Source organism: Diabrotica undecimpunctata, chromosome 7, assembly GCF_040954645.1.
Source record: "Diabrotica undecimpunctata isolate CICGRU chromosome 7, icDiaUnde3, whole genome shotgun sequence".
NCBI lineage: Eukaryota > Metazoa > Arthropoda > Insecta > Coleoptera > Chrysomelidae > Diabrotica > Diabrotica undecimpunctata.
Genome location: NC_092809.1, coordinates 61,368,065 through 61,897,634, shown reverse-complemented (window position 1 = coordinate 61,897,634; position 529,570 = coordinate 61,368,065). Strand labels below are relative to the sequence as shown.

The window sequence follows — 529,570 nt, the reverse complement described above, 5'->3', positions numbered from 1 at the left end:
CGAGTGGAACAATTCACAAGCATTAGTTGTTAATTGTAAACTCTCACTCATCGCAGCCCACATCTCCGACGGAAATGTTGCGTGGTCGCCAATGTAGTTGTCCAATAAGTAGTCGGAAAACTTTTCAATTTTTGAATCCTTTGGTTGAATAGCCATAAAATCATATATGAAAGATTCTTCGACTTCTGAGGGAGGTAAAAATGGCAGCCCAAAAATATATTTCAGCCATTTAGATATTTCACTGTCTGCCAATTTATATTCCTGAATTAAGCCACAACCACCGATATTACGATACCAAGCTTGCATAAGATGAAAACGGCACCCTTTAATGTGCACATTTGGAAATTCAAAACGCGCAGCATTGTGGATAGCAATTTCAAAATCGGAGAAAATGATTTTTGGATTGAATTTTAGACCAATTACTTCACATTTGCGTTTCAAAACATTAAATAGTTTTATATAGGTTTGTTCCGATTTGTCGGGAAGTAAACAATAACACAATGGTATATAATGTCCATTGATAAATACATGTATGGTAAAAAATTGCTTGAAATATTGAGCACGGTAACTAAATGTACCGTCCATATAAATCGTTTCACTGCCGCACAGAAAACGCATGTTAGTGTTACACGAGAAGATGATAATGTTAGAAATTAGTTCAACCGCAAATATAAAATTCTCGTCTTTAAGTGTTTTGATATTCATAATATTTACCGCAGCAATAGTTTCTTCTTTACTTTTGGGCAGTTTCGGTTGAGCCATTCGCCGTTCACTGTATATTTGATTTCGTATTAAATTAACGTCTTTAACAGACATGTGGCTCAAGCAATCTACATTTTCTTTCAACGCACTATGTATGATTTTGGACGGCCTTTCGGTCAAATTATCCTTAGCCTTCCTTTTGGCACTGCTACGCACAATCTGTCTATTAAGCGTCTTGATATCACACTCGTGATTATGTTCTAGATTACTTCGGATCACTAACTTTTCTGGCCCTTTCGTGAATATCTTCGCTTTACACGACCGTTTTACGCACCTCCAATACGTTTCTCCCGATTTTAGTACTTTATCTTGAGAAAAAGTAAAACTGTTCACTTTGAGCAAAATTTTACCACGATTACTTACTAACGTTGAAATTTCCATGTTCACTTTTCACTATTCTCTGACAAACTAATAACTAATAACTAAGTAAATTTCAATGAACATCATTAAACCCTAATTATATCTAATATCTGGTACCTGCGATAATCCTTCCGGCAGCGTCCAAAACAAGGGTACTTTTAAGACCCTCAGGTACTTCAGCGTCGAAAACATGCCCGCCCTACAAATCATTGTAGTTAGCTAGATGAAGTCTATTAATGAGGAAAGACAAATGTTACCTACTTAACCCGTAATCAACGTGGTGAATTAATTTTACACAAACGACGTGGTAGAGTCCCTGGGACTCCATGTTGTCAAACGGACAATTTGTGTTCTGAATGTTATGTTAGAGTTATTGAAATTGAAAAAGACATTTAAAGAAAGCATATTTATTAAAAAAAGTTGAACAATACCAAATAATACCAACTTATAGGAAAATAAAAATTGAATGAACCGAAAAATCTGCTATCAGCGTTTACGTCGATAAAAAAAACAAATTATTTTATATAAACATTTTTTTTTCAAAAACACGTTTTTTAAACTATATTGAATACTAAAAAAATATTTTTCATACAAAAGTCCTGAAAATTAGCCAGTTGATCATATTTCTTCACGCTTATTTACACATTCACTACACATTTTTTTGTTACATTGCAAACAGATCGGTTGTTTACACTGTATACACAGAAAACTTGTCTTCCTTTTCAATTTTGGGTTACATAAATAGCAGTACTTCCTAGCGTTTCTGGGTAAGGTATCTGTATGATCGTCATTTTCGGTTGGATTTATTCTTAGCATCTTTTGAATGCTGAGTCTTAGTTCTCTTGAAAGACGTTGGTTAATTTCTCGTTCTCGAAGAAGTGGTTCATATAGTTGCTGTGCCAAAATCTTCAGAAACTCTAATCTTGTATATTTTGTTCTATTGGCACAAGCCTGGTGAATAATATATGCATTTAATGCACTCATACCGATTATTCTAAACAATATGGCCATCTAAAAAGGCATTTATTTCCGGTAACCCAGTTTCGATATCATCTTCTTTCGTGTGCCGCAGCGAGGATATTAAAAGCACAGTCCTATTTTTCTTTGGCACTTAGTGTTGTATACATAGTGGGTGCGAGCATCTGCTAAACATTGAATCTTTATTCCATACTTTTCGGGTTTACTAGGTATATACATTTTAAACCTAAATCGCCCTCGAAAACCGACTATAATAGCATTTTATCGGACTCTAATGTGTTCTATTCGATAACTTCTACGCAACTGGTCGCGATTTCGTATAAGCATAACGGAGATCTCCCTACTATCTGAAGGTACTGTACGACACCACTCGTTTGGACCAATAGTGGGGAAAATATGAAGCGTTGTTTGAACTGCGGAGTCCGAGGGACTCCACGACGTCGGCTAAGGGTTAAATCTCATTGTCCCTTGTGAGTTTGCATTTTGTTGTTTGAAAAAATGTAGAAGTTGTTATGATAAGTATGGACAAACTTATTGATATTTTGATCATATTGAATAAGATTTAGAAGAAATCTAATTCTAAATCTGTTATTTAACTATGTAATGGATACTTTACGGATCACTTTATGGATCACTTTACAATGTGTAGGTATACTTCATTCACAATTATAAGAACTGACTTATGCAGAATTTAAAAGTATTCCGCTGATAAAGTCGAAGCTATAAAGGGATTTGCCTCTTCAGGTAAATAGTAAAAAGGGCCGGCTTAACGAATTTTATATTTTATTTGTCATTTACATTACATATTTAATTTAAATAAATATCTAGATAATTAAGGGAAAAAATACATAAACTGATGGAGTCTTAGAATTAATTATTTATTATATTTTCTGTCTCGATTCTTTATTAAATATATCCAAATTTTGAAAGTCATAAACAATTTTTGTTTTGTTAAAAAAATTGCAAGTGAAATAATAAAATGGTGAAGTGAAAATTAAAATGAATTAATGTAGATATATACATATAGCTAAATATGATTATATTTTATACTTCATGTAAGGAAAGAAGTGTTTTAATTGTTAGTAAGGTATAAAGTATGTCTGAAAAAGTTGGCAATAAATGGGAAATTTCTTTATTATTATATAATAGTCTCCTGTTTTATTCTTTATTATTAATTTCATGAAAAAAACTATTCTTCATAAATATTTCTGCATTTCATAGAAATCAATAATCAAATTTATAAAAGTTTAAGTGGTATACACCGAAAATCAAAAATATTGATTTATGCTTAAAAGTGAAGTGCTTTTAAATTTAGGTGCAGCATAAAATGTTATTTTAATTTGGTTGTAGGATTTAAAAATTATTTTTAAATTTAGATTCATGGCCTTTTAATGATGTATCAGTAGGTGCATTAATTTTTAATTTTATTTCTAATTTACCTTATTCAATATACAAAATCAACAAATGCAAAAGTATTTTTTTATTTACTTTTTACTTTAAATGTATTATTTAATTATTAGAAGGCCATGAATCTAAACTTGGACATAATTTTTAATACATACCTACAAACATTTTAAAATTACATTTTCTTGCATATCTAAAGTTAAAATCACTTTCCTCTTCAGTATTAATTAATAATTTTGATTTTTCCTATCTACCACTTAATATTTTATAAGATTATCTGTTAATGATTTCTATGTGATGCATAACCTTTAATGAAGAATAATTTTTTTTCGTAAAATTATTAATAAAGAATATTTCCCATTTTTTGCCAACTTTTTCAGACATGAAACGGAAAACTTAAACATAACAAGTCAACATGAATAAATATGAACCTTTTAAAACGAGTAAATCGGTACTCACCGAAGGGACCTCAGACGTTCAGATACAATTAGCGTCTCTTTGTAAAGACAATGAAGTCGACTTTACTAAAGTAACAAGACATTTACTTAACACAGACACTACACAGTACTCCCCTGAGTTAGTGATAAGTTATAGTCTAAAAAAATCATTATGAAATTGACTGGCCAGTGTGAAAACTAGTGCCAATAAAACACAAAACACACACAAAACATTTTCTTCGTTGAGACTTAAAATAATGATTAATAACAATAATTATGGGAAATTTGTATGTTTATAAAAAGAGTTTTTTGACATTATGCTTGAATGATAATATTTGATCTGATTATATATACCTATATACAGTCGTGCTATGCTTGGCTATTATGCCGGTCCTGGCAGCTTTGGTAGCTGTGATAATTATACAACAATAGAGTATTTACAAGGGATTATTCAGTTTTACAGCTGTTATTAAAATAACTTTTATAATGAGACACTAAATTTCTGGATACAGTATACAACCTGTGATTACACTGAGCTCAGTTCTGAGGTATGAAGAGTGTCTTTTTGCAACCGGCTGTAATAACCTTGTTTGCCTTTGGCCTGGAGATATTTTCTGTATTTTTTTAATACTGGTTACATATAGAACTAAGCAATTAATTAAATTACATTTTTTTTATTACAGTAATTGCCAAAAAGTCTGACAATAAGGTGTTATCTCTAATTAATGGTCTGGTAGCTTTTTAACATAACAGAAAACAATAATAGACATTAGACGTTGCAAACAAGTGTTGCCAACTGGCATTAAGTTGTAAGGAATAAAATCTAATGAAATAAACGAAGAAAGAAAAACTAGGACTATTCCTGTATTTCTGCAATAATTTTTCCTTTCCAGTAAAATGTTTGTAGTTGGTTAAATTTGGGACTAGTCCTTACAAACAGGACCTTACAAATGTGAAATTTGTTTTAAGCAATTTTCTAAAATTTATATTTTGAACATTCAATTAAGGACACACACTGAAGAAAACTTAAAATACATACATATGATTTTTAAAGCAGCTTACTACAAAAAGTCAATTGAAAATACATTTGAGAGTGCACGCTGGAGAAAAACCGTACAAGTTTGAAATTTTGTTGTAAGCAATTTAACCAAGCAAGTAGTTTAATAACGTATTTAAAAGAACACACTGAAGAAACATGTATACAGGTCCTATGTACTTTTAAAAAAGCAGATTTGAAGGACCCCTTTTTGGAAAAAACTCGGAAGTGAAACAGTTCGCGTGCTAATGTACATATTGTGTTTAGCGCAATGACATACACACCCCCGGTACAATACTGGTCCTTCCAAATCGACCATGACACTATTCATCCGAAAACTAGAGTGCCACGAGTAGATTCGGGAAGAACCCTTCCTTGCCACCCCCGGATCATCCGCCAGGTCACTCGATCTCGCGTCTCCCGACTGTCAAATTTCCTTATCCCATTATTGCATGTGGAGAAGGAGACTATACTCAAAGAAAAAGCTCATCTATTCTCTGCCACTTAAATTCGAATTCGCTGCTGTGTATCCTTACCACATTATCTCAAAACTTAGCGACAGATTGTCGGCCGATATGAAAAGTGGAAAAGCTGAAGTGAACATTTTTTTGGGGGTATCGAAGTACCATTTTTGTTTTTATATATAATTTTTTTAAAATATAAAGTTTTATATTTTGTAGTCCTTTCCACATCGGACGACTCTTTCATTCTTTTAGGTGGATTTGAGTAAAATTCTGATACCCATGTTTCAACCACAGAAAATAAATTATTTTTTTATTTCAAATTACATGTCTCGGCTGCTGTGGCCATTGACACGAGGAACTGTATTACAGAAAACAATAAATTAAGTTACATTGATTCAATAAATTTCAATACAGATGATATCAAAAAGAAAATAAAAAACTAGCGGATGATTACAAAATTGAAACATAGATAGATGATACGATTACAACAGGTGATATAATTTACAGTTTTTAAGGAACTCTATCACATTAGACATATTGTTTTTAGATTTTAAAATATCAGATAAACTTCCGTGGATACCATGTTTGATCCGTGCTGCTGCGTACTGGTTACATTCCACAATTGTATGGTGTACACTTAGACATGAGTTGCAATATTGGCAGTTTGGAGGTTCTTCGGGAACCATCAGATATCCGTGGGTTAGCCGGGTGTGCCCAATTCTGAACCTTCTAATGATGGTCTTCGATTTTCTTTCCGTAGTAACTGTTCACGCCTCTATCCAATTCAAGTTTATTTTATACATTTTTACAACCCGGCAACATAGTAGCGTAGGAATATATATTATGCCATATGTGAAGATAAGGCGAGTCCCTTAAGACACCCCAAAGACGACAGCACTCGGCACTCAAATACGAGACGGGATCGGTGACACAGCATTCAGCGCGAGCGAACATAATACTTATTAGCATTCATATTATATGTATTGTGTAATTCAAAATAAAGTCAGTTTTGTTTTCGCACGGAGTTTGATTATTAACCAGCGGCACAAGCGAAGTGCATATCAAGCAAATACATGGTCCATTCGAGTCAAATCATCAAATTTTTGTGTTGAAACAGTGTAAATTCACCGAATTCCGAACTCATATTTGTGTCATCAAATTAGCGGGCGAAATAGTGCATTCATAGTGGCCCGAGCGCGTTATAGACTGTCGAACGCTGTTTTTAAGACAGTTACATAATTGGACAACTGTGGGTTTAAAATCTGTGAAGACCTATTATACGAGTTGAGGCGGAGATCCTTGGCGCCAGGAGGCTGTTAGAAGAATAAACATACAATATTTTGGTGAGCATATCCATTTCACATTCCCTTTTATTTATCAGTCTTGTGCCTTTATTCTGCACATGTGATAATTCTGAGAACGTTAGGGTCGAATATCAAGCGATTTATATTCTGTTTCTGTTTACTGTATAATTCATTATAAAATTATGGAGAATTTAAAGCGAAAAAGGGGCGGTTTTAAATGCAAACTCACAATATTTTCGAAATTTATATTAGCGTTAAATGATAAAATAACTAAGGGTGAAACGATTTCAGATTTAGAAGTATTACAGGCTATTGAAATGGTAAATAATATAGAACATTTACAGGGCGAATTCGATGAGGTTCAGGGGCAAATAGAAAATACGGTTCAGTTTGAATTATTAGAGGATGAATATACGGAGCGCGAAGAATTCTATAACAAATATTATTCACAATTAGCGGTAGCGCGAAAAATCATTCGCGATAATCAACAAGTAGCTTGTATAGAAAGCGATAAAGCAAGTGAGCGCTCTAAGAATTCATGGCATTGTATTGAGCTTAAACCTATCGAGTTACCAAAATTTGATGGTAATTATAATAATTGGTTAGATTTTGCAGATCTTTTTGAATCTTTAGTTAACAGAAATGAGTACTTAGACAATATAAGGCGTTTTCATTATTTACGAAGTTCATTACAGGGCGGTGCGGCGCAGGTCATACGAACATTAGAGTTTACCGCCGAAAACTATGCAGTTGCGTGGAAATTAATTAGGGAAAGGTACGATAATAAGAGATTATTAATTTCCAATCATGTTAATGCCTTATTTAATATAGAGCCAATACATAAAGAGTCATCTAATAGATTGCGGCAATTAGTTGACATTTTTTCGAAGCATTTATACGCGTTAAAGCAGCTAGGGCTACCTACTGATTCGTGGGACATACTCCTTATTCATATTATTTCTTGTAAGTTCGATACATCGACTTTACGCGCATGGGAGAATAGCAAAACACATAATGAAATTCCTAGTTTTGATGATTTTAAAACGTTTTTAAAATCAAGGGCGGACCTCTTAGAATCTCTTGAGGTAAATCAAGCTGAAAAACAAAATACACGGAATATTTCTCAGGCGTGCGCATATTCACGGAATACGAAATATTCACATAACATTCGCGGTCTATATTCATCACAGGGAACTTTAAATAAATCGGATAATACACAGTGTTGCCCTATTTGCAAAAGGGAACACACCATTTATCAATGCGGCGAATTTTCAAAACTTTCATCTAGGGACAGGTTTGATAAAGTAAGGCAGGTCAATCTTTGCACGAATTGTCTTAAACCTGGACATTTCTATAAGCGGTGTAGACAATCAACATGCAAGAAATGCGCGTCAAAACACCATACGTTATTGCATCCAGATAGGTCAAGCGAACAGAACGCAGCTTTAGTTCATCAACCGGTAGAAAACGCGAGCGATATACGATCTGCAGATAATATACAAGGTAGTTTAAACACTACCAATTTGTCAGTTTCGGCAGTTAGCGCTGCAGATCAAACTATACTGTCCACAGTATTATTTAATATTTTTGACAGCCAAGGTAAGGCATACATAGTGCGAGCTTTGTTAGATTGCGGTTCACAAAGCTCATTCATAACCGAAAATTTATGCGATAAACTTAGATTAAAAACGACAAGCGCGAACATATCAGTCATGGGCATAAATAATATTGCATCTCCCGTTCGATTCAAATGCGAAATAAATATACAGTCGCGTAGCGATATAACTTTTCATACAACTTTAAATTGTTTCGTAATACCAGAAATTACGGGGTGCGTGCCGGCATCTGAAATAAACATTAGCGATTTACAGATACCTAAACATTTAACATTAGCGGATAATCATTTTCATGAACCACAAAAGGTCGAATTGTTGATAGGAAGTGATCTATTTTGGCAAATACTGGGCACAAACAGAATTAGTTTAAGTAAAAATAAACCATTCATGCAAGAAACAATGTTTGGCTGGATCATAGCAGGGCCGTATATCAGCCAAAACAAAGCATCAGAAAAGCGAATAACTAAGTGTAATTTCACAAACACAATCGAAGTTACAGAACAGCTAAGTAAGTTCTGGGAACTTGAAGAAGTTTTCAATGGAAAACCTGCACTCTCGGGCGAAGAAATTGCATGCGAAAAACATTTCGAAGATACGGTGAAACGCGACGCGACAGGCAAATTCATAGTATCATTGCCATTTAAGGAATCGATAAGTTCACTCGGTGATTCATTTCGTCAAGCAAAAAATAGATTTTTAAATCTCGAGCGTAAGTTGAATAAAGATGCCAATCTTAAAACTCTTTATAGCGAATTCATCCAGGAATATAAAGAGTTAGGACGTATGAAAAGTTTATGCAGAATTACGGAAGCGGCAACAGACTTTAGGGTAAATACTACATTTTATTTTATGCCACATCATCCAGTATTAAAAGAAAATTCTTTGACGACACGTTTGCGCGTTGTGTTCGATTGTAGTGCGCCAACTACAAACGGCATTTCATTAAATTGTATTCAAATGGCCGGACCAACCTTACAAAATGATTTATCTCCATTTCTTGATGGTCAGGGCATCATGAGAGTAGACGGGCGTTTAAAGCATTCCGAGTTTACGTATGACAAAAAACATCCCATCATTTTAGCGGCAGATCATATAGTTACATCGTTAATATTTAATCATTTTCACAAGGATCTTATGCATGCTGGTCCTTAGCTTTTACTTGCAACTATAAGAGAAACTTTCTGGCCGTTATCAGGAAGAAATTTAGCGCGACGTACCGTACACAAATGTGTAAAATGTTTTAGATTAAAATCTAAATCCATTCAGCCAATAATGGGTGACCTACCTGCCCAGCGTCTCGCAGGTGGCCCACCATTTATTGTAACAGGTGTAGATTATGCGGGCTCTTTCTTAATTCGCGATAGAAAGGGTCGAGGTTGTAAACTAATAAAGAGTTACATGTGTCTTTTTATTTGTTTTTGTACGAAGGCCATACATTTAGAATTAGTTACAGAACTGTCTAAGGAATCATTTCTGTTGGCCTTTAAAAGATTTATTGCGCGAAGAGGCAAGCCTCAAAAGATGGTTTCCGACAATGGAACCAATTTTATAGCAGCTAGTTCGGAGTTAAAATTGTTAAGAAAATTTTTAGAGCAGCACACTCCCGCGATAAGAGAATCCTTGCTAAAGAATAATATTTTGTGGTCCTTCATACCTCCCTATTCTCCACATTTTGGCGGACTGTGGGAAAGCGGAGTACGAACAGTTAAGCATCATTTGCATAGGGTTTTGGGAAACGCGCACTTAACGTTCGAGGAATTTTATTCGTTGCTTGTGCAGATTGAAGCTATAATAAATTCCCGACCGATTCATCCTTTATCCTGTGATCCAAATGATCTCTCCCCATTAACTCCTGCACATTTTCTCATCGGAAGACCACTTATTACCAATCCAGATCCAGATTTGCGTCATGTTCCAGTTAATCGGCTCTCAAAATTCCAGCATATTCAGCAGCTTTCTCAGCATATATGGGAACGATGGAACAAAGAATACATCTCCGAACTACAAAAACGCACGAAATGGACTACTACTAACGGTGAAGTTGCGGAAAACACGTTAGTGCTCATAAAAGAGGACAATTTACCTCCATTAAGGTGGAAGTTAGGTCGCGTGATCGAACTTTTACGCGGCAGTGATGGTGTAGCCAGAGTTTTTAGAATAAAGACAGACAATGGTATCATAACTCGTTCTTTTTCCAAGGTGTGTCCGCTACCCGTTTCGGACTAAGTGTAGTTTAAACATTTGAACATTTAGCATTAGCAGACGATTTTGTTGGCAGTGTTTGCCAAGGCGGGGGCCATGTTCACGCCTCTATTCAATTCAAGTTTATTTTATACATTTTTACAACCCGGCAACATAGTAGCGTAGGAATATATATTATGCCATATGTGAAGATAAGGCGAGTCCCTTAAGACACCCCAAAGACGACAGCACTCGGCACTCAAATACGAGACGGGATCGGTGACACAGCATTCAGCGCGAGCAAACATAATACTTATTAGCATTCATATTATATGTATTGTGTAATTCAAAATAAAGTCAGTTTTGTTTTCGCACGGAGTTTGATTATTAACCAGCGGCACAAGCGAAGTGCATATCAAGCAAATACAGTAACAATTCTAGGTCCTAAAATGTTTGGTTGGATGGACTTTAGTTGGGTAGTGCACCTGTTTCATTGATTTTGCCACATTGAGGTAGATAACTTTTTAATTTCAATTATTATATCTTGAAACATTTGGACTTTTTCATCTGTAAGATCAGAGCGACGTGCTTCATTTGCTGCGTGGTCAACATTCTCATTTCCTTTAATACCAACATGTGAAGGATTCCATATCATCGAAACCGAAGTGTTTGATTTAGCAAGTGCTGTTCATCTTTCAAGTGCCGTACCACAGAGAGTGGTACCGATGTACATCAAATGAACTTTTCAGAGCAGCCGTCCCAAAGGTCCGAATAGCTATGATGATTGCCGACCTCCGCCGCGGAGATGGCACTTGAAGAAGAACTACATCTTTCGTGGATCTCATTAACTAAAGGATTTGATGTGAAGATTTTTCTAATCAAATTTATGGAGGATATTGAATCTGTGCAGATTGCTAAGTTTTTGGTACCCTGCATTGGAACCTCTAGAGCTTTAAGTATAGCGTAGAGTTCTGCTATGAATATACTGGTCATCTTGGGTAGTCTATACATTGTTAGTCTGTATTTGTGGAAGTAACAGCACATCCGACACTTTCTTCGTCTTTAGATGCATCTGTGAATATTATGTTATCAAACTTGCCTCTATTAATTATATCGTTAAAAGTTTGTTTTATGAGTATCGTGGAGGTTTCCATTTTCTTATATCTGCACAAATTTACGTTAAAGTCAGGTAATATTTTTAGCCAAGGTGGAGTATTGGGCTGAATAATGGGGGTGGTAAGATTTAGGTCAATATTTTCTAAGAGTGGCAATAGAAACTGTAGTGATGAATTGGCAGTAGCTCTACTGTGTGCTCCTGTTAATTGAAAATTTTTAATAAGTTGGAAAGATATATTATTTGGGTTTGCAGAGACCTTAGCAAAATAGGAGTTTAGTAGACGTTGTCTTCTAATATTTAGAGGATGTTCACACGATTCGACATATATGCTTTCTGTAGGGCTAGATCTGAAGGCTCCAAGGCATATTCTTAATGAAGTGTTTTGAATTGTATCTAGTGATTTTAAATAAGTTTTAGGGGCAGACATATATAATATCGATCCATAGTCTAACTTAGATCTTATTAGGGCTCTGTATAAACTTAATAGGACTTCTTCTTCGGCTCCCCATTGTCGATTGGCTAGTGATTTTAAGAGATTTATATTTTTTGAGGCACTGGCTTTAGTTTTTTCTATACGTCTCTTCCATGTTAATTTTTTGTCGAAAATTACCCCTAAAAATTTGTGATTTTCAACTACTTGTAGTGGATGCTCTTTTAATTTTATGAGTGGAAAAGTTTGTTTATATTTTTTGCTAAAGTTAATCACTTTAGACTTTGTAGGCGAGAAGCTGAAACCAATTTTGTTAGACCGGTGAGATATGTTATCAATAGTATTTTGCAAAAGAGTGCTAGTGGAGCTTGTTACTTTACCCGAACAGTAAATAACTAGATCATTCACATAGATATTATGTTTGACAGGAGGTTATACTAAGGAACTAAGGTCGTTAAGAAGCAGTAAAAATAAGGTTGTGCTGAGGACTGATCCTTGAGGTACTCTTGTCTCCAGGATATATGAGGGAGACATTTTATCATTTGCAGAGACTTTGAAACTTCTGTTAGTTAAAAAATTCTCAACAAATAGATACATGTTTCCAGATAAATTAGACTCTTTAAGTTTTTCTAGAATTGCCGGCCTTGATGCTGTGTCAAAAGCACTTTCTATAGCGAGTGAGACAGTTATAAGGTTGTTTCTATTAGAGAATGCTTCTATGATATCGGATTGAAGAGTGATAAGATTATCCAGCGTGCAACGATTTGGACGGAATCCTGATTGAACGGTATTGATAATATTATGTTTTCCAAGATACGAAAGTAAGCGTTTGTTGACAATTTTTTCCAGGAGTTTGCAAAGTGTGCACGTTAATGAGATGGGTCTAAATGACATAGTTGTATTGGCAGAAGTATCATTTTTTTTCGAGTGGAATTGTTATAGCTTGTCGCCAAAGTGTTGGAAATTGGTTACCTAGCCATATGTTGTAGAATTCTAGTAACTTTATTAGGGTATCTTCATGTAGATGTTTTAGGAATATCGATGGAATGTCATCCGGCCCTGCAGCACTGTTATTTAGGGAGTTAACAGCTTCGACTAATTTGTCGATTGGTAGTGGGAGATTGACAGGATGATCATTGGAATTTGGATTCTTATGTACAACACATTTATTTGTTATGTTTGTTGGTCCAGTACAGTTGTTATCATGTTTAGTTTTATTTAAATAGTATTTGGCAAGTGTGTTTACAATCTGCTGGTCATCAGTTATGACATCGTTATCTTCTATAACGGCTGGAATTTTGTATGTTGTATATCTACCTTTCATCTGTTTTATTTTAGTCCACATTTGACTAGGTGTGTCAGAAGTTATGCTACTGATGTATTTGTTCCATGAGTTCTTTTTGCTTTCTTTAACAATTCGCTTAGATTTAGCTCTTAGTTTTCTAAGATTTATTAGGTCCGCTTGGTTTCTAGTTTTACGATATCGGTTTAATGGTTTTTTACAATCTCTTACAGCTAGTTTACACGATTCATTCCCCCACGGAACATATTTTTTGGAGGGATCAACGTGGTATTTACCGATGCATTTTTCAGCGGAAGTTATAATACAATTAATTAACATATTAAGATCTTCATCAGCAGAATTCATAAAGGAGATTTTATTTGTTTGTTCCTTGTCAATTAAGTTAAATAGATCCCAGTCAGCGTGAGCAATTTTCCACTTAATTTTGCTTTGTCTTTGTGAGTTATCATTGTTAGAAATTAAAATGGAAAAATGGTTACTGCCATAGAGACTTTCCAGTGTTTCCTATGTAAGATGAGTAGATAATTCTGGATTACATATGCTTAAATCAATGGAAGAGAGAGTACCTGTTTGGATATGAAATTCTTTGTGCCAAACTATATTTCTGTACCAAATTAGTGTTAGTTGTCTACGGCGCCGTTCTAAATACGTGTTTAAGTTGTGTAAATAAGCTAAGATATTTTGTGAATTATTGAAAATTTTTGCACAACGATAGTCGGATACAACTTCAGGATAGATAATGCTATAGGTATATCTATTACATATTAAACACTGTAACCTGTTTGATTATTTTTTTATTATTCTAACTTCTTTTCACGGCCACATTCCACAATTTCAGGGTAAAAACGACTGAGCCATCTCTCCTTATAAGTTTAGGTGAGTTGGCTGGTGATTACTGTAGGAGAGATGGCGCATGCCGGTAAATGGTTTTTAAACTACTTTTTAATTTTTTGCAGACATGCCGACAGAATATGTGCGGAAAGGAAGTGTGTCTAGAGGCAAGTGGTCGGAGGAACAGCATGTGTAAGCAATTACATTAATTGAAAATGGAGAAATGGGTGTAAACGAAGCCAGTAGACATTTTCAAAAACAAATGATGTTGTATTCGGTTGTTCTCTGGTTGAACCGAGTAGTGAATATGACTTATTCTTGGAAGAAATTGAAATAATTGAGGCCAGTCAGAATGTATCGGCCACTTCTACTGCATTGGCAACTGTTCGAGCATCGAATACTTTGGATAAAACTTTTGGAGTATCTTCTTCTTTTCGTACAATGTCCACTATTGAACGTTGGTTATCATATTAGCTATCATAATTTTATTCAGGTAGCGACCATAGTAGCCTGGTATTATGTAAAATAAGAATCATCATGAAATATTTCACACCTAATATCAGAGAAGATTGCTGGGAATGAAATATTAGAAAACCATAACATCGAGGAAAGCTGGGAAAAACTCAAAAATAACATAATTAACACAGCAACAGAATCACTTGCAGAGGGGAAAGTAACAAACACCAACGTATCAAAAAAGAGAACCCCATGGTTTAGAGAGAACGCGAACACAAAATATGAAGAAAAGAAGAAAGCCCTTTTACAATACAGAACACAACAGGCATACAACCACTATGAACGAGTTAGAAATGAAACGAATACTTTAGTTAGACAAATAAAAGGGAACACTGTCAAGAGTTTTTCAAAACAGAGGGAACATGACTTCTACGAAACACAAAAAGAAATATAGAAAATGATCAGAGGACAAAGAAAAGAGATGAACGAACTAATAAAAACGAAACACATTCAGAAATTCAAAAGGAAACATGGACACTCTACTTTCGATCTCTATTTGCTAAAGATGACGATAATGAACCACCAACACCAGAGGTGATTTCAAACGAAGAAATAAATTTTGAGGATAAAGGTAAAGGAAGCATTGAGGAAATTAAAAAAACAGAAAATTACCAGGAGAGGACAGAATACCGAACGAACTCCTTAAGTACGGAGGACCAGATCTGACCAAACAACTACTAAACCAAATCCAAAAAATAATAGAACAAAACAGAATTCCTCAAGAATGGAAATCAAGCATCCTAATAATAATAAATAAGCTGAATGAAATTATAACATTAGCAGAAGAACAATAAAGTTTTATGTCGGGAAGATCATGCACCGACGCTATATTTATAATGAGGCAAGTGCAAGAGAAATCATTAGAATATGTACAACAAACCGGCACATCTATGTTTCGTAAACCTTAAGAAGGCATTTGACACGGTCAATTATCCACTTATTATACACAAGAGAGATACCTTTAGGTATGTGTGTGTGTTTGGAGAGTTGGCTTGGAAACTAGTTCTTTAGCCACATAATTTTAATATAAGATATTGGTTTTTAAATAATATAACTAACTTTTAAAAGAAAGTTACATATTGTATTAGTTCATATATTTCTCTACTGTCAAAGGATAATAAATGGATGATGTTTATGAGAGTCTGATCTGTTTTATACTTATGTTTATCGCACTTGAAAAGAATATGGTTAATGTCACATTATGATGTATTATCGCATGAGCAATGAGCATACCAGAGAAGGGATAATATTTAGCCGATTAGTGATTCGTTTTTAGACGTGTAATTGTTACTGTCGACTTCTCTGGCATTGCGCATAAAAAAATATCTTGTGGTAAGGTAGGGTGGATAGAATAGTAATGATTATTTGAGTTCGTTGCTATGTTTTTCCATTTTATTAAAATTATTAAAATTCTGTTATTATAATGTTGCTGTAAGTCATCCAATGTGAATATAGGTACATATAGTCCAACATGGACAGCATCTTTAGCAAGCTGGTCTACCTTTAGAAATAATCTAAACGATCGAAAATATCTACCAAAACAACACAATAAAAGTAAGAGTAGAAGAACTAATTAACCCTATTGATGCAATGGGATAAGACAGGGAAATCCCCTCTATTGTTCAACCTGATTATGGATAAAATAATAAAAAAAAATAAGAACTAAAAAAGGATACCAAATGGGAGAGAAACAACTTACTATGCAGACGACGCAATAGTACTACTCTCTCAAAGTAAAGATGATTTACAACGTATGCTGCATCAATTCAATATAACCGCCAGAAAATTTAACATGTTAATTTCCGTAAAAAAGACAAAATGCCTGGTTATAACAGCAAATTTACTAAGATTTAAATTGGAGCTGGAAGGTCAGATATAAAACAAGTGATGGAGTTTAAATATCTAGGCATCACATTATCTAGCTACGGATAACTCGAAACAGAAGTGAAAGATCAAGTGAATATAGTAAACAAAGCCGCAGGTTGCCTAAATATAACAATAGGGAGATTTAAAAATATCGGGAAAGAAATGAAAGGTAGAATTTACAAAACAGGATCAGACCAATAATGACATAAGCGGCAGAAACACGACCTGACACGGAAAGAACAAAAAAGATGTTAAAAACAGCAGAGCTAGAAGTACAGATATACTACGTAGATTCAAGGTGAAGAACATCAAGGACTGGGTGTTGCAGTTTCGCAAATATATACAAATATTTATAAAATATTAACAAATTTTGTGGTAGTTTTGATTCTCCCCGTATTTCAAGATTCCTTGTACAAAAATACAGCTGTGTTAAAAACTACAATTACAAGATGAGCCATCTGCAAAATGACACAGACATGTGTTAGAGATAAGAGACGATTTCAATATGCCAAAGGGATAGTCGAGCACACCAACACAGATGTGCATGGGTTAAGAGCAGCGCTTCCTGTGGGACTTCGCTTGAGTCTTGTGAAAAAGGCTAGTTTTGATTCCTGAATTTCACTGAACCAGTGGGTTCGCAATCCATTCGTGGCTGAAGCCGTTTCACGGAGTAAAGTACAACTTTACATTGATGCTGATACACAAGTACGTTTACTGTGTAGAATCGTTACATTATTATTCAATTATTTGGCAAGTTGAAATTTTTTGTGCCAAACTATATTTCACATTATATCGCGTGTTGAATATTTTAACCGTTTGAGAACATTTTACGTTTGGTTAAACGTCATTACCTTTATCGTAGATTTATATATTTATTAGATTGTAATAATTTCCTAACAACCTTGTACGAAAGCTTGTATTGAAATTAGTGTTAGTTGTCTACGGCGCCGTTCTAAATACGTGTTAAGTTGTGTAAATAAGCTAAGATATTTTGTAAATCATTGAAAATTTTTACACTACGATAGTCGGATACAACTTCAGGATAGATAATGCTATATATCTTACATATTAAACACACATAACCTGTTAGATTATTTTTTTATTATTTTAAATTTCGCAACAATTTCGAGGTAAAAACGACTGAGCCATCTCTCCTTATAAGTTTAGGTGAGTTGGCTGGTGATTACTGTAGAAGAGATGGCGCATGCCGGTAAATGGTTTTTAAACTACTTTTTAATTTTTTGCAGACATGCCGACAGAATATATGCGGAAAGGAAGTGTGTCTAGAGGTAAGTGGTCGGAGGAGCAGCATGTGTAAGCAATTACATTAATTGAAAATGGAGAAATGGGTGTAAACGAAGCCAGTAGACATTTTCAAATACCAGGAGCGACATTGCGCCGCCGTCAAAAATCCAGGGATTTCCGAAAGCGTGAACTTGGTCCTACTTCTACTCTTGGGATAAATAATGAAATTAAATTGGTAAATCATATCACAAAGTTACAGCAACATGGTTTTCCTCCTACTCGGACAATGGTAAGATCAATGGCATAGCTGAAAAGCTTAAATTAAAGCACAGATTTAATAAGGATAGCCGAAAAGCTGGTTATCCTTGGTTGGAATCATTTCTACGAAGAAATAAGCAATTGTCAGTAAGAAAATCTGAAGGTGTATCTGCTGCCAGAGCTTTAGGAATGAATAAAACTGATGTTTCTGCTTATTTCACTCTACTTGAAAATATCTTGAATGAACATTCCTTAACACGTTCAGTGCCGGCAGTTATGTTAAATGTTTGCCAGGGGCCGAAACATAAATCAACTTCATATTTGAACATATGGTTTTTTTTTATATATTTTGTTGACACCAGCTTATCATTAATATACTGATAAGGTATTTGGAGCAGTGACACACACTGTGTGTCGTCGGCCGTTCGCATAAAAATTTACATGAAGGGCCGATGACACACAGCGTGTGTCGGACGTATTTCATAAACTTAAATACTAATCGAATAAAACAGAAACATAATTTCGACAGAAAATGTATTAAAAACAGCGATATCTCTGGTGACAGAAAAATACAAAATAAAACAAGTTACAAAATATAAGAAAATGCCTTATGGAGTGGATTTATATATTCTTATGGTATTCCTTGAAGCAATTCTGCAAACACAAACCTGGTTTCTCGTCGCATGATGAACAGTAGTATTGGGTACTCTTCCGAACCTGCTGCTTGCTACATACCCTTCATATTTTCCTATATGTCCTGTCCAACTTACTTGGCAAATGCGTTGTATCAACTTTGGGTTTTTTGGGAAGCAGTGTTCCTATTACCTGTAAATGATAGTCATAATATGACATTTGTTCTGCAGTAGCTTTTTTGAATAAGAGGTAGCTGTTGAAAAACATAATAGAAAGAATATGGATTCCAAGTTTTTTGTACCATCTTAACGTTTTTCTATCACTTGAATAATATGACAGCATTTGGTCTTACGGTCTATGCCAGCCATATTATTATTGTATTTAGCAATATCCTTTGGTTTTTGGACCATATCTCTCCTTCTATTTTTAATCTCTATCATGTCTTCCTCAAACTCTGTTGACAGAAATAACACTTCTCGCTTATCTCGCCACTTACTGACTACAACTCCCCCAAGATATTTTGTAACAATTTCTCCTTTCTTAATTTTTGCGTCAACAACGATTTTCGGATTTTGTTTCCGTCCTTTCCGAAGAGTACCTGTCACATGTATTTTGGTCAAGTAGTTTCTGACCTAACGGAAAACTGTTATAAAAATTGTCCATATATAATGAATGTCCTGTGTTTTGGAACCCATTCATCAGCTACAACCTTTTCAGTGTGACCTGTACCGCCCGTTTCTCCTTGAGCACCACTATAAACATTACAACGTAAAATCATACCATCTGGTTCAGCTAATAAATACAATTTCATGCCGTACTTGTGATTTTTTCCTTTTAAAAACTGACGAAAAGACAGTCTTCCTCGCCATAACACCATGGATTCTTCTAAGGATAGCGATTTTCCAGGGTAATAAATTTCTTCCATTCGATTATTGAAGTATTCCTGAAGATATCTAATTTTGTGTAATCTGTCGTTGTAGCCAACATCACCGCTATGACTTGCATGTTTAGAAAAATGAAGGCATCTTAAAATGATCATAAACCTATTTCTACTCATATTTTTGTAAGCCAGGAATTGCAAAAAGCTCGTCTTTCTTCCAATAATCATATAGGCGACTAAGTTGTACATTACCCATTTGGAAGCACATGCCAAGAAAAATCTTCAACTCTGCTAAGGAAAGTGTTTTCCAATTTGTTATTCTGGATTTTTCTTTAGTAGATTGATTTAAGAATAATTCATCCGCATATATATTCGTTTTATCTACAATGTGCATAAGCACGTCATCAGTAACAAGAAAATTAAAAAAATCGTATGGGTTATTGCCAACAGGAGGCACTATGCGAAAACCAGGATTTCCAGTGAAATGTATTGTCTTTAAATGTGACGTGCTACTCCAATCTGGTTGTAATATTGTTTGAGAGATATCATCATTTTCGCTAAGAACTTCATCAGCATTATTGATAATATCAGCATCAACTCGTTCACTGTCAGAGTCATCATCCGCTCCCGACCAAGAATCTTCTGATGGAATAAATGGATCGTCATCTGAACTTTCCCATATTAATTCTGCTAATTCTTTAAGTTCTTTATTCGATAGGGGTTTGTTTATATCCCGTTCTTTACATTTGCGTTTCGCACTAGAGGGCCCTACGCCGTTAGCGTCCATAACTGTATAAAAAATCTCAGAACTCAAAACCACTGGTACACAGATATACTTTACGATCTATTTGAGGAGCCGACGGAAACACAACTCTCCCTATCAAAAGCCAAGCACGTACTACTTAGTAAAAATCAAGTAAGCGCTTGACGCACAGTGTGTGTCGTCGACCTGTGGTGAGATCGGCCGATGACACACGGCGTGCGTCACTGGCACTGAAAGTGTTAATGAATAAACCTGGTTCAATATACAATATTGATGAGACAGGGTTGCAGCTTAATAACATGGCGGAACATGTTATAGCAATTAAGGGTTCAAAAAATGTTGCTTCAGTAACATCGTCTGAAAAAGGAGAAACGATTTCAGTAATTGCATGCCGTAACGCTGAGGGGTCCTTTATACCACCGGTGTGCATTTTTAAAGGCAAAAACAAAAAAGCGGAATTTGAAGAAGGTATGCCACCTGGTGCAACAGTATTTATGGGTGAAAAATCAGCGTGTTACCAAGGAACTTTTTCTGCGATGGCTTAAAGAACAATTTGTTCCAGAAGTAAGCAAGTTGCTGCTATATTAACCGATAGCCGATATAGCCAATATTGATAAAAAAAACACTTGAAACTAATCGTAAAAAGAAGAAAACTACTACAGTGTCGAAACGTAAAATTAAGAAACCACCGCTAAAAACAATACGAAATATAAAGGTTCTTCTTTTGACGAAGACCATGGGGACGAATCTATTATAAGAAAACCGATAGGAATGGTGTTACTACTTTTGGATGGTCACTCGTCCCATTACAGTAGTGTCGAAACATTAGAATACGCTTCCGAAAATGATGTTATTCTGTTTTGCCTTCCAAGCCACACTACGCAGTTTTTACAGCCCCTTATGCGTATGGAATACGACGTATTTATGATGTTACATCAGAAGGTAAGTTTTAGCACTTTAAAATAGGTATTTATGTTTAAAATTATTTTAGGTTCGTCCGTACATCGAAAAACAAAATACTGACTTACGAAGTAGTGTAAGTTCTGAGTTAAAACTTACAGCATCTTTGAGATTTCTTGCCACTGGGGATAGCTATAAGTCATTAGAATACTTAACAAGAGTATCATCTTCGACAATAAGTTTATTTGTCCCTCAAGTATGTGAAGTTGCATATTCTGTTTTACAGCCACAATATATGAAGGTAGGTACAAAATAAAAATTGAAAGAAAGAGAAAGTAAAGTATTTTTTGTAAGTGTGTAAAGTTTTATATAATCAACCCCTTCTTCTCCACTGTGCATGTGCCCAGAGCCTCGATTGGGGTCCCCTAGTCTTTACTTGATTACTAAATGTTAACCGAATCGGTTATCTAGGCACGGGGAAAATATATGTGAAATATAAAAACTTTTATCCCATAACCATAACTGATATCCTGGGTGTTAATCTAAAACAGCGATTAAGTTCATATAGGAACATTAGTCAACGCTGTGGCTTGAAAACTCTAAATTTCGAATAGTTGAGACACAGTTGCAAAAAAGTTGCTGAAATCTATTATGAAGACGTACACGAGAAGTTAGGAATGGAATGTCTGCATTTAACAGAATACTTGGAAGCCACTAACAGTATTCTGGAAATATATCATTTTTTAAAAGGGAAAAAAATTGAAGACACCTCTCCTGGTGCTACTATAGTATGCAGTCTACCTGTCTATCTATTATAATGTGCAAAATAAGTCAATTTTGTGGCTCATTCCCAACTAAAATAGTAAATTAACATGACAAAGTATCACGTTTTCAAAATATAAACAATAATTCGTCTGAATTATGCACCTTATTCACTTTGTAAAGATTTTTTTGTTGACAGTGGCACTTGTGTGGCTAAACAATACCATAATATTGTAAAAATACCACTTTTTTCTTTTCTTGTAAGTACGTGGATCATATGTTGTTGATCTTTTTCGTGACTTGGTCTGTGGTAATGGTCATGATATCCGCAATAGTCTCGTACGCCTTATTTCTTTTGATAAAGTCCCGATACTCCTTCAGTTTCACATTCCATAGACATTCAAAAGAACGGTAAAGATCGATAAATTGATCCATTTGACGTGCAGAAAATATTAGTTCCGCCATTTTTAATTTGTAATTTCCACCACTTTGACGCTCACTCGTACAGGAACCAGGAACTGACAGGAACTCGTACTGCTACTCGGTTTGCGTTCAACTTCAATCCGAGTGACAAGAGGCTCCGAGTAGACGTTTATACTTCCGAGTTGCACTCCGAGTAGAGTAACTTGGATCCGAGTACTCGTAAATGTAAAGCGGACTTAAGTCTACGAACCGTGGGTTAAACCCATGGCACAAAGAATAACAGGTATGATATTGCGCAGGCCACTGTCAGCAGATCTCCTACTCTTGACGTCAGAATGAGAGTTGCCGTCATTTTAATATATCTGTGTAAAACGGACTTTTTATCAATTTTTTAGCTTTTGGCTTCTTTTGTAAGCATGTTGGAAATTTTATGGTGTTTTGTGGGATTTAAGTTGATTTGTAGGCTTTTTAGTGTAAAAAAATTATTATTAGGAATATTTTGAACTATTTATGCGATTTTATAAGCGATAGTGGCTTTGTAGGTATACCCACTTTATATGAACATTAATTTGTATTTTATATGAACATAATGAATATGTCTTCTATTTGTCCATTTTCATAAGCTCTCTTTTTGTTTCTGCATATCTTGTCTGCTTTCCGTCTTGCGACTTCAAATGATGTTCGTCTTTCCCGTGTTCTTCTTGTTATGTACATTTTGTGCGCTTCGTTTCTTTCTTCTATCGCTTGCCTGCACTCGTCATCAAACCATGTTCTTCTTCTCTTCTTTTTCTTGTTTCCCACGGTGGACGCTGCTGCTGTCAGCACTGCTGTTTTGATATTATTCCATTTGCTCTCTATGGAGTGCAGTTCTTGTGTCCTTAGCTCATTTGTGACTTCTTGCTCGAACTTCTCTCTACATTCCTGAGTCTTCAGTTTTTCCAGGTCTAGTTTGTTTGTTCTTTGTTGTCTTTCGTTTCTTTCTCTGTTAACTCTGCACCTAAATTTGGTTTGCAGTAAAAGATGGTCTGATCCACAGCATGCTCCTCGTCGTGTTCTCACATCAGAGATACTACTGGTTGCCCTTTTGTCTATCATCACATGGTCAATTTGATTGGTTGTGGTTCCATCTGGTGAGATCCACGTCATTTTGTGTATGTCTTTACGTGGGAAGCATGTGGAGCTTATAACCATGTTTTTACTGGTGGCAAAATTTATCAAAAACTCCCCATTCTCGCTTGTTTCATTGTGCAGTGAGTGTTTTCCTGTTGTGCCATAGAACTGCGGTTCCTTGCCTATTTTGGCATTCATATCACCCATTATAACCTTAATGTCATTTTTTGGCGCGTTGTCATATACTATCTCCAGCTGTTGATAGAAGCTTTCCTTTGTATGTTGCTCTTGTTCATCTGTTGGGCAGTAGATGTTTATCATGCCCATGGAACAAAATTTCAAAAAAAACGAAACTAGAGGAGCTTACGAATACCTAAAAAAGATAAAAAGTGGATATAAACCTCAAACAAGCCTATGCAAAGATGAAAGTGGGCAAATAATCAGTGACCAACAGAAAGTCACAGAAACCTGGAAGCATTATTTTCAGACCCTACTTGGAACACAAGTAGATATGGAAGATGAAATGGGTACGAACCATGTAGAAGAGAACGAAGTTGAAGTAGAAGCTCCAACCATAGAGGAAGTTCTCGAAGCTATTAAGGCCCAGAAAAACAATAAAGCCCCGGGAGTTGACGAGATTCCAGCAGAACTGTATAAGGTAGGTGGCAACCACCTATCAAGTCATATCCACGCGCTTATCAAAGAAATATGGCAAGAAGAGAAAATACCCGACGAATGGAAGAAAAGTATAGTATGCCCAATCTATAAAAAAGGAGACAAACTCCAGTGTAAAAACTACCGTGGAATTTCTCTACTATGTACAGCGTATAAAGTCCTCACGTATATTATAAACCAGCGACTCCAACCACTAGCAGAAAATATTATTGGAGAATATCAGACGGGCTTCAGACGGGGAAGATCGACAATGGATCAAATATTTACAGTCAAGCAGGTCTTGAGCAAATCGTGGGAACACGACATTGATGTTCACAACGTGTTTGTAGACTTCAAACAGGCATACGATTCAGTCAAAAGGGACAGACTATACTATATATTGGCAGAATTAGCAATACCACATAAGCTGATTAGACTCATTAAAGCCACAATGGATGAAACTCAGGCATGTGTACGAATACAAAACAACCGGACAGACTTTTTCAAAATCTCGCAGGGACTAAAGCAGGGAGATGGGCTGGCACCAACATTGTTTAACCTGGCACTGGAGTATGCGGTTAGGCAAATGCAAACTGGACGAGAAAACCTACTGACCAATAAAACGGTTCAACTGGCTGCCTACGCCGATGATATTAATATTATGAGTAGAACATCAACAGGAGCACAGGAAGCATACGCAGAGTTAAAAACACAAACGAAAAGGCTAGGTCTGGAAATTAACACAGAAAAAACAAAAATAATGGTACAGACGAGAAGAAATATAATCCCACAAAACATTATGCATGAAGATGACATTGAAACGGTTGGAAAGTTTACATACCTGGGAGTAGAAATATATGCCGATGGAGCAGAGGATGGAGAAATACGAAAAAGGATAACGCAGGCAAACAAAGCTTATTTTGCCCTCTCCCATATATTTCGGTCTAAAAGTGTCCACCGAAATACAAAGATGAGAATCTATAAAACTTTAATTCGGCCAATAGCATGTTATGGCAGCGAAGCATGGGTCCTGAAGGAAACATCCAAAAACAAACTCGACACATTCGAAAGAAAAGTACTGAGGAGAATACTAGGACCTGTGAGGGAAAACGGAATCTTCAGAATTCGATATAACAACGAGCTCTATCAACGGTATAAGGAAACACCCCTGTCAGACTTCATTAGAATACAAAGATTGCAATGGGCCGGACATGTGATACGAATGGGAGAGGATAGGCTACCAAAACGAGCACTGAACGCCAGAATGCAGGGAAAGAGACCAGTTGGAAAGCCAAGAAAGCGCTGGGAAGACACAGTAAGCAGCGACGCACAAGCACTTTTAGGAGTCCGTGTATGGAGAAGAGCAGCCACAGACAGACAAGGGTGGAGGCAAAAAATAAAGGAGGCCAAGGCTCATTTTGGGCTGTAGTGCCGTAGAAGAAGATAATGAATATGTCAACTTATTAGCCAAAGAAAGCATTTCAACCGATACTGGTATTCTACAGAAAGTAACGCTTTCTGACAGTATTGTTTCTTGCAAGTCAACATTGCTTCGAGAGTGGAGCTACCAGTGGAAGGAATACTCTTTTGTGAACCAAAATAGATACTCGATAATTCAACCAGATATTCCCAAATTTCCTTGGTACAAGTCTTTTAGAGCTTCCAGGAGGCACTAACTTCCATTATTAGAATAAGTTTCGGACACGCATGTTATCCAAAGCACAAGACTTTGAAATAAATTTGAATGCAATATGAACCAAAGAAAGAACCTAAGTTGAATGGTGATGCTGTTCCTTTTTTTCATCTGCCACAATGAAAAACTTTATTCATATATCAACTTAAAAGGCAGGAAAGGCTTTCCAAAAGAGAGTCAAAGAGGATTGTGGAATAGATAATTACACTATATCTTTCGATCTCGAATGTATGTATTTTAGAATTAAGAAATTAAACCTAACACTTATAGAAGATATGAGAAATAAGAGAAAATTAAAGAAAATTGTAACTTAAAACCTTGTGTTTTATTTGTTTTGTCAAGTTTATTACAGATAATTACTGATCAATTATTTTCATCTGTTTACATGCAACGAAGGCTCAATCCCCTCCTTGAGACTGGCGCCGAATAAGACAAGCCAATAGGTATATCGATGGAATAGGTAACCATATATACGTATTTCTGACTATTGATCATCTTCAGTATGGTACTAGGTATTTACCACCGCAATTAACCAACAACCAATCAATTTTAGTTTACAATTTAAACAGACTGATCAACTTCCTAAAAATAACACAATAGTTGAATTAAAAAATCAACAAGTCTTTAACAAATAAAGAATAATGGAATAAAGGAACATTCAAACTTTGTGGCAAAACTTTCAATAAAAAAATGATTTCACATGCAGTGTATATATTTTATATTATCATAATGTATACAGGAAATAAGGCTCAAAAAGATAATAAGTCAGCTAGATTATATTTATATAGAGCTACTAGTGGTACATTGTAACTTAAAAAATATTTATTTTCTAATTAGTCCAACTGCATTTGATCCTCATCATCTTTCTTTTTATCATCTTTCTTCTCAGACTTATCCTTATCCTTGTTTTCAGAAGCACCTCCTTCGCCCTGGCTTGAAGTTTTCTCCAGAGCTTTGACAAAATCAGCCATATTCCCTTGAGCTGCAGCTGCAACTGCATCTGGATTAACAGCTAATTGAGACACAATGGGACCTAACTGACCCGATTCTAAAGCACTTGAAAATTGGGACACAGCCTGAAAAAAATGTATATTACAATTTTATACATTGTCACTTTAGTCCATATTCATATAGCTAGTTTCAATATTTGCAATTATTTATTTTATGTCCCCTTTCCTGTAAATAAATGTTCTTAATTATCAATTGATTGTCTTACAATAAATAAATATCAGCAATTGTCAAATTCATTTGTATTAATTTATGTACTGTTTACAAACAAGTTATGACATACACACAACGAAAAACAATTAATTTTCACTATTACTACATGATTGTCTTCTTAAAACTTTTTTTCTTACACTTGTATTATAACTATTGGTTCTCAGAAAACCAAATAAGTCTGACAATAAAACAAAACAGGAATTGCCTCACCTTTTGTAATTAATAATTATTTATATTCACAACTAATAATATTTATACACACCTGCTGAAATTGAGGAGAAGCTAATGTAGATCTTAATGCTTCATGAGTACATTCATCAACTGCTGGCAAATGATTCTGTAATTGCTGAAGAGTCTCTGGATTATTCAAAACTCCTGCTAGACTCTCACTGGTTAAAGCAGTAGATAAATCAACTAAAACAAGGTTTTTCAATTTTATATGGCAATAATACTACAGACATGAAGACAATGAAATCTTTTTTATGTAAATATGGAAAGGCACTATACATTGTCCTCTTGAGAATGAGAATAATTAATTTTGATAATATTCATAAGTCGAATACAGGGTAAGTCAAAATGCATCGGTAATTTTAAATGGATCACCCAGTATTTTATATCATTAACAAAAAGTAATATTACCACTCATCAATTTAGATATTTACAAATGTTAATAGTATAAAATTTAGTCTGTTACATATAAAGTATTTTACGATATATAAAAACAACTAATACAATAATCATACTACTCACCTCAGAATAAAATTCAATTATTGCTGAGGTATATATATACAAGGATTTCCACAGTTTTCACTGTATTCCTTCACTCAACCGTTTTCTCCAATTTTTCCTGTTTAGCCAGTCCCCTTCCTGTAGGTTTCTTCTACTCATTGCTTCGTCCACCTCATCTCTGAAAGATCTTCGGGGTCTGCCTCTCTTTCTTCTTCCTATCGGGCTCCACTCTGTTATTCTATTTATCCAGCGATTTTGGTCTGCTCTTCTGACATGTCTGTACCATGTTAATTTCTTTTGTTCGATGTAGTCTATTATGTCGGAGTTCATTCCCATTCTCCTCTTAATCTCCATGTTATTTATTCTGTCTCTTCTTGTTACTCTGCAGCTTCTCCTTAGGAATTCCATCTCTGTTGCTCTTATTTTGTTTTTGGTTTTCTTATTTATTGTCCAATTTTCACACCCATAAGTGAGGATACTTCTTGTCATGGTATTATATATTTTTTTCTTTGTTTTCATGCTGATGTTCTTATCCCATAGTACCGGGTTCAATTTTTGTATGCAGTCTCTTGTTTGTCCTAGTCTATTTTTTATCTCTTCCTCCGTTGTTCCTTTGTTTGATATTATGAAACCTAAATACTTATACTTGTCTGTTCCTTTGATTTGTTTACCTTCGTCTATTTCCAGCTGTTTTTTTTCTGTATTCTCCGTTGTTAGGTATTCAGTTTTCTTTAGGTTTATTTCCATCCCATTCTCTGTATATTCCTGCTCCAGTTTTCTCATCATAAAACTGAGGTCATCCTCGTCTTGTGCGATCACTATTTGGTCGTCGGCAAAACTTAGCGTATATAGATATTCGTTCCTTACTGGTATACCCATTCCTTCGCACTTTCTTTTCCATGGTTTCAGGGTTTTTTCCAGAAAAATTTTGAACAGGGTGGGGGATGTGGAGCAACCCTGAAGTAGTCCCTTTGTCGTCTTAAATGGCCTGCATATTCTATTGCCCGTTTTGATAGGTACTTCGTTATTCTTGTAGAGTGCTTTTACCGCGTTTAATAATCTTCGTGGAACTTCGATGTCTTCCATTGCTTCCCATAGCTTGGTTCTAGGTATTGAGTCATATGCCTTCTTAAGATCAACAAAAGCCAGATGGACGGATCTATTTTTGGCCATTCTTTTTTCTATTGGTGAAACCTGCCTGGTCTTCTCCGATTTTATCTTGTATATATATTTCTAATTTTTCCTTTATGGTCTTTCCATACAGTCTGCCTATAGACGATATAATGCTGATTCCCCGATAGTTTTCGCAGTTTTTTCTATTTCCTTTCTTGTATATTGATGTCATATATTATGCTTGGGTCCATTCTGCCGGTAAGTCTTCTCCATTCAGTGCTCTCTCAAACATTTTATGTATCATACGGAATAACTCTTCCGATCCGTTTTTTATCAATTCATTTGGTATTCCGCCGGGACCTTCTGCTTTTTTGTTCTTTAAAGTTTTGATCGTTCTTTTTACCTCAGCTAGGCTTAATTCGATTTCGTCATGTGTGTAGATTTCTATTCCGTCTATTTCTGATTGTTTGAATTCGGGGCGGTCTTCGGTTAGCAATTTTTTATAGTATTCTTGCCATTCGTTTTCTTTGATTTGACCGATCTTGATTTTCTCTGTCTTATTTCTTTGGAGCGACTTTAAGATGCGCCATGACTCTGAATTTCTCGTTCCTCCTATGTGCTGTTCTATCTCTGTGCATGTTTTTTCCCATCTCTCATTTTTTTCATTTGCTACTTTTCTTTTCACTTCTTTATTTTTTTTTCTGTATAGTTCCAAGTCCTCATAGTTTTTTGTGTTCAGGTATTTTATATGAAGTTCTTTTTTCTCTTTTATGCATGTTAGTGTGTCTTCGGTTAATTTCGTAGTTTGTTGGGTGTATTTTTGGTCCACTTCTCCAAGAGCTTCTAGGGCTGCTGTCTTCATGCAGGTTTTTATGTGTTCGTATGTTTGTTCTAATGATTCATACCGAAACTCTTCTAGCTTTTGGTCCAATCTTCGCTTATATAGGTCTTTTATTGAGTCTTCTTCTAATAAATTGATTTTGAATTTCTTTTCTTGTGTTGAGCACGTATTGACAGGTGTAGCCGGAGCCGTAACTTGGTCAGACTCTCCCTGGGTCGGTTTCTGTTGGATCCATATGAAGGGATATTGCTGAGGTACCTGCTTAAAAGTACCTAAGAAGAAAACTCATTTCTAAGAAATTTAAGTTAATCCAGGTTATTATTGAAGGTACAAAACCGATAGGTACATATAGGTATAAACATGAGAAAGTCCTTGATATAAAGTTAGTGGGTTTTATCAGTGCTTACAGTCAGGTGTTTGGTATAATTTGTAAAATAGTTATTTAACATTAGTTGTGTTGTGGATGTTGTGATATTAATTATATTAATTAATATTAACTTGATTAAAAGAAAAAGAGATCACAGTTGATAATACAATGGTTAAAAAAAAACTCATGAATATCATTCAACAACACAAACAAAAATATAAAAAATATGTATTTTACGAAATAGCTACACATCATGGACTAACTACTATACCCCCATATCATTGTCAACTTAACCCTATAGAGCTAATATGGCAAAAGTAAAGGATGATATAGTGAAAAACAACTGTACATTCAAATTAATTTATGTGAAAAGACTTTTACAAGAAGCTTTATCGAAAGGTCACTACAGAAAATTGGAAACTATGTATATACAGCATGCCACAAAGGAGAAAGAAATTATTGAACTTAGATTTCTTTATTGACTAATGTGTTGCGTAACAACAATATATAATATTTTTATTTTATTTTTGCATCATATCATTATATCACACTGTATATTAGTTTATATTTATAAAATTCCTTTGTATCATCTAAGAATCTGTATGGCGTCGATAACTTGCATTCAAATAACTTTCTAGACATAAGTTTCTAAAATCGTCAAAGAATCATAACAATGAAAGGATTAGTAATTCCAAATTATCGGTTTGAGTCATTTGAAATTTCCCAACATTAACGAAGGTTACCCTTCTCAGGTAATTCTAACAATAAAATGAAATTCGAAGGTATTGAATGTATACATATCCGTTAGATACGTCGAGGGGGCCAGGGGGAGATTTCTTAATGTTAAGAAACGGTTACGAGCCAAGTGATTGAAATCAGTTTGCATCAGTTCGAATCCAGCATTGGATGAGCTCTAGGCTCCTACTCGCGCCAGCCGCACTTCAGAAGGTTTAACACAGTCGGGATATTAATAAGTTACTCAGTTCGTGGCAATATTGTATCACCGACAAGTTATCTAGTTTTATAGTTTCATAAAGTTTAACTTCATAAATCAGCTATCGTAAGCAAGTTATCGGCGTCCAAAATACGTTGTTGTAATTGTTTTAATAGACTTGTTAAAACGTTCTTTCCGAAATTTTCATTTGTCCCAGTTTTCTGGGTGGTCCTTCAAAGAAGTAAAGTGAACCTATTTCCCTAAGGACAAAACTTGTTCCCCAAGAAAAAAAGAACCAGCGACCTATGACTGGTGCGCGAAACAAAGGCAACACGACAAGGTGTAAGGACAAAACACACCTGCATCTTCGCTCATAATGCTTAAACAATATTCAAAAACAGCGATTTTGTTTTTCATTTTGCAATAACTTTTTTGATTATTAACTGATTTTAATTTAGCATATCTCATTTTGTGTATCTTTTTTTTCTGAAAAAGTTGATATGGTTGATGTTTTGATTGTTTATTTAAAAATATTTCCACTAAAAAATTGATGAATCCTTAGATGAGAGTCTTTTTGTAATATCTCATACAACACATTTTAACTGTCAAACCCATCTATAGAACTGTGACAAAAAAACCTTATTTTTTTGTTACAATAATAATATTAGATTATAATACAATTTCATTTTCCAAACATTTATATTAAATTCCCCAGCACTGAATTGGCAATTCCTTTGTACATGTTTTATGTTAATCCTATTGTATCAGCTACCTGAATCTCATAATACAGGAAAGATACAATGAAAGATAGCTTGTAAACACACATTTTTCTAATGAAGAAATGCTTACGTGTAGCTTAAAATTTTTGAACAATCCCCTAGTGTTCACATTTTTGGAATTTATGAGGTGCTGTGCTATCAAGCTCAAGAGGACAGATATATAATTAAATTTATCTTAATGTGATTTAACATGGTTTCATTTTGGCATTCAGAATTTTTCTCCATATGTGCAAATTCATTACTGTTTTATATGGTCCCTTATAAAAATAATATTGACAGAGTTTTCAACCATAATTTAAGTTGTAACAAACTGTAGCCACTATGATTGCTACAGTGATGATAAAATCGCCAAAGCCTTGAGGTTGCAGAAGGTTAGTGTTTAGATTATTTTGAGACAGATTAATATACAAAGTATAATTAGTTAGTTTTAAGTAGGATTTTTATGTGAAACCCCAAAACCCTGAGAATTATCTAAGTACATACTAAAAAGTTTTATTTCATAAAAAAATTATTTGAATAACATTCTACTTTACCTGATTGAGCCTGCTGAGCTCCTGCAGCAGGTGCTCCTGCTCCAGGTGGTGGAGTAAGACCTGAAAGAAAATTCTGCAAATCTGCTAACTGAATAGGACTTGCAAATGATGAAGGAGAACTCTCATCTTGGGGTCTTGTGGTACTTCCTCTTACCCTTGGAGCATCAGGAGTAACTGTTGGAATTGGATTCTGAGGAGTTGTAGTTCCTGGTGTAGGCGTAGTGCTACTTTGAGAATTGGTCCCTGGTGTTGGTGTGGGGGTAGTAGGTACATTAGTTCTGTGTGTAATAGCAGGTGTTGTGCTAGTACGGGCACTTCCACTATTTGGGCCTCTGAAATATAATTTTGAAATTATAAAAGCTATAATCAACAGTTGATCTGATGGTTGAAAAAATGACTATACATTAACAGATCTAAATGAAATGTAAACTTAAAGGAGACATCAATATTTGTCAGTCAGTCTAAAAATTTCACAAATTTCATTTTAAAACTATACTACCTAATGGTTCCCAGAAGGCTAGACAATCCTCCAATTTGACCAACTCCACTGCCAAACAGCTGCATCAGTTGTGACTGAGACATATTATTTAAAAGAGACTGCAGATCTTGATCAGGATTTGGTGTATTTTGTACAGCACTTGATGGATTATTTAGTAGTTCATTAATTCTTTTACAATTATCTTCATCCTTATCAGTTTTAGGTTCCTAAAAGTAAATCTTCCAATTATAACCACCATTCAAATTTAACAGCTGTACTTTTCTTACCTGTATCCAGAAAAAGAATTTCTTATTGGATGACTTGAATTTTAGCAAGTAAGCACGACCTGTTGTGCATTGAGGAACCTTAACATATTCACAGTCATCTGGAAAAATAATCAGATCATCCTCAACAATGCCTGTAGTTCTATCTTGCCAGCAAAAGTGCATTAAAGAATCATCACTTTGATATACATATAATAAACCTTTGCGTTTGTCTGACATAACCATCCGCCCTAAACAAAAAGATAATTGAACAAATTATTTAAATGCGATTGCATTTAAAACTGATAATAAAAAGTACCTTTTAAGTTCATTTTTCCAGCTCTCACTTCTATAAGATGTTTATTTCCACCAGTAGAACCTGGGCCAGCAGCTGAGCTACCAAATAAGGCTCCTCCAGCAGGCATAATTTTGATTATTTGAATAGAGATATATCTAAATAATAATTTAATTACTATAGAAATAATTAATGTTTCAAAGAAAGACGATACAGCAAAATGATAAAAAATCTGCTAGTCACACAATACGCACAATACAAAGTTGTCACTGTCAGCAGCTGTCAGTGTCAATTATTAGTTGTCAGAATATTAGGTTAGAAAAAAAAAACCGTTTGTGCATGGTACAATGAACACACGTTTGTGTACCCCAAAGATGTTACCAATGACGTATACGTCATTGTATGTTACTCACGTCAACTCAGAACCGATGCTCAGAACGAACACAACCACATAAATTTCAAATTTCAAAACATAACCTTATAGATTACATTCTAAAATATATTTTTAGGATTGTTTAAATGATTAATTAATATAATTAATAATTTACTTTTAAACAAAATGGGAAGTGAGGTTCTCACATTACAATTTGGTCATTATTCCAATTTTGTAGGAACACATTGGTGGAATATTCAAGAATTAAGTTTCCAATATAACAATGTATCAAACTCTTCTTCAATTAGTCACGATGTGTTGTATCGAGAAGGGCACACCCAAAAAGTATGAATAAGTCTACATACAAAATATTTTTAAGTTAAGTTTTTATCTTAATCCCGTTCTTTTGACTAGAAATCACTTTCAAGAATGTTGGAAGTTCTCCCCATCATCCATTCGTTTGAAATGGCTTTCACGTTTTTTATAATCTTGGGACAGTGATGACTTTCTTCTCTACAATAGTGCATAGAAGAAACAGTTATTATGTATGCCTAATGTTGAAAGTAGTGCCTATAATGTTTAAGTTTTCATAATTTACTTACCAAATGGGTTTTCCTTTTATTTATATTACCTTGCATGCTTGCTCAATACAAGTTGTTCTATATCTCTCCTTTTTCTTTTTTGGTTTTTATATTTAATTATGCTTTCCTTTTTATAAAGTGGTTCCTTAATCCATCTGGTTTACATTTTTTTCTGCAGAATGTATTGTAAAAACATATTTTTTGATTAGTATTAACCTCTTATGCAGTTTCTATATATTTATCTGATTTTCTGTTTTCCAGTATTTTTAGTCTTTATATTTTCATTCTGGTTGAATTAGTAGTTTTTATATTACATATTAATACCTGTCTAATAATAATTTATAAATCTTAGTCTTGCACAAAAGTGATTAAAGTTTTAAAATTTCTTGTTTCTATTAGGTTCTCTGTAAATATTTAATATGTTATTTTCACTGACTTAACATTTTTTACAAAACATTTTAAAATAATGTTACTTGAGTTTTTTAGGGTCAAGTTACATTTACCCCTAGACTTTTATTAGTTGATCTTCAAGGTAGTTTAGGGTCTTTACCAGAGCAAGGAGACTTGTATGATCCAAAGCCTGACATATTTAAAGAATCTGCCAATTGGTATGATAATTTAGTAGAAGTTCAAGCAGGACCTAGTGAACATAAAAATAAATTTCAACAAGACTTGGATGATGTAACGAAACTCCAAGATGTGACAAAGGAAAATTATGAATTAGAAGGAACAACAAAGGTTTGGTCAGATTTTCTTTATGGTAGATTCCATCCAAGAACTATAGAAATTGTTAAGGAGTATCAGCACTGCAATGAAAATACTCCATTTGATGCATTTCCATTGGGTCAAGGTTTATGGAAATCCCATCAATTTTCAGAAGATTTTACAGATAAAATTAGGAACTATGTTGAAGAATGTGATAATTTTCAGGTAAACTTTTTAGTATTCTAAAACTGGTTATACAAAATATTTTTATTTTTGTTTTTATCCTCTAAAAATAAGTTCATTTTCTTAATACTAATTTATGGATATTACTAATATGTATTATGTGAAAGATATTTATTATGACATTTCACTTTTATTATCTCTTATATGGAAATGGTACCACTAAGAAAAGAAACTGCTTAGAAAATAGTATATTATAGTAAATAGTAAATTAAACTTATAGAAACATTGTTCTTTCAATTTTCTTTTTCAAAATATACAGAAATAATCCAGTTGTAAAACATGACAATTGGCACAGACAATAGTGGAAAACTTATCAATAATTTCTGAATATACTTATTACTAAAATAAGAGAAATATTAAAGAATATACATTTATGAGATGAGTGAGAAATATATATGAGCTAAAAACCATCCACTGAGAACTATTTAGTAAGCAACCTTCTTTTTCAAATGCAGAAACATATGTTTCTGTAAATAAATCTATATCCAGTATTCTAGTCTTGGACTATCCAACTTATTCATTGGATTTTATGGTTTAGGTACAGTACAACTTCTATTTCCTAAAGTAAAATATGTATTAAGTCAACATTACATTATGCAATTTCCATGCTATGCAAGACAGATTATGCAACTACGCATGCGCACTGGATCTTTCCAAGCAAAATCTGTGCTAGACAAAAAATTAGGACATGTTCTATTTTTCATGCTATTTGGATGCAATTTATTGTCAAATTCATGTTGCCAATATAACAAAATTTATAGTTTAGAATAAAAGTGCAAGTGTAAATGTTATTTATTGAATGTAGTAATTTGTGATTTATATTTGAATATATTTAATGATGGACTGAAATTTCCAAGTGAAATATCTAAAGTTAATGTTTTGATTTATTTCTTCTGTTGGCAACAGTGAAAGTAGTATCTCAAAAGTACACAAAAATAGCTCTGATATAAATAGATCAGGCTAGGCAAGATATATGTCATGAAGACGGACTTGCATAGCATGAAACTTGCATAGCCTAGATGTAAAGCTATCTTTATAGGTAGCGATATTTGAATCTGTTGAAATTGATAAAGACAAAAGTTTCTGAATATGAACAGTCAGAACAAGACCTCCAATCCTATTTCAAAGTGTTTTTTTTTTATTTTAGGGTTTCCATTTTCTTACAGATTGCACCAATGCTTTTGCTGGTTTGTCATCTTCCTGTTTAGAATACATTAGAGATGAATATGATAGAAAATCAGTGTTGCTATTGCCAGTAATTCCATCATACTTTCCTGACAATGACTTTAGTTCAGAAGAAGAAAAGAATCAGTCTCTTATAAATGATTCTGTTAGAGTTTTAAATATGACATTAGGATTTAATGAATTTAGCGCCTATTCTTCATTAACAGTGCCTTTAAGTATTGGTAGTAAAGGATGGAGACAGCCTGGACCTCCACGAATTTTTAAAAATTTGGATTATAATGTAAGTATTATAAGACTACCATGCATATTGTATTATGATTAGCAAACCCATGAGTATTGGATGAACAATTACAATGAAAACTGTAACTCTGCTGTGTTACTCATTAATAAGTATCGGACCGGGTTGTAAATAATAACAACAGTATAGGAAATACTACCCGACTTTAATTATCACTCCAAAACGTAATGCAAATAACAATATACAGTCCATCTAATTTACTTACCACTGCACGTCATTATCATTGACAGAGATCGAAGTTGACATAGTTGCCAAAGTATAAAAAATACTGAATCCATTTTAAATCAAATAGGTCACAATTATTGCAAAAGTGGATTATACAACAAAACAAATTAATATTTAATGTAAATAAATAAAAACAAAACAAGAGTTAATAATCTTGTTAAAAACAATTTGAGCCGCTTGTATGCGTCGTATAAAGATGTAAAATGGAATACTTAAACAAAAACAACACTTTTTTCATTACTTATTAACATTAGTCAACACCGCAACTGTCAAATAAGTGTTACTAATTTATGCCAAAATATCACCTCCGTTCGATTACAGTCTCAGTGTGTTCCGAACAAATGTTCTTCATAAAAACGCTTTATAATGCATTTATACAAATTAAATGAAACATATTGTGTATTTCTTTAAGTTAGCATTAATAGAAATATTTAAATATTATTTCTACGCGTATATAATAAAATATGTCTAGTGGCTGTAATGCAAGTGTACTCGGCAAAGTGATTCTAAAGAAGAACAAACCTACCGCCTAAATATTTCGTGTTGGTATCATGTGACCTCATGGACTATAACGCGGATGACGTGCAACGGTAAGTAAATTAGATGAAGTATACATTAAATTCATTAAATTCATTAAATTCAATAAAAACAAGAAAATTAGAATATCTCGGACATATTACACGTGGAGAGAAATACACCTTGCTCCAACTGATTATGCAGGGAAAGATCCAAGGAAAGAGAAGCATAGGGAGGCGTAGAATGTCATGGCTGCGCAACCTGAGAGAGTGGTACGGATGTACATCAAATGAACTTTTCAGAGCAGCCGTCTCAAAAGTCCGAATAGCTATGATGATTGCCGACCTCCGCCGCGGAGATGGCACTTGAAGAAGAAGAAGATACATTAAATAGACCATCGTCGAGTCTGTCGTCTTGAGTTTCCTCTCAGCTGATTGTGACGTAACACTGCATGGTTGCCAATACCATGGTTGACCACCTGGAGCAAATGACCTTGCAAATACAGTCTCGTTTTCTTGAAAACATCTGGGTACTGTTTTGTAAGAATCTTTCATCTCTTTATTAGATAACATCTCATTTCTAAAGTCGGACTGTAAACGATCAAATAATGAGCCCAATCTTCGCCTCATTAATATTTCTGATGGGTATCTCCCTGTTGTGCAATGGGGTGTAATGTGCTGAGTAAGGAGATATCTGTGCAATGCTAACTGTATTTTAGTTTCTTCGTTACTATCTGTCATTTTTTTAGTGCATTTTTTACATTTTGTACCATGCGTTCCGCTTGCCCATTACTACTTAGATGGTACGGTGCAACCAATGCTTGTCTAATAAGGATTTTCTTTAAAAAATCTTGGAACCCAGCTGACGTAAAACAAGTTCCGTTATCAGATACGACGACATCTGGAATGCCATGAGTGGCAAATAAACCACGTAATACATCTATAGTCACAACACTAGAGGTATTTGGAACTTTTTAACCTCCAACCACTTCGAGTACGAGTCTATGATAATCAGAAACATTTTTCCTTTAAATGGACCGGCAAAATGGAGGTGTATTCTTGTCCATGGAGCTCTGGCCCACTCCCACGGATAGATTGGAGCATTTTTTGGCATGTTTCTAGACTCCTGGCACTCGCTGCATGTATTTACTAGGTGTTCGATTTGTTTGTCGAGATTTGGCCACCAAACATATGAGCGTGCCAGTGACTTCATTTTTACGATTCCGGGGTGTGCTGAGTGTAGCAAATTCAGTATTGTTTTCCTCCCTTCAAGTGGAACTATTACCCTTGTACCCCATAACAGACAGTCTTGATAACAGCTAATTTCGTTTTTACGTAGTAGATAAGGAGTATATTCGTCTGAAAATTTAATTTTCTCATCAGGTCAACCTTTCCAAGCCCACTGCAAAACTTTAGATAACACTGGGTCTTTCTTAGTCCCATTGGCAATGTCTTTGACACAGATTAGTTTTTCTGGGATGTTCTCAAGCATCAAAACGTCATCTGAGCTTGGTGGTTCTGGCGCATGTAACTTTAACAAGCATTAACAAAGTGTTAATTCGTCTTAGAACTAAGAATCTGCAAACAAAGTGTTAATTATCTTAGAACTAAGAATCTGCAAATAATGTGTTAATTAGTCTTAAAACTAAGAATCTGTAAGAGAAGGTTATTAGTTATCACATCTAAGACTAATTAATGCAAAAAAGTCCCAAAAATCTCGGAAAACAATAGTGTAATTTCTAAATAGCTGATTTCGTCTAAAATGCGATAGAAATGTTTGTCGTAGTGTCTTCGGGACGAATCAACAAACACATGTAACAAAATATCAATGCAAAGAGAGTTATTGGCAATTTTCGACTATCGAAAATTTCCTAAGTCGCTGAGACCTGAAATGTAGAAAAATATATATTAATATATTAATTTATTAATATAATAATTTATACCTAAAATATTTCAAAGTCCCTGAAAGAGAACAAATATTAAAAAAATATCCTAAGTCGCTGAAAGAAATATTATAAAATATTATAAAACTCGTCTTAGTTCCGTTCAGGAACTTGGAGTATCTAAAAGATAAATAATTTTACAAAATTATCCTAAGTCGAAAAATACCAAATTAATAAATAGGTGAAATTATCTGAAAGAGAAATTAAAATAACAAAATTATGCTAAGTTAAAAATCCCTGAAATATCAAATAAATCAAATAAGAACCTATTCTAAGTTCGTTTCAGAACTTAGAAAAATTCTGAAAGAAATAACCAAATAATTCAAATTCCCTAAGTTATTAACTAAGAAATAAATATCAAAATTTTGTCTAAGTCGGAAAGACGATTTAATTTGAAATAAAATATTTCACGAGAAATCAGACTAAGTCTCGCTAGAGAACTTAGGAAAAATCCTGAAATAAAAAGGATAGCGGTTAGGTGTAATTAAAAGCAGAGTTTCTAGGAACTTAATCAACCAGAAGGTCTCTATTGCCAAGAAGGCTGATTCTGCGGACCCTGTCCTGACCAGAACGAATTGTTGGCCATCGTGCACCTATATTTATACGCAATTAATTAGGTCAACTGCTCCATGGCGCTCTGCCATTGGAGCTTTTACTGTTAGAATTAGAATTCTGCTAACTGAAGACTGATAGGAACTGGATTTTTGTATGGTTGAAGCGGATCTAGTTCCTTTCGCGGTCCTTAGATACATAATATGATGCACACGGACAGTGATGATTACGCGTAATAAGGCAAGAAGAGAAGAAATAGATGGTCAACTGCAACTTTTTCTGCAGAGCAGAAAAACTATTTTAACCCCAAACAAAAGAAAACCAATGGAAGAAAGTTCAAAGGATGAGGATGACATTATGAGTATGTTGAAGAAGTTGATGAGAGAACTGAAAGCAATCAGGAATGAAAATAACCAATATAGAGAAGAAATGATAGCGCTGAAAAAATAAAAATAAAGATAAAGCAAGAATTTGAAGAAACAAAAAAAATTAACCCAGGTCGAAAACAAAGTAGAAAGAATTGATAAACAGATGAAAGAACGAGCATAGTAATTATGGGTCTACCAATAGAAGCAACAGATGAAACACTCTTAAAAAAATAACGTAAAAGATTTTATACAAAAGCACCTAAAAGACGATGTCGAAATGGAATCTGTAATGAAGCTAAGAAACAATATATGTCTGGTACAAATTAAGGATTATGACGAAAAAAACAATTTAATGAAAGAAAAAAGCAAACTCACATTACTTACTGGAGAAAAGATCTTCATCAACGATGACCTGACCAAAAAGCACGAAATTGCAAATAAAGGCAAGGAATTAAGAGCTGAAGGTAAAAATATGAAGATAGGGTACAAAAAACTAACTGTGGATGGAATAAAATGGGAATAGGCCGGAAATGGTACTTTCAAACGAGATAATTCTAGAAATATGGACCCAAAAAACGGCAGCGGAAAAAGAAAAAGACGACCCATTATGACCCGACCGACCCGACGAACCCTAGCAACGAACAGGAAAATGAGTTTGAATATAATTAGAGAAAAAAATAAATAAGAATACGTACCTATATATTCCGACATGGAATGTAAGAGGAGTATACGAGGGAGGAGCATTAATTAACCTTAAGAAACACTTAAGAAATATAAAATACACATAATAATAATACAAGAAACACATTTGACTGGAAACAACATTGAAAATATTAGTCCATACACGTTTTATACAAGTGGAGGCGATAATAGGAATTTTGGAGTTGGTTTTCTGGTACATAAAGACGTGGAGCAGGTACAACGATTTGTAACAAAATCTGACAGAATATTTTCAATTAGAATTAAAGGAAAAGAGAACTTAAAACATAATTGCAAAGCCTCCAGTAGGGTTCTGCCTGCAACCACAATAAAATGATTACATGTATTTAAATAGAACATATAAAAATAAAGTTACCTATGACAAAAATAAACTACCAAAACGAAACGTCTACTTATATGTTTAATGCGTACGTATATATAAATTTATAAATTTAATATATTATTAAGTAAGCGCCCCAGCTTAATACATGGAAATATTACACATATGCCACCATTCTCTCCCGGACTATAACCAATCGAATGACCTTAGTTCGTCGCGCTGATTCTCGTTGACGCGTAGTTCAAAGAAAATCAGTTTGGTTGCGAGAAGTTTCTGCGGAATTCAACATGATTGATGGTTGTGCAATATAAAACGGGGATTGTTGCTTCTTCTTCATGTGCCTTCTCTTCATCGGAGGTTTGCGACTATCAACTGGAATTCTTGTCTATTTTAGGCTAATGATATAATTGTGGTGGCATCCCTGATGTCGAACCCTTGGCATAAATTTGTGTGACGTGTGAAACGAGATTCTCAAGCATATATAGCTACAAAAAATAGCGCAATAGACTGAATGCCGAACCAGACATGAACTTTCTTCAATCAAGTCTGATATTACCCAGTTCACTGTAGTGCTACGAAAATTCCGTAAGATTTATCCCACATAAAGAGTCCCTTGACGAAAAAGGAAAAGTCTAGAATATTCGAGATGCCAATCCGGAAATGTCTAGTGAAGTCTGGAACGTCAGAAAATATATAAAAACATATGTTGATAGTTTATAACAGTAGTATTTTGATTTTATAGTTGTTATTGCGTTAAAGTAAGCGCGAAGTCAGTAAGCGCGAAATATTAAATACACAGCTTTTGGTTAACCAACATCCAATTGACAGAGTGGAAAAGCGAGATCGGCGTTCATAATGATGAAGTCTCTCTTCAGAAGTCACGATTTACCACTTGCTACCAACATCTCTCTTATTAGATGCTATGTATTTTCTACGTTATTATGCGGAGTAGAGGCCTGGACACTTTCCGAAGCTTCTTTAAGAAAACTCGAGGCATTCGAGATGTGGTGTTAAAGACGTATTTTAAGAATTTCATGGGTGGATCGTGTGACTAATGTTGAGGTCCTACGTAGAATAGGCAAGGAATGCGAGATTATTAACACTATTAAAGAGCGCAAACTAGAATATCTTGGCCATGTTATGAGGAATGAACAGAGATACGGCTTGTTGCAACTCATTCTTCAGGGCAAGGTATTTGGAAAGAGAGGACCAGGGAGAAGAAGAATATCTGGGCTTCAAAACCTGAGAAAGTGGTTTAATATATCGACAACCGGATTATTCAGAATAGCAGCAAGCAAGTTAGGATAGCCATGTTGATCGCCAACATCCGGAACGGATAGGCATCGTAAGAAGAAGATTCCGTTAAAGTATTGTAAACAAGTTGGTGTTGAATAAAGTTATTTTAAACAAGTACAACAGTATGATTAGTAATATACAATACATGTATACCTGGTTTTCTTTTAGTTTAGAGTTTTAGGATTCAGGGTTTCGTTAAAAGTTTAGTTTTTAAAAGGTTTTCGCACCCAAAAAGGAACCGCTGTTTTAAAGTATATAATGATTAATAAATATGTTGCTGTCGCAACATGTTGGTCTTTCATCATCATTACCAGCAAAAATAGAACTCATATATATACATACATACATACATACATACATACATACATACATACATACATACATATATACCAGCAGTCGCCTTGAATATCTGCTCAACTTTGTCAGGAGATTCCTTAGATTGAAAATAAAAGTCATGTTAGGTAAAAATCATGCAACGGGCCTCAGAGTCTAGGATTAGCGGGTAGAGCTCAAACATCCTGGGCTCGCTCTTTATCTATATAAATGTAAAATACTGTCAACTGACGTGAAAAAAACTTATATTTATACACCGGGTTTTGAGTTTGATTGTGTAATTTTCACGGCAATGGGTCATTGGTCAAAGACTTGGAGCTCCGATGATATCCCTTCCCTCGGTGTGAGAGTTGTTAGAATTTACTAAAAAACGAAAAAGTGTGGAATCGGTCTGTGGATTTTTCTGAATGTTGCTTGGCTCGTGGCTTCGTGTTGATTTGTTAGGATTCATGTCACTGCGGGAGCGGTGAAAACGTCGGTGTTGGCTTTGGTGTACTTTTATGCCTCCAATATTTGCTTGGAGTATCAGCTCAAATCGGATAGGAACTTCCTTGGGTTGATAGTAAAAGTCAGATTGAGTAAAAAACTTGTGAGTCTCGGAGTAGGGAACAGAGAATGAGCAGAATGGGTCCCAGAGTCTAAAAGAGTCCGTGAAGGATTGCCTGACTTGAAAATCATTCATATTTATACAGCAACTGTTAGCAAGAACGGGAGGAGTGCGAGGACGGGAGATGCAGTCGGCGGGTCAGAGACTGAGAGCGTCCGATAATACCGAAAGATGTACCTAAAACGTGGACATCACTACTTTGAATTCACATTGAACTATTCTATTCAAATCGATTTTAATGTTAAATTAAATTACTAGATTGTAAGTAGAGAATAGAATGTTTAAGTAAAATTTATTTTAGAAACAATTACAATCTCATTTCTTTTAGCATAAATTGCCCTACCACTCCAGTGCAATATTAGCAGCTGCATTGGATACTGTAACATTAAAGCATAGGCTAAAAAACTCACCTTTTACGTTGAAAGATTTAAGTGCAGATTTAACTCAGAGCGGAAGAAAATTTGTAGCGGCCAGTGTACAAATGCCGTTTCCGATACACGAAAAAAGTGACCTACTTGATTGCTTGGACAAATGGCAAGGACCACTCTATCAAAGTATTACTCCTAATTGTGAAATAGGTAACTTTAAAAAATTATTTGTTTATGTATCTATAGTTGAATATCAAAATTGTAGACACTAAATTCCAGGATATGTTCATGATCCTTCTGAGTTAGTCTTGGTCTTCCAGTGGCTTACATTTTTTTTGTAAGAGTGATAGGTAGCGCTACTTGTATTGAAGAATTTTTACGAATTATATGTATTACTATTCTCTCCCTAGCGCTAAGATATGTCTAAACAAATATGTGGGATTTGCCATAATGCAACTGAATAATTTAGACATCGGATTATGTGGACTAACGAAAAGCCAAAATATACATACAGTATGCTCAAATTAAATAAAATAATTAAATTTAACAAGTTTACATGAAGATGTGTAAGAGGCGAAATTATTGCATCAATTACAAATGTGATAAATCTTGCAATGTCGATATACCAGATCCATAAGATCCACTTTTTTAGCAATTCAGTTCTTAAGTTAGTTATCGTTAACAACATTATCTAGTACACTTGTAGGACCTTACAAAGTTTAAAAAAATATGATCGATACATAAAATTGAGGTATTTGCCACGCTGGTTGGCCAAAAGACATTATCAGTAAACTGCTACAGTAAAAATATTTCTACAAGTAGTCAGAATTGGTTTTATACTATATATTAGGTATATGTTAGATCGAAGTTTCTTAATCTTTTTCAGTCTCCGGACCCCTAGAAAACCAGGCACAATTTCAAGGACCCCCTTAATAAAAAACACAATTAAATTAAGACAATTTATTGAAGTACTAAAAAATTATCATTTTTATGAAAATAAAAAATATTGTATTATGTGAAGGTTGTTGCTGTTTTCTTGCTACTAAATTTAGTATACCTATTTGGGTTGATACTTTTACTTAGTTGTAATCTTAAATCGGATTCCAATTGTAGTCTGTTTCTGTACTTGTTTTTGATATATATAAGAGCAGAGAATCCCTTCTCACAGAGTAATTATTATTTAAATGGGAATAAGCCACAATTAAAGGTTAAAGTACGTTTATTGATGTTTCAATTTCCACTTCGGAAATCGTTCTCAAAATACAAACATTAGTAAATTAAACAAATTTTGTTTTTTTGTTACTTGGTGTCCAATATCAAATCTTCATAATTCATATCCGAAATTGGACAGTATAATTTTATCACCCAGTAGACCGAATGAATCTATTTGTTATTAAATACACACACGTAGTTAATTAGGTTACATACACATTTGGTCAATTATAAATAATAATTTGGACATCAGTCAAAAGTACTGACAAAGTTAAACAATTTACATCAATTAAATACACATATCACGCTAGGTACGCGAAAAATATTGACCCAAATAGAATTTATATAAAACTAATATCTCTTGACTAGAGAAGCATTCAATCAATATTCACTCAACGAACATATAGTCTTCAACGATCAACTTCATCAGTCTCTACTCAAAGTAATCCCGGGTCTACACCCATAGTGTACGTCTCAACAATAAACTCTGCTACTATTATTTGGTGTTTCCATTACAACAGAACGAACATCTTCACTGAGCCAACGAAGGGAATTTGTTCATGGTCCTATCGAGAAACAGAATACTTCAAGGAAGTTTGAGAGAGCCTATACAGTCCACGCCAGCAACACCCTCAGTAGCAGAGAGAGACCACTAGACCCGGGAGAACGAGAGCAGTACCAAAGCCAAGAGCCATACTAGAGCCGAGAGCAGTACCAGAGCCGAGAGCAGTACCAAAGCCGAGAGCCATACTAGAGCCGAGAGCGGTACTAGAGCCGAGAGCGGTACCAAAGCCGAGAGCCATACTAGAGCCGAGAGCAGTACCAAAGCCGAGAGCCATACTAGAGCCGAGAGCAGTACCAAAGCCGAGAGCCAGACTAGAGCCGAGAGCAGTACCAAAGCCGAGAGCCATACTAGAGCCGAGAGCAGTACCAAAGCCGAGAGCCATACTAGAGCCGAGAGCAGTACCAAAGCCGAGAGCCATACTAGAGCCGCAGAGCAGCCAAAGGACAGGACCGATTGCAGAACCCACCAGAAGCGAGGGATCCTCAACGTCTAAGAACACAAAAAACCGTAAGTTTTTGAATAATTACAAAATCTTCCAACTTTTACAATCTTACAATTTAACAAGTTTTTTTTTTATTACAATTTAACAATTTAGAACAACAATCTCCACTCTATCAATCGTATAATAATGTACTTTAGAATGCATACCATTTAAATAATACAGAGAATTGATAAAACAAAAATAAACGTCATTCACAACTATAATTAACTAAACAGTAATTTTGTATGACAATTTGAAAAAAGAAACGTTCATACATATAGCTTGCTTTTAATTACAATTAAATATTTTATTTCGAAAAATTAAAATAATTACGTAGCAAATAATTTCATTTATTTTGATAACAATATATATATATATATATATGTATATATATCACTATAAGAGTGTGTGGATTACATCTTGACCTACCTCAATGCAAAGAATAGCACAGCAGGCAAGGTCAAACTCATATTTCGCTAAATTGCACATTCCGATAGAAAAGAAAGTGTTATAATACAGGTATACTTATTTAATACATAACGTACATTTAGTATTGTCTAATATATTTACCGCTGAATGTAAAAATTTTTAAAATAATCATGGAGAGTCTATACGTTAAGCAAGCGGAAATAGGAACAGAAATAGTGAAACTCGTTTCAAATACAAAAAAGGATTCCCAATCTCGGAAAAATCAACAATACATCCGGGATAGACAGGAAAAATTAGAAGAATATTGGGCAAAATTTTTAAATAACCACGAAAAGCTGCTAGAAGGGGGTATAACGAAAGAAAAATATTTTGAAACAAAATACTATGATCAGGTATTTAAGACATACATTGAGGGGAAAACCCTGTTGGAAGAATATGGAAGGGTGCTGAAAAGAGGAAAAGCACCGAAAGTAAAGGAGATACAGATAAGAAAACAAAGAATCGAGGAATTATTACGGCCAGAAAATGAACAAGACTTGCAGGAGGATGAAGAATTGCAGTCAGAGTTAAGAGAATACATGGAAAAGGTGAATACACTAATGATTGAAGCAGCAGTAAATGAGGAACTGGACGCTACAGATATTGGAGAAGTAGAGAGAATAAATCATCTAAAGAGGAAAGTCAGGGAAGTTTTAAAGAAAATAAGGCCAGGAATGCAACGGCCAGAAAGCACACAGAGGAGGGACGGTGTGACATTACCGCAGGTAAAAATCCCTGTGTATGAAGGCAGATATGAAACGTGGAGAACTTTCCACGATCTGTTTACTAAAGTAATACATGAAAACGACCAGTTATCAAACGCAGAAAAAATGCAGTACCTAAAAACTCAAGTAAGAGGGGAAGCCAACAGAATGATACAACACTTAAACATATCCGAGGCCAACTACGAAGTGGCCTGGAACATGCTAAAAGATAGGTATGAGAACCCAAGGATGATATTGTTTAAATTAATAGACAGGATGCTACTAGCGCAGGAAGTAAAGGAATCTTCTGCTAGAGCATTGAAATCACTACATGACACCTTCCACGAAAGTCTGGAAGCCATAGGAGGGTTAGGAACAGACACGGAAGCGTGGAGCCCATTGATAGCCCGAATTATCATAACGAAATGGGACAATGAAACTAGGAGGCTGTACGAAAACCACATTGGAGACAGTAGAGAGATACCGACGTACAAATCGACACAAACATTCCTACAGCGAAGATTTCAGACACTGGAACTGCTGGAGTCAGAAAAAAGACAAGAGAAGCAAGGAGGATCTCTTAGGAAACCAAGAACACATTGCGTGATATGCAACGGAGATCACGGAGTACCGAACTGCAGAGAATTTCAGGAACTCAATGTAAGAGACCGGAACAGGATGATAAAAGAAAAAGGATTGTGTACAAACTGCCTAGCACATAAAAAAGAAAAACAATGTTATTCACAATATAGGTGCAGACACTGTGGCGGAGACCACCACCATATGTTGCATTATGAAAAAGGAAACACAAGCAACAAAAGAAACTCCAATGAAACGAAACGAAAACAAACACAAGAAAGAAATGGAAGAGATTCAAACAATAGAAGAAACGGGTACCAAGCTGATAGGTACAGAGGAGGAAATAATAATCCATACAACGCCAGAGAACAAAATAACGGAAGGCGAGAAAATACACAAGATACCAATGGGCCTAGGAATAGCAACGACCAGCAAAGAGGGCAGAATTCAGTAAACTGTGCAAGCCATAAGGAAGGTGAAGCATTACTAGCGACAGCTGTGGTACGCATAAGAGATGCGAAAGGAGATTCACACATAATGAGAGCACTAATCGACCAAGGGTCACAATGCGCATTTATAACGGAACAAGCTGCGACGACGCTAGGAACAACAAGGAAGCCCATACAGGCGACCATATCCGGGATAGGCTCGTCAGGAGAAAAAACAGCCAACTGGAGTATGAAACTTTTAATCGAAACTCATTACGAAAGTGACTTCGAGATGGAAATAGAAGCACTAGTACTACCGAAGATAACAAGGAATTTACCGGAAAAGGATATAATTCTACCGGACTATAACGAGAAAAATGCAATACTGGCAGATCCAAGATATTACAAGGTAGGGAAGATAGACTTACTACTAGGAGTAAAAGAATACAGTTACATATTGACAGAAGGGATGCACAGAATAAGTAATGGACTCCTGAGTCAAAACACCAAACTAGGATGGATAGTTTCGGGAATAGCACGAGAAAGGGAGAATATAAAAGCAGAAGTAAGCTGTATGATATCAAGACAAGAAATGGACGTACAAATAAAGAACTTCTGGGAATTAGAAGAAGTAAATCAGGATACAAGTTTCTCAGTGGAAGAACAAGAATGTGAAGAACTGTATCGACAGACTGTAAAAAGGAATGAAGAAGGGAGATACGAAGTAAAAATTCCGTTTAGGGAAGACGTCGCAAAGTTAGGAGAATCTAAACAGCAAGCATTCGCCAGATTGATGCAACTAGAAAGGAAGTTTGCAAAAGACAAACAGTTAGAAGCGAATTACAGACAATTCATGGAAGATTATGAAAACCAAGGTCATATGGTAATAGCAGAAAACCAGGGAGATGGGTACTACTTACCTCATCATCCAGTGAGAAAAGAGGACAGTACTACAACGAAAATAAGAGCCGTGTTTGACGCATCAAGCAAAAGCTCATCGGCAGTAAGCCTGAATGATATTATGCACACAGGGCCGAAATTACAACAAGACTTGACAAATATACTATTACGATGGAGATCCAATAAGGTAGCATACTCAGCGGATCTGGAAAAAATGTTTAGACAAATCAGAATGGCAGAAGAAGACCAAAAATATCAAAAAATTTTGTGGAGAAAGGACACAAAGGACCACATACAAGAGTATAACTTAACGACGGTGACATACGGCACGGCCGCAGCACCCTTTTTAGCGTTAAGAACAATACAACAATTACAAGAAGACGAAGGAGCGAGGTTCCCGTTGGCATCGAAAATTGTAAAAGAAAACATGTATGTAGACGATATACTAGGAGGAGCTGAGACAGTGCAGGAAGCAGAAACAGCCCAAAAGGAATTAATACAAATGTTCAGAAAAGGAGGTTTCACTCTTAGAAAATGGTTGAGCAACGAAGAAAAAATAATGGAGAACGTACCGGAGGATATGAGGAACGTAGACTCGAAGGCATTCAAACAAGAAGAAGTACGGAAAACGTTAGGAATACACTGGTCACCTAAAGAGGATATAATCACATTCAAAATAGGGATAACGACGGCAAAGAAAATAACGAAAAGACACGTACTGTCAGAAGTAGCAAAACTATACGACCCACTGGGATGGATAGCACCTGTAGTAATTCAGGCGAAAATGTTCATACAGGAATTATGGGAGCAAAAGACCAGTTGGGATAAAGAATTAACTAGCAACCAACAAAGCAGGTGGAATACATACCAGGCGCAATTAGTAAATCTGGAGAAAATAACATTGCCCAGGTGGAACAACTTAAGCAAGATAAACAGAGTAGAACTGCATGGATTTGCAGATGCGTCTATGAAAGGATATGGAGCGGTAATCTACTCAAGGGTATTAGGCCCAGAAATTAAAACGAATCTAATGATAGCAAAATCGAAAGTCGCACCATTGAAAGGGAAAACGACGTTACCGAGGCTCGAGCTGTGTGCCGCGGTACTACTAGCAAATTTAATGAAGAAAACCCTACAAGCATTGAACAGGGAAAACATTGAGGTATATGCATGGTCGGACTCAACGATAACCCTGGCTTGGATAAGGGGATCATCAAAAAGGTGGAAAATGTTCGTCGCCAACAGAGTAGAGGAAATAAGACGCGTTATAGGACCGAAAAATTGGCATAAGGTAGATACAAAGGAAAATCCAGCGGACATCCTCTCACGTGGAAGTACCGCATCAGAATTATTAGAAGCAGAGCTATGGTGGAAGGGACCAACTTGGCTGACTAGTAACAAAACTTTAACTCAGGAATCAGAAGAAATACCAGAGACAAATGAGGAGGAAGTCAAAACGAAAATAACGGTGCACACGACAACGATAAAGGAAGACATATGCGAGAGATTCTCAAATTTAGAAAGAATGAGAAGAGTACTTTCATATTGTAGGAGATTTGCAGACAAATGCAGAAAAAAGAAGGACAATGGACAAAGTCAGCTTACAGTCCAAGAATTAGAGGAAACGCTATTAAAGGTGATAAAGCACACACAGCACGCCTACTTCAAACAAGAAATAAATAAGCTGGAGAAGAAACAGCAATTAGACAAGAAAAATAAATTAGCGTCATTGGTACCATTCCTGGATAGACAAGGAATTCTAAGAGTCACCGGAAGACTGAGACACACGAATCTAAAGTACGGAGAAAAACATCCGATAATTTTGCCAAAGGATAGTGCATTAACAAAGTTACTTATAACAGATAGTCACGCAAGAAATCTACATAGCGGATTACAACAAACACTACAGTACATAAAAAGGAAATACTGGATAATCAACGGCAGAAGAACCGTGAAAGATCATCTAGCAAAATGTTTAAGGTGCAGGAGGTATAAAAGCCAAGCAGCACAACAATTAATGGGAGATCTACCGAAAGACAGAGTGAACCCGAGTCATCCCTTTACTAACACAGGGATAGATTATGCCGGGCCAATAAAAATAAGTACCACGAGAGGCAGAGGACAGAGGAGCTATAAGGGCTACATCTCAGTATTTGTGTGTCTGTCAACGAAGGCAGTACACCTTGAGGTAGTAAGCGATATGTCTACGGATGCTTTCATCGCAGCGTTCAAGAGATTTACGGCACGCAGAGGACAGTGCAACAACGTATACAGCGATAACGGAACCACATTCGTAGGAACAGCAAATTTGTTGAAAAAAGAAAATCAAAAAATAGATGACGAGATAAAACAAGGATTACGGGCACTAGGTACCCAGTGGCATGTCATACCTGCATATGCACCACATTTCTGAGGATTATGGGAGAGCGCAGTGCGAATAATGAAATATCACTTGAAAAGAATCATCGGGGAAACAGTTCTAACATATGAAGAATTGAGTACGGTGCTGGCACAAATAGAAGCATGTATGAACTCGAGACCATTATGTGGGTCATCAGAAGACCCTGAAGGGAAAACAGCCCTGACACCAGCTCACTTCCTTATAGGGAGAGAAATTATATCACCAAATCGGGAAGAAGAGCTTACGACTTATTTGAAGATGCCGACGAGGTGGAGATTAGTGGAGAAAATAAAAAGAGACTTCTGGAAAATTTGGAAACAGGAATACCTGCACCAATTACAACAGAGAAATAGATGGCATAAGGCGCACCCTAACATAAAAGAAGAAGAAATAGTTATAATTAAAGAAGAGGATACACCTCCAGGCAGATGGCCATTAGCGAGGGTAACAGAAACACACCATGGAGCGGAGGGATTAACCAGAGTAGTAACAGTGAGAAAGGCAAACGGGAAACTGACTAAAAGACCCATACATAAGCTAATACGACTGGAAGAAGAGAAACAGGAAAAGCCGAAAAAGGCAGCAGCACTAAGATGGAAGAAAATACTAGTAGCTATAATGTTTTTAACGATGTTAAAACCCATAAAGGCAGAACCGTATAAAATATATAATCCGGTACCAGGATTTTTCACAGAAGACCTTGGAGAGGTCGTCATAGACCGGGGAACATTTCGAATAAAGGTGTTACTCGAAAAAGGAAGAATTCGAACAGAGCACCAACTAATAGGAAATATGATACAAGGCGTACGAGAACTGTGTCATGAGATAAAAATCGTGAATTGTAAGGATATAATAGAGAAGTTAGAGGAAGGACAAAGAAAGGCGGAGTCAGTAAGCGAGGGGTTGACAGTAGAAATAAAAGGAAGGGAAAGAAGAGGAATATTAGGAACAATATTAACCTCAGTATTTGGAGTCAATGACGAAGCCTACAGTAACATTGAAGCATTAGATAATAACCAAAAGGAGCTAATAAAGGAATCACAACACCAGGCGAAGATAATGTTAGAAACAATAACATCAATCAATCACACAGAGAACAGGATAAACGAGCAAATGAACAAGTTTAACAAAGCACTAATCACAGGTCTACAAGAAATATCTAAAGGACTTAACGAAGTAGAAGACAAAGCACAAAAACTAGAAACCGAATATAGCACGTTACGAATACAAACGATAGCATTACAAGTTATGGACTTCATAAACGAATATACTCAATTTTACGAGGGAATATTAAACCTTCACTATAACCACGGACACTTCATTGATATAGTGAAACCGGGTGAAATAACCAAATTAATAGGGAAAGCAGGGCAGATACTGCCTCAAGGGGTCGAAATACGACGACAACCCATTATAGAAACAGAAGTCAGTCATGACGACAGATATATAACAGTCATCGGCTACTTCATAGTGACAGGGAAAAATAAGTACAGCATGCTCAAAGTCACGGCCATACCACTTAACGTTGAGGGGTCGGTGTTGCGCACATTTGTCGCCCCAAGGAATCTACTGGTCGTAGATTATAACACACTGCACTACTTCGAATTGACCACGGAAGATAGAGAAAGGTGCTTACTGTTGACAAAGGCGCAGATAGCGTGCTCACCAACGGCTATAAGAAACATGGATACCCAACCAAACTGCATACTAGAAGAAATTTATGAGCGATCTAAGAATAGCACATGTCCAGTGGTAGCCAGGACAATACAGACAGCTCAATGGAGTAAGATGGGTACTCCCAACCTCTGGCTAGTTATCACGCCAGTCACGATACACATATCCATTATTTGCGATGGAAATCGGAGCGAAAGAGTACTGGAACGAGTCACATTCCTGAAGCTTTCACCCAAATGTACCGCCCAAACGAAAAATATTACATTACTCCCCACTAGCAGTGGGGTGGACAGAGCAGTGACGAGTTACCTGAAGTCGCCAATCACTCCCGTGGCCCAACTGGTGGCGAGGACACCCCGCAAGTTTAACACGCCTCTAAACACCTACCTTGACATACCAGGAGGAGAGCTACGTCATGTGTTACTTGAGGAGGAGAGTCTGGAACAAGAAATGACGCATACGCAGTGGCGATCGATTCACGAATCTAATTGGCATTATTTTGTGGCCACCGGGATCATTACTATAATGGTAATAATTGGGATACTCACGTTATGGAAGTACCGTCCTGTTGCACGACTATGTCGTTCAGGGAATCCACAAACTCAGACTAACGAACAGGAAGTACCTGTATTAGTTAGTAATCGGCACAACAATGTACGGTCGACTTCCCAAGTTGACATCCCACTTTCCACATTTTCATCCAATTGCCCTAATTTTAATCTAGAGATAGAGTCGGACATTGATAGCTAGGGTACGGTTGGAAGATTATTGATTATTCTTAAACTATTTATAATTTATCATGTTTGAATTTTACTATGTTATGTAATACTTATATGTAAACTTTGAGTATTGACACTTGGGCCAGATTGCCCGATTCCGCAGTATGTCCAATATCAAATCTTCATAATTCATATCCTAAATTGGACAGTATAATTTTATCACCCAGTAGACCGAATGAATCTATTTGTTATTAAATACACACACGTAGTTAATTAGGTTACATACACATTTGGTCAATTATAAATAATAATTTGGACATCAGTCAAAAGTACTGACAAAGTTAAACAATTTACATAAATTAAATACACATATCACGCTAGGTACGCGAAAAATATTGACCCAAATAGAATTTATATAAAACTAATATCTCTTGACTAGAGAAGCATTCAATCAATATTCACTCAACGAACATATAGTCTTCAACGATCAACTTCATCAGTCTCTACTCAAAGTAATCCCGGGTCTACACCCATAGTGTACGTCTCAACAATAAACTCTGCTACTATTATTTGGTGTTTCCATTACAACAGAACGAACATCTTCACTGAGCCAACGAAGGGAATTTGTTCACTTGGTGAAAAAAATTCTTCTACTTTACTTGTAAGATAGTTCATTCGATTACATGAAATCAACTTTAACTTGAGAATATCCGTCAGAAAAAATCATAGCATGTAATTCGTCTTTAAAAAGACAAACACATGTCATGATGACAGTAAAAAATCTCCTGTTAGTGATTCCATAGTAAATTATGAGGGAAAAACCATGAAAAAACCTCATAATACTATCCCGACATGGTAAGTATTTGGTCGTGCATTTAGTTTACCTTCAATAAACACCAAATTCTGATTTTATATGTTTGTTATCTAAAAACATAAATGATGTATCCGCTATATGTTACCGACTTACTAATACTGGTATTTTCGCTGCCTCGATGACGTCGTTTTCTATAACAAGTGGTCGTAGTATTTGTAGTTGCTTGCTTATTTTCATATACATACTTCGTTTTGTTGGTGTTTATTATTAAACCAATTTTTGTAGCAGATTCTTTTAATGCTAGACACGCCTCTCGTACAGCGTTTTCCGTTCTCCCAACAATATTGATATCATCAGCATAGGCCAGGATTTGCACTGATTTATTATGTATTGAACCAGTTGTGATTTGTGACATACATATTACTTTTTCCAAAGCCAGATTGAACAGTATACAGGAGAGAGGATCTCCCTGGTGCAGCCCGTTATTTGTTTTAAAAGGTTCAGACAGTTCCCCTGAATTCGTACTCTACATTTAGTAGAGTTTATTTTGTTAAATTTATCAACTAATTTGGTATACCTAGCTCTTTCATTGCTTAGAACATTTCACTTCTATTCACAGAGTCGTAGTCTGCTCTGTAGTCTATAAATATGTGATAAGTATCAATGCCATATTCCAGTGTTTTTTCCAAAATTTGTTTCATGGTTCCAATCTAATGAATTGTCGATTTACCTCTTCTGAAAGCAGCCTGGTATTTTCCTACTATCCGTTCTGCATATGGTGACATACAATGACATAGTACCGTGGAAAAAAATTTATACGCTGCATTTAGAAGCATAATTCCTCTGTGGTTAGAGCATTCAAAGATATCTCCTTTTTGTGTATTGTGCAAATTATTCCAATATTCCAATCATTGGGGAGCGATTTCTATGTCCACAATTCTTTTATAAACTGCTGTAATGCCATTATGGTATCATGGTCACCTTCTTTATATAGTTCAGCTGAGAGATTATCTATTCCGGGTGATTTGTTTCTGGCTAGTTTTTTAACTGCATCTTTAACTTCAAGAACCGTTGGTGGTTCCTCTTTCATCTCGTCTGTTCCCCTTACCTCATCTCTTTCGTCTTCCAGGTTTTCTTCTTCCTCTATATTAAATGCCTGGTTAAAGTATTCCACCCATCTATTCAATACATCTTTCCTTGTTGTTAATAGCTCGCCATTCTGACTTCTGCATTGTCTTGGTTGCCTTGAATTCTTTTCTGTTGATGTTAACTTTCTTATAGAATGCTCTGAATTCTTTCTCTCTGTTGAGGTTTTCTATATATTTAAGTTCCTCATCTAGGTGGTTTCGTTTTTTCTTTTGTGTATCCTCTTTTCTTCTCTTCTTTTTGTCTGGTAATTCTATACAGTTGTTCTAGTTCGTCGGGTAAGCATCTTTCTGTAGGTTTCATTTTTTTCTTTTGTTGCATTCTTGCATTCATCATCAAACCAATGATTTTACGGGCACAGATTTCTGTTCCTATTTCCTCTTTCGCTGCTGCTTCAATGTCTTCCTTTATTCTGGTCCAGTAGGAGTCTATATCTGTCTGGCATTCTTCATTTACATTTTGATTCCTTAGCCTGTTGGTGACGTTTTTCGAGTTCCGTTCTACAATTGTCGCATCTCTCAGCTTTTGCACATTCCATTTTTTTGTATCCATTTTATTTTCTTTACTAGTATTTAAAATTCTAGCCCTCAATGTTGGGATCACTAGGCAATGATCTAAGTTTATGTTTGATGTGATCAATCGTGAGACCCTCACGAGATATATTATTTTCTCTTTCAGTCATTAACTTACAAACATAATTATCACCAATATGTAATAGTTCACCTTACTATCATTTTATCACATAACACATTCTTACCCAAGTTGGTAACGTCATTGTTCAAATGCAGGATCGTACATTGACTATTCAAGTAATTAACTTATTTTTGCTAGCTAATAATAATATAATTTTCATAAATAGCTAATAATTAAATTTAATTCAATTCACCTTATTAACTTAATTTTCATTCACTTTAATTTTAATTATTAGAACAATATAATTCTTTAAAACAATTTTATTACACACAATATCATTATTGGGCTATTGTTTGAGTGGTCGCCAAAAATCCATTTTCTGTTGTTTTGAGGACCTGTTAATCTTAACAACAATTTTTACTTCTTCCCCGACCTAGTTAGTTGACTGGTTCTAATAGTTGGACAAAGTCGTCCTCCTTTCTAGCGGTATGTTCCCTTCATGTGAAATTACTTAATATCGACCTGGTGTCATTATAATATTCAAATTAACGATATGTATTGTCTAACTGTATGTATTGACGATTGTCATGTAATACAAAGGTTTCTACACCTAATTACGTAGCTAGTTTCAACTACTTTAAAGGTATTTTCCACATGTTTAGTAATTGAACATTAAAAATTTTACCTTATTTTGTGTCACTTTAAAGTGGAAATATATATTCAGGTTTTTCACTGATGATAGTGCGACTGGACAGAAAACGTTTTGAAGAATTGTAATCCTTTTGAATAAATTTTAAATATTTTTAATAAAATATACCATTATACACCAAAAGTCTTTACATCTATGTAAGTTTTTTTAGTAAAAATTTCTTCTAATGTCCCTGTCATATGGCCAGATAAGTCTGTATCATCTGGATAGGCCATAATTTCCGAATATTTATTAAGGATGGTTCCCATGTTGTATAATTCGGTGTTCCTTACTACTTTTTGCAGAACTGTGTTAAAGAGGAGACACACCAATTCATTTACCCTGTCGTATTCTCAGAAGTTGGGGAACATTCACCCTCTATTTGTATTCGGCATTATGCATTGTAGCCCTTACCAGTCTGATTATTCTATTAGGGATGGAAAAATAATTTAATCACTTATTTGAGAAACCCCATAAGTCATAATTTTACCAAAATCGTTTTTTCACTAAAATGGTCTTTTAAACTGTAAATACACATTTTTGTAAAGAAACGCCTTCAGTCAGTGCATTAGTAACATATCTACAGCGGTATTATTTGGCGATGTATAAGAGAAACACCATAAGTCCATGACTAAGGACGTTTCTTTTATGCAGCGCGCATGTTGTTATAATTTGGCGCAATAATGCCAATAATTTTCAGTCAAGTTCAATCTTGTGTTGTGAACGCACGTAGATAATAAATGCCTAGTGAATATGAATACACTAGCAATAATATTGTGGATTGCTTATTTGTATTATATCTTGACAAAAATATTTTAAAATGAGTGAAAGCGACAGTGATCATAACGATATTAATTTACCTAATCAGAAAAAGAAAGGAATAAAAAAACCCTACGAATATAGAAATGAAATAATAAAATGAGTTTGAGTCAAAGGATACATTGGAAGGGGAAGAATGTTCCTAGAGTTCCTTCTCCATCTTCCAATGATGGCAAGTAAGTCGAAAAAAATGCAGATTTTTCAACGATTTAGGGACCTGACTACAAAAAATGAGCAAGATTGTTACTTACAAAGCCTAATTTACGCAACTGAAATTAAGCAACGACGTAGAAGAAAAGAACTTAGTGACAGCGGCGGCTCGCCAGGTGAAGTAGGTGAAGGTGAGGTTCACCAAAAAAATATAATTAAATTGAGATAAATAAATAAAAAATAAAAGCAACATTAATATATCTAAATTCTGAAATCAATTATTTATTCTCTTTTAATTAATCTAAAAATTAAAAAAGGCAGCTAACTTTATTATCGGTGCGGTAGGTACTTGACGGTCAAGTCCTGACCTGTGTCACTTGCTGTGTAGTGCGTATGATTCAGGAATAGGACGGTGAAGATTATTTTTGAAATGCGAAATTCATCTGCATTAGCGTTCACGGTTGCCATGGCTTGTCCCTAGTGATAGTTGAGAAAAATAGCAAGTGCAGTGCCGTTGAAAAATATCTTATTCGTCTTCACGCACTGGCCACTAGTTGAATGGATACCTATTTAGTATTTGCAGCGACAATATTTTGAAATTTAGTCTATTATATAGATATTTTTTATATAGTATAGTGTATAGTATAGTATTTATAAGTTTAGTTTAGTCACAGTATTAAGTTTATTTGTTTAGTGCACTTTATTAATACATTTCCCTGTGGTTTGTTTCGGATTTCGGATATAAAGTGTTCTCGTGGATTTCGTTTGGACAAAAATAATTTTAGATAGACATGAATCCCATTAATGACTTGGTGTGTAATATATTAGAAACTCCGTTTAGCAGACGAGGTGTTTTAATCGCCAAAAAACCCCCAATGAAATGTCAAGGTTCAGAACTAAAATACCCCAAGCAAGTAGAACATATCGTATCTAGTATAAGTGCCATAAAAAACTGTTTTCAAGTTATTAGGGCCCTAAACTCTATTTTTTTAACGAATTTTTAATGAGATTTGGACGCGACTTAGGTACCAAAACTCCTTTTGGCTCCGGCAAGCTTTCTTCATCTTCACCACTTTTTTAGGCCACGAGCCGCCGCTGCTTAGTGAGTCTTCAAAACCTAATAGAAGTAGTAGCTATGTATACTTCATATCAACCCCTAATAGAAAAATTACCGTTTATAAATTAGCCTTGTGTTTTCTTCACGGAGTAACAATTGACTGAGTGAGGCTGCTAATACTTCTTTTAAGTGCAGGAAAATCACCATTCGACAAACGGGGAAAAAGTACCCCAGTCCATGCAATTTCTGTTATTATTACACGTGCTATTCGTGAACATATTAAATCATATCCCATAAAGGTAGCTCACTATACTAGCAAGGAAAAGTATTATTTAAATGAGAAACTAGATATCACTCTTATGTACAAAATGTTTACAGAAAATTTCCGGAATATGTCACTGTTAAGTATTCATACTACAGAAAAGTTTTTAAAGAAGATTTTGAATTATCATTTGGAAGACCTCAGGTAGACACATGTGTGTGTGAGGAGCTTGCAATGGAAATATATAGTACGCACCAAGAAATTTTCAAATCAAATGAAGTTGGTTAAAGAAATGACAGAGTCCAACGAGGAAATTGGGGATATTTTTAGGGATTTTATGCAGAACCTTCAACTGCCACACAACTTCTTCCGGGGTAAGAGGTTTTCTATCTTCGCCAGGTAACAGTGAACGTTTTTTGCATTAACAATAATAAAACAGGAAAAGCAACGTTTTTCCTGTATCTTGAGGGTAACGGTACGAAGGGGCCGAATGAAGTTTGCTCATTTCTAATGAGGTATTTTATAGACAACATTCTGCTTTGATTTCGCTCGAAAAACTTAAGACCATTGACCATTATTTTCCTATTAGGGGTAATTCCTTCCTACCCTGTGATAGGGATTTTGCGGTGATTAAAAGAAAAATTAGAAAAGTAGACCGTATATACACCATGGAAGAATATGGACAGCTGATAAAAACTTTAAGTATAACCGCTTTAATGTAGTATTGGTCAATGCTGAAGACGTAATTGATTACAAAAGTTGGTGGCCAGAGTACTACAAAAAACAATGTTATCCGCGGGATCCAGTGGCAAAAATATTCCAAGGAATTAGAAGGTTCACCTAAAAATAAGCTAATTCATGCATTTTCACCACTCCTACGGGAACTCAAACTTGGTTGTAGCACACCCTTTTATTAACGGATTAGCCAATAAAACCTTGAGGCTTAACAATAATAAAAAAAATACAATAATATTGTTTGAAGCATTGGCATATCCCAGTGGAAAGATTCCGATTAATTATAAGTAGATTGTTGATATACAAAAACTACAAAGTTATATACCGGATGTAGAAAATATCCAGGATTATTAATATACCTGAAGAAGATTAATGATCACACCTTTCTTTTTTTTTGAGTTGTAATTTTAAGAAACCCCGTTTATTTGTAAAACCCATAAGTCAATCAAGTTTGAGCTTATTCTCAATTTTTTTTTCAAAAAATATTATGTCAGTTTTATTGAGGAATTAGGTCAGTTTTTAACATGTAGAAATCTTCGTGTTTTCCTCACACAGTTTTTTCCTATTTTCCGAAAGTTTTAGTTTTGTGACTTGTGCGGTTTCCCAAATGATTCTCAAGTGATTCAATTGTTATTCTTTAAAAAAATTTGAATTATTAGTTTTTAAAAATCGTCCAATGCATAACTGTATAATGTTATGGCTTTTTTTCAGGCACCAGCCGACTTATGCAACATATAACATTAAGAGGTATAAGAGAAGACAAATTGAAAAAGGCTCAAAATATAGCAGGCAAACAAAGAGAATTACCTGCTTACCGATGTTCATCAGTAAACGAAATGTTAGCTTTGTATTTATCATATTCAACAGATGCCACAGCCAGTAACGTTACTGTAGCGGATGATCCTCTTACAGTGAAAAATCCGTTTCCACAAATATTTAAAAATAACGTTGGTTGCCATGGATATATAAACGAAAATATGTCTGATAATCAAAGTAAGTATAATGATTTTTATATTTATAATCCGGTTCCTCAAATTACCTTGGTCCAGTGCCCAAGACGTAACTGTTTTAAAACAATATCAGTTTCATCTGCATTCGGTTCAAAATCTAAATAAAACCTGTCTCTATCTACGGGGCGAATGGTTTTGGATCTGTTGGGTTATAACAAAATGTTAATATGACAAAATGGTGTAAATAAGAAAGACCAATTTCAAAAATAAGCTTTTACAATAGGTATTTTTAGTTTTTCTGAATAAAAAAAACATAGTATGTTTTTGTTTATAAATATAATATTTCTCGGTTACCAGCAATCATGTGAACAAATGATATCATGAAATTCAGACAAATAAATAGATTAATATTTTTTTCTAATGAGGCTTTTCATGTTTACTTATGCTAATTGTAATGTCTACATAAAATTAAAATAAAATTTTCATTCACGAGTTGGCTTTCCTTGCGAATGGACCTTTCTTGTTTTATTTGAATTCCAACAATACAAGTTGGCGATTAGCGTATGTTTTGTTCTGTTTAGTGACAAGAAACATTAATAGGCCAGTAGTAAGTAAACTACTAAAAATATTGGTATAATCTCAATAAAATAAATATTATATTTCCAAGTGTTGCGATTTTGGCATCCAGAATCGCAATATGTCTAATCAATTTTTCGTAACCCCTGATTGCATCTCCAAAAATAAATCTCAATCTACCTCTTTACTACCACCCCAAAACCCATCTCTTTCACAAGCAAAACTCAACGATCTTATGCAGCTGCTCCTCTCTCAAAAGCACCTCCAATCGGCACAATTGTTTCGCCGAAAAATGTTCATTTCGCGTCACGCATTGCATACGGTCGCATCTGTATATATGCTTCCTCTGAGCAAGTTGATAATCTCTTAAAAACCACTCAAAGTATTGCAATCAACTCTCAAGTTATCCCTATACGCAGACTTATCTCCCCTTCAAAAAGAATTTTAGTGTCTACTATCAGCCCTTCTATCCCACATTATGTTGTTGAAAAAGCTCTCTCCCTTCCTGGATTAAATACCATTACACTTATATAATTCAGGAACGGGAAGACTTCTCCCTACAAACTTCGGTTCTCATTGTTCATAAAAATACCCTGCATAGAATATTTATATCGACAAATTGTACTGCTTCCTTTGTAAGCAGCCGAGTCAAACTGCGGACACCTGCCCCAATATATAAAGTCCTATTTCCTCGCAACCAAATGAAAAATCTATTAATTACATCTACCACTTTCCCCATATTGATAGTATCGCTAACAATGTGCAAAATTTTACTGATGACTGTCAGAACCTTTCTACTACCCCCGTATCTGCACAGTCACCGAAGTCTAATGACAAAAGATCTCACTCCAATGATAGCTACCTGGTAACTCCACCCCCTATCTTACCAGAAACCCTTAGTTTTCCCGATCCAAATACTTTAGCCCGTTCTGAAGCCATTTAATCACAAATTATTCAAAGACAACTAAAAAATTTTAATCACAAGTACCTGAAAATCAAATAATAAGAGACATAACTCGCTTTACCACTCGACGTATCATTCTCCTTTCAAGAAATGCAACTAATTGCTTTTCTTGAGAACATTTTCGGTAATTCTGACTCTTTAGTGGAATCGTACAAATTTACTAGATATTTCCTCGCTTCTACAAGATTTAAATAAGCTCTATAACGCTTTGAATGAACATTTCTTAAAAAATCGTTTGATTCGCCTTCAGAACAAAATTAAATGTAAACTGGACCCCGACTCTTACACATTTTCTAGAGATCTTACTACTGAGGAATGCTACTCCACTGACTCCTCCTTAATATCTCATTCATTCCACTAGATCATTTAATTTTTTCTTATAAATAAAGCGTTCATTATTCTCCAATGGAACTGCGATGGATTCTATCGTCGCATAGAAAGAAACAAGAACTTATTTCAATCTACAATCCTGACTATTTGTTTTCAAGAGACTAATTTTAAAATAAATCATTGTGGCCGCCTTAAAAATTTTGAAGGGTATTATCGCATGCATACTAACTGTTCTAGGGCCAGTGGTGGTGCTTCGATATTTGCTTCAATCGATATATACTCATATATACTCTTCTTACGTTATGTATTTTCTCAATGGTTCTTGTCTGTTAAATACGTCCTCATATACACACTTTAACTTATCATCTAATACTTTCTCTGCTATAGATCTTAGCATCTGTAACCCTAAATCAGCACCCTTTCTTTTCTGGAACACTTGCTATGATTTGCACGATAATAATAATTTTCCCATCTTCATACTTTAATCAGGAATATACTAACCGCAATTACTGCAATCTAAAATTTGCTGACTGGACAAGATATACAATTGAAACGGAAAACATCCTCTTCACTCAAACTTTTGATTCGTGCTAATCGTGAACTCGTGCCAATCTTATACTTCACAAAAAACTTAAAGCCAAATATATCATAAAACAAAGCAAAAAAACTTCTTGGAAAATTACGTCCCATCTTTAACAATTTACACCTGCCCAAGTCAGGTCTGGAGTAAAATAAAACATATACAGGGTCGCAAATCTAGTAATAAGGTTCCTAATCTTATCACAGATTACAGTTATCTGCGATAGCCAATCGACTTAAAAGAAAAATTTAAAAATAATAATCCCTGAACTTCTTAGGCAGTTTTGCAGATTGGTCTTAGACATTAAATTCTTTTTCAATGTTTTGGAGTGTATTGAGGCGTCTTTCAGTTGAACTGATTATATATATACGTTCGATTTTAGTCGTTTTTTTGTGAATAAATTAATAAATCATTTTCAAACATTAGTTAAAAACAATCAAAATTAAGTTGTTAATACACCAAATTGCTAAAATTTATTTTTGAATGATTTTCTCATTAAAAAAAATCGCTATTTTAGAATGTTTTTAATTACTTTGTTTTACCTTTTTTTTATGGATTATTTTGTGTTAAAACTGTATTTTTTTGTAGGAGTTGAAAGCATACCATTATTAGCTGGTTTACATAGTGGATTTGAAATCGGAGAAATGTTAGAGACATTACACACAGCAGCAAGGAAAATTAAAATAGCTAGATTTCATCAATTTTTAAGCGGCGGTTTAGAAAAAGATGATTTTGAAGACTGCCTGGATAACTTATTTACTTTAAGGGAAAACTATGAAGATAGCTATTTAGTTTAATTATGAATATATATTTTATTTATATACCAATAAAAAGAAATATCTTTTTCATTTACATTTTATTTTGATATTATTTATTAAAAAATAAAATTTTTTAATACTTCGTTATACCCTAATTGAATTGTACAAATCTGACCCATTTATAATAAAAGTAAAATAATAACATGGTTTTTTTCTAACTCAAATACAGTATCATTGAAGTATTAAACACATTTTTGATAGACATTAGTTGTAGAGAAAAATCAATCAAATTCACTATAGAGAACAAAAAGAACACAACTCACTACCATTGCTAGATTTGTTAATCATAGAAGAGGATACATCAAAGTAACTAAACCATAGCTCAGAAAACTAACACAGATCAAAAAATATTTAAATTACCATTGAAGCAAAACATAAACATTAAAAAGAGATCATTAAGGTTAAAAGATCAAGGCCAAGTAAATCTATCTGTCAAATTTTTTTAATGTCAATTGATAAAATTGGTTAAGATCAATTTTTCACAATTTTTTGACAACAATTTCTAGATTGTGTGTAGTGTTGGACTCCCACTACATTCACCCAACTGAATTTTCAGTTTAATTTTTCCCAAAACAAAGATGGGTTGTACTTTTTAATTTATCATATAACTCTACACACATTCAATTGATCCAGGTCGGGTCTCTACGACATTAATACTGTCAGCGATGCCAACTAATTGAATTGAACTGAACTCTGTCTGTCTACCTCTTTCACTTTAAAAATGCGACTTGCATTGCTTATCTCTCATATGGCGCAATAGTCTAAGTCGGGCCCTGACCCCCCCCCCCCTCCCCCTCCAAGCATCCCTTTCCTTGCTCTCCTCCAGTTTTTTTTCTTCTTTTATAAGAGGGTGGGATCCAAATGTTCGAAACATACCTCGGTCCTAGAAGGTGGGCAGAACCGCCTTCCAGCCCCGGTTACGCAGGACTCCTCCAGCGTGGCCACGGATTACCGGCCGGATAGCCCTGATTGGGACGCAACGTTCACACGGCATTCACCCGATCTTTCATTCACGCACAATTCTCACGCATTCTAACACTTTCCCACTACGACGGAATTCTTCTCTCCCTCTATTCCTCCCTGTTCATGTTCAATCTCACCCCTTCTCATTCTGCCTTATCTTCTTACTTGGTCCTGCTGGGCATCCTGCCTACCTTCGGGTCGCCTTTCTTCTTGTTCCTTTCTTTCCAATGTTCTCCTCACATATCTCTGAACTGCTCTCCACCGATCTAACGACCTAAGCATCTCCTCCACCAGTTCCGTGACTGATTGCACCCTACTTCCTAGCTCTCTCTCAAGCAGCCTCATCTCACCTATCCATCTATCACATATCAATAGAGTGTGTTAGACAGTGTCCGATATTTCACAATACAGGCATTTGCCATTTTTTGCCTTTCCAAATCTGTAAAGGTATGCACTAAAGCAACCATGTCCTGTGAGCATCTGCGTCAGGAAATAATCCAAACGCCGGTGCCCGCAATCCCTCCATCTTCTCAGATTAGGAATCAACGACTTCGTCCACTGCGCCACCCTTCTCATCTCATCCCATTCCTCTTGCCTCACTATTATGGACCTTTCCCTTTCTTCTTTTTTTAAACGTTCTGTTGCTATGTCTTCATTTCTTCTCTCGTATATTCTTCCTCTTTCCTTCACTAGCACGTGCATCGGAATACACCCGGTGATAACTCCTAACGCCTCGGCAGAAACTGTTCTGTATGCACACGCCACCCTCAATAGACTCTTCCTATCTGCTTTCTGTACGCCTTTGTTAAAACTGCAGAACTCCAGACAGGCGCAGCGTAGAGGTCGATCGATTGCACAACAGAATGAAGGGCCGTCCTCCTCTCAGTTTTGGGCCCTCCGATGTTGGGCATGATCCCTCTCAATGCGGCGGATCTCATCGCAGCTCTTTGAGTCCCCGCTTTTACGTGCTCCCCCCACTTTCCGTTTTGACTCAGAGTCACCCCTAAATACCTCACGCACTTCTTTGGAACCACTCTCTTTCCTGCACATTCACTTTTCCTTGGTCCCTTGAAAATTATAGCCTTGGTCTTACCCGCAGCTTAAAGGGGTTACACCCTCTCCGTATTGTTGGCTCACAACCCCGTCATATGCCAAGTTCCACAGCGTGGGTCCTAGGACCTACCCCTGCGGCACTCCAGCCGTCACGTCAACCACTACTCCTTTTTCTACCACAAGTTTCCTCTCTGACAAATAGTCGGAGACCAAATTCATCAAGTACCTCGGACACCTCTCTCGTAGATCCTTTATTACATCTTTCAATTTTAATGTGTTGAACGCATTATGGACGTCAAACAACAGTAGGATTGCCCACCTCTGGTTAACTCCCACACCGCGTAACTCCCGAAAGACTTCCATCAGCGCATCCACCGTGCTCCTGTTCTTTCTGAAACCGTACTGCCTGGGTGACAGCCCGCCTGACTCTTCAATCACTGTGTCTATTCGTCCTCTTAGGAGCCTCTCGTATAATTTACCTATGCACGACAGAAGGCAAACAGGTCGATACTTGTCTTCCCCCTTTGGGAGCAGCACGAGCCTCGAGATCTTCCAATTTGCCGGAAATCGCGTAGTTTCAAGCAGTACATTCATGTGGTCCAAAAGCCACGTCGGCTCCATACTGCCAATGTGTTTCACCGCTTCTGGTGGTATTCCATCGAGTCCCGGAGCCTTTCGTGTCTTTAGGGCACTCAACGCTTCGTTGAGTTCGTCCAAGGTAAAAGGTACAGCTCGCTCAGCTTCGACGTCCCACTGCACTCCATGCCAATGGCCGGGTGGAAATAGCTCTCGGGTAACCTCAAGCTTCCTGTCCAGTGGCATCTCATACAGAGGGTACAGCTTGATCTGGTTCATTACGATTTTGTACCCCTGACCCCAAACGTCCTCATCCAACTTGTCACACAGTTCGTTCCAGTGTCTCTTCTTCTCGGCTCGGATCATTCTGTTCAGTTCCTTCTTTCGCGCTTTGTATACTATATCCATTCTGCTAGCTTCGGTTACTTCTCCTCTGCCTCTTGCCCTCGTAGCCTGTCTTCTGATGGCAATGCATTCCTTCCTCTTATTGGCGATCTCTTCGCACCACCAATAAGGCATTTTTCTTTTTCATCTACCCTGTTTATGCAATTTCTCATAGTCTCTCTTATTATTGATTCAAGTCCTTCTGCCGATGGCGGTGGCATCTTCTCCTCTCTATCAACCATCTAGAATAATCATCAAACGCTAGCCAGTCCGTTCGATCTCCACCTCAGCTTCTGGTTTGGTTCGCTGATGACTCCACGTTGGTAGTCCCTACTCCGACGAACGAAAAACCAATGTAGCGGTGTTCTGTAGCAGTGTCATCCGGCAGCACGCTCCAGTCTCTAATTTTTCTCGCCACATTCTGTGTGGCACAGGTGACATCGATATATGAATGCGAATTTCCCCTCACGAACGTTGGTTACCGACCATTATTTAAGACAACTAAGTCCAGAGTTCCTATCCATTCCATAAGCATTTGTCCGCGAGCGTCCGTTCTGGGAGAACCCCACTCCGCCGCTTTGGCGTTTAAGTCTCCCAGCACTAAACACTCTCTTCCCAATAATCTTACCTCATTCATAATCTCATCCAGTCTACTTTCATAATTCTCCACTGTACAATTCGGTGAAATGTAGCAGCATACCACATTTACTCCCTCCATACGTATCGTCACAAATCCCTCATGCGTATCAATACCATATACTCTCAGTTTTCTATTAAGTATCCGCACTTCTACTACGCCCGCCGTATCCACCAACCATTCCCTACTGCGAACTAACGTAGGGTTTGGCTCCGCCGCTATCAGAATATCAACTTCTTTTTGGATTGCGGAGACCACAACGAGGTCGTGAGCTAGCCTAGCCGTCCCAACATTTGTTTGCAGCACTCTTAACACAAGCTCTCTTTCACGCCTATTCCCCATTTTGTCGCTCAGTCAGTATCCTCCTACCTTTCTTCCACCTTCACCTCTTGCTCTTCTGATAATTTCCCTGAATTTGGGACACCAAGTGGACGTAGATATATGACCTTCCTCGTCACAATTAAAGCACTTTACAGTGTTTCTTTGACACTGGCATTGCAATGGCCCTCCATCCCACACTTCCAGCACCTTTTGCTTCTCCACCACAGCCTCTTGCTATGTGGCCATGTGCTTGGCATCTATAGCATCGTGTCACCTTCACCATCTCCTTTACCGTGACGTGTACCATCCCGATCTTTATTCTTTCTGCCACTAAAAGTCTTCTGGCTATGTCCTCATCCACCTCCACATAACAAATTCTACTTTCTCCCCTGTTTGTCCTTATTTTTCCAACTACTTCACATGCTTCCTCCCTAACAGCAAATTTCTCCACCGATTCGACGATGTCTTTTTCTGTGGTTAGGCCATCCATGTCCGCCAGCATCAAACCCTTCTTTACTCTTTCACCTTTTGCGACTACTCTTGTTGCTCATCCTTGTCTTGAGGCTACTAAATTCCTAACTTGTTCCGCCATTTCCCGCCAATTCCAGGACCACACCTTCTTGTCTGGTTTGTCTAACCTTGTTTATGACGACATCCTCTCTTTCTTCTAGCTCTTCCCTTAACTCTTTTATAAGTTCAGCATAGGGCTTGTCCTTCGGTTTTGTGATGATTACCATCCCTTTCTTTTCTGTGGCTACTATTTGCCTTTCCTTAAGCGTTTTGCCGTATATCGTTGTCGTTACCTTCTTTCCTCTTGCTGCCCACTCTAGCACTTTTCTTGATTTTTCCACTTCTAGTGCTGCTATTCCTATCTCATACGGTCGAATAGCTTCCTGGCTGCTGCCAATAATTTAACAGCCATTGGTTCTTCTTCTCTCTTTTGTTTCAGCTTGTGGACAAATTTTTTTGATGTCCTTTCTCTCCCATTTTCCTCTACTATGCATGTTATTTGAGACATAGTCCTAATTCCTCAATTTTCATCTTCTTCCAAGTATAATCCGGGGAGGTCTGGGTACCTTGCACTAAAATCCCCCTTCACTCTTGCTTTCTTATATAGTTCCTCAATCCTTTTTCTTTGTAATTCTGGGTTCTCTAATTTTTCTTTCCATTTCGCACCAAATCTGCCGTACCTTTGTAGCTCCCTGTTTGATCTCGGTATTTGTATTTGCCACCGCCTTTGTTAGGTTCACTAACCCGTCGATGCATCCCCTCATTTTTGACATTCCTTTCTCTGTTTCACTTCTTTTTAAATTGATCTTACTTTCATTCTTATTTCCACCAGCTCCTATGTCTTTCTCTCCGTGCGATTTTCTTTTCTTTTTTCTGTTGTTGATCGTCCATTCACTCTCGTCATTACTATCCCCCGTTTCGTTTTCACTGCCATTCTCCTCCGCTGTTTCACCTATGTCCCCGTTTTCCACTTCGTTCTTCTCCTTTGGCTCATCATTTTTCTCCCCCCGACTGTCCTTTTCGTCCTCTTCCGCTAATGTCGCCAGCCTTCTTTTTTATTAAATATTTTCCCATTTTTCTTCCCACAAGTTGGGTTTATTCTTCGGTCCAGCGGGGCAGTGCGACCATACTCCGCCAAGGCTATAATCCCCTTCGGTTCGCCTTCTCCTTAGGGTATCGCTTGAGACCCACTTTTCCCCTTCGGCACGATGGTGTTACACCTTGAGGTTAGGGTGGCAATATATTAGAATGATGCATAGCCGCCTGCTATATGCATATCCATTTGTTCTCAGTGGTTTTTTCCACTGGTTTTTGTATTAGTGGAGGTTTTCTCCTCGGGTATAGGTTTGGGTATCAGGACGTGTATGATGGGTAGGGGTGGGTGTAGGGAGTTGGGAGTTTTTGTTATGACACAGGGACAGGTTAGGAATTTGGGTAGTGGACAGTGGACAGCTGCTCCATTTAGTCACCTTTTACGACAAGCAGAAGAAGGCGTGAAGGTATTCTACTTGAGCGGCCCGCCTTCACATGGGGAGCTCTCCTCCAGTTATCCATTCTCAATGTCTCTTTAGCATCGGTTCTCACTTCGTCCATCCACCTCTTCCTTGGTCTTTCTAGTGGGTGATGTCCGATCATAGCTCCACTAAGCATTCTATAGTATTTTTCATATAAAAATGTGTGCACGTCATTCAAGATTTACAACGTCACAACCACACAGCATTCCAAAACATCAGAATAGTTAGTAAGTGAGAAATTTTTAGAATGTCAGCTATTTGTCAAACCACTATATTAACAGTAAATACACTTAGTTTTAAGATTACTGCAACACACTAAAATACATAAGAAAACATTTTAATAAAAAATTATATATTCTAAATTTTAAACTTACCAGTTTTAGAGCATTAATAGTAAAAACATTCCGCCATTATTTCTTGTTCAAAATAATCTATCTTATATGAAAGCTTATCAGCTTTCTACAGACTATTTAGTTGTTTTGGCATAGCACAATCACAATACACAACAATAATTAGTTTTTAAAGCTATTAATCTAAATTTAATATGTATTTATAAATACAATTTATTAATTAATATATAATATATTATGATCAAATTGTGTAAGAAATCAAAACATAAACAAAATTCTTACTCTAAAAAAGCTGCAACACTAAACAATTTTGCCACATTCTGAACTGTCAAAAAATTTGGAGTATTCCCATATCAGTTGCGTACAATTGTCTAATATATTTAATTAAAATTATTATTTTGTGGAATATTAGACTTAAAGAGTTATTTCATAAAATTTATATTATTAATAATAACAAATGTTTTTGGTTATTTAATCAATATAAATCTAAAATTCCCAATATAATGATGATTACATTTTTCTGATTATTATACCATGTTGACACCTATGAAAGATCGAGCAGTTCCGTATGGGTTTCATATTATTAGCTGTGTTGGGAAAATTTGAACTCTAAGGTTGTCGTTCTGGAAATTTTAAATATAAGTGACGTCACTTTATATAAATTGTGACGTGCACGCATTTTTATATGAAAAATACTATACTAGGTGTTATGCATTGTTTATACAAGATCATAAATTCTGGTTCCAGTCAGGTACCCGATTGGATACATCCATACCTGCAATATACCCTAACCTCTTAATTATTTATAGCTACTGTAAAAATATATTCTTTTGATTTTAAAATGATATTTCAGAAATCCATGAACTATTGTCATTTCTTCTAATACAAAATATGTACATTTTTAAGTTGAACTATTACTAACAAATCTATACCATTATTAAGTTTAAACACTAAATAAAAACAAACAAAATCTTTGTTCACAATTTTACTCTCCCAAGTATTGATCTTTAGTTATTCATTACAAAATTAAATAAAAACCACCCATAAAATAAATTTTTGAACATAAATATTTAATTAAAAAACTATCCTGAACAACCTCTGCACCCACAGTGCACACATTCAACAATTCTTCCTTCTTCTAACTTAGATTTAGGTACACGACAAATACAGTTTGTTCCAAAGTTAGTGTCTCTTGTTTGAATACATCGTAGGCAACAAAGACTCTCATATCCTTGCTTCTTCCACTTCGCTATTAAATTTTTATCTGCAATGTTTTCCTCAAGACAATAGTCATATAGTTCCCTGCTAATTGCTTTTCTTCTATAAAAAAGATCAAATATATATCTGGATTTCTGATGATGGATTTTGAAAATTGGCCACAATGATTCATTTTTCCTTTTACCCTCATGTGATTCTGTTTCAGCTGAAAAAAAAACAATCATTTTAAATCGAAAAATTTATTAAGTAGGAATACTAATACAAACATGCAGATTCTTTGCAAACTTTGGAGGTATTTTACAATTAAGATAAAATAACTGATGTTTTAAAAAAATGTTAGGGACATTATTAGAGCTATAAAACCTGGTTTTGTACAGAAAATGGCGAAAATTATTTTAAATAGAAAAACTAAGATTAAGACGATAAAAAAACACTCCAAAAATTCGACAAATTGCGCTTTCAGCTCAATCAAGCTAGAAAAATCTTAAGCAGTTTTATTAGTAACCTACCTTCTCTCATTTTTTGTTCTAACTCATCTAATGTGGGTTCTATCAGTTCCCAACCCTCAGGAGGAGGCTTTTTACTTCGTCGTACTTTTGGCATATTTTATTATATAAATATATATACAATATTTATTTTTCAGGATATTGTTTATAAATATGACAATTAAAAATTTTAGGATATTTGATTTGACACATGTCAAATTATAACCAATAAAATTGTACAACTGACAGTATACAGTATACAGTAAAACCAACTGTTAAAAGTTTAATAAAACATAATTATATTTGAAACATTCGCCAAAATTTACGGCAGACCTATATGCCATAGCACATAATAAATAACAATCAGAATTCTAACAATCAAATGACTAATATAAAAGGCAGCAGGGTGAAAGAAGTTTCCTTAAAAATATCAAACTTCAATGCAAACGATGTCAAGCATATACCAAAGAACCCAGATGTATCGACTTACATATCCCCAGATCCGCTTCTATTAGCTGTGATTGTTTTAGCTTCATTAAAATGTTTTCTATATTTCGGACAGTCGTTTGTGCCCGTTATGTGTTTACTGTTACATATGCAACTGTAAGTTGTGTTTTGGCAATTTTTTAAATAGTGATCTTTCCAGCAGTTAAAGCACTTGTCTCTCCCTTTTCTTTCCTTACATGTGTTTTTTTGTTCAAAATGCAGGTATGTGTAACACCTCTTTAGTCTATATTTAGACGCTACAATTTTGCATGTTAAAAACCCTATTCTGATCCATTTTTTGCTTATTAGGATTTCGACCGTTTTCCCCATTATACTGCTTTTATCACCTGGATTGCTATTGTATTACATTCTCTCTTTTTCAAGTTTGCTTTCAATGCTCCAATCATCTATCACGAATGAAGAAAGTTTGGTCCGGAAGTCTGGAATTAATTTCCCGTTCTGTTTTGCTATCTATTTCCTAAGTTAGACCTTTTATTTTATGTTTTTGCTCCTCTTATTTCCAGTTTAAAACCCTCACCTCTTCGCTTTTTCCTTCATAGTTTTAATTTCTTGCCTGCTATCTGTAACATTATTATACCTGATCTTAATTATTGTACACGTTGCGCGTTTATTTTTATCCGCCTTTTATTGAGATGTTTACTCATTCTGTCTTTACTTTTAGATTTGGTAACACTAGTAATAATTATTCTTCCAAGCCATATCTTGGCCAATTATGCAGAGCAAGTTTTGGTATTTGTTCTCCCTTACTTTAAATTCTTTTATGGCTTCAGACAGATCCATTACCGCATCAAAATTCTCTGCGTCTCATTCGTCGAATCGAGGTCACGTATGTCTTCCTCGTATTTAATTTTTTCCTTCTCCTCCCAGATTCAGATGTACAAAGAACGTAGTCCATAGTACTTTTGCATTGCCTTATTATTCTGTCTAGACCGGTATGGCCTTAAACCTTTTTGCCTTTAGTCCTGCCTACTGTTATTTTTAAGTTTTGTTTCCACTGTTGGGGTTATTTTTCTTCTTTCTCCCTCAATTCTCTTTTTTCTTAAGTTTATTTCTTTTTCGATATTTCCTTCGTTCACTTGCGTCTCTCTTCTAGAGCTTTCTCAAGCAGATTGAGAAATTTCTTCGAGGCTGGTACAAATAGGTACACACAACTCAACAAAGTTCAAAAAACTAGTGTGACGTTCAATAAATCTAGTTTTGGACAAGCTACTAAGCTTCCTTTTACAATCTGGAATATGTGACCGGCACAATGGATGTAAATTACAGAATGGAACAACTCGTGTATTTTGATTTGGGTACCTATAGATATACTTGCCACTCATATTAAAGGCAACATCATATCCTCGGCATACACAATCATTCATATCCAATCAAAGATTCGTAATATATTCTAAAATAGATTTTGAGATGTTTTCGCGAATTAACTCTTACATAAGTTTACTTCTCGCACTTTTGGTGTACTAACAACAAAACCAATATATCTAATACAGAATGATAATTGCTGAACTGTAGATATGTCCATTGTCTCGTCTCGTATTGCTTCTAAGGATATGAAAAGAGTAATCGAATAGACAAAAGATGAAATGAAAAGAAAAATCGTAGAGACAAAAGAAGATATGAAAAGAGAAATCGTTGAGACAAAAGAAAACATGAAAAGAGAAATCGAAGAGACAAAAGAAGACAAAGGAGACAGATTAAAGGAGTTGAAGTAACAAGAAATCTAGTAGAGAGAAGACAGGATAAGATAACGAGAACCCTTGAAAATATCCGCCTAGAAATTAAAAAGACCAAGCAACTGATAGTTGAAGGTAAAGCAGAAGTGATTTGTTCTCATGTCAATGGAATAATTATCAAGACTTCTATATTTGACGGCGAGACCTCCCCGCCAGTGTATGGGAGACAATTCAAAGCCGCTGTACAAAATAATCGATGGACAGAAGGTAGCAGCTCTCATATTAGCACTTCGAGGTAAGGCTGTCGAAATCCTCCGATACTATAGTCTCATCGTTCTTGTGCATCCTCCAGAGGACGCACAAAAGAAGTATGAGAGCATAGTATTGGCTCTAGAACTAAAATACGGCAGCCAATATTTGAAACAAGTATACCATAGTCAATAAAAGTTGATAAACGTATCCAAAGCTGCATCGAATCTGCGCACGAATAAGGAGCGAAAGTAGAAAAGATGGCACGACTCTCTTGGCCCGAAGCTCCGGAAGAGTTCCTAAAAAAATTCACCATCGAATGTTTCCTTGATGGCCTGCGCGATGTAGACCTCCAGCAGACACTACGACTAGAAATATTGACAAATATTGAAGTACGCTATTATCGCAGCATTAAAGTATGAAACCGTGAAGAATATGTCCCGCCGTCAACGCAAAGTCCATCAAGTAAAAGGTGTTGCCTAAGTGGAAGAAGGCGATCTAAATACGGTGCGCCAGGTGTTGGCGCCGAATTCGAGAAATATCTCAGCTCAAAGCTGATTCTTTGAAACAAAAACATCAAAGCCGCCCAAAGTGTTACAATTGTGGATTGGTAGGCCATCTTCAATGTAATTGTAGACAACATATAAGATCAGAGGACAAAAAATCGACCGGCAGGCCATTATCACCACAGCAATGCAGTCCCAGGTTCTCAATATCCACAATAAGACGAATCAGCGACAGTTTACATTCCAATGGACTTCTCAATAGTCATCAAGCAGAAAGAAGTCATGAAAATACCTACGGCCTCTCGAGAAGACCATGCGAGGAGTGCAACTGGTGTTTCTGCAAGCACCAAGAAGAACGAGGGGGTCAGATTCGATAGTTGAAAAGCATAGAAGGCGGAAGAAACGAAGAAGCTCTAACCAAGGAAAACCTCCAAACTGAGCTGAAGAAAGATCCAGATCCAAATCTATCAAAAGTCCTATTGATCCCAAAATCTATCATTTTGGGATCAATAGGACTTTGACCAGAGTCTGTGAAAGGTATTATTGGGTTAATTGTCGGCAATATGTAAAATAATGGTGGAAACGATGTGATGTAAGGGAAAACACCGACAATACATCACAATACGTCCATGGGAACGAGTTGCTGTTGACATTCTAGCACCATTTCCAGTAACATCAGGAAACAAGTATTTGATTTGTCCAAATGGTAAGAAGTAGTTGCACTACCCAAGCAGGAAGCAATAACACTTGGTAAGGCCTTGCTTTAGAATGTCGTTTCCCGACATTGGGTTCCATTTGTGCTTCATTCTCTTCCAATATTTTAAGGAAAAAGGGCAGTATTTTTAACCTAATATCCACCAGAATCAAAATGAATCGTTTTACTTCTATATTACATTTTGTTATAGTGTTTTTAATTAGATTTGGCAGTTTGACTGGTTTAAAATGCATTAATTTTGAAAAAGTTATATTAAATTGTTTGAAAATTGTGTTTGAGAAAACACAAAACCTTGGATGACAGTAGAATTTGTTGAACTATGGAAGAACAAAGAAAACATAACGCAAAAGACCTGAATAAATACAAAGAAATTCAGAGAAATATCAGAAAGAAAATTCGAGAGGCAAAAGAGAGGTGGCTCTCCGACAGATGCAAGGAAATAGAAGATCTGGATAAAAAGTATGATAGCTTTAATTTACACAAAAAAATCAAAGAAATGACAGGTTCTAGAAAACGTACAAGAACGAATATCCTTAAAAATGATAGAGGGGATATTATTACTGATATGAAGGAGCGATTATGTCACTGGACCAATTACATCCAACAACTATTTAATGATGAAAGAGAAGAACTGTCATTAGAAAGCACCGAAGATACCGGACCACCAATATTAAAAGAAGAAGTCATCTATGCCATTAAAAACACAAAAGAGGGTAAAGCTACTGGACCAGATGATGTGCTAATCGAATTATTAAAACTCATCGATGAAGACGTTATTGATGTAGTGGTTGAACTCTTTAATCTAATATATCAGACTGCCACAATTCCCAGACAATGGCTGCAATCGACCTTTGTAGCAATTCCCAAAAAGCCAAGTGCAACAACTTGCTCAGATCACAGAACAATAGCTTTAATGAGTCACACACTTAAAACATTTTTGAAAATAATTCACAGCAGAATTGTTAAAACTCTTGAATATGAAATTAGTGACACACAATTTGGCTTTAGAAATGGTATGAGTACAAGAGATGCTTTGTTCGGCTTGAATGTGCTGGCTCAGAGATGCATGGACATGAATCAGGGCATGTACTTATGTTTTATAGACTTTGAAAAGACATTTGATAAGGTTTAACATAAAAAGTTTGTAGATATATTAAAAAGCAAAAATATTGACAGTCGTGATATGAAAATTATATCTAATTTATATTGGAATCAAACTGCCAAGGTAAGAGTGACAACCAGTACACCCAAAGTATCAAAATACAGAGAGGAGTCCGCCGGTGTTGCGTGCTGTCCCCACTACTTTTCAATGTCTACAGTGAAGCGGTATTTCAAAAAGCGCTCTCAGACTCAATAGCAGGTATATCTATCAATGGAGAAGTTTTGATAACTTGCGTTTTGCAGACGATACAGTAATAATGACGGATAACAACAATGATTTACAGAACGTAATGCAACGCCTTAATGAACGCTGTCATGAGTACGGACTGAAGATAAATTTAAAGAAAACTAAATGCATGATCATGACTAAATCTGCACATGCAAATATCCAATTGATTATTGAAGATACTGCAATTGAGAGTGTGTTAATAACTATAAATACTTAGGAACATGGATAACATCAGATGTAAACCAAACCAAAGAAATTAGGACACGCATTAAAATAGCACGTGCATCATTCATTAAACCTAAAAAGTTTCTTTGTTGTCGGGATATAAGGTTAGAACTACGCCTGAGAATGCTTCGATGTTACGTGTTCTCTACTCTTCTGTATGGCTTGGAAGCGTGGACACTAAAACAAGTCTATCTGAATAAGTTGGCCGCCTTTGAATTTTGGTGTTACAGAAGAATCCTACGAATATCATGGATTCGAAGAATGTCAAACGTGGAAGTAACTAGAAGGATAGGAAATGAGGCGGAAATAATATTAACTATCAAAAGACGAAAACTTGAGTACTTAGGACATGTGATGAGAGGGCAAAAATACGCATTATTACAACTTATTATGCAAGGCAAAATCCGAGGAAAGCGAAATGTGGGAAGACGAAGAATATCCTGGCTTAAGAACTTAAGGGAATGGTTTGAATGCAGTAGTGCAGAACTTTTTAGAGCGGCAGTCAACAGAGTCCGCATAGCCATGATGATTTCCAACCTTCGATAGAAGATGGAACTTAAAAAGAAGAAGAAATATCTGATTTAACTTGTCTTCAATATAACTTGCCTATTTGGGCTTAGACGCTCCGTAAACGCCATATGAACATTGCGTAGGATAATTAGTTTTAATTTCATCAAAATATATCAAACGAAACCAAATTTTAAGGAGACGATTCGTATCTTTAGTATGTTTCTCCAAACACGTGGTTTAACTATTCAACTTAACTACTTTAACATTATGTAGCTAACTTTTCCTGGACCTAAAAATATATCAGTGACCTTTGACGCTTATAAAAAGCGCGACAAATGTGTTGTGTGAATTACGTTGACGAATTTTAATTTTGTTTTTAGGAGTTCTTTGAATGTTTCACATCTGACGCTAGCCATTTTCTTCAACTGGAATCGATCTATCAGCTCCCGTAATAAATATTACATAATACATAAATAATACTAATTTTACTACCAGATAATGTATCATAAATCAACCACATATGGTTTTAAAAGGAAAATATACGCCGGTTAACCGACTTTAACAGCCGTTGGCGACAAATATGAAAGTTTTTCAAGGTTAAATAATATGAAGAAAAACTGCGATAGTTTCAAGAGATATTCCTTGCCGCACCATCATTTAAAATGGCAACTTTTTTTGTAAATTATGATCTACAAACGAGATAAAACGTATGAACTAGAAATTTATTTACATTTTTGTGATATTTTCTTTAGTTAATTATAAATCGCCTTTTTGGGAGTAAATTTTCTTTTTCTTGAATAATTTTCTTCGATCTAAAGGTTAACAATCATCTAGACTATGCGTATTTTTAATGAATTCGGTCTAACCCTTTAATTGGCAGGCATTAAATTCATAGGTCAGTATTGAAGTTTTTCTCAAAAAAGCTTACTTTTGCGTTAAAATTACATAATCTGTAATAAAAAAACTATACAAAACGAATTTTATAGTGTACAAATGGATACAATGCCAACTACGTGAATGTACATAGAACTTTTTACATGTATGTATTCATATAGAGACATTATCAAAAAAATAAAATAATACTACAAAATATTTATCTTAATTATTTATTTTTTTTTATTTATGATTGGTGAAAACTAACAAAAAAATTTCTCTTTGGAAGTAGGCACAACCTTAACCCTTTGACTCATGGCGTCTACAATTGTAGACCTATTTTGTCATTATCTGCCCTACCCACAGTTCGCTTCGTTTGACAGTAGTGTACTATCGTATACATCCAAAGACATTCTGTTATAATTATAGCATAGTTTACAGTGACTTCTGGCATAGAGAAGCGTCAACTTACAACAGTTGTTTAAAAGGTGGTTACTGCTTTACACGTTCTATTTAGGTAAACTCTCGTAACTCCATAATTATATCAAAAATTATTGGTCATCCATTAAATTTTATGTTTTATTTGGAAAACAAGTATTATATTATTATTATATGTATATAAAAGTTTCGTCAGATATTTCTGGTAGTGATTATAACAAGTTCCTACAATGTGGTGTCTCCAATTGTAGACAATTGTATAAAAGGAAAGTTTTATTTTTGTAAGATAATTTGTTTATTTCCGTAAATCATGTCTAGGAGAAAATTTTTAATAAAAAAAGACCTTCTTGAACAGTTAGAAAAGGCCCTTTCTGATATAGAAGGCCTTGGAAGTGATTGTAGCGATGAATATATTATAATTCCAAGATAAATTGGAGATCCTTTACCTGATGATATGGAGGATATACTTGAAAAACGAGACGAGTTCTATGATGTTATCGAGGAAATAATTATTAATGAGGAACTGTAGTAAGGACCTCTTGAAGATGTATAATTAGACAATAAACCATATGCCTGAGCAGGAGCACACTGGGATGTCCCTTCCTGGATGATGCAAGAATGTTGGCTGCAAGGGCAAGTTCAGATGGACTAGCACGAAATGTAAGGTGTATTTGGGCCTTGGAAAAGATCGCAACGGTTTTGTGAATTCCCATGAAAAATAATTACTTAAATTTTATATTACCTACTTACATTTTATTGAAATTTTTACTAAATTTTCATTTTTTAATAAATACCATAATTTATTTTATTGTCTACCGATGTCTATAATTTTAGACAATATTTTTTTTCATAAACTAGGGGCAAATTTTGAAAATACAATTCTAGGGTGTTAAGTATTATATTTTACCAATATATTACCCAAACAATAATTTTTATCTGTGAAAACAAAAACTTGTGAGTCAAAGGGTTAATTTACACTTTGTGCAGATTAGGGTTCACAGGTCGTTCAGTTACAAGGAATTCAATTGTTTGCACATTTGACGGCAGCTCCACTAAGTTCCTACATCTCCTACCAGTCTTGAACAAACCTTCTGCTATAGTTAGACAAAAATTTTTTAGTTTTTGAGTCACTGGCTGCTCTAGGAGTTCACCATCTCGTCGTTTCAACAACCAGGCATTCATAACGCAAATATCTATCATTTGAGAAAGAAGTTTTAGGTACCACTTCTTAGATTTTAGATCAGTTCGATACACAGCAATCAGCATGTCACTCAAATCGACCCTTCCCATGTATTGGTTATATTCTTTTGATTATTCGAGGATATGCTATTGCAACTTTTTTCTTTTCTGTTTTACAGTATCTTTAAACAGTACTCTCAGGATTTTTACCTATAAAGTTTGATGCTAAAAGCACATCTTTATTGTCCATCCAATGAACTATTGAAATTTTTTTATCACTGTCTGTCATTTCAACGCTAGATCCACGTGTTTTCTTTTTCTTATCCAATTTTTTCTTATAGTTCCCAACGCTAGAACACCATATTCTTCGCGAAAGTACCATAAAAACTCAAATGTGATGAAATAATTATTACAGTAAATGGCAGTCAGCGGTTTATCAGTAATGTATTGACACAGAGCCAATACAATTTTTGTCCCAAATCCTAAATTCTCCTTAAAATATGAGAACTGGAGATGCTTAAATATACTACTGCCACCATAGACTATGAAGTCGTACATAATACCAGAAATTCCAGCCAGAATAAAAATTTTAAAGCTCCATTTCTTTGGCTTTGTCTTGATGTACTGTTTCCGATTTTCAGCGCGTGTACCTTTACAAGGCACCATTATCTCATCAATAGATGGATTTCGTTCATTTTCAATGCTGTTACAATTATATTTGATATCAAGAAGGAGACGAACTTTGTAATATCAATCATCATTAGTGTGACTATTATCTGCAAAATGCATACATCTTTTAATTGGCTGATATCGTCTTAGTGGCATTATACTTGCTATTTTGTCACATTAAAGATAATTTCTCCAGAAGTCTATATATGCCGGTAACTTTATTATATCCATCAATAACTCAATGCACAAAAAATCTTTTAATTCATCTTTTGTAAAGTCTATAGAGTTACCTGATATTTGTACGACTTATTGGTTTGTTGACATAACAGTCATATCCATTAAATCACTAGAAAACATCTTTTGGAAATACTATCAGACAGCATCATTTGTGGCATACTAAAAGTATTAAGTATCTGGTATCAAAACTTCGTTACTAACATTTTTGTTTTCAAACTGAAATAGAATTTGATTATTTTTAAGTCTTTTTTTTGGTTTTAAAACTTCTTGCCGAAGAGGTAGATGATACGTGATTTTTACATTGGACAAATTTCTCTTCTTCGTATTTGCTGAAAGTTACTATAGGGGAAGTATGCCTATGATGGCATACCTAACTTCACCTCTCGTTTTTTTATTAAAATACATGATCATATTTGTTACAATTTTTTTTCTAGTTCAGTTGAATGTATCAATTAAGCTGGACATATAAAGGTAAAAGGGAATGTGGATTTTTATATTAAAAAATTGAAATATCAGAAATGTCAAGTGTGCCATCATAGGCACATTCCTTGCCTATGATGGCATGGCTGCACAGTATAATAGAAAAAAATATGTTTTAGTGGAATTTTCGCATTTTATTCAAAGAGAACAATAATACAATAAATAAAAAAGTAACACCCATTAAAAAAATTAAGAACATAAATCACAATAAAATATCTTACATTTTTTATCGACCCAAGCGCATTCAGAGTGACACCAGGATTGGTACTACTGACATTTAATCCAGAATTCTTTCGACTTTGAGAGGGAATACAGGCCATTACAATACAACAAGCGACGTCGGAATCACCATCTTCAAAATTTTCGTTATCGGTCGCGGATTCCTGATCCTTCTCATCATTTCTCTCTATCCCTTCTTTTGCCATTCGGTATAATGTTCGTTTTCAGGAAAAGTGTCATCCACAGATTTCCGTTCTAATCCACTGTTGTACGTAGCTTTTCCTTTAGGTTCTATCTTCTGTTTTATTTGTCGTTTAACTTTGTTTGCCAGTTTTCTTCGTTCTATATTTTCTTTTTCAACAACCTTATCTTTCAATTCTTGAATTTCAGGGGTTGAATTTATTACCCCTGTTTTGCACGCTTCTTTTGTTTTTTTGTGTTTGACTGTGAAACACTTGGAATGGGTGATAAATCTTGGATTGTTATGTGAAGAGTATCCTGTTGAGTATTTTCTAGAAGGACCCGTTGGCAGTCTTTAGGTGGGTGATTTTGTCCACTTTCTAGGTTTTCTTCTAGATTATAATCTGGATTGTTTAGATGGATGTTTTGAGTTCGATCTTGATTGCTCTCTATAGGTTTATCTGTAACCAATGATGGAGCGAACATCCATTCCTCAAAAATATCAGGATTAAAAGGTTGAAGTCCTGTTTTGGCAAAGGCATTTATGGCATTAACAGGAGTAGCACTTTTAAGGTAAGCTGTTTTAAACAACCCAACAACTCGAAAGTGCGTAACGAGTCTTCCAGGATTTTGTTTTAACCTATTTTGAATCTCTTGGTTATAATAGGTTTGTACAGGACTAAAAAAGCCCACGTCGAATGGCTGCATCCGGTGGGAACAGTGTGGTGGAAAGCAGAAAAGTACAATACCATTCTCTTTTGCAACTTGTAAGACTTCCAGTCCCTTATGATTACTGTTTCCATCTAACAATAATAATATTTTGTTCTCATTCGAAGCTTTGGTATAGTGAATAAAATGTTTAAACCATTGAACAAAAATGTTTGAAGACATCCACCCTTTCTCCTGGCAAAAAGCAACACTTCCCGGTGGGGCAGCGTCTATTAATTCATTTTTGAACCTTTTTCTGGGAAAAATAAATGCAGGTGGTACAAAAGTACCAATTGCATTCATTGAACATACAACTGTTAAATGCTGACCTCGTTCCGCACTGCTCAGTGCTCCAACTTGTTTCCGTCCCTTGGTTGCAAACACTTTTTGAGGCCTTGTTTGACCAGTACTAAGATCTGATTCATCAACGTTGAATATATTTTCGGATTGAAAATTGTATGTATCTAAAACTTTTGCCAAAGAGATAAAATATGCTTAATATTGTTCTTATTAAATGCTTGTGCTCGCGCGAGAGATGTATTTTCTGGTGTTCTGAGTGAAATTACTAGTAGAGAGAGGTACTATTTCTTATTAAAAAACCCCTCACCCACTTTCATCCAGCAAGTCGTTTTGTTGAATTTGTGTTTGATGTTATTTCTCTCAGCAAGTTCGAAAACTAATCGTCTCAAATTTAGCGCTGTGAGACCAAAAAATCTTGTTTCCATATCAATCACATGAGTAGCTAAATCTTGCTCAAGATGAAGAGGTAGTGTAATTCTTCGGCCACCCAAATCTCCTTTTCTTCCACCGGAGTTGTTTGCAAAACGTCTACGGAGTGTCGTAGCCGGAACATTAAAAGTTTTGGAAGCCAACAGCCATCCCATCTTCTTTTCTTGGATGTGTTGAATTGCCACATTCATATAACATGTGCACATGATGGCATACTGTGTCATCATTGAAACACATCTGCTATGCCGTCATAGGCAAGTACGCATCAGATTTAAAGCAGAGCGTTATCTTCTAGCACCACAATGGCAGAAGTTAAAATGCATTGCCTACTGAATATATAAGCTTAATACTAATCAAAATTGCATACTTACTTTGGATATTTTAACTTTAGACGAGAAGCGGCAAAAAACTGTTTGTCTTAACGTGCGTTATAATAGTTCAACACTCAGCAAATCACACTTTCCGTTACAGACTTATCTGTGGAACTAATAAGTATTTGTAACCTTACCGTTGCAAATAAACACTGTCTATTCGCATGCCTATGCAGCCGATATCGTTCGACAGGAAACAATTTACAAATTACACGTGGTATGCCATCAAAGCATATCATAAGTGAAGCTAGTGTATCTGCCGTAATGGCCTTTAAATCTTGATGTCGACTGATTGTTAATAGAAGACTGAAGTTCTTCGTAAAATCTCCAATAAGGTCAGGTTCAATCGCAGATCTTTGCACTGCACACGTAATAGTGTAACTCTGTAGCAGAAAATGCACGTTGCAGTATAGGTCTGGCTACAGGAACTGAGGCTTCACAATCACTATCATCATTATCGTTAAATATCTTTGACCTTTTCACAAGTGTACTGTCCAGATCGTTCGGAAGTTCAGGTCTCTTAAATGATCTGATTTCATGTTCACCTCTAAATAAACTGGTTCGTATCCTTCTACTATTAGGTGTGTTTTCCGTGTGAGGTTGAAGTGATAAAGCCCTTCTGAAAAGTGGTCTTATTATAGTGTCTTTTGGAGATGAGACTTTTTCAGGTTTAGCTCGATTAATCAAAGGATTTGTTATAAGCTTATTGAAATCGTGAGGTAAGTTTGGCTTCTCTAAAGGTTCAACATCAGAAAAATCAAAATATTCATCCTCCATAGAGACCATAGAGCCAAAAGATGTGCTTGCAGTTCGTATTGGAGAGGCATAAGCCAAAAATTTTTCCCCATGGTAGCTTGCATTGTAACCAGAATCTTGAGAATTTTCATAACAAATAAGTCACTTTCGGAGAATCAGTCAACTTTTGTGTGAAGTCGTCAAGTCGTATTATCGATATACGTACAAAAACCAGCATAGCTCGGATTTGGCAAGTTATTTGTTGGGAAAATTCGAGTTTTGTATTATATTTTTTACGTATCACCACATTTGCAATATTTTAGGATCAACAAATTTTTAAAAAAATTAAAAATTAATTTTTTAAAACAATAAATAATATAAAGCTTTAAATTATTTTGCGTATTAAATCTGTTGCTTATTAAATTACAGCAATAAATATTTTTGGGAATTTTACAAAAAATGAATCGTATAATTAATTATATTAATATGTAATTAATATTATTATTAATTAAACGTACCGTTAAAAGAACAAAATATGATTGACTCAGTAAATTGAAATGTCAGTTGGTAGTTCAGCTTTCTTTCCTAGGTGACGCTTGCAGTTAACCTAACGCTCTAACAGCGTTTCCATGTGACGTGTCGGCTTAGCCTTTTATTAGATTAGATTGAACAGTCTCGTTAATATAGGGATGTTTTCTTCATTTACTAATTTGAATATATCTGTATGTACCTTATCTGAACCACTGTAATTTCTTCTGTTTGACTATTTTTAATTGCTCTACTGACTTCCGAACTTAGTATATATAAGGTACTTCAACGTAATGTTCCTTGTTTAAAAATCTCGGAATTGATGGTAAAAATAGTTCTTTTAAGTATTGTTTTATCTCCTATCATCTTCATGTTTTCTTGTGTAAATCAGTTATTTACATTTACTACCTTATTTTTGGAGCTTTATCATCCTTGCCTGTAAATTCCTTGACTTTTTTTATACATAGTAAAATATTCGTGTCTTTGTTTTAGTTCCTGTACCTTTAGACACAGTTTAACAAATATTGAAGGCAAGAGAGGAATGAGACGCAAGATGATGACCTGGCTCCGAAACATAAGGCAATGGACAGGGATTAACGACATACAATCTCTGATACATATTGCAAGAAATAGAGAATTAATGGAAAATGTGATCGCTAACATCCATTAGTGGATTTGCATCTGAAGAAGAAGAAGAACAAATATTTCTAATCTCCTTTCTGATCTATTTGTAACATTTTTTTAGTTTACTTTTTTAGTTTTTTATTTCCTTCAACATACAACCGATACACCACTGGCCGTATCTGTGTTTTGGCAATAGCGTCTTGTACCCTATTCAATGGCCGTATTGAAGGCGTGGTGGCAAACATCAACTTACGCAAATATATTAGAAACAACAAGAACCAAAAGAAAAAGCACTTACACAGTGGTGTAAACAAACTTAAATGTGGCGACTGCCCAAAAACTTACATCGGTCAAACTGGTAGAACTTTTAACAAACGTATAGCAGAGCATAAAAGGGCTTTCAAGAATAGAAAAACAGATTCATCATACGCACTTTACCTTCTAGATCATAATCATTCTTTTAATAACAAATTTCAAATTCTTCGCATCCAAAATAAAGGCCTTAAGCTAACTTTATTAGAATCTATGGAAATTAACGACTTAAAAAATACAGACTAATTCTGAATTACTAACTTGAGACAAACAGTTGTTCTCCCTCCTCAACCTATTCAGTTAAAGACTATAAAGTGTAAACACATACCAAAATAGATCCCTTGTGAAACCATAGTTTCGTTTTTGTTTTGAAAACAAAATTTTCAGTGTTTTATTGTTATATATAACATTAAAGAAAGTATTTTTCTTATAAACATTAAATTTGCTTCTTTAATTCGAATTTGGAACTATGATTACTATACTCATATGATAGCTAATCTTAAATTTAAATTATGTTATTATAATAATCAAAATTTTATAATAGCATAGTTTAAAATAAACTCACGTTTCAAAATTTTCTTATATACCTATATATATAAAATAATAATCTAAATAATAATTTACATGAATGAAAAACGTAGATATTAACGTCATAAGTAATATACGAACCTCCATTTATGGGTTTGACTTCTGTTGGGAGCGCCACTTTGTTGACAATTATTTGCATAATTTTATGTAGAAAATATCTGCTTGCAGCTTTTTACTCTAATATACAACTGGAACCAGCAATCTGATCGGTATTTTGTGTAGGATAATTTATACAAAAAATATTAATTACTGATACAAATCAACATATTTATTTGTTTTGTTTTATACAGATCATTTGTAAGGAAAGAGCCTAAAAATCATTAAATTATTTGATTAAAGATGTTTAAATGTTTTTGATACTTTAAAAATCACCTGATATTTCTTCTCCGGTCTTAGCATAATTCGTTTTGTTTCAATAGAACGCCAACATACTATGTGTCTACATTATCTGAACTAAACTAACTTTACGTTTGTCTTCAGTGAAGTGGATGATCGACTTGTTAGCCCGTTCTGTGATGTAGCTTGAAAGGGTCTTTTTTTTAAAACTTAATTATATTCCATTTATAATCGATTTTTTATTCGTAAAAATAAAAATTAAGCAAGTGACCTTTTTCATAAAGTTTCTCGGACAAATGCTACACATACGAGTACACATACTACCTGTGACAACCAGTTAGACGAAGGTCCCAGTATACTGATATCAGAAGTCAGAAAAGCAGTACAACAAGCCAAAAATAATAAAGGTCTGGACCGGATCAAATCTCTGCTGAGCTGAGCTGATATTTTGGATAAGGAAAACATTACCTACTCAACCAATTTCTTTAAAAAAAATTACAACGTAGGAAAAATACCAGATAATTGGTTGGAGTCATTGATTATAACATTACCAAGGAATAGCAGACTTACCCAATGTAGCAACTTTAGACTAATTAGTTTGATGGGCTATATACTAACAATAATAATATTTATACGAATTATAATTATACAAGCAATTTGGATTTAGAAATGGTCTAGAATTATGTATGCGCGTTCTCTTACAAAACGTTGTTAGTTTCGAAAGAACGTTTATGTTTGTTTCATCGACTTCGAGAAGGCACTTATTTTTAAAACCTTGTAGATTATACCTCCTTGTTGATATGTATTGTAGGGCCATAAAACTTTCCGCTTCATTTCGTTGCTAGTTTCCTTTAAATATAAATGTTAATAGTAGTGACCCTTTAAGTAAATGGTGGTCAGTTAGACACTCTGCTCCTCAATAATATGATTACCCTTTATTTTAGAGTTTTACTTGAATATGCTTATTCTAATATAATTAAATTCTTAATATAATCTAATATAATAATTGTCAATTATTGAGAATTTCTCGTTAGTTAGGTCCACCTGAATTTATGAATATCTTTGTGCTGATAGCATCCATTCATTATCTTTAAATTCATATGATTTTAGAAACTTATTCTTTCATCGTTCTTATTTATTTTTTCTTCTCAAATGAGTAGACACCATACTCTCTATGAAGTCCTTCAGTTCGTTGCAAAATTTATACTTTACCTGGTTTTTTTTAAATCTTCAGATGCTTCACTAGCAAGTCATGTCCTTATAATTTCATCTCAATTTTTAATAGTTTTTCATTTATTTGTTCCGAGTTCTTAATATTTCAGGTCCGTTTTCTTTATTAGTACACTTACACCTGTTATAGCTCTTCTGTCTCTTCCTTCTCTACTATAAAAATGAACAAAAGCTCGTCTGTCCCTTTCCTTTTCTTGTTTGTTTCTGTGTAAGGACTTTTACATCTAATTTAAATCTACCAATTGCACATTCCACGTTCCAAAACTCATTAACTTTTTGGTAAGCTGAATCGTTTTCCGTTAGTTCTATTTGGCGTTTTCATTCTAGAATTATTTGCAATAAAAATTTTGCCGTGCGATCTGGAGCAGGCGCATCGCCACAAATCCCTATTTTTCAGAGGATCATTTCTGCCGCCCTCGTCTGCCCTGACCGTGCTTTCCTCCGGAATTGTTATCATGATCTTTCACAGGGTTGCTTAAGTTTCCAGGGAGCATCACTAAGAGGTGAGAGTCGGAAAATTGAGTGGAAGAGGCTGAGTAATTCTAACAGCTAACAACATCATATTATATTCACCATTACCTTCATCACCCTATTTTCACCCCCTAAAAGATCTTTGTTATCTATACGAACAGATTAATTCAACGGCAAACGTTTTATACCGACATAGAGAAAGTGACAGTGGCAAAACAAGAAAAATAAATCGTATCCACGGACAACTCAAAATTGGATATATATATATATATATATATATATATATATATATATATATATAAATATATATATATATATATATATTAAGCTCTGTAATCCGCGATGACTGGGACATTTTTAAGTGCAATACTCTCTGGGCGAGGGCGCTAGGTTCACTGTTACTTTCAGATTGGTGGGAGTTAAGCGTGGCGCGAGTAGTGGGCGAAATGGGCGAATACTGAAGTCCATCACTCTGTACTGTCTGTACTCTGTTACTGAAGTTTAGATAGTGTATCACTAGCGATGAACCTTTTGAATTGTATCAGTTTGTATGCCTCAACCTCGCTTTTCCATTTTGAGTTGTCACATTGTTTTGTTTTTAGAGATGTCCCTTTATTCAGGCCTTGATGTAAGTATCGTATATTTATATATTATTCACTCTGTAATATCTTTATTTTTGTTATAATTAAAGAATTATTTTATGTAGGTACCTTTTTAATAACATTTTGAAAATAATTTCGAGCAGAGATTAAGGCATGAAGTAAATTTTTGAAAATAAAAACACGAATAGAAATTCCAAAATAAATTTCAACAAGTTGGTAATATTTTGAAATAATGCAATATCATAATACAATCTTTGAGTAGGTCAACGTTCACATTCTGCTTAATATTATTCAAGCATAATTACACATAATATTTTAATAAAATAATTCAATAATTCAATAATGTTCAAAATTACATTTCGGCTCATTTATTTTCAGGGGCTCCTCATTTTGATGTTAACGTGCGAGGTCGGCTTCTAATATCATTATGTACACCATTATCAGTATTATAAGTAATAGGAAGGATCAACAAAGATAGAGAATTGCTGAAGACTGTTAAACACCGGAAAATGTCTTATCTGAGACATATAGTAAGGGGAAATTGATATAGAATATTACAACTCATCCTTAAAGGCAAAATAGAAGGCTGTAGCGGTGTAGAAAGAAAACATGTTTCTTGGTTAAAAAACATTCGTGAATGGACTCAAATCAAATGCAGGACAATTATTACATGTGGCAGAAGATCGAGAAGCCTTCGCAATGGTGATGGCCAACGTCGGATAACTCTAATATGGTATGTGAAGAAGAAGAGGACCATTATCATTCTCCAATAAGTTGACAACACAAAATGAAACGGAGAATTTAGTTTCAGAATCTAATAATCCAGCGTCACGCATGATCGATAATGTAAATGTATGGAACCTCTTCATTTTTGAATATGATTGCTTTTCAACTATAATGACTGATGAAGACTTGGCCATATTATGCCAGAACTTCACTCAAAACTCATCTCGTTCAAATAAAAGTAATTTAGCCCGTCCTGAACCCGCACACAATGCTGAAAACAGGATTGAAAATCTGGACAACTAATCCACAAGTAGTGATATTGATGAACGTTTCAGATTTTGATATATCAGACTACGTTATGTCCTCCGATAGTGTTGAAATGGATGAAGCTAACATGAACAGGTCGACTAAAAAGCAAGCGAAAGAAATCCAACAATTTAAAGAAAGTAAGCTTAAACAAAATCATGAGATTTGGCCAGCAGCTGAAGTTCTAAAGAAGAGGGAAAAACTAGTTGCTTGTCCTTCGAAGTGGAAAAGTAACAAGGTTAAACAGCTTCGCAATTCAGGCAAAGAATACAGTTCTCGACAATCTAATAAAATCGTTAAATCAAGAATTAGGACAACCTTCTTGCAGAAATTGTCAACACAACTGCCCTTTTACAGAATACATACGGATGCCTTTATTTAATCGATACTAGGAATTTGGCAGTATATAGAAGCAGCGAGATTTTGTGGTTCATCACACAGCTGAACTAAAACCTCAGTATCGTTATGCCAAAGAAAATGCCAGAAAACTTAATCATGGTTCTATTTTGCAGTGAATAATTTACAGTATGTAAAGCTTTTTTGTGGTTAGATTGGGAATCAGTAAATGCGCAATTTCGACGAGTTTCCTTAAAAACGAGGCTGGTTTCATTCGACCAGATCAGCGTGGAAAACACACTAATAGAAAAGTAGTTGATGTTTCTATCAAGAACGACATGAGAGCACATATTGATTCAACCCCAAAAGTGGAGAGCCACTATACAAGAGCCAACACCACAAGGTAGTTTATCGAAGGAGGAAGTCAGTAACGCAAATCTATTGTGATTATGTTGAGAAATGCAGAATGCAGAAGAGCTCAAGCGACATCATGAGAAAAAAGACTTGTTTCAAATAGAGACAGAGATGGATAAATCTAAATCGGCAGCAGATGTCATCGTAGCAACATACGATTTACAAGCAGCATTGCCTACTCATAAGGAAGAAATTTCAACCTTTTATTAGAAGTCGAAATTCTCTATGTAAAACCTAACTGTATTTAACTTAAAGACAAAACAAGCTATTTGCAATATCTGGTAGGAGGGTGATGACAACAGAGGTACCAATCAGATAGCTACATGCCCAGAAAAAGGTATAGACTTTAGTTTCTTCACCGACAACTGCTGCGGACAACATAAAAATAAATTCTTGTTGAGCATGTACATGTATGCTATTACACAGTTCAATAATACCAAAAGCATCTCAAAACAATATTATTAATTTCAAGGATTTGGCAGGAAAAATCGGCACAGATTACAACAAAAATATTAACTCTGACACCTTTCATTCTCAGATATTAAAATAGTGAAAACCGTCAGAGACTGAGGTACTGAGAAGACTGTTAATATTTTCGCTGAATAAAACTATAAGATGTGGAAATTGTGCAAGGAAAATATCTACTTCACTACTACTGATAAAATACTGGTACAAAAAAGGGTTACGACAAATTAAATACAAATGTTTGCCAACAGAAAAAAGGATTTGATATCTCTAGTCTCTGATAATCTAATAATCTCCACCTACCATAGTTTTTACAAAGTTATTAATCAATAAAGACGGTAAAACGAAGAGCTCCTAGTGTTGTTATTAGCCACCAAGTTTGTGTACCCGCATGATTAAATACTACAGACCATTTTTCTGATGCTTGGCCCTTTTAAATTTTTTTTGTGAACACTTTTAGAATGAGTGGATATTTCATAATAATTGAAGAATTCTAGCAACAATACTGGGACAATTCAAATTTTTTCCAATGAATTGCTAATTATTAACTCGAGTGGTACCAAAGGATTGGCAGAATGAACTGAAAAGCAAACTATGATATCTACTGAAACAAAGAACATAGTTTTAGTCAAAAATGCATATAACCCAAAACATACAATAGCTGTGCAAGATCCCAAAAACTAGATATTCTCGAAACCGGTTCTTTTGAGTTGTATCACTATTATCGCCGAAAGGCGATATGTCGGCCTTCGTGTGCTCTATTTAGAGTGCAGTTAGTTGTGTTGCATTGTTTTAACGTGTAATTAATTAAAATAAACTAAACATTCGTTAAAAACTGGGTCGAAAGATAAAAATAATTAAATTGTCAAATTTTAAGAAAACATCAGAATAACGATTAAATACTATTAGAGATAATAAAAATATTTTGGAGTAAGTGTTGCATAGGACACGAATAATTACACAACGCACATTAATAACCTACTTTAAATTTTATATTTAAAACAAATTTATAAACATCCCAATTATCAATTAATGTTTGTAAATCATAAATAAAATAATAAACTAGAAATATTTTTTAAAAAGCATAAAAATATAAGGTATTGTGAAACAGCAAATACTTGTTTAATTGAATCGGAAGCTTCTATTAGTAGTCAGAATGAAATAATCTCTTCCCACACTTGTAGGTAACATCATTCAGAACTTATTTTTGTTTCCCATTTTTTTTTAACGCATGCAAAGTAATATTCTTTAGAAAGTATAGATTGTACATTGATTGTTGAGATAACTCTTCATTCCTGGCAATCAACGAGAGAATTTTTAAAGTAATAAAATTTATTCATATTTTTTCGTTTCTGTGTTGCCGTACATATTTTGTAAATTGGTCATCGAAATAATGATTTCCACTATATCCACTGCTACTATAAATACCTACTACTTCCATCTATGCTTTGCTTACATTGAATCTTTATATGAATTTTAAGTTTGCTGGAGTCTATATTTTGGATCATTGTTATTATGTATTTTTTCTTGTGCTTTTTTATTTATGAATCATTTATCCTGTATATAAACAAATTCCAAATTCCTCCAGGAGTTAAACGATATAAGCTCCCAGAGTTATTGGTTGTACTTCATAAAGAAAAATTGACTACAATACTAACGTCAATTCGTTATCGATTCGTCTCTCCGTCTTCTAATATATTTTCTCTACCATCTATCTAACTTTAGCTCCATATCTTTATTGAGTATCCAGATTTTGCTTGAAAAGCACTACAAAAAATAGAAATACGGGAAGAAAAAAACGATATAGAAAACAAAATCCTACACAGTAGCATAACATTTGAGCCAATATCTGTCCTAAACGGAGTAAAATACGGGAAGATCTAGATTACGCTGATGATATGCCTTTTGTACCATATCTAGTGAACTAGACTACTAGGAAGTAAACTTAGAACATATACTCAATGAAGATATGGAGCTAAACTTAGATAGATGGGAGAGAAAGTATATTAGAAGACGGAGAGACGAATCGATAACGAATTAACGTTAATATTGTAGTCAATTTTTCTTTATGGAGTACAAGCAATAACTCTAGGAGCTTATATCGTTTAACTCCTGGAGGAATTTGGAATATGGTTACATACAGGATAAATGATTCATATATAAAAAAGCACAAGAAAAAATAAATAATACACAATATAGCTCGAACACACCGTTGCTCAATCCTGGTAGATTATGTGCGAGGTCGTTCATAGACATGAGAAACACAAGAAAGAATAAATAACAAACAACAAAAAGAACAAAAGGTAGAGAACAACTATTCAAAAGAAAAGGGCGCCACTGTTTTTAAATGTTCAAATCCCCCCCCCCCCCGAATATTAAAATATTCGCAAAACAAAGAGTAAAATGCAAAGATAATTAAAATAAAAGATTCGCTATACATACAGGGTGATTTCTACCTAAAAATGAAACAACGGGGAACGGGGAAGTTGGCATGACATGACGATATTTTCTTCTTCTTAAAGTGCCATCTCCGCGGCGGAGGTCGGCAATCATCATAGCTATTCGGACTTTTGAGACGGCTGCTCTGAAAAGTTCATTTGATGTACATCCGTACTACTCTCTCAAGTTGCGCAGCCATGACATTCTACGCTTCCCTATGCTTCTCTTTCCTTGGATCTTTCCCTGCATAATCAGTTGGAGCAAGGTGTATTTCTCTCTACGTGTAATATGTCCGAGATATTCTAATTTTCTGGTTTTTATTGTATTTAAAATTTCCCTTTCTTTGTTCATCCTTCCCAGAACCTCTTTGTTTGTGACGTGTTCTGTCCATGATATTTTCAGAATTCTTCTGTACACTCACAGCTCGAATGATTCCAGTTTTTTCATTGATGGCGCATTGAAGGTCCAAGATTCCATTCCATAAAATAAAGTCGAAAAAACATAGCACCTCGCCAACCTAACTCTTAGTTCCAGTTTTAAATCCCTGGTACATAGCACTCTTCTTCTCATTTTGTTGAAATTTGCTCTAGCCTTTTCTATTCATATTTTGATCTCCTGATTGTAATCATTTGTGGAGTTAATCATTGTTCCCAGGTATGTATATTTGTCCACTTGTTCGACGTTGGTTCCGTTTATTAGAAGATTCTCGTTATTTCTTTGAGTTTTCGATATTCTCATAAATTTCGTCTTCTTGACATTCATTGTTAGACCATACTCTTTTTCCATACTCTGCTATTCTAGTCACCAGTCTCTGAAGATCTTCAATGTTTTCGGCTAAGATCACAGTGTCGTCCGAATATCTAATGTTGGTAATGGGAACTCCATTTACCTTTATTCCAGCTGTTTCACCCTCAAGAGCTTTTTTCAGGACCTCTTCGGAGTAGGCATTAAAAAGAAGTGGCGACAATACGCATCCCTGTCTCACTCCACATCTAATTTCAATTTCTTCTGACAGCCGTTCGTTAACACGTACTTTTGCTCGCTGTTTATAGTATAAATTTGATATGATCCTGAGGTCGTTGTAGTCAATCTTCTTTGATTTCAGGACATTCATTAATTTTTTATGTCGTACTTTATCGAATGCTTTATTATAGTCAATAAAACATGCGTATATATCTTGATTGACGTCCAGGCATCTTTGTATTAGTATATTAAGTGAAAAAAGAGCTTCACGTGTTCCTAGGCCTTTGCGAAAACCAAATTGTGTATCATTAACGTCTATGACCAGTTTGTGATATATTCGGTTATGGATGACTTTAAGTAGTAACTTTAGCATATGAGACATTAAGCTAATGGTGCGGTAATCGCTGCATTCTATTGCGTTTTTCTTTCTAGGGAGACAAATGAAAATAGATGTTAACCACTCTTTGGGTAATACGCCTGAACTATAAATTTGGTTCAAGAGTGTCACTAAAACATCAATGTGCTTCTCATCTAGAATTTTTAGGATTTCTATAGGAAACATATCAGGTCCAGCGCTTTTCCCACTCTTTATTGTTTTTAATGCGTGTAATATTTCTTCTTTTGTAATATATGAACCTATTTCTTCTGACGTAAGTTCTATGTGCTCCAGATCTTCTCTTTCATCATCGAACAATTCGTCGATATATTCTGCCCATCTTTGTACTTTCTCGTCCGTATGTGTTATAGCAGTCCTGTGTCTATCCATAATTGCACAAGTGGGATTTTGTTTTCTTAGTCCCGCCAGTTCTTTGACTTTCTTGTGTAGGTTAAACAGATCGTATTTATTTTGAAGGTCTATATTTTAAGCATAGCCAATTTAAGCATTAGAAATTGACGAAATAAACATTACTTTAAATATATGCCTAGAAAACATCACTTTCTACAAGTTTATAGTAAGGTCACATTAATAATTGATTTTATTTTCTATCAATCGAATGATTCTTTTATATGTTTCAGGTTAACTAATAAACAAAATACAGTCATCACATTAAAGAACTCTTATTTTAAAAACCAATAGAACTTCGTTATTCTCCAGTTAAAGTTGATTTCATGTACCTAATCGAATTCATCTTACAATAAAGTTGTCCCAGGAACGCAACCAAAATTTTTATTAAATATTATACAACCATTTGTAAATAAAAATATTTATAAAAAATACACAACGTTTTTTAAATAAATTATCAAATATTGAATTTAATTCAAATAATATTTTAGTAGGTTTTGACATAAATAGTTTATTTACAAATGTGCCATTAGATAAGACTTTGAATATAATCAAGACAAAATTAGAGAGTGATGATACATTGGCAACTAGAACAGGATTAAATATACCAGCTATAATGGAGTTATTGACATTATGTACTGATAATACATATTTTCAACTAAATAATGAATTCTATAAACAAAATTTTGGTCTAGCAATGGGCTCTAGTGTATCTCCATCATTGGCCGATATATTTATGGAAGATTTTGAAACAAATATTATTTATAAACAAAATTTAAAACCCACAGTATGGTGGAGATATGTAGACGATATATTCTCAATATGGCCCTATAGATAAGAGTTGTTGGACACAATCCTGAATGATATAAACGATAAGGAAGAGACAATAACATTTACCATGGAAAAGAATATGATAACACGTTACCTTTCCTGCATGTTTTAATCTCTAAGAACGATACTGGATATGAGACTCAGGTGTATAGAAAACCAACCGATATTTAAATTACAAATCAAATCATAATATCAATATTAAAAAGTTAATCATTAAATCCTTATACGATAGAGCCAAAATAGCTTATTTAACGAAAATTCATTCTTAGAGGAAAAACATTGGTTAACATCTGTTTTATTAAAAAATGATTATCCTTTATCGTTTATAAATAAGGAATTTTTAACAATCGACCGAATAAAACAGAACAACTTAGAACGAGATCCTACAGCATACACAAGGAATAATACGAGAAAAATAACAATACCATACATAAAAGGATTATCAGAAAAACTTAGGTTAGGAAATAAATTATATTATATAAATAAAAAAAAGATAGGAGATAAATTCAACCTTTCAACAACATTCAAAACAACAAACACATTATGAAATCTATTTTATCTAAAACTAAACCTAACAATGAACAAGAAAGAACAAAGAATTGTATTTATAAAATACCTTGTGCATGCGATCAGTTTTATTTAGGTGAAACATCAAGGCCATTAAATGTTACAATAAGTGAACATTAATCTTATATTAAAAATAGAAAATTCGATATATCTCAGATATGTAAACAGGCTTGGAAAATGAACATAGGATTCAATGGAATGATTCAAGTATAGTCCTAAAAGAAACACATGGTAAAAAGAGAAAAATCAAAGAAGCGGCTCTAAGTATGCTAAATGAGACCAATTATGTCGTAAATTACTCGGCAGAATGCAGTAGGATCTGGTTACCCATATTAAAAGGGGAAGTTAATAAAACAAAAATATCACTATTAGTAAGTCAGTAACATATCGAGGATGCATCATTTATGTTTTTTAAATAACAAACATATAAAATCAGAATTTGGTGTTTATTGAGAGTAAACTAAAGGTAAGAACAAATACTTGCCACGTCGGGATAGTATTATGAGGTTTTTCCTGTTTTTTTCCTCATGATTTTTTTTGACAGATATTCTTAAGTTAAAGTTGATTTCATGTAATCGAATGAACTATCTTACAATAAAGTCGTCCCAGGAACGCAATATTGGCAATACCATTTTAAAGTCGTCTACTTTAAAATGTATAATATACTTATGTCTAAATTGTCAATATAAATGAGTCAGATGAAATTAAATTATTAGAAGAATTTTTTATCAAGTAACAAAAAACAAAATTTGTTTAATTTATTAATGTTTTTATTTTGAGAACGATTTCCGAAGTGAAAATTGAAACGTCAATATACTTATTTTAACCTTCAATTGTGGCTTTTTCCCATTAAAATAGTAATTACTTTAAAATGTTTTGGTGAATTTGTATCAGAACTTAGATCAAGTTAACTTTTTATTCATATCAATATTCTGTCCTATTTAAGATCATTTATAAACTGTATCTTTGTAAGTAGCGATACACCCATTTGTAAAATGTTATTCATATCAATATTTATTATGTGAGTTTTTTTCTATCTTGGGAGTTGACTAGATACAAATTTATGCTCTAGACAGTAACAATGAATAAATAAATGTTTACTTTTTATTTTATTGGAATCTTTGCATTAATAAATTATGATCACAATAATATGTTATGTTGCGTAAAAGTCTCGAATACCCAACATTTTTTATAAAAATTCTAAACATATCAATATCTTTTATATGGGATAGGTAGTTATTGGCGACCGTTAATAAGACTTCGGTGCTTATAGAAGGGCAAGAAAACGATGCAGACAAAGTGTTCGAGGCAGATAAAGAACCCTACAATACGACATTCCAAGTATTTTTAATTATTTTAACCCAGTGCTTTTAATTATCTATGGGGCTTAAGTTACTACAAACAAACCTAGACCATGCCAAAAAGGCACACAACATGACTTGAATCAACGCCGAGGAGATAGGGGCGGACCTACTGGTTTTCATAGAATCACATGTGAAGATGTCTGAGGGCCTAGGGCGGATAGTGGATGACACAAAAGATACAGCTGTGGCTGTAATGAATCAAAAATGTGAAATCCAGTGTACTACTATATGTAAGACATATCTGCTAATCAAATTCTAGGATTTTTATGTCATGTGGTCACATTTCTCCAAATTGCCGAATTCAAGCCTTCAAAAAGTTTGTGGACAGTGTTATGTATATTACATTAAGGTGTGGATGGCATCACTAGATCTCGTCAAAGAATGATGGTACGGCCACCTTTGTGAGCTCAGATACATGTAGTTACATTGAAATAACACTCTGTAGTTCAAATATGGAGCAGAAAATCATCACACACAAAGCATCGGTCTTAGATGGCACGAGAATCTTCAACTTGCATCGATATATCTCTTTCGACGTGAAATCGACGAAGCCTGACAACAGCACTCAGGCTAAAGCTGTAAACTTCGTTAAAGCTAAAGGGTCAATCAGAGGGACGTAAACTCAGAGCATACATAGTATCAAAACCCTTGCATACGCTGAATGTAGTAAAGATAAAACTAAGGGCCACACCGTTGCCTATTGATGGACCGAAGAAATGGAACCGGCTCAAAAAGACTGCACTAGAGCTACGAGAAAGATTACTAGAAGACAAGGTAGGCATGACTGTAAGCATAATATGGTTAATTTTACACAAAATATTTAAGTGAAGAAGTACAGGTTGACACAGGTAATGCGAGTTGCCGAGAGAAGTAGGTGTAATAAACTTCTCAAAAATCTTAATATTGACATATGGGAGGAAGATTATAAGATTGCTTCAAAATACATACAGATCACCATCCTCTATAACCTAGCGATATCTACTAAGCTTGAGATAGTTCGTGAACTTTCACACGCATATAGCTGAATTTACTAGAAAAAAAATCCTTTCAGCGGTAAAACTTGTCAAGAACGGAAAAGCAACTGGTCCAGATGGTATCCCGCCAGAACAGGTTAAGTTGTTGACCCTGTTTTATGTAAATACTATGCGTAGGGTTATGGACCATGTTTTTCGAAGAGCTACTAGAGATGCACCACGGTAGTACTAATAAATCAAATAGACTGATTTTAAAAACAAGATAGATAGAAAAAACCCAATTTCCTACGGAAACCAATTTGGCTTTAGATCAGAGCGTTCCACTAGCGCGGCAAATACATTAAGCGAATTAGTAAGAATGTCTGGGGAAAACTATAGTATACATTCTCTATGACGGCTTCTTAGGTTGCCTTTGCAGATGACCTGATAATTGCAGTGTAAGTGGAATCTTAAGGGGACATTAGACTAGGGGAAACAAATACTAAATCCCGTGAAGAAATGGTTCAGGGCTCACGACCTACAAATTACTGTTGAGAACACTGAGGCCATTATTTTAAAGGACCCGGGATCAAAGAAAGGCTTCTTCCAAATATATAACGAAGAAATAGTTTTCAAACCCTCGCTGAAGTACCTAGGAATACTGTTAGGTGAAAATCTTTGGTGGGTTCATTACACGAAAAGAAAAAATCATTGTGCTGAGTAAAATTATGCCTAATGTAATTATTGTGCTGAGTAAAATTATGCCTTATTCCTTTTATAAGCGCAAGATCAGATTGGAAGTTGTGAACTCTGTACTGTTGTATCGCGCCTCAGTTTTGCACCCATTGTTGAGGTAGTCAAGAATTAAACGGTACTAAATATGGTGCATCTACGCGCCCTAATTAGACTCACATAGGACCGTATCTGCAGCTTCGCTCCATGTTGCTGCATGGATTCTTGTCTATTCACCTCTTCGTACATGAAACAAAGATACTACAGGAATTACATATATTATTAATTACATATAATTAATTACATATAATTAATTACACGAATTACATATACATATATTTGATATAAGGCAAGAAGAATGGGCGGACGTGACAAAGACCTGGATCAGGAGGCTAATTCTTTACGTAATCCGATGGTACCACTTGAAGTATAAGAAGACCGACCATTTCACAACCCAATTCCTTACAGGACATGGGTCGTTTAGAAAATATACTCGTGGTATATAGAAAGCTGCTACTGATTTATGCATATACTATGGCGAACAAAATGCAGCAGAATATACGGTTTGAATCTGAGAGAGGTTTAAATTAAAAACATTATCAGGATTAAATATTAGAAAGAACTCATATATCAACAGGAGATTTTCAATTAAATCATCGACGAAACCGTACAGTAGGCACACCGGTTATGTCTAACGATACGTCTTTATAAGACGTTTGCGGGTATAACCAGGAACAAAAGGGGTGTCCTAGTGGGTACGTAACTGGCGCTGGGGCGCATGACTTCGTCTATTACCGTAAGGGGAGCATAAGCTGGCGGTCGCCTCAGGTCCTTCGAGATTTCACAGTAGTTATTAATTAATCAAATCGGTTTTAAGTGATAATATGATACAGGCTTATTAGTGTGTCTCTATGAGTGTGAGATTAGAAAATATTAATTGTATTAAATAGATGGATCAAATAAAAATAACTAATAACTGTTCTATAACAATTTATTGTGTTCTCTCTTTTAATAATAGCTTCCGATTTTAAAGCCAAAATATTTTCTATTATTAATGTTATAATATAAAAAATATTTAACAAATGGAAGAGGCTACAAATACATAATTTTATTGTCGAAAAACAATTTTATTGTCGATTATAGGTCTGTCCTTTTTTCTAATTTGGGTGTTGACCATAAATAAATAAAATTTATGGAGTATACAACAACAATAAACACACAGAGGTTTACTTTTTCTTTTCTCGAATTCCCCGCATCAATTACGATTCAATAATGCGTTGGGTTGCGTAAAACAATGTGACAGCCATATGGTGCCTGCCTTACTGTAATTGGTAATGTGGAACAGATTCGGGTAGGATTTATCGGCATAGAAGGCTATGGGAAAAATTATTATTGTCATGTTACTTAAGTTAATAAATATGTCGGCTACTCAATTAATAAACACTATAAACTATTTAGTTTTTAGATAATATTTTAATTAATCGTTGCTTTATTACATAGATAAACGTTGACATGAGAAAAACCGTCTGGGGAATTTTAATGGAGTGCTAATTCATGGTGAAAAAATTAAACTAAATCATATTGATTTAATTTATAATTTAGTTTTACTTAAAAGAAATATGCTATTTGTTAAAAAATGATATTAACATAAAATATATCGCCAAGGTTTATGCAAGTAGGAGGACAAAATGTCAATTAAAACGAACTTGAAGTAAGCCCAAAAACTTACAGAAATTTTTTTTCTGTTTGACCTAACTTAATCTGAATCAAAGTATATTATTTTTGTTTCGCTATTTCTACACCTATGAAGAGGAAGAACAAAGCGGGTTCCGTGCGGGAAGATCGTGCACCCATAACGTATTTTGTCTTAAACAAATAATAGAAAAAAGATCGGCTAAGAATCTAGAAACTCATATTACTTTTGTAGACCTGCAAAAAGCATATGACAAAATCCCCTTAACAAAACTGTGGACAACGTTGAAAAGATCTAACATCAACCACACATTGATAAATGCTGTACAAGAACTATATAGAGACTCAAAGGCACAGATAAAAACAGGAAAATATCTAACGGAAGAATTCCTGGTCACAAAAGGCTTGCGACAGGGATGCTGTATCTCACCAACCTTATTCAAGATATATGTTGCAGCGGCATTGGAAAGATGGAAAAGAAAGGTGCATAGGATGGGTATAGAGCTTAGCAATGAATGTATATATACACTCCAGTTTGCTGATGACCAGGTAGTGCTAGCGACCGACAGGGAAGACATGCAGTACATGCTTAGAAAACTGATAGAAGAATATAACGACTGGGGAATGAATGTCAATACAACAAAAACCAAATATCTTTGTATTGGAAACGAGTCAGATAACATAGACCTCGAAAACGGACAACATATTTCCTGCTGTCAGAGCTATGACTACTTGGGTGTTGCCTTTGACAATACAGGAACTGATACACGGGAAATAGAAAAACGAATCACTCAAGCAAAGAAAGTCTTAGGATGTCTCAATGGTATACTGTGGAGTAAAGAGATAACGAAAGGAAGAAAATTTAATATATATGAGACCATGATTAAAGCTACTCTTCTTTATGGCGCTGAAACATGGAGAATTAGTGAAAAGAACAAAAAGCGAATAGAAGCAGTAGAGATGGATGCAATGAGAAGATCTTTAGGTATTTCCAGACGAGACCGAATCAGAAATGATGTAATAAAACAACGTATGGAAATAGAAGGAAATATAACTCAAGATATAGAGAAGAAACAATTAAGGTGGTATGGGCATGTTCAACGGATGCCAGCAACAAGACTACCCAAAAAAGTAATAGAATGGCAACCGATAGGTCGACGGAAAAGAGGAAGACCCAGATTAGAATGGCAACACGGCGTAAACAAGTCCATGAGCGAAAGAAATTTAACAACAAACGACTGCGAAGATAGGAAGAGATAGTGTTTAGGTATCGGACAACGTCGAAAGACGTTCTAAACCGATGTATATCTATATATTTCTACACCTAATAAATTCTTTTTCTACCTTCTTTTTTATCATAATAGGCCAATTAAAAAAGATTTATACTCATAACTTAAAAACTTTCTTGCTTAAAATATATATATATATATATATATATATATATATATATATATATATATATATATATATATATATATATATATATATATATATATACCTGACAATGAACATTACATCAATAAGAATTTGCATAGTTGTAGAAGCAAGCAATACCGATAATAAAAAAATGTATATAAGTTTAAGTGGTTGCAGCCAACAGGGTCCTGTTTTTATTATAAAATACTCATTAAAAAGCAATTTTAAAATGATCATGCTGAACTATTTCATCTGAAAAAAGTGAAAAATATATTAGCATATATGTAAACCAGAGGCTCGTACCATTTCATTAAAACATAATGTGATGGATATTTATGTTCATACAGATGATGATGTGATTTATCAAAATGAGTACTTACAAAAGACTTAACCGCAGTGTATGAGAAAATAGAAGCAATTGTACTTCGAAATTTTAACGAAAAAAAGAGTTCCAGTAACTTCATGACTCATGACCTTCGAATCAGAATGTTTGCGATGTAAGGTAGATGCTGATGAAGACAACATTATTCTTAGACAATAGTTTTGAGATATGGAAAATTTATGTTTTAGATAGTTTTTGTAAAATAGGTTGGAATAAACATAGGGAAGCTTATTCTTCTAGATGTATAGATGGTAGCCTTGTTAACTATGCATTTCGCAAAGAAAATTTATTATTAAATGTGAAAAATGACTTTCCTATTGATATACTAATTGATTTAAGACAGATATAAATGCTCAAATGTTACTCTTCTGAATTCGAAGGTGGCAGAAAAGAAAAGTTAAGATTAGATATTTATGAAGATAGGAATATGTTTAAAACGATAAATGGCAGAACAAATTTTAGAGGAAAATTAATTGCAAAAATGACAGTTAATAAACTTGAAAAACATAAATATTAATCTTTTTGTAGTTAATGATGAATATTTCGAGTATGATATTCTACTTGGATTATATTTTATTTTGAATTTTCAAATGAAACAAGATTTTGATTTAGAAGTTGTCAAAGATTAAATACAATACCGAAGAAAAGATTAATATTACAGAATACTCAATAAAATAGAAGGAATTATTATTAAATAAATATGACAATATCTTTGCGAAACATTAATTTGACATTGGGCAGGTTCAAAAGTATGAAGCACAAATTAAACTTTTAGAACATTCATTTGTTGCAAAGAAGCCTTATAGATGCTCAATAGAGGACCAAAAAGAGAATTTCAAATAGGAAAATTGGTAAAAGCAAATATTAATAGAAGAATCATCTTCACCATTTGCAGCCCCAGTTACATTGGCTCTTAAAAAAGATGAAGGATGTTAAACTTAATTAAAAATTCATTATTCCTGAAACGCAATATTTTCCGTTAATTGACGAGAGTTTAGCCAAAACAAGGAATTTTAGATTCTTTACTACTTTAGACATACATTCTGCTTTTTGGTATATTCCAGTTTGGATAAAAGATAAATATAAGAGCCTTCGTTACAAAAAATGGTCATTGACAATGGAAATGCTTACCTTTTGGACTTAAAACATCCCCAGCAATATTTCAAAGAATTTTAAGTAATATAACCAGAAAACATCATTTAAACTCATTTTGTATAAACTACGTAGATGACATTTTAATATTTTGATTATAATTTGAAAAAATGTAATTTTGCTAAAACTTCTAAAATGTTATTTTGCGAGAGAAGAGGTAAAATATTTGGGACATATTGTGGGAAACAATTCAGTTTCTTCGCTATATGACAATTAAAGATTTTCCAGCACCAGTCACGAGAAAAAAAATTTTCTAATTTTTGGGAAAAGTAAATTTTTACCACAAATATATAAAAAATTCAGCTAGGTTATGAGAGCCATTATGTACATAATTTACTTAGAAAAAATATCAAATTTCACTGGACTTTAAGCTAATAAGTAAAGAATATCCTCTGTTATAATTTAGGAATTGATACAGTTCTAAAGCAAAAACAAACAGATGAAAAAATGAAACCCGAGCTTACTTTTCAGAAAAATTAAACAATATCAAAAGAATAAAAAAGTCATATTTTTAGAATGCCTTGGTAATGAAAAAACAATAAAATAATGGCTATACTGGCTAATGAGACGCAAATTTGTAGTTATTATTAATCATAAGCCTCTTGAGGAAGAGAATTACGAGTGGATGAAGACCAGATGAAGAATTACGAGTAAGAGATATGACACATTTTCTTTCACAATTTGAATTCGACATGAAATATGAACCTGGAAAAAAATGTAGAAGCCGACTACCTTTCTAGAAACCCTGTTTCGTAAAACATAGAAAATGCTGAACCGTTTATAAGAAAAGTAACCCTTGTTACATTAATCAAGAGAAGACAACATCAAAATAATAATCGACAAATGATAGATAAAATGAGGGGAACAATTTTGACCAAAATATATTTATAAATTAAGGAAGAATGAAAAAAAAATTATCCAAAGATTTTGGAATAGAGATAATAAAAAAATTCGCAAATTTCATGGATAGATTTGTGCTGGTAAAGTAACAAACAAAATTAGAAATTTTTACTACATTAAGAATATGGATTCACTGACAAAGGATATCTGCCAAAAATGCGAGATCTGCTTTAAAAATAAACCAAGAATAGGTCCAAAATATGGTCCATATAGTCTTTTGTCACTATTGGGTCCGTCAAAGGAACTTTTTGAGATAATGTCTTTGAATAGATTAAGGAGAATTTGGAGGATTTGGAGGCAATCGTTCGTCAAACAAATACCTCCACTTACTAGTAGACAACTTTACCAGATATGCGTTTGCAGTTACTTCTAAAAATCAGACGACAGATGATTTTATGAAATTAATTGCCAAAATTCAAGATAACCCTGTAATCAATATTTAATTAATCTTTACAGCAGTAGACTGCCCATTCTCGAATGGCTTAAATGTAAGACTTAATCAAACATTAGTAAACAGAATGAGATACAAATAAAATGAAACCAGAATTAGAGCACGGACAAAAATAGCCGACGAATGTATAGATGAATACAATAAAACAGATCACTCGACTTAATATTCCGGCAAATGTATTGGCGCCTTGGACATAAATCAAAACAACATCCAAAACAAAATTCTTCTATACAGAGCCATACTCAAACCTATCTGGATCTACGGACTACACCTATGGGACTGTGCAAAGCCAATAATAATGGATGCACCATGGTACGTAAGTAATCAAACACTTCACTACTTCTTCTTATTCTTCCTTCTTGTATGTAGGCTTTAAAACCTGTTTCTACTTTAATATTAGCCTCCCAAATTGTTTAAATTATCGCACTATCTTTTTCTTGGCCTGCCAATACTTCTTCGTCCATTTGGTAACTTGTCTCGTGCTATTCGTACTATCCTATCCTCTGCCATTCCACTAATGTGTTCGTTCCACTCCTGTTTTCGTTTTGTCACCTATCCATTTATGTCTTCTATATTGCATGCTTTTCTTATATTTTCGCTTCTCTCGTTTTAAATGTGTCAGGTCTTGTCTCTGCCGTGTATGTTATTATAGGTCTAATTTCTGCTTTATAGATTCTTGTTTTTGTGTCTTGTCTTAGGTGTTTGTTCTTCCAGATTGTGTTATTAAGAGATCCCGCCGCTTTACGAGTTTTTAAGCTTTCTTGTCGTATTTTTTCTTCAACATCTCCGTAACTAGTTATATCTATTCCCAGATATCTAAACCTTGCTTCCTGCTTTATTATTTTCCCATCAATTTCGATATTACATCATAGTATGTATTTAGATGTTGTCATACATTTGGTTTTTTCTGCTGATATTATCATCTTGTATTTATCAGCTATTGTATTGAAGATGTGTGTTAATCTTTGGAGCTCATCTTCTGTCTCGGCAATTAATGCGACGTCGTCTGCATAACATAATATTTGGATTTCTTTGTTCCCCATTCTGTAACCATGACCTTCAGGTACTGCTTGTAATATTCCGTCCAGTATTATATTAAAGATAAGTGGGATTAACGAGTCACCCTGTCTGACTCCGCTTTGTCCTGATATACACTGTGTTAGTTTTCCATTTATCTTTGCCTGAATTCGATTATGAAAGTAGATGTTTTCGACGGTTTATATAATATTGATTGGTATATTTCTTTTATTATTTTAGTAGGTGTAAGACGTCTTTAACTTGGATGCGATCGAAAGCCTTTGTCAGGTCTATAAAATATAAAACATGCTGGTTTATTGTACTCGATAGCCTTTTCTGTGATTTGTCTTAGTACAAATACGGCGTCTACGCAGGATCTTCCGGATCTGAATTCTTGTTGTTCATCTGATAAAGTTTTTAGTATATTGATTTTGTTGGTTAGCTTTTTTGTGGTAAGCTTAAGTGCGGTGTTCAGTAGATTTATACCTCTATAATTGTTGGGGTCTCCTTTATCTCCTTTCTTGAACATTGGTATCATTATGCTGTTTCTCCATGCGTCTGGTATCTTGCAGTGCAATATTAGTTTTCTTTTTAAGTTTTGTCATCTCAAAGTTTATACTTTCTCCCACTACACCATTTCACTACGACTTAAGGATTTATTTCTCCTTTCATCAGAGAAGAAATCCATCGAACCACGGAGTCACAAAATGAATGTACCATTCATTATGAAAATAAGCTAGTAAGAGAATTATTCAACAATGGTCTAGCCATAAGAAGACTAGATAGAACCTGGCCCCAAGACCTACTTCAAAACTAAACCAAAATAGAATAAGGTGAGACATCATTGGATGTCTCTCCTTCACACCCAAAACCTGATATAAAAGCCGATGATCTTCAAAATTTTTTGAGTGAGATGGTACCCGATATTACCTTTGAATGCGTGGAGTATCATAGAACTGACAAATAAATTGACGAAGTCTACAGTCGTAGTATTTGGCCCAAAGGAGCTGCCGTTAAGAGATTTAACTTCAAAAGAAATTTTCAGCATATAAAGAAGACGGAGGAAGTAACCTAGAAACTTTTATCAAAATAAATTAATTCGACAAGGTACGGTAAGCATGTTTCATGTTAATTTGCAGTGTATTTCAAATAAAGTCGATATGATCAATGCTTCTCTTGCAGATCAAAAATTATATCACGTCATCGTTTCATCATGTTTTTCGAAGGGCTGGCAAAGTAAAGAAAATTTAAAATTAATTAGCATCTTTGGCTTTTCATTAGCTAATTTCTTTTGTAGGGTAAAAAAGAAAAAAGACGGAGTTGCAATTTTTGTAAAAGAAAATCTTTGTATTCTTCTCTTAATCTAAATGAATATAACGTAGAGCAAATATAACGTAGAGTTTTGTGCAATTTATATACCTTCAATAAAAACCAATATTTTAACTATCTACAGTTCAGGTAAGGGTGACTTTGACTTGTTTTTAATGAATTTTGAGAATGTCCTAAGGTCCTTGCTTAGTAAAGCAGACAAACTGATCATACTTGGTGATTTTAATATAAATTTTAAAATTGAATCTGACCCTTTTTTTATATTAAAAATCTATTAACATCTTTTGGTTTAAAAGTAATAAACGATTATACTAGAATCAAATCCCAGTCTAGTAGTTGCATCGACAACATTATGAAAAATTTTTCTGAAAATTTCTACAGAGTGGGCGTATTTAAATATTGTTTTTCTGACCATCGAGCTCAATTTTTATTTATTGACTCTGAGTTTCTATATTCTATATTTTAGTTTCTATTTTATTACTAATTCCAACAATAAACCTAGAGACTGCTGGAAAATAGCAAATTTCGAAAGATACAACACAAGATCCAGTTCGGTACAACATGATCTACCTCCAGAAGAAATAAATCAAGTTTTTACTACAATTGCAGAGAATATAGTTACATATCTTCCCACTATTAATGTTGATGTCTTCTTCAATTATAGAAATTATCTTCTCCGAAGTCCTTTTTTTTCGCCCTGTTGTGGAAGAAGAGGTCTCTCAAATAATAAAGTCTCTTAGTAATTCTAATTGTAGGGGTCACGAAATTAATAACCAAATTTTAAAAGAAACTTACCAAATAGTTTTATTACCCTTCACTCATCTAATTAATTTAATTCTATCAACTGGAGTATTTCCAGAAGTACTAAAATACTCAAAAGTACTACCAATCTACAAAAAAGATGATTCCTCAAAAACTGACAATTGCAGACAGATAAGCATTGTTTTTACCTTTGGGCAAGTGATTTAAAAGGTTATCAAAACAACAATTTTATTCCTATTTTGAGTCAAATAATTACTTTAGTAACTCCCAATATGGATTCAGAAGTGCTCGTTCTACGACGAACGCGGTATTTAATGTTGTGAGCGAGATGATTGAGACTTCAACGCTGCAATCGCATAGCAATTTCTCTTTGCGACTTATCGAAGGCTTTTGACTTGGTTTCACACGACATTTTGCTCCACAAATTAAATTACTAAGGAATCATAGGTATCTCTCTTAAACTTATACCTTCTTATCTATTTGGCAGACACCAGGCGATAGTGTCTAAAGGTCATCTTTCTGTTTTTTTATCTGTAAAACATAAAGTCCCACAAGGTTTGATCTTAGGACCTCTTTTGTTTATTATTTATGTCAACGATTTGTCTAAATTTATATACCTACGTTATATCAGGAAAAAATGATGAATTAAAAATGTCTCATGAGGAAGATTCTACTAAATCTAGCTCATGGTTTGCTGCAAACAAACTAAAACTTAACTCGGATAAAACGCAAAATTTGGTTATCTTCTTCTTCTTCTTAGCCTTCTGTCGTCCATGTTTGAACATAGGCCTCTCCCAACTCCTTCCATCGGTCTCTATCCTGAGCAACATATTTCCAATTTGTTATATCTGCAAGTAATTTACAGAATGATCCAGATAACAAAGAGACTGTTAAACTATTGGGAATAACTATAGAAAATCGACTCGTCTGGTCGGCTCATATCTCACAAGTTAAGAAAAAGCTATCAAGTTCATTATTTGTTATTTGCCAACTAGCAAGGATTGTCAACTTTGAAACAAATGACATATTTTTCTTTATTCCACTTTGGGGCTAATCCCCCATATGGTGTAATCATATGGGCAATTCAACAAATGCACTTCAAATGTTAGAATGCTTCTAGAAAGAGAAAGCTGCCAGGATTTTAGCAGGGGTTAGTTATCTAGAACACTGCCGACCTTTCTTTATCAAATTCAAAATTATGCCGCTACCTACTCTGTTGATATTTCAAGTTCTAACTGAAATTCACAGAAAACGTGCCCATTTAATAAAGAAGTTTACTCTACTGTAACACATTTCCTTAATACTCTGTAGATTTTTAATAAACATATTTAAGTATATAAAAAAATATATCATGTATTTACAAGAGACAATGAAAGAGACATTACTGTAACACATTTCCTTAATACTCTGTAGATTTTTAATAAACATATTTAAGTATATAAAAAAATATATCATGTATTTACAAGAGACAATGAAAGAGACAAACACTCAATACCTGACAATGTATCTCAAATTTTAGGACCTACTTGTAATTTTAAAAATTTAAGTAACTATCTAAAAGATATCAATATTCTTAACACATTATAAATTAGTTTTATGTTTCATAGATCTTAATAATATATAACTTTAATTTTTTTAATTAACTTAAATTGTAATTTATTTTGTAATTATTGTATTTTGTTCTCCCATTAATAACCCTCAGTGGTTGATGCGGTTAATAAAAAAAATGTATTGTGTAAAAAATTCTATTTGTTTCGAGTTTCTCCCGTTTAAATTGTTTTAGATGCTATACTATACAGGATCATTAGAATTAGAAGTTTTCAATGTTTTATTGTCGTATATTTCTAAAAATTCAGACCAGGAGGGGAACGCTAAAGATGGTCCAACTTCTAATATAATATAGGTGTGTTTATAATTATTACCTTTGGTTAGACTGAAAATCATTGTAAGCTTTCATATTTAAAATGGAATGTTGGAATCCTATGCGTAATTTTGGAGTAATATTATTATTAAATTATATTATTGATAATACGTTTATTATTTTTATTTTTTTACATTTCCTATTAATTTACAACTTGCCTATTCATCGACATTTAATCTAGGATGCACTGTGGTGAAACCAATGAATTTTCACTAACAATCACTATCACAATAATCACTAATTAAAATTTATAAAATAAAACAAATGACACCTCTATTAACACACAAATCAGACCGTTTATCATAACCTTTTTCCTTTAATATATGTACGTACAACCTGCGGTTTGTATGATTGTATGGATGAATTGGATGCGTAATTTTTTTTTACAAATTTGTATTTTATTTCAATTTTCTTAAAAACGATTGTCGATATTGGTTTACCTATTGTACTCTTCATAAAATTCATATTTTTTAGCACTTTATTAAACTTTAATAAACATTATATTTTATAATTAAATTTCATGTTTACACTTTTTTAAAATGTTTAACATAGATTTAAAATTGGTATCTGACATTGACAGATGACATCTGGCAGATATCTTAAACTAGGAGTGGTTTAGGGTCGTATCTTAAATATCTGCCATAGTGCATCTAAAAAAACAACTCAATTTCAAAATCAAAAGAATGGCTATTTTCTAGAGAATGTTTGGCTAGGGCTGTTGTGTTTAATGCCTTGGTTTGTACACTATGTTTGTGTGCAACAATTCTTCTATGTAGGTATTGGTGTGTTTGTCCAATATATGTTGAATTGCAGTCTTTATAATTTATTTTATAAATAACGTTTGATTGATGGTCTTTATTAACTTTAGGTTTAAGTTTTGAAAAATATTTTCCAGCTGTTTTTGATGATTTATGTCTTACATTAATATTATACTTTGCAAACATTTTTGACAGTTTTTTAGAATGGTTTGGGTTTGTTTTGGTATGGTATTGAAATTTGATTGATTTTTGATAATATAATTTCTTTTTAAGAGGGTTGTAAAATTCTGGTGGATAATTATTTTTTCTAAACTATCTTTATCTTTTCTCAAATTTGTGGAATGGTACTGTAGACTAGATAGTTTAATTGCTCTGTCAGTAAGACAGAAGACAACACCTCTTCTATGGCCTATGGGCGCGTTGATATCTTCCGGACCAAACATCTTTTGTAAACCAGTTAGTTGTTATCATTCGGTTAGTGTTGTTATATTCTAAACTTCAATCAAGAAAAGCAATTTTATTGTTTTCTTCTAGTTCATAAGTAAATTGAATGATATTATGGAAATTATTAAACATTTGAAAAGTATGATCGATTTCATGATCCGTAATGCAGAGTAAGCAGTCATCAACATATCGTTTGTAGAAAAGTATGTTGTACTTCAATATGTAACAGTATGACTGTTGTTTCTAATATTTACAATACTAAGTTTGCCATTGGTGCTTAGATAGGTGAACCCATGGCCACTCCAGAAATCTGAGAATAGTATTCATTTTCATGTTGAAAGAATGTTGAATTGAGGCAGAATTTTACACCATCTAGGAATTCTTCAAGAGGAAGAGAAGTATTTGTTTGGATGTCATTCCATCTAGTCTTGACACTGGTTAAAGCTATTTCAATTGGGATGTTAGTGTATAATGATTTTACGTCGAAAGATATAAGTTTGTGATTAATTGTTACATACTGTTTTGAAGTAAAATTGTGAAAATCCCATGAATCCTGTATATGATAGTTGCTTTTACTAATTGCATTTCCCAAAATGTCTGCAAAATATTTGGAGATGTTGTATGTTAGAGTATTGTAATAATTAGAGCAAATTTCACATTAAATTAAATAAATTTGGCTCAAAAAGGAGATAAAAAAAATTAAAAGATTCTTTTTCTTGGCAATTAGATAAGAAAGTTTGTACATGATAAAAGTTAGAATAAATAATTCTATTTATTTTTTATTTGCTTTGTAATTAATAATTAAACAAATTAATTAATAAAAGTCAGCTTAATCATATCATAAATAAGGAAAGCAGATCATAATAATGCATATCACAAACCAATACAGTCACGTACCACACAAAAAAGTACCTATTTCAATATCCATTTATTTTACAAATCTAAATTTATATCTACAAGTATTTTTTAATTAAGTTAAAAACTATTTTATTTTTTGTCTATGATTGGACACAAAAAGGATCGCAGCCACTGTATCCTCGCTGAGCCGGCTACTTTGTTTCTTTATTGTCAAGCCGGCTCTGGAGAATAGCCTTTCTTCTGGGACGGACGTAGTTGGAATTGATAGGATATTCATGGCCAAAGGTGCCATGGTAGGAAATTTATCCTGGTTGTCTTAAATATGTCCACGTTTTGGTATTTTCGTTCTTCTGCTATAATAGATATCGATCCCGTTCGTTGTCAAGGCACACCCTTTTCTTGGACAGTTACAAAATTTTGAGATCATCCTCGTCACTAGAGGACCCAGAAGAACCAATTTTCTTGTTTGTTGCTTCCAGATTGAGTTTTGTCTCTGTTTCTTATTTCAGAAATAGCCACATTTCGATAAATCGAAAGCTTCCAATTTGTGGCGAGGATAGATTATTATTAAAATATGCTTCAGCAATATGAATTATTAAAAAAAATCAATATGCATGCAGATTCTTATATAACTTTAATAACCAAATCGTTGTTCACGCCAGTCCCTTCCCTCAGAAAAATCATAGTCCCGTCGTCGCAAAGTGCGGGACCGGACGTTCCGCGTTTATCTCTTCGCTAGAATGACGGATGGACATAAATAGATGGCGATTATAAATCGGTAAAACTTGAATGTTGAAACTCTATATTCTTTATAAGTTATTGCGATAAATTACATGTATTGAAGCAATATTTACACAAACAAATATAAAACACAGCCTGTTTAAAATTTTATGCAATATTAATTTTTCTATTTCGCGAAAAACAAAATTTCATCGCCAATTTAGGTTCCGATCCAAGAAGCGCCTCATAGACTTTCCAAGAAGTTTGCACAAATTGTTCCTATATGATATGACAAATAAGGAAAAGGTCCACTCATAATAATGTAACCCACAAATATGTCGTTCATGTCCCAATAGAGATCTCACCGAGATCGAAGCAGGCCGCGAATGCTGATGTCCAGTAACAGTTGACTGACTGTACCAGGCCGAATCGATTGACATAAGTCGACATCGAGAGCGTTATTACAGTGCTCCTCGGTGGGTAACGGTGAGTCGAGTAAAGTGCGAGGAGTGCTAAAGACTTAAGTCATGGGGTGCGGGGTCGGAACTGCAATTTTTATATTTGCTAGTGTAATATTACTCGCAGAATCTACGTTATTCGATTTAGGTAAATATACCAGATGGAAAACTTTATACACATATATTTTCTTAAGATTATTTTCAGTTATAAAATATGTTTTTCCGATAGTCTATTAAAAAAAAACATTAAAATATTATTTATTATTGAATATGGTCCCTAAAAGTATGCCTATTTTTCAGTTTATTTTTGATTATTGGTATTTTTTTGCAGTATTATAAGCTCGACTAGAACTTTTTTTTTTTTTGATATGTTCAATTAATATTTCATTCCTTATATTTTTGTCAACTTATTCCTTATATCAACTTTTCTAATTATTTTTGTGATTGTGATTTTAGTTCTACTCGACTGAGTTCTGAAAACCACTGACTGCTCGACTTACGAAAAGTGGTGTTCTATATACTTCTACACTTATGTCTTTTCAGGGGTTTCAGGGTTTTATTTTTGGGGAAGTTATTGAAGTTACCTAATTTACTCTTGTGTATTTTCTGTTTTTCTATCTATTTAGATGAGTTTTTCGTTTCAGATTTAATTGGTCCTGATAATATAATGTTTAAATAAGATTAATTAAAAAAAATCTGTTTGTTAATAATTCATACTCAATACCTTAAGACGATTTCTTAAAAGTTGTTGTAGGTATTTCAAATAACTCCAAACTATTGCTGTGCTCATTGGCAATTCTTAGAATTCTTTTAATGAATAATATGAGGCATATTTCAAATGCCTCATATTTGTTGCCAAAACTAAAAATCAAAATTTCATGTTATAGGTCTTGAAGATTAGGGTCCAGCAAATAAAAATTTCGTAGAGACCTCTCAATAAAAGTGATACATTTTATTGGTTTCATGAGAATCGCAAAAAATGGCAAAAAATGTGCAACGGTTATAAATTTAACCAATTTATAGAAACTGACATCATTTGCGGCAAATACAAAAACTTTATAAGAAACAGCACTTTCCACGTTTAAAGATAGATCACATAGATCAATAAACTATGCAGTCAAACTTGTACTTCACTTAACACAAACTAACAAACTGCTAAAAATTTTTTGATGATTTCAACTTCAACGGTCTTGACGAATGTAAACTCTATGATTCCCACGGTAAGTCTCTGTAAATCCCAAAACTAAATAAAAACACTGTATATCCCGTATTTACAGTGTTTATACTTGGGAATATGGATATAATGTGTTTTGAATTGGCAAAGTGAAAATTGAATGTGATATACAGTGTTTCATAGCCACCACAAATTATGGTTCTAATCAATTTTAATTTTTTTGTTTCTTTGTAAATGGTAGGTAAGAACACCCTATATCCAAAAATGCGATAAAAGTGATTTTAAAAAAATGGATATACAGTGTTTCTACTTGGGGCAGCTGCAATGGTATCTTTAATTCTTATATTTCGACTACAGAATACTTGTTTATTTTCATGAAGGTACTCCGGTCCTCTTCAATTCTGAACTTTATTTATTAAGAGTTGTCAATATTTTCATTAAAAAGAGTATCTAAATAATTGTATTTTGTCACTTTCTCAATCGGCTGGTTAGATAATAATATATTTAAGGCATTTGGGTCAGATTTTATTATTTTTAAGCTTCGTTCTTTATATAAGCAATTTTGCTTGTTCATTTGCGGGTGGTTTCTTCTATGGAAGATTATACCTCCATCTCTTGCTCGATCGGTCTATACTTATTCTACCACGTGTTGATTTGTCCCTTGCTATGTTAACGACTCTTCTGTCCGCCATTCTACGGATATGATTGTTCCATTAATTTTTCTATATACTCATTTATACCCTGTAGATTATATTTTGTTCTAATCTCATCACTCCCTACTCTGCCTCTCTCCCTTTCTCTCTCTCTCAGTGTGTTCCCGGTAATTCTTCTGAGTATTCTCATTTCTGTTGTTTCCAGCACCCTCTCTCATTGTTTTGGCTGTCTGGGTTTTATTTCGGATGTATACGTCATTATTGGTTCTATACTAGTCTTATAGATTCTTGAGTTCATCTCACAGTTAATGTGTCAGTTACGCCATATAATGTTATGAAATCATCATGTTAATGTATTTGCTCTTTGAACTTGATCTGTTACTTATTTTTCAACGTCTCCATAGCTTCATAACATTAAATAAAGTACTTTATTTCCAAGGCTCACTCCATTGACTTCCATTTTACATCTTATTGATCATAACTATTGTTTTAGTTTTCTGAGTTGAAATCGTCATGTTAAATTCTTTCGCTATTATCTGCATAACAGAGAATTTTAATTTCATTATTCTCCATTCTATATCCCCTTCCTTTATTGACGCTCTTTATGACTTCATCCATGATTATATTCCATAGCATAGGGCTTAGTGAATCCCTTTCTATTATTTCAGTACTAATAGTTTGGGCCGGTTTTAGTCCGTGACCTAGTAGAAATTTGACGCCCTTTCATACAAGAATATGCTTTACTGCAAATTAAAAAAAAGTAGTAAAAAATGCAAAAAATCAAAATTACACATTCACGAACTGTGTAAAAGATTATTTATATACAAAATAAGTTATGCTATTCCTGGTGCATACCTGTGGCATAAAACATTTTTTGTGTGTGTCAAAAATACCATACAATAGATAATTAAATTATTTTTTTTTTGAAAATCATGCTAGAAAAATTTTGTGATACTGCTTAAGTTGGAACAATTCGATACGCCACGAATAGAAACCACATTTATAATATAAAATAAATCAGCACACACAGCAAGTATTGTTAACTTAAAGTTTACAAAAAGACAAAATAAGTTAACCATTAAGACGTATGACTGAAGCCAGCAGACTATTCAGAATTTTTGTTGATATTTTTAATTTATAAATTGGATTTTCTTCTATTTTTTAAAAAGATTGTTGTGATACTGATTAGAAATTATCTCTATGAAAAATAAATAAAAATAAACAGTTTAGAATTTAAAAAGTATTCGTCTGCATCAATGTTGTGATTGTTGTGTGATAAAAGCCATAAGCATTTTTAGGTTGCATTATTTTTAATAGTAAATTTTTGTTTTTGCCTTTTAATCTTTTTTCAGTTAATTACTATTTTAATGGGAATAAGCCACACTTGACGTTTAAAATAATTTAATTTTTTAGTTATTATAAATTCTAACTATTCAAAGAGTTTTTTAATATTACAATTATTCAATCAGTGTCTCATAAAAAATTACCAATTTTTAACTATAGAACCTAAAAAAATAATGAATGTAAATAATATTTTATTTTTATATCTGCACTTCTCAAAATTTGGCGGGGAGTCACCCAGTTTGACCGGCGCTTTATTCGGCGCTGCCAATAGTACCCATTTGTTCCGTAAGTTGTCCATCTACTGTGACTTCTATCTTGTTGTTTTGATAGACGTCTTAATTGTTAAATCTTTAATTCTTACTTCGTCAAATACCTTCTTCAAGTCAATCAAACATAGAAATGCGGATCTATTGTATTTTAATGCTTTTAATTCTCTATAATCTGTTTTATGACTAATATTGCATCTGTACACGATCTTCCTTACTGTTGCTCATCTGCTAAATTTATGATCTGATTTATTCGTTCTTGCTAAACTTTAGTTCTAAGTTTCAGGTTAGTACTTAGTAAATTGATACCTCAGTAGTTTTTTGGTTGTTTCTTATCGTCCTTTTTAAAAATAAGATTAGCTGGCTTGTTCTCCATTCGTCCAGTATTTTACTGTGTCTTATTAATTTATATTGTCATTATATTTCAACAATTCATTTGGTATCCCATCTTTATCTGCAGCTTTGCTGTTCTTTAATTTTTAAATTTGGTTTAGTACTTCATGCTTGTTTATGTAAATTTCTTCGTTTATGACAATTTCTGGTGTTTCTGGTTGCAACGTCATGTGTTGTTCCTCTGTGTATACCTTGTTTAGATTTCCAATACATGCAGCTTTTTCGAAGTGTTTCGGATCTATTAATTCCTTCACCTCCGTTATTTGACCTCTTATTAAGCCCCATATTTCTTTTTGTAAACCATAAAAATCGTGTTCTTGTTCTTTAAAGAAAAGTTTCCAGTGCTCGTTTTTAATTCGTCTTAAAAGTGCGTGGTGTGTGTTGTTTTACATGTACTTTAGCTAAGGTTTTTTCTTTTCTTGCATTTTTCTTTCACCTCTGTAAAGAATTACAGAGTTTTTCGCTTTGGAGGAGACTGGCTGTACATTTCTTTCGCCCATAGCTTCTTTAACTAAGTCAAAGATGTTTGCTTTAATTTTTGCCCAGCTTTCCTTGACTCCATAGCTTTGGATAATGTATGCATTTCTGAATTTTTATGCTATTATTTTTTAATATTATCCTACAGATTTTCAATTTTTATCTTTTTGGTGTATCCCGCAATTTTATTTTTATGCTTTATATGTCGTGTTTTCGTTTGGATTTTGCACAGTACTAGCTTATGATCGCTTCCTATCTCTACCGATGTTAGTGCCCTCACTTTCAAAATTTATAGTAAGTAAATAGACCAGGGCAGATCTGTTTTGAGGTGGGTGTGAGAGGTGGCATTCGGATTTTTGCAGAAATAATTAGGTGATAATTTCAGTAATCATAACTCGCCTATCGTGCCTCTCAAATAGGTCGGGAATGTTAATAAAAAATTAAAATATTTAAAGATTACTAAAAACATCAATTTTTTCTACTTTCCTTGCTTATAACTTTAAGACAATTCATTTTGGAGCAAAGTGAAATAAAATAGCCACAATTAAATGGTCTCTAAGATACGGCTGCAATCTTGCTGTAAAATAGCAATAAATACAAAAAAGAGGGGGAAACAAGCCTTTACTTATTTATGTTTTTCAATCACTTAGATTACACTTAGGACCTTCATAATTGGTCTAGAAAATCTTTATAATATAGTAAAAAAAAATCGCATAATAATTTTGCAATCTTTTTAAAATCTTGCACAACAGAAATTAGATCATATAGAAGTTTGCCAATTTTTTTTTAGTTATAAAAACGCACTTAGCCTATTTAACGTACTATATGGAATAGAAATCTAATTATTTGAACAGTCTCAGGAAATTTTTAAAATTATAAACAATTGTTTGGCTTATAAACAAATATAATATCTCGGTAACTATTAGAAAGGGCCTTGGAGAAGACTCGGCAAGACGTTTCTTATAAAAGGAAAAAAAGTTGAATTACGAGTAGTGGTTCCTGAGATACAACCGGTCAAAGTTGACCAGCATTTGCGAAGAAGTTATAAACAATAAGATGATAATCTTTAAACCATTATCTTTTTCTGTCGGAGCTTTTTCTTGATAAAAATTTTCATATCTTTAGGATATTTAAAACATATATTATAATAATAAAAACCATCGGTACTGCGCGTTAAAAATTCAAAAAAATTAGGTTGAAGCCAATTGAATTTCAAATATCAAAATCGGTATACGTAAAAAATGTATTTTCTCGGCTTGCAATCAGGGAATTTTCTTCATTTTTTTAAGGCGACCTTACTCGAATAGAGCCATCTAAAATACGCATAACCAAATACCTCCCCCTCGTATAGAAAAAAAAAAAAAACGGAAAAAATCGATTTACCAAGAATCGGTGCATCGTAGAAAAAAATATTTCAAATAAAAAATGTAACTAGTACCAAATCAATTTTAAATAAAATTTGTATCAATTCGGGAGATTGAGATTTATTTGAGATGTGGTGCTATAGAAGGATTTTGAAAATGCAGAAGTGAAGGCTACAAAAGGATTGCGAGGTCATAAAGCACATCAAAACAAGAAAGCTGGAATATTTAGGCCACATTACCAGAGGTGCGAAATATGAGATATTAAGGCTCATAATGCAAGTTAAAATCAAGGGTAAAAGATCCATAGGAAGATGAAGAATTCTCTGGCTAAGAAACCAAAGAGAGTGATATAGTTGCAGCTCAGTAGATTATTTCAGAGCAGCCGCCAATAAGGTACGTATAGCTATGATGATACCCAACCTCCGATAGGACAAGGAACTACAGGAAGAAGAATCAATTCAACGGTTAAAATTCGATATCTTTTGATCCCAGTGTTCTATCGACAAATTTTAAAAGGCGTTTTAAAGGTAAATAGTGCGGCTTTCTTACGCAATTTTGCATTTTGCTGCAAATAAAGTTCGTTTCTATAAAAGTGTTAAATACATAAACGTTGCGCGATTTTTGCCATTTTTTACGATTCTCATGACCTCATGAGATATGGAATGAATTTTCGGATTTAATTTTTTACAACAAATGTGACACATTTCAATTATGCCTAAAAAACGCTGAATTTAAACTTTCTTATTACAAACGATTCCACGTCACGCAAAATACTTCCACGAAGACGGTATTGGGTGAAATTTGTAGCTGAAGAATAGAGAAACTTACTTGTGTAATCGAAAAAAAAAACAATTTGATGTTTTACATCGTTTGTAATGTGAAAGTTTAAATTCGGCATTTTTCAGACATATTCCCAATGCTTCACATTTGTTACCAAAAATCAAAACCGAAATTTGATGCTATAGGTTTTGAAGATTGGACTTTAACAATGCAAATTGTTAAAAATTTATATTCAAAATTGTCTTAGCTACATTTTTTACTTAAATTGATTTTTCCAACGATGCACCGATTCTTGGTAAATCTATTTTTTCCGTTTTTCCTCTACGGTGGAGGGGTGGGTATTGGGGGAAGTCGGGGGTAGGAATAGTAAACTTCTTGGTCCCAAAATAAACAATAACAAAAATCAGCTTGTTTGTATGATTTTTAGAGGTTCAGTGGTATTTTCGTCTCTTACGATTGGAGTATAAATAAATAAATTTATTTATAACATAACTAAAGTATCTCTGGCATTTGGTAATGCGTTTTTAGATTGCTCTTAAAATGAAAGAAATTATTTAAGCCGAGAAAATATATACATTTTTTTTACGAATAACGATTTTGATATTTGAAATTAAATTTTCTTCAACCTAATTTTTTTGGTATTTTTCACGCGCAATACCGATAGTTTTTATTATTATAATATATGTTATAAGTATATTGAAGATATGAAACTTTTTATTAAGAAACAGCTCCGAAAGAGAAAGGTAATGGTTTAAAGCTTATCATCTTATTGTTTATAACTTCGTCGCAAATGCCGGTTAACTTTGACCGGTTGCATCCCAAAAAATACTTCTAGTAATTCAACTTTTTTTCTTTTATAAAACATCTTGCAGAATCTTCTTCAAAGGTGTTTCTTGAATTTAATTTAAGCCAATATCTACCGAGATATTCTATTTGTTTATAAGCCAAAAAATTGTTTATAACTTTAAAACATTCCTGAGACCGTCCAAATAATCCGATTTTAATTCCATTACGTAGGTTAGATAGGTTAAGTCCGTTTTTGTGAATAAAAAAATTGGTAAACTTCAATATGATCAACTTTTTGTTGGGCAAGATTTAAAAAAAATTCAATTAAAAAAAATTAGATTGCAAAATTATTATGCGAAATCTGTTAAATTGATTTGAATGAAATTTGGAGGACTGTTTTACTATGTTATATAGATTTTTTAGACGAATTATAAAGGACGACCTTGCTTCAAAATGAATTGGTTTAAGGTTATAAGCCAGGAAAGTAAAACAAAATCGATGTTTTTATTAATTTTTAAATATTTTAATTTTTTTATTAATGTTCCCGATCTATTTAAGAGGTTATTACCTAACTTCTTCTTCTTAAAGTGCCCTCTCCTCAATGGAGGTTGGCTACTACAATTTTAAAATCTTCTCTATCTTCAGCTGTTCTTATTAGCTGTTCAAAATTTAGCCCTGTCCATTGTCGGATGTTTCTGAGCCACGATAGTCTTTTCCTTCCTAGGCCTCTCTTTCCCTCGATTTTTCCTTTCACTATAAGTTGGGCATATTGGTACTTATTATTTCTCAGTATGTGGCCTAGGTATGATGTTTTTCTAACTTTTACTGTGTTAAAAAGTTCTCTTTCCTTGCCTATTCTATGCAGCACTTCTTCGTTTGAGGTATGCGATGTCCATGAAATTTTGAGCATTCTCCGGTAGATCCACATTTCAAAGGCCTCCAATTTATTTACGGTTGATGTTTTTAGAGTCCACGTTTCAATTGCATATAGAAGAGTCGACCAGACGTAGCATTTTGATAAACGTAGTCGAATTTCGAGTTTTATTCGAGAATCACAAAGCAGTTTTTTTATTTTTTCGAAAGATTTTCTGGCCTGTTCTATTCTCGATCTTATTTCTAGATCAGGATTTAGGCTGCTATCGATCCAACATCCCAGGTACTTAAATCTATTGACCTGTTCTAAAATGTGCCCATTTATTGTGCAAGGTTGAGGTACGTTTTGATTTTTTCGGATTGACATCACTTTGGTTTTTTTAATGTTTATTTTCATACCAAATTGCTCACAGGTCGAGTTGGTCTTGTCGATGAGTCGTTGTAGACCTACGTCGGAATCCGCAATTAACACTGTATCATCGGCGTATCTGATACTGTTGATATTTACGCCATTCACCTTGACTCCATCCTTGGAATCCTCCAATGCTTCTTTAAATAGAAACTCAAAGTAAAGATTAAACAGCAGAGGCGACAGAACACATCCTTGTCTAACTCCCCTCCTAATTTCTACTTCTGCGGATGTGGAACCTTCGATCCTAACTCTGGCGTTTTGGTTCCAGTACAAGTTTTTTAAGATATTGATGTCTTTTCCATCTAAACCGACTTCTTGCAAACGTTCTAATAGTAGGTCGTGTCTTACTCTATCAAATGCTTTTTCGAAGTCTATAAAGCATATAAATATATCTTTCTGTTGGTCGTAGCATTTTTGGGCGAGAACTAGTAAACTGAACAGGGCTTCTCTCGTTCCTGATCGTCTCCGATGATTGTTTCGCACTTTCTATAGATACGATTATGTACGATTTTTAGTAGGACTTTTACTGCATGACTCATAAGGCTTATCAGACGGAACTCATTGCAGTGTTGTGGGTTTGGCTTTTTTGGTAGTGGGATGAATATTGACTCCAGCCAATCTTGGGGTATTTTACCTGTATCATAAACTGTATCATAAACCTGTATCATTACCTAACTATTTCTGCAAAAATCCGATTGCCACCTCTTACATCTAAATTTAGTCGAATTTTTCAGATCCGCCCTGGTCTACTATAAGTTTCCCTCCTATTTTTAGGATTTCTTTGTAGTTGGCCAAGTCTAGCTTGCCTTTTTTTTCTTTACTGCTGTTCTATGTTAAATTTTCTGCAGCGGTTTCCACAAGATAATGATCCGAGTCAGAGTTTGCTCTTGATATGTTCTGACTTTAGTAATGTCTGTGCCATCTTTTTGAAATTAGCACGTGGTGAATTTGTTTGACTTTGCTGGTTCCTATTATTTTCTCTTCCTGGTTCTCCCTCGCTATTCCATCTGATTTAGAATAGTGCCAACTCCGTATTTTCCAAGTTCGTTTACCAAACTAATCTTAGATCCTGCTTCTAAGAGGATTCGCACTTTGCAAGTTCTAAATTTTAATTCTATGATCATATCCAGTTTTATTTTCTCAGTCCGTTGTTGTGAAATCCTTCCGGTTGTCTTATTAGCCATTGTATTTGAAACAATTAAGTTCACATATTCAATATTAGATTAAAAGTACTAAACTAAGATATTTGTTGCATTTTTTAGGAAATTTTCGATAATTTGATTGTTTCCTTCTCTTTTATTCTTTGAGGAAACTACAGCCTCATAAATTGTCCGTCTTCACACCTTTTAAAATGACCTATATCTTATAATAATGTATGTCAATATATGAGACATACTTACAATCTATTTGTAGACTTGGCATTGACGTTTTGATTCTTTGAAGACAGATTTTTTCTAATGAGTAGTTTAGCAAGCAGCGTATCTATTTCAATACCTACGTGTGTTCTTGTAAACTGCTTTATTCATACCTACGACTGAATCAGACACCACGGCAATTTTAGATTTCACAGAAAATCCGGATGTGCATAATCAGGATACATAATTTACGGTTGTTTCTATTTATTATACGAATGACTAAAATAAAAAGTTATTTTGGTAAAATTGGGCATTTTAAATTTAGTCCAGTTATTAGAAGGACTTCGAATATTTACAGTGCCACAATTAATCAACATTACAACACTTGCAGAGAGATTATTAAGAAATTGTTATTTGAGGGAATAAAACTCAATACCAGTATGGACAATTATTAGTCAGAATTTAGACATGAAAAGTCACATTTCATCATCGAAAGAGATATTAACATGAATATAGAATTTTTCATATAAAAATTAGTGCACGTCATTTAAGATTTACAACGCCAGAACCCCAAAGCATTACCAAAATATCAGAATAGTTAATAAGTGAGGAATTTTTAAAATGTCATCTATTTAAGAATACAATACACTAATTTGGATTTTTAAAATGTAGTAAAATAAGTAAAAAATCTAAAAGGTTTTGTAAAAGTAATAAACACAATACTAATACAGTAAACTGTTTTAGTATTGACTGAAATGGCAGACAAATTACCTCGTTATAAGCCGATCTCGTTATATCAGACAACAATAATACTGTGCATACATATGAATATGTAGTTTTCTAAAACATTAACTTCCTATAGTAAAGCCATTCAGAGCAATATAAGATGCTAAATATTGTTTGAATGGCGTTTTTGAAAAAAGTTGTTTACTTTTATTGTCAATGATACACGTTAAAACAAAAAATCTGTACTTACATTTTTTTTTCCAAATACATAATATATAAAGCGTATTTTCAAGGATAACATAAACTATTGCTTCTGCAATTGGAAGAATTCTGTTATTTTGGACTGCTTTAAATTGTCCAGTATCATTCTATCTATCATATTTTCTAAAGATGTGAAACAGTTGTATGCTTCTTCATTTGCGTTTTGTCTTTGGATAAAGTTTCTTACAACGTTTAAAGCACGTTCCACATCTTGTCTATTAGGACCTTCTTGCGTAGATTCACCGCGATTATCTTCTCCATCTTCATCACTTTCGTTACTGACTATAACGCGCTGCGCCGGCAGATTTATTACTTTCGCGATAATTGTACTATCCGTCGGAAGATCACAAACAATGACATCATCATCAATGGCAATTAATTCAGCAAACTCGTCATCATTGTTCAGTTGGGTTAGTTCTTCACCTTGCTGTTGTAACCTCAACCACTCTGCTACAGGATATTCATTTTCTTCGTTTTCTACCTCAATCTCTGTCCACCCCGCATGACCGAAACATTTTCTGATGTTTTTTTTATCTACGAGCTTTGTGGATGAAATTTATGGCATCTAATAAAGTAACAGGGGATTCACTACGGTTTTCCACATTATTCAGGATCCGCTTAACTAAAAGTTTTCTGTAGTGAACTTTAAGGGACCTTATGATGCCCAAATCCATCGGTTGCAGAACAGATGTGCAATTTGGGGGTAAAATAAGAAGTTGAATGTTTTTTAAACCGTTAACTTTCGGATGGGTTGTATAATTGTCAACAATTAAAAGAATATTTCGATGTCATAACTTTCTGTCCCACTTGGAAAGTTCTCCACTAAAAATCTCTGCTTTCATCTATGATTTTTTATTAAATTTATATGTGACAGGAAGCTGATTCACACATATGAAACATCGTGGTTTTTGAGATTTTCCAATGACGACTAACTTCCTTTTTTCGGAACCGGACATGTTGGCACACACGAGTACAGTTACCCTTTCTTTTGATACTTGCTACCTAATACAACGTTCATTTTTTAATTTGAGGGTCTTATCTGGAGTAAGTTTAAAAAAAAGTCCCAGCTCGTCGACATTGAAAACATTATTGTCACTGTAATTTTGTCTTATTGTAGGCCATGACTTCCGCCAGTTGTCGGTGACTTCTTTGGAAACATTCTTCGCTTTATCGAAAATTTTTTCACACGTAATTTCGTGCCTGGCCTTAAAATGCCTCATCCACCCACTCGATGCTTTAAAATTCTCATCACCACATAGCGCCTGCGAAAACTATTTTGCTTTTTCTTGAAGCAGTGGTCCACTTATTGGAACATTCGCAGCCCTGTTTGCGATAAACCATTTGACCATTGCAGTATCGAGTTCTTTATTAGTTGCGGCACGTAATTTCTTCGATTTACCGGAAAAAAGACGAACCTGCTTCGAAAATCTTGTGTTTATTTTTGAGCATGGTAGATAGAGTTTAACTTGAAATTCCTCTTTCACGACAAACTTCTGCTTTCTTCTTACCGTTCTCAACATCTTTAAGGATGTTAATTTTTTCTTCTAAAGGAAATGCTTTTCTTTTAAGAGTCATAGTGTGTAATCTATGTGACTAGGTAATCTATAACACAACTTTCAAGATGCGAAAGCACAATTAGGAAACAAGCCGAAAATGAAGATGACCTACAAAGAATAATTAAAGAATTTGAAGATACGGCGCTCATATACAACATGGAGATCTCAACAGAGAAAACTAAAACGATAGTGATATCAGCGGAATCGAGACGATGTAAACTAGTCGTAAATAACAAAATAATAGAACAAGTGATGGAAACTGAATACTTGGGAATAAAACTGTCAAGCTACGGAAAAGTGGAAGAAGAAGTACAAAAACAAGTGAGCATGGCAAACAGAGCAGCAGGATGTCTCAGCAACACAATCTGGAGAAACAAATACCTCACAACGGAAACGAAAACCAGGATATATAAATCAACAATAAGACCGATAATGACGTACACAGCGGAAACAAGAGCAGATACAGCAAAAACACAAAGACTACTGCAATCAACAGAAATGAAAGTTTTACGAAAAATAACAAACCAAACTCTAAGAGACAGAGTAAGAAGTGAGGAAATACGAGCGAGATGTGGTATAGAGGAAATAATCGCGTGGACCAAAAGAAGGAAAGTGGAATGGAATCAACACATCGAAAGAATGACAGAAAATAGAATAGTACGAATAGCAAGAGACAAATCTCCAAATGGAAGAAGATCATTGGGACGACCGAGGAAAAGACAACGTCAATTGAGGCTAAAAACCGAAGGAAAACCAGCATTAAGCCTATTTATAAAGTAGGAAGAAGAAGAAGAAGAAGAAGAAGATTATAACAAATAGCATATAAACGAGATATGTTATAAATAAAATCAGAAAAATGTTATTAATAAAATAATATATTATAAAGTATAACAGGTCTACTAGGTATAACTAGCGATCACGAAGAAAATAACATCTAACAGCGCACTGTAGGGTGTGAGATGAAGAAATATGGCCAAGATAGAGACTGCGAATGGTTTAGATTCTTAAGAAAAATGAAGGAGGAATACAGACTGTGGAGAATTGATCCAGAAGGGTAGCATTAGAAAAATTATACAGAACCGCGTACTGATTATCTGGGCTACAACATTTAAAAAAGTTGAAATATTTAGTATCAAATAATATTTTTAAACTTTTTTGTTTATATAGAAAATCAAATTTACTTAATTGAGATTTCGTATAGTGACTGGACTAAATTGAAATTAAGTAATCGGTATACCCCATGAGACCATTTAGCGGTAGATGCTTAAGCGTTTCATCGAACGTCTAAAAATAAACTTGAAAAACAATAGATTTTCTTTATTAGCGCGGAAATGATGCATTTTTAAAATAAACGACAGCAATAAATCTGTTATAAAATACAGGTGAGAGTTATATAGTTTGAGTTGCATTACGTAATGTTGCGTCAGATTAAATATTTATGAAGAGACGAAAAAACATAGTTTTACGAAGTTATTAAAATAGATATCAAGATTTAAAATAAAACAAAAAAAAATATGTCAAAAGACTGAAAACTATTTTCAGGAAAATATCAATCTAGAGGTATATGAAGCTGCAAAAATGGCGGAGAATAAATAGAGGAGAAAACTTACAAAATTTTATCAGCCATTAAGTAGATAGTAGAAGTGAAAATTCACTTGCTAATCTAGTCAGTGGGCTGGTATCCACCGTAGGACTTTAATATCCTTGTTTCGAATAGGGATATGTATGTTCCCTTAACCCATTAATGGCTAAAGGTGCTTAAATGCAACATTTATTTTTAATTTTTTTGGTCCGACGATAATTTTGTTAATATTTTATTTTTGTTGAAGTCACATCTCAATAGATTGAAGTATATAGTGTCATTTTTCTTTAAAAATACATATTACTTTTTAAATAATTTAGGAATATTATAATTTTGCAAAATTTAGTGCAAAATTAATAAACATACTATATTCTTTTCTTTAGACTAAATAATCTGAAATTTTAACATACGATCTCGTCATTACACTTCATTGGTTATATTTGTTTTTTTTGTAACTCGAATCAGTTTAAAAGTTTTCTTGTATTTATTTGTTTTATATTACATATAAATTAAAATGAGGTAAACTAAATTATTATCATATGAATGCGCGTACATATATAGTAGTGCATTTTTTGTTTATTTTAGAAAATTCTCGAAATATGAAATAAAGAGGGTCCTAACTACTAAAGAGTTAATGGCTTTGTTAGAAAAAGACTCAGATTGCAAAATCATTGATTGTGAATCACTTGATGTGGTCTATGTGCCGCCGGAACCAGATGAAGTTTCCCCAGCAGAAGATGAAATTCAAGTGGATGGGAATTCTGACGATTCTGATTATAATATTCCTCTGAACCACAGATCAAAACGTCCAAAGAAAGAATCAGGCAAACATACTACTTTCTATATTTAAAAACCAACAGCAACATAGAGTTTTTTTTTTGACTTCTTTGCAGGATTCTTTGCAACAAGAACAGTAAGGTAAAATCGCACTGCTAACTGTCCTCTAGAAGAAAACAAAATTATAAAAAAAAGAAAAGTGGTTCATATACATGTGCATTCGATTCCAATTTAGAAGTTTTAATGACAAGATGGAACGATCATTCATTAGTGACTGTAAGGACAAATACGTGTGAATCTGTACCCCTTATGCAAACTTAACGTTATAACCGAAAAGAAAACAAGGCAATTCTTATCCCTCAGCCTAATTTAATTCATAAATACAACCAATAGCCAGATAATAACCAGAGCTTCTCAAAACAAATGGAACACGACTTCTACGGAACACAAAAAGAAACATGGATAATGATCAGAGGACAAAGAAAAGAGATGAATGAACCAATAAAAACGAAACACATTCAGAGAAAAACATGAGCAGACTGCTTTCGATTCCTATTTGCTAAAGATGACGATAATGAAACACCAATATCAGAGATGACGATAAACGAAGAAATAAATATTGAGGAGGAAGAGGTAAAGGTAGCATTAAAGAAATTAAAAAATAGAAAATCACCAGGAGAGGACAGAAAACCAAACGAACTCCTACAGTACGAAGGACCACATCTAACCAAACAATTATTAAAACTATTCCAAAAAATAATAGAACAAAACAGAATTCCTCAAGAATGGAGATAAAGCATCCTAATACCTCTCTTCAAAAAGGGAGACAAATCGAACCCGGAAAATCACAGAAGAATTAATTTATAAAACTCAATACTAAAATTAACAAAGTGATGACAAATAAACTGAATGAAATTTTAACACTAGCAGAAGAACAACAAGGTTTTAGGTCGGGAAGATCATGCACCGACGCTATATTTATAATGAGGTAAGAGAAATCATTAGAATACAACAAACCGGCATATCTATGTTTCGTGGACCTTCAGAACGCATTTGACCAGGTCAAATGAAAGGACGTTATCCACTTATTGTACGCAAGAGAGATACCCCTAGGAATAATCAAAATAATCGAAAATATCTACCAAAACAACACAATAAAAATAAAAGTAGAAGAATAACTATCTGACCCTATTGAAGCTTGCAATGGAATAAGATAGAGAGATTCCCTGAGTCCTCTATTGTTTAAACTGATTATGGATTAAATAATAAAAAAGTAAGAACTAAAAAAGGATACCAAATGGAAGAAAAACAACTTAAAATAATCTGCTACGCAGACGACATAATACTACTCTATTAAAGTGAAGATGATTTACAAGTAAAAAAGACAAAATGCGTGATTATAAAATATGCAGCGACAGAAACATGACCTGATACCGAGAGGGCAAAAAAGAGAATGAAGAGAAGAGATGTTAGAAACAGCAGAAATGAAAACACTTAGCAAAAGTGATGGTAAGACACTATGGGATAGAGTTAGAAGTACAAATATACGACATAGATACAAGGTGGAGAACATCAAGAACTGGGTAATAAATAGAAGAGTAGAATGGAACGAACGTATAAACCGAATGACAACAAATAGAGTAGTAAAGACGGCAAGAAACGGTTTCCCAATAAGAAGACGACCAGTAGGAAGACCACGAAAACAACGGAAATACAGCTGGAGGCACATTGAAAATCAGACAGAGTCATGTCTACATAAAAAGAAGAAGAAGAAGAAGAATATAAACAATACATAGGTGCAGTGAATCTGCATGATAATGGCATTGTGAATTACCGTATTAAAACTAGAGGAAAAAAGTGATGGTGGTCGTTGTTTACAAACATGATTGACAGTATAGTGGTCAATAGTTGGAAAATTTTTAAAGTTGCGAATGATTCTAAAATTTCCCAACTGGAGTTTCGTTCGAGATTGGTTTTTAACATACTAAAATATAGTGCAACATGCAGCGAATAGTGAAGAAACCGCTACATCAGTGTCACACTCAGTACATGGAAGTCCATCTAAATTTGATTTACCAGATTCAACTAGAGCCATGATCTTACCCTAGAAACAAAAAAAGGGCTCCTTTAATGTTACGTGTACTCAGTGCTTCTGTACGGAGTAGAAACGTGGACATTGAAGGTGGAAACTCTATCAAAACTTCAGGCTTTTGAGCTATTATTATACAGAAGGATCCTGAAGATACCATGAACAAACAAAGTCACCAATGAAGAAGTACCGCGGAGGATCAACACAACCGCGGATTTGGCCAACATCGTGAAGGGCTGTAAACTGCAGTACTTGGAACATATAATAAGAAATCAAGGCAGATACGAGCTACTCCAATGCATTTTGCAAGGTAAAATTGAAGGAAAAAAAGCCCCAGGACGAAGAAGAATATCCTGGCTAACCTGAGAGCATGGTATAGAAAGACCTCAATACAGCTATTCCGTATAGCAACCAACAAAGTCATTATAGCCAGAATAATCGCCAACGTTCGGAACAGACAGCACCCTAAGAAGAAGAAGAAGATTCAACTAGATTCGACAATATTGGCCACATTATAAAAGAAGACGATAATAGTGCAAGAAAAAAATCGGATGTGCCAAAATAATACTATTTATTATCTATACTCCGAATGTTTCGAAAATTTTCATCTTAAAATTTAATTTATATTAAGATATAGTTCTTTTATTAAACATTGTACCTGTGTTCGGCCAAAGGTGAGTACACGTACCCGCCTGTTTCTCCTTTCATGAGAAAAAAAAATCTCTTTTGTTTTAAATTAGTCTTAATTTATGTTTTTAATCCAATCTAATAAATAAATTGTCCATTTTAATATGTAATCTAAAGGTTACTAAGTTTGAATTACTATTAACATGTTGTACCAATAATGGTCTGATAAGGCCGAAAACATGCTGAAATTTTTAAGCCTTTAGGATAATTTCATTTTATAATAAATAGGTAATTTCAACGTAATTTTGTAATATATATATATATATATATATATATATATATATATATATATATATATATATAGTAGACTCCCTCTATAACGAGAATGGCAGACTAATTACCTCGTTATAAGCGGATCTCGTTATATCCAACAACAATAATATTGTGCATACATATGAATATGTAGTTTTCTAAAACATTAACTTTCTATAGTGAAGCCATTCGGAGCAATATAAGATGATAATAAATATTGTTTAAATGGCGTTTTTAAAACAAAGTTGATTACTTTTATTGTCAATGAAATGCATTAAAACAAAAAAGAGTTGTTTACTTTTACTGTCAATGATATACGTTAAAACAAAAAATCTGTATTCTGTAAATATGTATAAAGTGTATAAAGTTATTTTGTCATTTTTGACTGCTTTAAATTGTCCAGTATTCTATCTATCATATTTTCTAAAGATGTGAAACAGTTTTATGCTTCTTCATTTGCGTTTTGTCCTTGGATAAAGTTTCTGACAACCTTTAAAACACTTTCCACATCTTGTCTATTAGGACCCATATTATTAGGTGTAAATGGTTAACCCAATACAATGACACTTGTGAATCATAAATTTTACATTTCCGACTAAGAATCATAAATTGTAAGAACTTTATTGCGGGCGGCCCGCAGTTAAAAAGGGTATTTATTTATAGCTACGGCCGGGCCAAAACGTAAAAAACACGTTTTGCAATCTTATTTTCTCTCGTTATAAGCAAATTTACCTCGCTATAAAGGGTTATAGTTCAATAGAAATTTCACGGGACTGATCTAATGTACCTCGTTATAAGCGAAATCTCGTAATAACCGTGTTCGTTATAAAGGGAGTATACTGTATATACATATATATATATATATATATATATATATATATATATATATATATATATATATATATATATATATATATATACAGATTGAACGAATTTAAAACGGAACATACAATTTAATATATGTCTGTTTGAACTGCATTTGAAATAGTGGACCAATATAAAACTTGGACAAAAATAAATCCATACCCGGTGATAGACATTGTATAAAATATCGTTCAACTATCTGTCTCCTTTAAAGGAAAGAGGAGCTTGCCTAATAGTCGGAGAGATAGAGCCGAAATTTTGAACTGATCAGTAATATGACATTTCTCTATTGGAATATATTCATTGTAACTGGGTTAAGACTTCGCCTTACAGGCGGACGCCTCTCGTGGTACAGGGGGTGGCTATACAGGGATGAAGTTGTAATTTTTTTCGGAAAAATTAACGATCGATAATATGGCTGAAAATTTGAACAGCTTGGTATAACTAGACGAAATCCCAAAGGGCGGACGCGAGAGTGGATACATAAGGGGTGGCGGACAGGGATGAAATTGCAATTTTTTGGGGAAAAATTAACGATAAGTAATATGTCCGCCATTTTCATGGCTCATTATTTAGCCCCTAAAAATTCTAAATCCAAAAGAGCGGACAGCTGGGTTGGTACAGAGAGCCATAAAACGGGGTCAAATGTACCACTTGCCTGCGCATTTTAGGTCTCGGTAACAATTTTCAAACTGATTTTATTATGATATTTTTATACCTATTGATTTGAAAATGTGTATGCTCACTTCTGTTACTATTCTGAAAAGCGTCAAGTAGAGTTTTCCTCAAAGATTTTCCAAAAAAATTTCCGTAAATGAAAATTTTCGTAATTTTTTGAGGTAAAATCTAATTTGTAGAATCCTTTCGATTTTCTGTCAGTTATACCATGAATTTTTCCAAAAATTTTCAAACGATTTTTCCGATAAGAAAAAAAAATTTAGAAAAACTTTAAAAATTTCGTCATTTTTCTCACTCTCACTGATGTCATCACATTCATCATCTTCGTCACTTTCACTTTCAATAATATCACATTCATTATCTGCTTCATTTTCAATCACTACTTCTCGAATTGATTCTGGCATCTGAGGTCCACTAAAAAATTTGAATTTATATGTTTCATCTTCAAACTCCCAACCATGTTCTTCAACAATCAATTCTGTTGGTACTTTTTCATGAGCATTTGTCCAAATATTTGAAATATAATGGGCTCGCAGTAGATGTTGGTGTAATTCATCTTGACATGGTGGTAAGCTTCAAGCATCGAAATTTTTTAGTTTTTTTTTTAAAGGCTCGTTCATATCATGCAACTTATACTGCCATTTAAATAGTGAAAATCTGACATCGTTTACTTTTCTTTTTGGAATTGTTCTCGTCAGTCCTGTTCCATATAAGTGACATATGAAAGTTTCCAAGGTTTCAAAAACTTCATTACAATCGAAGTCAGTTTCACCAAGTTGGATAAAAGCATCTTGATACTTATTACATTTAGCGCATGCGTCTAGAATTACTGATCTAAATGGAACGCGCATCATTATTATTTTAATATTTTAAAATAATATTGATGCAAAATTAATGTCCAAACAGAATTTGTAAAATTATAATTAACTAATGAAAAAAAAAAAAATTCAATCAATTTGAAAGTTAAAAAAAATATTGAAAATATCTAAGTACAAAGTAAATTTCAAAACTTAAAAAATTGATAATTCCACTATTAAATTGATTTTTATTAATAATTATTTGTAAAATGTTAAAGGAATTCTACAAATTGAATTTTACCTATTGATAAATAGAAATAATATATTTTGTATTTGATTATTAATGTAATAATACATAAAATTTTTCTTATATCTGAACAACCATTATTTATGATATAAATTTAAAAACCTTTTTATTGTAATAAAAAATAAGTAAAATTACTATTTGTTATACCAAACATATTTAATAGTTAACATTATAAAATTACTTTAATTTAATAAAATATCAAATATCAAACATTTATTCAATTAAAAATTAATTCGTAAAATATTTATATTTAAGAAAAAAATGAGATTTGTAAAGTAAATCTAAATAAATAGTTTGAAAAAAAAAACATTATCATAATATCATTTTAAAACTACAAAATATTCTATAAAAGATTCAGACCATGACGTAGAGTTTTATCAAATGTTTTAGAAAAGGTTTTCTATTTTTTTTTCTTATCGGAAAAATCGTTTGAAAATTTTTGGAAAAAAATCATGGTATAACTTACAGAAAATCGAAAGGATTCTATAAATTAGATTTTACCTCAAAAAATTACGAAAGTTTTCATTTACGGAAATTTTTTTGGAAAATTTTGAGGAAAACTCTACTTGACGCTTCTCAGAATAGTAACAGAAGTGAGCATACAAATTTTCAAATCAATCGGTATAAAAATATCATAATAAAATCAGTTTGAAAATTGTTACCGAGACCTAAAATGCGCAGGCAAGTGGTACATTTGATCCCGTTTTATGGCTCTCTGTACCAACCCAGCTGTCCGCCCTTTTGGATTTAGAGTTTTTAGGGGCTAAATAATGAGCCATGAAAATGGCGGACATATTACTTATCGTTAATTTTTCCCCAAAAAATTGCAATTTCACCCCTGTCCGCCACCCCTTATGTATCCACTCTCGCGTCCGCCCTTTGGGATTTCGTCTGGTTATACCAAGATCTTACTCTGGGCAATTTTCAATATTAACGATCGTTAATTTTTCTGAAAAAAATTACAACTTCATCCCTGTATAGCCACCCCCTGTACCACGAGGGGCGTCCGCCTGTAAGGCAGTCTTAACCCAGTTACAATGAATATATTCCAATAGAGAAATATCATATTACTGATCAGTTCAAAATTTCGGCTCTATCTCTTGGACTATAAGGAAGCGATAAGTGGTTTGACAGCATAATAACTGCTTGTGTAGTCTAGTTTTCACAGTGATTCTAGGCAACCTATTTGGGTGGTTTTGACTTGTTCTTGAATGAATTCAGAATCCAGCAGCCCGCTGAAGTATTGGATTTTTATAATATAATTATTTGACAACCTTTTGTTGGCCAACCACCTAGAGCGGAGTTGAGCCGAAATACATTGATTTCGTATGTTCCGTTTTAAATTCGTTCAATCTGTATATATATATATATATATATATATATATATATATATATATATATACAATATATACAATAATTTGAACGTATTTATATATATATATATATATATATATATATATATATATATATACAATATACAGTCCATTAGTAGGGTGCTAAAGACTCCCTGGTCCTTTATCCGGCCTTGAAAGAGGCAACAGTACTGTTAAATTACTCGGTTTAACCATCAGCACTGCTGGTGGAGTTATGCAGAAAGTTATGCAAAAATTAAAGCAAACATGTTAGTCTCAGCTAAAGAAGCTCTGAGTGCAAGAAAAATAAATAAAAGCAGGCCTCTCCCAGAGCGAAAAACTCCGTGGTTCTGTACAGAGGTGAAAGAAAAAAATTTACCTGAAGTACATGTTAAATGTCAATGGAAACCGATAAGAAGACGAAAAAAAAAACCCAGAACAAGATGGTTAGATTACATGGAAGACGACCTGAAAACTATAAATGTAAGACAATGGAGGAAGAGGTATGAGATATTCAGGGTGTAAATGAGTGGACACCAAATAGAAAAAAAAAAAGAAACAATCACAGTGGAATGGCGGACACAAAAATCGTTAATAAAATAATAACAATAAATAAAATAATAAATAAAATAACAAGGAACATTACCAAGTTGTAGAAGAAGTATCAGCCTACCCCTCAAGAGATGGAGTGACAATCTTACATTGAAGTTTCTTAAATGCGTTACCACCCCGTTTAGGGTTCTAAATACATTAATTTACGACTAAACTATATCCTTTTTGAAATCCAAATCAAAGTTTTTATCCTGGAAAAACATGTTTCATTGCAGATATTTCAAGTGTGCTGTTTTAATTGGACTACCCTGTACAAACCGCTTATCTTCGAGAGCCGCAAGAACTTATCCATGAGAAATCGCAGTGAAGGGACCATTTATTGTTTTTGCCAATTCTATGAATTGACACTACACAGTGAAAGCTAAGCGTATCAGACTATTAACTGTAAGTCTCTTAACGGCTTAAGGAGCTCTGCTGGAAGTGACTATCCATTCTCTAGCTTCTCGTAAGCCAAGAATGGACTCATCATCAATTAGCCTATATGTGTCCTCTGCTGAACGTAGGCCTCCCGTAAAATTGTCCACCTATTTCTATCTTGAGCTTCTTGCATCCAGTTTGTGGTGATGCGCTTGATATCATCCGTCCATCTAGTCGGTGGTCATCCTCTGCTTCGATATGCCTCTTGCCTTGGTCGCCATTCCAGAATCTTTCTGGTCCATCTATCATCCGTTAATCTGGCAACATGTCCGGCCCAAGCCCATTTAGCCATGGCTATTTTTTCAACTGCATCCCCTGTTTTTCTTCTTATTTCTAGGTTTGGTACTTTATCTCTGATGGTAATACCTAATATTGATCTTTCCATAGCGCGTTGTGTAACTCTTATTTTATCTTATTGCTCTTGTTGTCAGACTCAGTGTTTCTGCACCATATGTAAGAACCGGTAAAACGCACTGGTTAAAAACCTTTCTTTTTAAAAGAACAGAAAGAATGGACTACTATCAAGTAAAAAAGCAAGCACGAAAGTGGAACAATGCAGCCTTAGTTATCTGGAAATTATGGAACTTAAAAAGTTTGGAAAGATTCATAAGGCCAAACGATCCCTTTATTTACAATCTACAACCGATTTTCTACAGAATGCAACACAAAAATCATTGATCTTTATAATTAGAACAATAAATAATATATTATTAGACTACATCTATTTGTTAATATTTCGTTTCAAGTGATTCCTAGGTACTTTTTGTCAGAGTCAGTATTTCTGCATCATATGTAAGAACCGGTAAAACGCACTGGTTAAAAACCTTTCTTTTTAAAAGAAAAGAAAGAATGGACTACTATCAAGTAAAAAAGCAAGCACGAAAGTGGAACAATGCAGCCTTAATTATCTGGAAATTATGGAACTTAAAAGGTTTGGAAAGATTCATAAGGCCAAACGATCCCTTTATTTACAATCTACAACCGATTTTCTACAAAATGCAACACAAAAATCCTTGATCTTTATAATTAGAACAATAAATAATATATTATTAGACTACATCTATTTGTTAATATTTCGTTTCAAGTGATTCCTAGGTACTTTACTTGTATTATTATAATATATATATTTTTTAATTCTGCACTTAATTGTATTTTAAGTAATGTAGCACAATCTTATTTTGAATAAATTTAATATGGCCAAAAAGACAATTTTGTTTTGGAATTCGGGAGGCCCTCTACATTTGTTGTCCCGATGACCTTCACTAATGGATAAGCGCTGGTTTAAATTCACCTAATTCTATAACGGATCGGTGCAAATATTTTACGCCCAAGTTTCAACAGGAATACACTAATTTAAAATGAAATTTGATTATCAAATATGGTCGGTGAAAACTATATTTATCAGTTTGCATTATGCAATAATTTAATGGTATTCCATTCTCAGTGATGATGTAGTAAAATTAACTCTCCTTCATTTTTTATAACACTTGAAATAGCCCATTAAAAATGATCTAAATATGGCACATAATACCTATCACTCAAATAAATTGTTACTAAAGTATAGTTTCGATTTCTTAATTAAAGCCGTAACTGTTCATGACAAATGGATCTCTATAAACAGTATAATACACATTAGTAATATCTTCAGTATTTCTCTCTGCTATACACATCTAAATAATAATTTTGCAGAACATTATTGATTTATTTTTTAAAACTACTATTCTTCTTTATGACGTGACTTGTCGCCAAGGTAACCAATCACGACAAAGATTGTTACTTTGGCCGGCCAATCACAGCGCTCGTTATTAACTTCGCTGTCATTGGCCTCTCGGCGGAAGTGTGCTGAATTTTCTCAAACACGATGTGTATAAAAGAACAGCATGTCGCCAAGGTAACCAATCACGACAAAGATTGTTACTTTGGCCGGCCAATCACAGCGCTCGTTATTAACTTCGCTGTCATTGGCCTCTCGGCGGAAGTGTGCTGAATTTTCTCAAACACGATGTGTATAAAAGAACAGCACATCTTCCGATCGGGGTCCAGTCGCACATACTCTACTAGCCCCGTTAGACCTTGTTGGTTCGGTGCGCTACCAAGCTACCTTTGAGTTTTATTTATTACCGCTATCCTGTTATCGTCGAAGACGTCCTGAATTGAAGAAATACTTAATAATGGTTATTCAATTTAGAAGTTAAATCATCGAGAATACGAGAACCGGCGTGTCGACTGCAAAACGCTTCCTGACAGTAGAACACGACTTACTGAGATAGAAAAGACATTGGTCTTAGAACTACCTCACATCGTGTCGAACTGACCACAGCGTTAATTGGGCCTGTCACGGTAAAGAGCGAATAAAAGCCCCGACGGGGACTTGTAATTGCTTTTCCGATCAGGTTGAGCTGCAATAACGTTTCGTCTCCGAAACCTTACGCAAATAGTAACTATATCAAATACTGTTAGCGAAAAGGTAGCTATACGAAGCGACTGGCAGCAGGAAGGGTCGACACGACCGGCATTCTCATACCTCTCTCGAGGAGAGGGAACACGGCTCCACGACGTGAGAAGGCCGACATCTCTGTGGAATTGAGGTATACACCACGCATCAGAATTCTAACAAATATATAATTCATGTAAGAACATTTTATCTGTAAGAAAGCTCGAACGGTTAGAGAATTCTGATTGCCGGTGTCCCCTCACCTACCACAGAGGTTCGGCGGATCTTCTTGCCCGTAACGGCCGATATCCTAAATAACTCCTTAAATACGAAGATGGACTCTCGAAACTTGAGATCCTCTTCAAGAGCGGCGGTCGTAGATCGTCCAGAAACTCCTGAAAACCAGGAGGACGCTACGGCCGTACGACATGGCGCCCAACACATAGAAGATACCCACACCCCAGACCTGGCTACAGTATTGTCCACGCTGATACAAGCAGTCACAGCTTTAACACTGGTACAACCCAAATCTGAAGCCCAGGAGAAAAAGATCGAGATCCCACAACCAAAATGGACCCCTGCACCACCTCAATACTCCGGCGATGATACCGAAAATCCACAACAATTCGTAGATCACATAATAGACCACATGAGCAATATGAACATCGATACCAAACACTGGATAGCCTACATCCTAGAAAAATCACTAATAGGAGAGGCAGCTCAATGGGCACAGAGCCAATTCACGACTGGTCTAAACTACGAATCATTTTTAAACAGGCTGATCGATCACTTCGACAACACAACGAAGAGATCATCACTAATGTCCAAGTTATACGGACATTACCAAAAATATCAGCCAATAGCCGAATTTATTTCAACCAAGATGGCTCTTTTTCGACGATTATTACCACATATCGACGAAGAAGAACGGTGCAGGGCCATTGCCAACCTAATTCGCCCAGAAATCAGGAAAAGTCTTCGCAACAACATGCCGAGAACTGAAGAAGACCTGAGGCGAATCTGCGAAGAATTGGAAGCAGACGAGAACATTTCACGACGTGCAAATCGACAACCCGACCCGCCAAAAGCCGCAAAACAATCAAACCAGAATCAAGCCAGGGGACAATTTTCACAGAGGCAACCGAGAACTTCTGAGACTATAGATGATTGGAGAAATAGAAATCCAACTCAGAAACCAACGCCGAAACCCCGACAACAACCTAACAACCAGGGAAACGACGAGAGGGGCACCCACTAAGCCTCTCTCCAGATGCGGTGCCCCAACTTAATCCAATCAACGCCATGAAAGTTTCAAATCTGCCACGAATCGATGTGAACATCAATTCAAAGAAAGCCCAGGTCCTCATCGATACCGGTGCATCGATGAATTATATCAATCCTGACTTGGTTCAAGCGGCAGATATTCATAAAAGGCGGAGAATGGTCCAGTTGGCTTGCAAACACACTACTACACATAGTCAGGGTACAGTCGAAGTCACGATCGATTTTGGAAGTTTCCAGTCCACAACGAGATGTGCCATTGTAAAAGATCTGAACCAAGATCTAATTCTGGGTATGCCATGGCTCCAAAAAGAAGAGGTACTAATAGACATTAACCGAAAATGTCTACACGTGGGAAAAGAATCACGAAAAGTCCTCTACTGGAAGTCGCATTCAGCCAAACAATGCAACTCAAAGACTCAACTCCAAGACGACCAAGCTCCACAATTTGCAGTCCCAACCGTAAGGGAACTCCTGCAGGAGTACGAAGACGTCTTCGACGATAAACTTAAACAACCCACTACCCGAGACACGGTGATGGAAATCAAGCTAACAGACACACGGCCGATCAATACGAAGCCATTTAAATGTTCTCCAGCTAAGAAGAAAATAATGTTCGATGAAGTCCAGGAGATGCTTGCAGCAGGTGTCATCCGACCAAGTCGATCACCCTATAACAGCCCAGTGGTGATCGTCAAGAAGAAGGATGGCACGCCTCGATTTTGTGTTGATTATCGTAAAATCAACAAGATAACAATCGACGAGGTCTCCGCCCTACCGCCAATCCACGATGCAATTAAAGAGCTAGGAACGGCGAGAATATTTTCGACATTAGATTTGAAGAGTGGGTTTTGGCAAATACCACTACACAAAGATTCGATTCCGCTGACAGCATTCAGTCTACCCGACGGATCGTCTTATGAGTTCGTAGTTATGCCATTCGGACTCAAAAATGGACCTGCAGCCTTCCAAAAATTGGTTACATCAGTTTTCGCTGGTTTCATAGACGAATTTGTAAAAGTCTATATGGATGATATAATCATTTATTCCAACTCCTGGGAAGATCATCAGAAGCATCTCCACCTCGTCCTAGAGCGACTCAGAACACATGGACTCTGGGTTTCGTTGAAGAAATGTCGGTTTGCTACCAACACGTTAGAGTATTTGGGCCACAAAGTAACCGACACAGATACTCAACCCTTGGAAAAACATTGTGAGAAAATCCAAGGTTTTCAGCGACCCAAATCTGTCAAACAACTGAGAAGTTTTATTGGGACAGCAAATTGGCTCCGAGATTTTGTTCCAAACTTCGCAGTCATTATCACTCCTTTGACTGACTTAACATCGAAAAAGAAATATTTCAAATGGACGCCAGAAGCCGAGACAGCTTTCAACACATTAAAAACAGCCCTATCTGGAGATCTTCACCTAGAGCGACCTGACATGAACCAGCCATTTAGCCTGCAGACTGATGCCTCCGAATATGGTATGGGGGCTGTCCTATTTCAAGGCTCGACCGAAGAACGGAAGATAATTGCTTACGCTTCCACTAAACTTCGACCAGCCGAAAGAAAATATCATATAAATGAAAAAGAGTGCTTAGCAGTTATATGGGCACTTAAGAAATTTCGTCACTTCCTCCAGGAGAAAAAATTCACTCTTCTCACCGACAGTACAGCGTTGCTATGGTTAGACAAATACCAAGCCGACAAAGCCAAACTGTCAAGATGGTCACTGCTATTACAGGAATTTAATTTCGAGGTGGTTCATATACCAGGGAAAGAAAACCAACTTCCTGATCACCTCTCACGAAATCCAGCAGAAAATGACCAAACCACAGAAGAAGACATAGACAGTCAAATTGACCGAATCTCCTGGCCAATACAGTCTCCGCCTGAAGCCGAACCAGAGGACTTCCCATTACTCTGCCTTTTAGATGACGAAGAAGAAGGGGCAGAATCACCCCGGCCAGGAGGAGACCACAAGGGCCATTAAAGAAGTATATTACTGGCCAACAATCGCAAAAGATGTGACAAAATATGTCAGGTCATGCCTGATATGTGCCACGACGAAGGCCGCAGCCAGACAGCCAAAAGCACCCATTATTCCTAGAGAGCCTGTAAATCCTTGGGAAAGGATATCTTTCGACATTCTTGGGCCGTATCCAGCCGCAAGAGGCACCAAAAATAGATATGTTCTTCTAGCTACTGACTGCCTCAGTAATTGGATCGAGTACAGATGTTCGACAGCCGCAAAAAGCCGGGACATCATCCGTTTCCTACAAGAAGAAATATGTAACAGATGGGGCAGGCCATCCACTATCATTACGGATAATGGTATTCAATTCAGGACAGATGCTTGGGAACGTTTTCTCCGAAAACATAATATCCAAGGCGAACGAAGTCCAATCTACCACCAGCGGGCCAACCCGGTAGAGAGACGAGTCCAGGAATTGAAGAAAGGTCTTCGTGCACGAGTTTCATCCCCTGAGGACCCCAGATGGGAATCCTACCTGGCTGATGTTATTTTCAGCCTTCGTACCCGCCAAAATGAAGCCACAGGCCAGACTCCGGCGGAACTTTTACTGGGCTACAGACCGAGAAGATCTCAGGAAACTGAGCACCAGGTGAGACGAGAAGAGACACGCCAACAGAGGGTCGAACGAGCCGTTCAACGAGCCACCATATACGCCAGGAATCTTTTCCCAGAGAACGAAGATGTCCGCCAACCCAGAACCTACTTACAAGGCGAACAAGTCTTGGTAAGGAACCATACCAGAGGGAACTTCGGCCCCACCTGGACGGGCCCCCACACCATCCTCAGAGTGGCAGGAGACCATACGTACGAAGTACGTAGAGATCAAGATGTCGACAGAGTCATCCACGTAGACGACATCAGGCCAGCTCCACCACCACGGGATGCCCCCGTATAAGCCCCACGTAAGTGTTTAAACAGACTAATAATTCTCTTTTTTCCCATATAAAAACATTTTTTACAAACTTTTCTAAGTGTAAATCTTTAAAACTTTTCGTCATATTTACAAACTTTGCCAAGTGAATTTGATATTTTAACCGCGAATTTTACAAGTGTTTAAACACCACACATTGACATTTTAGATTTTTCTACATTTTTATACCCTCAAAAGACAATTTAATATTGAAAATTTTCTCTTTTATTTTTAAATTTTTACAACTATATTGGAAGATTGCAGAAATCAATTTTACCTAATTTGATTTACAAGTAATATATTTTCAGTTCAAAAGTTTTAGTCTGTCTGGCAACTTCCCAATAGAAGTGTAAAAACTTAGAATAATTTCGAAGCTGATGTAGATTTAGCTGAGAATTATTGTACTTTGACGTTTAATTTTTTTTAATAAATTATCTTAAAACATTTTCCTTGCAGGAATATCTCGCATAACATGTATTTTCGAGTGAAATTATATATTTTATATTATCGTTACAGCTCTATAAGTGTCACAATCATTTCAAGTTTTATAAATATTTCATGCCTTAAAATATTGTACAAGGCGCATTTCAACTTGGATAGACACTCTGCGGTAACCAATTAAATATGTTTCACGAATTTATGCACTTGGGGAGATACCGAGTCGATATTCCACTTAACAATTTTCACACTGTGTATTAATTGTAACCTTATCACAATCTCTTTGTTTTATATATACCTTTTTGACTTATAACTTGAGCATTTAATGTCTTAATTATGACTATTTTTATTTTAATAAATGGCCTAGCTATAAGAATTTTCCTTTGCTACAATTATATATTGAAATTATATTGTACCAATGTTTTCGTTTCTTTTACATATGTTTATTAATTGTGAATTTCATATGTTTACTGAAAATTTTTTGTATTTTTGTAAAATTTTCCTAATTTTTTTCAATAAAAAACACCCTACCAACAGGTCTTCGGAGGGGAGGGAGTGTCGCCAAGGTAACCAATCACGACAAAGATTGTTACTTTGGCCGGCCAATCACAGCGCTCGTTATTAACTTCGCTGTCATTGGCCTCTCGGCGGAAGTGTGCTGAATTTTCTCAAACACGATGTGTATAAAAGAACAGCACATCTTCCGATCGGGGTCCAGTCGCACATACTCTACTAGCCCCGTTAGACCTTGTTGGTTCGGTGCGCTACCAAGCTACCTTTGAGTTTTATTTATTACCGCTATCCTGTTATCGTCGAAGACGTCCTGAAGTAAAGAAATACTTAATAATGGTTATTCAATTTAGAAGTTAAATCATCGAGAATACGAGAACCGGCGTGTCGACTGCAAAACGCTTCCTGACAGTAGAACACGACTTACTGAGATAGAAAAGACATTGGTCTTAGAACTACCTCACATCGTGTCGAACTGACCACAGCGTTATTTGGGCCTGTCACGGTAAAGAGCGAATAAAAGCCCCGACGGGAACTTGTAATTGCTTTTCCGATCAGGTTGAGCTGCAATAACGTTTCGTCTCCGAAACGTTACGCAAATAGTAACTATATCAAATACTGTTAGCGAAAAGGTAGCTATACGAAGCGACTGGCAGCAGGAAGGGTCGACACGACCGGCATTCTCGTACCTCTCTCGAGGAGAGGGAACACGGCTCCACGACGTGAGAAGGCCGACATCTCTGTGGAACTTGAGGTATACACCACGCATCAGAATTCTAACATATATATAATTCATGTAAGAACATTTTATCTGTAAGAAAGCTCGAACGGTTAGAGAATTCTGATTGCCGGTGTCCCCTCACCTACCACAGAGGTTCGGCGGATCTTCTTGCCCGTAACGGCCGATATCCTAATAAACTCCTTAAATACGAAGATGGACTCTCGAAACTTGAGATCCTCTTCAAGAGCGGCGGTCGTAGATCATCCAGAAACTCCTGAAAACCAGGAGGACGCTACGGCCGTACGACAGACTATCATATCAAGGGTATAGTATCAAAAATAGCTGCGTCCACAATTTCTAGAAATTGACTTTTTTATGGCAACATTTTCATTTCGGGACTGCCTATTAGCTAAAGAAATAGTTTGGGATTAAGTTTAGCTCCTTAGTCCAGAGTTGTTTTGATTAAAAAATTTGGTTTGAAACAAACTTATATTCCAAAAAGGATACCAAATGGGAGAAAAAACTTAAAATAATCTGCTATGCAGACGTCGTAATACTACTCTCTCAACGTGAAGATGATCTACCTACAACGTATGCTACACCAATTTAATATTACCGCCAGAAAATTTAACATGTTAATTTCCCCAAAAAAGACAAAATGGTTATAACAGCAAATTTACTACAATGTAAATTACAGCTGGAAGATCAGATAATAGAACAAGTGATAGAGTTTAATATCTAGGCATTACATTATCTCGCTACGGAGCGCTCGAAACAGGAGTGGAAAATCAAGTGAATAAACAGTTGCAGGTTGTGTAAATGAAAGAATATGGAAAAATAAAAATATCGGGAAAGAAATAAAAGGCAGAATTTACAAAACAGTCATCAAACCAATAGTTTATGAGTAGGGCGGTTTATTTCCTTCATTGTCGTGGATTCCCATGCAGCTTCTTTTATGGATTGGTTAAGGTAGTTTGTGGCATTGTCAAATTTTAGGTTTGTTTTTAGTGAGATATTTAATTCTAATTTATTTGATAAGTTGTTTGGTAAACCCATCGTGACACCAAAATCTACCAGATCTGGTATTTTATTTCTGTCGGTGGGCGAGTACGTAGGTTCACAAGTGGATATGATTTTAAGATTTTTGTGTTGCATACACATCTACAGTTGTCTTCCTTTTCGAGAAATAAGTCTAGATCCCCAGTGTGTAAGTTTAGCGTAGTAGTCTTCGCCTACCAAGAACCTATTTTCAAGAGATCTGAAGAACTGTGTGAATTGTTGTTTGTTTATATTATGTCGTGGTGAGCAGTAGATGGCTGTAATTGTTAATGGCCCATCCCAATCTTCAATGAATATACAGGTAACTTCTGTATCTGGATCTGTAGAGTAGGGAGGGCGAGTTAGGTTTCACAGCACTTAGGCCACAATTGACCCATTGTGCATCCTCCCAGGGAGCTGTCACCCTTAGCTCATTGTCCATCCTGCCATTTCTAGGAAGGTGGACAAGTCACCAGGAGACATCTCTCTTATGTGGGCAGGTGTGGGCCAGGACTCGTCGAACACGTACTCTCGTATTAACGATAACTCTGGGCATTCACATAGGACATGCTCTACAGTTTCGTCTTCTCGTTCACACTTCCTACATAGAGGTGTATCTGCTAGTCCCAGTGTGTGGAGATGTTTGTTTGCTTAGTTGACAATGACCAGTTAAAAAACCAACTGCCAAACGTAGGTTTTTCCTGGTCATTCCCAAGTACTTCTTTGATGTTGACTCTTCAAGGTTACTTAGTGTTACCCTGGCAAGTTTACATCCTCTCCCTTCTTCCCATCTTTTAACGGTTTGCGTATGAGAGTGACATTTGACAATTTTCGCGATTGTTGTAGTTGACCAACCAAAAAGATCCCCAGGTCCTGAGTCTTAGGCCTGCCGCCTTCCTAGATAATTGGTCAGCAATGCGGTTGCCTTTATTCCTATTATGTCCTTTAACCCACCTCAGGATGATGGTATTACCATCCGAAGATTGAGTTAGTGACTCGTGACACTCCATTACTAAACCTGATGTGACACGTGGTCTATTCAAGGTTAGTAGCGCTTGTCTGCTATCTGTGTTCTTTTAGCCCTTTTATGCCCTTTTAGCTCTATCATTTAAGTGTGAGTTCCATGTTAACTTCTTGTCAAGGGTAATACCAAGGTACTTCACCCCATCAGAAAAATTTAGACTGTAGTTTAGAATTCTTGGGGGTATTAAGCCCGTGATTCTTCTTTTCCTGGTAAAGAGGACCATCTCTGTTTTCTTAGGATTTATATATAGTGAGTGTTCCTTGCACCATGTTTCTATTAGTCGGAGAGCAACTTGTGATCTCTCACATAGTGTGTTTTTAAACTTACCGCTTTGCAGGACAGCAATATCGTCTGCATAGGCTATTGTGTAGAAACCGTTGCTGCTGAGTTGGTCAACCAGGGTATCTAGAACTATGTTCCAGATTAGTGGTGATAGCACCCCTCCCTGTGGACACCCCCTCGTAACCATGCCTCTAACAGAAACGTCTTCTACATTGATGCTTATTGCTCTATTAGAGAGCATACTGAATATCCATTCGCTTATGGCCAGTTGAACATTCCTGACGTTGAGCTGTTGGGTGATAGTTGGGAATGTGGTTTTATTAAACGCTCCCTCAATGTCTATGAATATACCTAGGGTGAATTCTTTATTATCCAGCGATCTTTCAATTCTTCCCACTACATGATGCAGTGCAGAATCGGTAGATCTTCCCAAAGTATACGCATGTTGATTTGGATGAAGTGGGTTATGGACCAGAACTTTATCCCTTATGTACCTCTCGCATAGCCTTTCCATCGTTTTTAACAGAAAGGATGTTAGGCTAATTGGTCGGAAAGCCTTTGGTAGGGTGTAGTCCATCCTACCTGGTTTTGGTATGAAGACCACACGTACCTCTCTCCACTTCCTAGGAATATATCTCAGAATCAAAGAGGCTCTGAATATTTCCACGAGGTGCGGCAGAAGGATATCCACTCCCCACCGTAGTAGGGCTGGATATATGCCGTCAGGCCCTGATGATTTGAAAGGGGTGAAGCACAATATGGTCCATTTTACCTTTTCCTCATTAATCATTGTTCTGGCGAGATGCCAGTCGTTTGTTGAGGGTATGATTGCTTCTTCCATCCGGTTTGGTGCTGTTGAGACACTAGAATCGGGAAAGTGTGTTTTCATCAGGACCTCAGCACTTTCACGAAGGTTGGAAGTTTTGTTCCCATCTTCCTTCGTTAGTATGCCGACATGCCGATGTGGGTTCTTTGAGAGCGCTTTTTGTAACCTGGAAGCCTGCGGGAAATCTTCGACTTCCTCACAGAAGGTTCTCCAAGCAGCTCTTTGTCTTTGTCTGCAGACTTTTTTAAACTCTCTGAGATTTGATTGATAAGAATCCCAATCCTCTTTGAGTTTGGTGCGTTTCGCTCTATTAAAAGCTGTTCTTGCTATCTTCCTAAGGTGTTCTAATTCAGTGCACCACCAAGAGTTGGTTCTGCGATTTTCCTGGACTTGTGACAGGTGACTTGCATAGTCTTTAATGGTTTTGCTATGCTCGTGATGCTGAATTGATTACTTGATTATGACTGAAGATCCGCCGTGAGCGACACCGCCTGGATGATTGGTGCTGTATATTACATAATTAGGAAATTTGAAATAAATGCAATTGGTAACGTGGGTTTCAGATATCAGTATTATGTCAATGCTATTGTTGAGTATGAAGGCTTTGACCTCTTGGGCATGTTGAGTTACCCCGTTAGCATTCCAAAGTGTCAGCTTGAAGCCAGAAGCAAAAGTGTATTATATTCAATTAATAACAATTGCGTTAAAAACAAAGGTTAACGAGATTAACTAAGATACTGGAGACACACGTTTGCTTTGTGTATAAATTTAATTATACAATCATACACTCTTTTATTAGCCAATAGGTTATTGATCTGTCTCTCTCTTTGTTTTAACTCTTAAAGACAATAAAATAGAAATCTTGACACTTGATATTGGTCTTGAGTCTTGGTATAAGAAAAAACTCTATTGAAATTGGGTATTAAATAGATCAACGATCACCAACATTATACATAACTCCGGAAAAAAATATATATATGTAGTCTACAGAAGGATAAATTAGAGCTATTAGAACTTATTTCGCGCTTAATTGTTATGTTAAACAATTCTGTAGGGTTTTTAAATATTCCCTTGCATCGATTTATTTAGAAATATTTTTATTATATTCGTATTAATTTATGTTACAGCATTGCACACCACATATTCAAAACAGTTTTAGCACTTGTGTATTATTATCATCTTGGTGTATAATGACAGATCAAAATTTCTTCTAAACAGCCAGTACACTTTTTGAATTTCTTGAAATAATTGTTATATTTTTAATAATATGAATCTTACGTTTGCAGGTAAAACCAAAGAATTAGAAGGAGTCATAAACGATGACAAATTTATTGTATCTTTGAGGCATATAAAACCCCGAAAACGGTCAAGAGGAATGATAGAAACTTTATTTGCAGTTGATTTTCCAGAAAACGATGATAGGTTTGCACTTCTGCTGGATAGAAAAGTAAAAAAAGGTAAGAATACATTTTTAAAAATACTTTACGTTAGTTTTATGATTTGACATTAGTAGATTGGGAACTCTAATGTTTACAAAAAACATGAAATTTGAGTACAATTGTAGTTTATTCTCAAAATATAAATTATTCAAGATGCATGGGAACAGACTCCAGATTGGACAGACTCTAGTGAAAGAAACAAGGCGAGGTCTATATCGGAAAACGGATAGCATATGAGCACAATTAATAACTAAATAGAGGTTTACTATTGTTAAAACCAATATTTTTAACATTAAGGTAAATTCAAGTTAGATCTATTTAAAAAAAAATTTCTATTACAAAGTAAGAGATATAAATAACAAAGGTAACTAATGGACTTTACATGTCAAATACAGAACAATTTAAGAATTTACCATGACGAATATAGACGCTAAAGAGATTCCCTAAATTTTTAAATTAGTTTTCTTAGTTTAAAAAAAGATGTGTATTTGTACTAGTTTTACGCGGACCTACAATGAATCAGCAAATTTATTTTGCGATCTGCGGAAGCAGTAATTGGAACACTAATAATTTCTTAATGAGGAGCGTTTACTAGTACACATGTTCCAAGAACTAAGATTATATAATCTTTTTATAATTACTACTAAAACTTCTTTTTATTTATTACATTCCTTGGCAACATAAACATACTCAGTCTATCAAAATATCAAAAAAGAAACAAAATAAAGTTTAAAAACAACAAAGTATGAAACAAATCAATGTGGTCATCTAAAAAATAAATAATTTATGGATGGATGCAACAACTCTTTGCGTATTTTGCACCAAAATATTGGGACCATTATTATAAATTTTGATTAGTTTAATATTTACACAAAACAAATATAAAATGGTATTGATTGTTTTGTTTTAACTGAAACCAGTTTAACAAAAACATGCTTAGATGTTTTTAAATTTGATGAATATAATGTCCATTATAGGGTAAAGTGGCCCAAGAGTACGAACGTAACACATTTTTCCATTTTAAAATAAATTGTAAGGTTTTAATTATCAAATAAGTAATGGCTGAAATATGTACTAGACGGAAAAATGTCAATTTTTTTACTGTAGAGTTGCACAAAATATAAAAAACTCAACAATATTCAAATAGTGCAGATGCGGGCTCTTGGGAAAACATTGTCTTAAGAGTACGCAGTAGGTTTCCTAAGAGTGCGGAAACCTTTTAAACGCACAACAGAGCAAGGAACGTTGAAATAAATGAAAAATGACTGATCTGTTACATATAAGTTTATTCATAATCAAGTTAAAGTAAAAATATAAAATTTAGAATCTTTAATTATTACAGAAACTACAACAGAACTGACCAACTGAATAATATGTGCACGCTTCATGCCACCAGGCTTTACATTGAAAGCACTAGATCTAGTCTTCATCTGGTGGTTCCACAAACTGTTCATTTCATGCAGGACAAAATATGTCTTTCTTAAATTTGATTCAATTCCAATTTATTTTCTTTATTCTCAATACTTATTTTAGCAGATTCCGTTCACTACAATGTTCTGATTTTCATTTTCACTGCTGTTGTCATCTATTTGCCTTTTAACAGCCTTCTTTTTGTTGGAATTCTTTTTTTTTTCTTTGATCTTCTCACTCTAATATCTCAAGAGTGTCGTTAAAGTGCGTACTGGTTAAAATTTCTGATTTTTGAGCTCTTCTTTTTTGAACTTCAGAACATTCTATTTTTGGTAGTGGCCCAATTTCGGAGTGATATCGTATAGAAGTTGATGGCTCAACGTTGTCAATAGAAAAGTTAGTTGATTTTGCCAGAACTTGGTTAACTTATTGTCTTATGGAGCACCTTTATTAATCATCATCGATGTTGAATCAGGAACATCTAATATTTGAACTTAATACATACTGATTAAAATTGGTGTGTTCAAAGATCAAATTTTCAATCTACCACTTCTAATTCACCATCGTTTTCTGTTTGAAGCAGAAAAATTCCGGTCGATTTAAAAGCGTTTACAACCTTTGCAATGTTAGCAACTTTATAATAAGCTTTTAAAAAGAAACCAGCTACGTCAGTCTGGTTAATACCTTTACCAGGAAGAGTGATCAGCCAGCTGTTACAAAATTGATTATAAGTCGACTTAAACGGCCCAAAAACCTTTTATTAACCAGTTGAAATCTGTGACTTGTGTGGGGTGGAATATTCACAAGATAAATATGATTTGAAATATGATTATCAAAAAGAAGCAGATGTTTCTTAATTAGATCTTACGGCTTGCTGAAAATGTTGAATCCACTGAAAGAACAAGTCTTCATTTATGAACCCTCAATATGAAACTAATTTTAAAGTTCCACTTGGAGCTTTTTTGTAGAGATCTTTGCGCATCTTTTTCCTAGAAAAAATTAATGCTGGTGCTACGTATTCTCCTTCTCTTCTTCAGTGCCTTATCCGGTCCGGATGTTGGCGATCATCAAGGCTATCATGGTTTTGTTGACTGCTCTGCGAAACAGCTCCGCTGAGGTCATCCCAAACCATTGTCGGATATTTTTCAACCACGAGATACACCGGCGTCTCGGTCCTCTTCTGCCAAATACTTTACCCTGCATAACGAGTTGAAGAATTCGATATTTTTCTTCGTTTCGCATCACGTGGCCGAGGTACTCAAGCTTACGTTGTTTAAATAAATTAAGCACTTCTTTTTCTTTTGTCATGCGCTGTAGGACCTCAACGTTGGTGACATGGTCCACATAAGATATAAGATTCGTATTCTCCACTAGCGTTAAAACAACAAACTGTGATTTACTGGACCACGTTCTGTACTTGCGGACTTTACAACACTTCTTTTTCTTTATTTGTGATAACTTTTGGCAGTTTATTGGGAACCGTACATATCCCAGTTTTGTCCATGTTTGAAATCCATGATTGGAAGGAAAATTAAACTTTTCATATAAGCATTTAATTACATAGAAGTTCCTAACTAACTTGTCACCTGCAGCTTTCTTAGTTTAATTGAAATGATGTTCAATAATATTCATGACAGCGCACTCAAATGCAAACTACTTAAGGCCGTTCTTGTCAATTCAAAAAAACATTATATTAAGTTGTCTTAGGTACTCTGCTAGCTGGATTTATATATCATTAGAAAAAACACATTTGAATCTACCTTAAGATGTAGGTATTGTGCCACATTTTAAGCTCTTGCGAATAGTGGCCTCAGTAATATTTAGTTCTCTAGATATAATTTGCCTTTTCGATTTTCCATTTTCAATATCAGTATTTCGTATTTGTTCCATCAGTTGCTTGGTAAAAATCAGCTTTCTCTAGGACGTTCTCTTCTGTGCGTATGTATTTTTTGAAAAAAAAAAGCTAACTGTTAACGCAGCAGAGTGATTTCTTTAGATTATAATATACACCTATTTTTCTTCTTAACAGTAGGTACATCGCCTTTTAATGTACTCTAATAGTACCTACACCGTTCCCAAGAGTACGTACTGCATACTCTTGGAAACTTTAAAATGCGTACTCTGGGGACAGCATACTAATTATATACTGGTACATAAAACCGTTTTTTTTTATTTGCAAAACAAAAACGTAGTAAAATAATGTAATATAAATAAAGGCAAACATAATCTTTAGAATAATCATATTTAACTGTAATATGTGCCTACTTACCACACAACATGTGCAAAGAGTTAAAATATACTTAACCTATACTGCACGCACGTTGTTACACAATCGCCTCCAAACAAAGATATAACTTGTCAATTTGCCAGCAGAAGATCTGAATTTCTACGGGTAAAAGTTGAAAACGTATAGAATAGATGTCACTACCACTTTTAAAATATGTTTTTTAATAAAAACATGTGTGCGCACTCTTGGGCGGGTGCGTACTCAGGCCATCTTACCCTACCCTACTGAGAGCAATTTCAATCAAAATGACGGTGTGATACTATTTATAAAAAATGACTTGTCTATGAGGTGGAAGTAGTAAATATTAACTATTGTAAATTCTTAAAACTGAAAATTAAACTAAATAACCTAATGATACTATAACTGTAATATACCGTTCGTCTGCCACATCAGAAAGTGCTTTTATTGTAGCCTTGGAAAATTTTCACATAAAAAGACAAAATCAATCACATATAATATTACTGTTGGCGATAATAATATTGACATACTTGAAGATAATGAAACCGCTAATAGTTATTTAAATTTATTGTATTAATATAATTTTCATTCATTAATAAACAAAATAACGAGACCAAATAAAGCAGAAGGTAGATGTATAGATCATATGTTTGTTAAATCCACTTCAAGAGTCTATTGAAGATATTTGTTCCCCTTTCATTATTACATCTCTAACTACCGATCACTTCTGTAGGGATTTGTATGTAGAATCTAGGGAGTTTTTGTAAAAAAAAAACGGAAGACGAAATAAAATATATTAGTATAATATAGTCCTCTAATTGGATTTAAATAGAAACTATATAATATTATTACCCCATCGGCGATATGACACTAAATTATTTAAAAAATTTTAATGCCATTTTCGTCAATAATATATATAGTTTTTAGCTTTTAAATAAATGTATGTATACTATATACAGCATCATCACGCTAACAAATTTATTTTTCGTAGTAACTGTTGAAACTGTGGAGAATGGCAAAAAAAGATCTCAACATTTTAAAGTAGATTCTTTAGATGAAGATAATAGTATCAAATCTCTAATCCTAGAAGTCAACCAAAATGAACCAGGAGCACATGCTACTTTATATTTAGATTGTACTTCGTATGGTATGGTAGCTCTTCCAAAGACGTTAAGGGAGATGCACAAAACACCTGATCGTAAATTAGAAGTGGTAAGTATATTTAATTGTTTAATATATGGAATTGAATATTATTGTAAATAATTATGACCCCTTTTTGGAAAACTACACTGGGACATCATAAACAGTTTAATGGTTTCTTATATGCAACTGCAGCAATGAGGTTTTTCTTTTTCTTTTTGTATTTAGGTATCTTGCCTGTTTTTTTCCAACGTTTTCTCTTCTTCGATTATAATTTCATTTGTTTCCTATATCCCTTCTTCCAATTCGTGACTTGCTTTGGGCCATTCTAATTATTTTGTTTTCTTCCATTTTATTAATGTGTTTCCTCCATTCTTACTTTCTATCTTCATCATACCAATTCATTTATAGTGTCTATTCTGCACGTGTGTTTTTAATTTCAATATTTCTTATGTTAGTGTAAATTTCTGGTCTTGTTTTTCGTGTTTTTTTCTATGTTAAGGTTTATTTTTCTTCCGTTGTTCTGCTTGCTTTTCTCTCTTGTTCTGCCACTTTATAATCGGTATTGTTGTTACTTAATTCCTAAGTATTTAAATTTCACTACTTGGTTCAGTCTATCGTGGAATTGAAACAAAATGATGTTTTTCCATTTAAATTAATCAGTGATAGGAAAATTAGGAAAATCGGTTTAAAACGTAAATTTAACTCTAACGTAGAAAATTTTTCAGTATGCGTTAAGATGCTATCTTCATTATCATTACTCCCTATAGAAGATACAACTGATGCATATTTACAAGTCTCAGGAATTTTCTCTGAATTTACATTTATTTTTTTGTAATTATTCTTCTTATGTTAGTTACAAAACAATGAATATGCATTTATTACATGATTAAATTGCAAAATAGTTAGGAAACATCAATAAACGGAATTATTATCTATCACATTTTAATTAATCTGAAGAGATAAATATCCATGATTGAAATTAGCAAAATTAAAATTAGTTACAAAGTAGAAATATTGATAAAAAATACAATAAAAATATTTTTTATTGTAAATTATTATTTTTGCTTTTATTTATTTTAATTTTTTATTTTTACTTTTAAACTATTTTACTGTTTTAAATTTGTTTTATATTATATTATTTATAGTTCATTGGAAAGTTATATTGAGATTACATTTTTGAGAGGACGCAATTTTACTTTTTTAATGTGTGGGGATGGTTTTTTTTTGAACCTATTCTCTATCCTTCTATTGTTGGATGTAGGTCTTCCCCAGTTCTCTCCATCTTTCCCTATCTTGAGCTGTTCTCTGCCATGTGGGACCTCCTTGTTTCCTGATGTCATCTTTCCACCTCATCTGTGGTCTGCCTCTTGATCTCTTTGCATTGTATTCCATTTCAGTTTTGCTGCTTGTTCTATCGCGTCCACTGTCTTTGTTCTGGTTCTGATCCACTGGTTACGTTTTCTATCTTTAAGTGATATACCCAACATTTGTCTCTCCATCGCTCTTTGTGCCTTTCTTATCCTATCCAAATTGGCCTGTGTAAATGTCCATGTCTGTGCTCCCTAGGTGAGCACCGGTATTATACAGGAGTTATATACCTTGCTTCGTAAGTATAGAGGGATTGTTTGATTTTTTTAGAACGTAAGAAAGTTTCCCGAACGCTGCCCATCCCATTTTAACTCGTCTCGATATTTCGGCTGTTTGATTTTCTCAATTAGCTCTAATTGATTGTCCTAGATAGATATACTCATTTAGGTGTTCTATTTTTTCTGTTTGTATTTTTATTGCCTCTTGGTCTTCCGTGTTTGTCATTACTTTTGTTTTGTTAAAGTTAATTTTTAGGCCTTTTTGCAGTGATTTTTCATGAAGTTGATTCAGCATTAATTCTAGTTCTTGTCCTTCCGAGGAGATCAGGAGTATGTCATCCGCATATCTAAGGTGATTTAGGTACTTTCCGTTAATACATATTCCTCTGTTTTCCCAATCTGTTGATTTTATTATATCTTCGAGGGTCAAGGTAAACAGTTTAGGTGAAATTATATCGCCTTGTCGGACTCCTCGTTTAACTTTTATATTATCCGGTATTAATTTGTCGTCCAGAATTATGGTCATGGTTGCGTTTTGGTAAATATCATGTATCAATTGTCGGTGTCTTGAATCTATGCTACTATTGACCAGAGCTTCTTCCACCGCCCAGTGTTCAATGCTGTCGAAAGCCTTTTCATAATCTACGAATGCTAAGTACACCTGAAGGTTGTATTCATTGGTTTTCTCAATTAAGATTTTAAGCGCAAAAACCGCTTAAAGTGGGGATGGTTAGTATAAGCTTGAGTTTAAGTTTGTGGGGTCTTTACCCTTGTCCCCCGGCCAACATCTTGGAAAAAGGAGGGAAAAAGGGAAACATTATTTGCGCTGTATCTTGTAAATTAGCAACCCTACAGAAATTTTTTTTAAACATTATTTGTAGAAAATTAAATTATATACAACTTCTATTACTTTTTATTGTAAAATTGAAAATAAAAATTCTTTTTTCTGGTAATTTTACAATATAATTACATTATATGAATATTATAGGGGATTTTTAAAAAATAATTTTCACAATAAATTTGTTTAATTTTATTAATTGCTCTGGGTTTTCAGCATTCCGAAGTTCACCTGGTTCTTGAATACTTATAAGAATATGATAAAAACCAACCAGTAGGCTTAGTTTTTTATTTTATATATTTCTATTCATATATTATTATTCTGTTAACATTTCTATGGCATTATTAGTTTATTATCGAACTTTTTCCCGACCACCTATGGGATAGAGTCTTGAGTCGCGTTTTTTTAAGTGGTATTCCTATCCACATTAGGTCTAATTCACTAGCAATTTCCAGGCGAGATAATATTAAGCATACTTATACAGTGAGGTCCTAAATTAACCGATAAATTCATTTTATACAATATTATGAATACAAATGGAAAATACTAATACAGGTCAACTTTTGTATATTAAAACACACTTTCCGAATAACATTATTCCAATGTATCTTGAACTCTCTAGGGGTAGTAGTTACCCCTGAAAAAATTTTAAATGAAAAGGGGTAGCGTGTGATACAGCGTTTAAAAGGGTTTTCAGTGCTGTATAAAGAAATGTAAATATTTCTCTTTTTTTATACAGGAATAGTCAAGAAAAAAATGATTTTATTTCATTCTTTCAAATAGCCATAGAGTCGAATATCTCTCACAATTGACTGGTCTATTGATTATTTTGTTTTTCCTATAGAATTAAAATATTAATATTAATTGGAGTAAATGATAAAACAAGAACACATTTTGAGGTATGCAGATTATTTAATGAAAAGTATCTTGACCGTTACATTTCCCAGTCTACAGTAAAGAGATAAAGTTCCGAGAATTTCTAACTGCCAAAGATCTTAACAAACCTGTCAGATCGAAACTGAATGATCAAAAGAAATTGTATGTATTGTTAACTGTTGAGAAAAATCCACATAAACTAACAAGAGAATTGGCTGAGTAAGTAGAATAGAGAAAAACTTCCGAGAATTTGGAACTGTCAAAAGATCTTCCCAAACCAGGCAGATCAAAATTAAATGATCAAAAGAAATTGGATGTATTGTTACCTGTTGAGAAAAACCTGTTTAGAAAACTACATAAACCAACAAGAGAATTGGCTGGTGATAATGATATAAGTAAAACTTCTGTATTGAGAATGTTGAAAAACAATAAATACCATCCGTATAAAATTCAACTACTGCAGGAACTAAATGGAGATAAGCCAGATCGTAGATTACAATCTTGAGAAGTAATGATTTTTCTTAAAAATATTTTTTATTTAGATGAGGCAATTTTTACCCTACATGAAACGGCCAACAACGAAAATTGTCGATATTAGAGTACGCAAAATCCGCACTGGATGAGGAAAGATCACACTCAGTATCCTGAGAAAGTGAACGTTTGCAAATACGCAAAACATTTGCGATAAAGTTATTAGGTAAATCAAAAATTGTTTGAAACCATATTTTGCAAACATCGATTTTCTCGCCTTCGCGTTTCACACAATATTCATATGCACATTCTCTTACCTTTTTTCTATTAGCTTTACTCACTTTTTGAGTTTTTTTACTTTTTTTGCTGATAAGACTAACAGTATAAGCGACTCGTTTGTTGTAACTATCCAGATTATAAAATTCAATGAATAGTAGTTGTTGAGTTTCTTCATCTACTTTTGTTAAACAACCTTTGCGACAATTCATAAGTTTTTCAGATTTACGCTGTCGGACAATTCTACCTTTTATAGTGGTATAAGAATTTCCTAAATTTTTGTTACATTTTCTTATTTTTCTAACTTCTCTAGTGTCTCCTTTAATAATTTTTCTCCCTCGTTTACGCTTTGCCGGAGACAATAAAGGTAAATGGAGTTCTCATTAACAACATTAGATATTCGGACGACGCTGATCTTAGCCGAAAACATTGAAGATCTTCATAGATTGGTGACCAGAATAGCAGAGTCTTGTCTAACAATGAATGTCAATAAGACAAAATTTATGAGAATATCGAAAACTCAAAGAAATAACGAAAATCTTTTAATAAACGGAACCAACGTCGAACAAGTGGACAAATATGTATACCTAGGAACAATGATTAACTCCATAAATGATTACAATCAGGAGATCAAAATAAGAATAGAAAAGGCTAGAGCAAATCTCAACAAAATGAGAAGAGTGCTATGTACCAGGGATTTAAAACTGGAACTAAGAGTTAGGTTAGCGAGGTGCTATGTTTTGTCGACTTTATTTTATGGAATGGAATCTTGGACCTTGAATGCGACATCAACGAAAAAATCATTCGAGCTGTGGGTGTACAGAAGAATTCTGAAAATATCATGGACAGAACACGTCACAAACAAAGAGGTTCTGGGAAGGATGAACAAAGAACTGGAAATTTTAAATACAATAAAAACAAGAAAATTAGAATATCTCGGACATATTACACCTGGAGAGAAATACACCTTGCTCCAACTGATTATGCAGGGAAAGATCCAAGGAAAGAGAAGCATAGGAAGGCGTAGAATGTCATGGCTGCGCAACCTGAGAGAGTGGTACGGATGTACATCAAATGAACAGCAGCCGTCTCAAAAGTCCGAATAGCTATGATGACTGCCGACCTCCGCCGCGGAGATGGCACTTGAAGAAGAAGAAGACCATCATCATCTTGCCTGTTAAAAAACAATTCAAGCATATAACGGCCACGTGAAGACGACATAACCTTAGTTTTGAAAAGCGTTTACTAAATCGGTTTGTTAAGTTACAAACATAATAACTTTACTACATTTCCAGAACTTCACTATCACCACACAATGTGAATAGAAAGCAAAACCTTTCAAACAGTATACTTAGAATATGAAATGTATCCTAGAAAATACCAAAATAATAAAATTTGTGTACAATAATATAGGTAGGTAACCACTGCTAACTTTGTGTACATTGAGTTAAGTCGAGGGAATCAATTGGCGCCAAACATAAAAAAAGTGTAATATATAACCCGAAGTATCTCCAGCGGCACTAAAACTTTTGTACTTATTTATATTTAGCACAATATACGTTGACTGGTAACAAAGCTAGTGTTACACATATATCCATTTACACTAATTACATATTGGTATAGCAAGATCTTCTGTGAAGTTCTCATTTAACACTTTTTGGGACTTATCTCCTTTTACACGAGCAAGAGCCAATTGACCTCAATTGGCTCAACAAGTAATACAAACAAATTTGTAGACAATTTACTGTGCTACAAATAATATCTAATACCATTTTCTGTAGGGTTGCTAGGTTACGAAATACAGCGTGAAAATTCTCTCTCCCTTTTTCCTTTTTCCGAGATAACGGTCGGAGGACAAGAGTGACCTGATACTTATACTTCTACTTACCCTCCAAATACATCAGAAAAATAAAATCACGTCCTCTAAGAAATTCACACTATGTCATAAAAAATGTAACATTTCAATGGACTATTAGTATAGTACCTACAAATATTTTGTACTTCGGATCACATAAGTTCAGCTTTGGCTCGATATCATTGTATAATAATATATAATTTAGTACAATTGTATATTTGAACGTAATTTTTTAATTCTGAATATAAAACACCTAAGAGAATTTACTAATCTTTCGTTGTATGTTAGGTTTTAGTTTTTTTTTATATGATTCCAATTTACTAAGATATGCTATATAATTAACCAGAAATGTCTTGAATGGATAAAAATGTTTCCATTGAAATAACGAGTTTGTTTTGTTTCAGCACCACGAACGAAAATATACGATCGAAATTGACGGGCATCACAGAGATCTAAGAATGGTTTTAAATCGCAACGACTGTCCTCTGTCATTATACACAAACCAAAGCAAAAGCTACGACAATTTTCTCAATGACGATTTAAACAATAATCTCAATGATGATCCAAATATACAAGCGCAACAACCTGATTATGATCAGTACCGAAGAGGAGGAGAAGATCCATATAGAAGAACATCGTCTGGTGTTCCTTATAGAGGAGATATTCCCTTGGTTTCCAAGTTGGAAGACTGTAAGTGCTTTTTCAGTTTGCATAATAACACAATGACAACTATAAACTTCAAAATACTACTGTTATTAAACTGTCAACTTTCTATGTTTATATATATTTTTGACGTTCTAGACTTCACAAGACATTTCTGGATTGTTCAATAGTGTCTCGAATATTCTAGAATTTTAATACTTCTTCTTTTTTGTCAAAAGACTTTTTCTATGTGGGATAAATCTTACGGAACTTTCGTAACATTGCTCCCTCCTTTATAGTTATTCGCCTCGAAGACCTGGTCTATCAGGGACCGATTGAAGCTAACAGGGTGGATCAGTTTCACGGTAAGGAGCTAATATCTCTATAACTTGGGCTTATTTCTAGCTAAAAACTGGATGTGGTACATTAGATCTTTTATTCTGTGCAGGGCAGTGTAGGGCCTTCCCAGTTTCGTTAAAGTTACAGACAAAGTCCTTTCTTACGTGTGGGGTTGTATAATCATACTGAGCCACCTCTGTCAAAAGTTGTCTACCTGTAGAATGCATGTGGATCCTAGCCTTGGCTTTATCACTTGAAAGCTTTAAAGTTTTACTAGCAAATTCGTAGACTTTTTCTAATTCTTTTTTTAAATTTTCGATGTACGCCAGGGAATAACATTCTACTTCGCAGGGAAGCAATCGTCCAAAAATAAGATCTTTAGGAAGCTCCATTTCTCTTCCGAGGATCATCATCAATGGAGAATATCCGATTGCTTTATATTCGGAACTTTTAAACTACTAATCTGGTAAAGGGCCCGACATTATAATCTTTATAAATATTCTTACGAGTTCCCAATGTATTATGTGTTGTTATTTAGAATATTGTACAAGTTTTCAAAATAGTTTATCCATATTTCCTATGTAATTTCATTTACTTTTACTCTCAACAAATTGAAATACCAATATAATACTTTCGTATTTATATTTTAGTATCTAAACATTCCAACTATTTCAAATATTCTACTGAATAATTTTTTAGCTGGTATCCTGCAAGCTCTTAACCTACTGATTGAAAGAGTAAATTTCGAAGTAAAGAGATGCGAAGCTTCAGCTCAAGCAATCGACAGCTTGCGCCGTCTTATAGAACAATGCGAACTGTGCAAAGCTCAACCCATTCGTCGACCAACTTGTGCTACGCATCCACCACGATGTTTCCCCGGCGTCCAATGTTATGATACCGAACAAGGGCCTAGATGCGGACAATGTCCAAGAGGATATATCGGCGATGGTGAGTTATTTATATTATTTGTTTACTAGTTCCGTATGGATTAAATATAATACAATTTTTTTAAGGATACTAACAAACTAGGGAAAAGGTCAAATATTTTTTTAATGATACCACATCAACTATATGTAACAGTTTATTAGTTGTTATGTAGTTATATGCGGGTTTTAAGAATATACTATTTTTATTGGGAATAAGCCACAATTTTATTTTAAAATAAGTTTATTTTGATGTTTTGATTTCCGCTTTGGAAATCGTTCTCAAAATACAAAGCATTCATAAATTAAACAAATTTTGTTTTTGATGCTTGGTTAACAAATTCTTGTAATAATTTAATTTTATCAAACTTATTCATATTACTCGAATTCAATGTTTGATAACATATTTAAAAAATGTCTTTATAAATGTATCATTTGGTTGCAAACAAATCACATGCTATGACTTTTCTGACGGGTATTTTTAAGTTAAAGTTGATTTCTTGTAATCGAATTAACTGTCTTCCAATAAAGTCCTCCCAGGAATGCAACTCAAAAATATTGACATCATTTTCATCATTTACATCATTTTAAAGTTATTTAAAAATGTATAATATATTATTTAAAATGTATAATATAGGTCTGATTTGCCAATATAAATGAGTCAGATAAAATTAAATGATTAGAAGATTTTTTACCAAGTAACAAAAGACAAAATTTGTTTAATTTATTAATTTTCTGTATTTTGACAACGATATTCGTGTATATAGAAAGTCAAATAAGTGGAAATCAAAACGTCAAATAAACTTATTTTAAAGTAAAATTATGGCTTATTTCCAATAAAAATAGTAAATTGCATTATTGTATTAATTTTACAAATTACTACAGAACTGGATGTGAATAAGGGTCCTGGTTCTGATTGATTGCCTCCCAGCTTTCTCAAGAATTGTTAAGGTACATGCACTATACACTGATTTCTTCAAGGCCTTTGATCGGGTCAACCTTCTTCTTCTTCTTCGCGTGCCATATCAGAATTATCCGACGTTGGCGATCACCATTGCGAAGGCTTCTCGATCTTCTGCAATATGGAATAATTGTCCTGCATTTGATATCTGAGTCCATTCACGAATGTTTTTTAACCAAGAAACTTGTTTTCTTCCTACACCTCTACATCCCTCTATTTTGCCTTTAAGGATCAGTTGTAATATTTTATATCGACTTCCCCTTACTATATGTCCCAGATAAGATATTTTTTGATGTTTAACAGTATTTAGCAGTTCTCTATCTTTGTTGACGCTCCTTAGTACTTCTTCATTAGTTTTACTTGCTGTCCAAGGTATCTTCAGCATTCGTTTATAAAGACACATTTCCAATGCTTCAATTTTGTTCATGATTGATACTTTTAGCGTCCACACTTCTGCACTATACAAAAGTAGTGGGTCACGACTAAACAATAAAAATTTGGTTTTGTTTGAGTTTATTTTAATGCCCATTTCCTATTCTATTTCGTGAATACAATCAAGCAGAATTTGGAGACCTTCAATATTATCTGACAGAATTACTGTATCGTCTGCATATCTAATCACATTAAGTAGTTCCCCGTTGATTTTTATTCCATATGGTTGTCTCTCAAGTGCCTTTTTAAATAACTGGTCCGAGTAAACATTGAATGTTGGCGACAAAATTCAACCTTGTCTGACTGCTCGTTGTATGGAGATTTCATTGGTGTCATCGGTTTCAGATATTTTTCAGTATTTGCTTTAATTTTACATGCTGTACTTTATAGAATGCTTTTTAGAAGTCCCCGATACATGCAAATACATCTTTTCTTTGGTCACGTAATTTTTGTAATAGGTTGTTAAGCTCAAACAGTGCCTACCTGGTTCACATAGCATTTCTAAAACCAAATTGGGTATCTTCGAGATCTTCTTCGCATTTGCATCTAATTCTGTTGTGAAGTATTCGTAGGTAAATTTTTAAGAGTGTGGCTCGCGTCAACCATAATATTTTATTAGTTAAACTTAAATAAATGGTTATTGATGGGCCACTTTTTAGATGTCTGAGAACATTCATTGGCCGAGTTCAGATAGTACGTATCAGGGATTCTGTTTCCAGTGAGATTATGGTTCATTTAGGAATACCCTAGGGTTTTCATTTGGGAGCCCTGTTATTTAACATATTTATCAATGATATACATCACTGCTTTCAGCAGAGTTCACCTCTTCTTTTTGCGCACGATCTTAAGTTCTATACAATTATCAATAATACAGAAGATTGTGTTAATCTTCAACACGACCTTGTTCGGTTGAATGAGTGATGTGTGTTGAATGCCATGGTCCTGAACGCATCCAAGTGCCATGCTGTTTTTTGGACGATCGAGAGACCCAATGGAATATAATTAATATAAAGAACATTCTTGTTGACTGGGTTGCTGAAATTCGTGATCTGGGAATTAATTTAGACTCTAAACTTTTATTTGAGTCGCATTATATGTCAATAATTTCCAAGTCTTTACAAATGCTTGGCTTTATAAAAAGATTCATTAGAGACTTTCAGAATATTAAAGCGATTAAATTACTATATTGTTTTTTAGTTAGACCCCATCTAGAGTATTGTTCTTGTATATGGTCTCCATCTTATAATATTTACATATCAAAAATTAAGACAGCTCAACACAAGTTCTTGAAATACGTAGCATATAAACAGGATATACCTTCTGAATTAAATCAAGTAAATTATGATCAAATTGAAACCCAACTTGGTATTTTCTCATTGTATGACAGGACGAGTAATTAAAGATGCAAATGTGCTTTATGACATAATTAATTCGTCTTGTGTTCTCAGCTACTTGGGCAGGTTGGTCTGCATGTACCTCTACGTAGAACATGATTAGACCAAACTTTTTATGTTCCTCTTCACAAAACCAATTACGCATATAACGATTTTTTGAGTGGCTGTGGAATAGGTAATCATTATTTTGATATTTAAAACTAAATTACGTGATTAAGTTTGTGATATTTATATTTCATTTTGTTTTATTGTATACTTTGTAAACATTATTAATCTTATTGGTCAGCAGCCCGTTGATAATAGATAAATAAATAAAACTTTATATGATTATAAATTTTATACTTATTTATAAATAAAAGTTAAAGCTAAATGACACTACGATTTTTTTCAGGGTATTCTTGCACTCCTGGCCGCAAATGCGAAGACAATCCTTGTTACACAAACGTGGAGTGTAGGGATACAGCACAAGGTGCCGTATGTGGTAGATGTCCACCAGGATACGAAGGAGACGGTTTCTCGTGTACTAGAGTAAATCCCTGCCAATATAATCCATGCGCTCCAGGTAAAAATTTTTTAGTTTAGTACTATTGTATATGAGCTTAATAATTTTATTGCTTTTTGCATTAAAATCGTGCCTGTTTTCTTTTGTTCTTAAAATGGTTAACTTAAAAATATAAAAGTATTGTTCGTAAAAATGATGATAAGAGAATATTCCCAGTACAATATATATATATATATATATATATATATATATATATATATATAATATACACAATAAATAAATTAACGGCGAAAGGAGCACACTTCATCAAACTTTCCGTGTATGAATTATAACCTTTACAATTATACGTTTATAATTATACGTTTGTATTACCTACGTCTTCATATAGTCGGGTAGATACAAACTCCTCAACCCCTTTGACGAATTATGCTCCTTTCGCTGTTAATTTAAATATTTTATTTGGCGTTTTAATTCATCAAATCCGTAGCAAAGCTCTTACTGAAATCTGTAATATAGCTCAAAAAGCGATAGTGATAAATACTTGTATTTATACTAAAAGTGAATACTGTAGAATCCCTGAATATATATATATATATATATATATATATATATATATATATTCAGGGATTCTACAGTATTCACTGCCTTCCCTCGCTCAACCGGTTGCCATCTCTCTCTGTTGTCCCATTCGTCGTCCTCTTTTCATCATTCCTATGGGGCTCCATTCGGTTATTCTCTTTATTCATCTGCTGTTCTTCTAGTTCTTCTTACATGTCCATACCACTTTTTTGTTCTATATATGTTAGTATGTCTGTTTATATTGATGTTCTTTGCTTTATTTCGTCATTACTTCTCCTATCCATTCTTGTTACTCTGCAGCACCTTCGCAGGCATTCCATCTCTGTTGCTACTATCTTACTGCTGTTTTTCTTGTTTATGATCCAATTTTCAGCCCCATATGTCATAACACTTCACACTAATGTTTTATAAATCTGTATTTTTGTCTTCATATTTAGGTATCTATCCCACCATACTGAGTTAAGTTGTCGGATTGCTGTTCTTGTTTGTCCTAATCTTTGTGTAATTTCTTCCTCTGTTGTTGCCTTTTTCGTGATTATAAACCCTAAGTATTTGAATTTATCCTTTCCTTTGATTGTTACGCGGTCATCAATCTGCAGATCTTCTATGTCTTCTTCACTTGTAGATAGGTACTCTGTTTTCGCGAGGTTAATATCTAGGCTAGCCTTGGTATATTCTTTTTGTAGTTTCTTCGTCATGTAGCTGGGGTCGTCTTGGTCTTGTGCAATCACTACTTGATCGTCTGAAAACCTTAACGTATACAGGTATTCGTTCCGTACCGGTACTCCCATGCCTTCGCATTTTGTTCTCCATGTAGTCAACGCTTTCTCTATGTATATTTTAAATACGGTTGGAGATGTGGAACAACCCCGCAGGAGCCCTTTTGTTGTGGTGAAGTCTCCTATGATTCTTGTTCCCATTTTAATGGACACTTTATTTTCTTTATACAGAGCTTCTGTAGCTTCTATGAGTTCCGTCTGTATTTCTAATTTGTACATTGCCTCCCATAGTTCTGACCTTGGTAGAGAGTCATACACCTTTCTCAGGTCCACAAATGAATATCTCTTTTTTTGCTTTTCTCTTTTCCAACAGTTGTTTCAGTGTGTATATGTGGTCTATGCATTATCTTCCTGCCGTGAAGCCTGCCTGATTCTCCCCGATTTTGCCTTTTATCGCTTGCTCTATCTTTTCTCGCAGTATGTTCCCATATAATCTTCCTATTGATGATATTACGCTTATTCCTCTGTAGTTTTCGCATCGTTTTCTATCTCCTTTCTTAAATATAGATGTTATATATGCCTCCGTCCATTCCTTTGGGAGCTGTTCTCCATTTATGGCTTTCTGAAATATCCATTGTATCATCCGGTGTAATTTTTTTAATCCGTATTTTAGAAGCTCAAGTGAGATGCCTCCAGGTCCCGGTGCTTTCTTATTTTTGATTGCTTTTATAGCCGTTGTCATTTCCCTATCTGTTATTTCTATTTCTTGTTGTGAGGATCTGCTTCGTCTTCGCCTGTTTTCTTTTCCAATAAATTGTGGTATATATATATATATATATATATATATATTATATATATATATATATATATATATATATATATATATATATATATATATATATATTTATATATATATTTATATATATATATATATATATATATATATATATTTATATATATATATATATATATCAAATAAAATAAATATATGGGAAAAAATCATTGCCCAAGTTAAAAAAGGAGAGGGTTAACTTGGTAGAGGATCTACAGAAGCCATGCGACCAATTGTGGCAGTACTGTCAAAAGTCCCTGCATTCCAGCCTGATGACTCTACAACAGGAGGAAGCTACAGGTACCTGAGGAAAGGTTCACTCAGGAGCAATGTTACCAATTATGGCAATAATTCGGAAGACCCTACATTGGGACATTATTTCCATAAATGCTAACATTGCTTTTAAGTGATCCTTTGCTCAGGTAGCTGTAGCTTCCTCTGTGGTTGTGTTGCAGAGTCACTGGGATGTAATGCAAGGACTTCTGACAGTACTGTCGCAATTGGTCGCGTGGCTCCTGTAGATCATTTCCCAAATTAACTTGCTCCTTTTCTAACTTGGACGCACCGTACTGATGACGAATAAATATACATAAATGTAGATATATATATATATATATATATATATATATATATATATATATAATATATATGTATATGTATATACACAGTAGAAATCACTTATTGAATAAAATTATTTCTGCCTTTTTTAAAAAATTATAAAAAGGGCTAAAGCCCTTCGGCTTTTATATATAACAGTGCGCTTTTTAAACATAAATTTCAATGCACAGGGTGATTCACTCAAGTTTAGAATAGTCCATAAGCTTTATTTTTAATGGATCACCTTGTATATTTATAAATTTTAAAAGCTGCTTAACAAGGTGATCCCAACGAAATCTATCATGTAGGATCTATTATGAATAATACAGGGTGAAATTTTCAAAGTGCTTTTCTCACTGTATACTCTGTATATTTCCTCATTTAGATTCTTAAAATTCCTGTTCTTAAAAATAGAGTTTGACACTACTATACACTGTAACAAGTTATGACCATTTTTATTTCGAAATCGGTATTAAATAAACAGCTTTGTTACCTATATTGGCAATTTATAACCCTGTACTTAAGATAAATTGTAAAAAAACTTATCTACTGTTAATGTTTGTATTTCCCCACACATTTTTTTGTTTGACTCTCATTTCTTCATGTATGTCTTTGTTTGACTCCCGGGTTTATTTTAATGTACTTAGTTTATTCCATGGTTTTGATAGATGTTGTTAACTTTTCGTGTCTATTCCAGATTATGTTTATAATTCGATAGCCGATCTGTCCTTTCTACTCAATTTTTTTTATATCTAAAGCTTTTTTAATATTTATGATTGTACGTGATGTTTGTTTGCTTTTCCGATTAATAATTTTATGGTTAAAATATAATCAGTTAAACGTAACTTTCTGTCATAAAACCCGTGCTATCATGCATTTCCAAATCGAGTATAGTATTAAAATTTCAAGAAAATTTTGTGGTTATTTTTTTCAGACAACATGTACTGTACATTACTTATTAGTTGCTTGAAATTACTATTAATACAGATATTTTACTTAATCGATTACTTCAATTTACGTCACGCTCAATACCCAGGGTAGTCTGCCGCTAACCGTCAATATGTATAAAATTTATCCCTGCTTAAATAAGGTACTAACGCAAAAACAGAAAACTAACTGCATAATCGGTGTACTGATTAGTAACCGACAAAATTTTGTTGTGTTTTTATTGACAATAATTGCATGTTATTTATAACTAATAAGCTGAATTTAATAATTGGCATTAACATTGTTAGTTTTCTGTCATCCAGGATAAATCCTATTAGACAAATAACATATTATATATGATAATAATGAACTTGTTAATGAACTTGAACTTGATTTTTAAACATTTTAAGGACCTTTTGAACGTTTATGTTGTTTTTCTGAATTATTTAATATCGTTATCATCATTCAGACATTTTAGTACGCTACAGGACATATGCATCATCTACCGTTTTGATTTCCCTATATCGTGCAGTTGCTCTCGATTCCTGGTATTATCTTTAGATCATCTAGTAGCCCATCTGGTAGTTGGTAGCACTGGGTTACTTTAGAAAGCTCTTATATTTCTCTAAGAGTTATTTTTATCCACTTGTGATGGGTTTTCCCACTATAAGTAATTTTTATGCAGAAAGGGGTTATTCGAGTCAATTGCATATTAATTGAAGACATTGAAGCAAAAATCAATGGTAAATTGAATAATAATCTTAGATACGCTGACGACACTGCTGTCTTATGCGATAGTATCCAGAGCTTTCAAGAGTTGTTTGATTGCGTAAATACGACAAGAAGAAAAATGGGGCTAAAATGAATGTTTTTACGACAAAATTATAATATTTACACGTTAATCGCACGACAAAACCTTTAAAAAGTTAATTACTTTAAATATCTGGGATGCTACATGACAGATTAACTAGACCCAAATAAAGAGATTAAGTGAAGAATTGAAGCAGCTCGTACAACGTTTGGTCAGTGTTGTTACATGTTAGCGAGACCTAGACTCTGAAGGCTAATCTTTGAATCGCCTAAAGGCATTTGTGATGTAGTAGCATAGAAAAATACTCCAAATACCCTCGATAGCGATGCAGAACAACGATCCTGTGTTAAATAGGGCAAATGTCTTTCGTGAATTAATTAAAATTATTAAGATAAGAAAGATTTTATACCTAGGGTATGAAAAGCTTTTAGAGAAGACCGATACATAATCCTTTAGCTTCTAATTTAAGATAAAATCGAAAGATACAGAAGAATTGAAGGTAGCGGATGTCATGGTTAAGGATATGCGATTGGACATCAATATGCAGTACCGAATAACTATTTCGATTATATAATAACCGTGAACAACTTTTTATTCAATTCTTCAATTACATTGTATAATTTCCAACGTTCTTCTTCTTCTTTTTCGTAACGTTCTATCGTCCATTTTTGAACAGACAGGGCTCTCTTTGCCAAGTTTGAAAATTTGGCCTAGGTAGATATATTCTTGGACTTGTTTTATCATATTGTTTATAGATATACGTCTGGGGTCATCTGTTTTTGTCGGCTTTTTTTTGTTTTTGTCATATTCATTTTTAGTACGACGAATTGGGAGCTATCTGTGAGTTCCTCTACCATAGTTTGTGTGTCTTCGAATGTGCTTGCTACAATAACGATGTCGTCAGCGAATATCTGAGGTGGTCTTCATTTGCCTTCTCTGTCAATATTCTCATTGTAAGCAGATAATGTGATGTACTATATCCTATGCGGAGAGTAGCCTATTCTACTGATTGATAATTATCCATTTTGTAAGTAAGCCTGTCGATAATAATTTTTATAAACAGTTTGCACACTTGACTAAGCAACGATATGAGTCTATAATTCTTTAAATCACATTTGTCCCCTTTTTTGTGTAGGAGTATTAAAATACTCTTTTTTCAGTCTTTAGAGGTCTATTATGAAGATATCTATTAAATAGCTCTGTTAATATTGAGATTGTTATTGTCTTGCTTGTTTTCAAAAACTCGGTAATTATAATATCCTAACCTGAAGCTTTATTATTTTTTAGTTCTTTTAAATCTCTTTTTTCAAATCTCTCTATATTTGCTATTATCTTTGATCCAACGATTTTTCTTTTTATTTTGAAATTCTTTTTTGTTGATTAATTAGGCTGGCTTTGGGAGCTGTACAAGGTTTTGTAGAAATCTTCAGCAATATTTAATATTTTATATTTGGTCTTCTCTTTCATTTTACTGGATTTTAATCATTTTTTAAACACCCAGTGTTGCTCCCAGATTTTTTAAGCCTGTGTCTTAATTTTATTGTTAATTTTTCCTTCTTTAGTTCTTGTTTTTCTTGCGACCTGTAGTCCGTCTTCGAGAAAGTTTTTATGTATGTTTTTGATAACTTCGTTAACTATACTACCAGTAGTTATGTTTTTTATTGTTGTGACCTTTTTAAATATTCTTATGCTATTTGGAAGGAAATAGTCACTTTTATTTTTGGTACTTACGTTAGGTGCGATCGATGTTCACTTTCTGTTAGGTTTCTTTTTGTAAAAGGTATTCATATCATGTTTTTATATTCCTGGAATTCTATAAGTTTTTCTCCTCTTATGTTTTTTGTGCCGAATCATAAATTTCCAATATTGTTTTCTGAGTATTTAATCTTATTTCCAATTTTGGCCTTAAAATCTGCAATTAATATTATTATTTTAGCTTCTTTTTGTTGTCTATAACTTTTTTAAGGTCTCCATAAAATCTATTTATTTTATCATCTGCTTTTTCAGTTGGAGCATAAACCTGCACAATTTTTTTACTGGTTTGTACATACTCCACCGTATGTACAATATTCCTTGCCTTTATAGTAGATTCCACATACCCTTCTTCTTTTCTTTTAATTTCTGATAGTCCCAATCAAGTCATTATGTCCCAATTCATGTTTTCCAATTCCTATTCTAGTTCGTTTTCTAGTTCATCTGGCGTACCTTTTGTGTCTCTGTTAAAATCATTTTTGTTTTCTAGAGGCTTTGACCATATCCTACCACGCTGGTCAGACGGCTTGGTGGGGTAGAAGAATGTGTAATGTCTACTATTCCCACCGGGGTTACGCAGTGCGTCTTACTTAGTTCAACCAACACCCTTAGGAAAGAAGGGTCCGCAATACTCACTCTTAATGAAATTACGTTTCCCTTATTTCAGTTGTTACAGTTATTTCGCTGATACACGCTTGTCAGAGCCTTGTTTGTGATAACGAGATTCACCAACGTGAAGACGAGGTTGACGTTTTAGTAGAAAAGGCTATTTGTGGCGCATTACTTCTCCATTAGAACCTCTGCCAACGTTAGGGGACTTAATATGGCATCGAAAGTAGGTTATTTTTAGAATTTTACACTTTTGATGGTCCCTATCTTTTCTTGCTTCATATCCGAGATAAGTATATTCCTTGACCAATTCTACACCTGTTCCGTTAATCTTAATCCTTTCACTTGAAGACCAAATTTGATATATTCTTGGTTTTGTTTGAGTTTATCTAAAGGCGTAATTTTTATAGCGCCTTGGACTTTTTCCAACGTTCTATGGTTTCACAATAGGTTGTTTGTAATGAATCGTATTTTATCAACAACAAAGGCTATCTAGTATTTCGCGCACTATTGCGTACTATATTTGAAAACACGGTCCAAACTGGTGAGAAATAATTTTGGTGTCAGACTCCTCGTTTGTTGACAATGTTTTCAATGGCGTTATTGTTTTTACCGTGGTTGTTGCATGCTTTTTATATGTTGTAGATAATATTGGTACCGGTATTCAATTTAACATTATTTCAAACCTGTCAATACGGTGAATATTTCTACCATGTTAAATTCTCAAAATATCGGCAAAAATTACGACTGGGATTCGGCTGTATTTGACTGTTGTCTCTGTTAGTAGTTTTAAACGTTACAGATGTCGTTCGCCCTGTAATTTTACTGAAAAACTGCTTACTTGTTTGATGTTAAAATTCGAATATAGGTAATAAAAATTTTATTAAGGCTAGTGATTGGTCTTTTTTAAGGTATGTCTTATATTTCTTTTAGATCAGGCTAAGAATAATAAATATTGCCGATATCATTACTATTTTGTTAACGTGCTTTCTATAGTTAACGATAAAAAATCCAATTTCTCTTATAATGATTTTTCTGGTTTTTTGTTGTAGAATTTATAGCCTTTAGAATTTGATAATCACAATCATGTTCCAGTTTATACTTTCAAACTCTAATCCTATCTCCGTAAATTTTTCCTTAGAGAGTAGAATCTCTAAAGTAACAAAACTTTATTTCTATTACATATTTTAACTTAAAAATTTACAAAAAACTTCCTGAAATCTAATATTTTAATACGATGTTATTTAGAATTATGATTTCAAAACTTTGCCACTTAAAATTTTCGAGTAAACATAAAAATAAAATCTCACAACACAATGTTTAAAAAATTTTTAATAAAATCCTTTATAAAACGGTATATAAAAACCCAGTCGGGCTATGTTAAATAGACAAAACGTTTTCGGAATAAGGAATATTCATTAAATCTGAAGTTACAGCAAATCGAAAAATTATTAAAATTTGTTTTTCGCAGTTTTGCCTAAAATTTAATTTTTGAAACCATATTTTGAAATAACCAAAATTGGCCATTCACCCATCGTAGTTGCCTTTTCGATTTCTAAGGCTTCCATTAGGGATGTGCCGCTCGCCTAAAAATGATTCCTAATTAAACACCAACAAGCAGAAAACAAGAAATACGTTTTTATATTAAAAAACATTTTTATTCTTTTCCAATACCGTACCGTAATTTTGATTAAGTAAAAATATTGTACATATTGTAGACTATTGCGGAAGCGTTTGTAAATGGTAAAAGGTAAAAAATAATAGCAACGCGATGGAACCCTTTATAGAAGAAAGATAGAAGAAAGAAAATATACCAAACGTTAAAAGAAAAATAATTTTCGGCCGATCTGAGGCCGAGAAGTTGAAAGGGGTGAATATTTAAGGGTAAAAAACGGTTTATCACGATTTTCAGTAAAACTGGAAAGTCCAACGTAAAAAGTTAAATGGGAAAGTTGTAAGTAATAAAAATATTTACAATTTTGGTGTTTATACTTTGTTTACCTCATATAACCTCAAATTTTAGCGAAACATTCAAATAACCGAGTTGGGTTTTTATTTTGCTCCTGATTTAAAATATTTACTTTTTCCCCTCTCTAAAAAAAGCAACTCTAATTTTCAATTCGATCAATGCCAAAATTGTCACTTTAAAGTATCTTTTTTTTTTAAAACGTCAATCATAATCAAAAATTTTTTTATTCACCTAAAATATTTTGAGAAAGTAGTAGACTTTTTTTTAAATTACATGCGTAGGTGCGTATTTATTTCAATTTTAAGTTAATTTATATACCTGAATGGCCTATGGAAAACTTAAGACCATCAAAAAAGGCTTTATAGATAAGTGGGAAGTGGTTAGAAGTGTCTGGGCCTTACTACCTGTTAATAATTTGGTAGTAGCTGAAAAAACCATTAGCCAGTATTCCAGATACAGAGCAGTGAACAACGTCGTTCATAAAAATATACGTGAAGGCTGTTACTCGAAGAGAATCGTGATTTACAATCACGATTAGCAGTCACAGTTTTTAAATAAAATCTATTTTAAATGCTATCTTTAATATTTAGAAAATAAACTATTTTTGCATGTCAATCTAAAAAAGGTTGAGTTTACCGAAAGTACAAGCTGAATATAGCCGCAAATGTCAAACATATTTCGGTTTGGCAGTGTTGGCATGTTTTTATAATGCTTATGTTGTATGCTTCAAATATAAAGAGATAAAGCTTTTAAAAAGTACATTTTGATTATACTATTTTATAAATTCTGCAATTTTTAATTTATATGAAGCAATAATAAGTAAATATTTGTCTCTTTTGAGATTAATTGCAAACATCTGTTGTAATCTGGCAACTGCTGATTTGACGATTGCCAAATCTATCCCCTAATCTATCAAAGGGTATTTGCTAAAAAAAATATCTAATAATTAAGTGCAATTAATCTACAAAGAAACAAATATTTACTCATTGTTGTTTTATATAAATCAAAAATTGCAGAATTCATAACATAATATAAACGAAATGTACTTTTCTAAAGCTTTCTCTCTTTATATTTGAAGCATACAGCATCTGCATTATAAAAACTTGCCAACACTGCTATACCGAAATTTTTTATTCCATGTTTGACATTTGCGGCTATCATCAGCTTGTACTTTCGGTTAACTCAACCCAAAAAAAGTTAGTATGTTTGGGATATAAAAAGGTAAGTTTTCACGAAATTTAGTGAATGTTTTTTTGTGGACGATAAAAATTAAAAACCCAAAACTCGGTTATTTGAATTTTTCGCATAAATTTTGATGTTAATAAATAAATAAAGTGTAAATACATAAGTTGTAGATCTTTTAATTACCCTCAACTTTGCCATGTATCTTTTTTCCATTGGACTTGGGGTTTTGCTGGAAATCGTGGTAAACCGTTTTTTACTATTAAAAAACTCAACCCTTCCACTTCCCGACCTCAGATTGACCATAAATTATTTTTCCTTTAATTTATATTTTATTTTCTCTAGGGATCCATCCTGTGGCTATTTTGTCTCGAAAATTATCGGCCTTGGCCTATTACCTTTTAAGGGAAAACCATGCCTTATGAATTATTTTAAAAAAAACGTAGTTTCATTGAGAAATTGAAAAATTTCCTAGACATAAAAATTCTATCCTTAATGTCTTTTATCTTTTTGTATATTAATTGTAATTAATATGTTATTATTTAAACGATTACCTTTATATCCAAAGAGGGTAATTAACGTTTTGTTTTATTTTAAAACAGGGTGCGCACCCGTATGGAACAGACCACGACAGTGAGGACATTTAGAAATCTTGTCCTTGGATGCAGAATACCAACTTTATTTAATTTTGTACTAACAGCACCTTGCACGACTAAGTACAAATTAAACTGTTTAAATTTAAGTAGTGTGTGCCTTTACTAACACCACATTTGCACTCTGTATATTAATCTTTATAAGATATATGTAATTATTTGTTCAAATTCATTTTACAAGTAAAGACTTAAGAAGAAAATACGACTTAAAATGTATTCCTATATTGTGTTGGCTTTGTAGTTGCGTTAATGTTTTGAGTTGAAAACTTTTTTGTCAACTTAAATAGTAGATCATTGCATTATTTATCTTTTAAAGTAAATAAAAATAGGCGCTAAATATACTTGAGGAAATCGTATATGTAAAATATTGCTTTAAAGTTTGTACTTTCAATATTCTTTAAGAAACAATAATTCAGACTTATTATAAATACTTTGTACCAGAATTACTGTATGTCAAATATTACTGTTGCTATTTTTGCGATGCGTTCCCGAGACTTCATTATTGGAGGATAATTTATTTATTAAATGAAATGAATTCTACTTTAAAATCACTGTCGGAAAAATAATGCCAGCATGCGATTTGTATTTAAATACGAAATCGTATACGTATTCCATTACTCAAGTACCTAAAGGAAAAAGCCATAAACAACTCATATTATTTTGATACAGTAAGCAGTCGTTATAACGTTTAGTTTACTCTCAATATGGACATTAAATTCTAGTATATTTTTTGCTAAACTATATAAATTATTATACTATTTTAAATTATTATAACTGATAGCTTGATATGTTTTTGTTAATTTATTAACTTACCAAAATTGGTATTTTCGGCTGAACAATTTCTTTTTATATCGATAAAGAGATCTTACCACATTCTACTGTCTGTTTCTTTTACACCTATTGAAAAATATTTTCACTGGACTCTACCCATAAGAGATTTATCAATAGTCTTTATCAACCTTAAGGAAGTTATAGTTATGATCTACATACCAGACTAGTACTCTACCAGAGATGGCACACATAATGGCTTTTAAACTTTGATATTAATGAAAGTAATTAATGAAAATAAATCTCATTTTACAAATGCTGGAAGCTACATACAAACTTAACCATTGTCCCATCTTTCGCAATGGTAGCGATCTACTCGAGTAATTTCAGCTCGAGCTGGCGGATTTGTCCTTTTACCCTTTACTGTTTATACCGGCTCAGGATCTCGCGTTTGAGGAATCACTCACAGTTGTTTTTACTATGTGGATTATACTTCCAGAAGTAACCCTGAAAACCCGTCTTATTACACGATGTTAAAATTTAGCAGATAACCTAACGCACGTTTTCATTGTTGATCGAAAGTTCTTAAATCGAAACTTAAGCAACTCTTTAATGCTCTCCCAACTCGAGAAATTCTTTCAAAGTAAGATGTAAGATGAAACGCGATTTATTACTTTATTAAATGCAAAGGATCGCACAACACTTGGAATATCTACTAGAAAAACATCGGTCTTGTTGAAAACAACCTCTTATTGTTGCGATTTTTTCTTCTTAGTTCAGGCAAGACACGTTTTTCTCTGGCACTTGGTCAGAAGACCTTTGTACCATATCCTAACGTTTTCTTCAATAAACTTCAATAAGTCATGTGGCCTTAATGAAGGTTAACAGTTTTCTCATTGGTGGTATTAGGATCTCTTTTGGTTCAATCCTAAGTTGACCAGTAAATTCCTGCCTTATTTCACTTAGCACATTTCAATAGCATAGGAGGTGTACGACAGTATCTTCGTCCATTCTGCATGTTCTGTACCATGGTTCATTTACCTTACTTATTTTGAGTATATGTTTTCTTAAACGACAATGTCCAGTTACCATTTCGATCTTTCAATCTGTCGTTTATTGAGGTTTATCAAATTGTTTTAGAATTTTTTATCGATATTCTTGATTACTTTGGTCTGGATTGGCCCTTGAGCGGCTCTCCATTTTTTGTTTAAGATATACCTCGTTTCTTACAGTATCTTTGGTGATGGCAGATAATGGTTCTGGGCCTGCAACTGTTTCTCTAGTGTTTTGCCAACAAAATTGTTAATTCTCATACTCCACTTTATGACCCCGCATCCATATTAAAGACATTTTATTGATTGCCAGATTATTGAAGAGATATTTACTGAGGAGATATTCGTTGAGGAGAACCAGTTTTGATTTGGTAAGTGGATTCTTATAGAATAGCCGTTTGGCTATCTGTATTATTGTTAATACTCTTTGTTTTGGAGTCTCCATCTATAAATTTGTCAGGCCACCAAAGAAAAAAACAGATCAAACGGGAACACAGTTGTATATTGACCTAAGCTGTAAGATTTACTATAATTCCATGTTTGCCCAAAGACTCCTGATCTAGTACCATGGATAGTTTAAGTTCCATTAGTGAAGCGTATTAAGTCCTTGTTAATATTTGGGACTTTTTGATCAGACCATCCTGATGCTAAAGGTGACACGCTTACTTAAACTATGGTATTCCATCTTTCCCGTGGTACCAGTTTCTCACATCGATCGAAGTAATTATCCGCCGCTGGAGCGAATAATAATTGCAAGTGGAGAGCAGCATAATAGATATGTTGAAATATTACCGACAAAAGCTCAGAACCTGCTTCTCTACCATTCAGACCTCAAAGCAGTGGCCAGATAAAGCACATTTCGTTGGGAAGAAAGTTTATGATTTCAGTATTTCTCTCTAGGTACGCTTATATCGTAAGTGACAGCCATGCCATTATCTTCTATACAATGGTTTGGCAAGAGTCATCCTGTAGCGTTGCCGCGAACTCGATATCTTAAGTGACGGTTCTATACCTCCCAATCCATCCATTAGATACCTCTTACGACAAACAGAAACCTTTACATTGGTGCTATTCTAGAATATAGCTAACACCAAACAACAGTACCATTTTAAAGAACTAATATAAAAGGTACATTTTAAAATATGTTTAAATTGTGACTATAAGTGAGGTAGATAAAATCTTTTACAAGAGCTTTGTTTCCAAAGTAACAAAAACAAAACAAATTATTAATTTTGTTAAAAACTTTAAAAATGTTTTTAAAAATGTTTTTTAAAAATGATTAGCAGGCTGGAAAAGAGTAGTTCCAATTTTGGAATAGTTGTTAATATTCAGTTGGTATATATTAATCAAATATTTGGAAAAATATGTCAAATAACTGACATTTTTGAATATGTGACGAGACTAAAATATACAAAGCTACAGGTAAAACAATTAATATAGAAGTTTTTAAAAACTTTCCTGTCACTTTTAAGGATTTTCCGACGTTTTGAAATATTTCAGACACTTTTGGTTAATGCTTTTGACAAGTTTACAGCGATTTCACGTTTTCTCGACTCCTTCCCTATGCTTTTGCCACGTTTCAAACACTTTTAAAAAAGTTATGATTCCTTTTCGTTATGATTTTGTCGACGATTTCCCTACTTCTCTAAAACATTTTCGACAATTTTGGAGGGTTTACAACGGTTTTTACATTTTATCGACTCCTTTTCTGTCCTTCTGATGGTTCTTAACAACTGGAAAACTTCTGAGGCATTTCCTTTGATTTTCCAAATGTTAACGCATTTACACCGCCTTTAACGATTTTAAGATTTTTCCAGTGTTTTCCTGCGCTTCTAAGACTTTTAAAATTTTTCTCTTACTTCAATTGATTTTTTGACACTTCTTTGTAATATAAATGTTGTTTTTATTTGTTTGGGTTTCCTTGACTGCGGACACTGAATCCATTCGCCAATCTCACAATTGTTACTTATTTATTCATTGGTCACTGTTTCGTATACAACCTTATCCTAAATCTAATAATAGTATTGTAACCGTTTCAAAAGTTTCAAATTATTTTTCAAAGTTTCAAAAATTTATTATTAAAATTTCTAATAAATATTTAAATTAATGTTACTCCCGCCACCTCTTCGCAGAGTACAAAAACCACTAAATTACCTCTTAAGAATCCAACTGCAGTTTACAGTAGTTCCGATTTTGGCCTTACCAAATCCGAATGCTGGTGACACCCCACGTCATGTCAGTCCTTTTTTTTTGTCGTACAGCAATAAGGACCCATTTTTTGTGTTGGTTTACGTTACAGTATTGGTCTCTAATCTATAGTCTTTTTTTTTCTGGTAATTTGTTTCTAATTTTTTTTATTAGGTGTTCTTTCGTTATTTATATATAAAATAGACGATAAGATCCTTAGAGTTTCACAGAAAACTCTTCTGCAGCTTTCTACTTGAATCGATAGCTACTTTACTATGGACTGTCCAAGTTTATCATTCTTTCCCTTTAATTTTTTAATTCTTTTATTTACTTATATATTTTTTTTATTTTATTTTTGTTTATATTAATATAGATGTTACTGACTCACCATTTAAAAATAATAATAGAAACACAGAACAGGGAAAGTAGACTGGGCGACATAAATCAAGTATGTATAAAATTATTAAAAACTAAAACCTATGAAAATAGTAGGAGACACAAGGAGATACATACATTGAAATAGACTTCTTACTTTTTATTACTTTTACACTAACTATAACTTCCTTAGTTTGAAATTATATAAAAACCATACGTTAAGTAAAATTAAATTATACTAATGATATTTATTAGATCATTAGAACGAAACATTTTAATTCGTATTTTCTTTTAAATAGAAGTAAATAAAAACTATATCAATTTAAAAGTTTTAAATAATTGAGGGCAGACTAAAGTATAATGTGTGTATAATAAAACCTTGTACTTATAATAAAAGTAACAAATATGGATAAAGATTAGAAAATTCCATCATTCGTGGGCTTCTAGTGCGTGGGTTCCTTGCACAATATGAGGAAAAATATACTCCCATAGTAATAAATATTCATACATTCAGATCAAGGTGAAAATTCATTCAAAAAAATAACATACCCACGTTTGCGGTTCATTCATTAATATGGACAAGCATAAATGTTATCTGTAATTTATCTAACATAATCTCAACTTTACATTAATTACAAGTTTCTACATGATTATAATCCAACATGAAGTCCGACCATATTTAGCTCAGCTTAAAAATATATAAAATTAAAATGAATGAAATTTGTAAATAATTTTATCAATAATATTTTTTATAACGCATAACTTTGTTGTTTTTAACTTTTAATCATTCGTGATATCGGATTATTAAATTTTTAGGCACTCTAGTACTAAAATCTTACTTTAAGTCAGTAAGATACACCATTTTCTAAAAAAATCGATTTGAAAATTTTTCGTTTTTTTGTCATGAAAGCCAAATTAATACTTTTTCTACTAGTTGACTTTGAACTATCAACAGAAGTATAACCTACGTTTTTCATTGTCAGATTTTTGTCAGTTCGCGAAGTTTATCTCTTAGTTTTTTACTTTGTGGCATTTAAACAATAACAATTTTAATTCAACAAAAATGGTTTTTACTACTGAGGAATAACGCTGATATGCATTTAGTTTATGGCAAAATGAGGTGTAACGTTCTAGCAGCACAACGTAGATATGCTGAAAAATTTCCCAATCGTGAGCATCCCACTCACTCAACATTTACAGCTCTTTATCAACCATTAAGAGAAACAGGTTCAGTGCTCCCAAGAAATAATGAAACAGGACGAATGATGTAACAGCAGCACATAAAGATGTTATTTTAATGGAAGTTGTAAAAAATTCAGATTTTCTTCTTTTAGTGCCTATCCGTTTTGAATGTTGGCGACCATCATGGCAATTTATATTTTGCAAAGTGCTGTTTTGAAAAGATTTGTGGTTGTTGTGTTGAACCACGTACGTAGATTTTTTAGCCAGGAAATTCTTCGCCTTCCTGGTCCTCGTTTTACTTCTACTTTTCCTTGTAAAATTTATTGAAGCAACCCATATCTTTCGCTGTTCCTTAAGATGCGACGGAAGTATTCGATTTTGGCTGTTTTTATTGTGGTTAACAACTCTTTTCCTTTTTGCATTCTTAAGAAAAAGTCCTGGATAGTAACGTGGTCCGTATAGGATATCTTCAGGATTCGACGATAAAGCCACATTTTGAAATCATCAATTTTTTTGCAGGTAGCGTCTTTGAGAGTCCCCGACTCAACTCCGTACGATAACACGAGAAAGATATAAACAAAAAAAAAACTAGAAACATATCCAGAACTTAGCGTTCGAAAACTATCTGCCACGTATCCCATAATTTCAAAATCTTCCGTAGGAAATATCTTACACAACGAAAATTAATATCCTTTTCATTTTACAGAGGTACAAGCACTGCTACGAGATTTTCCTGCTAGTTAAAAATTGGCTAGATAGTAACAAAACCAGAAAAATCAAAATAAAACTGTTTTCAGATAGATTTTGTACTGTGACTAAGCTACATTCACAAAAAATGAAATTTTTACTTAATTCGTAATTTGGTGACAATCCCCACGTTCTTCAAGAATTTAAGCATCAGCATAGGTTTAGCATAAACGTCTGGATATGAGTAGTTGATGATTATCTAATTGGACCTTTGGAATTGCCTGCTCGTTTAAATGGTGTTGATTATTTAAATGTCCTGCAAAATGTTTTACCGGATTTGTTAGATAATGTGCCTTTAAATATTCGGCAAAACTTATGGTTCCTACATGACGGCCTGTCCAACGCACTTTAGCAGGAATGTACGAGAATTTCTTGATAATAACTACGAAGACCACTGGATTGGAAGAGGCGGTCAAGTTGCTTGGCTAGCAAGGTTGCCGGATTTGAGTCCTTGCGATTATTGTGTTTAGGGATACATACAAGCATTTGTTTATTCCATTCCAATAAAAAATGGTGTACAACTCTGGCTAACTATACAAGCTGCTTGCAACGAATAGAAATAACTTTGGAATGTTTGCAAGAATTCGCGTTCTCTAAATAAAAGGGCAAATTTATACATAGAGACTATTGGTTATCACATCGAGCATCTTCTGTAACTATCTACCTTTGATTACTTGTTCTTTTCCCAAACTTTTTTTACGAATTGTGTGCTGCATTTATTGAAACAAAAAATAATTCATAAAATTAACTAAGGTACCTAATAATTTAACTTTCATGATGAAAAAACGAAAAACTTTTTTCTAGAAAAACAAATCGATTTTTCTAGAAAACGATGTATCCTATAGACTTAAAGTAAGGGTACCTTTTAGTACTAAATTACCTGAAAATTTAATAATCTAGTATCACGAATACTTAAAAGTTAAAGACAAAAAAAATATGCGTTAAAATAACCTTTGACCTACCTCAAACGGACGCTTATAACCTGCACTAGAAATTCGCAATTGATGGAATCGATTCAACTCTAGAGGATAAATAATTGTGCCAGCTTTCGTTTTTCTAAATAGAAATGTTCTGGAGGTATTAAACAAACTAATTACAAGGCGCCATTTCAAAGAGCTCTAGTTCTCTTAGGACGATTTTCGGATTATGTGAATTGGCTTAAATTGTCTTAAAATTAATTGGGGAATCTCCGGTCTTCGTTTATCAGGAGAGTTTCTGGACACCCTTATATATAATATATATATATATATATATATATATATATATAATATATATATATATATATTATATATAGTATATATATATATATATTATATATAGTATATACATATATATATATATATATATATATATATATATATATATATATATATATATATATATATATAGTACATATATATATATATAATATATATAGTATATATATATATATAATAATTCTCATTGTATTTATCCTTTTGCAGGATCGGTTTTTCCTAATTACTTTTCTCCAGAAATTTTTGTTGGGTGATATCAATACTAAGAGTCTCACCTCAGGTCTTCTTTGGTCTTCCTCTCTTACTTCTACCAGGAATTTGCAAATCAACAAAATTCTGCGCATTGGATAATTAGCATATTGACAATAAAGATGCCCTAACCATCTTAACCTACCTAAACCACACCTAGACTTCTTCTAGTGTATTCATTCTTAGCCTTTTCCTTTGTGTCACTCCACTCATCCAAATAAGCATTCTCCAGTTCCGCTGTTTGCATTCGTTATTTCTGCTTGTTCCTGTTTCTTTTTTAAATGCATAATTTTCCGATTTCCTTTGTCCAGTTTTTGTCGAAGCAGATCATTTTTCTATCACATGGTGTGGTAGTGAACCTAATGAACATTATTCATTCTTTACCTATTTATTGCATTATTTTTCTTAGTGTGCCTCATCCTTTAAGGACATTGCGTCGTCTCCCCGGTTCTTTTTTCCTTCCATATTCTCTTGTATATCCAATCACATCAGCTAATATTTTTTTATTTTTAGTATGTGACCAAAGAAGATCATTTTGTTCTTCTGGCTGTTTCTTTAGTTTTTCTTGTGTTAAAGTTATCATGTTGTTTTTTAAATCTTTTTATTTCTGCATATTTGTCTGATAGCCATAGTTCCTTCGTTTCTTTTATTTTTCGTTTGATTGCTCTATTGACTTTTTTGTATTGTTCGTTTTTGTTCTTATTTCCCCCTTTCCGATATTAATGCCATTATTTCTTTTTTTTTTATCCATTGTTTGCTTTTAGGAAATGTATAGCTCTCCAGTTGTTGTTGTATAAGGTTCTTAAAATCCATTAACTCCCTCCATTTTGCATTAAGTTCTCCTTGCCTTTCTACTTCCTGAACTTTCAATGTGTCTTTGTTATTTGATCTTTTGAAAGAGATCAGCTTGTATTAGTCTTCTCAGATTAATTCTAGGAGTTTTGGTGGTTATTTTTGTTTTATTTAGTTTGAGTTTCATGTCTGCTAAAACAAAATTGTGGTCACTTGCTATATCTGCACTTTGGTTCTTTGGAACGTTTGGTTTATAATCAATCTGGTTTCTTACTATGTTCTCACCGTCATCGTTTTATAGGTATAGTAAATATATATAAAAAATAGTAAATATTATTTGGACTGATACCTCTTCTTTACTACATTAATGTGTAGTTTTGTGCATCTCCCTTTATTTTGGCAACTTTTTGACATTAATAGTTTCGAAATCTAGGTGAATTCCATTTTTCTAATTACATAAACTCTAAAGTTTTATACGATGTGTTCCAACCCAAGATCCAAAGAAAGAAATGAAAGAAAGGACACTCTACTGACAAATTTAATAATTCATTGTTGGTAACAAAAAATAGTTAGGTTATGGTCTAACAAGCTGTCTAAAAGAGTCATGAATATTCATCTTAGCTAGGTGTTATTGTTTCGAGATGTGATATTCCATAAATAAAGGATCTATCTGTTTGATGAAATGGTCTTTTGTTTAAGTAATCTCACACCTCAAACAACAGCACCCCGCTGAGCTGAATATGTATCATTCTCTTAGATAGGCTTAGACTTTATCTATGTAACTCTAAGGGTGGCCGCACACAGAAAGAGCAAAACTGTTTTAGTCAAAAACGTCTTTGTTTGAAACGAAAACGTATTTGTTTCCACAAGAAACATTTTGTTTTCAAGAGAAACAAAATGTTTGCACAAACCATACTGCATTCAGTTTTATTAAAGATGTCGACAGATAACGACGAAATCGCACTAGTTTTCTGGCACTGGTTCCTCCTATAGGACGAAAAAACGCAAATATAAAAAACAATTTTGGGTGCATCCTATAAATGAGAACAAAATCTGGCCTCAATCAGTACAATTAATTTTTCTGCGTCCACTTCCATGATACACACAATATAAACAAGCAAAATATCGCTGTTTCCACATGTGCTTCTTATTGACTACTCGAGCGGTTTCAAGAAGGGAATTCCAAAAACACGTTGCGCCTGCGTACATTGAAATGTTTCGACACAAAACGACGATCCGGTAATCAACATCAAACAGACTGACTGAAACTAAATAAGCCTAAACATGCTTTAGACACACGACTAATTAGTGTGCGTCAGCTCATTTCATTTATATGGAAACATCAGCATCAGACTCGTTTAGTCAAAAACGTTTTTGACTAAAACAGTTTTGCTCTTTCTGTGTGCGGCCACTCTTACACTAATATATGGCTGGATTTCTTAAAATATTTTTAAAGTTTAGGAAAAGAGACTCTTTAGTAAAGCAGTGGCGCACCGAGGGGGGGGGTTTCGGGGGTTAAAACCCCCCCCAGGACCCTATTCCGACACTGTTACTTACACATTTTAAGGACTCAAAATGGAGGTAACATCATAAAAAAAAATTTGGCGACCAACCAAAACCCCCCCCCAGAGGCAAATTCTAGGTGCGCTACTGTAGTAAAGTAACAGAATATTTATCAATCTTTTCTATTGCTTAAGTTTTATTCAACTTTTGTCCTCAATTATTTAAAAATATTTAGCTTTTTTCATTTTATTTATAGTTTCAGTGGAATATTAGGTAGATTTAAACATTCAAATCAATATAAATGGCACTTTTACCAATAGAAGGAGTTGTAAGACTTAGTTTATCAACTTACCTCGGCAGCTATATTTATATCTTGAACTAAATAAGTAGTTTTGTCAAACTATAATATAAACACGGAGAAGACGAAGGGAGCTATTTAGGCTTGACTGCAACCTTGTATATAATAAACTCTCCTCCCAGGCTTAGACTTCTTTCTTTTCCTTCTTTGTTATTTTGTTTGTTCTCACAAAATAATATTGCTTCTGTATGACATGTGCCAATTGATATTTTTTGTGATAGTCATACACACAAATTAGTTATCGCTTCACTAATAAAAAACTGTGATGAAAAATCTGAAAAAAGGGTAGAATAGTACTTAGAACTATCAATGTTAAAGTTTTTTATTCATAAATTGACAATAATTATAAATATGCAAAAGGAATATTACATACAAGATCACAGGGTTGGATTTTGTATAGGTAGCCTTTAATATATAGATATAATAACAATTTTGTTAAGAATGTATTTTATTATTTGTTTAATAAACAATATGTTAATTTTTTGTGTTGTTATTGTTCAAATCTTTATATTTTAGATTTATATGTTACTGATTTTACAATTAAATTCATCCATTATGTCAAAATATTTTCAAGTGGTGACATCCACTGTTAGTAAAATTACACTCAATAAACAGACATTTTAATCTTCGTTAAATCGGTAAATCGTTCGAGAAGCTCAGTTATTTATAGAGGGTGTTTCAAAAAAAGTTAACACCGTCTCTAGAATAGGTAAAAAACTAAAAAATAATTGGGATTTGCTTAGTGAAACATTTTTATAACGCCATCGGTTTTCAAGATAAGGGGCGTTGAAAAAAAATGTTAAATATTTTTTACGATTTTGCCGAAACTACTGGCAACAAACATTCTAATGAAATTTTATACGAATATGTTTTGGAAGCTGATACATTCCATGAATTTGTTTTAATATCTTACTTTCATAGAGGACGCTAGTTACAAGGTTCGTACCAAAGGTTATTCAACATAACTTTTTTAAAGGTAGAATTTGTAATCAAAATTTTAAGTGAACTTAAACATTATACAATTTTACATCAAAAATGTACTCTTTTTAAAACTCGATACTGCGTACTGTGTTTGGAACATTTTGATTTGAAAATTATGAAGTAATAACCGATTCTGGTATAAAGTAATGATAAAGTTCATAGGTATATCTCGATTTTCTCTGCCGTGAAATGTTGAAACTTGCCATGGGAAACTGACATTTATTGATTAATATGACGATATGTCCTTGTTATTAGTAAAATTAGATATTGTTAATTAAAAGTACTTAAATGTTAAATACGCCGACATTTTATTAACCTTTCTTTTTAATTGCCGTATTGCCGAAATCTGCAAGACACTCAACCGTTCCGGCTAAAACCTTAACCACCGTTCCAGAGAGGTGGATTTGCCACCCAACTAAAATGAAACACTAAAAACTTACCAATAACCATAGGTCCCTATTACCGTAAATCAGAAAATATTTCCATTAGACCATAAACTAATTAATAATAATAACTATAAATTTTAGATCCCTGGTTCAATTTTCCCCTATGTCCTCCTGCTCCTTCTTCTTCATTACCCCAGAAATCAGACAGTGCACTTCTCTCCATTCTTTCTCTCCTCTCAATATTATGTTTGCCATGTTTCTTTCATCCAGCCATTCGCCTCACGAAATCTCCCCTCTCATTTGCTCATCTCTGGCAGTTAAAAATGTGGGCGGGAGCGTCCGGTAACCCACAAAAAGTACAGTCTGGCGAGGCAGATTTGCCTATTCTATCTGTGAAGGTGCCAAAACTACCATGTCCAGTCAGAAACTGCGCCAGGAAGTAGTCTAGTTTCCTGAACTTATATTCCCACCACAGCTCAGATTGGAAATATGCTCCTTCGTCCACTTTGCCTTTCCGCTATTATTCGTCCATTCTCTCTGCTACTCCGCTATTGTCCTGTCTCTCTATCTCTCTTCTCATCTATATTTCCATCCATCCTCCTCGCATAATGTTATTAACCTTAGATGAGTGTTTAGGAAACCCTAGTGCAGCTTTTAAGTGTTATGCAGAAAATATTCCTAGAAGAAAGTAACCAAGTAAAAAACATTTATAGCCATTGAACGATGTTGTCGAGAAACAGGGAACGTGAGACCAAATAAAATAAATTCTGGTAAACCAAGAACAACAATAATAATTAATATTATTATAAATTTACTTGATCAAGATCTAGCAGTTAACGTAAGGAATATGTCAAGACAAACAAATACGTCTTCTTCAAGTACTTGGCGGATACTTAAAGACCAGCATCTACATCCTTATCATTACAAACAGGTAAAAGAGCTCTTGCCAGACGATCTACCAGTTAGAGAAGATTTTTGTGAAACATTGCAGGAAAGGACAGCCCTCAATCCAAATTCTTAAAATGCATTCTTTTTACGGACGAGGCTACCTTTACGCGGCAAGATATGTTTAACTCCCTCAATGCACACTATTGGTGTGATGAGAATTTACGAGTTAAAAGGGTATCTCATTACCAACACTCATTTAAAGTTAATGTTTGGATAGCAACTTTAGGTAACAAATTAATAGGCTATCATATTCTACCTGGAAATTTAAATGGTGATATGTACCTCGATATATTAGAAGATTTAAAGCTAAACAAGCGAAGATCTTTATTTTTTATGCTCAATGGAGCTCCACCACACTTAAATAGAAGGTGTCGTAATTGGATTAATAACCATTTTTCGAATCGATGGATTGGTAGAGATATAGAAGCTCCAATTCATTGGACTCATCGGTCACGCGATTTTAATTCTTTGGACTACACAATTTGGTCGTATGTTAAAAAAGTCTATGTTACAGAGGTAAATTCATGTCAAGAATTTTAACACAGAATTCAACGTTACTTTAAGACATCATAGATTATCCTCAACCGTTTAGGGATTCTTTAGAAAAAGGATATACTTAAGTATTCGTGCATTCAAGCAGAACAATATTGAAAGTTTCGAGATGTGGTGCTACCGTCGAATGCTGAAGATAAGTTGGGTTGAAAGAGTTACAAATTTTGAAGTAATGCGAAGGATAGGAAAAGACCCAGAAATTTTGTTAACGATCAAACGAAGAAAACTCGAATATTTGGGTCACGTGATGAGAGGACATAAATACGCATTACTTCAAAATATAATGCAAGGAAAAATAGAAGGAAAACGGAATCCAGGCCGTAGAAGAATGTCATGGCTGCGTAATTTGAGAGAGTGGTTTGGCTGTACCACTAATGAACTCTTTAGATCAGCTGTAAACAAGGTCAGGATAGCCTTGATGATTTCCAATCTCCGATAAAGGTGGCACAAGAAGAAGAAGAAGTATTCGTGAAAATGGAGGACATTTTGAACACTTACTCTAATTGAATTTTATTTTATGTTCTTAGTCATTATTTAAGTTTCTTGTGATTTTTTAAATTAATAACTAAATCATTACTTTACACCAACATCGGTTATTACTTTATAATTTTCAAATCAAAATATTCTGAAAATGATACACCGTATCGAATTTTACCCGAAGTACCTTCTTGGTATAAAATTGTTTGATGTTCAAGTTAACTTATAATTTTTATATTATAATTTAATAGTTCTATCCTTAATATCTAAAAGTTATGTTGGATAATACTTGGTACGAACCTTGTAACTAGCGGCATCTATAAGAGTCAGATATAAAAACAAATGCATGGGATGTATTGGCTTCTAAAACATATTCGTATAAGATTTCATTACAATGTTGCTAGTAGTTTCAGAAAAAATCGTAAATAATTTTTTTTTTCGTTAACGCCTTTTATTTTGAAAACAGATGGCGTTACAAAAAATTTTTACCAAGCAAACTTTATGTCAGTTACTCACTTATACTTAATTATTTTTCAGTTTTTCATCTATCTTAGAGGCGGCGTTATCTTTTTTTGAAACACCCTGTATATAACAAGCTATTCTTTGTAAAATCAACAATACCTATTTAACATAGTAATAGATCAGTTACTCCATAGATATAGGCACATAGACTTCACAAAAAACAAAAGAATTTCTAACAAAAGATCTGACTTGATTGTAGTACAGAGAGTCTTACGACACAATACTACAGTCTACAATAAAAGTTGAATCATTTATTAGCTAGAGGTATTCAGAAATGCAAGCTCTCAATATTCGACTATTTTATGCACTCAACACATTAAATTGATTGGTTATCTGCAATTTAGTTCTGATTTGGCACCATTTGACCTGTTTTGGTTTCCATCAAAAAAATGTGACGTCGTCTAATATTTAAGGAAACAATATTTTACCTGTTTAAAAGTATGCTTCAAAACTTCTTAGAAAAAATTGTTGGTAACATATGGTGTAAATGTTGGTGTAAAACGGGCAGTGCTTTGAATAAATATGTATATTTTCAGTGTATAAATATTTATATTTATTTTCTACACTCCGACTCGAAGGACCAATATATAATTCGATCCCTATGTCCGCATTTCTCGTACAATGATGTAAAGTAATACTTAGTCAAATGTTATAGAGTCAATGATTTAATTAAAGATCAAAATCGGTACACTTAACGTAACTTTAAAATGACTAAACGTATTAACTAAGGTAAATATTCTGATGGACTACATACACAAAAGAGTTCAACTACAATATAATAAGCTCTTAATATAAAATTAAACTTCATCAAAAAAGCAGACAACTTTTACCTTTGGCCCGAGGTGCCTACATACATAAAATATTTGCTTTATGATATGTTTTTTGTGCAATGATCTAGTTTTATATGATTAATTTTAATATATAGGTAAAATTAGGAAGTTAGGATTAATGCGAGATCACAAATTAAGGGGTTTAATTTGTGATTGAACACTCACACCGAGTTTGTTCTGTAGTTGTCAAAATCTCTCTCTACTTGTTCTGTTCTGCCTTGATATCTGTTTCTTGTTTACGCTATATGGTTTAATGCTCTATTATGTGCCCTTGTAAAACATTGTCAAAGAAACAGTGCTACAAATATAAGTATGTATTTTTAAACAAAATTGCGAATAAAAAATCTACTGATGAATTTGTCAATTCATAAAACGATTACTGTTTTGATAAATTTTAAATTTAAATTACAGGTGTTAGGTGTGTTCCCGAAGAAGAGAGTCCTTATTATAGATGTCATGGTTGCCCTGCTGGCTTTACAGGAAACGGGACAACTTGTATAGACATCGATGAAGTAAGTAGAATCGTGTATTTGTAATTTAAACATAATAGTCCAAGCTGTAGAGACAAAAATGAATGATTGTGAGCATTAATTAGTGAATTTTTTAAACTAGCACAGCATAATGAAGGGCAATGCCTGGAGTAACCTCCAAGTACGTGCAACTCCAAACTGATGGTTATAATTTTTTTATGGAACTTTTAAATATGGACCAACTTTTTTAGCTCTTTTTTTTTATCTGAGTCAGCGGACAATTTTGTGAACATTGGCGATATTTTTTTTGGCTGCGATTTAAATTTTAATGACTATTAACATTTCTTTCAATTACTCTTAATCATCTTTATTGTACATATGATATATTCTTTTACTCTTTATTTATAACTCTTTAAATCAACATTTTTCCACAATGAAAAGAGCATTGTATTATTTTCTCTTGTAGCTGTAAGTGTAATACATAAAAGAGAAAACATAAACAGCTGTATTCTTTACAAAAAAGTGAAGGGGATTCTTACTAAAAGGATCCAATTAGATAAAACATGCCCTCTGTGTGTGTATAGGTAGTAGTAGACATTAATAATGGTTAAAAATTATAAAAGACGCTTCAGTTTAGTTGTGTAGCTACGTAGAGAACTACTTATATTATCTTTTATAATAAAAACTTTAATAATTTAAGCACCGTTGTTTGCACAATTGCAGATTGTTTAAATTAAACAATATATTATTCTATAAAAGCCAAAAATATTTATCGTTCATCATATAAGTAAAATTATACATTATTGTATTTCTTTTGCAAAAAACTAAAAAATAATTTAAAATATTTTGAAGTTTATTGCATGTGACATTTTTTAAATATAAAACTGAAACACAATTCTTAATCAAATGAGCTAAGTATTCTTTTTTGTTTATAAATAACAAATTCAAATTTATATTTACATTAATCCTCTGCTTAGTATTTCTGTATACATACAAAATGTATATCCACTTCAAATGTCCTCCGTTCTTTAATTAAGTATACATGTTCTCTTATTAAATTTGAATTTAATCAGAAATTTTCTAATTTGAATAATTTTTGCAAATTAGTCCTTAAATTTGTTATTGTTTGTTGAAAAAACATTTAGCCTAATTTAAATTAAAATAAGCTGAAAGTCTTTATGTCATGCCGCTATGTTTGATTTTTCTTTGTCATTATATTCTATTAGATAAATCTTGTCATATAATACCTCTCACGTCACGATTGACCCAATAGTAGCAAAGTTACGTGTCTAAAGCCCCTTTAGCATATCGCCATGTTTGATTTTTTTAACATCGTATTCTGTTCGCTAAATTCTGTTATATGACATATTGCACGGTCCTGTATGTTAAGTCGTTTAGGTACTTAAACCTTAAGGTCTTTGAAAATTCACTCTTTGGCCCCAACCCTTTATTATTTAGTTATTGAGCTATCCTATTTCGAACTACCCCACATACGTCACGATCCAACAAAGCCGTTCTCGAGCTGAATGACGTCAGAGTGAAAGTAAAGGGGATAGACCAACCGCCGCAATATTTAGTAAAATTTAAACAAATTAAGCTGATTCTATTTCTCTTGGTCGTAGAAAACTTTTTTAAACTTTGTCTTGACTTTAGCTATAATAATCAATAAATTTCCCATACCCATAAGTTTAACGTACTCACATATAAAAATTTCAATTCTTTGTTTTTCATTTAATCGTACCATTATTTATGAAAGTTCAAAACTAAGGTATTTATTGTTTGATACTAGTATTTTAAATAAAACCAATACATGTCAAATAAACGATATCAATAAAACTATAGCTCTCTAAAAAAAAATACCATGTTTATTAGTCCACACCTTTCAATAAAATTTTAAATTTAAAAGATCCAAAAATATTGAATTTATTCCAACCTTCTTTTTTTGTTTTTGTTTTTTTTGTCTTTGTAGAGACAAAAGAGGGGAGGGGTATGGAATCTTCAAAAGACTTCTCAGCTCAGGACGCCGCCTGACTGACCTTAGTGCAGGATTCGTTTTTCGTACTCCCGGCGATAGTTCCCGAGGTACTTTAAAATGCCCTCTCGTCGCCGAGTCTACGCCGAACGCCTACCTGCTAAACCAGACCCTCTTCCTCCTCTGTCATCCAGCGATGCGGAAGCGGAATGGCCGCTGTAAGGCCGGCATCATTTCCGAAGCACTACCTTTATTCATATATTCTCGATTCATCCACATCCATACTACATTTATCAGCAAGGCTCACTGTCTCCTTCCAGGTAGCGCTTAGAAGACCCTAGTACCGTAATTTATTCCAACCTAAAAGCTCTCACACTATGTTATGAAAAAATAACATTTTGAAAGGCAAAAAAGTTATGAATAAAAATTTCTAATCGTACTTCTCCTAAACGAGCCATTAAAAGACCGTTTTAAAGTTACATCAATTAAACCGATAATTATAACTTTGAAGAGTGCTAGCTTCTGAGGAAGCATTGTTTGATAAGATAATTTAGATCAAATCGACATAAAATAAGTTCCAGAATTTGGAGTTTTTTTTTGTGAAGAGCGTTCGTATCTTTAGGCTATAAAACAATTTAAAATAAAACTTCCCGAATATTAAAAACACTAAATTAATCTTGTTTGTTTATTGGATATTTATTTATATTTTCATGTATAGTGTGACTTGGTCCAACCATGTGATCCCAGAGTCAGCTGCCACAATCTTCGTCCTGGATACAGATGCGACCCTTGCCCTCCGGGATTCCGTGCAGAAGAAGGTAGTCAAGGTGTTGGTATAGAGGAGGCAGCACAAAGAACACAGCGTTGCATAGACATTGATGAGTGCCAAACTGGACGAGCTTGTGTGCCACATTCTGAGTGCATCAACACAGAGGTATCTATGCTTATTTAGGATTTTGTATTAAAGCATTTAAAATTACATGCAAATAGACTAGTTCCTGATTTAGAAGAATTATTTTAAAAACGGATGTTTTCAAAATTGCAAAACAGCTATCACTACAGAACACCGTAAAAAATGCAGTGAGCGAAATTCCAAGCTAAGGTTCTATAATATATATATATATATATATATATATATATATATATATATATATATATATATATATATATATATATATATATATATATATATATATATATATATATATATATGTAAAAGTAAACCTATGTTTATTTTAAGTGAAACAGCAGGGCTTAGTTATTTTTAGTTATTTAAAGTTTTAGGTTGTATGACTGTTTAAGTTTTATTGACATTGACATATTGTAAATTGTATGGTACAATTGTCAAATTACTTAATGGCGTAAGAAATAGCATTGTTCTTGATTCTCTTTTTAGGTTTGTATATTTGTTAAGTTATTTTAGTTATGTTATTATTGTTAATAATTTATATTGTAGAATTTTAACGATAATAAACTCTTTTTAGACGAATTCAAACTGCTATCTCTTCACATGAATAAGGGTATGATATTACACTTATAAATCAAGAACTTAAGCTGATAAAAAAAATATAGTGATAACTATAAATTTCCAAGCCGTTATTTGGATAAAACGATATTTAAGAATGAATTTTACATCAATGAGAATTTGCATGGCTATAGAAGCAAACAGTAGTGATAGTAAGAAAAATGTATATAAATTTAAGTGGCTGCAGCCAACAGGGTCCCGTTTTTATTATGAAATCCCCTTTGAAAAACAACTTCAAATTGATCATTCTGAACTATTTCATCTGAAAAAAGTGAAGAATATATTAGCATCTATGAAAACAAGAGGATCCTTTAGAACATGTACTATAGCATTAGAAGACAATTTGAAGGAGATTTATTTTGATTCAGATGGTGATGTGGTTTATCAAAGTGAGTACTTACAACAGACCTTATTACCAGTGTATGAGAAGATAGAAACAGCTGAACAATTTCCATCATTTGCTGAGTTGCTCCAGAAATTTAATGACACAAATTTACCTAAAGTTGAAAAGAAAAATTTAAAAAAAATAAAAGATGATTTTGTACTTCGAAATTTTGATGGAAATAATGTTCCAATGAATTCATGGCTCAAGACCTTCGAATCAGAATGTTTGCGATGTGAGGTGGTTGCTGATGAAGACAAGATTTTGATTCTACGTTTGTTTCTTGATGGAATAGCAAAAGAATGGTTTGAATCAAAAATAATAACATTAGGCTTAGATAACAGTTTTGAGGTATGGAAAATTAATTTTTTAGATAGTTTTTGTGAAACAGGTTGGCATAATCATAGGCAAGCTTATTCTTTTAGGTATATAGGTGGTAGTATTGTTGATTATGCGTTTCGTAAAGAAAATTTATTGCTAAATATAAAGAATGATTTTCCCATTGATATACTAATTGATTTAATTGTAACAAATTTGCCAATTTATATACAAGATAATATTAATAGAGCTGACGTTACAACAATGGAAAAATTGGTAGGTGAATTACGAAAATTGGAAAGTTTAGTTATAAAAAAGAAGAATAAATTGGAGACAAAACCAAATTTTTATCAAAAATCTACTATAATACCAGAAGAACAGAAAACTACTTGTCAATATTGTGATAGAAAAGGATTCCCTGGGAGGTTTCATCTAGAGGCAATATGCCGTTTAAAGCAAAAAGATAAAAAGGTAACAAAAGAAAACAAATTAAATGATGTTAAATATACTAATAATATTGCTATACAGGAGACATTAAATGAAACAGTAACTGAACAAAAAAACTAGATTTGCTGCCATTGATCAAATTAAAAGTATTCCTAAATAATAAAGAATTATGTGGAGTTTATGACCCAGGCTCAAATGTTACTCTTCTGAATTCGAAGGTGGCAAGAAAGTTAGGATTAGATATTCAAGAAGATAGGAATATGTTTAAAACGATAAATGGCAGAACAAATTTTACAGGAAAACTAATTGCAAAACTGAAAATTAATAAAATTGAGAAAAATATTAATCTTTTTGTAATTAATGATGAATATTTTGAGTACGATATTCTACTCGGATTAGATTCTATTTTAAATTTTCAAATGAAACAAGATTTTGATTTAGAGATTTATCAAAGATTATACGGAAAAATTGAAGAAAAAATCGAAAAATTTAATTATAATATTAATATTACAGAATACTCCATAAACTTTAATGAGGGAATTCCCACAGAACTTTTTGAAGCAAAATTACAACATTTATTGCCATATCAGAAAAATAAAATAGAAATATTACTAAATAAATATGACAATATTTTTGCAAAACATAAATTTGACATTGGGCAGGTTCAAAATAATGAAGCTCAAATTAAACTTTTAGAACATAAATTTGTTGCAAAAAGACCCTATAGATGCTCGATAGAAGACCAAAAAGAGATAGAATTTTAAATAGGACAATTATTAAAAGCAAATTTAATAGAAGAATCATCTTCACCTTTTGCAGCACCTGTTACATTGGCTTTTAAAAAAGATGAAGGATCTAAAACAAGATTGTGCATTGACTTTCGTGAGTTAAACAAATTAATTATTCCTGAACCCCAACCTTTTCCTTTAATTGACGAGATTTTGACCAAAACAAGGAATGCTAGGTTCTTTACTACTTTAGATATAAATTCTGCTTTTTGGTGTATTCCAGTTCGGATAAAAGATAAATACAAGACAGCCTTCGTTACCCAAAGTGGTCATTGGCAATGGAAATGCTTACCTTTTGGGCTTAAAACATCTCCCGCAATATTTCAAAGAATTTTAAGTAATATTATCAGGAACCATAATTTAAATTCATTTTGTATAAACTACATAGATGACATTTTAATATTCTCATTATCATTTGAAGAACACTTAGACCATATAGAAAGACTTATGAAAGCAATTATTGAAGAGGGATTTAGGCTCAAACTTCTAAAATGTAATTTTGCAAGAGAAGAGGTTAAATATTTAGGACACATTGTGGGACACAATTCAGTTCGTCCGTTACATGATAATTTAATATCGATCAGAGATTTTCCAGCACCAGACACGAGAAAAAAAGTACGACAGTTTTTGGGAAAAGTAAATTTTTACCACAAATATATAAAAGATTCAGCTAGGTTATTAGAGCCACTACATAATTTACTTAGAAAAGATATCAAATTCCACTGGTCTTTAAGCTGCCAAACAGCTTTTGATAGGGCAAAGAATATCCTCTGTTCTGAACCTATACTAGCCATTTTTAACCCAAATGCTCCTACAACTATATATACAGATGCTAGTGTTCTAGGAATTGGTGCGGTTCTGAAACAAAAACAAAGAGATGGAGAAATGAAACCCGTAGCATACTTTTCAAAAAAAAATTGAACAAATATCAAAAAAATAAAAAGGCTATTTTTTTAGAATGCCTGGCAATTAAAGAAGCAATAAAATTTTGGCAATACTGGCTAATGGGAAGAAAATTTCTCGTTATTACTGATCATAAACCCCTTGAGGGAAGAGAACTTCGTACAAGACCAGATGAAGAATTAGGAGATATGACACATTTTCTTTCACAATTTGACTTCGACATTAAATATGAACCTGGAAAAGAAAATGTAGAAGCAGACTGCCTTTCTAGAAACCCAGTGTTGGAAAATATGAAAAATGCAGAAACATTCATAAGAACAGTAAACCTAGTCACATTAACTGAGATAAAACAAGACCAAAATAATAATCGACAAGTTATAGATACAATGAGAGGAACAATTTTGAACCAAGATATATTTTATAAATTAAGGAAGAATGAAAAAAGAATAATTTTATCCAAAGATTTTGGAAAAGAGTTAATAACAAAAGTTCACAAATTTTATGGTCATATTTGTGCTGGTAAAGTAACAAACAAAATTAGAAATTTTTACTACATTAAGAATATAGATTCACTAGCAAAGGATATCTGTCAAAAATGCGAGATCTGCTGTAAAAATAAAACAAGAATCGGTCCAAAATATGGTCTTCTGTCACAATTGGGTCCAGCAAAAGAACCTTTTCAGATAATGTCCTTAGATACAATAGGAGGATTTGGTGGCAATCGTTCGACAAAAAAATACCTCCACTTACTTGTAGATCACTTCACCAGATATGCGTTTGCAGTTACTTCTAAAAATCAGACCACAGATGATTTCATAAAATTAATCGCCAAAATTCAAGATAAACACCCCATAAAAACATTATTAACAGATCAGTATCCAGGAATTAATTCCAAAATATTTAGAAATCATATGAAACATTTAAATATTCAATTAATTTTTACAGCAGTAGACTGTCCATTCTCGAATGGATTAAATGAAAGACTTAATCAGACATTAGTTAACAGAATAAGATGCAAACAAAATGAAACTAGAATTCGAGCATGGACAAAAATAGCTGAAGAATGTATAGAGGAATACAATAAAACAGATCATTCTGTAACCGGATATAGCCCAGAATATTTGCTTTTTGGAAAAGCAGATCCGATTGTTCCCGAGGAACTGTGTGAGACAACAAATGTATCAAAAGATAAAGAAATAGCCTATAAAAATTCGGTACGACATCATGAATATAATAAAAAACTGTATGACAAAAATAGAAAATCCTATGAATTCAAAGAGGGAGATTGGGCATATGTAGAAAATAAATCAAAACTAAATAGAAAAAAACTTGACGAAGTAAGAGTAGGTCCATTTCAAATAAAAAAACAAATTTCAAATACATTATATGAAGTAGATATTGGATACAAAAAGAATGATATGAATTATTTCCATATTTCAAAATTGATGCCTTGTGATAAACCATATACTTAGATGGTTTATCATACCTTTTTGGTAGGGGGATGTAAAAGTAAACCTATGTTTATTTTAAGTGAAACAGCAGGGCTTAGTTATTTTTAGTTATTTAAAGTTTTAGGTTGTATGACTGTTTAAGTTTTATTGACATTGACATATTGTAAATTGTATGGTACAATTGTCAAATTACTTAATGGCGTAAGAAATAGCATTGTTCTTGATTCTCTTTTTAGGTTTGTATATTTGTTAAGTTATTTTAGTTATGTTATTATTGTTAATAATTTATATTGTAGAATTTTAACGATAATAAACTCTTTTTAGACGAATTCAAACTGCTATCTCTTCACATGAATAAGGGTATGATATTACACTTATATATATATATATATATATATATATATATATATATATCTGCATTAAACATTTCGAAACAACAACCCTGTCCTCATCAAATCTCAAACCCACCTGCTAGTTACGGTACGTTGATGACACCTTTGTCATTTGGCTCCGTGGTAAAGACACATTAGATCTCTTCCTCTCCCACCTGAATGGAATATATTCCAGTATTCAATTCACGTTGAAAGTTGAGTCTGAAGCGTCTTTGCCATTCCTTGATGTTCTGATTCAAAAACACTCGCCTCACAGTTTTTCCTATTCTGTGTACCGGAAACCCACCCATACAAACCGTTATCTCAATGCCCAGTCACATTATCACACAACTGAACACCAACATCGCCCAATTTAATTCAGTTATTAACACTCTTGTCTCCCGCTCCAAAAGACTTAACGACGACAATCACAGATCATCTCATTTTAAATTCTTAACGCTGTTCTTCCTGAGGACTTAGTAAGTTTCATATATATAATATGTATATATATATATATATATATATATATATATATATATATATATATATATATATATATATGCATGTGTGTCCTCGTTTCGCGCATCCTATCTTCCAACGCTTGCGATATTTCTAGTCACCTGCTGTATCTTCCATTACACCGTTTACTTCTTGTCTCTACTATAACATTCACTTTAGCCATCGTTGATAATTTAATCTGTCGACATGGCCATACCATTTTAACCTTTTAAGTTATATGTATAGTTTCTACGATATCAATGTCTGTTTCCACCCATCTACAGCCCAAGTCGGATCTTGGCCGTCTTTAGTAATCATCTCCAAAGATAATGAGCTACTTCTGTTATTTTCCATTAACGTGTTTTTAGGAGGTTGACTTGGGTCTTACAGTGTCATTGAGCTTTATTTTCATTTTGTCGTTGGCTTCGTTTAAATGTAAAAAATGGTAACGCTTGAAGTAAATGGTGATCACATCCACACTCTGCTCTTCGATGGACATTAACCTTATTAACCTTTATGCTGGAGTTTTCCTTGTATACATTAATTATTTAAAATTTATAAAGCTTATTTGGGATTTGTTGTTATATCATGATGTTGTGAGAAATCCCCTATACCATGGAAATTCTGCGTCTGGAATAAAAATAAAAATAAAAATATGGAGCAACCTTAGAATTGGTACGTGGAATGTTCGGGGATTGCTGGAAACCGGAAAGTTTGATATATTGGAAAGTTCAATTTAAGTTGTTTAGGGTTCTAATTAAAGAGTATACCTACTGATGGATCTAATGTTTACACTTTATAATATTTTTGAGACATTCCTGCAAACACTACACTGCAGTATGCATTTAGTCATATCTGAATGGATTAAGCAATGCAAAGTCATTAGTTATTTTTTAATTATTCATAATTAGTTTACAGACACTAAAGTCGTTTTATTTTTCAGGGTTCCTATCATTGTGGAGCCTGTGAATACGGATTTGTAGGCAACCAGTCCATCGGATGTCACGAGGGGCGCGGCTTTTGTCCCGGAGGTAATCGTTGTGATGATAACGCTGAATGTCTTAATCTCGGTTGGGGTCAATTTGGTTGTAGATGTAACCGCGGATTCTCAGGAAATGGTATCTATTGTGCCCGTGACACCGATTTGGATAGATGGCCTGACATCGATTTGCCCTGTGATGACAAATATTGCAGAAAAGTAAGTTTTTTTGTTAACTTAAATTAATATTTTTTATTATATTTATCTTTTTTCTGTGTACTTTTATTTATATGCCTTTCTAATTATATATCTCCATATGTTTCTATATTGGGTGATGCTAATATTAATCCCCTTAACAGACTTGTTTTCCTTCTTTTTCTTCTTGTAGTGCCTATCAGTTTCGGATGTTGGCGACCACCATGACAATCGGTATTTTACACACTGCTGCTCTCAAAAGATATGTAGTTTTGTGCTGAACCCCGTACTTTGTCAGATAACCACCCCTTACTCACGTAGGTTTGCGTTACACAAATACTCGTGTGGGATTCAAAAATGTTTCACTTGAAAATTTTATTATATATTAAGACTTAGCTATTTTCACAAAAGTCGTCAATCTTAGAAAATTAAGGGAACAGACAAATAAAATTAACTCAACAAACATACGCAAAAAAAAACAAAATAGTCTTGTATTAGTACTTATATTTTGACAAAATAAAATACAGTACTAGACTTATTCTTCTAACGAACTGCCAACTAGTACTGGAACCAAAACGCCAGAATTAAGGTCGAAGGCCCTAGACTAGACGTAATCTTCTAACTTACTGCCAACTTGTACTGGATCCAAAACGCCAGAATTAAGGTCGAAGGTCCTACACTAGACTTATTCTGCTAACTAACTGCCAACTTCTACTGAAACCAAAACTAAGGATGAAAGGTCCTTCACCCGTAGAGGTAAACATTCGAAGAGAAGTTAGATACTGATGTGTTTTATCACCCCTGCTGTTTAATCCATATTCCGAGTTCTTATTTAAAGAGTCACTACAGTATTGCAAGTGCTGAGTCAAGGTAAATGGCGTACGGTGTTGGTTACGGACTCCGTCTTGGATCTAAAATGACTCATGGACAGGACCAACTCGGTCTGCCAGCCATTCGGTATGAAATGAAACATTAAGAATACCACAGTGATGTCAATCTAAAAAAAAATCGAAATATACCTCAACTCTGCACTGTTCTTAGCCTATCCTATCTCTCTGATGAAACTTTCTTTTCTCTTTATGCACAGATGACCAGCCACTTATCGCTTGTCGTACTGTACACAAGATGCACTGTTAAGCGGTTAGAACGAATTTATTAACTAAAATTGTGTATTAAATTTTAGGATAACTGCATAATTACTCCAAACTCTGGACAAGAGGATACTGATGGTGATGGAATAGGTGATGCCTGTGATAAGGATCCCGATAACGATGGTGTTATAAATGGCGTAAGTATAAACCTTTTATATTAATTTAATTAAAACCTGTATTTTGATTTTAATTTTTTTTTTAATTATAGAAATGGATTTCTGGAGCGGAAGTTGAAATGTCAAAAACAAATATAAAATTTAATTTTCATTACAACCAATTTTGGCAAGGTTTTAGTATGCTTGAAAAATACTTAAAGCTTTTTGCACTAAATATTATAGCACCTTGATTAATTACGGGAAGTCTTTTGACTTTGGGTGTAATATTAATATGACAAGTTAAAGTCAAATTTTACTACTTCACAGTAATTAATTGTTTCGCAAAATTGCTAAAAATATAGGTTACTGTAATTGTAAGGTAGAATCAATGACGTATAATATATATTTATTAAATGTCATTAGGTACGATAAACATACATTTACTATAAAAATAAAATGACGTTTAATAAAAATTAACGCTTTACCAATATAAAATAAATTTAAAACTAAATAATATTAAATAAAATTAAATAAAGGTAAATAGAATTAAATAAAATTAAATCAAGTTGAAAGAATTACTTAAAATTAAACAACAATTAAATAAAATTAAGTAAAATTAAATAAAATTAAGTAAAACTATACCTGTAAAAACGCTGCTATCCCGTTTCTGCTTCATTTCCCATGTAAAATCCCATAAGAAAATGCTAAGATTCATTCTGCTCATTTTTGAACGTTTTGTGGTGGGTGTAGAATATTTCGTCGGATCGTGACGTATGATATCATTATAAAGGAGAAGGGGTAGTGAATATGTTGAGACCGAAAAAACACCCATTGCGGCATTGCTAAGAGGTCTGATTGGAGCGTGTGATACGTTAAATGAAAGGGAAGGATATAAAGAATATATTAAGGTAAAACAAACAAACAAGGCGACTACCAAAAGGGTACTACATAGTATCTTCATTATTAGTGAATGTATAGATACATATACGAGATATAGAGCATTATGGATAAAAAGAGTTTAACTAAAAGACAAACTTTGATTTATTTACCTAAAGAAGTCCTATGGCTGAGTACAAAATAAACAACTGAACGAATCCTAACATGCGACATAGCAAATAAAAGGGGAAGAAATAACGAATATATTAGGTAAGAAAAACAAAAAAGGCGACTACCAAAAGGGTACTACACAGTATCTTCATTAATAATGAATGTATAGCGACATACAATATATAATAGGGCACTATGAATACAAATAGGTTTACTATAAGACAAATTTTGATTTATTGACTTAAAGAAGGCCTCTGGCTGTATACAAAATAAACAACTGATCGAGTCCTAACATGCGATATATCAAATGAAAGGGGCGGATATAAAGAATACGTTTAGATAAAAAAACAAACAAGGCAACTATCAAAAGGGCACTACACAATATCTTCTTTAATAATGAACGTATAGTAACATATGAGTTACCATAGGGGACTATGGATAAAAATAGATTTACCATAAGACAAATATTGATTTATTGGCTTACAGAAGGTTTCAGGCACAGGTACACAATAAACAACTGAGCTTCTTACTGCTGCTCTCCTAACAGCCGGAATATTTTTATGATAATCGTTTTTCGACTGTTTTTATATCTATCCTGATATTTACTTAGATTACATAGTATTTACTTTCAATCTCATTTGTTTACTATGGTCTGTTATAGCTGATAAAAGTAACTGTATAATATCTATATACGTTGCTAGCAAAACACTTAGCTCTTAGCTAGGAATATTTAAGATCAGGTGCTAGTAACATATCGTCAGGAATTTAAGAAGACCTCAAAAACATTTTAAAAATTAACAGAGACAGATTCTAGATAAAGTATTTTACATACAAGTTTTAGAAAATTTAAGCAACATTTTAATTAAAAAAAATTACAGGACTGGAAATAAGATTTGTAGGTAAATTAACAGAATACAAAATATATGCATGGAAGAATAAACTCAAATTATCTTCACTAGCAGAAATGCTGAAGGAAGGCGGAGAAGAAGCCATCACATATCTAAAAATACTATTTAATAAATGTCTATTCGAAGGCAACATACCCGAACAATGGAATACTGCTAAAACAATACTAATACACAAAAAGGGAGACACCACAGACCTGACAGATGCTAGGTATCTCACTCAAAGACCATAAAACCAATGAAGACATTCGTAATAGAACAAAAGTAAAAGATGCTGTCGAACAGGCAGCTAAACTGAAATGGAAATGGGCTGGACATAACGAACGTCTTAAGGATGGCCGATAGAATAAAGAAATCGGGAATTGGCGGCCTTATTAAGCCAAAAGACCATGAGGAAGACCGCAAATGCGCTGGAGCGACGATATTAAAAGAACTGCAGGAACAATGTGGAAACGTCTCACAAACAGCAGAGATGAATGGCGAGAATTAGGAGAGGCTATATTCGGCAATCCGAATAGAGAGAAGGGTTTAAAAAAAATCTTCAGTCAAAATTAATCAGTGTGACTTTAAAGAAGTAGAAAAATTTAAAGACCTTGGTCCCAAAGAAGATACAAGAAAATTTGCCACGCCTACCCCCGGATTTCTTGCTAAAACTTCCTCTTACGGAGGAAAGGGAAAACATCGATTTACAAAGAATGTGTATGATGTAGGAAAAAAATGTTTTAAACAAAAATGTAGCTGAGACAGTTTTGAACAAAAATGTTAATTAGCACTTTTTGCGCAGAATGAACCGTTCTCTCAGCAACAACGCTTGAAGCGATCGGCGATTTTAAATGTCAGTTATGCGCGCGAAATAAACTTTTTAAATAAAATTTGTATCAACTTGATGGTAAACATTTGATATCTTTTGATAAGAGTGACCTATCCACAAAAATTAAAATGCAGAGGTTAAAATGCATTAGAGTTCAAGGAGAATACTATAATAATTCGCTGATGATATCGTTGTAGCGGGTAGAATTGTGAGGGTCGTAGTGCAGTGTGTTACAAAGTTTACGAATGCAGCAAGTCAACTAAGACTTTTTGTCTTCTTGTTCTTGTTATTGGACATGATCCTGTTTATTTTATCATCCCAGCTCTTATGATGTTGATGTCCTAGCTGTCACACCAGTTTTTCGGAGGACTTTCGATTTCTTTTTTACTACGTTTATATTTTTTTGTCGACATGGTCTTTCCATTTGCAGAGAAGCCAAATATATTTTTAAAATCGAGAAATAACCAGAATGATGAAGATTCGTTTTTGTCTATAGAGAAAAAAGAAAAAAAAAGATTTTATGTAAACATATTTGTCTTTATAATTGGACCTTTTTTTTAGGACAACTGCCCTCTTATCGCCAATCCCGACCAAGCCGATTCTGATTACGATGGAGGAGATAAAGTAGGTGACCTTTGTGATAATTGTCCATATGTTAAGAATCCCGACCAAAGTGATGTCGATGGAGATGGTAAAGGTGACGCTTGTGACGAGGACATAGACGACGATACTGTTATAAACGACCGAGACAACTGCAAGACAATACCAAATACAGATCAGGCTGACAGGGATGGTGACGGCATAGGAGATGTTTGTGATAACTGCCCTAGTGCATACAATCCTGGTCAAGAAGATAAAGATGAAAATAATGTTGGTGATGTATGTGATTCTCCAATAGATACTGATAAGTAAGTAACGTATAATATTATTAGTCATAGATCTAAATGACCTGTATAGCTTTATAAATAAAAAAAATATATTGTTTGTAGGGATGGTGTTCCAGACAATCATGACAATTGCAGACTTATACCAAATCCAAATCAACTTGACACCGATAGAGATGGACGAGGAGACGCTTGCGATACGGATATCGATGATGATGGTATTCCAAATAATCGTGACAACTGTATATTTGTCTACAATCCCGATCAATTGGACTCAAATGGTAAAGCATTTTTGTATCCGTTTTCCATTAATAAAGTATTTTCTTACATTATTCAACATAACTATATAGCATTTTTGTATTTTGTTAGCCGACCTGCTATTTATTTATTATTCGTCAAAATCTACGTATGCTCGTCTTCGAGAATATGTCTTTTTTCTCTTAGTAGATATGTATCTACTTCTTCCATCTACTTCTACCATCTTCCATCTCTGACTCTGGGCACATGTCTTTTAATTGTGTCCGTAACACAAATTTTTCTCCTGACCATTTTATTTGGATATCTCTGATGGATATATTTAACATTGACCTCTCCATTGCTCTCTGTGCCACTTTTATCTCATTGATTACTTTTCTGGTAAAAGTCAATGTTTCTGCCCCATACGTTAGAACTGGGAGTATACATTGATCAAAGACCATCTTTTTCAAGTATATGGGAATATCTGCTCCTCTGAAGACTTCCGTAAGCCGCCCTTGTTAGTTTTATTCTTCTGTTTAGCTCTGTTGTTTGATTGTCTCTTCCTAATTTAATTTCGTGGCCTAGGTACTTATAGGTGTCTTCTTCTTTAAGTTCCATCTTCTATCGAAGATTGGAAATCATCATGGCTATGCGGACCCAGTTGACTGAAGCTCTACATTACTAAGCACTACTGCATTCAAAGCATTCGCTCAATTTCTTAAGTCACAATATTCTTTGTCTTCCCTTATTTCGCTTTCCTCGAATTTTGCCTTGCATAATAAGTTGCAATAATGAGTATTTTTGCCCTATCATCACATGTCCTAAGTACTCTAGTTTTCTTCTTTTCATATCGACTTTAAATTTTCTTTTTCTTGATTTATAGGTAAACATTTGTTTAATTTGCGTTCCATTAGTTAAAATATGTTTGGCTAGTACAAGGTTTGTCATGTATTGTGTTTTGGAAAATATAATTTTAACGCTGACCAACTACAACTCGTGTACAAGACCTCTGAAAGTATTGAAGAAGTTGGCAGGGATAATCTACTCAGTCTGCAATAAGTAGCATGTTGTTTGCAAACCTACCTTAAGCTGTTCAGGAACTCCCCATTTATCTTGACTCTATTATTTTCCCAATTATTGTTTTTTATAGCACTCTGTAATAAAGCGGTGAATAGTTTAGGAGAATAACCAAAAAGATGGATCACTAAAGCCATCAACAATACTAATCATAAGGAAAAAACAGCTAGGAAAAACATTGGATGCCTGAAGAGACTCTCAATCTTGTAGAAAAAAGACGAAAACGGCACATCAATTTCAAAACAGAAAGAAATAGATATATGCATCATAAATACAACTATAAAACACTTGTGCAGGAGTTACAAAAATAATTATATTAAAAACATAATGTGTTTAACTAGAGGAACATGCTGACCGCCAAGAATCTAGAGAACTTTTCTCAAAAGTCAAGTATCTAGCGAGAGAATTCAAACCGCAGACACAGATCATCAAAGATAATAGTGGAAATATCATAACAAACCAAGACGGTATCGCAGAGGTGTGGAAACAATATTGCGAAATATTATTCTCTAACAACGACCCAGAAAATAATACAGAGAAAAGGAGTTATGAAAAAGAACCTCAAATATTGAAATCAGAAATTGAGGCGGCAATTAAAAAGCTAAAATTCAGAAAAGCAGAAGGAGAAGATGGAATAACGTCTGAAACACTCAAAGAAATGGGAGAATTAGGGATGGAAGTAATGCTTAGAATTTGCAAGGAGATCTGGAATACCGGAAAGTGGCCAAATGACTCAGTTAATCTCACGTTTATTCCCATATATATATAAAAAAGGTTCGCCGACAAATTGCAGTAATTATCGTACAGTAGCATTGATATCACATGCGAGCAAAGTACTTCTAACCATCATCAATGAAAGACTAAAATCAATTCTCTTACCACTCACACTCACCACCATCAAATACCACAAAAAAATCTCTTACCAGTGCGGATTCATCCCAGGTAGAGGAACAAGAGAACATATTCTTAATATTCGTCAAATTATCGAAAAATCTCAAGAGTTTAACATAGAAACATATTCATGCTTTGTTGACTATTCCAAGGCTTTCGATATCGTAAAATGGGATAAAATGTGGCGTATAATTAGAGGAATGGCAAGGTGGAGTAACGATAGGAGGAAGAAAAATCAAAAACCTACGTTATGCTGATGACACTATTATATTGGCGTCATCACCAGAAGAACTGAAACAAATTATAAATAGGCTAGGCACGGTGAGTACAGAATATGGTTTGAAAATAAATATGCAAAAAACCAAAGTGATGATCATCTATGGAATCAGAAACAAATAAGAAGAGATAATAAACATGGCAGGTAACGAAGTGGTGAGGCAATTGAATTACTTAGGCAGATCACCATCACAATTGCCAAACTCACAAAAATGTGGAAGAACAGTGACATATTTCGCCACCTATGCTTCAGAAACTTGGATAATAAAAAAAAGTCGATCCAAAGCGTATAATGGCATTTGAAATGTGGGTCTACCCTAGAATGTAGAAAATATACTGAGATATTTTGGACACATAACTAGAAGAAGAGTAGGTATGGAGCGAATGATAGTTGAAGGTAACGTAGCGGATAAAAGATCCAGAGGAAGATCTCCAGTACGATGGTCGGACCAAATAAAGGACATGACTGGTTACTCCTTCTCCATCCTACTCCATCCATCCTTCTCCAGCAAAATAACAAGCACAGGAAAGAGATCATTGGACAGAAATAGTCAAACAAATTACATAACGCCACTACATGCTTACGAAGGAGAAAAGATAGAGAATTAGGTTAGGAGAGATTTTGTCTTCTTGCCTAATACTCTTCTCCAAGGGAAATGTGTTTGTGTCGCCATAGATTCTCATTGTAGCTATTGCTCTATTTAACCTCTTAAACACTAGTTTATTTACCAACAGATAAATGTATGTTACTACCGTTTACAAACAGTCAAACTGCTTGGTTGGTTGCAAAGTGAAAGGTATAAAGAAGATTATTACTATTTAAATTTGAAAAACCAATAGAAGTTCAGCATCAATGGAATAAAAAAGATCCCTGGAACGGAAGTAATGTAAAGTAATAATAGCTGTGTCAAAATGGAAAAATACGTGAAATATGGAGGAAATACATGGAAGAATTATTTGAAGAAGATCAACAGACATGAACATATATTCTTGGACGTTCAGGACCAGAAATAACTGTCAACGAGGTACCACAGGCAATACAACGACCAAGAATAATAAAGCACTAAGGCCAGATGACATACCGGCTGAAATAATGAAACTATTTGAGGATGACTAACTCAAACTCTTAACAAGTCTCGTTTCTTCTTTCTTGGCTCCTTTAAGTAAGTCTTGGCCGATTTTACTATTCTCCCCTACTCTTGTCGCTTTTGTGCAGAAATCTCTCATTGTTTTACCCACATCTTACGTATATCACTCGTCACTTCATCTTTTTACCTTTTTCTTGGGGCCTTTGCCAGAAGGTTTTATTTAGTAGTTTTTCATAATTAAATCTCAGTACATATTCTGCCTATCTTAGAGTTCCTGGTTATATCTTCGTCGCCACTCTCCTGTTATCCAGTCTCTACAAGAATATCCTTCGGGGGTCTTCCGTTATAAGACTAACAATTTTGTTGTTTCACCCTGGTTAAGTGTCTACGTCTCACTTCCATACGTTATTATGGGGCGAATGAAAGTTTTATATACCTTTGTTTTAGCTGTCTTTGAAAACAATTTTGATTTAAGTAGCGTCGCTAAGGAATAATACTCTCTATTTTCTGCCATGATTATAGCTGCTACATCTTTTTCATAACTATTTTCGGGTGTTGTCATACCTCCCAAGTACTTGAATTCTTTGACAACTTTGAAATTGTATTCATTTATTGAAATGTTTTGTCTAATTCTTTAGTCTTGGATTTTTCGTATATATATATATATATATATATATATATATATATATATATATATATATATATATATATATATATATATATATATTGTGACAATTGGGGTTTATAGAAAATAATTTATAAGTTATATACTACATAATATTAGATATAAAAAAGTATTTGATTATTTTAAATAAGTTATATACTAGAGAAATTTATAAAAATATATTTATGTGAGGGCATTTTAAGAAATTAGCATATAATAATTGTAAAAAGTTGTATTTTAGTAATTATAATGTGGTAGATATATTTAAGTGAGCCATGTGACTAGGCAACCAACTATACAAACTCTGTCTCCAAGTGACATTTTAGGAAATTTTTAGGAATATAAAGTGGGGTTATAATAATATATTGTTTGAAATGTGTATTTTATTAAATTAGAATGTTAAGTTACTAATTTAATTATATATTCTGATCTGAAAAGCCTAAATGTCAACAAAATTATCAATGGAACATTAACGAATTCTCCAGAGTGCAGAGTGTGACCATTGTTTACGGTCGAACATTCTGGAATAATGATTATGTCGGTGGATGGAACAGATATTTTTTCGAGAACATCCATATCGAAGAAATAGAACGAGATCGAACATGGTTTCTTACCAGATGATTCTGGAATATCCAAAAAGATATAAATACCCGTGATTTGGATTCAAGAGAGCAGTTTTTAGTCAGAAGTCAGGCCAGTTTATTATGAAAGTTAGTAGACACATTTAGTTAGTAAATTGTTCAGAATTTTCAAGAAGTCAGTCAGAAAAGTTTAGTAAGAAATATGAAAGTTAGTTGGAGATAGTCCAATTGTTTAATATTGTGAGTTAAATGAAGATTAAAAATTATGCATATAATTTAATGCACATTTATAATTATACACAAATAATTATTGAAGATTATAAAAGTATATTAGAAGAATATTGGATGGACATTGGAAGGAATTAAAATTATATTATGATTGGAGATTAGTATAAATCAACTTATAATAATTGGATATTGGTATATTGAAAAGAAGAATAAATATAAATGGTGTTTGCTGGTTTGCTTGGTGGTGTATAAATGCTGGTGAAGAAAAATATATCTTAAATTGGTAGAAGCTGATAATTGGAAAAAGTAATTTCACCAAAAACAAGGATAACCGAAGTACGAAGACATTCAGTGGTGATTAGAATCTATATAGTGGAAAACAGTTCATTTAGGCATTCAGTGAAAGAAAGGTACAAAATTTTGTTAATATAATTTAGTTAGTGTTATAACAATTTCAATTTTGAAGATAGTTTGTTTAAATTTAACATTGTCTATAGAATTTAATTAGTTTTATAAGAACATCAATTTAAAGATAGTTTATTTTAAATTTACATTGGCTAGGTTAGATATATATGTGTGTTTCATAATAGTTATAATAAAGATAATTTAAAAAAGTACTTACAAGCTAATTCTTTGAGAACCGCGATAAAAACCCTATATTATTAAAATACTCATTGCTCATCATTCAAACAAAAAACACATCATAACAATATATATATATATATATATATATATATATATATATATATATATATATATATATACATATACTTGGTCTTATCTTCAAGCCCTATTTTTTTGACCCGCTTTCAAAAATGGTAAAACAAATCCTACAAGTCTGGCTAGTACAAATTCTTTTTGGTGTGATTCGTTCTCCAGAAACAGAAAACTGGTGGAAAAGATTATTATTGTTCAGTTTGGGTCTAGAAACGGGCTTGGAAGGTAAGAAACCCATGAGAAAAAATTTTTTATATAAGTTTAGATACAAAGAGTTTAGGATGTAAATTACAATATCTACGTATGCTTTATTGATTTCGAGAAAGCATTTGATAAAGTATACAATCCCAAACTGATTAAAATATTAAAGGAATCTTGTATTGACGGCAAAGATTTACGCCTAATCAAAATTTTGCACGTACAACAAAAGCCTTTATCCTAGTAGACTAGATACAGATTGATTGTACGGCACTGTTGTACATTTACGTCAGTATTTATTTTTGTGCATTTTTGTTTCAAGTCCCCTTTTTACTTCTGTTTTGTTCTTGTGAATCTTTTGTGCTAAGCTTAAATTTTTGTGCTAAAATAAATGAAATATTTTTCTTCCTGTAGGACTGTATATTGTGACTATTCTTTTTTATTCTTCTTTTTGTTATATTAATTTTCTTAATTTTATTTTGTTTTGCTCCTTTTTGTTTGTTGTGATTATTAACTTTGAAGAGTCTGCATATTGTATACTTTTCACCATCTTGTTTTTGTTTTCGTTTTGTTATTTTTTATGTTATTTTTTGTTATTTTTTGTTATTTTTATCGATATTTAAATATCGATATTGCATGTTTTATTTTATCTGATTTACAAGATGTTTCAATTACCTTTTTAGGAAACGGGTATGGCGACAAATGTGATAACGACACCGATGATGATCACGTAATTAATGAACTTGATGTATGTCCCACCAACTCATTAATTTACCAAACCGACTTCAGTAAATACCAAACCATAGTCCTTGATCCATACGGCGAAACTCAAATCGATCCCATTTGGGAAATTTACAACCACGGTGCAGAAATTGTCCAGACTGTTAACAGTGATCCCGGTTTGGCTGTTGGTCATGACAAATTTACTGGAGTAGATTTTGAAGGAACATTCTTTGTGGACTCAGACGAAGATGATGATTATGTTGGTTTTATTTTCAGGTGAGTTTTAAGCGTTATAATTCTCAAAATGGAATTATATCTGATTTTTTTCTCCTTATGAACTTTATGTTGATTATGTGGGCTTTTTAGTAGGCTACAAAGCGGACGTAAAGGTCTTGCTTTATATTTAAGCATCTTTGAATAAGAACATTAAAAGCAAATAGTAGGGGACCAGGGCAAAAAGACCACCTAATACGTTTTTACTTGTATCTGTCAATAAGTAATGAAAACACCACCCTAACCATAGTTTTGAATAATATTTTTTATTATATTGCTCAACAAAAAATTTAAATATAGTAACAGGTTTAAAAAAAACTACAACTTAAAGTGCAAATGTAGTCCGGTCCTGTATACCCCAGTATGCGGGCAAATGGGATCATCAGTAATTAGTATTTGCACAATGCGTATAGAAACATATCTTTTTCTTCTTTCACACCAGCACATGCCTTATGTGCTCAGTTATTGCATTGCTGACACTTTATCCAGCCCTCTTGCTTCTTGCTCCGACTATAAGGTTCATTGCAATAGATACATTCTGAATCTTAATCTTCACTACTGTCACTGCTATTCTTTACTGGTTGATTTTCTTTTTCACAAGCTTTAAAATTTAAAGCGGTTTCTGCAATTCTTTGCGTGGTTTTGGTTTTGTTATCTTACCTCTAATTTTTCTATTGTTTTTTTGTTTCTCAAGATCATCTTTATTTGGAGTTCTTGTCAAAATCTTCTATAGGTATCTCCTTTTTAATATTGGTTTTGTGTTATTTCTTATGTTGGCTTGTTTTGGAGACAGCAGTTGAAGTATGTCTGTGAAAAAACTAGCATTGATATCTGCATCAACCATTAAGGTGTCAGGTTGAGAAGAATAATGGTCAGATCTGTCGGTTGAAGTTGCAGATTGCTGATTTGGAGCAACAGATCTACTTCGGGCGAATTATTTCAGATTGGTGATGCTGACGTGGGCAAATTCCAAGAGATGCAAGTTTGGGAAGAAGTATAAAATATTATTGAAGGCAGAAAGTCAGTCCCGTCAAAAATATATCTCTGTTATAGGTCTGTTATACCTCTGTTAAAATATGCCACTTTTTTTATATCCTTTTTTGCAGCATAATTCACCGTTTCGTATATGAATATTTTTTCTCCAGGATGGAAAGTCAGGTAATATTTACATTCACGTGAATACTGCTTTTTTAGTGGCCCAAAAAAGCTAGGATCCAAAGGCTGCATTTGATGACTGCAGTGTGGAGGTAATGTTAAAAGAGTTATGTCATTTTCTCTAGCTTTTACAACATCTTCTAGCTGCCTGTAACTAATATGGCTATCCAAGATTAGAAGAACTTTATATTCCTAAATAGGTTTTGCAAATTTAATAAAATGATCGAGATATATGAGAAAATGGTCTTTGTCTATCCAACCAGACTCATTTGTGTAGCCTACAACACCAGCAAGTGCTCATTTCATTAGAAGAGGTGGCATTGGTTTACGAGTTAATAAAAAAAGGCGAAATGTAATTTTCTGAAGCTGATACCGAGTTAAATTGTAACCTCTTTTAGTACTTACAATTCGACCGACTTGTTTCTGACCTTTCTTAGATAATATGTTATTAGGTTTCTGTACTGTACTGATTCACGATTCGTCAAAATTATATATATTATCAGCTGTAAATCTTAATGTGTCCATCACTTCACTTAAAAGATCATAGAAATGGTTAACACCATTTCTATTAAAACCAATCGCTGTGTTGAGCTTCATGCTTTTGTACTGAAAGCTGAGGGTGACGTTTTAACTGTCCGGCTAGCAACAATTCTCCTGTTGGCATCAAAACAGTAGTATATTAAGTTTTTTAGATAAGTCAAAAGCAATTCTAAGGACATCAAGCGGTGTAAGTCCATAAAATCTATTTTGCTTATCGAAAAGATGTTTTAATAAAATTTACTAATCTTCTTTTCTTCACTTAAAACAGTTTTTGTAATCTTGAATTTTTCAGCTCTCAAATTCATGCCAATCTGAAGAGCGATGATAGCCTCATTTGTTGCGGATATGTAGATATGTTTCATTTGGGCGAAGCCTTTATAATATACAGTACACTAAGCAATTTTGATAAATGTGCAGAGGCATATAAGCCCATTGTCCCATTTCATGTAAAAAACATAATCAAGCATAACCTTAAACTAATCATTGCATTACTAATAGTAACAGTTAACAGTAATGCATTGATTAGTGATCAGTGTAGTAGTATCTGGGGGCTCGGAAGCCCTTAAGAAGACATCGAAGAGGATGTCGAAAGCTCGGCGCAATGATAATCGACGTGATTCAACCCGGAAGACTGTTGAGTTTAATATTAATTTCTGTAATAGTATTAATTTTAGCTCTAGATTTATATATATATATATATATATATATATATATATATATATATATATATATATATATATATATATATATATATATATATATATATATATATATATATATATATATATATATATATATATATATATATATAATGTTCGGATAAGTTTCCGCGGTCAGATAAATGAAAATTACTGAGTTCTCGGGAAGAACCGCGTTGAGAATTTAAAACTCGACGTTTCGGCACCTATTTTGGAGCCATTATCAAGAGGGATACGGTTCGGTTCGAGTTCGGGGTCTCAATCTGCCTACTCCCCTCACTCGAGACGTACCAGTATCGTGTTCTATATTGCAAGAACTGTCTCTCGGCACTGAGGTCTCAATCTGCCTACTTCCCAGTGTCGAGTGACGGGGTCGAGGTCACTCGACACTGGGAAGTAGGCAGATTGAGACCTCAGTGCCGAGAGACAGTTCTTGCAATATAGAACACGATACTGGTACGTCTCGAGTGAGGGGAGTAGGCAGATTGAGACCCCGAACTCGAACCGAACCGTATCCCTCTTGATAATGGCTCCAAAATGGGTGCCGAAACGTCGAGTTTTAAATTCTCAACGCGGTTCTTCCCGAGAACTCAGTAATTTTCATATATATATATATATATATATATATATATATATATATATATATAAAGCTGTTTTTCAAATATTATTGTACTATTAAAATTTTAGCTATCAAAGCAACAGAAAGTTCTACGCCGTTATGTGGAAGAAACACGCTCAGGTCTATTGGGAAGCGGAACCGTTCAGAGCGTTCGCTGAACCAGGAATCCAAATTAAAGTAATCGACTCTGAAACTGGACCCGGAGAAGTACTTAGAAATTCTCTATGGCACACAGGAGATACTCCTAATCAAGTAAGACTCCTTTGGAAAGATCCCAAAAATGTAGGATGGAAAGAGAAGACTTCGTACAGATGGTTCTTAATCCACAGGCCAGCTATTGGACTCATTAGGTTGAAGATATTTGACGGAGAGAGTATGGTAGCTGATTCTGGAAATCTTTTCGATACAACGCATAAGGGAGGAAGATTGGGAGTTCTTTGTTTCTCACAACAAATGATCATATGGTCGGATTTGGCATACAGATGTAATGGTAAGTATTCATAAAACTAAATGTTTAGAAAAAAATGTATTATAAAATTATAAAATGAGTGGTTAATAATGACTTATATGTGAAGAAAAAATACTACATGCTCCAAAAATACTCCAAATTGATAGGTATTTAATTTTTTTTTAGAAAATCTCAGAGAAGAAATTTGGAGAGACCTGTCACCAAGGTTCCAAAAGAAAGTAAAAATTGACAACATTGGATCTTATAATGTAAAATCACCAGATGTTCAATAGTAAATATAAGTTAAATATTGTTTTGTTAATGTTGGGTATTATGCTAATTAACCAATGAGTTCAATTAACACGTAATGAAACTTTGTTATGATTTATATTGTAAATAATTTTTTTAATACGATGCAAAACTTTGTTTATTAAATTGCAAAAATTCCAAAGTAGTTTTATTTTTTAATTATAAGACTATTAGGTAAAGTAGTTTAAAAATTAAACTACTTTTCAATAACTGCCTTTACAACGTCAATATTCCAAGAGACTGGAACAAAGCTGCTATGATTATATTACATAAAGCAGGAGACAAAGCAAATTTAGAGAATTACAGACCGATTAGCCTCTCAGCCATACATATCAGTTATTTACAAGAATAATAGTTAAAATAATGAAAAAAAAATTAGAGACTTATCAACCAAAAAAGTTACGGAACTAATGACAATCTACAAAGCGTAAAAACCCTCATAGAGAAAGTAGTGGAGACAATAAACCTCTAGTGCTAATATTTGTCGATTATTACACGACCTTTGTTACAGTTGAGCTAGAGTGTAGGTATACAAAATTATTATACAATTTATACCTATTGTCAAATTGCATACTAATAGAAATCGAAAGGAGACCCAATGTAACCTAAACTTTTTAATACTGTACTGAAACATGCTTTTAAGAATTTGAATTGGCTGACAAATGAAATAAAATTGGGTAGAGAATATCTATACAACTTACGTTTCGCCGATAATATTGCTGAGGATTTAGGAATGGCAAGAGAGATGGTACAGGAACTCGTTGTGCTACAGAAAATGTAGGTTTAAATGCAAACATCTCGAAAACAAAAATAATGACAAATTTGGTATCCAACCAGAACCTTAGTAGTTTAGGGCAAGAAGTGGAACTCGTAGATAAACATAAATACCTAGGTCATGAAATTATGATTGGCAGAGATAATCAGATCAATGAACTGAAGAGAAGAAGCAGTCTTGGGAGGGTACCATATGGTAAACTGAGAGAAACTTTTAAAACTGAGATGCCCACATGCTTGGAGAGTAAAATATTTTATCAATGCGTCCTCCCAGTAACATACGGAGCAGAAACACTTACTTTAACAAAAGCCTTTGCTACCTAACTGAGAGTCACACAGAGAAGAATGGAGCGATCCATGTTAGAAATAACTCTACGTGACAAAATAAAAAACGAAGGGGCCAGGAGAAGAACCAAGGTGACTGACGTCAACAAAAGGATAGCCAGACTAAAATGAAGATATACAGGACACATAACTAGAGTAACGGATAAACGATGGAGAAAGAGGTTATTGGAATGGAGACCAAGGGAAGACAAGAGACGCGTCGGTCGACCACCTACACAATGAGCTTACGATTTAAGAAGACAAAATAAAAACTGGATGAGATTGACGCAATATAGACGGGGTTGGAAACACGAGGAAGAGATCTATGTTCAGCAGTGGACGTTTGAATCTGGATAATGATGATGATGAAAAGAAGTATGCAAAGGGGTTTAAAATGAAAAAAATGCAAAATTTTTAATAGTCATCGTTTATTGCACTATGTCCTCTTACAAACAAAAAGTAATATGTAAATTTTTATAAAATAACGTAATGGGAGGTCATTCATTGGCAAGATACCAAATAAGACGTACCTATAATAGTTAAAATGCAATCTATGATATAGCAAATAGTTTCTAAACATAAACAGACAGAATTCAATATAGATAAACAGCATTATATAAATATTATTATAAGTAGACTTGGACAAGTATACAAAAAATGTAAAAAATATGCATTAATATGCATTTCTTTTAGAAAATATGCATTAAATATGCATTTTTTTAGAAAATAAAAATAAGTCATTAGAAAAATAATGCTTACAGAATGGCAAAGTGAATGGGAGGAGCAGTTAGTTACGGCTTACTGGACGACGACGTTAATCCCTGTTATGATAGCGTGGTACAATTGTAAGTTTAAGCGAAAACTGAGTAAAAATGGTTAAAAACAATCATGGTAATCACTTTATAAACGATTTGTAAAACTCATTATGAAAATATATGGCAGGCAAATAGTGATAATGGGAGCATACGGACCTACTGATAACAGTCCGATATTACAAAAGGACCAGTTCATGGACATCTTATAAGAAAATATCAAAAAAGTGAAACCAAAACAAGAAATAATAATAGCGGCTACCTAAATGAGAAAAAAGGGAAACGGTAAAATGGTAGCACAACAGGCCGTTTTGAAAAAGATGTGGCAAATAATAATAGAGAAAGACTAATTGAGCTGTGTGAACTAAACGACCTGAACAATAGAAACGGCTTCTTCAGACATAAGGAAATACATAAATACACGTATATACCAACAAAAAGAAAGTTAGATCCTTTATTGGTTACGTAATTGTCAATAAAGATAGTACTATCCAAATTAAAGATACACGAGTAAAGCCAATGGAGAAGGAAGACCGGAACATCATCGGAGTATACGGCCCAGAAAATAACAAGCCTCCAACAATATAAGAATACATTTTATGACGTTTACAACAAGTAGTAGATCAAGTCCAAGGGAAATTGGGAAAATTTAACGCTCGAATAGACAATCAACTAATACCCAGAATTAAGCAAAAACATAACGACAATGTTAAACGCAAAAATGGAAAACTGATGATAAACTTATGCACAAATAACGAACTTAGAATAAACAACACATTTTTTGACCACATAGACCAACACAAATATACATTCAATAACACTCATAGACAAAGAACTACGATAGATCATGTTATAACCAACACATATATACATCCAAAAAGAGGTTTAATCTTTGTATGTAGGTATATTTAAAAACCCTTAAAAGGGCTACATCAAAAAACACAAACGTTTTCGGAATAATAATTCCATCATCAGGTTAAAAAGCAGGTTAACATGCCTGAGCCACCAAAATATTAGGGTACAACCCTTTACAAAAAATGAAGTTAGCAAAAAATGTACATGTTGTTGTTTAAAAGTGAGTGATGTTTAATACTTTATTAGATTTAACTTCAGGCAACACATAACCATGCCTCACGTGAGTTCCAGAGTCCGGAGAGTAAACCTCCGGACAGTTACCAGCTGATGTCCGTTTGAAGAATACCAGAGGTGACGACAAACGAAAAATAAATATTGAGTAGGAAGAGGTAAAGGATGCATTAAAAAAATTAGAAAATAGAGAATCGACAGAAAGAAAGCCAAAAAAAATAATAGAACAAACAGAATACCAAAACAATGGAGATCAAGCATCCTAAAACCGGAATCTCACAAAACGTAAAGCGGTATATTTCATTGGCGAAAAGAAATATAAAATACATAATAGAAAAAGACAAAATCTAAAGACTGGAACCAAAACAACGTGGAATACCATATTTCTCTTATAATTTGTGGTTTACGATCTTTGGGATACGGTAAAACTGTCTATTTATGGTGGGCGCAAGGTGTCATTTGTATTTCAAAATGGTAAGGAAGATCATGCACCGACGCTGTATTTATAATAAGACAAGTAAAAAAAAATCATTAGAATACAACAAACCGGAATAGCTATATTTCGTAGACCTTAAGAAGGCATTTGACACGATCAAATTAAACGATGTTATTCACTTATTTTAGACAAGAGAGATACATTTAAGAATAATCAAAATTATCTAAAATCTCTACCAAAATAATATAATGAACGTAGCGTCGAAGAAAAAATACTTAACTCAAATAAATCTGACAATGGGATAAGACAATGAGATTCCCTTCAACCTGATCATGGATGAATAATAAAGAAAAGTAAAAAATGATACCAAATCTGAACTAAATTTAAAAGAATTTTAAAATTTTTTCGGGTGGAGAAGATTTGAAACTGCACAATACTAGAACGTCTCACCAAGACTACTGAGATTATAAAAAGCACCAAGGAGAGAAATCTGGACTACTTAGGACATTTAATGAGAGGTCTCAAATATGGATTGCTACAAAATATTATGCAAGGGAAAATAGCGAGCAAAAGCAGTCCCGGATGAAGAAAGACTTCAGGGTTAAAGTTCTTGCAAGATTTGTATGACATTGATACAAGCATGTTATTTAGGGTAGCAGTGAATAAAATTAATATAGCTATGATGGGAACCAACGTTCTGAAAGGACTTTTTACATGAAGTAAAAGGTCTTACCTGTTCTCAATCGTTGTAGACTAGATTATGGATACGATACAGTGCCCCTTTCGCAATGCCGCCATGTTGGATTTTTCTCTTAAAAATTCATCTGTGTCTAATCTCCTATCATGTAACGTCTCAAACGTGAAAATCGGACTAATAACAACGAAGATACGGTATAGTGCCTCTTTGGCCATATCTACTTTCTCCTTAAAATTCAGCAGTCTCCAATCCCCGTTCATTTAATGTGTCAAACATCAAAATCTGCCAAAAAAACAACAAATATACGATATAGTGCTTTTTTGCAATGACGCGATGTTTTTTCTATGTTATTATATTCTACTTAATAAATCATTTTAGTGACACCTCATACTTTGCTGTATGTTAAATCGTTTAGGCTCTACATACCCAATGGTCCTTTGTTTGGACGCCATATTTGTTTTTTCAATGAAACCCGTATTCGCCATCCCCTCTACTTTCCAACAAGCTTCATTAGTATTATAACACAAAAATGACCAGACTGGACCTTAGCGACTTGACTAGACAATTCCGAGTTCCAACATCGAAAAGATTATAATACCCATGTTCGTCCGTCTAAAAATCTGATCTACTGGCAGGGATCGATCCCACCGTAAACCGACAATCTCAACGGAAATAAGGGCTCGTGCAACAATGGTAGCGAACTACGATTGCCTAGTAAAGTCACATTGTTTTGAGCCTTTCGACTCTCGGAACTCCAAGAGATATCGTTGCCACCTTTGACTAGAAAGGATACGGTCTTAGAGGCGTTCAGGCATAATCCCACGGATACTTCGCACTATTACTCTCGTACTGAGCAGGATTACTATCGCAATGACGAGTCATCAGTAGGGTAAAACTAACCTGTCTCACGACGGTCTAAGCCCAGCTCACGTTCCCTGTCTATGATTGATCAATCCAACGCTTGGCAGGAAGAGCCAACATCGAAGGATCAAAAAGCGACGTCGCTATGAACGCTTGGCCGTCACAAGCCAGTTATCCCTGTGGTAACTTTTCTGATACCTCTTGTTGAAAACTCTTCAAGCCAAAAGGATCGCAGTACCTATGCATACTGAAGATCAGGATCAAGCCAGCTTTTACCCTTTTGCTCTACGCGAGGTTTCTGTCCTCGCTGAGCTGGCCTTAAGACACCTGCGTTATTCTTTGACAGATGTACCGCCCCAGTCAAACTCCCCGCCTGACAGTGTCCTCGAATCGAATCAGGCTGGAGGTAAGTTGACGCTCGAAACGAAGCACACGAATGCTAGCCGGGTATCCGAAAGGCAAGCCTTATTGGAGCCACGAAGCCGACGAACGGAACAACGCAACGAAACGTCACTCCGTGCCCAGTCGCAGCCTCGTGAGCGAACGACGCACGCGTTTCGCCTTACCGAGTAAGTAAAGAAACGATGATTATCCTTTAAACTCTACAAATATCACGTAGATATTTTCCATAATGGTCATATGTGTATTCTCTTCATTAGCATTTTCTCTATTAAAGTTATGTGAGATTTCATGCTCTGTACATATTCTTTTCCTGCCGGATCTTCTTCTTCTTCTTCTTCTTCTTCCTCTTTATAAGCAATTCTGCTTGTTCATTGACGAATTAATACCTCTATGGAAGGTTGTTATTCCATCTTTTGCGCGGTCATCCGATATTTCTTCTGCCGATTGGCGACTTATCTCTTTCTATTTTGACGTCACGGGTCTCCTCCATTCTGCTTATGTGGTTATTCCATTTTTTTTTCTATTTTGTATCCATTCATTTATACACTGTACGTTATTTCTGTATTACACTGTATTTCCTGTAATTCTTCTCAGTGCTCTCATCTCTGCAGTTTCCAGTAACCTTTGCGTTGTGGCCGTGTCGGGTCTTGTTTCTGAGACATATTGGTCTTACACTGGCTTTATAAATTTTTGACTTCATCTCAGTGTTAACGTGTAACCTCTTTGTCCAGGTCTCCATAGCTAGACAGTGTAATTCCCAGGTATTTTATTTTCATTACTTGTTTAATACTGATCATTAATTTCTATTTTACATCTGGTTGATTCTTTGTTGACTACTATTGTTTTAGGTTTCTGAAATGAGATTGTCATATTAAATTCGATTGCTCTTGTGTTAAATCTGTGGACCAGTCTTTGCAGACTATCTTCATCTTGGGCTATCAATATTGCAACGTCTGCCTAACAGAGTATTGTGATTTCTTTGTTTCCCATTCTGTAATCTCTACCTTTGTTAACACTTTTGACGATTTCATCCATAATCAAATTGAAGATCATGGGACTCAATGAATCCCCTTGTCTTATACCGCTGCCTATTTCGATAGGTTCTGTAGGTTGTTCATCTATTCTGACTTCCATTTTGTTGTTTTGGTAGATGTTTTCAATAGTTTTTATAATCTTTGAGTCTTACTCTGTCAAACGCTTTCTTTAAGTCAACCAGACACAGAAATGCTGGTCTATTATACTCTAGTGATTTCTCAGTAATTTGCTTTATAACGAATATGGCATTTGTATACGATCTTTTCAATCACTATACTCTAGTGATTTCTCAGTAATTTGCTTTATAACGAATATGGCATCTGTACACGATCTTCCATTACGAAAACCCTGTTATTCATCTGCTAAACTTATCCCCTGACTTATTAGCACTTATGTAATTTTAGTTATAGTATAAAGTTTTAGCGTAGTATTTAACAAGTTTATACATCTGTAGTTTTCTGACTGTTTTGTTATCTCCTTTTTTGAATATTAGAATGAGTTCGCTCGTTCTTCATTCTTCCGGTATTTTATTGTGTTTTATAAGTTTATTAATTACTGTTATTAAATGTTCTGTCATTGCTGCTCCACAATATTTCTGTAATTCGTTTGGTATCCCGTCTTAACCTGCTTCTTTTCTATTCTTCAGGTTTTCAAGTATTTTCCGTTCTTCCTGTAGATTTATATTAAGTTCTTCATTTGTGGTAATTTCTGGTGTTTCCGGTTCTAGTGTCATTTGTTCTAGCTTTTTTAGCTTTGGTTCTCTTAGTTCCTTTACCACCGTTCTTTACCTCCGCAGACCTTAAAAGTCATGTTCCATTTTTTTCGAAAAGCATTCCCAGTGATAATTGTTTATTTTTCTTATATAAGCATGTGTTTAGTTTCTAATTGTCTTGTAATTATGGTATGCCTCTTGTGTTTTGGTTGACATGCTTACGATTAAAGTTTATAACGGAGTGTGTTATTTGTAAAAATTCAACTGGAGATGTTAATATTAACTGTGATAGCTGCACCAGGTCGACACATAGGGAGTGTTCTGGATTGAATTCCAGAGAACTACAAGTTATGGACCTCAAAGGTAAGAAATTGCTTAAATTTTATTGTGAGGATTGTCAGAATGGAATAAAGCTTATTCCTAATTTGGTTGCGAAAATTGATCATATGGAGTTAGAAATCAAACATTTAAAAAATATTTCAGATTCTGTTGACAGTAATGACCCTAACACTAGGGAAGGTAAAGAAGAAATAATATGTGAGATGATTGAGAGGCAGAGTCGGGCTTCTAACATAATTGTCTATAACGTGAATGAATCAAAAATGAAAACGCAAGTAGAACGTGATTCTGAAGATGCAACAGCTATTGGGAAAATATTGAATAATTTTAATATTGACAAAAATAATTTAAAAGATTTTCGTTTGGGAAGATATGTGGGAAGCAAGAGTAGGCCGCTCAAAGTTATTCTTAATTCAAAAGAATATGCCAAATTTGTTCTTAAGAATAAACAATTAATTTCTATTCCAAGCATCAAAATTTTTGGTGATCAAACGAAGGCTCAACAGGTCTATTTTAAAGCGATTAAAAATAAACTACAAACTTTGATTGATAACGGTGATACTACCAAAACTATTAGATATATAAATAATAAACCGACTATCGTTTCGAAATCCATTCAAAAAAACACTTTGTAAATCCTAATATGATATAAGAACAACTGGAGTTGACGAACAAGACTTGGGAATTATCTCAGAACTATACTGGCACCAAACGGCAAAATTGAAATAGAGCACACAACATCCGAAGACATACAAATCCGACGAGGAGTGAGACAGGGTTGCGTCTTATCACCGCTACTCTTTAATTTGTATTCGGAGTCTATATTCAGAGAAGCATTAGACGAGGTCCAAGGCTGAATTAAAATTAACGGAATCAGCATAGACAACATCAGATATGCTGATGATACCGTCTTAATAGCAAGCAACGCACAAGAACTACAAAAAATAATAAATGCGGTAGTTCACCACAGCGAAATGTTCGGTTTACATCTAAACGTTTCCAAAACTAAAACTTTAGTATTTTCAAAGACACCAATAAACATACAGGTGTATGCCAAGGGTCAAATAATAGAACAGGTAAATTCCATAAAATATTTGGGAACAAATATCAATAGTCAGTGTAATCCAAAAAAAGAAATCCTATCAAGAATCGCACAAGCAAGGAAAACATTCATGAGCATGAAAACATTTTTTACAAGATCAGACCTTAGTCTACAGCTTAGAATCCGAATGATCAGATGTTACGTTTTTTCTGTCTTACTGTATGACTGTGAAAGTTGGACAATGGACTCTGAAGTAGAAAAAAGAATAGATGCCTTTGAGATGTATATATACAGACGAATGTTGAGGATTCCATGGGTACAAAGAGTTACTAATGTTGAGGTACTTCGTCGCATGTGTAAACAAAAAGAATTACTAAGAATAATCAAAGAGAGGAAAATGCAATACTTGGGTCATGTGTTGAGAGGCGAAAGATATGAATTACTTCAAGTTATACTGGAAGGAAAATTACAGGGCAAAAGATCAGTAGGAAGACGCCAGAACTCGTGGCTGAAAGACCTGAGGAGATGGTTCGACCGCTCATCCGCAGAGATATTTCGCGCAGCAGTTTCCAAAACTACAATTGCCATTTGGATCGCCAACCTTCGAAAGAAGACGGCGCAATGAGAAGAAGAAACCCTAATATACCTTTCAACTCCGATATAATTTATCTCAACGCCCAAAGCATTATAAAAAATAGAGGCCAAGTCCAAGAATCTATAACTTGCTATAACCACAAAATAATTTTATTGAGTGAAACTAGGACGACATCAGATATTGAAGATATTGAAGTGAAACTTAAAAATTATTGTCATATTCGTTGTAACTCAACGGGTAGATACACTGGAGGTGTTATGCTATATATCAACAAACATTATAATTTTTCAAATTTTAAAACATTTCAATTGCGTAATAATTATTGGTGCAAAGTAATAAAAGTTGATGTTAAATCCAGTATTTACTTGGTGGGGTGTTTATACCATTCACCATCCATATTGTTCTGAAGCTATTTTCTTGTGGCATTTTAAATTAATTAATATTTAAATGGGAATAAGCCACAATTAAAGGTTAAAATACATTTATTGACGTTTCAATTTCCACTTCGGAAATCGTTCTCAAAATACAAACATTAGTAAATTAAACAAATTTTGTTTTTGTTACTTAGTGAAAAATTCTTCTAATAATTTAATTTTATCTGACTCATCTATATTGACAATTCAGACATACATTATACATTTTAAAGTAGACGACTTTAAAATGATATTGCCAATATTGTTGAGTTGCGTTCCTGGGACGACTTTACTTATAAGATAGTTCATTCGATTACATGAAATCAACTTTAACGTGAGAATATCCGTCAGAAAAAATCATAACATGTAATTCGTCTTTAAAAAGACAAATACATGCCATGATGACAGTAAAATTCTCCCGTTAGTGATTCCATAGTAAATTATGAGGGAAAAACCAGGAAAAAACCTCATAATACTATCCCGACATGGTAAGTATTTGATCTTGCATTTAGTTTACCTTCAATAAATACCAAATTCCGATTTTATATGTTTGTTATTTAAAAAAAATATAAATGATGTATTCTCTATATGTTACTGACTTACCAATACTGGTATTTTCCTTTTAATAACTTCCTCTTTCAATATGGGTAACCAGATCCTACTACATTCTGCCGAGGAATTCGCGACGCAATTGGTCTCATTTAGCATAATTAGAGCCGCTTCTTTGATTTTTCTCTTTTTACCATCAGTTTCTTTTAGGACTATATTTGAATCATTCCATTGAACCCTATGTTCATTATCCCATGCATGTTTACATATTTGAGATCTATCAAATTCTCTATTTTTAATATAGGATTGATGTTCACTTATTCTAACATTTAATGGCCTTGATGTTTCACCTAAATAAAACTGATCGCATTCACAAGGTATTTTATAAATGCAATTCTTTGTCCTTTCTTGTTCATTGTTAGGTTTGGTTTTGGACAAAATAGATCTCAACGTGTTTGTTGTTTTGAATGTTGTTGAAATGTTGAATTTATTTCCTATCCTTTTAAGCTTTTCCGATAATCCTTTTATGTATGGTATTGTTATTTTCCTCGTATTATTCCTTGTATATGCTGTAGGATCTCGTTCTAAGTTGTTTTGTTCTATTCGATCGATTGTTGAAAATTCCTTATTTATAAACGATAAAGGATAATCATTTTTTAATAAAACAGTTGTTAACAAATGTTTCTCCTCCAAGAACGAATTTTCGTTAGAACAAGTAATTTTGGCTCTATCGTATAAGGATTTAATGATTCCCTTTTTAATATTAATATTGTGATTTGATTTGAAATTTAAATATCTGTTGGTGTGTGTTGGTTTTCTATACACCTGAGTTTCGTATCCAGTATCGTTCTTAGAGATTAAAACATCCAGAAAAGGTAATGTGTTATTATATTCCTTTTCCATGGTAAATGTTATTGTCTCTTCTTTATCGTTTATATCATTTAGGAATGTGTCCAACAACTCTGATCCATGAGGCCATATTGAGAATACATCATCTACATATCTCCACCATACTGAGGGTTTTAAATTTTGTTTAGAAATAATATTTGTTTCAAAATCTTCCATAAATATATCGGCTAATAATGGAGATAAACTAGAGCCCATTGCTAGTCCAAAACTTTGTTTATAGAATTCATTATTTAGTTGAAAATATGTATTATCAGTACATACTGTTATTAACTCCATTATAGCTGATATATTTAGTCCTGTTCTAGTTGCCAATGTATCATCACTCTCTAATTTTGTCTTGACTATATTTAAAGTCTTATCTAATCCTTTGGAAAACAAAATATATAGAACTTTATTCAAGTTTAAAGATTGTTTACCCAGTTATCAGAGAAGATTGATTGCACCTCATTATAGTAAGACCCCTCATTTTTATGGAGTGCCGAAAGTTCATAAAACGAATATACCACTTAGACCCATTTGTAGTACCATGAATTCTCCTTGTAGTGAACTATCAAAATTTTTATTAAATATTTTAAAACCAATTGCAAATAAAAATGACACATTTATAAAAAATACACAACATTTTTTAAATAAATTATCAAATATTGAATTTAATTCAAATAATACTTTAGTAAGTTTTGACATAAATAGTTTATTTACGAATGTGCCATTAGATAAGACTTTAAATATAGTCAAGACAAAATTAGAGAGTGATGATACATTGGCAACTAGAACAGGACTAAATATATCAGCTATAATGGAGTTAATAACAGTATGTACTGATAATACATATTTTCAACTAAATAATGAATTCTATAAACAAAGTTTTGGACTAGCAATGGGCTCTAGTTTATCTCCATTATTAGCCGATATATTTATGGAAGATTTTGAAACAAATATTATTTCTAAACAAAATTTAAAACCCTCAGTATGGTGGAGATATGTAGATGATGTATTCTCAATATGGCCTCATGGATCAGAGTTGTTGGACACATTCCTAAATGATATAAACGATAAAGAAGAGACAATAACATTTACCATGGAAAAGGAATATAATAACACATTACCTTTTCTGGATGTTTTAATCTCTAAGAACGATACTGGATACGAAACTCAGGTGTATAGAAAACCAACACACACCAACAGATATTTAAATTTCAAATCAAATCACAATATTAATATTAAAAAGGGAATCATTAAATCCTTATACGATAGAGCCAAAATTACTTGTTCTAACGAAAATTCGTTCTTGGAGGAGAAACATTTGTTAACAACTGTTTTATTAAAAAATGATTATCCTTTATCGTTTATAAATAAGGAATTTTCAACAATCGATCGAATAGAACAAAACAACTTAGAACGAGATCCTACAGCATATACAAGGAATAATACGAGGAAAATAACAATACCATACATAAAAGGATTATCGGAAAAGCTTAAAAGGATAGGAAATAAATTCAACATTTCAACAACATTCAAAACAACAAACACGTTGAGATCTATTTTGTCCAAAACCAAACCTAACAATGAACAAGAAAGGACAAAGAATTGCATTTATAAAATACCTTGTGAATGCGATCAGTTTTATTTAGGTGAAACATCAAGGCCATTAAATGTTAGAATAAGTGAACATCAATCCTATATTAAAAATAGAGAATTTGATAGATCTCAAATATGTAAACATGCATGGGATAATGAACATAGGGTTCAATGGAATGATTCAAATATAGTCCTAAAAGAAACTGATGGTAAAAAGAGAAAAATCAAAGAAGCGGCTCTAATTATGCTAAATGAGACCAATTGCGTCGCGAATTCCTCGGCAGAATGTAGTAGGATCTGGTTACCCATATTGAAAGAGGAAGTTATTAAAAGGAAAATACCAGTATTGGTAAGTCAGTAACATATAGAGAATACATCATTTATATATTTTTTTTTAAATAACAAACATATAAAATCGGAATTTGGTATTTATTGAAGGTAAACTAAATGCAAGATCAAATACTTACCATGTCGGGATAGTATTATGAGGTTTTTTCCTGGTTTTTCCCTCATAATTTACTATGGAATCACTAACGGGAGAATTTTACTGTCATCATGGCATGTATTTGTCTTTTTAAAGACGAATTACATGTTATGATTTTTTCTGACGGATATTCTCACGTTAAAGTTGATTTCATGTAATCGAATGAACTATCTTATAAGTAAAGTCGTCCCAGGAACGCAACTCAACAATATTGGCAATATCATTTTAAAGTCGTCTACTTTAAAATGTATAATGTATGTCTGAATTGTCAATATAGATGAGTCAGATAAAATTAAATTATTAGAAGAATTTTTCACTAAGTAACAAAAACAAAATTTGTTTAATTTACTAATGTTTGTATTTTGAGAACGATTTCCGAAGTGGAAATTGAAACGTCAATAAATGTATTTTAACCTTTAATTGTGGCTTATTCCCATTTAAATATTAATTAATTCACCATCCAGTTCTGATGCTGAATTTATTGAAGATTTGGAAGAAATTTGTGATGCAACATTTACTACAAACTACCGTTGTATGTTAATTGGTGATATTAATATTGACTGGTTGGCTAGTAATTTCTATGGTGAAAAAATTAAAAAATTGTTTTCGGCTTATGGGATAAAACAATATATTAGTGATCCTACCCGTATTACTGCCACTCTAGTAAAACTTAGGTAGATTATGTGCTTTCTAATCAAAATAATATAAGTGCTTGTGTTTACGATTGTCCAAACATTACTGATCATTCCGTTATTTCAGTAAATATCTCCAATAATAATAGTTATAATATATCTGATGGTAATATATACAAGTTTAGAAATTTATGTAATCAAAACTTAAATAAAATCAAAACTAATCTTTTCATGTGTCACTTTATTTAGATTCTGTTGATGTTAATTAAGAATGATAAGGGGCTACGTATTTAACACGCTATTATACGGTGTAGAGGCCTGGACTCTCAAGCAGAACAATATAAAAAATATTGAAAGTTTCGAGATGTGGTGCTACCGTCGAATGCTGAAGATAAGTTGGGTTGAAAGAGTTACAAATTTTGAAGTAATGCGAAGGATAGGAAAAGACCCAGAAATTTTGTTAACGATCAAACAAAGAAAACTCGAATATTTGGGTCACGTGATGAGAGGACATAAATACGCATTACTTCAAAATATAATGCAAGGAAAAATAGAAGGAAAACGGAATCCAGGCCGTAGAAGAATGTCATGACTGCGTAATTTGAGAGAGTGGTTTGGCTGTGGCTGTACCACTAATGAACTCTTTAGGTCAGCTGTAAACAAGGTCAGGATAGCCTTGATGATTTTCAATCTCCGATAGGAGTGGCACAAGAAGAAGAAGATGTTAATATCAATTACCAGGAAATTTTGCAAAATTGTGAAAATGTAATCAATGGCATAATAGATAGATAGATGGTTTATTGGTAATACATCAATACAAAAGTATTTTTTACAAGTCAAAGATAAAATATGTCAATATAGTTAATAAACACATAAATAGAAACACAAAACATAAATACAGTGTTTTAAAATATACTTACAACAATTATAACAAATTAAAATTGGAGGTAAAATACTCCTCATACGTAAAAAAGGCATTCACTACAAGGTAACTCTTAATTTTCGCCTTAAACTGATGAAAATTAAGAGCTTTTATTCTAGCTGGCACTAAGTTATAGAATTTTATGGCTAAATACCTTGAACCATTTCTTGATCTCTCAAGACGGCTAAATTCTGGTATAAGATTATTATTAAATCTGGTGGGATACTTGTGAAAATCTACATGTGCATTGTATTGACTAAGATTTTGTTTAATGTGCAACAGACACTGCATAATATATACACAAGGTAAAGTCAAAATTTGTAAAGCTCTAAAGGAGTTTCTACAATCTGCTCTATAACAGAGCCCAGAGATAATACGAACACACTTTCTTTGTTGTGAAAACACTTTATCAATGTGACAAGAGTGACCCCAGGAGAGTATAGCATATGTCAGATGAGAATGAAAATTACTATGATAGGCTGTTAAAATAGTTTCCCTGGAAGTCACCTGTACAAGGTTCCTAAAGAGGAAAAGTTGTCGGGAAAGCTTTTTCGATAGAATAACTATATGTTGTTCCCAGGTTAATCCTGCATCCAAATATATCCCCAGAAACTTCGCTCCGGTTACACATTGTGGTAGAGCAGCGTTTTCAACGCAAGTGTTATTTCTTAGAGTAAAATTAACACTTTGTGATTTAGAGTTGTTCAAAGAAAGACGGTTAGTTACCGGTATACCAATTGTAACATGACAGTTTCAATCAAAATTACCTTGGTTTGATTATGAGGTGTTTAAACAAATTAAACAACGTGATAGGGCTTATAAAGATTTTAAAAAATGTATTGACGTCATTGAAAAACAACATAAATGCCGGTTTTTAAGAGACATAGAAATGAGGTAGTAAATATGTTAAAGCTAAAAAGGGCGGTTCTGTTTTAACAAAATAGACATGTATAGAAACAATCCAAGACAAAAATAGTCGAGAAATGCCATACACTGTAATCTTTGAAACTATTACTGGCCTAAAACGGTTAACAAACAGCGTAGAAATAGCTAGCAGTTTTAATGAGTATTTTGTTGAAAGCATTGAAAGTATTGTTTAAAGTATTGATAATTCTGAAACATGGTGTAATGTAAATAGTAATCTATATTTAAATTTTGAAAAATTGGAAGAGCCCTCTATGCAGGATTTGCGAAAAATTGTTGGCAATTTAGATAATAAATTTTCACTACATGAAACGTTAAATTGCAGAATGGTAAAGGAAGTTTTTGAAACCATTGGACACGTTATGTTTAATAATCAATCAGGTTTTCGAAAACAATTCTCTTGTGAATCAGCGTTACAAGTTACATTATGTCACATAGAGAGTAATTTAGATAAAAATAAGTACGTAATCGGTGTATTTCTTGATTTAAAAAGAGCTTTTGAGACCATTGACAGGACAATAATGATTTCTCAACTTAAACAGTATGGTATAGGAGGTACAGTAATTGCGTGGTTAGAAAATTATTTACAAGATCACAAACAGAAAGTTCGATTTAAAGACCAATTGTCATCTGAAATGGATAGTGTATTAGTGAAGGTAGTGTATTAGGCCTCCTTTTATTTATTTTGTACATTAACGATATCGATATTTTTGTAATTTGTGAATTTATTAATCTTTTTGCCGATGATACTCTAATCGGTTGTAGTGATAAAAATTTTGATGTATCTATTCAAAAAATGAACACTATTATAAATATGGTTAATAAATATTTAAAAATGAATAAACTGAAGCTGAATGTGAAAAAAACAAAGGAAATGGTTTTCACAACCAAACATAAATATAGCTTGCTTGATTCTGAAATCATAAATTTAAATAATAATAATGAAAAAATTGAAATTGTCACAACAGTTAAATATTTGGGATTCCAACTTGACAATATTCTGAATTTTGAGAGTCACTTCGAGTACGTTCATAAAAAAATATCAAAAAAACTTTATTTTCGGAGTAGAATATCTCAAAAGTTGTCAATGGAGTCAAAACTAACAATATATAACACAATTATCCAACCTCATATTGACTATTGCTCATCAATCTTATATTTATTTAACCTTAACAAACTTAACATGCTACAAAAATTACGGAACCGTGGAATGAAAATAATTCTTAAAACAAATCGCCGTACCCCAATTGGAACGATGTTAAATACTCTAAATTGTTCCTCTGTTCAAAATTGACTGTTTTATTTCACCATGATTTTGGTCTTCAAAATAGTAAATGGCTTATCTCCTGAATATTTTCAAGAATTCATTTCTTTTAACAAAAGTAATCTACATCTGTAAAGAAATGTACTAGTCTCAATAATTTCAAAATGTTACTTAAACAGTATATCAAAAATTTATAGTGTACTTTCTTTATATTGTATGTATATTAGGTTTTTTCTATTTAAATAAAGATCTATCTATCTATCTACATGTATTTCAGATAAGCTTTTTTCTTTTCTTTACATTTTTTCTTCACTTCTGTACAAAACCATGGAGTTCTTCGTCTTGGGAACGATTAATTTTTATTTATATTTCTTTCACCAAGAACTTCCTTGGTCGAGGCTAAGATATTAGACTTAATTTTTGCCCAGCTTTCTTCGACTCAATCACTTTCTGTGATATATGTGTTTCTACTTTTTTCGGTTATTCTTTTTTGAAATTGGTATCTTGTGGAGTCATCCTGTAAGCTTTCGACTTTTATATTTGTGATGCATTCTGGTATTTTGTTATCACATATATGTGTTTTTATAAATAGTAAGATTGATTTACTAGAGATATTATTAAGAATATTGAATGGAGTAATTACCCTTGTACTCTATATCTTTATATCATTGGCTAGTTGTTTAGTTAATTTGCTGTCGAGGTCAAGAGAGATCTTACAAGTAAATTCACAAGAAGCTGATGATCGGTAAGATGAGATTGCTTATGCCTGCAATCATTCGGTACCTACCTGTAAAAAAGTAATACATAAGCCAATCGACCAAAAAATAGGAAGATGTAATGGAGTTGATAATTGGTAAATCCTCGTCATCAGGTAAGCATCATCCAAAAAAAAAAGAGATAAACAAGTCCAGTACTAGAAGACACAAAGGTAGTGGATGAGGAAGAGTGCTTAAAAATTGGAAGCTATAATATGCGTTTAAATATTTCGTTTTCTTTAATAGCGACATATTGTTTATTTGTAAGCCTATTGTAGATAAAGTGCAATATGGTAAATTGTAGATAGATGTTTCTTTTAGATCAAAATGCATGTAACATCCTGTACGAGGTAATTGGTGTAAGAGAAACCGCAGAACCGATCAACAGTATAAATGGCTTTTAAACCCTGCACCATAATAATTATTCCCCCGGTCTATTTGCGTGTTGCAAGATTTGGTGGGATCACAACCGCCAATTGTCAATTTGTCCGCCATCGCCATCATCATTTAGATTCAGATTCAGCAGCAATCGCAGTTCGCAGTTCGGTGTGTGCGTATTTGACGGGTGTTCGTTTTGTGTATGTGGCAACAGTTGCTGTGCGTTTCCTTCCAGAGGTTCTCCCTCCAGATTTATTAAGTTCAATTTGACAGCAGGAAATATTCAACTGTTAATACGGTGAGTTTTAATCAATTGTTTAATTCATGGAGATGCGAATACGGGGGTTATTCTTTTAATACACCGGGATGTAAAATTAACGGAAATACTTTCGAAACAATGTTAGACACTGTTTTAAAAAATATAATAATAATCTAAGAACAGGAATTTCATAACTATTGGTTTTGTCCATAAAATATAATTTAAACTTTATATACTGTATGTTTTACATTTATAATCAAAACAGAACCGTATGACATATTTTATTTTTTTTTTAATTAAAATATATTTTACTTATTATATTTTGTAAGAATTAATCACACATATCGATAAGACATATATTATTTGACGTTTTGTATTCCATCTTAAAAATAGTTTTTCTTTATTTTTTTCTATTATCCATTTTAAGCTCTCAGATATTGGATTGGGATATATGTCGAGTTCCACAGAAAATATCCACTTTTTGATACCAAAAACATTGAATTTGAAATATGAGGGCACTCTTGCGACCAATTTTTTTTATTCTTTAGTACTTCAAGCTGAAGAGAAAATAGCCCTGCCACCCAGAACGAGGGTGATCGTGCCTTTTTTTGCGAAAGGTCGAAAATTAAATGATCGAAATAATAATGATTTTGGAGTTTAAAAATATCGCGACTTAAAATCACTGTAGAAACTCTCCAAAAACACATACAAACCTTTATAAAAACCAAAAAGTTAAGGCCATTTTTATAATTTTAAAATATTGCTTTTGTTTTTCTGTTCATTCTCAATTTACAGGGTAAGTTTTACGTAGGTATGGCACGCCTCAAAAACTAAATAAAAAAATGTGCCGCCTCCCGGAACGAGGGCAATTGTGCCTTTTTTGTGAGATTTCAAAAATTGGATGAGCGAAATAATAGTAATGCCGCGATTTTAAATCACTGTCGAGTCTGTTCAATAGTACCTAGAAACCTGTTTAAAAATCTAAAATGAAGGCCTTTTTTATACTTTTAAAAATAATGCTTTTGTTTTTCTCTTCATTCTCAATCTACAGGGTAATTGTGAGTATGAAACGCCTCAATTATCTCGGAAACGGGTTGCACGATTTTTATAGATTTTGTTGTGTAAGAGTCTTGTGATTAAAACTGTAAAAAAAAATAGTGGCACTACCCCAAACGAGAGTAATCATGTCTTTTTTTGCGAATTTTTAAAAACTGAAAAAGAGATATAGTTGGTCAGATAGCCAAGCGAGCCAGGCAACCGATTCTCATTTGCTTCACTATCGAATGGTTCAGTGGATGTGGGTTCAAGCCCCGGCTCGGTGTAAAGAAAAATAAAAAAGGCTAACGCAGCAGTTTAAAATTCCTTAACGAATCTGCGGCTTAGACTAGAATATGCTGGTGTCTGATCCGCCTATGGTGGAGCAGTACGGCAAGAGATATTTGCTTGCGGCTCGGTGATACTCCTCCATAGATCCCTACCGGAAGGGTGTGGCGCCTAAATACGGGTATATATATATATATATATATATATATATATATATATATATATATATATATATATATATATATATATATAATGTTTTGGATGGGTTGGAGTCAATAAAAAGGACTATTGGTTAACTATTTATTATCTTGAGCTTTGAATTGTGTTTACAATTATTATCAAGAGCTGCTAAAAAAGACAAAATATCTTACAAAGTTGAACTAGAAAGAAAAAAATTTTTTGTTAACTCACCAAATAAAATTAGTTTGGTTAATAAAATTGCTGCTAATACATATCAAAAAGAATTAATACAAAAATGTCCTTATCCAATAAATGCTTCTCTGAAATTTTAATATAATTTTGAAAACATTTTCTTAACACAAAAACAATTGAATTTATAAATAAGTTAAAATAGCGACCAATTACAAATAAGCCTCAATGTCATAAATGCCAACTTAAAATTTTTATTTTTGATAATTATATTGCCAAAAATAAAATTTTGTTTAAAAATTCTTTTTTTTGTTTAGTAACAAAAAAGAAGAAGATTTATTCACCATTGATAGATGTCTGAAAAAATGTAACAGATATATGGAAAATTAAATCAAAATGTGATATTTTACAAGTTTCATATATAAATTATAAAGAAATAATATAATTATAAATTTTGCTTAGATTTTGAATTTTTGATCTTTTGTTTAAATTATTATCACTTTTGCTAATACAAACCATTTCCAAAAAAGTCCTTTTGAATTTATTACTTTCACTACATAAAATTTTAATGTTATCAAAATCCATAATATGGTCTTTATCTATTACATGCTCTGCCAAAGCACAAGATGGTTTTTTAATTCTGCAATCACTTTTGTGAGAAATAATGCGATTTGAAAGATTTCTTTCGGTCTCACCAACATACTCAGCTTCACACTGAGTACAACTAATGCTGTATACTACATTTGTTTTTTCAAATTTGTCTATAGGATATTTAGTTTTGGAATACCTATAAAGATGAAATAGTTTTGATGTTCTTTGTTGCTATTTTGATATTGTCAATAACCTTTAGTGTTTGTATTAATTTAGGTGTTAATGATGGTATAAAAGGTAGTGAATGATAATAGATGTTCTGATTGTTAGATACAATGTTTTGAGATTTAGCAAAAAATGGTGTTAAGTTATTTATATTAACAATATTAGAAAAAAGCATCCTATGTAGCATATCTGGAGGATAATAGTTTTCAATTAAAATATTTTTTAACAATTGAAGATCTTCTTGTAGATAACCTGGATGAAAAAGCTTTAAAACACGTTCTTTTAATCCTGTTATAAGGTTCATTTTCATCTTATTTGGATGATGAGTGTAATAGCTTATAAATCTATTACTACATATGGGTTTTCTGAACCATCTGGTTTTCAACATATTGTCTGTATTTGTTACAATTCTCATGTCAAGGAATGGTAGAGAATTATCTACCTCTTCCTCAACTGTAAATTGTATATGTTGATTATGATTGTTGAAAATGTTGACTGTTTCATGAATTTTGTATTTAGGAAGTGCCAAAACTAAATCATCTACATATCTTTTAATAAAAGGAATGAAAAAAGTGCAATTGTTGATACAATCACTGATAACATCATCCATGACATAGCTACTTAGAATGGGTGAAAGACTAGATCCCATAGGACTACCAAAAATTTGTTTATAAAAGACACCATTAAATATAAAAATATTAGAATCAAAAACAAAGTTGATAAGTGTTTTCAAATGTAATAAGTCAATATTAGTGTGTTGCGAAATCTCATTCCAATGTTTTTCAACACTTATGATTAAATCTAAAGGTAAATTGATAAAAAGAGACGTTACATCAAAACTAACTTAAACATAATGTTGTGGTAATTGGAAATTATTAATGAAAGAACTAAAATCAAATGAATCTTTAATGTAAAAATTGTTGTTTAAATTATAAGCATTAGTTAAGATGTCAGTGAGGAGCTGTGCTATTGGTCCATTAGGAGGGCATAAAGATGAAACAATTGGTCTCATAGATAAAGTTGGTTTATGTATTTTAGGTAGAGCATAAAACCGTGGAACAATAGAATTATAAATTTTGAGCTCTTTTGCTTTTTTATTAACAATAAATTTCTTTCTGTTTAATTTAGATACTAGACAATTTGCTTTTTGTTGCAAAGTACAAACAGGACTCCTTCTAAGTGTAGTGTAATAGTATCATTTAAGAGTTCTCCAGTTTTTTGTAGGTAATACTCTTTAATCTTTTTTCTTACTCTTATATATATATATATATATATATATAGTATATATATATATATATATATATATATATATATATATAGTATATATATATATATATATATATATATATATATATAGTATATATATATATATATACCGGTATATATATCATTAATCAGCATATCGCATCCACTGCTGGACATAGGCCTCCCTCAGTTCTTTCCAGTGTTCTCTACATTTTATATACATCTCTACGTTTTATATCATCGGTCCATCTAGTCGGTGGTCGTCCTCGGCTTCTTTTATAGTTTCTGGGCCTCCTTTCCATAATACGTCTTGTCCATCGTCCATCTTGTGTTCTGGCCAAGTGCCCTGCCCAGTTCCACTTAAGCGTCGTGATTCTTTCAATGACGTCTTGAACTACTGATCTTTGCCTGATTTGTTGGTTTGTTATGTGGTATTGAAGGCTCACGTTCAGCATTCCACGTTCCATGGCTCGTTGTGTAACTCTGAGTTTATTCGCAGATTTTTGCGTGAGTGTTGCTCTCTGCTCCATAAGTTTGTACAGGCAAAACACATTGGTTATAAACCTTTCGCTTAAGACACATGGGAATTAACTTTTTAGAATATGGCTTAATTTGCCAAATGCCGCCCATGTCAGGCCTATTCGCCTCTGTATTTCATGTGTTTGATTGTCTCTGCTTATTTTGATATCGTGTCCCAAATATTTGTAAGTGTCTGTTTGCTGCATGGTATTATTGTCTATAGTTATATTTCCACTTATTACGAGTTTGTCATAAGTTTAGTTTTCTCAAAGTTTATTTTTAATCCTGCTCTTTCAGACAGACTTTTAAGCGAATGTATCATAGAAACTGTATCCTGTAAGTTATCTGCGATTAATACAACATCATCTTCAATCCTTAGATGATTTAATCTTTCTCCATCTATATTGATGTCCATATCTTGCCATTCAGTGTTCTTAAATATTAACTCTAGAGCTGCCCTGAACAATTTTTTTTTAAATATTGTCTGTTCGTGTAGTCGTATACTTAATGTAGCGTTCTCGTAGATGTTTTTGATTAGTGTCGTGTACCTGTAATCTATTCGGCTTTGATTTAGGGCTTCCAGTACTGTTTTAAACTCTACAGAATCAAAAGCCTTCTCGTAATCGATAAATGCAAGAACCAGTGGTATGTTGTACTCGATGCACTTTTCGATTAAGATCTTTATGGTATGCATATGGTCATTTGTGCCATATCCTGCCTGTTCCTTGGGCTGATAGAAATCAAGTTTAGGTGTTAGTCTCTTTGTTAAGATTTTCATAAAGAATTTGTACATATGTGTCAAGAGGCTGATGAGTCTATAATTTTCTAATTTAGTAATATCGCCTTTTTTGTGTAACAAGATTATCACTGCATTGTTTCAGTCTTTTGGAATCGTACCAGCATGTAAGCATTTATTCAACAGTTCACTTACTGATTTTATTAGAATTTCTCCTCCTGCTTTTATTGCCTCAATAACAAGTCCATCATCACCAGGCGATCGATGATTCTTCATTTCCTTCAAAGCTGCTCTTACTTCTGACACAGTATTGGGTAAAAGTATTTCCGATCCCTGATTTATGATAGTCTTTACTCGTGTCGGGATATATATATATATATATATATATATATATATATATATATATATATATATATATATATATATATGAGAGATATAATAGTGACTTTGGAATGTAAAAATAAAAATATCGCAACTTCAAATCGCTGCAGAATTTGTTCAAAATCTACTACAAACTTTTTCAAAACACAAAAATGAAGGCCTTTATTTTACACTTTTAAAGTATTCATTTTTATAGTTTTTGGTGTGTAAAGTTCTTGTGATGCGACCGATATTATGGTGGTATTTACATTGTTGTCAGATCTTCCGTTTTTATGTATATTTTTGGCTTTTCAAGCCTTTAAAAAATAGTGATTATTTTTTATATAATATTTCCTAGACCTAAACTAAGGGCCAAAATTCTGGAAACTTTACAAAAATTATCGTTTTTCTAGCAACACTCGTCTTATGATTGTGATTTATATCGTTTATCAGTACAATTACATTTTTATTTTATTGTTTTATATTTTTGCTTAATATTTTATGTATTTCTCACTCTACATAAATTAACATAATTATTTAATAAAATATGGAAACAGATTTAAGCGAAACGCCGAAAATTCGAGATTTGTGAATGACAACATTGGCGATACCGTATTGCGTCAGGGTTTTGCCACAGTTTAATGCTAAAAGAATAGCTTTTTATAAATTATATATTGTTAAAAGAATAGAATTCTTTTCAATGTACTGTGGTTTTGCTAGTCAGTTGACGACCTAATTGGAAGCGTTTATTACAGTTTCGTGCGACTTCCAGTGTTTATTTGTGACTTTAGCTAGTTGTTACTAAGGTGATATTATTTAATTGTCAGAGAGAAATACATTAGTGTCGATTCAATGAAAATGGCACTTAGAAACCTAAAACGTGTTGACTAGTCGTCAGGAAAGAGAGCCAAAGCAATTTTATCCTTCAAGAAGAAGGTTACACATATCAAGAAATAGCAAACAAATTGGGTGGTAGCGCCACAAAAGGCAGAGGTAATGAAAGTTTGTAAACGTTATACAGGAATATACATAGGATGGACAGACGAACAATGAAGTAAGGTAATTTGGAGCGATGAACCCAGAATCTCGATCTTTGGGACTGACGAAGTGAAGTTTATTCGTCGCCGACTGGGAGAAGACCTTTTGCGCCAATGTACTACGGTCACTACGAAGCATCCTGTGAGTGTCATGGTATGGGCTTGTATGACCATAACGAAGTTGGACGTTTAATTAATACAAAAAAATATCAGGAAGAGATACTGCAAGCCAAACTGCTGTGACTATCAGACAGTTATTTGAAGGGGATGCTCAACAATACATCTTTCAGCAGGATGGAGCGCCTTATCATACGCCTAAGACTTCCATGGAATGGTTGAGAAACTAACGTTACTATCCTACCTTTGCCTGGAAATAGTCCCGATCTAAATCCAATAGAAAATTTATTGTCAAGGCTGAACGTATTAGTATCACGCCGAAACCAAGTAACAAGAGAGAACTGATAGAAACCATTATTCAAAACTGGTTTAGAGTTATTACAGGAGAAGATTTGGCTCGTCTCGTGAACTCTAGGCCTCGCAAAATCAAGTCTGTCCTAAAAAACAAAGGTTATCTCACCAAATACTAATTTTCTTGATAATAACCATTGCACCATTTTTTTAAAAATATATCCACAATAGCTAACAGCTGTTGTTTTATTTATTTTTAAATTTTTAGAGGGTTTTTCTTCTTAAAATAGATGTTAAATATTAAGTAGAAGCATAAAACCATGCTATAAAATTATAAATAAACCTATAAATAACATAAGTGTTGTGAAAAAGAGGAATGCTGATAACAAAACTAAAATTTTTCGACAATTTTGGCCACTAGTGTAAATGCCATAATTTGAAAGTTATTGCTACTTTACATTATCTTCGCTGAAGTTAAAGTAATACATTTAGATTAATAAAATCGTTTAATTTAAATAATCTTCTTAACTAGACCTACTGACAATAAACTAGAAAAAGGTTTAACCATTTTAAACAAACTGGTGCAGTAAAATAATTATATGGATAATATAGCGCAGAAAATCTACAGCAGCTGAAAACAAATTCATGTTAAAGAAATTAAGAATTTTATAAAACCAGTAAAGGCGATTATAGCAGATTCTCAAAATGTCCGTTTGTTTCAATACAACAAGCCATGTGATTTTTAAAACTTTGCAATACATTCCTGAATATTGGCAGGTTTCGTTTTATAAACGACGTGTTTTAAGTGACCCCACTAGAAATAGTCTAAAAGATTTATGTCGGGTGATCGCGCGGGCCATTCGGTAAAACCACGCTTTTTAATCCATCTTCTGGTAAACACATTATTTAGGTATTACCTCACCACACACGCATAGAAAGGTAGAGCACCATCTTTATCAGATGAGCACATAGAGCATATAGAGCACATCATTATGTCTTAAAACTCTTCTCGTCTATCGAAATCATTATCTGACAACTCCTGAACTAATTTTATTTTGTATGGATGGAATTTCTACCTTCTGAAAGGTAGAAACAATGCACTTATCAATAAATCAGTCCAACTGGTAGCATATGCAAATAAAATACATATCATAAGCAGAACCTAAGCAACAGGTGAGACTGCGTCTACGGAATTTTATCACATGCTAAACAAATAGGTCTGTCTATACTTGAGAATCAAATTTGTAGGCAGTAAATTCTCCGAACTGTGAATGCGATAAACCAACAACATCGTTGCCAGTTTGTAATGATAGATATTCTAGCAATTTATCATTTAATCATTGACATGCAGCAAAATTATCATATTAATGATCGTTTTGTATTTGTTAAGGTATATAATAAAATGTATTTAGTAACATCAATATTTATGTATAATATTATATTTATATACAATACTTATATATAGAAAACATCTAAAGTACGATAATATTCTTTGTAAAAGTCATACATGACAACATCGCATTCTAGGACCGGTAGAAAGGAATAGTAGATCAACGTTGTCATAATATAGAGAGAGATAAATTGCTCATTGACTTCCTAGCTTAGCATTCAGTAGCGTATCGTTCACACTGTTGCAGTGACTTTTAAAAATTAATCTTAATATAATATGATATGAGACTTATATTTAACTTTGAAGTGTATACTTCTTATCACAAAAAAACACTTACTTTCAAATTCCATAATTTTGTACAAAACATACGAGACAAAGAAACTTTCTATGACATTTAATGACAAACTATAATTTTTTTTTAATGACATTTTTTGTTTGTTACAAAAATTAATTATCAAAAAGGCAGGTAGAGAGATTTACCCTGCTGTTATTTCAATTACTTATTAGTTATTATTGGAATTACTTATATTTTAAATATACTAATTTACATAATTATGAAAATCCAATTCTGAACTTGCCGATTATAGTACATCCACTAATAATTTTCCAACATAAACATGTCTCATTCTGGTATCAAAGAGACCGCCTTTCAAATCAAGGTTGTCAGACATATTTCCTAAAATTCCTAAGGTTATATTTAAAAAATATTCTCTATTCTCTATTCGTTATTATTCAATTGCTAGTCAACGAACGACACTCTTAAAAAATAATATGAACATATTCTCAAAAAATATATATATAAATTAATTAACTAGGTACTAATATTTCCATGGACTCTTCACTAATGAATTAAAGCAACCGTGAACTTTGTATATATTACTTATATTCTAAGTAATTTTCGAATATTGGCAACATTGTAGTCTGGAGAGAATTTGAACGTTCGACGTTGCCCTGTTGGTGAATTTAGCGGTAATACTTTTATAGATATAATGATCGACTTTTAAGAAATCAGACAACTTTTAAGAATCCAAGTTCTCAAAAACGGTTTCAAGAATTGTATTATTTTTTTCCAAATTTCATTGATTTTATACCTGGAAACATGAAAAATTGCAGATATATTAATAATGGTATTAAGGTTATATTCACTAATTTTAAACTCATGCATTATGGCAACAGCGAAGGCGCAAAGCCGTAAATTCTAATGAACACCTGGTTGTCTGGCTATGTGACACCCTAAAATATTTCCTTTTGCAGAGGCGGAGGCTTATTATAAGGTATAAGTAATATAAGTTATAAGTAATATTATATTTTTCTAGGATGGCATTTTTTAAGATGCATCAACTTCTGTGTTATCAATAAATAATGACAATTATGTTAATGACAGCTCCGAATTAAAAAATAAAGATTTGCACGTACAATCCCAAAGAATAGTTTTAAATATGTATGAGTGTTTGAAAAAAGAAAATATTGGGATGGCTGATAATGCAATTGTTTCGAGAATTCATGTATTAAAAAAATCGGGTATAAGACGATATATACAATTATTAAATTAGGCATAGTTACAGATCATTCCTTAAAACGAAAGCGACCAAATAAAAAATTGGGTAGGATTGACACTGCTGCAAAAGACGTTATTCAGCGAACAGTTTACAATTGATAATGCAATTGTTTCGAGAATTCATGTATTAAAAAAATCGGGTATAAGACGATATATACAATTATTAAATTAGGCACAGTTACAGATCATTCCTTAAAACGAAAGCGACCAAATAAAAAATTGGGTAGGATTGACACTGCTGCAAAAGACGTTATTCAGCGAACAGTTTACAATTTTTACAAAGAAAATAGAGTGCCTACTTTAGAACTGAGTCGTGAAAAATTAAGAGATTTCCCTGAATATAATTATATATTCCGCCGAATTCAGTGATTGTTATGGATAATGCGTCGGATCATTCCCGCATATTAAATAAAATACCTAATAATAACACGAAAAAGGACGAAATTTTAAAATTTATGCAACTTAAAAACATCACTGTTCCTAAAAAGATTCCAGTAAAGAAAGAATTAATTAGAATGATCAAAAGTCGGAATTTTAAAAACGAATACGTTATTGACACCATTTTCAGCAGGCACGGCCATACTCTTTTGCGATTACCCTCATACTATTGCATTTTTAATCCAATTGAAATGGTTTGGGGTACCGTAAAAAAACGATTGCGAAAATATAATCAGTCACCAACATTAAGCGCAATGGCCATTGAGAATATTCGAGAAATAATTAGTGGCATTAATAGCGATGTGTGGAAAAATTGCGAAGCTCATGTTGTAAAAATAGAAAACGAATATCCTGTTTTACCGGCAATAGCACCAATAGTTATCCAACCTGGGAACGATTCGACTTCAGAAGACTCTGACGATTCTTTTCAGTCCTTCTAATTAATTTCTTTACAGCTATCGCGATGCATCTTGAACACTAGTATTCATTATTATACAGTGTGTCGCATTTAAGATGAAGACACCTCTATATATCAGCTACTAAAATACATACAGATTTGACATTTTGCACAGTCATACATGTTGATAGTGCACATTTTTTTAAGATAGTCATCTGAAATTTAAATTTTAAACGCGGCTTACTGCGAATCCACAAACAGGGTAAATTTTCGATATTTTGCTTCGCGTTAGAGAAATCGGAAAAACTTATTTGGAAAAGTTGTTCCACTTATTGTAACCGCACATACCAAATTTCATGACAAAATTCGCAATTTTAGTTTTTCAGTATTATTTGTAATCTCGATCCTAAATCTACAATTGGCTGTCTAAAGATGCATCTCGGGACAGCCAACTGTCCGTTTTAGAATCCTGACTACAATTGAAGAGCTTATTTCCAAAGTGTCTTACATCCATATAATGAAATCCATGAAATTACAGATTTTCATACAAATTTAACATACAAATTATACAATTTTACAATTTTCATATGCACTTTTAAATGGTAAATAAGAAGTTGTTTTGGTACATATAACTTTATTCTAGACTTGAAGAAATCTATAAAGTTTAAAAAAAGAAAATTAAAAAAATCGAAATTTTGGATTTAAGACACTTTGGAAATAAGCTCTTCAATTAATGAAAAAAGTAAAAGTGCGAATTTTGACATAAAACTTTGTTATGTGGGGTTATAATAATATTTGGAACATCTTTTCCAATTAACTTTTTCAGATATCTCTAACTCGAAGCAAAATATTGAAGATTCACCCTGTTTGTGCATTAACAGTAGGCCGTGTTTAAGAATTAAATTTCAGTTGACTATCTTAATTGCTGGATAGACAATATTTTAAAATTTTCTGACAGAATGAGCCATTATTTACAGATAATTGTAAAAAAATATTATGGTTTATGTAAAAACTAAATAATAAGTCCAATATTCTTATAAATCACTAAAATTAACAAGCTTTAATTTGAAAGAATTAATTTGTTATTTATTCGATGTTGTGAGCCCGCTCCCATTTGAAAAAAAAAAACTGATTCTGTCCTTTGAAGAGTCCTATTCAAAAATGCCCCGTTTAAACAAATCGAAGGTTGAAGGGTGCCGGACATTTTTGTCGGAAACAATTCAAATTCAAAAGATCACTTTTTTCTGCTACGGAAAATATTGCTCCGATTTCTCACCAAAATCAATGTTGATACTTTAGTTTAGATACTCTTGAATCTCAAAAATACTCATTTACATATTTTTCAAGCCTCGAAAATGCATATTAGGTATCGCATTTTTCGGATTTTAAATCGCCTATATCTCCAAAACTATTAACTTTTGAGAAAAATGACATAGATCTTATTTAGAGTCACCCAAAAACCTAAAAAATATTTTTTGGAGCACAAAAGGTGATATTTTGAATTTGTTTAAAAAATTGTTTAAACAATTTCTGCCCAAAAATTGAGAAATTTTCCTGAATATAATTATGTAAAAATTAATAAAAATTATATGATTTTTCTTGAAATATGCGTTTGATAACTGATCCCTTTTCTTAATTTCCACGCCAATGATCGGCATTGGCATCAAAGAATCTCAAAAGCCGACGCTTGGCAAATTGACGATGGAAAAAGTATACATGAAGTGAACTTTTACTTTTAGTGAACATATAAACACTCACACATATATATTATAATTAAATAAAATAAATCGAATCGAATATACCTAATATATATAAGAAGTATTCATTTTTTTTAAGAGCAAAGTATATTGGTACAAAATGTATAATAAAACAAACTTACTTACATACGAAAGTAATCTTAATAAAATGGTTCGACCTCCACAGGAAGTTAAAATATTAATCATCGTATGAAGACGACTCGTCGGCTGATAAAGAGCTATCGCGATCACTATTATTTACATTGATAATTAATGGTTCAACCAAAATGTCCACTCTTGTGTCTAAGTCCCACATTCTATCTTCTTCTTTTATAGTGTGTCTTATACAATTTTTCCAAGACTCAGGTGTGACGTTTTGTATGGCAGTAGCTAACAAGCACTTCACCTCCTCCATTTTAAAACTCAAGTTTTCCCTTGCCACTTGGTTTTTTATTTGAGCCCATATAAGCTCGATAGGGTTCAGCTCAAAATGATAAGGAGGGAGGCGATGTACAATTATGTTGTTTGCACGAGCCATTTCATCGACTGCATATTTCTTGAAAACGGGTATATGTATCCTCGCGAGGTTTAATAATTGTACTTTCAACATGTTGTCATTGAATGGTATATTTTTTTGAGAGAGCCAGTTGATTATTTCACCTTTTCGCCAGGCAGTCGTTGGTGATGGCTCCAACCGTCGACTGTGGTATGACGCATTGTCCATAACAACGACAGAATTTGCTTCAAAGCTTGGTAGAATATTTGAAAACCAACCTACGAATCTTTGAGCGTCCATTTCCTCATGGTAATCGTTGATTTTCTTGGATTCGAATAGTAACCAGCCGTTGTCCAAAAAACCCGAATCGCTGCCTATATGTGTTATTATGAGCCTCCGTCCTTTACCCACTGGTGTTTTTAATCCTAATGAAAGCTCTTCAATGAAGGCTTGTCGACGACTTTTAATTTACAAATCTTGCCACACCTTTGAGACAGTATGACCTTGATTTAGCCAAGTTTCATCTAAATAGTAAACTTTTCGTCCTTCACGACGATACTCTCGGATTTTTTGTAAGTAATTTCTCGGCCACAAAACAATTTCATCTTTTTCTAAAAGAACACTATTCCTGCTTCTTTTTATATATTTAATGTTCATTTGTTCTAATGTTCGCAATAAAACACGTCGTGATATTTTGAGTATTGAATTATCGGAATTTATTTCAACTTCAACTTTCTTTAAGGTTGGGATTTCGTTCCGAAAATAGAAAGCATGGAATTTCCTCCGAATAGCATATTTGGTATGATCTTCAAGCTGAATGCGTTTTCTACCTCTGGTTTCAATGGTTTCAACATGTCCATCATTCAATTTGCCTTCACTTTGTTTAAAATTGTTTACAATTCTGTATATACTTCTCGTCGAAACTTTAGTCAAATCACTACACAGGGTAACTACATCGTTGACCGACATACTTTTATTCCTTTCACGGAGTCCACAATACACATTGAATATAATAGTTTTTTCTCCCATTGAAAAATTTGGACGTCGTTTACTTTTACTGCTTTCACTTTCCATATTACTCACAACAGTAAAATAAGTGTTCACTGCTTAGATAATCTAATCGATATGTGAGTCATGTCCTGCGGTGGGGCCACGATGAGTAGAATACTATTTTGCTGACGTCACGTTGCGTAGCAACGACGAATAGAATCGACGGTTGCTGGGCAACATGACGTCAGCAAAATAGTATTCTACTCATCGTCATCACACCACTGTTTACTTCGATAGCAAAACAACTGAATACCTGAGTAGCCGACTTTCACCGACTATCGCGGTTTTAGGGAGGTGTAACTATTACCTTCTAAACTAAAATTATTATTTATTGTAATTAATTCAAATTTATAAAACAATAATAAAAAGTAATGGGTTGTACAGCAATGTAGTATATCTTTTCTAAGTAAAAATATTAAGAGAATAAAAGTTTTGATTCTAAAAGTATGTCGAGTGGGAGATAAAAAAAATTGAACGTATTAAACGAGCACTGAAAGATGTATGTGGCGTCCTTCATCATTTTTAGTGGCGAATTTTGATTTCTCGTCCCAAAAAACTCCAGCTTACCAAATTTCGTGTTGTTATCCCATGCCTGTCACGAAATATTTAAAAATAAAAGTTTATGTTGACCCCCTTTATTTTGGTTATTATCAACTTTCGTACTAAAGTAAGTTAGTTTAAATCGGCCTATTTTAATCTCAGGAATCTAAGATTAAGTTATGGCCATTCGTTACCAAACACCACGTATATTATATTAATATATATAATAACCCAAATGTCAATAATAATCATATTAAAATAAACATAATTATAAATAGGTACATATTTATTTAATACAAGTAGCTTTGTCGTAACTTCTTATGATATTTTTCGTACGCCATTGGAAGACCTACAATAGCAATGAACCATCACTAATACTTCCAAGAATTTACTGCCTAGATTTCTGGATTCTGACTATAGTAACGAAAAAGGCCTAAAATCCTAGTACAATGTCGATCGGAGAGAGCAACACGACCCTACCTGACAGTTGACAACTAAAAAAGTAGATAGCTTTATATATTTAGGAGTCAACATCACAAAGGGCATCATTGACAATGCAGAGCTTAGCAGAAGAATCATCCTAGCCAATACGACATACTTTGGTATAAGCTCGATTTCAATTACGTGACGTACATCAAAGAACTAAGATATGAAACTACAAGACCATAATCCGACCGATAGTGAGCTATGGATGTGAAACTTGGGTGTTTGTATCTGTAAACCGCATAAACATCTTTAAAAGTAAGATACGGAGACGAATACTAGTCCCTATAAATGAGAACAACAGTTGGCAAATCAGATACAATTATTAAATATATAATATATATAAAGAACCACCTTTATCTCAGTTTGTCCGGCTACAACGTCTTCAATGGGCAGGCCAAGCATTTGGAAGGAAAGAAAACCGGAAGAAAACCGAAAAACTGATGGGAGGATGATGTAGAAGAGGACGCCAGAAATCTCCTTGATAGTCGATCGTGGAGGAGAATGGCTACTGACGTAATATATGGAGAGGTTTGGTAAGGGAGGCCAGGACTCGAAACAAATTTGTATAGTACTCAAGTGTGGATCGTCTTTTACCAGAACACAAGCATCATGTTTGTTTTCAGCTCATACAGTTTTCTGCACCCTGATTACGATTAATCTTTTACTGAACCAATTTCGTTAAACTTTTTTACTAATTTACTGAGTTTTGTTATGGGATTTCGATTAATATCTAAATTATTAAAGATATTACACGTTTCATGTTGATTTCTACGCATATCACCATATACTAATATCAGACATAAAATATATACAGATATACAATTATTCATTGTGACTTTCAATACACTAACCATACTAATTTATTGAAACGTCATAGTTGTTATTCTTACAGTCATTGGCATCTAAATGTAGTATCTAAACTTTGGCAAAGATAATGTAAATGTAGCAATAACTCCGAAAATTATGGCATTTAGGTACTTACAGGGAACATACCATAAAAATAATCGGTATTTCTTAAGGACTTTAAAAGGAAACAAATATACAGCATAATCCATTTGAAATAAGCAAGTTCATTAGATTTCCAGTGAAGATCTGACAACAATGTAAATAGCTCCATAATATCGGCCGCATCACAAGACCCGTATGCAACCAAAATCTATAAAAATCGTCATTATTAAAATTTACCCTGTATATTGAGAATTGAGAGAAAAACAAAAGTTTAATTTTTAAAGTATAAGTAAAAAACGCCTTCATTTTTGTTTTTTAAAAAGGTTTGTAGCTGTTTTTGAACAGATTCTACAGTGATTTTAAGTCGCGACATTTTTACACTACGAAATTACTATTATTTTGCTCATTCATTTTTTGAAATTTCGCAAAAAAGATATGATTACTCTTGTTCCGGGTGGCGGCACTATTTCTTACTAAAGAAAAAAAAAAGTGGTACAGTAGGCGGTATCATAGACTAGCGCGAAATTTAATACTATGTTTCTGTATTTATAAAAAAAAATATGAAACGTTTTAAAAATCAAAATAACAAATTATGGTCAGTTTTGACATTTTGTATACCTAATGGCCACCTCCTCGTTAGGTACACAAATAGACTCTTCCACTGTCACTGTATAAATATGAAAACTGATTACGATAAATCTTTTACTAAACAAATTTCGTTAATTTTTTTTACTAATTTACTGACTTTTGTTATGGGATTTCGATTAGTATCTAAATTATTAAAGATATTACTCGTTTCATGTTGATTTCTACGCATATCACCATATACTAATATCAGATATAAAATATATACAGATATACAATTATTCATTGTGACATTCAATACACTAACCATACCAATTTATTGAAACGTCATAGTTGTTATTCTTACAGTCATTGGCATCTAAATGTAGTATCTAAATTTTGGCATAGATAATGTAACTGTAGCAATAACTCCTAAATTATGGCATTTAGGTACCTACTTACAGCGAACATACCATAAAAATAATCGGTATTTGTTAAGGACTTTAAAAGGAAACAAATATACAGAATAATCCATTTGAAATAAGCAAGTTCATTAGATTTCCAGTGAAGATCTGACAACAATGTAAATAGCTCCATAATATCGGCCGCATCACAAGACCCGTATGCAACCAAAATCTATAAACATCGTCCATACTTAAAATTTACCCTGTATATTGAGAATTAAGAGAAAAACAAAAGTTTAATTTTTAAAGTATAAAAAACGCCTTCATTTTTGTTTTTTAAAAAGGTTTGTAGCTGTTTTTGAACAGATTCTACAGTGATTTTAAGTCGCGACATTTTTACACTACGAAATTACTATTATTTTGCTCATTCAATTTTTTAAATTTCGCAAAAAAGATATGATTACTCTTGTTTCGGGTGGCGGCACTATTTTTTGCTAAAGAAAAAAAAGTGGTACAGTAGGCAGTAACATAGACTAGCGCGAAATTTAATAATATGTTTCTGTATTAAAAAAAAATATGAAACGTTTTAAAAATCAAAATAACAAATTATGGTCAGTTTTGACATTTTGTATACCTAATGGCCACCTCCTCGTTAGGTACACAAATAGACTCTTCCGCTGTCACTGTATAAATATGAAAATTTTTAAAATGTTTTACTAATTGTATTTATATGAAATTATATTTATATGAAATTATGAAAATATAAAAAATATCATTTGATAGTAAATTTAATTATTATATAAGCTAAATAAGATATTTAAAAATAACAAGTTATATTAAAAAAGTCTAACAGTAGGCGGTACTGTAGACTAGCGCGGAATTTCAACTATATTTTTTATATTTTTAAAATTTAAATTTTTATTTAAAATTAAATAAAGTAATTTTATTATTTATTTATACTTTATATTTTAAACAAATTCAATAAATTAATATGCTAGCTCCTAACGCCACCTGTTAACGTATTAACAAACAAAGCATAGAAGCATACGTTGTTTACTTATGGCAAACCTGTAAAATTCAAACCACATAATAATAATAAAATATATATAAATATCATTTGACAGTAAATTTATTACTTATTACATAAACTAAATATATTTAAAAATAATAAATGTATTTATATAAAATAACTTTAAAACGAGAATTATTAAAAAAATTTAAACAGATAATGTTGTTATTAATTTACGACTTTTATTAAATTTTAAAAATCGTTACGAATCGAATATTTTAGTGACAGATATTCATTTAATTTTTTACTTCTCATTTAATATCTATGTTTTGTTAATTATTTTTCATGCAGTTTATAACTTAAACCTACTTAGAGTAAACATATGACCAAAAATTAATTGATAGAGAGTAGTGAATCGATGTCAAGAACCGCTATTCGAAGACGCTACTCGTGACGAAGCCTAGTGGCTCTAGTTCCGAGACGCTCACCTCAGCATTTTACTGTAGAGAAAAAAAAAAGTAATACAATGCCAGTATAGAAGCTTCGCTTCCAAAGTTGTCCCAAGAGTGTGTCTTCAAATTTCAAAATCAATATTTTTGGCATGAAAAAGTGGATATTTTCTATTGTATTCGACATTAATTTTCATTCACCCACCTTTTCCATTATTTTTATTTATTGCTATTATTTGCATTCTTAGTGTTTTCGCTTAATTTTTTCATCTCTACAATTTGTTTTTCATATCTTTCTCTGCAATTTCTCTATTACAATTTCTTTTTTGGTCTGCATTTTTTCTTTGTTTGAAATTCTTTGTTTCTTATATTTTACTTGTTTTTCCATTTGTTTCCTTTTTTATGAGGTATCTTTGATAGCATAATTGCCTCTTTGTTATTTTATTCATTAACGCTTTGATTCCTATATGTACCAGAAGTGGTTTACAGCGTTTTATCCATGCGCTATGTGTGTCATACACAGTCACAAAATATTATATACTCAAACTGAGCAGACAGTTTATAAATTTCACCGAAATTGAGGTGTATTATTTTTCGTCAAATTATTTTATCAGAGTTAAGAATGTCAAATCGTATTATAATATAAACATGTGTAATTCTAAAAAAAACTTGTTTAAAATATTGTGTCAAAATATGGTACATACGGTTTGTAATAAAAGAAATTATCTGAAAGCTATGTACCATCACCATTGCAGAAAGTGGCTAATTTTTTATGTGACAATTATGTACAGCCCAAATGCAGTCATTGTATACAAATTTTTTACCGCTGGCCTTGGAAGATGTTTTTATTCTTATTTTGCTAAGTGTTTTATAGCAATGTGCGTTTCTCCAGCAAATTTGTGGTATCTTTTGAAACGATGTTACAATCATTTTTTTTTCTTAATATGGTTTGATATGCAATATATGCATATACTTTTACTGTGTTCTATATCCACTTTCCGGTACTACTTAATTTCGTGTATGCTAAGGATTATAACGCCGTTTGATCGGAGACATCAATAAATGACTTGATGCTATTTTATTTTACAATACTAGAGTGTTTTTTCACCATTTTTGTGCTTGTTTCTACATCGATAATTTTTGGAACCTTTTGTATTGTCAGAAATAGAACGTCTCTCGTAGTGCCATTTGCCTATCACTCTCTTAGTATAACTCTGTCTTAGTATATTCTGTTCATGTTTTACACAGTTCTTCTATTTCTACGGGGAAATATTAAGAGTATAATTTAAAAGGATTTTGACATCTGCAAATTTGAAAGTCTTGTTGTTGGCAGCAACAAAATTTTTATCATCATCCCAAATCAGCTCAATAGAATTTAGCTCACAATAGAGTAGAGTATTGAGCTCAGTCTTTTATTTTTTGCTTTGTCCGTGCTGTAGTAGGTACTTTCTCACTTTTTCACAAATGGTAAGGAGTATTATGAAATCTACTACACAGTTGTCTTCTAAAAGGGGCAAAATATTTGCAAGTCACTTTTCAAAAACTTCGTGATAGTCGCCACTCTTTTTTGACCACCTTCTTTAGCCACCTTCTATAAAACCTGTTTCACTCCCAATATATGTAATAATTAGTCTTTTTTCCTTACCCGATAGATTTTTGAGACCTGCTGAGAGATCTGACAAAAGCGCCTGCCTGGAAGATTTCACTAATTCGTCGATCCACACACGGGTTTTTTGTATGTCCTGTATTTACCCACGTTCATCTAAATCAACCATACTCACTATGCGGCCCGTGGGCCGCATGCGGCCCTCGGTGCGATTTTTCGCGGCCCTCAGACTGCTAGGCAGTAAAACAAAATTTGCGAGTTATAATATAATTATATTTCCTATTTATGTATTTAATCATATTACAGTAGTTTAGAGGGGCGCCATGCATTTTACCGAATTTTGCATTAGTCATTTTTACCCCCCACCACAGTGGCACTGGCCGGCTAGTAAAGATGTTTCAAAACCTTGTGGACCTCGTAAATACCCATTCCCGAAAAAATAAATGGACCCTAAAAACATTTACCATTTACCGTAAATTTTTTTAACGAGCATAGCATTGATTTGAAAAAGGTTTTTTCTGTGTGTACTGATGGTTGCCCATCAATGTTGGGGCGAAATATAGGGTTTGTTCAGCTGTTGAAAAAACACTAGGGAAATGATAATTTAACGAGTTTCCATTGTATACAAGTGTTATGAAAACACTTGTAAAGATTGTGAATGTCATAAGATTAAATGAACTAAACCACAGAGAGTTTCAAGAATTTTTTAAAGAACTTATGTCGCAATATGGGACATTCTTTACCACACAGAAGTGAGATGGCTGAGTAAGGGTAAAGTTTTGGAACATTTCTTCATTCGACATGAGATTACTCTGTTTTTGGCTACAAAGAATAAATAGTTTTCTGATATTCATAATTTTAGTTGGTGGCTTAAAGTAGCGTTTCTCACTGATACAATGAGTATTATGAATGAAACATTGACCAAATTGCAAGGAGACTACAATAACATTGTAAGGAAAATGATGAGTATTCTGTTTTCACTGGAGCAGAAGCTGAATATCTATATTGAAGAATTGTAACATGAAGATTATTCCAGCTTTTCTTCCGTTAAAGCACTGTTGGATGAAAATCCAGATGAAAGTCAAGAGATTTCTGACCTACTGAAGCTGTTAGCAGACCTAAAGGATGAAATGTCTGTGAGGTTTAGTGACTTCAGGAAGTTTCAAGAACCATTTCGCTTGGTGGAAAATCCATGGCCAATAACAACAGCAAATGTAGCTCATCTTTCTATTTTTGGATACGAAACTAGGGATTTGAAAAATGAGTTAATTGATCTTCAGAATGGTACAGAGCTCAAAAGTATTTTTGAAGAAAAAAAGAAGGAAAAACTTACTATAAGTTTTGGGAAGCAGTTGAAAATGACAAATTTCTTAACTGACTGTGCTCAGAAAATTTTGTGTATTTTTAGGCTAAGTAGTGAGAACGTTGAAAACGTTTTGAGAATTTCAGTTTCTTCTTAACCTGCTAACATAGATGCCATTCTAGAGAACTGTGAAAGATTTCGCCCACTTCAAAGAATTAACAAATTCAGGATTTGACATTCCTGGAGTCAAGTAAAAGACATTTTCCTACTTTTTACATGCAAAACAATATAATTTAAAATTTATATAATTATTATAATTTATAATTATATTGTTTTTACGTAACTTGTAATAAACTTATGTTATAGTCATATAGTCTTAAAGTTATTTCATACCACCACTTGTACTTGCGGCCCTGAGGAAAATTTCATTCAAACTATTAGGCTCTCAAAGAAATACTAATGAGGATCCCTGATCTAAATAATACATTTTTTGGTTTTCCTCCCGAAATTTTTTATAAATTGAAAATATATGACGTATTTTAAATATGCCGACCCGAATGTTGTTCTTCATGTTCAATTTTTTTATAATCTTGTTCTATTCGATTTTAATTTTTTTTAAATAGTCTACTGATACTCTTGCTAATAGAATTCTTTTAAAGTTTTTGGTTATAATTTATCTATTTTTTTAAAATTGCCAGAAGGTTGCCTAAGTTGAGACTCTTACATGTTTTTTTGAGCTTATGTATGGCATAACAGATACTAAGCACTGCGTTTAATGATTTAATTGTAATGTTTCGACGACAAAAGTAATTTTGTCTAACCGTTTTGGGTTATTTTTAATTTAAATCCCAATTATTTAATTTTGAAAACAATTTTTTCATCAATAGATCTAGCAGTTGGAGAAATAGCTGTCACACCAAACTTATTGATAGACAATTGAATAATACAATGAGGCCGTTTGCTGGTACTATTACAACAACTTCAAAACAATAACTATGACTATATTAAACAGTGTAATCTCGATTTGGACTAAGAGACAAATGACCAACTACAGACATTTCGAGAAGGCGGTTTCATTTTTTTACCTGTCGGCCTTCGGAAGTGTTTCTTCAGAACGGACCCTTTTGGAACCTTTTTCCGAAGATGTCTCCTCTATGGGCTTGACTGTTTTTATTCGGGTTTGTTTCGGAGTCAGCCCTTTCGTACTAAGGTATTTAAACCTTTTTCTTGCCACATCAGATAGCTTTATACTTTTTTTCCCGTGTAGGGGACTTAAGGGCTTAAGGTCGTAGCCAATAGTTAGAAGTAGTACCTCTAAGGGTTTTCAGGCTAGTTTTTAGCCTGTACATGAGAGTCGCCAACCTCCATTTCAGTGTCCCATCTTTGGGACTCGGATATCCCTTCTTTTTCTTTATTACAGGGTTCCTTACAGATTCCCATGAGAGGATAGGGAACTAAATGTTACCAGCGACAGAGCCCCGCATGCTGCAGGAAGGCAATTAAAACTAAGGTTCGCTAGGTGCCCTAGAGTTCACATAATAGTAGTTAGATACCCCTAAATATTCATTCTTTGACTTATGCTCTTCCACCTTGAATTTGGGAGGATTTTTATTGTGATTCCCTTCTACTTGGTCGTCCCGTTAAGGCAAGCCCCCACATCTATGTTTGTCTTATGACGTAATAGACACGATTTATACCAGGCAGGTTTCCGCAGATGGCTGCCTTCCCTCCGCAACAAAACGTTAATTTGGACATTAATACACTCTTAAGATTCGATTGCAAGGGGTGAGCACTATCCTCCATGCTGTGAATTCTGGTATTGATAACTTGGGTAGGCTGCTTCTTAGTCGCTAAAACATCCATTCCTAGTCTCTCGACTATCTAGGAAAGATTCCCTAAGGTTCTAGAGATCCAAGTGAGGACAGGGACTGCTCTAGTGAGGTCCTTTCACATCCGTTCATACTGCTTATTCACTAGGCCTAGCACGTTTATAGGGATTACCTTCAGTCAACAGAGAGCTCCTTATTAGGGAGATCCCATTCATTCACATACACATACTTGCGCTTCCCTGCGCTTGACTACAGCCCTATCAGCTTAAGCCCCCGAACCCATGTCAAGTTCTTGCAACCACGATCGGGGGGTAAATATAACTTATGAGCATATATCAGAATTGGTTAGACTTCCTGGAGGCAACCCAAATGGGATTTTCAACCTCGATATCGGCCTTTAGTTTATTATTTGTTTTTATAATATTATATCATATTATATTAATGTCGCATGTAGCCATACGCTAAATAAAATAAAATAATTTTTCATAATCTTATATAATTTTTGAAAATAGAATTTTGAATTGTTTTAACATTATTTTATACAAATTAAATCGTTAAAAAATTTACGAATCTTGTCAGTTTTATTATTTCTTTTGTCATTAAAGAGTATTTTGTAGCCGCCCTCGTACTTTGAACAGCGATTTCAGAACAAATAATGTTTAAACAATACTGGCACAAAACTAAACTGTAATATTACGAAAATAGTTATATTTGATAATATAGAAAGAAGTAATAATATGAAATGTACATACTAAAATTATATTTTCCCATATTTCCCACTTTAAAGCTAAATGGCTTTGTCATTCATCCTCCATTCATTAGATTTAATTGGCAGGTCGCATTCAACTGACGTTTGAAAATAATTGAAAATAATAAAATCCAATAGCTCCGTTCAAATTTTGCTCGGTAATTCAAAAGAGCAAACCTGTTATTTGCAGACCGAGATCCTTAAAGGACGAAAATGAAAAAGAAAAATTGGACAGAGAGAAAATTCTGTCATACACATAAAACTGTGGTATTAGAAATATGTATGTCAAAAAGCTTATTATCTTTGTTAAGCGTAACGAACAACACGTGGGAGGTATTTTTTTATGTTCTTTCCTGTAGTCTAATGATTGACTAACTAATTTCATTTTGTTTTTATCATAATTGATTTTTGTCTACCCAATATACTTGAAAAGTGAAATTTATCATTCAGTAAATTAATTAGAACATTTTTAGATCCAAAATTAAACATATTGTCAGATTTAATTTATTTTCAGATAAAACAGATTTTCTTGGAGATATTTCGAAAATATAGGTTGGCGGCTGGTGATAATTTTGTTTGTAAAACTTTCCAAGTTTTTTCGATGGACAACATGGCAATCGCGCTATTTCTTAGACACATCTTGATCAATTTCAAAATAGAGAAACATTTTTTAGCTTCTGCAGTTGTCATTGGCATCGTTATAAAAATAATTAGAACTTACTTATTTTACAAAATATTAAATCCAAACCATGTGAAATTATTAAATTCGTAAAACGGAGTTACTTTAGCTACCAGGTAATAAGTGCTTTTATGGATACAAAGACAAAAAGTAAGTTACAGAAGCGTGAGTCTAAACTTAAAATCCACAAAACAGTAATTAGACTTATATGGATGTGAAACATGGACCTTTTTAACCACTGATGAAAATCAATTGAAGAATATTTGAGTGCAAAATATTGAGAAAGATATTTGGAACAATCCATTGTAGCGATGGTTCGTAGAGAATGAAAATGAACTATGAGCTGGATGAATTAATGCAGAGCGCAGATATCGTTAGATTTTCAAAGTCACAAAAACTAAACTGACTTGGCCACTTAAAAAGAATGCCAGATAATCAAGATGTAAAAGTAATCCAAAGATGGAAACCTCAAGCAAATAGGACAAGAGGAAGGCCCCGTAAAAGTTAATAGACGATGTAGAGAAAGATCTTAAAAACATGAACATTAGGCAGTGGCGAAGGAAAGCATCCGACAGGTCAGAGTGGAAGAACGATGTTAAGCAGACCAAGACCCACAAAGAGTTGTAGTACCATTAGAGGAAAAATAAGAAGAAGAAGAAGATATATATATATATATATATATATTTAAATTTAAAGATGACGTTACAGCGCTACTGTGACAATAATTTTAAATCGGACCTTATGGCAAGTGATACCTCGTTTGAAAGGTATTGAAAAAACCTATTCCACAATACTAATTTTGTTTGAGTTTAAGTTCATTTTGATAAATAAATTAAATAAGTACTAAAATTGTAGTTTCGCATTTAATTAATGAATAATAAAACCTCTGCCTCCAGTTACTTGTCAAAAAGTTGAAGTTTTTCAATTATATAATTGTTTTTACATCAACGTCAAATTTTTTGATAATTAACCAGAGGCGAACGTTAGAATGTTTATTAATTAAATGCGAAACAACAATTATTTTAATATACCTATTCAATAATACTAATTTTGTTTGGATTTAAGATGATTTTGACGAATAAATTAAATAAATACTAAAATTCTAGTTTGGCATTTAATTAATAAAACTTCTAACGTCCGCCTTTAGTTATTTGTCAAAAAGTTGACGTTTGTAAATTCCTAGTTGTTTTTAGTTTGAAAAAGCGTTTATAACTCAATATTTAGTTTCTGTTTCTGCTTAGTTTAGTCACAGAACAATGAAACAATCAGAATGCCCACTATGCTTGTCAAGATAAGTACGCGCATCTCGTTCACGCAGACGGAATCAGCCATGTTTTAAACGGAACCAGTGCTGTTCAGTGAAAGTTCAGCGATCGCCTGCTGACACACTTCAAAGGCGGCATCTGAGAGTGGGCATTCTGATTGTTATTTATTCTGTGGTTTAGTCAATTCCCTAGTTATTTTTAGTTTGCAAACGCGTTTATACCTGAATATTTAGTTTCTGTTCCTACTTAGTTAAGTCAAGTTGGTTTTAGTTAATATTTAGTTCAATTATTCTTTAACGAGACCTTTAAATTTGTACAAAGGCAGAACGGTACGTACTGTAGCCGACAAAGTAGCAGCTGTGTTAATAATTGGTGAATGTGGTCCATGCAGCGGAACGTCTTTTTAATGAGAGGTACTCCGATCGCCCTACATCGAGAGCTTATTTGATGAAGCTTCTTAGGAAGTTTAAACAAACAGGTATTTTTAAGATGTCAAACGATCTGGTCCACCAACAATTAGTGATGACAAAAAAATTGACATAATTTCAGAAAAGGTAGTGGACCCTACTTCTTCTACAGCCCAAGTTACATCTATCTATGGAATCAGTCAAAAGACAGTACACCGAGTGTTGACTAAAAATAAATTTCATCCATACAAATTAAAAATTGTGCACCAACTTTCAGATAATGATCCTGACCGAAGACTAGAATTCTGTGAAAATATGTCCAATAAAATTAACCAACAGCCCAATTACATAAAAACAAGTTGTTTTAGTGACGAAAGTACTTTTTCTTTCAATGGAAATTTTAATACACACAATGTGAGTTATTGGAGTGACACAAATCCTCACGTCTTTCGTGAAACACATACTCAATTTTCAAAAAATGTTTGGGCAGATATTTTCGGAAACCACATAGTTGGGCCTGTTTTTCTCAATACTAACTTAACCGGTGAAGTGTATCTGGAGAGGTTACAAAATGTAATTGAACCGTTAATACCTGAAATTCTGGAGGATAATCCAGATAAATTCGGCAAAATGTTTCAACAAGATGGTGCTCCTGCACACCATTATGGTGCAGTAAGACGTTACCTAGATGAGGAATATCGTGGTAGATGGATTGGACGACGAGGTACGATAGAATGGCCAGCTCGGTCACCGGACCACACACCATTAGACTTTTTTCTTTGGGAATACTTAAAATCTAAAGTTTACGCTACAGTACCTGGCAATATTGACATTTTGAAACAATGAATTGTTGAAGAATGTAGGGCAATTTCCTCCGACACATTTGAACAATGAATCAATAAAATATTAGTTGAATATCAATCTTTATTAAGGGAAGTAAAGTAAGAAAATGTTATTTTATTTTATCTGAATTTATTTAAGTAGTGAAAATTTATGTAAACACACACCTTAGAAGACAATTTTAAAGTAAAAACCGTTAAGCCTAATTCTGCAATATTAATGCATGATAGATTTGGCTCAAGTTACTAATGTCAGTTCTCTTATTCAGAGCGTTAGGGTGTTTAAATATTAAACACATTTCCAAAAACTGCCTTTTTACGAGATTGCGTTCGTTGCCAAGAATCTTCATTTCATTAAAGTCAACCTTGTGATTAGTGTTAATAGCATGTTGAGCAACAGCACAAGTATGCTTAGATAAGTTAATATCACTACGGTGTGTCGTAAGACGCCCTCGCAGTGATCTCCCTGTCTGACCGATATAGCACGAGTCACACTCAGCACAAGGTATGTTACATTGACTTGTTCCAAAAGGACAAATATTCAACTAATATTTTATTGATTCATTTATCAAGTTATATATATATATATATATATATATATATATATATATATATATATATATATAATAATTTTTGATGAAATAGTTTAATACAATTTTTAAATTAATTTGGTTCATAGAATTCTCATTAATTTCTCAGTTCCAAATTATTATGAACCTTGGACTGTTGGAAGTTGAATTAAATCTGCACCTGTGACTGGCCAACCAGTTATAACTTAGACACTTTTATATGATATGTAGGGATCGACTTCACTTTTTCGTTTGTTCTTGTTCTCCGAGTCATTCCCTGAAGGGGAAATGGTGTTCTTAAACATCTTTTTCTTTCATTTAATAGTTCGTACAAACAAGGTTTTCGTCTACTTTTTCATATTTTTTAAACTTACTGCATTAGCGGTTGGTAATTCGCCTTGTTATGTGTCTTGTTTTGACTTGACAAGGACACTGTCTTTTCACGTGATAGCTATGTGGATCTGAAATTTTCTCCCATTTGCCGGGTGTCTCCTATAAACATTGGAAGCTTTTGTGGTAACTTCATTACACCTTTTATAATATTACTATAATAAACTCTTATTTTTTTCAATAATGTTACCTAAAGTAAAAATAAAATTAAATTAATATCATACTGTTGGAAGATCTTTTGATCTTGTTAGTTTTCGGCAAATATTTAGTTTCAATGAATTGTTTATACAACTTGACTATTAATGTCTAATATCTTAAGCTTCTTCACACTTTACACCACTGACTGCTACATGTCTTTTTGAGGTAACACATTTATATTGACTTTTCTTCTTCTTATTATTATTTTTTCTCTAATGGCACTACAACAACCTGTTGTGCTCTTGTGGGTCTCTGCCTGCTTAACAACGTTCTTCCATTCTGACCTGTTAGATACTTTCTTTCACCACTTCCTAATGTTTATGGTTCATAGTTCAAAAGTACGTTGAATTTAATTTGTGTTTTTATGCAACGTGTTTATTGTCATTGATGGTTCTGTAGGAACTTATTCTCCTAGCCTGCAGACGTGTAAAGACGTCTGTTGTTGTCATGGAACACTTCGATGGTGAACTATTTATGGATGAAATAGAAAAACGACAATCTTTGTGGAATTCATCATCAGATGATTACAAAAAGCATGATCTAAATTCTTTATGTAGTATATATGCGCCTGAGGATTGTTGCATTATTTACTGGGTGAACAAATATACATTTGTGTAACCATTATCTTCTTCTTATTGTGTCGTCTTATAACGAAGATTGGCGCTCACTTTTTCAAAAGATTTTTTATCTTTTGAAACGTGAAATATCTGTTCAACACTGAGGTTAGTCCAATCTCTGATATTCCTCAGCCAAGATTTCTTCTTTTTTCCTAAGTTTTTTCTTCTTCGCTCTACTCTTCATGCATAATGACGTATAGCAGAGAGTATTTATCATTTCGAAGTATATGGCCCAGATAAGATGTTTTCCTTATTTCAATTGTGTTCATTGGCATCGTTATAAAAATAATTAGAACTTACTTATTTTACAAAATATTAAATCCAAACCATGTGAAATTATTAAATTCGTAAAACGGAGTTACTTTAGCTACCAGGTAATAAGTGCTTTTATGGATACAAAGACAAAAAGTAAGTTACAGAAGCGTGAGTCTAAACTTAAAATCCACAAAACAGTAATTAGACTTATATGGATGTGAAACATGGACCTTTTTAACCACTGATGAAAATCAATTGAAGAATATTTGAGTGCAAAATATTGAGAAAGATATTTGGAACAATCCATTGTAGCGATGGTTCGTAGAGAATGAAAATGAACTATGAGCTGGATGAATTAATGCAGAGCGCAGATATCGTTAGATTTTCAAAGTCACAAAAACTAAACTGACTTGGCCACTTAAAAAGAATGCCAGATAATCAAGATGTAAAAGTAATCCAAAGATGGAAACCTCAAGCAAATAGGACAAGAGGAAGGCCCCGTAAAAGTTAATAGACGATGTAGAGAAAGATCTTAAAAACATGAACATTAGGCAGTGGCGAAGGAAAGCATCCGACAGGTCAGAGTGGAAGAACGATGTTAAGCAGACCAAGACCCACAAAGAGTTGTAGTACCATTAGAGGAAAAATAAGAAGAAGAAGAAGATATATATATATATATATATATATATATATATATATATATATATATATATATATATATATATATTAAATTTAAAGATGACGTTACAGCGCTACTGTGACAATAATTTTAAATCGGACCTTATGGCAAGTGATACCTCGTTTGAAAGGTATTGAAAAAACCTATTCCACAATACTAATTTTGTTTGAGTTTAAGTTCATTTTGATAAATAAATTAAATAAGTACTAAAATTGTAGTTTCGCATTTAATTAATGAATAATAAAACCTCTGCCTCCAGTTACTTGTCAAAAAGTTAAAGTTTTTCAATTATATAATTGTTTTTACATCAACGTCAAACTTTTTGATAATTAACCAGAGGCGAACGTTAGAATGTTTATTAATTAAATGCGAAACAACAAATATTTTAATATACCTATTCAATAATACTAATTTTGTTTGGATTTAAGATGATTTTGACGAATAAATTAAATAAATACTAAAATTCTAGTTTGGCATTTAATTAATAAAACTTCTAACGTCCGCCTTTAGTTATTTGTCAAAAAGTTGACGTTTGTAAATTCCTAGTTGTTTTTAGTTTGAAAAAGCGTTTATAACTCAATATTTAGTTTCTGTTTCTGCTTAGTTTAGTCACAGAACAATGAAACAATCAGAATGCCCACTATGCTTGTCAAGATAAGTACGCGCATCTCGTTCACGCAGACGGAATCAGCCATGTTTTAAATTGGTGTTTTTATGCAACGTGTTTATTGTCATTGATGGTTCTGTAGGAACTTATTCTCCTAGCCTGCAGACGTGTAAAGACGTCTGTTGTTGTCATGGAACACTTCGATGGTGAACTATTTATGGATGAAATAGAAAAACGACAATCTTTGTGGAATTCATCATCAGATGATTACAAAAAGCATGATCTAAATTCTTTATGTAGTATATATGCGCCTGAGGATTGTTGCATTATTTACTGGGTGAACAAATATACATTTGTGTAACCATTATCTTCTTCTTATTGTGTCGTCTTATAACGAAGATTGGCGCTCACTTTTTCAAAAGATTTTTTATCTTTTGAAACGTGAAATATCTGTTCAACACTGAGGTTAGTCCAATCTCTGATATTCCTCAGCCAAGATTTCTTCTTTTTTCCTAAGTTTTTTCTTCTTCGCTCTACTCTTCATGCATAATGACGTATAGCAGAGAGTATTTATCATTTCGAAGTATATGGCCCAGATAAGATTTTTTCCTTATTTCAATTGTGTTCATATGTTTTCTGCCATGTCCAATTCGTCTTAACACTGCTCTGTTTGTGACTTTGGCAGTCCAAGAAATTTTTAAAATCCGCTTGTATAGCCACATTTCGAATGCCTCCAATTTGTTTACGGACTTGGCTTTCAGAGTCTAAGCTTTTACCCCATGCAGCAGTTTCAACCATACATAACAATCGAAGAACCTCAATCTGATAGCCATACTCAATTTCTTATTTGTAAACATTGACTTGCATTTTATAAATCCTAGCAGCTGAGATAGATAGATAAACCCCAGCAGCTTGGGCACTATGTAAAGGAAGTCAGCGTGCAATTTAAAAGGGGTGCAATGTCTGCAAGGAGCTCTAAAACGCAAATTTTCAGCCCTAAGAGGAAAACAACCTCTTGTAAAAAGTCAACACCATCTACGACAACTACGTGCAAAATACCTCGGCATTCATCTTAATAGACGACTTATTTTTAGAAACCACATCTTCAATAAAAGAAAACAACTTGAATAAAATTAAGACAACTTTACTGGCTGCTTGGAAGAGGATCTGAACTATCAATAGAAAATAAATTATTAGTGTATAAAGTAATTCTGAAACCCATCTGAAGCTATGGCATTCAACTGTGGGGGTGTGCAAGCGAATTAAATTTGAAATCCCGCAAAGGTTCTAATCGAAGGTCCTTAGGCAGATTGTTAATGCACCATACTACGTCCCTAATGAAGCCATACATCGTGATATCTCGTGACCACTCGTGAGTGTGGTGCGCAAAGAAATAAAAAGTAATAGTAGGCATTTAAAGCGGTTAGTAGTTCATTCAAATTCTAATGCGGTAAACCTATTACAGCAGAGAAGTGAGAACTTAAGAGACACAAACCCTTAGACTTACCAGATATATTTCATAAGTAACTTGCTTAGAACATAATTTTTAAATATTAATTTTAGTTAAATTTAATTAGGAAGGTACCAGCACTGGCAGATAATCTTCGGTCATGCTAATTTATCTGTTTATATTATCAAAGTTGATTATTGTCCAAACAGTACAGATTACAAATCTTTATTTGGAAAATAAAAACATACACTGTGTCCGTAAAGTATGGAACAAATTCTTTTTTAGCTAAACAGAGCATTTTAAGAAATAATCCTGAAACACGTCGATTTTTGATTTTAATTTACCGTATTTTAAAATAATATTCTAATATACAGGGTGAATTACTTTCGAGAAATGACGTCACCGTCATTTTTTTTTAAATGTAACACCCCCATTTTGTCTCAATTTTTGGATTACACTAGCTGGGCTGATTCCAAAAATGTATCACATGTTGATTCAAATTGGTACAGGGTGGACAAAAATACAATAGTTTTGTGTGTGTTCATAAAGTAACGCGTTAGTTAATTAACAATATTATCAAATATACTTACTGTCTAGCGGACAGAATATGATGAAATACATAACTTTATAAATGTTCGAACTCCAGCCCTTGCTGTATTTGACAGTAACCCAAACGTTGTACAAATTCTTGTTGAACCTTGTTTATTGTGTCTTGAGAAATATTGTTTATTGCTGTCCGAATTCTTTGTTGTAATTCTTGAATATTTGCTGGTTTCGTTTGATACACAACATTCTTTAGATGGCCCCACATAAAATAATCCAAAGGATTGAAATCTGGTGACCTCGCTGGCCATTCAATAGGTCCACGTCTACCAATCCACCTGTTCGGAAAAATTTTATGTAGGTACTTGCTAACATCTACAGCATAATGTGTAGGTGCACCATCCTGTTGAAACCATAAACTTTCATCAAAACCTCCAGGATTACGTCTGCTGGGAAACAAATTACGTAAAGTAGGTACGATGTCCTATCATGACATATGGATGTCAAACCTGGACCCTAACCAAGGCAAACATAAATAAACTAGCCACAACAGAAAGAACAATGGAAAGAGCAATGTTAGGTATACGATTGTCAGATAAAAAGAGAAACGACTGGGTAAGATCCAAAACAAAAGTAGAGGACATAGCAACAAAAATTGCCAAAATTAAATGGAGCTTCGCGGGCCACACTGCTACACAAAGACCAACGTTGGAATACTACAATACAACATTGGAGACCTTACGAAAGTAAACGACCAAGAGGAAGACCACAGATGAGATGGGTTGATGATATTAAAAGAATAGCCGGAAGAAATTGGAAATATGTTGCTCAGGATAGAGACCGATGGAAGGAGTTGGGAGAGGCCTATGTCCAAACATGGACGACAGAAGGCTAAGAAGAAGAAGAAGAAGAAGGTACGAGATACCCCCTTAAAAACTCAAGGTACGTTGCCCCGTTTAAATTACCTTCGAAAAAGTAGGGTCCGATGATTCGATTTCTTACAATTGCAGCCCACACATTTACCTTTTGCGAGTATTGTGTATGATGTTCACGCATCCAGTGGGGGTTTTCTTTTGCCCAGTATCTACAATTCTGACGGTTAACCTCGCCATTTAACGTGAAAGTGGCCTCATCAGAAAAAATAATGTTTTGTACCAAGAGAGGGTCTCGGTGGCAGTTATCCATCATTGCTTCGCAAAATTGCATTCTTTTATGGGGATCATTTTCGTTTAATTCCTGCACAAGTTTGATTTTATAAGGATGCAATTTTTCAGGCTTTAATAGTTTGTGTACCGTTGTTTTGCTAACACCGATATCGCGACTAACTTTACGCACAGAAGTGTGCGCATCTTCTTCAAAACTAAGTCTAACATCTAACGCTGTATCAGCATTTGCAGAGGGACGACCTGATTTCCGTGCATTTTGAACCGTACCAGTTTCTCGAAATTTCTTTTCAATCTTACTGACTGTTGAACGCGTTATAGGTCTTTCTGGATATTTATCATTAAACAAATTGCACACTTCCATCTGAGTTCGCGATCTGTCTTTATACCCAATCATCATAAGTATTTCAATTCTTTGCTTTACACTTAACTGCATTTCTACTTCAAATTAAATCTAAGCAATAATTAAACCATTCACAAATACCAAAAATATTGTAGTACTAAACTGTCACTGAACATCAATAAATTACTAAACAAATAATGACATTTAACAAAAACATAGCCTACTATGTTTCTTTTAAATTGATAAAAAATAATTTCTTTCATATTCTGTCCGCTAGACAATAAGTATTTTTGATATTGTTAATTTAACTAACGCGTTACTTTATGAACACACACAAAACTATTGTATTTTTGTCCACCCTGTACCAATTTGAATCAACATGTGATACATTTTTGGAATCAGCTCAGTAGGGTAATCCGAAAATTGAGACAAAATGGGGGTGTTATATATATAAAAAAAAATGACGGTGACGTCATTACTCGAAAGTAATTCACCCTGTATATTGGAATATTTTTTTAAAATACTGTAAATTAAAATCTAAAATCGACGTGTTTCAGGATTATTTCTTAAAATGCTCTGTTTAGCTAAAAAAGAATTTGTTCCATACTTTACGGACACAGTGTATATTATACATGAATACGAAATGGTAGATAACTAAGGAATAGGTATGTATGAAATTTTTATAGAAATAAAGATTATATCAACACCAATTCGTATACAGTAAGGATATTACTTAACTTCCATTATAATCCATCATAATCCTAAATTGTCCGTTAAGTGTCTTGATAAAAACTGTTTGTTTGCTTATATGGACACAGTATCGAAGTACGAAAATTCGATGACCGATATAAATGCTTAATACTGTATTTACTTGACACAAAGTCGATTTTTCTGCGGCTGTGCGGCCAAAAAATATTTCATTTTTGAATTATATTAATTTACACCAGAAGTATGTATGTAATTTATTTAATACAAAATACATTTTAATGCTGTCATAAAATAAAAGAAAGTGTTTATTTAATGAATAAAATTTGTTTTCGTGTAAATTAAATATTCAAATTGCCTTCAATCTTCTTGAGCATTGTGGATAATTTCTGGAGTTATATTACGAATTTCCAATCTAACTCTAACTCTAAAAATTTTGTAAATTTCGTAGTCGACCGACGTAAACTTCTAATCTTATGTAACCCGACAATAGCTTTGCAGGGCTGCTCAGAGAAAATATAAGAAAGAAATACTGTCCTCCTAAAGGAGTGAGCTTGGAGGGAATTTTGCAGCGGCATCTGCATCAGCGGCAAAACGCTTTGTGGAAATATATAAACACTAATATTAGAGGTCTGTTGTATTCTATGGATTTTTCAATCTTCTTCTTAAAGTGCCTATCCGTTCCGGATGTTGGCGATCATCACGGCTATCTTTACTTTGTTTATTGCAGCGCGGAACAGTTCAGTGGTAGTCGTGTTATACCACTTTCGTAAATTTTGAAGCCAGGAAATGCGTCTTCTTCCCGGTCCTCTCTTACCATTTACCTTCCCTTGGAGAATCAGCTGGAGAAGGCCGTAACGTTCTTGATTTCTCATTACATATCCTAGATATTCCAACTTTTTAGTTTTGACGGTCATGAGAATTTCATATTCTTTCCCCATTCTACGCAGGACCTCCACATTAGTAACTCTGTCAACCCAGGATATACGTAAGATGCGCCTATAACACCACATTTCGAAAGCTTCGAGCCGATTCATAGATGCAACAGTCAGTGTCCACGCTTCCATTCCGTAGAGCAGAACTGCGAATATGTAGCAGTTCAATAGACGGCATTTTGTTTTTAATGATATGTCTCGACTGTTGAAAATGGTTCTCATTCTAACGAATGCTGCTTTTGCTTTTATTATTCGCTGTCAATGTTATTCAACCATTCACCGTTTATTAGTATTCCTTTTGCACAACCGTCTAAAGCTTCCTTAAATACCCATTTAGAATAAATATTGAAAAACAATGGAGACAAAATACAGCCCTGTCGTACTCCACGTTCTATTGCAATTTTATCAGTTAACTGGTCTTCTATTTTGATTTTGGCCGTTTGATTGTAGTAAATGTTTCTGATAATTCTAAGATCTTTGTTGTCAATTCCAATTTCTTGCATTAGAGTCAATAATTTGCCATATTTGTTATTTGTCATATTTTACTCTGTCAAATGCCTTCTGATAATCTATAAAGCATACGTATATGTCACAATTCACATCCCTGCATCTCTGAAATAGCACCTGTACAGCAAAAAGGGCCTCCCGTGTTCCCAGAGCATCACGAAATCCGAATTGTGTTCTTGTTAGTTGTTCCTCACATTTTGTATATATTCTTTTGTGAATGACCTTTAGAAATGTTTTAAGTAAATGGTTCATAAGGCTTATAATTCTATAGTCTTCGCACTTTCTCTCATTGGGTTTCTTTGGAAGATTTATAAAAGTTGACACTAACCATTTTTGGGGAATTATGCCTGTATCATATATATTGTTAAATATATTTGTCAACCATTTTATGCCATCATAGTCCATAAGTTTTGGATTTTTCAATAAGTTGTTTTATCGTTTGCAGGTGGTCGTCGGTGCCAAATTTTAATCGAAATTCAGCTTGCTTTTTGGTTTCGTTTCTGGTTTCGTACAGGTCTAGTTTTTCATTATCAACTTCCAATTGTTTTGTTTTTCCCCAAAAATACTTTAAATACTTCGTTTCAAAATCCATTTACAAAAATAATGTACTTTCCCATCATTTTGATCAGTTCAATCACCATCACTTACACACCACCATTAAATAGAAAAATGTGTAAAATATTTACCTTACAAAGATATGCAGCTATAAAAAAATGGAAGTGAAGGAAAAGTTTAATATATATGAACATAAATTTAAAAATGGAAAGTCGTATTTTTTATAGGAAAAATAGTACTTGTACTAGTATAAGTCAGTTTTTATGTAAGAAATCATAAAGATTTTTTCAGAGTATAGATTAAAAAGAGTGGGTGACAAAACACAACCCGTAGTTGTTCAGTACGAATATCTCCAATTTGGATAGAGCCTGCTTAATTGTAATATAAGTGTTTTAGCAGTATTATATCGTAGTGTTCAAGTTCTGCTGCTCACAGGCAATCGAAAAGTGTATCGTGTTGTAGTCGGTCGAATACCTTCTCGAAGTCCATGAAACAAACATAAATGTTCTTTCGGAACTCGCAACTTCTTTTCAAGAGAACGCGTATACAAAATAGTGTCTCTCTAGTTCCTAGACCACTTTTAAATCTACATTGCTTATAACCCACTCTATTTTGGCACTGAAGGAATAACCGATTCGTAAATCTTCTATTGTGTAAATTGTATATTTAAATTCTAAAAATTGTATACGAAATTCATTATTTATCATTATTGCAGATGTTTTGATTATTAGGCACATTTTAATTTTTGATTGGAATTATTTCTAATTCCGTGCTTTTCTGATATTATAACAAATGATTTTAATTTAATTTTTCTTTACCAATCAATTATTTAAATCAGCTAAACAATATTAACACAGGCCAATAATTCGAATACAGAGTTAGCTGCTGCATTATTATAATGAGTGCTTCATCAGTATAAAATTCATTTTCAATTCTGGTTCAACAAGAAAATAATTACGCGATGAGGGTTGTTTCACTGATTTCAAAATAATTCATAACATTCAGTAAATGTAGAGAATATTAAAATTTTCAAATATGTTAAATGACCTTGGTTGATTAAATTGATTAAAATTTTGTTCCTTTCTTTTTCCTCTTTATGTATAAGTTTTGCAATTCAACATGTCCTTAAATACGTATTGTAATTGTATACTTTTTATTACTTTTCTATCTCGTTACTATTTAACTACTTTAATTGGAGTCATTTAAATCATTTATTTGTTTGTCAGCCGATTCTTGTAAATAAAGATATTTTTATTTTATTACATATATTCTAGTAATACAATGAATACCAAATTTACAAACAAGAGGGAAATTTGAAGAAAAATCAAAATAAATGTGTTTAAATCAATATTACAAATTCCACAGAAAATATCCACTGTTTTGATGCCAAAAACATTTATTTGAAATTTGGGAGCAGTCTTGGGATAAATTTTTTTTATTCTTGAGTACCGAAAACTAAAGAAAAAAATATGCCGCCTCCCAGAACGAGGGTAATCGTGCCTTTTTAGCGAGATTTCAAAAATTGAATGAGCGAAAAATAGTGATATTGGAGTGTCAAAATGTCGCGACTTATCATTGTAGAATCTGTTTAAAAGCACCTATAAACTTTAAGAAATAAAAACAAAAATGGAGGCCTTTTTTTATTAAAAAAAAAAATATTATCAATCTAAAGAATGAGTTTTAAGTATGGAACGCCTTAATTATATCGGAAACAGATTGCGCCATTTTTATAGATTTTGGTGTAAAGAGTCTTGTGATGCGGCCAATATTACGGTGGCATTTACATTGTTGTCAGATTTTCCGTCTTTTTGAAAATCTAATGAACTTTCTCATGTCAAATGGATTACCCTCTATATTTTTTGACTTTTGAAGTCCTCAAGAAATAGTAATTCGTTTTACGTAATCCCTATACCTAAATGCCATAATTTCGGAGTTATTTCAATATTTACATTATCTTCGCCGAAGTTAAAATTAAGTACATTTATATGACTATAACTATTACAATAACAACTTTAACATTTTAATAAATTAGTATGGTTGGTAATGGATTGTATACCTAAAACGAACTAATTGAAATTTTAACGATATTAAGATATGCTGATATGCGTAGACGTCAACAAAAAACGTGTAGTTAAATATTATATTTTTTATGGGATTAAACCACAATTTGGATGTGGTTGTGATGAAAATCATATTTTTAATTAACTAATACTTGACGTTTCAATTTCCACTCTGGAAATCATTATCAAAAAAAGGTTTTTTAGTAGGATAGACCGGGGTTAGTTGTTGTAATTTTTACATTTTATTTTTTTGTGCATTCAATATGAAAAATAAGCAACTCACAAAAATTGTCGTAAGAAGCACTCACTTCCATATAATTATTCACAAGAAGCTTGCCACTTTTAGGAAAAAAATATATATTTATTTAGTCTTGCAAATTGTATCAAATTACCCCCCAATTAGGTAAGTTGTTACATAGCAGGGGCAAATTGTTACACTAGTAACTTTCATACTTTTCAAAGTATATTTTTATTTTCTTAATTAAAAAAACTTTAAATGAACTTATTTATTTTTTATTAAAATACAAACTAATGTGCCACATTTTAAAAAATTATTTAAATCAGTTATTAGACTAATCAGACTGGCAATGTATGCATACAAAAATTGGAGAACACGTTGCACTCATTTCTCTTTTGAGAAATGGGTGCAATGTAGTGTACGAATCACAACATATAATGCAGAAACATTCTTCATCGCTTTAGTTTGAAACAATTGTCCTTTTGACTTTTTGTTTTCGTTTTTTATTAGCTTTTAAGGTTCTCAGTTGCTCTTGCTGTAATATTGCTTGCTTTTCAGGCTTGTCCGTCAATATAGCCGTATGTCTTCGTTTCCTATTTTGTGCAGTATTTTTTCTGGGTTGAGCTTTAGGTATAGGACGAATATCTTCAGGACTAATAAGTCCTGTAACTAAAGCGCGAAAAGTTGAAGGTTGTGGATCTTGGTCTGGTTCCTTGTTGATAACTTGTGGTGGCGTACTTGGTGGTATTCGTATATTTTGTGTGGCTGCTTGTGACTGAAGCTCCATATTTTCTTGCAGCTAACGGGAAAATGCCAGTTACTTGAAAACCGGACTGTATATCTTTTGGAGTTACAGCTAACGGCAAAGCATTTCCAATAATTGATGGAATGTTATAAATTGTCATTCTAACTCCTGGATGAGTTTTCATCCAGCCATCCATATGACTGTTAATAAATTTTTTTAATGTTGCAAACGCCGATCTGTCATTTTCCTTGCAATTTTCCTTGCAATAATCTATTACCTCAACAGACAAATGGGAATCGTGATTGTCCAGTATTAATAATACTGGACTTTCCTTAGACCATTTAATATTCTTAGGAAAATGTTTCACATAAACTAAAAATTCGACTTTCGTCATTCATCCAGAAGGATTGCTCGTTCATATACATCCTGGTGGTCCAATGCAAACAAAATATTCTCGATAATTTTTTCGCGGAAAAATAAACATAGAAGGCACTGAACTTCAACTGGCATTCAGTGCCAGACACAGTGTCACCAATTTTCCTCGTTCCCTCGAAGTGATCTCCTCCATTTGCTTCACACCTTTTGATGCTATTATTTTTGCAGGTTTTTGAACTGTAGTTACTCCGGTTTCAACCAAGTTATAAATATCGTTTGCTCCAAGATTGTGCTTATTTAATACATTGGAGAGTTTGTCACAGAATAAATTTACATTGTGCCTATTAAAGCGCGCGGCTTGCGCTAAGCTCGTATCCCGAGGGGTACGGATGAATTACTCATTGTGGCGTTTTGAAAAATTTGTTAGCCAGTCAGCAGATGCAGTCTCAACTTTGGTCCAGTTATCAGGAACAGTTACGTTATTTTTTTAAAGTAAAATGAAAAGCAAGCTGTTTAAGATTTTTTGGGAAAAGATCATGATACATCCTTGAACATTCAGTAACATAAGAAGCTAATTCATTTTCTTGTAGATCAGAGAAGATCTTCCGATTTTTTAAATATCCTGGGGCATGGTATTATCATCTGAAAAAAAAAACAAATTTTAACAAGGCATGTGCTATATATGTGTTCATAGAAAAAAAAATTTACAATTTTACTACACCCATTATCAAGTACAATTTTCTGGATCTTTTTAACGTATCTCTGAAGCGTCATAAAATTAATTCCGTATTCATCTGCTACTGGTCTAAGAGGCCTTTCATTTTCTATCACCTTCTTTGCTGCAGCAATAATGATTTACTGTAACGTTTCACCTCGGTTAGTTTTTTTCTTGTAGGTTCTCATTTTGATCTATTAAAAATTTACAATTTTATTTACATCAAAATCTGGGTTACTAATAAACCTACACACAAATTTCTTGAGATGGGGCAGATTGTTACGGTAACAACTTGTCCCTTGAAAATAGTAACAACCTGCCCCAAGGCGCCATATTAAAAATAAATTCTATTTACTCATCAATCCCAAATACACTGCGCTCCAAAATTAACGCATAATTTTAAAATTCTTATTTTGAGTTGTAATGAAAAAATTTTTGTTTGTACTTTTCTGCTTTATGGTTGTTTTAGAACATCTTAAATAAAAAACTTTTCTTTTTTTTACAAAAAATGTATTGAAATTAACAATATAACATCATAAATCTAAACATCTAAACAAACAACTGATCTAAACAAACTAACATTATAAATTAATGACAAAATTGAAATTTTTAAAGTTGAAGAAAATACTAGTACCGTGTACTAGTATCGAGTATTGCCTCCTCTGGCATTTAGTACTGCTTGACAACGATCTCTTATACTGAGAAAAATCGTTCTGATTTCTTCTTGATCAATTTGATCCCCAATTTCAGCCAACCGCAAAAACAGTTCATTTAATGTGTTTGGTGCATTAGGTAGTTGTAGTCATCTGCCTATGATGTCCCAAACATGTTCTATTGGGTTGAGGTCAGGAATTCTCGCAGGCCAATCCATGGCAGGAATTCCAACCTCCTGACGATACTGCTGCACAATTCTTGCCGTATGTGGCCTGGCATTATCTTGCATAAACATGAAATTATCCCCAATAAATGGTGCAAATGGCACGACATGCTCTTCTAAAATGTCTGTTATATACCTCTGCGATGTAAGCCGACCGCAATTTCTTCTAACTAATTCCGTACGAGCCTCTAAATTAATCCCACCCCACACCATTACTGAGCCGCCGCCATACTGTACAGTCCCTACGGTGTTACACTGTGCGTAGCGTTCTCCAGGCCTTCTATACACTCGATTTCTCCTGTCATTAGAAAAAAGACAGTACCTGGATTCATCGGTGAACAATATTCTTCCCCAATCGTCATTATTCCAATCAACATGTTCACGAGTAAAATGCAATCTTTGCCTTCTATGGTCTTTGGTCAATGATGGGCCAGTTGGTGCCCTTACAGGGTGTAGGTCGTATTTGGCAAGTCTTCTTCTAATCGTATTTTGGCTGAATCTAAAGTTATAACGATCCAAAAATTCATTTTGTAGAGAAGTACTGGTAACAAACCTTTGTCTGAGTGTACGAAGTGTCAAAAACCGGTCTTGAGTAGGAGTTGTAAACCTTCTACGACCTTGATCGGATCTTCTCGAGCTACTTCCAGTAACAGAAAAACGTGTTAACACTCTTGAAATGGTTGACTGGGTGACGTTAAAACGTTCAGCGAGTTCTACTTGTGTGTATCCTTCTTCGCGAAGAGTGACAATTCTAAAACAGTCACTTTCTGACAAATTTCGATTTTCATGCTGCTGGTGGTTCATTTCAAAGAAAAAACACTTAATAAACTTGAAAAACCCCTTTAAACGTTCAGCACAACGTAATCCAACCCAACTAAATTCGAAATAAAATGAAGCACAATTAGCATGTTTTTAATTTTTTTGCAAAAAATGGTAAAAACATCAGCGTTTTTTACCGTTCTTTCGATAAATTTTACAATATACCGGGGGTAACAATAATATATTAGCACAAAAATCGAAACATTAAAATTATTTGATTTATCAGGGCTTTTAAAATTATGCGTTAATTTTGGAGCGCAGTGTATTTAATCTTGTACGTATAGAAAATAATAAAGCTAACAGTCAATAAAACATAATGTGAAAACAATAAGTTACCTTACCTTGTACCTGGTACCTTGCAAAATATAAACAATGTCGGAAAAATTACTGAGTGCTACTAAAAACACAAAAATAGCAGTCTACGTCAGAGCATAAACCACACTAACGTGAGGTGCTGCCATCTTGTTAAGTTGGTTAAAATTAAATGTAACAACCTACCCCGTGTAACAACTAACCCGGTCCCCCCTACAGATTATGTAGAAATGAGATTTTGTTATTGGTTATGTTATTTCAAACTAGACATGCCTGACCTAGATCTTGTAGGCCAATAGCCCCTAGTGGCTACAACACATTTTGAGGGTGGTGTTATTACCCTAGGAATATCAAATTCTGACTGCTTTTGTGTGTTTCATGTTATATGTATGCCTACTTATGGACATGAGCATATAGACATAACCTAGAAGATTCGAAGTTTCTAGACTTAGTCAAGGCAATAACTCGAACAGACAATATCTTCTAGCAATATTAAGTAAACCGGATATCTTTTTTCTACACGACCAACCTGGTTCCATGTTCCTGGTATCCATCTGCAAAAATCAAGATAATGTCACCGAAATTACCATTCCGTTTTCTCTACAAAATGAAAAGTTTAAACAATACGACGTGTACTGTGGGACCAGAAACCTCAACTTATTTTAGCGATGACAAATTTAGCATGGTTCTGATTAATATTAGTTCTATAAGATATAAAACAGATAAAATATTTTTGTTTAGAGGAATTAGGATTTCCCCCAATAGTTGTGGTTACAGAGCACTGGATTAAAGTTACCGAGCCTTTTTTATAGAAAAATGTACAACCATTGCTATTTCTCACTCCTTGATATCTGCTCTACAATTATTAATGTAGGACTATCTGATCATGAAGCAGTATATACCAAGCTTAACACTCAGAGCAAATTTTCCTCGAAAACCCGATGTTTAGACTTTTGTAAATTCCAAAATTTATGCTTGACTTCTAGGTGGCACTTTTCTTCTGTGGACGTAGACGATAATTTCAGTGATTTTTTTAGATAAACTTGTCTGTATTTTTAGTAAGGCATATCCTTTAATTACAATTAAGCCAAAACATCACAAACCCTCTACTACCAAAGGTATCCGCATATCAGCCAAGAACATGCGTTCACTAGTGTATATCAAAACAGCTAAATAATCGTACTATCAAAATCGTCTGGGAAGTCTAAAAGCGTTCCAAAAAAAACTTGGTCCATAATAAACGATCTTCGAAATGAAACTAACACAGCTCAAACATTTTTCCTCCCAAATAATGAAAATCTAAATGAATACTTTGTTAATGTGAGTAAAAATATAACATCAACTATTTTGCCACAACAAGATCCCTCCAATTTAAAATTTTTTATCTCTCCAATTTAAAAAAGATCTCGATTCCATTATTTATAAGATCAGTTGATAAATAACTATCAGTTAATTAATAGTATCAAAAGAAAATCTTCCTGTAGTAATGACGGACTATCCATAAAATTTTTCTTAAATCTCCCAAAAAATGTGTTGGAAGTCCTGGTCTCACTAATTTAATGATTCCTTTAAAATGGTGCATTTCCAGAATGCCTAAAGACAGCCATTATTATTCCTTTTCATAAGGGTGCTGAAAAGTCTAATACCTGCAACTACCGGTACTATCCAAAACTATTAAGAGACTTATTAAAGCCCGACTTATGACTTTTATCGTTGAAAACAACATTTTTTGTAACTATGCCAAAGCTTTTGATTGTGTAAATCATGACATTTTGGTAAAAAAAAACAAAATTTCCACGGAATTCGAGGTACTTCTTTAAATTGGTTCCAATATGACTTAATGACATGACTTTGGGAATAAGACACAAAGGGTTAAATTTAGTAATCTTTATGACATTACTAATTTAAAAATCGATGAAAACATTTTTCTTTTTGCTGCAATATCCTATAAAGGAGCTCTTTAACCTTTGCTTCTTAATAACAGCCAGATTAGTATCGTTGGTTCTGTAAAATTTCTTGGTATTTTTATAGACAGTAACTGTAAATGCTATCTTTATATAGATTTATTAAGTAAGGAAGTAGCCTCAGCCTGCTACGCAGTAAGATCTGTTTCGAAGGAAATTATTCTTCCAAAATAACATATTTCTGTTTGTTTCAGTCTGATCTTGAGTCTGATATGGTCTTCTTTTCGGAGTTCTAGTACAACTGCCCAATCTGATGTTATTTTTAAGTTACAAAAAAGAGCAATACGGTATCTGTTTGGCCTCAGAAGAACAATACATTGCAAAAGCAACTTCAAAAATAACGGGATTTTAACGCTTCCCTCTTTATATATTTTAGAAAATGTTTGCTTAATTCATACACACCTAAATGTTTTTCCAGCAATACCTAATCATGACTACTTTACCAGAAATTCAACCTTTGATGTTTATTTACCGATCCCGTCCACTGAGTTAGTAAAGAAATCTAGATTATATTCTGCAAACTGTACAACCATCTCTATTTATAACTTAAATCTGCAACATCTTTTCCCAAGTTCCGTAAAATGACAAAACATATTTATCTGAAAGACTATACGATTCAGTAGAAGAGTTTCTTAATAAATAACTTAAAAATTACACTACCTTTATAGTAAAGTAAGTAACTAAAGTATTTTTATCTATATTTGGGTGTAATATGCAGCAACTTCAACGTATTAGTTAGTAAGGTTTTATTTTGAAATTTGCAATTTATTTAAATTTGGCGATGTATTGTTTATTTAATTAAATTTTATTTTGTGATATTGACAATTTATGCCATTTCAGTAAATTGTGACTGTTATTGTTACTTTCTGACTTTTTGTAAGCTTTATTCATAAAATTGTACAATTTTCAGCGACAGTAAGCATATTTCTAATTCTAATTCTAATAAAGCAGTATAAAACCAAAAGCTATCAATTTTCTGCAGTTGGATAGATCTCAATGAAACTTGTTGCATTCGATTCGATAAAGCATTAGGTGTGAACTTAAGTGATTATGTCGAAATGAAAATTGATAAACAATGATAAACTTGTACCTCGGAAAAAATTGACGGGAATGAGTTGAATATTACTACTAGGGATTTTTTGTCGCTGAACACGAATATGATGTCGGCGATGGTCTCCGAGACATCTGGTGCCCAGAATTAACATCGTCTATTGGAGTTTTATGGAAATTCGATACAAAATCAGTGCAAACTCATTACTCGAAGGTTTTTGAGGTCGTTGAACACAAATAATATGCTCTTAGATTACACAGTATCCTTCTTTACTGATTTATTTATCTGTTGTTTATTACTGATACTTCTGTTAATTTTTTGGTTTATTTAATTTGCCTTCTCTGCCTTTGCCTTTACTCATGTCCACACTTGCCCTTCTATAGTTAGTTTACTGAAGCCGGTTGTTTACTTCTTTCTCTTTATATTTTTCCTCGTACGCCTTTTTCTATATCTCGCTAGGCGGCATCATTTCTTTTTATTCATATCATGGTTCATATAGATTCTTTCATTCTTCATATTTATTAGTTTTTGTTTATTTGTCGTGATTTTTTTCGTTTCTTTAACTTCGTTTAGCTCAATTATGCACAATGTTTCTTCCAATGTTTGCATCTTTTTAACTTCTACTTTAACCCCTAGATGTATTTTCATAAATGTCATCATTCCTTCTGTTTATTTTCTCTGGTTACTTGGTGTCCATTTTCAGTCCCGTTAAGACGACATTTTTGTTTCTTATTTGTCTATTATCATCTTAGCCTGATTTTTTTGTTATATAAAATATTAGTTACTTGTTGCTCTAAATTATAATAATAAGAAAACTTGACATTGGTTTGGCCCAGCAAACTCCTTAACGGAATCGTAAAAATCTTTCATTTCCGTCTTATCTGTGGTTTCAATATTGAGTTAAAAGTTTTTATTCTTTTGCCTTAGATCTTCAGCATCTTTAAAAACAGATAAATTGTGGTTAAAAGAAACAAATCTTAAAAATCTCCGTCAGTCATTTTATCGTGTTTGTGTTTTCTTCATTTTCTACACGTGATATAGTTTCTGCCTATTTGAAAAAATTGCACTTTATAAAACAATTTTGTATGCAATGTTCTTAAATATTATACCAACTTTTGTTCATCATATGAATAGCAGAGAGAACTGAAATTTTTCTTGCTATATCGTTGGAACTAGATAACGACGTCATGATATAAAAATCCATATATTATGTTACAATTTTTCTGATAACTTATTTTCTATAATTGCTCTTAAAAGCAAAAATTATTCATCGGTTAAATAAGTGAAGTTATATTAGTCGACAAGAAATGGATGGTTGCATTATTCAACTTCACTTCAGGTTTGTGAGCAGAAAAGTTATCAACAAATAACATAACGTATTATGTTAATATCAAGCATTTTTATTGAAACTTTTTTCTACTAAATAGTGGCAATTTATGGCTTTCATAGGAATTATTACAACACATAATCATCAATCAGTTCTTAGGAACTTTTCTGCCTACAGCTTTCTCCTCTGGAAAGAAAATCAGTTTTCTCACTATTGAAAATGCACGCTGGTTCATAATTTTTAATGAATGAAGAAAACACATTCGTAATCTATATATTTATGGTAGATACATGGACATGTGTTGCTTCAACAATAATTTGAAGGAAACTCGTGAACGATTTTTTCATCTGCAAAACCATCTATTTACTATTTGTCGCATTAAAGTTCGCATTATCCAAATTTTCGGCATTTCTTTAGCTTCTTCTTTTAAAACTCGTCCGCTGATAGGAACAGTTTGGGACCTCTTCTCAGTAAACCAATCAGCCAATGCCTGGTCGACGTCTGAATCTTTCCCACTGCGTTTTCGTTTTTTTTTTATTTTTTTAAAGTTTGCCCACCTGAGCTTGTGAAATTTCAAACTTTTTAGCAATTTCGATTTGATGCACTTGTAGTGCATCATGTAGGTCTCTGGGTGAATTCTAAATGAACTCTATTATTTCTAAGTTAACTGTTTCCAAAAATTTTGTAACAGGCAAAAAATACTTTATGACCTGTGGATGTTTCAGGAATGAGTCGAATTGGTACTGAAAACAACGTAATATAGTATTTATTATCCTAATAAACCAGACATCATTTAAATTTTTAGTATATTGTACATAATACAGTTATTGTTTACCTGAAAAATAACCTATTAAGCGGTATTATTTTATTAATATATTTCCGTAAACGGATAAATTTATTAAGGAGTACATGAAAACGTTTCCAGAAATCAAGTTTCTATTGCTCTGCAGATTTGATTATCCCGAACCATAGCATCCATTCAGCGCCGGATAAAAGGGCGGGCGACTGCCCGGGGCGCCAAATTTTGAGTGGATTGGTATAAAAATAAAATATTTTAGTTTGATCCAATAGATTAATGAGCGTAATAGTTCTATTCTAACCTAAATTGTTACAGTTGTCATTTTAGGAACTAAAGTTTTATTTAGTGATGTTTCTATATGTACTAACTTACAGTAATATGTACACTTTTCACAAGTATATTAAACCGCAGAGACCTCTGCTTTTACGCTATTTTCACTTCACTAACTGAATGAGGTTTGTTCTCTTGAGCCTTTTTTTACCATATATGTGTTGTCTAGGAGTTGAGTAGCCTTGATATTTACATGTCGAATTAGACCTCGCTTATTCCTGCTGGCCCATTTGGTAATTATTTTTTCTACTGCCTCCATCTTCAGATCTCAGTGGATGCAGTTGTTTTTTACATGCATGGAGCATCAACGCTGGTCCTTAGTACCTTACTTAAAAACGTCTCTATTACTTTAATGTTGTTTTTACTGACGCCATTCCCAGAGCTGTGCGCCGTACGTCCATACTGGTTTTAGTATTTGTTTGTAAATCAGTATTTTGTTATCAATGGATAGTTTAGAATTTCTTCTAAGCATCCAGTTCATCTTTCTCAAATGTATTTTGAGCTCTTCTTTTTAATGTGAACGTTTCAACGCAATATCTTATCCAAATGTAAGACCATGTATTTTGCAACATCTGCAATATGGACATGAATGTTATCTATTCTAATAGGCTGATATCGTTCTCTTTTAACTCTAAAGTAGACATGCACTGGTTTACACTCTAAATTTTAATTCTACATTTTTTTGTCCAACGAATGATTTTATTCACTGAGATCTACAATGTTCTTACAACGTCTTAATTAATAGACTTCTCCAACTGATAGGATAGCTTGATCGTCAGCGAAAGTACCTATTATATCTTTTTCATCAAGGTTTGAAATATCATAGTCTATAATAGGTCAGTAGCGGTCCCAGCACACTACCTTGCGGTATCCGCGCTTTGATTTCTTTCATTCCAAAATAGGCCTCCTCCTGCTTGTCTCTGAAGAATCTGTTTAAAATATAAGATTCCAATAATGGGGAGTGTTGTTTTGAGTAGTACTATTTTTAGTTTGTCAATGAGGTCCTTATGCCATACTCTATCGAAAGATTGAGCAGCATCCCGAAAGATGACTGATAAACTTCCTTTTCTTCCAGTGCTCCTTCTATTAAATTACTTATTCTATGTATTTCATCCAAGGTCGAATGATTTTCCATGAAATCAAACTGATAAGGTATTATGAGGTTCCCTTTCATATATTATTAGTTTTAATTTTTTTTACAATAGTGTTTCAAATAGTTTTGATAGTATAGACAACATAGATATAGGTCTGTATGATGAAACTTCATTTGCGGTTTACCTGGCCTTGCTATAATTATGACCTTTGCAACTTTCCAGTAAATTGGCACATGCTTAAGTCTGAATGATGTATTTATTAAATGAGTAATTTTCACTATTTTTGGAAGGTGTTTTAATATTTCTCCTGTTACCAGATCGAATCCAGGCGCTTTTAAATATCAGTCAGTTCATTAAGGTTATCTCCCCCATTTTATTGGAATGTGTTTTTTAAATAATCTGCAAAACGTTTAGATTTTGTTCATTGATTTTGGCCCAACTAGTACCTGCATTTCATATTGGAGACTTGTGCATGATGTGTATTTTCAATTCCTTAGTAGCGCTCTATAATGAATAGTCAATGCTTTGGTCATACGTCAATTCGCTAAGGTAAAGTCTAATTGATTCATTTGTATTGTTTTGGGTTTTCTCTTCTGAGTTTTTGCATTGTACCGTTTAGTTTTATGAGGTGGATATCTGCTTTCTTGCCATTTTCGTCTTAGCTTCTCTCATTCCTTTTGAGTAATTTTTTCTTTTCATTCGAGTTAGGATGGTTGGTGTATTGTTCCATGCTGCTTGTTGGATCTGTATTGTAAATAACTCTACTTCGAAGTCAAGTTGTTTGATTGTTTTTAACTTTACAACAGAAGCATTAATCATTGCTTCTAATTCTTGTTTGAAGATTTCCCAATCAGTGATTATGTTTACTAGACTAGCAGATAGCTTTTTCTGTATAGCTTCTTTACTGATTGTTATAAGAATGGGAGAACTGTCTGAATTTATATCCATACTTCTTCTATTTTCAAAAACTTTGATGCTGTATTTCTGAATATGAAAAGTCAATCATCAAGAGAATCATCTAGAGAAGGAAAACAACAATAGAACTCTTCAGAACTACTCTGCAAACAGAGTAAAATGGGCCGTAATGATCGCCAGTGTCCTTAAAGGATGAGGCACACGAAGAAGAAAAAGCTTTACAAAAAATCTTGTGTGTCATATGAACAATTGCAACAGGAATAACATAACTTACTTTCCAAAGTTCTCGCTCCTCGTCACTCGAACTTCAAAATGCTCGTTATGTTATTCCATATGTTTCATCATTTGTAAGTAAATAAATATTGTATTATTTTTTATATAAATAAATTTTTACATACTTCTTAACTGTGTCATTTTGATTTTTTGCCCTTTTTTAACTATTTTTATAATTTGCTGTAAATTTGTATATTCTTGTATAAAAGGGAGCCAAATTTTGTGTTGCTCGGGGCGCTCAAAACCCTAGAACCGGCCCTGCATCCATTACATATAGATTCAATTTCCGATGAGCATATTAGTTTATTTTAAATTTTCATTTGATCACATAAAAACTGTTAATATAATTTCTCTTGCCAATTAATAAATAACATTAAAAAATGTGTGACATATTTTTATCTTCTCTTATCTTTCTGTACGGCACGTATCAAATAGTATACGAGTAAAGCAAAGGAAGTTTCTAATAAAAATAAATTAGTTATGAAAAATGAACCTCTCCGCATTAGAGGTCGCGCCAGATTGCATTGTGATAAAAGAACATTTAAATAAAGTTACAAAAATCTATTAAGTTTATTTTGGTTGTAGTTTTGCTAGTTATTTATGAAATGACATTTTTGCATAGTCTTTTTATACAGTGTATCCGTAAAGTATGGAATACATTCGATATTTCCTATGAGTTTTCATGAAAAAAAATCTAAAACACGTCGATTTTATTGTTCTACAGTTTACAATAAAATTTCATTATACAAGGTAATACACATTACAGTGATGACGTCATTGGCTCTTTTTTTAAATGTAACACCCTGTATTTTAGGACATTTTTAGATCAATAAAAATGAGCTGATTCCGAAAAAGTATAATACTGGGGGTCTAACGGATATAATTTGATAGATATGGGCTTAGAAAATTAATTTTTATTGATTTATAATATTAATAAATTATAAATAAATTATAATAAATAACTTGAAAGTAATCCAGTAATTAATACATGACTTAATCTTATATGTTCGAATTGTAGCCCTTGTTGTATTTAACAGTAACACAAACGTTGTACAAATTCTTGTAGAACTTTGTTTATGCTTTCCTGAGAAATATTGTTTATTTCTTTACAAATTCTTGTTTTTAAGTCATTCACATTCATTGTTTAACATCCTTTAAATGACCCCACATCAAATAATCCAAAGAATTGAGGTCTGGCGACCTCGCTGGCCATTCAATATGTCCACGTCTTCCAATCCACCTGTTCGGAAAAATTTCGTTTAGGTACCTTCGAACATCTAAAGCATAATGCGGAGGCGCACAATCCTGTTGAAACCATAAACTTTTATCAAAACCTCCAAGATTAATTGTACTAGGGAATAAATTAACTAAAGTAGATACGAGATACCCACTCAAAAACTGAAGGTATGCTGGCCCGTTTAAATTAGCTTCGAAATAGTAGGGTCCAATGATTTTATTTCTTACAATGCCAGCCCATACGTTTACCTTTTGCGGGTATTGTGTATCCCGCATCCAGTTGAAGTTTTCTTTTGCCCAGTATCTACAATTCTGACGGTTGACCTCGCCATTTAATTTGAATGTAGCATCATCGAAAAAATAATATCTTGAACCCAGAGAGGGTTTCAGTGGCTGTTATCCATCATTATTTAGCAAGATTGAATTCTTTTATCTGGATCATCCTCGTTTAATTCCTGTACAACTGTGCATTTTACTTACTTTACTTACTTTTACATAATTTACAGGGGGACGACCTGATTTACGGGCATTTTCAACTGTACCAATTTCTCGAAATTTCTTTTCAATCTTACTTACTGTTGACTGTGTGATGGGTATTTCTGGATATTTATCATTAAATAAATTACACACTTCCATCTAAGTTCGCAATTTGTCTCCATACCCAATCATCATGAGTGTTTCAATTCTTTGCTTTACACTCTAATTAATTTCTACTTAAAATTAATTCTAAGCAATAATACAGAACATTCACGAATTAATACAATTATTGTACTACTTAATTGTTATTGAACGTTACTAATAGTATATTACTTTATGAGGCGGAGAAGCATGACTTTTCTTGACGCACCCAATATTACGCGCCGAACGAAGTGAGGCGCGTAATAGAGGGCAAGTCAAGAAAAGTCGCTTCTTTGCCGAATAAAGTATACTATTTTTTCTTCAAACGTAGCAATTTTCAACCATATATATTACAATTCATACGCTATTTTTACTCGAAATTAACTGTGACAACTATCAAAGTCGTCTAGATGTTAGAAATTAAAATAATTAAGTCGTCGGTGGGATTTGCGTCTCCCAGGTTACAGTTGTTTGACAGTTGTTTGCAATTATTAAAGACAGCTTATTGTTGTTGCACAACAATAAGCTGTCTTATTGAAGATAGATGTCTATCTGAAAACCTAAACGAAATTGAGTCCGCGGCTAATGATGCAGTAGCACGTTTGGGGCCCTTCAAGTCCGATAAGAACGATAATGCTCAAAAAATTTTAAACCCTCATGATTCGCCAACATCGGGAATGATTGCTGAAAGTTGTTCTCGACCATCAGTATCATCAACAATTACCAATGCGTATCAAGAGTCGGGAACATTTTTGCACGGTTTCAATTTTGAAAATGCCTCATTAACTAATTGTACTTTTAATATTACTATAAATAAAAATTATGTTTAATTGTTGTTAATGACATTTGTATTGTTGCTTTGTGACATGTTTCATATTGTTGCCATGACAACATTTTTCCCTCCGCCGTAAAGAAATGGGAAAAAAAACTGCAGCTGGCGGAGACATCAAACTTTGACAGGATCAAGTTAGATAAGTAATGTCATCATTATTTGACGTTTGAAGAAAAAAATAATTACAGTTTACTACAAACTAGAAGTAGACTACTTTGTTGCAATTGATAATAAATAATTTATTTTCTAAGCGCATATCTTTCAAATTATATCCATTAGACCCGAGTATTATACTTTTTTGAAATCAGCTCATTTTTATCGATCTAAAAATATCCTAAAATACAGGTTGTTACATTTAAAAAAAAGAGGCGATGACGTAATCACTGTAATGTGTATCACTTTTTATAATGAAATTTTATTGTAAAATGTAAAACATTAAATTTAAAAATCGCCGTGTTTTAGATTTATTTAAAAATGCTTTTCATTTAGGAAATATCGAATTTATTCCATACTTTACGGACACACTGTAGAATACCAGTAAAGAAAATAGAGTGACTACGTTTTTATTTAACGCTTCGGTTCAACAGGCACTACCAATTAACTTGTAAAAGTCATTTTTCTACCACTAAAGATAATATTGTTAAAATGTGACAGCACGAAGGAAAATAATAGGGAACCCACCAAAGAGACAGCGAGACAGCTTGTTTTTGAAATTGCAAATATTACTAAACACTGTTTTGAAACTGTTTTTGTTGTTTAAAAACAAAGAATTTTAGAGAAAAGAGAAAACGGAACAAAACAACATATAACAGACGCTAGCAACATCTAGCAGTCCTATAACATTTACAAGACAGAATACGATAGAATATAAATTCAACGTTTCAAGAACATTAAAAAACATATTGAGATCTATTTTATCTAAAACCTTCTTCTTCTTCCTTCTTGTATGTAGGCTTTAAAGCCTGTTTCTTCTTCAATATTAGCTTCCTTAATTGTTTAAATTATCGCACCATCTTTTTCTTGGTCTGCCAATACTTCTTCGTCCATTTGGTGACTTATCTCATGCTATTCGTACTATCCTGGCCTCTGCTATTCTACTAATGTGTTCGTTCCACTCCTGTTTCCGTTTTGTCACCCATCCATTTATGTATTCTATATTGCACGCTCTTCTTATGTTTTCGCTTCTCTCCCTATCCAACACACTTTTCCCTGATATTCGTCGGAGTATTTTCATCTCTGTTATTTCTAGTAGTCGTCTCGTTTTAGATATGTCGGGTCTTGTCTTCATTGTGTCTAATTGCTGCTTTATAGTATTCTTGTTTTTGTGTCTTGCCTTAGGTGTTTGTTCTTCCAGATTGTGTCATTAAGAGATCCCGCCGCTTTACTTGCTTTTAAGCTTTAAAGTTGTCGTATTTTTTCTTTAACATTTCCGGAACTAGTGATATCTATTCTCAGATATCTAAACCTTGATTCTTGCTTTATTATTTTCCCGTCGCTTTTGATTTTACATCGTATTGGGTATTAAGATGTTGTCATACATTTGGTTTTTTTTTCATATTGTACTTCTTGGCTGTTGTATTGAAGATGTGTGTTACCTTTGGAGTTCGTCTTCTGTCTCGATGATTAATGCGGCGTCGTCGGCATAACATAATATTTGGATTTCTTTGTTCCCCGTTCTGTAATCATGACCTTTACGTACTGCTTGTATTATTTCGTCCATTATTATATTAAAGGGAAGTAGCTTAACGACTTACCCTGTCTGACTCCGCTTTGTACTAGTATACACTATGTTAGTTTTCCATTTATCTTTGCCTGTATTCGATTATCTAAAACCAAACCTAATAACGAACCAAAAAGGGCAAAAGATTGTATTTATAAAATACCTTGTGAATGGGAACACTTTTATTTAGGTGAAACATCAAAACCATTAAAAACTTAAATAAGTGATCATCCAACATATATTTCAAATAGAGAATTTGATAGATCTCAGATAGGTAAATAACGATAGGAAAATGAACATGGAATTCAATGGAACGATTCATGTATAGTCCTGTAAGAAACAGCTGGTAAAAAGAGAAAAATCAAAGAAGATACTCTTATTATGTTATAGTGAAATCAACTCGGTCACAAATTTGTCAGAAAGTAGTAGGAGCTGGTTATCAATATTAAAAGAAGTAATCATTATTTATGATACATAATAAATTAAAGTCTCATACATATAGAATAAAAATTTGATGTTGAAAATAAACTAAATATATAACCAAATACTTACCATGTCGGGATATTATCATGATTTTTTTTTTTCTGTATTTTCCTTTGAGTATGAGAAAGTATAATTTGTTGCATACTTTAATGTAGCTGATAGAGCGCCACATATACCACATACGTGGCATAAATTTGCACTTAACTTTTTTGCTCTTCAAGTTAGCCCTATTTGTGTAAAAAAATATTAAAGAAAGATTATGCCAATAAAATAAAGATATGGTACTTATTAATAAATTCAAAACTCAACAGTTTTCGAGATAATCGCACTTTTAAAATTAGCTATATAATAATAATTAGGTATTAGTTGTTATATTTATGCATTAAGCAATGAATACCTGTGGATAAGCATAATTAATAGTTTATTTTTATAAAAACATCTCCAAGATGGTTATGATACACCACAAAATGCTTTGTTATGGCTGCTAAATGTTTTATTTGAAACCAGCTTTGATGTCATTATTATACAATTGTTCTTCTTCTAGTGCCGTCTCCACTAATGAAAGTTGGCTATAACCATTGCAAATTCGTCTCTATCTTCTTCTTTTCTTAATAGCGTCTGTGTGTTTAACCCGGTCCAGTCGCGAATGTTTTTCAAACATAATATTTATCGTCTGCCAGGACCCCTTTTTCCTTCGATTTTACCCTTCATAATCAGCTGCAACAACTCGTAATTATCATTTCTAAGTATGTGCCCCAAATATGCTGTCTTTCGCCTTTTAATGGTGGTCAAGAGTTCTCTATCCCATTTTGTGCAACACCATTTCGTTCGTAATATGATCGGTCCATGGTATCTTAAAATTCTCCTAAAAAGCCACATCTTAAAAGCTGCCAGTTTTCTTATTAAGTCACCATTAACAGTCCAGGCTTCGACACTATAAAGAAGAATAGAGTGGATATAACATTTTACCATCCGATATCGGATTTGCAGATTGAGTCTTTGGTTACTCAAAAATTTCCTTATCTTCAAAAAGGCTGCTCTTGATTGCTCTATTCTTGAGTATTACATTTTGTCCACATGCTCAATATGTTCATTTTTTATCTGGATCATTGTAATGGCTTTGCCCCTCTTACTGATAACCATGGTTTTTGTTTTCTTTATGTTTATTGTTAAACCAAACTGTTCCCCAGTATCACAAATTGTGTTTAGTAACGTCTGCAGGTCTGTCTCACTTTCAGCGATAATGACTGTATCGTCAGCATAACGGATGGTATTTATATTTTTACCATTTATCTTGATTCCTTCTGTACAGTTTTTAAGTGCTTGAGTAAATAACTCGTCGGAATATATATATATATATATATATATATATTTGTTTTTAGTACAATCCTGAGCCTTCGATAGTAAAACTTAAGCACAAACCTGAACCCCGTTTACGATCCTGAACCTGTATATTGGTTCAGGATTGGTTTCCTTTTATAACTGACATATGATTAAAAAATTTACAAATTAAATCATTTTTTTAAATTGGTGGTGCCATCGGCGGACAAAACTGCCTAACTTTCAATTCAATATGTCATTTGGAATCCAAGAGAAACCTGTTTGTATTGTGGTTCAGGATTGCATTTTTTAGTTCAGCCATTTGCCACTTTGGCGCTGGAAACAATTTCTTGAATATACATGATTTTTATATACATTATCACAATTAGTACCTTCCTGATCCATACTATGTGGCAACATTGCTTTGTCGTTATTTTGTTTAGAGAATTGGGGAATTCTATTTTTAGCCAAGGCCAGAGAGATTTCTTTTCAATAGGTGGTATGAGATATTATTATTATTATTTAGTTGCAAGTTGCAAACAGTCGTTTGTTTTGGTTCAGGAAGGTGTGTTTAAAAATGAATAATAATTATAAAGGACGTTGTAAACTGATGGTTGATATGTATTTAGGGAAAGGTTAATTATACAAAAGGTATTAAACTCAATTGTCATTTTGAGCGCTTTGGCTTAAAAATCTAGCTGAATTGTCCTTATTTATATAAGTTAATATTAACGGAGGTACAAGGTATCCAAGTAAAATAGTTATTCTTGATTTTAATTCATATTTACAAAAAGACTGTGTCAAAGTTTATTAAAAATTATTATAGGCGATTTTCTTATCGAAAGAAACTGATTTGCAATTTGGGATTATCATGTTATCCGGTTTTTAGGATTTGTTCTAAATAATGTTTTAAAAAAAAGTAAATTTTTATTTTTTTAACAAAAACCGTAATTAATAGAGGGGAGTTCCGTGATACATCATTTTAGACGGCTTATGAAATGTTTTCAGTAGTCTGAGATATCTCAAAATATTGAGTTCCTGTTTAAATTCATTTTATATAGGGCATCCCAAGTAAGAGAAATCACGTCATCTTCTTTTTGCTAACTGTTATGCAAGATGTTTTAGAAGTACTTCGATAAAGCTCTAGGGGAATTATATTAGAAGGAAAAGTATCTCTAACTAATGGACCTTGATGTCTTCCTGTTTATATTTTTAAATTAGTATTTTATGACTGTCAGTATCTCAGACGAATTTGACTAAATTAGCACTATTAGATGTTATTTAGGTTAACTAGTTTAAAACCTTTGTCTCTATTAGTTAACAATAGCGCAAAGGGGAACTGTTTATGAGAACTTTTCATCTATCGTTCATACCCCTGAAATTTTTCAAAATAGTTTTGAAACATCCTGTGCAAAATGAACCAAAAAAGCAAAAAATGAGAAAGGGTTTAAAGATTAAATGTATAACTTTTAGACAAAAACGTAGAAAAAATACACTTTGATTATTGCTCGAAAAATTCGAAGAGCAGCTTGTATCCAATTTCTCAGATACACGTAACAAAAGATTTAAAAATTTAAAGTTCAAAAGAGAAAAATGGAAAGGGGAAAGACGAATAAAAGCAACGTATGGGTAATGTAAGATCTATAAGTGATCATGTTGTGGATGATATGCGTTTAACGAAAGTAAATTGGCCAAGTTTAAATAATATTTTACATACTTAATAATAATGGGTCTGAAATGCTTTTTTCTAATCTATTAAGCTCGAAGAATAAAATATATTTTTTTAAATAAATTTTCTGTATTTACAGAGAAATTCTAATCTTTTTGTATCAAAAAGTGACACTTCTTCGAAATTCAAAATATTAATCATGTGCCAAATTACCAATATTAAAATATCTCGAAAAGAGTTAATATTTGGAAGATCAAAGAAATATAACAATTTTATTCAAAAATGAATGGGTGTCAAAATAGGTTAGTTGTAAATTATTGAGTGACAAAAAATTTTAAGCTGATTTCTTCTATTCAATATGATGAAAGTGGGGATATCTCGAGAACATACAAATCTAATAACATAGGGACCCAGATCAAGCAATAAATATGGATTTTTTATCCGACGAGTATGATTCCTATGCGGAAAATAATAATGCTATGTTTCTACAGAAAAAAAATTAATAACTCGTCTAACACATCCAAAAGCAAATTTATAGAGGATGACGACGATTCCATAAATATCCTAATTATATGCCATCAGAAGACGGCCGAGCTAAAAAAATGGGTAGCTATGTTTTTGTTTAATTGTTCTTAAATTTTGTTAAACTTTGACTCTTGCAGTTCTCAAATTTAAAAATGCCACAAAAAAGAGCCGTCCACAAATCTGTGACAGCAAACAGTGTGAGAAAGATTCGTTAATACTTGAAGAAGTGATTGATGGGAATGATGTTTCCTCAATTTTATTTAAAGAACCGATTGCAAGAGATAAACGCGAGAAGGACGAATCCCTAATAATACGGAAACTCTTAAATTTTGATAATAAACAAAAAAGTGAACATCAAATGGAGAAGCAGACTGAAAAGGAGCAAAACACAAGCAGCAGTACTGTAGCTCAAAGGATATCATCTCTTGCTCTAGAAGAGAAAGTAAGGACTCAATTAAATAACCATATAAGCAGTATATGGCATTCAAAACAATTTGATACTTTACATTCCCCTAAACTCTAATAATTCTTAAACTAACAATCTGTCAGAAAGCATATAACGTACGAAAAGAGACAGAATTGATTTTAATTTATTAGACATGAGATACTGTGGTAAGGTTGTTTTGTCGTTTACGTCTCGTCAGACGGGTTTTTTTGTGGCCAATAAAACAAACCAAACTCAGCTACATGTATATAAAAAAAAAAGCCTATCTGACTAGTTGTAAAGGACGAGACAACTGAGTCACAAGATGTCGTGTCTTAAGTTAAAATCAATTATGTTTCTTTTTTTTAATGTTACTTTACTTAAATCTTTTCTTTTTCTTTTAACGTGTTTGATTCATTCTACTTCTTTTTTCAGCCACTTGTTAAAAAAACGTTTAAAAAGATCGAAGGGATTTTTGCTTCTATTGCGAAAAGGATGTTTCCCATTTTGCTAGACATATTTCTAAATGGCACTTAGAAGAAATTGACGTAGTTAACATATTATGTCATAAGGTTTATTTAAAAGGGAGATAATTGGCTTTATGAAACTTGAAACTATGATGAGAAAAATAATCGAAGACAAACGTCCCAAAGCGACGGACAAACTACTTTGCTTCTACACCATTTTCTTAAACGTAATGATTTATTAAAATCAAAAATTTTCTTCAGAATGCGTGCAGACGACATAAATCTTATTGCTAAAAAAGATCTCTCAATTTGCCAGTACACATATTCGTACATAAAAGGCCGTCAGAGTAAAGGCAAAATTGATTTGGTAAGACAAAATATGCTAAGACTCGCAAAACTCTTAGACTTTACAAGACTACAGAATCCTGATATTAAGAAACTTATAGATATTCTTCGCCCAAAGCATTTTCAACTAATAATTTCTGGAGTTAATAAAATAGCAAAATATAACCCAGAAACAGATAATTATGAGTCACCAACGTTGGCCATAAATTTTGGGACACTTATGAGAAAATGTTGCGACTTAGCATATATTAGGTATTCTTGTTCAGATTGAAAACACAAGCGATGAGAGAAAAGAACTTAAAATATTAAAAACTCTTTTAGAATCCCAATGGTGTAATGAAGTTTCTGCTCAAACATGTACCAATTTAAATCAAAATTAATGGAACAAGGAAGAACTTTTGCTGCTTACTAACGACCTCAAGAAACTTAATATGTTTTTGCAAACATCTGCAGAAGAATTATTTCACAAATTGAAATCAGGTGAATACGCCAAAAAATGTCAGTTGGAGAGACCTGCGAGTATAACAGCAACAAAACTTTGAAAGCATTTGGCCACCATTATTCAACTTCTTCAATTTTTCAATAATGATATGGAGCAATTAAACAAATTTATTACAAATGACACACATTACAAATGCATTGCAATGATTATCGTTTGTCAAAGTATATCAAACGGCTAAAATTTCTAAACTTTTACTTTTAATGATGGAAGGTGGAGCTGAAAAATACAAAGGTAAAACATTAGACGAAACTAACATTAACTTAGCTCCTCTCTCTGATGAGGAAGAGGCAGAAATGGAAAATATCTTGGATGCTCTAATCTAAACGTCGATTGTGAGATTCCATCTACTTCAGCTAACTTAGATAATAATAAAGAACCTCAAAAAAATGGGCAATTTAAAAAAGAAAATATTTATTGTTAGAAGAAGATCATGGACAAAACAATAAAAAGAGTTTCGTTTGAACCTTCGAAGAGAGAAGTCAAACAACAATAACCGGCTTACCGATTTGTTATTAATTAGTGTTCAAGTTTTTGTTTTTTCGTGTTGCTAAATTTATCAAAACAATTTAAATAAGTTAGATTTTAAAAACTTCGCCCCCGCCATGGGGAGCGTAAAAAATAAGACGCCAGATGGTGATAGTGGAGTTATTTGTGAAAGTGATAATTTTTCCAATATGGAAAGTACTGCTGCCGACATGGAAATGGGAACAATAGGTGCTAAGGAGGACGAACCAAAACTATTTGACTCGATAAATCCAGATAAGTACTTGTTAAATAATTATTGCGTATATGTTGAAAAAACTAATCAGCAAAGTTTGGGTCGTTTGCATCCTATGTTTGTAGGACATATTTTACACAAAAATCTAAAAGTACAAAACATTCAGGAAATTAAGGGAATAGGTAGAAATCGCGTTAAAGTAATATTAAATTCAATAGCAGAAGCTAATAAGTTGGTCACAAATAAAAATTTAAAAGAATTAAACTTAAAAGCTTTCATACCTAATCACCTTTTAGAGGTCAAGGGTCTGATCCGAGACGTTGACACAAGTTACGACGTTGATTATTTAAAACAAAACATAAATTCAAACTCAAGGGTTGTAGACATCAGACGAATGCACAGGAAAATTGAAAAAGATGGTAAAGCTGAGTATGTACCTAAGAAGACCATTGTAGTCAGCTTTGAAGGAAACATATTACCCAGCCATATATCCGTTAATTTTGTTTATTTTAATGTGGAAAAGTTTATAGGCAGGGTCACACAATGCTATAGATGTTTGAGATTCGGACACATATCAAAACAGTGCAAAAGCAGCCAAGAACATTGTATTTTATGTGGATCTGTCAAAACCGAAGAACATAACTGTTCTGAATTTAATAAATCATGTATACATTGCAAGAGTACACAGCATACATCGATTTCCAAACTATGCCCAATTTACGAGGAACAGAAACGTATTAAAAATTTGATGATAGAACAGAAAGTATCCTTTTTAGAAGCCAAAAAGCTTTTTCAATCTTCATATTCAGAAATAACAACGAACAATCGCTTTTCTGCCTTAACAAACTACGAGGCAGATTTCCCGAAACTACCTCAAAGTTCTGGTAATAAACATGCTTTCCAGCAGCCACAACCAACAAATTCTCAACGTTCGGATAGTAGCAGACCTATGGCACTAACCCATAACAACAAAAAACGTAAAGCCACTACTTCTCCCTCATCCCCAAACTTACAGAACCCTCCCATGTTTAACTTCCGTTTTGGACCATCACATCCTCTTCCCCAGTATCCAAAGCAATCTACCTTTCAACCCACAGAAGGTGATAATAAAGATATTGCTCAGGCAGTGACGGAGTGTGTCATTAATTTTTTAAAAAATATTCACACACTTGAGGATTTAAAATCTGTAGATAATAAGAGCATAAATCAAAAAATATTTTCAGTATTGGAGGGTACTAAAACATTGAAATAAAATTCTTAGCATATATCAAAATCAAAATTATTTATCTAAATTATGTAATTCAAATGGAACTTTTTTCTGGCAGTATTTCTTATTTAAACATTAATCCAAGATCAAAATGCACTATTAAAAAAACAAATATGAATGTTTTCACTTATTTTATTATACCACTTTTTACTTATTCGTTAGAATCAGATGTTGGAGGACATCTTCAGTAAATAAGGTTTTCCAAGGACAAACAACTCTGAGAATTTTACAATGGAACGGAAGGTCCGTTGCATCCAATAAAAATAGTTTAGTTCATTTTTTAACAGCTGAAAACATTGATATAGCGTTGTTAAGTGAAACATGGTTCAAACCAAATCAAAACTATATATTCAAAGGTTATAATATAATCCGCCAGGATAGATACGATGGATATGCCGGTGTAGCAATTTTGATTAAAACTTCTATCTCATTCTGTCAAGTTAATATTACTAAAAATTTCAATGATAAAATTTTAGTTTGTGGCATCTCCGTTAAATTTAACAATTTAGAATTAAGTTTCTTGTCTGTGTATAGGCCTCCTAAAGTCCATACTTCTAAAGATGATTGGAAAAATATCTTCTCTCAAGTTACATCACCTTGTATAATTGGAGGGGATATGAATGCTCATAACTCTTTATGGGGCTCACTGCACAATGATGCTGCAGGTCATCAAATCGTCAGCAGTGTCGAGGACCTAGATCTTATTATTTTGAATAATGGGGAACCCACATATCTTTCCAAATATGGTACTCAGAAATCTATGATTGACATTTCTCTCTGTACAGCTAATCTAGCCAGTAAAGTTTCCTGGTCCGTATCTTCAGATACCTTAGGGTCAAATCATTTTGCTATAACCATGAACCTTTCCACAACTAACACATCACATGAAACAATTTATCCAAAAAGCAAATGGAATATCAATAAAGCCAATTGGTCACTTTATACATCCTTAATAGAAAACATGTTTGTCAACTATAGTATCTCTTTAAACACTTACGAAAATTATAATTTTCTTATTAACTGTATTAATGAATCTGCTTCAAAATCTATCCCTCAATATAAAATTCTTAAACTCAAAAATCGTCCCCCACCACCATGGTGGGACCCTGAATGTGATATTATAATTAATGAAAGAAAAAAGGCTTTAAAAGCTTACAAACTTTCATCGAGTTTTGATAATTACTTAAAATGTCAGGAAGTTACTGCTCGAACAAAAAAGCAGTTGAAGCAAAAAGCTAAATCCAGTTGGATCAAATGGTGCTCCAATTTAAACAAAAATACCTCTGCTAAGCAAATATGGTCACAGGCCAACAAAATGAATCGAAAACCGCAGAATAGTATAAAACCTTTCAGCAATGAAGTTTTAGATGACTTCTTTAATAAAGTTTCTCCTCCCTGGGTTCAATATTTCTCTAACCAATCCGAACAAAGTCACCAATCCAATCACTTTTTGTTGAAACCTTTCACTAAATCTGAATTAGATTTCGCTCTCAAAAATTGCAATAATACCTCCCCAGGGATTGATCAAATCAAATACCCTATGTTAATCAACCTACCAAGAGCCGCTAAAGATCTGCTGTTACAGGTATTTAATGACATCATTCAAAATAACATCGTTATTGATTCATTTAAAAACGCCATTGTGGTTCCTATCCTAAAGTCTGGTAAAGATCCAAATATTGCAAATTCATACAGACCAATATCGTTACTTTCCTGTGTTTTTAAAACTCTAGAGAGACTCATAAAATTTAAACTGGATTGGTGGTTACAAAAAAATAATTTGCTACCAGAAAATCAGTTTGGTTATAAAAGAAGCTTTGGAACACTAGATGCTCTAACAACCATTGTGGTAGATGTACAAAATACCTTAACCAGAAACAACTATTTAACAGGACTATTCTTGGATATTGAGGGAGCATACGAATCAGTTTGCTTGTCAACTTTAAGAAATAAAATGGTTAATTTATTTCATATGCCAATCGCATTCGTGGATACAATAATTGGATTTTACACAAAGAGGATCATCTATGTAAGAGATCATAATAACAAGCTAATTGGACCGCGATATAATTATCAAGGTATACCACAAGGCTCAGTTTTATCTCCAATCTTATTCAATATATACAGCTCTGACATACATAACATCCAAATAAATAACAGTTCATTCAAAATCGTACAGTATGCCGACGATTTCTGCATCTATACAGAAAACAAAAAATATGAAACCTGTATACAAAGCCTTAGCAAAGTATGTGAATCCCTTTTTTCATGGTTCTTAGAGAATGGTCTCAATCTATCTATAGAAAAATCAGTAGTATCTATCTTCACAAGACACAACATTCCTACAAATGAAAATATCATTCTGAACGATCAATGTTTTAAGCTTCAAAATCATGTCAAATATCTAGGCCTTATTTTGGATAAGAAGTTAACTTGGAGACAACACATAGAGTATATGCTTGATAGATGTAACAAAGGCAGCAATTTCCTCAGAATGACAACTAAAACGTGGTGGGGTTGCGATGTAGAAACATCCTTGTTGTTTTATCGCGCATATATACGATCTATTCTAGATTACGGTGCTACTCTTTATGGTTCCGCCTCTAAGAACCTTTTAAGAAAAATCGACACGTTTCAAAATTCTATTATGAGAGTATGTTTGGGTGCTATGAGATCAACCCCTATACAACCCTTATATGTTGAAGCCGCTGAGCTACCCCTGGAAAATAGAAGAAATTTTTTAAGTGAAAAAAGCCTTCTTAAAATTCTATTAACTAACTCCCAGTTATTTTCAAGTGTCCGTCAACTTAACGAGTCAGATCTTACAAACAAATATTGGGAGAAAAAACCTTCCCCGCCTTTATGCATGGCATTACAGAATAATCCTATTTTTTTCAAGAAATTGGACACGGTTGACAGAAGCTTAGACTACTATTCTTTATTCCACAGAACTCAGGTTATAATACCCACTTATAGTGAGAACACCATTATGAGTAGCAATCTTCTAATATCTCTATTGCAGGATTATAGGGAAGCCACAGTAATATACACGGACGCATCAAAAACAACAGAAGGGACTGGATGCGCATACTTTTTACCTGCTACAAACGTAGAATTCAAGTATAAACTACCATATGAATTTTCAATCTTTTCAGCGGAATCAATAGCTATACTTGAAGCTCTAATATATGTTAAAAACACCTGTAATAGACATATCTTAATTCTGTCAGATTGCCTTTCAGTTTTGCAGAGCATAAAAAACATTGAATTACCCTCAACATTTAGCAACCCCTACATATATGAAATAAAAGACCGATTGTATCATTTATCATCGACTGGAGTCAACATAAAATTTATTTGGGTCAAAGCACATATTGGTCTCAAACACAATGAATATGTAGATCACTTGGCTAAAATGAGTGTAACAACTGGCTCTACGTTGAAATATATGCTTAACACATCAGATGTTACTACGATTTTCAAAAAAAATCAGCAACTTAGATGGAAAGAGCAATGGAAACATTACTGTTCTACAAACCATAAAAGGTATACCTCTATACAACCAACTCTACCTCAAACAACCTGGTTTCAGAATTTCAAAGCTCCTCGTAAATATATTACTACTATAAATCGAATACGCTTTGGACATGCATGCTACCCATGCCATTTATTTAAAATTAAAGTCATCGATGATGACAGTTGCAAACATTGCGGCAAGCTAGGTGACCTCGATCACATCTTCTTTGAATGTCCTAAATTTATTCAGCATTCAAACTCCCTGTATACAAAATTAACTAAATGCAATACATACGCTCCATATAATATACAGTCTTTGTTAGCCATAGGTTCTGTAACAATATATAATTTAATTATAGAATTTTTGTCAGACACATGCATAGCTTTATAAATCTGGTACTCGTTCATGAAAATTTTCATGAGCGAGTATAGGATTAGACTTGTACCCTTTGTTTATCCTATATGTAACAATACCTTATCCGTGGTCCAGTATTGTTTGTCTGTTAAAATAAATGTCTTGACGGACCCCTAGACGAGAAGCGAGTGTCCTTGTATTTTCCTTCGACGTGTTCTTCTATTAATTATTCGTCTATTTCGTTTTAGGGATATCGCTGTGCATTTGTCTGAGAGAAATAATCTGTACTTATCTGTGTATACTTTTTTAAGGAATATATTATAACCTTTCGAGACTGGCTGAATGACGAAAGTCAATGCCACAAAAAAAAAAAAAAAAAAAAAAAAAAAAAAAAAAAAAAAAAAAAAAAAACAATAAAAAAGAATTATCGCAGAATACTTTTCCGACGTTAAAAAAAGAAAGCTTTCCATTGAGGTAAAAGTGCAACACCTTATTAAAGAATATCCCGAGGTAATTAAAGAAAGAAAATGGACATGCATCAAAGCTGTAGTTTATAGTATGTATACAGGAAAACTTAAACATTAAACACCCATTTTCTAATATTTTTTAGTTGGTTTTTAATTTTTTTTTCACTGTTTTGAAAGACTTTCTTGTTTTAGTTTTGATCTGATCTGTATCACATTATTCTTATGTTTGTAGGCAAATTTAATTCCTATTACCTAAGCTATAATAAATAGTAGAGTCAAGTTAATATACCAATGTACCTAATTTTGATAACAAATGAATGCAATACTTTCCTGATTTATTCTTTTTTTTTTAATATAAATCGTCGTTAACATAAGCTCATATTTTTGACATTTATGAACTGGAACGTACGGTTTATTTATGGTAGTAATATGACGCCTTCGCTGTTAAAATAATCGGTAGACAGGACGTATTGTTTACATATTTTAGGATTTAGGATATGTACAATTAAGGGAAAGTAAAAATATACTGCTTCTGACTCTCAAGCAAACACATACGAAAATTTCCCTAAGAAATCCCATTTTACTTAAAGCTGGCAACATCTCTTAGGCTCAGGTTTGTGTATATACACGTATGTTTAGGTTCAGAATTGACTGAAATAACAAGGGGATCAGGATTATGTCATTAATAAGTAAAATCCCCATTTATATATCTTTTAAAATATTAAAAATTTCTTTTGTATATATACATTTTTGAAATCCTTGCTAGAATTAATGAAGATAAGCGTGGCATAGGCAGCTCTAAATACTCTAGATATAGGAGGTTCAGGATTGTATGGTTTTTCAGATGGTTCAGGTATGGTATAAAGATGTATATATATATATATATATATATATATATATATATATATATATATATATATATATATGTATATATATATATATATAAATATATATATATATATATATATATATATATATATATATATATGAAAATTACCAAGCTCTCGGGAAGAACCGCGTTGAGAATTGAAAACTCGTTTCGGCGCCCATTTTTGAGCCATTATCAAGAGTGATACGGTTCCGTTCGAGTTCGAGGTCTCAATCTGCCTACTCCCCTCACTCGTGACGTACCAGTATCTTGTTCTGTATAAATACAAGAACCGTCAAACGGCACTGAGGTCTCAATCTGCCTACTCCTCAGTGTCGAGTGACTCGACACTGAGGAGTAGGGGAGTAGGCAGATTAAGACCCCGAACTCTAACGGAACCGTATCACTCTTGATAATGGCTTCAAAATGGGTGCCTGCCGAAACGTCGAGTTTTCAATTCTCAACGCGGTTCTTCCCGAGAACTTAGTGATTTTCATTCATCTGACTGCGAAAATGTATCCGAACATATATATATTAAATAGTAATGGTGAAAGTACACAGCCCTGTCTCACTGCTCTACTTATCTGTTGCGCATCCGGCTATTTCCATCAATTGTTACCACAGCCTGTTGGTTCCAATAGAGATTTCGCACTATGTTGTCATTTTTGTCGACTCCTTTTCCCTTTAGACATTCCATGAGAATGTTATGTTTAACTTTGTCGAAAGCTTTATCATAGTCTATAAATGCAACCAAAAGATCTTTTTGTTGGTCTCGACATTTTTGGGCAAGAGTTGTGAAACTATACAGAGCTTCCACCGTTCCGAAGCCGTTACGAAAGCCAAACTGTCTATTACTCATATCCACTTCGCCCTTTCTGAATATTCTTGCATGTATATCCTTTAAAAATGTTTTTAATAAGTGTGACAATAAGCTAATTAATCTAATCATTAGAGTATTTGGGGTTCTTGATTTTTGGTAGCGGAACAAAGGTCGATAGCAGCCATTCTGTAGATATCTCACCAGATTTGGATATAAAGAGTTTAGTTATCGCACTTAAATTGTCTTCGTCTATAAGTTTAATCAGCTCGATATGAACTTCATCTGGCCCAGGGGCTCTTGAAGATTTTGAGTTGTTTATAGCATGTTGGACTTCAGATTTTAATATTATTGGAGTTTCCTCGTTATCAATTTGTGTTGGTTCCGTTCTTGTGTCCATGAAAAGATCTTCAATATATTTAGTCCATACTTGTTTTATTTCAATTGGGTTATTAATAGGTTTATTGTTTTTGTCAATTAATCGGTTAGGTGTATTTGTTCGTGATTTTCCAGATAACTCTTTCACTTTTTTATGTAAATTATAATGATCATGCTTTTTAAGCAATTCTTCCACATTGATGCATGTTTCCATCATCCATTTTTCCTTAGCCTCTTTTATTTTGTTTTTTATTAATTTATGTTTTTCTCTGTATTTATTTGGGTTTTTGTTTCTATATTTTCTTCTTTGTTCCATGATTTCCAGTATTTCTATCCTGATGTTAATTTCTTTATTTCTTGATTGATATGAGTTGAAGCCTCAGCACGGATTTCATTGATCTTGAATAACTGAGTATTCACCTTAGAACTTTTGGATTTTATTATCTTTTTTACCCTCAGTTTTATTTTTAAGACAAGGAGGTTATGGTCTGAGGGGACATCTGCTCCAGGAAAAGTCTTAACGCTTACAATGGAATTTCTAAATCTTAGATTGGTTGGAATAAAGTCGATCTGATTTCTATTGCAATTTTGTTTATTATCCTGTGGTATATAGTCTACGGGATGGTAATCGAAATCATGTGTTCATAATCGCCAGGTTTTCTTGTTGACAAAATTGAGCCAATCTGTCGCCTCTAGCATTCCTTATTCCTAAACCATATTCACCTAATATATTGTCGACTTGGCCTTCTCCTATCTTTGTATCTTGGCCTTCTCCGTGTATTGTAGAAGTTGTTTGAGTTGTTCATAAAAATGTTCTATTTCAGATTCTGATTTATCTGCACTTGTATTACATTAGTGTTCATTGGCTTACCCCGTGTTTGTAATAATAGCATTCTATCCGAAAAGGGAACACAATTTACAACGACTGCTTGGATTCTCCTGGAGATAACTATTCCAACTCCATATAGATGATCTCGGGTGTTATTTTCGGAGTAGTATATCTTTTTATCCATGACCAATGTTTTAACGGAACCAGCCAGCGCATTTCGCTCATGCCTAATATTTCTAGTCTGTTCATTTCCTGAATCGTGTTGTGCGTCTTTCCTTGTTCGAACAAACTCCTCACATTCCATGTCCCGAAATTTAAAAAGGATTTGTTCTCTATATAGTTAGTTGCCACATTCGGGTGGCTCCTCCTCGCGGAGATTCTTAGCACCCCTCGACCATTAAAGGTCCGCCGCGGATTAGGGGCCATGGGATTGACCATACTTTGCATGTTTATTGTTCTAGGGAAATCTGACGATCTTTAATGTAGTGGTTTCCCGTTGCCTTCTACATCCTTATGCCGTTGACCACTAATAGGTTCATCCGCCTTTGGAGCCAATTTCTGAACCCCAGGACAAAAAAGTGCCCTACCACTTACCAATCCATCCGCCCGAAGCCGTTGGTCAGTTATAGAATCCCGTTATATAATCCCAATCTTATTAAATGCATTACGGGAAATCTTAACATAGTCGGCTGATGTCACGAATGCTTTTAAAAACTAAAAATAAGTCTTGTTTAGATTATTCAGCGACTTTTTTAGTTTCTAGTTTATTTTGGTACAACGGCATAACCAATTCTTCAGCAAGCTGGCGCAAAAAAGTCTCCTTTGATTCGTTGTCTTTAATATTATTTTATTATTTTTGTAATAAACAATATAAGCGGAAGAAAGGAGATGCAGAGGATATTGTAGAAAAAAGCAAGTGGCCATCTTGCGTATATTTGATCTATAGCATCAACACCAGTTTTGTATTTATTATAAAACAGAATCATTTCTGGTTTATTATGTATTGCAGCAGACGTCTTATCATCATAGAGGATCGTGCCGAGCAAAATCATAGCTTTGCTTTTCTTTGGTACCTCTACATACCTCTATATTTCTTACGGAACTATGAAGGCATTACTCTGTTAGCATCTGCGTATAAAATGTTTGTTAATGTATTGTTTGAAAGACTTAAATATTTTACAAAGGATATTGTTGGTCAATATCAATAGGGATTTACTGTTGGAAAGTCAACTATACATCAAATTCAAGCACATAGGCAGATTTTAGAAAAGTCACTAAAATAAAACATAGATACACCCCATCTCTTCGTCGTCTTCAAAGCAGCCTATGACAGTGTGAACAGAAATGCATTATATAATGCAATGATAAAATTTGGAATCCCACAAATTAGTTAAGTTGACACAACTAACAATGCAAAGCATCATGCGTTAGCATTGAAAGATAAAACTCTACGTTCTTTGACATTAATAATAGTCTAAGACAGGGGGACACGCTGGCGTGTCTCCTCTTTAATATTGCCTTGGAAAAAACAATCAGACAATTAAATATTAGAATGAGTGAAACTATTTTTAACAGATCGACGTAAATTCTCGCATTCGAAAAGTCCGGTAGTGGTTAAGTTAAACGATTTTCGCAGGTTATGCAGCCAGGATATTCTTCTTCGTCCTGGATCTCTTTTTCCATGCACTTGTATGGTCCGAAGTAGGTCATATCGTTGTTCATTTGGCATTATATGGCCCAGGTATTCTAGTTTGCGACGTTTTATGGTTACGACTAGTTCTCGCTCTTTACCCATTCTATGTAGTACTTCTTCGTTGGTAACTCTGTCTATCCAGGAAATCCTCAACATGCGTCTATAGCACCACATCTCAAATGCTTCGAGTCTATTCAGTGATGCTTCAGTTAAGGTCCATGACTCCACGCCATATAAAAGAACGGAGAACACGTAGCATTTTAGTAAACGAACTTTTATTTCCAATTTTATATCGTCGCTGTTAAAGATTTTTTTCATTTTGACGAAAGCTGATCTTGCCTTCTCGATCCTTATCTTAATTTCCGTCGATTGGTCCCACTGTTCATTTAAGTTTGCACCCAGATAACAAAAGTTGGTGATTTGTGTTATAGGTTGTTGGTTAACTAGTAATTAATTGACCAGGTGGTATCCGATTTTTGCTTATAACCATGTATTTGGTTTTTTGATGTTAAAATCAAGCCCAAACCTGCTACTTACTTCTGCCACCCCGGAGACAAGTGTCTGCAGACCTTCAAGACTGTCTGCAAAAATGACAGTATCATCAGCGTATCTTATGTTGTTTAATCCTTCTCCGTTTATAAGTATTCCCTCGTCTATGTCCGTCAGCGCTAGGTTTATAATGTGCTCTGAATATGTATTGAACAATAATGGGGACAATATACATCCCTGTCGCACACATCTTTTTATCTTTATGTCGTCTGTTAACTGATCCCCAACTCTAACAGCTACAGTTTGCTCGTAATATATATTGTTTATTATACGGCGATCTCTGCTGTCTAGACCAATTGAATTTAATATTTTCACCAGTTCGTCATGTTTTATTCTATCGAACGCTTTCTGATAATCAACAAAACACACATATATATCACAATTCACATCTCTACATCTTTGTAAGAGAACTTGTATTGCAAAAAGTGCCTCTCGAGTACCCAATGCATCCCTGAAACCGAATTGTGTGTTTGTCATGTGTTCTTTACACTTTTAATATATTCTTTTATGTATAATTTTTAAAAAAGTTTTCAGGAGATGGCTCATAAGGCTTATTATTATATAATCTTAACATTTTTTGGCATTGGGTTTTTTAGGGATTGTTATAAAAGTTGATCTTGGCCATCGTTGGCGTATTTTTTCACTTTGGTATATATTGTTGAAGATCAAGGTAAGTCTTTTTACTTCGTCTTTATCCCTAATTTTCAAAAATTCTGAGTAGAACTCGTCTGGTCCTGCGGCTTTTCCCTCCTTAATGTTGTTTATAGCAGCTTCTACTTCCGCTTCGAGAATAGGTGAATTTTTATTTTGTGTGATGGTGACATTCCTATCGTCTTCAAATGTTGTTGTCACATAGTTCATCCATGTTGTTTTTGTTTCTTCAATATCAACTATTGGATTTCCTTGAGCGTCTGTTAAGTGTCCCGGATTTTTTTATTAATAGATGCCTGCTGCTTCTTTGAACTTTTTGTGGAGGTTGAAGGAATCGTGTTTACGTTCCAATATCTCGATTTCTTCACACTGTTCTTCCAGATTTCTATTTTTAGCTTCTCTGACAGCTTTTTTATCTCTTTGTCTAGAAATTGATATGCAACGTAGTCTTTTCGCTTGGATTCTCTTCTTGTGTCCATCATCTGTAATATACCGTCGGTCAGACATGATGCAGTGTTTTGCAAATATATGTTGGTTTCTTAAAACCTCCGATATATCCAACAGAGAATTTAAATTAACAACCATACCTTTGAGCAAGTCAATGAATTTACATATCTTGGATCGCTAGTAAACGCAACAAACACGACAAACGACGAAACAAAAAGACGTATAGCAATAGCAAACAGAACTGTTCATGGTCTCCAAAAATATTTAAAAAATAAAAATATAAAACGTGCAGTAAAGCCCAATATATACAAGACCTTAATAAGACCGGTTTTAATATATGAGGCTGAAACGTGGACCTTATCTCAAAATGATTAAAGACTTCTTGGTATTTTTGAGAGAAAAATTGTTAGAAAGATTTTTGGGGTCGTAAATGAAAATGGGCTATGACGTCGAACATACAACTTTGAAGTATATCAGTTACACAAATCCAGATATTATGAAATTCGTTAAAGTGCAGATACTTAGGTGGGCTAGACACATTGGTAGGATGTCAGATCACAAATACACGAAGAGATTAACATTTTTAAAACCAGAGGGCACAAGAAGTAGAGGACGACCACGAAGGAGATAGATTGATGATGTGGAAGAACACCTACAGATTCTAAAAGTCAGAAGATTGAGGCAAGTTGCCAGGAATCGACAGGAGTGGCGATTTCTTTGTGAGCAGGCCAAGATCCACAACGGATTGTCGAGCCACTTATAATGATGATGATGATTGTGAAATTTTATTCTTCTTTACTATCAAGACTCTAATATTTCACGTAGTAAGCTGTCTAAAACGTAATTCTAAGGGGTGAACAAGTCTCACAGGATGGGTTTAATTAAATAGCTTGCTTGCTTGACCGGATTATAGCACCACGTGCCCTCTACCTGGATACGTCTTTGCGAATTTGATAGAATTTCTGTATCTTCTTCCTATTATAATATAAACTGCTAACGGTTCTTAAATATATTTTTGTCTATATATCTTTAACACTGTTCACTTAGGTTAAGTTTAGAATAATAATACGTATAGTATAAAATACAACTTTATATGTAGTCAAAAAGCATTTATTGAAGACAATAAAATTGTTACCTTAACCTGATTATTTCAATCAGTGATGTCTTTAGGAACATCCTTTTGTTCTAATTTAAGCGGGTCTAAATAAATATAGCATTAAAATAAAATTGGTGCAATTTTCGAATTAGGTATTCAAGCTCCTTATTGTACCTTCCTGTACTATTATAAAATATATTTGATCAAGACAAGCTGTCCTATAAATGGATTACAACGGATTATTGTCCGGATAAAATTATAAATAGATCTGTCATATGATATATATTGCAGTAAACTCATTGAAAATTTCAGGTTTACTGTATATGTCATCTTCTTGATGTTCTTATCCGTGATGAATCTTGGCAATCATCATGGCAATTTTTATCTTGTCCGCAGCAGCGTGGAAAAGCTCCACATATGTTATTTTAAACTAGATTCTGAGATTTTCCAACTAGGATGTTCTTCTTCTTCCTAGACCTCGTTCTCCAAATATTTTTTCATTTCCGAGGTAAGTTATTAAGCTAATTCTATTTACTTGGTAGAGTTCACAAAAAGGCACCTAATCTCAGGAAAAATATTTACATACAGTATGATGCAAATGTATTGAATAAATTCAATATTTCAGAAACAGACGACTTTTTAAAAAAATCTTAAAACACGTCAATTTTAGTTATTGAATGACCATCAACTGATTTATATGTGTTGAACATTACGTCATCAGTGTCGGCGTAATGACGTAATCGACGATTTTTTAAATACAAACCGAGGTCACGCGATAGCTCATTTGAAAGGTCTCCTTATTGCCTTTCCAATGATATAATCATTTGAATATTTATTTTTACAGGGTTAACCAAAACTGTTGGTTTATTAATACAATTAACTTACAATAAATGTTTACTTAAATACAATTAAATTACAACACATGTTGTAATTCGATGACTTCAGGTGTTATCTGTGCAATTTCCGTTCTGATGCGCTTTTTCAACTCTTCTACATTATTTTGTCGATTTTGATACACTCTGCTCTTTAAATATCCCCACAAAAAAAGTCTAACGGAGTTAAATCTGGAGACCTTGGTGGTCATTCGATGGGCCCCCTTATACCTATCCACCTACCTGGGACAACATTATTAAGGTAATTTCGTACCTCAACGCCGTAGTGTGGGGGAGCCCCATCATGTTGGTACCACAAATCATTTCTATTTGAAAATAGCTGATTCAGCTGTGGCAACAAATAATCCTGAAGAAATTCTAGATACCGAGAAGCAGTTAAATTTTTCGACCCAAACATTTACCTTCTCGGGATATTGTGTCCTATACTCTTCCATCCAATGTGGATTTTCACTTGCCCAGTATCGGTATGTCTGGCGGTTTCGCAGAATTCGATTCTTCAAAAAGTAATTTTCTAATAGCTCCTGGACCAGATGTACTTTGTATGGATGCCACTTCTCCTATTTTAGCACTCTTACAACATTTAATTGGTGGACATTATTATCTAGTGCGACCTGCCTAGAACTGGTATGGGGATTTTCTTGAAACGCCAGTACAAAGTTGCTTGGCTTCGGATATTGATTTTCTATCACTTCTGGGAAGATCTTTAACACGGCCAGTTCTTCTAACTTTTCTTAAATTTTACTTACTGTTGATTGAGTAATTATTTAGCGATTGGGGTAGCATTAGCATTAAATAAATTACGAATTTCTGCATGAGTCCTCACTATATAACCATGTTTTTGAAAAATAACTTGGAATACTTACTACAATAATTAATTTCAGATTATAATGTAGCATTGTTTGTTATCAGTGTATTTTTTTTCGGAACCAGCTAAAAACACTATTTTGTTTTAGTCCCAGTGGAATTTCTTATAATATTTTAGTTCAGTGAATGAATTGTAATTCCATGTTAAATAACAAAGTTCATAATTTTGGTCAACCCTGTAGAAATAAATATTCTTATATTAAAATGTTATATATAAAAATAAGTGATTACATCGTTGCAAAAACGATAAGGAGACCTTTCAAATGAGCTGTGGCGTGACCTCGGTTTGTATTTAAAAAAATCGTCGATTACGTCATTACGCCGACAGTGATGACGTAATGTCCAACACATATATATCAGTTGATGGTCATTCAAAAATTAAAATTGACGTGTTTTAAGGTTTTTTTTTTAAAGTCGTCTATTTCTGAAATAATGAATTTATTCCATACATTTGCATCATACTGTATGTGATGGATTTGCTCGTTATTTCATGAAAGTTCATTTTACCAAGCAATGAAGCACTGAAAACTTTTGTTTTTAACACTTTCACAATTTTTATTATCAGTTATTATCACTACAGTTGTTTCAGCATAGTGCCTTTCTCAAGTGGGCTATTTTTGTTATTAATTTGTCAAACACTTTATAGTCCTTATCTGAATAAGTTGAGAAGGGGAGAACTGTTTGTCTGAAGTTGGTCATCCGGAATTCTATCTGTATTTTTTAATTTGTTAATTTCCATAGATTCTAATAATGATAGCTTAAGGCGTTTATTTTGATTGTGATGAATGTGCTCTTTGCTAAAATTCTCTTAAGTTCCCATGAAGTTTATCACTGTTCTGGTAAGGGGTTATATAATGACAATATTGAAGATTTTGCTATAAAAAACAAATACTACAGCGTGAGCCATCTAAACCTAAAGGGCCATTCCCAAAAGACGCCAATAACTGTTCTTTTTTGGAAAACTTTTATTGTTTTGAATCTCCTGCTGGAACTGAATTACCACTTTACTGGTTATACTACTCGAAAAAAACCGATGTTGCATATTGCGAGCCTTTTGCCGATAGAACAGCACAGTCATAATATATTTACGCTTGGATTAAAGGAGTGAACGATTGGCAAGGTCTTTCAAAAAAAAATTAAGGTTCATGAAAAATTATTAGTTCACGTTCACGCCTCGGTTGTTTACGACATGAACAAAAATAACAAATTTTAAGAGTATTGTACGGAGAGTGCATTTAGAAAAAAAATCTTTTTGGAGCAACATTTTAATTAAGATAATAGATATAATTTTAAATTTAGCGCTTATGAATATACCATTTAAAGAACATAGGGAAATTGTTAGTGACGTAATTAGTGGCAATTTTCTAGGAACAGTTAATTTATTGTTCTGAAGCTATTTTCTTGTCGCATTTTAAAGTAATTACTATTTAAATAGGAATAAGCCACAATTAAAGGTTAAAGTAAATTTATTGACGTTTAAATTTCCACTTATGAAATCGTTCTCAAAATACGACAATTATTATAAAATTATAAATTCGACAATTTCTTAGGCCAATAAAAAAAACCAAAATATCGAACAAGATATTTAGGTCCGAAAATTCAAAATGAATTATTGCCTTTATTAGGAAATTCAATTAGAGATTCTGTTATAACTAATATCCAAAAAAGCATATTTTTTTTCTATATTATTGGTTACAACTCATTTCTAAAACAGACCAATTATCAGTCATAGTTAGGTACGTTTCTATTCAAAGAGATCCAATTACTGATGTACCAATATAAAAATTAATGAAATCATTCTTAGGTTTCTGATATACATAGCCAAACTGAAGAAGATATTTCAAATTTAATTTTATATTACTTAAAAAAACATAGTATATCAGTTGCAAAGTGTCTCGGACAGGATTTTATGCCGGTGCAGCAAATATGAGTGGCCATTATTCCGAAGTGCAAAAGAAAATTAAAGCCGTCCAACCCCAAGCTGCATACATCCATTGTGCATCTCATAATTTAAATTTGGTGTTGCAGGACGCCAACAATAATACATAAAAAGTCAGCGATTACTACGATGCTATTTTTTTCGGCAAAAGCATTAGAAGATAGGATCATTTGTTAACAATGCAGAAAAACGCCCAACCAAAATAACTTACTCTAAAAACGTTATCGGTGACTAGGTGGTCATCCAGATTTTAAATTGTGCTTAGTGTAAAGCAGAACTACATGAAAATTTTAAAAACACCTTCTAAAATAATAATAACTACCACAGACCATGAGAAGAGAATGACAGCTAATAATTCAAAAAGTAAAATGGAACAATTTGAATTTGTCTTCCTAACTGTCTTACAAAATAAAGTTTTGGAATCTATAAATCTAAGGACCCTTAAGCTAGCGTGTACAAATGAGCAGAATTCAATTTAACCAACGTAATATTTTTTCACTAATTTATTACCACCCAATAATTTTTCACCACCAAACCAGCCTTAAGGGGAGCGGTTCTGTTGGCTTAAGGTTTAAGCTAGCAGAATTCGGAAAAACTTTTTGTCTATGGAATATTTTTTCACGCATTTTTCACTAATTTATTACCACCCTAATAATTTTTTACCACCAAACCACCCTTAATGGGAGCGATTCTGCTGGCTTAAGGTTCAAGCTAGCAAAATTCAGAAAAAAAACTTTTTGCCGATGGCATATTTTTTCACCCATATTTCACTAATTTATTACCACCATAATAATTTTTCACCACCAAACCCCACTTAAGGGGAGCGATTCTGCTGGCATATGGTTAAAGCTAGCAGAATTTAAAAAAAAAATATTTATGATATACCATAGTGCTCTGCTTGGTTTTTACGAATTTATTATCACACTACTAATTATTTACCCCTTAACTACTCCTTATGAGAAGTCAATAGTTCTGTTGGGTTAAAATTTAAGGTGATAAAAAATCTATTTTTACAATTTTACTGTACTCTACTTGTAACTGAAATTAAAAATTGCTTGCCAGGTTTTTACTTAATTTTATCTACTCTCATAATTTTAACCCCCTAAGTTACAGTTAATGGAAAACTATCAACAAGCTACGGATTCACGATAGCTAAATTGGATTTAGCTATCGTGAATTCCAAAAAAATCTTTTTGGAAATACAAAAGTGTTCTGTTAGATTTTTACTGTATTTTTACCAACCTCGTCATTTTTTTTCTCAACTACCCTAATTAAAAACATACTGAAATGTTACTCTGTGCTAACTAATTTTTATTTTATAAATGTTTAAATATTGAAAATATGAAAATACTTTATTCCAAAAATTATAAATTGTAACTGTTTTAAAAAATTTACTCTGATTCGAGTCGTGAGTACCTACATGGCTAAGCGTGATCGAATCGTGAGTCCCTTTTATGAATATAAAATAACTGAAATCAAGTTGAGTTTTAGTAAATACGATTTTTTATATTTCACAGAATAATTACCAGGTAAGAAATATTTAGGTTTGGATCCAGGGGTGACGGAGGAACGACTCCAAAGTGCCATAAAAATGTACACAGGAATACCGAAAAAAGAAATAGATATTAAGACGCTAAGAACTAATAAACATGGGGAGCAGGTGGCGACCGTAGCCGTACGCCCCTCAACAGCTGAAGAATTGAGGAGATACAGCTCCATAATTATAGGCTGGGTATCATGTCCTATCAGTGAAAGATATACCCCAACAAGGTGCTACAAGTGCCTTCACTATGGCCACAGCACATATGAGTGCAAAGGTGAGAGCAGGGCAGCGTGCTGCTACAACTGCTTAAAATCAGGGCACACAGCAGTGCAGTGCGACAGCACTTCATACTGCCTCACCTGTAACGAGGAAGGCCATAGAATGGATAGGATGCAGTGCCCAGCCTATAGAAGGTGGGTGTATGGCAGGGGAGGAGACAGGGAACCCCCAAAGGGTGGGTAAATGTAAAAAGGAAAACGAAAAAGCGAGAGATGGCTCCCTGGAGAACGCGAGTGGGCCCCTATACAGCCCACCGGCGGGACAGGAAGCCATCTCTCTCATCTTTTCATGGATAAAGGCATCCAAGTACTACAACATTATATCCACGTTATTCACTAAATGCTATCTATTATATTTACATATTTATATACTTTATTTATTTAAAAATTTTATATATACACACATTTCTTATTTTATTTATATATTTTTTCTATCTTATTTTATTTATACATATTATATTTATTATAAACTTTTTATTTATACACTAATTTTATCTATACCCTTTTATTTTTTTATCCTAGTCTATAAGAATTTTAATTTTAATATAAGACGCGAATCCACTGCGGAAGCGACCTCAGGGAACTGAACCATAATGAACCCCAAAGATCAACCTGGTATAAGGATTTTGCAGGTGAACGTAGGCAGGGCGCGCCGAGCGCACGACCTCATCTACGCAAAAGCCTGCAAGCTAAATATAGATCTGCTCATCGTACCCGAACCTAACAAAAAGATAACGACAGGCGGTGGGTGGATACAAGACGAGGGGAAAAATGTAGCGGTGCTCATTAAAAATAGGAATGTCGGAGTGCAGAGCATTGTCAGGGGAGGAAATCATTTACTCATTAGGTTGAGGGATTTCAGCCTCCTGGCATGCTATGTATCTCCAAACATCCCTATGATGAGATACGAAACAATCGTTAATGAAATAATGGGTGCCGCTATAAACGAAAAAAAAATACTGATCGCCGGGGACATAAATGCGAAGTCCAGACAATGGGGTTCTCCCATAAACGACAAAAAGGGGGAACTCTGGAATGAATGGATAGCCCAGGCTGGCCTCCAAGTGCTGAACAACAATAAGCCAACCTTCGTACGGGGGGCCAGCCAATCACACATTGACATCACATTCGCGAGCGAAGGGCTATCCAGGAAGGTGTACGGGTGGGATGTACTCGACGATCAGCTCTTCACCTACCACCGATATATACAATTTGAGGTAAAGGTTAAAGGGGGGATAAAGCGGTCGATAGGTACAGCAAAATCATATTTCAACAAAAACAAGTACCTATCGGAGGTCAGAAAAATAAATGAAGATGAGATTTCTGACCTCGGCCAACTTCGAACAGCTCTACAAAATGCGGCAAAATTGGCTACCGAGAAGAAGAAACATGGAAAAAAATCCCCCTATTGGTGGACAGATGAGATAGAAGATCTACGGGAGAGATGCCTCAGAGCTCGAAGGAATTATACGAGAAGCCAGGCAACCTCGAGCTTAAAGATACATACAAGGATTTGAAGAAAAGATTAATTAATACAATAAAAAAAGAGAAAAAAGAAAAGTGGCAGACCCTGATAAAAGCACTCGACGAGGATATATGGGGTGATGCATACAAAATCACAATGAAGACCTTAAAGATAATGGCCCCATATAGACTCGACGAAGACCAGCGGATGAGATCAGCTGAACTCCTCTTTCCCACCAAGGACATGCCAGATTTCACCAAGGTTTTCCCAACCATGATAGAGGAGTTCACAGAAGAAGAGGTGAAAACCGCTGGTCAGGATACGAAGACAGGGAAAGCTCCCGGCCCTGACGGGCTGCCACCAGAGGCAATAAAGATAATAGCAACTGAGAAACCAGGTTTGATCAGAAGAATATTTAATGATCTACTGCAGAAACAAGAGTTTCCCAAGGACTTGAAGGAGGCGAACTTGGTTCGACTCCTAAAGCCCGGGAAACCCCCTGATTCACCGACCTCTTATCGGCCAATATGCCTTCTGGACTGCCTTGGTAAGTTCTACGAAAGACTTATCAAGAAGAGGCTGGAAGGCATGTTGGAAGATGAGAGAGTCTTATCCAACCAACAGTACGGATTTAGGAAAGGCAGATCGACAATCGACGCCGCGACCTGGATAAGAAACGCGGCCAAATCAAGCAAGAAAAGATGGGTGGTTCTTGTTCTGTTGGACATAAAAAATGCTTTTAATTCAGCAAACTGGGGCCTCATAGAGTCCGAGTAGTCGAAAGCGGGGCTCCGGAATATATGTCCAATATAATAAAGGACTACCTTTCGGAACGATCCGTATGCATATCCAAGAAGAAAAAGAAACAAATGACCGCGGGAGTACCCCAGGGGTCAGTCCTAGGACCCTTACTCTGGAACATGTTATACAATGGGGTACTAGAAATTCACAAGCAGAGACAAGGAGTCAAAGCGATAGCATACGCAGACGATCTAGCCCTATTGGTTGAGGATGATAAGAATTGGGGCATAACAGAAAAGGTAAATAAAGCAATAAACACGACCGCGGCGTGGATCGAGCAGAACGACTTAAAATTAGCAGTAGACAAAACAGAGATAATAATTCTGAGAGGACCAAGGAAAAGGGATGACTTGGTTTTCAAATATCAAGGCTCCGAAATAAGACCCCAAAAGACAGTCAAGTATCTCGGTATTACTTTCGACGACCGACTTACCTTTGGGCAGCACATACAAGAAGCATGTCGAAAGGCGGAAGGGAGGACCTCAGCATTGAACAAATTATTGCCAAACATAGGGGGGCCCGGATCTCAGAAGAGATCAGTTATGTTACAATCAATATTATCGATCATCTTATACGGGGCCCCCGTGTGGCACGAGGTTCTCCAGATGAAGAAATATAAGGACATGCTCTTTAGGGCTCAAAGGAAACCTCTGATCAGGGTGTGCAGCGCGTACAGAACTGTATCTACCATTGCCTTACAGGTAGTGGCTGGTTCTGTACCCGTGCACATCCTGGCCAGGGAAAGAGCTCGAATGTATCAGAGGGGCAGCGGGGCGGTTGGTTCAGGGGCACAAAAAAGAGCCAGAAGCTTGGAGATGTGGCAGAGGGAATGGGCAGCCGAAGTCGAAAAGGCGGCCTGGACGAGGTCCCTGGTCCCGGATGTAGTGAGGTGGTACGGGTGTCGGCATCGGCGCGTCAACTACTACTTCACGCAGTTTCTGACGGGGCACGGATCGTTTCGGAAATACACCCACAGAATCGGTAGGTCCGGAGACGATCTATGTCCTGAGTGTGGAGTGGTGGACGATGCGCAGCATGTTGTTTTCGACTGCCCTGCATACCACACGGGGCGAAACGAACTGCAGCTGAGCCTGGGATCTCCACTAGGCGAGCCTCACGAGCTGATCGATAAAGCCATCGACAGCAAGCACGATTTCGAACTGATCATTGCCTTTGTTACAAAAACCATAAAGCACAAGGAAGAGAAAGAGAGGCGGCTGCAGATGGATTGACCGCTATAGTTATTTACTGTTTTAAAAATGCGTGTTATTTATTTACTTATTTTATTGCATTTTATTTATTCAAGTTACTTTCGTTTTTACTATATCTTATCTATACCAATTTTAGCTGTTGTTTTTATTTTTATTTTATCTACATTACTTTTAACTTATTTTTTTTTTTATCTATTTTTATTTATTAATTTATTTATTTTATTTCATTGTCGGGGCCGCGGGACATGGGACGGGAAAAGACTTTTTACATCCAATCCCGTCGGATGTCCCGATACCCTGAAAATTAGTGAATGAGGGTATGAATGCGGAACTGAATTGATGAAAGTACGAATGAATGGTGTTACTGTTAATTGCCAACTGGTTCTACTCGTTAGTTTCAATGTGGAAGGGGTGGCAACCAGGCTGTCTCGCCAGAATGAGGATTGAGCAGGACGGTAGCTTCACCGACCAGTCTCGCCCGAGCCTTGTGCTGGTGAGAGAGGCCGGGAGGCCGTCAAATCCATGTAATGCACGCGAAAAGTGCCAGAGGGAAGTTAAGAGTAAGGCTGACGGGCCAGATATGCTCGCTAAGAGCGGTTCCGGGCCCGTCGGTCGGAGAAAGAGGGGGTGGTTTAGTCGGTAGGCGGTCTCGTCACGCGGTGAAGCGTAAGAGATTGAATCCGACACACCTGGGTAAAGGGCTGACACCCGATCCCAGACGGTCTTTTAGAAGATTCCACCTCCCAAAAAAAAAAAAAAAAAAAAAAAGGTAAGAAATATTTAAATTGAAATAATTTTATTATATCTATTACATTAATTGTCTAATTGTAAAGGAGGTCGGGACACCTTACGCACCTATTGTTAAAAGATTAAAAGATTTGTATTTATTAGGTACATCCATCATAGACCTGAGCGAAGTGTACCGCCAATCAAGGAGTGGGGCTGCAGTCTTAATCGGATATTAGATTGATACCGCCCTCTTTACTATTATTTAACTTTGGCAATAAATTGCAAATCTAGCGCCTTTGTACTGACTCTGGCTGTGTTTTATGCTGAGTACAATCGTTTTTGAGTAATTTTTAATAGTAAAAACCAGTGCACATTCATCCACGCACGATCAAGTCTAGAGTTGATTTTTAACTGTTGAAATGTGAAAACGTGTATTTTTTTATACCGGATGAAAAAGTACGACCTTACGCCCCCAAAATTAGAGCGTAGTGCGGAATTTACGCCCAGTGCGTTAGGTGAAAAATATGAAGATAGCAAAAAATAGTAAAAGGTTGAAGTAAAAGTACCATACAAAAAAATTATTAGAAACACCTTTTTAATTTTGTTGTGTCAGTTTAAAATTCAACCTAGCAGAATTATTGGCTTCTCATAGAGGGGTAAACAATTGTGAAGGTGGTAAATTAATTGGAGAAGCTTTGTAGCACACAGTGGCATTTAAAAATGACTTTTTTTATTTTAACCTAAGCTACCACAAGTTAATTGAGAGGCAAAAAATTAGTAAAAATCGAACAGAATCATGTGGTATTTCAAAATTTTTATTTGAATTAGATAGCTTAATATTCGAGCTTCCGCTTAATAGCTTAATATTGACTTCCCACAAGAAGTAGTTAAGAGGTGAAAAATTACTACTGTGGTAATACATTTGTAAAAACCTATCAAAACAACTGTGGTATTTAAAAAATATTTTTTTAAATTTTGCTGGCTTAAATATTTATGTAGCTACCGGCAACGTTTCTAATTAGATTGCTTTAGTGGTAAAATAATCAGGGTGGTGAAACCGTAGCAAAAACTTACCAGAACACTTTTTTTATTTTAATTATAAGTAGAGTGCAGTGAAATGTAAAAATGTTCACCTTAAATTTTAACCTAACAATTTTTGTCTTTCCTCTTGGGTTAGTTGACTGTAAAAAATTACTAGAGTGGTAATAAATTCGTAAAAACCTAGCAGAACACTGTGGTATTTCAAAAATAATTTTTATTAATTCCAATGGCACCAACATTACCAAATAAGTTTGATTTAGGGGTGAAAAATTATCATGGTGATCAAAGTTTAGTATAAACTTACCAGAACACTTTTTTATTTCAGTTCTAAGTAGAGAAGAGTGAAATTGTAAAAGAATATTTTTTCACCTTAAATTTTAACCTAACAGAATTATTAGCTTCCCATAAGAGGCAGTTATAGCAGAACACTGTAGTATTTCAAAAATATTTTTTTCCAATTTCGCTGGCTCAAATATTAAGCTAGCAGGAACGTTTCCAAATAAGATTGGTTTAGGGGTGCAAAATTATCAGAGTGATTAAAGTTTAGTAAAAACCTAAAAAACACTTTTTTATTTCAGTTATAAGTAGAGGACAGTGAATTTGAAAAAAAAATGTTTATCCTTAAATTTTAATCTAACAGAATTATTGACTTTCTATAAGGGGTAGTTGAGGGGTGAAAAATTACTAAGGTGGAAATAAATTCGTAAAAACCTAGCAGAATACTGTGGTATAATCTATTTTTTTTTAATTCTGCTAGTTTTAACTGTAAACCGGCAGAATCGCTCCCCTTAAGGGTGGTTTGGTGGTGAAAAATTATTAGGGTGTTAATAAATTAGTAAAACATGGGTGAAAAAATATGCCATCAGCAAAAAGTTTTTTTTTTAATCTGTTAGCTTGAACCATAAGTCAGCAGAATCGCTCCACTTAAGGCTGGTTTGGTGGTGAAAAACTATTAGGGTGATAATAAATTAGTGAAAAATGGGTGAAAAATATTACGTAGGTTAAATTGTATTCCGCTCATTTGTCCCCGTTAGCTTAAGGGGCCTATAAATCTAGCTGCCACTCTTTTCAAGTCCAAAAAAATCGACGATTAACAGAATAAGCGACAAAAATGTATAATTCACAAAGCAAAAAGCAAAACTTTTCAGATTTGGCATGTACCTATTAACTGACAGACTAATTAATCTTTAAATATTGAACAGTGTATAATAATCAGTGTATAATGTTCAGCAGAATACAACAACCTCCGATGCAATTGACATTAAACAACCGAAAAATAGAACAAGTGGAGACATACACATACCTTGGAACCACAGTCAACACAAAATGGGACCAGTCAACAGAAATAAGATCACGAATTGAAAAAGCGCGAAACGCGTTCAACAATATGAAAAAGTGGTTCACAAGTAAAATCTCAATGGAACTAAAATTAAGACTGGTCAAGTTATGTCTTCCCGGTCTTGTTCTATGGAGCAGAGGCATGGACCACAACGGAAGCCACCCAGAAGAAACTAGAATCCTTTGAGCTGTGGATATATCGCCTTTTTTTTCGGATATCCTAGACAGACCACATCACTAACGTGGAAGTAATGCAGAGAATAGGCAAAAGCAAAGAAATAATCTTCACCGTAAAGAAACGGAAGCTTGAGTACTTCGGACATGTCATGAGGCATACTAAGTACCGGCTGCTACAGTTAATAGTCCAAGGAAGAATCGACAGTAGGAGGGGACCGGGAAGAAGACGACACTCATGGATGCATAACCTGCGACAATGGTTCGGACTAACATCGACCGAACTGTTCAGAGGTGCCGTAAACAAAGTCAAAATAGCCTTGTTAATAGCCAACGTCCGAAACGGATAGGGCAAAGGAAGAAGAAGTATAATAATAATAGACAGCATAAAACTAAAATAGGAGAAATTACTATTTAAATGGGAATAAGCCACAATTAAAGATTAAAGTAGGTTTATTGTCGTTTCAAGTTCCACTTCGGAAATCGTTCTCAAAATACAAACATTAGTAAATTAAACAAATTTTGTTTTTATGTTACTTGCTGAAAAATTCTTCTAATACTTTAATTTTATCTGACTCATTTATATTGACAATTCAGACATACATTATACATTTCAAAGTAAACGACTTTAAAATGATATTGCCAATATTGTTAAGAGCAAAAATCTCCTGTTAGTTATTCCATAGTAAATGATGAGGGAAAAACCAAAAAAAAAACCTCATATTACTATCCCGACATGATAAGTATTTGACCGTGCATTTAGTGTACATTCAATAAACACCAAATTCTGATTTTATATGTTTGTTATTTAAAAAACATAAATGATGTATCCTCTATATGTTACTGACTTACTAATACTGGTATTTTCCTTTTAGTAACTTCCTCTTTTAAATTATTAGAAGAAATTTTCACCAAGTAACAAAAAAAAAACAAAATTTGTTTAATTTAGGTGCTAATGTTTGTATTTTGAGAACGATTTCCTAAGTGGAAATTGAAACGTCAATAAACTTACTTTAACCTTTAATTGTGGCTTATTCCCATTTAAATAGTAAAAACTTTAAAATGCCACAAGAAAATAGCTTCAGAACAATATTAACAATTATAGAGGTATAAATCTACTGAACACCGCACTTAAGCTTACCACAAAGGTCATAACCACAAAATCAATAAACTAACAACTTTATCAGATGAACAACAAGGATTCAGATCCGGAAGATCCTGAGCCATCTAGTACAATAAACCAGCATATCTATGTTTTATAGACCTGACAAAGGCTTTCGATCGTATCCAAGTCGAAGACGTCTTACACCTACTGTATAAAAGAAACATACCAATTAATATTATACAAACCATCGAAAACATCTACTTCCATAATCGAATACAGACAAAGATAAATGGAAAACTAACACAGTGTATACCAGTACAAAGCGGAGTCAGACAGGGTGACTCGTTAAGCACACTTTTCTTTAATATAATAATGGACGAAATATTACAAGCAGTACGTAAAGGACGTTGTTACAGAATAGTGAACAAAGAAATCCAAATATTATGTTATGCAGATGACGCTGCATTAATCGTCGAGACAGAACACGAGCTCCAAAGATTAACACACATCTTCAATACAATAGCCAAGAAATACAATATGATAATATCAGCAGAAAAAACCAAATGTATTACAACATCTAAATACCCACTATGATGTAAAATCGAAATTGATGGTAAAATAATAGAGCAGGAAACAAGGTTTAGATATTGGGAATAGATATAACTAGTTACGGAGATGTTGAAGAAGAAGTACGACATCAAAGCTTAAAAGCAAGTAAAGCAACGAGTTCCATTAATGACACAATCTGGAAGAACAAACGCCTAAGACAAGACACAAAAACAAGAATCTATAAAGCTACAATTAGACCTAGACCTATATTAACATACATGGCGGAGACAAGACTTGACACATCTAAAACGAGACGACTACTAGAAGCAATTCCGACGAATATCAGGGAAAAATCTGTTGGATAGAGAGAGAAGCGAAAACATAAGAAAAGCATGCAATATAGAAGACATAAATAGATGAGTGACAAAACGGAAACAGGAGTGGAACGAACACATTAGTAGAATGGCAGAGGATAGGATAGTACGAATAGTACGAGATAAGTCACCAAATGGACGAAGAAGTATTGGCAGACCAAGAAAAAGATGGTGCGATAATTTGAACAATGTAGGAGGCTAATATCGAAGAAAAAACAGGCTTTAAAGCCTACATACAAGAAGGATGAAGAAGAAGAAGATAAAACAAAAAATTATATACGAGGTGATTCAATGTTACACTTACATTAGTTCCAAAAACATCCAGTCGTCTTGTTCTCCACAGTTGTTCTACCAGGAACTTCACTAGGTTTTCCTTCCGTAGATTTCTGCAAAGTAAGGACGCCACTGCATTTTGGAGTTCGCTGGTTCTCTTGGTTCTTTTCTGAATAGAGGATTGGAATCCACCGTCGCCAGTTAAGTTCTTCCTAGTTTGATCAACGTTTCCAGATCCTACTGACTGTGCCATTTTTTATATCCCGTCACACTTTTTTTCCCTATTAAAAAACAATTTTATTTTGAAAATACAAAGAACAAAGTAACGTGTTACAATTTGAATGATAATTAATGAATATAAAGAACGACAAATTATTTTACAAATTTGGTGATTGCTGGCTCAGTGGGAACGTGTAGATGTGCAGGAATCCTTATCGGCTCTGGTAGTTGAAACCTGATACCCTGGAAATCGTAGTTGTAAGTCACCTTGGTTGGTACAATGCCTATAACATACGCTCCCCCAAAGGATTTTTACCAGGATAAAATCTATTTGACTTCTGTATCTATTTCCTGGTGATATCCAAATATATAGTTATCTTGGGGATGTTAAAAGCCTGTGTTAGTTACAAACAGACTATTGTTTATGCAGAAGGGTAGCAAGAGTTTTCCTCAGTCATTCACACAAGTGTAACACTGTTTTTTCATATTAATATCTACCTGAAATACAGATTTATAGTCTCCGACAGAGCCCTATATGAACAAGAGTAGAGAAAGCATGGGAGGTGGAAATAGAAATATGCATTATATATTTTAGATATAGTCGGCATAGTACCATAGATGATTAGTCAAAAATTCATCCGTTCCTATGTATCATAATTCCATCCTTTTTATTAATCCCAGCATAAAATCTTGACTTAAATGACTTAATCTTAATATGTATGTAACTTGTCATTTTTTCTTGATTTTTATAGGTAATATTCTGATATTTTATTTTTGTTACAGAAATGGCTAAAAGGACATTCCTCCGTCGAAGCTTATTAACCATATTGACGGTAGCCGGAGTGGTAGGCGGCACGCTAACCGGCATTCTCATAAGGGCAACCACCGGCAACCACTGGAGTAAAAGAGATGTCATGTACCTCGCTTTCCCCGGCGAAATATTTCTCCGAATGCTAAAATGTCTCATCATTCCACTGCTCATGTCATCAGTAATTCAAGCGATAGGATCACTAGATTTAAGTTTATCGAAAAAAATAGCTATACGGTCGATCTTGTATTACGCGACAACTACGGTCTTCGCGGTAGTGTTGGGAATCGTCTTAGTGTTAACGATAAGACCTGGTGTTGGTGCTACACCTTGGACCGGAGATGCATCTGAGAGAGTGACACGTCACGTGCTTACGCAGGACACTCTGTTGGATCTTATACGGTAAGTTTTAAAGTTTTAAAGGAATAAAACGAAATGCTATTATAGACTAGAATGACGTATAACTAAATAAAGGTTCAGTTAGTTGATTTTCTTGCAATCTGTTTTTACGCTGTTTCTATATTAGGATTTTAGAGATACCTTTACGTCATTACGCATCTTTCACATCCATATAACAGAGTAGGTGTGGATATTGTCTTATAAAGTTTTATCATCTTCGGCGCATGTATGACCATTTTTGTAATAAGAAAATCTCCTCGCAACAGTTGCCTCATTAGTGAAGATAATTTTACTGGCAAAATCTGGATCTTGTCTGTTTTCCCACATTAGTAGACACACGACGAATACTTGTTGATGAGCCATCAAATCGTCCACAGACTCTCTTTGGCCGAAAACTTCCAGTCCTCGCTAAGCATGCATGAAAACAATTTATGGTTGAGTTGCCTTCGATCAGTATAAAGGGCAATAAGAATGTCGAAATTGCTCCAGCGTAAACTTAATCCCAAATTTTAAGGTATTGTTCGGCGTCACAGAAGATGATAATAGATAAAATAGGTTCCTTTTTTTTTAATTGCAGGTTTTTTTGTGTTCTACAAAAATATTTGAACAAAAATAAAAGTTGGTGAGAAATTCAAATTGATTTGAGCTTTTTAAAATTTTAAACGTCTATAAAAAAATAACAAAAAATATGGATGGCTCGAAAAAAGATATATGATGTACAATCACCAAAACTATATTCCAGAATTTTTTCAAAATTTTAAAGTGTTACAAGGTAGTTAACAATTAAAAAACCGGTTTTTTGCTGTTTTCCCGCCGTTTATTCAGTTACATTTTTAGTTAGAGATGCTCTCATCTTTTAAAAGTTACCTTTAAGTTGGAAGTTATTACCTTTAAGTTGGACCCTAGATAAACAATTTTACACCCTTAGAACCCGAGTTATGGTGATTTTAAAAGACAAAAATCTGATTAGAACAGTCGCGTCGGTTCACCGGCGTTTTCACTGTTTTTGAGTTATACCTTTAGTTAGAGAGACGATACTCTTTTGAAAATAATTTGATCCGTAAGTCTTCTTCTTCTTTCTTCTTTCTCTTTATAAGCAATTCTGCTTGTTCATTTGCAGATTAATACCTATATGCTCCATCTCTTGCGCGGTCGTTCGATACTTCTTCTGCCGATTAGTGACTTATCTCTTGATATTTTGACGATACGGGTCTCCTCCATTTTGCTTATGTGGTTATTCCATTTTTTTTTCTATTTTGTGTCCATTCATTTATATAATTTACAAGTTTTGATGATTTCATACATAATCAAATTGAAGAGCATGTGGCTCAATGAATCCCCTTGTCTGATTCTGCTGTCTATTTCTATAGATTCTGTAAGTTGTCCATCTATTCTGACTTCCATTTTGTTGTTTTGGTAGATGTTATCGATAGTTATTATAATATTTAGGGGAACTTCTCTATTAAACAGAAGATGGATTACATCTTACTTTGTCAAATGCTTTCTTTATGTCAATCAGACACAGAAATGCTAGTCTATTATGCTCTAGTGATTTCTCAGTAATTTGCTTTATAGCGAATATTGCATCTGTACACGATCTTCCACTACGAAAACCCTGTTCTTCATCTGCTAAACTTATCCTCTGATTTATTAGCTCATAAAATTTTAGTTTTAAGTTTTAGCGTAATATTTAACAAGTTTATACCTCTGTAGTTTTCTGGCTGTTTTTTATCTCCTTTTTTGAATAGTAGAATTAGTTCGCTCGTTCTTCATTCTTCCGGTATTTTATTGTGTTTTATAATTTTATTAATTAATGTTGTTAATTGTTCTGTCATTTCTGCTCCACAATATTTAAATAACTCGTTTGGTATCCCGTCTTTACCTGCTGCTTTTCTGTTCTTCAGGTTTTCAAGTATTTTCCGAACTTCCTGTACATTTATATTAAGTTCTTCATTTGTGGTAATTTCTGGTATTTCCGGTTCTAGCGTCGTTTGTTCTTCCTCTGCATATACCTTTTTTAAGTAGTCAATTCACGTTTCTAATTGTCTTATAATTATGGTATGCCTCTTGTGTTTTGGTTGACATGTAGTTTAGGTAAGCTTTTTTCTATTCTTTACATTTTTCCTTCACTTCTGTACAAAACCATGAAGTTCTTCGCCTTGGGAACGATTAATTTTTATTTATATTTCTTTCACCAAGAACTTCCTTGGTCGAGGCTAAGATATTAGACTTAATTTTTGCCCAGCTTTCTTCGACTCCATCACTTTCTGTGATATATGTGTTTCTGCTTTTTTCGGTTATCCTTTTTGGAATAGGTAGCTTGTGGAGTCATCCTGTAAGCCTTAGACTGTTATCTTTGTGGTGTATTCTGGTGTTTTGTTATCACATATATGTGTTTTCATTCGGATTTTGCACAATACCAATTTATGATCGCTTCCTATTTCTGCTGATATTAGTGCTCTTACATCCAAGATTTGAGAGGGCTGTAACTCTCTATTAGACAAAATATAGTCTATCATAGATCTTTGTCCTCTACTGTTTTCAAAAGTGTATTTTTATTGTTCTTTGTGAAGGAAAATGTATTATTAATACGTATCTCTTGCCTATGCTGCAGAGGTCCGTCAGAAGGTCTCCGTTTTCATTTCTGATGTTTTCGTTATATCGCTGTTTTATTCCTGGAACTATATCATTGCCAACACGGACCTTAAAATCACCCATAATGGTTATATATTCATCATTTCCGTAAGTCGACAGTAATAACGCTAATTTAGACCCCAAATGAACCATTTTGGACTTAGAACAGGAGTTGTGATGATTTAAAAAATCTAGTGAAAATCTAGTTAGAATCTTTGGTTTTTTTTTCACCGGTTTGTGTTATATTCCTAGTTAAATTATTAATCAACTACATTTTTTCAAAAACTGAAATCAAGACATTAATTGAACCCTAGATTTGATTATTTGAGCCATTAGTTGACATCAATACCTTTAGTTTGGTCTCCGAATGAATCACTTCGGAAACCTTAGAACAGGAGTTATGATGATTTAAAAGATGAAAATATGGGTAGAATCTTCGGTTTTCGGGATATTTCAAATTTTTTTCGCCGGTTTGCATATTAACAATATTAATTTGTAACAATATTTCTAGTTAAATTCTTAATAATTAACTTTTTCCAAAAACTGAAAACATTCTCTGTGCGTAGGTAGCTATGGTTCTTTGAAATGGTAATAAAACGTACTAAATTTTTTTTTAAATTACATTGAAATACTGAGTCAGAAACCTGAAAAAGGGGATGGAGTGTCGGAAGATTCTTGGCTGCTTTTTATTTCTTGACTACGTTTTACCTCTTGACTTTCACATTTCACCTCTGAAGTCGACTTTGAATCAAATGAATATCTCGTGTAGCATTTTCTATATAAATAGCTACCTAGAGTACATGCGACATCAAAAAAATCAGATAATTTTCCAGCTTCGGATTCTGATTTGAAACAATCTTATTATTTCCTGGCACTTTATTGAAAAAATTCTGCAAGTTACACTTTTTAGCAGCACTGCCAAAATACATTCTAAGTCTTCAATGAAACATGTTTACATAATATATCAAATGCACCGGAAATCTAAAATTGGCATTAAAACAATTAAAAGTAAACCTTTATAAAATAAGCAAGACTAAAATATGGTACACATTAATAAATAATAAATATATTTTTCGTATCGTACAATATGTAGTTTTAATAAAAAAATGAAAAAAAAATATTAAAAAGAAGCATTTCGTAAGTTCATTCTAGCCACCCATTCGATTTAAATATCTAGGCAAATTGCTTGATCAACATCTTCGATAGGATTATGAATTAAATCATAAAGTAAAAAGGGTTTAAATACACAACTTAGTGACGAGAATATTGGCACCAAGTAACACTTTATCTGTTGTTAAGGTGTGAACTAAAACGAAAAGATTATGAATTAAATCATAAAGTAATAAAAGAGTTTAAATACACTACTTAGTGACAAGAATATTATCACCAAGTAACACTTTATCTGTTATTGAGGTGTGCAATAAAAATTTACAATAATCAAAAGGCTCTATTGCCTACAGCAATACATAATTACATACTATAGTGCGGTATGTCGCCAAGGTAACCAATCACGACAAAGATTGTTACTTTGGCCGGCCAACCACAGCGCATGTTATTAAGTGCGCCGTCATTGGCCTCTCGGCGGAAATGTGCTGCAAATGCTCAAACACGATGTGTATAAAATAGCAGCACATTTTCCGATCGGGATCCAGTCGTTTTTCACTACTAGACCCGTTAGACCTTGTTGGCTCGGTGTGCTACTACGCTACCTTTGAGTTTTATTATTTAACCAATATCTTGCTATCGTCGAAGACGTCTAAATTCAAGAATAATTATCCAAGAATAGTTATCCAACTTAGAAGTTAAATCATCAAGTGTGCAAGACCCGGCGTGTCGACTACAAAACGCTTCCTTCAGTATAACACGACTTTTTGAGATAGAAAAGACATTGGTCTTAGAACTATTTCAAATTGTGTCGAACTGACCACAGCGTTATTTGGGCCTGTCACGGTAAAGAGCGAATGAAAGCCCCGACGGGGACTTGTAATTGCTTTTCCGTTCAGGTTGAGTTGCAATAACACTTCGTCTCCAGAACCTTAAGCAAATAGTAACTATAAGAAGTATTGTTAACGAAAGGTAGCAATACGAAGCTACTGGCAACAGGAAGAGTCGACATTGCCGGCATTCTTGTACCTCTCTCGAGGAGAGGGAACGCGGCTACACGAAGTGAGAAGGCCGACATCTCTGTGGAATTTGAGGTATACACTACGCATCAGAATTCTAACACAAATTAAGTCATTGTAAGAAATATTGTCTGTAAGAAAGTTCGAACTGTTAGAGAATTCTGATTGCCGGTGGCCCCTCACCTACCACAAAGGCTCGGCGAAACTTCTTGTCCGTATAACGAAGATGGACTCTCGAAACCTGAGATCCTCTTCAAGAGCGGCGGTCGCAGATCGTCCAGAAACCCCTGAAAACCAGGAGGACGCTACGACCGTACGACAGGTACTACTCTTAAATCACAAATCTCTGACGCTCCAAGGCCAAGCTTACTCGCTGTTGTCTCTCACAAGCGCTTACTCGCACATACAGTATCACATATATTGAACGCTCATACGCATATATCAATACTTACGCTATTATTATTACGAGAACAAATAAATTTCTCAACATCTGTTATGTACGGGATTTACTATAGTATTCCTACGTATGTAATAATTTGGGGCTCAGCTCAACATACTAATATGAAAGGTCTTAAGTTTCTCTTTTAACATTGCTATTTCTAACTTTAACATTGCTTGAAAGTATTTTTAAATTAATAAATATGACTGAAATAAAGGTCTTGAGATTACCTTTAGGAATATACACTTAATGTTTCCTTTGACTATATGCAATTAAAAAACTTTTTACGCAATCTACTAGTTAAACAAGATTTTAAAAAATTGAATTGTCTCATGTAAAAAAAACAAATTGGGAAAAGAAACTATTGCTACAATGCAAAAATAGCTCACTACAAGTTTAACCCTAATTAGAGAACTGAAATACAGAGAGGATAGGTAATACGATATAATAGCAAAAACCAACCTGAAACTGACGGTTTAAGATGTTTTCGACTAACCCACCTTGTATCTGAAGGAATACAATACCTTATAATCCTATTACGAGGGTATTTTGAATGGTTAAAGATGACCGACCAGTGTCGTAGAGTATATGATTGAAACATTTATTTGAACTAAATAAATATATTTTTTAAATTGTACTTATGTAAATTGTATTTTTTAATAAAACTTATTTATTTTATTCAAAAATAAAAAGTTTCTTGCCATTTGTAAAAGATACATTTATTTAATTAAGGGAAAAGGCGCCAAATGTCGCCTGGCAGAATTTCCAATGTGTTTTAAATGTATTCATTATTTTCGAATCCGGAGAAAACTAATAAATATTTTTGAAAAATTTAAACGCAGAATGAAAGATTACATTATTACTGAGGGCAGAAAGTCCCTGAAAACTTCTACAATGTTTATTTTAATAGGTTATGTAACCGGGGTGACAATAAAAGAGAAAATATAGTATAATTTTTAATTGAAAATATTGCATGCAAAAGAAACTTTTTATTTATTCTAATAAATATTTCATTCTGCCTTTAAATTTTTCAAAAATGCTTTTTAGTTTTCTCAGGATTAGAAAAAAAATGGATACATTTAAAACACATTGAACATTTTGACAGGCGACATTTTGCGCCTTTCCCCTTTAATACTATACGACTACAACTACTATTACTTACCGTATAATATTTGCGATTAGAAAACTATTCAAATTCAAAATAAATAGGATCAACTTCGGAATCCGAGTCGTCTTGAGGGTTAATAATTAGCGGTTTTGTTTCTACGGTCGCATCTATTATGTTATAAAGATCCCACATTTTTTTTTCTTCTTCTATTACATGTCTTACTGCATCTTTCCAGTTTTGTTCTGTAATATGTTGTAAAGACTCGTATAACAATTCACGTACAGCTTGTATTTTATATGACTTATTTTTTCTAGCCACATAACTTTTCATTTGTGTCCAAATGAGTTCAATTGAATTTATTTCACAGTGGTAGGGTGGAAGTCTAAGGAATGTGATGTTTCGCCTTTCCGCCATTTTGTCAACTACGTATTTCTTGAACTTAGATTTGTGTTGCCGGGCAATTTTTAAAAGTTCTGCTTTTACCATTCCATCTTCGTAAGGCAGATACTTATTCCGCAGCCAGTCAAGAAAATCCTGTTTCTTCCACGCAGTCGTTGGAAGTCTTTCTACTAGTCGTGAATGATAAGGTGCATTATCTAATACTATAATTGAATTTAATGGTATGTGTTCAATCATCTGCTCAAAATACTCTTCGAAAATAGTCGATAGTCTTTTGTGCTTTTGGACTGAAATTCCAACAAACCATGCTTAACAAATCCTTTTTCACTGCCAATGTGAGAAATTATTAATCTACAGCCTTTACCAGAAGGTGGGGAGATACCAGTAGAGCAACCTTCCATAAAGGCTTGCCTGGAGCTTAATATATTTTTAGCTGACCAAATTTTTTTTAGAGTATGACCTGAGTTTACCCACGTTTCATCCTGGTAGAAGATTGGCCTTCCTTCAATCCGGAATTTTCGTATGGATCTTAGATAATTTCGTCTCCAACATATTATCTCCTCCCGGTCAATTAAAAGTGATTTTTGGTCTGATTTCTCCCACCGAAAATTTAATTCTTTTAAAACTTGCCATAATTTAGTTCGTCCGATATGAGGCAAATCCGGGTCGTCTCTAACTTCTTGTAAAATTTTGTTTAGGTTTGGTATTTCTTTTTGGAAAAAAAAATGCATGAATTTTCCTTCGAATACCATTTTTGGCAAATTCATCAATTTCAATATGCTTTTTCCCTCTCTTTAAGTGTTCGTTTGTGTTTGGGTTAGCTATACCGTGTTTTTTTCTTTCTGATAGGAACCTATATATAGTTGACTCTGCCAGTCATGTTGGCACAACTTTCGATTATGTTGTGAACAGTGTTTGTGGGATTCTGAGAAACCAGAGCATCGTGAAAATTCAGGACAATAGTCTTCTCTCTTGGTGAATAGACAGACTTACTGACTGTACGCCGGTGTAAAACTTGATGATGTTGATGATGAAGCCATCACAAACAATCCAACAAAACGAGCACGAGCAAAAGGTACGTATATGTTCGTAGGTATATGGAATAAAAAGTCACTCACGCACTGCATATAGTACGCAAAAGAAATATTCGAGACGCTATTTACTGCCGTAGATGCGGAAACACCGACGAGCTGTAAATTACATGCGATCAAAAACGTACTAAACAAAAAAATTGTTTTCGTTCGTAATAACTTCACCCTTTCAAGTTAAGTTTCGAATATGAACTGAACAGACGAGGCACGGGGCCAAAGCCGGCATCTTTATACCTATTATATTATTAAAAATCTGGGGAATTCCATCCTAATTATCTTGCAACGAATAGTACCTTCGGATATGAATTCCAGGTTTTCTAGTAAAGTGATTAAACTCAAAGATTAGTAATGAAATATCCAAAGAGATAAGGTATTCTTATTTACAAAATTGTTAATGGTTAAATTCTTATATTTATTAATATAATATAATAACCAACATTAGCCGTGAAAGTTTTAATTGTTTTTTTGCTAAATATATTAGTATTAAAATATTATTAATATTATATATAACAGTATTAAAACATTATATTAATATTTAATGAATAAACACCTTAGGAACGCCTATGATTTACGACCGTTTTATGAGTTTGAGGCACATTTCGTGCTATCAACAATTTGTGAATGGAGAATAGCCTTATGACAAACTGAATGGAATTGAGACAAACCCTTGACCCTTTTTTATTTTATTTTTATCGTCAAAATCCATTATTAATTCTTTTAGTGAAACGAAATGATTAAGATTAATAATTGTACTGCAAGAAATTGCAGTATTGAGTCATGTACCCTATCGTGTTATGACCTGTTCGGGTGACAGAGGAACATTTTGTAACTTTTCCTTATACACTTGAATTCTCAAATGAGCTTTAATAAAAACATTATTTATTAACGAATTGACATCTGAAAATTGGACTTTTATTTCTTCGGCTACCCATGAGCGACACAGGTTGCATAAATTAGATTTGCATATATTAGTTTAAGATGTTAGCCTGCTTCTCCTAAGGTCCATATTGAGACGTTATCTCGGGGTCAGCAACAGTTGGGAGTTTTACGTAGCCATGAGTAAATCTGTTTAAAACTTTGACATCATATACAATTATGAGCAACAATGTAATATATAACAAATTTAACAACATTTACAGGGTTTTTGGCTATGTGTTTTAGTGGCTTCACTCAGGTAAACCTAGTAGCAGCACTGATGATCGAATTATCATTCCGAAAACGTTTTGTGATGTAGCCTGAAAGGTCCTTTTTTTGAAAGGATTTTTAAAATAAAATTAAGACTACCGGAAATTCATTTTCCTTGTGGATTTATTATTTAATTATTACAATAGGTTACACCAATAGTATTACACCTCCATTCTCCGGTATTTCTAATTTTCGTGTCATAAACATTGTAATCCGTACCTAATTTATTTTCTTACAAAACAGTAAAACGAGTCAGGTACTTACTTACCTATTGTATCAGGTTAATTGTCTTTCCAGCATTCGGTATTACTGAGTTATTAAAATTGATTGTCTTCCTTTTCTGAATAATTATTTTTAGTAATCAGTTTTTGCAGAAGATATGCCATAATGTGTCAAATATTGCAGAATAAGCAAAAACAGTAAAAAAAAGCAATGATATGCAAAATATGCAATTGCCATATACATTGCTAAATGAATTAATTTATTTTCGAATAATATGTCATATAAAATCGGAGTAATAATAAATTCTCTTTTTTAGAAACTTATTTCCACCAAACATCGTCCAAGCATGTGTCTCACAGGTAAGCATGAAATTTTCATAAAAAAATCTGCATGCACTACCATAGTAATTCGATCTAGACCAGGGCGGATCTGTGAAAAAACAACTAAATTGGATGTGAGAGGTGGCATTCGGATTTTTGCAGAAATAATTAGGTGACAATGTGGTAATAATAATTGACTTATCCTCCTTCTTAAATAGATCCGGAAAATTAATAAAAAAATTAAAAACTTATTAAAAACTTATATTAAAAACTTACTAAAAATCGATTTTTTTTCTTAATTTCCTTGCTTGTAACTTTCAAACAATTCATTTTAAAGCAAAGTCGTAAAAAATAAAATGAGGACAATTTAATTTTTTATAAGATACGGCTGGTTAAAATTGTTTTAGTTTATTACCCTTGCTGTAAAATAGCAATAAATACAAAAAATAGGTGGAAACAAACCTTGTCTTAGCAATATTTTTTAATTACTTAGATTACACTTAGTACCTTCATAATTCGTTTGGAAAATCTTTATAACATAATAAAAAAGCACACCAAATTTTATTTAAATCAATTTAATAAATTTTGCGTAAGAATTTTTGCAATCTAAATCTTGCACAAAAAACTAGACTATATAGAAGTTTGCAAATTTGTTTATTCATAAAAACACGCTTAGCCTATCTAACATACTTTATGGAATTAAAATCGAATTATTTGGACAGCCTCAGGAATGTTTTAAAATTATAAACAATTTTTTGGCTTATAAAAGAAAACAAGTCAAATTATGAGTAGGTAGTGGTTTTTAGGAAACAAACGGTCAAAGTTGAGAGGAATTTGCGATGAAGTTATAAACAATAGGATGATAATGTTTAAACCATTACCTTTTTCTTTCAAAGCTCTCGATAAAAATTTTCATATCTTTAAGATATTTATAACATATATTACACTCTGGGCCAAAATTAACCGGCCACCTTAAAAATGGGTAATTTTTGATTTCTTATATCTCCTAAACCTGTTGTCCGATTTAAGTGATTTTTTTAATATGTTATAGCCTTATACCGCGTGTACGCCTTAGTATACCGCGTGTACGAATCAAACTGTGTTTTTTTCTTAAAGTTTGCATCATCCTGTGGAATATTCTAGCATTTGTAGAATACTGAAATTTAATCGTAACTATAGCCTCATGCTTTCTCAACATTTTGTTTTTAACTAATTCGCTTATGTTGGATAATACAAAAGTTAGATGATTTAACAACTAGACATGTTTTTTATCAATTTTTATCTCCGCGGAAGAGAAAAATAATCTTTTTGAAAAAAGTCATTTGTTACAGTAAAAATCCAATGAATAAAATCTTCGAAGAAAATTCAAATTAACAATATTTTGGAAATCAAAGTTTAATTGAAAAAAAATTGGGTATCAATAATGGGTGTTGCCGGCTCTAATCCTTAGGACTTCTTGGAGCCGGTTTGGCAATCCATTCATGATATCCTGGATATCAGATTGGGGATATTGTGCCATTCCTCTACCGCAGCTGTCTTCAGCTCTTCAAAGGATGCAGGGGCTGGTACTCTTGCTATTATCCCTCTTTTGAGGTTGTCCCAGATATGCTCAATTGGGTTAAGATGTGTGCTGGCCATGGTAGAACTTGAATCCCGACCTCATTAAGGTACTCACGGGTAGATCTTGCACTATGGCAACGTTCATCGTAAGAAATACTTCCCCAAATCATTATTGACCGTACTCGGTAAGCCACTGTTTCGGTTATAGCGCATGCAGCAAACCTTTCATTTTGACGCCTATAGACACGTTGGCGTCCATCTGGACCTTTTAGGGCTATTCTGCTCTCATCTGAGAACAGTATATTCTTCCATTCCGCCATAGTCCAGTTAGCATATTCTCGCGCAAAATGAAGTCAGACCTACGGTGTAGTGGGAGCAGTTGTGATGCGCGAGCTGGACGAAAAGCCCTCAAGTTTATTTTTGACAGTCTTCTTCCAATCGTTTGTCTACTCACACTAACGTTTCTCACCTCAAGAAGAGACCTACGAGCTTCAGGAGCGGTGCAAAAGCGATTTCTCAATACTTTAGTGACAATGAAGCGGTCATCTCGAATTGAAGTGCATCGTTTTCGGCCTTAACCTGGCCTGCGGTTGTACGATCCTGTCTCCCGAAATCGTCTGATAACATCTTGTACCGTAGTTCTGGGTACATCGAGTATACCAGCGATATGACGTTGACTGTAACCAGCATCAACTAAAGCCACTGCCATAGCAGCATCAGTTGGAACGAGTGGCATTTTTAAAATCACAAACAATAAAAAAAGCACTAAAATTTTAACTTAAACAATATATGCTTACAATGATATAAAATTACAATTTTAATTGTTAATTTTAATTACAAATTGTTCAAGAATTGTTATTAACACGGAAACAGATTTGCATCAAAACAAAAATCATTCGATGACACAAATTTAGAAAACAAACTGTCACAGGTAATGTAAACAAAACAATAATAAAGGTGGTGGGGTTCATTTTGCTGGTGAGTTAAATCGTCTGTAATTGATGAAAACATGGCTAGTTGTTAAACTACCTAACTTTTGTATTATCCAACATAAGTCAATGAATCAAAAACAAAATGTTGAGAAAACATGAGGCTATAGTTAGATTTTAATTTCAATATTTTATAAATGCTAGAATATTCCACAGGGTGATGCAAACTTTAAAAATAAAACACAGTTTAATTCGTACAACCGGTATACAATAAAAATTTACCTGTTAATTCCTGATTCCAATAAAGTATAATACTGGGAGTCTAACGGATATAATTTGAAAGATATGCGTTTAGAAAATTAATTTTTGATTTATGATATTAATAAATTATAATAAATAACTTAAAAGTAATCCAGTAATTAATACATGACTTAATCTTAAATGTTCAAATTGTAGCCCTTGTTGTATTTGACAGTAACCCAAACATTCTACAATTTCTCGTAGAACCTTGTTTATGCTTTCTTAAGAAATATTGTTTATTTCTTTACGAATTTTTGTTTTTAAGTCTCCAATATTTGCAGGTTTCCTTTTATAAACAACATTCTTTAAATGACTCAACATAAAATAATCCAAAGGATTGAGGTCTGGCGACCTCGCTGACCATTCAATTTGTCCACGTCTTCCAATTCACCTGTTCGGAAAAATTTCGTTTAGGTACCTTCGAACATCTAAAGCATAATGCGGAGGCGCACCATCCTGTTAAAACCATAAACTTTTATCAAAACCTCCAAGATTAATAATTGTACTTAGAAATAAATTAACCAAAGTAGGTACGAGATACCCACTTAAAAACTGAAGGTATGCTGGCCCGTTTAAATTACCTTCGAAATAGAAGGGTCCAATGATTTTATTTCTTACAATGCCAGCCCATACGTTTACCTTTTGCGGGTATTGTGTATGATGTTCCAGCATCCAGTTGGAGTTTTCGTTTGCCCAGTATCTACAATTCTGACGGTTGACCTCGCCATTTAATTTAAATGTAGCCTCATCAGAAAAAATAATATTTTGAACCAAGAGAGGGTTTCGGTGGCTGTTATCCATCATTATTTCGCAAAATTGTATTCTTTTATCTGGATCATCCTCATTTAATTCCTGTATAACTGTGAATTTTACTTACTTTACTTACTTTTACGTACTTTGTGTACCGTTGTTTTGTAAACATCGAGATCACTACTAATCTTACGAACAGAAGTTTGCGCATCTTCTTCAAAGGCAAGTAGAGCATCTAACGTTATAACATAATTTACAGAGGGACGACCTGATTTGCGTGCATTTTCAGCCTTACCAGTTTCTCGAAATTTCTTTTCAATCTTACTTACTGTTGACTGCGTGATCGGTATTTCTGGATATTTATCATTAAATAAATTACACACTTCCATGAGTTCGCGATTTGTCTCCATACCCAATCATCACGAGTATTTAAATTTTTTGCTTTACTATCAAATTCATTTCTACTTAAAATTATTTCTAAGCAATAATACAGAACATTCACGAATTAATACAATTATTGTACTACTTAATTGTTATTAAACGTTACTAAAAATAATTACAGTTTACCAAAAACTGGAAGTAGGCTACTTTTTTGCAATTGATAATAAATAATTTATTTTCTAAGTGCATATCTTTCAAATTATATCCATTAGGCCAGAGTATTATACTTTTTTGAAATCAGCTCATTTTTATCGATCTAAAAATGTCCTAAAATATAGAGTGTTATATTTAAAAAAAGAGCCGATGACGTCATCACTGTAATGTGTATCACCTTTTATAATGAAATTTTATTGTAAAATGTAGAACATTAAATTTAAAAATCGACGTGTTTTAGATTTTTTTAAAAAGGCTTTTCATTTAGGAAATATCGAATGTATTCCATATTTTACGGACACACTGTATAATTCTTCATATTAAAGCTCAGTCAACAAAACCTATAGCATAAAATATCGCTTTTAATTTTTAGCAACATAGCACAAATTTGCCTAAAAAATTCCGAATTTAAACATTTACATTATAAACGCTCTAAACTATTTACAACTGATTTTTTCTAATTACCTACACAAGTATGTTTTTATAAACTACACTACTTCAACTACAAACTTCACCAAATGCCGTCTTCGTGGAAGTATTTTCCGTGACATGCCATCGTTTGTAACGTGAAAGTTTAAATTCGGCATTTTTTAGGCATATTTCAAATGCCTCACATTTGTTGCCCAAAATCAAAACCGAAATTTCATGCCATAGGTTGTAAATATTGGCCTTTAAGAATCAAAATTCCGTAGTGACCGCGTTAATGAAAAAGTGATAAATTTTAATGATCTCATGAGAATCGTAAAAATTGACAAAAATCGCGCAACCTTATTTACTTAACCTTTTTATAGACACTGACTTGAATTGCGGTAAAATATAAAATTGCATAAGAAAGCTGCAATCTTTTCCTTTAAAATGCTTTTTGAGTTATGTGGATAGGACACTGTGATCAAAAGATATCGAATTTTTACCTTCGAATTAATACAAATTGTATTTAAAATTGATTTCGCGCGCGTAGCCGCGTCGCTTCGAGCGATATTTTTGGGAGAACGGTTTATTTTACACAAGAAGTGCTAATTAATATTTTTATTAAAAATTGTTTTTATTTGAATTTTTTTTTTCTACGACGCACAGATTCTTGGTTGTTCGATTTTTTCTGTTTTTTTTTTCCTACGAGGTTGGTTGGTTTTACGGGGAAGCCAGCGGCTAGAAATAGTAAACTTTTTTGCACCTTTTTTGAGATCCCAAAATTAATATTTTCTGCAACATTCAGCTTGTTCGTATAATTTTTAGAGGTTCAGTGGCATTTTCGTCTCGACTGGAGTATAAGTAAATTATTTTATTTGTTACAAAATTAAAGCATCTTTAGAATTTCTTAATGCGTTTTTAGATGGCTCTATTTGACGTACGTCGGATTAAAATAGAGACAAAATAGTTTTTTTTACGTATACCGATTTTGATATTTGAAATTCAATTTTCTTCAATCTTTTTTTTTTGGTATTTTTCACCTGCATTACCGATGGTTTTTATTATTATACTTTTTATCGAGAAAGAGCTCTGAAAAAAAAAGGTGATGTTTTAACGATTATCATCGTATTGTACCGGTCAACTTTGAATGGTTGTATCTTAGGAACCACTACTCGTAATTCGGCTTTTTTCGTTGATAAGAAACGTCTTGTCAAAACTCTTCCAACGCCGTGTGCTGAATTAAATTTACGCTAATTTTTATCGAGATATTTTATTTGTTTATAAGCCAATAGAGTTTTTTTGTTACATTCTTTATTTATTGCAATCTGTTTCTACAAATAAAAAAAACAATAATCCATAAGTTTATCATGTAATTAACACAATGGAGATCCGTCCAGTGACAAAGATATTTTAAGATAAATTTCTAATGCATATAAATATTTAAAATATAAATAACACTTTACAAAGACATTTACTAACATATTTAAAACATAGCAATAGTTAAAATACACACAATTATAAGTTATAGGTATATATAGAATAAGTTGTAGGTATAAAATAATAGAGTATACGTTTATGTATTTACAGGTATAGAAAGGTCTAAGGGATCACGGCGTTTTACTCTTCTTCTCCTCGGTCGCTTAAGTAGGTCTTGGGCAAGCGTATTTGGATGGTTCAGTACTCTATTTTTGTAAGTGCCACTGAGTGAGACAACGGTATCTTTATTGTTTTGGATCTGATGGTCTCGATGCATAACATAATTGGGCACATACCACGGTGCATTGGTAATATGTCTCAAAACTTTAGATTGGAAACTCTGAAGTCTCAATAAGTGAGAATTGGATGTTGTACCTCATATATGTATACCGTACGTCCAAACTGGCTTTGGAATACATTTATACAGTAATAATTTATATTGTAGACTTAATTTGGATTTTTGGTTCATGAACCAATACATTTTCCTGTATATTAATCCTAGTTGCAGTCGCTTTTTCCAGATGTGCTTTCCTTAATTTGGTCAGCTGTCACAATGTATTCCCAAGTATTTAACATCACTTTTTTTTGGGTATTATGGTATTGTTGGTACAAAGTAAATGTTACATGTGCTGATTTGCTGCTATTTACTTTAACTCACCACAGTTTTAGTCATTTCTCTGGACCATCTAAATAAACTAAAAAAAATTTTGACAGGCTGTAACAGGAATCGAGCTAGAAGCCATTATCACAATATCGTCTGCATAGGTAGCAATTGTGCTGTTTACTCCTGTGGGAATGTCTGCCTCATAGAGTAAGTATAAAGTTGGTCCCAATATATTACCCTGAGGTACTCCTAATAGAATTGTATCAATTGGTAAGATAGGATCTCAGAAGTGCATACAGAGAATGAGGAAAGTGAGTTTTTATTTTAGATAGCAGCCCCTCATGCCATACTATATTAAATGCTTGTGAGATATCCAAAAAGGCTGCAGTGCAGTATTCTTTCTTTTCAATTGATTCAATTTAAGAGTAATAAATCAAAACATTTTTAACCAGCGGTATATAATATAAAATTTAATTGTCCCTATTTTAGTTTAGAACGACTTTGCTCCAAAATGAATAGTCTAAAAGTTATAAGCAAGAAAAGTATAAAAAATCGATGTTTTTAGTAATTTTTAAATTTTATTTAATATTTAATATTTTAATTTTTTTGTTAATGTTCCCGACCTATTTGAGAGGTTATCACTTAACTATTTCTGCAAAAATCCGAATGTCACCTCTCGCATCCACCTCAAAACAGATCCACACTGGTCTAATATAAGTTTTTATGATACAATTATTTCTTATGTCCAATTTTGCAATTTTTTTTAAGGTAAAAAGATTATTATTTAATTTACTTTCTACATATTTACAATGTCACTATGCGGTTTGCACTTCACAAATTTAACTACATGGTTTGTATATCATCTCTACTCTTATTACTTGTCAAGACTAGAAATGACTTTCGAAATTTTGCTTGTCGGCACAGAGAGCAGATGAAGAAAGTATTAGGAAAAAAGAGATGGATGGACGCCGGGACTAGTCTTCGTGATTTTTAAACGTAGTTAACAAATCGAGTTTTTTACGATACTAAAATAATTATCGGTAATTTTGCTATATATCAAGTGGGCATACCGATTGTAGAATATTCAAAGTCATTCCTAGTTTTGAAAGTAATCATAAGATCATTTTAATAAGTACCTTATGAGTAAGAGAGTCTTCTCTAATTTTCTGTTGTGCTTTTTAGTTCATAGTTAATTAATTGGTATGTTAAAGTTTTCGTGGATTTTTTATTTTAACATTTATGATATTGAATATTCGTTCGCTTTCTAAGTTCAAAAGGTAAATTGTCTGTAAGTTCAAATTAAGTCGCACAGTAATCCAAAATACAAAAACTGTTCTAATAAATCTGTGAGATGCTAGTACTCCATTTAACTAATTTAATAGAAACAATTAGACGGTTTACCCATATACGGAGTGTAGAAATAAAGTTGTGTTTTTTCATCTTGCAACACTTTTTGGACTTTATTAGAAACAAACGCTACATCCTACTTAAACTTCGAGATAGCTTCATATTTTCTCAATATTTTAATAAAAAGATCATCCCGATATATCTCTATTATCACACACACACACACACACATACGGGCGTGCGAGTGCTTTCATCCCTTCCCCTAAGGAACATGAGCGTACCGTTGTACAGTGGGACCCACATGTCCGAAGATTAAAACAGTCACACTTCGCTATGAAGTGGTATGTACCTGTGTGGTTAAATGATAAAATAAGTGTAAATAAAGAATCCTCGGTTTGTTTTTACCTTCTGTTATGGCTATATGTTATTTTGACTACAATGTGGCTATCTCAGTCTTCATTATTCCTAGTCCTCCCTATATCCTGCAATTTGCTGTTTGGGTAGTCGGTGTAACATCCTTACATTCTCGTCATAGTGCGTCAACTCAATTTTCGATTGAGGTGATTCCTGAGGCCGTTGAAGATCTCATATGTCTTTTCATCTATCATACGATGGATTCTTTTTTGTTTTTAGTCTCTGTATACGTACCTTAACGGTACGTATTTAGGGTATTTTTAGAGCTTCTCTTATATTATTTTGTACTATTTGAATCTTTTTCCTGTTGGTTATGACCGTCTGTCCCCATGCTGCTGCGGCATAGTCCAATATTGGCAGAATTATACTGCTGGCCATTCGGATCTTTAATCTCAGTTTACTTTTTTTGCCTATCAGCGAAGAGAGTTGACTCCTTAATGCTTTGGCTTTGTAGAGCACTTGTTTCACGTGCTCTTTGAACAATAATTTTTTGTCGAGTGTTACTCTAAAATATTTAGCTTGACTAGTCTATTCTATACGAGTCATCGTTATATCTCTCCCTTTGGTCTACCTCTCCTTTGTTGGTACATGACGGCCCGTGTTTTCTCTGGGTTTAATGCAATTTTTCATTTTATTATTATCTTTGGAGTCGATTTAGGGCCGCTTGTAAGTGGTTAGTCGCTATGTCCAGGTCTCTGCTGTTGGATGCTATGGCAGTGTCATCGACAGGCTTAACAACGATCTAGGTTCAGTTGGTGAATCCGCTGTGTATATGGTATATAAATAAGGCGACAGTACCGCTTCCTGCGGCACTCCTGCTTCCAAGATTCAGATGTCGGACAGGGTTGGCCCTATTCGAACTCTGAACCTTCTGTTGGCTAGGTATGATGCAAGAAGACATGTCATCGCTTTACTATAACCATATTTATTTATTTTAAACAGCAGGCCTTCGTGCCAAACTGTATTAGAAGCCTTACTTAGGGTACTTAGCCATACTGACATCGAGAAAGGTGGGTGCTGTACACATTTTTTTGTTGAATCCTTTCGTTATATATCGGTCAACCGCAGAACCTGTAGCTCGCGTGAGTGATTTGTTCTAAATCCAAATTGCGCCTCCGGAATAGTTCCTATGGCCTCGGATTCCTCCTTGAGTCTGGTTAGTATGACTATAGAGCGTGATACAGTAATACACATAATATCAACTTATGGATTCTTATAGCTGAATAGCCCAAGACAAATATTTAAAAAAAAAGTTTTCTACCACCAATAGAAGTTAAGTTAGCTTAATTTGTATGAAAAATCACAGCTGCTGTGTTTACACAACAGTTAAGAATTTAAATTGGCGTCATTCAATAGTTAAAGGCCTATATTTTATAAAGATATAATTTTTATTTTAAAAAAAAACGCTATTTATGTTAAAAAAATATGAGTAAAGTTGACAGTTTTTTCGAGTAGTCGAACCGGCTCGGTTTTGGCCGGTTCTCCTGTCGGCCCGGCGCACTTCAAATCCGCGGCGCTCGGAACAATGTGTCACATTTTCGTTAAATATGGACCAATTTCGCGCTTTTTTATCTGGGGTAGCGAAAAACTTTTTGAATATTGGCGATATTTTTTTTGTCTGCTATTTACACTTTAGTGACTATTAACATTTCTTTTTAAATTACTCTTAATCATCTTTATTTTACATAATGATATATTTTTTTTATATTAAATAATAAATATTTCTATTAAATTTATTTTGTAACATATATTTAGTGCAGGCAATGTTAAATCATTAAATTAAAAAATATAATGTTCAATTAAAAGGTGTAAAATAATAAACGTAAAATACACTCAAAAAAAGTATATTCATTAAATTATTATTAATATTATAATGAATATGATCATTATTCATTAATTTATAATTAATATTAACACTATTCATTAATTTATAATAAATATTAATAATATTGATTAATTTTTCGTTTTTTATTTATATAGTTTTTATTTTATTTATATTATTTATGATTTGACTGTCGTCATCGTTTAATATTACATCCAAAAAATATCAATGTCGTCAGCAACAGTCAATAATGGGAGAATTATCACAGCTATCTCCGTTACAATTTTCACATATTCGCGTACATGTTACACCTAGTTTGCAACAACCACTGTTTGTAGCACGCAGATTTTAAAGTACATTCAACTTGTATTTGATCCGAGCCCATTCGGCTACTCGAATAAACAGTCAACTTTACTTATGTTTTTTGACTATAAATAGCGGTATTTTAAAAATAAAAATTGTATTCTTATTATTATACTTTTAACGATTTAATGGCTCTAATTTTAAAAATTAGTTGTTATAAACACAGTAGCTGAGATTTTTTTAAAAAATTAAGCTAACTCCACTTTAATTAATTGTAGAAAACTTCTTTTAAAATCTTTGTCTTGATTTCAGCTATAAGAATTAATACTGTTACAACAGTTCCGTGAGATTATTTCATATAAGAAAGTTCCTAGACGAAAAAGAAGAAGTAGTTCTAGATCAGTCAAGATGACATCGAAAATTCCTGACATTTCTAGTGACGTTTGGAACATTAGAAAATATATTTATACTAGCTGAATCATTGTCCCTCATTGCTGATCGTTGTCCCAATGACATTATTTATGAAATTTTTCATAGTCAGCCTCATTTGATTGCACAGTCGAGGTTAATTAATGTTACTCAGCACAATGACAATTGATCTTACTTTTATGTTAAGTGGGTGTCCAGGCAATTCCAATCAATTTAAAAACTCTGTAGAATAGTTGACTACGTTTTGCTGATTTATAACTGTGTCAAGTGATTTGAATGAAAATAACTTTTCGGGAAAAAACTTTAGAGTAGTAGTATTCAATCGAATATATTTAATCGAATATATTCAATCGAATATACATAAAATTTCATAAAAATAGGTTAAGACGTTTCGAAGGAGTGTGGTAACTAACTCTGTGACACTAATAATTTCGCTATTAAAAAATAGGGGTTGGTAATAAAAGGGTGAAAATTAAGGGTTATATGTATTGTTTAATGCCACGTGATAAAAAAATAAAAATAAAAAATGTTGTGCAAAAAATAAAAAAAATGTTTACCCTTAAGGGTATGAAAAATAGACCATGACCGATTCTCATACCTACCGAATATAAATCGCTGCCTTAGAACAGAACTAGTCTATCTCCAAAATTAGCTATTTGCTATTTTTTGTGACCAAAACTTTCCTTGTTACAGTGGGTACTTACTGCAGAAATATTATAAGTCCAGGTTTAAAATTATTTAAGCATTTCAAATAATATTGAAGTAGTCTATGTCCATTATCTTAATTTTGTTGGTGCAGAAGTAGTATATGTCAACATTTACTAGTTATCTTCTCATCTGAGTTGATTTAAATCAAATATACTGAGTGCAGAACTAGCCTATCTGGAGAAAGGCTAGTTCTGAACTCGCCAGATCGTGGCAGCGCTAGTCTGGTTTTTGTAAATATATTGCCAACAACGGTTCTATAATTACCATTTCCAGACCACAGACTGTGACTGAAACTGAATTTGTAGATGGACATGTTCATAACTTGCCAACTACATCTAATTCTGAAAACATAAAGTCCAGAAAGAAAAGAAGGTCAGAAGAATTATGGCGTAGGAATGAGATTAAAAGTAAGAGGGATAGGGAAAAGAGTATATAAACTGGAGAGGCAACAGAGTGCAGGCAAGAGCAAAGAAAGCCACGTGCAATAACTGTAGGTATAATTGTGTTTCAAAATTTACAGAAGAAAAACGTACTATGACATTGGGTACTTTCTGGAACATAGGTAACATTAACCGTGAGAGGGATTTTATTATAAATAATGTAGAGCAGAAGCCTATTATGCACTCGAGAGTAAGGAATAATAAAACTGATGGCTGCACTAATGATGTTGACGATAAGAATGATAAAGAAACGTCGACAGGTAGTAGTAGAAAACAATCACGTAGGTCTATGTCTTATTTCTATTATCTTTGTACTTCTGAAATGAAGGAAAGAGTTTGTAAAATGTTTTCCCTGAATACATTGTGTCCTTCATATTAAATGGTAAAAACGGTATTTTCCAAAAGAAATAAAACACTGAATACAGTTGGCGAAATCAAAGAGGAAAAAATGTATGTGTTACAAAATTATCTGATAAAATAAAACAGTCAGTGATGGATCATATCAATATGTTTCCGAGGGTAGAAAACCATTATTGTCGAAAAGATACATAGAGGCAATATTTAGATTGAAATCTAAATATAAAAAAAATGTATGATTTATATAAAGAAGACTGTGTAAATAAAAATATTCAACAATTCGCTAAGTTGTCAATGTATAGATCTTTATTCAACACAAATTTTAACCTTAGATTCTTCTAACCAAAAAAGGATTTGTGTGACCTATGCAAAAAACAGCAATGAAGAATAGAGAAACGAAATGAAAGATTTAATTGAAGACCATTTAAAGACGAAGATTCTTGCAAGAAAAACAAAAGAAAAATCAAAGAAAGAGGTGAAAATGATTATACCTATTTTGCAGCAGCTTTTGATATGCAACAAGTTCTTCAAACACCACATTTAGATGTATCTCAGATGTATTATCTCATGTTGATTTTCATAATAAAAGGTTATTGCTACATGTGGGATAAGACAAAAGGACAGAGAGGATCTAATGAAGTAGCTTCCTGTATTAAAACATTAATAGAAGAAAAGGCTCTGAAAGGAAAACAAGAAATGTGTTTTTTTCCTGACAACTGTTGGGGACAAAATCTCAACAGAAATATTGTCGTAGTATATACAGATCTAGCTGCTAAATATAAGATTAAAATTTCTCACTTTTTCTTGGAAAAAGGACATACCCAAAACGAAGGTAATAGTATACATAGTAATAATGAGAGGACTTCAAAAAATGTTGCTATATACGTGCCAAGTCAGTGGTACCTTATTGCACGAACAACATGTAGAAAGATTCCATACAATGTTACCGAAATGAATGAATTTTACGATTTTGTTGAATTCAGAAAACATACATATACCCAAATGGACAAAAATGAAAATGGAGAAAAGGTCAAGTGGCAGAAGGTACGTGTCATAATGGTTTTTGTGAGTAATGTGAAATTTATCAGAATTAATACTGAGCGTAGGACAAGAAGAAAAACTTTGTCAGTACATAATGACCTGCATGTTGAATGCTGAAAGTTTACCTATTAGTACAAAGAAATTAGAAGATTTGGAATATCTATGTAAATCATTGGTCTTTCCGACCGTGTACCATGACTTCTATTTGAATTTAAAGTCATAATGGAAATTAATTTAAGAAATCACTGTTTTTATAATTTATTTTGTAATCAGCGACATTAATAAAATATTTGTATTTTTATGAACAGTAGTAATTTATTTAATCATTCCTTCATTTGGCTTTACTTAAATACAACTGCATGTTTTTGTAAAAATAAAGAATATTGTTAGTGTAGAACTAGCATAAGTCCAGATAAATCTACTTCTGCACTAATAATTCTGATGCAGCACTAGTCTATGTCCACCTAATTTTTTATTAAAACAATGAAACAATAAAAAATTAGTTTTACAGTAATGTAAAAGTTTCTGAATGAATTGAAAAGTATGCACAAAGTAAACGTTAATCTTTGAAAAACAAAATAATGGAATACTAAACTTCTGAAAAACTTCAAATTGCTCTCCTGAAAAGTTGTGATTTCGGACATAGACTAGTTCTGTTCTAAAGCAGCGAAATATAAAATTTTATCAAAATCCGTGAATCGGTTTCGGAGGAGTATGGCAACTAAATATGTGACACTAATATAGCTATTAAAAAATAGGGGTTAGTAACAGAAGAGTGAAAATTAAAGGCTGTTGTATTTATTGCCACATCATAAAAAAGTAAAAATAAAAATTTTTGTAAACAAAATAAAACAGAATGTTTGGGGTGAACCACTCTTATCCCTTGCGGATATGAAAAATAGATAACGAACTATTTTCAGACCTACAGAATACACATGTAAAATTTCACAAAAAGCGGATAATCCATTTCGAAGAAGTATGGCAACTAACTCTGTGACACCAATATGGATATTGAAAAAGGGGTCAGTAATAGAGGGGTATAAATTAAGGTCTGTATATATTTTTTAATGTCATATCATAAAAACAAAACATAAGAAATTTGGTTAAAAAAATTTAAAAAAAATGTTTGCGGTGAACCACACTTACCACTTAGGGGTATGAAAAATAGATAAGAACCTATTCTCAGACCTACAGAAAATATTTTGTATAAGAGTATAATGTAACTGTTTGTATGGGGAATAAATCCGTTTCTTCTACTATTCTCTCACCTATTAGACCTTCCTGGGACTTCAAATAAATATTTCAAAACGAAAATTAGCCAAATCGATTCAGTCGTTCACGATTTATTATAAAAAAATAGTTATAAAAACATAAAATTATGTTCGGTAAACGTCATTTTATGCTATTTTATAACTACATTTATGATAAATTTGAATTTACAGTTAAAAAAAATAACAGTCATATTGAGATAAAAAAATATCCTATCTCCTAAGTTGGACCAACAAATACACTTTCACAAAATTTTATTGGAATCGGTTTAGTGGTTTTTGAACATTAGCTTGGACAAACACCGTAACACGAGATTTTTATATATAAATAAAACATAATATGTTGTTAACAATTGGAGGAACAGTTGTATTTTGAGGTTTGTCTTATAGTTGTCAGTATTTTAAAGTATTGTAATATTGTTAGTGCTAAATGAAGTTAATTTTCAAGAAGTACAATACGTTAAAAATATGTTTACTGTATAGGGAACGTTGTAGCTTAATTAGTTTATAACAAAAAGTCGCCCCTACTTCAAAGCAATAATTAAGGGGTTAAAAAACTTTTTGAGCAATTATTTTTATTCCTACATAAAAATATAATTACCAACAAGAAAATCCGTTTAAAATTAGACCTCTATCTTTTTAGAAACAAAGTTCTGGCACTTTGCCAGATTTATAAAAATTTTTAAAAATAATTAAACGTATCTCGAAAAGGAATTGATCTATCGGATCTTAGTAAGCGTCATTAGTTTTGTTATTGAAAGAGCTACAATATAATGCTTTTTGCATAAAAAAGAGTTTTTACAAAAGTTATTTCACAAATTAAAAATGACTCAATAGCGCAGCTCAAGTTAAAGCTTCTTTTATATACTTTCATTCAATATTGTGCTCATTTTACCCTAAAATATTGATTTGATACAATAAAAAGAAAAACAGTAAAAAAAATATCATTTTTTGCACCTTAAAAAGTGCCATAAAAAAATTATGACTTACAGTTTGGAGTTGCAAACATTTGGAGGTTACTCCAGGCATTGCTTTTCATAGCGCTCTGCTGTTCTCAATAATTCACTTATTAATGCACTTCTTTTTCTATGCAGCTTTACTATTTTCAGGGAAATTTAACCTATAAGAAAATATGCATTCTTTTTTTTTATCGACTATTTCACGACTATTTTAAACTAATAAAACGTCATAGCAACGCCACTTTTCCTACTGGAAAAACTCCTTCCTGCCCGTGATTTCTCAGCGACAAAATTATGACATATCCGTCACGAAGATGTCTGGTAATTCTATTGTTGTTAGTTTGACAAACGTCATTGAGGCGTAATCAATTTTGGACATATATAATGAATCCATGTTGAGAATTCCATGGGTACAAAGAGTTACTAATGTTGAGGTACTTCGTCGCATGTGTAAACAAAAATAATTACTAAGAACATTCACAGAGAGGAAAATGCAATACTTGGGTCATATGTTGAGAGGCGAAAGATACGAATTACTTCAAGTTATACTGTAAGGAAAAGTACAGAGTAAAAGATCAGTAGGAAGATGCCAGAACTCGTGGCTGAAAGACCTGAGGAGATGGTTCGACCGCTCATCCGCAGAAATCTTTCGCGCGGCAGTTTCCAAAACTACAATTGCCATTTGGATCGCCAACCTTCGAAAGGAGACGACGCCATGAGAAGAAGAATGAATCCGGAAATCAATCCGGAAAGAAATCAAGATTTGGTTGCCAGTCAGGTGAAGAAATAAAAAAATTGGTTTCGGAAAATGTCCCATTTAACACGCAGAGGTCCAGAAGCTCTATTTGGACCCCATTTTTGGAGTTTCTACGGGAGACAAATTTTAAGCTTAAAAGATGTACTACCATAAAGAAACTAGCAAAAATTCTCGTCTGTAAAGTCGTCTGTAAGGTGAATGTAGAACACTACAGCAAAAATGGTATAAAAAAAAATATTTTACGGAGTACGACATAAAAATCGACCATTTCACAGATATATCTTTCAAATGTGCAAGATTGTCCAGAGATACCACGCGAGGGTAGCTTCAAAGTGTTCAAGAAAAAAGAAAACTCAGTTCAAAAGCATTATACACCGAAGAACTATTAAAAATTATCCAAAGCTACGACGAGGAAACCCCCGATGGAGCACAAAAAAACTTTTTCACCTTTGCTCATTTGAACTTGTTTGGCGAGGCAATGACGCCGTAAACTGTAAGATTCACTTTTTCCAGAAGGAATTTGAAGTTATGGGAGATTTTAGGAATATTTTAGGGATATTTAGGGAATTGAATACAACAGCATTTTTTCCAAAACAAATCAAGGTGGTTCGAAAAGTTTGGCAAGCAGCAAATGGCCGGTAAGAAATTCATCAAACGAAAATTTATGCCCAGTTATATTATTTTTGAAATTAATGGAAAAAAGGGGACCAAAAATTTTATCAGACAGACCCTTTCTTATCGTTCACCCTAACTGAAAGGATGGATCTTGGTTCAAAAACTGTCCACTAAGAATCAACACCGTATCTAAGTGGACAAAAATGTTAGCTGAAAGAATTGAAATAGGCACAAAAAAAAACATAAAATAACAAAAAATTCTCATCGATCTTCAGCTGTGTCAGCCTTGTTCAAGCAAGGTGTTTCTAAGTAGAAGTTAATTAAATTAACGGGTCACTTAAATGCAAGCTCTCTAAAACCATATCTGCAGCTAGATTTCAGTCACCACGAGAAGTTGATCGCAAATCTCAGAACAACAAATGAAGCTGGACCTTCGAGTTCCCAAATGTCAACTGCTACAGGTCAACAATACACAAAATCATGTTTTGGTAGAAAAGAATGGGCAAACTACTATAGCTTATAATAATTGTACATTTTATATTATTAATAAATAAATAAAGATTATGTTTCGTTGATATGGTGCATTAATAGTCTTGTCAGTGAAAGTCTTGTCTCGTGAAATAGTCTTTTCGAATATCATTCGAGAGAAAATTATTTACCGACAAAATTTTCTTCTGGTTTTATTCAAGTTTGTTGCCTTTTGGCCATTTTCGCTTATGAAATTTTGACAAAAACACTCGAATGACGTCTCGTTATTTAACTGTCAAAATTTAATTCGCGAAAATTGCCAGGCAACAAACTTTCATACCAGTCGAAAATATTGCCGGCAAAATTTTCTCTCTTATGATATTATGTATATACTAAAATATAATTTGTTGCGTTTTCTCTCGCTCGAAAATAAATTCCAAAAAGATAAAAAATTATTTTTCGAGTACAAAAACTTCATTGACATATATATTTCTTCAGGGCATGCTGAATATGTACCGCTTTCGTTCGTGAATGAAAATTCGGACAAAAAATATTTTATTCCACATTTGTATATTATCAACGAACAAAATAAAAGTACAACTTTGCGTGTCGTCATGGATGCTAGTTGTAAAAGCTCTACAGGAAAAATTCTGAACGACATTTCATTAAAAGGGTATCAGGTGCAACCTGATCTATTTAATATTCTGGTTCGTTTCAGGCAATACAAATTCATATTTTCCTGTGATATTCAAAAAATGTTTCGACAGACGTGGATCAACAAAGATCAACGCTTTCTACAAAATATTCTGTGGAGGGACGATACCCACGATTCTATAAAATGTATTCAACTTAATACTGTTACATACGGGACGAACTGCACCCCATTTCTTGCGACGAGAGTCTTGCAAGAGATTTCAAATAAAAATAAAATTCAATTCTCATTGGCCTCACATTTTCTCGAAACCCAATTCTACGTAGATGATGGTTATGTGGGTCAAATAATATTGAAGAATTGCTCGAAATACTTCAGCAATTAAATTCTGTTCTAATCCGCCATGCTTTTACATTACATAAATTTCATTCAAATTCATCCATATTCCTACAAAAAATCAATCCAAAACATTCAAAAAATACTACTCAGGAATATGACCTAAATTTCGATTCTACTTCCAGCAAAGTTCTAGGCCTAAAATGGGACCCTGCGGAAGACCAAATAACAATTTCCGTCCCCGAAAATAATTTCTGCCCCCCACTAACAAAAAGAAAAATCCTGTCTGCATTAGCACAATGTTTCGACTCTCTGGAACTCATCAATCCATTCATTGTTAAAGGCAAAATGCTTATGCAGAAACTCTATCTGCAAAAAATTCACTGTGACACAGAAATTTCGGACAAAAATATTCTAAACGATTGGAACAAATTTCTACAGGACTTGTCACAATTAAAAAATTTAAAAACTGCTCGTTTCTACTTTTCTGAAAAAGTAATTCTAAAGGTTGAGCTTCATGGATTTTCAGGCAGCAGCTTGGCAGCTTATGGCGCATGCGTATACCTGAGAACTTTCTATGCCGATGAGACCATATCCTGTGCATTAGTTTCTTCCAAATCAAGGATAACTCCGTTAAAGACGGTAACACTTCCTAGGCTTGAGCTGTGCGCAATGGTTCTCCTTTCAAAACTTGTTTCAAAAATAATTTCTATCTTTCAAAATCAACCTGTAAAATTTTATTTAGTCACCCTCTGGTCAGACTCCCAGGTAGCTCTGTCGTGGTGTAAAACTCACCCAAGTCGGTGGTCGGTTTTCGTGGCTCACCGGGTAGCACTTGTCCAAGAGTTGACTCAAAACTTTACATGGCTTCACATAAAGTCTGCACGAAATGCCGCAGACCTTCTTTCTCGAGGAATGTCTGGTTCTGAAATTCTCAATAGCGATTTCTGGTGGCAAGGCCCTAAATGCTTACGAGATAAAAATTTCAATGTTTTCAATCTAGCAAATGATAAAGTTCTCGAAAACCTGCCCGAGGAACAAAAAATAAGCCTCGTGGTAAATTCTAACGTAGAAAACTTCTGGATGAGAGGTTTTTCACGTTTCTCAAATATTTCACGCTTAAAACGTACAGTAGCGTACGTATTTCGGTTTATTTCTAATTGTAAAAAACAAAAAATTTCTGAACCCCTTTCTGTGGCGGAGTTAAATTATGCTATGGATTTCATCATCAAACAAATTCAGGGTGATGCATTCTCAAAAGAAATTGCGGAGCTTAAAAATAACAAATTTATTTCAAATAAAAACATCGTTTCACTAAAACCATTTGTAGATTCTTCTAATTTTCTCAGAGTTGGAGGCAGACTTACAAACTGTCCCGACATAGACTATGCAAAAACATCCGATACTACTTCCATCCAAAAATCAAACCGTCAATCTTATCATCAAAAATGAGCATATCAGATTGGGACATGCTGGTGCTCAAACAGTTCTCTCAAACCTTCGGTTGAAATTCTGGCCTCTCAATGGTCTAAAGGAAACAAAACGAATTATTCGCAACTGCACCACATGTTTCCGATTTTCATGCACTCCTGCACAACAGCTAATGGGTAACTTACCTGAAGATAGGTTGTCCATTACAACAAGACCTTTTCAAAAAATAGGTGTAGGTTATGGTTGACACTTTCTGTTAAAATTTTTTCTTCACTCCGAAAAGTGCCAAAAGTCAAGGCATACATAGCCATTTTCGTGTGCATGGTGACCAAAGCTGGGCACATTGAGGTTGTTTCTGATCTAACAACTTCTTCCTTTCTATTAACACTCAAAAGGTTCATCTCCCGACGTGGTAACCCAACCGTCATTTACAGTGACAATGCCACATGTTTTTCTGGTGCAAGAAACCAACTCTACGACTTATACAAATTCTTTAAAAATAAGTCAAATTCTCAAACCATTGTGGAATATCTGTCTGAAAGTCAAATCTCATGGAAGTTTATTCCCCCTATATCTCCTCATTGGGCTGGGATCTGGGAAGCTTCAGTAAAAAGCGGTAAATATCATATGCGTAGACTAATAGGCTCTTCTTCTTTCACTTTCGAACAGTTTTATACTGTCATTGTTCAAATTGAAGCTGTGATGAATTCAAGGCCTATCTGTGCCATGTCCAGCGACCCTTCTGATTACACTTTTCTCAGTCCTGGGCACTGTATAATAGGCTTCAGCATGACTGCGCATCCTGAGCAAAACTTAGAAAAAATCCCGGAAAATAAACTATCCGTGTTTCAACAAATTGCAAAAGTACAACAAAGTTTCTGGAAAAAGTGGTCTGTTGACTACTTAAACCGCTTACAAAACTCTCCAAAATGGTTCCGACCAAGGGATAACATAAAAGTCAATGACTTAGTTCTTCTGAGAGAGGACGATGTGCCTCCTCTAAAATGGCCTCTAGCACGGGTAGTTGATACAATGCCCGGTCAAGATGGCAAAGTCAGAGTGGTCAAGTTAAAGACCATCAATAGTCAATTTACAAGGGCAATCTCTAAATTTTGGTTCTCCCTAGGCAAGATAAAGAAGAGTAGGTTAGACCACAAGGCTCTAACGCCGGGGGGAATGTTGGAGAACAATAATCTCCAACCAAATAATTCTATTTCAAAACAAATAAAAATATTTCCGCCGCATCGATTACGTAAATAAATCCCTTGTCTGCATTGACTTGTTTCTTAGAATGTTAATCTCCGCCCATATTGACCTTAAACCAGTAGATCCATCAAAATGTATAGACAAGTATTTCGGAGGAGCTAGGGGAAGCCAGTGAATTAGCGATCGTCGTATGGCTTAGACCTACTTTTCAAGTTTCGGAGAGTTTTTCTTCACGTTCGCAAGTTACGCAATATATCGGGAACCCGTAATGTGAAGTGTTATGGTGTTTTCGTTCGTAAACTGTAATTTTCTAATTAGGTTCTTTACGATTAGGTATTCAGTCACAGTTTATAAGTTTCTATTTCTTGTCCTTTTTCAATTACAGTTCTAGCTAAACAAGTTATTGTTTTATTTCACTCTATCAATCTATTCAACAGGCCAGACTAAATCACATTTAAGAGTCCATTTAAGTTTCTATTACTGAGCATTCGAAGGCTAGCGGAACAATTGGACTTACAGCAAGTACAAACCGCTGAAAGAGACACTGTTGGCAAACAAGACTCTCTCTGAAGGGATGTTGAAAACCGGCATCCCTCCATAATTAGAGAAGTTTTAATAAACGCGCATAGCAAGGCAAAATATAAATAATATAATAATTATTAAGGTAGGTTCAGACAAGTCCAGTAGTGTAGTCGAATAATTTAGTACTTGACTCGCTTAAAGACATTAATTTTAACAAAATTCATTTATTTGGTTGATCACACTAGTTTTTATTTTTCCTATTATTTTATTTTTCCTATGATCGTTACGATGGTATGGAAATACCGAGAAAGATCGACTGTTTTCTATAATATATTTGTAAAATTACACAAAGCTTTTGTTTTGTAGTTCTCAGTCTATAAATATAGTGTGACAATTGTATTAGTTAATAAAAGTTGTAAATAAATATAATATGTGTTAAATAGAATAAGTGTTTTCTTTTAAAATATTTTTGACACCACTTGTATACCAGGGAACAAGAATTAAATTAATTAATCAAAGTATTTTGGTAGTGTTTATTTAGTTTGCCAAATTTGTGTTTACTAACCGGTGTCTCTATTGATTGAAGATTTCGACAACATTTAATTGAATTTTGACCCAATTTAAATCCATAATGACGTTAGTCGATATTCCACCTTTATACCTCCGTTCTGCCTCTTTGTAGGAATCAATTACTGGTTTCCCATCTTCAAAACTTCTAAATCTGGACTTATATTTAATTAGGGGAAGCTTCTCTGTGATATTCAATATACTAAACGAACTTATAATGATTTCAAGTAATTAAATTCTGTAGTCCACGTGCTCAATACATTTTTGCGTTTTAGGGGTAGGTACGAAAATCATGATAATTATCAATTATGTTGTTCATTCAAATCGTTTTCATATTACACTGCAAACATGTACTAATTTTTTAACTCATCCTTTAACGAAGTACATCTAATTATTCTTTTTACTAAATATTATTTTATATAGTATAACTAGAAAAAAAAATACTACAAAAATAAATTAAAATAAATCTCGAAAAAATTAAAAAAGAAATAAGATTCTTATTAATAAGATAAAAGCATGCACCATAAAAGAGAGGACTACTTGTAGACCAGAGAAACTTGCAAATAAAAACCCTTTTTTCTTGTTTTAAAAAGACTACCTTTGATACAGGTATCTAACTGCTTTTGACACATTTGGTGAAAATAATATGTAATAAACAAAACATGCAAACTATTTAACGTAATTTTTTAATTATAAACAATCTATAAACAATGTAAGATCGTTATTTGATTTTAAATACTAAAGGTGAAAACCGACAAATTATATAAAAAAGTGATTTTAGTGAAAGAGCATAGCAAATCCTTTAAAATAAAAGGTATTTTTGTTAATTTGTTGCTTAATTATTGCAAAAATAGTATCAAAAGTCGATTTTTTTAAAAATTTTAATAACCATTCTAAAAATGCACAAAAAACTTTAATTTCGCGTGATAATATGGACAATATCACATGTATTCAGCTATAAAAATTTCAAGAAGTTTCACTTAACAGTTATTACAAAGTTGAAATTGTTTTCCCAGAAATCTTTTACCTACAACATTATTATGCCTAAACTTTTAGGTCTGCATATATTCTAAAAGCACCAAATTAAAGAGAATGCCTTATTTTATCAAATTATTGTATTATAAATATTGTAAAATAGGTTCCAAAAAAGAACTGTTATTTTAAGCTTATAAACATTTAAAATAACTCAGATGCATCAACATATAGGAAGTTAATTTGTTTATTCAAAATGTAAGCATTTTTACACAAATTTAAAAACAAAATTCAATGTCCCACGATCCTTAGAACCAAAGTTAGCAGTTTTTTTTTCTCGATTTTACTATTTCAAATACTTCATAAATTCAAAACAAAAGTCGCAATATCTCTGGTTCTAATAAACGAAAATTGATGTTTTTTTTTAATTTGAGGGACCTCGTTGCATAGATTATAAAAATTAAATTATTTATTTGTGAATTGTTTATTTAACTGAGTAATTTGTTTAAACAATTGTAAATAAATATTTATTTTAATTAAGGTTATGTAAAGATAGACAAGTTAAATATTTATGTATTATAGATATAAATAATATCCTTTAAAAATAAATTTTACTTTTTAAATTTAAATTTTTTTTTTTTTTTTTATTATTGGCTTTGGCTTGAAACCTTTAGCCACATAATTACATATAAATATTAGTATTCATTCATACAGGATTGTACAAGGAGGACACTTTTCACGTTCAGGGATTCATCAGAGCGGCTTTATTGTAACAAACAAGACATAAACCACGGTTAGGTAGGTGGGCAACATATATGGTAAACATACAAAGGAAATGTTCACGCATACGATCAATTTTACACTCATACCTTTAATTTAATTTTTACAAGAAATATCATAATTATTTTAAAGATTTTTATATTGTCTTCACTTAATAGAAGATTTACGTTTAATGGTGTACTTAAACCCTCTTTTATCAATTCTTTTAGCAGCCACGTGCTTGTATTACGATGTAGTGGGCAGTTGAAGAATATGTGATTTAAATCAGCTATACTAGTTTCACACTCACATCGGTCTGTTGGGAGAACTCCTATTTTGTGTAGATGTTTCGGAAAACATCCATGACTTTTAATCTTAAGACAGTTGACACTGTGTTTCTGCTTAGTGTGACATCTTTGTAAAACTGTTTTACATCTACTGTTGGTTGTAATTTGTATAAATTAGTGCCCCTGCTTTCACCAAACTGAATCCATTGTCTGTCCCATTTAAATTTAATATGTTGTTTGATATAGGCAAGTAGGTCACATGTGTTAAATTCTTCTATCACCATATGTGGGTGCTGTAATGGATTTTTAGCTATAGAATCAGCAATAGTATTGCCAACAATATCTGAGTGTCGCTTAACCCATAGAAATTTAGTACCATATGGATCTGATAGTTTTAGTAACTGTTGAAAAATTTCTAATATGAATATATTGCTATTTATTGTGAATTTAAAGTTTTGCAAGGAGTGTAATACTGACAGTGAATCACTGCATATGACAATTTTGTTCCACTGGTTTTCACAGCACAATTCAAGGGCTTTGTATATAGCACATGCTTCAGCAGAAAAAATGCTGGATTGATTATTTAAAATAAATGATTTTTTAATCTTTATTTTTGGTACAAAGTAAGCACTGGTTGTACATGTTGGTGATTTTGACCCGTCTGTATAGATCACAATATGATCTGAATAGCCACTTAAGATTTCTTTAAGAGTAGTGTAGCAAAATTCGTTTTGGTATTTAGGGATAATAATATTTGTAGCTAGAACACTTGTTAGATGTGGTATATCCAACGATTCCCAGATAAGATTACAAGGGGAATTTATTAACTTCAGTTCGTTGGAAGTTATAATTGCTCTTGCAAGTGGTGGAGAGTTTTTTTAATGAAGTATGTAGATGTTAAATCAGCTGTATTTAATTCATTAATTATTTTTGCATTATAAGTGCCACGATAATGTTGGTTTAGGAAATATTTGCTAGCCAGATATTCTCTGCGCAATGAGAGTGGGTTTTCAGATGCTAGAGCTAGGGTGGCTTCATTTGGAGTGCTTTTCATCAATCCTAACACAATCCTTAGAGCTTTAAATTGGATTATATCAAGTTTACGTAAATTGGTTATGCTAGCTGACCCATAAACCACACAACAGTTATCTATTATAGATCTTATATAGGCTCGATAAAAATTCAATGCAATATTTTGATCTGCACCCCGCAATCTCTTACACACCATTTTAAGAAAATTAATACCTTTTTCGCAGCGACCAATTGTATAATTAATATGTTGAGTCCAAAGCAATTTTCTGTCAAGTACGACACCAAGATATCTAAATTCCGAAACAATTGGAATATCATTGCCATTACAGCGTGATGTTTAATAGGGTGTTTTCTTGAAAAAAATACTACGGCACATTTTTGGTACGAAATATTGAATCCATTTAACCAAGTTCAATTATCCAAGTTGTACATAATATGTTTGAGTTCAGTAGTGCTTTCACTGTACGTTTTCTTATGTGAGTAGATGACAATATCATCAGCATATTGTAAGCAAACAATATTGGGAGACCATAAATTGTGCAAATCGTATGTGTACAAATTAAAAAGAAGTGGACTTAAAACAGCTCCCTGTGGAATACCTTTTGATGTGATCTTGGGTCCAATAATATTGTGACCTACTCTTGTTATGCATCTATTGTTAAAAGATATTATTTGTAACTGTAATACATAAATATTTAAGTTGCTTATTATTTTATAACCTTCTCTGCTTATAATAATATATTAAAATTAAACCTCATAAGTTAACTAAATGCATTTTTATGATCTATACCACAAGTTATCCGAATTAAAAAAAAAACATTAATTTTCGTTGATTAGAACTGAATACATTGCGACTTATAAATTTAAATTTATGAATTTAGTTGTCGAAATTGTAAAATAGCTTCGCTTTTAAACCCCTTATCTTTGGCGCATCATAGACGGCTCATTTTTAAAGGAATCGTTTTTAATTTTTTATCTAAACTTGAACTTACATTGCTCAAACGGGTAGAACCTTTAACAAATGGATGGCAGAACGCAAAAGGGCGAGCTTTGCCGGGGTGCAAGTGGTGCGTGGCTTCCAGACGGCGCTCGCTTGTGGGCGGCAAAATTTACCCAAAAATATAAAAATATAAATATCAAAAAAATAAATCCAAAACGGCAAGCAAGCAAAGCGCAAAAAAATAACTGGCCAAATAGTTGCTATTAAGAAGATAGCGCGGCCTTTCCCTGTGACGTATAATATACATTAAAAAAAAATAACCAAAATTGTGCGTAGCTGGCACTGACCGATGCTATTACATGCAACGGCGGCGGCGTTAGAGAATTCCCTGATATTTTCGGGATTTCCCGAAACTATTGGATAATTAATATTTCGGGCCGAAATCTATACGTATTTTCTTTTTTTCTTTCATGCGAGTAAGTTTTACCAGCTGGCTCACTAAAAAAGTTTTTTGCATACACGACGAGTACGCAACCTCAACCTTTAACAAGCCAACCCCTAGATGTTCAACCTTTTAAATTAAGTGAAAACGATGCAGAAGAACAAGATCAAAATAAATTGACCGCCAAAAACATTACACTGGACCAGGATACAACGAATATTCCCTCATCAAATAATATGCAAACCGAAACCGCAGATATTGATGTAAGTTTAGAACAATTTAAAGATCCAGCATATTGGCCAGAAGTATTGACAGATACTGTTTGATACTTTGACTAATAATTTTAGACATAAGTCAGATCCAGTGCAATTAAAAAATATTATTTATCCCGTAAATAATTTAAACAGATCTTTTAGCTCTACTTACTTCGTAAAAAAGTTAACGAATAATGAAAAAGTACATAGAAACTGGCTTATTTACACAAAATCTAAAGATTTGGTCTACTGCTTTTCCTACAAATTATTTGAAGTTTCTTCTAATAATTTGTTAAATTATTAGAAGAAACTTCTGTTTCTAATAATAAGAATAGTTTTAGCGATAATAATGGTTTTAGGGACTGGCAACACTTGTCTCAGGCTTTAGAAAAAAATTAAACTAGTAAGGGGCATTTAGAAAGTGTAAAGAAATGGGTTGAATTAAAAAAATCAATTGAAAAAGGTTTAACTGTCGATTATATGAGCAGAATTTATTTTAAATAGAAAAAAAAAAAGATAGGCATCTGTTTTAGAAAGAATTATTTTTGTGATTCAGTTTTTGGCTGGACAAAATTTAGCTTTTAGGGGCAACAGTCAAAAACTATTCGAAAAAGGTAATGGCAATTTTATGAAATTAATTGAGACAATTGCAAAATTTGATAGGGTAATGGCTGACCATATCGGCAGGATTCAAAAAGATGGCAAAAAAATTTCACATTATTTGGGCGATAAAATCCAAAATGAAATAATCACCTTAGTAGGAGAACAAGTTAAATATATAACAATATAATTGAATCCTTAAAAACGTGCAAATATTTTTCAATTATCCTTGATTGTACACCTGACGTTAGTCATCAAGAACAAATCACAATTGTTGTTAGATCTGTTTTTCTTGAGGATTTTTCTAAAACTGTAGAGGTTCGAGAACATTTTTTAGGATTCTGCGAAGTTAGCAACACTACTGGTCAACGTTTAACTAATTTCATAATAAATTTTTTAAAGGTATCTGATATTAATATTGCCGATATGCGAGGCCAGGGTTATGACAAAGGTGCCAATATGAAATGCAAACACAATGGCCTACAAAAAAAATTTTAGATACTAATCCCAGAAAATTTTTTGTCCCTTGTGCGGCACACAGCCTTAATTTAGTCGTGAATGATGCAGCAAAAAGCTCGCTTGAAGTTACCAATTTTTTCAGTATTATTCAGGAACTATATGTCTCTTTTTCGGCATCAAGATATCGATGGAATAATCTTTTAAAAGAAGTGTCTAGGTTAACGCTAAAACCGCTCTTTGATATCCGGTGGGAGAGTCGAATTGATGCCGTAAAGACTATTAGGTATGAATTGGAAAAAGTTTATGATGCACTGTTCGCCCTTTATAATGACACATCTAGAGATAATGACACATGGAATACTAAAAGTTCCCTGAATAATAAAATAAAATCATTTAAATTTATATGTTCCTTAGTTGTTTGGTACAATATTTTATTAAAAATAAATGTAGTTAGCAAAATCATGCAAAAATCTGACGTTATTTTGCCAGAAACTGTACAAATGTTAAATGGAATTCAAATATTTTTAACAGACATGAGATCCGACAATGGTTTTATAAATTTGAAGCTAAAAAAATAGCTCAAGAAATGGATCCAGAAATTTCATTTCCTACAGTTCGACCAAGAAGAAAAAAGACTTTTTATGAATATGAACAGAAAGATGAGCCAATTCAATCTCCAGAATTACATTTTAAAGTAAATTTGTATTGTTATATTCTTGATATTGCCATCTCAAAATTAGATGAGAGATTTCAAAATTTGGTTGTACAGTTTCAGTTACAGTGAAATATTGCACCAATTTAGAAACGAAACTAACTGACCTGGAAGCAAAAAATTTAGATATAAATGCAAGAGATCTTTACAACGAGATTGATATATTGTCTATTTAAATTACTAATAAAAATAATATGTCGGCCAAAGAAGTGTTAGCCTATCTCGTTGCTAACGAGTTAAAAGGAATATTTCCTAATTTATTTGTTGCGCTTAGAATATTTTTAACTTTGCTAGTGACTGTATAGTATTTTTCATATAAAAATGCGTGCACGTCATTCAAGATTTATGACGTCAGAACCCCACAGTGTTGCCAAAACATCAGAATAGTTAGAAGGTGAGGAATTTTAAAAATGTCAACTATTTGTCAAACTACTATATTAACACTAAATACACTTAGTTTTAAGATTACTGCAATACACTAAAATACATAAGAAAACATTTTAATACAAAATTATATATACTAAATTTTAAACTTACTTCTTTTAGAGTATTAATAGTAAAAACGTCCCGCCATATATTTCTTGTTCAAAATAATATATCTTATATGAAGGCTTATTAGCTTTCTACAGACTATTTAGTTGTTTTGGCATAGCACAATCACAATACACAACAATAATTAGTTTTTAATGCTATTAATCTAAATTTAATATGTATTTATAAATACAATTTACTAATATATAATATATTATGATCAAATTGTGTAAGAAATCAAAACATAAACAAAATTCTTACTCTAAAAAAGCTTTAAACAATTTTGCCACACGCTGAACTGTCAAAAAATTTGAAGTATTCCCGTATCAGTTATGTACAATGGTCTAATATATTTAATTAAAATTATTATTTTGTAGAATATTAAACTTAAAGAGTTATTTCATAAAATTTATAATATTAATGATAACAAATGTTTTTGGTTATTTAATCAATATAATTCTAAAATTCCCAATATATTGATGATTACATTTTTCTGATTATTATACCATGTTGACGCCTATGAAAGATCGAGCAGTTCCGTATGGGTTTCGTATTATTAGCTGTGTTAGGAAAATTTGAACTCTAAGTTTGACGTTCTGGAAATTTTAAATATAAGTGACGTCACTTTATATAAATTGTGACGTGCACGCATTTTTACATGAAAAATACTATAGCTCATGGGGAGCGATCATTTTTAAAACTTAAATTAATAAAAATCTACCTAAGATCTACCATAAGCCAATCCAGGCTTACAAATTTAGCTATAAGTATCGACGAAGATATTTGTTTTAATTTAGATGTGACTGACCTAGTTAGTGAATTTGCACTTAAAAAGGCAAAAAAATTCGATTTTAGTATTTAGACGTGTATACCTACCTAGTGTTGTATTTCTTTTTTCTTTATTTTACTTTATTTTTCGTAAAATAACTATGTATGTAGATTTTTGTATTTTGGTTATCTTCTTCCCATTGCGCCGTCTCCTTTCGAAGGTTGGCGATCCAAATGGCAATTGTAGTTTTGGAAACTGCTGCGCGAAAGATCTCTGCGGATGAGCGGTCAAACCATCTCCTCAGGTCTTTCAGCCACGAGTTCTGGCGTCTTCCTACTGATCTTTTGCCCTGTACTTTTCCTTTCAGTATAACTTGAAGTAATTCATATCTTTCGTCTGTCAGCACATGACCCAAGTATTGCATTTTCCTCTCTTTGATTATTCTTAGTAATTCTTTTTGTTTACACATGCGACGAAGTACCTCAACATTAGTAACTCTTTGTACCCATGGAATCCTCAACATTCGTCTGTATATATACATCTCAAAGGCATCTATTCTTTTTTCTATTTCAGAGTCCATTGTCCAACTTTCACAGCCATACAGTAAGATAGAAAAAAACGTAACATCTGATCATTCGGATTCTAAGCTGTAGACTAAGGTCTGATCTTGTAAAAAATGTTTTAATGCTCATGAATGTTTTCCTTGCTTGTTCGATTCTTGATAGGATTTCTTTTTTTTTGATTACACTGACTATTGATATTTGTTCCCAAATATTTTATGGAATTTACCTGTTCTATTATTTGACCCTTGGCATACACCTGTACGTTTATTGGTGTCTTTGAAAATACTAAAGTTTTAGTTTTGGAAACGTTTAGATGTAAACCGAACATTTCGCTGTGGTGAACTACCGCATTTATTATATTTTGTAGTTCTTGTGCGTTGCTTGCTATTAAGACGGTATCATCAGCATATCTGATGTTGTCTATGCTGATTCCGTTAATCTTAATTCCGCCTTGGACCTCGTCTAATGCTTCTCTGAATATAGACTCCGAATACAAATTATTCGGTTATACCAAATTATATTTATGTACATATTATGTTGTATGAGCTCAAATTTACATTATAGGTATGTATCTATTCGTTGACTTCGTCCAAAATTGTGTTGGACTATTCGTCCAAAATTGTGTTTTTATTAATTTTCCCTAATTTGCGATGTTTTCTTATACACGTTTTTCTAAACTGCTGATGAGGCGGCAAATTTGGTTCTTGCACCCGGGCGGCAAAACCTCTAGGCTCGGCACTGCTTTCAATAATAGAAAAACAGATTCTACCTACGCACTTCACCTTCTAAATCATAATCATTCTTTTAATAACCCATTTCAAATTCTTCATATTCATAATAAAGGCCTTAAACTATCATTATTAGAATCTATGGAAATTAACAAATTAAAAAACACAGACATAATTCTGAATGACCAACTTGAGACAAACAGTTCTCCCCTTCTCAACTTATTTAGTTAATAAAGACTATAAAGACAAAAATAGCTCACTTGAAAAAAAAAAAAAGGCACTCTGCCGAAAAAGCTGTAGTGATAATTAATTATAATAAAAATTTGTGGAAGTGTTGAAAACAAAAGTTTTCAGTGTTTTATTGCTTGATAAAATGAACTTCCATCAAGTATCCAGTTAATTATGTTATATGTTATCCAACAATTAATTTACCCAGCTATTAATTTCAACCGTACTTACTCAATACTCATTCAATCTTTTTCTCCTGCTACTTTACCGACACGGTTCATCATCTTAATCTCTTAAATACCAACATACTTCTTCATTATTAATTTTTCTTTTATTCCTACACTACCATTATTCAGAAAATACCAACGAAACTCCAGCAACCTCTAAACCCCCACCAATCTGTCTTTTTCTGTCTTTTTTAAAAAATCAGCTTCCTATTTTACTGATTAATTTAATTTTATAGTCAACTTATACACCCATGGACAAAAATATCGAATATTTTGGAATTTTCTAATTTTTAAATAAATTCTGGCGAATTAAGTCATTTATTGTGAAATGGAGTTTATTTTAACATGTTTAATAAACAATTTTAAGTTTTTATGCGGAGAAAATTGAGAAAATAAATGCTTAATATTGGGTAAATAAAGTTATTTTACTTTAAACTTAAATGCTAATTTAAATTGCTTAAACAAGTCTTTTTAACTAAAAGAAGTGCATGATCAGTGACGAGTATTCTCCCCTCTAGCTCTTTTTAATGCTTGCATCCTTCTCGGTATGCTTGCAAGTAAATTTTGGACATATCCTTGGGCAATTGCATTCCATTTATCCTGTGCAGCAAGCCGAAGCTGCTCTATCGTATTTGAAATGGGATTTCTTTGTCGTATGCGGCGTTTTAGGTGATCCCACATGTGCTCTATAGGATTTAAATTAGGGCTAAACGGTGGCCAATCCAATCTTCGAATTTGAACCTCATCAAGATAATTACTCACTATGGCAGCGGCATGTGGTCGAGCATTATCGTGCATTAACATGAATTTTTTATATCCAATGTTACCAACATATGGCAAAACATGATCTTGCAGGATGTTTTAAACGTAAGAGTCACCAGTTATCCATTCAATCACTTCCACAAGTGCGGTGCGTACCTCCCAACTAATACGTTTCCAAATAATTATGTCCCCACCTTAAAAAAAAAAACGGTCTGGGCGAAATTACAGCTGGCGAATCGTTCTCCAACTCTTAGTAGAGGTGGTTTTGACCATCTAGCTTCCATAATAGGATCTCATGGTCTCATCAGTAAAAAGAACATTTTTTCAGTTGTCGATATTCCACTGAATATGTGTTCTTGCAAATTCTAAACGACGAGCTTTATGATTTTGGAGAAGACGTGGAACTTTGGAGGGGCATCTGGGCTTTAAGTTTGCTTCTTTTTATCTTCGTCTAACTGTTTCTGAACTTATATTAGCTTGTCTAACATTTAATAGCTCATTTCTGAGGTGCATGATGTCAATAAAAGATTTAGTGTAGAAATAAGAACCAAAAAACGGTCATCAAGTGCGGCTGTGCAACTTGGGCGTCCTTGAGCAAACCTTCGTACGAAATTTCCTGTTTCCCGGTACCTTTAAGTACAAACATTAGTAAATTTTCAAAAAAAAAACCTTTTTAAAGTGTTTGAAACTAGATTGACTTCTCCTGAGACGTCGTGCGATATCTTTTTGTGCATATCCTTCCTCGTACAAAATTACCATCTGTGCTACTTAGGCTTCATCGCAGTATCGAATTGGTGGCATACTTGTTTTAAACTTAGTTAAATCAAAACAATATTTAATTTAACTCAATAATTTAAACTAAAAATAACCGAATTAGTATGATTTTTTCTTTACATTAAGAAGGTTTTTTATGATAAAATGTACGAATGACACTAGACGCTGAAAATAAAGGTCAAAATATTTCAAACCAGTTGAGTACATCAGCCTACTATATGGGTGTCATCAGTAATCTAAAATCGTTTTGAGATAAAGTGACTACAAAAAAAATTGGAAAATTCCAAAATATTCGATATTTTTGTCCATGAGTATATAATATAAACAAATAAGTTTAAATAATAATAAAAATACCAGCTACTGTCTCAATTTTAATAAACTAATTTAATTAAAATTCGTAAAGAGTTCAACATACGGGTCCTTGACCTGGTTTCCTTTTTAAAAAATGTACAATCAGTCTTATTCCGAATGTCATTGTTACTTTAAATAGTCAATTATCACTTTTGACATATCAAATCAGTTGGCATTTAACTTTCCTACAATTTGGTTGTAGAAAAACTCTTTTTGAGTAGGGACTTATATTCCCTGTAGGCAATCTAAGTCAATCGGCATATTATGTAGTCAGATAATTTAGCAATTTTAAGTATAGCTTAATCCAATTAAACCCAACCACTGTTTGGTTTTGAGGTTATTTTTCAAGTACTACAAAATATGTAACCACATGTTTGCATATACTTAATAATCAAAATGTTTTTATTAATTTTGGGTTACTTACTTACTTTTAGGTTCACTAAAGATGGACTGATTAGTCGGAAAACGTTCTGAACTTGATCCTTTTGGACTTTTTTAAATTTAATTTTTAAATAAATATACCAATTACAACAGAAGTGTTTTACTTCGATGTTCGAGGTTTTTAACTATATGATATACATCCAACTCCTGGGGATTATCCCTTTTTAAACTTATTAATATATGTGTTTTCCAATACTTGCCATAGTCTACATTGGGATATTGTATCATACGTTTTCGTACGTCAACAAATAGTAGATAAGTTGGTATATCCCTAACTATTATTTTTTCATTTCGTTTGGTTTAACTGTGTGTATGGTCGATACAAGATCGTTTAACTTAAAATCCTCCTTGGTGTTCCAGCTCCAGTGGTTCGTATTCCTTAACGACTAGGATTTTCATAACTTTTCCATATAATCTACTGAGAGTGCTGGTAAAGTAAAGACCATGTATGAATACCAGTCTTCCATTTAATTCTAATAACTTTATTACCAGTGAACCAAGTAAGCGGAGATAACTATTACAACATCTTTATGTATTACAACATTTTACTGCTCTATTGTGCCAATGAGTGCTGCTCAACAAGTTTAATTTAAAAAAATTTTGTTTAATTTGTTGTGATGTGTAATGCAGGTTTACCAAATAATCAAGGGTATGCCATTACAAGAACATAGTATTATTAAAAAAAATATCATTGAAAAATAATTCATGTTATCGACAAAAAAATATGTACTACGTCGACGATATCTGTGCAGATCATATTACCATCAAATTCATACCTGTCATCATATATTACATTTTTGTTGATGATTAAAAATTAAATGATCTGGTATTATTTAATTTATTTAATATCTTAGTGGGAATTACATAATAGGTAAATGGTCTATCGGCATCTTATGTAAAATTTTAATTAAACGCAAACATCAACAACCAAAATATTAATAAATAAAACTGATTAAATTATGTTTAAGTTTACTTAGTATTTAGTTTTTAGTTTATTTAGTAATCTTAATAAGTAATTCATATTTATAGTCCATTGAAATGTCACATTATTTATGATTAGCGGGAGGGTAAGTATAAACTTAACTTCAAGTTTGTAGGGTTGCCATCCTGGTCCCAAGGGTGACAGGGGGACCTAAGAGTTTTCGCGCTATATCTCGTAGGCAACTAGCAACCCTACAAAAAGTTTTATCAGACATTATGAAGTAGTTGAAGCAAATTAAATTGTCTAAAACTTTATTATTATTACTTTTAACCTTAAACTGGAAAATAAAAAAGTTATAAAAAAAATAACTAAAAATTTTGAAACAAATTTTCTTTTGGACTTAACCTTTTTTCTTGTAATTTTACACTAAAATGACATTAGAGCTATATCATAAAGGATTTTTCATAATAGAAATGAAGTTGTAGACAATTTAAATTGCTATAAATAATGTTAAATACAATTTTATTCTTAATTCGTATACATATGCAAGTACGTTGCCTTTGGACAGCCAACGAGAGTTGCAATAATAAATTAAAGAGGTGTGCTCGGCCCACATTTCTTCACAAAGTTTATGGAAAAGCCGTGATTCCAAGGGTCGTGTTAGTTCACCACTTTAATAACCTTTTTTCTTGTAATTTTACACTAAAATGACATTAGAGCTATATCATAAAGGATTTTTCATAATAGAAATGAAGTTGTAGACAATTTAAATTGCTATAAATAATGTTAAATACAATTTTATGTAGGGTTGCTAGTTTACGAGATATAGCGCGAAAACCCTTTAAACCCTTTATTCCAAAATGGCGTGTATTCACAAATTCGGCCATACTCTATAAAAAGCCCTCTATAATGTTGATCTGATGTTATTTTATTGTAAAATGACCAGAAAAGTTATAAGGCCCAAAAGAAAATTTGTTCAAAAATTTTTAGTTATTTTTGTTATAACATTTTTATTTTCAATTTTAAGAACAAAGTAATACAAATAAAGTTGTAGAAAATTTAATTTCCTACAAATTATGTTTTATAAAATTTTATGTAGGGTTGCTAATTTACCGATATACAGCGCGAAAACCCTTTGCCCCCTTTTTTCCACAATGGCGACGAGGGACAAGGGTGGCAACCCCACAAACTTGAACTTAAGCTTACTTACTAACCACCCCACATATCAAAAAATAAAATTGGGTCCTCTCAGAAAGGTAACTTTTTAATGGACTATTAACATAGTATAGTATAGTACAGGGCTTCCCAAACTTATTCGTACTGTGACGCCCTTGGGACCTTGCTATTTTTTTGGGGCGCCCCCTCAACCCAACCCCTAATAATACTTACCAATTTTAGTACTAGCCTAGTAACAGGTTATAGTTATAACACAACACTATTTGAACATTTATATTTTTTATTAGAAATTAAGAACGAAATCAAAAAATAGGCACAAAAATAAAAAGGGATATTTATTTATGTAACTGGCTGGTTAAGGTGAGGGACGTGTTTGCTTTTTTGAGCACAGTTTATGAAACCGGGCTCAAGTTTGGAAATTGTCACTCTCATTTCTTTTTTAAGTTTATGTTTGACCTGTACCTGTTTTTATTTACTGCAACTGCAGAAAAGCCCGTTTCGCACAAGTACGAATTCGCAAATGGTAATAAAACCTTTAATGTAGCAGTACTGATGGCATGATATTAATGAGAAAGTGAGCTCCAAAATTCAAACAGTTTGTCCTTGTCACATTGAAGCTTTAGGCTGGAGTCACAGGACAATTCTGTCAGTTGTTCTTCTTCCTCTATTGAAAGTGTCGATGGTGTAGATGACAGGCAGGGGTTTCTGACCCAGTCATATTGCTCCATATCTTCGGGAAAATATTTCTCAAAGTGTTCGCTCATTGATAACATGTGTTGTGTAAACATATTTTTTAAAGAGGGGTCAAGGATTTCTATCGATTTTTCTTGTAGAATATCTTGTAATGCAGGGAAACAATCAATTTTTTGATCTTCTAATTCCCTCTTCCATAAGAGCAACTTCTTCTGAAATCCAGTAATTTTATCTGCCAATTGCAGGATATGAGTATTGTTTCCCTAAAAAGACTTATTAAGATCATTTAATTAGTTAAATACGTCACAGAGGTATGCTAATTTTATTATAAACTCTGGATTAATAAAGTTTTGCGCATCATCATGTGATTCTGTTTATAGATACGTATAAAATTCATTTCTTAATTCGTATACATATGCAAGTACGTTGCCTTTGGACAGCCAACGAGAGTTGCAATAATAAATTAAAGAGGTGTGCTCGGCCCACATTTCTTCACAAAGTTTATGGAAAAGCCGTGATTCCAAGGGTCGTGTTAGTTCACCACTTTAATAATGCTGTCCATCACAACACTTAATTTATGTGCAACGTTCTTTGCTGCTAAGGCCTCTATGTATGACACAATGTGTCCATTTTACACTTGGAGCCTTGGTTTTGATGAGAGCTTGTAGTCCTCCATACTGTCCAAACATCGCTCGGGCACCATCCCTACACACGCCTACACAGTTATCCCAGTTTATATTATTTTGAGTCATATATGAGTTTAAAATCTCGGATAAATCAGTAGCTTTACAACTTTCACATATTTTTCTGCAAAATAACAAATCCTCATATATATTTGTTTCTTGTATGTACCGTACATAACATATCGATTGAGCATCATTATTACTATCAGTCGCCTCGTCCGATTGAATGGCAAATAAACCTGAAAGTTTCCCCACAATTTGATCATTATTATCTTCTGCCATGTCGTGCATTTTTTATTTTTTTAACCGCCGATTCTCCAATCATCACTGTTACCATATCAACCGCTGCAGGTAAGATCAGTTTCTCAGCTATCGTATGTGGTTTTTTACATTTGGCAACACGGTAAGCTACCATGTAAGAGGAGAGCAATGCTTTGGTAAGAATTGATGCTCTTGAAACCAAAACCGTGGTCTGATGTTTTAGCTCTCGCAATTTTCTTACAAAAAAGTCTCTTGGCTTACCTTGCAAATGATTAAGTTGATTCCAAATGCCGTTTTAGTTTATTAGGAAGCATACTTTCAGCCGTTAACACTTTGTGACAAACAACACATTGTGGAAGTTTTACATTCCCTTTAGTCACTCAGGTAAATCCAAAATCCAAATATTGGTCGTCATATTTCCTATATTTCTTCTTTTTACTTAACATTGCTACTCTAACCTGATTCTTCACTTCGTTTTCTATTCTTTTAAATATAAGTAACCATTGTTGACAGCAAAAAACTTCTCATGCGTAATAAAACAAAACAAATGCTTGACATAACACGCGCGACAGTAGTGAACACGGGGCAGGGGAGCCAACCGGCAAAAAAAAAATGCGTCCGACTCCAGTGTTACCAATGTCCGCATAACTATCCGATTTTCGGATAATTTCGTGGACCATCAAATAATTTTCGGATTGAACAATTTTTTGAATAATTTCTTGACTGGATGTTATATTTTTTATTTGATTTATTTATTAATACATATATTTTATACTCATTTAAAATCAAATAAATATATTTTCTGTATTAAAAGTCCACGCTGACACGTGAAGCCCCTGGAACAACGCAGCGACGCCCCAGGGCATCGCGACGCACAGTTTGGGAAGCCCTGGTATAGTACACAGAATGATTACTATATTAATTTAAAATGGCAATAATAAAATAAATTTTATTGTGTGTAATATATTCTATGTAAATATTATATTCAGTTAATTTGTCTTTAATAGAACAAAATCCAACATTCTCACTGAACACAAAATATAGAAAATTAAAACATTTACCTTTTAAGTGATTGAAATTATTAAATTTTAAAGCCACCGTTTGAGACCAACTAATCATCGCTTAATTAGTTATCAGTCTTCATACATAGCTTTTAGTTTAAATGAGATGCAGCGGTAATTATTGCAGTCTATCTCATCCTCTTTTTTATGTACCGCTGTAATCCATTCTTCTTTCCAGCTTCCAGATATATTATCTTCTTTAAGTATCTTCTAAAAAATTCTGTCAGCATATTAACAAGTGTTAGTGTTGTATTTTTCAAAAGTTTAGCAGGGATTCCTTCTAGTCCATAGGTTTTTTTATTTTTCTTGGTTGTTATAAGTTTGTCAGTTAGGTCGTCTATGATTTCTGGTCCATGAATTTGGTATCTTCTGCGTGTTTATTGGGCATATTTGATAATTTTTCCTTTAAAGTTGTTAAGATCCAAGAAGCTAGAGAAATTATAGAAGCTATATGGATCTGGATGTTCCGTATCTTGGTTTGACTTTAGAATTGGAATTGCTGAAGTTTCTTTCCAGCTTTTTAAAAATTCTGTCCGGTTCCCTATTGTATGTATTGTTATACGAAAAAATTCTATACTTGCTGCTGATAAACTAGCGAGCCTTGTATAATAAACGTTATCAACTCCGGGTGTAGTATTATTATTTATTTTAAAACTTTGTTTTATTTAAGAATTTTTGAATATTTAAAACAATTTTATTAAACAAAGTTTCTCTCTACTCACTTATCTAGACCCCATTTTCTTTCTCTAATAAGTTTGTTTCTAAATAAAAAATTTCTGTTTTAATACGTAAATAACAATTTAGTCAATAAAATGAGATCGCAATTGGTTTTTCACACCGATATTTCTGTGTGTCATTTTAAAAAGGTGATCTTTTGATATTTTTCAAGTTAAGTCGAGAGGCCTTTTGGTTTTAATGCGATTATTTGATTACTACTTTCTGGAGCACCTGATAACTTCAGATTACTTTAAATATTGCATTTCCTCCTACGACTGCTCCAATTTGATAAAACTCTAATTTTCGATCTAATGGCCTAGCTGCGCCTTCTCGAAAAGGGCTTATTTCTCATTAATTTCAAAGATTCATTTTTAGTGATAGCTTTAGGCTTCCAGTGTAAACTGTAAACTTATTTGTAAACTGCTTAATCAAATATCACTTTCTAGAATAAAGAAAAGATGGCACAATACAAAATTGTCAAAAAATTTGTATTACTAATAATAAAAAGGTAGATCAATGTAGATCAATATAAGAATGTCAGTATATTAGGGTTTAGAAGTTTTGTTTTTGTACAGTTTTTATTTTAGTTAATCGGTTTGATTTCGATTATAAGAATTTTACAAACCGAAGCCACCAACAAAACCAAAAATAATTTTGACAAATTCATCTCATGTCATCTGTAAAAAATTTAACTTAAACACGACAAGTAAAGCAGACGATCTGAGCAAGAATGGCCCTCTACTTGTCCAGGAATTCCAGTGGCGTACAATAGACAAATGGAAAATAAGCACAGTCAAACAATGGACACAGTTGGAAAATGGGGTTTACATTTTGACGTGTCCAAAGACCCCACAGAATTGTTGGAGAGACTACACGAGCTAAGAAACTGTTACCGGATACAAGACGATGCATTAATAAAAGCAGTACCAGAAGTATTTAGGGGGAAAGCGATATTATGGTTTCGAAACAACGTTCAATTCCGGACAAACTGGAACGATTTCAGGGAGGATTTCATTTTCACATTTTAATCAGAAAACTGGCTAGATGACTTGGAAGATCAGATCAGGATAAGGACAAAGAGATCAAACGAACGATTTAAAGATGTTCTATTAGACCTTCAAACTCTAATAAGAAGATACAACAAAATGGATAACACACAAGAATTTAGAAGAATTTACAAAAATATACTGCCAAATTACAAACTATACATATAGGAAAAAATGTCTTGTCCATCAAAGACATAATACGTTAGAACAAAAAATACAAAATGATTCAAAACAACGTCAAGAAAATAGAGGTAGATAACACTCCACAAAGAAGCAACTCCTGATCTAATTATAATAGAAGGTGCCAGGAAACACCAAGAAACAAACTATTCCACTATGATAGACAAACATGCTGCTGGAAATGTGAAAACAGAGACCACAACCGTCACACATGTCGTTGAATACCCATACTTTTCTGCAGTAGATGCGAAACATTAAATATCTCACACAGAGATTGCAGTTGCTCCCATCCGGGAAGCGACAGAAAGGTCAAGACACCCAGAGGCATTTCGAAACCAAACTAAAACTAAGGTCTTGTCACAACCTTTTTTTTCTCTGAGGGTGGAAATTTCTAAAATCCGTACCAGATTAACCCCATCTCTAGGGATGGCTGGTGTGTGTTTGATTCAGGGTAGAAGAGTACATCCGAGCCCATTTCCTCTTATAAGAAGGAGGTCCTGCAAACAGATGCCTTCCTGGTATCCTGCCTACCAACTAAAACTACCGTCTCCTACTTGTGCGCAGTTTACGCAGTGTGTCGCACGTACCGTAGTTCAAAAGTGGGATGGCCGCTGTAAGCTGACGACGCTGGTGGTTCTCTTCTTCTTCTTTCTTTTTAATATTTCATTGCTATCACAACCTGCCGTAACCAGATAACCAATTTCGATAACAGACCGCATTGCACACTAACCTTCACAAACAGAGAAACGGTTCAAGCACTAATAGATACCGGATCTCGGAAATCATTCATTGGGGAAACAGTTCGAAAGATATTTTTAGACACAGTTATCAAACCATATATATAATTAATGAAGAATGGCTTCAAATTAAATTCTACTACATGCAAAAGCTTTCTTCAAAAGCAATATTAGGCATCCATGACATACGAAGATGCAGATCTGCATCAAGTTCTCATCAAGACGCAAAGCTAAGAATAAACTTAGAAAAACGCGAGTTCTGCAAAGACGAAATCGTATACCTCGGCAACGTAATCAACAGGAAAGGCATCAAGACTGGCGATTACAAGATTAAGGCTATTATCGACTACAGTCCCGAAATCTATCAAGCAACTGAGGACATTCCTAGGAACTTCCTTTTGGTACAAGTGTTTTCTTCATGATTATTCTACGAACATAACACCACTATATCAATTATTAAAGAAAAAACATAAGTGGAATTGGGAAAAATGTTATTGAGACAGGCTCCCATCCTGATTTGTGCAGATTTCGCAAAGATATTTTTTCTCCAAACAGACGCATCAGACTACGGTCTCGGAGTAGTTCTGATACAGAAAGATAAACAAGGATCGAGTCATAGCTTACGCCATTAGGTCCTTGTCAAATGCACAGAAAAACTGCAGCGTAACAGAAAAAGAACTACTAGCCATCGTATACGGAATAGAGAAAATACGACCATAATTAAAAGGATATCAGTTTTCAGTCGTAACCGACCACCAAAGCTTAAAATATCTATAAATCATAGAAAACAAGTCAGGAAGATTGCAAGATGGACCATGGCATTACAACAGTTCGATTTCGACGTCATTTGCCGCAAAGGCGCACAAAATCATTTCGTTGACGTCCTCTCCCGGAAAGCAGTAGACACAATTAGTACCATAATATTAGGTGAACTACAAAACGATTGGTACAAGAAGAAACTAGAAGATGTGAAAAAGAATCCATAATGATTCCAGGACTATATGATAAAAGACAACCGACTGTACCGACGTCTCTGAAATAAATATGACTACAAAAAAAAACAGATTTATCCAACCCGTAAAACCTCCGTAGTCTATTGAATAAACAACAACATCTGATATCCAATCATGAAAGAACAACATCCAGACACTTAGTTATAGCCAAAACAATTGCAAGTCTGGTACAAAAATACTACTGGCGAAACATGTTTGAGGACACCGCAAAATTCGTCAGAAGTTATCACAGCTGTCAAATATACAAACCATCACAACAACAGATGTCCGGAAAAATGTACTCAGCTTCCATCCCAGAAGATCCATGACATACTGGCACAACCGACATGATCGGCTTACTGCGAAGGTCAAGCAAAGGTGACATCTATGCAATCGTTCTTAAACACATTTTTTACAAATGGGTAGAAATTGTCCCTGTAAAACGTGCCACAGCCAGTTGTATGCCAAACACTCAAATATAAAATAATAATGAAATTCAGATGTCCGACCAAACTCATCTCAGACAATACCACTTCATACGAAAACAGAGAATTTAAAAGCCTACTAAAAGAATTCAACATTGAAAAACACGAAATTCACTGCCGTATTCACCACAAAATAACCCAGTAGAAAGAACAAACAGAGCAATCAAGACGATGATAGCCCAATTTTGCGACAACAACCACAAAAAAAGTGACAAACGTGGTCAGAGAGAACAGGTCTTCGTTTTTCTACAAACAAAACAAAAGCAATATGTTTTTTAAGAAACAAACAAACAAGTTGGCCAAAATTAACACTATATAATCAAAATTTGCAGTATGTAAAAGAACATCAATTTTTGGGAATAATATTAGATACAAAGCTCACTTGGAAAACCCACATTCAACTACTTAAAAAATCTTGCATGCAAAATATGAACATTCTCAAAGTATTAGCCATTAGTATTATCATAATTGGGGAGCTGATACCACACAGTTACTCAATATATATATATATATATATATATATATATATATATATATATATATATATAAAACATAGATTCGTAGCAAGCTCGATTATGGATCAATAGTCTACAGTTCAGCTAAAGATAGTTTATTAAAGCAATTGGACATCATACAAAATACCTTATTAAGGCTTGCACTTGGAGCCTACCGGACCAGTCCAGTAGAAAGTCTGTATGTAGAAGCTGATGAACCACCTCTTTCAATTAGAAGACACAGACTAAGCCTACAATATGCAGCTAAAATTGGAGCAAACTCTAATAACCCTGCTTACTCCTACACATTTTCTGACAATTTTCATTTAATTTTTGAACAAAAACCCTTTCTTTCTGCATCATTTAGTAAAATAATCACAGGTTTCAATTTTCCCGAAAGTTATTTCCAATGAAATAAACTAACCTTCTCCGTGGACCATAAAACTCCCCAAATGTAATACAACTCTTCTACTGTATCCTAAATCTAATACTTCATCACATATAATTCTACAACGGTTTTAAGCCATTAAAGACAAGTACAAAAGATATTACCAAATATATACAGATGCGTCAAAAACTTCTGAAATGGAAACGGTAGGCACAGCTTTCGTTGACGAAACAATTAAACATCAGTTCCAGCTACCTAAGGAGTACTCCATATATTCCGCTGAATTGTATGCCATCTAAAGTCCTACAACATATATCAAACCAGCCCAAATTGGAATCAGTCATTTTCACAGATTCTTTAAGCGCAGTACAAGGAATATTAAGGGTTAACTCAAACCACCCAATACTATGCCAAATTAAAATTGAAGAACTTTACAGTAAGAATAAAAGGGTAGAATTTGTTTGGATTCCATCTCATGTAGGCATAATAGGTAATGAAAAAGCTGATCGGGAAGCTAAAGAAGCCTGCTATACGAATAGACCAGATAAAGAGCTCCTAGAAATTCCTCATTCCGACATTCAAAACAACATCAAAGAAATTACAATGAGAATATAGCTCGAAAGATGGAAAAAACTTGACGACAATAAACTACAACGCATCAACCCAAATTTGTCACCAAAAGGGATAATGCCACAAAAACGACGAGATTAAGTCATACAACACCGCTTGAGAATAGGACATACCAGGTTAACCCACCAGTACCTAATGAAGAAAAAACAACAAAAACTGTGCTATGTTTGTGATATTCCTCTGACAATCGAACACATTATTGTTAGTTGCCCACTCTATCACCTGGAACGAGTTCAAAGTGATTTACCAAGTGATCTGAAAAGTGCTCTGAACTATAGTAAATGTGATAAAGTGACTAAGTTTCTAAAACTAACTAAATTGTACAATCTAATATAAAAATAGACTTAAGTTCTTAATTGTAATTAGTTGTTATAAGCAAACATCTGATTTGATGTACAACTCTTCCCCGCCAATAACTTTTCATGGTTGACGCGGTTTACTTAATAAAAAAAAATGTGACACATATAACCCAGAACTGACATTCGCAATTAACTCAGCAAAACATGACTCCACTGGATTCTCCCCAGCATTTTTAAATTTCGGGCACGAACTAGACATACCCAGTAAGATTATAGAGGCACATAATCAGACCGACACAATTTCACCAACATACAAGTGGAATAAATTAAGAGAAACATTTGAATTAGTAAGAATTATTCTGACCAAAGCATTTACATCACAAAGCCACTACTTTAATCTATGCTACAGAGAATGGACGCCAAAAATCGGAGACAAAGTCATAAAAAAAGATTACAGCATACCTAACGCCGCCAAGCAATTGAACGTCAAATTAGCTCCCAAATTCTCCGGGGTCCAAATACTTTTCATAAAATATTATCAAAAGTAATTTTTCAGTTTTTTTAGATATAGCAGACCACCCTGCTATACTCCCAAAGCCGCGAGCGGTAAAAAATGGGAGACTATTATTATTATATTTTTCAGTTAAAAGACACAACGGGAAGAACAATTAATAAAGTTCACATTAAAGATATGAAACCGGCTTACGACGATAACACATAATCCCACCTAGACGAAATCACTCTCTTTTACCAACTTGAACATCACGACACTTCTGTATTACAGCTCATACAGCCTTCTGCGTCCAAAGTTGGACATAGGCCTCCCTAATTTCTTCCAGTTATGTCGGTCTTGAGCTTCTTGCAGCCAATTCCCGGAAATTGTTTTGACGTCGTCCATCGTGTAGGTGGTCTACCTCTGCTTCTTCTGTCAGCTCGTGGTCTCCAAACTGTAATTTTTTGGATCCACCGCCCGTCATTTATTCTGGCCACATGGCCCGCCTAATTCCACTTTAGCCATGCTATACGCTCTATGACATCTGTAACGCCTGTCCTTCTTCGTATTTCCTCATTTCTACCTGTCTCTGAGAGTCAGTCCAAGTCTTTGGGCTACTCTGAGTTTAGTAGCTGTAGCCTGGGTTAAAGAAAGTGTTTCGGCTCCGTAAGTCATGACTGGAAGCGCACATTGGAAAGCATCATAGTGGCCCTAAAAAAATTCGACACTCTGTTCGTGTCTGCTAACACCTGCATTTCAGTTGCTGCTAACACCCAACTTAAAAATAGAAAGGATCATACCGGTTATGAATATCTCCCACCAAGACAATCCGGATCCGCTACATAAGTCCGAGCAGAAGCCCACTCGATAGATTCTTGGTGTGTTGAACGAAGACACACCAAGACTAGTGTGTCTTCGTTCAACTAACTACCTACTACCTACTAGAACAGGAGCGCTGAACATGTTCTATTCTATCAGTTTGGTGAGTTAAACGAAACTAATAATTCCTCATCCTATCTATAATTCTATACCGTCTGATGTGTTTAATCAGACATTCCTTCCCGTAGACATCCATTGCGCGCTAAGAAATGAATGTAACTCCTGATTAATTTCCCCGTCGTCGACTTATTATTCACGGGCCAAATATAGTTACACCATCATTTTAAGATCTACGAAAGCCGAACATGTACATATAGAATTTGTATAAACTTGGAATAATGAAATGATTTTTATGATGTCTATTTAGCTCGAAATAAATGTCTCAAAAACAAATTATGTCTCCAACTGTCATTTACTACCCGAGATCATCATAGACTGGTGTGGCAAATGCTGATTTTATAAACATATTTTCAAATTGGACTGTAATTATATGTAAAAATCTTATCTTGTTAACTGACTCGAATTCTAAAATTTCTTCAGTTATGTTAAGGTAAGGAAGGAAGAAAAATGGGTAATTTATTTTAAAATAACTGACAGCGTTTTTTGGGTTATGAATAATTGTTGGTGTATTACTGAACCAGGAGAACTAAAATTGGACTTGAGAGTTAGGCTGGCAAGGTGCTATATTTTCTCGACTCTGCTTTATGGGATAGAAGCATGGACACTTAACGCGTCGACTGCTAAAAAGTTGGAAGCACTTGAAATGTGGGTGTATAGAAGAATCCTGAAGATATCATGGACCGAGCATGTAACAGACAACGAAGTCATGAGAAGAATCAACAAAAGAATGGAAGTATTGGAAACCATCAAGACACGAAAGCTGCAATACCTGGGGCATGTTATGCGTAATGAGGGATACAACCTACTTCAATTGATTATACAAGGGAAAATCCAGGGCAAGAGAAGTGTAGGAAGAAGAAGAATCTCATGGTTGCGTAACTTGAGGGAATGGTACGGATGCACATCAATTGAACTATTCAGAGCAGCAGCATCTAAGATCAGAATAGCCATGATGATTGCCAACCTCCGTCGCGGAGATGGCACGTGAAGAAGAAGAAGATTACTGAACCGGCGTTAATTACTACTAGACAAGGCGAAAAGCTCAGGTTCTTCCTTAAAAATATTCCCATAAGATTTTTTTGCATAATCGCTTTCATGAGATACCCCAAAATAAGATTCAAAAGGTCGATCATGTACAAAGTTGCTCAAATTTTTTTAAACAAATTGTAACAATCAATTTTTTCGGCACAAGCAAAACTTTTTTGAATTATTTGGATCATTCTAAACAAAAGAAAAACGCAAAATTACAATTTTTAAGGCCAAAACACAAGTAAAAAGCATTATTTTTAAATTCACCAAGTACCTAAATTCAAATTCAAACCTTGTTCTATCATTTCCCAAATTAGTATTTTGGGCCTATTTTATTTTAAAATGTGCTTTATTAGCAATTAAAAAACAATGGTTTAATAGATATTTATGCACCAAGGGTATTATTAAGAAGATTACGCCCTGATGATTAAGTGTATATATATATATATATATATATATATATATATATATATATATATATATATATATATATATATATATATATATATATATATATATATATATATAAGTGTATATTTATACTGTGGAAACCACTTATGGAATAAAATTGTTTGTAAAAATCTTATTATAAAAAAATAATAAAAAACTCTGGGACACGTTAACTTTTAAATTTAAATGTGCGCTTTTAAAACATAAATTTAAATATATAGGGTGATCCACGCAAGTCTGGCATAGTCCATAATCCTTATTTTTAATGAAACACCCTGATATTTTTATGTTTTTAAAAGATTCTTAACAACCTGATTTTAACGAACTATATCATGTAGGGTCTATAATGAATAATACAAGGTGAAATTTTCAAATTAATAATTTATCACGTGTTATGGTATTATTTTAAATTAGCTAAATACAGACAATACACCTCTACTCCAAGTGTCAGTATATTGGGGAAAATTTCTGTTTAGTAACCGTGTTAACATTTTTTGTCATGAATAGGTAAAAACTGTCTAGATAGCCTGCTAATTAAACTAAATCGGTAAATAATGCGGATTGTTATCAATCAGTTGTAGGTGTGTTGACATTTTACATTAAAATAATAAATTCCTAATTAAAAGCTAATTTCTTGCAGAAATAAAAATGAAATATTTAACTGAGACCCACCGAATTGAGATTTTAATAATGATCGGTTACGGGGAGAATTGTAGAAGTCAAGTTGAAGTAGCAAACTTATTTAATCAGAGGTATCCTCAGTTGCCTAATATTGCACAAGGTACTGTGTCTAAAATTTATGCACAATCCAGAGAACTTGGACATGTCAAACCATTAAAAATTGCACGTCAAAATAATGTGAGTCACACAACTGTCCTAAGGTGCCTCCATGAAGAAAAACTTCATCCATATAAATTAACTTTTGTGCAGGAGCTAACTGAAGACGCTCCAGATCGTAGAATGGATTTCTGCGAAAGAATAATGGATAAAATTAACACAAATGAAATAGCTCTTGGCACAATTATTTTTTCTGATGAATCAACATTTACATTGAACGGAGAGGTAAACCGACAAAACTGTAGATATTGGTCAGCGAAGAATCCTCATTGGATGAGTGAGACACATACTCAGTATCCTCAAAAGTGGAATGTTTGGGCAGGTATTATAGGAGATCATATAATTGGTCCTATATTAGTAGATGGTAATTTGACAGCGGAAAAATATTTAAGCATGCTAAGAGACGATGTTCTTCCTCAGTCGGCTAACTTATATCCCAATCCAATAGTTCCGACCCTACCGCATGAAACTGTTTAGTTCCAGCAGGACGGTGCAATACCCCATTATGCTTTAATGGTGAGAAATTACTTGAATGAAATCTTCTTCAATAAATAGATTAGACGAAGGGGTACTATTGAGTGGCTAGCTAGGTCGCCAGATCTTACGCCTTTGGATTTTTTTCTGTGGAGATATCTCAAGAACAAAGTATATGTAACACAACCAACTAGCATTGAAGACCTCAAAGAAAGGATAACTACAGAAATACGGAATATTTCACCTCAAACTTTAAACAAAGTTCGGGACGAGTTTTATAGGAGACTGTGTTATTGCCAACAACAAGGTGGAGAACATTTTGAGCATTTATTTTAATGTAATCCAATCAATTACCTCGGGTATTCTATGAATTAATTGTCTTGAAGAAAATTATACCTAATTTCAAAATTTCACCTTGTATTATATATAATAGACCCTACATGATATAGTTCATTGAGATCAGGTTGTTAACGAGCTTTTAAAAACATAAAAATATACAGAGTGTTTCATTTAAAATACAGCGCACATTTAAATTTAAAAGTTAAGGTATCTTAACGTTTTTTATTTTCTAAAATAAGGACACAAACAAATTTTTAAGGACAAAATAAAATTATAATTTAAAAATAAGGACACAATTTAAATTAAAATATATAATGTTAAATTAATTTAAAAAATTTTATCTGACAGATTCATGAATTGAAGTAAGGTTAGACATTTACTCGATGTATAAAAATTTATATAAAACAAAATTATAGTATGTGTATATACAGTAAGTAAAAAACTAATTCACCGTATGTAAAAAATTCCTAACGAATATCAATATAGATTTCCCTGATGATGCCTACTCATATTTTTGACGATTTCTTCGCTGTTCGACGTCTTTATCATTTTTTTTAATGGTAATATCTAATTTTGACAATGTTTTTGTATACTAATGTCATATTTTTCTTATGTCGCTTATGTCGCATAACCGTATGTTCGAGAAATAAAAGATATTTTACTCATCTCTAAATTTAATTTATAAAAATATAAACATGACTAAATAAACCTACAAACTATTAACTTAAATGCTCAAATTGCAAACCATTTGCCTCTTGACAATATGCAAAACGATGTTGAAACTCCTGCAAAACAATATTAAAGGTGCATTAAGTTAATTTCGGTCCTAATTCTCTCTTTAAGTTCATCAATATTATTAAGTCTGTCAAACGTAAACTTTAGACTTAAGGTATCCCCATAAGAATAAATCTGGTGGGGACAGATCAGGAGATCTAGCTGGCCACTCTAAAAATCCTCGTCTGCCAATCCATCTATTAAGAAAAACATTATTTAGGTATTCACGTATATGTCATGCGTAATGCGGTGGTACTCCATCTTGCTGGTACAATAGCGAATTGTCCGATAGCTGAGGATTTTCAGAATTTGGGTATAGAGCCGCAAGTACGGGAATTATTCGCTGTTGAAGTAAATCCAAATACTTTCGGATTTCACCGTCACCGTTCAATGAACCGTCAATAAAAAAATGTCCCACAATTTTTTTACCAACTATTCCCGTCCACACTTTGACTATCTGTGGATACTGATTGTGTCCATCTATAGCCCAGTGAGGGTTCTCGTTTATTTACTTTACTTGTTAAGAAGAAGGTGGCCTCATCTGAAGGAACACATTTCGATCTGCATCACACTGCGATCGAAATCATCGTTATTAAGTTCATTAAGTGCATGTGATCGAAATCACTTGCACTTTTTATGGTTGCAACTTATTCTCTTTTAGAGACTTTAAAACAGAAATTTACCATATCGATTGCTTCAATGCAACATGACGGGTAGGTTTATCAGGATTTGTTTGCACTGATAATATTACATTCAATTGTTGATTGCACCGTCAATTGTGTAACGGGATATTTATTGTTAAATAAGTTACAAACCATAGACTGTGTACGGGTCCTATATCCATAATTAATCGTCATTAAAATCTCTGTGCGTTACTTTTCGCTTAAATTTTTTTCAAACGCAGTTATTCTTTGATAGCTAACTATTGTTTTGAAGTTGAAGTAGTGCAATTTAGTCTTAATGAGACATGTCTTCATCTACTGAAAGATTTAAACCGATAAGAAGTAATTGTAAAAAACCTTTTACAGGCAGTGGCGGAACGAAAAGATGTGCTCTTTTCGATATTAGTGCCAAAAGAAGGTATAATCATTCATTATACTACTATTAAAAATGATAAAAACGTCATAACTCGAAACAGTGGCTTACAGTGGGTTTTACATAAAATTATACAATTAATTTACATGATAATTACATTTTTCGTTTAAGTCGTTATGTTAAAAAAACGTTATGTTGATTGTTAATCAATTTCCTCCCCTTTCAATCCAGGAATTTTCATTGATAAATTAATCTTCCGTTTTTAAGTTAAAAAAACACATCCATCAACATAAAAACTGTATTAAAATAGTTGACGCCAAGCTTTTTTGTGAACTTTTTAACAACGTCTTACAGCCAATAAATATATTTTATAATATATTGATTTTGAATAATCGTGCAAGTATCCTTGAAGTGTCGTATAGAGATAATGAGAATAATCTATTCAGTAAATACTTCTCGAAGGCTTTTACGTTGTTATGTACTGTACTTGTACTTTGTTAAAAGCAATATTTCTGAAAACTTTTGTACATATTGTTGTGAATTTATTAAAAGGTTCAATATTTATAACACTTACGGATTTAATTTATTTCTTTATTTATATTAACTTATCTGACAAATTTATATATATTCGTACGTTACAAATTCGCGAGCGCGGGTTCAGAATTCACTGGCCCTCCATATAAAAATGTTGTATTTATATACGAAATCCTGATATACTGGAATAGTCGAGAACATCAAGTTGGAGAATTCACCATAATTTGAATCTAGACTTCCACCGAAATTTCTACAATAAAACAGAATAATTAGTCATAAAAGTTAGGCCAGTATATTTATCGTAACATTGCCCCCCTCTTAAAAGATGGTTCCTACTGGAACCTTGTCGGGACTGGAACCGGAACTGTATGCTGGTATCGGCAACTGGACCCTCTTTTACAACTTCCAGTTGTATAAAAATGACAAGGGACGGTTTTCTCTCCGCACCAGTAACTATGCGGATTGCAACAGACTAACACCTGGACTTCGGTGTCTTTAAAGATCTCCTCCACCATATTTCGGATAACCCTCCAATCTAATTGGCGGCACTCCAACTTTGGCATGGCTAACTTTTGCACGTCGGACTCTAGTACGTGCTCTCTCAATTGAAGTAAGGCTTCCCATACATCTCGGTAGGTAGGTTGGTCACGGGCAGTGTCTTTTGTTACCAGGTAGAAAAGGTAACGTGATGCATCTTGGAGTTTCAAGGTTTTACCGGGAGCTGGCACCTGGCATTGAAGTTCTGCAACTCGACCAAACTTCCTTCGAAAGACGGATGCCAACCCTGGTGCGTCTTTGATACTGGCCGGGATGGTAAGGGCCAGCGAGTAGTCATCGGGGAGCGCGAGTAGATCTTGCTTTTCTTCAGTGGTAACACCATGTCTCGCTTTACCGGTACCTCCATAGGCACCCATGAATTCCTCAAACGTGAGGTCAGACACATCTTGGACTTGGTTTACTTCCACTTCTTCATCTACGTCGTGGTCACCTTCGAAAGATGCCAACCGGTTATGGTGTACTATCATCGGCTTTCCCCTCGGAATCTTGCTTATTCGGTAGATGACATCGTTGATCTTCTCCATGATGAGGTATGGACCTTCCCAAAACTGCTGCAATTTGGGAGAACAACCTTTTCGCTTCTTGGGATTATACAGCCATACTTTGTCGTTCTTCTTAAAGCAACCCTTTTCGGCTTGTGTATCGTACCGTTTCTTCATTCGGTCGCTAGCGATCTGAAGGTGGGAACGGACCAACTCATGTACATCGTCCATTCTTCTTCGTAATTCGATCACATAATCTTCACCTGCTACATCTTCTCCAGGTCGACACCCAAATTCTAGATCACAAGGTAGTCGCATTTCGCGTCCGAATAGGACTCTGGCTGGTGTCTGGCCCGTTGATTCGTTAACAGCAGATCTGTAGGCCATTGTGAAGAACGGAAGGTATTGGTCCCAGTCTCGCTGATGATCGGACACCATCTTTGTCAAATACTTGCCAACTGTCCTATTCATTCGTTCTACCATACCATCCGATTGCGGATGATACGCGGTAGTTCTTGTTTTCTTCATGCCTAGTCTATCACATATTCCTTGGAATAGATCACTTTCGAAGTTCCTGCCTTGGTCACTATGGATCTCCAAAGGCACTCCAAATCGGCTGATATATTCTTGGATCAACTTATCTGCAACGGTGGCGGCCTTCTGGTCTGGAAGTGCGTAAATCTCGACCCACTTAGTGAAGTAATCCATTACTACCAACATGTACTTGCCCCCATTTTCACTTTCTGGAAATGGCCCTGCAATGTCCAAAGCTATTCTTTCAAACGGGCTTCCAACATTATATTGTCTCATAGGAGCTCTCCTTTTCCGGTGAGGCCCGTTACTCGTAGCACAAATAGTACATTTCTTACACCAGTCTTTTACGTCGTCGGAACTGTTCATCCAATAAAACCGTTCCCGAATTCGCTGAAGGGTTTTCCTTACACCAAAATGCCCTCCCGATGGACTGTCGTGTAACTGACGAAGTACTTCGGCTATTCTGCTCTTTGGGATCACCAACTGTCTTCTCTTCTCTGAACCGTCATCATTTTCCAGGACTCGTTTGAGCAAGCCATCTTCGATGATAAATGAGTCCCACTGGGCCCAATACGTCTTAACTACTGAGCATAGGTTTGATATTTCCTGCCAAGGTGGTCGACGGTTTTCCTCTTTCCATTTTCGGATTTTCTGTATAACTGGATCTCTCTCTTGTTCTTCCCTGATCTTAGTAGGCGTCCAGTCGTCGTTGACAATCGTCGTTCTTAGCACTGCTGCTTCCTTGGATTCCGTTTTGTTGCAGTGGGAACACTCTGCTGAGCATGGCCTTCTGGAAAGAGAATCAGCGTTTCTGTGGCTAACTCCGGCCCGGTGCTCAATCTTAAAATCGTATTCTTGGAGTCGTTCGATCCACCTGGCTATCTGACCCTCTGGATTCTTAAACTGCATCAACCACTTAAGGGCGGCATGGTCGGTTCGGATTAGAAACTTTCTTCCATAGAGGTATTGATAGAAGTGCTCTACTGATTTCACTACTGCCAGAAGTTCTCTTCTCGTGACGCAATAATTCCGCTCAGGTTTTGAAAGAACTTTACTAAAATATCCGAGGACTCGTTCCTGTCCTCCTTGAATCTGAGACAGCACTCCTCCAATTCCCACATTACTTGCATCTGTATCTAAGATGAACTCTCCTTCTGGCAGTGGATACCCTAAAATTGGTGCTGTTATTAAATGCTTTTTCAAGGTCTCAAAGGCATTTTGGCAGTCCATATCCCAGCGGTATTCTCTTGCTTCCTCTGTAAGTCGCGTTAATGGCTTAGCGATATCTGCAAACTTCTTAATAAACCTCCGGTAGTAAGTACATAATCCAAGAAAACTTCTCACTTGATGTTTGTCAGTTGGTTTTGGCCATTCCTTAATGGAATCGATTTTTCCCTTATCCACGGCCACTCCTTCTTTACTGACTATATGACCCAGATAATTGACTTTACCTTGAAATAGCTGGCACTTCTTGGGGTTTAGCATCAATTGGGCAGCTTTAAGTCGATTAAAAACGTTTTCTAAATTCCTCAAATGATCTTCGAATGTCTCCCCCAAGACGATTATGTCATCTAAATAAACCAGGCATGTTTTCCAAGATAACCCTCTCAACACATTTTCCATAAGCCTCTCAAATGTCGCAGGAGCATTACAAAGTCCAAATGGCATAACGTTGAATTGCCACAATCCAGATCCTGTGGTGAAGGCTGTCTTTTCTTTATCTACTGGGTCCATTTCTACCTGCCAGTATCCAGACTTCAAATCTAAAGTGGAAAACAATTTACTTCCAGCCAATGTGTCCAATGTGTCATCGATCCGAGGCAGAGGATAACTATCTTTCTTGGTAACGTTGTTCAGCAAACGGTAATCCACACAGAACCTCGTCGTTCCGTCTTTCTTCTTAACCAGGACCACCGGAGAGACCCATGGGCTCGTAGAAGGTTCTATCACCCCGTCTTTCTTCATTTCCTGAACAATCGTTTCAGCTTCCTCTCTTTTCGCCTGTGGTAATCGTCGAGCTGTTTGACGAATTGGCTTAGCATTACCAGTATCAATTTTATGCTTAACAACGGTAGTTCTTCCCGTCTTTCCTCCTTTCGGTACGAAAATACCACGATACTGCCGAAGAAATTCCCTTAATTTCCTTTTCTCCATCTGGTTTAGAGACTGTCCTGCAACTGCAACCATTTGGTCGAATTTGTCGTTGGAATTATCAGATGTTGTCGCCTGACGAATTATGGATGTCACAGGTACACAAGTTCCTACTTTTGTCTCTTTCTTTATGGTCACTGGGTAGTCGTTGACATTGATAAGTCTCACAGGAATTTCTTTAGCCGAAGTCACCAATTCCTTTCCAATTATGATTCCACGGCCAACCTCATCGTCGTGGTTCCAAGGCTCCATCATAACAGGTCTCCCTTCGTCTACAATTCCCTGTAGTCGCGCTACTATGATCGTTTCGCTTCTCGCAGGCACGACTGTATCTTCTGTAATGGCTGCTTGCACAGTGTTGTCATTATGTGGATGGAGAAATACTTCCTCGTTGCCAACTTTGATTACCTTATTCTTAAAATCCAATTGGAATCCATGCATATTCATTACGTCCATTCCTAATATAACATCCTCTTCGATGTCAGCAACTATAACAGTATGGACAAACTTTTCTGCTCCAATCCCCAATTGTACCTGGATTTCTCCATGAATGTTGGCATTTTCACCTGTAGCGGTCCGAAGTCGCAACCTCGTTGGTAACAGTTTCTTTCGGCTGTTTATAACTGTCGGGCGTATAATGGTTCTGGTCGCTCCGGTATCCACCAACAACGTATGCTTTTTACCATTTATGTCTCCATCTACATATACACTATCTTCACGACATTTCAAAGAAGCTATTAGTATAAGAGGGTCTTTGGAAGAGTTCCGGGTCGAAGCTGCCCCCCTAAGGTTGACTCGTTCTGGTTTTCCTGATGGTGAGTTTCTTGATTTTATGGTCTTCTTTTTCTTGCATGTCATGCTTTTCATCAAATTAAAGAGCTGGTCAAGTTTATCTTCATCTCCTTCCTCTTTTACAGTCCTAACTTTACTGTAACCGCCAGAGGCCTGCGTAGCTGACTCATATTCGAGGGCGGCGGATAGGACATCAACCAGCGTCTTGTGACGTGCTAATCGCAGTGTTCTCTGCATTTCATGATCACGAAGACCATCAATAAACGTTTGAACGGCCAATTTTTCCATCATGTCTTCGGGAGCTGTTGGATAAGCATATCGTACTAATCTGGCAATATCTACCTCATATTCTTGAAGAGCCTCATCTTTCTTCTGTCTACGATTTTTAAGCTGTGACTGATATACATGCTCCAAATGTTCGTGGCCATATCGCATATTTAACCTCTTCTTCAGTTGTTCGAAATCATCGGTCTCCTCTACGGCTATGGTCTGAAGCACATCTAAGGCATCTCCTCGAAGAGCGATAGTCAGGTTTACAGCCTTTTCTTTTTCAGACCATCCATTCGCTCTTGCGGCTGATTCGAACTGTTTCATGTAGTTGTTCCATGATGATTTTCCGTCGAAAGTTGGGACTTTAACATGAATAGAACCTCCACTTCCTTCAAATTTCGGCCGTGTCTCCAACTTACATTTCGTCTCGTCTTCTTTTATCTCCACTGTAATTGGATTGTTTCCTCTCTCTGCTGTCCCTGTTTCCTCCATCTTCCTTTCCATCTCTTTAATCTTTTCTTCGAAGGCCGACATATCGGCAGCAACTTGGTTTTTTAGCGAAGACATTCTATCGTCGAGGGCAGACATCTCAGAAGTTATTTTAGAGATGTTAGCAGAAACTTTACTTTCCAGAGACGAAATCTCGTTAGAAACTTTGTTTTCTAATGATGCGATGTCACCAGAAACTTTCGAAATATCGCCAGAAACTTTGTTCTCCAATGATGCGATGTCGCCGGAAACTTTGGCTACATCAGAGGAAACTTTCGAAATCGACGAGAGGACAGCATCTTCAAATATATAAGTCTCTGGATCTAGTCCTTCTTCTAGCAAAGCGTTCTTTAGTCGTTGGACTAACTCAGCCTTTTTTCCGGTAGAAGCTAATTCTCTGTCTTCAAGATGTCTTCTTAAATTAGTCACTGTCAGCTCATAAATCGTAGCCATTTTCACAATTTATTTTATATTCACTTGTATTATTATTATAAGTCTAATTTATGTTCGATCTCACTCTGACACCATTTGTTGTGAATTTATTAAAAGGTTCAATATTTATAACACTTACGGATTTAATTTATTTCTTTATTTATATTAACTTATCTGACAAATTTATATATATTCGTACGTTACAAATTCGCGAGCGCGGGTTCAGAATTCACTGGCCCTCCATATAAAAATGTTGTATTTATATACGAAATCCTGATATACTGGAATAGTCGAGAACATCAAGTTGGAGAATTCACCATAATTTGAATCTAGACTTCCACCGAAATTTCTACAATAAAACAGAATAATTAGTCATAAAAGTTAGGCCAGTATATTTATCGTAACAATATCAACATCAGTTCATAACTTATAAAGTTCTTATATAGATAAAAAAAGAGATGGTATATACACTATACTTTGAATAAATGAAACTTCTTATTAACGTATTGGATTGACGTACAATAACGTGTTGCTTTTTTACATTCTAATAAATTATGTGAACTATAATATACAGGGATTTTAGAAAACTTGGATATATTTAAAACACAAATAATCGAAACTGACTACTACAAAACGTAAACCAGGGCTCCTGGTACTTGTAGTAAAAAAAGGTATTTATACATATCCGTCTTGTATCCGTTCCGTGTCAACGCCGAGTCCTGGTATTTTTAATGTTATATTTACATATCGCTATCCCGGTGGAACAATGACGCAACTACAATAATGTAACTTTTCAGGAGAGCCAAAAATATAAAATTAGTTTACTTAATACCTCATGCAATGAAGCATAATGAAGTTACTGGATTAGTATTGCAGTTATACTTAGCCACCGTGATATTACTGTAACTCTATTACACATTCGAAATGAATTCTTAATTTTTCATTCCTAAATTTAATCCCCAATTGCAATTACGTCATTGTTTCTACAAAATAACTGAGGCAACAATGACGTAATTGCAATTGAAGATCAAATTTAGGGATAAAAAATTATGAATTTAGAATTTAGTTTTAGAAAGAAAAATTTAGAATTTAGTTTTAAAGATAAAAATACAGACATACTCATTTTGTAACATTTTTGGTTACCTAGCTAGTTTTGAAAGGTGAAATCGAAATAAGTACAAAAAGTCATCGAAAAAGTTTATTAAACAAATCGAAAATTGTAGTAAAAGCAAACAATTTTAATAAAAATGAACTTAAAAACAAAATTGAAATTGCAAAAAAAAGTATCAACGAAAAATTTAATCGTAAAAGGCTTTACAAAATCCAGGAATTCAAAACAATTCCGACGAAATCCAACCCCTTCTTTTTTGGCAAACATCAACTTTCGTCCACGTTGATTGTTTATAACTGTTTTTGTACAGGAAGTAATATTTCCCTTTTAACCTTTGAAATAGCATTACTTCAGTTATTTTGAAGTCACGGCCTTCCTCGTCTTTGGTGAAATCTAGTCCCATTTTATTGTACAGTGCTTTTACATCGTAAAACTCAGTGAAATCCATTTCTTTAACGGTTGAACGAGCTCCTGTTTTTTAAGCATTCCTAATTAATTCAACGTATTACTCGGAAATGTTTATCGGCTCTGATTTGGTTGCCCTCTTCACTGCTTTTTCTATTATGCTGTTGATTTCGTCACCTTCATTTTGGGTGTGACCGCGAACAAGGTACTTGTGAGTAATAGAATTAATGTCCAAAGTATTGACAGCAAACAGGTCACGGCTATCAGAAATTTATTTTTTTGTTGGCCTACACAGTTATATATATATAGCTCTTTCAGTTATTTCAAATGTTAATGAGAAACGTTTTACATAACTGTTTTTGTTTTTCCTTGCCTGTAATAAAAAATGCACAATTTGTATTTCTGGGAGTGGTTTTTGATGTAGAAATACGTCGATAGCTCAACTTAAGTGACTGAATACAAAAAGCCAAAATCTCTCGCTGTCTTTGCAAGTTTCTCTCTCAGCTTTTCAGATACCTTATTTGGACATTTCAAACGGCATTTGTCGGTACACACAGGTCCCATTTTTTAGCAGCTACAGGTTTTCCTGTTCTAGAAGTATACTCCTGTCCAGAATTCTTTAGTCTTTTCCACTTTTCTTTTAACCAATTATCCACATTCCTTTCTCTTTTTTTCCCTTCTTGACTAAGAGAGTGTTACGATAATTATCCTGGCCTAAAATAACCGTATTATATTATGACTAATGCTGTTCTGTTTTAGATTATACGAGACCTTTCGAATAGCTGGCATAAACTCCAAGTAATAAAAAAACTGGTTCCATTCGAATCTTCCGGAATTAGGCCTGTCCATTCGAGGCGAAACCAGGTCAATTGAGGTCAAAATCCATGGGATTCTAGAGCAGCTGTTTTCGTATAAATATGAGGGAACTTTTATTTTGAAAAGCGTTAGTTAATTCTGAACCCGCGCTCGCGAATTTGTTACGTACGGATATATATATAAATTATTGTCAGATAAGTTAATATAAATAAAGAAATAAATTAAATCCGTAAGTGTTATAAATATTGAACCTTTTAATAAATTCACAACAAATGGTGTCAGAACAGTGGAATACTTAAGATAAATTGCGAAAATAAATTACAAGTGAATATAAAATAAATTGTGAAAATGGCTACGATTTATGAGCTGACAGTGACTAATTTAAGAAGACATCTTGAAGACAGAGAATTAGCTTCTACCGGAAAAAAGGCTGAGTTAGTCCAACGACTAAAGAACGCTTTACTAGAAGAAGGACTAGATCCAGAGACCTATATATTTGAAGATGCTGTCCTCTCGTCGATTTCGAAAGTTTCCGGCGACATCGCATCATTGGAGAACAAAGTTTCTGGCGATATTTCGAAAGTTTCTGGTGACATCGCATCATTAGAGAACAAAGTTTCTGACGATATTTCGAAAGTTTCTTCTGATGTAGCCAAAGTTTCTGGTGATGTAGCCAAAGTTTCCGGCGACATCGCTTCGTTGGAAGACAAAGTTTCTAACGAGATTTCTTCGCTGGAAAGCAAAGTCTCTGCTAACATCTCTTCGGAAATCTCTAAAGTCACTTCTGAGATGTCTGCCCTCGACGATAGAATATCTTCGTTAAAAAATCAAATTGCTGCCGATATGTTGGCCTTCGAAGAAAAGATGAAAGAAATGGAAAGGAAGATGGAGGAAACAGGCACATCAGAGAGAGGTAACAATCTGATTACAGTGGAGATAAAAGAAGACGAGACGAAATGTAAGTTGGAGACACGGCCGAAATTTGAAGGAAGTGGAGGTTCTATTCATGTTAAAGTCCCAACTTTCGATGGAAAATCGTCATGGAACAACTACATGAAACAGTTCGAATCAGCCGCAAGAGCAAATGGATGGTCTGAAAAAGAAAAGGCGGTAAACCTGACTATCGCTCTTCGAGGAGATGCCTTAGATGTGCTTCAGACCATAGCCGTAGAGGACACCGATGATTTCGAACAACTGAAGAAGAGGTTAAATATGCGATATGGCCACGAACATTTGGAGCATGTATATCAGTCACAGCTTAAAAATCGTAGACAGAAGAAAGATGAGGCTCTTCAAGAATATGAGGTAGATATTGCCAGATTAGTACGATATGCTTATCCAACAGCTCCCGAAGACATGATGGAAAAGTTGGCCGTTCAAACGTTTATTGATGGTCTTCGTGATCATGAAATGCAGAGAACACTACGATTAGCTCGTCACAAGACGCTGGTTGATGTTTTATCCGCCGCCCTCGAATACGAGTCAGCTACGCAGGCCTCTGGCGGTTACAATAAAGTTAGGACTGTAAAAGAGGAAGGAGATGAAGATAAACTTGACCAGCTCTTTAATTTGATGAAAAGCATGACATGCAAGAAAAAGAAGACCATAAAATCAAGAAACTCACCATCAGGAAAACCAGAACGAGTCAACCTTAGGGGGGCAGCTTCGACCCGGAACTCTTCCAAAGACCCTCTTATACTAATAGCTTCTTTGAAATGTCGTGAAGATAGTGTATATGTAGATGGAGACATAAATGGTAAAAAGCATACGTTGTTGGTGGATACCGGAGCGACCAGAACCATTATACGCCCGACAGTTATAAACAGCCGAAAGAAACTGTTACCAACGAGGTTACGACTTCGGACCGCTACAGGTGAAAATGCCAACATTCATGGAGAAATCCAGGTACAATTGGGAATTGGGGCAGAAAAGTTTGTCCATACTGTTATAGTTGCTGACATCGAAGAGGATGTTATATTAGGAATGGACGTAATGAATATGCATGGATTCCAATTGGATTTTAAGAATAAGGTAATCAAAGTTGGCAACGAGGAGGTATTTCTCCATCCACATAATGACAACACTGTGCAAGCAGCCATTACAGAAGATACAGTCGTGCCTGCGAGAAGCGAAACGATCATAGTAGCGCGACTACAGGGAATTGTAGACGAAGGGAGACCTGTTATGATGGAGCCTTGGAACCACGACGATGAGGTTGGCCGTGGAATCATAATTGGAAAGGAATTGGTGACTTCGGCTAAAGAAATTCCTGTGAGACTTATCAATGTCAACGACTACCCAGTGACCATAAAGAAAGAGACAAAAGTAGGAACTTGTGTACCTGTGACATCCATAATCCGTCAGGCGACAACATCTGATAATTCCAACGACAAATTCGACCAAATGGTTGCAGTTGCAGGACAGTCTCTAAATCAGATGGAGAAAAGGAAATTAAGGGAATTTCTGCGGCAGTATCGTGATATTTTCGTACCGAAAGGAGGAAAGACGGGAAGAACTACCGTTGTTAAGCATAAAATTGATACTGGTAATGCTAAGCCAATTCGTCAAACAGCTCGACGATTACCACAGGCGAAGAGAGAGGAAGCTGAAACGATTGTTCAGGAAATGAAGAAAGACGGGGTGATAGAACCTTCTACGAGCCCATGGGTCTCTCCGGTGGTCCTGGTTAAGAAGAAAGACGGAACGACGAGGTTCTGTGTGGATTACCGTTTGCTGAACAACGTTACCAAGAAAGATAGTTATCCTCTGCCTCGGATCGATGACACATTGGACACATTGGCTGGAAGTAAATTGTTTTCTACTTTAGATTTGAAGTCTGGATACTGGCAGGTAGAAATGGACCCAGTCGATAAAGAAAAGACAGCCTTCACCACAGGATCTGGATTGTGGCAATTCAACGTTATGCCATTTGGACTTTGTAATGCTCCTGCGACATTTGAGAGGCTTATGGAAAATGTGTTGAGAGGGTTATCTTGGAAAACATGCCTGGTTTATTTGGATGACATAATCGTCTTGGGGGAGACATTCGAAGATCATTTGAGGAATTTAGAAAACGTTTTTAATCGACTTAAAGCTGCCCAATTGATGCTAAACCCGAAGAAGTGCCAGTTATTTCAAGGTAAAGTCAATTATCTGGGTCATATAGTCAGTAAAGAAGGAGTGGCCGTGGATAAAGGAAAAATCGATTCCATTAAGGAATGGCCAAAACCAACTGACAAACATCAAGTGAGAAGTTTTCTTGGACTATGTACTTACTACCGGAGGTTTATTAAGAAGTTTGCAGATATCGCTAAGCCATTAACGCGACTTACGGAGGAAGCAAGAGATTACCGCTGGGATACAGACTGCCAAAATGCCTTTGAGACCTTGAAAAAGCATTTAATAACAGCACCAATTTTAGGGTATCCACTGCCAGAAGGAGAGTTCATCTTAGATACAGATGCAAGTAATGTGGGAATTGGAGGAGTGCTGTCTCAGATTCAAGGAGGACAGGAACGAGTCCTCGGATATTTTAGTAAAGTTCTTTCAAAACCTGAGCGGAATTATTGCGTCACGAGGAGAGAACTTCTAGCAGTAGTTAAATCAGTAGAGCACTTCTATCAATACCTCTATGGCAGAAAGTTTCTAATCCGAACCGACCATGCCGCCCTTAAGTGGTTGATGCAGTTTAAGAATCCAGCGTTAGTTAATTCTGAACCCGCGCTCGCGAATTTGTTACGTACGGATATATATATAAATTATTGTCAGATAAGTTAATATAAATAAAGAAATAAATTAAATCCGTAAGTGTTATAAATATTGAACCTTTTAATAAATTCACAACAAGAGCATTACCAAGTGTTGGTGTTTGGGGATCTTGGTGTATATTTTACTTACATAAAATGTACTTATGTCAATGTTGCCTCACAATAAGAAGAAATCTAGATAAAAAATGACACAGAATACAGTTACGTCAAGGTTTTCGCGTATTTGTGAAAAACCCTTAGAGCAACAATAACATAAAATACAATTACATCAATGTAGCACCATAGGTACAAGCACACACTCGACCTATCGAAGCACAACTATACATTCTGTCATTGTTTCTCCGAGATCGGCTGATTTTTCAAATATGACGCATCTGCTCCCTGGTGGCTAAAAGCTGAACAACACGTCTGACAGTGATCTGACGAATGGGGAACCAAGTTTGAACGCAATGATGACATAAACTAATTTTCGATAAATTTGTAGTTACGTCAATGTTCCACCGGGACAGCGATATATCCGCGTTGTAGAAGTGTGCGTACCGGACCGAATAGAAAGGAAAACTTTATTACATATTTCTGTGTAAAAGATAGTTAAAAATATGGCGGCTTGGATAAAATATCTCACCGTGTTGGCATTATTACTTAATAATGAGAAAAAAAACAAGAGCAGAATAGGCGAAAACAAAGAAGAATTTAAAATTATATAGAGAATTATTGGACAATAAAACAAAATTTTCAAGGTGCGTACCGGACCGAATAGAAAGGAAAACTTTATTACATATTTCTGTGTAAAAGATAGTTAAAAATATGGCGGCTTGGATAAAAGATCTCACCGTGTTGGCATTATTACTTAATAATGAGAAAAAGAGCAAGAGCAGAATAGGCGAAAACAAAGAAGAATTTAAAATTATATAGAGAATTATTGGACAATAAAACAAAATTTCACGAATGTCGCAGTACTCTTTTTTCTTTTTCTTTTTCTTTTTCCTTTAATACATATAAAAAACCATAAAATACTAACAGAAAAACATCCTGCTTGTCTGTTTACCAGCACAGCGTACACAAAACAATCAAATCGTGTTTATATAAGTCCGTGCGATCCGTGTCATTTCCGTGCATCTCCAGTGCCGAAAACAAAAATCGTTTGAAATTAATTTCAGGCCGTGCACGGACTGGTCACGTCCGGAAAACGCCAATGTATTTAATATACTTATAAGAGAACATTATTATTTTTTAAATGGGCACTGTCATAACACGGAACGGACTGCACGGATATGTATAAATCGACCTTAGACTACAAGCCCATAATACATTTTTAAGGAGTCATTTGACCCAGCATGAATCACAGCTAAATCAATACTACAATTTGTAATAACAACTTTAGAAACTATGCCGTCAATTTTTATCGGTACACGTGACTACACAGGTAACTTAAACTTATTACTCAAGGGGGTGGGGGCATTTTGGCCAAACATATTTGTACAGCATTTATAACTTAGGTATGTAGCAGGGACAATCTTTGATTTTCGGAAAATTTTGACCCCATTTTAGTCAATTTGATACAGTACGGTATTCATACACATAGTTTCGGATCGTTATTTATATCAGCGGTTCCTAAATTGTGATCCGCGGAACCCTGGGGTTCCGTAGAAGGTGTGCAGAAGTTCCGCGTCCGTCCCACAGTTAAATAAAACATTCGTAGAAAAGACTCATACCTACATCTAATTACGACTTTTCGCTTAAACCCCAGTATGGTCGGCTGCAAACATCTTAAAGTTCTCGATAAAGTCGTACAAATTTTTAACTACGTTAAATCACGTCCACTCCAGTCCAGCCTTTTTAAAAAAGCTTGTGAAGAGGTAGGAAGTCAGCATCAATCACTTTTGCTACACACGGAAGTAAGATGGCTTTGAAAAGAAAAAGTTTTATCAAAATAATTTGAATTGCGCAACGAGCTTACGATATTCTTTGCTGAACAACCCATTTCTGTATCTGTTAGTACGCTTGTTGAACAATTGCATGATGAGCAAATGGTTGATGATATTGGCTTACTTAGCTGATATATTCGATAAACTCAACGTATTCCGCCAGTCCCTACAAGGAAGAAAAGTAACCACATTTACAGTAAAAGACAAAATACCTTCCCTTAAAAACAAAATTTGCTTCTGGATAGAATATGTGGAACAAAAAATTACCAATGTTTTACTCTTTTAAATAACTTCCTGGAAGAGAATAAGTTAGGAGTAACCTCAGATATGGAAAAAAACATAATTGAACATTTAATTAACCTCGAAAAATCCTTGAAATATTATTTCCCGGAGAAGTTACAGGACATTGACTGGGTTCAGAATCCATTCACAAAACATACCAATCCATCGATGCTAACTATGCCAGAGTATGAGAATGTGATCGACATTAAGTGTTCATTCGTTCTAAAATAAAAATTCGAATCAGAACATTCTAATCTGAATGACTTTTGGATTGCACTTAAAGATGAATACCCCGCAATCGTTGAGAAAGCTATCATAGTTTTACCACGTTTTACTTCCTTTTGTGACGACTTACCGATGCGAGACTGGTTTTTAGCTTACTCTTATACCAAAAACAGGTTCAGAAATACTCTGGATGCAGCTCCTGATCTTCATATTCAATTGTCAGACATTAAGCCTAATTTTAATACTATTAAAAGAAAATGTGTGAAAAAATTTCATTCTTCACATTGAAATAGTTATAGTTACTTACTTAATTGTATTTATCTTTGTATAATAAATATTTTGAATTCCTTACAATATTATTTTTCATTCATAATTTCTTCCTTCTTTTACAGTCTTACATGGTATAATAAATGGTAAATAAGTTTCAAGACCGCCATCTTCGAAGAAGGGGTGCAAAGAGTTTTCGCGCCGTATCTCGTAAACTAGTAACTCTACAAAAATCTATATTCAATCTTATTCGTAGCAAATTAAATTGTCTACAACTTTGTTTCTACTACTTTTTATCATAAAATGTAACATAAATAAGTTATAAACAAAAATAACGAAAAATTTTGGAACAAATTTTCTTTTGGGCCTTATAACTTTTTTGTAGTAATTTTACAAAAAATGACATCAGAACAATATTATAAAGAGTTGTTTAAAGGGTTGTTAAATACTAGCCATCTTAGAATAAGGGGTGCAAAGGATTTTCGCGCTGTATCTCATAACTAGCAACTCTAAAACTAAAGTAAACTTTTTTGGGAGATTCCTTGTAGCAAATTAAATTGTCTACAAATTTATTCCCGTTAGTTGTTAGTGTAAAATGAAAAATAAAAAATTTTTGAAATCTTTTGGGCCTTATAACCTTTTTTTAATCATTTTACGACAAAATGACAACAGAACAATATTATAGAGGGTTTTTAAAGAATAAATTTTACTACAAATAATTTCATCAATTTTTCTGGGTTTTGAAGCGCTCCAAAGTTGAAGGGATTTTTGATTACTCGTAAGAATACGATAAAAACGAACCATTAGACTTTTCCATTATATATTTTTTTATTCATGTCATTTTAAATCAATTTATCATTTTCTTAACATTATTCGTATGTTATTATTAATTTATTATCGACCCCTTTCTCCACCACAAAACTTATTAATATTAATTATCTTAAGATATTTTCTTGGCAAAAAACAAAACAAACTTGGTAACACCATTTGAAAACCTGAAAAATAATAGTTTATTTTCATATAAGTTTTTAGCCTCAAAAGTACGTATTTTCGCACTTTTTTGTTTAATGGTAAATAACCATCCAAAACTATGTGTATGAATGTTGTCATCATCATCATTCTAGCTTTACAACCTTGCGTGGGTCCTAACCTCCTCAAGAATTTCTCTTCAGTCGTCCCTATCCATCGCCTTTCTCCGCCAAGCACGTATTGCCATATTTCTCATGTCATCATCGATGTTATCAAGGAACCTTGTTCTTGGTCATCCTCTTCTTCTCTTGCCAATGGGTCTATCAAGGAGCGTTTTTCAAGCTGGGTAAGTTTGTTCCATCCGCATTACATGCCCTATCCACCTCAGACGTCCTATCTTAATATATTTTACGATATCAGGTTCCTGGTATATTCTATGAAGTTCGAACTTGTATTGTCTTCTCCACACTCCATTCTCATTCACTGCTCCATATATTCGCCTTAGTACTTTTCTTTCGAAACGTCCTAACATGTTTTCATTATTTTTGATAGAGTCCAGGTCTCCGAACCATATGTTAGGACTGGGCGTATTATTGTTTTGTAGAGTTTTATTTTTGTATTTCTCGATATATGAATGTCGTACTATATCGAATTTTTGAAAATGTGGAAAATTTTCCGAAAATTAAGGATTGTCGTTACTACTGGTACCAATATTTTTGTACGGCGTTAGGTTCAGGTCATTATTTTTGTATTACCTATCTGTAAGTTATAAATGCCGTAATGCCGTAATGTTTGGCCAAAATGCCCTCCTTTAGAGGTAAGTTTACCTTATTACTGTAGTCATTTGTAAAAAAAAAAATTGACGGCATAATTTATAAAGTTGTTATTATATATTGTAGAATTGATTTATATGTGATTCGTGTTGTGTCAAATGACCCCTTAAAAATGCCCCATAGGCATTTTTAAGGGGTCATTAATCCATAGTCTAAAAAATTTGGAAAAGTACAATGTTTTTTAGACAGTCACTGTAACTACCATCTAACAATTGTTTTACTACCTGTAGATAAAATAACCAAAGTTATACAAATTCATCCAAAGTTTTTCGTATATTTTTGTATATTAACAATTTATTTAAAGCAAAAATAATAACATGCTAGAGGCCAGAGTAACACTGCTGCATAAAATTATAAATTTAGGCTGGAAAACAACCGTATTCCTAAAAACTGGACACTTGCGAACATCCTCCCAACATACAAGAAAGGAGAAAAAAAGAAATGCTCAAATTACAGACCCATATCTATTCTGAGCGAAGATAATTCTGAAAAAAGATTATGAAATATTGTTGAAAAAACATTAGATGATAATCAATGCGGCGTCAGACCAGGAAAGAGTACGATTGACTTAATATTCACAGTACGACAGCTAGCAGATAAAGCACTACATGAGAATGATAAACTATACTCCGGTTTTGTAGACAGCCAGAAGGGTGGTGCCCAGAGAATTTGACGGAGAAATAGGGAAGTTGCAAGGATTTGTGGACTCACTAGAATTCATGAGAACCATAGAAAGAGGTAATCTTTGAACCATTACCTTTTTCTTTTGGAGGTCTTTATCGAGAAAAATTTTCATATCTTGAAGGTATTCATAATATATATATATATATATATATATATATATATATATATATATATATATATATATATATATATATATATATATATATATATATATATATATATATATATATATATATATATATATATATATATATATATATATATATATATATATATATATATATATATATTATAATACTAAAAACGAACAATACCAAAAAAACTAGTTTGAAAAAAATAGCAATAATTGAATTTTCTATAAAATGCGACTTTTTAACCAGTCGTTGTTTTTAATGCATTACACTTGCTGCAAAATGGCAATAAATACAAAAGGGGGGGAACAAGCCTTTTTTTATTGAATGTTTTTTAACCGCTTAGATTGTACTTATTACCCTCATTATTTACCTAGAAAATCTTTATAATACAAAACAGTCCACAAAATTTCATTAAAACCGATTTATTAGATTTGGCATAATAATCTTACAATATTTTTTTTAATTAAAATTCTTTAAAATCTTCTTTAAAATCTTGCACAACAAAAACTAGACCATACAGAAGTTTGCCAATTTTTTTACGTATAGAAAAGCACTCCACCTATAATAATATAAAGTACAGTAAAACCTCGATATAACGGACTACTTGGGGGGAGGGGGTGTCCGTTAAAGCCGAAAGTCCGTTATATAAAAATATGGTTAAAATAAATCAAAATATATATGTACGCTATTTTTTTGAAAATATATAAATATGTACACTGTAATTAGATATTTAAGTAATTGTCTTCGGACATTCGTCGTGAAGTGACGTTGCTGTGGATATCGACGCGCTTGCTGTCGGTAATCCCGTTTTGAACAAGTTTTGTTTGCTCTTTCCATGTTTGCTGTATTTCTATGATCAAATCCCTAAATACAGTTTAATTTAATAATCAATAAATGTTGTTAGATCGTCGATATGCGATCTTACCTCTGATAACTTCATTTTTAACAGTCTTGTTTTGTCGTCTTGTTTGCTATCTTTACTTCCGTCCTCATTTTTAAGGTTCATAACTTCATCTGCTATTTCACTTTCAGGCATGATGTTATACCCAGGGTCACCTTCATCTACTTCTAGCGCTTGTAAAACATCTTCCTCAGCTACATGTTCTCCGGCATTATTACGTATTGTCCCACAGAAATTAGTAACTTTCAACCCTTCTAAATCTATGTCTGCATCTTGGCCATCGAACAAATTCTTCCAACCATTTTCTAATGTTTGCGTTTTCACCTCCTCCCATGCTGCAGCAAAATTAAAAATTGTTGATTTTAAATTGTAAGACCTTAAGTTTTGCAAGGTACGTTGCGCTCTTGTATCTTCTGCATTATCTCCATCGTACAATATACCCATTACTTTGTCTAAAAACTTTCTGCGATATATTCGTTTGGCTGCCAAAATTATTTCCTGATCCATGGGTTAAATAAGCGATGTTGTACTTTTTGGCAAAAACATACACCTGAAATTTCCATCTTCTGAACGTAGAATATTGCCAGAGGCGTGAACAGGAGCGTTGTCTAAAAGCAATAAACATTTCACCTCTTCTGACGGTATTCCCAATTTCTCCTCTTGAAATTTTCTAGAAAGAAAGGTACAATTTCTTTGAAATACCAATTTTTGAAAATATCTGATGTGAACCATCCTTCTTAGAGCTATAATATGAAAGGGGCATATGATGCATTATGTCTTTTAAAACTCTAGGTTTACGAGATTTGCCAACCACTACAGGTATCAATCTATGCGATCCATCAGCATTAGCACAAAGCAGTGCCAAGATCCTGTCCTTGCTGATTTTTCTTCCAGAATCCGATTTTTCATATTTCGAGGCTTGTGCGCTTTCAGGCAAAGTACCCCATAACAAACCAGTTTCGTCAACATTGTAAAACTAAGATTCTAATAGCATTTCGTTACTTACTTGCTATATGTGCTACTAATTTTTGCCTAAAAGGTTCTGTTTCTTCTTTAGGTGCAGTTTAAGCTTCGCCGTAAATTCTTTTATTCATGATTCCGTGCCTTTTACGAAAGCGCCAGGGCCATCCATCACTTACTCTGGTATGTCCATATGATTTGCTAATTTAATTGCAGCATATTTCAATTCGACTGCTCGGACCATGATCCCACTAGAACGTTGGTGGCCATACCATTTTAAGATTACTTCTTCCAGTGAAGTTTCACGAGCCAATTTCATTCGTTTTCCAAGATTGCTATGCTATCCTACATCACACATGAATGCAAATTTATTTATTTTGTTTTTGTTTTTTATGTCCGAAAGTTTGCTTTTTTATGCCATATTGATTACATATATGGGACGCATGTGTAATATTAACAGTATGTTTTTATTTTTTTTTACATTTGACCGGATTTTTTGTCCGTTATATCCGAAGTCCGTTAAATACAGGTCCGTTATATCGAGGTTTTACTGTACTTTATAGAATTGAAATCGGATTATTTGTTCCATTTCTCGCCATTTCTCGTGGCGCTAGTTCCGTAGCGCTCAGTATTTTACTATAGAGAAAAAAATCGGTTGCCTGTAAAGTCGGTTTTACGGGCGAAGATTTTACGTGACAACGTCTTTTTCTCGGTAGAATATTTATTGATATGAATATTATTAAATTGCACAATAGGAACAAGGAATTGAATGAAAATAAGAATTGCACAAATTTTAACTATAGGAATATATTTTGTTTACTAAAACATTGTACATGTAAACTTAAACTTAACTAATTTCTATTTGAGTGATTTTGTTGAGGATAGGACGATGATAGGAGAAATATGAAATGAAAGGAAGTGTTTCTGCTGTAATGTGTCTTGAACGCCAAGAACGCTCGAGAAAGACAGAGACACAAGCACGGAAGCACGCACCGATTCAACGCGCCTAATTCTCTAGTGCTGCGCGCGCAGCGGACCGATCATGTTTGAGTGGGAGAGAGACGTAAGGCATTCGCCGGTCCGGCGGGCCTCTCTCTCGTTCGGTGACTCACTGTAACAGACGTGAGCGGGCGTTACACTTTTTCATGAATGACTCCGAGCCACAACCTAATTTAAGACGTTGTCACGTCAAAAAGCAATACAACGTCAGTATAGAAGCTTTACTTAAAAAAAATGTTTTTAGTAATTTTTAAATATTTTAATCTTTGATAAATATTCCCCACCTATTTGAGAGGGGAGGAAGTCAATTATTATTACTGCAAAAATCCGAATGCCACCTCGCATCCAAATGTAGTCGTTTTTCACAGATCCCTGGTCTATTACTGTACTTTTATTGTTTATAAATAATAAAATGAGAGCTGTCGCTTGCTGTCGGTAATCCCGTTTTGAACAAGTTTTGTTTGCTCTTTCCATGTTTGCTGTATTTCTATGATCAAATCCCTAAATACAGTTTAATTTAATAATCAATAAATGTTGTTAGATCGTCGATATGCGATCTTACCTCTGATAACTTCATTTTTAACAGTCTTGTTTTGTCGTCTTGTTTGCTATCTTTACTTCCGTCCTCATTTTTAAGGTTCATAACTTCATCTGCTATTTCACTTTCAGGCATGATGTTATACCCAGGGTCACCTTCATCTACTTCTAGCGCTTGTAAAACATCTTCCTCAGCTACATGTTCTCCGGCATTATTACGTATTGTCCCACAGAAATTAGTAACTTTCAACCCTTCTAAATCTATGTCTGCATCTTGGCCATCGAACAAATTCTTCCAACCATTTTCTAATGTTTGCGTTTTCACCTCCTCCCATGCTGCAGCAAAATTAAAAATTGTTGATTTTAAATTGTAAGACCTTAAGTTTTGCAAGGTACGTTGCGCTCTTGTATCTTCTGCATTATCTCCATCGTACAATATACCCATTACTTTGTCTAAAAACTTTCTGCGATATATTCGTTTGGCTGCCAAAATTATTTCCTGATCCATGGGTTAAATAAGCGATGTTGTACTTTTTGGCAAAAACATACACCTGAAATTTCCATCTTCTGAACGTAGAATATTGCCAGAGGCGTGAACAGGAGCGTTGTCTAAAAGCAATAAACATTTCACCTCTTCTGACGGTATTCCCAATTTCTCCTCTTGAAATTTTCTAGAAAGAAAGGTACAATTTCTTTGAAATACCAATTTTTGAAAATATCTGATGTGAACCATCCTTCTTAGAGCTATAATATGAAAGGGGCATATGATGCATTATGTCTTTTAAAACTCTAGGTTTACGAGATTTGCCAACCACTACAGGTATCAATCTATGCGATCCATCAGCATTAGCACAAAGCAGTGCCAAGATCCTGTCCTTGCTGATTTTTCTTCCAGAATCCGATTTTTCATATTTCGAGGCTTGTGCGCTTTCAGGCAAAGTACCCCATAACAAACCAGTTTCGTCAACATTGTAAAACTAAGATTCTAATAGCATTTCGTTACTTACTTGCTATATGTGCTACTAATTTTTGCCTAAAAGGTTCTGTTTCTTCTTTAGGTGCAGTTTAAGCTTCGCCGTAAATTCTTTTATTCATGATTCCGTGCCTTTTACGAAAGCGCCAGGGCCATCCATCACTTACTCTGGTATGTCCATATGATTTGCTAATTTAATTGCAGCATATTTCAATTCGACTGCTCGGACCATGATCCCACTAGAACGTTGTTGGCCATACCATTTTAAGATTACTTCTTCCAGTGAAGTTTCACGAGCCAATTTCATTCGTTTTCCAAGATTGCTATGCTATCCTACATCACACATGAATGCAAATTTATTTATTTTGTTTTTGTTTTTTATGTCCGAAAGTTTGCTTTTTTATGCCATATTGATTACATATATGAGACGCATGTGTAATATTAACAGTATGTTTTTATTTTTTTTTACATTTGACCGGATTTTTTGTCCGTTATATCCGAAGTCCGTTAAATAGAGGTCCGTTATATCGAGGTTTTACTGTACTTTATAGAATTGAAATCGGATTATTTGTTCCATTTCTCGCCATTTCTCGTGGCGCTAGTTCCGTAGCGCTCAGTATTTTACTATAGAGAAAAAAATCGGTTGCCTGTAAAGTCGGTTTTACGGGCGAAGATTTTACGTGACAACGTCTTTTTCTCGGTAGAATATTTATTGATATGAATATTATTAAATTGCACAATAGGAACAAGGAATTGAATGAAAATAAGAATTGCACAAATTTTAACTATAGGAATATATTTTGTTTACTAAAACATTGTACATGTAAACTTAAACTTAACTAATTTCTATTTGAGTGATTTTGTTGAGGATAGGACGATGATAGGAGAAATATGAAATGAAAGGAAGTGTTTCTGCTGTAATGTGTCTTGAACGCCAAGAACGCTCGAGAAAGACAGAGACACAAGCACGGAAGCACGCACCGATTCAACGCGCCTAATTCTCTAGTGCTGCGCGCGCAGCGGACCGATCATGTTTGAGTGGGAGAGAGACGTAAGGCATTCGCCGGTCCGGCGGGCCTCTCTCTCGTTCGGTGACTCACTGTAACAGACGTGAGCGGGCGTTACACTTTTTCATGAATGACTCCGAGCCACAACCTAATTTAAGACGTTGTCACGTCAAAAAGCAATACAACGTCAGTATAGAAGCTTTACTTAAAAAAAATGTTTTTAGTAATTTTTAAATATTTTAATCTTTGATAAATATTCCCCACCTATTTGAGAGGGGAGGAAGTCAATTATTATTACTGCAAAAATCCGAATGCCACCTCGCATCCAAATGTAGTCGTTTTTCACAGATCCCTGGTCTATTACTGTACTTTTATTGTTTATAAATAATAAAATGAGAGCTGGTACACAGCGGACAAAACGCTTTTTGTTTTTTCCGCTATTGTACACTCTTGCTTTAATTTATTAATTATTGTAATAAAAAATTCAAATGATGCAGAAAAAGAATTTAAACTCATGTGAAACTAGTACACCTTTGTTTAAAATAAGTACTTCAACAAAACCTGACTACATGATGCCACAAATTGTGAGTTTAGTAGGAAATAATTACTTTTAAGAATGTCTATCGGAATTTTCGAGTATTTCTCCGTATATTTGGCTTCTTATTAAGTGGTTCGTAGTATTATATCGCGTTTTACACGTGTATGGAAGACACGTGTTGGTAATTTTAATTGAAAAATAACTCTCGTCATTCCTTTAGTCCAAGGGAAATTTTGCTGTTAAGTATTTAATCAACCTTCATATCAGTTAAATATAAAATTGGTACAATAACGTTGTGTTTTAAAAATGTTAAAACAAATTAAAAGAAAGTTTCAGTAGACATTTTATCCATTTTACTTTATTTAGAATTTACTCCAAAGTTTTATATTTATTTAGGTGTAAAATGTACAGTCATGAAAATGGTGAAACAAGTTTATGGATACGTTGCCAGCTGGAAAACTCTGGCGAGGTGATGAGAAGGTCTCTGTCATACAATCAGCTACAGCCCAACAACAACAAGCACAAACGAACCAAAAATCACCAAGAGCCTCTTCTCACTGAAAGCCTGCGCTGGAACATCAGCCGCTCTCGCCAAAGCGGGACGACTGAGGAATCGCATGAAATGGACAGTATCGATAAACGAATATATTTTCTGCATATATTATACAGAGACACGCGCTTTAATATTATTGGGATGATCATTATCCAGAATTAATCCATACGATTCTACCTCTAATAGTCTACAAGCCCATAGGAGATTTTAAATAGGTCATTTGACCCAGCATGAATCACATATAAAACAATACAATATGTGATAACAACTTTAGAAACGATGTTGTCAATTCTTATCGGTACATGTGAGTTACAGGTAAGATAAACTTAAGGAGGTAAGTTTTTTTGGCTAAATATTTTTGTACAGCATGTATAACTTAGGTAGATCATACAAAAATAATGACCTGCGACCTAATGCCGTACAAAAATATTGGTACCAGCAAAGAAAATTTTTTATTTTCGGAAAAATTTTTAGCCATTTTCCGTAATTTTACACAGTACGGCATTCAAATACATAGTTTCGAATGGTATATAGATTAATTTTTCTGTAACGCCATATATTTTTGCTGGTACAGGGGTGAGAAATCTAAGACGCAACCCTTAATTTTAACCCCCATGTTTTGTGTACCTTTAAGAATTGGCGGCATACTCTGTAAAGTTGTTATTACATATTGTAATATTGATTTATACTTGATTCATGCTGGGTCAAATGACCCATTAAAAATGTCCCATGGGCTTGTAGTCTACAACGGAAAGATTTACTTATCACAGAGACCTACGCCTACGGTCATGACCGGTTAAATGGGCGGGTACGACGTGGCGCGAAATTTTGAGGGTCGTTGATATGGGTACACGTAAACTCATCACCAATTAGCATAAATATCCTCGTACATAGTACAAACTCATCACCGCCATAAAATTAGGAATTTTAAAATAGACCCCGAGAGATTGGTAAACTCATCACTGGCCTACCTACACCTCGTGGCAGGTATAGAGCATAAAATCTTTGCAAACCGCTAAGGTTTGGTAATTTGACAGAATAATCCAATTCCAAATATATTAAATGCAAATCCAATTGATTTGATTCTATTTGCGAATTCCAAAAAATTCTCTTAGCAGCTACACTACTTAGACAGCTACTTAAAACTATGCGAAAAGAAAAATTTCTCTTCATTTGCCTTTCTCCCTTCAACATGGATAATGAAGCACTCATTGATTACGTTCTGAGCCAACGCAGATGAAAAATGATGGTTATCACTAAATTTAAATTTCAATTGCGAAAGACTCTAAAATCGAATTGCCTTTTGTGTACTTGTGCGACGAAAGGGTGTAAACCTTTTTTTTTTAGTTGTTTCGCACTGGTGTTGACGGATCATTCTGATCAAACAGAAAAAAATCAGCCTAATTAGGTTCTTTAAGTCAACTGTTGATAAAAATCTCGGGAAAGAAATGAAAGGCAGAATTTACAAAACAGTCATCAGACCAATAACGAGATACTCGGCAGAAACACGACCCGATACAGAGAGGACAAAAGGGTGTTAGAAACAGCAGAGATAACCTCATTGAACAAATTGATGGAAAAACACTATGGACAGAGATAGAAGTACATATTTTACGCCGCAGATGCAATGTGGGGAACATTAAGGACTGGGAAAGAAATAGAAGAGTAGAATTAAACGATCATATAAGCCGAATAACAACAAATAGAGTGGTAAAGACAGCAAGAGAGGGTTTCCAATAGGAAGACGATCAGTAGGAAGACCACGAAAACCATGGAACGACAATTTACTGGAGGCGCATTAAAGGAGGTTATTCTTTATAAAAAGTTCTGAATGATCTAAAACTTATGAAAACATCTTATAAAACATAAGAATTGTGGATAGTACGTGTGGAATCGGTGTAAATCACGCCACATACAATACACACAGGCAAAAATGCTGGTGATGAGTTTACCGATCTCCAAAGGATGTCGGTGATCAGTTTACTATATCTCGGAGAGTCTAATAATTTTATGGGGGCCATAAAGTTATGGGTTCATACATGTCCGTTGATATAACAATAAAATATTTTTTTTACTTTGGTTGACGGTACTAATATAATGAATGAAATTATGTCTTTCAAAAACCTAATTCCTGAAAATGTTAACAGTCCTTCAGAGACTCTCAATTCTATAAAAATTAACGACCTATATAGAGTTATGCCAAATTTGTGGACAACTTTAAGGATATTGCTAGAAGACAATTTCTCAAACCGTTGCAGCTTGCGAACATAGTTTCAATAAATTGAAACAGATTAGATTAAATATATAAAAAAGATAAAAAAGGCGACGGAAGTGATCAAAGAGTTTAAAGAAAGCAACATCGACTTACTAGTAACAACAGAAACCAAAAAGAAAGGAAATGGAACGGAAACAATAGAAGACCATATCCACTGCTGGAGCGGAGTTAATAAAGAATGTAGAGCAAAGGCAGGAGTAGGAATACTAATCCTAAATAAGTGGAAGAACAGGGTTAGAACATGGGAACCAATCAACGAGAGAATAATTAAAATGCATATAGACATATACGGTAAAGAGACAGTGATACTCGGAGTATATGCACCAACAGACGATTCTCCGAGAGTAGAAAAAGAACATTTCACGGAACAACTCCAGAATCAAATAGAGCTAATTAAAAAGAACGTGGAGATAATTATAGCAGGAGACCTTAACGGCAGAACCGGAAGGAAAGAAAACGATAAAGTAGTGGGGAGATTTGGAGAGGATGAACAAAACGATAACGGAGAACGTCTGATTGAATTATGCGAATTAAACAACCTAAAAATCACCAACGGATTCTTCAGACATAAAAATATTCATAAATATACATGGACGCAAGAAACACGAAAGCTGAAATCGATAATAGACTACATAATAATCAAACAAGATACCACAATAAAGATCAAAGATGTGCGAGTCAAAAGAGGAGCAGAATGTGGAACGGACCATAGACTACTGGCAGCAAAAATGGGCATTAATTGGAAACACAACAAGACCCCCTCCACAGAAGAACCGTTGAACACTATAAGAGAAAAACAATACAATATAGAACTACTCCAAGAACAATCAATAAGAGAACTATACCAACAACGTCTAGACCAAAAATTAATAGAATTTAGATACGGCAACATCGAAGAAATATACGAGCATATAAAGGCGAGTATTAAGCAAGCAGCATTCGAAGCCCTTGGGGAAAAAGAACATATAACAAATAAACAGCACTATAATGAAATAAATGAACCAACAAAAAGAATAATTGAAGAAAAAAAGCAACTATACAGAAAATGGCTGACTACAAACAACGATGAAGTTTATAAAGAATATAGAGAAAAAGATAGAGAAGTGAAAAAACAAATAACACAGCAAAAGAATGAAGAATGGGAAAGAATCTGCTTAAATATTAAAACATATATAGGAGGTACAAGAACTTCGGAGTCATGGAAAGTACTGAGAGGATTGAAACAAAACTCAAAAGAAAAAACTAAATTGGGAAATATACAGGACAAAGAATGGAAGGACTACTACAAGGAACAATTAACAGAACAAAGACCACAATTCATTGGAAAAGAAAACAGGCGAAGACGAAGCAGATCCCCACAACAAGAAATAGAAATAACAGATAGGGAAATGAGAACGGCCATAAAAGCAATCAAAAATAAGAAAGCACCGGGACCTGGAGGCATCTCACCTGAGCTTATAAAATACGGATCAAAAAAATTACACCGGATGATACAATGGATATTTCAGAAAGCCATAAATGGAGAACAGCTCCCAAAGGAATGGACGGCGGCATATATGACATCTATATTTAAGAAAGGAGATAGAAAACGATGCGAAAACTACAGAGGAATAAGCGTAATATCATCAATAGGAAGATTATATGGGAAGATACTGCGAGAAAAGATAGAGCAAGCGATAAAAGGCAAAATCGGGGAGGATCAGGCAGGCTTCACGGCAGGAAGATCATGCATAGACCACATATACACACTGGAACAACTGTTGGAAAAGAAAAAAGCAAAAAATAGAGATATACACTTGGAATTTGTGGATCTGAGAAAGGCGTATGACTCTGTACCAAGGTCAGAACTATGGGAGGCAATGTACAAATTAGAAATACAGACGGAACTCATAGAAGATACAAAAGCTCTGTATAAAGAAAATAAAGTGTCCATTAAAATGGGAACAAGAATCATAGGAGACTTCACCACAACAAAAGGGCTCCTGCAGGGTTGTTCCACATCTCCAACCCTATTCAAAATATACTTAGAGAAAGCCTTGACTACATGGAAAAGAAAATGCGAAGGCATGGGAGTACCGGTACGGAACGAATACCTATATACGTTAAGTTTTGCAGACGATCAAGTAGTGATTGCACAAGACCAAGACGACCTCAGCTACATGATGAAGAAACTACAAGAAGAATATACCAAGGCTGGCCTAGATATTAACCTCGCGAAAACAGAGTACCTATCTACAAGTGAAGAAGACATAGAAGATCTACAGATTGATGACAACGTAACAATCAAAGGAAAGGATAAATTCAAATACCTGGGGTTTATAATCACGAAAAAGGCAACAACAGAGGAAGAAATTACACAAAGATTAGGACAAACAAGAACAGCAATCCGACAACTTAACTCAGTATGGTGGGATAGACACCTAAATATGAAGACAAAAACGCAGATTTATAAAACATTAGTGCGAAGTATTATGACATATGGGGCCGAAAATTGGATCATAAACAAGAAAAACAGCAGTAAGATAATAGCAACAGAGATGGAATGCCTACGAAGATGCTGCAGAGTAACAAGAATGGATAGGAGAAGTAATGACGAAATAAAGCAAAGAACATCAATAGAAACAGACATACTAACATATATAGAACAAAAAAGACTAAAGTGGTATGGACATGTAAGAAGAGCTAGCGACAGCAGATGGACAAAAAGAATAACCGAATGGAGCCCCATAGGAAGGAGGAAAAGAGGACGACCCCGAAAATCCTGGAGGAACGAAGTAGACGACGCCATGAGTAAGAGAGGACTAAACGATGGAGAATGGAACAACAGAGAGAGATGGAAACGGTTGAGCGAGGGAAGGCAGTGAATACTGTAGAATCCCTAAATATATATAGATTAAATATCTTGGCAATTTTGTCAATAGAAAATGAAGTTACAAAAACTATAAATATGACCAAAAACATTCAAAAATTTGCAGATTTAGAAATTAAAAAATTACTTTTAATATAATTTTATAAAATATTTACCTTATTAGTCATAGATTTCATTTCTTCGACAAAGTTCTCGTACGATATGCTATTCCGTATGTTGCATCACTTGTAAGTAAATACTATTGTAGTATGTTTTAAATAAAAAAAGTTTTATGCAGTTCTTTATTGTGTAATTTTCATTACTTTTTCTCTATAGTGAAATGCTGAGGCGAGCGTCACGGAACTAGCGCCACAAGATGTGGCTATGTGGATATAATAGCGGTTCTTTACATCTATTCACTACTCTCGATCAATTCGTTTCTGGTCATCATGTAGTTATTCTAAGCAGATCTAAAATACAGACATTGAATGAGAAGTAAAAAATCAAAAGAACATTTTTGTCAATAAAAGATTCGATTCGCAACGATTGTCAAAATTAAAAAGTCATGATTGTCATCCCATTAATAACAATATTGAATTATCTGTTTAAATTTTTAACACAGTTTGAATTCGACAAGCTGGGTGAGTGGACGTATTCGAGTGCTGGTATTTTTATTTTTTGTTAAGATAAGTATATTACCTGTTATAATTATATTTTAATTGATATATTGAACCTCGTTAATTTTTCAAACTTTAGCTTTGGTTTGACTAATTATATATTTTATTTTGTATTAACTGATAGAATTTCAAATATTTTAAATTTAGAAGCTGTGACATAAAAACGTCTAAAATTAGTTAAACCATGGGAGAAAATATATTTAAATTGTATGAACAATATTGAAAGGGGAATTAAAGATGATTATAATAATATTATTAATCTAGAAAATCATTATAGACCAGGCGATAAAAGTCCTTATTTCGTGTTTGTTGAGCATAAAGAAAAAAATCTTCGAAGACTTTTCCCAATTAAAATCGGTCACTACCTACTCCCTGATGAAGCAATAAGTAAAGAAGTAGAGAATATAAAGTCAGTATGAAAAAACCGCGTAAAAGTTATATTTAAAACTTTGGAATCGGCTGATTATCTAGTTAATCATTATGTCATTAAACAAAATAATCTATTTTATAGTTGCATATATCCCTAAATTCTACACCCACAAAAAGGGTATCATAAGAATGGTTGATACTTTTTTTACCGATGAGTACCTACTAAATGCCATCATTTCCAATAAAAAAGTAGTACTTAAGTGTACAAAGAATGAAAAGGAAAATAATAGATTCCGATGGAAATCCCTGTTTAGTTAATAGGCAGATGATTGTAGTACAATTTCTGGGCAATGAAATTCCACAAAACATACCAATTAATTTTTGCAACTTCCAAGTAGAGCAATATATACAACCAGTTGTGCAATGCTTTAAGTGTTTACGTTATGGTCATTCGGCCAGACAATGTAAATCTAAAGATAGCAGATGCAAAAAATGCACAAGTCTGTTGCACAAAATAAGTTTTTCCAGATTTTTTTACCTATATATATATATATATATATATATATATATATATATATATATATACATTATGTTTATTTATAGATCTATCAGGGGCCTATGATGTAGTTGACCTAAATATTTTAGCAAAAAAAAATGGAAACAATTGGAATTAATAAATCCGTATGTGTCAAGTCTCTTTCATAATAGAAAATATTTATTCGGGATCATAATAACGTATTACATGGTCCACACACAGTATGTAACGGTTAATCTCAGTGGTCCGTATTGAGCCCTATTTTATTTAATATTTACACTGCAAATCTGCGTACGTTAGTAGGTGACAAGTTCAACATGATACAATACGCGGATGATTTATGTTTTTACTTCAGCCATGGTTCATATAAGAAATGTTTATATAACCTAAAAGAATGACATTTACTAATAGAGTGGTTTAGTGACATGGGTTTTAGTGTTTCTCAGGCTAAGACTGCCTTGGTATGTTTTACTTGTCACCGAGTTAGAACTGCTAAAGCTGCTTGTCTAAATGGGTTCACGATTCTATACATCGACGAATATAAGTACCTAGGTATAGTATTAGATAAAAAATTGCTTTGGACTAACCACATAAAATATATTAAAAAAAGATGCGAAAAAGCCATAAATCTGCTAAAAGTAGTTTCCAAGAAAAAATGGGGAGCTGATGTTACTGTATCGTATACATTCGTCAAAGCATATATTCGTCCCATATTGGACTATGGCTGTACATTATATGGGGCAACATCTAAAACGAATTTAATAACTATCGATCGTATACAATATAAAGCTTTAAAAATGTGTATGAGTCTAATGATGTCATCGCCTAACCAAGCAGTCCTTGCACAAATACAAGAACCTACGTTAAATATACGTAGACAGTATTTAGCTGTAAAACAAATAATTAAATATAGGGCATTTAATACGAACATGATCCAGAAAATAGCTTTTAATAATACTTGTTACCTTACAACACCTTATTGGAGAATAAAAAAAACTCCCCTCACTTGTCAGATGGCTTTAATAATACCAATCAATATGACATTTTTATATTCAATAGTCTCAAATATCCAATATATGAATATAGTTACCAAAGTATCCTATTTCAGCCAACCATTATATACCCTGAATATACAGAAAACGCTAATTTAAATAACCTAATACTCTCAACCACATTGAATGCTTTTGGAAAACATGTTATTAAAATATTTACAGATGGGTCCAAATGTGAGAATGGAACAGCTGCAGCATTTTTTGTTTCAGACATCAACCATGTCGAAAAATTTAGACTAGCAGATACACTCTCTATTTACAGTGCTGAGTCTATCGCGATAAAAAAAAGCCTACTATGGTGCACACTAAATCCAGTTCAAACGGTTTCTATTATGTCAGATTCAAAGTCCGTTTTGCAAGCCATTAAAGGATCTCCAATAAATATCTATAATCAAGAATTAATTTGTGAAATAAAAAACTTATTATACCAAGTAAATCAACAAAATAAAAAAATAATTCTAATATGGGTAAAAGGTCACAGCGGTATTATAGGTAATGAAAGGGTGGATTGTGAAGCAAAAGAAGCTTGTAAATCAGATAAATTTGTAGACATTTTTTCTTATACCGACTTAACTACTAAACTAAAAAAAGATATTAAAGTCCGATGGTCAGAATTTTACAATAATTTTAGCAAGACATCGAAAAATCTTTATTTCCAGCTTTACCCACAGCTTTCAAATAGAATACCGGATATAACTTTTGATTATATAAAAAGATATACTTCAACAGTAACACGCTTAAAATTGAATCATGGCCATATTAATTATTATTATCATATCAATTAATCATTATTAATAATTAATTCTCTAATAGAATACAACACTCCTCTCCCTCTCAACATTGGTTCCCTGTTATCAAGCCATAATAAACGCGTTTTAGATGCAATAATAAATTACGTTAAAGAAGCTAAAATCGATATTTAACCTTATAAGCACCTATATGTGTATGAATAAAAATGAATCCTGTGGCTAATAGACTTTGTCTAAGGCCATTTCTTTCCTCTACACACACACACACACACACACACACACACACACACACACACACACACACACACACACACACACACACACACACACACACACACACACACACACACACACACACACACACACACACACACACACACACACACACACACACACACACACACACACACACACACACACACACACACACACACACACACACACACACACACACACACACACACACACACACACACACACACACACACACACACACACACACACACACACACACACACACACACACACACACACACACACACACACACACACACACACACACACACACACACACACACACACACACACACACACACACACACACACACACACACACACACACACACACACACACACACACACACACACACACACACACACACACACACACACACACACACACACACACACACACACACACACACACACACACACACACACACACACACACACACACACACACACACACACACACACACACACACACACACACACACACACACACACACACACACACACACACACACACACACACACACACACACACACACACACACACACACACACACACACACACACACACACACACACACACACACACACACACACACACACACACACACACACACACACACACACACACACACACACACACACACACACACACACACACACACACACACACACACACACACACACACACACACACACACACACACACACACACACACACACACACACACACACACACACACACACACACACACACACACACACACACACACACACACACACACACACACACACACACACACACACACACACACACACACACACACACACACACACACACACACACACACACACACACACACACACACACACACACACACACACACACACACACACACACACACACACACACACACACACACACACACACACACACACACACACACACACACACACACACACACACACACACACACACACACACACACACACACACACACACACACACACACACACACACACACACACACACACACACACACACACACACACACACACACACACACACACACACACACACACACACACACACACACACACACACACACACACACACACACACACACACACACACACACACACACACACACACACACACACACACACACACACACACACACACACACACACACACACACACACACACACACACACACACACACACACACACACACACACACACACACACAAATTTTTAAAACAAAATTATTATTTTTAAACATACTATTAAGTTTATATAATAATTAAATTTACTATCAAATAATATTTATTTGTATTCTAATTGAAGCGTATAAAAGCAAAACCAGGTATTTGACATTTTTTTTAATGAGTTATATATGAATTCCATATGTAAACATTGATAGGAATCAGTTTTTCTGACCCTTATGTTAATAAACAGACATTTGAATGGCATTATTCACAGTTAAAATTTAGCCTTAGAGACAAAAGCAGACATTTGTCTACACTTGTTATGTGCACGGGCACACATTCGCCTTTAAACCAACCCTGATGCGATTTCTTATCCACGTGCTGTCATGTTTGCGCTGTTTGTTATTAAACTCGTATTTCGTTCATACTTTATACTCACATTAAGACCAAACGTGGTAAACATACGTTATGAATTAGTGTTCATGAAAATAAACAATAATTAAACGTTGTAAACATGAATAACATTATTATTGAACCAAGTCTAGCGAATAAAGGTCGAAAACCATTGGTAAATACGGATCAGTGGAAACCAGAAATTGCAAAAAAACAAAGGTATGTTCACATTGAAGTTTTTGTTTAACAACTGATCGAATTATATCATTTCACTTTTTTAGGTATTCTCGGCGATGCCTTCCTGAATTTCCCAGGTGCGCTCATAACACTAAAGTTCATCAATGTTCCTCGTTGACAACAGTGGCGGATCCAAGGGGAGTCACGGGGGTCATGACCCCCTCCAAACAAAAATAAATATCAATCAAATAATCCTAAAAAAAATAATTTAAAACCCATCAACCCTATAAGCAGGAAGTTAAGAGTTGAAATGATTCAAGAAAATAGGAAGAATTTGAATCCAATAATAAAAACTGTTATTCTTTGTGGAAGACAAAATATTTCTTTGAGAGGGCATAGAGATGATAAAAATATTAAAAATATTGTAAACAGCGATGGTACAAAAAAAATGGCAATTAGAGCATTGCTTCGGTTTAGGATAGATGCTGGCGATAATGATCTGCTAAAACATTTGGAAACTACTCCGGCTAATGCTACATTAATTAGTAAGACTACTCAAAATGATATCATTTCTTGCTGTAAAGAAGAATATATCTGCGATATCTATATTTAAATGAGATTAGACACGATTTTAATATATTTGTTATCGCCTACGATTCGATTCGAGAAGATGTCGGTTCAGAAGGAGAACGCCGCTTAACTGTAGTTGCTTTAGGCCACATTTTTGAAGATTCCGTAAAGAATTTTAATTTAGATTAAAATTTTTGCGTAGGTTTTGGTGTCGGCCGTTGTTCAGGAATGGCATCCAAAACGAAAGGTGCCATTAACGAATTAAAAAAATCAGCCAAACATGCTCAGCGTTGTCTATGTAGCAATCATATTTTGAATAATTCCTTGGCAAGCTTTTTAAAAGTTATATCATGTCGTAATGCTTCAGGAACTATGCAAAAAGTAGTAGCTTTTGCTAATGCCTCTTCCAAACGACATAATGTTTTTAAGAAGGACCTGATTGCTGCTGCCCAAGGTATTTGTGAGACTTAAGTTGAAAGGCATGAAGTCATCTTCAGTTCCAGGGCGAATCAATCATCAAAATATACAACGCTCCTGAAACAATTTTTACGTGGAAGGACAGGAAAACGTCAGCTGATGCATTTTCTTTAATGTAAACAATTAGGAGCCTAGAATTTCTCATTTCAGTAGTTTGTCTTAGTGATGTTTTAGGTACAACTGTATTACCTAGTCGTCTTCTTCAGTCACTAAAATTAGATTTGAAAAAGGCTACTGAGGCTATAGAAGACATTAAATGCATTCTTTAAAATAAAAGATAAAATGCTGAATCAGTTTTTAGCAAACTTTACTATGAAGTAAAGGAAATAGCTGAACAACTAGACATTGAATTGAAGATGCCTCGTATAGTTTCTCGTCAAAACCAACCTGCTAACTCTTGCGAAGAATTTTTTCGAAGACCTATTTATTTACCCCTTTTAGACAATATCTTAACTGATTTAAAAGAACGACTTTCACCGAAAGTTATGAATCTATTTAATCTTCAAATTGTTCTACCTAAAACTGATAACACAGCAGAAGATAAAGTTGCATTAAAAAAAATTGTTGATACCTTCCAGGATATTATTGGACCATTTACTGCATATTCCACAGTAGAACAAGAGTTTCCACTGTGGATTTAAAAGTGGAAAAGAGTTGTGTAAACTAATGAAAAACTTTCTGATTCTACTTTAAAAGTATTAGAAAACTGCGATATTCATATGTATCCAAATATCAGAATATTTCTGCAAATATTAATTACACTGCCAGTCAGTGTAGCAACAGTAGAGCGTAATTTTTCCACGCTTAAGCGTCTAAAGACTTGGCTTAGAAATAGAACTTCGGAGGAAAAGTAACTAGTTTAGCACTCATCAATGTGCATCCTGAAATTTCTGTACATGTTGATGCAATCATAGAGCGATTTGTTAAATCTGATAGGCGAAAAAAATACATTTTATAAAATTATATAATATTTACTTATCTTATTCTCATAGTATTTTTAATCACAGAACTTTTATTTACCACTCGTTGCCGGCTGTTGCTGACAATTCGTGAGAAAAATTTCAATACCGAGTAAAAAAATATTTCACTCACTTGTAGTCTAATATGCCTAATTATAGAAATAACCATTCTTAAATTATATAATGTTTTTGATGAATAAATTAATTTAAATAAAATGCTGTTTACACTTCTTCTTAGGATTCCTTCTTCATTACGGAAGGGTGGCTATAACTACAGCAAATTGTTCAATTTCTTAGGCTGTTCTTAGTATCGAATGTGTGTCCATGCCTACCCAGTCTCTTACATTCTTCAGCCAGGAGCATTTTCTTCTGTCCAGACCTCTTTTTCCTTCTACTTTCCCTTCCATAATGAGTCGTAGAAAATTATATTTTTCTCCTCTGTAAATATGTCCTTTAAAAAAATCAAAGAGAGGAAAATGCAATACTTGGGTCATTTGTTGAGAGGCGAAAGATACGAATTACTTCAAGTTATACTGGAATAAAAAGTACAGGGCAAAAGATCAGTAGGAAGAGGCCAGAACTCGTGGCTGAAAGACCTAAGGAGATGGTTCGACCGCTCATCCGCAGAAATCTTTCGCGCAGCAGTTTAAAACGCTACAATTGCCATTTGGATCGCCAACCTTCGAAAGGAGACGGTGCCATGAGAAGAAGAAGAAATATGTCCTAGATAACTCGTTTTTCTGTTGTTTACAATATTTAGGAGGTCTCTCTCAGTCCTCATTCTTATCAGCACGTAGTTGTTGGTCACGTGCTCTGACCACGAAATCTTCAACATCCTTCGAAAAACACACATTTCAAAGGCTTCTATACGTCTCATACTGGTAATTCCGAGAGTCCATGTTTCCACTCTCTATGGCAATAAGGAAGAAATGAATGTTTTTACAAATTGATATCGGATATCCAACGATAAGATAGAGTTTATTAGGAATTTTTAATACATTAATTATTGTATTAAACATATTAATTACACTTACATTGAGTTATTGCATTTAAATTACTTAACTTTGGTTTATACTTATTTATTCTTGGTTTGTTCTTGATTTTGTAGCAATAGGATAGGTGTATTTAAATTAATTGTCTTTAAAATACCTAGTTTAAATTGACAGTCCTTGATTTTTCAATATTCATATTTGAATAACTTTCCTTTGGTTTAATAATCTTGTACACTTGATTTTACTGTAATATAGTATGTGCGTTTAAATTATTTTTTGTTTGTTTAAGTTTAAGACAACTTAATGTTGTACCCTTCTTTGCACCCGTAGGGTATTTGGGTTTTAATAACTTCTCATTGGTTTAATATATCGCTTAAAATAATTATTGAGAAAATGGTTCCCTTACATGAGGCACAAATCATATCAATCGTAAAGGTGCAAAAATCTAAATCCTATATCAAAATCACCCTCAAGACCCATGACCCCAGTAATAATATTTCATTGAGTTTAATACATTTATTTAAACATCTTTTTAACAAAGTCTCCAAGAATCCATGTTCTACTATGTTCTACTATAACAAACGTTGACAAGTAGTGACAACTGACAAAGAGTCTCCATACATTGTGCCTAGAGCCCCGTGACCGTAATCATAACCTACTGATATGACATCTTTGCCCTTACATTTGATAGTCCTTAAAACGCACTGGAGCCCTTTTGAGTCTAGCGCTAGTTCTATTATCAGCATTCATCTGGGAGGTTGAAGGTTCCTCTACTCCACAACTCTGATTCCCAGATGAGGAGTGTAATGATCTATCACTATGTGCAAAATCAGTATTCTTCTTAATTTCCGCTTTAACTAGGGAAGGCCTCAAGTGATAACTGTTTCGCCTGACCACTTCCCCATTTTCTTTCTGCACTAAATAAGATCTGGGTGCCTCATCAACTTTTTCCAGAATTTTACCTGGTCTCCATTCTCTACCCTCTCTGACACCTACATTCTCTCCTGGCACTATTTCTCTTCTTACCTTGGTGTTTCTATCATAATAATTTTTATATTCGTTTCTTTTTGCCTCTAGTTTCTCCCACTCTTCCTTTAGATTTACGTCTTTGTGCTTTTTATTTGATGGTAGCTTCGATCTAAGAACCCTGTTAGTCACTAATTGGGCCGGTGTTTTTTGCAATTTGAACGGCTCGTTCTGCCTGCCCATTAGACCGTGGATAGCGGGGACTGGACGTTACAAACCGAAAATCCCAGTCTTTAGCAAATTGCTGACAATGCCACGAATTATAAGGCATGTTATCTGATATGACTTCGTAGGGTATTCCGTGTGTTGAAAAATTATTCTTTAACTCCTTGATGACCACCTGAGAAGTTTTTGAATTAATTCTCACTATATCGAGCCATTTAGAAAAATAATCGATCAGGACTAGATATGACGGTCCACCATAATCTAATATATCACTTGCTACCTTTTCAAAAGGTGTTTGAGGCAACTCTCTAAGTAATAGTGGTTCTTTAGCATTATGACTTTTAAATATTTCACACTTGCTACAATTTCTTACCCAGTCCTCTATACTTTTGTTCATTTGTGGCCAATGTAATATCTGTCTTGCTCTCTGTTGGGTTTTCTGAATGCCAAAATGACTCGAATGCAATAATCTTAACATGCTCTCTCTCAATATTTCTGGGACTATAACTCTGTCTTTGTAAAATATTAGTCCGTCAAGTAAATATAGTTCATTTCTTATATAATAATAATACCTAATTGAATCGCTTACTCTTGACAAAGTTTTGGGCCACCCTTGTATACAATATTTCTTTACTAGTTTCAGATCCTCATCAGCATCCACTTCAGTCCTAAATTGTTCTCTCTTCACATCAGTCATGTAAAACTATTTCTGTAATAATTTTATCATCATCCACTTAATCTTTTATAAAATTCCTCGATAATAAATCTGCCACATGCATGAACTTGCCTGGCTTAAATTTTACCTCTATGTCATATTTAGATAATCTTACCCTAATCCTTTGTAATCTCGGCGACATTATGTCTACAATGCCTTTATGCATTAATGCCTCCAAAGGCTTATGGTCAGAATCAATTTGCACTTTCCTTCCGTAGATAAAATTGTGAAATTTATTGCATGCATATAGGATTGCCAAGAACTCCTTTCCAATTTGACTCATATTTGACTCTGCTGTCGTTAGCGCCCTAGATGCAAATGCTACCGGTCTGTTATTCTGTAAGAGACAGCACCCCAAGCCATTACTACTACTGTCAGTCTGTATCACGCTTGGTAACTTCTCATTGAAATTGGCAAGCACACTACTTGACATAATTACTTCTTTTATTTTATTTAGTGCATCAGAATGTCTATATGTCCATACCCATGCATTCCTTTTTTTAAGAGGTGTCAGAGAGGGTAGAGAATGGAGACCAGGTAAAATTCTGAAAAAAGTTGATGAGGCACCCAGATCTTATTTAGTGCATCAGAATGTCTTTATGTCCATACCCATGCATTCCTTTTTATTAAGGTTCTCTTAAGGTCGTGGAAATGTCTGACAAGTTTGGAATGAATGCCCTTAAATAATTTACCATTCCCAAAATTTGTTGTAATTCCTTTTTATTTTCCGGATCCTTCAATCTTCTTATCGCTTCTACTTTTTTGTTGTCAGCTCTCATCCCATCTTTATTAAAGATATGACCCAAGTATCTAACACTTTCAACGCAATATTGTATTTTGTTTGGGTTAAATTTCACATTTAGTTCTCTAGCCCTATCTAACACCTTATTTAGTGTATTATTATGCTCTTCTATTGACTCGCCACAAATTAATAGATCGTCGAAGTAGACTATACATCCTGGAATATCTGCAAAATTTTCAGAATTTAATTTCTGGAAGTATTCAGGTGCTATGTTAAGACAAAATGGCAGGCGGCAAAATTTATATGTGCCAGATATAGTGCCAAAAGCACATAAATTACTGGATTGCTCATCCAGTTCTACTTGGTAAAAACCCTCCTTAAAATCTAGAACTGTAAAAAATGACTTACCCTGTAACATTGAACGAATCTCATCAACAGTAGGTATTATACAAAATTCCCGTTCCAATGCCTTGTTCAGGTCACGAGGATCTAGGCAGATACGTAATGATTTATCAGTTTTCTCAACAATTACCAGGTTACTAAGCCACTGCGTAGGACCATCAACCTTTGCTATGATTCCTCGCTTTTCAAGATCAATTAGTTGATTATTGAGTTTAGGCTTGATTGTAAGTGGGACTCTACGAGGTGGCCCAGCCACTGGCACTGCATTTTCTTTAAGCTTTAAACTTCATTTTTTCTGAAATTTACCTAAACCTGAAAAAACATCCTTATTCATTTCTACAAATTTTTCTTTAGAATGCAGTGTTATGTTATCAATTTTATTAATTAAATCAAGCTCTATGGTAGAACATAAACCCAAGATAGGTGTTGATCTTTTCTTTACAACAACAAAATCTAATAAATGATCAATATTTTTATATTTACAGACAAGTTTTATTATACCCAAAGGAATGATCTTAAAACCACCATATGTCTCAAGTATTACCTTAGTTTCTTTTAATTCATTAATTTTGCAAACTTTTTCAACAAAAACCTTGGGTAAAATGTTAATCTGTGCCCCTGTATCTATTTTAAAAGGTATATCAATGTTATTAATTTTTAAATTTTCCATCCAGTCTTTATTATTTTTATTCTTAATTTCATTAACAGTGATTTATAAAATCATGAAATCGTCTAGTTCATTATTTTCACTTTCTTCCACTTGTACCTCTCTTACTAACCTACGATGATAACACACTTTATCAAAATGCCCATTTTTACCACACTTTCTACACTTTTTTCCATATGCTGGACACCTCCTTGGTCCATGAAAACTCCCACAGTTTCTGCAGTTAAATTCACCTCTAGAAGAACTTGCACCCCTGACTGTTTGGACTGAATTATGCCCCTGCTTGACTTTACTTCAAATAGATTCAATTTTCACCTTCTCTAAGCTATTCTGAACTTATTTTATTTGAGCTTGGGATACTTCATGCATTTTACATATTTCAATAGCTTTAGTCAGATCTAAATTAATTGTTTTTAACATGCTTTGTTGTGCATCCTTACTATTGGTGCCTAATACTATTCTATCTCTTACCATTGAAAATGCTTCAACACCAAACACACAATTTCTTACTTTATTTTTTAAATCTGTTAAAAAGTGGTCAAAAGGCTCTCCTTCTTCTTGAATGCGCTTATAAAACAAATATCTTTCATAAACCACGTTTTTTCTAGGGGTGACATAAGACTCAAATGCTTCCAATACATCTGCTAGCTTTCCTTGTTGGACCTCTGTTAATTCCAAGCTGTTATAAATCTCAATGCCTTCTTCTCCAATTAAATTGAGTAAAATTGCTACCTTAACTTCATCACTTTTACCACTTTTTCCTGATGCCATCAGATATATTTCAAAACATTGCTTAAATCGTTTAAAATTTTCGGCCACATTGCCTTCAAATGATAATGGATTTGGTAACCTTGCTTCCATGATTTTCGTTTAATTTCCACTAGACTGCGCCAAGTAATAATATTTCATTGAGTTTAATACATTTATTTAAACATACTTTTTAACAAAGTCTCCTAGAATCCATGTTCTACTATGTTCTACTATAACAAACGTTGACAAGTAGTGACAACTGACAAAGAGTCTCCATACATTGTGCCTAGAGCCCCGTGACCGTAATCATAACCTACTGATATGACAACCCCCCCCCTCCGTCAAAAATTTCTGGCGATCAACCAGTGAAAGGTGCAAAAATCTAAATCCTATATTAAAATCACCGAAATCACAAAATTCAACAAAAACTTTTATAGCAAACCATCGAAATCCTATCAAGACATGTTTGTATTGAAGCACTGCGTGAAAAACAATCCAAAAAGACCTGGTACGAAAATTGAAGAAAACGCTCGAAATAAACCAAAAACAGTCAGTGTGAAGTACACCATCAACATTTCAAGAGGATTGATTCCTGTTTGTAGAAAAACATTCGTAGCGGTACTGGGTATTGTAAATAAAAAACCATATTGAAAGGATATTAAAGGAGTATCATAAAACGGGAGTTTTGCCAGCAGAAAGAAGAGGAGGTGACAGAACTTCACAGAAATCAATTTGTAAAAATCAAGCTATAACAGATTTCATTCAATCTATTGCTGGTTGCAAAACTCATTGTCAGGAATAAAACAGTTGTTAGAGGATAATTGTCTTGTGAACTTAATACATCGAAACTGTGAAAGATGTATAATTCTACAACGGAGGAACATCTAAAAGTACGACAGTGCTTCTACATAAATATTTTTGTACGACAATACAACATTGGTTTTGGATCACCAAAAGTTGATGTATGTTCATAAAGATAATGACAAAACAGCGCGTACACAAACTGCGTAGTGAAGCGTTTTATGAGTTATTAAGAGAAAAAAATCGCACAGTAGCAATATTTTCCTTCGATTGCCAAAAGAATCTACCACTACCAAAGATTCCAGACCAGGCCTGCTATTTTAGTATGCAAATAAATTTGTACAATTTTACAGTTGTAACTGGAAATTCAAAGTCACAACTTAATCCTAAATCAGTAAAATCGTCAATATGGACAGAGAATAATCGCCCGAGGAGTTCAAATGAGATTGTTTCCGCTGTTTATTACACATTAATCAACTTTAATTTTGATGCGGGTAGAGAAAGTGCATTTAGTGGCTGATGGTTGTGGGGACCAGAATAAGAATATCACAATGTTTGGAATGGTTCAATAACGGCTACAATGCTGTGCTCCACTTCATATAAAGTGTACAGTTCTCGTATATCCCGTAGTCGGTCATTCTTTCCTTCGCCCTGATCGAGTATTTGCTCAAATAGAAAGAAAAGTTAAAAAACATCTCACTACAATTGATCCAGAAACGTATATTAATTTTATTAAAGATTATTCTACAGTGCTGAAGATGGGAGAAGATTGCAGTTTTTGACTGGAAATGTGAGGTGCTAAAAGTTAAGTCCTGAATCCTGGCATCTTCGTTTTCAACCATCTAAACGATTATTATTTTCAAAAAACAAGAAAGGGTGTGTTTATGTCACAGGCAAACCGTTTTATAAAAATGTGCTTTCCAAGCCCAAGAGCATCTGCAAAAAAGAGAAGAATATTACTCAAATCCAGTTACAACCATTGAGTGTAGGGAGACATTTAAAACCAGATAAAATAAAAAGGATATCAACTTTGTTAACTAAACACTATGGGGTAAATTGGACGGCTGATGAATGTCTTCATTTCTTCACAAAAGCTTTTAACGACTTGGAAAAGCTAGCCAGGCGGAAAATCCCCTGAGGGCACGGAAGATCATCCTGAAGGTGCAGAAGACGAAAGTATGATTAATTCGTCTGATACTGAAGATATTAACTTAATAATTCAGTTTTTGTTTATATATTCATTAAAAGCAATATTTTTCAAATTTAGTTTTATTTAATTACGACCCTTTTTTGTTAGTATCACACACGAGGCTATCAATGTTATAAGAAATACAAAATCAGTTGAGGTTCTTTCAAAATATCTTTTTACTAAAAAGTCTAAGAAATACATTTGTTTAGTAGTAACTATCTTATCAAAGATAGAAAATGTTGGTTAAAACACGATGTTTATTGGTGTCAAATTACGATTTTGGTAGGTTTTTTGCGATTTACTCAAAACAACTTATAGGTCAAATGTCTGCTTTTGCATTTATACGCTTTAATTACAATTTAATATTTGTGTGTGTGCTTGGGATATTGACTGCGAAACCTATGGTGTCATTCGCCTAACCATGCAATTTAATATTTCGTTTGAATTCGACAGGTCTATAAGAAGTAGACAACGTATGCTTTGTTAATACGTCAACAGAACAAAATAATAATTCATCGAATATAATATAATTTGTTTAAAATATAAATAATTAATAAATAATAAAATGACTTTATTCAATATTAAAAATAGATATTTAAATTTTCGGTTCATTCAATACTTATTCAAATATTTCGATTCTTTATAGTCCAAGTGGCGTAAGTGTAAATATTGTAGCGTGATTAAATAAAACGAGCGGTTCGAATTTATATAAATCTATTTATTTATAACTTTACAGTTCGGTAGTATCTTAACAACTAAACTCACTCCTAACAACGTTACATATATATAATAAAGTTACTGTTCGAGAACATTCTGGCGTTGTCCCATCTCTAATTGTCTCATCGAGATCACCCGTCCGAAAGACGGGCGCTATTGACATGCCGATTCTTACGTTTTCTAGATTCGTCCTTCTAAGAATTATGACGTATCGGAGATGGGCTATTTCGTTACACTTCTCCCCTCTTAAATCTGATCGTCCCGATCAGCAACTCTATATGTAGGCACAGGATGGCGAAATCTACAGGACTCTCTAGCTCTGCATGAACCCTTTAGAAAGAAATAAGAGTCTACTGACTTTGAAGGATACGATCTCATCGGGTTAATGCAACACACAGTAATTCGTACGCCGGTTTCTCGAAAGATCACTTCAAGCATGCTTCTGACAATCTTCCAGTCCAGATTATCTAGTGCATGGCCTATCTTGGTTAAGGCCAAATTCTTGATGTCGTAATTGCACACAATTTTCTTCAAATTAGTTAGAGCACGTCATATATCCTCGTAGCTTGCCCTGTCTGTATACGACTTCCTGGTCACCATATACAGCAAAGATCGAGAACCATCTTTTAATCTCAGTACTCTTCCAACTTTAGGTTGCTGGTTTTTTAACTCGTCCAAACGACCGAATTTCTTTTAAAATACGGATGAGATTCCTTTAGTCATCTCAAGATCTTGGGCAACACAGTGGGCTAGAGAGACGTTATGCGGAACACTAAAAAGATCCTGCTGAACTTCTGTGGTCACGCCGAATCTAGCACTCTTTCTCTCTGCGTAATTTGACATAAATTCATTAAAGCTTGGTCGCCGGTCATCTTTGATCTCATGTTGAAGGGTTCGTGTTTCTTCTGTTTCATTTGAGCCAGCATATGGTGCAAGACGATTTATGTGAACTACTTTTGGTTTACCTTTCGGCAACTTCTTAATTCAGTATATTACGTCATTTATTTTCTTTTTTATTTCATATGGACCTTCCCATTGTCTTTGCAGTTTGGGAGACAAGCCTCGACGACGTTGTGGATTATAAAGCCAAACAAGATCACCTACTTCATAGCTTTCACTCTTGCATTTTCATTTTCATTCTGTCACTGGCTATCTGGATGTGTTGTCGGGCAAGTTCATGAATGTTGTTCATTCTTAACTTCAGGCGGTCGACATAATCTTCGCTTGCAACATGTTCTTCGGAAGGTCTGCAGCCAAACTCTAGGTCGCAGGGTAAACGAACTTCACGACCTAACATCAGGCAGGTTGGAGTCTGGCCTGTAGTTTCATTCACCGCCGAGCGGTAGGCCATTAAGGATAAATGAATATGCTGGTCCCAATCTCTTTGATGTTCTGATACAACCTTGGATAGGTGTTTACTCATTGTTCGGTTCATTCTCTCGACCATTCCATCCGATTGAGGATGCAGGGGTGTCGTTCTGGTCTTATTGACACCAATCAATTTACAAACGTTTTGGAAAAGGGTTGACTCGAAGTTTCGCCCTTGGTCGGAGTGGATCTCCAAGGGAACACCAAATCGGCTAAAGAATTCTTTAACAAGTACCTCTGCAACGGTAGCAGCTTCTTGATTTGGTATCGCATAGGCCTCAGCCCATTTCGTAAAATAATCCATGGCTACCAGGATATATTTATTTCCATCTTTCAGCACTAGGCAATTCCATTGGCTCCAGTAACACTTGACTTCTGGACTACATGCACTAATGTCTTGCCAAGAAGGTCTTTCACTTCGACGCATCCAATCCAATACTCTTTTTATACATGGATCATCTGCTTGAGCGTCTTGTAGCTGTTGAGGCTGCCATTGATCATTAATGACGGCGGTTCGTCTCACGGGGCAAAGGCGTTCTTCTAATTCAAGACAATGATTACGATTTGCACTGTATGGCCGTCTTGACTGAGCATCAGCATTTGAGTGACTTTTTCCAGCCCTGTGTTCGATTTGTTCTAGCTTTCTGACTGTTGTATTATTTTCTTGCAATTTACGACGAATGTGACCTACGTCGTTACCATTCCAACATTTGGGTTCACGTCTCTTCGGCATCATGTCACGAATTACTTTCCGTACGATTTCCTCCAGACGTTTCTCGTTTCTCGTTTTTAAAACTTTCGGTCTTGCTAGTCGTAAAGCTTTCTGTAGTTCAATGTCTCTTAACCCATTGACGAAGGCATCTACAGCAATTTCTTCCAAAATGTTGTCTGGTGCCTCTGGATAGGCCAACAGCGCTATACGAGCAATATTTGCTTCAAATTCTTGCAAACTCTCACTTGCTCGTTGGATTCTACTTCTTATTTGTACTTTGTAGACTTGTGGTAGATGGGCATCTCCGTAACGTTTATCTAGTCGATTGAATAAGGTCTGGTAACATTTTTCTTGACCCTTAGGAATTGATCTTAGGATATCCGCAGCATCACCTCGTAAAGCAGCAGTCAAGAAAACAGCTTTTTCTTGTTCTGTCCAATGATTGGCTGTCGCAATAGCTTCAAATTGTCTAAGGTATATGGACCAAGAGGACTTTCCATCAAATTGTGGCAATTTGAATCTCATATGATGTGTCATTTCGTCTCTGGCTGATTCTTCTTTTACTACCGGATCTAAAGCTATTGTATTAACTGGTGGTAGCACTTTTGTATTAGTTATCATGCTCTCTAACTGTTTGATCTTCTCTTCTACGTCTTCTATCTTGTCGTTTACATTTTTCTGTATCTTATCAAATGTTTTAGAAATTTCTTCAAATTTCTCATTGTTTTGAATACATATTTCTTTAATTATTTGTGAAGTCTCGTCGTTTTGTCTAGCTACTTCTTTAATAATTTGAGACGTCTCATCAAATCTTTTGGAAACAGTCTCGAATTTATCATCAGTTTTTTTAGAAGTTTCTTCTATCATTTGCGACGTTTCATCGAATCTTTTGGAAACATTCTCGAATTTTCCATCAATTATTTTAGTTAAAACGGCTTCGTCTGCTGACTGGAACTGGAATGTCTCTGGGTCTTCTCCATTCTTGTTGAGAACAGTCTTCAGTCGTTCTTGGAGTGTCTTCTTGGACCCACTGCAGTCTTCATCGCGTTCTTCTAGCTGCTCACGCAACTGTTTTACTGAAAGTTCTACTAGCAGCATCTTTGGTCAGGTACACACGTACTTTTTAAATGTTCTTTTATACAAAGATCACAACCGAACTACGCGGATGTTCCCGACGAATAATACTTTTTTTTTCAAAAATCTTTTTCAAAAGTCACTGTTGAATTTATTTTTTCTTTACCCCACACCTGACACCACTGTAGCGTGATTAAATAAAACGAGCGGTTCGAATTTATATAAATCTATTTATTTATAACTTTACAGTTCGGTAGTATCTTAACAACTAAACTCACTCCTAACAACGTTACATATATATAATAAAGTTACTGTTCGAGAACATTCTGGCGTTGTCCCATCTCTAATTGTCTCATCGAGATCACCCGTCCGAAAGACGGGCGCTATTGACATGCCGATTCTTACGTTTTCTAGATTCGTCCTTCTAAGAATTATGGAGTATCGGAGATGGGCTATTTCGTTACAATATTATACAGTGTAATAAGGCCGGGTGCTTACTTAACAATGTATTAAATTTGTAAATGTACGTATATGTATCCGTGAAACATATACAGTGAAAGCCAAATAAAGTTGCGATCACGTCATCATTGTGAACATTTACAGCGTTGTTAGATGGTTCATGAAGTATGAAAATTAACAGAGAAGAACTGAAGTAAACAAAAAAGGTGAAGGTAGCAAATTTCACACTATATTAAATGGAATTTGAAAATGAGTGTTTTTTTTTCATTTGTTTTTTGTTACTTACATTCATGAATAGATTACACAAAGTAAGGAATTCCAAAATAAAAGTGGTAAGGTTATTACTGAGTTACCAAACAATAAATATAATCAAAATGAAACCACAAGCAATAAAATAAAATATTTTTTAATAACGAACGTATTTTCAAAGACATGACATTAAAAAAAACAACATCGACGAACTAAACATTTTCTGAATCTGATTCCACATTAGTGTCACTCTCTCCACTATTAACATTTATCACTATTGAACTAATTTCTTGACGATCAAATATTCTTTCTCGCTCATACCATTTAAATATTTCTCTTTCAGTATTATTGATAGAGTTTTTCCACATATCGGGAGTAATCATGTAAAGTGCCTCATGCCACATGTTTAGGCAGTTGTTAGCGCTGTTAACATCTCTACCAATGTGCCTATTGTAATAATTTTTTGCTATGCCCCAAATTAATTCAATAGGGTTAAAGATACAATGGTAAGAAGAAAGACGTAAAACTTTGTGTCCATACCGTTCTGCCATATCCTCTACTATATACTTGGTTTGTGGTTCATTTCTAAAAAAATGTTTAAAATAAAGGACATGTATATGTAAAATTATATTTGTATATTTACAGAGAAACGATGCGCAACAGTTCTGTTTTGAACATCATATGAGAATAAGGAATGTTTTTTTCTGTCAACCACTCCTCAATAGCACTTTTTGACCATCCTGAATTCGGAGTTTTATGCAATAACATACAGTGATAAGGTGCATTATCAAGTACAATTAGAGAAGGATTCTCTAAGTTTTGCAGCAACTGATATTCAAACCATTTCAAGAAATTTGCCTGGTTCATTTCCCCATGATAATCACTTTTTCATTTTGCCAAGAATGACCAATGATCCCATTTTGAAATATGCAAGTTTCATCGAGAAACACGAATTGGTATATACTTTCATCCTTCGCTTCTTTATAAGTTCTCAAGAATTGTACTCTTTTACAATCGTTAGGTAATTCCATAAGTCCTCGTCGTGGATTATCCTTCATCCACTCAAACCAAAGTTCTTTGAGCAATATTTTTAAAGAAGTGGTACTGCCATTAAATAATTCTTTATCTTTCAGTTGGGACCCCAATGACTGAACCGTTACGTGCTGTTCTAAAAGCATAAAGAAATAAAATTATGTTGAATGTATATTTGTTATAATCATACTCCCTTTTTTAGTACATATTGTAAATGGTATCACGTATAGAGCTTGTATTTAAACTTGTTGTATTTATTACTCGTTTATTAGTTCAACGCTTTTTCTTTGGTAACTCGAACTGTTCACCTTTTTTCTGCATTTGACATATGCTGCTTACTGTTCTTACACTGATTTTTAAAGCAGCTATAGTAATACAAATTTTTGTAAAGTTAAGTAATGATATTTTATTCGCATATTACCTCTTGCACAGCGTTTAAGGGTAACAAAGGGCCATTATTATTCCTTTCTTCTTCAAAATAATTAACCAATGAAGCCACAAGTTCTTTACATCAACTATTCAGCTGTTTGGGTACTTTGACAAATAAATAAATGTTTTTCACAAGATAACCTCAAAAATCGATGATACCACGAGTACGAAAGTCACAGAACACTGATTGAAATCTCAACAAATGACGCGGCAACATGACAATATTTCTGGTAGTGACTAATACTCATTAATTGGTGGTTTCTTCATGAACATTTCAACACAAAATTTTACAATGAGGGACGTCTAAATCCAAAAAAGCTATATTGTATGTACAATATTTTGTTACATAAGTTTTTTTATTGATCGGGTTAATTTTAGAACTGATTGTTTAGCAAACTTAGACTTTTCTATAGAAATGTAGCCACACATACAATAGAATTACGACCTTTGTGATGTGCACGCAACTTTATTTTGCTTTTACTGTAAATAGGCGTTTCGTTGTGGTAGTTTATTTTTATTTTACGTAACATTATTTTTATATGTTCCACTTTAATATATGTATTTGTTATTATGGCTGCCAGCGGAGCCCTACCGGAGATTTTGCGGAGCACCGGGACTCCGCGGAGCTTGTTTTGAGTAACGCTATTGTAGATTAATTGTATTTTTGTAAGCGTAATTGATTTAAAGTATAAAAACTGATGTCTTAAACTTGTACATAGTTAATAAAAAAAAATTAGAATCTGTATGTGGACATAAATTTAACTTATTTTTTCTGTTTTCAGTCGCAGACATTTCTGACGCTTCCAAAAAACGAAACTGGTAAGTACGTATATACCAAAATTGCTGTGAAAATAATTAAACAATTTTTAAGTAAAGGACATGGGGCATGAATATTGGAAGTTCGAAGAGAGGTATGAGCCGACAACAAACGTCTTGGGATTGGTCGTATTTTCCATTACTTTTGGAATCTCGCTAGGCAAGATGGGAGAACGAGGGAAGATTTTGTTGGAGTTCTTTAATGCACTTAGTGAAACTATGATGATAATAACTAGCTGGGTAATTTGGTAAGATAGTTATTAAAAAATCATAAAATTTTAAGTGTAAAAATATTACTTATATTCTGAATATTTCGGATCGTTTTCATTTTATACTGAAGTAGCAATTACTGTCTAATAAAATGCACTCCATACATTCCGCTTTATTTAAATATTTTGAAATAAAGGGTGTTTTTTTAGAGGTATAGAAATGTAAGTTGGTAACACTTTTTTAACTGTTAGCTATTTTGATAGCTATTAAGTGATTTATGTTAAGTGGTGTTTGGCATTCCAGCATAAATAGACTTGACGCCTGAACAACGCTTCCGAATTGTACAAATTGATTTTGAAAATTGTGGTTCTGTTCTAAATACGTATGGCACACTACCTCCATTTTATGGTCAACATAGTAGTCCATCAGAACAAGTAATTCGATTCATCATGCAACGTTTTTGCACCACGTTTACTCTAAATGATAATATGCATCCACAAACACGTCGTACAGTGCGTACAGAAGAACTTGTTGCTGCTGTAGAGCGTAACATATAGGAAGATGCGAATCAGTCGATCTGCCATTGTGTACAGCAGTTGGATACGTGTCCACCAACTTTATGGAAGATTTTGCAGAAACATCTGGCTTGGGGTGCTTACAAAATCCAACTTATGCACGAATTGAGGGTACACCATCACCTAGCAAGGCGTAGATTCGGTGAGTGGGTCCAAAACGAGATTGCCGTTGATTCCGATTTTCATAAGCGAATTTTGTTTAGCGATGAAGCTCACTTTTGGTTAAATGGCTACGTCATCAAACAAAACTGCCCTATTTAGAGTTCAGATAATCCTCAAATATATGTTGAGAAATCATTACATCCAGAAAAACTGCCTGTTTGGTGGGCTTTATGGTCTGGAGGAATCATTGGATCGTACTTGCTAACGTACTTGGATGCTAACCAGACGTTACAGTCAATGGTGATCGCCATAGAGCGCCATGATTACTACCTTTTTCATTCCCCAATTGAACAAACATAATGTGTAGGAGCTGTTGTTTCAATAAGACGGTGCAATATGTCACACAGCTCGTGCCACAATTGATTTATTGAAGGAAACTTTTGGTAAGCGCATAGTTTCACGTTTCGGACCGTGAATTGGCCTTCAAGATCGTGCGATTTAACACTGCTAGACTATTGTATGTGGGGAAATGTGAAGGTGCTAGTATACGCCGATAAGCATGAGATGGTTGACCACTTAGAGGACAACATTATTGGAAAAAGTGATCGAAAATTGGATCTCCAGATTGACTACGTCAGAGACGGTCATATGCCAAATTTAACTTTCGAATAAAGTCAATTTCAAGTAAATTTATAAAAATCATCTTTGTTATATTCCATTTTAAAGTTCTATGCCTTTAAAAAACACCCTTTATATAATATATATATATATATATATATATATATATATATATATATATATATATATGAAAGTAAAAGATTGCATTTCATTTCAATCGGAACTCCACCATTGCTCTACACGTGTTTCGAGTTATTCAACTCATCATCAGGAGCACTTGTGGAAGTTCAACTGAAATGAAATGCAGTCTAGTATTTGGTTATTATAACCAAAATAACAGCCAGGTACGCTAGCAGCGACATCTATATGAAGTAACAAGAAGTCCAGAGACCTCTCTGATAGTAAATTAGGTGAACCGCAAATTCAAAGCCTCTTACTAGAGACTTTTAACGACGCCAGAAGTATCTTTTTACTTCAACATGCATCTACGATTCACCTTTGAAAATTACTATCTTTTTCGCTCTTTACGTAGAGAAAGACGTTTAAATGAAAGTAAAAGATTGCATTTCATTTCAATCGGAACTCCACCATTGCTCTACACGTGTTTCGAGTTTATTATTATTTATTAACGATGTCATAGATAGTAAAAAATATTGTTGCTACCCCTGTCAAAAACTTGTTCTTTATTTGGTTTCCCTATCGTCTTTTCCTTCTCTTTTTTTCCTCTTAAAGTTACAATCATGATATTTATTTATATTCTGTTTGTCGCTGATCCTAAAAGTTAGTCACGAGCAATTAAATCACTCCCTGTTTATATTTATTTTCCGTCAACGTGTTTTCTAGAATCCTCCCTTATTTCCCTTAAATCTTAAAATCAACAAGGAACATGTTAAACAAAGTTTAACCTGGCACTGGAGTAGTGCTTTAGTCTCCCTGGTTTAGTCCCTGCGAAATTTTGAAAAAGTCTGTCCGGTGGTTTTGTATTGTGTGGGTGCAAATTCTTAACTGGTATATCCTTTCTCTGACTGCCTGGAAGTCTATGTTTTTTGTCTTAAAATGGCTGAGGAAAGGTGTCAGGGACACTAAAACGTATGCGTCTTAGTGTCCTTGATACCTTTCCCCAGCCATTTTGTCTCCTGAAGAGCAGTAATCATAAGTTTATATCTTTTTAGTTCTTGTAGAAGTGCGGTTTGAGCTCCTGGTTTATTTAGTGTCTTCACATTCCAGTTTCCAAATATAGAGTCCATGTTTCGTAGTACGAGTAGAGTCGTTTCCGAAAGTTCCGTCCTGTATTCCGAGGCAAATGTATAGGTTTCGTAACAGTGTCTTTTTTCCGGGAGTGGGTTGTCAGATCACTGCCCAACCTTCCTCCTTTACCCAGGCTTAGGACCGGCATTGGTGACTCCTGAGCTACTTGATCCACCCATTTGTCACCACAGGCGGATATAAAACTCTTTAAAAAAATCTCTTACGTTTCTTGTTTCGATTTTTAAATTTTCCCCTAGAATTCTTACACCGGATAACTATTATTTGATTTCTTTCTCACTGTACTCGTATCCACCACATACTCATAAAATTGAGACATGGAGTTTCTATAGTCTATATATTTTTTACATATAAATAACCAATAACCAATTACCAATACATAGAAATTACTTTAATTTAATTTCTTTGACCATTTTGTATCATTTTTTGTCAGACTTGCTGTTTTTTTTATAATACTGACATATTATAGTTTAAAATATTCTTGCCCAGGTTCTATAAATAGTTTTATTAAAACATTGATGTCATTCCTCTAATATTATAACTTTGTAGAAAAGATTTTTCATTGTTTTGTTTGATTATAGTATATTGCAGAAAATCTTTGTCTCCGTAAAGTTGGATCACTAAAAGCGGTAATTTCATTTTGTACTGAACGTGGAATTAAATTATAAAAAGTTCACTCGACCATTAGCAAGAGTTTAATTGTCTCATCGAAAGCGGAGAGATTTAATTATTTTTCATTCGATGTAGCCATACGCAACAGGAAAGTTTTTAGGCATTCATTTTTATTTTTATATGCGAATATTCCATTAAAAGATAAATCTAATAATAAAGAAAAAATCCGATTTTGTAAATCTATGGAAAGTATAACTACTCTTTTATGATGAAAAATTTTATAATCTGGATTACGCGACTGAGTTACAATATGAAAAGTTCAATAATGAAACATAATGCATATACAGAGTAATCTACAGTGAACCATGAATGTATTCCATACACACTCTTTGTTGCGCAAATATAACAAAAAAAATTCTAAAACTAAAACAGATCTATTAGTTAAATTTTGTGTAACTAAAAGTAAAGCTTTTGGTTTTAAAGTAGCAAAAAGTGGTTTGAACGGAAAAGCATAAGCACAAGAGGCAAAAACAGCTCTCCTGCTATGATATTCAACAGGAACGGATACCGTAAACTCTTCCACAAAAATGTAAATGCCAGACAAAAACAAGAAAATGGCTTTAAATCCAAGGCACTCTTTAAATAGAGAGAGGTTGCAAAGAATTCCCCTGTTGCTTATTATTGAAAATCAAAGAAGCAAAGATAAAATGCAGATGTATGGTAGACAGTATGCATTGCCGCCTAGAACGTTTGCAGTTTAAGCTAGGAAAGATGGACTGGCCCAGGAAAACAAAAAACAAACTAAGCTTACATTTATTACTCCACTAAAACTGACCTAAAACCTTAATCTTCTTCTTCTTGTTGTTCCCTGCTCGATTATTATGCGTTGACTTTCAAATTAACTATATAATGTTATTGACGGCAGCTCGGAAAAGAGATGCAGAGGATCTGTTAAACTATTTCCTCGGGTTTTAAGCCATGACGTTTTTCCTCGACCTGGCCCTCTTCTTTCGTCAATCTTGCCTAGTATTATTAAATGAAGTATATTATATCTCCCTGGGTCACGCACAATATAGTCAAAATATTCTAGTTTGCGATTTTTGACTGTTCTGACCACTTCCGTAACTTTTTCCATTCGCTGCAAAACAACCTAGTTACGATCTCTATCTACCCAACTTATTTTCCGATACACCCAGATTTCAAAGTTTTCTTAAAAATGTATCTGTCAAAGTCCAACCTTCTACACATATAAAAGAATAGAGAACACGTAACATCTTATTAATCTAATTTTCAGTTTCACAGTAATATTGTTTCTACATAAGCTTTTCTTCATCTTAAAAAATGCAGCTCTGGCATTCTCTATACGTATTTTAATCTCCTTTCTCATGTACCAGTCAAGATAAAGTGATACTGTTGGTTCTCTCCATTTGTTCTCCATAAGCTGCTACCACTTCTGGTTGTACTGGCGTTTTACTAACAACCATTTCCTTTGTGTTTGTGGTGTCTAGCTTCAGTCCATATTCATCACACTTTGTGATAATCCTATTAATCGGATGTTGCAGTTCTTCGTAACTATTTAATTAACACCGTGTCATCCGCGTACCTCAAATTATCAATATTCATCATCATTTTGGCTTTACAACCCTGTGTGGGTCCTAGCCTCCCCAAGAATTTTTCTCCAGTCGTCCCTATCCATCGCCTTCCTCCGCCAAGCACGTATTTCCATATTTCTCATGTCTTCATCGATGTTATCTAGGAATCTTGTTCTGGGTCCTCCTCTTCTTCTTTGACCAATAGGTCTATCAAGGAGCGTTTTTCTAGCTGGGTCGGTTTGCTCCATCCGCATTACATGGCCTACCCACCTCAGACGTCCTATCTTTATGTGTTTTACGATATCTGGTTCCTGGTATATCCTATAGAGTTCGAAGTTGTATCGTCTTCTCCAGACACCATTTTCATTTACCGCTCCATAGATGCACCTTAGTATTTTTCTTTCGAAACATCCTAACATGTTTTCATTGCTTTTTGTTTAAGTCCAGGTTTCTGAACCATATGTTAGGACTGGGCGTATTATTGTTTTGTAGAGTTTTACTTTTGTATTTCCTGATATAACTGTAGATTTAAAAAGGAGATTAAGCCCAAAATAGCATCTATTAGTCGTGCAAATTCTGCGGTTTATCTCTGCCATAGTGTCATTTTCAGTATTGACGAGCGTTCCCAGGTATACAAATTCGTTAACTGCTTCGATGACGTCATTTTCTATAACAAGTGGCCGCAGTGTTTGTGGTTGCGTACCTATTTTCATGTATTTTGTTTTATTGGTGTTTATTATTAAACCCATTTTTGTAGCCGCTACCTTTAATGCTACGTACGCCTTTCGTGCTGCGTTTTCCGTTCTCCCAACAATATTGATATCATCAGCATATGCTAAGATTTACACAGATTTGTTATATATTGAACCGGTAGTTGTGATTTGTGACGTACGTATTACTTTTTCCAGAGCTAGATTGAATAGTATACAGGAGAGTGGGTCTCCCTGACGTAGCCCGTTATTTGTTTTAAAAGGTTCAGAGAGTTCCCCCTGGATTCGTACTTTGCATTCAACTTTTTCAAGGGTTAGTTTGGTTAAACTTACCAACTGATTTGGTACTCCTAGGTCTATCATTGCTCTAAACAATTCTCTTCTATTTACAGAGTCGTAGGCTGCCTTGTAGTCTATAAATATGTGGTGCGTGTCTACACCGTATTCCAGTGTTTTCTCTAGAATTTGTCTTAGGGTTGAAATCTGATGAATTGTTGATTTTCCACCTCTGAAACCAGCCTGGTATTGTCCTATTATTCGCTCTGCATATGGTGCCATACGATGGCATAGTATATTGGAGAATATTTTATACGCTGCATTTAGGAGCGTAATTCCTCGATGGTTAGAGCATTCAAAGATATCTCCCTTTTTGTGTATGGTGCAAAGTATTCCAATATTCCAATCATTGGGAAGGGACTTCTGTCTCCATATTTCTTTTATAAGCTGCTGTAGCGCTATTATGATATCGTGGCCACCTTCTTTATATAATTCCGCTGGGAGATTATTTATTTCGGGTGATTTGTTTCTGGCTAGTTTGTTTACAGCGTCTTTAACTTCCAGGATCGTTGGTGGATCCTCCTCCCTCTCGTCTGCTCCGCTTACCTCGCAGCTTTCGTCTTCCGGGTTTTCTTCTTCCTCTATATTAAGTATCTGGTTAAAATATTCCGTCCATCGGTTTAGTACGTCTGTTCTTGTTGTTAAGAGATCGCCATTTAAACTTCTACATTGATTTGTGTTTGCCTTAAATTCTTTTCTGTTGATGTTAACTTTCTTATAGAATGTTCTGAATTCTTTCTCTCTGTTGAGGTTTTCTATATATTGAAGTTCCTTTTTTAAGTGGTTTCGTTTCTTCATTCTGTGTATTTTCTTTTCTTCTCTTCTCTTTGTCTTTTAATTCTCTATACTTGTTCTAGTTATTATCAATATTAATTCCATTAATTTTGATACCACATTGAACACCATCCAATGCTTTATTGAAAACGAGTTCCGCATAGATGTTCAATATTAGTGGGGACAAAATGCAGCCCTGTCTTACTATTCGTATTTGAAGGTCTTCAGAATTATCCTGCTCAATCCTGATGTTTGCACGCTGATTCAGTAAAGATTTTTAATGATACGTAGGTCTTTATCATAAATACCTACCTGCTAAAGAATGGCTATCATTTCAGTATGTTTTACTTGATCAAAGGCCTTCTCAAATTCAATAAAACACATTTAAACTGAATGTCCGACATCTATGCATCTCTGCATCTCTGTATCATAACTAAATAGTGATTCTCTGATTCCAAGGTCTTTGCGGAACTCAAACTGCATGTCACTAAGTTGTTCGAAGAAATATTTTTAAAACATAGCTCGTCAAACTAAGGGTTGGGTAGTCACTACATCTTTTCGCATTTGCTTTTTTAGGTATCAGCAAAAAAAGTCGATAGCAGCCAATACGTTGGTACATAGCCAGTTTCATAAATTTTATTAAAAATATGAAGGAGAAATCTTTTACCTGCTTTCGAAGAGCTTTATTATTTCACTCAGTATTTTATCCGGCCCCGTCGCTTTTCTGATTTTTGATAATCTTATGTCTCTTTTAATTTCGTCCAAAGTTATGTCAGGTCCTATCACTATTTCTTTAATTTCAAGATCGGACCTTTCATCATTAAACAGTTCCTTAATGTATTATTTTCATCTGTCTATTTTATTCAAATCATTGATAATCAGTTTGCCGTCTCTATCAACGATGATATTTTTTGTTTTATGTACTGACCCGTTACTTCTTTGTTTTTTATAGATATTAAATGTATTATGTTTTACCTGTAACTCCTCAATTTCCAAACATGTATCTCGTATTTTAGTCTCTATCTCCTTATTAATATTTATTTCGACGTTTTGATTCTTAAATTTGCGTCTGTTCTCCATTAGATTCAAAATCCCATCGTTTATCTAGTTGCTTTTTTTATTGTTATCTTTTAAGGTTGGAGTTGAACTGTTTACAAACATTTTAATTTGGTTACAATGACCCTTGATGGATTCTTTTGTTCGTTATTCTCAAAATTGCTCTCCAAATTGTTTGCAATCGCCTGACTGTTATTTCTAATAAAATCCATATTCAGTCTGTCAAAAAGTCGCTGTTATTTTATCCGTTTAAGCTTTAATTTTAATTCGGTCAACAACAGACTGTGGTCAGATGGAACATCGGTACCAAGAAAAGTTTTTACAGATTTTACTGCATTTCTGTAGCGCTCACTGACGGTTATGTAGTCCATTTGATTTCTTACGATATTACGATGGGGATCTGCTGGAGATTTCCACGTATATACTGTCTGTTTAAGTAATTTGAGAAAGGTAGATATTAAACATATATTATATCCTTTGCAAAAATCTGCCAAAAGTCTTCCCTCTAAGTTGTATCGCCCAGTCCAAAATCTCCAATAATATTACTTTTTATGCCTTTTACTATTTTAGCATTAAGGTCACCCATCAGAATGGTGAGATCTCTAGTGTTAAGTTGGTCAGTAAAATCTGCGTAGAAGCGTAAGTTCTAGTTCTAGTTCTTGTTCTAGTTCACTTTCCGCTAAAAACTGAATCATTAAAACTCGTTCAGATACTTGAAATACAGCAATAACACATTTGCCAACAGCCCTAGAACCTATGAATCCTACACCGTTACTGTTAATTGCTGTTTTCTCGAAATAATATACTTCATTACCTATTATTGCATTGGCCAGATCCGGGCCACCTTATTTCACTAATACCGAAAATTGACATATTCAGTCTTCTCATGTCATTTATTGCATTGTGTATTTTCCCAGGTTTATATAAACTCCGCCTATTCCAGGTGTTTATTATAGAACTCATTTCGATATCAAATTTGACCAAGCGTACGATTCTTCACACCCATGTCTCAATTAAGGGGCACCCTTACTCGCAACCACCATTCAGTTCCTCAGTCAAAACCTTAATACACTACTGAAACTACGATAGACTCATAGAAACCTCAATATGATCCAGATTTATGCTTTAGAGAATTTCTTGGGTCATCTATACCATCAAAACACAAAAGAGGGCAAAGCTACCGGATCAGATGATGTGCCCATTAAATTATTAAAACTCATGAAGTCTGATGAAGATGTTATTTATTATAATGGTTGAACTCTATAATCTAATATATCAAACTTCCTACAATCCCCAGACAATGGCTGCAATCGACCTTTTTAGCAATACCCAAAAAGTCAAGTGGAATATCCTGCTTACATCACAGAACAACAGCTTTAATGAGTCACACACTTAAAACATTTTTGAAAATAATACATAGCAGAATTGTTAAAACTCTTGAATATGAAATTAGTGACACAGAATTAGGCTTTAGAAATGCTATGGGCACAAGAGATACTTTGTTCGGCTTGAATATGCTGGCCCAAAGATGCACGGATATGAATCAGAACATGTACTTATGTTTTGTAGATTTTTAAAAGGCATTTGATAAGGTTAAACATAAAAAGCTTGTAGAAATATTAAAAAGCAAAAATATTGATAGTGATATCAAACGTGATATGAAACTTATATCTAATCTATATTAGAATCAAACTGCCAAAGTAAAAGTTGATAACCACAACACCAGAGATATCAAAATATAGAGAGGAGTCCGCCAGGATTGCATGCTGTCATCACTACTCTTCAATGCCTATAGTGAATTGGTATTTAAAGAAGCGCTCTCAGATTCAATAGAAGGTATATCTATCAATGGAGAAGTTTTGAATAACTTTTGATGCGTTTTGCAGACGATACAGTAATAATAACGGATAACAACAATGATTTAACGAACGAAATGCAACGTCTTAATGAATGCTGTTATGAATACGGACTAAGGATGAATTTGAAAAAAACTAAATGCATGATCATGACTAAATCAGCAGATGCAGACATCCAATTGATTGTTGAGGATACTGTTATTGAGAGTGTGGATACCTACTAATACTTAGGAACATGGATAACATTAAATGTAGAACAAACCAAAGAAATTAAGACACGTATTGAAATAACACGTGCATCTTCGTTAAACTTAAAAAGTTTCTTTGTTGTTGGGATATAAAAGGTTAGGACTGCGATTAAGAATGCTTCGGTGTTACGTATTCACTACTCTCCTTTATAGCTTGGAAGCATGGAAATTAAAATGTGAATGATGTAAATGAAAATTTGATGTTACAAAAGAATGCTAGGAATATCATGGACTCAAAGAATGTCAAACGTAAAAGTTACTAGAAAAATAGAAAATGAACCTGAAATAATATTGACTATCAAAAGAAGAAAACTTGAGTACTTTTTTCATGTTATGAAAGGGCAGAGATGCTCATTATTGTAGCTTATTATGCAGGGCAAAATTCGAAGAAAGCGAAATGTGGGAAGACGAACACTATCGTGGCTTAAGAAATTGAAAGAATGATTTGATTGCAGTAGTGCAGAACTATTTAGGGCGGCAGTCAACACGGTCCGCACATCCATGATGATTTCCAACCTTCGATACAAGATGAAACTTAAAAAAGAAGAACAAATTGAAGAGTTTTATAATAAAATAGATGAAAAGTGTTATCGTTTAAGAGTAGTGAGTGAAAATTCTCAGCAGTGCTAAAATAAAAAATATATATGCATAAGGCCTCAGCACAAGCAACAACAGAGTAGATAGACTAGTACATTTCTACACAAAAACCTATCCTGCAGGCACTTATTGCGATCACAACCTAGTTAAAATTGACGACTAAAAAGGCTTCTAAAAGTCTAAAAAAAAGTCGGCCATAAAAAAGGACAAATAAAACATCTCAAAGTCGAAAAAGAAATAAAAACTATAGCAAATCTCATACTAAACGAATGCATCGAAAAAAGATAAAATGTTAAAAAAAAAAAAACAAGAACCAAATCACATTCAGGAAAAATAACAAAAAGAAAAAATGTATACCCAAGAGATCATTTAACTAATGAGAGGCTAAAGCACAAAACAAAACCAAAGAAGAAATTAAATAAAATCGCATAAAATGTTACATTTTTTCAGACATCTATCAATGATGAATAAATCTTCTTTTTTATTACTAAATAAAAAAGAATTTTTAAACAAAATTTTAGTTTTTGACAATATAATTGTCAAGAATGAAAATTTTAAGTTGGCATTTATGACATTGAGGCTTATTTGTAATTGGTCGCTATTCTAACTTATTTATAAATTCAATTGTTTTTTGTGTTTAAAAATTTTTTCAAAATTATATTACAAAATTTAAGAAACATTTATTAGATAAGAAAATTTTTAGAATAGTTTTTTTGAAATATGTTTAGCAGCAATTTATTAACAAAACTAATTTTATTTGGTGAGTTAATATAATTTTTTTTCTAGTTCCACTTTGTAAGATATTTTGTATTTTTTAGCAGCTCTTGAAAATAATTTTAAACACAATTAAAAGCTCGAGTTAGAAAATAGTTAGCCAATAGCCCCTTTTATTGACTCCAACCCATCCAAAACATATATTATATATATATATATATATATATATATATATATATATATATATATATATATATATATATATATATATATATATCCTTTTTTCTCAATCTACTGAAGAAATAAAATATGACCTGGCAACCTTTATGGTGCCGGTTTAGGCTTCAGTCAATTCCATGCAATTACGCATCCCCTCTCTTTCCTTGTCTAAGATGAGAGCTGAGACATGGCTGCTGGCAATACACACTTTTTCAGCTGCATTCTATAAGAAAAGCGAAGATTAGGAGTAAAACAATATAAAAATGAGTCAACAGTAAATTGACACATACTATATATTTGTTAATTTACCAAACGAAAATAACACTATTTTTTAAATATCAAGAATAATATACTGAAAATAAAGCTTTTCGTCGATTTTTTATATGTTTTAGGATTTCGCCAATTGGAGTATTCTTCCTGGTAGCTGCTAAAGTCTTAGAAATAGTGAGCTTCGCTGATCTCATTGGCAGACTGGGTTTATACTTCGCAACCGTATTGACTGGATTATTTTTACATGGATTTGGCAGTCTGTCCTTAATATACTTTTTAGCTGTGAGAAAGTTACCTTTCAAAACTATTGTTCAGCTTAGTCAAGTTTTAGTAACAGCATTCGGCACCGCTTCTAGGTAGGAGGATAGCATGTGCATGTCAATTGTCACAATGTTAATGTTTGTTATTTAGGTAATTATTTTAGACTACAAATATTAATATAAACTTTATAGAGTGTTAGTGTTTTTGTCGAATTTATCTACGTTAGGTAAGATTTAACCCAACAACAACAGAATATGTCACTAAATTTAATTTTGCTTTAATTTTCAATAATATTGAGAACGTACTTTTTTTTAAAAGCATTTAAAAAACTTTGTCTTTATGACTTATTGTGTTGCACTGAAACTGGACCAGTCTAGTACTGTCGCTGTACAGTAGGTGTCTTAAGATCGTCTGAGGTGTTTATCTCAGACGCCCTATGTCATCGTAGGTGTGTATCTTTCTCTTTTTTGTTCCCATAGTCGTCTTTATATTCTGCAAATTCTCATTTATATTTCACTGGACTCATCAACTGACGTAGATTATCTCCCGGCTTAACTATATAAAGATGGCGGCCAAAATACAGGAGCTACAAAATTTTATAAAAAAATGACTCGCACCATAATGATTGCAATACTCTACACCATATACAAGAAAGAAGATATCTTCGAATGCTTCAATTACATAGGAGTTACTTGGAAATACGGCGTATAACATATTTTATACTCCACTATAATGACAGAAATCATCATTAGCATTGGTGTAATAGACCTATAGTAGATCCTGTACCTTCTTAAATCTATTTTTCCAGTCATCCCTATCCATTGCCAAACGTTGCCAGTTTTCTACATCATCCTTCCATCTAAGATTTGGTCTATCTCTGCGTCTACTTCTCACTGGCTGGGACTTAAGGATTCGTCTAGGAGGGTTGTTCGGCTGTGATCTTGCTAAATATCCTGCCCATCTTAGTCTTCCCATTTTTAAGAGAAATAATACGTCTTTACCACCTGATATGTTTGTATTTGTGATATATCTCATAGTTGTACATCCTCCTCCAAATACCGTTTTCACAGATACTATCGAATAGTTCTTTAAGGATTCTTCGTTCAAATATGAACAAGAGGTTTGCATCTATCATCCATATGTCAGCATTGGCACTATATGGGTTTTGCATTTCGCTATTTTTGTTTTCTGGCTTTAGTTTTTACTTTTCATTTGTTCACGTAGTAGATATCACTTGTTTGCCAGAATTATTCTTCGTTTGATTTCTTCCATTATGGAATTGTCATTATCATCAGGGAGCCTAAATATGTGAATTTGTCCATCACTTCAAAGGTAGAGTGACTAACAGTGAATTTGGGACAGATCTTTCTGGCTCTGTTGTCAGATGTTGATGGTTTTCATCATTTTGGTTTTTCATTATTTATTTGTAGGCCTATATTTTTTAAGGCATTTCAGAAAGTGATAAATATTTCTTCTAGCTTGCCTGTTGTACAATCAATTAGATCTAGATCACCTGCATAGGCAATAATTTGTGAGGATCTGTTAAAGATATTTTCTTTGTTGCCTAATCTGACGTTTCTGACCAATACTATGTTAAAAAGAAGGCACGCCAGCGCATCTCTCTGGCGCAGTCCGACATGCGCTTCAAACGCTTGTAAGCTTGTAGCTCTTACTAGTCTGATTAGTTTATTGTCAAGTTATTAGTAAGTCAATTAAATTCGTTGGTTTTTTCTCAGTATTTACCTCAGCATACAAATCTGGTTCTATTTTGATTGACCAGACCTAAAACACGCACGTCCTGGTTAAAGCAGTGGAGTGGAAAAACAACAATAGAACTCTTCAGAACTGTTGCAGACAGAGTAAAATGGGCCGTGATGATCACCAATGTCCTTAAAGGATAAGGCATATCAAGAAGAAGAGAAGACCTTAAACCACTTTCATATTAGAATATCCTCTGAATACGCATTTAGGCTACCGTATAAGATACTCACAAATATTTCGTATACTGTGTTAAGTAGGGTTATATCCCTATGGTTTATGCTTTGAAATTGATTACCCTTTTTATGTAACGAACAAACAATTCCAGTATACCACTCTTTTATATATCTAATTAGTAAGACTATCGCCCTTATAATTAATAATTCTTCATACATACCGTCACTTCCTGGAGTTTTTAATTTTTTAGATATTTTATTGTGTCTCTTACTTCTTGAACTGAAGTATTGTTTCTATCTCTAGTATAATGGTACACCAAGACTATTTAACCAAGTTTGTCCAGCTATGAACATTGAAAACCAAGAGAGCAGAAGAAGTAGCTTATCACTTCACTATCACTATCATTTTTTCTCTCCAATTTTTTTAACATTTGTGCTCCCGCAATATTACATTCGGATAATGGTAGAGAATTCAGTAATCGAGTTATATCTGAGCTGTGCACTATGTGGAAATACATAACAATAGTGCACAAAAAGCCTCGTCACAGTCAAACCCAAGGATTGGTAGAAAGAGCCAATCAAGACATACAGAATATATTAACTGCGTGAATGCAAGATAATGATTCGAATAAACGGTCAAAAAGTTTGCCGTTTATTCAATTAGCCAAAAATATAACTTATCACGAAGGGGTACGCCAGAGACCATATGATGCCATGTTTGGCGTTAAACCAAAAAGGGACCTAGCCTCGTCATTTCAGAACAGATCCGCAAACTAGCATCTCAAGTACCGACTGAGCCGCAGTATAGTACTTCTACATATTAAGAAATAGCCGTTTCGTAGCTTCGTAGCCCATCACATCTTCATCCCAAGTACCGACTGAACAGCACGAGCAAATTTCTTTAAAGCGAGCAGCTGCAAAAGATAATCTTTTAATTCAAGTAGCAAAAACGCTGCGAACCTCAGAAACAAAGTTCCCTCCGGCCTAAATAGGTGATACTGTGAGAATTAAAGTGCCTGATGTTGACCGTGGTCACACAGACCCACGAAATGTGTTAGCGGTTGTTGTTGAAATAGAGGATTTGGAACTATTATAAATTAGCAAACAAAAATGAAAATGGTACCTGCAACCAGCTTTTCACAGGTAATCAATTCAGTAATCAAAAATATCGTTAAGACAAGCAGCTTGTGCTAATGCTAAAAGTGGAGGACAATTCTATACACGTTGTAACTGCAAAAGAAATTGTTCCACGGCTAGTTGTAAAAGCAAGAGGCTTTTGTGCAATTCGAAGTGTCATAGTAGTTTAAGTTGATGCAATAAATGATATTATACATAATACTTTGTTTTGTTTTTGTTTTTTTCATATTATATATCAAAATTTAAATAAAAGGTTTCTCTATTATGTTGATAATATTTTACTTCTTCTTCTTCTTCTTCAGCCTTCAGTAATCCAACTTTGGACATAGGCCTCCCCCAAATCAATCCAGTGTCTTCTATTTTGCTCCACTTGCTTCCAGTTGTGTCCTCCGATCTTCTTAATATCATCAGCCCATCTCATTTGTGGTCTTCCTCTGCTTCTCTTTCCTAACCATGGCCTCCACTGTTGTATTTCGTGGTTCCATCTCTTATCCTTCAGTCAGGCATTGTTTCCTGCGAAGCTCCATTTTAATTTGGCAGCATATTTTACTTACCAATCGCTATTTGCCCTGTTTGTTTTAAATACAATAATCTTATGTTTATTAAAACAATGTTCCCAAATAAAAAACATACCCAACGATTTTTTTATTTCTACTTGATAAAAAATATATGTTTTTAACGTACACCAAAAATTATGTTGAATTCGTCGGTGAATGTTAGAAAATATATTAAACCAATAATTCGAACATACGTCAAGCGACTTGGTAAATGTTGACATTCACTGGTGTGTCTCGACATTCACTGGATTTCGAGTTTTCACAGTAACATATCCGTACCTCGGAGGTAAAGGACACTATGTCCATTTTCTTACTTTTTCAGGAGAGCAGTTTTAAACTTTTTTAAATTTGTAATCAGTAAATACTCCAACGTTTCTTATATTTAACCAAGATTAATATATTATTATTGTGGTGTGTATAATCGTTTTTCATTCCATGAAGTGTTATATACCTGAGGTTTACCGTTCATTATTTAAAATTTTTTTAAAAATGTGTAGTTGGACATAGTGTTGTTTACCTCTAACAACTTTTTTAAATAATGTGGCATTGCATGTTAAGGTCTTTACGAAATAAACAATACAAACACATTAAACAGCCTATACTATTATTTTATTAGAGGTAAATATTATAATGTTATAATAATTAAGTAAAATTATAGACGAGAAGTTTCAAAAGTTTTAAAGATGCTCCATATCATCTTCATCTTCTTGTGGGTAATCGTTTGTGGCTACATCGCTATGTGTTAAATTTTAATAAAACGCATGACAAACTGACGAAACAAAAGGCAGTAATGCAATTAAGTCATTGTACTTTTGATTTGTGATTGGTAACGGGATTGCTGAGACTTGATTTAATTGGGCTGGAAACGTTACTTGCTGTCTTCGATACCTCATGAAGTCCACTTCATACATATTTTGGTTATTGAAATCGGTCTTATAAAAGAACTTTTCAATGTGTTCTTGTTGGACTTGTAGTAAAATACATGTTGACAGTAGAACAAGGTCTTTATTAACATTTTTTTTCTACTTACAAAAGGAGGATTAGATGACAATTTCTTATCGAACAGCGTTTTGAAATTTTTGAAATCTGCAAGTTCCATATTCTGCACTGTGTATTTACCTGATGTTTGCCTAACTAGTTGTTGCCAGTCCCATGGTGTTAAAATGGCCAAAGATCGTCTTTATTTGCAGTATCCAAAAATAGCACGTTATAATACTTATATTTTTATTTTGTCCATAGCAGTTATTGATCCAAAGAGTAATGTTCTCTACTTGACTTGAATTGTATTGTCAGCCCATTTCAAAATTGACGAGGCGATTTTATTTGCACCTCGGGCCCCTTTCGATTCGTCCCACATTATACATTGTACAAAAGAATCACTGTCATCATGTAATGTAAAATTTAATATCCAAAGCTTCCTTTTGTAGAAACTAATACAATTGTTTTTTAGCGGTGAAGGCAAACATTTTTGCAAATCACCAGATAGTACTTTGTATTTTGGTGACTCTTTAGCTATTATAAAGTCCAATTGTTTTAAGTTATATCGAGTTTTAGATTCAATTAGGTGAGCATCATGATCAGCCTGTACACTGGTTAGTTCATCTGCAGTAAGATTATTTTTTAATTCAGCGGTGAATATACTGCATGTATCGCAAATGTCTCTTTCGGGCGGTTTAAACGACAACTTGAAGTCTTTATTAAAAATATCTGCGTACAACCACTTTTTTGCTCTGAGCTTTGGATCTACATGTCTTTCATTGCATTCATTAATGTACAGTTGATACATCTTTTCTGTTGTAAGTTCTGTGCCCAGATAATCTCTCTTACTCCTTTCTCTGGAATAATGACTCTCGTATTTTGGGAATGATTTAATATGTTGATGTATACTATTTATGGTTTCGGTAGGAGTTTTATTGGTTGGCGTGTGTCTACCTCTTTGATCAGCTTTTATTAAACCTCCTGGCTCAATTTTTTTCAACATATTTACTACTACTAAATTAGATATACAAAGTGCGTTTACAAACATAACCTTGCACACCTTCAATAGCTGATTGTTCACTGTAAAATGGTAGTGTAGTGTATTATTTTTAGATTTGGTACAATTTAGATCTTTTTTTCTTGATCGAAGAGTAGGTTGGATGTCGATACATGAGAAGATAAATTCCTTTTTTAAATCTAAAACGTTTGTCTCAGCCCAGTATGAGTTGAAAATAAATTTTTTGTCTTTCTTATTCTGGCCATCTTTCAGAGCATGTCATGCGACACATGCAAGGAGGCTTTAACATTTTTGCAGGCATGTCTTTGCCTCTTTTACTGAGATACTCTTTACCACCAGCTATTTTTCATTTGCGAACATTACAGGCCCAATTTTGTTCACTTACTACACGTTTTTTACCTTTTTGTTTGCACTTAGTTATATTTTGTACATTTCTTTTAACACTTTTCTCTTCTTCTAAAATAACTTCATTATGTTCATTGAAATTGCCTGCATCACTGCTTAGGGATAAATCGTCCTAAAGAAGATTTTTTTTTATTGCCCCACTAATCGCTAATCGTAGGAGTAATAATAGCTTTCTCTTTTACCTTTGTTTTCGCTGGTTTACTTATACGTCTCATATCATTGTCGTCCGATTCTGAGCTTTCACCACTTAGAGGCTCATAGATTTTATCAATATCCAGCTAACAAACCAGCTAAAAGAAGGACTTGAATCGTGTTTTATTATAATTTATGAAAATATTTTAATTCAAAAATAATTTTAAAAAATGAAAAATTTAGACATGACTTTAAATTATTATGTTTAATTTCAAATCAAGAGCTGTCATTAGTTTCTCGTAAAGTGTAGCACAAAACTGTATTGAGTTATGGCGTACTAGAATAAATAAAACACACTGGAAAAATTAAAAATTAAATTTAAAATTAATACAAAATGAGTAACTTTTACAGTGAACAAGTCTGGAATTTAAATATATGTATTATAATTCGAAACTGCTGAAATAATTGTATTTTGTCATATCTCCATTATTAAAAAATTCTTCAAACATTTTGGACATTAACTCAACCGTCTCTCTGGTTATTAAATTTATTAGATACCGTTTTCTGATGTTAATAATAAAAATAAAATTCATCTAAACACATTTTTGAACGTTATTTTTTTTATTTAGATTTAGTGCAATTCCGTTATCTGTGATGGCAACAATCAATTGTTTCACGAACCATTGTCTCCAGTCTGAACCAGAGATATGTAAGAGAGGCTCTCTTATATATCTCTGGTCTGAACACTGGTTTACATTGGGAAAAAAAGTGTACCATTTATATATGATGGGAAGTGTAGAAGGGTACATAACACTATGTCCGGATGGTAAATGACGGTGCACACATATAGTAGAGGTAAACAACACCAAGTCCACATGGTGTTGTTTACCTCTGACTGGAAGTGGACTTGGTGTTTATTAAAAAGTCGGTAACTTGCCGTAAAATTATCTCTGGACATAGTATGGTTTACCTATGTGTAGAGCCAGAAAAGTTATATTCAAAAGTGCATTAATCTAAATTTCGATAAAAATGGACATAGTGTCCTTTACCTCCGAGGTACACATATATACTTATAATTTTATTTTGTAACGTATTTAATACGCTTTTAATTGCAATTAAAAAGGCTTTATGCATAACTAATTTACCTTTTATAAGCTTTGTGCACAGAGCTGTATTCCATATCAATGCTGGGGAATAAATGTAATTTTTTATCATACATAATGTTTTTCTTGATCTTTTGTCTTGAATATGACAAATGGTTTTTCTCTAAATTATATATTTTAAGTAGCGATATGTAGCTATCAAAAAACCTTAATTTAAATCAAGTCAGGAACCTAAAGACTTTAGGTATCTATTTCGACAGAATGACAATTGTTAGTTGATATTTTCATGATAATTAAATTTTGTAACCTTGAAATATTACAGAAAAGAAACAGATAATTATATCGAAAATCGTTAAAAATAAAAAGTTATTATTTTTAGTTCAGCAACCATGCCAATCAGCATCCAAACTATGGATCGGATGGGAGTGGATCCTAGGGTCACCCGGTTTGTTATTCCAATTGGAGCTACTATCAATATGGATGGAACGGCATTGTATGAAGCTGTAGCTGCTATTTTTATAGCTCAACTTAAAGACATACCACTTACATTTGGGAAAACGGTTGCAGTTTGGTGAGTAAGCTCTTTTGTTTTCTAACAATAGGTCTCTTTATATATCCTGTCTTTAATACAAGGTGTTTTTTTTTGGAAATGTAACATACGTTAACTGAAAAAAGGGACACTTGTGCGATTTAAAAAATTATAAATATAAATAACTGACTGGATAAGAAGAGTAGAATGGAACGATCATATAAGCCGAATGACAATAAATAGAGTAGTAAATACGGCAAGAGACGGTTCCTCAATAGGAAGACGATCAGTAGGGAGACCATGAAAACGATGGAGTCATGTCTGATGTGCTGATAACAAAGTCTTTTACCTTTTCCAAAAAATTTAAAGTATTTGTATGTTTTGAGATTTGAAATATGTAGAATGTAATAAATTACTTGAAGGATTTTTCAATCCATCCAAAAAAGCTTGTTTAGGTGATCTGACTGTAGTGTCTACCCATATTTTAGATTTCGTATGCCGAGCGTTCAACCATGTCTCATCCACATAATAAATTTTGCGTTTCTCTTCTCTATAAGTCCTTATCTTTTGAAGATATTCTCGTCGCCGCACCACAATGTCGTCTCTGTCTAATAAAAGGGCGTTTTTCCCCTGCGTTGAAATAGAAAATTATTATTTTTTAATATTCTATAAAATGTGGTTTTCGTCAAATTTGGCAATTCAGGACCATAGTTCACCTCCTTTAAAGCATTATTCACGGTGGGTATTTTGTTTCTCACAAAAAAATTTTCTTAATCACCGTAAATACACTTCGATGACAAAGTCCAACTTTACTCGCCACTTTTTTCACAATATCTCCAACCACTAACCTAAGATTTTCTATTGTTTTATATTTAAATACATTTCAAATTATTTCCTTCACTTCAGCGCTAAGAATTCAACTAATTCATCAGCAGAATCAGTGGATGACTTTTTTGTTTTCAACAACAGTAATCACGTAATCACTTATATAGTTTAAAGTCGTTATAAAGATATCAATAAATACTTTTAGTATTTTTTTAGTAGTTTTAAAACGCACAACAAATAATTATTACTAGTTCAATATTAACAGCATAAACATAAATTGTCCTTTAACCAATAAAACGACAAAAACATTACTTACAAATCCATTTAAAATACAACACTTCAATACCAAAATAGTAAATCTGGTCTGAGCTTGTATTTTTGTCGCCGACGTCGAGTAGAAATTTTTCCAACAAAGTAGAGATGGTTATTTCGTTTAGTTTTTCAATATTGTCAGACAATCTGTACTTGCATATATATAGTTCAGCTCAACAGGCCTCAAAGGCCCAAGGCTTCAACGGTTTTCTTCCATTTCTTTCTATCTTCTGCTAAGTTTTTCCAATCTTGTACCCGCAGCGACTTCAGATCTTCTTTTGCCGACTCCAGCCATTTTCTTTGGGGGCGGCCTCTTTTTCTTTTTGTACCAGCCTCCGTGTTTAATAATTCATTGGGAACTCTTCCTTCCTGCATTCTTGCTATATGTCCGAGCCATCTTAATCTTTGAATTTTAGCGAGTCTTGTTATTTTTGGTTGCCCATATATTTGCATTATTTCTTCATTTGTTCTTCTTCGCCAGATGTTCCCCTCTTTTACACCTCCTTATATCCTTCTAAGAATTTTTCGTTCCCATCTATCTAATTTTACTTCCATATCTTTATTTAGTGTCCAGGTCTCGATAGCATAGAGTACTGTAGGTCGGATAACTGTTGTATATATTCGTTTTTTTGCTGTTCTTGATTTTATCTTCGACCTCAGTATCTTAGTCAGGCTCCCAGCACTCTTACTACCTTTGGCCATTCTTTTAATGATTTCTTGGTTCTCTTCATTCTTATTTGTTAGTGTCACTCCCAAGTAATCGAATTGGCTAACAACTTCAAAGTTACTTTCTTTACTTGGGCTTTGTATCTTAAAGAACTGTCCTAGATGATTTTCGTTTCCCTTCATCACCATACATTTTGTTTTTTCTTCGTTTATTTCTAAACCATATTCCCTGGCTATTCTCTCTATTCTAGTAAAGATTTCTCTTAATTCTGCAGGTCTCCTTGCTATTAAGTAACATCATCTGCATATGCTACGCATTGATGCCTGTGATGATATATTGTGCCTCTAGTGTAGATGTTACATTCTTGTAAAATCTTCTCTAAGATCAAATTGAAAAAATCTGTTGATAACGGGTCACCTTGTCGCAGACCTCTATTGGTGATAAAGCTATCCGAAACCCGTTCTTCTAACATGACTTTACTTTTAGTATCATTGAGTATGCATTTAGTCAGTCTTACTATTTTTGGTGAAAATTTAAAATATTCTAGTGCTTCGTATACTTTATTTCTTTTTATAGTATCATATGCCTGTCTAAAATCAATAAGCAGCATGTGTAATGTTAGGTTGAATTCATATGAGCTAGCTAAAATTTGTTTCATTGTAAAAATTTGGTCTATTATCGATCTGTTTGCTCTGAAACCTGCTTGATAATCACCTAGACAATTTTCAACTTTTGTTTTAATTTTATTTATAATTGATATGGCCAGAATCCTATACACTGTATCTTGTAGAGCTATTCCCCTGTAATTTTTACATTCTGTAACGTCTCCTTTTTTATGCACTGGACATAAGATTGCTTCTTTCCACTGATTGGGTATTTTTTCTTTGATCCACACTTCGCGTATTAACTCAACGATTTCTTCTTGCACCATTTCGCCACCTTCTTTTAGAAACTCAGCAATGATACCATTTTCACCAGGTGCTTTGTTGTTTTTTAAGTTTTTTATGATCTCTATAATTTTTTCCTTGGTAGGTACTTCTTCATTTACATCTGGGTCCCTTACTTCTTCATGTTGTAGTTGCGTTTGTTCTCTTTCATCTTGGTCGTCCGTACATAATATGTTCTCGAAATAATTGGCCCACCTTCTTAATTTTTCATCTGTTCCACCTAACAGATTCCCCTCTTCATCTTTATAATATCTTGATGTGGTTTTGTACTGGGTTCGGTCACGTTTTATTTCTTGGTAGAAATTCCTGACTTGTTTATGTAAAAAATCTTCTTCAATACGAACTAGTTTCTGCTCTAAACTTGACCGCTTCTTCCTTCTACAGATCTTCTTTGCTTCCCGTCTTTTTGCGGCATAAGCTTTTTTACTTTCTTCATTATTACTTATTATGCTATTTATTCTAGCTTTATTTCGGTCACTAATGGCGTTCTTACAATCCTCATCATACCAATCCGATAGTTTACATTGTCTGTTTCCTGATAATACTGAGTCGGCTGCTTCTTGAATTTTTTCTTCTAGTTGTACCCATCTGCTTTGTATATAATTTACTGTTGTCTGGCTTTTCAGTTTCTCTTCAATTTGCTGCCTGAATTTTTTCTTAACTTGTCCCTCCTGAAGTAGTGCACCGTTATATCTTTTTATTTTTTTACAAGTAGTGTTATTAATTGTGGGTATTATTTGCTCCATTTTAACTTTGACCAAAAAGTGGTCCGAATTTGCATCAGCACCTTTGTAACTTCGGCTATCTTTTATGGCTCTCATATGTTTGGCTTCTATTAGTAAATGATCTATTTGGTTTACTGTTTGTCCATCTGGTGATACCCAGGTACCTTTATGAATTTCTTTGTGATCAAAATAAGTGCTCATAATTCGCATATTATGTTCGAAAGCAAATTCTATTACTCTTTTTCCATTCAGATTACTGTCTCTATGATTACTTTTTCCCCATGGTATTTGTTTGTATATATCTTCCCTGCCAATCTTGGCATTCAAATCTCCTACAATTATTTTTATGTCATATGATGGTATTTTGTAAAACATATGTTCTAATTGTTCATAAAAGCTATCTTTAACGTCTTCATCTGTATTTTCTGTTGGTGCATGCACATTTATAAGGGTTACTTTTCTATATTTTCCTCTTATTCTTATTTTACATAATCTGCTTGTGACTGCCTCAAAATCTATCACCAGATTGGTAAATGTTTTCTTTATAAAAAATCCCACCCCAAATACACGTTCATTGTCTCCACTGTTGAAAAACACGTAGTTTTCCACATCCATGGTGAAATTTCCTTTTTGTTTAGTTTCTTGTATAGCTGCAATATCTATCTCATATTTCTCTAACGTATCCGATAAGTTCTTTAGTGCTCCTACTTCAAGTCCCTCTAACATTCCATTGTTCTATCATCATCCTATTCCGCGCTTTATTCGTTTCCATATTTTCCTGACCACTGTGCCTGTGTAGACTCAGTTTTTTTTTCATTTTCTCTAGTTTTTCGGTACTATGGTTCCATTCCCACCATTCATCGTTTATACATATTTTCTGATAGCCGACTTTTGTTTCATTACCTTTCCCTTTTTCTTCTCTCGCCATATCTATTAGCTCTTTCTGTAGTTTGGCTTCGGCTTGGGTTAGATCGTTTTCAATGAAATACCGCGTTCCTCTTAATTTACTCTTATTCTTCATAATAAGTTATTTATCCTTCATTGTATCTACTTTTACTATCGCCACTGGTGGTTTCCCTTGAAAGGTTCTTATTTTCTGCACATCTTTTATTTTCACATTCACATTTAATTGACTTATATATATATATATATATATATATATATATATATATATATATATATATATATATATATATATATATATATATGGCTATAAAGTTGGTGGCATCTTCCAGTTCCTCATTTTGTTTGAAATCGTGTCCTTTGATCACAATGTTTTGTTTCCGAATTTGTTTATCCGTCTTTTCGATCCTGCTTTCCAGGAAATTTACCTTTCCCTTCAACTCACGATTTTCTTTTTTTAAATTGCAAATTTCTTCTTGAAAGATCTGCTGGTCTTTTCGTACTCCTTTAACTTAGTTCATAAGAGCGATCATCATTTCTTTCAATTCGGTATTATCACAATCTTTCTTAGGTGGAGACCTAGTTAACTTTCTGCTTTTCATGAAAGGGTTTTCATCTTGGTCGTCTTCTTTTTTTTCCTCCCTCTTTCTCTTACCATCGTCAGATTCTTCACTATCCCATTGATTTAATCCTCTTCTCGCGGCCATATTGTTAACTATACTTGCACTGTATCTGTACTTGCATAATCGTTTAAATTATTCATTAATTTAATTAATATGATTATTTTTTCACGAACTATGTATTCAGTGATTACAATAATTTATATCCTATGCAACTAATAATCGAGAAAAGAGAAAAATTGATAAAGTGATCTTTATAATATACTGTTACTATCGGAACGAGTAGGTAGATAAATTTTCAACATCCTTAAGAATTAAAATACAATTTTATCGTTGTTTACACACCCTGCATCGCTTATATTTTAGTATAACTAAAAAAATATTTTTACAAAAAACGATAAAAAGTAAAAAGTCGCTGCTAGTTCAAGTATAAAGCTCTAAATAATATCAAAAAAGTTATTGTATCACTTTAACATTCATGTTTTAGAAAATATCTTATTTAAATAGTTTAAATAAATTATAAAAACAAATTGGGTATCTTTACAGTGTAACAGCAACAGCGGCGAGTATAGGAGCTGCGGGCATTCCACAGGCTGGCCTCGTTACTATGGTTATGGTACTAGACACGGTGGGACTCCCTTCAGAGGAAGTTATTAACATCATTGCAGTAGATTGGCTTCTGTGAGTATCAATTTAATAATTGGATATAGTGTCTCTCATCCTACGGTAAAATATACTTATCTATCGGATATGATTTAAAAAGAGCGAATTTGGCTACACGAAACGATTTTGGTGCACATGACCTCAGTTTTCTTTCGTTTATTGAATAATTGTCTTTTGATTCTAATACCATACTGTTATAATTACTGTGTATTAACGACGTCCAACTTAAAATTTGTTCTTTTGAAACGGTTTTATGAGTTGTTCCAACAGCTTATTTTTTCCTTTTTATAGATCCGTAGATATGAGCATTAGTCACGATTGCGAAAAGCATAGGCGTGGCTACAGCGGGTTCCGCGGGTGCAGTCAGGGCCGCCCAGAGCCAGGCCGGGCTCCGGGGATGAGACCCGGCCGCCCCCTCCCCCCAACCCAGTTGAACGAAAATTCCCAAAAATCTGATAACTCATAAACTGGGATATGTAATTGAACACTCATGCTATTGACACAGGAAGGAAGAAAATTAAAACAGTTTTAACAATTAAACTTTGTTTTTAATTATTTACAATAGAACTGTTAGTTACAACATAACTTTTCTTGCTTTCATATCCGCAAAGCTTTGGATCACGTGGTCGAAATCAAGAGTTTTTGCAAGTTTCGACTCTATGCTTAACAGTCCCAAATCAGATAATCGTTGTTGACCCATAGTGAACCTTAAACAATTCTTAATTCGGCTCAAAACACTAAATGATCTCTCGGCCTGAGCAACGGATACTGGTAGGCAACAGAATATGCGAAGAGCAATGCACACATTGGGGAAAAGATTTGTCACATTAAGGGACACGAGCTTGTTCAAAAGTTTTGCTGGTTTCAGCGACGTATCTGAGATGTTTGATTTACTAACAGTTTTCAAGTAAATCATTTCATCAACTAGATCCCTGCTTACATCTGAATTGTACTCTTCGGCGAATCTTATACAACTTTCTGAGAACGTATTCTCGTCCATTTCGTTATACTTCCATAAAAATGAAGATTTCATTTCGATTTCTCTCAGTGCTGTGAACCTCGTTTTCAGGTTGGCCACCAAAACATCAATTATTGTGTAAAAAACTTCTGTTTTGAAGCGTTCTTCTGGGGATAAATTTAACATTACATCTTCTGTTTCATCGTGAAAGGTCTTCCTCTTTCTCGCACGGGAAGTGGAGAGTTCCGGTTCGATACCATAAGCATTTGCAACATGTTTGCATTCAGACAATATCTTGTCCCAGTTATTTCTTAAGGCACTTAAATCATCAATTAGGCTCTCTATATTACTACTCTCAACATCCAAAGTAGCGTCTATAGTTTGAAGTAGTTGACTTCTGTAGTTGATGGGTACCAACACTTTCACCCAAATTGACGCCATGACGATGCACTTGAAGGTGTTAATATATTCTAAAACCCCATTGATTGTGGCTCTCGTTTCAACAGTTACGTTAAGATTCAACAATGATGAAACTGCCTCAATGATTTTGCCTATGTGTGCCGCTATTGGTTTCACACATTCTACTCTAGCACTCTACCTCGTATCAGACAATGAGTGCAGTGAAGATCCTACTATCTCTTTCAGAAGCTCCCATCTTTTCGGGCTGCAACTGAATAAATTGTACAGATTCTGAACAACACCAAAGAAAGTCTGTGCTTCAGTACAACTCTCAGCAGCGCATACTCCACATAAGCTCAAACTGTGACATCCACATGGTGAGTACACAGCCAGAGGGTTTGATTTTAAAATCTGAGCCTGAACACCCTTATACTTGCCACTCATATTACTGCCGTTATCGAATCCCTGTCCTCTACAGTCATCTAAGGATATGTCATATTTTTTAAGAACTTCTTTGATTAGATTTGCGATGTCTTCTCCAGTTTTTTCATTGCAGTCGGAAAACTCCAAAAATCGTTCATGGATTTCATATTCTTTTACGTCTTCTTTGAAAATAATGGACGATCAGGGGCTTCCACGCGCAATGTATTCCCGATATATTTTTGTTAATTGTAACTTATGCAAAGAAATAATTTCTTGCATATTGCCTTTTCCAAATGCATAATATTCCTTATAATAATTTCATAATTTCATAATTTCATAAAACCGCAAGCAAATTCAATCTGTTGTAAAATATTTTAATAAAAGGAATTTTTTTAAATTTGCTAACGGCCGGGCCCGGGCCCCCCTGGGATTTTGCCCCCCCTGCCCCCCCCCTCTGGTCGGGCCTGGGTGCAGTGGTACCCACATTAACTTTCGAAGAGTAATATTAAATGAACGAGATATTAAACTAAAAAATAAAACTTTTGTAATAAATAAGTTAAAAATTATAAATAAGTCAGATATATATGTATATCTAATACGGACCACCGTTGGTATTTTAGAATTGAACGCTGGATGTAAAATTTTGCTCGAAAAAAATATTAAAGGCCGTAGATTAAGAAGTTTTGATAAACGCCTAACAGTTAAAAAAAGCTCTATGCATTTACCAGAGGACTTAATATTTTTTTGTTCTTTAAGGTGAATAATATTTATGTATATTAAAAACAAACTAATCAAAAGTAATTATACTATATAAAGGGTTCCATTCGTTTTTGTTTCAGCTGTTTAATCGTTTTTTTTTTATAAATAATTTTTTAATAAATTTTATTGTCTGATACTACAATTAACTTACTATACCTAATACGGCCATCTCGAATATTTAAAATTTTAAAGTGTTTTATGTTCAGATATCTCCATTGGATAGGGAACATCCTTCAAACCTTAATACTGTGTCCGATGACCCTTGCTTAGAATTACCAAAAGAAAGATTAGAAAAATCTTCTAGAATAGTAAGAGGTCCTTACCAACCACAACTAGAACAGTCTCCAGCCAAAATGACAGGCAAATGGAAAAACATTAGAAGTTGGTAGTTTTTACCCCCTTGACATTCCAACTTCAAATGGTTGGAATATAGTCCAACAAAAGATGCAGCTTTCTGTTTTTTGTGCAGATGTTTTGGCATGAACGACAATACTTATCCTAGATTGATAGAGATCACGTTTATTTTTCACGTTTTCCTCATGGAATAAAGCTACAGAACGATATAAAATGCATCAAAAGACAAGTTGCCATAAATTTAAAACAGAAACTTTAAGTTATAACGTGAATAAGTCCGTAGATCTTTAAATCCAAAAGAGAAAAGAGGCTGAACTGAAATTTAGATTATATGAAGAAACTAATTGATATAATTATAATTCTAGTCAAAGGTAAAAAATCTCTTCATGGTCATGATGAAATGGACAAAAACAATGAAAAGGAAAAGCATTCGAAATTGTACAATTTCTTAATCCTTAAGTACTACCTTAGATTTAAGGCATTTTTGGAATCCGCCCCAAACAACTGCACTTATCTTAGCACTTACATTCAAAACGATATTTTACGATCTCCCAAAAATGTAATGGATATTCAGAAGGAAATGAAAGAGCAGCTCTTTCTGTGATTGCAGATGAGACTTCTGGTGTCTTGCGCCACGAGCAGATTGCTATTGTTTTTAGATATATCCCCAAAGCACAGAACAATAAACAATCAGAATGCCCACTCTGCTTGAAAAAATAAGTACGCGCATCTCGTTCGCGCAGACGGAATCAGCCATGTTTTAAACGGAACCAGTGCTGTTCAGTGAAATTTTATCTGTTGTGCATAGAAAAATTAACCTGGTTTAATTTATTTACGGCAACAATAGACATAATATGCACTATTTTAATTACTATTTAAGTGGGAATAAGCCACAATTAAAAGTTAAATTACGTTTATTGACGTTTCAATTTCAACTTCGGAAATCGTTCTCTATTTTCGAAGTGGAAATTGAAACGTCGATAAATGTAATTTAACCTTTAATTGTGGCTTATTCCCATTTAAATAGTAATTACTTTAAAATGCCACAAGAAAATAGCTTCAGAATAATGCACTATTTTATTCGTACTTTTAGTTGAAGGATAGATTAAATTATTTCAAATGTACTAAATTATTAATCTCTAAACATTTAAATTACAGTTCTGTCGTAGCTTGTCACAAATTTCCCAATTCGAGTCTATGTTTCCGTCTAAAACATGGCGTTCGCGTGCTGACAAACTTCTAAGACGGCATCTGAGAGTGGGTATTATGATTGTTATTTATTCTGTGCCCAAAGGTAGTACGTTTCCAGCTGAATGGCTAGTAACATTAAAACGTTTAAATTTAACTGAAGCAGAAACCATTTTGAAATAATAAATTCTAATAAAATCATAATATTTCAAAAGAAGTTGAATTTTATGTATTTTTGTGTATTTTTGAGAATTTTAATTTTAAGTGGTTACGTTTCATTACCAAGACGAAGAATGTATTGGGAAACTCCAATAATACACATAATATTTTAGTAATGAAATCTATGAGACGCAATAGATTTGAAGAAATATTTATATTTTTCACGCTACAGACAACAACCACCTTGCCGAAAATCATAATATGGTCAAGATTACACCTTTCATCGAAAAATTAATGACAAAGTTTTTAACGTTTGCACCAATTGAAAATCAAATTTCTATCGACGAATCTATACCTTACTTTGGTCGTAATGGGTACAAACAATTTATTTGCGGCAAACCAATAAGATTTGGCTATAAAGCATGGGTAATGGCTTTATCAAATGGATAGAATTTCAAGATAGGATGTTAAAGCTGTATGCTTTGACAGAGCTTCAGCGATGTCAGGAAACTTTACTGGTGTATAGAAAAGATGTAAAGAGAAACATATTAAAATTTTGTAGATTTCTTGCTATCCTCATTGCCTTACTTTAGCATTGGTAGCCGCTTGAGCGAATTATATTGAAAGTCTTTCGATTTTCGAAAGATTTTCGATTTTTTTTTTGATGAAACATAATTGGTTTATTCTTATATTGAAGACAGTCCAAAAAGGCAAGCTGTTTTCGAAGAGATTGTAAAGATCGTAAATAATAAGTTAAAAACTTTGAAATCTTTATTCGAAACACGTTGGGCTTGTCGTGCTGAAGCAGTTGCCCTGATCAAAAATCAGCTTGAAGCAATTATAGAAGCCATTGAAGAGATAGTTGATGACGCAACTGATGCAAAAGCTAAAGCTAACGGTAAAATTAGCAAATTACTTCACTCGCCAGACATAGATATTTATTAAGCTATAGAAGAAGTTTCAAACTTAGCGCTTGCTTTGGAAAAATTAAAGAAAGAACCATCTATATTTGACAATATTTATTCCAAAGTAAAAGACACTTGTGATAAGCTTCAAATTGACATTCCTACACCGAGAAAACGTAAACGTAAAGTTTCTACTATAAGAATATATATAGATTAGATAATAATGCTGGCAATGTATAGTCAACGGCAAAAAAAAAGAAGTGAAATTGTTTGTATTTTATTCGCTTTTAGGCCGAATGATTTAGTCATTAAACGATAAATTTGCCCAAGAATAAAAAAATATTTATTTAGTAGGCAAAATCACATCATTAAATATAGATGAGCTAGGAAATCAAGATTTAAAATACACCTTAGAACATTTCGTTTTGAATTCTTCGGAATTAGAAGCTCAACTAAGATTTTTAAAAACAAGAAAAGTCAAAATTTCTCACCTTAAAAGGCTCTCGACTGGCTCAATTGGATGTCTTAGCATAATAGTAAATCGATGTTTCCAGTGTTTAACTAACTAATGGTAAAATTTGTCACAAGTCCTGTAACAACTGGTACTTGTGAGATAATTATTTCTAAGCCGAGCATAATAAAATCGATATTTCGATCGACAATGCTACAAGACTATTTGAAATATCTAATGGTGCCTTTTGTTGAACAAGAACTTGCTCTAAATATACACTTGAGTGCAAAACAATCGACTCAAAAGTGATATTTGAGGTTACACCTTCTGTTTTAATGTAAGAAGTATGAACATAAAAATATGTCATGTGCAAACAATAACTTTATTATTGAACTTACAAAAACTGCTATTGCATTATTTCGAAGACGCATTATAAAAACAATATGCAATACGAACAGAGTTTCCTAAATATTAATCATTGGAACTAACGCAAGAAAGACGTTATGAACAGAGAAATCATCAATTACAAAATGAATTTCTTTATTTTTCAGTATTTGATATTATCACCCCTACTCCTAATTACACTTTCCAATCGATTTTGCATGGATCGGATGACTTTTATAATAAATTCTTAAGGCATTGCTTCCCATTCATCATTAAACTCAGATCTCGATTCCATTATGCCCCTTGGTGCATGATTCATGTCCTGGACCCTTCGTTTAAGCTCATCCCAAACATGTTCTATTGGATTTATGTCCACGCTCAACGCCGACCAATTTATTGTAGGTATACTGATCTCAGTCAGATAGGTGATGGTGACTCGTGTGGTATGGCATCGTGCCTTATCGTGCATTAAAATAATGGCATCACCAATAAATCCCACGTATGGAACCACATGTTCCTCCAAAATGTCTGTGATATAACGATCCGCCGTTAAAACTCCTCAACATCCTCCACCAGGCACGAAAACCAACTCGGTTTTTTCATCCATGGAAATGCCTGCCCAAAACATACGAGAACCGTCTCCATATGACGCAATTTCTGTTATACAACATTGAGCAAATCGGTCTGCTGGCCTTCTATAGACTTGATGCCTCTTGTCGTTGCCATGTAGGTATATCCTACTTTCGTCGGAGAATAATACCTGACTCCATTGATAGTCGCCCCAATCCAGATGTTCTCGAGCAAATTCTAATCGTCTTTTCTTCTGGACTGCAGTTAGCTTTTGACCCGTAGCTGCCCTTTTTGGTGTCAGGTTGACTGCCTTTAGTCTCCCTCTGACTGTCCAAACACTCGTAACTACACCTCGGACCTCGCTAAGCTCCTCTTTGAGACTAGCACCAATTAAATGTCGATTTCTCAGTGATTTCGATACAAGAAATCGATCATCTCTCTCCGTTGTTATTCGTTTACGGCCTCCTCCTTACTGGCGGACATAATCAGCAGTATCTTGGTACCGACGATACACTCGGGACACAGCAGATTGGCTTAAATTTAGTCGATTTGCCACGGCCCTCTGACTCAGGCCTTCTCACAATAATGCTACTGCTTGAACTGCTTTGACGGATGTGGTATCCATTTGTAATGCAGTTGCAAACTTAGTGACTGATGTATTAGTGGGTTTGCTATGAAAATTGATACGTACGATGTTACGTATTAAGCATTAACTAACGCGTTAAGTCGGTGCGTGTCGATTTAAATGAGTCAAATTCTGACCTCCTCTCTACGTGTTGCATTATTTACTTGTAATAAGTCATCGGATTCACCAAAAAACAAAACTTACCCCATATTTTCTTATGATTACGCAATAATTTAAGATAAAAACAAACGTAACTCGTGTCAAATATTTACTGTTTGCTAACAAACATATTATGAATTTAAATAATTATTTCAAATAATTGTAAACTGTTTTTTATAATATATGAAAATATCATTGTTGAAAATTAAAAAAATATATGGGGAGCGATTTTAAGCATTGGAACCCACGCTAAAAAAACCTGGCCACCCCTATGACGAAAATTAAATAAAATTAAAAGTCAATTAAATTAAACCAAAATGTTTTTTTATGTTTATAACATAGTTGTTGCCTTCAGAGACGATAGACGTTATATATCTTTCTATTACTTAAATATAAGACCTCTACTCCAATAAGACTCGAACTAAGATCTCCTCGAACACCAAGCAAAAATCTCTTCTAGTTAACTACTGAAACTTTTATGCGAACGGTTTACTCTATATATTTTTTAACTTCATGAAAAAAATTTCACCAAATCGCTTCAAAATTAAGTATTTTTAGTATAAATCATCAAAATAAACACGTTTGTCTCGTGGTAATTTTCTAACAAATGATTCCTTTTCGGGTTATTTGCAACTTTTTATTGAAAAAATACCTTAAGGCTTTATAATCGTAAGAATATTTTGAAAAGGATAAATAGTTTCTCTCTTGCTGAAAAAATGGATCCAAATATTTCGCATACAGTCTACCGCTAAGCATGTACAGCGCGGTTGCGGCGCTACAGGCGCTGGAATCTTTTTAACTTTTTTAATAATGTAATTACATTATATGAACGACATTGCCGTTCGTATAATTTACTCCATGGTAGTGCCATTGTCCGGTTGGGTCGACGCTAACGCGGCGCTGCTAACGCGACGTTACACATACCGTGCCAAACTGTCTTATCTGATTGTTTTATCGGTTTATTTATTGTCAATAAAACATTTATTCTTCCCAACAATAATCAGTTTTTTCAAAAGAAATAAATCGCTGTTGCGAGTGAATAGGGGGAAAAGTCATAAAACGAGAAAAACACTATTTAAAATTTTACAAAAAAATGATTTTTTTTACAATTGTTTAGAATGATCATCTACTTGAATTTTTTTTTCTGCAAGGATTTGAGAACAAAATATGCTTAAAGATAATTTGTTTGACTTACACCGTTATTCACAAATAAGCATATGACTTGCCCCCTTTGTAATTGAACATAATAATGAAAACACAGATGATAATCGAAAATTTTATTACGTTAATATAAACTTACTTAAGTGCAACCTATATTTAAGTACTAAAAACATTAAACTTTAAATACCTATGCGTACAAATCTAGCTAAAAGATACTTTAAACTTTTAATCATCGTCAGAAGTTGATGAATCCGGGAGCACAAGTCTTTATCTGCGGGTAGATTTTTGTAAAAGTCCCACAGTGATTCCGATATGTACGGCAGTAAGTCCATCAGGTGCTTTTCCTTTTCTATCGTTGTAGGTACAGGCTTGTTATATGCCTCCTTGGGTAATAAATTTGTAGCCGCTCTTCCCCTCTTTTCTAAATCTACTTTCTAATTTCTTCTTTTTTATTAAACTATGATCCGTATCGCACTCCATATGTGTATGGCCTGGTATTAAAAACTTCTTCTTCTTCTTCCTACTTTATAAATAGGCTTAATGCCTGTTTTACTTCGGTTTTTAGCCTCAATTGACGTTGTCTGACCATCTTTTCCTCGGTCGTCCCAATGATCTTCTTCCATTTAGCGATTTGTCTCTTGCTATTCGTTCTATTCTATTTTCTGTCATTCTTTCGATGTGTTGATTCCATTCCACTTTTCTTCTTTTGGTCCACGCGTTTATTTCCTCTATACCACATCTCGCTCGTATTTCCTCACTATTTACTCTGTCTCTTAGAGTTTGGTTTATTATTTTTCGTAAGACTTTCATTTCTGTTGTTTCCAGTAGTCTTTGTGTTTTCGCTGTATCTGCTCTTGTTTCCGCTGTGTACGTCATTATCGGTCTTATTGTTGATTTATATATCCTGGTTTTCGTTTCCGTTGTGAGGTATTTGTTTCTCCAGATTGTGTTGTTGAGACATCCTGCTGCTCTGTTTGCCATGTTCACTTGTTTTTGTATTTCTTCTTCCACTTTTCCGTAGCTTGACAGTTTTATTCCCAAGTATTCAGTTTCCATCACTTGTTCTATTATTTTGTTATTTACGACCAGTTTACATCGTCTCGGTTCCGCTGATATCACGCTGGTATCTTCGAATTCTTTAATTAATCTTTGTAGGTCATCTTCATTTTCGGCTGTCAAATACCTTCTTCCGATTTTCATGATATCCTTCTTCTTCTTTTTATGTAGACATGACTTTGTCTGTTTTTCAATGTGCCCCCAGTAAGATGTCGTTCCATCGTTCTCATGGTCTTCCTACTGATGGTCTTCCTATTGGGAAACCGTCTCTTACCGTCTTTACTACTCTATTTGATGTCATTCGGCTTATATGATCGTTCCATTCTACTCTTCTATTTTGTACCCAGTCCTTGATGTTCTCCACGTTGCATCTTCGTCGTATATCTGTACTTCTAGCTCTGTCCCATAGTGTTTTCCTGTCAATTTTTTGAGTGTTTTCATCTCTGCTGTTTCTAACATCCTTTTTATTCTCCTGTGTCAGGTCGTGTTTCTGCTGCGTATGTCATTATTGGTATGATGACTGATTTGTAAATTCTGCCTTTCATTTATTTCCCGATATTTTTATTTCTCCGTGATATCGCGGTTGGTCTAACGTCATTACGTCTGATATTTGAGAACATTTTTTCGCTGCTGTAACTTCTATAAATTTCTTACTAATATTATAAATTTTCATAAAACAGTCCTTGCAAACAACAGAACGACCGCCATGAACAGGAAAATGATAAATGATGGTACCTATGCTGTCGGTATCGTTGTTTGTTTGGGTCAGACCACCTAATTCGCATGGAACTCTTCTCTTTAACATCCATGAGAGCAGCTATATATTTGAACCTACGATTTCCCAGAATTTTTTGAAAAGTTGCAAGCGAACTTCGACCTTTATTTTTTCCTTCCACTTATTTTAGCATAATTTCAGCTCTTGCATAGTTTTTTCTTTAATCTCTTTTCCAGTTCTTGTAACATACGGCTTACCAAAATTTCATTTTTCTCGTCTTTCCTGTCTCATTTTCCTCGTTGCTTTATTCGTGCATTTTTGAATTTTCTCACAGACTTTTCCATCTAAGTTATATTGGTCTACTGAGGTATTATTTATATATTCTTCTGAATTGGTTCTTCTCTTTTTTCTTTCTACCATATCGCTCTCCGTGGCAAAGCTATCATATTTTTCATATTGCTCAGGGACAAAAATTTGGATCTCCAATACTATCATCTGATGAGAAATCTAATAGATCCTGAATTTCATCTGGAAGTGATGCAGCATCGCTACTGGCGTAGGACATCTCAGACTCTTCTCTAGGATTGTGCCCTACAATGCAACAAAAATAAAATTGTTATTAGCAAGCAACAAAAAAAACGACACTGAATGCACATTTTGTTTTTGTTCGTATTTCTTCCATAGTTTATACTACTTTTACCTACTCTTAATATAATTATTTATTATTTACCAGAAGGAAACTTTCTCTGCATTTGTGTAATTCCTTCCAAGTGATTATCAACATTTGAAAATCTTTTATTGCAATTTTCTAATACAGTTTCCTTATCTGAAGAATACATACGAGTATTCTCTGGTGCATCTGTAAAAGATTATCACCTCTATTTTATTTATTCCACGTACAATACATACGGAAACAACTGGAGAATTGTATATTACGGTAAAATATTGTAAAGCTACTTATAGAAAATATATTATGTTTTTACTTACCATCGGCATTATTCAGATATTTAAGCATATTCAAAATGTGTTTTCTTTTAGACATTTTGAAATTTTCACTTATTATATTGTTATTACTAAATTTAAACAAACATTTTCATTTTGCAGTAATAATCACAACTATGACACGTGTTGCATACTAATTTATAGGTTATGCGTGTTAAGTTGGTTGCTCGTTACATTAAAATCTAACCGTGAATAAGACGACAAGTCAAGTTGTCTCGTTATTCACTAAGAGAAATACAGATATAGGCAGTGCCAAAAGAAATATGTTAACATATCCCTTTTTACACTTAATTTTATGTACTATTTTGTAAGTGCCACTTTTGGAACAATCAACTTAACCTACAAATTCAGCTAAATTAACTTGTCCCCCTTTTACCCACAATTAAAACATACTTATTTTAACCTATATTTGAGTTAATCCCGTTTTCATCGAAAATTGACTTGTCCCCTTTTTCACGGCCAACAGCGAAATATTGGTTTGAAATATGGTGATTCCATATAAGTTTGGTTGTGTATATTCTGATAATATATCATTTATTTAATAATATTTTTGCAAACTAATGTGTAACAATATTACTTCTATTTTTTTTTATTTATTTATGTACTACAGATATTTTTCGTTTTTACAGAGACAGATTTAGGACAACTATCAACGTAATGTGTGACTGTTTGGGTGCACAATTGGTAGACTACTTAAGCGTGGGCGAACTCGGAGCTTTAGCAGAATCTGATAAAGTAAACGCTCAACCTCAAGAACTGATTGAAATATCAAAAGTAGATAGCAACGTGAGTTAAGAAGTTTTAGGGAAATTTTAGTGTTTTGTGTTACATGTCGACGTGTGTCAGGGTTAAGTTATGTCTCTTGACTGATGTAAATGAAAACAGGTAGCACGCTAAGCATACACAGAAAAAATAATTTACAAAAATATTTATTGATATTAAAAGATAATATTCCACACGTTACTTATTACAAGTTTATTAGTTTAAATTATAAAGTATTAGTTGCTTATAAAGGATATGAACATGAAACAAACATTGGTTTTAATGTCGACTGTGTTTTTAGCCTAATATGATTCGTTAAATATTAGCTTTCTTAAAGAACAATGCACAGTTCTTCTGTCTTGATTTTAGGAAAATTGACTATTTTTTCTTCCTTTGATAGGCGACATATCTCGAACGATCCTCGCCATTCTTTCTTCTTCCATTATTTTAATGTTTTCATTCAACTGTCTTTTCCGCATCGATATAATATACTAAGGATGGAACATGTTGATATTTTTACATGTAGCTGATCACCGACGGAAGTGACATCACATGTTTTTATGTTATAAAAAATACTAATTTTTTAATTTTACAATGTTATACTTCATTAATTGAAATTATTTTCGTACACCACTGATATTCCGGAAACAGTGGTCACCCTTGTTATCGACTACTTTCGACGCAAATATTTATTCATAGGTTCCATCCTGATATAATATTATATCGATACTTTATGGCGGATCTCATTCCTAACTGGTATTGACTGATTAAAAGGTTCTTATAATTTGATTTGTATGTACTCATATTTTTTTTAAAATAACGTAATACATTTACTTCACTTTTACTCCAGTCGTCAGAGACGAAACTCATACACTGAACCTCATACAAAATCATACAAAAAAAGCTGAATTTTGCTGAGAATGTCAATTTTGGGAGCCCAAAAAAATGCAAAAAAGATTAATATTTCTACCTGCAGGCTTTCCCCTAAAAACCCACTGGCGACTGGTGACCTGACAAAATCGATTTACCGTGAATGTGTACGCCGTAGAAAAAATGTTTTAAATAAAAAATGTAGCTGAGATAATTTTGAACACAAACACTTTTTGTGTATAATGAACCATTCTCTCGGAAACAACGGTTAAAGCGAACGGTGGTTTTGAATGTCAGTTACATGCGCGAAATCAATTTTAAATAAAATTTCTATCCACTCAACGGTAAAAATTCGACGCCTTTTGATTAGAGTGACATATCGACAAAAATCAAAAAGCGTTTTATATGGAAAGAGTGCAGCTTTCGCACGCAATTTTTGTATTTTGCCGCAAATAAGGTCAGTTTTTATAAAAGTGTTAAATAAATAAACGTTGCGCGATTTTTGCATTTTTTATGATTCTCTTATCAGAGCCTTATCTTTGAAACCTATGGCATTCAATTTCGGTTTTGAGTTTTGTCAACAAATGTGAGCCATTTGAAATATGCTCAGAAAACGCTGAATTTAAACATCGATAAAGCTTTTATATTACATTAAACTACAATATATTACATTAGACTACATTATATTATATTACTACATACAAGATAAACTTTTACATTACATTTTACGATCCAAAAGGTTTGTTTCTGCTTATTTTTAAAGACAACAATACGTTTTTCGAAACTACACAACTTCAGCTACAAATTCCACATAATACCGTCTACGTGAAGGCATTTTCCGTGCGTGCGATCGTTTTTAATGCGAAAGTTTAAAATCTGCGTTGTTTAGGCATATTTAAAATGCCTCTCATTTGTTGCCAAAACTAAAAATCAAAATTTCATGTTATATATTTTAAAGATTAGGCCCTAACAATGAATATTCTAGTACAACTGGTCAATGGAATTGATAAATTATATTGATCTCGTGAGAATAGTAAATATTAGCAAAAATCGCGCAACATTTATTTATTGATCAGATTTATAAAAACTGACTTTATTTGCGCAAAATACAAAAATTGCACTCTTCACTTTTAAAATGCATTTTGATTTTTGTCGATAGGATACTCTTGTGTCATTAAAACTTTTATTTAAAATTGATTTCGCGTGCGTAACTGAAATTCAACATCGCTGGTCGCTTCGTTCATTTTACGGTTCCAGGCGTTCCTTCCAAAAAGTCCTAAAAAACATTTTTGTTTAAAATTATAAAATTATCTCAGCTACATTTTTTATTTAAAATATTTTTTTCGACGACGTACAGAAAACCACATGAAGGAGTTTTTGTTCTTCAACATATTGATCAAAATAGAACAGTCGTATGGGTTCTACAGGTTTCCTTTTTGCCAGTGGTGTACTATTTTTACGGGAATATAGGTATCAAAAACAGAATCAAAAAGTTGGGATTATTGTAATAATACAGTTTTATTGGGAAAGCAGTTTTTGGCTTTTGGGAAACCAGTTTACGTCTGACCAGTATTTTTATGTATCCAGAAACACTCACTATGATTAGTATTATTCATATTCATAATATAACTAGTAAATATATACAAATAAACAACTTCAAAAATTGTTTATGAAAATATAAATATTATTTTAGCTATTTCACTTTTTTTGAGTGATATCTGTTTTCATGTTTCAAACTATAACTTCATTTGCTACATATATTTATTAAAAACTAAAAACTGTTAAAATCTGCTTTTTGGTGGACTAAATATATTAAATGTATATGGATGGTAAGTGTTAAAGTGTTCAATGTTTATCAATGTGTAGCTGTTCTATAATATACTTTATTGTTGATGCACCAAACACATAGTAATTTGGATATTTTATATATTCAAAATTAATAGGAGTACAAAATTATTTGAAAAAGGTATTGAAGATGCAAGGGGACTAAGCTTTGATTAAAAGGCTTCTAATGGATGGTTTGGAATTTTGTAAGCGGCACAATATTTGCTATAAATCTATATGATTTATCAGTGGTTTCGGACTGGAAGAAAAAGGGCTCACTTTTATAAAAAGAAACTTTCCTCGAGACATTTTTAGTGCAGATGAGACTGAATAATGTTTTAAAGTTTTACCCAATAAAACTTAGACCTCGAGAGGAAAAAGGTGTTATATTATAAATAATTTTAATTTTATCAATGATGTATTTAGAACAAGTTATTGTAAATTGAAGTGTAAGTGACATATTCCTATGTTTTTCAATAAAAATTGTTCTAACAATATCGTTCAAAATTTCATTTGTTAAAATTATTATTAATATATATGATTAATTTAACGTTAAATTTATTAACAAAAGTCACTTTCGTAATGTACGAGTACCCCGTCTGAACGAATTGGAGCTCCACATTTTAAAGATTTTTTAAATGACTCTGTTCAAAGGCAATCGTTTGAAACTTGGTACAATAAAACTTCGGTCCTTGATATTTCAAATGCCGCTAATTCGATTTCTTGATTGTTATTGTGATGGGTAGTTTTTTAGACAGCCGACTCAGAAAACTCCGGTTTATTTAAATAAATAAATAACAAAATAAAATTATATTCTAGATAATATATACAAACTTTAAATGCCAATACTACGGCGTTGGTATCGACGCACAGTTCGATGACACCACTGTTTAATACCTGCAAAAAATTAAATATAATTATTGTCATAAAATTGAAACGACAATTACGGTGTGTTAATACACACTCGACGAAGAAAAGGAAGATGGATTATAGGTGGACGGATCGATCAATATTCAGTCCGGCAAGGAGCAGGAAGTGACTAATCAACACCTAGCCACGGAATAGGTGTGTCTCAGATCAAGACTCTAACACCGGTAACGAACTGCCACTAGATCAATACTCTAGCAGAAGCGGTTGGCCTTTAGTCAACACCCTAGAGACGGTGGAGTTATTCTCAAATCAACACTCGGATAGAACTCCATTCTCTCGTGCCGCGGCTCCTGTTTTATACAGTCGTTAGCCTTCCATCTTCTCTAGCGTGCATCGATGAAAGTGGAACTCGATTAAGCGAGTGCGTGTGTACAGTGCGTTGGCGGGACGGAGACGATCGTTAAACGCCGTCTACACTCTCGATCGAAGTTCTTCGGAAGAAATGTCGAAGTGAAGTTAATCGAGGCAAGGTGACTCTATACATACTCGTTGAATTGCCAAAAAAACTCAGTCTGTCGGTAGGCAGGCTTTATTGCACTAGCAATGATATCAAGTAAAGTGAAGTCGAGTAATGTAGTGTGACACTTCGTATTCGAACTTCGGGTTCTTAGATTTGATTTGGATGCGAACCGACACAGAACGGAAGTAGAACGCGGCGAAGGAAGTCGCAGGAAGTACCTGTCTACACTCTCGTACTCGCTGAACTCCGATTAACTTCGCGAGTAGTATAGTGGCCGCTTTACATTATAAACAAACAAGCTATGAATTTAAAAAAAGTGACTAATTTCGGTCCTAATTGTCGCAGGACAACTTTTCTTTTAATTTCTGAAAAAATGTTTACTAGCCTTTGCAATATGAATAAATAATTTTTTCCTGGGCAATAGTGAAAATTTTTTTTTCTTACTTATGTTATTGTAGAAACAAATGTTTTGAGATAAACAAATTAAATAATTTTCATGACTGAACTCACGGGAATAGCTTATTTCTTTGGACTATATTTTTACTTTTCGATTTGTAGTTTCTATAATATAATTTAAATATAAAGGTATTTTGTGATAAGTTAAAAGAAATTCCTCTGTTAAAATATGAAAAAATATATCTGTTTTGTGCGTCAACACTATTTCTATGGTATCTTAAAAACAATATGAATTTTTTTTAAAAATTTTATATTTAAATCTTTTAAGAATGTTTTGTTAAATTTTTAAAATTGTTATGTTTAAAATTAGTTATTTTAAATATGTTTAATCGCTTAACATGCACTAAAAAATAAGAATTACAGTAGAATCTCATTAATCCGGCCAATAATCCGGCATCCTCCGCTTACGCCTGTCTACCAGTCTCCTACAAAAGTTTAAAACAATTTAAAAGTTAGGTCACTAGTAAAGAATTTAGTGAATGATAAGACTGTATCCAGACGTACAGAAGTTTATAAAAAGATCCAAATGCCTGTAAATTATTTACGCATACTTGACAATGCTTCAGGACACCCACACTATAGTCAAGTGTGGAAATATCCAAACCATCTGCCTACCATCAAACTGCAGCTACCCCCGTCATTGTAGCCGATTGATCAAAATATTCCAATAGAAAAGTCCTTGTATAAAAAATTGCTCATCTATATTATTTATTAGGATGGTGACATACCGCGGAGCCTCAAAAAATCTCGCTCACGCATGAAGCTTTGTTTCACCTGACTTAATCCAATCATCATGGAAAAAAACAAGGACCTACAATAAATGCTGTATTATAATATGATCCTCAATTTAGTCTAACTATTGCCAATTGGTTTCAAAATTTATCATAAAGAGCATTCGAGACAAGTGAAGATTTAAATTCTTGGTTTGTAGGTGCTGAGAAATAGATTATATAGATAAATTATGACAGATATGAAGAACAAGAAAGTTTAGTAAAACATTTTGGAGCCACCAACTACTACAACTGTAAAAGTAAAACCAGATAAAGCATTTTTAATTATTACAATACCAGAATAACATTGTCTTCGAAACATTCGAAAAAATGTTTTTAAACAAGGACTGCAAGTGGCACAAAAACAAACCTCAATTTAAGGATTATTTCAAATATATGTAATTAGTTCAATGTGAAATATGTAACAGTTGTAATAATGCACAAATGTATTATTATTTTTTATGAATTTTTTATTCTATACAATCTACACAATCAAGTAATCCGAACAGTCCAATAATCCGGCAACCTCTGGTTTTTAATAGTGCCGTATTAGTGATATTCGTATATTGATATATATTATTATAATAATTATTAATATATTAACGTAAATATACCATTTTTCTTGACAAAAAGGTAAAATTATAATTTAAATCAATGTTGTACCAAATCATACAAATATATTTAAAAAAAAAATGAAAATATATAAATGGTAATGTCATTTTTATATTAATTTCATTCATCGTCACATTCATTTAAAAATAGTGAGTTTCCTTCTTTTCTCTTTCTCTTCTAATTGAAGTGGTAAAAATCAATTTAAATTAGTACAATTGCTTCAGGACTCTCTAATATTTGAAGGTTTCAGTTGATTTTATAGCCTTTTATAGTCCCATTTCAAATTGTAGGATTTTTGTTTTTTCTCCTGCAATTAATTACTCGGTTTTTTGTATACAATTTATTGTAATGCCCCACTGGGTGGGGCATTCTCCTCATACTCCTCTTCCAGTTTTCAGTGGTTTTGATTTTATACTATATATTTATACATTTTGATCTAACCATATAGTGGTCAGTTCCAGACTCCGGTTCTGCTAATGCTTTTACGTCAGGTTCTACGTGTTTCTTGGTTGATTATAACATAATATATTATTCATTGCATTATATAAGCAAATATCAAAAAGTAAAAAAATTTAAATATTTTTCGACGTTTTAGTCACATAGCCGACATTTTAAAGTACTTTGATACTTCAATATAATAAATTTAAAATAAAATAATTGCGATGGTTCCTGGTACTACAGCGATGAAGTAGAACCACGGCTCCTCAATATCATCTCTCTCCACCATCTTTCCATCTAAGTTTTAGACTCCTGGTATAATACTTCTACTTTCTCAATTGTAATATAAAGATCTAGACAATAGTTCTATTGTTACTTTTCTAGATTCGCTGCCCGTCTTAGTCTGCTTACTTTTATGAGAGATATCACCTCTTTCCGCACTAAGACTTGAAATATTTTTTATTTGTTCCACTCATCTGGCTTTTGGATAAGATTTAGTTGACTTTGATGAAATCTCAACTTTGCTGACTACTTTTTAGTAGTTCTGGTGTTGCTTAATTTGTTAGTTCTGGTCCAGTCATGTTCCAAGACAAGCCAGGGATGTATGATCACTCTCCGTAGAACTTTACCATGCCACGAGAAGATTGAGGAAAGGCGAGTACAGCCTGAGTTGGAATATCCTTAGCTTCCATTCGGTAGTGCTCACATCACAGAATTATTGACTACAACTAAGCATGAAGGGTCCATCTACCACTATAAAGTCTTAGGTCTTTCGGCACTTGCTTGCTATAACTTCGCTCCATTTGATTACTTCTGTTATTGAGTCCTCATTCGTCACAATGAAACACAATACATAAAACCTACTATCTCAAAGGCAGAATTCTCGACGTTAAAGGAATGACCATTAGTTTTGGTTCTGTTGTTGGTTGTTAATTTCATCACTTTTATTTATTTGCTATATATTTTCAGACTGATATTTTCTTGAGATATTAAAAAAAATTAAACATAAGCATTAAATTGGGAAAGAAACGTTGTAGGAAGAAAAATCATCACTCATTCACAGATCCACTGATGACTAGTTAATCTAATTAGTTAATAGATCACATAACACAAACAACATTTTAATCCAATTTGATTCTCGAATTTACCACACATAGGATCCAAAGGGTCAAAATGGGGGCGATGATTCAAACCAAGTGAGCTAATTTTCTTTTAAATTATATATAAAGGGTATAAAAACATTCAATTTTCAGTCATCTTTCATTTGAAGGCCGATTGAAAAAATGCTGGATCCGCCACTATTCCCATAAATATTACACTTATACTCAGCCATAGTTGTCCATTACTATATTTTATGTAGCTCGTGTCGAGCTCCTTGTAATCACTTGATAAACTACATTCATTTTACAAATTCCCAACTGTCAACAAACGCACGTGAAAGCCAAACAGGGGTCCTCAAACCCTATATTTTTTTATTTCAGCCACGCTTGAATGTAAGCTTTTCTAGAAACAGTAGTTGGAATTTTTTCCAATTTTCTGGAATAAAAAGACGCGTTGTCCAATACGATGATGAAGTTGTCTTCTAATCGGGGCAGTATATTTTTGAACCAATTTTCGAAAGATATCCGTCCATCTCTTCCTGGTAGTCCCCACTTTTTTTTCATTCAAACACCCACAGCCCTTCTGGAACAAACCCATCTTGACTGCCAATGTGACAGATTGTTAGTCTTTTTCCTTTTCCTGAAAATTGTATTATTTTAAAATTTACTTGAAGTGAAAAAGCACATAAACATTTACCTGCAGGATTTTTTAACCCCGTAGAAAGTCCATCTAAAAACGCTTGTTTATAAGACGTTACCGAATTGTCGACCCATACTTTAGATTTGGTGTGACCAGCGTTTAGTCAAGTCTCGTCTAAGTAGTAAATTTTGCGGTTTTCATTTATGTAGGACATTTTTATCAGAAATTCTCGTCTCCACAATACAATTTCGTCCCTGTCCATCAAAATGCTGTTTCGCTGACGACCTTGAAACTTAAAATTTATTTCTTTCAATAATTTAAAATAACGTAGTTCTTTTGAAGTTGTGCAAAACCGGATCTTCATTAACAACCCTCAGAACTTTGTCTATTGTGGGTATTTCATTTTGAAAAAAGAATTGATGGATTATTCTTCTTATTGCTTCTCTGTCAAATTCATCCAGCGAGTTAACAATACTTTTACGATGCTCAACTGATTTTGGTGTCGACAATTTTCCCGTAATTTCATATTCATGAACCACATTGCGTACACTACGGCTACACACGCCTACAATAGATAAAAAGTAAATAACAATATTTGTTAAATAAAGTGAAAATGCCCACTCTAAAATAAATAATGGAGAAACAGTATCAGTAGGTACCTGTTTTATCTGCTACTCTAATAGAAATCGCACTTTTCGACATTGTAGGCCCTTTGTCCCTTTACTGGTCTTTTTTAGGTGGAGTGAGGGTTAAATCAATATCAAGGAGTTCATCGGCTGTATCAGTGGTTGACATTTTTGTTATTCTATTTATCTTCTATAACTTAATGTACTTAGTTGATTGAGAGAATGTCAAAATAGCCTAGGGAAAAATAATATGTATTGTAATAAAACCAGCATCATCGAAAATATCAGTAAAGTTATGAAACTGCATTCTGTATACTTTTTCAAGTCCAGAAATATTCCATTCACTCACGATAAAACCTCCCCAAAGAACAGCTTCTATTGGCATGACATTTGATACACATAGCTAGCATGTTAAATAAAAAAGTTATATTGTACCGATGTGTGTTTTTGCCCTAGGGGTGAGTCAGTAGGGTGGTCAAAATAAATCAGGAATTGGATAAACTGACTAATTCTAAGTAACCTTTGTTCTATAGAGTTTTTTCACTGAGTCAATACTTTTCGAGTTATTTGCGAGTGAATATGTTCATTTTTAAACAACAAAAAACAAGGTTTTCAGACGGTTTTTGCAAATAACTCAAAAAGTATTTTATCGAAAAAATATTCTTAGTACAAATATAGCTTATAAAATGGCAAAAAAAAATGGTGTACGTATAAAGCTAGAAGCACATTTGTAGCTAATGAAAAGTAGGTTCTTATTCGTCAAATTCCAAATCGAATATTTCAACGTGAAATAATAAAAAAACAAGCACTTTCCCCGACAGCGAGTTTTCCCCGAAAAGTGCTTCATTTTTTTGATATTTCTCGTTGAAATTTGAACTAGTTTTCATTAGCTACAACTCTACTTTTACTGAGTCTACAGACTTCATTTAGGTATAAGTACATCATTTTTTTGAACTTTTTTATAAGCTATATTTTTGCTAAGAATATGTTTTTCGGTAAAATACTTACTTTTTGAGTTATTTGCGGAAAACCGTCTAAAAACGTGTTTTTTTTTTATTGAAAAATGATCATATTCACTCGCAAATAACTTGACTAAGAGTCTTGTACTCGAGAGGGGGTAAAAAGTACACATCGGCACAATATCACTTTTTTTCTTTGCCGTTAGCTATGTATATGCCAAATTTCATGTCAATCCAAGCGGTTCTTTAATATTTACAGCAAAAACCGTGAATAAATGGACTAAAAAGGAAATAAAACTTTTCGAAACATCCATAAAGTAAACTATTGGTTTCTCTTACCTTAAAGTGATTACCGCAAGCTATTTTTACTTTTGATTAACAAATACTTTGTTTTTGGATACTAAAAGTTCACGACACACTATAAAACTTAATACTAAACACTTAAATTAAACTCCAAAAAATAACACGACCAGTAAATAACTTAATAATAACTATAACATATAACACAATTTATTAACTTAAAAACCAACATGCTACAATTTGAATTTAAACAGACTGACAAGTTTGGACCTGTAAAATGAGAATCCGTCTGGCTTAAGGCAATAAATTATATTTAATAGCCTCTTGACGAATGAGAGGGCGAGTATCAACACGTGTGTTTGTTTACAGTTGGGAATTTGCTGAACGAATGTACTTTTTTTATCGAATAAAATAAACTTTGCAAAAGAGAGCTTTGCTCAGGTTTGCATAAATTTGCTAGAAATTAAATCCAAACGTCACTAGCGTTGGCGCGTTAAGAGCTTAAATTATATAGTATTCTTCTGTGAGAATACTACATTATTCCGTGTATGTTTAGTTGTTAATGTGTTCAACAAGATTATTGTAAATAATTTTCATATCTACTAGGTTTTTTAATGTATTAATCAGCTATCATTGCATTTGCTTAATGTGGAACTTACACACATCAAAACAGTTTTTATCTTCCCTTTTCACTTATATTTTCTTCAAATGACCATTACCAGCATGAGAAATTTGAAATAAATTTGACTTTTATTTTTGTTTTGTAACTATAGATGTACATTTATCAATATTTTTTATATAAAAGAGATACATTGAATTGAAAATGATTGCTAGTTTACGAAATACAGCGCTAATTTGTAGTGAGAATTATTCTTTTTTTTTATTTTATTGAGAGATACATTGAACAAAGATTGCTAGTTTACGAGACACAGCGCGAATTTGTAGTGAAAATTATTCTATGAAAAACCTTCTATGATATTGCTCTGTTGTCATGTTATTGTAAAATTACCGTAAAAAAATTAGATTTGCTGCAAATAATGTCTGATAAAATTTTTTATAAGGTTGCTAATTTACGAAATACAGCGCGAAAACCCTTTCCCCCTTTTTTAAGACGGCGTCCGGGGGACAACGGTGACGGCTCCATAAACTTAAACTTAAGCTTATACTCACCCTCCCAATACATCAAAAAAAATTGCGTCCTTTAACAAATGCACGCTAGAAAAAATGTAACTTCTCAATGGACTACTAGAGGTAAACGGATGATTATGACATGGGCTGTCTAGTATATTGTGGATGGGAAGTAGGGTCTTATCTGATTTTTTTTTAATATATATAACATCGATGTTTTTTTTGTTATATATTTTATCTGTTTTTTTTTTTTAATATATAACATTGATGTTTTTTTTCGTTATTTTTTGGACAGTGGCGTTTTGTGTTCCTTTATCTAGGAAAAAAGTGTTAAATCAAAAAAAATACCAGGATCCCTAATAAAAAGATTGCTTTAAATTTAGTTATATTTTAACTAGAATATGTTAAAATATGTAAAATTCCATTACAATTAAAAAAAGTTTCTCTTTTATATAAAAACAAAAAATGTTTTAGCGTTGTGTTAAAAAACATTTTTTTTTTTTTTTCATTTTGTATTAATCTATGGGCTATCATTTTTATTTTGCTACATACGTATTATTTATACATTTATTGTAAATATTTCGTTAGATATATAAACTATGAATAGACGTACATCTTTAACTTATATGTAACTGTTGTAAGGGTCAAACTATATTCTAGAGGGTAAACGTATATTAATTTAATTTTTTTTTAGATAAATAAATGTTTTTATTTCATGTCTTTTATTTTTATTCCATATTATATAGGTATATATATACAGTATACTCACTCTATAACAAACACGGTTATTACGAGGTTTCGCTTATAACGAGGTACATTAGATGTCCCGTGAAATTTCTATTGCACTATAACCGTCTATAGCGAGGTAAATTTGCTTATAACGAACAAAATAAGATTGAAAAACGTGTTTTTTACGTTTTGGCCCGGCCGTAGCTATAAATAAATACCCTTTTTAACTGCGGGCCGACCGCAATAAACTTCTTACAATTTATGATTCTTAGTCGGAAATGTAAAATTTATGATTCACAAGTGTCATTATAGAGGGTTGACCATTCACACCTAATAATATGGGTCCTCCTATGGGTAATAAGATGTGGAGAGTGTTTTAAAGGTTGTCAGAAACTTTATCCAAGGACAAAACGCAAATGAAGAAGCATAAAACTGTTTCACATCTTTAGAAAATATGATAGATAGAATACTGGACAATTTAAAGCAGTCAAAAATGACAAAATAACTTTATACGCTTTATACATATTTACAGAATACAGATTTTTTGTTTTAACGTATATCATTGACAGTAAAAGTAAACAACTCTTTTTTGTTTTAATGCATTTCATTGACAATAAAAGTAAACAAATTTGTTTTAAAAACGCCATTCAAACAATATTTATTAGCATCTTATATTGCTCCGAATGGCTTCACTATAGAAAGTTAATGTTTTAGAAAACTACATATTCATATATATGCACAGTATTATTGTTGTTGGATATAACGAGATCCGCTTATAACGAGGTAATTAGTCTGCCATTTCAGTTCTCGTTATAGAGGGAGTCTACTGTATATATATATATATATATATATATATATATATATATATATATATATATATATATATATATATATATATATATATATATCAATAATCAATTCTCTTATACACACTTTACACTACATGATTTGTCATATGATTTGGTCATAAAGTGAAATTTACATGTTTACACTGTGTGATTTTGTCATATGATTTTGTCATAAGCACTGTCATGCGGCTCGTCATAGCTTGTCACAGGAGAATAGGAGAATATTCTGCATGATAAAATCATATGATTTTCGGTAATAATACGGGTAACACCAACATATTTAAATATCGCGCCTTATTCTTATGTCAATTCAGCGACATTCCCTTACCAAGAGACAACATTCTTTATTATTTATTTATTTTTTGTTTGTTGCATTGATATTGAACCTATTATCTAATGTGTGCTATTGTATCGTATTTTTCTTTTATTATTTATTTAGTTCATTTTATTCTTAGTTTAGTGTTTTATAGTCTTCTTAGTCATACTTTTAGTTTAGTTTCTTTATAAATTATTTTTAATTTGGTATAATATCAACACTAAATTTGATATACCCTGTCCACGATTTCTTCGTAAGAGCCATCTGCAAGCCCAAAGGCGTCTGATCTTTTTCTTCTTACTGCTGTAATCTGTACGCAGTTGTTGCCGGCGTGTTATTATTAAAAGTCGGGAAGCCAATGCAATCAACGATTTATTTTCCATTATAATGGTTTAAAAATCTAATAGTTGATACCTATACTGTGTCTAATATCTCTATGACCATAAACAAAAAGAAAAATCAAGAAAACCTCACTCGTTGTCACTCATATCATAAGTCATAACTTATCATGCAGTGTAAACACGATTTTTTAAAACATCATAGAAACGAGGAATCATAACAAATCTCATATGATATTGTCATATGATAAAATCATGTAATGTAAAGTCTACTTTACTACAAATTCCCCACGAACAATGCGGTTTCGTCCCAGGTCCTAGGTAGAGAACAAGAGAACATATTCTTAATATTCCTCAAATTATCGAAAAATCACGAAAGTTTAACTTTCTTGACTATTCCAAGGCCTTGGATGTCGTAAAATAGGAGAAAATGTGGCATATACTTGGAGAAATGGTTACGCCAGAACATCTAATCTATTTATTACAAAAACTATATGTAAATAATACTGCTATAATGTAAGAGTTAATAATGTGGTTTCGAAAAACTTAAAAAATTAAAATCTGGAGTTCGACAGGGCTGCACAATATCCCCTATTCTATTCAATATATATATATATATATATATATATATATATATATATATATATATATATATATATATATATATATATATATATATATATATATATATATATATATATATATATATATATATATATATATATATATATATATATATATAGTGAACATATTATGCGTCAAGTTTTTGAGGAATGGCAAAGTGGAGCAACGATAGGAGGAAGAAAAATCAAAAACCTACGTTATGCTGATGACACTATTATATTGGCATCATCAACAGAAGAACTGAAACAAATTATGAATAAGCTAGGCACGGTGAGTAGGGAATATTGTTTGAAAATAAATATGCAGAAAACCAAAGTGATAATAATCGATACAATCAGAAACAACCAGACAGAAATAAGAATCATGGCAGGTTACGAAGTGGTCAGGCAATTTAATTACTTAGGCTCCGTTATTACTAACAGTGGAGGATACGAAGACGAGATCCGCCGACGCATCACAATGGCCAGATCGGCAACAACCAAACTTACAAAAATTTGGAAGAACACTGACATCACAAAAAAACACAAAATTACGCCTTGTTCGAGCATTGATATTTCCTATCGCCACCTATGCTTCAGAATGTTGGACAATAAAAAAAGCCGATTCAAGGCGTATAATGACATTTGAAATGTGGGTCTACCGAAGAATGTTGCGCATACCATGTACCGCCCATCGCACAAATAACTCAATTCTAGCAGAACTTAACATCAAACCTAGACTCATCACAATTATCAACCAAAATATACTGAGATATTTTGGACATATAACTAGAAGAAGAGAAGGCATGGAGCGAATTATAGTTGAAGGTAACGTAGCGGGAAAAAGATCCAGAGGAAGATATCCAGTACGATGGTCGGAACAAATAAAGGAGATGACTGGAGAACAACATGCACAGGAGAGAGATAATTAGACAGAAATGGTCAAACAAATTACATGATGCCACTACATCCTTACGAAGGAGAAAAGATTGAGGAGGATATATATATATATATATATATATATATATATATATATATATATATATATATATATATATATATATATATATATATATATATATATGTATATATATATATATATATATATATATATATATATGTATATATATATATATATATATATATATATATATATATATATATGTATATATATATATATGTATATATATATATATATGTATATATATATATATATATATATATATATATTAGAAATGATTATTTCGACCAAAAAATAATTTATAAATACGTTCAAATTATCGGGTAAAGTGGTCTGTAATAAAAATCTTTCTTTTTTCTTAATTACTCAATATTTCGCCATTTATTTAACAGCTTCTTCAGGAGTAAACTAAAACAATTTGAACATTACAAAAAATGGCGTAAAAATACATTTTAAAACACTTACAGAATTTAAAAGATTTCGCAAATAAAAAATGACATTGAAGTATTTGAAATATTGAATATCAAGATTAAATTGTCTTAAGCACGTTCGTTACAGCTATACGATAAAAAATTAAAATTATTTCAAATGTAAAAATAAAAATAACAATAAAAGAAAAGTTAGAAGAATAATATTTCTTCAAAGAAATATCATTCTTCTAACTTTTCTTTTATTGTTATTTTTATTTTTACATTTGAAATAATTTTAATTTTTTATCGTATAGCTGTAACGAACGTGCTTAAGACAATTTAATCTTGACATTCAATATTTCAAATACCTACTTCAATGTCATTTTTTATTTGCGAAATCTTTTAAATTCTGTAAGTGTTTTAAAATGTATTTGTACGCCATTTTTTGTAATGTTCAAATTGTTTTAGTTTACTCCTGAAGAAGCTGTTAAATAAATGGCGAAATATTGAGTAATTAAGAAAAAAGAAAGATTTTTATTACAGACCACTTTACCCGATAATTTGAACGTATTTATATATATATATATATATATATATATATATATATATATATATATATATATATATATATATATATATATATATATATATATATATATATATATATATATATATATATATATATATATATATATATATATATATATATATATATATATATATATATATATATATATATATATATATATGTATATATATCCTAGTTTCGTACAACTCGAATAATAACAAAACAATGTAAATATCTTTTTATGTGAATATTTATTAAAAATAAATAGTCAGTATAGATTTTAAGTTAAAAAATGACAAAAATATTACACAAGTTTGAAGATTTATTTATAAATATAAAACATCAGTTTTCAGAAAACAGCAACAAATAATAATAAATGCTAACCCAATAATAATAAATGCAAAAGCAATACCACTAATGTGAATGACTTTAAGAAAGCTGCAATAGTAGACGACTTCAAGAACCAAGGACTGTATTGTACATCGGTGACGAATATACTAAAAAGAATAATTGTTCGGTCATAAAAAAGTTATCCCAATATATAAATGAAATCATTGGCAATTTTTGGGTCTATTAAAAAAAAATAGGTAAATTTGTACCATAATGTAAAAATTGTCAATTATTCGGGAACACACACATATAGGTACACACAACTTCTGCAAAACAGATGAGCAAGTTATGTGAAATTCCTTGGAAAACATGAAACTAAATGGTGTTAAAACATACCAGAACAAAAACTGAAAATGGCTAATTATATAGAATGTGAAGTGGTTTAGATTTTCCAAGCTAAAAGAGACAAAGGTAGCAGTCACACTTAAACCAATGGCCAGAACAAAGAAAATAAATTAATATGATGAATCTTGTTGAGACAATACTCTCAAGTAGTTCAAAATATCCAGTAACACTTTTCAGAAAACAAGCTGAGTCATGCCACGTGCAAGAAAGACATTGGAAAAAGTTAAGTTGATAAATCCTAAGGAAGTTAAAGAATAAATACAAACAAAAATTAGTCTTAGAAAGCTTCCAGATACGATTTAATAATTGATAAAATACTTAAAAAATGCCCAAAAAAAGCTATAATAGAGTTGACGCATAATATAAACGCAGCATTTCGACTAAAACGAGTGCAAGGTGCAAGGAACATGGCTAAAGTTAGCATGATACCGAATTCAAGGAAACCTACAAACTTGATTTACTTGATTTCTTCATACGGACCAGTATCACTCCTGCCAATAATATAGAAGTTGTTTGAGAAACTAGCCCTATAAAGAATAATAGAGAGCAAATATCTAATGTCTTCACATCAATGTGAAGACACGTGGAAAAAATGTTTACATTGAAGTGGAAGTTTCTGTTGTAATTGGATATACCTAGGTATGTTTAATTAAAAGTTTATTTTTGTCCGAGTAGGGACATACCGTTCCCGGACAGTTAAATCTATCTTCATCGATATCATGTCGTTTAATTTATTACTTTTAAGTAGGTATTTAGTTTTTTAATTAACAGTCAAAATTTCAACCACGTTTTTCTTTACTTAGTAGGATTACTTACTTTTCAGGTTCACTGAAGATGGACTGATAAGTATGAAAACGTTTGTTCTGGACAAAAATCAATTATTGTGATCCTTTTGGATTTTTTAATTAAATATATAAAAAAAAATTGAAGTTTTATTTACCCTGTATGATATGATATACAGTAAACTCTCGGGAATAATCCCACTTTACAAAAAATCCTACAGGTATCAGTGATATCCGATCTTATCTATAAAGAAGAATATTTAGGGTTAGAAAGACGAGGGTTACTCGAAAATAAGATAAATTAAAGCAGGCGTTCCTCAGGGCAGTGTATTTAGACCGTTTCTTTAGTAATTGTATACACATGATAAAACTCAACAGCGAAATATTACAATAGAGACCTATGCTGATGATATAGCTACAACGACAGTTGGCAAACATAATAGAGACAAACTTCTAGTCATGCAATAAGATAAACCTTAGACAAGGAAACAGAGAGGACAGGTAACGCTCATTTAATAAACCTTCACAAAGTGACGCCAATTTCGATGTGACCGCCATGTTTTGGTGACTGTACTTTGCCCATTACTTCCTCTCGCAGGTTTACCAGGTTTACCAGGTCTACTTATTTTTCAGTAGATCTACTGATTTAATCTTCAATTTATTGATTTACTGAAACACTATATCAATCTACTAAAAAATATGTAATAATAAAATGTTCAAAAAGTGATCATTATATTATAAAGTGTTCCCAGAGTTCAATTATAAATTTTGAAAAAATCTATTGATATACATCCATTATTCTCAATCTATCGAAGAAATAAAATATGACCTGGCAACCTTTCTGGTGCCGGTTTAGGCTTCAGTTAATTCCATACAATTATGCGTCCTGTCTCTTTCCTTGTCTAAGAGATAAACCAACTCGCGAATCTGGCAGGGGGTCATTACTCTTCAACTTTGTTTTTGATTTATTTATTTAATACACGGGATAACCCCATTAACGGGTTAAATGACAATATACAATATCAGAGTTAGGATTCAAAACTTGAAATTATGTTTAATATAAAATCAATACCAAAAAGTTTAAAAAATGAGACTAAAAATCTTACATACTGAAAATATAACAAGAACATAATTCAACAATACCAATATACATATCACAAAGCAAGAGATCTTTTTAACTGAGTTAAAGTTATATTGAAAATATTAAAATCGAGAAAATTTAATAGTCCTATTTATCTATCCAATGGGTTGTGAATACCATAGGTTGATCTGTAGAAACGAATATTGAAAACATTGTGGTAACATACAGCTTGATGGAGAACATTAAACTTAATCTGGTAAAATAGTTAATTGATAAAATCATAGAAGAACAACACAACACGAATATCAGCTGGACTGAAAACAAGTAAAAATCCTTTGCCATGCAGGTGATGCAATTATGATCTTAGATAACCAAAGAATATATATTTTAACTCTGGTCGACCAGTGGTATCTATCGATATCAAAAAGATGTAGATGTAATCAATGTAAAAAGTCGAAAAAAAAATTAGATAATCGTAGATGATACCTTTAATTTGTGCCCCAGACTAAATCAGATACACTTGTTTATAGAAAATTTGCTGTTTGTTCATCCAGAACGTAAGTTTTCTTTCGGGACTGCAATAGATCAGGTCCAGATCGTCAGAGTATGCCATAATTTGCACTAATCTCTACTTGTAGTCTTCAAAAATATTAATAAGATAAATAAAACAGTTTTTAGAAATTATAATTTATACAAAATAATATACAAATATAAAAATAAAAATATTTAACAATATGTTCCAAATAAATTAAAAGTGTTTATTCAAAAAAGTGTAATATGTAAAGTCTACCGAATTTCTCATTTAAATACTCATTGAATTAATCGAGGTCCAAATATACCCACGTTCTGCAGAAGGAAAAGGTGAAGGATATGGTGTATTATTTGCTTTATAATAGTCAGATGGTGCATGCATAATAAATTCCATACAGTCTAAACGCCTTGCTATATCTTCCTCTGGACCTACAAATCAAATTTATTAAAGGTTGAAAATTTTTTATTTATTTCATTCATTTATCTCATGTATATATCTATGTCCTGTCATATAAAGACAAATGACATACTATGCTTTTTCTGGTCAGTATTCTAAAGTTAAAGTTGATTTTATGTAATTAAAATGTTTAAATGATTATTTGCATTCTTACCAGCAGACTAGATATTTCTTTTACAGAAAATAAAAATATGGAAATTAAAAAAGTTGTAGATCTTGCAGGGTATATAAATATGCTATGAACTTACCAATAATATATGTAGCAGCATCGAACCTTTCATTTGGTGGAGGACTTTCTTGAGTTGGCAATAACCAAGTTAAAACTGCACTTTTATTACAAAATTGATCAGTTAGAAGACCCTTTATTTGAGCATAATATATATCACCTTCAACATCCTTTACTGATACAATATCCCCAACTTGAATATAGCTGCCCTAAAAATAATAAATACAAATACATGTTTAAAAATAGAAAAAGAATAACAATAAAATGAATTGTCTAATATTATATGTTTTATATTACTGTTCTGATTTTTTTAGGATGTTCTAAACAGTGTACTACAGAGCAGCAGTCAAATATCATGTCCCTGGCATTAGAATGGATAGTCATATGATACACAAATCTTTTTAATTACATATCAAATTCAAGGCAATACTTGTATATATTGCGTATTTGGTTAACTATTAGTTTAGTCACTGCAAGGTGAAAACATTTTTGTTCATTTATTTGACTTAGGTAAAATATCCTAAAAGTTCGGTTTTACTCCTAATTTATGATAATGAAAACTTACCTTATAAAAGACATATTCACTGGTTACAGTTGTAGCTACATCCGTAGGAGCTTTGACGGGTGTTTTCTTTGTCAAGCCTCTACGACCTCTTGTCTTAGGAGCAGATACTTTGGGTACAGCAAAAGGATTTAATCTTGTTCTATAAGATCTTGTATTTCTAGGTTTCGATTTACCAATTTTATTGTCTTCTTCCTCATTTTCTAATTCGGTTTTCATATTATCTTTGGCTTCGTTTACACAGTCCAAACAAATAGAACCTAAATTTTCAGCATTTGTCCATATAGGCGATTCACTGGTTTCACATTTTAAACACACTAAGGGTCCTTTTGACGGCATTTTGATATTTGTTTTCGCTTTCTAAGTAAAATTAGTAATAGTATATCTTAAAAGGAAATAAATTAAAATCATCAGTCTTCCAATCAACCAAAATATTTGACAAATGTTGAAAGTTGAAAGTTAGGTTAAACTGGTTAAAGTCACAGCACAGTATAGATAACAACATAGATAACTTAAAGTTTATGTTCAGTTTTATTCTGTGGTTCAGTGAAGAAATTGAAATATGATATTGATGTCCTATGAGTTTAATTTTCGACTGACACCTTAGACCATCTTTTAAATGGTCTAAGACTGACACAGAAAGCAAAAATTGTTATTTGTTCTGTGTTACTCTAGTGACGCTAGTTGTGATGCTAGTTGTACAAATTCAAAATTTAAATTAGGTACCTACAAAAAAATTCTTTGAAAACCAGTACGTTTTTACTAGTTAGATTTTATACAATCAAATAGCTCTCAGTGAAAGCAAGAGCGTCAGCACAATGGGTGTATATTGTTTAGCAAATAGAGAATAAATAATAAAGTGAGAATTTTCCTGTAGGTAATAAAGTCATTAAGCCTTAATTAAAAAAAATGAGATATGTTTCTATTCATGGCCTTCCTCCGCCTCTCCACCAAGCACATATTCCTTTTTCATATATTCATCGATGTTATCAAGGAACCTTGTTCTGGCCTTCTTCTTCTTCTCTGACCGATGGGTTTATCAGGAAGCGCTTTTGTAGATGAATCGGTTTGTTCTATACATGCCCTCACCACCTCAGACGCTCTATAATAATGTATTTTCGTGTATGTAATGTATGTATCGTCTTCTCCACACTCTATTGTGATTCGGCACATTACAGCCTAATTATAGTAACACTCAAGAACCCAATTCCTAAACTCTTCACAAAAAGCACACAATGATAAATTTCAAAATGGATTAAACAGCACCTTAAACAAGCATAAGACTTAAGGAACCAGCTAATACAGAAGCTGCCGTCCAAAACTTCACAGTCTCAATACAGAATGCTACATGGCTAGTAACCTGAGATTTCAACAAGTCAAAAACAAAACAAAGAACATCATATTATACTCATAAAAAGTAATAATTGAGAAGGGAAGAGTTAGAAATATATATCAAAGAGCAAGGAGCAGCTGTATCACCAGATGATAATTCTATCTGGAAAGCAACGAAGAAATTCAAAAGATCTACAATAGCAATAAGACCAATAAGAAGAATGGAGAATAGCTAGAAGCAGTCAAATGAAGAAAAAGTGAGAGCATTTTCAGAACATCTAGCTGAAGTTTTCACTTTACTTCCATCACATAATGACGAAGACGATGAATAAATTTTGTAATATCTGAATAGTCCTTTCCAAATGGAACTCTCAATTAACTAACCAATAAAAACATTTGAAATAATGAAATATAATAATCCACACTAAGCTCCAGCATGCGACCAAATAGTAGACAGTATTAAAACACTTTATTCGAAAGGCAATTGTCTTACTGACGTCAATATACAATAATATCTTCATAATTCAATAGAAACAAATTCATACAGACGAATAGACCTCCTACCCCAAATGTCAAAAGTTTTTGAGAAACTGCTGCTCAATCCTATCAAGCAACTAAATCCAGACCACCAATTTGCGTTCAGAGAAAACGATTACACAATAGATCAGTGCTGTAGATTAGTCCAATATATTATGACCTGCATGGAAGAAAAAGAGGTATATGCCTCTGTATTCCTAGATGTACAACAAGCATTCGTCAAAGTATCTACTCTTAAAAGCTTATTTGCAAGATAGATGCTTATAAAATCAAAATGGACACTTCAGTAAGCAACTACAAGCTGGTCAACTAAGCAATACTACAGGAAAGTGTATTAGGCCCTTGTTGTACATTATCTACACAGCGGAGTTACCAACAGATAACTATACAATGCTATCTACATTCGCAAATGATACATGGCTACTCACAATGATTCTATAAATGCTGTTGAAAATTTAATAAACCACCTTAATACACAACAGCACTGCTTTAATTTGGATAATTAAAGAATTAGTAACACTGAATCAACACAAACTACATTTAACACAAGATATTGCAATGTCGATTATCAACCGAAAGTAAAATAACACGTTTAGCCTCATGTGCAAAGCATATTTTTACTACAGAACATGCGTACCAATTTGGCACACAGTGTATTATCATGTTTAAGCGGCTGGCCACGTTTGGTCTGAGACGAAAGGAGCGCGTATATGTTTTAAGGCTTAACGTGATAATCATCCGGACATATAGTGTAGAACTGTGGGGCTGTGCAAAACCATCAAATACAAAAATACTACAAACATACCAGTCTAATACACTTTGCTCTACGATCAATGCACCATGGTACGTCTCAAATCAAACCATACACGAAGATCTCAAAATTCAATTGGTGAAAGATATAATTTGGTCAAGAGCTATAATGCACAATAACCGGATAGAAGACCATACCAATAAACTTTTCAGAAGACATTCCCATCAACAAGTAATAGAAAGAGGATTGAGGAAAAACTGGCCAGAAGTTCTAATTAGATGAACACTGGGTAAATCCCTCACAAGATGCCAGAATCAATAAATTTGCTTATTACTCCATTGTTTATAGTGTAGATTGTAAATATATGATATTATTAAAATAAAAAAATATTCGCCCCTTCTTTCGAAACATCCTAACATGTTTCCATTACTTTTTATTACTCCAGTCCAGGTCTATGAACTGTATGTTAGGACTGGGCGTATTATTATTTTGTAGAGTTATTTTCAGAGTTGATGGGGTATACAGATTCTAGGTATACAAAGTCGTTAACTGCTTCAATGACGTCATTTTTTATAACAAGTAGCCACAGGATTTGTGGTTGCGTGCTTATTTTCAAGTATGTATTTCATTTTGTTGGTGTTAATTATAATCTAATTTTTGTAGCCATTTCTTTTAGTGCTACATACACTCTGATACAGTGTTTTCTGTTCTTCCAACAATATTGATATTGTCATCATAGGCAAGGATTTGCGCTGATTGGTTATATGTTTAACATGCTCTAAAAAATATGATAAACGGAAGTGCGCCCAGACCTGATTACCTCCCAATACTAAATGAATGCACCAAAAAGCTTTTACGTAGCTCATTTTAAAAGTTTTTCAATAAAACAACATACATTAGTTTTTTTTTTAATATGATACTTAGTTTTAGTTAAAACTGTTAACAACCTAGTAAGTTACTTATAGAAGAAAATTATAAAAATTGTTTATAAATAAAAATATACAAAAAAAATAAATGAATTTGCACAATTTTTTTTATCCTACCCATATAGAACATAAATAATTGTTAGATAATACATAGTTACAATGAAAAACGACTATAATGCTCCACTTCTTGTCTAGTCTGCACGCTCCATGATATAAAGTGTATTTTAAAGGTTCTGTCACATAAATGTCTCTCACTAAACATTTTTCATTTACAAAGAAATCCCCATTTTCTTTGAATATGTTAATAAATGTTTCTATTTATTATAATTTTATTTATAAATCTTTAAATTCATCTTTATTTTTTAACATGAAAGTTTCAAAACCAATCACAATCAAAAAATGTATAATTTTATACAATTAAAACGTTTAATCAACTAAATTTCACATTATGTGAAATTTTTAGAATAACAATAAATTCAACTTTAATTATTAAAAGTTTTAACTTTACAAAACTACCAAAAATCCTTCTCAGTACATTGCTTAAGAGAAATATTTTATGTAATTTTAAGTATTATTTAAAAAATATATTAGTCGCGTCAGAGTACAACCCTGAACAGGGCGGCGCATCACAGCAATAAGCGCAATAAGTTAAAATATCGGTATCCCTGTACAGATATATTTATTTGTTTATAAGTACTATCGCTTCTTTGTAAAAATACTCTAGCTTTTAGATATCTAGATGTCTCCACATTTACTTCATTTATAGTATGGTATAATTAGACCCAAACCCTGACATCAAAAGTGAAAGTTAGTCACCAACACCAAATGATTCTATATAAATATGTTCTATGGTCCATTATATTGTTCAATAAAAAGTTACACTATTTAGAGCGTCGGGTTTAAGGGGGAGTGGTGGAGAAATCGGTAAATTAGTAGTTTTTTACGTTTTTTACAAATATTTCGCGATTAACATATGGTTATTAATATGCGGTTTAGCATGAAGGTTATACAAAAATTTTCTACGTCAAATTTAAAACGAAGTTTTCCATATTTTTTATATTTTTTGGGCAAATTATATTATTACTGAGGAAACTAATTTTTGTTAACAGGATTGTATTTTCAAAATGTAATTTGCTATTTCACTGGCCGGTGGTATGTTAGTGATAAGCCCTTAAAGGAACGTCAACCTCACCACCTTCTCAAGGGGCATTACTTTTTAGGGGGAAAAAAGCTTTCGCAGGGTTAGACCATAATAAAAAACTGTGACCATAAAAAAAATTCACTTTGGTTCATATTTACATGGATTGAGTCTTCGACTCTTATTACTTCAATGCGAGAACTTACCCTTCGTAGGTGTTCTTCATCTTTCGTTATTTCTTGCTGATAACTAGACTTGGGCAAATATGCAAATAAAAAAGTATGAAATATGAGCATAAATATGCAGTATTTTATGCAAAAATATGCAGTATTTTATGCAAAATATGCATATTTATCTAGAAAATACATAACATATACAATTATTTTAAAATATAAATATTATTTTGAATTGTGGTAACAATAGATTATCAAAATGCTATTCAAAATTTTCTAATAAAAACTTATGGCTTCTATATGAATACATATATTTGTAAATAGAAAAACTTCTTTCGACATCATGTATGTCGAAATATGTAACAGGGACGTAACATGGATGTAACAGGGACATTTTTCAAATTTACTATAATAGGTGGTTCTAAATTAAGTACTTCGGAAAATGTCCCAGCTAGTACTTGAACAACTTCAGAAAGAACGTGGTAACCACTATTTTTTCCATGGTTACTTTAAATTTTTGAAAAATTTCCTTTCCAATAGTACCTTTAACGTTTTGACACAATGACTTAAATTCTTTTATTAAAACTGTACTCTCTAACAATGATAATTTGGAGGATTCTAATTGAGTTATAGTTTTCTGGACAAAACTATAATTTGATTTTTAAGAATGACAGTTGCTGTTGGAGGATGTTATTTTGAAAGGCTTACTTAGCTTCCAATAAAGATTGGCAACTATCATCAGTTAAAAGGTTAATTTTTTTTTTAAATCAACAAAATGATCAGCATAGAAATTAGCTGCTTCCAACCATGTTCCCCAATTTGTTAAAATGGGTTGCGGTGGCAGTTGAACAGCAGAAAGCATATATCTGTAACATTGTATTCTATTCTTAACTATTCTTAACTAGTGCAAATTTTTTTCTTACTTCTTCCGCAACTCTGTTTATTCCATGCGATAAACAAGTAACATGTATTAAGTTTGGATAAAATACACTTCTCCAAGAAATTAACGCACCACTTCAATAAATCAATTTTATTTGTAAACAGACAAAGAATAAAAAATAAAACTTCACCAGATTTATTCTACATTTTATAAGTAATTATAACAATTTGTCTAATCATCAGAAAATGTTAAAGTACAGGAGAAAAAAAAATAAAACGGAAAATTCTAAAAAAATAATGATAAGAAAAGTAAACTAAAATATGCAAAAAGTCTTAATAACAAGTGTTTCCACCTCTACTACGTACAACAGCCTCACATCGTTGGCCCATACTTAAAATTAATTGCCGTATTTCATTTTGGTCTAGTTCTCTCCATATCTGGATCAGCCTCTCTCCCACTTCCTGTAAGTTGTTTGGTTGAATGGGTGTCGCTCTTAATCGCCTACCAAGGATATCCTAGAGATTTTCAATCGGATTTAAATCCGAACTATGTGCTGTCCATTCCGTAGTGTTAATTTCTACCTCTTCTAGATAATGTCTGACGATCTGTGCAGCGTGAGGTCTGGCATTATCTTGCATTAGTAAGAAATTTTCACCGATATAAGAAGCAAATGGTACTACATGTTACTCCAGGATTTCCAATGTTTACCTTTCAGCTGTAACAGTTCCATTTTATATGACCACTAGGTCCGTACGTGCGGTCAAAGGAATACCACCCCACGCCATAACGGATCCTTCACCAAAAAATGTGGTGTGTGAGAAGTTACACTGAGCATATCGTTCGTTGGGTCGTCGCAACACACGAACACGTCTGTCGTTATTGTACAAACAAAATCGGGATCCATAAGTAAATAGCACTCGTTCCCAGTCAGCCTCTAACCAATTAACGTGTTCTCTGGCAAAACGTAGTCTTCCCCTTCGATGCTCTGCAGTTAATAGAGGACCTCGGGCGGCAATCCTAGGTGTTAAGTTGTATTTCCTAAGTCGCTGGCGAATAGTTTCAGTACTAATTTGTATAGCATGCACGTCTTGAAGCTGAATTTGTAGACTTCGATGTGTTACAAAACGTTGTCGAAGAGCAGAAATTCTTAAAAATCGATCTTGAATAGGGGTAGTTACCGGGTTTCGTCCTTACCCTGGTCTGCGAGTATGATCCCCTGTTTCGAGGAATCTTTCTAACACCCGTGAGACGGATGTGTGGGACACATTAAACCGACGACCAATTATTCGGTAACTCCAACCTTCTTCCGAAAGTATCACTGCTTGGACACATTCATCTCGGGTTAAATTACGTGATTGACTCTCCATAATAAACGCAATTAATAACAATCAACAATTAAACAGTAGCCGATTAAATTTCGTGAACACCTGGAAATTAGTATATTTACAGAATTAGTACATTTTTTGCTTCTTTTTGTTGTTTTGCAAAAAAACTATAGCGATAAAACACAGTCAATAAAATATAGAGTGGCATATACAAAGGGCTTGCAAAATATAACATTACAATGGAAATTTTTATTCACGCTAATAAAATATTTTAATATTTTAAAGTGGTGCGTTAATTTCTTGGAGAAGTGTATTTTAAAATTTTGTCCTGCTTTCACCATATATGGTACGGCATCAGATAAAATAAGCAATACTTTATCATTAGGCACAGCAGCAGGAAGAAAAAAGTTTGCTAATGCTTCTTGTAGAAACCGTGATAATGTTAGAGCGTTGGTTTTTTCTACTTGCTTACAAGAAATTAAATACGATTTTGGAAAGGTTTCATCGCTAAGTACACCAAGCAATAAGTGCACAATGTATCTTCCTGACGAGTCAGTGGTCTCGTCCACACGTATTATGTTAAAGTAATTATTACCTATTTCGGCTTTTATGTTGTGGATAACTGAGTAGTATAACAAATTGACATTATTTCTCTTTAGAGTTCGTTCACTGGGACTGTTTTGTTTGCAATATTTTTTTAAAAAAGAACTAAATTATTAGAAGTATATTAGAAGATACTAACGCACGACACAAGTCTTCGTTAAAAGTTTCTTGTTCGGTTTGTTTTTTGGAACTTGACTGAAAGCACTTGGACACTGAAGGTTGATATACACTGAAGGTTGATATTTTTCACCGGATGTGGTTTTTTCTTTTTTAGCTAAATGTTTCGCGGTTCTGACATGCTGATCTATTTGAATTTTTTTTTTCAGATGAAATCTAAAAAAGAATATAACTATTCTATAGTTGTACCTATTTTTAAAATCTAAGATTGTAGAAATAAACTAAAAATAAACCGCTTTTGCATAACAATTAAAATGTTTAAATTAAATCAAATAAAAATCGGTGTAGTTATCTTGAAAATGTCAAGAAATGACTGTGCAAGAAGGAAGAACCCCCAAATATTTACAAGAGGCTTTTGGTATTTTCTGTTTACATTTAAAGAAAAAATACTGTGAGCATAAATTAAAAGCACTTAATTAATTAAGTCCAATATATGATATGTTTTTGTTTTTAGCAAAATTAAAGCAAACTATGCTGTTGTTAGAAAAAAAATGTTAGCGACCTTTCAGTAGACTATTGAATGATTTGAATTTTAAATAGGTATCCTATTTTTTATCGCAAGGAGTTTAAAAAATGCTTGAAAAAAAACATACATCGATTTATTGCGAACTAGCCTTGTGTCGGTACTTTTCTTAAACATAATCTCCAATTTTAAAATCTTTCTTTGTACCACCGTGTAAATTTTTAAAATAAAATAAAAAATATTACGTATGTACTTACGGTTTTGCCACCACATGAGCAATAAACTTTATCCATAGATAGCTCTTTGTAAGGTTTTATTCAAGTTGAAAAATTGCTTATTTTCGGCATTTTCAAAGCACAATAATTATTCACAATTCGAAATAAATGTTGTTTACGCCTCCAATTTTACAACAAAACTGAAACTAAGTGAAACTGACCGTCAAAATAAAAATTTTTACCTAGAGACATAAACTGGCAAACACAAACCCTTAATTCTAGGACAAAACGTGACAAAACTATAAGCCGCTGTCTTTTATTAGTTACTATACCAAGAATTTGAATACCAAGTGATTATAAAACAAAATTAAATATTGGCATTGTCATGCTATCTGTAAGTTTAAATATAAAAATATATAGTTAACACCAAATTTTCAAATTATATGCACTTTATGCTCACTTTTATAAAAATATGCAAAATTTGACATTTTTGCATTTTTTATGCATTACATGCAAAATATGCAATTTGCATATTTGTCTAAGTCTACTGATAACCATCAAATACAACAGTCTCTATTCCGTAATGAGTAATTACGTAGTCTCTGTATTGCTCGCAAATCTCTTTGAAGGTAGCTGGGCGTCGCCCGACAACACGATAAAGGAGGTGACCTCCATCAATTATGTATGACATTTTACCTAAATCTAATCAAAACAGTAACCATCAAGATTTGCTTCCTTTTCTCATCAAGCCAGATTCGTCGAAAAAAGATAGAGGATACGCACATAGTTCATATTGAAATATTTCTTTTAAGTCTCTTATCACCTATCCGTTGTAAGAGAGTGTTTGGATTTATACATACCGTGGTGGTGTTAACTGTCATCAACCTGGTTATAGAGGCTAGGGACTTAACAGCTAACTTTCTTCTGATATGTATCTCATTAAATGTTTTATTTTCAATGTCTTTCAAAGCCAGGATTCCGACTTCAAACGCTTTATCACAGTTCAGGTTTTCATCTCCTATAACTCCTGTTAATAAGGAAGAGAGTTCAGGTGTTTTAATGTTTTAATACTTCGTACTATTCAATTCGTAATATTTAATTTTTTTACGGTTTGTAAATTTTAACATTTTCATTTCGAATTTACTTTTACAATTTTCAAAACTAATTTGCTTATTAATTTCCCATAATCTTATGTAGCATGGGTTATATGTATACCCTCCGTAACTTTAAAACCGTTTGTTTTAGAAGAATTATGCTACCTTTTTTGTTTAACCTTCATCGGACGGGCATCAAAATATTACACAAAAGGCGGGCCGGGGTCTGGACGGACCCCGTTCTTAAATAAGTGAACTATGCTTATACGAAAAAAAGTGTACCAGTAACACATTATTTTTATAGTATTGAACATTTATTAGACTAAAGCATACACATTACTACAAAATACATTCTACTGCTGACGCTAACAGACTAAATAACAACTAAGTACATACTATTTGCACAATGTACACAAACTATCTCTGATTTTGCGTGTTCTAGACATACAAAATTGTTACATTTTACACATATTTTACTAGTTTTTCTGTCTTTGCCTCTACAATACACATGGCACCGCTATCTTGTATTTTTTATTTGTTCTACTCTGGGCCCAGTAATATTCAAAAGTTCTGGGAATACATCTGCCATATGACGTTTTTTATTGTTTTCGATGTGCTTATTGTTGTAATGTCTGAAAACATATTCCTTTATAAGTTCCTTGCCCAGTGCCAAAATATACATTTTACGCTTACTCATATTATGCTTTTTCCAATCAGGATATTTAGCCACAATGTATAGGAATAATACCTGAGACATCAATAAGATGGAGGAATATAGCCATCGACCAACGGATTGTTTTTCTTTGTATCGTATATTCTTTAGCTTACTTATCGGTTATATCGACGGCTCCTTTCGTTTTGTTCTAATGTAGAATAATCTCAAGTTTATAGGAGTGTTCTTCACCAGCCATTTTGTCGTCAACATGCTCATTTGAAAGTAAGATGACTGCAGTTCTTGGTTTTGGAACATAAGAGACTAACGTTCTATGTTTTCTAAAAGCAAACATACTTGAATAATTTGTTTTATATGATGCTGGTAGCAGCTCCGTTGGAATAAACGTTTTATTTTTTCGAACAGCTCCACATAGAGTTATATTCTTCTCCCATAACTTATCCGCAACTTGTAAACTCGTAAAAAAAATGTTAGTTGTTATTCCAAACTCTCCTTCCAAATGGTCTATCAAGTCTAGGACAACTCTTTAGCCTTGAGCTTTTTCCGCCTTAGGACCTTGTTTTCCTAAATATTAATAGATTTAAAAATTTGCTGGTTTTCTTATTGGCAATTCAAATACTTACCCAAATAAATTTGCATGTTTACAATAAAAGAAGTAATACAGTCCACAAGGGCCCATATCTTTAATCCGTACTTGTCAGGTTTGCTCTGCATATAAACTCGGAATGGTGCTTTACCTCTAAAAGGCACGAGCTGCTCATATACACACAGATGGTCGCCTGGATTAAGTGATTTCTTACAATTAGAAATAAATTAATCACATACATGGGGCCAGTTTATCTACTGATTTTCGTTCTTGTCTGGTTTCAAAATTGTCAAAACGTATAAATGAAGTTATTTGTTTGAACCAATCTCTAGACATAGCAGCTGGTATTATAGGACGGCAGTAAGCAATATCGTCACACCAAAGCATATCGATCGCCTCTTTCGATCTACGAAAAGCTGCAAGTATAAGCAATACTCCATTATAGGCTTGAATCTCTACAGAATCAACGCAAACATACAATTTAGTTTTTCACTATTCCATTTATCATAATACGCTTGAGCCTTCCGATTAGTTTCCATGACAATTATGTTTAGAATTTCGTCTGAAAAAAACAGAAGGAAAGCGTTTTTGATACTTGATATATCATCACTGTAATTTATAAGTCCTAGAGCATGTCTACGAATATTGGCCTTTGCGCGTTTCACTTTTGTGTTTTTTGGCAACCTTCAACACTCAGTTCCATCTTTAAATACATATACCGGTAAGCCTTTGGAGTCAGTAACTGTTGGTTCATTTTGCTCTATGCTTTGATCAATAATAAGGTCATTTTCTTCTTCTACCTCTGTTACATTGTCTTCATCTTCTAAATCACTTGCTGTATCCTCATTGATATCAAGCACTGGATCATCACTTTCAAGTAAACGTAAAAGTTCATCTTCACTCAGTTGCTTTTGGCTAGATATAAATAAAACGTATATGTTCAGAATTGTATGCACTATTGACAAATACGACAAGAAACCAACTCACTCAATATATTTATTTTATTTCGTTAAATTTTATCCCAGCTCGGGGAATTCACCATTTAAACATGTTAAACCCTTACATGAAACGATAGTAAACTCATAGTCGGTACTAATTCGTACAATCTATGGGATTCCCACATTATTACAACTTTATTAGAATTCATTTTATATATGACATAAAAGGCTGGCCAGGGTATTAGGAGACCACAGCCTATAAAATTGAAGTTTAAATTTAATCTAACCGTTAAATGTTCTTGCAGGCATAATTTTTTATCAATACAATATATAAACTACAGATAGATGGAAGACTGTCAATTAAAAATTAAGATCTATAAAGTAACAGCAAAAATTGTGATCTGAGGTCAAAATAAACCCGGGCCAGTCCGATGAAGGTTAAAATCTAATGTAGAACATTTTTGTATGGAACATTGTGCACAATAAACCGCATAGTTTTAGAAATATTGACGAAAACGTAAAAAACTACTAATTTACGGACTTCTCTCCCCCCTCCCCAACAAAACCCGACGCTCAAAGTGGTGTAACTTTATACTAAACAATATATGGACCATATAGAACAATTTGGTGTTGGAGGAAAACTTTTACTTTGGATGTCGGGGTTAGGTCTTTTTTTGGACCAATTGTACCATACTATTAATTATAGTAAACTACTTTAAATTCAAACTCACTCTAGTGGCACAGACTTAAACAAAAGTTCTAAGACTGTATATCAAGATTTATAATTTTAAAGATACTATCGAAACATCTAACTAAAAAGAGAAAACGGTCGATGTCGATAATGTAAAATTTTAAATTTTTGTATAAAAAATTGTTTTATTTTTTATATATTTTAAAGACAATTATTAATATAGTTTTATCCAATGGTAAGTACAGAGTTTTTGTATAATTTATTTGTCGTACAGCTAAAATAAAGCAATTAAGATAACTTTATGTATGTTTATACTTTATTATTTATAAAAACACGTTTGACAATATAAGTTGTTGTTTATTTAAAATCCAAAGAGTAATACTAGAACATTTTGTTTTCTGTTTTTAGTTTAGTAGTAGCTTTCCATTCTACATTCTACAAATCTTACTCAGATCTTACATGATACTCATAGTTTCAAAAGTTATGCATCACCCAAAATTTGCGCTTTTATTAACTATTTTCAGAAACTACAATTAAGTATAGATCATTTATAAACAAAATATCATACCGTTGACAGATATTTTTTGTTTTAAAAGAGATACTGTTTTTTTAATAAATAAAAAATAAAAAAATAGAAAATTTATTTCTAATTAAAATGTATTAAGCAATGTTAATATCATCAACAAGGCGATCAATCATTTCCTGTAGTAGATTCTTCTATTCTTCTCTAGGGGCAATTCTAAGTTCAAGATGGGTTCTAGGAGGATTCTTTCGGGCATAAATAGCATAGCATGTTCAATGAGATTTATGTCTGGAGGCATCGCAGGTCACTTCAAATATATCATTCATAAATACCAAATTTTCACCCACAGCTCCTAGCCATAATCTCACATGAAGTTCTAAAATCCCTATGATGTACCTTTGTCCTGTTAGAGTTCCGTCAATAACCACCAATTCCATGCGTCTATGTGTCATAATACCAGCCCAAAACAAAACACTGCCACCAGCGAAAGAAAGCAAGTGACAGGCATTAGCTAGTTGTGCAGCTCTTGTTAGCTCTCGCCAAATACGAATTCGCCACCTATCACTATTTAAAAAGATTCTGGTCTTGTCTGAAAAAGACATAATTCCAAAACTGTTAAGGGAGCTGTATGTATTCTTAAGCCCACTGGAAGCGGTGCAAAACATATCTAGGTTGTAGCTGAGGTCGAGGGCTCCTCAATCCTGACCCTTAAAATCTTTTTCTTATTGTGGAATGGAATGGAAATTCTTATGTGTCTATTCTGTTGCTTATTGGTAACTCGATGTCTATCAGAACGAGCTGTATTCTGTATGAATTTGACTCAATAAGCCTATTCCATATCCGTGAGACATCACTCTGAGAAATACCCACTCTTTTTTGCGACGAACTGTTGTGAATGGGCTTTTTTAAATTATGATTCATTATAGATCACGTTTTCACAAATTTTACCAGAATTTTCTTACATGCGATTAACTTTCATAATCCCCTCATTTTAAAGGTAATTGTTTCAGCTTTGGGAACACTTGAAGCTTTGGTAAATGTTTCTATGTTAATTTTTGACCAAGATAATATGGAACTTTAATAGTGAGCAATGCAGGGAATGCGGGCGTAAAACCAATATATAGGTACGTAAAATCCATGTATAGCAGTTTATAGTTAAAATTTTCATTAAAAAGTGCTGAATTAATTTCTTTGTAAGAGTTTTAAACAAAATTGAGCAATAAACGTTAGTAGTTTGGTTAATGGAAGTTATAGAACAATTGAAGGGTCCAATGCATAAAACAGTCAAGTCACATAAAGCAAGATGTCCAGAAGAAGTAAAAAACATTTTTGAGGTAAAACTGTGAAATCCTGATAAATTTTGTATTTTCTGTCATTTGAAGAGAATCTTGTTGACACTATTTTTTTTAATAATAAGTTGTAAGGTAAAAAAGAAAAAACTTATGGGGAAAGAGAATTGGACTTGACTGATTTATGCAAAGTATTCATCTTTTTTTGTGGCGAATAATAAAGCAAAATAAAGTTTCATATTAAAAAAATTATTTTCTAGTAATTGATTTAATAAAATAAACGAAAACATAGTTTCAACTAAAAGTTAGTGCAGAGTTGATACATTTTTCTTTACTCATTGTCACTGAATTCTGATACCAAAGTTTCCTTACTGTCTGGTGAGATGCTCTGATGGTAATTTCTGATTGCTTCATAAAACCATTGATCACACTGTGGCACATAATTTGTTACCAAAGACATAACGTGCTCGAATTTGTTCTTCACTGGATGTATGGTTGCCATCAAAAGGATCACTGACACTTTCTGTATCAAAAGACATTATTTTTAACTTTAAAATTATTAATAAACACCGTGAATTTAAAAAAAAACATCAGCTTGATAACAACAACACAATCAATCATAACCTATTTGACTGAGTACTGAGAGCGTGCATTAACCAGTCAGGTCCAGAACTTTATTGGTTTATGCAAAGTATCAAAGTGGCAACACATTATACATTCTATTGTTGATGTTTTTAATCCTATCGAGCTGCTTTATGCACTGGAAGATGTAAAATAAAGATTATACTGTGTGAATAAACGCTTAACTCATTTTGGCCAAAAAGTGGACTTACTCAGTTTATGCATTGGACCCTTCAATTTAAAACGAACATTTTAAGCTTTGTTTCTTTGTAAATTTTTTGCTGAGATATTGAAAATTGATTTACGTGCGGTTTATACGCGCCCCCATTCGCTGCAAGCTGTCCGTTAGCCTCAGAGCGCCTTATTAAAAGTTCCATATCTTGGTCAAAAATTAACGTAGAAACATTTACCAAATCTTTAATTGTTGGTTCTGAGTTTTCCAGAACCCATTCGCCAGATTTTCAGAGTTTATAGTTTAATTTTGTTTAAATGTCTTATGAACAAATTAGTTCGCAACTTATTAGTGAAATTCTTAATGTTTAATAGTTACAACTTTTTTATTAATTAAAGTAAAGTACTTTTGTAAAGTTTTTTTTTAAGCTGAAACATTTTTTGTAATGAGGGGGTTTTGAAAGTTAATTGCACTTATGAAAGCTGAGTTATACTTGGAAAAGTCCCATCGAATGTCTATTTTGCAATTGTTTTTCACGAAATTTGTTATAATATAAAAGTTTAGCAAACGCCATTTTGTTCATTTTAAAAAAAAAACAATTTTCATTTTAGTAAAATTAAATATCTCTAATAGATGCTAATAGTTTAGGATATACAATTATTTAAATGTTAATAACAAATTATCTGATAGGTTTTCAGCCTGGTACCCTCGAAAAATAGAATCTGCACATCAAAAAATATAAAAAAAAACGTCAAGATACCAAGGGTACATAAAAGTGCGTATGCAACCCCCCTAGTTCCTAGACTAGTTTTCTTTTGAAGGTACCCACATTGCAATGTTCACCTTATTTATAAGTACGTATATATGTACGTAGTTTATTAATTAGACACGTGTCGTTTTATTACTTAGCTTTATTTAGTACTCCAATAATACCGAAATACATTTTCTACTTTTATCAGCCATGTGCATGTGCACATAAAAAAACTCTCATTAGTCATTTATAAACAAAGGAATAAAAATACAGTACGTGATTAAAATTCAATAATAAATCAAATTTTAAATATTTCAAATTAAATCTGCCAACTGCAATTTTGTATTTACATAACAAAGATTCATAATATTTAGTATCACAAACAAGATTGTATTTTAGGTCTATATGTTTGATTCTTTTGTTATTTTCTGGGTTTTTCATTTCAATATCAATATTTTATCTTTATAGCAATTTTTTAATCCATGCAGTGCTGCCCATAAAGCTACTTATTCTACTTCTGAACTTGAAAGACTGACACAATTTTATTTTCGAAAGACCAATACAATCATATTTCCAAAAAAAATAATTAAGTAACCTGTAACCCAGTGATTCTCAACCTTTGGGGCGCTTTTAGTAGTGGGGGGGGGGGGTTTGAGAATATTAAAAAAACACCAACAACATTGACCAATTTACTTAAATCAAAGCAGAACAATATTCTGACTAAATAAAAAATAAAATACACATGAACACTGATAAAGAGGTAAAATTATAAAGAGCACTGAATACTAAATCATCAAATCAAGTTCAATGTATATTAGTGACTTTCTTGAGCCTGTTTTGCAGAGCACAGTTTATCGAAACATGGTGTCATCATCATCATCATCATCATCATCACTGGCTCGACAACCCTTTTTGGGTCTTGGCCTGTTCCAGGATTCTTCTCCATTCTGATCTGTTTCGTGCTTTTTTTCTCCAGTTTTCTATTTTTAAGGTTGTTATATCATTTTCTATTTGTTCTAAGTATCTGTTTGAATAATTTGCTTGGTATTTCGCCTTCTTCCATTCTTTCTACATGTCCTATCCAACGCAGCCGTCCTATTTTAATGAATGTTATAATATCCGGATCCTGGTATATTTTGTATAGTTCAGAGTTGAGTTGTATCTTCTTCGCCATATTCAGTTTTCTTTTGTGCTCTTATATATGTGTCGCAAGATTTTTCTTTCGAAGGTGGCTAACAACGTTTCCTCTCTTTTAGTGAGTGTCCAGGTTTCTGAGCCGTATGTGAGTACCGGTCTTATTAGGGTTTTATATATTTGGCATTTTGTTTTTCTTGCGACGTTATCTGATCTTAGTTGCCTAATTAAGCCATGGTAACATTTATTTGCAATAAATATTCTCCTCTTCACTTCCTCCGTAACGTTATTATCAGACGTGACTAGGGATCCCAAGTATATAAAGTTTTTTACCCCCTCTATGTTGTATTCTCCTATTGTTATATTTTGTGGCTGAATTATTTCTGCATTTTTACTTACCTGCATATATTTTGTTTTGGTCTGATTGATTTTAAGACCACTGTTTTGTGCAGCTAGTTCTATTTGATTGTATGCCTCTATCATTTCTCTTCTTGATCTTGCGATTATGTCAACATCATCTGCAAATGCTAGTATTTGCACGCTTTTATTAATGATTGTTCCTCGTGTATTGACTGTTGTGTCCCTCAGTATTTTCTCGAGTACGATGTTGAACAAGATGCATGATAGAGCGTCTCCCTGGCGTAGTCCCTTTTTACATCTATTGTTTCCGTTAATTCATTTTGTATCCGGATTCTACTTTCTAGTTTTAGAGATTCTTTTATCAGTTCTATTAGTTGTGTTGGTATATTAAATTCTTTCATTGCTTTTATTAAGAATTCTCGGTTTATATTGTCATATGCGCTTTCAAAGTCTATGAAGAGATGATGTGTGTCGATGTTAATTCACTTGTTTTTTCGAGGGTCTGTCGCAGAACAAATATCTGGTCTATTGTTGACTTCTGTCTACAGAAGCCACTTTGGTATTTGCCAACTATTTTTTCAGCGTTGGACATTATTTTGTTTGCTGCATTTAGCAGCTTGATTCCACGGTAGTTTTCACATTGTAACTGATTTCCTTTTTTATGTAATGGTATATTAATACCGCTATTCCACTCCGCTGGTAGCTGTTTATTCGAACATATCTTTGTTATCAATTCATGTATTGTTTTTTGTAGTGCGTCTCCTCCTTCCTTCAGTAACTCCGATTCTATTTGATCCGATCCCGGTGCTTTATTGTTCTTTAATTTGTCTACTGCTGCTCTAATCTCGGCTATTGTTGGTGGAGTCTTTTCTCTGTTGTCTGCTTGGTCTAATGGTATATCAGGGTTCGTCTCTCTCCGATCTCCTTCAAACTTTTCCGTAAAATGTTCTGTCCATCTACTTAGTATCTCTTGCTGTTCTGTCAATATATTACCTTCCTTATCTCTGCACATCGTTGTTCTCGGTTTGAAGTCTTTTCAGCTTTTGTTTAGTCTCTGATAAAATTTTCTTGTCTCTGTTGATTTACTTAGTTCTTGTAGTTCTTGAAGTTCTTTGTTCAATCTAAATAGGGTGTAATATTAGAAATAGACACTTGCTGTTCTTTTTCTATATTTAGCTGCGATCTATATTTGGTCTTCAAAGCAGCCATCGCGGAAAATCCTGTTTCGCAAAGGTAGGATGTCGAAAACGGAACGCTCTGGTTTTCAGCGCAGAAAACTCATCATTTACCCCTGACCAAAATTCAAAGGTAGATTTATTATTAAACTGTCTGTTGATTTCGGCATTTGCCGTGAAGTCTATGAAGGTTTCTTCTTCGAAAGTGAGAGCCATTCGGGTGTAATTTGAAGTGGATTCCTAACCCACTCGTAACTACGTATTAGTCGGTCGTCGGCAAAAAAAAATGTTTTAAAATTTTTTGTCAGCGTCTCTACATTGATTTTTAATGGTTACAAAAACAACTTTCACGTGTTGTTCTTTAACCTTGTAAGTTTTAATATATTCATCCACATTTGCAAACATTTCTAGGTTTTTTTGCTTTAAATTTCTGCTCCACAATTACAATTTTCTACAAAAAGCATTAATATATGTATATTGGCTCCTCGAAGCTGAATATTCAAAATATTTAGTTTCTCGAATATATCAACCATGTAGCTCAATTTCATTAAAAATAAACCATCGCGAAACATCTCGGCTTCTGGTCTATTTTCTTCCTCTAGAAAAATGGCGATTTCATATCTTGATTCAAAAACACGTTGTAAAAATCTCCCACGTAATAACCATCTTGCCTCACAAAAAAATAATAATGTTCAATGTACTGCACCCATGTCTTTACAAAGTGCAGAAAAGATTCTAATTTTTAAAGGTTTCATTTTTATGTAATTAACTACTGTTACAACCGTAGTTATTACAATATTCAGGTCAGGAGACATTTCTTTGGAAATCAGAGCTTCTTTCTGGATCATACAGTGTTTCCATAGACACATTGGAGACTTTTGTTTCACAAGCGCTTGTAGACTTATTCTACATTAAATATTCGGACATTGTACGAGCACCATCGGTGCATATTTCAACGCAATTCCTCCACTCTATTTTTGCTTCGTTTGTATAATCATTTAAGATAGCAAATAATGCAAGTGATGTTGCTTTCAATTCTATTGATTTGCATAAAAGTAGTTCTTCTACCACTGATGTGCCATCACAAAATCAAACGTAGGCAATAAGATGAGCAACTTTATCGCTATCTGTTACCTCATCAAGTGGAATCGAAAGCAGCTTGTCGCAGAACTTCTCGAATAGCTGATCCTGTACATCTTCAGCTATATCACCAATTTGACGGGCAACAGTATCATTTGATAGAGGTATAGACTCCAATTTTTTGGCAAAATTGTCTCTATAGTTTCCACAATTTGAATTGCAGCTGGCAAAATAAGCTCTTCACCAATAGTGTAAGGCTTTTTACATCTGGCTATTTGATATAAGACTGTATAAGAGGCAAGTAAAACTTTTTCATTTACGTGTTTCACATTCATTCAAGTGTTTCCAAATGTCTTTTAAGTTTACTAGGTTTCATGTTGTCAGCTTCTAAAATTTTTGAGCAAATAATACATAGAGGCCCAAAATTTAAGTATTCTTGAAAATATTTTCTTGATTTTATTTTTGTAACCACTCTCGCCCGTGCACTTGTTCATGCTTCACTGGAATCTAATGTTCGCTTACGCCCAGTTAAAAATTTATTCATGATTTTGTCTAAATTTATATTTACCTACTGCTTGGGATATCTTACTGTAGTACCGTCAACTGCAATTAACACGCAAACTAGAACATACACGTTCACAATAAATTTAACAGATGCAGAAGGACTGACTAAACTGACTCGACTAAGACTGGTCACGTCAGAACTGAGTGAGAAGTGGAGATGCAGGCAGAGAGACGATCGAGAATGTTCAAAATATCGGAACTTCTAATTACAGTAAGATTTTACTGTAAGTACTGTAGTGTTTTGTCAAAGTACTAATGGTACATTATTATTGCATATATATATATATATATATATATATATATATATATATATATATATATATATATATATATATATATATATATTGTTATTATATCAGATGGGACTCGGTGAAAATAATTATGGAAAATGGGGCCGCAAATGGTAAAAGGTTGAGAAACGCTGTGTAACCGATTTTCTATCTGTTACATCTCCAGCCCAATCAGAATCTACATAAGAAACAAAAAGATTTTCCTGTAGATTTCTTTTAAAAGTCAAGTTTATATTTACAGTCCCCTTTAAATATCTTAGAATTCTAATAAGACTGACCCACACATTCTTCTTTTTTGAGTGTCATATCTATCATAATATACATACTACATCTGCTATGCTCTCTATGTTGGTTTTTTATTTCTCCGTTTTTGACTTGAATGGCCTGATAATTTTAGATATAAAATATAATATAAATATTATATAATATATAATAAGGTTAATTTTATTTTATACTTTAGGAAGAGCCTCTATTAAAAAAGGAGTCCATAAACCTAATTCCATACCTAGGTACATTTTCTGGTAAGTAATTTTGCACATTTATAAACTGACAGGAAATCTTTTTGTTGTAAAATCGTTTGACTTCGTCTACTGTTTTCAATCTCTATGGACAAATTTGAATGTAATTATAAGTTCGAATTATTTCTAATTCCCTATGTCCGATTCTCCTCAATCGACGACGATAAAATAAAATGTTGAAGTCGTGGAGTAAAATATAGTTTCATTGACAACTACTAATTATTACATAATATAGTTGTTGTTGAGGTAAAAATTTATAATAGCCTGCGTCCCAAACTAGTCCCGAAGCTATATTTATAATCTCACTCAAATGCTACGATTCATCAAATAAGTGTATTGCCGTTGCATAGATTAAAAACCTTTGACTTTTGAAAGCTGGCAAATATAATTTGACCCAAAGAAATTATTGCGGGCATTTCCTCAATAAATATTAGTAAATCTATAGTTTCCAGGAAGTTGAACAAACTGTAATTAAGCTACTAATCGATATGTTTCACAATTATACAAGGTGAAACTATACAAAGTCAGGAAATTAAGATTAATGTGAGATTACAAATTGATGGACTAATTTGTGATTGAAAACTTTGATGTTGCACTTTTCGAAACTTATGAGAATTTTTGAATTTTGTCAGATGATTAATGCAATAATAGATAATTCTTTCTGGAAACAAGCTTTTGAATGAAGATATTCTCTTGTAGTAGAGTAAAAAAATGCCAAGAGTATAATAGACTTTATATGATAAACCCAGAATATTCAGAATGTTTAGAAAATCACAACAAGAAACAATGAAGAAATAGAAACACAGCAGAAATTAGTAATATGATGTTTAATCATAAAGCTAAATCTTGAAGTACTAGCAAGGACTAACTGAGTCTAAAGAGCACAGTAGATGAGAAATGGGAAATATTTAGTTATATAGGTAATGTCCATTAAAGCCAAAGAAATATATGAATTTAGAAAACATAGTTTGTATACAAAAGTATAATACAAAAATTAAGTAAATAAAAAAGAAAAGTTGGAAAAAGTTTGGAAATAAGATAAATCAGATGATATAGGGGAGAGCGGGGCACAGTGGACACTTTCTGACAATTTAATTCACCAATGTTATATTTTCTTTAGAATCAAAAAATGTTTTATGTTTATAGCCACTACTTTAAGCTGCTCTTGGCATAATGTGGAACAAAGCATGTGCTTATGTGTCCACTGTCCACTGTACCCCATGGATGGGGTAGAGTGGTCACTATTGAGGGGCACACTGGACATTGGAATTATTTTGGAAATTAAATATTTTGCTCTTTCTGTAAAACCAGTTTTCTCAGGAGATGGTAGCACATGCACTATGCTTTCTTGGTCAATACAAAATATGTTCTTTACTGCCAGGTATACCTAGTGTTTTCCGTGTTTAAGCAAGTATTTTACAAGATAGTCACTATCATCGGTAATCTGGTGCACTTGCCTGATATAATATTTAACTGTAGCAAATTTCACCCTCCTTTATGTTGGCTGTAACCAAAAATGCGTTCCCAGGAGATGTGTCAGAAAAACTACAGGGAGAATTTTCTGAATCTGTCAAGTCATCCACTGATATGCTGCTGGTGCTAGTGTCTGAATCTTTAGGTTTATTTCTTACATTTTTTTATTTTGCTTTCATCTCACTATTTGTTAGGTTACTAATTTTTTTGCATTTACATGTTTTCTTTTGTTCTCTAATATCTCTTCCATTTTTTTATTAGAGGCGTATCTGTTAATTTTGTCGTTTTGCTAGTTTTTCGTCCACATTTTTTTGTTTCCTTATTCTTAGCCTTGGGGAGCGGTCGTATCATTTTATCATTTCGGGAGATATGATATCTTCAGGAGGAATTACATTTACGGTAATTCGCTTATTCTGTGGTGGTGTCACTTGTTGACAAGCCCAACCAGCTATTGAGGTCATGATTTGAGTTTCATCTATAGTAGCTTTGCTGGTAGAAGCACACGATTTCAATGTCAACATTTCAACATATTGTACCGTTTTTAAATAAAACGAGCGGTTCGAATTTATAGAAGTATATTTGTTTATAAGTTTACAGCATGAAACTATTTTATCAACTCAAACTAACTCCTAACATCGTTACATATATATACCAAAGTTACTATGTTCCAAAATCTAGAACATTCTCACCTCTAATTCGCCTACGTGACGGGTTGTTCTCTCTCGCACTCGATATCTTTGGAAATTTCTAGTCGCTTTCGAGATGCAACCATTACACGGGCCACGCTGAATGCATATTCGTAACACTGCTCCCCTCTTAGATCTGAGCGTCCCGATCAGCAACTCTATATGTAGGCCCAGGATGGCGGAATCTACAGGATTCTCCTGCTCTGCATGAACCCCTCAGAAAGAAATAACAGTCTACTGTCTTTGAAGGATATGATCTCTTCGGATTAGTGCAACACGCAGTAATTCTTACGCCGGTTTCTCGAAAGATTACTTCAAGCATGCTTCTGACAATCTTCCAATCCAGATTATCTAGTGCATGGCGTATCTTCTGTAAGGCCAAATTCTTGATGTCATAATTGCAGACAATTTTCTTCAAATTAGTTAGGGCACGCCATATATCCTCGTAGGTTTGTATACGACTTCTTGGTCACCATATACAGCAAAGATCGAGGACCATCTTCTAATCTCAGTACTTTTCCAACTTTAAGCTGCTGATTTATTAACTCGTCTAAACGACCGAACTTCTTATAAAATACGGATGAGATTCCTTTAGTCGTCTCAAGATCTTGGCCAACACAGTGGGCTAGAGAGACGTTTTGCGGAACACTAAAAAGATCCTGATGATTTTCTGTGGTCACGCCGAATCTAGCACTCTTTCTCTCTGCGTAATTTGACATAAATTCATTAAAGCTTGGTCGTCGGTGATCTTTGATCTCATGTTGAAGGGTTCGGGCTTCTTTTGTTTCTTTTGAGCCAGCATAAGGTGCAAGACGATTTATCTGAACTACTTTTGGTTTACTTTTCGGCAACTTCTTAATTCGGTATATTACGTTATTCATTCTCTTTTTAATTTCATACGGACCCTCCCATTGTCTTTGCAGTTTAGGAGACAAGCCACGACGACGTTGTGGATTATAAAGCCAAACAAGATCACCTACTTTATAGCTTTCATTCTTGCATCGAGAATCGTATTGATCTTTTATTCTGTCACTGGCTAACTGGATGTGTTGTCGGGCAAGTTCATGAATGTTGTTCACTCTTAACTTCAGGCGGTCGACATAATCTTCGCTTGCAACATATTCTTCTGAAGGTTTGCAGCAAAACTCTAGGTCGAAGGTCAAACGAACTTCATGACCTAACATTAGGCAGGTTGGAGTCTGGCCTGTAGTTTCATTCACGGCCGAGCGGTAGGCCATTAGGAATAAATGAATGTGCTGGTCCCAATCTCTTTGATGTTCTGATACAACTTTGGACAGGTGTTTACCCATCGTTCGGTTCATCCTCTCGACCATTCCATCTGATTGAGGATGCAGGGGTGTCGTTCTGGTCTTATTGACACCAATCAATTTACAAAAGTTTTGGAAAAGGGTTGACTCGAAGTTTCGCCCTTGACCGGATCTCCAAGGGAACACCAAATCGGCTAAAGAATTCTTTAACAAGTACCTCTGCAACGGTAGTAGCTTCTTGATTTGGTATCGCATAGGCCTCAGTCCATTTCGTAAAATAATCCATGGCTACCAGGATATATTTATTTCCATCATTCCATCTCTGGAAGTGGACCTGCAATGTCGATTGCTTTTCTTTCCATAGGACTATCAACATTGTACTGTTTCATAGGTGCCCTTTTTTTACCAACTGGACCATTACTGGTTGCACACAGTTCAAATTTCCGGCACCATCTTCTTACATCATCTTTACAGTTCACCCAATAGAACCGTTCTCGAACCTTTTGCAGAGTCTTCGTAATACCAAAGTGTCCACCTGATGCACCGTCATGTAACTGACGCAATACTTTTGACACTTTACTTTTAGGTACAATCAACTAAAGCTTAGATTCTGTACCATCATCGTTCTCAAAGGTTCTATACAGAAGATCATATTTTAGCACTAGGCAATTCCATTGACTCCAGTAACACTTAACTTCGGGATTACATGCACTAATGTCTTGCCAAGAAGGTCTTTCACTTCGACGCATCCAATCCAATACTCTTTTTATACATGGATCATCTACTTGAGCGTCTTGTAGCTGTTGAGGCTGCCATTGATCATTAATGACGGTGGTTCGTCTCACGGGGCAAAGTCGTTCTTCTAATTTAAGACAGTGATTACAATTTGACTGCACGGCCGTCTCAAAAGGGCATCAGCATTTGAATGAACTCTGCCAGCCCTGTGTTTGATCTCGTAATCATATTCTTGTAATCGTTCTAACTATCTTGCCATCTGGCCCTCTGGATTACGGAATTGTAGGAGCCATTTTAGAGCAGCGTGATCCGTGTGAAGAAGAAACTTTCTGCCATACAAGTATTTATGGAAATGCTCGCAAGCCTTCACTACGCCTAGCAATTCTCTCCTGGTAACGCAATAGTTTCTTTCTGGTTTCGACAAGACTTTGCTAAAGTAACCGATGGCTTTCTCCTGCCCATCTTGGATTTGAAAGAGAACAGCTCCTATTGCACTGTTGCTTGCATCGGTGTAGAACACAAATTTTCCTGCCTGTCTAGGGTAGCTTAAAATTGGTGCACTGATCAGCGCCATTTGTAATTGTTCGAAAGCTTTTTGACACTCTTCGCTCCATGTATATTCTTTACCTTCTTCTGTCAACTTTGTTAATGGCTTGGAGATGTTGGCAAATCCTTTGACAAAACGTCGGTAATATGTGCATATACCAAGAAAACTTCTAATTTCGTGTTTATCTCTTGGTACTGGCCACTCCTTAATTGCTGCAAGTTTTTCAGGATCAGCTGTTACACCATTATTTGCTACAATATGTCCCAAGTACTTCACTTGTCGTCGAAACAAGTGACATTTCTTCGGACTTAACTTCAAATTCGCTGCTCGCAATCGTTGAAAGACTTCTGTCAGATTATTGGCATGTTCATCGAAGGATCTTCCAACTACAATTACATCATCCAAATAAACCAGGCATCTTTTCCATATTAGACCTCTTAAAACTGCCTCCATTAATCTTTCAAATGAGGCCGGGGCATTATATAAACCAAAGGGCATAACTGTGAACTGCCAAAGCCCTGATCCTATCGAGAATGCGGTTTTTTCACGATCAGCTGGCTCCATGTCTACTTGCCAATATCCACTCTTTAGATCGAGTGTGGAGAACCAACGAGAACCAGAAATTGTATCCAAAGTATCGTCTATTCTGGGCAAAGGACAACTATCTTTTTTAGTTACCGCATTGAGCTGTCGGTAGTCAATACAAAAACGTGTTGAACCATCTTTCTTCTTTACTAGCACTACTGGTGATGTCCATGGACTGTTTGATTGTTCAATTACCCCTTGTTTGTTCATATCTTTGATGATGTCTTTGTCTTCATCTCTTTTTGCAAATAGAAGTCGTCTAGGTTGTTGTCTGACTGACTGAGCGTCTCCGGTATTAATTTTATGCTTTACTATACTTATTTTACCATTATCCTTCTTATCAATGGCAAAAGTATCTCAAAATTCTATCAGCATAGACTTCACTTTTTTAGTTCATCCATCATCAAGATCTTGGCATGTTTTAATTAGCGTCTCAACAAGCTCCTTTGGATACTTAGATTTCGATGATTTCTTATTAGTATTCATAGAACAAATCGAATCCACGGGAACGCACTGTCCGATTAAAGTTCTTTTACTTAACTTAATAGCAGTTCTCTTTAAATTCATAACTCTTACAGGAACGACATCTCGAATTCTCGGCATTGTTCACCTTAAGGGCATCCTTAAACTTCCCTCTCAACAGTAATCATCAAGTCTGGTCATCAAAATTTTCTCACTATTACCGGGTATTGTTACGTCACAAGTAGTTATTAAGCAGATAACATCCTCTTTGTCTTCATGAAATGGCAACTCTTCACCACTGATCTCGAGAACTCCATCTTTGACATTCAATTTTGCTCCAACTTTCCTTAGTAAATCCACCCCACACCTGACACCAAATGTACCGTTTTTAAATAAAACGAGCGGTTCGAATTTATATAAGTATATTTATTTATAAGTTTACAGCACGAAACTATCTTATCAAGTCAAACTAACTCCTAACATCGGTTCTTATATATACCAAAGTTACTATGTTCTAGAACATTCCCAGCTCTAATTCGCCTACGTGACGGGTTGTTCTCTCTCGCACTCGATATCCCTTGAAATTTCTAGTCGCTTTCGAGATGCAACCGTTACACGGGTCACGCTGAATGCATGTTCGTAACAATATGTTGCCGTTGACGCCAGGAAGTCATCATCCTTGAATATATGACGGTCGAGAGAAAAGATTCCTGTAGACCAGTAGATTAATACCAAATGTAAAATCCTGGGTGGTACATGCTAATGGAAACGATCTACCAAGCACAGTCCCAATTTTATAGATCGTTATTCGCTTTCCAGGATTTTGTAACAACCCCGACTTACAAGCATCATTGTAAAATTTCTTGAGAGATCTATATATGCTTCTGTCGAGAGGTTGAAGCCGATGGTTTGTGTGTGGCGGCAGTGTAAGTAGGACAATGTTGTTTTCCTTTGCATGTCGAATTGCTCTAATACTAATATGGGTTTCATGGTTGTCCATAATTAGCTAAACAGGAGGCTCCTTCGAAGGTTTCACATAGTAGATAAAAAATGTTCTAACATTACAGAAAAAAATCGGATTTACATAATTCCGATTTGGTGATGCAAAACCTAATGTATCTGGAAGAGCTCCATTTATCATGTGCTGTTTAAAATTAACTCTCGAAAAAATCATAACAGGTTGTGTTTAATTTCACAGGACGTTAATAGCACGGCAAAGTGTGACGAGCTGTCCTCTTTCGGCAGTCATTATTTGACCTATCTGACAATTTTTGGTGCTATAAATTTGGATGAAGCCTGGACTGTCGTTAAGCTAGTTTCATCCACAATAAATAGTTGGTGTGGACCAAATTTATATTTGTCATACAGGCGCTCCAGATGTTGCTCTCTCTGGTTTTCTTCGAGAAATGTTCTTATCCTTTTTATGAAAAATGTAAACCATTCTTTTCCAGCAGTTTTGTTAGATACCCAAGATTCTGGAACATGGTTGTTGTTTATAATTGCAAACTCATAGGCATATATGTATCGCTTTAATGTTGTTCTGCGTAACTTAGATAGTTAAGTTAAATAAAAAAACTGATTGACTTGATTGAAAACTGCATTATCAACATAAATATAATATCGTTGATTGAATATTCATATATTTATATTCAGATATTTAATTATATACCTCTGGAAAGAGAAAAAGGTGCAAAGTTCTGTAACCAGTTAGTACCATTAACCTAGATTTGAATTATTTAAAAATTGAAACTGACCACTGTACCTCACTGTCCATTATACCCCGCCCTATGATAAAAATACTGAAAAATTATTAATACGATTAAGTTTAAAATAGAAGATATATTAAGTCAAGTCAGGTGTGCTCAAAATGTTACTTAAATAAAATAAGGAAAAGGGAAAAAAGTAAAGAATATACTTTAGAGGAACATAGAAAAGTAAGGACAATAAATATATAGAAACCAGGAGAAGCACTTAAAAATACTAATACCACATAGAAATCGGATTGAACCTAAAATTTCTTTCTTTTTTTGTTTTTGTACTCTTTTCAACTGCATTCTTTTAAAAACATTGTTGAGCAGTATATCAGATCTAAGAATGTTATTAAGAATCTAAATCTGGTACATATTCTGTTCATACTGCTGTTTAGTCGAGGTGTATTTTTCGTTTATTATCACCCTTAATTAGGATACCCAACTCATGTCTCTTCTTTCTAACAGCTGTTACTTCTTTTACTTCCTTGTAGATATATGTTAAAATGATCATACTTTTTTGTAGCACTTGAAGTCTACTTGAACTCTTAACAATTTTTCTCCAACCAACTTTATTTTGCTTCTTTTAATAATCTTGGTTATAAATTTGAATGATAATTTTATATTTTAGATCAGCGTTTTTTTGTATAATTTGATCAGGTCGAAGCATTCAATATTTGATCAGGGGTGTCAGTTCTCTCATCCCATCAACCCGTCTGGCATGCGTGGAGGGATGTGACAAAAACATCTAAAAAACAAGAATATTGATTTTAACAGAGACACAGAAGGTATCCCAGGTAGGTAGGAATTTTATTCCAAAATCACACACCGAAACAACACGAAAGAAGAGAGGAAAAGGACCTTTGTAAAAACTCATATAGATGTCCTAAAAGTAAAAATAAATGAAAAATAATTCCGAAAAGTCTTAGCGAATAAATTCGAATCAGATCCTCCTCATAATCAAAACCATATTGACGACGTTAACAACAACATAAATAAAAAACCGGACTGTAGGTCGCAAAGAAAACAAGAATTAGAGATGAAAAAATAAGCATCGAAACTAAGCAACAAATGAAGGAAAAAAGACAGGTACTAACGAAAAACCGGCCATACTCTAGAATACGTAGAAGTACATAAAACAATTATAAAAGAGCTAAAAGGTGACATCAAAAAATTTAACGAGAACCCAATAGAGCAATTCATAGATAACAACAGAAGCTTAAAATATCTTGTACCAATAAGGGGTGTTCAAAAGATTATCAAAATTAAAGACACCAATAATACGGAAAAGAAGGACAAATGTAAAATAATGGAGATAGATATACTACTGTCAGATAGAAAGAGGAACAATTGGGTAAGATCAAAAACAAATGTCGAGGATATCATAACAAAAATTACAAAACTCAATGGAGCTTCACAGGCCACATTGCTAGACAAGTCTAACCGATGTTGGAATACCACAATAGAACATTGAAGTGTCTACAAAGGTAGATTACCAAGAGGAAGACCACATATGAGATGAGTAGATGACATGTTGATTAGGATAAAGATCAATGGAAGGAGTTGGGAGAGGTCTTGTCCATAAAATGGACGATAAAAGGCTAAGAAGAAAAAGAAGAATAAGAAGAAGAAGAAGAAGAATAGGCCACTTCTGCAGTGATTGTCTGTAAGGAGCTTTTACATTTTGCAACCAATCGGGCCAACTGAACCTTGGTTTGTTAACTTTTCGATCCCTTATTCTTTCTCATCTTTTGTGTAATGAGATCATAGACTTGGAACTAGTAGCGAACTCAGCAAGTGGAATAACTTACATTGTCTGTAAATATTAATGTATTTTTAATAGATAACATCCCTGTAATACTTCACAAGAATATTCATAGTATTACTGGCAATTCAAGCTTATGATATGCAATATAATTTCGATCCGAAACTCCACACCCCATGTATCACATTATATCTTATTTTGGAATAACTTTTATATGTACTTATTAAATAAAATAATTATAAAAAATATTGTACTGGAGGTTCTTGTACAAATTAAATTTATTATTTTGTTTTAGCAAATTTTCTAAGCATCAGTATAGCCACTATATTCTCATGGCCATCACCTTCGATTCCCCAACTATTAAGCAACAACACAGACATCAATCCTTTAGGACGCCCAATAACAACATTCGAAGAATCATCCATTGCTTCTCTACAAAACGCAGGCGCAATTGTCGGCACCATTGTAGCGGGCATCGCAGCCGACAAATATGGTCTAAAAAGATGTTTAGTTATTTGTTCCTTACCAATTCTAGCAAGTTATATGTTAATAGCATATGCTAGAGTTGCGTATCTCTTGTTAATTCCCAGATTTATTCAAGGTATTTCACTTGGGATTTGTTTATCTGTATTACCCAACTATGTTTCAGAAATCGCAGAAGATTTCAATAGGGGTTTCCTAGGAACGTTAATGGGAGTATTAGGATGTATTGGGCATTTACTAACATACGGAATAGGTCCACTAGTAAGCATTAAAACTTTCGCCTTTATAGTGATGGGTTCAGTTGTAATATTTCTTATTACTTTCGCACCCTTTTTTCCGGAGAGTCCATATTTCTTATTAACAAAGAATAAATTCCAGGAAGCAAGGCAAAGTTTACAAAAAATAAGAAATGGGAAAAATATTGAAAAAGAATTAATATATATAGCTAGTAATATTGAAAAAAGTAAGCAAACTAGATCTGCTTGGAAAGATATTTTAAGATCAAAATTGATCAGAAAAGGGTTAGTAATATCTTGTGGATTACATTTACTCCCACATACAATAGGTATGCCTATTCTTACAAGTTACTTGCAGTCAATCGCAGAAGCAAGTGGTACTTCTATACCTTCACATATAATATCAATCCTCGTTGCAGTTGTTCAAATGATTTCTATAATGATATGCAGTTTGCTGATGGATACACTTGGTAGAAAAGTTCTTCTATACATCTCTACGACAGGTTGTACATTATCATTATTTTCTTTAGGTTACTATTTTTTCTATAAAACCAGAGATTATGATGTAGATAACATCTTTTGGTTACCATTGGTAGGTTTACTTGGCTATTTTATTTCCATGAGCATGGGTTATCAAACTTTACCTTTTGTAATAAGTGGCGAAGTGTTTGTAAATAGCTCAAAATCTGTTTGTATGAGTATAGGTACATGTCTTAACCTTTCTCTCAGTTATATTTTAAGTAGCTTATTTCCTTTCGTAGTTGTGTATATAGGAATGAGTGGAATCTTTTTTATATTTTCCGGATTGTCAATTTTAAATTACCTTTTCGTTTATTTTATTGTACCAGAAACAAAAGGGCTAAGTTTCCAACAAATACAAATCCTTCTTGGCGATTAAAAATATTCACAGGATAATTTAACATAGATTCATATAACTATATCGTTGTTGGTTTAAAACATTTATTAGTTAAACATATGGAATTATTATTATAAATCTAATTTATTATCTTTATTTATTATAAAATGTTCTAACACTTAGTTTATTATCTTTATTTAATTTATGTGTAATCTTACAACAATTTATTTTACACTGACAATATTCTAATTTATATACTACATTATTTCCCGCATTACAATTCAAACTCGACTCGATACAATTATTCTTCTTCCACTGACTGTTTACAATAAAAATTTCCTCTATATATATATATATATATATATATATATATATATATATATATATATATTAAATAACCGTTATCTGGAGATCCCTAGTATTCGGCCGGTGACCTTTCTTGAACTTTCTCGAACGCCATGGAACCAGACAGGTTTTTTAGAGGAGGGGACCCGTGAATTATTACCTACTCAAAAAAAATACTTACTAGAAAAATATGTTTACAGCTTAGGGCATGAGTCATATTTATTGTAACAATATTATACAAGTTATTACATGTAATAAAAATATAAATCCTGTGATTGTTGTTTTATTATTTTCTTCTTTTGGTTACCTGAATTTCGTTTAATAAACACGTATAATATATTTTGTAATAACTTAATGATACATCGTCGGCTGTATGCGATAGTAGCATAACACAAAAACTGGTAATTTTTGAAAACAGGGGTTTAAAGTTTGTGTGCCAATAGTTTTGCCTTATTTGTTTTACTACATATGGATTGGGATGGTTTTCGTAAAATTAAATTATGGTGTATTTGGGAGAGCTTTTAGGTAATCTTCAATGAATTGTAACACAGACTTTTAAAATCAACCCTTATTTTGAGTTGTGCCACTATTGCACATCAACATTTTGTCTTTCAAGACTAATAAAGGTAAAAACAAAACTGGTATATTTTTTTTGTTATTCCTATCAACTGCAATAAAAGTTCAATAAAGAATATTACAAACTACTTGAATGAGAAAGATGTGTTTATTAACACCTATAAGAAGTACGAAATAAAAAAAGTATATATTGATAATAATAGGAAAAGTTATGATTAACAATACTTTAGATGTCGATTGAAAATCAGCGTGAATTGGTGGAACACTCTTGGCTTCACAAACGCTAGTAAGGTCTTTTTTCTCCTTTTCAATTATTGGCAGG

The 529,570-nt window shown here is 33.6% G+C and overlaps 11 protein-coding genes and 1 long non-coding RNA gene across 13 annotated transcripts; 6 read left to right on the top strand and 6 right to left on the bottom strand.

The window, feature by feature from the left end:
* Positions 1–26,620: 26,620 nt before the first annotated feature.
* Positions 26,621–33,742, bottom strand: LOC140445428 (proteasomal ubiquitin receptor ADRM1 homolog). Its single transcript, XM_072537441.1, has 6 exons — positions 33,504–33,742; positions 33,209–33,435; positions 32,943–33,148; positions 32,444–32,775; positions 27,410–27,561; positions 26,621–27,002 (listed from the first exon to the last, which is right to left on the bottom strand). The coding sequence occupies exons 1-6, from the start codon at positions 33,607–33,609 to the stop codon at positions 26,760–26,762; spliced, it is 1,266 nt and encodes a 421-aa protein (XP_072393542.1). The 5' UTR covers positions 33,610–33,742; the 3' UTR covers positions 26,621–26,759.
* Positions 33,743–33,846: 104 nt separating this feature from the next.
* Positions 33,847–64,757, top strand: mst (misato mitochondrial distribution and morphology regulator). Its single transcript, XM_072537440.1, has 6 exons — positions 33,847–34,197; positions 34,920–35,363; positions 36,529–36,846; positions 44,071–44,320; positions 61,257–61,538; positions 64,534–64,757. Exons 1-6 carry the CDS (start codon positions 34,039–34,041, stop codon positions 64,740–64,742), a joined length of 1,662 nt encoding a protein of 553 aa, XP_072393541.1. The 5' UTR covers positions 33,847–34,038; the 3' UTR covers positions 64,743–64,757.
* Positions 64,758–68,217: 3,460 nt separating this feature from the next.
* LOC140446402 (uncharacterized) lies at positions 68,218–68,718 on the bottom strand. Its single transcript, XM_072538949.1, has one exon. It carries the CDS (start codon positions 68,716–68,718, stop codon positions 68,218–68,220), a length of 501 nt encoding a protein of 166 aa, XP_072395050.1.
* Positions 68,719–72,041: 3,323 nt separating this feature from the next.
* l(1)10Bb (BUD31-like protein) lies at positions 72,042–73,003 on the bottom strand. Its single transcript, XM_072539370.1, has 2 exons — positions 72,799–73,003; positions 72,042–72,494 (listed from the first exon to the last, which is right to left on the bottom strand). Exons 1-2 carry the CDS (start codon positions 72,890–72,892, stop codon positions 72,154–72,156), a joined length of 435 nt encoding a protein of 144 aa, XP_072395471.1. The 5' UTR covers positions 72,893–73,003; the 3' UTR covers positions 72,042–72,153.
* A 42,094-nt stretch (positions 73,004–115,097) lies between these two features.
* Tsp (Thrombospondin) lies at positions 115,098–218,719 on the top strand. Its single transcript, XM_072537437.1, has 15 exons — positions 115,098–115,346; positions 150,823–150,993; positions 155,622–155,842; positions 162,080–162,365; positions 163,356–163,604; positions 166,758–166,928; positions 193,075–193,175; positions 195,824–196,039; positions 202,732–202,986; positions 204,146–204,250; positions 207,533–207,879; positions 207,961–208,136; positions 214,496–214,811; positions 217,889–218,310; positions 218,455–218,719. The coding sequence occupies exons 1-15, from the start codon at positions 115,268–115,270 to the stop codon at positions 218,559–218,561; spliced, it is 3,222 nt and encodes a 1,073-aa protein (XP_072393538.1). The 5' UTR covers positions 115,098–115,267; the 3' UTR covers positions 218,562–218,719.
* Positions 186,287–194,609, bottom strand: LOC140445426 (uncharacterized). Of its 2 annotated transcripts, none has more exons than XR_011951394.1 (2): positions 194,381–194,609; positions 186,287–188,241 (listed from the first exon to the last, which is right to left on the bottom strand). It is a non-coding gene; the product is annotated as an uncharacterized lncRNA (long non-coding RNA). The 2 variants fall into 2 exon arrangements; XR_011951393.1 differs by lacking the exon at positions 194,381–194,609 and adding an exon at positions 194,094–194,369.
* Positions 196,301–198,177, top strand: LOC140445425 (uncharacterized). The gene is made up of 2 exons (XM_072537439.1): positions 196,301–196,501; positions 196,590–198,177. The coding sequence occupies exon 2, from the start codon at positions 196,728–196,730 to the stop codon at positions 197,895–197,897; it is 1,170 nt and encodes a 389-aa protein (XP_072393540.1). The 5' UTR covers positions 196,301–196,501; positions 196,590–196,727; the 3' UTR covers positions 197,898–198,177.
* Positions 218,720–236,651: 17,932 nt separating the features above from the next.
* Positions 236,652–488,074, top strand: LOC140445423 (excitatory amino acid transporter 3-like). Its single transcript, XM_072537436.1, has 9 exons — positions 236,652–236,798; positions 326,495–326,921; positions 336,436–336,478; positions 438,711–438,747; positions 438,800–438,992; positions 450,622–450,855; positions 458,404–458,595; positions 464,099–464,233; positions 476,113–488,074. The coding sequence occupies exons 2-9, from the start codon at positions 326,497–326,499 to the stop codon at positions 476,276–476,278; spliced, it is 1,425 nt and encodes a 474-aa protein (XP_072393537.1). The 5' UTR covers positions 236,652–236,798; positions 326,495–326,496; the 3' UTR covers positions 476,279–488,074.
* On the bottom strand, positions 249,291–249,701 carry LOC140446401 (uncharacterized). Its single transcript, XM_072538948.1, has one exon. It carries the CDS (start codon positions 249,699–249,701, stop codon positions 249,291–249,293), a length of 411 nt encoding a protein of 136 aa, XP_072395049.1.
* On the top strand, positions 317,026–317,949 carry LOC140446399 (uncharacterized). Its single transcript, XM_072538947.1, has one exon. The coding sequence runs from the start codon at positions 317,026–317,028 to the stop codon at positions 317,947–317,949; it is 924 nt and encodes a 307-aa protein (XP_072395048.1).
* A 7,325-nt stretch (positions 488,075–495,399) lies between the features above and the next one.
* LOC140446781 (GATA zinc finger domain-containing protein 1) lies at positions 495,400–496,982 on the bottom strand. Its single transcript, XM_072539369.1, has 3 exons — positions 496,508–496,982; positions 495,965–496,151; positions 495,400–495,688 (listed from the first exon to the last, which is right to left on the bottom strand). Exons 1-3 carry the CDS (start codon positions 496,841–496,843, stop codon positions 495,531–495,533), a joined length of 681 nt encoding a protein of 226 aa, XP_072395470.1. The 5' UTR covers positions 496,844–496,982; the 3' UTR covers positions 495,400–495,530.
* A 12,080-nt stretch (positions 496,983–509,062) lies between these two features.
* LOC140446780 (facilitated trehalose transporter Tret1-like) lies at positions 509,063–528,963 on the top strand. Its single transcript, XM_072539368.1, has 3 exons — positions 509,063–509,241; positions 517,426–517,486; positions 527,048–528,963. Exons 1-3 carry the CDS (start codon positions 509,239–509,241, stop codon positions 528,367–528,369), a joined length of 1,386 nt encoding a protein of 461 aa, XP_072395469.1. The 5' UTR covers positions 509,063–509,238; the 3' UTR covers positions 528,370–528,963.
* Positions 528,964–529,570: the final 607 nt, after the last annotated feature.

Excerpts from the sequence above, each read along its gene's own strand:
- LOC140445428 (XM_072537441.1), bottom strand. The coding sequence starts at position 33,609 with ATGCCTGCTGGAGGAGCCTTATTTGGTAGCTCAGCTGCTGGCCCAGGT. Across the intron at positions 33,436-33,503 it reads TGGAAAAATGAACTTAAAAG|GGCGGATGGTTATGTCAGAC; the intron begins GTACTTTTTATT and ends CTTTTTGTTTAG. Across the intron at positions 33,149-33,208 it reads AATTCTTTTTCTGGATACAG|GAACCTAAAACTGATAAGGA; the intron begins GTAAGAAAAGTA and ends ATTTACTTTTAG.
- mst (XM_072537440.1), top strand. The coding sequence starts at position 34,039 with ATGGGAAGTGAGGTTCTCACATTACAATTTGGTCATTATTCCAATTTT. Across the intron at positions 35,364-36,528 it reads AAGAATGTGATAATTTTCAG|GGTTTCCATTTTCTTACAGA; the intron begins GTAAACTTTTTA and ends TTTTTATTTTAG. Across the intron at positions 44,321-61,256 it reads TACTCCTAATTGTGAAATAG|GCACCAGCCGACTTATGCAA; the intron begins GTAACTTTAAAA and ends GCTTTTTTTCAG.
- LOC140446402 (XM_072538949.1), bottom strand. The coding sequence starts at position 68,718 with ATGGGGAATAGGCGTGAAAGAGAGCTTGTGTTAAGAGTGCTGCAAACA.
- Tsp (XM_072537437.1), top strand. The coding sequence starts at position 115,268 with ATGGGGTGCGGGGTCGGAACTGCAATTTTTATATTTGCTAGTGTAATA. Across the intron at positions 163,605-166,757 it reads AAGAGGATATATCGGCGATG|GGTATTCTTGCACTCCTGGC; the intron begins GTGAGTTATTTA and ends GATTTTTTTCAG. Across the intron at positions 208,137-214,495 it reads CGATCAATTGGACTCAAATG|GAAACGGGTATGGCGACAAA; the intron begins GTAAAGCATTTT and ends TTACCTTTTTAG.
- LOC140445425 (XM_072537439.1), top strand. The coding sequence starts at position 196,728 with ATGAATTTTACATCAATGAGAATTTGCATGGCTATAGAAGCAAACAGT.
- LOC140446401 (XM_072538948.1), bottom strand. The coding sequence starts at position 249,701 with ATGTTGAAAGTACAATTATTAAACCTCGCGAGGATACATATACCCGTT.
- LOC140446399 (XM_072538947.1), top strand. The coding sequence starts at position 317,026 with ATGAACCCCAAAGATCAACCTGGTATAAGGATTTTGCAGGTGAACGTA.
- LOC140445423 (XM_072537436.1), top strand. The coding sequence starts at position 326,497 with ATGGCTAAAAGGACATTCCTCCGTCGAAGCTTATTAACCATATTGACG. Across the intron at positions 326,922-336,435 it reads ACTCTGTTGGATCTTATACG|AAACTTATTTCCACCAAACA; the intron begins GTAAGTTTTAAA and ends TCTCTTTTTTAG. Across the intron at positions 464,234-476,112 it reads ATTGCAGTAGATTGGCTTCT|AGACAGATTTAGGACAACTA; the intron begins GTGAGTATCAAT and ends TCGTTTTTACAG.
- LOC140446781 (XM_072539369.1), bottom strand. The coding sequence starts at position 496,843 with ATGCCGTCAAAAGGACCCTTAGTGTGTTTAAAATGTGAAACCAGTGAA. Across the intron at positions 496,152-496,507 it reads GTGAATATGTCTTTTATAAG|GGCAGCTATATTCAAGTTGG; the intron begins GTAAGTTTTCAT and ends TATTATTTTTAG. Across the intron at positions 495,689-495,964 it reads TGCTGCTACATATATTATTG|GTCCAGAGGAAGATATAGCA; the intron begins GTAAGTTCATAG and ends TTTGATTTGTAG.
- LOC140446780 (XM_072539368.1), top strand. Across the intron at positions 517,487-527,047 it reads ATACCTAGGTACATTTTCTG|CAAATTTTCTAAGCATCAGT; the intron begins GTAAGTAATTTT and ends ATTTTGTTTTAG.